Source organism: Dendropsophus ebraccatus, chromosome 12 (genome assembly GCF_027789765.1).
Source record: "Dendropsophus ebraccatus isolate aDenEbr1 chromosome 12, aDenEbr1.pat, whole genome shotgun sequence".
Lineage (NCBI taxonomy): Eukaryota > Metazoa > Chordata > Amphibia > Anura > Hylidae > Dendropsophus > Dendropsophus ebraccatus.
The window spans coordinates 64,783,642-65,360,357 of NC_091465.1; the positions used below are offsets into that span (position 1 = coordinate 64,783,642).

At 44.3% G+C, this 576,716-nt stretch overlaps 4 protein-coding genes, 1 long non-coding RNA gene and 1 pseudogene across 6 annotated transcripts; 2 read left to right on the plus strand and 4 right to left on the minus strand.

Moving 5' to 3' along the window:
* Positions 1-28,452: 28,452 nt before the first annotated feature.
* Positions 28,453-43,661, plus strand: LOC138769235 (uncharacterized). The gene is made up of 8 exons (XM_069947568.1): positions 28,453-28,579; positions 32,891-33,015; positions 37,809-38,013; positions 40,605-40,747; positions 41,122-41,305; positions 41,395-41,518; positions 41,960-42,062; positions 42,326-43,661. The coding sequence occupies exons 1-7, from the start codon at positions 28,519-28,521 to the stop codon at positions 42,048-42,050; spliced, it is 933 nt and encodes a 310-aa protein (XP_069803669.1). The 5' UTR covers positions 28,453-28,518; the 3' UTR covers positions 42,051-42,062; positions 42,326-43,661.
* A 7,257-nt stretch (positions 43,662-50,918) lies between these two features.
* Positions 50,919-328,224, minus strand: CADM4 (cell adhesion molecule 4). Its single transcript, XM_069946938.1, has 9 exons — positions 328,113-328,224; positions 94,595-94,741; positions 89,858-90,010; positions 89,044-89,178; positions 76,062-76,223; positions 71,060-71,150; positions 53,833-54,005; positions 53,241-53,369; positions 50,919-51,868 (listed from the first exon to the last, which is right to left on the minus strand). The coding sequence occupies exons 1-9, from the start codon at positions 328,183-328,185 to the stop codon at positions 51,759-51,761; spliced, it is 1,173 nt and encodes a 390-aa protein (XP_069803039.1). The 5' UTR covers positions 328,186-328,224; the 3' UTR covers positions 50,919-51,758.
* RPS19 (ribosomal protein S19) lies at positions 153,962-452,779 on the minus strand. Of its 2 annotated transcripts, none has more exons than XM_069946939.1 (7): positions 452,733-452,779; positions 450,206-450,276; positions 450,025-450,125; positions 447,109-447,292; positions 445,985-446,039; positions 445,819-445,865; positions 153,962-153,972 (listed from the first exon to the last, which is right to left on the minus strand). In XM_069946939.1, exons 2-6 carry the CDS (start codon positions 450,274-450,276, stop codon positions 445,839-445,841), a joined length of 438 nt encoding a protein of 145 aa, XP_069803040.1. In that variant the 5' UTR covers positions 452,733-452,779; the 3' UTR covers positions 153,962-153,972; positions 445,819-445,838. The 2 variants fall into 2 exon arrangements, with proteins under 2 accessions (XP_069803040.1, XP_069803041.1); XM_069946940.1 differs by lacking the exon at positions 153,962-153,972 and adding an exon at positions 154,384-154,393.
* LOC138768904 (uncharacterized) lies at positions 348,378-409,377 on the plus strand. Its single transcript, XR_011359181.1, has 4 exons — positions 348,378-348,435; positions 349,729-349,843; positions 404,924-405,109; positions 409,177-409,377. It is a non-coding gene; the product is annotated as an uncharacterized lncRNA (long non-coding RNA).
* A 14,226-nt stretch (positions 452,780-467,005) lies between the features above and the next one.
* On the minus strand, positions 467,006-467,098 carry LOC138770190 (U2 spliceosomal RNA; annotated as a pseudogene).
* Positions 467,099-467,615: 517 nt separating this feature from the next.
* LOC138768733 (adenosine receptor A2b-like) lies at positions 467,616-476,859 on the minus strand. The gene is made up of 4 exons (XM_069946689.1): positions 476,811-476,859; positions 473,864-473,916; positions 469,468-469,796; positions 467,616-468,348 (listed from the first exon to the last, which is right to left on the minus strand). The coding sequence occupies exons 1-4, from the start codon at positions 476,857-476,859 to the stop codon at positions 467,616-467,618; spliced, it is 1,164 nt and encodes a 387-aa protein (XP_069802790.1).
* Positions 476,860-576,716: the final 99,857 nt, after the last annotated feature.

Consider the following 576,716-nt stretch of genomic DNA (forward strand, 5'->3'; position numbering starts at 1 on the left):
ACACATTATAGCAGAAATGGAGAGGATGGGAAACACAAGGGCTGACAGAGACTGCGGGGAGCATGAAGGAATGAGCAGGGCAGATGTGGGCACATAAATGACGTATATAACACCTTGTGGCCTCATACCAAGAAGATTAGAGGCTGGAATCACTGCTAAGGGGCTTCACTACATAAATGTATCTGGAAGATTTTATTTTTCCCTTTTTCAATAATTTAGGAAATATGTCTAACATTCTGTTTTCTCTTTGTCTTTATAGGGCACTAAGCGCAGAATGATGGGTAAAACCACAAGTCACATAACAAACAACATAACTAGGTGTGAAACAAGTGAAAGGGTATGAAGACTTTCTGAATGTCTGTAACTTCCCCATCTCACCCTTATACATACGTTAGTTTTACAAGAAGCTTTTGTAGAGAAAAGTATAATGGGGGAAACCCACATAACCCGGCACAAGAAGTAACCTGGAAAGTCCTCTGGCTTATTTATGATCAACTTGGAGCATGGAGTTTCCCTTCACTATCATGTCGCTCTCACATAAGACATTCTCAAACTTCATCAGGATCTAGGTGTGACTGCACCTCCTATAATTATACCATTCGGTATATTCAGCATTGGTTTAAAATAGTATTCCATTAAAACATAACTTTTGATATGTTGCTGCCCATGGTGAGACTAACAATTCATTCCATACATGTTATTATCTATTCAGTCTCCTTCCCCTAGTTCTCAGCTCAGGGAGAGACAGAGAGAAAAGCCCACACGCATTTTATGTTATGTTTGAGTGGAATACCCCTTTAACATGATCCCTATCCCTCTCTACCTATGTAAAGATATATATGAAATTATATACATGAACCAGGAAGGTTAGGAAGAACACAGCTATAGGTGCCAACCAGAAAAGGAAATGCTGATTTTCCAGTTGTATATAAATAAAACTTTATAACAGAGTTGTGTATGTATGTATGTTGTATGTAAGTTTTATATTTCATTCCTGCCCTGAGAGTTTGCTACAATGTATCAGCACAGGACAATGTATCGTGCAGAGGTTTGTCACTAGACTGGATAGTCTTGAAGTAAACTCTTAGCTTGTCAGTCAGTCAGGATGATGTGTCAGTCTATGTATGTAAAAATCATGGAGTAAAGTAGAGCTGGCCCAGTTGCCCCTAGCAACCAATCCGATTCCACCTTTCATTTTCCAGAGAGTCTGTGAGGAATGAAAAGTGGAATCTGATTGGTTGCTAGGGGCAACTGGGCCAGCTTTACTTTACACCAGTTTGATAAGTCTTCCCTTAATGTTTCCATTCACTGACATTAAGCAGAGATGGTCAGAAAATGAAACAAATGGGGAAAATTTATCAAACAAGGTGTAAAGTGAAACTGGCTCAGTTGCCCCTAGCAACCAATCAGATTCCACCTTTCATTTTCCAAAGAATTTGTGTGGAATGAAAAGTGGAATCTGGTTGCTAGGGGCAACTGAGCCAGTTCTACTTTATACCAGTTTGATCAGTCTCCCCCCATTGTCTATTGGAAATAAATTATTTACCTATCCTGATCATATGATAGACACAGAGGCACAGGGTCTGTTAAAGGAGAGTTGTCAGAACTGTGCCATCATGCCATTGTGTGTCCATTACATGATCAGCATAGATTTCTATGACCTGGAAGCAAAAAATGAAGTTTTTCACTAAATAACAGCAAGCAGAGATAGCGAAATCCATGAAGAGTAGATACAGAAACCCCTTGATACATCTACATAGAGAGTATATAGCCCTTTAAAGGGTAACTCCAGGTAGAGGTAAAAAAATGAAATGAAACTTCTGCAGAAGCATAACGCATTACTCACCTGTCTATCCCAGTTTTGAAACTACCAAAAATCCATTTGTTTGGGGTTTTTTTTGCTCTGTTTTGTGTTTCTCTCCTTCCTGGTTTGGCATTTCCAAGAATGCATGGCTTTCCCTCATGTGATCATCACAGCCCCCCCCGCCCATCACAATCAGTAAAATGAGTGCAGCAGCTGCTTCTGACCAGACAGAGATGGTGAATCAGTCAGTGGATTGGCGGATCCAGCCAAGCCTCCTGTGACATCCCGCCCTGCCCCCTGTCTGCATCATCAGCAAACACACACAATGTGAGACAGGGGCATGGAATATTTGTCTCCTAGGGGGGGATAGCAGCAGGAGCAGGACACAATGTGAATTGGCACAGGGGCCATTTTTTTTCACTTCCTGGATTTGTATCAGCTACCAGTGTGGCAGAACCGTACAGATACAGTAATTCATTGTATAGACACATCTATATAACTTTTAATGTACTTTTAATAGAAAACAAGTTTTTTCTTATCTGGAGTTCCCCTTTAAGTAGCATGCAGCTCCAGCACTAGATTAGGATAGTGATGACACTTTAGTACAGCCCATTTTTGATATTTTCTTGAGTCTTATTACCTTTCCCCCCCTTTTCTTGTATCTGAGGTTTTTGTTCATTTTACATGTTACAATTAACCTTTTTTAGCGTCCGATCGTTCACCACTTAATCAAAACGGGCTTTCCCTTTATTGGCGGCGGCTTGATTCACGGTTAGATTTTGCGCGTTCATTACCTTTTTAAAGCTTTTATCACCTTTGTATTATATTATATACTGTTATGTATTATATAGTGCACATTTATTATGCAGTCTCCATTCCGCCTGCTTCACATTAAGAATTAAGCAGCACTTGCTCCTCCATTCTGCATCAATCAGACCCTCCTCGGATACAGCGCCTGGCGAACAATCTGGAGGTGACCGCATTTTTTTTTTCATAAGAGCAAAAAAAAAAAAGAAAAAGAAAAGGATAATGAATAATGTTCAGAACTAATAAAACTATAGCAAGAGTTGAACCTTAAATATACTAAACTGGGAATCACAAGCTCTTCATAAAACAGGGATTACCAGAGCAACTTTCATGAAGAGTTTGTGGGTGATCTTATATTACACACATAATCTCCCCGCAATATTAAAGTCTGTCAAAATCAACAATATCTAGTGGTTTGTATGGCTGGGAATAGAAAGGAGGGGGCAACAGAGGCCGTTGTTTCTAGCAATGCTTCAGAAGCAAAATGGGGGTCATTTCTGACAACCTCCTACAATGTTTTACTACTTTTATAATTAGTAAAGGTTTAAGGGTTTGCTGACTACTTTAATAGGGGTCCAGTGTTCAGGGCTTCATCTATCAGCCACAGGAGGCACAGCAGCAACAAGCATCTCTCTTCCTGGAGGACCCAGCATGTCCATGCATTACATAGACAGCCTATTGAATTTATTGGGGACTGTGTAATACTTCATGTCACCTGTAGTGGCACTGTTGGGAAATTAAATACTTGCTGCCAGATGAATGCTGGGAATCTGGGAATTCTTTCCACTTTAAAGGGGTTATATCAAGAGTCCAATCTGCAAGCTTCATTATATAGAGCAGGAGGTGCTTAGCAGATTGATATATATATATATATATATATATATATATATATATATATATGAAGGTTCCAGGATGATTTGTCTTTTATTCATGTAAATCCTTATTCTGGAGCAGTCCTGACAGCTATCAGTGTATATGAGTGTGCATATAGACAGCTGTCAATCACTAAGTGGGACAGCCCACTCAACTACTTTGCTAATTCTAGATATGTAGTTAGGTGGGTGGTCCAATTTAGAGACTGCTGACTTTCTACATTAATGTTAATACAGATAGCTGTCAGTCTTTAAGTAGGACCGCCCACTTGACTGCTTAGTCAGATGGGTTGTCCTATTTAGGGACTGACGACTCTCTAGATGAATGCTTGTACAGATAGCTGTCAGTCTCTAAGTAGGACCGCCCACTTGACTACTTAGCCCAGAATGAACAAAAGATTAATTAATTAATTAAATTTCCCACAAAACTATATATCAGTCTGCTCAGCTGCTCCTGCTCTATAACCCACTGCCTGCAGACTGGACTGCATTTTCAATATGACGGGTTCCCTTTAATCATATCATCTATTACAGGATCAATGATAAGGATCTGACTCCTGGGCTCCTCATCGATTTTGAGATTGGGGTTCATTGTTTCCCTGTGCTTATAGAGTAATGGCTGATCGTGTGTCATGCCGCTACACAGGCTTATCAATGATCATGTGGATAGGTGATAAATTTGAATAATTTTGGAATGATCTCTTTAAAAATGAGCTCCGAGCCGTGGAGCTGTAAAGTAGTTGCGGAATCAAATTATAATAAAGAATGGGTTTAATATCAGCTGTGCTCACCAATCTGTGGCTCTTCAACTACAACTCCCAGCGTGCTCTGACAGCCACAGAGTTCTGTCTCTGTATTATCAGTTTTCTCAGCATTGAAGACATTGTGGTACAGGAGTTTCTTTATAAGCAATTGCAAGGGGTTATGGTGCCTTTACACAGGGAGATTTATCTGACAGATTTTGGAAGCCAAAGCCAGGAATGGATTTGAAAAAAGGAGAAATCTCAGTCTTTCCTTTATGGCCTGTTCCCTGTTTATGGTCTGTTCCTGGCTTTGGCTTCAAAAATCTGTCTTATTAATCTGCCTGTGTAAATGATCCATTACAGGTTATAAGTTGTGCTGGGATTCCTTGCTGGGAGAGGAGGAGAGAGCGCTGTTTCATAGATTTTTAGATTTATTTTATTCTAAAAAAACAACAACAACAAAAAAACAACTCTCCAAATATGGCAATTTTCCATGTGACTAATAGTAAATGATGGCGTTTACAGGCGTTCTTGTTATACAAACACTTACAGTACCATCTGATAATGACAACTAATAGGAGAATGTTAGTGAACCCCTGTGATGGCGGCCTCTGGATACCAGGGTAATTGTAATGAGTCACTTACATCATAAAACGATAGTTTGCCTGCAGGCGCACCGTGTAATGGACACTTATAATTGGCTTATACGTGGTAGCCATTCATCATGTAAAGAGGAACGACTGTCATCTTTATCACTGCCAAAGCCGGATCTTGGCTACAAATCTGCAAAGCTTTTGTATATTCCCTGCCTTAAAATTAATGGCAAGCACTAAACAGGGATTGTCACGGAGAGAGAAAACAGTCATTTTTATGTTATAAATGTATGCGGGCAGCACAGAGGCCCAGGACGTGGTTTCTAGTGTGAAATATATTCTGACATCTTGTTTAGAAACTTGGTAAGTACTTGGATGTATAAGGACAAGAGAGTAGGGATATTACAGGCCACTCCGCGGCATATCATGTGTCCTCCACAGAAAGTGATCAGATTTAGTCAGATTTACACTTTGTTTGGCCCATGTACATCTGCTTTCCATTTTGACATATTGCTGATGTGTGGCCAATGCAGAGCCTGATGGAGTGGAAGAAACGTGGTGTGAATGCATATATATATATATATATATATATATATATATATATATATATATATGTATATGTATATGTGTTCCCTGTAGACAGACAGTCACGTATGGACCTATGTGGTGTGCCCCCGTGAGGTGTTATATCGGAGGACAGCCGGTCACTTGCTAGGTGTTGTAGTGTGACACCACTCCTGTGACAGATGACCGAGATACAGCCGGACCTTTGTCACGTGACGCCAGTGCCAGGTGGGCACACAGGTGTAATGGCACGCCTGCTTTTAGTAGATAAGACCGGTTGTACCCTTTTCCCCTGTGGTCAGTGTTCTGCCGAGTTGCTACCGGATCCCTTGGGATAATGTCACGGATGACGTAGTCACAGGTGTCCAGACTCCAGAGCGGTGTAATGACCCTCCCGGATAGTAGGACCCGCCACCCACAGAAAGGCGAAATGTCGCAAGGTTGCGGTGTATATGCTGTGTAGGTGGCGATGAATAATCACAGACTCTAGGATAACGTTGAGTTGGTTTACTACTTGTAAAAGTGCAGCAGGTAATACAGATGGAGTTCAGTATACACTTGATAAAAGTCCCAATACAGACTTGAACATAAGACAACCAGATCTGTGTCATAAGTGCAGAGTAGGAGATAGTTGTGTTGGTAGAGTTGTACTGAGGTAAAGTAGCAAGGAGCAGGATGCCATGAGAATCTCAACCCATGGATAAATGTGCTCTGCCGGGATCTTGGAGGATATAGAAGAATACTTGTAGTAGAAGAAGAAGAACACCTGTGCCTGTGTATTGACCTTATATGCAAAATAACACTGCAGAGACACTATCAAGTGTCTCGACGCCAGTGAGCTAGCCAGACCTTCCTCCGGGAAGGAACAACTAAGCCAAGGAATGTCTCCAATTAAGGAAACCACCTAAGCAAGGTATCCATCCACAGACAGCTGTTTCGGGGGTTTTGCCCCTCATCAGTGTGGAGTAGGTTTCTGGCTAGTGGGAGCAATGACTAGTAAGTGCATGCACTTACATACTTTTATTTTACATACATTATCTGATGGCTTGTCAAAAATTCAAACCATTGTTAACAAATATATGTTCCTTAAAATCACTCTATTACCATGCTTATAGCGCTTTTATCCTTTGGTCTATGGGGCTGTGTGAGGTGTCATTTTTTGCGCCATGATGTGTTCTTTCTATCGGTACCTTGATTGCGCATATGCGACTTTTTGATCGCTTTTTATTACAATTTTTCTGGGTTTGATGCAACCAAAAATGCGCAATTTTGCACTTTGGAATTTCTTTGCCCTTAAACCATTAACCGTGCGAGATCAGGAATATAATAAATTAATATTTTGGGCGATTACACACGCGGCAATACCAAACATGTTTATTTATTTATTTATTTTTATTTATAACATGGAAAAAAGGGGGGTGATTCTGACTTTTATTAATAATAACACTTTTTTTTTCACTTATACTAGAAGCCCCCATGGGAGACTTCTAGTATAAGCACACTGATCTCTATAGATATAGATATACTGCATAGATCAATGAGACCCCGGCCCAGGTCAGATGCGGGAATCGCTCCTCCACGACCACATTGCGGGGGGGGGGGGGATGGGCGATCCCCCCCACTAGACACCAGGGAGTGGGACAGCAAGCATTTTAAATGCAGCTGTCAACTTTGACAGCTGTATTTAAAATGCTAATTAGCGGGCACGGCGATTGGACCGTACCCGCTAATAGCCGCGGTCCCGGGTGCTTCATGCAGTGGTTCAGAGAGGGGTGGCCGCGCGGCCCCGCTCTGAACTCCCCAAAGCAGTTTGTCCCTGTGTAGAGGCAGCGACTAAAGATGAGCGTGACTGGAGCGTGCAGGAGTACAATCGCTTGTCATTTGAATACTGGTGACTGACGAAGTTGGATGAAGCCCTAGGGAGTCCTGGAAAACATGGATACAACCTATGGCCTACTCTACTGATCAGACACTGATGGGACTATACTGTGGACGGCTCATCAGTCCATAGGCTTATATATAGTAAATAAGCACCCATAATATATCATATACCTACAGCATGCTGCATTGCGAGAAAACATCATGGTCCCAACAAATCTATTGCACAATGTGATAGTATATCACTGCAAAATATATAAGCCTGTACACAGGGCCAAGATACAGGGACCTCCTAAAGCTGGGTTCACACAGCGTTTTTGCAATCCGTTCAACGTATCCGTTCTTAATTGGTTACTTCTAAGTGGCAGAAAACTTAGTCAACATTACTTTTGTGTCCGTAAAAAAAAACTCATCCGTTTCAATCCGTTTTCTTTTAATAATGGAAGTCAAAGGAAAAACGGACGGATGATACACAATTCCATCCATTTTTGCATCCGTTTTTTCCATAAAACATATACGTTAAACGGATTGCAAAAACTCAGTGTGAACCCAGCCTTACTCTGATGTTACTAGGCTGCTGCTGATTGTTTTTTTACCTGGCCAGTTATGGAAAAGAGGGGACCCCTCATGGTGACATAGCTCTCTCACACAAAATAAATCCCACCCCTCATTGTCAAAAAAAAAATAAATTATATCTTGGTAACTTTATAAGATGGTATAATGTAAAGTGCAGCGACAGCTTCTTAGCTGGAGCTGCTGCACAGTACATTGTATGATAACTGGTTGTTAATAAAGCTACTTCAGTTTTAAGGGTATATTCACACGAACGGGCTCGCAGCGAGATTCTCGCTGCGAGCCCGGCAGGTCCTGACAGTTCCCACACACTATATACTCGCTGCGGTCTAAACGACCGCAGCGAGTATGTAATTCTGCTGCCCTTAACCCCTTCTGCTCCCGGCCGTCTCCCCCGCTGTAAGCATACTTTACCTGTCCTTGCTGCACGGGTCCGGCGTCCTGCTCTCCCGTCCGGCCAATCAGTGGCTGCGGCTGGGCAACACACTAATTGGCCGGACGGGAGAGCAGGACGCCGGACCCGTGCAGCAAGGACAGGTAAAGTATGCTTACAGCGGGGGAGCTGGGCGGGAGCACAAGGGGCGGCAGAATTACATACTCGCTGCGGTCGTTTAGACCGCAGCGAGTATATAGTGTGTGGGAACTGCCAGGACCTGCCAGGCTCGCAGCGAGATTCTCGTTCGTGTGAATATACCCTAAAAAAAGTCATTGTCCTTTCACAGACTGTTATGATTTGAATTGGCTGGTGAGGCTGGCGACCAACTGCCACCATCACTGTAGCGGTAAACAAGTCTGGTGGCGGCTTGTGGTTACTGAGGGGCAATTTTCTGCCCATTTTTCCTGTCACAGACGCCTGATGGACGGCACAGCTCCCCAGTACATCCCAGAACATCTACTGGTAAGTGTTACTGGTACACACCGCACACAGGACAGTGGAGAGGAACACGCAGGAATGTCCGTGTTAGGGAGCTGGGGCAGTCCTGGGCTGGGAAGGGCGCCAGGAGGGTCCGCAATAGGGGGCTAGGGCGGGCCTGTGCTGGGAAAGGCACCGGGGGGTCCACATTAGGGGGATGGGGAGGGCCTGCCCTGGGAAGGGCACCTGGAGGGTCCGCATTAGAGGGCTGGGGTGGGCCTGGGTTGGAAACGGTGCGGGGAGGGTCCGTGTTAGGTGGTTGGGGCAGGTCTGGGCCGAGAAAGGTGCCAGGGGGTCCGTGTTAGGGGGTTGGAGGGGGGCCTGGGCTGGGAAGAAGAGAAGAAGGGAAGAGGAGAAATAGAAGAAGAGGATGAAGAAGACTGGGGTGGGTCTGGGCAAGGGTGCCGGGAGGGTTCGCGTTAGGGGGCTGGGGAGGGCCTAGGCTGGGAAGGGTAATGGGGGTTAGGGGGCTGGGGCCAGCCTGGGCTGGGAGGGTCCGCTTCAGGAGGCTGGGGTAGGCCTGGGCTAGGAAGGGCGCCGGGAGGGTCTGCGTTAGGGGGCTGGGGCGGGCCTGGGAAGAAGAGGAGAAGAAGAAGAACAGGAGGAGAAGTAGAAGAAGAGGAGAAAAAGGAAAAAAAAGACTGGGGCGGGCCTGGGTTTGGAAGGGCGCAGGGAGGGTCCGCATTAGGGGGCTGGGGCGGGCCTGGGCTGGGAAGAAGAGGAGAAGAAGAAGAACAGGAGGAGAAGTAGAAGAAGAGGAGGAAAAGGAAGAAGAAGACTGGGGCGGGCCTGGGCTTTGAAGGGAGCTGTTAGGGTCCGTGTTAAGTTGCTGGGGCGTTCCTGGGTGGGAAGGATGCCGGAAGGGTCTGCGTTAGCAAAGGACAGGTAAATTAAGGGATGGAATGGGTAATCGGGCTAGGGTGGAGGGGCTCCCACATGGTGCCTTCACCTTGATGTGGAGAGGGAGCTTGCGTGCTTTGGTGATCCAATGAACTAAGCTGGCGGGAGTAATAATCCTGGCGGGGTCCCCCGTGCCAGGCAGGTCAATGGGGAGAGGCCAGACTAAGCAAGGCACCCAGAAGAAAGGGCTGATAATCTAGAAATTGTAAAAAAAATTATATTTATTTTTAAAATATTTTTATTAAATTTTTCAGTAGTTTAAAATAACAATAACATCAGTACAATGTTGGAAAAAACATCAAAGAACAAAAACAAACTCCAAAATTGTAAAAAAATTTTTTTAATACAATGGACATATACTACTCAGGGGCGGATTAACTTTACCATAGGCCCCGAGCTGTTCACCAAGCCTGGGCCCCCCCACCCCACTGTAACTATGGCAGCACTAGAATGGAGTTCATAGTGCAGTATAGATAATGTCATGATGTCCTGATTTGTGCAAAATTGCCATAAAAAACAGTGATTTTTTGCAAATCATGGCGGAAGTGTAGCCAGGAGACAGTACACCACTGAAAGTATTTTTGGGTGGTCATGGGCCCCCCAGGAGCTCAGGGCCCCGGGCTGCTGCCTGAAACGCCCCTATTATAATCCACTACTGCATATACTATTGACAATACATCTAGCACTCTCACTACACATATCAGTCAGCAGGACACACCACACACATTACTATTCTCATCTGCTTTTGTTGTTGTTGACTCATGAACCTTGTAATAGACAAGTAGGAGATGGCAGGACCCCTGCACCTAAGATTCCTGTCCATCAATAAGCCGGATACAGGACCCCAATCTGATGGATTTCTTACTATGTTATAAGTGCAGGGAGGGTGCAGTGCTGGGGAAAACCAGGCATCAATCTGTTCATAGACTGGCACACTTAGCTCACCAGCTCAAACTACAACATCATAAAGTATCATAGCAGCCCTGGCAAACAAATCCCACCAGCCCACAAAATTCAGTAATCCAAGTTAAAGCGACTCTGTACCCACAATCTGACCCCCCAAACCACTTGTACCTTCGGATAGCTGCTTTTAATCCAAGATCTCTCCTGGGGTCCATTCGGCAGGTGATGCAGATATTGTCCTAAAAAACAACTTCTAAACTTGCAGTCCTGTGCCCAACGGGTGTGGCTTAAAATATCTGTGCCCTAACTTTGCACCACCCCTCCGTCCCTCCTCCCCACCCTCTTCATCATTTGGAATGCCACTGGAACGTGGCTGTATCAGTAAAATCTTGTGGAGACTTGAAGTCTATATACAGCGCCTCCTCTATAATGCAGTGACATGCCCATACTCACATGCAGTGGCGGAACTAGGAGGCCCGGGGACTGATTCTGTAATAGACCAGACCCAGGCCCCATGAGCTGACATTCCTTGCCTCCTGGGTGCTGCCCCTTCACAGTGAGCGCTCCTGGTGAGTGCTCGCAGCTACATGCGGGGCTGTGATTGACAGATGCCCAGTGGCTGTAAAGCGCCGCAGCCGCCAGAACGCAGCTGAAGGGAAGCCTCCCCAGGGATCTGGAATTCAAGTTCCAGATGCCTGGGCAAGCGTGACCTTTAGCTGTGCACACGTCTTTTAGACGCACGCAAAGCTAGAGGGACCAGGTCACCTCCGGACGCTGGGAGAGTGGGAGAGGGCAGCACTGGAAGCTGCTGGGAGCCGGTGAGAGGTGAGTAGATTATTTTATTTTTTTTTTAACTTTTTTTTTTCCAGGGGGGAAGGGGGTGCTATGTAACAGAGGCTGGACAAAGGGAGAAGGGGGGCTTTATTACCAAGAGGGGGATATACTACAGAGGGGGGGGGGGGCTTTATTACCAAGAGGGGGCTATACCACGGGGCAGGGGGGGGGCTTTATTACCAAGAGGGGGCTATACTACGGGAGGGGCATATACTACGTGGGGGCCCAATCAAAAGTTTGCTATGGTGCCCAGCTATTTCTAGTTACGCCCCTGCTCACATGTCATGTCCACTCTGCCCTACAGTCCCTCCACACAGCATATGCACCTGTACTACCTTCAGGACCTCCATAGGGTGGCTTTTACACAGCTCTATATTGTGGGAGTGGGGCGGCCCACGGGCTGGCAATCCGGGCAGCCCATTGGGCATTTGCCGTTATGCCGGATTGCTAGTCCGGACATGCCTGTAAATATAAAACATCAAGAATGGACATACTCCCATATATATACAGATGCCCTGTAAACATATAAGGTCATGGATAAATATACATCTGTGTACATACAGGTGCCCTGTAAACATAGCAGATCATAAATGGACATACAAATATGTATCCTGTAAAATTGTATTGCTTTCTGTGAAGCTTTAGTTCTTCACATTTTGTCTACTCTGCATGTCAGCAACCAATGGCTAGGCTGAGATAGGCAGCATGGCAGATAACAAGTTGTATAGGCAATGGTGGGTTTTCCCATTAACAACACTTATTACCTATATACAGAATAGGTGATGAGTGTTCACCTCCTGAGACCCCACTGATCATAAGAATGGGGGCGCAGTGTCCCTTGTTTGAAGAAGTGGTGATCAGGCATGCGCAGCTGCTCCATTCCACTATATGAGAGATAGCTGAGGCCTGGCTGCATGAAGTCAGTGGTGATCAGGCATGCGCTGCTACTCCATTCCACTCAATGGGAGATAGCTGAGGCCTGGCTGCATAAAGTCAGTGGTGATCATGCATGCACTGCCGCTCCATTCCACTCTATGGGAGATAGCTGAGGCCTGACTGCATGAAGTCAGTGGTGATCAGGCATGCGCTGCCGCTCCATTCCACTCTATGGGGGATAGCTGAGGCCTGGCTGCATGAAGTCAGTGGTGATCAGGCATGCGCTGCTACTCCATTCCACTCTATGGGAGATAGCTGAGGCCTGGCTGCATGAAGTCAGTGGTGATCAGGCATGCGCTGCTACTCCATTCCACTCTATGGGACATAGCAGAGGCCTGGCAGCATGCAGTCAGTGTTTTATCATTCAATCCATTACATTTTGAAGAAAACAATTGTGAGAGTTTCTCTAAAGATACATTTCATTCCTTAAGATTTTTGATTAACATCTCGCTTATACAGCTCGGTCTCCCTCCTGATAATCAGTATAAATGGCTCTATGTACCACAGGAATGCCTGCTTTCATTTTCACTCCTGCAAAATTTCCCCGAGCTCACCCTATTGTCTGGCATTGGTCATAATGCTGATTCATTGTGACACAGTGATTATCATTTAGTCTATGTCAGATGTCAATAGGGACAATTGTATAAATTTACTATGGACTTAACTTTTTGTAGAACAGAAAATAATTACTTGAAAGGGTATTGGTCTCAATATGCCATAAATGCCTGATAGGTGGGTGGTCCTAACTATGGGACCCTTGACAATTGGGATAATGAGATTCCATTAATCTCCTTTTACCGATTCTGACTGGCTTCTCTCCATACAGAAGTTACTGGAGAGGTAGGCACACACTACCCGTTTTAATATGGGTTAAAGGACCCCTGTATGGCCAATAGATGAGGGTTCCAGATGTGAGACCTGCACCCATCACTGGTCTTTAGATTCTTTCCTGTACATTATAGTATGTCAAGGTAAGAGGACAATGATGGGGACCATTGTAATACACAGTCACTGTCCTACCACAACTGCTGGGATTTGAGGAGAATCTCCCATCAGGCAATCTGTTCAATGCCGTGATCCAGGGGAGGACACAGACTGCAGGGGGCCCCTGTACAAAATTTTTTTTGGGGCCCCCATAACCTATTTGTATCTCCACCTTTGTGCCCTTAAGGCACACATATATGTACGTTCGGGTATGTGGTACATGTGTCCTGGTTTCTCGGGAGGTCCCTACAGCACAGATGCCAGGCCCACTAGAGGACTATGCTGCAGTCTGTGCAGGCCCCAGTGTGGGATTGGGGTATCTGTGGACAACCAATAGATTTGATCATGGGGGTCACCCAAAAAAAGAATCCTGCCAGCCTCCCTATCATGATGACAATCTATGTCCATTCTTCAGCGCAGATTGAGGAGGCGTGCAAGCCTCCCATAGACTGTCATTATGACAGGGAGGCTGGCGGAATTCCACCAGTTTTGCTCCGTGTAAACAGAGCCTTACACCTATGAAGCTCTCAGAGAATGCTGGGAGTTGTAGTTTCCGAGGGGACAACCCCTTGAATTGTCTATTCATTTGTACTTCAAATCCTAGCACATCCAGAGGGCTGGAATAAATGCTGAGAGTTGTAGTGTTTGCAGCTGTTGTACTGGGAGGGTCCTGGGTGCATTGTACACTGGATGCTGTGTGGGGGATGAGAATGCATAGCTCAGAGTGTGGAAATGACCCCAGAACAGCACTAATAGGGGCCCTAATAGCACAAATGGGCCCTTAATCACTGTTGGGGCACAGGTGGGATACATGTACTGTATGTGGCTGCACAGGTGGGATACATGTACTGTATGTGGCTGCACAGGTGGGATACATGTACTGTATGTGGCTGCACAGGTGGGATACATGTACTGTATGTGGCTGCACAGGTGGGGTACATGTACTGTATGTGGCTGCACAGGTAGGATACATGTACTGTATGTGGCTGCACAGGTGGGATACATGTACTGTATGTGGCTGCACAGGTAGGATACATGTACTGAATGTGGCTGCACAGGTGGGATACATGTACTGTATGTGGCTGCACAGGTAGGATACATGTACTGTATGTGGCTGCACAGGTGGGGTACATGTACTGTATGTGGCTGCACAGGTGGGGTACATGTACTGTATGTGGCTGCTTAAAGTGGAGATGAAAGATAAAAACAACCATGCTGCTGGGGGGAGGGGGCACAGACATTGGCAAAAAAGTAAGAAAACTTACATACAATTAAACTTACAGCATCTTTAGGGGGGGGCCCTATCGTACAACTTCCAGCAGCCTGACAGACACGCTGACAATAATCACTCACTGTCAGAGCTGCTGCTGTTGCCCCTCCTCACAGTCCCGTCCCTGGCAGCCATAACACCTCCAGCACCTGTCATCACACACTCGCCCTCCTCTCCTTCTCACACAAGGTACAACGGACAGTGGAGGAGAAGAGGGGGAGGGGCTGTCAGCAGGCCTGTATTTAGAGTTCACGCTGCCCTAGGCACTTTGCATGCTGAGGCCCCCCCCCCCAAGTTACATGCATGCTATATACCCTGGCACTTGGGTGCCGCTCTGCTTGATGCCCGCTGTTCTCATCAAACAGACGTGATGGAGGAAGGAAGGAGGCCGTGGACGTCTTAGTTTGGGGACCGGTTCTGTCCAGTGTCGGACTGGGGTACCTGGGGCCCACCAAAATATACCAGTGAGACATGACATGCTGACCTGCTCCTTTCCTGAATTCATCTGTAACTGTGACAAATCTCAGAATACTCTCCATTTATACAGCTCTCAGGGTATGCTGGGAGTTGTAGTTTCTGAGAGGACAACCCTGTAATAAATCACTGTGTGCAGAGTCTCCTGGTGGCTGGGGGGGCAGGGGGAGAGGCTGGGGGGGCAGGTGAGACGCTGAGGATGCAGGGGGGAGAGGTTGAAGGGGGAAGACGGAGCGGCCGGGGGCAGGGGGGGCAGGCTGGTTCCCCCCCCCCATGCAGCATCGGGTCCGGGGTGAGCTTCCGGCACACACAGCCTGACAGAGGCCAGAAGCTCACAGCTGCAGCCCCGCAGTCCCGGACTTCTTCCCTGCTCGGCGTTGCTCACGTGATGTGACGTCATCGCCGAGCAGGAGAGAAGATCGGGCATCGCGGGGCTGCAGCTGTGAGCTTCCGGCCTCTGTCAGGCTGTGTGTGCCGGAAGCTCACCCCGGCCCTGGACCCCGGCAATCAACGACACCCCAAGAGCCCCCCCCCCCCCGGCACGGACTAGGCACCCGTGGGCCGGTGCCTACGGAGGGGGTTTAAAAAAATATATATATGAAGAAAAAGTGTTCCCTGCGGGTGCCACCCCCCTGCAGGGCGCCGCCCTAGGCACCGGACCACGGGTGCCTAGTGGCAAATACGGCCCTGGCTGTCAGCCCATCAGCAAGGTGCAGGAGGAAAGAGAAGAACCAGCCCTGGCCGCGCACAGCATCCAGTGACTAAGTGGCCCCCCCAGGAGCAGGGGGCCAGCACTTCCCAGGTGCTGATGCTGCCTGGGGGGCCCACTACAGACATATACCATGCTGAGCTGACACCTTAGAGTTTGAGCCTGGCGGGGCCCACTTATGGGCATTGGCCCCTGTGCAGCTGAACAGACTGCACAAGTTATATGTCCGCCACTGCCGTGATAAAATACACTTGCGACACTTCACAATGGACTAAATGATCTGCAGTTCCCATGATCACTGGCAAATTAATAGCTAGAGATGGGATTATTATGGAGACAGCCTGGAACCAGACTAAGGGACTAGCAGTAAGATGTATGATTATATTCATGGATACAATATAACTGCCCTTACTTTAAAACAACGGCCGTTATTGTCCATTAAATGACGGCCATCCACTCAATTTCAACAGTGTGTGAACATAGCCTTTTTGTGTTTTCAACCGATTCCTGGTTTTCGTTGCAAAATACTGACCAAAATACTGTGTGGGAACATAGCCTGAGGATGCGATTAAAGACTGAAAGATGTGGGTCACACCACATATAAAACATACCTATACCTCACAATAATCCATGTATAAACTACAATTTGTACTGTGAACGAGGCTGCGTGATTCTGTGCAAATGGAGAAATGCCAAAAATATGTTATTTGTTTGGGAACATTGAAATGCAAAAAAATTGCGTTCCTATAGGGTTCAATCACAGATCACCTGGGGGTTCTTATTGTTGCCACAATAGTTTCCTCGCTTATTTACTCCACTTACTGACTGTTTCTGGGAGGGTCTTCCGGTAAGTTTAGGACCCCTCTTGTTTATTGTGTTGTAGGCAAGCTTTAGCACTGTGTAATACAGCCCCCTCCCCACCCCACCATGGGTTGAGAAGCTACTTTTATGCATTAAGGTATAAATGTAACAAAATATCCCTGCTGTTGTATCACTTCTTAGTAAATTATTAGAGTGTAGCCCCTAATCTGTGTGTGTAGCGCAGGAGGTGGGGCAGACAGCCATGCCGGGTAAAAGCATCGACTGCCGAGCAGAAAATGAAATGTTTTACATGGAGCACAAAACGCAGACAAAATATAAAAATAAGCGTGTTGTCATTGCTGACACCTTTTTCATATTTTATAAGTGGCCTTAAGAGGGCCTAAAATTGCAGCCATTGTGGATTTGGCTGTTCTGGACTAGTAGAAATGTAAGGTGAAGATCCTGGTTCATCTACCAAGAGGCTTTACAACCTTTCAGGTCCAGGAGTAGCAACTGGAATCTCTGCACCTAGTCTCTTTCCTTCCAGGCAAAGAGACTGTATGTTCTATTTAAAAGGAATCCGTCTGCCATATTGAGTCCTCATTAGGGAGCTGGAAAGAGACCGATCTATCATGACAGTGTCGGGTGGCTGGAGTTCTGGAGGGGGCTTGTTGATCAAGGATAATAGTGAACTGAAGATCATTGAGGACTTGTTCAACATAAAAGAGAGTAGGCCAACTGGAAGTCCAAAGCGGGCTTGTTCTTTAGGGGGTATTGGTGGGCTGAAGGCCATTAAGAACTTGTCCATTGTGAAAGGGAAGGTTGGGGGACTTGAGGTCTGGTGGGGGGCTTGTTCATCAGGTAGCATCTATGAGCTGAAGGAAAGAGAAGGTTTATTGCCTGGATGTCCGGGGCAGGCTTGTTCATAAAGGGGACATTGGTGGGCCTAAAACCACTGGGGACTTCGTTCATCATGAAAGAGTGAGTTGCTGCATAGAGAGTTGCCTAACGTGGTATTGACGACCCATTAGGCCAGTGTTGTCCTCTGGAAGTCACCAAGTAAGGCCTGGGGATTGGCATGGTATGGCTATCAAAGCGGATAGCTTTCAGATCTGTGTAGGCTCTTTTTGAAGTGACTTTGACTAAGGGTACTATTAGATGGGCCGATAGGGGCCCGATAACAACTGCAAACGGGCGCCGATTTACTAGATCGGTGCTCGTTTACTGGGCCTACTACATGGCCCGATAATCGTTTAACAAGGGCTGCAAGGTCATAATTACCGATGCCCTTGCAGCCCGAGCTTAAACGGTATACTTTACCTATCCACACTCCAGGGCTGCTGCTGCACTCCGCTTCTCCCGTGCGCTGTAGCTTCAGAGCGGCCTGTCAGCTGACAGGCCACTCAGCCAATCACAGGCCGCGGCGGTCCCAGCCTGTGATTGGCTGAGCGGCCTGTCAGCTCAGACAGGACGCTCTGATGCTAGAGCGCATGGGTCCCGGTAAGAAGCAGAGCTCAGCAGCAGCTCTGGAGCATGGATAGGTAATGTATATTGCCAGTCGCCGGCCGCGCACCGGCGTAGCAATGCGCGGTCGGCGCCCGACAATTATGGGTGATCGGCTGATTGTTGTCTTTATTACACAGAGTGATAATCAGCCGAATCGGCCTGATTATCGTTCTGTGTAATAGTACCCTAAGAACAGGCTCGGACTGCCCTACAGGGGACAGGGGAATCTCCCGGTGGGCCCTACCCCTTGGTGGGCCCCTGAGAGGAGGTGGGCCTCCCTATCTGACTCTTTCTACCAGAGAATAAAAACAATTTCAATGCTATAGAAGCACAGATATATGTAAGGTACCATGTGTCTTCTTGACCTAACAGCATCTAACAGTGTCAGCAGTTTGGAAAGCGAATTACAGCTGACAGAAGTCTCGTAACAAATGATAGTCAGGCAGTGGAGTGTGGGAAGATAATAAAAAACTATACTCACCAGTCCCTGTGCCCCTGGACCGCGCTCTCTCCCACAGCTGCTGGAAGTTTTTTAGTAATTTTCGAACAGATTCTGTGTATGACACGGCCCCAGTTCAATGTCACATACTCGCCTGATGGATTGCCTGCTCGGCCAGTCAATAACTGCAGCGGTGTCCATCCCCAGTCAGTGATGAGCGAGGAGATTAAGGAAGAGCTTCAGGGGCACAGGGATGGGTAAATATACTTTCTTTATTATGTTCCTGCTCCCCCCTGCCTACCTGAGATTTGTTAGTTTCATGGGACTTCTCCTTTCAAGAAACTTAAGTGGCGGGTTATGCTGTTCGCATAGACTGACTGAAGAGTTACTAGTAGTGAGCCAGCATCGCTGGTCACATACACAGCTCTGTGCAAGGTCACTATAGTAATGTGAAAGGTTTGGTGCTTATTATATCTGGTGTAAGGTATGCAGGGCCGGCTCCAGGTTTTTGTGGGCCCTTGGGCGACAGAGCCTCGGCGGGCCCCTTTGAGGAGCAAATCATGGCGATACAGGCGAGGAAAGATTTGCAGCAGAAGAAACATGCGGCTGCTGCATATCTTTCTCCTCCTGTATCTCCTGATCTCTGCAGTAGTCAGGACTCTGGAGGAGTCAGACACAGTGAAAGGATATATATATTATATTATATATTATATAATAATATATATTATATATTAAACATGGTGGAGCTGCTAGTTCTGTATACAGCTCCTGCTCTGTGTATATATATATATATATATATATATATATATATATATATATATATACACACAGAGCAGGAGCTGTATACAGAACTAGCAGCTCCACCATGTTTTATATATATATATATATATATATATAATATATATATATAAAACATGGTGGAGCTGCTAGTTCTGTATACAGCTCCTGCTCTGTGTATATATATATATATATATATATATATATATATATATATATATATATATATATATGGGATGGGTCCGTACGAACCCGAACTCTCGCCATCGATGTCTTCCACCTTCGTGGAGAGGGTGGATACAGTGGGAGGACCGCCTGGAAAACTGGGATACAACCATAGCCATAGGCTGTATCCCAGTTTTCCAGGCGGTACTCCCGCTGTATCCACCCGCTGCACAGAGTGGGCACACAGCGGGAATCATTTATTTATTTATATACAGAGCAGTAGCTGTATACAGAACTAGCAGCACCAGAATGTAAGATATATATATATATCTATCTTACATGCTGCTGCTAGTTCTGTATACAGCTCCTGCTCTCTGTATGTATGTATATATGTGTATATATATATATATATCATGCTGCATGAGATATATAATATTATATATATATATATATATATATATATATATATATATATATATATATATATATATATACATACAGAGAGCAGGAGCTGTATACAGAACCAGCAGCACCACTCCTGTATACAGCTCCTGCTCTGTGGATAGATAGATAGATAGAAAGTAGATAGATAGATAGAAAGTAGATAGGAGGTCCTGCTGTATATATATATATATATATATATATATATATATATATATATATATATATTACAGCAGGACCTGTATACACAAAACAAAACAACTAGAAACGCCAGCACATACAGTTGACTATTAGTTTACAGAGCCTACCTTCTGCCCTCTATCAGGTCAGGTGTCCGATCACATGACCCATGACATCACCACAGGTCCTTCATACTCAAAGGTCCTTTTCTACCTACTCGGCTGTAGGGAAGACTTGCAGGAAGACGTGTGCCCGGGGACCCCAGTATGTATCGGCGGGCCCCTAACTGTCACATGCGGCCTCTAGGGGCCCAGTCCCCTCTGTTACTACACTTTTTTTTTTTTTTTTACTAACAAAAAAAAAAATGTAACAGACGGGAGTGGGCCCCTAGAGGAGCTGTGGGCCCCGGCATTTGCCCTACTCAGCCGGGTGCTGACGCCGGCCATGAAGGTATGGTGGGCCCCAAGAATCAAATTCCCCGGTGGGCCCAAGGTGGTGCTCCCCCTAAAATCCATAGGATAGGGGATGTCAAGCTAAGAAAACTATCTTTCAAATCAACTGGTGTCACAAAGTTATATAATTTTTTTATTTATTTCTACTAAAAACCCTCAAGCCTTCCAGTACTTATCAGCTGCTGTATGTCCTGCAGGAAGTGGTGTATTCTTTCCAGTCTGACACATTGCTCTCTGCTTCCACCTTTGTCCATGCCAGGAACTTACTTTGGACAGTTACTTACTTTGGCAGCAGATATTAATGTGTCAGACTGGAAAGAATAACCACTTCCTGCTGAACATACAGCAGCTAATAAGTACTGGAAGATTGGAGATTTTTTTAAATAGAAGTAAAGTACAAATTTCTGCCACCAGTTTATTTGAAATAATTTTTTTGCTGGAGTACCCCTTTAATACTGTGGACTATTTTACTTTTAACAACTTGACAGCCCCTTTTGTACAGTCAGTGCAGTTTCTCCATTGATCAACTAATCGGGTGATCACCGATTTCCTATGACAGCCTGGGATATGTAGTAATACTCTTTGGCTGCCATTTCCACATACAACAAAATCAGATTGTCAGCTGTCTCATACATGTTAACAAATCATCCGTATATAACCGTATACCAGTGGTTTTCTAAACTGTGTATAGAAATGTCTGTGAACCACAAGTGTCCCTCCAAAAAGTTGTGAGTTATAGAGGAAGGGCTGACTGCAAAGCATTAAAGGGAAGCTTGATGTCATGTGTTTTTAGTCATCATCATCATCATCATCATATTTTACATTAATGGAGCAGCTTTATCAACCTGCCAGAGACAAAACACAATCTAATTTGCCTATAGCAACAAGCTCTTATAAAATTAAAGCTGAGCTTTGATTGGTTGCTATGGGCAGATTAGACTGTCTAATTTGCACATGGCAACCAATCACAGTTCAGCTTTTATTTTACCAGAGTAATTTGAGAAACAAAAGCTGAGCGGTCATTGGTTGCTATGGGCGACATCAAACCATATTATTTAGTGTTCTTAGTGTGGCCTAACCATAGGCTGTTTGCTTGTTCACAAGTGTGTTTAGTGACCTCTGCAGTAAAGCGCATCACCAGTCATTAATGGGTTAATGCTTCAGATGTGTTTACCTGCAGTAACCATGGCAACCGTGCACTGTGATGACAAGCGCTTATGTCATAAAGAAGGTTCCATAAAGCAATGCACCGCGCCCTGATCAGTGCCATCTTGGATGCGCCAGAGGACCTTGAGCTTGACTAATTTACTGCCCCCTAATCTTGATGAAATTTGGAGGTTCTAGCAGGGGACCTGGATCTGTGAAGGAGAAGAGATACAGCCGCCTAGCCATCAATAAGGTGACAGATATTGCAGTCTCATCTCTCTCACATCCGGTTTATTATACTTATAGTATGGTATTACCCTCTAAGCCCAGGGGAGGGGCAGCTCTCCAGCCATGGCTCCCTCCAGGTTTCCCCCACAGGGGGTTTTTCCTCGCCTGAGTGCTGGAGGGTGACTCTTCGTGAGTCGGGGGTCTGCCATTTTTAGTGTCATGTAATTTTAAATAAAATTAGGACCCTTTTGACACCTGATTACAATGTGTTGTGTCTTTATTTTGCGTTCTTTGCTTTGGTTGGGGGAGTTGGGGATCCATCACATATTGCAGAGTCATAAAGCCGGACATCTGCCTGCTACACAGATCTATCACCTGCACAAAGCGCAAAAGTAGTATAGAGCGGTGGCTGGTGGAACTCCTGCATGTATGTGCATATCCCTGGATTAAAGGAACACTCAAATCTTGAAGAAAAAACATGTATCACAAGGTTTATACCTACATCTACAAGGCTTGGCAAAAGGTTTTATCAAGTGACAGGGTCACACCAATCATAGCAACACGGACACCACCATAAATATACATCATATATACATAACCCAGTGGCTCTTGTGTGTGTGGGCAGGATCAGGGGCAAGGCAGAGTATTGTGCCCCCACACCCATACATGCAGGTGTGGGCTAGGTAGCTGCCCCCCTGCAAAATCCACAGGATAGGGGATATCAAGCTGATTGGTTGGGGTCCCAGTGGTTATGAGAATGTGGGAAACATATCCCCCTCAAATAAATAGTGGGGACAGTGCTCCATCAATTCTCTATAGGTTTTGTTATCCTTTATCCTGTGAATAACTAGGAGAGGAGTATGTTCTCGTGTACTATATGGCTGGACTCAGACTAGGCGTTTTTCAGAAATATGTCATATGCCATTTTTGGCATTCAAAAAACGCAGAGACCAGATGTTAGTCAGTGGGGAAAATCGAAACACAACACCCATAGGACATTTTTCTGTTATAGTGTTTTTTTGTGTTTTGCCACAAGCTTCTATAGGGGGGAATATTGTCATGTCTATATGGAAATTAGTGTTTTTTCCCCAGTTCTTCAACATAAAACCTGGAATCACATGATTTGTACCGAAAAAGCCCCACAGGGGATAAAATGAGAACTAAACTTTACACTAAAATGAGAACAATGTCAGAAAAAGTGTCAGAAAAAACACCAAAAAGCAGGAAGATGTGCAACAGTCTTAGTCTTGGTTCACATTTGTAGTGAATTCAGTAGAATTAAATTGGTACTTTTTTTTTTTCAAATCAACTGGTGTATAAAGATTTGTATTTATCTTTTATTAAAAAAACAGTACTTATCAGCTGCTGCATGTCCTGCAGGAAGTGGTGCATTCTCTTTGTCTGAGTCAGTGTTCTCTGCTGCCACCTCTGTTCATGACACAAACTGTCCAGAGTAGAAGAGGTTTTCTATGGGGATTTGCTACTGCACTGAAGAGTTCCTGTCATGGACAGAGGTGGCAGCAGCACTTTCTGCAGGGCATTCAGTAGCTGATAAGTACTGGAAGACTTTTAAATAAAAGTAATTTACAAATCTATATAACTTTCAGACACCAGTTGGTTTGAGAAGAAAAAAGTTTTTTCTTGTCAAAGTTTAAAGAGTACCTCTTTAAATTAAATAAAAAAGTCAATTAGCTTGACAGTGGAAACTTAAACCAGACGGTGTAAAAATGCACCATATGAAGGTCTCGTTCACACCACATTTTTATTCTTTTTGCTCCATGACCTCCATACCTTCCCATATAGTTATAATGGAGGCCACTTAATACCATATGTTCTACATAGACTCCCAAAATTCCTACTGAAATACCTCCCATTCTTGCTTTTTTTAAAATCACCCCTTTTTCCTATTTTATAAATACAAATAAATAAATAAACATATTTGGTATCGCCGCTTGCATATTCTCCCGAACTATTAAACTATAACATTCCTGATCATGCACAGTAAACAGCGTGCAAGTGCAAAAAAATACGAGGGCACGGGTACAGGTAAGTATACTTTCGTTATTATGTTCTTGCCTGCCTGAGATTTGTCAGTTTAAAAGGGACTGCGGATAAGAAAAACTTGTTTTCTATTAAAAATACTTTAAAAGTTAAATATATGTGTCTATACAATGTATTACCGTATCTGTATGGTTCTGCCACACTGGTAGCTGATAGAAATCCAGGAAGTGAAAAAATGGCCCCTGTGCCAATTCACATTGTCTCCTGCTCCTTCTGCTATCCCCCCTTAGGAGACAAATCTTCCATGCCTCTGTCTCACATTGTGTGTGTTTGCTGAGATCAGGCTGATGATGCAGACAGGGGGCAGGGCGTGATGTCACAGGAGGCTTGGCTGGATCCCCCAATCCCCTGAGTGATTCACCATCTCTGACCGGCCAGAAGCAGGTGTTGCACTGATTTCTCTAATTGTGCAGAAGTGTGCAGTGAAATTAGGGCTGTGTTCACACATGTTGGAGTATCATTGCAGTACTGCAGCATATTCACAAAAATGATGCAGTAACACAAGTAAATGATGCTAAACGGCAGAGAGGATCAGAGCCTTATTGTGGGGCTCAACTTCAATGATAAAAGATGCTTGATCATAATATGTGCATGGAAATGAAAAGAAAAAAAAATTCAAAAAGTTCTTTACTTTATTCAAATATCAGCATTACAGGTAGAGAATACAGCATGCTGTGTGGTGTTACAGGTAGAGAATACAATATGCGGTGTGGTGTTACAGGTATAGAATACAGTGCTGTGTGGTGTTACAGGTAGAGAATACAATATGCGGTGTGGTGTTACAGGTAGAGAATACAGCGTGCTGTGTGGTGTTACAGGTAACGAATACAGCGTGCTGTGTGGTGTTACAGGTAGAGAATACAGGGTGCTGTGTGGTGTTACAGGTAGAGAATACAGCGTGCTGTGTGGTGTTACAGGTAGAGAATACAGTGCTGTGTGGTGTTACAGGTAGAGAATACAGTGCTGTGTGGTGTTACAGGTAGAGAATACAGCGTGCTGTGTGGTGTTACAGGTAGAGAATACAGTGTGCTGTGTGGTGTTACAGGTAGAGAATACAGTGTGCTGTGTGGTGTTACAGGTAGAGAATACAGTGTGCTGTGTGGTGTTACAGGTAGAGAATACAGCGTGCTATGTGGTGTTACAGGTAGAGAATACAGCGTGCTGTGTGGTGTTACAGGTAGAGAATACAGGGTGCTGTGTGGTGCTACAGGTAGAGAATACAGTGTGCTGTGTGGTGTTACAGGTAGAGAATACAGCGTGCTGTGTGGTGTTACAGGTAGAGAATACAGCGTGCTGTGTGGTGTTACAGGTAGAGAATACAGCAAGCTGTGTGGTGTTACAGGTAGAGAATACAGCGTGCTGTGTGGTGTTACAGTTAGAGAATACAGCGTGCTGTGTAGTGTTACAGGTAGAGAATACAGCGTGCTGTGTGGTTACAGGTAGAGAATACAGCGTGGTGTTACAGGTATAGAATACAGTCTGCTGTGTGGTGTTAAAGGTAGAGAATACAGCTTGCTGTGTGGTGTTACAGGTAGAGAATACAGCGTGCTGTGTGGTGTTATAGGTAGAGAATACAGCGTGCTGTGTGGTGTTACAAGTAGAGAATATAGTGTGCTGTGTGGTGTTACAGGTAGAGAATACAGCGTGCTGTGTGGTGTTATAGGTAGAGAATACAGTGTGCTGTGTGGTGTTACAGGTAGAGAATACAGTGCTGTGTGGTGTTACAGGTAGAGAAAACAGTGTGCTGTGTGGTGTTACAGGTAAAGAATACAGTGCTGTGTGGTGTTACAGGTAGAGAATACAGTGTGCTGTGTGGTGTTACAGGTAGAGAATGCAGCGTGCTGTGTGGTGTTACAGGTAGAGAATACAGTGTGCTGTGTGGTGTTACAGGTAGAGAATACAGTGTGCTGTGCGGTGTTACAGGTAGAGTATACAGCGTGCTGTGTGGTGTTACAGGTAGAGAATACAGTGTGCTGTGCGGTGTTACAGGTAGAGAATACAGTGCGCTGTGTGGTGTTACAGGTAGAGAATACAGCGTGCTGTGTGGTGTTACAGCTAGAGAATAGAGCCTGCTGTGTGGGACCAGAATGAAATCATAAATTACTGAAAATAATTCAGTAACAAAATGAAACTGCAATGTGTGAACACAGCCTAGATGTTCTGCAGCAGCTTTGGGCAGGGAATGTGCAGGGTGGAGGACTGTGATGAACAGCTGAGGGAAAGCAATGCATTCTGGAACCTGTAGTACTGTGTACAACTGATAAACCAGGAAGTGCAGAAAAACAAAACAGAACAAAACCCCCCAAAATAAATGGATTTTTGGTAGTTTCAAAAATGAAATAGATAGGTAAGTAATGCTTTATGCTTCTGCAGAAGTTTCTTTTTTAACCTCTACCCGGAGTTCCCCTTTAATGGGACTTCTCCTTTCAAGATACTTATGTGGCATCCTATACTGTTTGCATAAAGTGACTGACAAGTTACCAGCAGTATGCCAGCATTGCTGGTCACATACACAGCTCTGTGCAAAGGTTTGGTTATATCTGGTATATGTAAGGTGGGCCCCTGGAATTAAATTCCCTGGTGGGCCCAAGGTACCCCAGTCCGACACTGCCTAAGAGCATTGAGGCATATGTATGAAGTCTGCTGGGGCTGTGAGAGATGTGAGCCACGAAGAGGCCAAGATGGGTTGGGTGGCTTTACTGTAGACTTATACCATGAAGAAGCTATGTCTATGTCAAGAGTGACTGTACATGTTCTCAGCTTATAAGGAACCAGTAATATGAATGTACTATAAAGTTGCTTAAGACACCAGAGACTTGGCAGTTCAAAGATTGTGTAATGTCAAAAAATATAATGCTACAAGATACCGTAACTTTTTTGATGAAGCTTAAAGAGGACCTGTCACCCCCCGTGGCGGGGTGACAGGCTCCCGACCCCCCGTTAGATCCCCCTATACTTACGTGATCCCGCTGGGTCCCGGTCCTGAGCCGGTCGGGTCACCCGATGCCCATAGAGAATGACGGAGCATCAGACTCCCCATTCATTCTCTATGGGCATCTGACTCCGCTGTCAGCGCGCGCGTCGGGCTTCGGGCGCTGAAATCTCCGTGACCCGACCGGCTCAGGAAGCGGGACCTGGCGGGATCACGTGAGTATAGGGGGATCTAACAGGGGGTCGGGAGCCTGTCACCCCGGCAAGGGGGCCGACAGGTGTCCTTTAAAGATCTGCGACATCTACCAAGAAAGGAAGGACTAAGGGTATGTGCACACTACGGAATTTGCGCAGATTCTGCTAGAAATTGAAGAGGAAAGTTTTCTGCTTGAAATTGCTTGCCTACTCAGCTTGAGCGGAATTCGGGCGAAACTGAAGCAGAAGCCCCTTTGACTTCTATAGGATTCCTCTAGCGGAATCCACCCAAAGAATTGACATGTCAATTCTTCTGGCAGAACGTGAATCTGCGACAGATTTTCCGGACAGAAAATTCCGCTGTGTGCACTAATGCGTGGAAAGCCAATAGAAAACCTATGCGAGCCAAGACTGCTCATTTTTACGGGCATTTTTATGCAGAATCCGCTTGAAATTCTGTGAGAACTCTTGAAGTCAACTCATTGTTTTTCAATGGAAACCGACCATTTAATTTTAGGAATGTTGCGAAAAATCTAAACAGGTCTCGTATTGTCACGGCCGCCCACAACATTGTTACACAGAGGCCGTGCTCCTTATGACTTGCTGTTATAGCGTGACATTGCCTTTTCTTCAGGGCGTCGTCTATGTTTCCTTATAGCTAAAAAGTTGCTAGATAGCGACTTTGACCATGTGACAAGGTGGTAGAGCAAGGTGACGCGCTTGGGCTACACAACATTGGCCAGGACGTTTGGTTTTATGGCCAAAGACGGCAGTGTGGCGCTCCACGATCATGCATCACAGCCAATGTACAGTGTGGGGTCAAGATGTGACCTGCAGGACAACGTCCATCCGGGTCCCTTACAGCTCACAATGTTCCCCTATTTAATCTATACACTGCGATGCAGCACCCGTGTCGCAGCCAATGTAGTTACACATATATTTTTAGAGACAGTTTGCTGTTGCATGACACACATAGCCTTATATTACAGGCTGCACCACAACCTCATAGACAGTCAATGCATGTGAGGTGCAGTGTGACCTGAGTCACTGTGTGGCCCCTAGCCTTGGCCCACCAGTTAGTCCATGACTTTTGATAACAATGTGATACAGAATATGGTTTCTATAGGGAACAAAACAAGTAACAATCACACAGAGAAGTCTCATGCAACGTTCTAACCCGCAGTGAAAAGTCGCACATACATAAAAAAAAAAAAGTGTCTGATCACGTGCTCTCTCCCTCGCCGACCGCCGGAGAAGCATCTGCCTGGCTACACGTGACGCGCTGCCCAAGCTGCCTCCTTATTGGTCAGGAGGAGTGTGCGCACGCTGTACAGGAGGAAGTGACTGCGCATGCGCGCCGCTGGTGTTGTGTACTTTCCCTGTAAGTTCCGGGAATCATCCAGTGTTATCACAAAGAGACAATAAGCAGCTGCTGCGACATGAGAGCCGTGGTGTGTGCGACTTTTATGGCTCTGCTGTGCTCCATAGCAAGTCCTGGAGGTGAGGAGGAGCTGCGCTTTAACTTTTTGATTACTTGGTAAACTTTTCAGTTAGTTTCGTTTAGTTTTTAGTTAGTGATGGTGACGTCATGGTCTGTTGTGATGACGTCATTTTTTCCCTCTTGTGCTTGGTGTAACAGTGGGGTTTTCTGGGTCTGGCCACTTTCCTCACTGTATATCAGGTGGATAATTCATTGTATTCGTTATAATGTACATAATTCAGCGTGACCACTCTATAATGGGGATAAGATGTAATGTGACCACAGATACAGGCGTTGTGGATTTTTGGTGGTAGTCGTCGTGTCATGGTCCAGTTATATGACCCCCCCTCCTCCTTTCAAAGACCCTATATATATAGAAGGAAGGGAGCGGTACGTGACGCCAGTAGTGCCCCCTTGTACAAGCCGCCATATTTGTGGCCACTCACATCCAGGAATTGGGACTTGTCTTGTCAGTCCTTCTATCTATGGTCCTGGGCAGGTACGGTACTAGCTGTATACTGTATGCCAATGGTCTCTATTGCACATCTGTCTAGCCCCAGGTTTGAGACCACTGCTGTAAGCGTTAGTACATAGGTATGTATGGTATCTTATCTACCTGTGGGGGTAGGATGGAATGTTTTCAGTCTTTATAGCCACTATTTTGCATTTGGGAGGTCATGTGTTGAATCTCCTTTCATCCACCAGCCCTTAGAGAGCTTAGGTCAGTGTTTCCTGCCAACTGTGACGACTTTGAGGTCTCATGGCATAGCTATTTTTAGGGGCATCCGGACTTAAAAGGATGTTCTAAAACGGAGGGGCCCGCCATAGACAAAGGCCTTACCTTATGGATAGTGCACCCCTGGGCTCCTTTTAATGTGTAATGGAACCCATACCCCTTTAATGGCTGATGTTTGTCTCTCCCAATCCCTCCATGTAAAACGTTTGGCTCAGCCAGACATCTATGTGTTGTAGACAGGAAGAGGGTGGGTAAGCCGCTGCCAGACAGCTGTGGTAGCGGCTTATCTCTCTGCAGAAAAAGGGGTATCAACATAATCAGTCCTTTTCATCCTCTCTTCGGGGTGGCCAAGCATACACATTAGACGGTCTACCAGGCGTGCCAGAATAGTGGGATCACTTTGTTGTTTTGCAGTCAGTTACCAAAACGTTATAGTTTCTGCCCTGGAGGCTTCTAGAATCTAATCGTTCCATCTGCCTAACCTGTCTGAGCTCAGGAGATAGCAGAGATATGCTTGGGAGAACAACATAAGTGTCTTAAAGGGCCATCCCTCTTGTAGTTGCGTATGAGTCAGCTAGATTTTACCGATGTTGAACTGCCTATTTTTACACCTCTTTTTTTTTTTTTTTTTAAATATAAGCCCTGAAAATGTGCAACAGGTCCGTAGTAAAATCATCACTCCATTATCTATCGGCAGCATGTGGATGACCGCACCCATAGGCCATGTTCACATGATATGTTTTTACACAGCAGATACAGCACAAACACTCTTTGCAGATGGAGCTGATACAAAGTGGAGGTAACTATAGGTCAGAGTGACAGTTCTGGGGAGAAGGAAGGTAAATGGGGGTTTCTGAGATGAACAGTATAGGGGATAACTAGCTGATTGTTGGGACCACCACTCCATTTTCCGTCTATGGGACTTCTGAATATTGTCAAGTCCCATAGAGAATGTGTGGGGTGGTGGAACTGCTTTCACATTTGGGGCCCTCTAGCTTGGGGTATTAGGGTACCTGCTGCATAGCCAATGTAAAGGGTGGTAAGTTCCCTTTAAATATCTATAGAGAGTCCATTATCTGGATCTCTTGTTTGCTGTGCCTGTAGTTCCCGTCTGGTTTCTTTGGGTAATTCTGCGTTAGGCGTGACTCGCTGCGTGTGTCATCTCACGTCTGTGTAAATCTCATGTGTCTTCCTGTTTACACGACTTTCTGTTCGGCTTCGTCACACACAGTCATTTCCTCCTTTTATAACAATGGCTTGGTGTGTAGGTTTGGAGTATTAAAACCTGATGCAGCTGTAACAGATCCTCAGCAGTGAGAAATGTCATGTCTGGACTGGATAAGTTAAAGGGGTATTCCACTTAAACGTAACTTTTGATATGTTGCCCACGGTGAGACTAACAATTCCTTCTATACTTGTTTTTATCAATTCAGTCTCCTTTCCCCAGTTCTGAGCTGCTGCTTTCTGCTGAAAACCCAAAAATCTGTGTGTGAGCCTTTCCCTCAGTCTCCCCCTCCTCCCCCCTCCCTTCTGAGACAGCTGATGTAAACAAGTCTCTGGCAGGCTGTATCTGCAACATTGTAGCTTCTTTGTAATGCTGGGAGGGTTATTCTGAGGTCAAGTTGCCGATTAACTCACTGTGATTAACCCTCCCAGCATTACAAAGAAGCTACAATGTTGCAGATAAAGCCAGTCAGGGACTTGTTTACATCAGCTGTCTCAGAAGGGAGGAGGGAGGAGGGAAGAGGGGGAGACAGAGGAAAAAAAGCCCACACACAGGTTTTTGTGTTTTAAGCAGAAAGCGGCAGCTCAAAATTGGGGGAAGGAGACTGAATAGATAATAACAAGTATGGAAGGAATTGTTTGTCTCACTATGGGCAGCGACATATCAAAAGTTATGTTTGTGTGGAATACCCCTTTAATTGAAAGAGACCCCCAGTGACTAGGGGATCAGTGTGTCCTCGTCACTTACTGGATGTGGAGATGAATTGTTCACCGCATTGTTAGGGTAGCAGAAGTTTGCAGTCCAGCTGTGATCATATAGGTGTCAGGTTCACTTGAATGACTGTTCCTGTTTAATGGCGGTCAGTAAGCGACTTAAGTCTTTTACAGTTCTCAGTTGTCGCCCTGGGGTGTTTGCTCTGACAGCCGGGGCTGGGATCTGAGGAATCTCTCATCCCTAATGGTTAAACCATGTGTAGGAAACCTTGGCTCTTCAGCTAAAGCTATGGCTGTGCAGGCATGATGGGAGTTGTAGTTTTGCAACAGCTGGAAGGCCAAGGTTCCCTACCCTTGGGCTAAACCTTTGAAAATTACAAGCAACCACCTGACTTGCCTAAAAGACGATAATAGACAATGAAAGGAGCGGTGGTGCATTCATGTGACTCTTGGTGAGACATACATGTGTTATAGGATGGAATACCCCTTTAAGGTCTGACCGTTTCCAGTTCTATCCATTCTGTATGAGGCAAGCTGAACAAAACCGCATTAATCCTCGGTTTTAACTAGATCATAAACCGCATTCACATTAGTGCCTCTGTCCCTTTAAGGCCTGTCTCTGGATTCCCTGACATGTATTTGAAGTGCTCCTTTCTAGCACCTTCTAGTTGTAAATTTCCTTGAAGGCCCGGGAGATAATCCTCTACCTACAAAGAGCAGACATCAGATTTGTTCTGTTCGGTTTAATTTCAGCTCTGAAGCCTCGTCACTTGATCTACAAAGGTGCCTCAGATCCTGCGGGGACAGGGCCCTCCTCAGGGGGGATGATAAAATTATTAGGCATGGAAGTCACCGTGAACATGAGAAGATCACACTGTGAATGATATTGTCTGTGGAGCGGACGGTGACTACAGCCGACTAAAGCCGCTGCTTTCATCGCCACTGACAAGTATCAGCGAAGCGCGCCAGTCAGGAGTCATTAGAGCGCGGATGAGAAGGTCGCCGGGCTGATGAATCCCATAGATCTGCTGTAAATAAAAGCACAGCCAGGACAAGAGACGTGTCACAGACTCCACTAATCCTGCAGCAGTCCTCACTCGTCACCTGTACGCAGCTCCCACGCTTTCATATACACCTCATATAGTCATTGTCACTCTGGGAAAACCTTATTTAGGGGTAGGGAACCTTGGTTCTCCAGCTGTTGCAAAACTACAACTACCATCATGCTTGGACAGCCAAAGCTTTAGCTTTGGCTGTCCAAGCATGATGGGAGTTGTAGTTTTGCAACAGCTGGAGAGCCATGGTTCCCTACCCCTGCCTTATTTGTAGACAAGCATATAACATTAAAGTAGGTGAGGGCAGTTTCAGTTCTTCATCTCTACTTTGCAAGCTGTCAGAGAATAGGAACATGTCCATTCCCTGAAGGCAAGCAGAGATCTTGGAAAGGTTTAAGGAATTGAAATACAGAATATATTAGAAAGTTGTAGAACTTCTACCCCTCCATATTTCCTTGTTTGAGTGAAAGGGGTGATAATCTGCACAGAATGGGGTTCATGGTGGAGGAGTTCTTATATTATCCAGAAGTAGTGATGGCTCTGACTGCACAAAGTACATTCATCCTAGGAGAGGTGTCTTAATACTGATTTGTGTCTTTTAGCCTACGCCAAACTGACCATCTCCGGGACGGAGAATTTTGTAACAGAGTTTGGAGATGCCACCCTGGAGTGTCTCTCAGACAGTGACTCTAACATGGAAAATTACACCTTTGAACAATACTGCAAGGTAAGTACTTGTATGTCTGTCTGGGGTCATTGTTAGGATATCTTCTTCTTAGGTTTGTGAAATGGGTATTTGTTCATATACTCCAGAGCTGCACTCACTATTCTGCTGGTGCAGTCACTGATGTGCTGATGTGAGAGCAGACTGGGACGAGCAGGAGTTTACAGGTTGAGTGTCACGGCACTTTTACACGGGCCAGGATTATCGACCAGGAGCGTTACTAGATATATTCCTTTGGCTGATAATCTGCCGGGAGCAGGTAAATGCTTGATCCTCGGCTGGTCGCATTTGGTGTGTATCTTTAAAGTCTTAAGTCCTATTCCACGGGCCGAGCAGGGCCCGATCAACGATGTAAATGAGCGCCGTTCTGCTAGAATGGCGCTCGTTTACTGGGCCTATTCCAGGGCCCCAATGATCGTTCTGCGAGGGCTGCAGGGACATAGTTACTGATGTCTTTGCAGCCCTTGTTTCATACATTACCTGTCCAGGCTGCAGGTCTTCTCCTTCTCCCGGTCCCGCGCCGCAGCAGCTTCGGAGCAGGGCTGTCTGAACTGACAGACTGCTCAGCTAATCACTGGCCGTGGCGGTTCCGGCCAGTGATTGGCTAAACAGTCTGTCAGTTCAGACAGCCCCGCTCTGAAGCTGCTGCGCACAGGACCCCGGGAGAAGGAGAAGACCTGCAGCCCAGACAGGTGATTATGATGCTGCTGAAATCGCCGGTCGCCGGCGTGCACCGCTATTCCACGTAGCGATGCGCTGGTGGCGAACAATGATTTTAGGTCTGAACCTAAATGAACAATCAGCCGATGACACGATCATCGGCTGATCGTTCTCTCTATTCCACGGAGCGATAATTGGCCGAATCGGGCCGATTCGGCTGATTATCGCTCCAATTCGCCCGATTATCGCTCCGTGGAATAGGCCTTAGGCTATCAGCTGCATATCACCCTGTGTCCTTAGGTAGTAAAAGAAGCAGCAGCACAGAGTATTTCAGGAGATTAGTGAGCTAATTTCAGGGCACTGATCATATGATAGTCAGCATTAGGCCAGTTTCCCACCACAGGACACCTACATGGTGTAAAGTGAAACTGGCTCAGTTGCCCCTAGCAACCAATCAGATTCCAACTTTCATTTTCCAAAGAGTCTGTGAGGAATGAAAGGTGGAATCTGATTGGTTGCTAGGGGCAGCTGAGCCAGTTTCACTTCACACCATGTTTGATAAATCTCCCACCTAGAAGGTATCTCTCTCCAGGTATGTTATGTTCTCTTCTGCCCTGGGGTACTCTCCCTGTCTGTTCGCTGTTTCGTACACTTTCACCTTTCCAGGAAGATGTTGCTTTCTCCGGCCTCCGTACACCAGTTTTCTCTTGTCTTCCTAAATCTGTCTGCCGGAAAAAAATGATTGTATTAGAAATGTTTGTTTTACACTAAACAAAGACAGAACACAAAGTTTAACTTGTAGAATGAAAAGCAAATACAATTACAGCAGTGTTTGGGTCTCGCTTCGCGGCCCTGTCTTCTCTCCACTCTGATTCGGCTCCAGAACATCAGCGCTTGTTTGTTTACGCCGCGCTTCATGTGATGGATGCTGTAAAAAGCTGCTTATAGGGGGAACGTGAGCACTTAGGAGAGGAGCGGCCACTGGGTCCAGGGAGGCTTCATCTTCTGATGGGAAGGGTGGGGTGTAGACCCTGTGAATTATCCCTCCACCTGGATTGATTTCCTAGGGCGGGGAGTCAGTCTTCCTGTCCTAATGACAGTTAAAGGGAGCGCTGCTCTGCAGGTACCACACCTGAAGGGCTGACTGTTTATGGGTATTTGAAACAAGGAGATGAGTAGGCCTGTGGGGAGACCCTCCTACCTAGAAATAGGAGAAGTTAGAGGACACAAAAAATGTTTTATAAGTATGCCCTGCCTTCAAATACCCACCATGTTGTGGTCTTCTTTTGCCCTCTATGGTTAGTTGTGTCTTTTCACCTCTATTGTTGGCAGTGTGTATTTTCTTTTGTGGTTTGGAGTTGTCTTTTTGTCCCTCCATGGTTGACATCTTCCTCTCCCCTCTCTGGGTGGCGCCATTTCCTCCCCTCTTTCATGGACAATTTCTTCTCCTTGGGTGGTGCCCCCTTCCCTGGTTGGCACCGTCTTCCCCTTCCTCTGGTTGACACCATCTTCTCCCTTCTGTAGTTGGGGCCTTCCTCTCCCCTCTCTGGGTGGCACCTTCCTCTTCTCTGTCTGGGTGGCACCCTCCTTTCTCCTCTCTCGGTGCTGCTTTTTTCACCCCCCTCTGGTGGGCACCATCTTCTCCCTTCTCTGGGTGATGCCTTTTTCTCCCCTGGTTGGCCCCAACTTCTTCCCACTCTGGGCTGTGCCATCTTCTGCCCTCTTTGATGGGCACCTTCTTCTCCCCTCTTTGGGTGGTGCCTTCTTCCCCTCCCTCTGGTTGACACCCTCTTCTCCCCTTTAGTTGAGGCCTTCCTCTCCCCTCTTTGGGTGGTGCCGTCTTTTTCTTCCTTCCCTGGTTGGCACTGCCTTCTCTTCCCTCTGGGTGACACCTTTTTCCTCTCCCTCTGGTTGACACCATCTTTTCCTCCCTCTGGTTGGGGCCTTCTCCTCTCTCCTGTGGATGGCACCCTCTTCGTTCTCTCTGCCATTGGTGCTTTCTGCAACCCCTCTGCCCTATGTAGTTGGCTCCAGGGTCTAGTTAAGGGCCACAACATTGAGTTGTTTGTATGTGTATATATATATATATATATATATATATATATATATATAATGTGTCAGATATGGGTGACAACCATTCTGTCTACCACATTTTTACACCCAGCTTTCCCAGGCACCTGAATGACCAACTTATTTATCTTAGTAGCTTTAAATGGTTGACATCCGACATTGGTAACACTATTCCTTCCAGGGAGGGGCTCAGTGGTGTTTGCTCGTGATGTGGTACATATTCCTCAGCATTATCTGGCCATCAGCTCTCTATAGGATTTTGTGAATCTATGTGACTGCCCTGTAGTGGCATTGCTGGCGCTCTGGCCCTGTGCTGTTCTTCATCTTACATGGCATAAAGCAGGCAGACCCCCGACTTTCCTCCTCTGCGGGTTCCTGATGAGTCCGGTAGCAGCTCAGCGTGTTATCAGGCGTGGCACGTGGCTTCCTATGCTATCATTTACTTCGAAACCCTCTCTTATCATGATGACATTTCACCCGGACAGGAAGATGCTGGCGATACGTCCATGTTTATCACTTGCTCTCCACTGCGCCTCTCCGGCTGTGCTAGACTATCATAGCTACAACCTTATCATACCCGGTGATGTATTATACCAGCCTGTGCCACTGTCTCTTCCCTCTTCCACCCTATAAAGTCAGATACTGCTGAATAATCAAATATGGCTTCTGAGCACTGATGGAAAAATATGGACTGCAGAGCTGAATTCCCAATTCTGCTGTCTCCCGAGCTGATATCTCTTTGTTTCCCTTGCCCCTCTAGTATCCTCTTTTTCGCCGTTCAGCTTTTGTTTTTCTTGATCCCCGACGAATCCACCATAATAAAAACAAAGTGGTTAGAAACCGGTCTGGTAACATTTCTTGAGTGATTTTCCACTCCAGAGAACTTGCTCTGGCTACGTTTTGTTAACCCTTTCCTTGTCTCGGGTCAGTAGTCTGCTAGGTCACCCGTGGAGTTCTGTAAACAGTTTATCAGTGTAAAAAAACAATGTCCTGTATTTCCCACCCAGCGCTTGCTGAAGGGGAAATCAATGCTGTGATGTGAGACAACCATTGTGATGAAAGTGACCACCGTAAATGTGCTGCTGCCCTACACAAGGCTCAGAGGCTACTTTTGGGTAGTGTAACTGTTGGTGAGAGATCGGTGACTGCTAGACATGTCTTTACAAACACACATTGTACCCAGTTGACAGACTTTGAGAGGGGGATATCTTTGGCCTGAGTGAAACTGTTCTGACCGCATACATTGGCTGCTGTGCAAGAAAAAAAAAAACAATACAGTGACTTGGGCCTATGCACTGAGCCGGTCCTAAGAGCACCATCCTTAGGCTGCATTCACACGTCCTGTAAAATTGTCAATTTTGACAATTTTCAATTTTAGGGACCGTTGAAGTGAATGAACAATGAAGGTGACTTGAAGGCGATCCGGATCCTCCTCTGGAGCGCAGCACGGATCGTGTGAATAAGGCCTTACTCCTTGACTTCAGCTCTGGGGGCTGAATTCATCCTATGTGTACATTCCAGTTTTAGGTGTTCTCTCTTCCCCTTTAAGTCTCCAGCTCTTCCTCCCGCTGAGCATTACACAGCCGGGATACATATTCTTGTAACCTCGAGACTTTCCTTGTTCTGTAACTCTCAATGGGGAGCATTGATTTTGTTGATTAAAATGAAACCACTGTCAGCCGCAGGGGAAATCTCTGCTGGAAAGTCATTGATGGAGGTGTCGGGGGGCAGTTCTGCCTGGTTTTTGGAGGAATGTTCTAGGCATTGACCTGGTTCGTAAGGCGATGCACAATCCGCATAGGTGACCCCGTACACTGCAGATGCCGCCCTATCACGTATATCATACAGGGTGTAAAAACAATGACATTCACTTTATTCCCAGTCTTGTATATTAGTTCATTGCAAAAGGGGGAGGAGGGAAATGCTTTGTTCATTCTGATGAATATAACACCAGACCTGCAGTGAAGACTGACACTCAGTGATGGGAGAGAGAATTCTGCATCTGGTTGTATGACCTGTACATATCTGGCATAATTTTTCACTTCAGATGTTCTTTGTTTTTTCAGTTAAAGAGGGTCTGGATTCGGCTGGAGAATTGCACCTTTGATGAGTACTGTTTCTTCTTCTTCAACATAAGTCGAAGCGATGGGCGTCTTGTCTTGAACGTTCAAGATGTCTCCACTTGGGTGAAAGGACCATACCGCTGTGTGAAAACTGACAGCCAGCCTGGTGAACAAGAAGTGTCTGAGGAGCTCACCCTCAATGTGATCTGTAAGTCAGAAGAAAGCAGAGCTACGTCCTATAAGTTTTCATTATGCATTTGCCTTTTATCCATAGGATGTATTTGCAGTCATCCACTTCAGTTGGCACTGTACTACACAATAGCTTGTACAGTACACTACAATATTTTTGTACATTGCCATAGGTGTTATGAGCCATAAGAGGCGCCCTGGCTGCCATGACTCACAATAGGCATCCCGATAGAGGACTGGAAGGGTTTGGCACACAACTTCTGACCACCTAAATGCCTAAGTGGCTACATGTACATGTTAAAGACCTTATCAGTCCCAAAATGCCTGTTTTAGTAAATACTTATATTGCCTATGAATCCAGTTCTGGATTTCCTTAGACCTCTGTGACGTTCCTGTGTTGTGTTTCCTGGAATATTAAGAATAAATTGTCAACTGAGCCTTACCATTCCCCGTTTACTAATGGACATGTCTGCATGCCCTGATGCTGTCTTGTCACTGCCGATAATATAGGGACTCGATGTAGATTGATAACACTCAGTTGCCAATCTATTCATATATTTCCAGGAAGAATAACAGAGAAATAACACAATCTAGAATTGCAAGGAAATTGCATGAGGGGATGCAAGTTACTAAAATAGAGATGTCAGGAGAGTTGATGGGTTAGAGGACTCTGGGCCTAGCTCCGCTTGGGACACCTTGAAACGTGGACGGTCGTCTTTGATGTCCTAACTTATCAGTCATATTGGCAGCATGTCAGCATGTAACATTAGGCCTACAAACGTCAGTTCTACGCCAGTTCCTGGCTGAACAGGAAAACAAATAATTGGGGAGAACGTTTCCTCCGGCCGATGCTGATTTTCTTATATTACTATCCTCAGGCTAAATGTTATCGGTAGTGACAGCGCAGATAAGCTCTCCGTCCCCGGGCTGCGGCGTCATCCGCGTCCCCATAGTCTATCTATCAGGCCAGGTTTTCTTCTGCTCCTGAATACCTGCGAGGGCTGAACATCACAGACGACATCTTTCATCTAAAGGGCACAGGGAAGCCCAAAAACGTGATCCACACAACAATACAGCAAATAAAAGCGGCAGGAGGCAGAGAGAAATATCACCGGGTTATCACAAAATGTCACCAAACCCCACAAAGAGCCACAGGAAATACATCAAATATTGAAATGGAGCCGTCCGTGTAATGAGCCGACGAGTGAAGCGTACAACGAGATAGACACAATCACACAGTCTGCGCCGTCCTGGACACCTATCTCCAGTGAATGTCAGCAGCTCAGGAGGGGAGATGGGGAACAAACAGTGAAAGGCTGGATCAGGGCCGGGTGCTATTCTGGCTCAGGTCCTGCTGGGTACTTGAGGATAAGATGGATGACAGAAACTGCCCCATCACCTTAACGGGGTTATCCAGCTAAAATATTTTTCTTATAAATCAGCTGGTTTCAGAAAGTTATATAGATTTGTCATTTACTTCTATTTAAAAATCTCAAGTCTTAGGATACTTATTAGCTGCTGTATGTCCTGCAGGAAGTGCTGTATTCTTTCCAGTGTGACACAGTGCTCTCTGCTGCCACCTTTGTCCAAGGCAGGAACTGTCCAGAGCAGCAGCAAATCTCAATAGAAAACGTCTCCTGCTCTGGATAGTTCCTGACATGGACAGAGGTGGCAGCAGAGAGCACTGTGTCAGACTGGAAAAAATACATCACTTTCTGCAGATTTTATTAAATAGAGGTAAATTACAAATCTATATAACTCTCTGAAACCAGTTGATTTGAAAGAAAAAGATTTTCGCTGGACAACCCCCCTAAGTCATTGTCCTTTTGTATCAAATCAGTTGTGGGAAAGCTGGGTAAAGACCATCATGGCTGCCAGTAGACCCCTTGCTCCTGAAAGACAAACCTGCATTATTTGGGGTATTTTGGCACGTAAGTTGGCAGATTTCATATTTAGGGTCCAGGAAAGCTGGAGGCTGACCTGTGTGGTAGACCACCACTTAACACCACACTTATTCAGTGCTCATTATGGTATACATAAATCATACAAGCCCCCTTCATCTCTTGAAAATAAGGTATAAAATCCTCCAGAACCACACAGCAGATAGATAAAGCAAGTCCTGGTTAGTTCACAGGGTCCGGGGAGTTATCGCCTTCTCTGGGGATGGAGAATGCAGCAGACATTACAGGGCTAAACTCCCCGACCCCGTTGTTTCTTTCTTTTTGACACTAGCGTGTTTCCACTGACAGTGCATTACCGAAGGTCAGATGTCTGCAGGACATGATGGAAGCCGCATAAATACATCTTTAGCCAAATGCTCACTAGACTGAGAATGTTGCCTACAAGAAGAGGCAGCCTCACGTCTTACCTGGTGGAGAACTTTCAGGCGTTCTTCAAGCATTTATCGGTATTCTGCTGTTAGGTGTGAAATGTGTGATTGTTCTTGTGATCAGTGGTTCAATCCTCATCCGGAGGTCCCATAGTGCCACTTGTGAGTGTAGAACTCGTGGCCGCTGCTTCATTCACTATGGGACTCAGGTAGAAGAGGAACAATGACCTCTCTCTCAGAGAGAAAATTACATTTCCATGTATATATTTTTTTTTCTACAGTTCTGAACGAGGTCTTTTTTCCAAGCCTAAACTTTCAGTATGGCAAAGAGACTGATATCTTATGGGCAGAAAGCGGGTCTACAGTGGAGGTGAAATGTGATGCTCGTGCTTCCCATACACCATTGTTCGAGTGGAGCCAAGAGGTGAGGGCGAATGTAATAAGATTTTAAAGGGATTGTTTAGGTAAAACAACCTTTGTAGAGGAATATCTGATGCTCAGGGATCTGACACCTGGCATCCCCTTTGATCAGACAGCGCCATACATTTTGCAGTGGCCATGTTGGGTTACTGCAGCTCAGCTGTCATTAAAGTGAATGGGATTTGTAGTAACTCCGCACGGCCACTACACGAGCTACAGAAGTATTTGTGTATAGGAAAATCCCTTCCCTACCTTCTGACTTTGAGTAATATCGCGTCTTATAGGTTGACCAACAATGTGATAACTTCAAGTCATGTACAGTAGGGAGCCATATATTGACTACTAAATTAGTATATACGTCTCTTTCTCTCTTTATAGTTCAGCGACTGGATTTTACCATCCGATACCCTTGTCCTCAAACATGTAAGTGAAGATTCAGAAGGGACGTACATCTGCCAGGCACGCCATCCAGTTGAGAGGAGCCTGGTGAGGACTAGAGCCTTTCAGCTGCGGGTGAAGCCAAAGAATCCTGTATCCGTGCGAGCTCTGTTCAGATCTTCAAGTGGGTATAGTCCAAAAAGAGGGGGTTTTCTCTAGCAGGTCGGTATGTCAGTGGTTAACTATGGTTTATGTCTGTCCTAATCTCCACAGATATCGTATACATCCTGAGCTTTGTCACCATCCCAGCGTTCATGCTCCTTGTCCTGGTGTTCACACTCTTCTCTGTCCTGATCCGTCACCGCAGGAGACAGATGAGAAAACCCCAGATCAGCCTGTGAGTCTGGTTACTATAATCATACATTCATCAGTATAGAGCAGGCAGACCTCCCTGGGACAGTCCCCGATGGTCTTAGAGGGAATGTCAGGTCACCTGACTGTGGGTAGCGGCCTGCCAGACCCATCATGTGGAGAATACAGCTAAAGAAAATACCTGCCTAAAAGAAATAAAAAATTATTGAGATTTTTCAGACACCAGGTGGCAATGAAGTTATTTCTTATGAGGACAATAAGTACAATGGAATTTGTAGACTTTACTAGGGTAGTCATTATATACACACACTCATTTTTATGTTGCGTCATTTTATTGCTTCTCCTGTATTGTACTGCTCTGCTACTCTGCTTAATTATGCAGTTTTATTCTTCAGAGCTGCACTCCTCTTGTATGTTATATCATATGATGATACCACATTAACACAATGTTCTCTCTATATCACAGAGTGGATGGTGAGAAGAGGGCCCCCATATACAAAGGAAGCCTCCAGTCTCTGAACAGCACCACCTCGGACAGACAGCCCTTGGTCATGTGATTGGCGCAGCAGGTTGGTAACTGTCCTTTGTTTCCTCTTATACAATAAAGCAGAGAAAATGCCACTGCATAACTCATTTGTCATTGAGGAAGCTGGGAAAGCTGGGTTACAGGTCTCCATCCTTTCCATGGCAGCCCAAAGGGATAAAAACATCTGTCTTTCCTAACTTGTACTGTTGCAAAATAGGAGTTGTCATTGGAAGTTGTTGGAAGGGACACTGCTTTACTGCACCCATCTGCATTGATATTAACCTTCTCCTATTTTCTTCTTCTCAGGTCAGGACATTCTGTCTTTTCAGCTTAAACCCGGATGGGCAACCCCCAGCATCCTAATATAAAGCGCTCTGCTTCCTGTATACCTACATAACTGGTGGAGGGAATTTCGAGAGACATCAAGGAGTGATTTTTTTTTTTTTTTTTTCTTTCCAATCTCAAACCTTATCAAGGTATTACCCAGGGTAAAATGTAATCTTACTGCAGCACATGGTAAATTATTGATAATCTATGTACTGTCACTGCACTGGTAATTATTGTAAAAATGGCTTTGCCCGCGATACGGGATGGGAACCAAAGATTTAAGACTGTTTTGTTATTATTGTTATGGTGTGCTAAGTAGCTTAGTGTATGCCACCCCTTGAGTTGGCATCTTGCACTCCTGTCTATGACATAAGGAATGTCCACTTCATTTCTCAGCCTAGAATGATGTAAAGGACATCTTGGCCTGCTCCCTTTAACAGCAACTGATGGATCGGAGGAATTTGGCACAAGGACAGTTCGCTCTGATGATATATTTGTGCCACTTACCGTATTACAGACTTAAAGGGCAGCGTTATGTAAGGAGGCGGCACAGATTTCGAGAGGCTTCTCTGCCGCCACTGTGTTGTTTGCTCTTATAACACACAGTTAAAAGAGAATGTAAGAAAGGAAACGTTGTGGAACTACAAAGCTCAGCATGCCATAGCTAATCTATTTTGGAGCAGAATATCAGTCATTTCAAACCTGAGCTGTAGCCCCATCCCATATTTGTTCTGGAGCCAGTCTGCACAGGTTGGCCTGCAGTGTAAAGTAAGGGGGAGGATGAAGCAGACTCTGATAATACGTAATTGTAATGCATCTCCTGCGACGGTGCTGCAGGGAAAGTGCCATGTTTCCCCAATCTCCTGATTGGTTACAGTAGAAGCAGGGTCCTCTAAGAAGAACCCCTTTAAGAGCCTACAGTACAGAGGTGACTTCAAGTAGCAGGGTCACACCGCTAGATCTAGAATGGAAATATACGGTGGAACCACTATGACTATGGAAAGTAGCACACTGTTCTAGTAGAATGACTGAGAGGCTTTTATTGTGCCACTAGAAATAGCACAGCTGAGAAATGTACAAACTGTGAAAATGTAGCCTAGGCATGCTGGGAGTTGTAGTCTCACAATAGCTGGAGGCCCCTCGGGATGTGGCTTGGTTATTCACTGCAGAGCTGCAATATTCAGGGCTCCTGGTCCAGTGCGTGCTCTTATCCTGTTGACTTCTGTTTCAGGCTGTATCTGCTTGCCTTGTATACGGATCAATGTTTTGTATATGTTCAGTGTTTTGCTAATAAATGAGACCTTGTACATTTGGAGTATGGAGACTTATTGTTATTCTAAGAAACTTCAAGCTGGGAAAAGGCTGGCGGAATGGAACAGGAGAGAGACTATTCAAAAACTTAGCTCGGCTACGTCTGCAATATAAAACTTTTTTTAAAAATCAATGCCGTGAAAACCACTTTAAGTCAATGGAAAGTTCTGCATCTTTTTGTTATACCAGTGGTTGTCAACCTGTGCTCTCCAGCTGTTGTAAAACTACATCTCCCAGCATTCCTGGACAGTTGTAGTTTTGCAACTGTTGGGAGACCTCTGTAATATACTATAAGAAGAGTTCATGAAGAATGCAATTTTAACCCCCTTTAAAAGTTTTGTTACATCTTTTAGTTCTTTGATCGACAGAAATGCAAATTGACATCTGCAACATATCAGTCGCATTGCAGCCATATTGAGCTTAACACAGTGACCTTGGGCTGTTGAAATAACACAAGTCTTTGTAGCCCTAGCCTGGCCTACAGTTGTTTGTTGTGCATGACTTTTTGGAAAATGAAAGCAGTGACCTGATTTTTCCTCATGTTAATGTGCCAACCAGGTCACTGCTTTCATTTCCCAAAAGCCCCCTGAAAAATAAGATATGGAATCTGATTGGTTGGCCGAGGCTTCTTTCTTAAGAGAGGCAGTGACCTGATTGGTTGCTATGAGCCACTCATCAGCATGAGGAAAAGTGGCTCAGTTACCCATAGCAAACAATCAGGTCTGTCACTTTTTTCACTTTTCTAAGAATTTTTGAAAATAGGCAATGGAAGCTGATTGGTTTCAACCTGTCAGTTCACTGCTTTTACTCTCCCAAGAGCATCAGCTAACCAATCAAATTCCACCTTTTATCTTCTAGAGGGAAAATGAAAGTAGTGACATGATTGGTTGGTATGGGCATGAAGAAAGATAGACCAGCTAGCAAAAACCCTCTGGAAAATAGGACCTTAAGTTTGGTTGCAAAGCAACAGCTCCACTTCTCACCATGCACCCATTGCACTAAATCTTTATTCTCCTTGCAACGGGCAGCATAGGATGGCACCATTATAATTTGTTAAAATAGTGATCAGGCACAAGTCACACTCCAGTTGGTAAACTACAGCTCTCAGCATGCCCAGGTTGTCACTCTGAGAGTTATAGTTTTAGGCTAAGGCTTGCTTCACACTACATTTTAACGAATGCATTTGTGTGCATCCGTTTTTCCATTGACTTCAATTATAATAAAAAAAAAAAATGGATCAAAACAGATCCCGTTTTTTTTTTGTTTTTTTTTAAAGGACACAAACATTTTTGTGTCCGTAAAAAAAAAATGGATCTGTTTTGATCTGTTTTTTTTTTTTCTTTTAATAATGGAAATCAATGGAAAAACAGATCAATGGATGCACACAAAGGCATCAGTTTTTTTTTTTTCATCCGTTTTTGGCAAAAAAAACAAAAAAAAAACGGATAAAATAAAACATTTCAAAAACGTAGTATGAACGCAGTCTGAGTTCACACAACATAAATTGCAACACCGGCTACTATTTATTGAGAATTAAAATAACATTGTGTCTTATGGAATCCCTGCCGGAGGGTATGCACTCCATCCGGGATTCCATGAGGCCGCATAGAAAACTGACATGTGCAGACAATTAAAAGTGCGGCTCCGACTATGGTGATTTGGAATGCGGGCACACCCGAATGTTCCCGCATTCCAAATCAAAAGAAGTGAAGTTGATCTGACCAGTACTGCTGTACTGGCCAGCGTGAATTTCACTGACAGCGACCATTTTGTGACATAGCCATGTCATGGAACGGCTACTGTCATACACTGTGTGAACCCGCCTTACACCGTATTGTAGTCCTAAATAGAATGAATTGGCTTCCTGTTTTGCAGTTTGTTGTGGATTTCACCCTTCAGACGTCTGTGCTTGTACATACCCTGGCAGGCGCCACAGGTTACTCAACCCTGCAGACAAAATACAATTTTTTTTTCTTTGTAGCAGCACAACATGGGTGCGACCAAATTCCATAAGTAGAGGATTCACTTCCACCAAAAAATGATTCACCTTGTATAGATTTCTTGCCCTCCGGCAAATATGACAATTCTAGGAAAACACTTCACCGCTTTATCTGGCAGCAGAATCGATGCGACTATGGTCAGCCCTTTATACTCAATGGCTGACCCATGTGACTGCTGGGAAAGAACTGAATGGAGCCATTGTAAGAAAATTCTGATTACAGTAGAATTCCTTTAATCCAACATCAGTGAAAGTGTCTGATAATCCAGAATATCTGTGATCTATTTAACTATAAAGGGGAACTATCAGCAGGTTAGATTTGTCTATAGCTTCCTAGTGGGTACGGGGCACTGAGGATGAAGATATGTCTCTTACCTTCACCCTCAGCACTGTACACATTTAATCTGTGTACACACGCTGCAATTGTTTTTTGTTTGTTTCTTTCAGGTACAATACGTATGTAATGCCATGAGTACTGTAATTCTCTTTGTTGTTAGAATTTCCATCCATGTTCCACACCTTAAAGTCTGGGTGTTCAGACCCGTACCACTCATCTGACTGCACTGGGAGAGGCACTGCTTCGCTCCCTTGCATGCTGCAGTCTTTGTTTGACCCCCATAGACTTACAGTGGAGACTCCAGCAGGGCGGTGGAGAGTGAATCGATCAGCTGAGTGTTTCTTGCAGTTGTAAGGATGAATGGGATTGGGACACCCAGACCCCAACCAACCCACACTATTGACAGTGTCCATTTAAATGTGTCAAATAATTTTTGTTATTGACATTTTACTACATATAACTATTTACTACTACTACTAATAATAATAAAAAACACAAAGACATAACACATGAAAATAACTAAACATGAACTTTATTTTTTTTTTTCAGTTTTCTTATTAGTTTTTTTTAATCTGTCCGCTTCTTAATCTGTTTTTTTTTTCTTTTTTCTTTTTTTTTTTTTTGTTCTTTTTTGGTACATTGTGTACAAAATTGGTGCTCCGGACAGGCTGTGAGATGACAGGAGGATAATGGAGGGGATCAAAGAGTGGTGGAGAGAGGAAAGAGGGGAAAACACAAGAAAAAAACAAAAACAAAGCCCCTCCCCCGCTTAACTTTATCATCCCCTGTCCCCACGCACAAATAGGGTAGAAACAACATCCCCCTCTGCCTCTCTCTCCACAACAAGACCAGAGCCCACATTTTTCAGAACGACGAAGCAGCTCTTGGGTTAAGACCAGAGAGGCCGTCTACACTGATAATAGATGAGATTGTACACAATTGTCAGTCTAGTAAACAAAAACGGAAAGTAATAATCACCGGCCTCTCTGGATTTACCATCCCCACACAGCCCACACCATGTGACGGCGGCCGCAGGTGGGGGGAGGGGTTTCCCTCTGTGCTGCTGTGGCCGCTCGATCAGTGGAACAGGACATTGTGCTGTTAAAAGTATATGGCTTTTAGGCCGGTTATTTGACAAGCAATTAGCCCTTTTGCTGAACGAGTGGGGGGGCGTCTCCGCCAACAGCAAAAGAGTTAAAGCAATAGGTTAAAAAAAGAAAAAGATGGCACAGTACACGTTGAGTTGGTGAGTGATCTCCTTTTTTTTCCCACGTGATGGTGGCACCTTCTGCGTCCGCTTCCAGAATCGACTATAGTTTTATTTACATATATATATTTATATATTAATTTCCCCTAGGTTCATGGCTTTTTAAAGGTTTTACAGTTAACAATAAACAACAAGAAGCGACAATGGGGTAAAGTAAAAAAAGAAAAAACAAAATCTAAAAATTTCTGAAAAAGTAACACGGCACTGAGGAAAAAAAAAATCCACCCTGCCCCTCCCCCCGTGAAAAAAAAAAAACAGACAATATACACAGCCCAGTCAATAACTTCCTGTCAAACAGGAAGTAGTGTTACAAAGCAGTTCATTGGCTCCCAACCATCTCATAAATAAGAATTCTATCCCTGCTTTATATTCCCAACCCTAAATAGGAGGAGCTCCGCCTACTAGGAGCCAAGTCACAATGCGGCCAATAGAAACTATTTTTACTGTACAACTTGGGGGGGGGGGCGGGGGGGGGGGTACATGGTAAAATCAATGCGGCACAACCACTTCTTCGTATCATGCCCCCCATTCTTGACTCTTCAGTGCTCAAAAAAAGGAGAAACGAACATCAGGCTATTCTCCCCCTTCTTTGATAGCATTGCGATTCCCCTAGAAACTAGAGATGGGGTCAAGTCAGACCTCTTCTCTGCATCATTATACGCACACACCCTTAAACAGTCATGAAATGTTATTTAAAGGAGAATAAACTGATTTTTGAGTACAGGCTTTACGTTACATTATTTATATTAATTCTTTTATATATCTTAACACTGTTCTTTCCTCCATTTACACCCAAAATGACAATGAAAAAAAATATATATATAGTTGCCCTTGGAAACAGACAACAATTCCAATTCAACTCGTTGTCAGAGCTGAGCTGTCACATGTCGGTCATTGTTCCAGTTACTTTGGATGTGAGTAGAGAAGAAAACAGTAAAAAACAAAATGAAGTTCCTTTACAGATATTCTGTCTATTAAGTGGTCCCTGCCTTGTGGCCTTCCTGGTGTTGGAAATGTACAATATATGCTCTCACATGCTCTCAGAGCATTTTGGAAGTTAGGAGTCACAGGCTAGGAGTCCCAACCTGTCCCTAACCCTATACATGGCAGAGTGCAATAAAAGAGTATTCCCATCTCATATAGTTATGCTTTATTCAAATGATAAAAAATAACATGCTAATCAGTAGGAGTCTAAAGGCCCTATTACCCCAAATGATTATTGGCCTTACTTGGTCAATTACCGCCCGTTTGGTGTAATAGCGCATGTTAGTGTCGGCTGATATTGTGGTCTTTCAACATGTTGAAAAATTGTGATCATGCACCCCGTAATAGGAGCAATGGCAGCAGACCGCCAATCACTTCAGTGGGCAGCCCGCACAATCTAAGGATCATCCAGGCAGCCCCTCCCACTTGTTGTCTGTGCGTGTAGTAGCACAGGCACAGAGTAGGGAACAAGGAGGAAGCGAGAGCTGACTTAACAGGTGGGCACTTGCTTCCTCCTCTATATAGTGAAGTTTAACCTGACTCAATCAGCATGTTATCTCTTATCCTGTGAGTAGAGGAGAACTATTTCAGATAGGTATACTCCTAGGCTTAAAGTGCCTATACACTTTACATTGCTGCCATTGTGTTTGGCTGACTATATAGGGTGTATGGGGGCCTCCCAACTTTCCACCGATGATGTCAGTAGAGAGAAGAGTCAGGGTTGTTCTTGGAGGGATAAGCTGCCACCAGATCTGTCTTGCTGTGGTTACCCATCCCCTCCCCATAGAAAACACATGACCAGTCACCTGTGCCAGATGGTCATGTGTATAGGGAAACTAGGAGTGACAGCTGTCGGCTAAATTTAAATTCATTTGACCATGAGCTATTGAAGGTGTAAGGCTTTATAGCGTTCTTATAGCATCGGAGGTATATTAATGACATTTTCACATAAGTATTGGTGGTATGTTGATGATTTTTTTCTCATGAGAAATATAGGTGACATATTGATTCCCATAAGTATTGGATGGGTATTGATGATGTTTTCTCATGTTAAGCATTGGTGCTATATAGATGACATTTTTTTCTCATGTTTAAGTATTGGTGATGTTTTCTCATGTTAAGTATTGGTGGTATATTGGTAATCTTTTCTCATGTAAACTATTGGTGATGTTTTGAGTATTGATATGATGATAAGTATTAGTGAGGTATCTGATATTTTCTCATGATAAGTATTGGCAGAGTATCTATGTTTTCTCATAATAGGTATTGGTTGAATATTAGTGCGTTTAATGTTTGAGCAAAGACTCATTTATAGAACAGAGGGTGCAGTACTAGCATGCTTTCATGTAAAGAAACAAGCAGCAAACAGTACTGTACCTCCTTTGCTCAATGCTTTTGATCGGTAACCCCATCAAATAACAATATACAAACAATGCAGCCTTAATGGCAAATTCCACAATGAATTATAAAGGAAAAGTGCACATACTCGATTTCTCTATTGTGCATCACTAATGTCTTAACTAAGAAGAGGTATACGCCATATACTCTGCGCTAAGCGCCATTTACAGAGGGCGGCCTTTAAGAACTGCTATATAATTTATGTTATCCCATTCACTCCTTGTTAAATATGCAGCACTGGTCTGTTGTAAGCTGCAGATAGGGGGCATCTCTGTACAAGAGACTTGTCACTTTTGTTGCCTTGTTTTTGCGTCTAGTGGAGTGAATGAGAGCCGCCATGTTATCTCCCTGGAGTGTGGCCTAGAGCAGATCAGTGCAGGTTTATGCGGTGCTCAGTGCATCTGATATTTGCCTTTTCCAGCTTTGTTATAGTGGTGCTGCAGTGTGCGGGGGCAGCCAGGCCTCAGGGGCTTTGATGAGGTTAATCGTCCTCCCTCTGCACCCCCACCTCGAAAATCTCATAAAATAACCCAAGCTTTTAATAAAACAATCTGAACGGCCCCCGGCCTGTGATCCAGATAACCATCTTTTGTAGATAAATCATTTGGAGAGGGTCCCGGACTGCGGAGAGTAAATGGCTTCTCACTGCTTATATCAGCTATTGCTTCTCAGATATCAGAGTCTGCTGCTAGACCCGCAATCACCTATATTATACATACTGTGAACATTTCCCAGAAGCCTTTTCTCTGTCTGCTCTGAACATGAGAAATTACTCCACCTGTATTTCAAGGAGTTGTTGTGGTTTATATCAGTTTTTCATCCCCAGAGGCAGCGCCTCTCATGTCTATAGGTGGTGTTTGGTATTGCAGCTTAGTCCCGATTACTTACGCGAGGATGAGTTGCAATACCAGATACAACCTGTAGACAAGGGTGGTGCTATTTCTTGGGAAAAGAGTGGAGCCTGTTTTTAATGATACAGAGCTCCACACAGTACCTCGGTTTTACTATGCCGTTTTGTGCATACAGCTCTTATGAAGTTCCATGTGTTTCTTTGACTACAGACTACAAACAAACCTATATGTAGTCAGATTCTCCAGCAGTGTTATTCCTTTGTATGGGATTCCATTGCATTGAGTGGAGTTACACCACCACAGCATCATATGACATCACATAGGTCTTCACAAGAGCTGTGTACACAAATCGATTGGCTAGTTTAATCCAGACCAATGCATTATATAATTTAGATGCCATGGAAAAATAATTTGGGGTATTCTCCAGGTTCACAAAGACACAAAGAGGTTAGAGGTGCAGCTTCCTCTATTTGGCAGAAAGGGCAAAAATGGCGGGCACATTGGTTTTGCTTCTATCACTTGCAGTTGTCTTGAATTCTCACGTTGTCCCTTATAAACCTGTGACTTATGGCTGCATCTCCTCCCATGGCAGTACCCCCCCCCCCCTCCTCACCAGGGCTCTGAGCTGATTTCTGCCTAATTACGGTGATTAAGGAAACGTCACGCTCCTAATACTGAGCCTGTACCGGCACAAATGACTGCGGCCTGTCCTGCCCATCTCACTCAGCTCCGCTCCCGGGGGGCCGTGGTGTCCTAGAGGTGCCTGACTCTCCCTCCTAGACCAGGCCTTGATGATTCCTTAAGCATCGGACAATGAGTCAGGGTATGTGCGTATGGAGGTGCAGACCTCATTAGAGCATTACAGTGCGGTTTTCCCGCTTTTTAACCCTTTCCTATCTGTACAGTTGCTCCTTTGTAAATATTCAATCACAATGAAAAAAAAAATACTTATTATTCTCCTCCATTTCAGGGACCTTTGCAGTGTTTATCTTGCATACATCAAAGTCAGTCTTCTAAATCAAGTCAATGACCCTCCAACCCTCCCCCCATCCCCCAGTAGTTGTAAGGGGCTCAGCAGCATCCAACATGGCCGATCCCCTTGCAACAGCGAGGCTAATTCTTTCTCCTTCTATGGCGTCTCTATACATTCCTACTACCCCGCTGCCCACCCTCCATAGGTAAGATAAAATAAAAAAAAATTCAGGTTATTAATACTGTGTTGGGATTTTTTTTCTTCTGTGTCTTTTTTTTTCTTTCTTTTTTTTTTAAATAAAAAACTCCTCCTTCCTCTTGTGGTTTTCGCCCCCGTTTAGAAATGCTTCTCGGGCCTCTCCATGCTCGTCCAGTCCGCTGGCTTCGTGAGTCAGGTATGAGCCTACAAAAGAATCACAAATGTTAGAGGGAGGGTGAAGGCTGATCTGATACATATAGGCATGCGGAGGACACGGGCGCCATTTACAGTCAACAGCCCGAGGCAATATGAAGGAAATGTGGCCCCTGTCGCGTCCTATCTGTAAACTCAGCTACAGGAACAAAGAACTATATATAACAGCCCAGCAAGAGGAGGGAGACCTAACATGATCCCACAGTACACAGCGCTGACACTCATCACTTACAGCAATGGTCTCCAACCTGAGGCTACTGCAGAATCCAGTATCTTGTTGTCAGTGCATGCTGGGAGTTCTAGTTTTAACAACAGCTGGACAGTCACGGGTTGGAGGTCACGGTTTTAAAAGTCAAACTACGTATTAGGAATATTAACACCGCCTATATAGTAGGAATATCAACACCACACCCCCTGTAGGCACATCGCCACCTATAGGGTAGGAATAACAACATAATGTTAACTATTGGTTAGGAGTATTAAGCCAACATTGCCTATTGGCTAGGAATAACAACATATCGCTGCGCAACCTATTGTTCAAGCATATTAAGAAAATACTGCCTTTTTAAAAAAAAATTAAAACAGTGCCACCTATTGGTGAACAATAATAACATAATTCCATCTATTAGGAATAATATAGCCTATTGGTCAGGAATATTAGCAGAACACTACCAATTAGTCAGGAATATTAACACGACGCCACCTATTGGTGAGAAGTATTAGCAGATCACCTATTAGTCAGGTACATTACTGCCACCTGTAAGGGTCCATTTACACACAAAGGTTAACTGACAGATGTCCTTGCAGCCCTTGTTTCATACATTACCCGTCCAGGTGCAGGTCTTCTCCTTCTCCTGGTCCCGTGCGGCAGCATTAGCTTCGGAGCGGCCCGACTGAACTGCTGCTGCGCAGGATCGGGAGAAGACCTGCGCCTGGACAGGTAATGTATGATGATTGTGAAATCGTCGGTTGCCTGCCGCGCCCGCTATTCCACGTAGCGATGCGCAGGTGGCGACCGATGATTTTAGGTTTGAACCTAAACAAACGATCATCGGCTGATTATCGCTCTGTGGAATAGGCCCCTTAGTCGGGAATATTAGCAGAACACCACCTATTGGTGAGAAGTATTAGCAGATTACCTATTAGTCGGGAATATTAGCAGAACACCACCTATTGGTGAGAAGTATTAGCAGATTACCTATTAGTCGGGAATATTAGCAGAACACCACCTATTGGTGAGAAGTATTAGCAGATTACCTATTAGTCAGGTACATTACAGCCACCTATTAGTTAGGAATATTAACACAACGCCACCAAAGCAATGTACTCCACACTGCAGTCTGTTACAGAGATCACTTCTTACCTTTTTGCCGCACAGAACACCAGACCATGACGATAAGGACGCAAATTACGAGGAAGACCAGAAGTGCCAAGATGCCACCTATGATCGCATAAGGGACTTGAGTCTGGGCTTCAATGATCGCTCCAGGGTCTGTGGGAAACAATGAAGATGTCAGGTGTGACACAATGGCATCAATACACTAGACAATACTGCAAGTTATCACAGACCAGGTGACCCTTCTAGACTCCAATATTAACCCACTATGGTAAGTACATGGCTGCAGTACCAAGAGCCTCCTATCAGCTGCAGTTCCTTCACTAACTACTATAACAATGCTATGTACTGCAGGAGGGCAGGTCAAGTACCCTTAGAAGCATGGGGTATTTGTACCACACATCGAGAATATGGTTACACGTATTCCTATATACTGGAATACACAGCCACAGACTGACTAGCAGATAATTTGTCCAGAATGGCCACCCAGATTGCAAGAGTTTGCTGATCCCTCTTCTCCCAATCCCATATGCACAATTACTTTCTATATAAAGCTGAGTTCCTGCCAGCATCTATTTGATCCTCTGTAACTCCCCCTGGCAGCACGCCCACTACTCACCATACACAACCAGCACGTATTGGTCAGAGGAACGGCCATGCTTGTTGGAGACCTGGCAGGTGTAGGTTCCATTGTCTTGCAGGCTGAGAGATGGAAAGGTCAGGAGATCGCCTTGGACCTGCGCTCGTTCCGGTAAAGTGTCATTGAGACGGCTCCAGATGATGTCATCCGGCCTGACAGGACGAGAACATATTTATTGTCAGTAATGCTGTGATTCCTATAAAGCGATGTAAAGTACGCAGCCCTGACCCCAGAGCAGAAAGAGGATTACTCAGATAACATCTATTAGCGGGGGCGGCTGGCACCGCTCTAAGAGCTACAGGCTAGGGTGGCACACATACAGCACAAATCCTGCAATACCACTGGGTGAAGCATGCTGGGAAATTACTGAATATCAGCCAGAATGGGTATAAAAATAGCTACTGACCTCCACAATACAGATTATAATGGGCCCCTCAGTTGTGAGGCGATTCTACTCTATACCACGGCTCTCTAGTTGTTGCATAAGTACAATCCCCAGCATGCCCTGGCAGCCTGGGCTTTTTGGCCATCACATGTAAAGCTGAAGGTTGTCCAGGCATGCTAGAAATTGTAGTCTTGCCACAGGTTGGGAAAGGTTGCTCTATACTAATGTTCCTAACCTTGTGCCAAAACTACAACTGCCTACAGGGCCCGAAGTTGTGGTGGTGAGACCACTGATCTGTCACATAGATAATGGCCATCTGTCCAGGCCTCCTCCTCTCCATTGCTATTCTGTGTCTACTAGAGATGAGCGAACCGATGAGCGAACCTGGAGCATGCTCAAGTCGATCCGAACCCAAACTTTCGCATTTGATTAGCGGTGGCTGCTGAAGTTGGATAAAGCCCTAAGGCTATGTGGAAAACATGGATATAGTCATTGGCTGTATCCATGTTTTCCAGACAACCTTAGAGCTTTATCCAAGTTCTGCAGCCACCGCTAATCAAATACCGAACGTTTGGGTTCGGATCGTCTCGAACCCGGACCCGGTTCACTCATCTCTAATGTCTACCTATAATAGAGAGGAGAACTATTCAAGCACCACTCAGAATGGATGGAGGCCCTAAGTCCTAGGCCCTCAGAGGCACCAACCTCTATGATCCTTCTATGCAGCCCTGACCTGAGAGCAAAAAGAAGGTTACTCAGACAACTTCTATTAGTATGGGCAGTTGGCATCGTACTAAGAGCTACGGGCTAGAGATTGGCGCATTTTTGCAGTACTATTGGGTAAAGCATGCTTGGAGGTTTAAAGGGGTTGTCCAGCGAAAATCTTTTTATTTCAAATCAACTGGTGTCAGAAAGTTATATAGATATGTAATTTACCTTTATTTACAAATCTCAAGTTTTCCTATCCTTATCAGCTACTAAATGTCATGCAGGAAATGTTTTATTTTCAGTCTGACACAGTGCTCTCTGCTGACATCTCTGGCCGAGACAGGAACTGTCCAGAGCAGGAGAGGTTTTCTATGGGGATTCATATACAACTGAGACAGAGTTCCTGTCTCGGCCAGAGATGTCAGCAGAGAGCACTGTGTCAGACTGAAAATAAAACATTTCCTGCATGACATACAGCAGCAAATAAGTAAGGAAGACTTGAGATTTTTTAATAGAAATAAATTACAAATCTATATAACTTTCTGATATCAGTTGATTCGAAAGAAAAAGATTTTCACTGGACAACCCCTTTAATAAATATCAGCCAGGATGGGTATAAACATAGTAAGCTCAGCAATAGATATCATAATAGGCCATAATGGGGCTAACTCTAAATGACCACTTCTCCATCTTACATTATAGGCATCTGTCCTGGCTTCCTCCTCTCTATAGGAATTCTATATCTACCATACAACGGCCACCAGGGATGGACGGAAAAAGTCCCAGGCCCTCCAACGCCACCATCCTATGGGATTCTTCTATGAGCTCCTCTCCTCCACAGACACCCTTGTGTACAGATGTCCATAATGTAATTATAGGTGTTTTCATACATTATTTTTGCCGGCATTGATCGACACCCCCTCTAATCCTACCGGTTCCTTTGTAAAGAATCAGATCTTGTCCAAGTTACAAACATATGGAATGAATTTCTTGAGCTCTAGAAATGGCAAATACTGTAATTTTTCGCTCTCTTGGTAAGATAACTACCAGTTATTCCGATGTCTCCAGAAGGAAAATTAGCATTTTTTAAATAATTCCCGTCATTGGCTGCCCCACACACCTTGTTGTCCCAAACAGCGGCCTGATTATAGACGCAGCGCTGATTATCACTATTAACACCGCGTATCCCGGGGTCTGTACTACGGCAGATCACTCATGGTATTGATTTCAGTACCATAGGGGGTAAGCTATGAACACTTCCAGTGAATACATTTCAGGGAACGGCCTCTCCATCCTACACGGCTGCATAATTTATGAGGCATTTTATATATTTACTCCAGGTTAGAGGCTGATGTGGGATTTGATTTGGCGTTCTGAGCCCTTTTCTTTTTGGTAGATCAATGTCTGAATGTACACAGTGTTTTATATGCCCAGCAGCTATGTCACCACAATGACCACACACTGTAACCTGTATATGAGATAACTTATTGCACATATATATGTAGCAGAGCTAAAGTTATTGACTGATTAAAAAAAACGTAAGGGATCTTCAATGTATTTACTTTATTAAATTCTCTCTACTGCTTTGCAGTAATAAATTCAGGCTGCATTTATGCTCCAGAGCTGCTCTTTAATAACAGCAAGTTTCTAAATTCAGCTCTTAAAGGGGTAGTTCAGAAAAATTCTTTCAAATCAACTGGTCCCAGCAAGTGCCAGAGATTTAAGTCTTCCTGTACTTATCAGCTGCTGTATGCCCTGCAGGAAGTGGTGTATTCTTTCCAGTCTAACATAGTGCTCTCTGCTGCCACCTCTGTCCATGTTAAGAACTGTCCAGATCAGTAGCAAAACCACATAGAAAACCTCTCCTCTTCAGACTGGAAAGAATACATCACTTCCTGCTGGAAATACAGCAGCCGATATGTACTGGAAGACTCGAGATTTTTAATAGAAGTAAATTACAAATCTTTGGCACCAGTTCATCTGAAAGAAAAATTTATTTGTAAAGTACCTTTTTAACTAGAGATGAGTGAACTTACAGTACAGCCTGTTGCTGTATCCATGTTTTCCAGGCAGTCCTCAGGCTGCATCTGTGGTGCACTGCTGTGAGGCTCGACCGGTCACTTTATGGTGAAGTGTGACTTCACTACAGTGGTGGTTGGTCAGGATATAGCTCAGCCAGATATTAGGTTGTCATGACGCCACTGCCAGTTGGGCACACAGGTATGGTGGCATACCTGCTTTTATTTGAGGGAGGCTGGCTATTGGGCGCTTATCACGGTGGTCCGGAGTAGAGTTGTGATCCACCCAGACTATTGGTACCGCCACCCACAGAAAGGGGAGATGACCCAAGGAAGGTGTAATTACTGTGTCGGTGCTTAGTTAATAATCACTGAGTCACATTACCATAAATAAACTCTCTTTTACTTTGGAAATACTTGATACAGTGATATACAATGGACTTCTGACTTGACAATACACTCTGGACTTGACTGACAAGACTTGTGCTGAGAGCTTGAGGGGTAGAATAGCCGTGCTGGCTTGGTTGCGTGCTGAGAAGTAGAGTAAGTGCAGAAGAGTAGAGAGGAGGATGTCGAGAGAGTCCCAACCCAATGTAGTACTGTGCTCTGCCGGAGCTTTAGAAGTAAAATAGGTAGAATACTTGTGCTAGTGTTTTGACTCTTTGGTCTTTACACCACCTATTGCCCACCAGTGTCAGGTGACCCCTCTTAGAGGGTGACACAAGCCCCAGACCTTGTTACCTGGGTTGAGTAGAGTGGCCAAATTTTCCTGGTTACACCTGCGCCGCAAGTTTGGATGATCCCTGACTTGCACACACTATGCAGTGCTAAACACTCTTAGAGAGGACAAGTGCTGCTTTCAAGAAGAAGGTATCCGTTCTCATGTGCGTCTGTAGACTAGACTACACTGGACTTGTCCTCTAACAGGGGACCTCACATAAGCCAGGGACCACCGTGACTGCTGTGGGGACCCTTCTGGCTTGTGTCCTCTCTGTACGGGAACCAAACTAAGACTCACTAACACTTCCTCTCCCCATGTGACTACCTTCTACAGGGTATGTAATACCTGCTGTGAGTGGGTGAGAAGAGAGTGTAGAGAAAGAAGGAGAAAAGAGATAGGTAGAGAAGAGGAAAGAGCTCTCATTGGTTCACAAATCACAAACAACAATAGCCCCTTGAGAACTACAGCTGTGCAATACTTAAGCATACAATATACATACTAGCGTCATCTAGTGGCAAAACTTAGGTACGACTACATCACCATTTTTACTTAGAGAACAGGCTTACTGTAAGGTCTCTCATCTCTACTCCTAACAAATGAATCATGGGCAAGTGCTGTGTCGATAAAATACTTTGTCTTTTTTAACAGGTCACAGATGCAGAATACAGTGATAATGGCGAAACGCCTACGCATATCAGACTGAACAGTCCTCAGACGTTAATGCAGCACAGTAAATTACATTGCTGTCTACAGTATGTTACTGCCCTAGTCACGTCCTGAAGTATTCTAGGCTTTATGTATAAGGAAAAGACACTCCGATGACGACTGCCCACATGCCGTCTAGGAGCTAGCTAAGCAAATTTATCTTACGGTTTCCATTCATTTTAATGGAGGGTGCAGATAGGCCCTATCATCTTCATGGAGCACCTACAGGAACAACTTTACAAACTGGTTTGAGTATATAACCTATAGGCTAGATTGTGAAAGCATTCACAAAAGCTAATTCATATATGTGAATAGGCTTTGTGAACAGTTGGTGGTTTTAGTTTGGTACGTTTGCCAGTGCCGTCATGGCTGATCGTAATGTTTTGTTGTATTACGTATTCTGTGTAATAGAGGATAAGCAGCTGACAAATGATGGCATCATTGGCTAGCCTTGTATTGCTTGCTTACTGCTCATGCTGGGCCTTATACTGTGTTTCTATGAAAATAAGACAAGGCATTATATATATATATATATATATATATATATATATATTTTTTTTTTTTTTAACAAAAAAAGGGGTAGGTCTTATTTTTTGGAGAAACACAGTATGCCCCAACACTGTAGCCCCACTCAGTAATTAGCTGCCATATTGTATATACCAACGCTTTGGGCTCCTATACAGTAAGTTAAGGCTCCATACTGTATATCTCCCCCCTGCAGAAAGGCCTCCCATACTGTATACTTCCCCTCCCTATGAAGTTCTTGCCCCATACTGTATACCTCCCGCCTCTGCAGGTAGTCCCCATACTGTATACCTCCCTCCCCCTCTGTACCTGTTAGCCCACAGTATACATCTCCCATCTGCAAGGAAGTCCCTATACTGTATACCTCCCTCCCCCGTATGTAGTTCTTCCCCCATACTGTATACATTCTCCCTCTGCAGGTAGTCCCCATGCTGTATACCACCCTCCCCCTCTGTACATGTTCACCCATACTGTATACATCTCCCCTCTGGAGGTAGTCCCCATAGTGTATACATGTCCCCTCTGCAGGTAGTCCCCATGCTGTACACCTCCCTCCCCCTCTGTAGCTCTGCCCCCATACTGTATACATCTCCCATCTGCAGGTAGTCACCATACTTTATCTCCCCCTCTGTAGTTGGTCCATGTACCCTCTATCCCTCTATATCCTCCATGTACCCTCTGTCCCTGCATATCCTCCATGTACCCTCTATCCCTCCATATCCTCCATGTACCCTCTGTCCCTCCATATCCTCCATGTACCCTCTGTCCCTCCATATCCTCCATGTACCCTCTATCCCTCCATATCCTCCATGTACCCTCTGTCCCTCCATATCCTCCATGTACCCTCTGTCCCTCCATATCCTCCATGTACCCTCTGTCCCTCCATATCCTCCATGTACCCTCTGTCCCTCCATACCCTCCATGTACCCTCTGTCCCTCTATGTCCCCTACTGTGCATCCTCTTACCACTCCTGCCTCCCCTGCAGCTTGTGTTAAACAGGTGGGGGCGGACAAGTCTGGGACTGATTGGTTGATGCTCAGCCACCAGGGATCTGGTCAGCTGACTTTAACTAGGGCTTATTTTTGGAATAGGGCTTATATTTCAAGCCAAAAGGCCTGAAAAATGACACTAGGTCTTATTTTTGGGGTAGGTCTTATTTTCACTGAAATAGGGTCTAAACATGGGCCAATCTGTACCCTACACAGAAGGTAACGCGGCATTAACCAGTGTTAGAAAAAGCCCTAGTATTGGTTTCTGCAATAAAGACCAAGCTCCCAGAAGAGCAAAAAAAAGTTCTTCTGCCTTGGCCCAGGTATATAGCTCAGGGCCATAAACTGAAAATGAAGAAGGCTAAACTGGCACTGCTTTTTTTTTTAACAAAAAGTTTAAACCCCTACGGCCCCATATCATGGTGTACATAACATCTCAATGGTTTCCAGGCCAGGTGTAACCCTCAGCATCAATGTAGCTCTAGTAAGCATATGCATAAATGAGTCTTTTTTTTTTCTGGAGTTTATTGTGTTATAGTTTAGCTGCTGTAATGTGTTCCTCCGGGGGGAGAGCGATCCTTCTTCTTGTAAGCTGTCCCCCCACAACTCACCTTAATTAGAAATCTGAATTTTTATTTCCAGAAGACTTGCCACTCACAGGGTGATAATGGGCTGTAACCACTGGGGCTTCCCAGTTACCGAGCGACTGCCACGCTGCTCCACATGCGCAGGAGATTTACATCTCATATTGTGCAACGGTGCAAGAGCTCACAACAGCTTCGGGATATGGAACGTCTCATCTGGAAGCCACGCAGCTGAAACGCTTCGCCAGGGGCCATCCATGGCAGCTCGGCTTTATAGAAGATAAATTTACATGTCTAATTAGGGGGAAGTTACCGAGAGCAAATCTTAAAACTATTTGATATTTCACCTTTTGGTAAGTCGGAAAGGAAAAGGGAGACTATATCAAAGGATGGCAGCTACTTCTCCTTAAAGGGACACTCCAGTCATCACACATGGGTGATATCCCCCCCTAACGCAATGGACTTTGTGCTCTGGTGCTTGTATATTGAAAGTTTTACATACTGACTGGTGTCAAGCCACAGGCTGCTACATTATGGAGACCACACTGGGAGTGTAGCTGCCCAGGCCCCGTCACAGCCCATAAGAGCACTGCAGTTTCGATGATGAAGTCAGCTCTGCTATATCTGTGAAGTGTAGCAGACCATTAACCTCCCTTATTTGATGAAACTAAATTATCCGCGTGGATAATAGGTGCACTATTGGGTCTTTTCCACATTTGGGAGATGGACTGAACAGAGTCACTAGTGGACTTCATACTGCCCATTAAACTTAGTGGCTCCAGTGGGAGCACATAGCAGTATACATCGGCAGATATTTCTATATCCTGAAGGTTTTTTCGACAGGCCCATAACTCAACAAGACGGCAGCGACGCAGATACTCAACAAACTCAGCCCAGATACATCTGTATAAGGGTCATAACACTACATAACCAGACAACGTGGTTAAGCACTTGTGACTTGATAGGTGCTCCAGAGCGGTATTACTCACAATGAGCTCTTATGTCACTGATCATCAGCTTTCTATGCATTACAATGAGGAGAAGCAGCGCTCTTCAGAGCGCCAGGGACTGTGGCGTCCATAGTGGAGGTCGGCCACCATGACCTTGATGACAACAAGGAGAAGTTATATTGATTGTTTATAATGGATGATGGGAGTCTAGAATAACTTTATTTTAGAAGAAAATATAACTGTACCTAGGGTCTCAATGGCAGTATTATAGTAGTTATATTCTTGTATATAGGGGGCAGCATTATAGTAGTTATATTCTTGTATATAGGGGGCAGTATTATAGTAGTTATATTCTTGTACTTAGGAGCAGTATTATAGTAGTTATATTCTTGTATGTAGGAGCAGTATTATAGTAGTTATAGTCCAAACAAGGAGAAAAAAGAGCTTGCACTCACCACAAAACGCTGCAGTTATGATCCGTTTATTCAGTCTCGATAGACATAAGTGGGGAGGGGAAGTGAAGGCAGGGGTGTCTGATGGCTCATAACCGCAGCGTTTTGTGGTGAGTGCAAGCTCTTTTTTCTCCTTGTTTGGACTATACCTGCACTTTTGTAGTTTTTTGCACATCCATGTTGCACTCCGTTGCCTAGAACCCTCATCCTATACATCCTAGCTCATGGGTATATAGCACATACTGTTGGACTTTGGTGCAAACTCAGATCCACTTCACCAGTTGTATTATAGTAGTTATATTCTTGTATATCGGAGCAGTATTATAGTAGTTATATTCTTGTACATAGGAGCAGTATTATAGTAGTTATATTCTTGGATATAGGAGCAGTATTATAGTAGTTATATTCTTGAATATAGGAGCAGTATTATAGTAGTTATATTCTTGTACTTAGCAGTATTATAGTAGTTATATTCTTGAATATAGGAGCAGTATTATAGTAGTTATATTCTTCTATAGACAGGATGCAGTATGATAGCAGTTATTGTCCTGTACATAGGTTCAGTATCTGTTATCACTATCTTGTGTTTGTTACTACTAGAGTTCCTTAGTTCCCACTCTTAATAGCACCCAGGAGAAAGTAACTCTTCTCCTGAGGTAGGATGATCCACATGATAGCCCACACGCCTTCTGGAGGCTAGCAATGCACACTTTTTCTCTTTAGGGTTTTTTCTCATCACATACATACTCTCCAATTCATCAACTAGAATATTCCTTTAATTTAAACAAACAGGATGGTTGAACCTGATAGAAAATAGAACTTCTTTTCCCTTCGCTTACATGTTATAAGTATATCATGAAAGGCTTAATAAACTCTGTGATAAGGGAAAGCTTTGCTCCTCAACCTTGGCCAAGACACAATGCGGCTCAACAATAGCACAGCATTGCTTAATAAACTCTATTCTAGTATCACACAGCTTAATACACTCCATCTTATGTAGCATGGGACTGAGAAGAAATGCCGGCGTTACCCTTCCTGCTTAACAACCTTGGTAATGGTGTAATACAGCTTAACAACCTCAGTCATTGTGCGCGGCCTCTTAACAACCCCTATCTAACAGCACAGCGCTGCCTAATAAACTCTGTCCTGTAGCTCCGGACAACCTGAGTCATTACCCGCCATTGTTTAAAGGGCAAATACGTAGCTATCGCTACAAGAGCAGCGGTGGCTGCCATATTAATTTATCTGTGGCTACTGTAGAGAAAGGGCAGGCAACAATGGTGTTAACAGGCCCAGAACTAGATCCCTACTTGTCACAATACTGTCACAGACGCTTCCTGCAGCCACCACCAGGGGGAGCGCTCTGCATTCAGATTTTGCAGTTCTATTGGTTTCAATACTAGGTGTATTTAGCTCCTCCTAGTGGTGGTAGCATACAATTAGAATTATAAAATTACTCAGAAAAACAAGTTGCAATACAAGACATAGCCCATGAAAATGAATGACTTGAGTGTTTCTAGAAAAAAAAGTTAATGCATTTGCATGTGTTTTCTATGGAAAGAGAGGAGTAAAGGCCCCTATAAACATAAGATAAATGCTGATGGGACTTGTCGATTATCTTGTGTGTATGGGGGTCTCCTGACTCTCCCCCGACAAATTATGTCAGGGGAGACAGGGGTTAGACATGTTGTATTTCCACTGCCTGATCTTTTTAGTTGGTAGGTGAAGCTCAAATCATTTTCAACCAGAAAAGCTATGACTAAGAATGACATAATAGGGCAAAATTGTATTAGCCTGAGGCAGAAGATGTGCCAGACTTCAAGGTGCCCAGGGGGGGACATATGATTGGTTCAACCTGTGCAGCTGTATAGGGGCAAAGCAGATGAGGGTATGTGCACACTATTCCACTGCACGCCCCCAGTTTAGGTTCCACCCGTCCCATAGGCTCCATTCTATGCTCAGGCAGATTCTGCCATCAGCCCAAAGAATTGACATGTCAATTCTTTGGCCGAAAGGCGGAATCTGCCTGAGCATAGAATGGAGCCATGGGGAGCGGTGGCTAATGGCGGAATCCACTTTAAGCTGTATGTGCGGATTTTATAGTATGCACATACCGTTAGGTCCCATTAGCTGAGCTTCCTACTATCCATGTCATTGCCTGAACTAAAGACTTTCATAGCTAAAATATGGCCCCTACGTTATCTGTGTACACCCGAGGAGATGTCGGAATAAATGCATCATGGTGCTGACTACAAAGCCCCCAAATTATTTCAATAGCCCCTATTTTTTTTTTTATATAAAACTGGCTATAAACTGGAGCCATGCATAGAGAAAATTCTGTATGTTTCTTTACTTGATCTTAAATCTACATAAGGTAGTAAATCACCACTAAGTAGTAAAGTTATATTGAAGATGTCCACTAGATTTAGATGACTTGAGTTGTGTATGCATTTGTTCTTTAGGATTAGAAAAAAAACAAACAACAACATAGCTGCTTATTTTTACAAACAGCGCCACACTTGTCCTCAGGTTGTGGGGTAGTATTACAACTCCATTCACTTTAAAGGGGTGCAATACCACACATATAGAGGGCATGCAGCTAGGTTGTTCTAATCTAGTATAACCCCATCTATAAGTTATTTAGCAGTATTATATTCTGCAAATCCCAAGAGGCCAAGTTCTCCAGCTGCCTAAGGATCCCAACTCATAATGAATAGACTTGCTGAAGTCTCTAAAGGGAAGAAATCTGTCTTTAATAATGCAGCCCGAGCCTACGGCACGCTAAACCATATTTGAAGCTTGTTCATTTTTTATCCTACGTCAATAATTTTCGTACATTTTTCATGACAATATGGCCAGCGGGGGCAGTGTTTAAATGAAAGACATGTCAAGCCCGCAGAATTCAGGGGCCGGCACTTCCCTAATTCTCAGATTTATAGATCAGAAGTTTGCATTTAAGTTTTTTTTTTTTTTTTTTTTTCACTTCTCAGACCCAAAAAACCTGAATACATAAAAGATGAGAAAACGGCAGCGGCTGCCACAATGCCGATCACTGATTTTTTTTTCCCATTTGGAGAGGAGATATAGGAAAAGCATGCTGACCCACTGAAGTGCGGCCGCTGTTGGCATACAGGGAAACAGCTGGGGAGAATTAGGAACGAGAGAAATGGCCATTTATGAACAACTGGCTCCTTCTCTTCTTTGCCAGAACAAAAGGCTCCAAATTTGTTTTCATTCAGCGCAGACAAAGAGCCTTAAATGACGCTGTGACCGGCTGACACGGAGGAGGCGACTGAAGAGCGTCTTGCCGGATGGATTGCTTTACAGCCGCCGCATTCTCTTGGCTCACTAATAACTTATCCTGTGGTTACTTTTAACTTTTGGACATAATAGAAACTAATTCCTCTGTGTAACAATGGGCTGGCGGGGGCACAGGGCAGCTCTCGTGCCAAGTGATACTCTGCACACAAGATCAAGACGGTTACCCAGGCAAATCACAGAATATTAGGAATATTACAGACGACCATCAGGGTTTTTTCCCAAGCTCTATATCATTTAAGGGGCCTCCTCCGCCACATACTGTAAGGACACTACTATGTGGAGCTGTGCGGGCCTGAGGAGACATGGGTGGGGGCAAATATTTATTTCTTTGGAATTATAGTAAATATTTATATTATTTACATAATAATATTTATATATTTACATAATACAGCTCTAATAGCAGCACCATGTGATACCTTATAATACCACCATAGAGTGCCATACATGCTCACATAATAGTAGCATCTACTGCTTAAGTAATACTTCCACATAGAGAAAACATAAGATATACTGCCATAACCCTATCATAATACCAGCGCCATGTGATGCCTTATACCACCATATAGTGCCGTACATGCTCACATAATAGTAGCATCTACTGCTTATGTAATACTCCCACATAGAGAAAACATAAGATATACTGCCATGACCCTATCATAATACCAGCGCCATGTGATGCCTTATACCACCATATAGTGCCGTACATGCTCACATAATAGTAGCATCTACTGCTTATGTAATACTCCCACATAGAGAAAACATAAGATATACTGCCATGACCCTATCATAATACCAGCGCCATGTGATGCCTTATACCACCATATAGTGCCGTACATGCTCACATAATAGTAGCATCTACTGCTTATGTAATACTCCCACATAGAGAAAACATAAGATATACTGCCATGACCCTATCATAATACCAGCACCATGTGATGCCTTATAATACCACCAGTACCAACACTGACACAGGTGGGGAATAGGAGACAATCTGCCTGGAGCATTCCTAATGATGAGGAGGGTGGGGAGGAGGGACAGAGAGGTTGTGCCAACCTAATGCATACACAATGTAGGCCCGTTGGGCACGGGGCTGCCAGTTTAAAAGTTGTTTTTTAGGACAATACCTGCATCACCTGCTGAACGGACCCCAGGACAGATCTTGGATTAAAGCAGCTATCTGAAGGTACAAGCAGTTTGGGGGGGTCAGATTGTGAGTACAGTGTCACTTTAAAGGGAACCATTCACCCCGTGGCCCCCGTTATAAACAGACAAACAGTCACATAAAGGTCAATATACTTACCATATCGCTCCCGGTCCCGTCCCGGATCTCGTTGTTGACACGGAGAAATCGCCGAATCTTCTTCTCGCGCCCATTATGGTAATGAGCGCCGCCGGCCCGAAGTCCAGCCTTCTCCCCGCCTCCGACACTTGATTGACGCCGGGTCTTCTTCGTCTTCGTCTTCTCTCTTCTCGCCGGATCCCGCGCAGGCGCCGTGACGGTCGTTTTCGGCGCATGCGCAGTTCACAATTGAAGCCGCTCCACAGCTTCAATGTTTACTGCGCGTGCGCCGATTGTCAGAGCTGGTGACGTGTTGGACTTCGCGCATGCGCGGTACACAGGAACGTCAAGAGCACGTATCCTGTTTACCGCGCAGGCGCAGAAGAGATGACGAGACCTTCGCAACGGCGCCTGCGCGGGAATTCGTGAGGAGACTGAAGACTGAAGACGTCAATCAAGTTCCAGGAGGCGTGGATGGGCGGCGACGAGAAGAGGACCTCATGAATAAGTTGGACTCGTCCGTCGTTTCCTATGGACGTTGGACTCATCTCAGCTCATTACCATAATGGGCGGGAGAAGAAGATTCGGCGATTTCTCCGTGTCAACAACGAGATCCGGGACGGGACCGGGAGCGATATGGTAAGTATATTGACCTTTATGTGACTGTTTGTCTGTTTATAACGGGGGCCACGGGGTGAATGGTTCCCTTTAAGTCTGATCTAAGCCCAGGCGAGCGGGACTTACCACTGGTGCATGCTTTTTCCATGGTGTACGTGATAAACGTGACCACAAGGTGTGCGGAATCACTGAACATAGTGAGTAAAAGCAGACTGGGCACCGGAAATATAATATTTTTTAAAATGGAGTTTCCCTTTAAGTGTACAGTGACACCATATTGGGGATGGATCTGCAGCTTTTTGCTGGTATACACAGAACGCATTGCCATCATCAAGCATATGCATATTCAGTAAGCCATCAGCTGCTTTATTATACACACAATGGCTGTAAGAACATTATAGATGCGCTCAGCACATTCGCCACATATTACTTATATTTTTATGCACAAATCTGCAGCACAATATTTCCCATCACACAGTAAGAAAATACATTACTGATAATGGAGGCCCATATACTGAGGCCCGTAAGTATCTAAGCAAGTCAAAGGCAGTATCTATCTATATATCGATCATCTATCATCTATCTATCTATCTATGTTCTACTATCCATCTATCCCCTATCTATCTATATATCGATCATCTATCCCCTATCTATCTATCTATCTATCTATCTATATATCGATCATCTATCATCTATCTATCTATGTTTTACTATCCATCTATCCCCTATCTATCTATATATTGATCATCTATCCCCTATCTATCTATCTATCTATCTATCTATCTATCTATCTATCTATCTATCTATCTATCTATCTATCTATCTATCTTTCTAGATGGAAATATACAAAACAGATATCGAAGCAGCACTACTTACAATATTTTCAATCAAACATACGGTATATACCTGTCTAATATCTATCTCTTTCCTATATCTCTAATGTTTCTCTCTTTCTCTCTCCTTTCTTTCCCTTATATATCTGATAGATTTCTATGAAGAGACCATGTTGCTCGGCCCTTTATAGGCCCTTGCTATCACCACCATAGTTGGGCACAACTTACTGCTTTTTACGCAACAGTCAGACTCCAAAACAGCCCTAAACCCTGGCATATTTGACACCATGACTTGTGCTGCATCCCGAGTACAGTCACCACCAGTGTCAGACTAGGGTATCTGGGGCCCACTAGAGGAAATTATCCTGGGAGCCTGCACAACATGTTAATCAGTGTTAATGCAGGTTATGAAGCTGGGGGCCCACCGGAGGATCCTCCAGTCCTCTGGTGGGTCAGTCCGACACTGGTCACCACCACACTGAATTGCATTGTGTCACATCAGCTTGTTAACAAATGTAAAGCTCTGCAGCCCCAACACAAGGTGGCGCCATAACCCACTTGCAATGCCCCCAGATATCAGGGCAGGGCATCCTAGATATTCAGGTTGACTTTCTACTACCTCAGAGACCGTACAGACTGTAGAGAGAAGCTACCTGCAGGGCTCAATAAGTAGGATGCGTGTCACCGCCTAACAGCGCCCACTTCACACATTGCAAATTGCCTGTTTTTGTGTGTTGTTTTGTTTACACCGCCTCTTGCTGTTTTTTTTTTTTTTTTTTACAATAATCCATCTTGAAAATCGCTGGGGTGCAGGCCGGTCTCTGAACAGATGAAAAGTCTCCGTAATAATAAAACTCAAGTATCCCTCTTTGTACAGCTGAGATGTTGAGAGGTTTCGCACAATAAAACGACTTTACCGCGCTGTTCTGCTCACATCCTCCAGACTGATTACACTATGAATTCCATCAGCGCCAAAAGGTGGCCGAGTACTCTCAAGGTGGACGCAAAGCCTAAGATGCTATATAACAGCCTAGGCCACAGTATTCCTATATTATGTGTATAAGGAACTGCTGAGACATGAGGCACAAAGTACCTCACCTGTGATAAAATATACAGTAAAAAATGTATATGTATTTTCCATAGGGGAGCTGCCCAACCGATGGATCTCTGGCTGTAGCAAAACCGCATCCAAACAAACTTCCCATAGCTTAAGGCTGGCATGATGGGAGTTGTAGTTTTGCAACAGTTGGGGAGCACTGCCCTAAAAGTAAGGAAGCCACTGACAACCCTCACTCCGGAGTAGCTTTTCATAGCTCAAGCCAAGGTTAAGACTCTGACAACAGTGTTCCCCAACTGCAAAAACTACAAGACCCCATAATGCCCATACAGGAGGAGGGATAGAGATGGGAGAAGACTCCCTATAGGTTTTCAAGTGACTGCAGTAATGGGCTTGGAAAGTCAGAACCATTATATGAGCCAGAACCATAGCCATTCCCCCATATACCATATTACAAGGTATATTTCATTCACCACCCAGCAGATGGCGACAATGAGAACAACAATGAGAAAGCTCCTCCCACTGTAAAGAAGATATGAAAGTGGTGCTTTTTCCCAAGGCATGCTGGGAGAGAAGTTCAGCTGTGAAATTTAGCTATATAGGAATTCCGATTTTTAAAACTTTTTTTGCCTTGTGACTTATGGCTGCATATAGGAACCACGGATGTTAATATCTGTCATGCCTGGAGTTGCCCTTTAAAGATAAAGTAGCGATATTAGGGAGGATGGAGCATCACATTAGGTCTGAAGAGGACGGCAGAGATTAAAGTCATAGCTCCACGCTGAATATTAATGTCCCCATGTGGTGCTATGCTGGCATCCCGGAGCCCTGTAAGATTTGTCTCTGTTTTATGGGGTTTTCTGGAGAAGCGGACTGATTAGGATTCCTGGTGGTGTTTAGGGCTGCAGCGAGAGGCTGTTCGTCTGCTCTTTCTCTCTGGCTGCCGCTGCAGTGCAAGATATATGGGGTGTGCAGGTCGTATTAAAACACGTTTTATGTTCTGCCTGCACGTCATTGGGATGTCTGTGGGGTTTATATATCCGTGCAGAGGCTGCAGAGAAGCGGTGGGGACGATTTATAAGAACAGAGCCTGAATAGTTCCAGCGTCGCAAAAAAACACAAAATGTAGTTATTTTTTTCCAAAAACCCCCCCCCCCCCCCCCCACACACACACTGCTGTTGCCGCTCCTCGACGCGTATTTCACTGTGAAATCTTTTGCCGCTTCCAGGGCAGACGGGAAGGTGATCTTATATGCGTGTCACGAGCGCTCCGGGAAACCAGTGGATTTTGGACAGCTCTGGAGATCTCCATAAATAGCAATGCCAGTCAGATAAAGAAATTCTATTACCTATTCAGATTCATGTCCCTAGGGGGCGGTAGTATAGTAGACTTAGTATATTCAATGTAGTGCGCTAAGACAATGGCTGATTTAGCTTGAGAGGTGACAACAAGGAGTATTGTGAGCCACAAATGTGTTCTGAGAGGTTGTCAAGACCCTTCCTGCTCTCCATATGTATTGTATTATATTATAGTGGCTGCACGGGATTGGATGAGGGCCCTAGCCCTGCCCCAGTAATGGGCCCCAAAGATCAAGTCAAAGTTACTCTATTCAGAACAGACTTTAAAGCCAACTTCTTGTCTCTATTTCTTAATGAACGATTCATAAAAAACCTTATAGCTGGTATGTCCTGAGTATGATGATAAAAACATGTGGACGTCACATGATCTCTATAATTGGAGGGGGACCTCAGGATCTTCTTCTGTGGGCCCCAACAATTCTGCACTTACATGGTGATAGCATATTGACTGGCTTAGTGTCCAAAGCCATCAATGAAGTAAGGCTGGGGAAGGAGCCAGAGCTATGTTTTTTATGCCATACTCCAAGTCTAAACTTTCACAGACAACAAGTAGGTAGTTTCTTATGGCCGTAATTCGATGGCTTTTACCATAAGGTTAAGTAGGACCATGGTAGCCCCAAAAAGTACTAAAGTGACAGTAATAGGGGTGATAATGGTGCCAGGACTGAGGCCAATGTATGATGGACATAGGTGGTACTTACCTGGGATTCCCAGTTATGTCACACTTCAGAGTCAATGGGTCTCCTTCCCTCACCAGGCTCTGGGAGGCTTGGATTCGAGCTGTAGGGGAAACTGCAGGAGAAAAGAAAGAAATGTAAAAATATTAAATGATATGGTTTCTAGCAGAAGACACTGTAGGGTGGCATGGTACATAATACTCACAGTCTAACCTATGTATATGGCTAACTTTAGTCTGTCAAGTATTTGATAGACCAAAAGTGACCATAGACAGTGGTAGTATTACTATAAAACCTGGCAACTTGTTGGATTAGTACCTACGTGAAGTGGCTTTATGGGGTCCACCCTTAGCCCTCCAGCTGTTTGGAAAACTGCAATTCCCCCAGTCAAAGCTTTGGCTGTCCAGGTATGATTAGAATTGGAGTTTTGCAACTGCTGGAAGGCCACAGAACGGACACCACTGCTCTCGAGGATATAGATAGCACAGGCATGCCCTATCAAGACCATTTGAGGTTTTTCCAGGATTAGAAAAGTCAAAAATAGCACTGAGCTGAGATGCAGTGCTTCACATGTTTTTTTTAGAAAAATGCAGCCATATTTTTCTAATCTTGAATAGCCACGTTAGGGTGGGTTCACACTACGAAATCAGTGCAGATAAGTTCCGGCGGATTCAGTTGCTCACAGCGGCGCGCATCTCTGCCCGTCCCATAGACTCAATTCTATGGGCGGGTGGATTCCGGCGTCCACCAAAATAATTGACATGTCATTTCTTTCGGTGGACGGCGAAATTTAGTCTATGGGACGGGCGGATATGCCATGTAAGAACAACACTTTAGCAATGATGTGATCTTGACAGGTTTAAGGGGCTAAAGGTGGCCATAATTATTAGACATGTGTCGGCTATACCTGTTGATTTTGATGGGACTGGCCATCCCACTAATCTGTATTGAGACCTGCTGGGTCTCGCATGGTAGATGATGTTGGTGGAGAAGGATCGGCCATGCTAGATTTTTTTTGGGTGTATGAAATGTCTGCATGCGGCTGTACCCCCTTCTCTATTCACAACACTCGAAGATAGGACATGAGATTCGGGAGAGATTGCTGTCAGCAGAACGGTCATCCACATGACAGCTATCGAATGTAAATGACTACCTTAAGATTGTTATATCAATGGTGGGGGCTTTGGAGAGACACTTTGGTTAGGTGGAAGTTCTCTGTTGAATTATTTTCCATGTTTCAGGTTTAAGCAATTACAACATTCTTGAACGGACCATGGGGTGTCTTATTACACATCCGAAGGCATTACAGCAGACATTGGGGAGGCTGTGCCAGCTCCATTCTGTACACCTCCATAACCTTGTCCGTTCCGGCAGTGACATGGGTTTCCATGGATACTTCAGAGCTGGTGACGCCCCTGCAGCTAATTAGCTTGTTAGTCTGAAATGTTAATTTAATTAGAGGTATATGACGGAGATTTGCTCGATTTTTCATAGAATTATTCTGCCTTATCTTAAGCGGCTTTGGGGTTTTTTTTTCTCCTTTTTCCAGCTGAACCGCGAAATGGTCTGGAGAAAAGGCTGAAATGCATACACACAAAGCAGCAGACAGATAGATTGCAATGCAGCCCTCCCCCTCCTTCCTCCACAGTCCTCTCAGGAATGATTTCATTTTATTTACATAATGCTAATTGTGTATGCCGAGGTTCGGAAATCTATGCACGCAACGAGATGGCAGAAGGCCGCGTCGAGAGTAGTTACTGTGATCTCCGTCACCACGGGTGGTGGAAGGTGACTTGTAACCCGGGAATGTAACAGAGAAGACGCAGGTGACATATTCATTTATATTAACCTAAGGAATGAGAGTTCTGTTTCGTGAAGGTCTTATAAAGTGTGGCCCAGTTTGTCAACTATCAGCCAGGAAGTTCTCACCAAAAGACCAAGACCATAGAAGAAAACTATAAGAAGCTAAACTATGTTATGTTTTAGGTAGGGGAGGGCTACGGGAAGTAAAAAAAAATAAAAATATTGAGTGTTTTTGAAGTTTAAAGTTATAACCCCATTCACATTATGCTTAGGTGGATGTCACCCATTTATTCCATCGTGTTGCCAGTGGGCTCAAAGGTTTCACTGGGCTGAATGTAGTCCACCTGTGATTAAATGTGGGCCATTTTCTGAAAGTACGCTCAGGACTTCAAGTTTAATAGTCCATCACAGAGAGCATGTATATTTGGGAAATAGACCGACTTTAGTCACAACTAGACTATGTTTGGCCGAGGTCTATGGTCCAATTGGCAACACATAGTGCTCTATGTTGGCATTTAATGTTGTGCTGACATACAACCCAACGAAAGCCCAAAACCTGATGTGACTGAAGCCTAAAAAAACTTATGTATAGTGTGGTAGAGTAACAATGAAGACTATTTTAGGGAGGGTGAAGCCCTCTGTGCTACATTAGAGTTCTAAATCTCAAAAAGACTACCTCTTTCAGTAAAACATCCCAAGACCAGACCAAACGTTGGTGACAGATCATAGTGGCCATGTTCCATAGCCTTCTAGATGACCGTTTGTCAGTGTAACTTTGGGTTGTTCTTCATTTACAGCGTTTACAGCATTTCTTAGGCACCCAATAGCCTGTATACTGTATATGACAATTTTTCTTTTATACCATGTTTTTAGGTTAAGACCACATAGCTGTGGGGGGTAGAGAAGGATATTTTACAACATGGTGGAAAACAACCTGGTGGTAAACATGATCCTTTACAATTCCCAGAGCAAAGGAAAGCATGTGGTAAACACTTGTGATTTTCAGCGGTTGACAGAATATATGTATGTTATGTCCTTGCCGCCAAGTAGGATACTGCCCCTAGTGGCCAGATCATCTTGAATTATTCATACAGTGCACGGCGGCTTCTAGCAAGTAATGGCTGTTGTTTAAGAAAAATTAGAATTTCTCGAAATGTTCCACTACATTATCCTTTCAAGACCAGTCATTTAGAAATTACAAGTCCATCAAATAATGATCCGCCTGGAGTGAGGACATGCAATGCGTCTGCTGCTCGCCTCAGATAACATGAATGTGGGAGAAACACATTAAGAGACCCATTTGTGTAATGAACAATGATTCCAACGTGACAGCTGGAGATTCCAAAAATGTCAATAAGCAGGAGGTCAAGGAGTTAGTCAAGAGGGGTCAATGGGTATTATGAAGATTTACGTAGCATTTCAGGGGGTCTTTGTAAGGATTTCAGGGGATTTCTGGAAGTCAATGGGGGTCATAGCTTCAGAAACTTAAAATTCAATGGGTCACGGTTATTGAATATTACCGAATGGCAGATGATGACCTGTGACTTAATGTGAGATAATGATAATTAACGTCTGTCAACTGGAGGTCATGGAGTGATTACATATTATATAAACCAGGGGGTTCCATGAAGCTTAAGCTCTTGGCGTCGCGTCTAGAAAATTTACCATTTGGTGTTTTTGGGGCGATTTTAGGACAATTGTTCTGGTAAAACCAACCTCACATCTTATAAACTAATGTGGGTTGATGTGACTTCAAAAGTTTTAAACTTAAGTGGCTAGGGGTGGGGATTTTTATCCTTCCCATCTAGACAGATGTATTACAAGTTTTACTTTAGGAAAATTTAATTTTTAGGTGTATGGAAACACCTAAGTAAATAATGCTGCACAATAAAATGTTTTTTTTTTTTATTTTATTTTATTTAAAAAAAAAAAAAATAAAATAAAAAATGTGAAAGCTGATTTTTACACATATTTGTGCCAGGATAGGGGATAAGTGATCACAAGATGTCTGACTCCAGGACCCACCACAATCTTGGTACAGTGTTTGGCTAAGTTCAACATCCCCATAGAGAGAGACTGGAGTGTATATGCCTGACCGCCTGTAGGAAGCTGGATCACACATTTATCCCCTATGTGTATCCCCAAATTAATAGTTGTAATAGTGTGATATATAAATATATACAATTTTACCCTTTCTTTGCTTGTTTATTTCTTTTTTTCCCTCAATTTTAGATTACAAATTGAGTGTGATGGCTCTGTCGTGTATGGTAAAATGAATATAATATAAATATTAATAAAATTAATATAGGTAAACCTCAGTGATTGTGTCAGAGTTTCAGAGAGGTGCCCTGGTACCAGGACTTTGGATTTTTTCGCCAACAGCCCCTTTACAGTAGAAGCCAAGATTTGCAGTCTAAAGCTATCTTCACACATAGTATTTCCGTCAGTCCTTTTTCAACCAAAACCAGGCGTGTGTTGAAAATACAGAAACCGTGCCAATCTTTCCATTATAATTTTGCCCTGTCAGGTCCACTCCTGATTTTGCTTGAAGAAATACTGACCAAAAGACTGACGGAAATACTACGTGTGAACATAGCCTAAAGGTGTCCATACACCTTATTCTAAAGTTGGCCAAACTCTCCAATGCCAGCAAGTTAGGCTTAAAGTATAAGGCGTATCTGGCTTCCCAACACCTTAGCAATATCATCTGAGGGGTTGGACATGCTGGATTTTCAACATCTAACCCATTTGCTCTTGGAGGGATAAGCAGACACCAGAGTTGTCTGGTTGTGGTTTACCACCCACGCTCCCTGTAGAGAACACTGGAATGTTTATAGGGTGGATATTTGGCTGACTGTATGGCTACCTTAAAGGGGTTTGCTGAGTTATTTTTAGTAGTTCTTTACCCACAGGATAAGTATGAGATCCAAGAACAGCACTCGTCTAAAGAGAATGAATGGAGCGGCGGATCAAGCCCGTGTCTTCATTCAAAACTATGGAGCCATTCTAAAGATCCCTGGGGTGCACAGACGTTGGACCCCCCTGCAATCTCATGCTGTGGACAGAGGACAAGTAAAATAGCTCTGCAAAACCCTTTAATTCCTGTGTGCTGATGTGAACATTGGCCTAGAATATCCTTGATGTTAACATACATCCATACATGCCAATAGCAATTCCATATTGGATTGACCTTTAAGACAAAATTCAATGATTCACCACTTACACTGGACGTCCAACACGTATTGCGTTTGCTTTTTTTGTCCCTTTAAAGCCGCGTGCGAGGCCTCGCAGGTGACTATTTCTCCGTGATCCCTCCTTTCCACGGAAATCTGAATGCTGTTCGTAATGCTGAAAGTTTTTATGTTCTCCTGTTTGCTGGTAACTCCTAGAAAGTGAAAAAAAAGAAAGAAATAAAACATCAAATGAAATGTTTTGTGAGTCCTCCCCAAGGCTAGCAATGAGCTGAGCAAAAATCTAATATTTTGTGTCAAAAAATCCCATGTTTCTGTGTATACTGTGCTGTAGGCGCACACACCACCAGCTCCGCGCTTTCATCTGAGTTTCCATATGTATAATATTAAGACTCCGTTACATCATTTAGGTTATAAATCTGTTTCACGGTGGGTGATTAAAAGGGTCACAGAGGCTGAAACGCACGGTAAAAGAGAGCTCTCTATTAGGTTTCTGGGAACCAGCGACTTTAAGAAGTGAGGATTATGTCAATAAAGTTTATTGAAATGAGCATAAGAGTGGATTATACCCACCCCGACCCACAAACCATATACTAAATATTCTCTCTAGAAATATCTAATGAAAGTAGCTCAAGAAAATGGTTGTAGTATTATTTGGCACAGCATGGCTGTATTATTTTAGGCACAGTGTTGTAGCATTATTTATGCAGTATATGGCAGCATTACAATTTCATTTATACCAAAGAATTAGAAGGAGGGCCGTGTGCAGCCTCTACATGCTCTGCAATCATATAATAATACTGCCATACAGCCATGCATGATCACTATAAGCCTTTACTATAATGTCCGTTTTTTGATAATGATGGCTGTAAATAACATTCATGATCATTTGATAATTTACAGCCGTCATTATCAAAAGATGGTCGTTATTTGCCCTTATTTTTACATTGTGTGAACATAGCCTAAAAGTGTGACTAAGCATTATGCACTTTATAACACTACCATATATATAATATTAATTTCCTATTGCATAGCTAATATACCATCATACAGTGCCATAATACTGCCAAACTATAGGCAAATCTTACTATAAAAGTGTCAATTATTAGTTCCATGCCAATTAATATAGCATTTATATGCTGAAGCGCAGGGCCGGACTGGGAATAAAATTGTGCCCTGGCATTGGAGAGCGCAGAGGCGCACTTGTTGTTTGGTTTATGTTAAACATGTTTAAAGGGGTTTTCAGATTTAGTCTGGGTTCACACTACGTATATTTCAGTCAGTATTGTGGTCCTCATGGCAACCAAAACCAGGAGTGGATTGAAAACACAGAAAGGATCTGATCACACAATGTTGAAATTGAGTGGATGGCCGCCATTTAATGGCAAATATTTGCTGTTATTTTAAAACAACGGCTGTTATATTGAAATAATGGCAGTTATTTACTGTTATATGGCGGCCATCCACTCAATTTCAACATTGTGTGAACAGATCCTTTCTGTGTTTTCAATCCACTCCTGGTTTTGGCTGCCATGAGGACCACAATACTGACTGAAATATACTGTGTGTGAACCCAGCCTTAACCTTACTTGTCCCCTTTCCACAGGATCTCTAGATCTGCGCCCTGGCTCCTTTGTTATGAATGGAGCTGCGGGTTGGTGTGTGACCTGCAGCTCTATTAATTCTCTATGGAGCCGCCAGAAAGAGTAGAGTGCTGAGCTTGGCTTTCTCCGGCTGCTCCACAGAGAATGAATGGAGCTGCAAGTCAAGAGCCGACTTGCAGCTCCATTGATAACAACAATAACAACAACATTGATAACCCCCTTGATCATTTTTTACAAGATTTTTTACTCCAGATTTTTTCTGTAGACTTGAGTGGGAAATCCAGTTAGGTACCCTACCGCAATTAAGCGGAGAACGGTGGGTCCCTTTTGGATATGGACTGGGGAGAGTTGGGGTCCTCATCAGGTATGCCTGTCGATAGTTTAAGGGGGTTCAGGTGGAAGGCCTGAGGCTTTGACCTGGGTCAAGAAGGTGAAATATGAATAGGAGGCTAAACGTGATATAGAAAAAAGATATATAATGAAATGGTGAATAAATGGTGATGACCCTGTCTTTCTTGTTCTTAATTTTGTTTCCTTTCTTCTTGTGCTCTGACAGATAAAAAGGGGCATTCGTTGAGAGTTAAAGTAGGATATGGCAAGGAGTAGGGGGTGTCAGACTTAAAGTGGGTATAGAGTCCAGTAATATATTAAATGGTGTGTAAGACCGGAGAAACCGGGCCTGCCTTCTGGGTAAACCAGAAAACCCCTTTAGGGTGTGCTCACACTTAGTGAGTTTGCAGAAAATTTCATGCTGCAAGTTTCACCAGTACCACTATGGTCTAATGGTCCTGCATTTTTGCAGCAGATTTTCATTCGGCTGCGAAAATTATTTAGCTGCCGTGTCGGTACAAATAATAAACAGCCAATGCTTACCCCTGGCAAGCTCCTGCTCAAGTCTCTGTGACCCCGCTCGCTGAGGGCCCGCTTAACCAATCAGAGGCTGAGGCGGGACAGTGTACAGTCGGCTGAGCCTCGAGCAGGAGATAGCTGGGAGGAACGCAGGCAGGTAAGCATTGGCTGTTTATTATTGTTACAGGCATGGCAGCTAAATGTACATTCTCACAGCAGGATGAAAATCCACAGAAGGAATGTAGAGCCATAGACTATAATGGTATTGAGTATTGCAGCAGATTTCACTGCGAAATTCACCATGTAAACTCCCTATTGATCATTTTTGTACAAGTTTTTTTGGGGGTGTTTTTACACATTTTTTAATGGGGTGTTTCTGTCAAAATAAACTGATAAGCTTTCCACAGCATAGGTCATCAATCACTGATCAGAACCTGTTCACTTAAATGGGAGCTGAGCTGAAGTTAAAGGTCGCTACTAGAGATGAGCGCAACTCGAGCATGCTCCAGAGCAATCACTTGCCATTTGAATACTGGTGGCTGAAGAATTTGGATGCAGCCCTAGAGAGTCCTGGGAAACATGGATACAATCTATGGCCTACTCATCAGTCCATGGGCTTATAAATAATAAACAGCCACAATATATCATATACCTACAGCATGCTGCATTGTGAAAAAATAACATGGACCCAACAAATCTATTGCAAAATGTAATAGCATATCACTGGGAAGTAGATAAGCCTTTACACAGGGCCAATTTATTGTGTGCTGCATCTCAACTGGAGCTGCTGCACAGTACATTGTATGTGTGTTAAAGATAACTGGTTGATAATAAAGCTACTTCAGTCATGGTCCAATCACAGACTGTTATGATTTGAATTGGCTGATGAGGCTGGCGACCAACTGCCACCATCACTGTAGCGGTAAACAAGTCTGGTGGCAGCTGTGGTTACTGAGGGGCAATTTTCTGCCATTTCACAGACGCCTGATGGACGGCACAGCATCCCAGTACATCCCAGAACATCTACTGGTAAGTATTACTGGTACACACCGCACACAGGACAGCGGAGAGGACACTGATCATGGGGGGAGACTGGTCATGTTAGGCGGCCATGTAACTAGGTGACATTTATCAGACTTATCTGTACAGGACATAGAGGACATTAGTAATGGCGGCCATGGAGATCTGTTAGAAAAAACTGTCATCTCCAAGACCTGACCATATAACACTACAGGTTACAGGCTGCTGCCATTCAGATCATACATAGCTCTGTAATCTGGACCATAGAGTAATATGGGGCTGTCTGCAGCCTCCTCAATGGCAGATTGTGCTGCTCTATACAGACTGGATATTAGAACATGTGGGGTAGATTTATCAAGCTGTCTTACAGTACCAATGTTCTCTTTTGCTCTTTTGCCCATAGCAACCAATCACAGCTTAGCTTTAAAGTTTTCATCACCTCTGGTAAAATGAAAGCTAAACTGTGATTAGTGGCTATGGGTGACAGGGGTCCGCATTAGGGGGCTGGGGCAGGCCTGGGCTGGGAAGGGCGCTGGGTGGGTCCGTGTTAGGGGGCTGGGGCGGGCATGGGCTGGGAAGAAGAGGAGAAGAAAAAGAGGAAAAGAAAAAGAAGAGGAAGAAGAAGACAGGGGTGGACCTTGGCTGGGAAGGGCAATGGGAGGGTCCGCGTTAAAGGGCTGGGGCAGGCTTGGGTTGGGAAGGGCACCGGGATGGTCCGTGTTAGGGGCTGGGGTGGGCCTGGGCTGGGAAGAAGAGAAGAAGAGGAGGAGAAGAAGAAAAGGAGAAGTAGAGGAGGAAGAGGAAGAAGAAGACTGGGGCGGGCCTGGGCTGGGAAGGGCGCCAGGAGGGTCCGTGTTAGAGGGCTGGGGTGGGCCTGGTCTGGGAATGGTCCCAGGAGGGTCTACATTAGGGGGCTGGGGCGGGCCTGGGCTGGGAAGGGCGCAGGGAGGGTCCACGTTAAAGGGCTGGGATGGGCCAGGGCTGGGAAGAAGAGGAGAAGAAGAGAAGTAGAAGAGGAGGTGGAAAAAGAAGAATGGGGTGGGCCTGGGCTGGGGTGGGCACCGGGAGGGTCTTCGTTAAGGGGCTGGGGCAGGCCTGGGCTGGGAAGTGTGTCGGCAGGGTCCGCGTTAGGGGGCTGGGGCAGGCCTGGGCTGGGAAGGGTGCCAGGAGAGTCAGCGTTAGCAAAGGACAGGTAAATTAAGGTTTGGGTAAGGATTGGGTAATCGGGTTAGGGTGGAGGGGCTCCCTCATGGTGCCTTCACCTTGACGTGGTGAGGGAGCTTGCGTGCCTTGATGATCCAATGAGCTAAGCTGGCGGGATTAATTCTCCTGGCGGGGTCACCCGTGCCAGACAGGTCAATGGGGAGAGGCCAGACTAAGCAAGGCACCTAGAAGAAAGGGCTGGTATTCTAGAAATTGTAAAAATGTTCAAATACAATGGACATATACTATTGACAATACATCTAGCACTCTCACTACACATATCAGTCAGCAGGACACACCACACACATTACTATTCTCATCTGCTTTTGTTGTTGTTGACTGATGAACCTTGTAATAGAGAAGCAGGAGATGGCAGGACCCCTGCACCTAAGATTCCTGTCCATCAATAAGCCGGATACAGGACCCCAATCTGATGGATTTCTTAATATGTTATGAGTGCAGGGAGGGTGCAGTGCTGGGGAAAACCAGGCATCAATCTGTTCATAGACTGGACCACTTAGCACACCGGCTCATATGGCATTTGCCTGACTTGCCAGATAGGCAGTTAGGCCCTGCTGTAGTGTCATACAGTGCACAAACTACAACATCATAAAGTGCCATAGTACAGTTGCAAATAATATATTTGCAACTTTACTAATGCCATGCAATGGCAAGCTAATACTATATATAGTGCCTTAAAGGAAAACTCCAGTCACAGCAAAAAATCTGGTGCAGGTAGGGGGGTAGGGGGAACATTAAAAAAGTGCTGCATCACTATCTCTAACAGCTGTCAGAATCCATTTTCTCCTAGCTTTCTGCTATCTCACAAACCGGAGGAGAGTACCTGCTTAGCCAGTCAGTCATTGCAGTGTCCCGTCTCAGTCTCTAATTGGCTAAGTGGGCATTCTTGAGCCCGGGTAGTGACATTGCAGGAGCAGGAGTAGGGGAAGGCTGACGGGGGGTCAGAGATCGGTGATGCAGTGCTGCTGGTGCATGGGGACAGGTAAGTATGCATTCTTTATTAGGTTCCCTCTCAAGCACTGCCTACACCAGATTTTAGTTGTGGCTGGACTACTCCTTTAATGTATTATAGTTCCATACAGTGCACAAGTTTTACCATAAAACAGTCCTACAGTAGCCAAATATTATCACTATAGGGCAGTTTTGCAACCACGGATGTTATTTAATGAAGTGGCCAAATACATTAATTACTGTAGAATCCTGCCTGGAGTGTATACACAGAGTATACACTCAGGCCGGGATTCATTGCGGCCGCATCGAAAACTGACATGTCCGGCTCCGGACGCACTTTACATTGTCGGCTATGGTTATTTGTGGGCACACCCGAACGTGCCTCCATTTCAAATCAAATGAAATGAAGTTCATCCGGCAGGTACTGCATTACTGGCTGGGATGAACTTCACTGACACCGGCCGTTCTGTGCTGTTGTCATAAGCTGTGTGAACCCAGTCTAAAGTTGTAAACTTTGTCATATATTAGTATCATATATGGTGCCTTAATATATCATAATGTCATACATTGCACACACTATACCATCATATAGTGTGATAATACCGCCATACAGTGGGCATCGCAATGTAATGTTTACATTTATACTACCCTGCCTCATAGGGGTTCTATGGCTTACACCTACGTGTGTAAGCGTAAGTGTAAGCCTCTGCCTGTGTCTCTCTAGCGTTGGATGACCACCACTGACCTACATTGTGCTGCTTGAAAATCGCACTGATGGCGGTCAAATAAAAAATGCGCAGTATGGTCACAAGGTACAAACTGCTGTCAAATACACGGATAAAGGGGATAAGGAAATCACACAATGGAGCCGATGACTTCCAGTCACTCAGATTACCTAACCTTGAAATTAGCTTATCCGCCGGCAGCCGCGGTGACTTTTCTGCAATCATCTTAATTTTTCTTGACAGGAAGTAATTAATCCTGTGAGACGGGTCAAATATCAGTCGATTAATGGGTTAAATATCAGACTGCCACCGAAACTAAACAAATATGTGTAATACATAAACATGAGCGCCCAGTAGTCACCACAGGGAGCGGCCATCTTGCCTGCTAAGATTAATGATTAGCATTTCAGTCCGCGAACGCGACCTTTTTTTAGTCGGAGGCCTCAATCGCTTGTATTTCTTTCTTTCTTTAGAAAGCTATAGTTTTTACGCGGCGCTGTGTGGTGGTGGCTTTTTCTGGCTTTCATTTCAATCTTCTTTCTGAGTGGTTCTGACTTATCACAGTTGTGATCATCTCACGGAAGAGAAGGAAAAAAAAAAGAGTTCCGCCATCGATGTTACCACCGCGCTCCGTTACCACAGGTCTCCGAACAAGAAGACGCACATTCCATTTATGCTGTGAATAAAACGGCCCCGGGGGATGTAGTTAATGCAGAATTATCCTTTCATGCGTAAACTAACATGTGTTACTTACCAATATGCAGCGTAGGTAGCCATGTTGCATGCTTAGAGCTAATCTGTCAGAGTCTCTAACTGTACAGAAATACTATAAGCTACCGGTATTTTAGGGTGTCTTGAGTGCAACAATAATAGATGTGTCCGTAATCCTGAACCAATTTCTATCTTTAATCGAAATATTTTATTATTTCTTAGTCATCACAGCTCCAAATCTCCTGCCTAGAGTTACATGATAAAATTCTGTCTGCCTGAGGTCACCACTAGGGGGAACTGACTGCATACAGTATTATGATTGTGCTCAATGTATAAATGTATACAGTACAGTTCCACTCTATGGAACCCTTGTTGCGTGTAATATTCTCTGCAGAGTAAAGCATTATTTCTGTTATATTACATCATAGTATCGGCATACCTGTATGTGACATAATGTATGTTTTCATTACTCTATGCTGTATAGTAGTATGTGGTCACATTACTTTGCACATTGTCCTATTATAGTGATATCATTCTGTGTATTATGACATTGCTGTACTGTGATATCACTGTGGGCATTATGCCTGTATTTTGACATTGCTTTGTTTATTAATCTATCAACTGAGCCTGAGGCGGGAAGCCGGACCCTTTTATTAACTTCCCCCCGCCCCCAGGCTCCCCAGCACGTGACCAGGCCAGCCTACCAGCCCAGTCATGCGGGCCTGCACGCAAGCCTGCTGCCGCGCTCCGGCCCTTCTGTACTGTGCTATCACTGTGTGCATTACTTTTGTACTGTGACATGACTGTACTGTGCTATCACTGTGTGCATTCCTTCTGTACTGTGCTATCACTGTGTGTATTACTTCTGTGTTGTGACATGACTGTACTGTGCTATCACTGTGTGCATTACTTCTGTACTGTGCTATCACTGTGTGCATTACTTCTGTACTGTGCTATCACTGTGTGCATTAATTCTATACTGTGCTATCACTGTGTGCATTATTTCTGTATTATACCATGACTGTATTGTGCTATCACTGTGTGCATTACTTCTGTATTGTGACATGACTGTACTGTGCTATCACTGTGTGCATTACTTCTGTACTGTGCTATTACTGTGTGCATTACTTCTGTACTATAATATCACTGTGTGCATTACTTCTGTACTGTAATATCACTGTGTTCATTACTTTTGTATTGTGACATGACTGTACTGTGCTATCACTGTGTGCATTACTTCTGTAATTTGAATGGGTGCTTAAAAAAATACAAACAACCAATAAACAAGTTTTTCTTTTGTTTGCTGATTGCGTATTGGCTAATTTGGCTGCATAAAAAGGCCTTAAATGAATTATGTGTGTGTAACATATATATAGCATGCCCAGACTGTGTCAGACTGGAAAGAATAAAGCACTTCCTGCAGGGCATCCAGTAGCTGCTAAGTACTGGAAGACTTGAGATTTCTAAATAGAAGTAATTTACATATCTGTATAACTTTCTGGTACTAGTTGATTTGAAAAAATAAAAAATAAAAAAATCCGCTGGAGTACCCCTTTAACGTTATCTCACGTACATCACCCTGTGCCTAGAGGTCCAGTCATGTGCCTGAATGAGCCTTGTGAAGGTTCAGAAAATGAGTGCTGATCACCGAGATCATTGCATTTATATGAAGCCTGTCTTTAGGTCTCAAGCCCAATTTTTACTATAGGGCCCCATAATTACTAGTAACATCCCCAATGCTGAGATATGATTGTCTGAAGCCTGAGGCTGCACTGCTGAGAGACTCTCATAACAACCTGTGCCCTTCAGACTCCTGCCCGGTGCCATGTTTTCATTGAGACCTTAAGCAGATCTAAATGACCAAACACATCGATGTCCTCACATACACACATCCATCATGCCAGACAGGATGTAGATATTGATGTATTAGGTGGAAGGGGAATCCTATGAACACATATCTGGATCATACTGAGATTCTAGGTGAATGGACAGGGACCTCCGTGACGCTGTCCTGCCTGTACACAGTTGTCTATTGAGGTTTCTCTAACCATCTAGAGGTCAATCAGTTTTTCAAGGATTGTCTTCTCTTTGACGTCAATGAGCAGATCATGTGTGCAGGCCACATTTACCTGCTGAGGAAGGTGAAGCATTACAGTATACTCATTCAATCGGATTCAATTGGAGTCAGCTGCGCCATTGTCCACATTGTCATTTTTTTTTTCACGTCACAAGTTGTTCTAAGTTCTCTGCCCTCTTTATAGAGGGCGCTATAGATTGGGATGCATGGAAAGGTCATCATCTTCTTCTTCAGCTTTTCTATTTTATTGTATCCAGAATCATTTCCAATATCCCAATACAAATGTCACATTCCGACGGCCATAAGAACCTGAGCCGTTTCTTGTAAGAGTGTGGGCCTGGGCGCTAGCGTGTGATTTCCCACTGTGCGTTCCGGCACTTTGCCAGGGGGATTAGAGCTCCCGGGGCAGCGCCAGTATCGCAGGGCGCTGGCACTGAACGCTCCATGTGTTTGGTAATCTAGAGATTGTGGAGTGTCTGGCTTAGCTCTCTATCGGCCTCCTGCATCTCTCCCTTCATTATCTGGCTCCCCTATCGCGGCGGAGCAGACACCCTATATATCTCCCTATTTATAGCTGTACACATCGCCGCTGCCGCCGCCGCCGCCACTGTCTTATCTGCTGTAATTCTCAATATTCCTGTCTGCAGTTTCTATCACCCCGCAGCCACAATGAGTCCCGGATACAGTCTGTATCATAGGCCGAGCACTTGTAGTTCTCTGCGCACAACGTCTACGCACTGTTATGGCCCAAAGGAGAGGGGGGAAAATCCTACTGTGAAACGGGGAAAAGGCTGATCACAGCGTTCTCTACGTCTCCGAGGACACAACACTATGCCCAACATACACAGACTCAGGGGGCTTCATACATATACATCCAAACATACGCTTCCTGCGCTGTCAGGGGATCACACATATAAACTAAAGCAAATATTGAATACAAACAGTATATTATCATCTATACACACATACGTGGATCACATGGCCGGGATTGTGGGCCGCAGTGCAAATATAATAACAAGATACTCAAGTCTCACATGTCCTGTATCACAAACAGACAAACCCTCCAGGTACAACAGCTTAGATACACAGGCTCAGCAGTACACTCAGCAGTTTCTACATATACACGTCACACATATACAGGTTAGATACTTCAGCCTAGCAGATATTGGGGGAGATTTATCAAACATGGTGTAAAGTGAAACGGGTTCAGCTGCCCCTAGCAACCAATCAGATTTCACCTTTCATTTTCCAAAGAGTCTGTGAGGAATGAAAGGTGGAATCTGATTGGTTGCTAGGGGCAACTGAGCCAGTTTCACTTTACACCATGGTTGATAAATCTCCTCCATTGTCATGCATGCAGGGATTAGATACATCACATAAAAGCATACGGCTTAGCTACACCAGCTAATAAGCTTATAGGCTTAGATATACCAAAGCAGCAGGCTGTATTACACATATAGGGCTGAGATACAGGCTTAGATACATTCGCTCTATAGACATTACACATGATAGATTTATACAGAAGCTTGACATGTGTGATGTGTCTCTACTATGCCATGTAGCTAGGCCTAACATGCCTGATAGGCTTATATAGAACCTCAGCAGAGTCTATTAGATATACAGTATGAGGCTTAGGGCCCTATTCCACCGGACGATTATCGTTCAGATTATCGTTAAATCGTTCGAATCTAAACGATAATCGTTCGGTTGAAATGCAGTTAACGATTAACGACTGAACGAGAAATCGTTGATTGCTTTTTTAAGACCTGGACCTATTTTTATCGTTGCTCGTTCACAAAACGTTCGCAAATCATTCGCATTGAATAAGACGTCGTTCGGTCGTTCGCAATAGATACGAATGCAATAGCGAAGAAATAGCGAAGAAAAACGATCGCAATTACGATCATAAGTAACGATTATCGTTCCATGGGAATGAGTGAACGTTTTCAGGTCTTTCGCAATAGCAGTCGTTTGAGATCGTTAATCGTTAACGATTATGCAAACTATAATCGTCCGGTGGAATAGGGCCCTTAGATACATGGCTCAGCAGAAAATATCATATGCACTACTTGAATTCACTATACATAAGGCTGTCATGTCACATGCCTGCAGGACTGTAGCCATACATGAGTGATACTGTCAGCTTTACAGTATCTAAGCCATGCATTTGATACTTTCTGTACCATGTATCCAACCCTCATATGTGTGATACTATGTACTGAGCTTCTGTATATACAGTAAGGGCCCTATTACACAGGACGATTATTGTGTGAAAATCGTTATATCGTTTGAATTTAAACGATAATTGTTCTGTGTAATTGCAGACAACGATCGAAAAATTGTTTGTACCTCGTTGATCGTTGATTTAAGGCCCTATTCCACGGAACGATTACCGGCCGTTACTGACGACATCGGCCGTTACGGACGATAATTGTCCAGTGGAATAAGAGGCAACAATCACCCGACATGAACGTTGAAGTCATTTGTCTTTCAACATGTTGAAAGACAAACGACTTATATAGCAGCGATCTGCTGCCGTCACTCTGTGGAATAGGAGTGGTGGCAGCAGACCCCCCCGCAGCTCTCCCTGGACTCACCCGCTCGCTGCTGCCGCATGGCATAGTGGCTGCAGCGAGCGGGGGGATCTCAGCTAATAGCTCTCGTTTACTCGTCAGAGTCGGGCCGTGGAATAGGGCCTTTAGATCTGAACCTAAAATTATCGTTAATCGTTCGCTAAGCCTTCGCTGTAATTCCACATTCGTTCGCTCAAGTTGCGTATTTGTTCACTAATCGTTCAGTATAATTGCACATTGTACATTGTTTTGCTGGGATCAGAAGGAATAAACGATCGTAGTAACAATCGCAGTAACAATCATAGTAATGATCTTAACTAACGATTATCGCTCTGTGTAATATGGTGAACGATTTCACATTTGTGATCGTTTATCGCTTAGTCTTAAAAATCGCTCTGTGTAATAGGACCCTAAGCCTATCAGATATATTAGGCTTAAATACATAGCTCATCAGAGCAAGTACCACATGCATAGCTTAGATACACTATACAGACGAGAGTATCATACATGTACAGCTTAAATACACAACTCTGCAGACAGTCTGACAGGTTTAGGTGCTGCCGCTCAGCAGACAGTATTACACCTGTTAGGCTTAGATGCACCAACCCAGCAGGTAGCATTACATAACAGCCTTCAGTACACTGCTCACTAGACAGTACCACACACAATAGGCTTAGATACAGCAGATATGCAATCATATCACATATATCAGGCTTATACACAGAAGCTCAGCAGAGATTATCATCTGTGATGTCTGCAGAGCTGCTGTATCTAAGCCTTTCCTATGTGATACTGTCTGTTAAGCTGTTATGCCTTAGCATGGCATGTGATATTTTCTGTTGAGCCACGTATCTTAGCCCAATGTGCGTGATACACTCTGCTGAGTACTGACTATACTATATTGTATTATTTGCTTAGCTGATGTTTCTGTTAATCTCGTCTTTAGGCCATAGGCTTAGATACACTATCTTAGATACAGCAGCTGGACAGCTATCCCTGGAGGTCTCTTCTCATGAATCCCACACAATCTATCAGCTCATCACTGTGGTGCTGCGGCTATAAATTCAAGTGACATGCTATTACATAAGCCAAAACCCTCACCATAAATAATACATACACCACTTAGACTATACATACAGTCTCCCGGGATGTCATACTAAATTACAGCGCTCACCACAGCCACTCCGCTGAGGTATAGTGGAGCGCACACATAGCAGAGCTGAGGATGTGGTACCAGGGAATGGCCACTATGACTGCCAGTCTGGGTCTTGTGTCCTCACCTTTCAGCTCCCGGCCGCCCCGGTACCACCTCAGCGTGGCTTCAGGCTTCGTCCTGGGCGCAGAGCAGATAAGCTCCACTTGTCCTCCTTCCACCGCCTGCTCCTTCACCTCCACCACTGGGTTTTCTGGAGGAACTGTAGGGCAAAAAACCCAGAAGTGAATAAGCATGATGGTTATCCTATTACCATGAGAGTGTACCTGAATGGCTCTACAGGTTTCTAAAAAATATGTCTGACAGCATCATACCCATCCATGGATCATGTCTGGTATTGCATCTCAGCTCCAGGAAATTGAATGGGACATAACAGTAATACCATACGCAACCTGAAGTTTAGTGTGGAGCTGTTTTTAGAAGAAAGCCATCATGCTTTTTTTTTTTTAACCTGTACAACCACACTTACAAGGACACTCAGTGATTAAAGGGAACCTGTCAGCTATGTAATCTATCAGCATTGATATATATATATATATATATATATATATATATATATATATATATATATAAATTTCTGATGGTCTGGAGTCCTGTGGGCGGTCCTATGATTGTCACTGGACTCTTTAGAAATGAAATTTCAATCAATAGGGTATAAGTTATACTGAATCTTTTCCCACAAAGCTATATATCAATCCGCTCAGCTCCTTCTGCTCTATAATAGATTGCAGAGCATTTTCATGGTGACAGGTTCCCTTTAAGAATAAGGTTGTACAGTTAGAGTTAGAATCCACGCCAATTTCCCCATTTCTAACTTCCAAACTAGCTGCATGGCCATAACCTACTGGATATATAGAATACAACAGTCAGGTGAAGTTTACCTAGCACTGTGAGCGTGGCGATCTGGTGATGCGTGTCCTCCGTATACAGCTGACAGAAGTAGCCGCCTTCATCCTCCAGTTTTGCATTGGACAAGTGGATCTTGACCAGTTTAGGGGTGAACTCCACCAGCTGAAACCGCTCGTCCTTTAAAGCTGGAAACAGATAGGAGATATATCAGGAGAGAAAAGTGCAGACAGGAATATACTGGTGGGCATGCTATCAATAATGTGGAACTCACTGTACTGTCCTGATGGTGGGTGACAACCACCAATGGAGCTCATCAAAGAGGTCACCCAGCTTTCCACACACCCTGAGTGGCATATACTAAATATTCTGCATTGTTCACACACAGATTCAGTTAAATGCTGGACATACAGTCAACCAAACAGCTCTCTCCCTATCCTACTGCAGACGTGGACACTCAGCTCAGCAGAGCGTTCATATAACAGAACGGACAGAGAAAGGAAAAGATTTTCGCTGAAGTACCCCTTTAAATCCCACATGCCTCTTGCCCCAGATTGTCTGTCATGATTTTAATTGGGAAGCTGCCATACACATGAGACACCTAACCACAGCTGCCAAAATTGACAGGCCTGGCTGACTTCTCTTTAATATGTATGGCGCGGTCATATGTGGCAAACAACGCATCTGATTACTAGAAGGACATGATCACAACTAAAACCACCCAGTATTATTTACAATAGTCTTGTATTGGCGCTACATGGCGGTATTATGTGCACTGAATTTGTGATAAGTAGGGGGGAGCTCTTATTTTGTGGGACACCTCCGTCTTTTCTTTAAGGGTTACTAATGTGGTGGTATGTCCTCCCCCACATCCAGCTGCACTGCTCATCCTGAGCTTCCTAGTTCATGATCAGACTGTCAAGACTGACAGAGGAAGGGCAGTAGTATGGATAGCAGGGGTAGGGGACCTTGGCTCTGCAGCTGTTGCAAAACTGCAACCCCCATCATGTCTAGACAATAAAAGCTAAAGCTTTGGTTTTCCAGGCATGATGGGAGTTGTAGTTTTGCAACAGAGTCAAGGTTCCCTACCCCTGATGTAGGGTATAAAGCAGTACAAACTATAAGGATGCTTGTTGTGTATAGGGGGCATCAAGCTTCGGCTGTTTGTTTTTTCTCCAGAAACAGCACCACACTTTCCTATTGGTTGTGTCTGGTATTGCAGCTCAGCTTCCATTGCAGTGAACTATACCCACTACTGTTCTGTGTGTGTGTCAGTCTTTACTGTCATCCTGAAATTCCTGACATTCTGTTTATGAACTGTGAAGCTCAGGATGGATACTGCTATACGTCAGTGCAGGTGTTAAAGGACACGTTACAATTCTGCATCGATGGCTGCCATCTTTAACCCTTTAAGTAGGCGTTTGGGGGTGTCACAGCCATTCATGTATCTAGTGATTCTGCAACCAGAGGAAGCCACATTGATTATCTACAGAGGAAGCATTTTTCCAAATTGGAGACCGTCCCTCCTCCTCCTCCTCCTCCTCCTGGAGTTTTTTCTGCTGAAGTTACAGCTATTGAATTCCAACTGCAGATGTTTGGATAAAATTAGAAGTAGATTAGAATTATCCTGAATCGCAGGAGACGAGGGGGGATCATTATGGTAAATGGTAACGTTTACCCCCCCCCCCCAACCCTTCCCCGTCCCCCTGTCTACTATCATCTACTCTGATACATAGACGTGGGGAAACTTTAATGCCAGCCAAGAGTAATGGAGCGGTGACACTGGAATTAATAGGTCCCGAATCATCTACATTGGAATATAAAAAGTAAATACCAAGGAGCAGCCAGGAATCAGAAGCAGGGGCATTAGTATTCCGCCTCCTTCTGTAACCGCCAGCCAAGGTTACCTGCAGTGCTACTCCCCGAGGTAACCAGGCTTGGGCTATGTTCACACAGTTAGTTGAGCTTCGTTCTGAGGAGTAAACAGCTGGGAAAAACAGACCATGGCTATGTTCACACATAGTATTTCTGTCAGTCTTTTGGTCAGTATTTTTTCAACCAAAATCAGGAATGAAACTTATGGGGCAAAATTATAATGGAAAGATTTCTACAGTTTTTGTTTTTAACCCACTCCTGGTTTGGGTTGAAAATACTATGTGTGAACATAGCCCAAAAGTGTAAACCAGCAGCCATATCCTGGTCTATTTTTTCACCTATTTACAGCTCAAAATAAGTTTAAAAACAGTGTGCACATAGCCTTAAAGGGGTTATCCAGGGTTAGAAGAACATGGCTGCTTTCTTCCAGGAATAGCGCCTTCTTTTCCTCAGTTTGGGTGTGGTTCTTCAGCTCGGTTTCATGGAGGTGAATGGAGCTGAGTTGTAATACCCCATACATAACCTGAGGACATGGGTGGTAGCTTTTCTTTCCACTCTGACACAGTGCTCTTTGCTGCCACCTCTGTCCGAGACAGGAACTGTCCAGCAGCAGCAAATCCCTATAGAATAACTTTGTTTCTTTGCACAGTTCCTGTCTCGGACAGAGATGGCAGCAGAGAGCACTGTGTCAGACTGGAAAGAATACACCACTTTCTGTAGTTCCACTATAAGGGTATAAACCCACACACCGTATAAGCAGCGTATTTACTGCTGCGATACGCAGCAAACACGCAGCAAACACGCAGCAAAAACGCAGCAGATTATATCTAAATAACTGAACACAGCATCAAATCTGTACCAACAAATCTGCTGCGTATTTGCTGCGTATTTGTTGCGTATCTGCTGTGTATACGGTGTGTGGGTTTGTACCCTAAGGGTACAAACACACACACCGTATACGCAGCGTATTTTCTTCTGCGATACGCAGCAGATCCACAGCAGATTAGATCTAAATAACTAAACACAGCATCAAATCTACACCATCAAATCTGCTGCAGATCTGCTGCTTATATGGTGTGTGTGTTTGTACCCTAAACACAGTTTTCTTCAACCTGTCTTTCTCCGACTGTTGAAAAACCATAACTCCCATCATGCCCTGGCAGCCTTTAGCCCTAAGGGGTTTGATCAGAGTTAGATTTTGGTTTTCATGCTGTAGTACAGTGTTCCCCATTCTGTTCTTTTCTAGCTGTTGCTAAACTCCAACCCCCATCATTACATGACGTCCACAGTAACAGGTTGTTACTGCATGATGAGAGTTAGAGTTTTGCAATGGCTGAACACTGCACTTTAGTATAACCACCATTCATAATTTCTATTTAAAGGACGACTCCATTTATGATTGAGATTCACATCAACATTTCTTACATGAATGCTCCCATCATGCCTCAGTGCGGAGCACAGAATTGACATTAATTTTACCACGGGAGGAGCTTCCTACTGTACTCATTGTTGCCCCCTGTTGGTAATGCACTGTATAGAAGCTGCCAGAAGGAGTGAGGCAATGAAAAAGGATAACATATTACAACACATACAGGATTTATAGTAACGTGTAAAGCTTGCGCCTCTTAGTGAATCCGGCGGGGTAATAGGGGGTGGGGTCTACTCATACGCCGGTCTTCATAAATGTCCGCCATTGTGTTTATATGACCATTTCAATATGTTTTTAATTCTGTACTTTGACATATTTTTACTTTTTTAATTTTTTTTTTTTTAGCGGCATGTGAACATAGCCTTACAGACCAAAACTCAGTACATACATATCACATCTGAGGGTCTGCTATAATTGTCTAGAAAATCCTCCATGAATGCTGTATTACTCTGTCTAGTCTGGATACCATTGTAGCAATCCCTTAGCTATAAAAACTGTGCACATGTTGGCTATGTTCCAACAATGTAAAAATAAGGGCAAATAACGACTGTTGTTGCAAAACAACGGCCGTTATTTTACCTCAAAAAACGTTGCCTTTTTGCATGTTTAATAACTGTGCACTTAAAATTCCATGTCATGTAGATGGTCGGGGAGTGGAATGGATGGGGATTTCATACTTATAGATTCTGCATCTAAATCAGTGTGAACATTTCTCCAGGTCTGTACTGGTTTTCAGCCTAAAGATGTCACCAAGTATGTTCCTATTCACTGACAGAAATCAGAGATCTTAAAGAGGCACAGTCGTGGATTTTCTTTTATCAACAATAGTTGTGATCAGAAGCAGTTTTTTTTTTTCTATACTTGCGTTATGTTTAAATCAATGTTATATATATGGTCACTAGGTGTCTCCCTTTACTGCACATGTGTACAGCTACTGTCTATATTTGGTAGCAGAGAATCCTGGGGGTGCTTGCATTGTATGGTCAGCTCTCCTGTCACACAGAACCAAAACCTCTGTAACCACACAGTAACATTATACAGACTGAATTGTTGCATAACAAAGAGCATTGTCTCCTGGTAAGGTGCAGCGTTGATAATATAATTAGCCTAAATTAAGTTCCCAAAGTTGGTATACAACCTAGATGATAAACAGGTGTCTTACCTTGTGTGAGCACACAAAGGACTGGGACTTCCTGTGTTTGGGCTCTTTTTTTTTTTAACAGAAAAGACCAAATGTCATCATAGACCAGTTTGGTCACATGTATAATGTTCGTTTACAAAACTTAAAAAAAATTAATAAAAAGAGTATATTGCAAAACTTCTTGCGATCACAACCCCTGTTGATTTCTTAAAATAAATTGCTATTGGTTGAAAAATTATTTCAAATTACAATCCTTTTAAGCACAGTGAACTGATATATCATTGGCTGTAAAGGCAACACTAGGTTAGGGCTATAGTTGGTACTCACCACGTGTGCCATTAAAGAAGAGGGTCTGCCGGGCCGGGTTCTGGATGACCACAATGGATCCATCGTACTGGTGTAAACGGCAGCTGATCTCCGCTGTCCCACCTTCTATGACCGTGACGTTCTCAGCTTGGACCTCCTGAGAGAACACTGCAAGACAAAGAGAAGAACAGGTCAAGTCACGGAAAAAGAAAATGGGAAAGTTATAATAGTCTAGACTGCCCAAAACTGCGGCGATATTAAATAAAATTACTTTGTAAACTCTGAACAAAGAAACAAAGATGATTGGAGACAAGTCTACGGGGGGGCATGGAAGGTGTTAGGCTGAGTGTGACAGGCAGAGACAGTGAGAAAAATTGTCCCATGAGGCCCGAGATGTTGCGAAGAAGGGGATGAGGCGGCATTGCCCTATATAATGAAGCATCAATGCCGGGAGTTTGGTTGACATTTGTGAGGATTTTCTGCAGTAGCTGTGTCAGACAGAGGAAGCTTGTTAACCAAGGTCTTTACACTGACACAGATCATTAGCCGCCAGATTTGAGCTGAAGTTTTACTCGACCCTAAAACAAAAAAAAAAAAAATCGGGAAAAAAAAACGATGACAGGGAACCGGAGAGCTCAAGTCGTCCTAGGAAAAGGGCAAAGTCCTACAAAGAAAGCGTCTCCCTGACATCAATGCCCAATGACGGACCACAAAGCGGGTTAATAATGCAGCAAGCAGATCACCTTCCTCATAATAATTAGAGAGAATTAGTGCCCTCCTCAGTGCCCCCCTGGTGCCCACAAAACATCTTAATCAGCCAAGGCACACGGATACAAACAGACAAGGATTTGTGCAGTCTGCAGGGTAACATACACACCATTAGGTCCATTTATCAAACCTGACTTCCGAGGTGGGTGTCAGGCGATAAAAAAATGCTCATTAAAAGTGTCTCATTCGGAACATATTTATAGCTGGCACCGCGAGAAGCCATATGCCTCGCAATGCTCCCAGCGATGCGCCGCTTTTATTCTACCTGTACAATGTCGAAGAGGGGCCATTGGGAGAAATGAAAATGGGCCTCAGGGCTGACTTAAGAAACCCATACCAACAACACTCCAGCAGTGGTCTAGGCTGCTTGCCAATCCCCTACAGACCCCAAATTTTCCCTTAAAGGGGTACTCCAGCAAAAAGGTTTTTCCCAGTAATTGAAACCTATTAGAAAGTTATATAACTTTGTAATATGCTTCAAATACCTATCTGCCCCCCTTCTCTATAGTTTCCCCCCCTTAATTCCCCACCAGGAAGTGAAGTAAACTTATTCTTACCTAATGACTGTTGACCCCAGGCTGTTCTGTGGCAGCCATTTTGTGACAATGACATCAGCAAGAGGGAGGCGGGTCTAAGCTCTTTTAAGCCAGCCTCCCTTTGTCAGATGACACAAGTTGCTCAGCTCTGATTGGCTGAACAAGATGTAAGCCATCTAACAGTTTTACAGAGTCAGGAGACAAAGTGGATCATTGGAAAGCCTAAACCAGGAAGTAAAGAAAAAATGAAGACACCAACTGGAGCTTAAGGGATCTGCAAACAGTGGGAAATTCAAACTGAGATAGACTCCGGAGGGATGGTGTAAAAACTATGTTTATGATTGTTTCTTTTTCTATCAGCGCCAGAGTACCCCTTTAAGATGTGTAGTTTAGCACTGTGTTCCTATAAAAGGGATATTATTTGACATTTTAGATCTAGCCTAAACTGTAGCCTAACCCGAGAGTAGTAGAGGAGTCTTCAGCCCCACTGTGGCACCAGGGCCTGGATGTGACTGCTACCAATTCAGCTACAGCTACACCCCTGCTCCTAGTAGTGAAGTGATCCAAGAACTTAAAGGGAACTTCTTACATCGAAAATGGAATGCTTTCTGCAGACAGCATGTTACAGAGCAGGAGAAGCTGAGCACGTTGATATATAGTTTTATGGGAAAATAATCAATATAACGTTTAATAAATTGATTCAAACCTCTGCTTATTTGGAGTTTAGGACTCCAGTGGGCAGATCTAATCAGCAACTGACAGTTATCTATATTTAAACTCATACAGAAAAGGCTGTCAGTTACTGATTAGCACCGCCCACTGAACTCCTAAGGTCACAAGAGATTCAGATCAATATATTGCTGTTCTACTGAATCTTTTTCCATAAAACTATATGTCAATCTGCTCAGCTCCTCCTGCTCTATAACATGATGCCTGCATTTTAAATGTTAACAGGTTCCCTTTAACTTGGATGGAATTATTATAACAGATTCACCCAGGATATATTGTGTACAATGTGTGCAATGCATCATGGTTTTTAGATTGTATATAGGAGTCATTACCCCTATGAAGGTGTCCACATACGTGTATAGCATGTTGGGAGCCAGTATGGATGGGTGCCCTATAGATAAACATGCCTTTTTAGGGGAATGTACTCATTTCTATAGAATGAGTCTATACAGACAAAGGGGCGGGGCTGTGACAACCAGTCTTCTAGACCAATAAGCTGTTTTCACTGCTCTATAAGTAATGGCTCTTACTATAATATTCAGGATGTAAAGCGCCTGATTGGGATTTATAAAAGCAGGGCAGGGAAAATAACATAATGGGAGGATTATGGATTAGAGGGAATTATATCTTAAAAATGACACAGCGGGTGCGGACAACGGCAGTAATGCGGCCCCCACCGCTGGCGGGCAGGTAGTAATGACAATACCTGGTGTATGTCGGCAATGATGAATCGTGACAAGCTCTCGCTCCAAAGAAACATGTCTGAAAAGTGAGACTGTTCTAAAAAAGAGCAGACGCCACTGCTGACAGGAGACGCTGCTTTTCACAAGTTACACGGGTGACACTTTTTTTAATAACTGCATATTGTCAGCGCGGGTACAACACCCAGCGATGTGCCAGATCCGCTTCACACTAATTAAAGCGCAACAGGGTGGACGGAGCGCCGTGCCCCTACTGTGGATGCAAGTGGAGTAGTGGGACCGGCCAGGGTCAGGGACAAGGTCATATGTCTACGTATTATCGTGAGGCTTTAAGGGTTAAGGTGAGGCGCGCCAAAGCATTCATTATCATTGCTATAGAAATCAAACTGCTTATGGGTCTAATATTTGTTTTTATATCATTGTGGTTAAAGGGCGTGTAGACTTTTGCAAGCGGTTCTTTTTTAAAAAATCATCTAAATGACAAATTACGCAAGAGTTTGATCTGTAAATTTACTGTTCTGTGTATGCAGCTCCTATGCAGACTTATGTGTCTGCATGTCTTTATATATTCCTTATACCCTGTCTATTCACCCATCAGCCATCTCTCCAAATTTTCCATATACCTGCACATTCAGCTCAGCTGAGCGTGCATGTGTTCTCAATGATACACTCATCCCTAGAGAACAAAAGGATTGGATCATTGAAATGTAACATGGCCGACCCGTCACTCCCCTGACATCCGCTGTTGGTAATATAGCGACGCTATTAGCCGCCATATAGGATGTGATCTCTGTGACACCGCTTGCAAATCTAAGGAATAAAACATCTTCGCCATACAAATTCGTAATCAACAAGGGTCGGATTCCACATAGAATCTGCATGAAATAAAGTCTGTGTGAACACACACTTAAAGCCACTTCATCAGGACAACCCTATGATAAAGGGACAGGTGGGGGTGTGCGTCTCCTCACAGCTTTATATTCTGTCTGGTGCGCCAGCGGAACCAGAGCGACACAATTTCTTCTTCAGGTTAATAAAGACTCCACGTCTGCGCCTGATTAAATGAATTATTAATGAATAATACTTCTTCTAGGTTACGTCTCGGCTCCATCCTAAATTCATCAAGAACGGTTGCTATGGGCAACATCTCCGCACTCCCTTAGCACCAGTCCTGATGGCGGTGACTGGACAGATAGTTTTGGGTCACGGCTGCAGGGAGGGTGAATGGGACATGGTCAGATATCACGAATGTAACCAGGCTTGATGTGCCCGGCAGGGTGGCCGATGGGTAGAGGGTTCACCAGCCGTAACTACATCCTCTAGGGAATCTATTGCATTGTGGGTAATCCCCTCAGGACCCTACATATTAACTGATCCCATGTATCATGGCTCCTATTGACGCAGGTCTCTATTCTTCCTGCTCTCTCGTTCATTTCTCATAACCAAAAGTAATGGCAGAAATGTTAATGCTGTGCTATGTATGTCATTGTCTCTAGTCCCATGTGAGGACCACAGCGGAGGTGATAATGTATGGGATTCATTACTCTATAGGGTTGTAACCCCTGGTCTTCTATGTATGTCACGTCCCCAGAGAGCATAGCAGGGAATATAGTTCATCATTATGGAAATTATATCCAAGTAATATTAAACTACAACCCCCAGCATGCCCTGAGAGCCATAGGTTTGAGTTCCTCACTATAATAGTAGTCTTGACTGTTGTGAGACTACAACCCCCAGCAAGCCCTGAAGGCCGTAGCTTTGAGCTGTATACTGTTTATGTCTGTGGTCTTCAGCTGTGGCAAAACTACAACTCCCAGCATGTACAGACAGCCATGAATTTAGGCTCTGTACTGTCTATGGCAGCAATCTTCATCCTATGTGTTTCCAGCTGTTGCAAAACTGAAACTCCCAGCATGTTCTGACAGCAGCATGCTGGTAGTTGTAGTCTTGCAGCGACTACTACTCTCGGGGCTGCTTTGCGATGTGACTGTGCGGCTCTGGCCCTGTATTTAAAGCCTCTAACAAGGCCTGGAATAGCAGGGAATCCTCATTGAGTCAGTGGTCAGGTGCAGGCGCCACTTTGAAGACACCGCTCCCCGCTGATTATAATTAATATAATTAGCGGTAAATGAGAACTTGAAATAAAAGCTTTTTAGTGACATCTCGTAGATCGCAGCTCCTGTTAAATACTCGCAGCCCCACACAGCGAGCCTGCTGCATATAGAATGACATATGCTTCGCTTCTTGCGATGGTGCGTGGGATTTTACTCGCTTCATACACATAACCAAGTCCTGGCACCACCCGCCACACGCTCGACGTTTATCACCGCTAATATCTAGGTCAATTTATCTTCTTTCTGGAAACATTGGATTTTCTACGCTTTGCAGCGCTGAAGGGGTTAATGATAGCCCAATTCTCCCTCCTATTCTCCATTGGGAACATTTATCCTGTGTAGCAGAGCTGAAGCTGACATTAAATTTTATGGAGCAGCATTGTTGGCTCCTGGGGATAAATAATGGAGTAGGTTTATCTGCAGTCCTATGTAAATCCACAGATAACTCATTTTAATGTCACAATAAGTTGAGACAAGTGGCAAATTCACTCAGCCCTGCTATATCTAACAAACTAAGCTTCACTGCGTCTTATCAACTCTGCAAGAACTACTCGCCCTTGTGGCATCAGAACAACTGTTCAGCCCGGCTGCATCTGTGCAACTACTCAGCCCGGCTGCATCTGTGCATTTACTCAGCTCTGCTGCATCTGTGCATTTACTCAGCTCTGCTGCATCTGTGCAACTACTCAGCCCGGCTGCATCTGTGCATTTACTCAGCTCTGCTGCATCTGTGCATTTACTCAGCTCTGCTGCATCTGTGCAACTACTCAGCCCGGCTGCATCTGTGCATTTACTCAGCTCTGCTGCATCTGTGCAACTACTCAGCTCTGCTGCATCTGTGCATTTAGTCAGCTCTGCTATATCTGTGCAACTACTCAGCTCTGCTGCATCTGTGCAACTACTCAGCTCTGCAGCATCTGTGCAACTACTCAGCTCTGCTGCATCTGTGCAACTACTCAGCTCTGCTGCATCTGTGCAACTACTCAGCTCTGCTGCATCTGTGCATTTAGTCAGCTCTGCTATATCTGTGCAACTACTCAGCTCTGCTGCATCTGTGCAACTACTCAGCTCTGCAGCATCTGTGCAACTACTCAGCTCTGCTGCATCTGTGCAACTACTCAGCTCTGCTGCATCTTTGCAACTTAGCCCTGCTGTTCCTGCACAACTGAATCTGAATGCACATGTGAAACATCCCAGTCCTGCTGTATCTGTACAACAACTCAGCTCTGTCCACCTCATAATAACTATTCAGCAACAGCTAACCAACTGGATAATTCTTCTTTTCCTCAGATCAACTGGTCTTAAAAGATTATACAGATTTGTAAACACCTATATTTAAAAATCTCCTCCAGTAAAAGTCTTCCAGCTGCTGTATGTCCTGCAGGAAGTGGTGTATTCTTTCTAGTCTGACAAAGTGCTCTCTGCTGCCACCTCTGCCCAGAGCAGGTGAGATTATCTATGGGGATTTCCTACTACTCTGGGCAGAGTTCCTATCACAGACAGAGGTGACAGCTGAGAGCACTGTTTCAGACTGCAAAGAATACACCACTTCCTGCAGGATATGCAGCAGCTGTTAAGTACTGGAAGACTTGAGATTTTTAAATAGAAGTAATTTACAAATCTGTATAACTTTCTAACACCAGTTTATCCAAAAACAATATTCTTTCTCTGGAGTACCCCTTTAACTACATAGTAGAACGAGATAGTTAACAGTTTATTGTGTTCACCATCATAGTTATAGGTTTAAGGGCTCTGGATACAACTCTCTACTATACAGCACCACCACGATGCTTCTGTGCAGATGATGTCGCTATCTTCCACAATTTAGCAAATATACAATCACTTTCTATCATTCGGGAGCTATAATGATAGTTCTGTATAAATCCCCAGGTAACTCACTTTACGTTGCCAGGCAGTAGTGCCAGAAACACACTCGGCTCTGCTCCATCTATAACATTTTCCAGTTTCTGCTACATCCTTCTTGCCTTTTGCCCTCATTTTCTATATGTGCATTTCCCTCCTCATTTACTTCTATCTCTCTGGCAATTTGTTTCTTTCTCTTTACGTCCCCGTCTGCCACCCGCTATATTTGCATTAATTCGCAGACCTCGGGAATCTCAGGGCTGTTCTGTTTTCCGACATAATCTGATGACAGTATCAGCTGCTAAATGCTTTTAAAGTGCTGCATGCGGCGGGTTGGAAATTAAGGTTCTGTAGGAGTTTAAATATCACCGAGCAATTGCTCCTTCCCTGACAGAAAGTGAACCTATTGCTCCAGAGTAACCTCTGCTAGAATGCCAAGTGCGCCATAAAACCTGTGTATACAACTGCCGCCCATTACCCCGGCTATATCACAAACCTACAGAACATATGGTAGATGGCGCCCAAACCTGCCGCACAGACACAGAGTGGGGACAGTGCCACAATAACCCCCCACATGTGCTGCCCCAATCATAATGGGCTCATTTCAGGGAGACTTGGAAGTTGCCGCACTCACATATTTGTGGGTTTTTCTGTGTTTACCTGGCCTGTAACTATAGAACACTCAGCAGTGTCCCAGATAAACAGGCAAGCAGAGTGCCCACTGTAGTGACTGTCAGCAGTGTCCTAAAGTGCCAGCAGAGTGCCCACTGTAGTAACTGTCAGCAGTGTCCTAAAGTGCCAGCAGAGTGCCCACTGTAGTGACTGTCAGCAGTGTCCTAAAGTGCCAGCAGAGTGCCCACTGTAGTGACTGTCAGCAGTGTCCTAAAGTGATAGCAGAGTGCCCACTGTAATGACTGTCAACAGTGTCCTAAAGTGCCAGCAGAGTGCCCACTGTAGTAACTGTCAGCAGTGTCCTAAAGTGCCAGCAGAGTGCCCACTGTAGTAACTGTCAGCAGTGTCCTAAAGTGCCAGCAGAGTGCCCACTGTAGTTACTGTCAGCAGTGTCCTAAAGTGCCAGCAGAGTGCCCACTGTAGTAACTGTCAGCAGTGTCCTAAAGTGCCAGCAGAGTGCCCACTGTAGTAACTGTCAGCAGTGTGCTAAAGTGCCAGCAGAGTGCCCACTGTAGTAACTGTCAGCAGTGTCCTAAAGTGCCAGCAGAGTGCCCACTGTAGTAACTGTCAGCAGTGTCCTAAAGTGCCAGCAGAGTGCCCACTGTAGTAACTGTCAGCAGTGTCCTAAAGTGCCAGCAGAGTGCCCACTGTAGTGACTGTCAGCAGTGTCCTAAAGTGCCAGCAGAGTGCCCACTGTAGTGACTGTCAGCAGTGTCCTAAACAGTGCCAGCAGAGTGCCCACTGTAGTGACTGTCAGCAGTGTCCTAAAGTGCCAGCAGAGTGCCAACTATAGAGACTGTCAGCAGTGTCCTAAAGTGCCAGCAGAGTGCCCACTGTAGTGACTGTCAGCAGTGTCCTAAACAGTGCCAGCAGAGTGCCAACTATAGAGACTGTCAGCAGTGTCCTAAACAGTGCCAGCAGTGCCCACTGTAGTAACTGTCAGCAGTGTCCTAAAGTGCCAGCAGAGTGCCCACTGTAGTGACTGTCAGCAGTGTCCTAAAGTGCCAGCAGAGTGCCAACTATAGAGACTGTCAGCAGTGTCCTAAAGTGCCAGCAGAGTGCCCACTGTAGTAACTGTCAGCAGTGTCCTAAAGTGCCAGCAGAGTGCCCACTGTAGTAACTGTCAGCAGTGTCCTAAAGTGCCAGCAGAGTGCCCACTGTAGTAACTGTCAGCAGTGTGCTAAAGTGCCAGCAGAGTGCCCACTGTAGTGACTGTCAGCAGTGTCCTAAACAGTGCCAGCAGAGTGCCAACTATAGAGACTGTCAGCAGTGTCCTAAACAGTGCCAGCAGAGTGCCCACTGTAGTGACTGTCAGCAGTGTCCTAAACAGTGCCAGCAGAGTGCCAACTATAGAGACTGTCAGCAGTGTCCTAAACAGTGCCAGCAGAGTGCCCACTGTAGTGACTGTCGACAGAGTCCTATATAAATAGTCAAAGCAACAGATACCTCCACTCCAAACATCGGGCGCAGGTCCAAGATAAGTAATAAAAAATAGTTATAAAAGATTATTTATTAAAACACTGTATTTACTATATAAATAGTGTCAGCAGAGGGCCCACTATAGTGACTGTCAGCAGTGTCCTAAACAGTGCCAGCAGAGTGTCAACTATAGAGACCGTCAACAGTGTCCTAGATAAACAGTGTGAGCAGAGTGCCCACTATAGGTGACTGTCAGCAGTGTCCCAGATAAACAGTGCCAATAGAGTGCCCACTATAGAGACTGTGAACAGTGTCCTGGATAAACAGTGCCAGCACAGTGCCCACTATATTGACTGTCAGCAGTGTCCTACATACTGTAAGCAATGTAAGCAGGGTGCCCACTATAGTGACTGTCAGCAGTGTCCCAGATAAACAGTGTCAGCAGAGTGCTCACTATAGTGACTGTCAGCAGTGTCCCAGATAAACAGTGTCAGAAGAGTGCCCACTATAGTGACTGTCAGAAGTGTCCCAGATAAACAGTGTAAACAGTTCCCACTATAGTGACTGTCAGCAGTGTCCCAGATAAACAGTGTCATCTGAGTGCCCACTATAGTGATGACACTATAGTCAGCAGTGTCCTAAAGTGCCAGCATAGTGCCCAATACAGTGACTGTCAGCAGTGTCCTAAACAATACCAGCAGAGTGCGAACTATAGAGACTGTCAACAGTGTCCTAGATAAACAGTGTCAGCAGAGTGTCCACTATAGTGACTGCCAGCAGTGTCCCAGATAAACAGTGTCAGCAGAGGGCCCACTCAGGGCCGGATTAGGTTGGTGGAGGCCCTGGGCAACAATTTTGTTGGGGGCCCCCCATTTTCTTCCCCCACAAATAAACCATACAGTGATCTATACAAGTGGCTGATTACTGTAGGGGACTAAGCACCTACCCCTCCTCACTCCTCAATGCGAGAACACAGCACTTTAGCACTTTCTGTGCTCTCTTGCCCTCTGTGTTAGCCACCACAGCTAGCATATGCAGTTGTGAATCGCAGGCAGAACCTAGACTTGCAAGTCTAGGTACCATCTTCAGTTCCCAACCATATAAACTACCTGAAGCAGTAAAGAGCAGAAAGTACTTAAAGGCTGTGTATAATCTATATCGAATATGCTATATGTGAATATACCCTAAGGATCATGGCATATATAGCTGCACACAGGCTACATGTCATATGCTGCACACAGGCTATATATACACCATATGCTGCACACAGGCTATATATACACAATATGCTGCACACAGGCTATATATCATACACTGCACACAGGCTATATACCATACACTGCACACAAGCTATATATCATACATTGCACACAGGCTATATACCATACACTGTATACAAGCTACATGTCATATGCTGCACACAGGCTATATATACACCATATGCTGCACACAGGCTATATATACACAATATGCTGCACACAGGCTATATATCATACACTGCACACAGGCTATATACCATACACTGCACACAAGCTATATATCATACATTGCACACAGGCTATATACCATACACTGCATACAAGCTATATATCATATGCTGCACACAGGCTATATATCATACACTGCACACAGGCTATATGTCATATGCTGCACACAGGGTATATACCATACACTGCACACAAGCTATATATCATACACTGCACACAGGCTATATGTCATATGCTGCACACAGGCTATATACCATACACTGCACACAGGCAATATATCATAGGCTGCACACAGGCTATATATCATACACTGCACACAGGCTACATGTCACATGCTGCACACAGGGTATATATCATAGGCTGCACACAGGCTATATACCATACACTGCACACAGGCAATATATCATAGGCTGCACACAGGCTATATACCATACACTGCACACAGGCTACATGTCATATGCTGCACACAGGCTATATATATATATATATATATATATATATATGCCCTATAGTATATACCCCTGCTCTGATATATGCCCCCATAGTATATGCCCTCAGCTCTGATATATGCCCCCATAGTATATTCCCCCTGCTCTGATTATGCCCCTATAGTATATACCCCTGCTCTGATATATGCCCCTATAGTATATACCCCTGCTCTAATATATTCCCCTATAGTATATATCCCTGCTCTGATATATGCCCCTATAGTACATACCCCTGCTCTGATGTGCCAATACAAAACAAAACCTCATACTCACCTGATCTGGGCAGATGACAGGTCTTCTCCTGGCTCTTCTCTGTTCCTTCAGCCTGTCAGCCACTGTGACAGATGCTCCAGCATGCTCCATGATGTCACATCCCTGCTGGAGAGATCAGGTTTCCTTGCTGAGGTCCCACGCTGTCCTCTCCTCAGTGAGGGGGAGGGGCAAGGGGGAGTGAGGACCTCGGCAGGAGACAAGCACCCGGAAGCTTGACAGGAAGAATCCATTGAAAGACCCACCAGGGGGGAGTCTGAGCCTGCTGGGAGGGAGATGCTTACACAGGATTAACCCTAGACCTCCCTCCCTCCCTGAATAGCATGCAGTGTGGCCAGTGCTGTGTCCAGGTAGGGTTTCCACATGCTTTTTGCGTGTGGGACTGGCTCCCAGACACCACTTCTGGGTTTGGGCTGGTGGAGGCCCCCTAGTGGTGGAGGCCCTTTGGCACGTGCCCTTTGTGCCCTCCCTTTAATCCGGCCCTGGGCCCACTATAGTGACTGATGACACTGTTTATCTAGGACACTGCTGACAGTCACTATAGTGGGCACTCTGCTGAAACTGTTTATCTAGGACACTGCTGACAGGGTGCCCACTATAGTGACTGTCAGCAGTGTCCCAGATAAACAGTGTCATCAGAGTGCCCACTATAGTGACTGTCAGCAGTGTCCCAGATAAACAGTGTCATCAGAGTGCCCACTATAGTGACTGTCAGCAGTGTCCCAGATAAACAGTGTCATCAGAGTGCCCACTATAGTGACTGTCAGCAGTGTCCTAGATAAACAGTGTCACAGACTCCCTCCACTTAATAACAGGCTCCACCAGGCGCATGTCACATTTAAAGTACTCTGATAATTAAGGATTAGGATGTACGATATAGGTAAGTATATCGTCAATCATTAGAAAATAAGATATAAAACATTTCTGAAAATACAACGCGTTTCAAATCCGGCTTCTTTTTCAAGTGTTCTATAACATAGTCCCAGTGAACCCATTTATATATCCCGGTGCCTGTGATGTAAGAGGCACCAGCACATCAGCCCCGCACAGCACAGCAGTAATCTTAAAACGCTGTATGCTGATATTTATTCATTTGTTATACAAATAGCTTGTATTGTATTGCACTGTATGTTTTTTGTTATGCTGTGTGGGCTGATGTGCTGGTGCGTCTTACATCGAATACACAGGAATATTTAAATGTGTTTACTGTGACTATGTTATAGAACACTTGAAAAAGAAGCTGGTGCAGCCTTAAAACGCGTCGTTTTTTCATAACTGATTTTATGGAATAAACCACTTGAATATATACTTACCTATGGTACATCCTATGGAAGTACTTTGACTGTGACCTACGTTTGGCTGGGGTCAATCCTTTTTGGAGTGTTGTGTTTCTCTTTGTTGCACAACTGTTTCAAATGAGAGTTCATGGTACTTCCTATACGATATATCCGCTGTATAAAGTTTTCACCACCATGGAGCACTGTCTCTATTTTCTTATACAGACTTACAGTGTCTACACAGTGTTACAGATAGAGCGTCTGTATGTGGGCAGTATGTCCCAGATAAACAGCACCAGTATTATGTTCATGTTAAAGGGGTACTAAAAAAAAATCTTTCAAATGAACTGGTCAAAGCAAGTGCCTGAGATTTGTAATTTACTTCTATTAAAAAAATCTTAAAGTGTCACTGTTGTTTCATTTTTTTTTATTTTGCAGAAATCAATAGTCCAGGCGATTTTGAGAAATTTTGTAATTGGGTTTATAAAGCAAATATGCCATTATCTGCATTCCAAAAGCCTTTTCCCAGGTCCCCCCCTCCCTCCTCTGTCTCATTCACTGCTTATTATCAGGGTATCTCGACTAGTTTACATCAGTCGAACCCTGTGTAACCTATGGAGAGGGGAGGAGGGAGATTAGTCGGTAGCAGAGAGCAGAGAACAAAGCATTACACAGCTGGAACTGTGTGAAAGCACTATTCAGAGGTCAGTGCTGACCTTAGAGGAGATAGCCAAGTGATGTAGCTGTAAATTAATGTGCCTCATCTCCCTCCACCCCTTCCCTTTTCCATAGAGAACAATGAAGACAGGGGGGAGAGCTTCAAACTGCTTTTTCATGATAAAAATGCATTTTTCGGCTAATAAACCCAATTACAAAGTTTCTTAAAATCGCCTGTAATATTGATTTCTGCAAAAAAAACGACAGTGTCTTTCGGTACCTATCAGCTGCTATATGTTCTGCAGGAAGTAGTGTATTCTTTCCAGTCTGTCAAAGTGCTCTATGCTGACACCTCTGTCTTCGACAGGAACTGTCCAGAGCAGTAGCATACCCCCTTATGGAAAACCTCTCCTGCCCTCCAGACTAGAAAGAATACCACTTCATGCAGAACATATAGCAGCTTATAAGTACTGGAAGACTGGAGATTTTTAACAGAAAATTTTTTTTTTGTGAACTACTCCTTTATCCATGGCCATCAGAGTGCTGGCAGTACTGACATCCTTTAGAGGAGGGAGTAGAGCCAAGAGAAGGTGCCATAACAGTAGTGGCAGCAGGGTATCCCAGATAAACAGTGCAAAACATTGACCATCCAATTCAAAGATAAAATTCTGTCTGTCTGCAGCTACCACTAGGGGGAGCTCACTGCATGTACACAGCTCCTATTGATACCAATAGGAGCAATAAAAGCAACTAGCAAGTAGACTGTAGGAGTGATAGAAAATCTGCACGTTACAGAATCCATTTCTATACAATACATAGTGCACAACTCACTAGAGTAAAAGGCATTGTATCTATAGGATCACACCTAAGCTGTGTGAATACAATGCCAAACCTGTATGCAGCTCTGGATGTGAATGGAGTACAGGCCTCGTACTTATGTACTGTAATATGATGTTCACACTAGAGCTGTGCTGTAAATTTCCCTTTCCCTTAAACGCTGTGCACACATCACATCACATTCTTCCTGCGCTGAATCCGTATAATTAATTCCCTTCCGCGTCCCCTTGCGCCTTTGTTCCAATTATCTAGCGGAGAATAAGGATGATGTCATATCATTCAGCGAGTGCCCTGTGATTACACCTCTGCTGCTCACTGCCATCCACCCTGTCTGCTCCATCCGGAGAGAAATCTACCACCCAGGCTGACAAAAGCTGAGCCTGGTTCCCTAGTGTGCGGTTCACGAGGGGTTAATGAGCACTGCAGGCCGCTCCACCGCTCCAGCACAACAGGACAGGCTGACCCCAACACCAGCAACACAATGGGGTCTGAGATGTGCGCAGTGTGCACAGGGCTGAGGATTACCACTAATACTGGAATATCTATCTCCTATATCTATCTTCTATCTACCTATACCGTATCTATCTATCTATCTATCTATCTATCTATCTATCTATCTATCTATCTAATCTATCTATCCATCCATCCATCTCCTATCTATCATCTATCTATCTCCTATCTATCTATCATCTATCTATCTATCTATCTCCTATCTATCTATCTATCTATCTATCTATCTATCTATCTATCTATCCATCTCCTATCTATCATCTATCTATCTATCTATCTATCTCCTATCTATCTATCTATCTATCTATCTATCTCCTATCTATCTATCTATCTATCTATCTATCTATCTATCTATCTATCTATCTATCTATCTATCCATCTATCTATCTATTTATCCATCCATCTCCTATCTATCTATCTATCTATCTATCTATCTATCTATCTATCTATCTGTCTATCCATCCATCTCCTATCTATCTATCTATCTATCTATCTACTCTCCCAAATGCCACCTCATTTAGAAGACCCCCAAATTATGCATTGCAGCATTGAGAAGACCATGTTCACAGCAATATTGGGCAGTCCTTCCTTCCATAGCCCTGCAGATGTAGTATTCTTGTACTATTACCTATATTAAATAATTATCATGAATACCCCAAAAACATTTACATTAGGGAGTGAAGGGACTGGGAAAGACTGAGGTTTAGGGGTCCGTTCACATATGGCTGAACTCCGGACCACCCACCTTAAGCTGACTATCAGTGCACACAGTGGAGGAAGCATAGCCTGAACCAGTATTTTTTTACTATACTTATTCCTTACTATATTAGACCGCTAGATAACGTTATATAAACCTTGATGCCACTCCAGTACACAAGCATCTAAGCAATACCCTTGGGCATTGTGCCCGCTTATTAGTTTATTTTTATTATTGTTGTTCCTAAACAATTTATATGGTTTTGTTCTCAAAATGGCTTTCTTAATCCAGGCAGTGAAACATCACACATCGAGGCACTTCTGTAATTGCCTGAAATCAGCTCGAGATGGAATTATGTAAATGCCGATAGCTGTGATTAGGCCTCGATTTATAGTGGTGCAGATGAGGCCTGCGCCTAGGGCGTCATACGAGGAGCAAGGATAGAGACAAGGGGTGTAGCTAGTGTGCGGGCACTGCAGCACATGTACCCTAAGGAATCTGTCAAATATTCTAGTTTAAACCCATGTTGTCATTTAGTTATACACCAAGCTGCCAGTAGGCGGAGAAGTTAGCCACTTCCTTCCTCACCTGAGTTATGTATCAATAAGTAACAATATGTAACAATAAGTTCTGAATTTTTTTTGAAAATATACCTGATAGCTTTTTACGATGAACAGATCCCTAATGGATAATTTGATTGTCACCGATACAATAGCATAGACCACACTCTTTAAATTCTCTATCAAGCATTTCTCTAGGCAGTGAGAGGGTAGGAAAGGAAAGAGCGCCCCCCACGTGGCTGACTGTCAGAGAGACCTCTGGAAGGACTCTCTGAGGGACCAAGTGATGGAGGAATAATCCATATCAAGCACTAGGAACTAAGGCAAGAAGGACTCTCTGAGGGACCAAGTGATGGAGGAATAATCCATATCAAGCACTAGGAACTAAGGCAAGAAGTACTCTCTGAGGGACCAAGTGATGGAGGAATGATAAACATCAAGCACTAAGTACAAAGGCAGGAAGGACTTTCTGAGGGACCAAGTGATGGAGGAATGATCCACATCAAGCACAATGAACTAAGAAAGGAAGGACTCTCTGAGGGACCAATTGATGGAGGAATGATCCACATCAAGCACTAAGAACTAAGGCAAGAAGGACTCTCTGAGGGACCAAGTGGTGGAGGAATGATCCACATCAAGCACTAGGAACTAAGGCAAGAAGGACTTTCTGAGGGACCAAGTGATGGAGAAATAATCCATATCAAGCACTAGGAACTAAGGCAAGAAGGACTCTCTGAGGGACCAAGTGATGGAGGAATGATAAACATCAAGCACTAAGTACAAAGGCAGGAAGGACTTTCTGAGGGACCAAGTGATGGAGGAATAATCCATATCAAGCACTATGAACTAAGGCAAGAAGGACTCTCTGAGGGACCAAGTGATGGAGGAATGATAAACATCAAGCACTATGAACTAAGGCAAGAAGGACTTTCTGAGGGACCAAGTGATGGAGGAGTGATCCACATCAAGCACAATGAACTAAGGAAGGAAGGACTTTCTGAGGGACCAAGTGTTGGAGGAATGATTCACATCAAGCACTAGGAACTAAGGAAGGAAGGCCTTTGCGAGTGACCCTACATATAAGTGTAACCTTACATATGGCCCATGCGTTAGATAAAGGACTAGTTGGGCATTGGAATAGTAAACTTATTAGAAGCTTTGTAGCTCTTCCAATAGATAGAAGTTCGGCAGGTGTCCTCCACACTCCTGGACGTCCTGGTGTGACACCACCTGGGTCCTCGGCCCCTGGATGCTCCCTGTCCCTGATTGATGAATTGAGGATCAAAGACGTTGGCAGCCGGGAACGTCGGAGAAAAAAACTCCAATGGACGTTAATAAAGATAATTTGTTTGGTAATTTTTTTCCCCCTCAGAACAATAGAGACCCACGCACCAGGAGATCCGTCTCCTGCAGCCAAGAAAACAGCTCACTATACTTAGAGAAAATAATTGCATTCTTAATTGTGGAAGGAATCGATTTACTTCTAGTTTAGGATTGAAATAATTGTATTGGAAAGTGATATTAGTTTTAGAAGGAAAAAAAAAATCCCATAAAAGTAGCGCGGTGGTGGAAGCATATTACGTTCCTGTTCTAGCAATCTTTATGCTACTAAATAAAATAGCAGGAAGCCGGAAATGTAGCAGAGCTGAATCTGTCATTTAACTGTTTGTGGACTCCTGTGCATCATGTGGGTTCCTATGTAAAAGGAAATGGACCAGATGTAGTCACTGGACTTTCTTTATGCCATTAAACTCAACAGATTGTACGCTACGGTATACATCGGAACACCGGTATCCGGATATCAGTGGTGTGCTAAAATCCAGTGTAAATTTAGCCTGAAGGCTGTGTTCACACATGCCAGCTACTTTGCAGGTATTGTGTGATTTTAGTGAAAACTCTGCAGTTCGGCAACAGTACTGCAATGAAACCGCAACGTGTGTAAACACAGCCTAAGACTTAGGCTCCACAAAAACCTTTGGTTGCACTGGAATTGTTTAACTGCAACTGCAGTTACCCTATGGTACATGACAATGGTAGGAATCTGTGCCATTGATGGAATTTTCTCCTGTTTCATAGGTTTTGCAACAATCGCAGTCATGACATTTTTCTTCCATTGATATGTGACACAAATTCGACATCTATTCCAGGCTGTAGGTATTTCCATTATAGGTGATGGCATAAACCTATATTTGATGCCATCACACGGGTTAGGATCTTTAAACAATATGTATATAGATATAGTCAACCGTCACCCCCACTATATCCAGCCGATCTTACTGTACAGAGCTGTCACCCTACATCATATATACAGTATATATGATGTAGGGTGACAGCTCTATATAGTAACATCGGATGGATATAGTGTGTGTGTGTGTGTGTGGGGGGGGGGGTGACACAGCTGACTATATCTATTACACTTCCGCCATCCGAACTATAGTGACATCATCTCTAGCTGTGTACTAACATACACATTGATGGATGGATGAACTGTGTAAAACTCAAGGTTAAACAGCAAGGTGCAGATTTTTTCCCATGAGAAATCTATAAGTGCAGGTGGTTTCCTATAGCTTCAGGAGATGACAGGTTAATGTTCGCCGTATAATGCAGAGTAATGCATGGATTTTGCAGCTATAAGGTGACTGCAATGCTTTTGGGGTAAAAGTACGGTGCTGACCTTTTGGGGAGGCGGGTGACATTCCAAATGCAGATGACAGCGGTGAAGCAGCGGGGAACGGGTGACGGAGGGGGCACTGGGGGTGACCTGCTCTGCAAAGGGGGGGAGCGAGGAGCTGACAGGCGAGGGGCGCAGAGCTGCCACTTATAAAGGTCAGTGAAAAATGTCATAAGATTTATCACTTCTCTGCAGGCGGCAGGGAAGGGACAGATGGGGAGGGGTGGCAGGGGTGCTGGATCCGAGGAAGAAGAGATGGCAAGGGGGAGGAAGGGAGAGGGAGATAATAAAATGGAACATTGAGTGGCGTCAGATATAAAGGACAGCGCAGGCACAGCACGTGGACACTGCCGCAATAACCGCCTAGGTGAGAGGAGAAGGAGATTGGTTCATTTACTACACCCAAAATGGCAATGTCTTATTCATGTCACTTACACACAAAGTGCTGATGCTGCAGGATGCGGGATAACTGGCCTCCGGACATACGCAAAGTGCCGGCCATTGAGCAGCAAAGCAACTAAACATATACACAGTAATAGCAACTGTATAGTCAATGAATGCAGATATACCGGAGCCAGCCAGAGGACCCCGCCGCCGCCACTGCTGTAGCTTATCGGCCCTGGTACATTGGGGAAGATTTACAAAGCCATGTTATCGGAGTAGGCAGCGTGTCGGCCATATTTACTATGTGGGCTTTCACACCATTCTCAAAAGAAAAAGCTAAAGAGTTGCCAAATAGAGGGGCCAAATAGAGGGGCCAAATTTTATTTACAGAGTGCAGCATTTTTTTGGCAGACATTATTGTAGATGTACATGAGGACCATTCCTCCCCCTAAAAGACTAAGCATGTGGCACCAAACATAATATACCAAAATGATGAATGTGGTACAATCTGCTCCACTTTACCCCACACCACAGGGTGCCACGTGTGACTAGAGACAAGTCTAACACATACATGCTGACACCACCCACTGTTCCAGCTCTGCTTCCAGCTTTATGGCAATTATGTTGGTTACCATGACAACCTATGTTTCCCGCTGATGTCAGTCCCTAGCAGGCCATGTACTTCCCAGCTGTACCACATATAAGGTGTTTCTTGCACGATTCTGATTTCCCACTTTAGTTTAGTGCTACAGGTTTCCTTTGATGGCTACAATGGTTCCTTGGTCCCCAGTCTGGTTGATCCTGATTTTACTTATGGTCCGATTCCTAAACCTCTATGACATCTGCAACTCCTGCCACCAACTGGAGACCATTATAGGAGGGTTTCAGATTGTAGGCTTTAAGGGGTTGTCCACTTTGACCAATATAAGACATGTCTGCCAATGATTGCAAGGATCTGCAGAGTGATTAAAGGAGAAGTCCATCGAATATAACTATGTACCTCTCCCCACCCCCCTGAAGGCGCCGTGTCACAGGCTCTGGGACTCCCGCCAGAAGGCATTTTCCCCCTAGTTGTCACAACATCGTAATACCAGACCCACACACCATCAACCAGGTCATGACTTTCCAGCAGCAGGAGATCCAGGAGCCAGGCGGGAGCCCTGGAGCAGCAAGACAGTGATACAGAGGCATGGGGAGAGGTAAGTAGTGCTTGTTTTTTTGTGTGTCCCCTTGCCCCTGCCAAGTGACACATTTTAACAATCGCTGGACTCTGCAGCACCATAGCAGGAGAAGTAAAGTATTACATGGCCCCTACTGCCTATTGAAATCAGTGGAATGTACACTCACCGGCCACTTTATTAGGTACACCTGTCCAACTGCACGTTACCACTTAATTTCTAATCAGCCAATCACATGGCGGCAACTCACTGCATTTAGGCATGTAGACATGGTCAAGACAATCTCCTGCAGTTCAAACCGAGCATCAGTATGGGGAAGAAAGGTGATTTGAGTGCCTTTGAACGTGGCATGGTTGTTGGTGCCAGAAGGGCTGGTCTGAGTATTTCAGAAACTGCTGATCTACTGGGATTTTCACGCACAACCATCTCTAGGGTTTACAGAGAATGGTCCGAAAAAGAAAAAACATCAAGTGAGCTGCAGTTCTGTGGGCGGAAATGCCTGGTTGATGCCAGAGGTCAGAGGAGAAAGGGCAGACTGGTTCGAGCTGATAGAAAGGCAACAGTGACTCAAATAGCCAACCGTTACAACCAAGGTAGGCAGAAGAGCATCTCTGAACGCACAGTACGTTGAACTTTGAGGCAGATGGGCTACAGCAGCAGAAGACCACCCGTTACTAGCATGGTGTACCTAATAAAGTGGCCGGTGAGTGTATATGTGATGTATGGACGTGCCAGGGCCTCCAGAGTGAGAGACACTCTCTGTAACCATTCAACTCCCTATTCCCTTTTATGACATATTCTACCATCTTTATATTAGAATCCATGTAGAGGTATTTGTATTATTTTCCAATTGACCAACTAGCCAAATGCACGTCTGTTACTTTGGATTTTACAAGAAGGCAATTACATTATGAGATGGTAAATACCAGCACACACCGTATGTAAATATCAAACAAAGGTGTGTCATGTCCACCTGCGCTTCCTGCTAACATTAATATCTAATGCTCCATTTATTTCCCAACTACACCATATATATGACTATATGCATGTGCTCCAAGTTTCCTAAAATGACTTTGATTGCTAGAATCTGTCATTAAAGGAGAAGTCCGGCAATAACAAACTTTTATTAGGCGGCAGGGGCAGGGGAGAAAATGACCATCCTTGATTCTTACCTCTTCCCGTGCCCACAATGAGCCACCTGATTGACCCAGGGCGCCCAGGCATTTTCCCTCAAGTTGTGATGACATCATGACTCGGGGAAAATGCCTGACCCGGCTGATGGACAGCTTGCTCAGCCAATCAGTGACGGGAGCACGTCCAGCCCCAGTCACTGACTGGCTGAACTGGCTGTCAATCAGCTGGGTCATGATGTCAGCTGAGAAGAAGATCTCGGAGGCAAGGGGTCCCAGAGGGGTGATCCGGTGCTGGACGGGCACTGGGGTGGGTGAGCAGTAGTGGTTATTAGGTTCCCCCGCCCCTGCTTTTTCTAAAAATCATAGCAACCTTTAAAGTGTTTAATTCTTCTGCAGCGCCACAGCAGGACAACCTAAGTATTACATGCTTACTAATGAAATCAATAAGTTGTATGTGTAATGTAAGGAGATCATCTACTAGCCATATTGGCTATAAAGACTGAGGTGTTTATTCCTTATTATGACATAATCCAGCTATACATACTTGTACTGGTTTCCCCTTAAACAACCAGCGAAGTCCAGGTTGATTACTATGGATACTACAAGAAAGTAATTACAATCATAATACGGTAAATACCAGCTTAGACATATGTAAATGTCACACAAAGGCGCGCTATGACAACCTATACTTCCTGCTAACATTAATATCCAGCAGGCCATTTATTTCCCAGCTGTACCATATATATGACATGTGTATATATAGATATTTATGCTGTGGCTCAGCTTTCCTACCTCAGTAGTGCTTATTTGATGGCTTCGATATTTGACTTTACTTCCATCTCTTGGTTCCAGATCTGGTTGAACCTGATTCTACTTATGCTCTGATTCTAAGACTTATATTATGTCTGTAACTTTGGCTAAGTTTCTGTGCCACCAATTCAAGACCAAGTTGTGGCCATCATGTCAAGAGTGACGGACCACCGCTGATCTTGGTGATCGGCATTTGTTTACTGAGTCTTTACAATAAGCTTATTTTCCCTTTGACCAACTAGTGAAACCCACGTTTATTACTTTGGATCGTACGCGAAGGCACTTACGATGGTGATACGCTAAATACCTGCATAAGCATATGTAAATGTCAAACAAAAACACTTCTTGTAAAACAAAGTCATAAGCACAAAGAAATATACTCAGAGAGTACACAGGACGTGCTCCACCGGGACGCCGCGCACCTGGCTTCCATCCAAACACTTTCAAGAAATAAGGAAATCAGCCCAAATCTGACTGAAGTGCGGAGTGATTGTAACTTTACCCACAGTAAATTACATGCCAGAGAGCACTCAGCATGGCAGACACAGCTGGCACGATAGCGAAACTGGAGGAGGAGGGGGCAGAAGAAGAAGAAGCAACCGGAATAAAAAGAGAAGATGGGTAAATAGAAGATAGAGAGATCTAGGGGAGGATGATGGGAAGATGAAAGAGCGATAGATGAATAGAGACGGAGGAGACTGGAGATTAGGTTAGAGAAGGTGAAGGGAGCATTAAGAATAGAATGAACTCCACTAGCAGACAGATATAAACATAGACAGTTCAGAGGTAAGAAAATGTATAGACTCTCTGTTCTCATCAATGACTCTGGCTATAATACGGGGGTTACAATGCTGTATTGAAGGCAGTAATTGGTAGTCACCTGCATCAATGCAGCCTCAGATGTTACATAGTACAAAGACATTTAGACAAATAACAGCTGTGATAACAGGAGGCTTGTGATTCGCCTCTGAAGGAATGTAGAAAGCTTCCAAGTCAATGTTATTGAGCAGCGAGCTGGAGGACTTCAGCACCAAGAATAAGGACAGCTCCTTCCAGGTCATTGTCCGGCATTACCCAGCCTGTGGCTTCTCGGCTATTGGAAAACGACAACTCCCTGATAGAATGAGAGCATGGAAACCACCAGGAAACCCAAACCCAATCAGGATTTAGATGGGAATGGTGGCTTTGCAACAGCTATAAAGCCACAGATTGGGGAACATTGTCCTAGAGCACGGAAACAGCAAAGACACGGAAACAGCAAAGATAGTCCCCACAGCCAAAGACGTTCAGGGCATGATGGAGGTTTTGGCCTTGCTGTCATTAAAAACAACAACAATAAAAATTCTGATATGACATGCAGATAAATTAATAGTCTCTGCATTTATTTCTAGATTGAGACATATAATCTCTATACAGGTCTCATAGACTTATAATGGAGCTTGTCCCCTGCAATGAGTCAGAGCAACCACCAAGCCAGGGAATGAAGCGCACAGCCCAGTGCTTCTCCCATGTGCTTATGTAGTGATTGGTGAGGGTCTTCACACTGGGACCCTAACTGATCAAAGCTTTTGTATGTGTCTGCATGCCATGTCAAAAGTTTTTATGAACAACTGTGATGCTTTAAAGCATTACTGTCATTTCCAGTAAGTTATGACATGTTCTAAGGCTGATTACACCACTGGGACACAGCTGGGGGAGTGCACAGGAAATGTGCATTTCACTCCCTGGCTGACAATAAAATATACAGATGGTGGCATCCTCAGCCCTTGCACTGTTACAGGACTTATACTGTCTGTAATTGCCAATCCACATTGGGGCCATAGAATGGGGATTAGAAAGTAGAGAGATTTACAACTTCAGCACCATAGACAGCTCCTTTAATTTACTATATCAGGCGTCCCCATGCTGTGGCTTTCCAGCAGTTGCTAAACTACATCTCCCATAATGCCCTGTGATGAGGGTTGTAGTTTTGCAATAGCTGTAGAGCCCCTGTTTGGGGAACGCTGCTGTATATAGGCTTTTATTATTACTTTATATCACACAAAGAATAGAAAGTCTCTGGATGTTGTGGATACACAGGGGGAAATTAATAATTGAGCCTTAACTTGTACTATGCGGTGTGTGATATTTTTTGGTGCCAATTCTTACACCCCATTCCCTCTAGTTTATGCGTGTAGGTTTTTTTTTTTTATCTGTTGCATCTTGCTCACTGGTTGTGGCTTGTGGAATTGCTTTGGGGCATGATCTGACTGGAGCGGAGCGCACGCTCAACCTATTGTAGCCAACTTTTTAAAAAGTTGAAAAGTCTTTATGCGGTCTGACTTTACCTGATGGATGGCATGGAAATTCAAGAGGCAAAAAAAGCGTCAAATTCATCATCCATGGCATGGCAATATGATACCTTTAAAGGCATATAACATTCACATCAGAGACAAGGTGTAAACTAGAAAAGAGGCGAGAAAACGGTGCTAATGATAAACCCCACCGCCCACAGATTCTGGTTAGCTAATGGTTGTTACCTAAAAGTAAGTTAATGAAGGAAAGGAGATGGATGAGAGATATAAATTACAGATATAAAGTCAGGTCAGCTGTAAGACAGGTACAGACATAAAGAGCATCTTAGGAGAACAAATCTACATGGAGTCAAGGTAAAATACAACTGAAGTAAAGAAGCTACACAGACCAATGAAGACAGATAAAGGCAGAAATAAAATGATTCCGCAACCTGCTCTTTCTCCTACTACAACTCCCAGCATGTCCCGACTGGTACAGGCCTCATGGCATACTGAGAGTTGTAACTTTTCAACAGCCAAAGGCTATATATCTCTGTGTATACAGTGAGACTATAGAGCAGGGCTCTCTAGCTGTTGTAAAACTACAACTCCCATCATGCCTAAACAGCCAAAGCTCCAGCTGTTGCAAAACTGCAACTCCCATCCTGCCTGGACAGCCAAAGCTAAAGCTTTGGCTGTCCAGGCAGGATGGGAGTTGTAGTTTTGCAACAGCTGGAGAGCCAAGGTTCCCTACCCCTGCTATAGAGCCATGATCTGTAGTTATATAACTTCAGCACCAGGACCACAGACAGCTCCCCCGTTCTATAGTCTATTGTTGGGTTTTCAGCTTATGACACATGAAGAACTGGCTGAATCTGCTGCTATACATCTATAAGAGCTGTCTCATATATCACTATGTCAGTGGTAATGAAGTTACAATGCCTCTTACAGGCAAACTGACAACCTCCTCCCACACTGGGAAATAATATCCATCTATAACTTTTCATATTGCTCCATATAACTGATCATTACACATCTTACTAATGCCGCTAGTAATTGCTTCCTAGATTTCCTTCCTAGCAAATAAACATGGCCATGATAGCCAACTTAGTCTCTATAATGCTTCACAATGTCTGTATCTATTACTTTAATAGTGATTCTTTAGAGACGTCTTTTTTTCATACACTGGCTCCATAGACGCTGCATATACTATTGTATTATACTGATCCCTTACCTTCTCCACCCAACAACCCGCCTGACTAGCAATCTTTTGCAAAACTACAACTCCCAGTCTGAAGTTGGTCCTACACATTGAAAAAGTGTTGGCTAAACTCACTGATTCAAGGGGAACTTGAGGATCCCTCAATAGCAAAGTCTGAGCGGGGGTCTATGTTGGCTCTGGGTGAATGCATAATGATGTCATCATGTAGACATGGTGATATCACTACACATCCATTCCAATGGCCTTCTCAATAACAGCCAGTAGTCCATCAGTGAAAGTCCATTATCTTCTTGGAAATCCCATCCCATGGACCCCAAGTTTTTGAATATTAACTATTTACTATTGATCAATGGAATAGAGATAGCTCCTAGTGGTCCACCCTATAAATAACACATGGTGCGTACAAGATCAATTCTTGATGGGGGTCTTAGATGAGCTGCCCACCATTTAACCTGTTACCTCCTTTACTAGCAATCTGTTAATCCAGAATATTAAATTAATGTTGAGTTTGCCCAATCCCATTAACAGCGCACTACTGCAAATTTACCATGTAACTTATTCCATTACATCAAGTGACACATGACACCAATTTTGGGGCACAGCGTAGCGGACGCCTTCCAAAAGGGAAAGGGTTACACTTATTTATTCCATCTGGATTCTTAAAATCCGTCTCGCTCATGAAAATAATTATCTCCACCAAGAACAAACAGAACATGGTGGAGCGGCTTAATCACAATCCGTACCTGTCCTGGGTATTAAGTCAGCACTCTATAAGAGATAATATTCAATATGCAGGAGAGTGGAGAATCTCCAGAGCTTATCCTGGAAAGAGTCAATGAAATAATAGCTGGCGTATGACAGCTCAAAGATGGATCGTGCTGTGGGAGAGGGAATCCCCAGACCTCCCATACATAATGAAAAGACAATGTAATTAGCAATGTGCGTCCAGGGAGAAACAGAAGGGAGGGGTCCTGTGCCGAGACGGCCCACTACATCTACCATCAACAAATGCTCTCTATGGCACTCGGGTGGTAATGGATCTGATCATCCCAGTGGACAGAACATAAATCAGCCTGGAAATGAATAGCAGCTTCACCCGGGCAACGCTATTAAGATCTTTAACACTGTCCTTGCCGAATACCATTTGTGACAACATTAACGGGAATATCGCTAGACCGCCCATAGCTTGGCTTCTCTTCATCTGGGGCAGAGAGTGTGTTCATTGCTGTAGCCTTGTGGTGGAATGACTTGCTTGCTGACATCCACTAACTTTGGCATATACCATGGCAGCAACCCAACATCTAAATAGTTGAGTGTGACCCTTCCATATGCCTAGATTGGCCATAGCTAGATTTGCATCTGGGCAAAGTGTCAGTGCATTGCCTTAGTCTTGTAGTGGAATGACTTGCTGGCAGCATCCCTGACACTCACTACTATTGGCACCTGCCCCACCAGGATAGTCCGAATAGTGGTATTCTGACCAATGTGACCCCTCCCTATGACTAGAAACTGATCGACCTATGCCCATGCTACCAAAAATTGCCACATTTCGACCAACTTGATAGACGCACTTGAATCTCCTAACAGAATGTAAAGTTTTATTGTCTCATGCAAAGGAACAATGTCCGATAAACGTCTTTTTCCATGCTGAATTTATTCTATTCTTTCATATATGGTGGTCAAATATGATTTGTAGGGGAAGCGGATGACAAATTCAACTCTGCTGCATCGGCATAGCGTGACTTCTATAATATGACCGGACAATTTAATCATTCTCGGCAGGAACAGCCATGCGGTTGGTTGGCTTGTGTGACTAAAGCCTGGTGTATTGCACCCAACCTATTAATAATGTATGTAATATAGGGTAAATGGTCCATACCGTGCCCTGTAACCTGCGCAATTCTACAGTTTTCGGCTGTCGGGAAACGGTAGGAGTTGTAGTTTGGCACCAGCTGGAGAGCCGCAGGTTGAAGATCACTGCTTCAGAATAATGATGAAGGGCCCTGGTTATATTTTACCTTTACGCCGCTTCTGCCGCTCTGCACTTTGTTTGTCGCTCTAAGACAGCACAAAGCACGAGGCCATTTCATGCGCTATTGTAAGTGCATTTGGGAGATGCTAGAATTTTCTGTGTCATGATAGAAAATGTGACGACTTGTGAATTATGGGGAATGTAGAAGGCAAGTCAAGCCCTTTAGTCAGTTTGATAAATAACCCCATTTGTGTGTCATGCTGCAGAGACTTCTTGTGGGGAGAGGAGAGCATAAAAGGGTAGTAAAAGTAAAATAGAAGAAAATTGGAGGAAAGTCATAAGATCGCATTCATATACACAACCGTGACAATGCTGGTGACTATGGAAAAGCTTGATTACATGTAACTGAGCCTTCTGAGCCAACTCCACAGGCAGTCTTACAAGAATATATGGCTATAACAAAAGGGGATGCAAAGGATGCAATCTCCTGGACCCCTATGACTGCCAGACCCTACAGTATGGCACATGAGAAGCTCTTCAGATACAATGCCTTCCTTATCTTGTACTGATCCTGAGTTATAACCTATGTTATAGCCAATTCTTCCCTCCACAGCTGTATTCTGAATACTCCAGGCTACTGAGCTTACATCTTTAGGCACCCCTTGCTGGTTTAGTGTCTATACAGAGGTTGCTTCTGTGATTTGTACTGAGGGAAAATGGAACTTTCCCACAATGAAGTGCAACAGACAGTGATCAGCAGAATACTGAGATCTCAGGTAATGGAATCTTTCAGGTCTCCTAGCTGAGGGCAGCATAACAAAGGGGTTTAGGCATAGGTAGTTGTGTTTTATTTTATTTGGTGTTTTCATGTAAAATGAGGTTTAAATGTTGCCAAGACTAATAGAGAAAGCCTGAGTTCTGCTTCCCCTGCCCACTTATAGAGAAAGCCTATGAGCCCTGCTTACCCTGTCCATTCAAAGAGAAAGCTTCCCCCAACATATATAGAGAAATCCAATAAGTGCTGCTTCCCCCACCACACATAGAGAAAGCCTGTGAGTCCTGCTTCCCCCACCACACATAGAGAAAGCATGTGAGTCCTACTTCCCCTCCCACTCATAGAGAAAGCCTGTGAGACCTGCTTCCCCACCCACTCATAGAGAAAGCCTGTGAGACCTGCTTCCCATCCCACTCATAGAGAGTCTATGAGTCCTACTTTCCCCGTCCATTCATACAGAGAGCCTGTGAGTCCTGCTCCTCCTCCTACCTGTGAGCCTGCCTCCTCTGCCTTTTCATAGAGAAAGCTTGTGAGTCCTGCTTCCTTGCTTGTGCAGGCTCACATGCAATTCCTGTTGGACATGTGAGGTTTACATAGAATATTTAGCAATGTACAGGTGGAGAAAACAGGACTCACAAGCTTTCTTTATACAGGGAGAAGTAGGACTCACAAGCTTTTCTATCAGAATATACACACATTTTCCATTAAAATACTGAATAAAATTGTAGAAAACTCTATATCTCACCTCGGCACATGTAAGCACATTGTGACATTGTGCATCAAAATGGGTTCGGCCAATACCCCAGCCCAGCTCTGTTACATCATGTGAACAAGGGTATAAAACCATCCCTTTATGAAGAGGAGTATATATATATATATATATATATATATATATATATATATATATATATAGTACAGTGTATATAACTTCATAGGGTGTTATATTAACAATTGGCAATGCTCCGCATTGTACCAGGCTATACAGCCACCCCATGACTTTTCACTGTTACTACCACCGTGCTTCTCATTTCCTGGGCCTCTCGTGTTTACCGCTTTGCCAGTACCTGCGCAGACAGCGGATTCCCACGAGACTCTCTTGAACTTTTCATTTATTTAATTTTCTCCAATTGGTTGAAAACCCTGATGAGAATATACATAAATAAATGGACAATCCCACCGCTGAGTGATGAGTATAGGGGGAGCCGCGGAGCTATGACGAGTAATTACGGTGGCGCAGAGAAAATGGAATTAGTGAATTATTATGGAAAATGCATTTTTTATTCCAGAGCAGAAAGCTCATGTTCATCCTACCATTCAATTAGACTCAACCCGAGATGACACTGATTAGAAATGACACGGAGCTGTCATACCATAAAATGGACCGCAATCCAGGCAGGCTATATCTCAGGTACTGTATGCCTCCAGTCTGGGCTCAACTAGAAGAATACATCAGAACTAACAAAAATTAAAAGGGTAATCCGGGATTAGGAAAACAAGGGTGCTCTCTTCAAGAAACAGCATCACTCTTGTCCTCAGGTTGTGTGTGGTATTGCTACTTATGAAATGATGATAGCCAAGTTGTAATACCACACATAACCTGAGGACAGGTGTGGTGTTGTTTAAAAGACAGCAATTCCTTCATTTATTGATATTAAGGTGGGGACTCTACGACTCGCATAGAACCTCAATGTATGCCAAAGGAAAAAAAAGATTGCATGCATGGCTAACATAACTTTAGATACTTTTGCACAATGCTCGACAGGGGGTCGATGTCTTAGCAGAAAAAAATGGTCTGACTTGAATGGGAGACAAAAATTGCACCAAAATTTTAGTGCAAAACATTGAACTACAACCAGCTAACATGTGACCTAAGGTTTGACTCGGTAGTCAGAGACAGCTTTTCATCTATTTTAAAGGCCTTAAAGGGCTTATTTTCATTTGTGACATATTTTGGAGCCCTTTTTGGCGTAAGATACATGCCAACATATGGCCGATAAAAATGTAGATGAAAGGTGATTATCCAAACAGCCTGATCCTAAGTCTAGTTTAGACAAGTGTGCTGCCTCTTCATTAAACTCTATGGAGCTCAACTCCATAGATATGATTGGAGAAGCAATGTGCCTGTTTAATTTTATTCAACCAGGGGACCATGGGACCTGGTTCTAGTGTTGGCTGTGTGACTCCATGGTGGGGCGCCTAGCAAACAGATATTCATCACCTATTCCTCCCATACCATCTAAATACTTGTTTTTGTCCTTGTTTCCAACTCTCTTCCCCATTCTTACTGCCCCCTAGTGGTCATTTACTTTCTATTCCAGTGACCTCCTTGTTTATACAATAGATTATGAGGTCATCAGTACTTTTTCTGTATGGTGAGCCATCCATGATAGAGAGAAGACGCCGCCTGGAATCTGGCCATTGCACGAACTTGAAGGACAGGTGCCAAGGACAGACAGATGTAAGTGATATGCTAACATTTTTCCAGGTTGCCGGATCATCGGCCGTTGGATTAAAATGGAATTGCAATAAAAATTCTTGGAGATAGGTCATGTAATGACTTCACCGCACTCCATAATGGCGCATTGGCTTCTTGGCTTCAGTCCATGACCTCTTGTTCTAGACCTTCTCTCCATCTGATCTATGCATTCCTAGATTCCTTTGTTAAATCCCTTAATGTATGTAAATGTCCTTATCACTTCGGCTTTACTTTTCAAGCTCGACATAAGACACGGAGGGCTGATGGTTCCTCTGGGTGCTCTATACGGGGGATGTTCCGCTCTCATACTTCTTGATATGAGGGACTATTAGTGGTGCAGAGTTGATGGGAGAGTTGGTTCCAGGCCGGCGGTGCCCACACGCTCTCTCTCTCACTCTTATTTCAGCACAAACTTTTCAGATATTAAGAGGAATTGATGCCTCGCAGATTTTCTTTGTACTCATAGATCAATTACATGAAAACCGCTGCAATTTACGGGGTTTGGCAGGAGACGATACCCATGCCAAGGTGACAAATTCCGCAGGTTACGTGTAGCCAAGTGAAGGGGGTAAAGGGGAGGGGGGAGCGTGTGTATCCAGAGATGATATAAAGCTAGTACAGGCTGTGCTGACAGGAGTTGATTCAATGCACGCTGCCCCGTGACCAGGACTCTCTGTTGGAGGTCTGCAGACTATTGCACCCCTCTTCCTTCTAAGACTATGAGATGGAGAAACAAAACCTGGGAAAACGGTGAAAGAAAAGACTTGGATGAATAGCAAAAGCGCTGCAAATAAAGGGCGACTTAAAGGGCTATTCCAACAGGGCCAATAGATTGTAAGCACAGATGCGGCATTGCTTACTGATGATGGCCACACATCTTAAATATGTAAATTTATATTTATTTTCTGCATTCTCCTCACAATTTGTTGTACTATAGCACATGCTTATGGAGGGGGAAAGATACATCACAGTGTATGCTTTGAATAGAATTCAAGAACAACAGTGAAAAGTGACACAGCAGGGGGAAAATAAGCTATGATAAACTCTGATCTTGTAGATCGGCGATTGTGGAAGAAGCCTATAACATTGCTTGATTATCATGTGGGCAGGGCCGACCAACGCATTGTTTCTACAACCCTTTACCTCTCCATCATTGTCAGCTGCTCTTCTCCTATAATGTAGGAAGATGTGCCGCCATATAGTAATGATGCTGAAGACCCAACCATCTTGTCTTATGAACAGAATGAGAGAACAGTGAATACTGACACAAAGAAGAAGACAGGAGCATAGGTGTAGAATGTGAAGCTGCCCATGGACACAAAATACGAAATACTTTTGGTGATATACGTGTATGGTGGCAATGAATATCTTATATCTAAAGCTGGTAAATAACACTCTGCCATACACTGCCCAAATTATTCACCCATACAATGTTCACAATATATATATATATATATATATATATATATATATAGGTGGATCTGTAAAACTGGCTTAGTTGCCCCTAGCAACCAGATTCCACCTTTCATTTTCCAAAGAGTCTATGAGGAATGAAAGGTGGAATCTGATTGGTTGCTAGGGGCAACTGAGCCAGTTTCACTTTACACCATGCTTGACAAATCTTCCCCTTGCCACCATAAATAGCGTAAATATAATCCCATCTAAGTCTTAAAAAATACAGCCATATTCAGCCAGCATAATAACACAATATAGTGCACAAATCCTATATAATACTGCCATGTAGTTCCACATAATATCACAGTTACTAGTCACATAATACTAGACAGTTGCAGGTTGCTAGGCCAATTTAAAGGGATGGCCAGTGAGGCCCAGTACTGTGCTAGTGGTACTGGGAGTGATACTCCCTGTAATACTGGGAGTAAAATGCTGAGCAATTGAGTTAGTCAAATTCGCTCATCACTATCATAGAGTACTGGTCCTCACTGACCACCCCTTTAAATTGGCCTGGCACATCTATATATTAGAGCAGGGATAGGGAATCTATGGCCCTCCAGCTGTCTCTGAACTACAATTTCCATAAGGCCTGGAGGTCACAGGTTCCTCATCCATGCATTACAAAGACAGCTTAGTTCAGTGGGCACCCCTATGTAATGCTTTTTTTCCCCTGTGGGGGCAGTACAGGGGAATTGCTGGATGGTTTCATACAGACAATATAAATAATCAATACAAATACAATAATCACTTTATTCTCCACTATTATTTTCCACTAATATCTCAGCACATGGAAGGTTCTTCTTCGATCTGTGTCGGTCATTTCCCTTAAGAAGGAAGCCCCCACATCTCCCCTGATGCCTGGAACCTTATCGCTTTCCATGATGCTGTAAACAAGCCATTTGCCATGATCACTAATAATCTTATAGACAAGTCTATAGCCAAGCGTGAGTAAATGAGCAAATGATATCATAAAGGGAAACCTTGCTGCTGTACACAGCTCCGGCTACAAATCAATACAGTGGAAAAGACACATTAACCTGGAACATTATTCTGATAACACGGATAACAAGGCCGTGAGCAGACACATAACACACAAATATCATTTCTCAGGACGTCGCCCCTATAATTAGTAGAGTTCCTGCAGAATGGAGATCTATAAATATCCTAAAGGGAATATCCATCTTGTAGCAATTTAATTTTTAAGTACAAAATTCTGTGTTCGGAATAACACTACTAATTCTTTATAGCGGGAGGAGCTCCTTTTACTGCATAAAAAAAAAACCCTGTAAAGTTCAGTAATAGAATAAGAACTTCCTGCGGTCATCACTAGTGGAACTCAGGAGCTTACACCTTGCTTGAATGTATAAACAGTATGCAGTGAGCTCCTGAGCTCCCCCTAATGGTGGTTGCAGGAAGACAGAATTTCATCATTTCTTTCTATGTCTATATAGGAGATTGTATATATTGGAGTTCTATGTACAGATAAAATGATACACAGAATTTTTGCCTTTCTGGGAATGTTGGGTGACAGTCAGGATGGTCATCACTATGTCACTCAGCTTTCCAAGAATCCTGAACTACAAATATGTCTAGTAATGCAGACAGGGGGAAGCTGAAGATGAGCTACTTCATTATTTCAGGTGTTTGAGAAAGCCTCTAAGGAAGTTGTAGTGATAGCCATATTGGCTTACTGGCTTACCCAAGAGCAGGTAGAACTACTGGATGACTCGCATGTTTATATGTACAGGTGTTTTTTTTTTTTTTGTTTTTTTTTGTATTTTGGGTGGAAACACTTTGTGAGGTATATATGGAAAAAACATGACTCTACTTCAGGGTGGTTTAATATCCCCCTTTAATTTTTACCTTGCTTTGAAATCTGAAGAACTGAGATCAAAGCAAATCGAAAAGCATAATTATTTAGCGGCCAGGCTCTTGTACATAGCAAATTGTAAATCTACGGAGCTAAAAGATGAAATACGTTGCGCTTAGTTTTTACCTTTACCCAAGACATCTGTATCAAGTCCCTAGGTATTAACATTGAGGCACAGAACACATCTATTTGGGGTGAATATTGATCAGACACACAGTATGGCGATCTGTTGGTCATAGATTATAGACCCTTTTATTGGGTATTTTTAGACCCCGGGGGACAACCTAATATAATAGTATAATATACTACAATGTTAATGAAATAATTTTACATAGCGGTCAACTAATAAAGGATTGACAACAGTGGTATGGTAAAGTGGTGAGGCCTGAAAGCCATATGGATGACTCCATATTAAGAAACCAACCATAGTTCCACTACTGAAACCATTGTAATAAACTAAGATGGTGCAGTATTCTACTCCAACTAACTTAGAGGTAAGGTGATGCCGACATAAACTGGGGGCTAACCTTCTTATTGGGCCCCATAACAGTATTATGAGCATCTTTTTTCTTTTTTACTATACAAAGAGCCTTACAAAGAGAAGGAAAAAAATCCAACCCAACTTTACAACCCAAATGAGCAAAATCCATAAACTAATGGGGTAAACCAGTAAATAAAAGGCCAGTCTTAGTGGATTCCATTATGGTAATCCACCTTATGTATAGATTTGTATATCAATGAATAGATGTTATATTACCAGTCTTTGTCTCAGCAGTGGCCCACATAGGGTTAGGATCCTATTACACGGAGCAAATTTTTAACAATTAACGACTTACGATAAACAATCGCAAACGATATTGTTTATCGATAACCTGAAATCATTTACCACATTACACAGAATGATAATCGTTAGATACGATCGTTACTACGATCCTTATTGCGATCCTTACTACGATCGTTATTCCTTCTGATCCCAGCAAAACAATGAACAATGTGCAATTACACTGAGGGATTAGTGAAAAAATGCGGAACTTGAGCGAATGAATGTGAAATTACAGCGAACGATTAACGATAATTTTAGGTTCAGATCTTAATCAACGATCAACGACATACAAACGATTTTTCGATCGTTGCCTGCAATTACACAGAACGATTATCGTTTAAATTCGAACGATATAACGATTTTTCACATGATAATCGGCGCGTGTAATAGGCTCCTTCCTATGAGTGATATCAGTAGTGAACCCAATGACCACCTTCCCCTAAACAGTAGCACAGACACTGCAAATACACCCAGGACCCAATACCTACTAGTATGTGACTATAAGAGACGCTTTATAATGCATATAGATGCTATTAGGGTGATTACTGGTAAAGATTTTGCGCCGAGATCCAAGGGCTCCAGTTGACCCCTCAGTCACTCCATTTTAAGCGGAGTCTGTACCGCGCACAGTCTTCATTATTTCCAGTAGGATGTTATCTTTTTTCATGAAACCATTCCTTCCCTTGCTGGCGGTTTGCAGTCTATTGTTTAAGCTCTCTCCTCTGTAAGTGCTCATATACTATATGCCGGCATATGTATCACTATATTGAATTTCTCTTTCTATCCGCCAGCTGCACGCCTTTCCCCCCATCGCCTCCTCTATTCTAATCACAGTTCCACATCTCCTTCCTTTTTCATTCTTTTAACGCTCTTTCATCTGCTCTCCCATTTTCTTCCTTTCGCTCACCCCTTCTGTCTTTTTCCTCCTTTTCCACAAACCAATTACTCCTCCACACGTAACTATTTTCTGAGCTGTCAAGTCTTCCCATTACTGCAGAATTTAGTGAGTCCTTGAATATATCCAAGAACTTGGCATTGTGAAAATATGGGGCTAGGGCTCCCAACTTCTATTAACTACTCCCAGCATGCTCAGCAGTATGTACGGTCCATACAGCAGATCTTATGTACATATGTCACGAATGTCCCATATATATGTCAATGAAAAAGCATTTAATCAGGGACAGAGAGAGGACTATAACTAAGATTATAACCACACCTCTCTAAGTGCCAATTTAACCCTAGGACAGTTATCTTGGAACATGAGACCCTTCTCTATGTTCCAATGCAATAGAAAGTGGGGTCTGGCTCTGGGCCCATTGCCCCTTTGACTGTCTGGTAACATTACGGTACGTATAGACTGTAAAACATTGATATTGATAGTGGAGAAGGAGAATGAAGCCAACATAAGCTGTGGCCACCATATTATGGGCTTGCACTACGGTTACATGAACATAAACTGTAAGTTAATAAAGAGAAGTGGAGCAGGACTTACTATACAATCTGAGATGGGGAGAAAAGTGAGACTGGGAGCGAATCACTCAACTACACGCTTACCCCAGTTAATCCTAGTAATTGCTGGGGGTCTGACCACCCTTCCGCAAAGACATATAAAATGTTTTTTTCAAATGACAGTAACCCTTTATGAACTGTTGTAATCCATTCTTGTACTATGAAAGGATTTGGGATATTAATCATATATCATGTGGTATTCCACCTTAAACATTCATCTCCTTTTTAATGTTGGTCCCATAATGCAATGTGCCATGGCTCTGCAGCTATACATCTCCTAGCCTTGGTGGGTCTTCCTTCTAGGCCAGCTAGACTTCCTTCATTTGGGATGAGGGTGATGCCCACTCGGAGACACAACTTGGCCACCATGTTGGTCCTTCCTTTTTGGACTGCACCAAGCCAATGTTCTCTTTAAACAGAAATAAAATGTGTGGGTTGCACTGATAAAGTTTAGTGTAGCGTAGTGACTGTGATTCCAACGTGTTTCTATTGACTTGCACTGTATACACAGCCTCATTACTTCCTGTTTAAATTGCTAAACACTTAACTGTCATTATCACAACATTAAGTCTAACAAAAATCTCACCGAGTAAAGGATCAGAGGTTCGCCTGACACAATGAATCATTGCTCCCGGATCCATAGACACAGAGCCTAAATATTGTGTCATACCGTGCTGGTTTCTGGCATGTCGAGCAGGAAGCAGTCTTGAATATTAACAATAGGTAAACCAGAACAGAAACGTATGGGGAAAAGAATGAACTCAGGTCTTTTATATGTGAAGGTAAGACTAGTCGGTAGTAGTCATGTAATGTTGCAGGTTGCTATAAAGCAGAGTGACTCATTGGGATCTTGCATCCAGGACAATTCTCTCAATTTGTATAGCATCATCTTAAGGAGGTAGCCATTTTATCTAAGTGGTGTCTTACAATAGTGCAGAGGGTCAGTTCACAGGACAATAGGGGAGGTTTATCAGATTAGTACAAAGGAAAAACTGAGCTGGTTCCATAGTGAACAGATTGCTGCAATTTTAAAGAAGATGGAGGAAAAAAGAAGATAAAGGGAGAAAGAAGGAGGTGGAGAAAAGAAAGAGGGAGAAGGAAGGTGATAGGAGAAAAAAGGATGAAGGAAAAAAAGATGCAAAAGAGGGAGGAGCAGGAGGAAGAAAAAATGAGGGAGAAAGAAAGGAGAAGGAAAAAGAAAAGAGAAAGAAGAAGGAGTAGGAAGGGGGAAGGGTGGGTTCACACTACGGAATGTGCCCAGATTAATTTCCATTGCGCGTACCTGTTTGCGGCGGCGTGCATATTCGCCCGTGCCATAGACACCATTCTATGCCCAGGTCGATTCCATGTTCCACCGAAAGGACTGACAAGTCTATTCTTTCCGCAGAACGCAGAATTAGCCGGGTCATAAAATGGTGTCTATGGCATGGGCGGATATGTGCGGCGCGGCGAACGGGTACAAGTCACACAATCTGCCGGAACTTATCCAGGCTGATTCTGTAGCGTGAACCTGCCTGAAGAAAGAGAGAAAGAAAGAATAGACAAGGAATAAGGAGAAGGAGGTAGAAGAAGGAGGGAAGAGAAAAATGGACACAAAAGGAGACAGAAATAAGAAGGAAGGATGAAAAAGGGAAGAAAAGAAATGAATAAAAAAGTAAAATAAGGAGGAAAAACTAGTAAGAGGGAAGAATAAAAAAAAGACAACAAAGAAGAAGACAGTCGAAGAGGAGAGCTAGAATGAAGAAGTATATTTCCTTCCCGGTATATATTACACACGCCATAGATTAGATTACAGCAGATTATATGGATTTTAGATTTACACCGCTGGTATAGTCTCTAACTTCTTAATTCTTTTTATCTCAGACAGACTCTTCGGGTCAACGACTGACTTTAATCTCTTATGGTAACTGGTGTCCTCACCCCCAGACAGTCCTGTGAGGATCACTCCTCTAGGCATCTGTTCTGAAGACCTAGATCAGACTGCTGACCCCCAAAGCCTGTGATTAGGAAGATGAACAGTCAAGGTTTCCTGATGTTCTTCATGGTTCTGTGACACCCCTGGTGAGAACTACTCCCTGTGCACCAGAATGGACTCACTCAGGCCTCTGAGGTGTACTGTATTTTTAGTTCCTTCAAATGATATCCTTTCTATTTTATTGAGTGAAAAAAAAAACAATATGCCCTGATAGGAGCAAAGCTTAAAATAATACAAAATTACCATCATTGTAATTCACAGCCAAAAATATGTTAGAATGAAGAGAAATTGTGGGTATTAAAACTTCCCTCTATCAGAGCTATTCAGGAAAGAGCGGCTTAAGAGGAGCAGCGAGTGCGGAGCAGAAGGCGTGAGGTCTAGGAAGCTTGTGTGAAAGAGGATCTATAAAAATCCCACGTGCTCGACCTATAAAGAATATCTGCGGCTGCCAAAAATCTATTATCCTCATAAATATTCTCAACGTTTCTGCACATTTATGGAGTGAATATTTTCCACTGCCTGATTATAATCTGCTGGAGTACTGGGCTGAACCTGTTACTCTCGACATCAGGAGAACCATTTCAAGGTCTGGGTGGTAGACGGGCATTAATGGACAAGAATGGGCTCTAATTAAGAAGAACGGCGGGCGTCAGACCTGGCTGGGCACAATGTAGCTGCACTCTCAATAATAACTGACAGCCTAAATCTATGGTCACATTTACGAAAATATAAGAAAACAAAAAAGGGAATATGGACCGGAATACAGACCTGTAAAATGGATTGTTGACTGGCATTGATTTCATAATGGGGTCTTCCCATGAAGGACTTTTATGGACTTTTTGATTTGTGGTGTCTGGTTACTGGGATCACCGTTGAAGAGGGTGCCGTGCCACCTTTTGTGGTGAAAAAGTGATCACACGTATCTGGCGACCCACCATCAAAGTCGGACAAAGTGCCTTTACTATCTAAATCTATGGCACCAAATAAGACTCTATGGGGCAGTTTTATATTCTTTGAAGTGAAGCTATCAGCAGTTTAGAAGAATCTAACACAACGATATCTCCCTATAGGGCATAGGTAGCTGAGGATGAAGGTAAGTTTCCTACCTTTATCCTCAGCACTGTTACTGAGATATTCGCAGATTATTTCCTATGCTAAGAAGGTGTTTTGGTGCACTGGGGGCAGGACTACCGCCTTCAGTGCACTGATCAGCCCCTAGCTGGCCAGCTCTGCCGATATTCATTAAAGAGGGGGCTGAGGTGAATCGGAAAGCAGTAGCCCAGCCCCCAGTGCACCAAAACACCTTATTAGTAAAAAAAACTACCAATATTACGGAAACATCACCAAACTTACCTTCATCCCCTGCGTTATAGGGAGATATCAGCAGGTTGGAGTCTTCCCTTTAATGCTTAGCTCTTTGATCGTCAACTTTTAGCCCTTCAACTATTGCAAAACTACAATTCCCATCATGGCATGTGGATAGCCACGTATTGGAGATCATTAACTTAGTGTAAATTTAGACCACACAATCTAAAATTTTTCATCAAGATTTATCATCATGGCTCATGCAATTTGATAAATTTGGCGCATCCTTAGGCTGAACTCATCATGAAAAGTCAGGGCATGATGGGAGTTGCAGTTTTGCATCATCTGGAGAGCCACAGGTTGGAGATCACTGACTTAGACAGTATAAAATTAGACTAGAGAATCCTTAATAACTCACAGTGGCACATGTGCTCATTTACAGCTCCCAAAAATACACATTTTACAGGCAATGACATGTTGTTTCATTTTACACATGTAATTATAACAGGCATGAAACTGAGTGGAAGGTAAAAGGTTTGGGTCTGTAAAAAAACTCTTGAAAGGATTTGGTGTAATTTGAAACATATTTTTGAGCCTTAAAATACATAGGGGGGATTTATGAAACATACGCCCAAGGCATACGACAGGGAAAAGGTGCAGATTCGCCCCTTCTCCCTGGCGTACGCCTCCTGTGCGCCCTGCTCGCCCAATGAGCGGGCTGGAGGAGCTTGACGGGCATGATGAGATGGGGAGGAGGCATGGCCTCCTCCCGCACCTCATTTATCATTATTTATGCCTGTGAGCATGATCAAAATTATGATCAAAATCTACACCTGCTTGGAAGCAGTTGTAGATTTCGTATGTCGGGCGCAAGTTCGGGCGCCCAGCCGAATTCACTAAGAGGCGTGCACCTCTTAGTGAATGCTGCTGGGGAGAAGAGGACGGGGCCTAATATAAGACCGGCGTACTTGTACGCCGGTTTTCATAAATCCCCCCTATAGTGTGAACATAGCCTTAGACCAAAGGTGTCACACTTATGGCCCTCCAGCTGTGGCACAACTACAATACCCTTTAAGCCTTGACAGCCAAAGCTTTGGCGGCCCATGCATGATGGGAATTGTAGTTTTGGATTCACTTGACTGCAGAAAGTACTGTAAGTATGAACATTACCTAACTTCACTGCCCCACTTCCCCCAACTTAACAGTAAGACGTCAGAATGCTCGATTTAGCTTTAGATATGAATAGAGGAGAAAAATACTGCAGCTTAGTATGAGAGGAGTTAAACAAAGTAGCAGCAGAAAGGTTGGGAATATGTCTTGAAGTTGTTCTTTACAGTAACTCACGAGACATTGTTTCTGGTGGAATCGGCAACCATGGTGCCGTAGTGACTGAAAGAATGGAATGTACGGAGCAAGGACGGGGTCAATGAATGAAGCTTAATGGCGAAGCAATAGAGTGGGCTCATGAGTGATGCTGAACACATCTGCCGGTGGGTGGACTGTAATGGCTGCCAAGAGGGTTCTTGACTATACAACCTTTTAAGAGACAGAAGAAGGACTATAGAGGAGTCCCATTAGTTATATTGACAATAAAGTGGGCGGTAGATTGCCCAAAACTCATCTAGCACTAGAGTAGTATAGGCAAAGCAAAGATGTCATAGGCCCACTAAGAACATGCACCATACATGAAAAGCAAATTATATAGATATTACAGGAGACCGTCAGGGGTTAAACTATAGAGGGTGCAGGACTAGGAGTTGTCCACAGGCCAGTATTATAAGAGAATACGGGTAATACATTAGAATTAGTTGTACCCAGGCCAGTTTTATAAGAAGATAAATGTACTATTAAAGATTTTGTTTTGGGATCCAGGAGCTTGTAACTTTGACAGAGCCAAAGCTATAGGAGGTGCAGAGTTGGCGGTTTTACAGAGGCACATATTATAAGAAGGTAGGGGCACTTGACTTGATGGTGCTGTTTGGATGGATTCAAAGCTAAAGAGGGTGCTTAGGTGGCAGATGCAACCAGTGCCTATTGCCCAAGGGGGCCGTATAAGACACCAGTATTAAAAGGGATACATGGCAGGTGGGCCTATATATGGCAAGTGCCACTTATAATAATGGTATCTTGTATGGGCCACCATGGGCAATTGGGACTGGTTGCAAATGCTAACCATGCACCTCCTATAGATATGACCCATGTCAATCTATTATAATACAATCAACCTATAGTTCCCCTAAAGTCTTAAATTATTTGCTTGGATACAACTGCTACCCCTGCACTTCCTACAGCTATGTCCTGGTCTAAGGCACAATGTCTAGCAGCTAGGTCTTGATGGAAAATCTATTACAGTGCCCCTACCTACTGTAGAAAGGCAGTAGGTGCTATTGTCGATGACAGGTATGTGTCACCAAGGTGGCTGGCCTCGGTGATATAAAAAACCCAATAGTTTGCACCTGTGACATTATGTTGCTGAGTGGTTTTTTTTTGGTAGTTCGGGTCCGGGTTTTTTATGGAGCGACCAAAGAGCTTGGGTGGGAAGGTCGCTCCCATACTCCAGCCCAGGTCTTACCAGCCCTTTAAAAGGCAGCTGGTTCAGAGCAGAGGGGGGTGTGGTGTGTTACTGAAGCAAAGTGTGAGCGCTATCAAAGCTGGAAGGCTAAGGAAGCCTGTGGGATTTGCTGCATCTAAACGGTGAGACCGTGGCCTTTGTTTATTTTTGGCTTACCTGAGAGAAAGGACTGTTTATTTTTTCCTTGAAGTGTTTTTCATTATGCTGAAGAAAAGCTATTTTTATTTGTAAGACTGCGTTCACACAATAAAGTGTCTTTTGTTTGACTGGAACCCGTGCCCAAGGACTATCTTTGAGCTGAACCCCCACAATTGGTGCTTCGGATGCGGGCATAACCCACTCTTTTAAAAGGAGAAAGACTGCATGTCCTGGGTCAAGGCAGCGACAGGGTTAAAGGAGCAGTCTGACAGCATGGAGGAGCTTCTTAAGCACCTGGTTAAGGCCAGTGCACAGCAGCAGCAAGCCCACTTGGAAACTGTGCAGGCTCAGCAAGAGACTAATAATCTCCTTATTAAACAGATGGCTGTCCTGGCTGAGTCTGTCAGAGCCAGGGAGACAGTAACCTCCCAAACACAAGGAGACATTGGCCGTGTAAGGAGAACGGTAAGGGAAGCCTTACAGAAAATGACGCCAGAGGATGACGTTGAGGCTTTTTTGACGGTGTTTGAGAGAGTAGCTGACCGTGAGAAACTACCTCCAGACCAGTGGGCTGAGGTTCTAGCCCCGTACCTTACCGGAGAGCCGCAGAAAGCCTATTATGACCTGACCCTGCAGGATGCTAAAGAATATACAAAACTCAAAGCGGAAATTTTGGCCCGACTGGGTGTGACCTTGGCAGTCCGGGCAGGAAGAGTGCACCGCTGGGTGTATGGCAAGGACAAGCCACCAAGATCACAGATGTTTGACCTACTCCATCTTGTGCAGAAGTGGCTGCAGCCAGAGACCTGCTCTCCAGCCCAAATGGTTGAACGGGTCGTCATGGACCGATTCATACATTCACTCCCTAAGTCTGTGCAGTGCTGGGTTGCACAAGGAGACCCCCAGAATGCAGATGACCTCGTGGGTCTGGTAGAGCGATACGTAGCTGTAGAAACCTCTCTAAATGACTCAGGGAGCCTGAGGTCACCTTACTGGGGTGCCCAGAGTAGAACAGATACTCAAAAGAGGGGGTCCAAATCTCCTCTTGAAGGGCGTTCTCAGGCCAAGGAAGGGTCTGAACCCAAGTTAAGGGGCCCATCCCGAGATATTATTTGTTGGAGATGTCGAGGCCCTGGTCACATTGCCGCCCATTGTCCTGTAACTACTGAGCCAATGGAGTGCTCCATAGGACGACGCTGCTCCATGTTTGCACACCCAGCGTGCAGTGCTGTTCCAAATCCTGGCCAGGGACCACAGATGTGCCAGGTGGTGGTGAATGGCACCGAAGTGACTGGACTCTTGGACTCAGGGAGTTTGGTTACCCTAGTAACAGCCAGACTCCCTCATGAAATACTCCCTGGGAAGTGGTTAGGGGTCATGTGCATTCATGGTGACACCAAGCGGTACCCTGTGGCCCAAGTGACAATAGGCACAGACTCTACCACTGTGTCCCACCCAGTGGGAGTGGTAAAAAACTTGTTGCATTCTATTATTATTGGGCGGGACTTTCCCTTGTTCTGGGATTTATGGGTGAGGACAGTGCCACCAAGCCACCCAGTATGGCATGAAAGCCCTCATGATGTGAGTGAGGAAGCACCAAAAGAGTTACCCTTAACAGTGTTGGCAGGGGACGAGGATGAGGTGTCATCCCCTGAATCCACTGTACCTGACCTGGAGATATCCCGTGAAAATTTTGGGACAGCCCAGCTGAGGGACCTGACCCTAAAAGGTGCACTAGAGAATGTGACAGTGCTAAATGGTGTCCCACAAGAGCCAGGTGCAGACGAGCGGTATCCCCATTTTGCTATGAACAATGATTTGTTGTATCGGGTGACCAAGGTACGGGATGAGGTCATAGAACAGCTACTGGTACCCGGGCCCTACAGACGCATGGTATTAGACCTCGCCCATGCCCATGTGTTGGGTGGTCACCTGGGGGCAGACAAGACACAGGAGCGGGTCCTGCAGAGGTTTTACTGGCCTGGCTGTTTTAGGGAAATAAGGGATTTTTGTCAGTCTTGTCCCGTGTGCCAGGTAACCTCCCCTATTGCTCATTTCCGTAGTCCCCTGGTACCATTACCCATCATTGAAGTTCCGTTTGAACGGATTGCTATGGATCTGGTGGGGCCCCTGGTTAAGTCCGCTAGAGGTCACCAATATATTCTAGTGGTGGTTGACTATGCGACCCGATACCCAGAAGCAGTGCCCTTAAGGAACACCTCCTCCAAGTCTATTGCCCGAGAGTTATTTTTCATATTCTCTAGAACTGGGTTACCCAAGGAGATCCTAACTGATCAAGGTACGCCTTTTATGTCAAAGGTAATGAGGGAACTGTGTAAAATGTTGAAGATAACCCAGTTACGTACCTCAGTCTACCACCCCCAAACCGACGGGTTGGTAGAAAGGTTTAATAAGACCTTAAAGGGGATGTTGAGAAAGGTGGTAGAGAGGGATGGTCGGGACTGGGACTGTCTGTTGCCCTACTTACTGTTCTCCATCAGGGAAGTTCCACAAGCGTCCACAGGTTTCTCGCCCTTTGAACTGTTATATGGTCGGCACCCCAGGGGTTTACTGGACATAGCGAAGGAGACCTGGGAAAGTGAAACCACTCCATATAAAAGTGTCATAGAACATGTAGCTCAGATGCAGGAGAGGATATCTAATGTGATGCCTATTGTAAAAGAGCATCTCCTGCAGGCTCAAGAGGCACAGTCCAGGGTATATAATCGATCTGCCAGACTTAGACAGTTCAGACCAGGGGATCGAGTGCTTGTGCTGGTACCCACAGTCGAGAGCAAATTCCTGGCAAAATGGCAGGGGCCATATGAGGTGGTTGAAAAAGTGGGTGAAGTAAATTACCGTATACATCAACCAGGTAAGAGAAAGCCTCTTCAGATATATCATGTAAACCTGTTAAAACCCTGGAAAGATAGAAACCCTCCTGAGACCCCTTGTTTAGTGACCCAACCTGAGTCTAATGTCACTGCTGTCAAAATTGCAGAGACCCTGTCCCCTTCACAGAGGCAGCAGTGTAGAGAATTGCTGCAGCACAATAAGGACTTATTCTCTGAGTTGCCAGGTCTTGCAAATTGTATTGAGCATGAGATCTTCACTGAGCCACAGGTTCGGGTAAATGTAAAGCCCTATAGAATCCCCGAAGCCCGTCGGGAGGTAGTGTCCAGTGAAGTTAAGAGGATGGTCAAGTTGGGGGTGATTGAGCAATCTAAAAGTGGGTGGTCCAGCCCAATAGTGTTAGTACCAAAACCGAATGGTGAATGGCGGTTTTGTAACGATTACCGGAAGTTAAATGAAGTATCTAAGTTTGATGCATACCCCATGCCTCGGGTAGATGAACTGATTGAAAGGCTAGGGCCGGCCCGGTATATCACAACACTAGACCTTACAAAAGGGTACTGGCAAATTCCATTGTCCAAGGAAGCGAGGGAAAAGACAGCTTTCTCCACACCAGAGGGGTCCTATGAGTACGTACGGATGCCTTTTGGGTTGCAGGGTGCACCTGCTACTTTCCAGAGAGCCATGGACCATATTTTACTCCCCCACAGGAAGTATGCAGCGGCCTATCTGGATGACATTGTCATCTTTAGCCAGGACTGGCAGAGTCACCTGAATAAAGTCCAAGCAGTCCTGAATGCAATAAGGGAGGCTGGGTTTACTATAAACCCTAACAAATGTGCCATGGGGATGGAAGAAGCCAGATACCTGGGGTATATAGTGGGAAGGGGTCAGATAAAACCACAAATAAATAAGGTGGAGGCAATCCAGAGCTGGCCACGCCCACTCACAAAAAAACAGGTAAGGTCCTTCCTGGGAATTGTTGGCTATTATAGAAGGTTTGTCCCCAACTTCGCAGAGATTGCAGTGCCCCTGACGGATCTCACTAAGGGTACAAAGTCGGCCATGGTAAAATGGTCCCCAGAGGCTGAGCAGGCTTTTCAAGAGTTAAAGTTAGCCCTATGTAAGCAGCCAGTATTGGTAGCCCCTGATTTCTCTAGGGAATTCATAGTGCAGACAGACGCATCAGATGTGGGTCTAGGAGCTGTCATGTCCCAAGAGATAAATGGGGAGGAACACCCAGTGGTGTATCTGAGCAGGAAACTGTCCTCCTGTGAGAAAAACTACTCTATCATAGAGAAGGAGTGTCTGGCCATCAAGTGGGCTTTGGATTCATTAAGGTATTATCTTTTAGGAAGGAAGTTTAAGCTAGTTTCGGACCACGCTCCCCTAAAATGGATGCAAGAGAAAAAAGGGAACAATGCCCGAGTGACACGATGGTTTCTGGCCCTACAGGACTTTAGGTTTAGTGTGGAGCACAGGCCGGGCAAGCTGCATAGCAATGCAGATGCCCTCTCAAGGGTTCATTGTATGTTGGCAGAAGGTGCCCAGCCCCTCGGCTTTGGGCAGAGGGGGGGGGTATGTAGAAAGGCAGTAGGTGCTATTGTCGATGACAGGTATGTGTCACCAAGGTGGCTGGCCTCGGTGATATAAAAAACCCAATAGTTTGCACCTGTGACATTATGTTGCTGAGTGGTTTTTTTTGGTAGTTCGGGTCCGGGTTTTTTATGGAGCGACCAAAGAGCTTGGGTGGGAAGGTCGCTCCCATACTCCAGCCCAGGTCTTACCAGCCCTTTAAAAGGCAGCTGGTTCAGAGCAGAGGGGGGTGTGGTGTGTTACTGAAGCAAAGTGTGAGCGCTATCAAAGCTGGAAGGCTAAGGAAGCCTGTGGGATTTGCTGCATCTAAACGGTGAGACCGTGGCCTTTGTTTATTTTTGGCTTACCTGAGAGAAAGGACTGTTTATTTTTTCCTTGAAGTGTTTTTCATTATGCTGAAGAAAAGCTATTTTTATTTGTAAGACTGCGTTCACACAATAAAGTGTCTTTTGTTTGACTGGAACCCGTGCCCAAGGACTATCTTTGAGCTGAACCCCCACACTACTTATTATACTGTTCTAGAAAACACTGTCACCTCTGCATCTTCTATAGCTATGCCCCGTCCCTGGTGCAACATCAAGCTCCTGGTTCCCAATGTAAGTTACATCTAGGACCTTTAAACAACTGGTTAGCAACTCCTATGGGCACCATAACCATGGTTACTAGCGGTGATCAGCCAGCAAGAAGAAAGACTCTGAAATTCTGAAAACTCAAGACCTTGTACCAAAGAAGAAATGTAAGACATATGGTAATTCTGACCTATTGAATTAAATCCTTTACGAATCAGCCGCACCATGTAGTCCTCCAAAAGAGCAACGGAGGGGTTAATCTCTACAGGTCACATGTTGTTGCTCATTTGCATGTGTAACGAGAGGTACGACTGGAAGGGTTCCGGGCCCTGATTACATACATATTTAAAGGGTTCCCAAAATTAACCTCCAGCCTGAAGATCCGCTCGCATCTCTGAAAGAGATTAACATAATGGTGCTATTAAGAAGTTGGCTCTGCCCCGCGGCCCCTCTGCTATTCCAGTGCTCAGCACTGCTGGCCCTGTACATCTTCACTCCGCCGTGGAGAGAGGAGGGGGCGGAGATGCCACTTTACCCATCCTTGATTAAGACCTCACCTGAAGCAGTGCCACTGAGCTTTCGCCCACCCGCTCCAGGCAAAGGGACGTAGTTGGTACTTTTGCCTGCAAAGTGGCATACACAAATGTGAGATTATTCTCTGAATAGATGAGGCCGGGCACTCCCACTGGCATAAACACAAGTGATTTATCCTGCGCAGTTTTATGCAATGAAAAACTGCTGTAGCCAGTGATGAGTCACCTCCATTAGGATGCATGGCAAATTCATTTCCCTAGATTTTCTATTTTGGTAGATTCGATAAATTAACAGGTGAATGAAATAAAAAAAAAATAGAAAGACATATAGACATAGAAAGACAAAAAAGAATAGAAAAACATATCCGCTACTCCACTCTACTGCAGTACCGGCTGGATGAACTTTATTTCTTTTAAACTGTAATGCGGACACATTTGAGTGTGCCCACATTCCAATTAACCATAGGAGACAATGTAAAGTGCAGGCAGAGCCGCACTTTACATTGTCTGCACAGGCAATTTTGTGCAGCCGCTATACACTCCCTCCAGGATTCCATAGAGTTAAACGCAATCATCCGCTGTCATTAAATAACGACCGTTGTTGCAAACCTGCAACAATGGCTGTTGTTTAATGAAAACTTACATTGTGTGAACGTAGCCATAGACTGTATCCATGTTTTCCCAGATTCCCAAGGGCTCCATCCAACTTCTTTAGCCACGGGTATTCAAATGCTGTACGACTTAAGCATGCTCTAATAACACTCTAATACTTGTATTATGCGCATTCTAGACATCCTATCTAATTGTATATGACCTAGTTCAGTAAACCCTACTGTGTATGGGGCTCCAGATGGTCACTCTGCTGGCAAAGTTTTATTGTCAGAAACAGATTTAGTTTGCACGCCAGTGTCAGAATTGGCAATGGGCTGCCTTCTCTAATGAGTCCCTTTTTTGTCTATAGACAGATAGACGTTGGTGTGTCAGGCAAGACACATCAAAGAACACCCTGCAGCCATTGCTGGAAGAACACAAGCTGATGGTGGCAGCACTGTGGTCTGGAGATTGTTTTCATGATATTCTCTGGGCCACTCATCCATGTGGAGGTGTTCTTCACCGATTTGGCTATGAATCCTTCCTTGTAAATCACATACACACATACATGCTGATTGTCTTCCCTGGGGTTGATGAAATCTTTTAACAAGACAATGCAACAAGTCACATGGATACTAGAGAGGAGTGCAACTCGAGCATGATGGTTCGGCTTTTGATTACCGGTGGCTGAAGAAGTTAAATGCAGCCTTAGGCTATGTTCACACTGCGTATGTTTCCGTCCGTAGTGCGAACCGCGAATATACGCACATAGTTTTGAGGTTGATGCGTTCACTTGAAAGTATACGATATACGCCCGCACAGTGCACACTACGTATGAGCTTACGGCCGGATCATATAGGGCGCCGTGAAAAATGAACAAGACCATTGTTTGCGGCCGGAACTGTTCCAACTCACAGCCGTGGATTTCCATGCGGTCCCGTACGAAGTACTTATTTCAGCCAAATTGAACTTGATTTTCCGATCCAAAAGGTTCTGGGAATTTTATTGGGCTGGGCGAAGATTTCCAAGTAAATGACCTGTTTCAGATCGCTTCGAAACAAGCTAGGGAAGCATAACTGTACTACGGGCGTGTGTTTGCGGTTTGTACGCATCCGGCCGCATGTCGATTTTTCCCACGCCCGTAGTTTCAGCCGCACATGTACGGCAGCGTACGAACTACGGGCGGAATCATACACAGTGTGAACATAGCCTAACTTAGGCTGGGTTCACACTACGTATATTTCAGTCAGTATTGTGGTCCTCATATTGCAACCAAAACCAGGAGTGGATTGAAAACACAGAAAGGATCTGTTCACACAATGTTGAAATTGAGTGGATGGCCGCCATTTAATGGCAAATATTTGCTGAGTCTGGGAAAACACGGATACAGCCATAGGTTCATCCCTAATGGATACAAATGTCTGCTATTGGTTGGAAGAGCAGGTCCAAGACTTCCAAGTACCACCCTGGATCTCCGCTGGACCACTTTGATCGTTGTGTTTGCTGCATAAATCCTTCCCCAGTAGCTGTGGGATGTATTGCAGTCGGCATGGCTCCAGATACCTGTGACAACCTACGAAGGCCTTATTGAGTCACTCTGTCCTGCTGCACAGAGCTCTTATTTTTCTTCATTTTTTTTGACCACCCCTTTAAATATGTGATATATGCCAGGAGGAAACTACTGAGTAGGAACAATCTCACTGACCAGCAAATAATGAGCCTTTACATGCAGGCTGGGCCATTTTATTTCATCATAGTCAGGTGTTTATATAGGGAAAGGTGTGGCTGATAACAATGATTTAAGATCCAATAAGCCATCTAACAAGTGTTTTCTTATTTGTCATCTGATAACTGGCCCCTTACATGGGCTGGTTATTGGGGACGAGCACCCCTACAAGGCTCTGTAGAATGGAGCTGCTTCTTGTAGGTATGATGTCATGTCTATCACTCTTTCTATCTACATTGTTCAGCGTCCTTCTATTATGGTGCAGTGTTCATACAATGCAGCTGAATGGTACAGAGTTTACAATGTTCTCTATGTGTATAAGCCTATACATATATATAACAATGGCTGTTTGTTTCACACGCGCTGGTGAAGCAGTGCTATAGAAGGTAGCACAGACCCAGCACTCACCGCCGCAGTTAACATCTTCATGGTTATAAATATTGACTTAACCCCCGGGACTAATACAACAGCTTTCTGCTGTAAAATCACAAAAAAAAGAACCCACATGATATAGTGCGGATCCCCTCCGGCCATGTAACACTGCAGTCAGGTTCGAGAGCAACAGTGTGAGGCCTCTGATACAATACTGATGTGAGGGTCCTGCTGAAGCGGTATCTGGGGTGGCGGCAAGGTGGCGACTGGGCTGCGCTAGTGGGCAAGCCAATCATTGTAATGTATTAAGTTCTGCAGACACATGCTGCTCCACATCCATCCACAATCACACATTCACTCCTTCCGACAAGTGAGAGAAAGAGACGTATAAATAGGAGCTAGTGTTATCACACCCAGCGGGAGAAGACAGGGCGTGAGATGAGGGGAAGGGGGGCCCAACCAAACAGGAGGGAGCAGAAAATTATAGAACAGGAGGGAGAGGGGGAAATTCAAAGGAAAGCGAGCAGTAAGACAGGAAAAGTAATAATTATAGAGGAGAGGTGAAAGGCGGAAGCATCGAGGTACAAGGGATGGCAACCTGAGGACACATTAACGAAAATCAGGGAGGAAGGGGCAGGGGTCACTACCGCCAAGCCTGGCTGACACTTCATATTCAGTACCAGGGTCACAAATGCACACCCCTGTCAGGACGCTCCAACCATAATAATCCCCGCTGTCTAACATATCTCCATAGCAATGTAGCATGGATTTGCATATAAAGTGCAAGATTTTTTATTAGACTCAAGAGGATATATTATCCTACCATACAAAAGGCCCATCTATAGGCAAGGACATCTATGGTTATAGCGACCGACACACATAACGTTTGGGTGACCTCCAGAGGCCATCATATATTGATGAAGATCTGGTTACTTAATATAATAGAAGTGTTAATCCATCTGAAAGCAAATTTCTATACCTATCAATAGAGGATTATTGCTGCACTGGGACTTTTAGCTCCTAGAGGTCAGAGGTCAAAGGATGACCCCAACGCTGTGACCATAATGCACTGGTAGGAATCTAGCTTGGATAGAGGAGGCCTTGTTGCAGTCTCTAGAAAAGAGCAGCAGACATGTGTGTGTCTGGGAATGGAGTATCATATATACACTGAGAGCACAGCCATCTGTCTCCAAGCGGAATAAAGGATTCAATGAAAAGAAAGCAAGAGCGAGAGAGAGAGAGAGAGAGAGAGCGAGCAGGGAGAGCATGAAAGAGGGAGGAAAAGAGGGATCTGGAGGGTGGAGGACAAGAGATGAAGATAGAGAAGAGGCTCAGGGTGACCATAGAAATGCCGAAGTCTAACCAAGAGATGTCAGTGAGACATCTCCTTTGCCGTAAGCCAACCATGGACACGGCACAGCTAACAGGGCCAGAAACGTGACGTTTAGCCTAACCCAAATGGAAAAATCTCTACTAATTGTTGTTTGACATTATGATTGACTAATAAGAGAAAAAAGCAATGGCATCCAGCAATGTTTCAACCAGCACAATGGCCTACCATTGAGGAGAGCCAAAAGTATTGTCACTATCATCAGTAGATTCTATAAGCGTCTACTGTAAGTTATCATTAGGCCTATGGCTATACACCAATATATTCTAATTAATGGGATTTTCTATAATGTGGTTCGGTTTCTGTATTTGTCCAGATGCAAAAGCACAGTGTTTATAGGAGAGATGAAAGAACTTTAGGGTCAACCTAAGACTCTATGTACCAAGTTGATGATACTACACTTGTCCAACTAGAAAACTGAAGCATCAGTCATCAATGTAAGACTGGTGGAAATTCCAATTTTGGGACCCCCTGTGTTCACAGGCCCCTATGTTATCTATACCGCTCTGGACATAGGGGCAGCCATGCTAGGACCTACAGGTGAGTCCATTCAACAAAGCATTCGCCTTCTCCACATTTGCTGAAGCCTATCTATCCAACTATCAGCTCTGTTCCCCACCCCACACGCACCCCAGTGTGCATGTATCCAGTATGGGGAAAAGGTAAAGCTTGCCACCGTCTGGAGGATAATGGGTTTCTCCGACTCTTATGTGTATGTATGGTCTTCCCATTTGTAGTTAAAAAGTAATAAACTACAAACTGAGCACTATATGGCAGGACTGTGGCACTATACAATATATTACTTTTGCAGTATATAATGGTGGCCATAGTGTATGACCATATCACGGAGGGGAAAAGAAGGTACCAGCCAGCCTGTATTTTTCAGATCTGCAGTCAGTGTAATAAACTATTCATGGAAGACTTAGGGAAGAAGAATGTGTGAATATGACTGGGCTTAGAAGAATGTAGTTCAATCCTCAGGTAAAAATGCTTCTTTATCTTCAGTGTGAAAAAAAAAAGTAGTTGTAAAAACAGACAAGAAAACTTATTAACGAGTCGTAATAAGCAAAAGCTAAAGGGTAAACACACAGCGAAGGCGTTCGGTGAAAGCCGCAGCTTTGCAATCCATGCGCAGAATGAATAGAGATACATTTGCATGTTAAGAAACAAAGGCTTTGGTCCTGGATTAGATGACATTTTCTAAAAGCTTATAATGAGCATCCGATGAGGCAACGCGAAGGCTCCGTGACATTTGCTCCGTCATGAAGAGTTGCTAGTGGTAAATGAAATTGCAACAAAAGACACAAACCAGTCTATTATAAAGAGGGGCATTTTTTTTAAAGCATTTCACAGATGAGAAATTATATGTTTCTACATAGCAGAGAGATTTGGTGAACCCTGAAGTGGCGGGGTGGAACATTGCCACTCTCCATGGCTTCTGCTGATGAGTAGCCTTCAAGGACAGGGTCGCAGGGTGACTGGTAAAGGCCAGCATCTTTCCAGTACTTTAGTACGTCAGTGAATTCTAGGACTAAACAAACTCTAGACACAGGAATCTTTTCTTTTATCATTCTACTCTTTGTTTTCTTTTAAAGTTGGACAAGATGGACCTGCTGCTTTTCAGAAGGAAGCCTTTCATTGATAGTTCAGATCCTTTGAAGGATAGACAAAGGGCCCTATTCCACCGGACGATTATCGTTTGCATAATCGTTAATGATTAACGATCTCAAACGTCCGCTATTGCGAAAGACCTGAAAACGTTCACTCATTTCCATGGAACGATAATCATTACTTATGATCGTAATTGCGATAGTTTTTCTTCGCTATTTCTTCGCTATTGCGTTCGTATCTATTGACCGAACGATGTCTTATTCAATGCGAACGATTTGCGAACGTTTTGCGAACGAGCAACGATAAAAATAGGTCCAGGTCTTATAAAGCGATCAACGATTTCTCGTTCGGTCGTTAATCGTTAACTGCATTTCAACCGAACGATTATTGTTTAGATTCGAACGATTTAACGATAATCTGAACGATAATCGTCCGGTGGAATAGGGCCCAAAGCCTAAGCTTGTATGCATACAGCCCAAAGTCCCTCTCTTTCTCCTGCACCCAGCAGTAGCAAAGCCCCGCCACTACTTCCTGTATTCTGTCTTGCTGTCACTGTTGCTAGAGACAGAATTCTCCTAGTAACAGACAATGAACAGCAGATTGTAGAAAATAAAGACATCCATGACTTGGAGTTGTTTTTTTGTGTCTTTTTTTTTTGAATAAGTAGTTTTGTTAAATCATTTACAGCAATGTTAGGGATCACATATTTTATCAGAATTAGTTTGAGCAATTAAGTTGAAGGAACATGACCCGGAGAATCAGAAAACTTGAATGAGGTGATCGTTGTGTCTTTTCCTGTGGTTCTGGATGTGGATTTAATCCCATTCAATGAGGGTAGTCAGCATCCTATACAATGTGGTCGCCACACAGACATTTTAGTAGTAACAAGAGGCTTTGTTTTCCGCAAGCGTGTTATTAAATCTGCATTGGGTAAATCCACATCATGTAAACTACACTATGAATTATCATTGAAAACAATGAGCACTAGGTTATCACACATGTACATTTCAATGTGGAACTAGATTTGCATTTCCAGGAAAATACATAGTGCTTGAAAAGAGCGCCCCTTTACCAGTGACTTGCAGAGCGCCCCTTTACCAGTGACTTCCAGAACGCCCCTTTCCCAGTGACTTCCTTTTAAGAGAAACTTTAATCCTGGGTGCTGTCCCTTTAAGAGCGACTTGGGCCCCATCCCTTTAAGAGCGACATGAGTCCCTTTAGGAGCGACCATTTAAAGAGACCCAGGTCTCTCTTAAAGGGACCCAGGTCGCTCTTAAAGGGACCCAGGTCGCTCTTAAAGGGACCCAGGTCGTTCTTAAAGGGACCCAGGTCGCTCCTAAAGGGACCCAGGTCACTCCTAAAGGGATCCAGGTCGCTCTTAAAGGGACCCAGGTCGCTCTTAAAGGGACCCAGGTCGCTCTTACCCAGGTCGCTCTTAAAAAGACCAATTTCACTCTTAAAGGGACCCATTTCACTGTTAAAGGAACATATTTTGTTCGTAAAGGGACCCAGGTCACTCTTAAAGGGACCCATTTCGCTCTTAAAGGGACATATTTTGCTCTTAAGGGGACCCAGGTTGCTCTTAAAGGGACATATTTTGCTCTTAAAGGGACCCATTTTGCTCTTAAAGTGACATATTTCGCTCTTAAAGGGACATATTTCGCTCTTAAAGGGACCAAGGTCGCTCTTAAAGGGACCCATTTTGCTCTTTAAGGGACCTAGGTCACTCTTAGGGACATATTTCGCTCTTAAAGGGACCCATTAAGCTCTTAAAGGGACATATTTCACTCTTAAAGGGACCAATTTCGCTCTTAAAGGGACCAATTTCGCTCTTAAAGGGACCCATTTCGCTTTTAAAGGGACCCAGGTCGCTCTTAAAGGGACCTATTTCGCTCTTAAAGGGACATATTTCGCTCTTAAAGGGACCCATTTTGCTCTTAAAGGGACATATTTCGCTCTTAAAGGGACCAAGGTCGCTCTTAAAGGTACCCATTTTGTTCTTAAAGGGTCATATTTTGCTCTTAAAGGGACCCAGGTTACACTTAACCCCTTAAGGACAGAGCCAATTTCGATTTTTGCGTTTTCGTTTTTTCCTCCTTGTGCATCAAAGGCCATAGCACTTGCATTTTTCCACCTAGAAACCCACATGAGCCCTTATTTTTTGCGTCACTAATTGTACTTTGCAATTACAGGCTGAATTTTTGCATAAAGTACACTGCGAAACCAGAAAAAAATTCAAAGTGTGGTGAAATTGAAAAAAAAAATGCATTTTGTTTATTTGGGGGAAATGCGTTTTTACGCCATTCGCCCTGGGGTAAAACTGACTTGTTATGCACGTTCCTCAACTCGTTACGATTAAAACGATATTCAACATGTATAACTTATATTGTATCGGATGGCCTGTAAAAAATTCAAACCATTGTCAATAAAACCGCTCCATTCCCAGGTTTATAACTCTTTTATCCTTTGGTCTATGGGGCTGAGTCAGGTGTCATTCTTTGCGCCATGATGTGATCTTTCTATCGGTACCTTGATTGCGCATATACGACTTTTTGATCGCTTTTTATTACAATTTTTCTGGATTTGATGCGACCAAAAATGCGCAATTTTGCACTTTGGGATTTTTTTGCGCTTACGCCGTTCACCGCACGAGATTAGGAATGTGATTAATTAATAGTTCGGCCGATTACGCACGCGGGGGACTTCTAGTATATACACTTTGATCTCTCATTGAGATCTCTGCAGCATAGATATGCTGCAGAGATCCATGAGATCGGCACTCGTTTGCTTTCGGCTGCTGCAGCCGGAAGTAAACGAGTGCCGAGCCGGGGACGGCGCCATCTTGGAGCGGTCCCCGGCCGGCTTCAGAAACGGAGATCGCTCCTCCGGGATAACATCCCGGAGGAGCGATCTCGGCCACTAGACACCAGGGAGACGCTGGATCCGGTAATCGGATGCAGCTGTCATGTTTGACAGCTGCATCTGATTACTGTATTAGCGGGCACGGCGATCGGACCGTGCCCGCTAATACCTACGGTCCCGGTCTACAAGCGGCACCGGGGACCGCTGCGGTTCAGAGCGGGGTCGCCGTGCGGCCCCGCTCTGAACGCCCTTACCAGCAATAGGGCGTACCTATACGCCCTTTGTCGTTAAGGGGTTAAAGGAACCCATTTTGCTCTTAAAGGGACATATTTCGCTCTTAAAAGGACCCAGGGACCCAGCTATGTGCTGTGATTGGCTGTTAGCGGTTAGAGTGTGGCCATTATTTGCAATGGGCCATTATTTTCTATGGGAAATTAGGGGTCTTTAAACGTAAATTTCTTAAAAACGACAAATCCGATCGAAACGAAAAATAGATAGCACACCACACACCGCCGAGGGCTTCGAAACGCAGTTTGAACGGAGTCTGTGCGCAAAGCGGTTCAGGCTGTATTACGCGCAGAAAAATGGCTGGAAGAAGAAACGGAAGAAGAAGAAGAAGAATACGGATTACAATATAGTGCTTTTCAAGCACTATAATTAGAGTCCATGTGGTATTAGGAATACAACCATGAAGGACACAGTCGTAGACTACCTTCAGCCCCATTAAGCAATGCAGCTTAGCTGGAGCTATTCTAATGAAGCAGAGCTGAAACGCTGCATAGTTGGTAACTCCAGAGTTGTAGTGTTTAAGACTGCAACCAGTCATCTGCCCTAGCCCTACACTAATAAATAATCAGAAAATCTCTAACAATACGACGCAATGATTGCACTGCAGATTTCCACCTTTAATGAAGCTATCAGGTGAATGGCTTCCAATCCTATAACCTCAGTGAACAATAGATAACAAGGCGTAAGTCTCTATGACGCCGGGGCCACCGCTCCAGATGCTACTTTGAAGCAATTGTATCCAATCTACTAAAGAAGCGAATTAATTGCACATAGAAAAAGGAGCGGAGGAAGTGATAAGACGAGTCAGGGAAGATGAAGACCAAGTGGTTAAATAAGCATCAGATGGCGGCGAACAGGAGGCCTGATTGTGATATAACAAGGTAGAGAACACAGGTTGGTGACTTGTCACTGTCACGCAGAGCTGAGACGTGCGGCTGAACATCTATAAACTTTATGTCACTTTTACAGCCTCAAGCTGCTCTGCGTACGGCTGGAAATGAAGTGAGCCCAATGGATACAGGCAAAAGGAATGACAAGAAATAAGGAACGGTGGGGAGAAAGTCATGAAGGAGCCATGGTCACAACCTCGAGATAATGTCACCACTCAGCTGGAGGGGCTGATAGGATAACAGAAAAGGCCTCAAGGGTCTATTAGTTTCCTTAGAGTTATAAAGGGTTGTCATAGCTTATTGAGAGCATAGAGGTTCATTGCTGCTATATATAGGGAGGAGGAGCTTATAGGAAGGGACTGATCTCATCTGCTGTGCATGTAAGGTCATGGTGGCCGCTACAGGCTTGGGCCTACTACCTCCAAGGCCTTAACATGGAACAATCATGCTGAATGAGTAAAAAATAAATTTCCTCCAATGCGTTTTAGCATTGCACTGGAGATTGGTGTGATTGGCGCAATGTTTAATGGGCCTTCTGTTCTGGTCACGGTGCTGTAGCCATCCAATCATTTCTGCAAACTTCCCAGAATGACCCTACTGCCTGCCTGACCGTGGTTTCCCCTCTTTTTCCCAGGTTTGTCCGTTCTCCGCTTCTGTAATGTAATACCCGCAGGTTGTTGGGTCAGCTTGCAGAGAAATATCAAGTACTGCAATGAATAATATTACAGCTTAATATCCTCTGCAAGGCAGACATGTCATATAACTAAACCTGCTGTTTAATGGGGATCCATGAACTTAGAATGGGTGACGCCATCAACGATTATGGCGCTGGCACATCACGACTGACACTTATCTGTCCTGGGACACCAATACATAATGAGTCAGGGCCATTTTTATTACGTGCTGCTGACATATAATGGGTGACAATGATACTGTAAAGGAAACACTGAAGTGCAATAAAAGATACTGTGCTGGGTGCGTGATAGCAACATGTGACTGGTGACAAGATCTCTGCAGTGATACTGAGGGGTAAGGGGTGACAACCTCATCTCTGCAGTGATACTGAGGGGTAAGGGGTGACAACCTCATCTCTGCAGTGATACTGAGGGGTAAGGGGTGACAACCTCATCTCTGCAGGGATACTGAGGGGTAAGGGGTGACAACCTCATCTTTGCAGTGATACTGAGGGGTAAGGGGTGACAACCTCATCTCTGCAGGGATACTGAGGGGTAAGGGGTGACAACCTCATCTCTGCAGTGATACTGAGGGGTAAGGGGTGACAACCGTATCTCTGTAGTGATACCGAGGGGTAAGGGGTAACAACCGCATCTCCTGAGGGATAAGGGGTGACAACCTCCTCTCTGCAGTGATACTGAGGGATAAGAGGTGACAACCTCATCTTTGCAGTGATACTGAGGGGTAAGGGGTGACAACCTCATCTCTGCAGGGATACTGAGGGGTAAGGGGTGACAACCTCATCTCTGCAGTGATACTGAGGGGTAAGGGGTGACAACCGCATCTCTGTAGTGATACTGAGGGATGAGGGGTGACAACCGCATTTCTGTAGTGATACTATGGGGTAAGGGGTGACAACCTCATCTCTGTAGTAAAACTGAGCGGTAAGAGGTGACAACCTTATCTCTGAATTGATACTGAGGAGTAACAATATTATTTCTCCAGTGATACTGAGGAGTAAGGAAAGACAACCACATCTCTGCAGTTATTCTAAGGGGTAAAGCAGGGAGGGGGAACATTGGCCCCCCAGCTGTTGCCAAACTACAACTCCCATCATGCCTGGACAACCAAAGCGAAGCTTTGGCTGTCCAGGCATGATGGGAATTGTAGTCTCAAAAAAGCTGGAGGGCTGAAGGATCCCCATCCCTGGGGTAAAGAATAACAATATTATCTCTGTTGTTTTAAAGGGGGGGAATGAGTGACAGACATGATTGTCACTCATTACCCCTCAGTATCATTGTAGAGTAAAACAGATCTCTGCTACTCATTACCCCCCCCCCCCATCTCCCACCTCAAGCATCACTGCAGAGATTAAGTTGTCACATGAGATATACAACTGCAATGATCCTAGGCGAGTAACGAGTGACAATATTATGTATTCAGTAATACTGATGGTGTCACTAGAGACACTTATACCTCTGTAGTCTTCCTAAGAGGGTAACAAATAGTATTAGCACTGCCGTAACCTTCAGTGATACTGAGGGGCATTGAGTAGAAAAGCTTGTCCCTTGTTTCCCCACAGTATCACTACAGAGATAATATTGTCATTTGGTACCCCTAAGGCCTTGTTCACACTTTGCAATTTCATTGCAGTACTACTGCAGTCCCATGATAATACTGAAGTGAAACGGCAATCTGTGTGAACACAGTCTTAAGGCCCTATTCCACCAACAGATCTGACGACAGATTATCTGCCAAAGATTGGAAGCCAAACCCAGGAACAGACTATAAACAGAGATCAGGTCATAGAGGAAAGACTGGATTTCTCCTCTTTTCAAATCCACTCCTGGGTTTGGCTTCAAATCTTTGGCAGATAATCTGTCGTCAGATCTGTTGGTGGAATAGGGCCTTTAGGCCTTAAAAATCACCGCACATGTGTAGAGCTAATGAGTGACCATGTTATCTCTCTGCAGTAATACTAGAGGTAAACAAGTGACAAAACCATAGCGTGTGATGAACATAGCTTCAGTAAGATACTGACATGTAAAGCAACAAGCTCTTGACTATTAATGGCACCAGCAAGTTGGGGGTGAAGTATTGTGATGACCCACAATTTTATATATTGAGTACGCCTTTACCTTTAATGTAATATTCATTACAAAATTGGTGAGTGATACAGTGTTGTTTACTATGTTACACTGATTTGTAATGACTATTGTAACTATTATTTATTACATGTCTGTTATTTGATGTTTTGTTGACTGATGCTGATAACTGATGGGTATTACAATCTTCTGTTTAGTGAGCATGATAACTGATGCGTAAGATAGTCTTCTGTTTAGAAAGAATGATAAGAATATGAAAGGCATTCTTCTCTTTATTAACAGTGATAATTGATAAGTACAGATGTCTTCTATTTAGTGATACTGATAGTTGACGTGTAAGGCTGTGTTCTGATTAGTGACACTGATATTTTATAAATAATGCAGTCTTCTAATTAGTTACACCGTTATCTTTTGAGTAAGGCAGTCTTCTGTTTAGTGACACTGATATTTGATGAGTAAGGCTTCCTTCTGTTTAGTAACACTGATATTTGATATGTAAAGTTTCCCTTTGTTTAGTAACACTGATATTTGATGTGTAAAGCTTTCTTCTGTTTAGTGACACTGATACTTGATGAGTAAGGTAGTCTTCTGTTTAGTAACACTGATACTTGATGAGTAAGGCAGTCTTCTGTTTAGTGACACTGATACTTGATGAGTAAGGTAGTCTTCTGTTTAATAACACTTATTCTTATATTTTCTGATATTTGATGTGTAAAGCTTTCTTCTCTTTAGTAACACTGATATTTGACATGTAAAGTTTTTTCTGTTTAGTAACACTGATATTTGATGTGTAAAGCTTTCTTCTGTTTAGTGACACTGATAAATGATGTGTAAAGCTTTCTTCTGTTTAGTAACACTGATACTTGATGAGTAAGTCTTCCGTCTTTTGCTTCGATCCATTGCAAGACATGTACACTGATGTGATAAGTAAAGCAGACGTCTGTTGAGTAACATAGATGTGAGGAAGAAAGTTGACACCTGTTGATCGATACTGACATGTGATGAACGAAGCTGTCATCTCTTTATAAAATACATGATCCAGCATATGATAATGTTCATGCCTGTTGATTGATACAAATATGTAATGTACGAATCTGTTGTCTGCTGGATGACACTAACATTTGATGAGTAAAGCTGTCATCTGCTATGTGACATTGACATTTGATGAGTGAAGTGCTATTCTTTTATGTTGACATCTGTTGATTAATACTGGTCTTTGATTAGCAAAGCTGTCATAATAATACTAATATTTGATAAGTATAGGTGTTATCTTTTGGGTAAGTGAAGCTATCATCTACTGAGTGAAACCGAAGTTTGACATGTAAAGTTGTTTCCTACTGACAATCACAAAATGTTGATACTGGCCTGTCATAAGTAAAGCTTTCCTTCTACGACACTGACTTTTGATACGTGAAGCAGTAATCCGTTGAGTGACAATCATTTGGTAAGTAAAATTTATATTTAATGGTTGTCTATCAAATGGCATGGGCATGATGTTTATACTGGCATGAGACTAGCAAACCTGTCATTGTTGTGTGATACTGACATTTGATAGCTGAAGCTGTCATCTGTTAAATGACAAAAAATCCACGAGTGAAGCTATCTTCTACTAATGTTGATATTGATGCCGATACTGGTATAAAATTTGGTAAAGCTTTCATTATCGGACACTGATATTTGATAAGTGAAGCTGTAATCTGTTGAGTGACAAGCATTCAAGTGACACTGACGTTTAATGAGCAGTTGTCTATTAAGTGGCACGGACATGATGTTCATACTGGCATAAGACTAGCAAACCTGTCATTGTTGTATGACATTGACATTTGATGAATGAAACTGTCATCTGTTGAGTGACAAGCATTCGACAACGACTCTTGATGAGTGGTTTTCTATTAAGTGGCACGGACATGATGTTCATACTGGCATGAGATTATGAAACCTGTCGTATGACACCAACATTTGAAAAAAGAAGCCGTCGCCTGTTGAGTGACACCAACATTTGATGAGTAAAGCTGTAGCTTGCTGAATGCCATTGACATATGGCTGATCTGTTATGCTGTTATCTGAGTCATTTCATATTATTATATGACACTGACACGTTATAGGGAAAACCATTATCCACTGACTCACAGCCTGTATCCAATGCCTGTCTATTGAGATTCAAGGAGCAATTCCATAATCTATTAGGATTATGATGTAGCATGTGATGAGTGCCGCCGTTCTGCGACAAGTCACTGTAGGACCGACACCGACATATGACAAGTGACAATGTTCCCATCTGTCATTGACAATCAACGAGCTACCTGCTGAGTGTAATCAGTGGCACTGTTGTCCTTCCATTGATACTGTGAGTGATGTGATCTTCTGAGTGACAACCACACATAGGTGGCAGTGTTATTAATAAAGACTGACACATGAGGTGTGATATCAATGTCACCGACTGACGTAAGTTGTTTTCGGCATGACATGGTGCATGTGTTGAGCGAGGTTTTTATCTGTGGATGGTGACGACAGTAGTAGTATTGTGGACTGAAGGATATCCATAGGTAATAGTGTTATTCTTCATGTCACAGCCAAAAATAACAAATAACCATTAGAAACAAAAACTAGTAAAGGACAGAGCGCAGTTAAAGAGCAAACATTGCATTACCTGTGTGATGTAATCAAGAGTAAGAAGTGCCAATACGTGATGTCACCCCCTACTGCCAAGCAAGAGAAGCAATAGTCATTGTTTAGTGAGGGGTAGTGCCACATGGCATTGGCTCATAATGTGCACAGACAATAAAAGGTGATGTCATCAGACCTAGAGAGCAGGTGATGTCATCAGTTTTAGAGAGAAGGTGATGTCATCAGTCTTACAGAGCAGGTGATGTAATCAGTCCTAGAGAGCAGGTGATGTCATCAGACCTAGAGAGCAGGTGATGTCATCAGACCTAGAGAGCAGGTGATGTCATCAGTCTAAGAGAGGAGGTGATGTCATCAGTCTTAGAGAGCAGGTGATGTCATCAGTCTTAGAAAGAAGGTGATGCCATCAGTCTTAGAGAGCAGATGAGGTCTTCAGTCTTAGAAAGCAGGTGTCGTCATCAGCCCTAGAGAGCAGGTGATGTCATCAGTCCTAAAGAGCAGGTGACGTCATCAGTCCTAGGGAGCAGGTGATGTCATCAGTCCTAGGGAGCAGGTGACGTCATCAGTCCTAAGGTGAGGTCATCAGTCCTACAGAGCAGGTGATGTAATCAGTCCTACAGAGCAGGTGATGTAAACAGTCCTAGAGAACAGGTGACGTCATCAGTCCTAGGGAGCAGGTGATGCGATCAGTCCTACAGAGCAGGTGAGGTCATCAGTCCTACAGAGCAGGTGATGTAATCAGTCCTACAGAGCAGGTGATGTAGTCAGTCCTAGAGAGCAGGTGATGTCATCAGTCCTAGAGAGCAGGTGACGTCATCAGTCCTAGGGAGCAGGTGATGTCATCAGTCCTAGGGAGCAGGTGATGTCATCAGTCCTAGAGAGCAGGTAATGCCATTAGTCCTAGAGAGCAGGTGATGCGATCAGTCCTAGAGAGCAGGTCATGTAATCAGTCCTACAGAGCAGGTGAGGTCATCAGTACTAGAGAGCAGGTGAGGTCATTATTAGAGATGAGCGAACCTTGAGCACACTCGGGTTTGTCTGAAACTGATCGCGCAGAATTGATTACCGGGGGCTGAAGAAGTTGGATACAGCCCTAGGGAGTCCTGGAAAACATAGATATGGTGTATGGCCATAGGCTTTATCCATGTTTTCCAGAACCCCCTAAAGTTGTATCCAAATTCTTTAGCTTCAAATGGCGCACGCTCAGGTTCATTCATCTCTAGTCTTCACCTATCAAGTGTGCAATGAATGGTAAAATTATTTATGGAATGAATCACAGGCTTAAATCCAACCAGGGCAACAATAGGCTTTATATGTTATTCTTTCCTGGAAGTCATGCCTCTAGGGAAGAATACCTCTGTAATACGCCATAAGACAAAACTTCTCTGTATACAATAGGAAGCATATGGATGTAGCATATGGGTGCCATGTCACTGCTCTCTACAACACCCATATTACAGCTGTGTGCACAAGGACTTTTTGTAAGGTCTGCAGGATATGTTATTCTGCAGCAGCAAATTTATGTATTATGAGGTTCTGCAGCAGCTGTGATATGTATTATGATGTTCTGCAGCAGCTAAAGTGTCTTATGATGTTCTGCAGCAGCTGAGGTATGTATTACAATGTTCTGCAGCAGCTGAGGTATGTATTACAATGTTCTGCAGCAGCTGGGGTGTGTATTATGGTGTTCTACAGCAGCTGAGGTGTCTATTATGGAGTTCTGCAGCACTGAGGTGTGCATTATAGAGTTCTGCAGCAACTGAGGTGTGTAGTATGCTGAAGGGTGTATTTTGTTGTTCTGCAGCATTTAAGATGTGTAATATGATGATGTTTAACAGCAGCTAAGATGTGTTTTATGAGGTTCTGCAGCAGCTGAGGTATATATTATGAGGTTCTGCAGCAGCTGAGGTATATATTATGAGGTTCTGCAGCAGTTGAGGTATATATTATGAGGTTCTGCAGAAGCTGAGGTATATATTATGAGGTTCTGCAGCAGCTGAGGTATGCATTATGAGTTTCTGCAGCAGATGAGGTGTGTATTATGATGTTCTGCAGCAGCTGAGGTCAGTATTATGATGTTCTGCAGCAGCTGAGGTGTGTATTTTGATGTCCTGCAGCAGCTAGGGGGTGTATTATGCTGTTCTGCAGCAGCTGAGGTCAGTATTACGATGTTCTGCAGTGGCTGGGGTCAGCATTATGATGTCCTGCAGCAGCTAGGGTGTGTATAATGATGTTGTGCAGCAGCTGGGGTGTGTATTATTATGTTCTGTAGCAGCGGAGGTGTGTATAATAATGTTCTGCAGCAGCTGTGGTGTGTGTATGATGATGATGATGTTCTGCAGCAGCTGGGGTGTGTATTACAATGATGTTCTGCAGCAGCTGGGGTGTGTATAATAATGTTCTGCAGCAGCTGTGGTGTGTATGATGATGATGATGTTCTGCAGCAGCTGGGGTGTGTATTACAACGATGTTCTGCAGCAGCCGGAGGTGTGTATTATGATGCTGTTCTGCAGCAGCTGGGGTGTGTATTATGATGCTGTTCTGCAGCAGCTGGAGTACAGGAGAGGGTGGTCTCTACATTTGAGTCAATCAGTGCTTGTCTCAGGAGAAAATTGCCAGCACAAGTGATCACCATCAGTCTCTGGCAGGAGGACATCAGTGGCGCCTTAGTAACGCTGCTCATCTCTATATAATCCTCAGGTTCTGACATCAAAATGTGTTGTTTATACCATCATTACTTCCAGACCTGTCAATGGGCAAATGATACGATGAGAATGTGATGGCAGACCTGTCCCTTGTGACTATTAAGCCTGGACCCATGTCACTGCCCATCTGCCTAGCAACAGATCACTGTGGTCTCAGCGAGACCTCTGAGTGAGTGACAGGGACACTCGATGAGCCGGAGTGTCCTCCCGTAAGTGACCGCTAGGAACGTTTTACAAACAGAAGCAGCAAGGGGTGAAGAGATCAGAAGAGAAAAGCGTATGTGGGGGGCAGCGGCGTAGGCGAGCGGGGGGCAGTGCTGCAGACAGTAATGGAGCGCTCTCTAATTGAGTCACCGCTGGATGCCTCCGGATTGTCTGTCTGCCTCTAAACACTGAGGAACTATTGATTAAAAACTCAAAGGACCCTCACTGCTGCCTGTTATTGTGCTTTACACCACTCCATCCCCCCCGTCCCCCTCCGTCCCGTGTGTCCATCAGGTCTCCGTCTGTCTTTCCCCCTCTCGGCTGGTTGAGTCGGCTCTCCATTGTTTTCTAAGCTCCTCTATACCCTAGCCTGTGAGCCTTCTATTCTGTATCATACAAACACACAATGCAGCATTCTATCCAACAATCGAGATCGTCGCCACCGCCGCCGTCGCCACCTTGCAGTATGGATTTTTCATACGTGTTCAGCGTTAACGCTTTCATCCCCAGTACATAGGCGCAGCAGAGCTCAATCTGTTGCTTAAACGGAGTCTCTATAAATCCACAGACAATAACAAACTCGACTCTACTATGTCCCCCACTCGCTTACTAGCATCTCTCCATTTACCGTCTCTCTCTATCCGCCAATTGCTTTTTCCTCTCCCCCCCCCCCCCCCCCTTCCTCTCTCGCTGCCCGCTATGTCCCTGGATGATAAAAGTTGATGACTTCACATATTGCCAATCACTTCATCCTATTGTTGTGACAGTGGCAGTTCTGGGGACACAACAGCCCGCTCTCCCTCTCTCTCTGTCTCCTTTCCAAAGACTCTCATTATATTCCACACCGCAGTAACTTTTGGCTGGCGGAGAAAGGGTTAATGAGCTGGCATTGAATCTCGCCAGTAAATGGAAAGCTCTCCATCCCCGGAGACGCTCTGCTCCATCTCATCTCGCAAAACACATTTCACCATTACATTAACATGATAGTGTGTACATAATATTGTGTCTGTATCTCTGCACTCGTTCCCCAAAGACGTCCGGTCCTCAAGGTACTGGAATCTGCAAGCATGCCTGCACCCCGCACACAGGGGGGGGGCACTACTGAGGACCATCACAGTGCCAGCTTAGTCTGAGTATCACCCATGCTATACTAACAGTGCCAAGCTGCTCTATAATGCACCACATCTGCCAAGATACATATAGTGGCACCTAAACTGGCATCAAATTATAGCTCAAAATTGTTGTCCCTGTATCTAACTCTATTGCTTAGGCCGTGTGGGTTGTTAGTGCCCCCTCGGTTCACATGCCCTGATGCGATGCCAGTAGACGATAAGATACACCCATTCACTTACATTAGTACCTAGTATACGGACTAAATAGATAGAATGATCATTCCCGCCTCTTACACCTATGAAAAGACATTAGGTACCTGGCAGTTTTTGGCCAGCGTCAAGCTCATTTTCTACTGGTGCCAAGTCAGTCATTATTGGCGGCACAATGGGCACCTAAACTAAGCATGAAATAACGAAAAGCTATTGGTGATACAAGTGTGAGGACTCAATATTCAGATCAGCGGCTTCAGAGTGATGCAGCTCCTTCCTTCAAGGGTGACAGATGGTAAGTGACAACCGCTGATAGCCGCCGTGACAGTGCCCAGGGGGGGTTGTCACTCATCTATCTGCGGACGTGGCATTGTTATACAGTTACAGTCCCTTTGCACTGCCTGTGTAGCTGCGAATATTCACTACAATCTCAGCGTTCCATTCATGAACCAGGAGGAGCCGGATGAACAGTTCTACCATTCCCCAAGAGTTAGGTAAAGAAATGTAAGGGCCCTATTACACAGGACGATTATCGTGCGAAAAATCGTTATATCGTTCAAATTTAAACGATAATCATTCTGTATAACTGCAGGCAACCATCGAAAAGTCGTACGTCGTTGATCGTTGATTTAGATCTAAACCTAAAATTATCGCTAATCATTCGCTGTAATTTCACATTTGTTCGCTCAAGTTTCGCATCGTTCAGTGTAATTGCAGTGAGATCAGAAGGAGTAAACGATCATAGTAACGATCGCAATAACAATCATAGTAATGATCGTAACTAACGAACATCGTCCTGTGTAATATGGTGAACAATTTCAGGTTAATGATAAACAATCTCGTTTGCGATCGTTTATCGTTAGTTGTTAATAGTCAAAAATCCCTTCGTGCAATTGTACCCTAAGACATCAGTAAGCCATACCGCATTTAAAGGAGCCTAAGGGCCCTATTCCATGGGCCGACAGTGAGGAGCAAACGAGCGATGTCAGCTCCTCTTTCCCCGATCGCTGCCAGGGAGCAATGGCAGCAGATCGCTGCTATCCTGGTCGTTTGTTTTTCAACATGTTTAAAAAACAAACGACACAACGATCAGCCGACATGAACGATGTTGGTTGATCATTGCCTTCTATTCCAAGGGACAATTATCGTCTGTAATGGCCGATATTGTCCGAATACGGCCGATAATCATTCTGTATTCACACTAAGTACATGGCATGGATTTCTGCAAGATGAATGGAACAAATCTGCCGCATGAGAACTGAACCCTCACAAGTTAAAGCCTCCCATACATTGAACTGTATATTCCAGACTTGGTACAAGGCACTTCCGCCATATCATGTCACATAATAGCTCCATCCCTACACACAGTTCAGTAGCGAGAACACGCACAACATAATGTTACCCATAGGGAAGACAGTGCAACACTTGGCGGAGGTACAACACAACAGCGGCAGATGGCTCCTTCAAGGGAGCACATACAATACATCACTTTTTTGCCTGAACAGAGTTGGATCGTGGGACGAATAGTCTGGGATGCTGAGTGAAGTCTTTGCTGACTGCTGAAGTGTGCGCTGGAGGGAAGGAAGCTTGTTTAGGTAGCATGTATTTCAGTACACCCTCATAAAACATACAAAGAACAATATGAAACAGAGACTGGACAGTCACTATGGACTGGAGGCCACCATCTAGGATTGAGAACCCAAGATGGTGCCATGTCCATGAGCACTGCAAACCTATAGCTGTTCTACATCATAGGTACTGCAATGGAGCCAGCTGTTCGACTACTTTTTCCTCTTACAAGGAATGGTGAATAGAGGCTTGATCTACAACGCAGGAAAGGGAAGGGGTGCGATATGAATTTTGCTTATACCCTATTTCTACATACACCCCCACAAGCAAACACATTACCAAGTGATACCATAGTAGTCATCACAGAAGGGCAAGGGGACATACACCACTGAGTATTATATATCATAACATATACCATATAGTGTCCTTCTAGATTGGTCTCGTTCCCATTTAAAGGGGTACTGCAGCGAAAAGCTTTTTTCCAGTAATTGAAACACATTACAAAGTTATATAACTTTGTAATATGCTTGAATCACCTATCTGCCCCCCTTCCCTATCTTTTCCCCTATCAATCGCCCACCAGGAAGTGAAGTACAGTAAACTCATTCTTACCTAATGACTGTTGACCCCAGGCTGCTCTGTGGCAGCCATTTTGTGACAATGACATCATCAAGAGGAAGGCGGGTCTAAGTCCTGTAAAGCCAGCCTCCCTTTGTCAGATGACACAGGTTAGTCAGTTCTGATTGGCTGAACAAGCTGTAAGCCATCTAAAAGTTTTACAGAGTCAGTTAGACATCACAGGAGACAAAGTGCATCATGGGAAAGCCTAAACCAGGAAGTAAAGAAAAAATGAAGCCACAACTGGAGCATCAGGGACCTGCAAACAGCGTGAAATTCAAATGGAGACAGACTCAGGAGGGATGGTAAATATAAAAACTATGTTTGATTTACTGTTTTTTATTTTTTATCAGTGCCGGAGAACCCCTTTAAAGAGGTTTTCCAGGCATTTTACATTGACGGGCAGGATAGACCATCAGTGTCTTATTGGTGGGATGCTGATACATTAGTTTGTGCCCAGACCCAGCTCCACCATATACACAAAGAAGCCCTGGATATGTTTGTTGAGTAGTAATGGCGCTGGGTTACGGTGTGCACCTCCTATTTACTTCAATAGGAGCTAAAGAGAACCAAGCCTTCCAGCTGTTCATTGTGTATATGTTGGAGCCACGGCTGTGCTGAACGGATGACCGTCAGGCGTGCCAGTTGCTGGTTTGCCTGCCGATAGGCCATCAATGTAAGATGCCTGGAAAACCCCTTAAAGGGATTGTGCAGCTAAAATCTTTTTCTTTCAAATTAACTGGTGTCAGAAAGTTATATAGATTTGGAATTTACTTCTATTAAAAATAAAAAATCTCAAGCCTTCCCATACTTATCAGCTGCTGTATGTCCTGCATGAAATGTTTTCTTTTCAGTCTGACACAGTGCTCTCTGCGGACATCTCTGGCTGAGACAGGAACTGTCCAGAGCAGGAGAGGTTTTCTATAGAAAACCGAGACAGAGTTCCTGTCTCGGCCAGAGATGTCAGCAGAGAGCACTGTGTCAGACTGAAAATAAAACAACTTTTCCTGCAGGACATACCGCAGCTGATAAGTATGGGAAGGGGAGAATTTTTAATAGAAGTAAATTACAAATCCATATAACTTTCTGACACCAGTTGATTTGAAATAAAAAGGTTTTCACTGGAAGGGTTGTACGGTGGTAAAAACCTGAACAAGGATGTGGTCTTCACCGATGCTGCAGTGTTAGCCAAGGGGGATAACTATGGGAGTTCTGGAGAGGCATGTGCCCAGGGTGCATCATTCTAGAAGGGCACTACCAAGCCGCTCTGTCTAGATAGGGTGCTAGGCCAATAAACTGAATCTCTTACCTAGGACAAGGAAAGTCTAGCTACAATAGTAAATGAGGGCACCAGAACTTGCGTCCTGAATGGTTTGAAGTGCGATGATGTCAAGCAGCACCTGAAGAGAGCCTTGTTTTTTATCTGTGCCTTCATGTACACCACTGGTTAGTGCCTGCAAAGACTATTCATAGCACTTTGATATAAAAAAAAAAATCTTAGATCTGTATGGAGCCTTTGAATGGAGCCTTTCTGAAGCAGCTGGCGTTGAGTGCCAGGACAACCCCCCACCGCTTTGTACTGAGTTTCGATCCTAGAATATTAGAGGGTTCGCTTTAGTACAGTTGCAATTTTTGGCTGTGTACAAAGGCCAGATCGCGTAAGCCGCAGCCAGTCGTACAGACAGAATAGTCTGTGTAGTTCAATCTCTAAAACAAGACTTTGTTTGGAGCGATTCGAGATGGAAACAAACTTGCATTTTTTTTTTCTTAATTTAGCCTGAGTTTTGAAAAGAGCAAAAAAATTCTTATTTTTACTGCCAATTACTCTTCCAGTGGGACCCGGGCTGCTCTTTGTAGGTGCAGAAATGAAAGCGAGCGCATCGCATTTCTCAGTAAAACCATTTTAGCTGAAAACATTCAATCAATACACAAGACTTTTGAAGCAAAGGCAGCCCTGATCTCTGTTTACTACAAGGCATTTAATACTGCAATGTAAGATGTACAAGCGCTATACAGAAATCAGCTACACAAGTTCAAATTAATCAAGAGGGAAAAGAAAGCCTCAAATACACAAGGTGGCGATTGTATTGGATCGCAACCGTGTCTAAAGGAATTCACCAGCTAAATGTATGAAAAATCTGATAAATAATGTAGAATGACCCGGAAAATAATAGAGACTGCTCCCCGGCTACTTTGCCCTTTTTATGCTGTCAATATAAGGTCAATCCAGTCTTTGGGCCCTGGTAGGTACTGTATAAGAGAGGCTGGGTTCACACTGCATTTATGGTATACGTCACAGGCTGGGTTCACACTGCGTTCACAGAATGTGATGCTAACTTATACTGTGGTGTCATTAATTTCAGTGACTCCGGCTGCTTTCCACTATTAGGGTAAGTTCACACTATGGAATCTGCACGGATAAGTTCAAGTGGATTCCGTGGCTCGTTCACGGCCGCGCGCATATCCGCCAACTCCATAGACACCATTCTATGGCCGGGCCGATTCTGCGTTCTGCCAAAAAAGAATAGACATGTTAGTTCTTTTGGCGGAATGCGGAATTCGCGTGGCCATAGAATGGTGTCTATGGCACGAGTGGAGAGGCACTCTGCCATGAACAGGTACGAGCTACGGAATCCGCCGGAACTTATCCGTGCGGATTCCGTAGTGTGAATATCACTTAACACACACACACACCACTAACACACACACACACACACACACATTACTGACACAGACACACGCAGACACTGACACACAGCACTTACAGCTCAGTCTTCTCTCTCTTCCTCTCTGTCAGGCTGATCTCCACACTGTAAGGTTGAGGACCTTCTGGTCATGTGATCAGGTCCTTCACCCTTTTCTCTCTCTATGCAGGTCCTGATCCTTTCTCCTGTTTCTTCTGATGTTCAGCCTGCTCACCCTGCACTACAATGAGCCTCTCTCCCTCTCTGGGCCCCTAGAGGCGCTGTGGGCCCTGGCACTTGCCCAGATAAGCCCAGTGCTGATACTGGCCCTGGACAAGAGGCTGGTCCCGGTTTGACTGAAGTCTCTATTACGTAGATGTGTCAAACCCGTCCAGCTGTCCCTCAGCTACTATATACCGTCAACCGGTATTTATCTATGGGGTGTATCCCCTGCCCTAATTAAACTCCACCCATAGCAGTAAACAGACAGAATTTGGGAATAATACTTTATAGGAATGATCCAAAATATAAAAGTTCGTTTTTTTATTTTACAAGCATCATCTTCACCTTCTTAAGCGTGGAATTACGCGGTGACTGCATTCGCCCTTTAATACCTGCCACATTAGCATTGCACGTCATTACAGTAATAAGAAGTAAAAAATCCCTAAAATAACAAACCGCTTTGTGTAAGTCTATACATTAGGTGAATGATAATGTCCTCAAGCCATTAACCAAATATACAACATGGCGGTTTTAATTAAGTAGTTAATGGGTTTTTGCCTACATTATGAGGAGAGTTGATACCTAAAATATCGCACTAATAGGTAATTCGCCTATCGGAATAGACATAATGCATTATGCGGAAGCAAATCAGGCCTCGCCAGCCTCCAGCAGGTGATAAAACAGGCGATAACAGCCTCAATTATTTGCATTATTACACACATTTCATCTGCGGGAATCAGACGATCACATATAGGATTTTACAGTGCAATAATCTCCCAAAGCAATGTTACATGTGGAGCTCAGAGCACGCAGCCAAGCGCATGCAGCACGTGTTTGGGGACAACTGGGCCCTTGTACAAGGAGTCCTGACAGCGGAAGATGATCCAGCCTGGCATGTTAGGAATTCATTCTTCATCAGAACGGACTAGATTGGTACTTATTGATATGGCTATTACTCAGCATTAGTCATTGGAGTGGAAGGGAAGGCATTGTTCCCATCTATGGAGATACCCAAAAAGGCTTTATGGTTTGTCGGTAAAGTGCACTCAGGTACGGAGAAGTTATTAACCTGTTATAGAACAGGGAAAACACAAAATGCAAGTGTCCTGAGGTTGATTGCTGGTTCTATCCATCTGAGGAAAAGTTTAGAGGTGGTTCTGCTGTTACTGTAACTCCCATTGACTTCTTGGAGAAGCCCAGTATGGCTGCCCCCTCCTACATGTTGGTGTCATAGAGGATCCTTTAATTCTTTCTTTTTGCCCAGAAGCCTCCACCAACATTGAACAAGCCCTAGCTACACCATGCCAACAACACAACCCCGCTTTAGTCTACAGTAGGTCTACAGTGCTGCAGAGTATGGCCTGCAAGAGTAAAATTCTGCACAGAAAATATACAGTTGTACAACCACCTTGAAGACAACAATGAGGAATTCTAGCCATGGTCAACAAGAAGCGTGCTGTTTATGGCAGCCTGTATTCTGGGAATAGCATGAATAAAAGGGTTGGTACAATCTGGAGTCCCTCAGCTTCTATATACCCCCAAAGCTGCCTTCCCTGTGCAGTGCACAGAATATAGATGTCATTGCCTGAGGCTCTATGGTTTGCACCTGTGTTGGCAAAGGATGGGCAGATGCATGGATTTCCACTATTTCATCAGTAGCAGTAAAGTGAATGTACCGGTACATCGCTTTTTTGTTTTTTACATGAACAGACTGGAGCTGGCACGATCCTTTTTTTGAACTGCTGCATAGTTCCCGTGCACAGCACCAGTCTATTCCCGAGCCCAGGCCGGTCATGAAGCACTGGAGGCGGGCAGACCAGCCCTCAGTCTGACAAAACCCCCTCCCCTCTGTGACGCGGTTCCATTAGAATCAATGAAGCAGCGTCAAAGAGGGCAGGGCAGATCGTCACACTGGGGGCCGGTAGGCCCACCTCCATACATCGGTAATAGACCGGCGCTGTGTATGGGAATCGGGCGGCGGTTCAAAGAAAAAAAACCTGTGGCACCCACATTTGTGTGGCGGCACCGATCTATTCATGTAAAAAACAAAAAAGCGATGTACTAGTGGTACATTTGCTTTAATGCTATTTACTGAGCTTGCTATGAGTGACTGGGACAAGCAGGGTATTGTGATACTCAGCAGCATATTGCAACAGGCTACCAAAAATTTTGAAGATTCACCAGAATACAGGTGCTGTTTATGGAGCTTGCATTGTGTGTGACTGGAGCAGAGAGAGCAATACAATGCAACAGTCCACCAAAAACAGCACCAGTATAATGATGGCACAGGTTGGGCATAATCATATGTGAGGATTTTAAAGATTCACCAGAATACAGGTGCTGTTCATGGAGCTTGCATTGTGTATGACTGGAGCAGAGAGGCTGTTGTGATGCCCAGCAGTACACTGCACAGTCCACCATAGACAGCACCAGTATAATGATGGCACAGGTTGGGCAGAACCAGATGCATGATTTTTGAAGTTCTGTTTATGGTGCTTACATTGTATGATTGGCGCAGAGGGGCTGTTGTGATGCCCAGCAGCATATTAAACAGATCACCATGAACAGCACAGCGGTCTGTGGACGATGCCAGGAAATTCCTTTTGCCGTTCCCCAAATCTCTTCTACCGGTAAAGGGGGAGATTCCGGTAGCAGCTTCTTATTACACCATTGCCGATAACACAATCCTTAGCTGTAACCCATTGAGTTTCTCCAGCATCATCGAGGGATCAGAGATATGCAAGCTGACAGTCACAGTACTCTGCCTCTTCCTGGAATGGGGTGAATGAAAGCTAATGAGAAGAAATGAATACTTTTTTCCTGCACTCGACTGCCAGCTTGGCATCAAACAAGAGGAAGGCACCTTGCCATCCAAAACTTCCCTCTACTGTTTTAATGTCTGTTATAATTTAGGAGTGCAGCGAGAGGAATCTCCAGTTATTTGCTGCTCTCTCCCCGTGGACTCCATGAAATAGCTTCCAGAAGCCCCGTTAAATGAACATCGCCCAAAAGATATCAATGTGGCGGGTGGAGAACAGGTGTGGCATATGCCTATATGCTTATAACATCCAGAAGAAGCTCAGCCCCAACCATGGTATGTGGCCGTGCCTGGCACTCATCCCGCTTCCCCCTGAATTGCTGTTAAACAGCCTTGGAAGCGCGTTGGCGGTGGTCCTGTCACTACATATCGCAGGACTCCAGGCTATGTTGCCTCCAGCAATTTCCAGGCAGAGCAGGATGTTATAGTAGACAACTTTATAGCAGTGACCTCTCAGGTAGATCAAAGCCCAGATGCAAAAAGCTGAGCATTGAGGTTTGTCTTCTCGGTATGGGAGTCCCGCTAACTGACCTCTGCTGTCTGCCAAAGCCGTGCGAACGGACGCAACACAATGGGGGAGATTTATTACTACCCTCTAAAACTTAAAAAAGCATAAAGCGAGAAGAGACGGGCAAAAGATGTGTCAAATATATCCTAATAGTGTGATAGATGTGGTCCCCTTTTCGATAGATACGTTAGAGTAAGTTCAAACTTGATATGAATCCTGTGCTTGCTGTATGCTGGCAGAACAGTATGCCGCTATATACTGCTGTGTACCTGAGCTGTGCCCATTCATTTCAATAGACGGAACAAATTCTACGAGTGACTACATTCAATCCCTTTACAGCATGTACTGTCATTTTGCAAAACTCAGAAGTGCAGATGGCACCTGCAAAATGACAGTATACAGAGTCAATAACTAGTATGCTACATCCAGTCCATTGAAATTGTGTATCATGCACCAAGCTACTGATATGGTGCCATTGTCCAACATGTAGAAGCATGCAGGCTAGTGAAGAATGGGACACACAGCAAAGATTTAAAGGGAGAACCCTTCATGAGCTGGTTCCATACTCCTTGCCCCAGAGGTGGTTTATCCTTTGTGTGGTTTATCCTTTTACACGGAAAAATTCAATGCAAAATTTGGAGTTTTTTTCAAGTTGGTCTATAGTTCTAAAACTAAGGTAGATATGTACCTTAAAGGAGTCATCCAGCCTTACAAAATGATAGCCTATCCTAAACAATTTGTTGGAGTCCCAGCACCCCCCACTGAGCAGTGGTTTAACTTGTACTTGTGATACAGTCTCTTCAATATTAACCTCTCCTTATTCTGACATGATCATACCGTTAGTAGTGGTGGTGCAGGGTACTGCAGCGTTGTCCCATTCAAGTGGATATGATATTGCTCCAATGTAAAACTGGTAACAGGACCTGCAGTGACCATGTGCCATTAATAATACTAGTGTAATATTTGTGCGGCTTCTGTCTGTCTGTCTTCTGTGCTGTCTGTGCACTTCCTAGCTACTCCTCCCCCCAATTATAGGGACAGGGGGATAACCATAGCATTAATGGCCGTCGTTTATATAGGCTGGATCATAAGCAACGATAGAATACTGAAGAATACTTAATGAGGTTCTCTTAGTTTTCGGAGGAATGCATATTAAGCAGTTGGTTCTTGATAGCTCCTCAGTATGGCGTGCAGCAAGGGAAAGGTTAAACGCACTGACGGAGGGCAAGGAAATCGAGGCAGCCGCATGCCGTGACATTACTCACTGTCTGCCGCCGCCGTGTGACAGAGGAGGGCAGGAGCGCGCAGTAATTACACAGCAAAGGGACTTTTAGACACAAATTACAAAGAGTAAACTACGGCACGCGTTGTCGTGATGATATAGAATCTAAAGACGGTCTCGAAAACACACGGGAGGGGGTTACGGCGAGGAAAGAAGGTGAACAGAAATGTAAAAATGCTGACTATTATCCAGAAAGTGGAGATGGTGCATCCACCGGGTGCATAATACCAGACCGGGGAAATGAAATGGATCTCAGAGGATGGGATAATTGCAGAAGGTCATTAACATTGCACTCGAAAATGGGTCTCAGTGCTCTCCCAACCTATAGAGACGCAGGTTTGGGTTGGTTGGGTTTAGTGGCACAAAGGAAGAGCTATCCGGATGTTTAATCATGTCTGACGCCGGCTAGGTTTGCTGCTATTAGCCGCAGGCCGCCGGCTTTAGTGGAACCTGCTGCCTATCAGCACATTGTGTCAGTGCTCTGGGGAGACGTACCTGTTAGATGAACATCTCCTGCCTGCCTGTTCCAATAAGGCCGACTCCGCAGAGCCTGCCCTGCAGGATGGCAGACAGAGGTGCGTCACAGGGAGCCCAATGCACAGAGGAAATCATTATATAGTAACAGAGGGAGACTCATTTCCATAGAATCATGAAAAATAACAAGAGCGTACAGCAAACAGGCAGAAGCATAGCTATAGGGGGTGTAACTATCACACCCGGCCCCGGTGCCTAAGGGGGGCTATTGGCTCCTCTGTCACATAAGACACCGGTAATATAAATGAAGCCTGGCAGGTGGAGGGCCTGTCACAAATTTTACACTGGGCCCAGAAGCTTCATGTTATGCCATGTCATGAGCAGACATTGTTCAAAGAGATGCCTCCTCCCCTGAAGCAATATGTATTCTTAGTCTTATTGGTTTCTAGGAAAGCTTGGTGAGAAGTCGAGTTGAGCGAATTTTGAGTACACTCAGGTACACATAGGGATTGATAAAGTACTGGGCCCTACAGCCAATGTCTTTGCTCCATACGACAACTGCAATATGTTATTTTGGGGGCGCAGCGACTGGGCCCAGTACTCTGGATTTGCACCATATTTGGCCCTTTACGTTGCTGGTGCTGGCAAAAAAGTGGGCAGACGTATACTACAGCATTTCCATTCATTAAATAGACTAGACATGGTCTCCTATTGACTATGTTCCATCTATTGGCAAATCTCTTTGGAGGTATTCCAACAAATATTGGCATCTAATGGTGTGGATATATGGTGACATATTAAAACCATTAACACTGATGGCCAATAGTGCCAAATAGTGACATACACAAGACTTAGATCACTATTTGGCACTAATGTGATAGTACAAGCCCCAGCATGATAACATTAGGGGCACACTAGGCTCAGGATTGAATTATTCTTGCCCAGGCACTTGTTATAATATATTATATATACTTACTCTATTTATTGCCCTGAATTATTTTATGCTGTACAACCCTATCAGCACATCTGTAAAGTGTGATATTAAAACATTTAGCTCCGTAGAAACATACAAGCAGGTTAATACAGGGGGGAATTAATCTGGTAAGTGAGACGACTGCTCTGTATACAGAACATGATTTGCAGAGAGTGCAAACTGCAGAATATTGCCTAGTACCTGACAAAGCTCATCAGATCTCAAGGGGATGTGCACTTATCATGTAGAAGGGCTGGATCTGCAACACACTGTATTACCATCTAACAGCTCTCTATCATGTCAATTAGAAGACCTTCTAGCTTGTACTGTGTACACAAATGAAAGTGCTACGGTGCTAGGGCTAAGATTAAAGGAAAGTACCTTTAGGCGGAGTTAACCCCACCCTGCCATCAAGGTCTGCGAAATTAAGAACACGATGTACTCCTTCACCTCAGCAAATATACCTGGACTCTGTTAAAGAGACCCCGCCACCTTGGGTAAAGCTTGTGCTTACATAGTATATCCTGGATACCAGAGAGCCCTCCAGCCCAGCAGAAATTACAAAGAGGACTTGCTTGGGTCATTCGAGGCCACTTTAAGGGTCTAATGGCTTTAAAACATTCTCATTTGCGAGTTTTTTTTGGTTCTTGTGATTGGGTTTAATGGAAGTTGGGGTGCATCATTTAATGTAGATGTCATATAGGGGGCTCCCCCCATCGGTACTTTCCTCTATTAGCCACTATTAGTGACTACAGAGTGTAAAATATAAGCTGATCAACATGACTAGAGACGATCAACTGATCACCAAACTTGCTGCGTAAGGAAAGGGGATTAATCACCTGGGACCATCCCTCCAAAGTATCTTAAGGCTATGTTCACACTACGTAAAACTACGGCCATAGTCCGAACCGCAAAACTATGGCCATAGTTTTGAGGTTTATACCTTGGCTGCAATGTATACGAACTACGGTCATACAGTGCACACTACGTATTAGACAATAGCCGTTGTTTTCACGGCTCCATGAAAAATGAACATGTAATTTATTTCCGGCCAGTAATGTTACAACTACGGCCGTGGATTTCAATGCGGCCCCGCACGGAATACTTATTTCAGCCAAATAAAACTTGATTTTGAAATTAAAAATGTTCTGTGTGGTTTATTGGGCTGGGCGCAGAATTCCAAATAAATGACCTGTTTCAGCCCGCTTAGAAACAAGCTAGGAAGCAAAATTATACAACGGCCGTAGTTTCACGACTAGACCGTATGGCTATGTTTCTACGGCTGTAGTTTCAGGCACACATGTCCGGCCGGGTGAAAACAACGTAGATTTATGTAGTGTGAACATACAGTAGCCTAAAAGTAACAAAAGTATCCTAACTTGGGGGTGGGGCTGTATTTTACCATCAATAGTCAGTGTACATCAAGTATAAACACAGTCTACTAGAGTACATTGGTCCATTTCCCAAATATTTGGTCCATCCACTTGCTCGCTTCTACTCGGCACTAGAAACTACGTTAAGTGGTTCGCTAGACAGCCAAAAATTTGTAGAAGACACTCTTGTAAAATAATGGAAAATTTGGGTACTTTTTGAAGTTTGCAGTTTTGCATTTATTTCCCTTTATCATTATTGTGAATGATGGTGATGCTCGCACCCATTAGTCGTCTCTTCAGCGCTCTCCAAGTTGGTCACCATGCCAAGAGATTGTGTAATTTTCCTCATGCCCCAAAGAACGTTGGCAATAGTGACCATGTTCCCCAGAATCCTTTGCAACGCTAATAACATGACTCATTTCAACATTATTCACAATATTTTCAATTTGTGAGGTTTTAGCCCTTACATTACCTAATTAATTACATTGGAATCTTTCCTAGGTTTGTATTAGGAAACCATTTCCAAGGTTAATATAAAAACTGAACGGTCCCTATTATCTGGACACGAGGAACGAAGCCAACAGACCTCCCCCACAAATTGCAAAGTGGGCAGGATGGTCGAGTCAGAACCTTCTTGGATAGAAACCCAGTGGACATCCTCCTTCTTATAAGTCTTGGCCACTGTAAACAATCACTTTATTTAACAGACTCTTAGCTGACTATAGGCTGATCGCAAAAAGTCCCTCTACTTCGATCTCAAGTGATCATATGGGGCAAGTGTTTATTTCCCTACTGCACCCCCTCAGGGGAAACTTAGTATTACACAGTGTGTAATCAAATTAATATTCTATCCATAGAATTCATAGCTGTGTTGGGTCCTCCAGAGAAAGACACTCTTTGCAGCTACTCTTTCAGTCGATATATGGTGATTCTAAATTGGAAAAAAAGAGGATATTTGAAAACATATGATGGTTTCTAGATTGAAATACTTCTAGTAAAATATGCAGAATTTCCTGTTCACAAGGGGCAGCATCACATATTTAGCTTCACGTCCTCAGGCCGGAAGATGCGTGATGTAGTCATGTGAAACAGTCTGTAGCCTCGGACGCTCCTGCATTCACTTCCCCTCCCCACTCATGTCTTTTGGTGACTGAATAAACGGATTGAGTTACAGCGAAGATCGGTGAGTGTAAGCCCTTTATTTCTACTTTTTGGACATATTTAGCTTAGTTTGCCATAGCATATTGACACTAAAGATGAGCGAATCAATTCAGAATTATGTAAATTTGCAAAACAAGATGGATTTCTCCATATCTGAAACTTTGGAGATTTGCATCAAGAGAATTGCTAAGATGTAGTGTACAGGAGCATGGAAACCTGTCAAAGGTAGGGGTTCCTACTCCTGTCCACAAAAGGTTTAGTGGAGGGGGGATAAGTGGTAATGCTAAACATGTCACCAGTTAAACTCACTACATGCTTTTCATCCAACTCAATGAATATGGATGACCACTTGGTGTAATGTACGGGAGCAGGGACTTTTGCCTATGACAGGAGATTGTGCGCCCTTATGTACTTTTGTTCCAACCCAAGTCAATAGAATAACACCCATTCCGATATACTAGTCCTACTGTCCCTGACAGTCAGGGCACTTTAGAATCTGAAATTGAAATCCAATGGCCAATTCAAACGAATTGGACACCCCCCCCCCCCAAAAAAAAAATATATATATTCCGGAAATTAGCAGAGCAGAAATGTGTTCAGGGCAGTTGTCACTTATCACCCCCTTCCCTTCGCAACTGATATAAAATACATTGTCAGCAGAGGGGCCACGTTGAGCACAAAATATCAGTTTCTTGCTGAAGCATAAGGGGGGGGGGGTACATAATGTGAAAAAGAGGCATAGAAAGACCCACTTATGACTCATGACTGAAGGATTGTCCTTGACATTGCCCTTTAAGAAACAGCAAACTCCATTTGTGTGTGTATATAAAGCATTCCTTTTAGGCATCCTAGTTTCTGTGTTTTCCTATACAATTTCTACACTGTTCTTTCATTCCTTACTGTGTAATTCCGTACTATAGTCTAAAAGAGTATTTCCTTGCTCCTACCTCCCCCTCATTCGGTTCCCTGTATTTCAAGGATATCACACTGATTTCCACCATTACACTCACACAGAGATCGCATGTGTCATTTCATGTTGCATTCTGCACCCCATGTTCTTACACCTTCCCTATGGCGCCTTCGCTCTCAGAGCTGAAAGAGACCACCCTGGATGTTTCCAGTAAATCACTGTCATACAGAACTGCGCTATGTACCCACACAGGACGCATGCCGTGCTGTAATACAACAATCGCAGTGTCATACATTTGCAGGTAAAACCATACACAAGGCATGTACTCCCCTAGGAACTATCATTAGCGTTAGGCCGACCTTACAGATTACTTCTTCTGTCTGCCTAGTTAGCAGAAGAGGTAGAGACCCCACTTACAACACACACATGAGAAAAGCGCTGAACCGTGACAATAGACTTATATCAGCACATTTAGGCTATGTGCTATAGGGTATGTAGGCTTTTCAGCCCTTTTCTATTATATATATATATATATATATATATATATATATATATATATATATGATAAAAAGCAGCTATGAAAATGTTTTTCATTATAAAAGTATCTCCTACTGTAATGTCTAAAGTTCCTATGCATCTCCATGGTTACAGACTACAGACAAACACTGTGTAGTCTGATTATGTGTTACTCCTTTCTTCCTTTAGGACAGGAATGAGTGAGAAGGAACAGCTGGAGGACCAGACTACACACGTGGTCTGTAACCATGTAGACATATAGATTTGCATAGGAGCTGCATCCATAAAACGGTACAGGTTTATTTTTAGTGATAAGAGAACCTACTCTATGTAGTTGCCAAGTGGAACTGCTGCAGTTTTTCTCGATGGCTCTTCTCATCATCTGTACTTTATAGAGTAGTGAACACATCTTGTTGTCTAGTCCACCTTATTATGACAAGTGATGCAATAAAGCCTGCACCATCTGTACTATCATGTCTGCTCACATGGCTCCCTGCATAGAACACATTCCAGAATGGCACACAGTCCTTTCTAGCATGGCGCCCCCCCTCCCCTTTTATTCTCAGAAGTATTACAGGGAATCCCAGTTTGAATGGGTTTAGCTACAGACGGGGGCGGAGGATTAATCTTTGGCTAATTCCTTCTTCTGTGTCTAATTCTCTCTGCTGTGCAGCCTGGTCCGTCTATCCAAGCATACACGTAGCATTCCCTGTACCAACCAGCTCTGCTAAACATATACTTATATGAGATTAACTATGTACTGACCCTTCCCATACAATGACAGCATCTCCTGCCATTGGCAGTCTTTACATATATAGTGACAACAACCCCTGGACTAGTTGTGTCTTTTCTCATAGTAATAACCCCTCAGCTATGGCTATCTCTGCTCATATAATGAGAGCGCCCCCTATACTGCCTGTCACTTTCCATACACTGACAGCACCACTGCACTGCCTGTCACTTTCCATACACTGACAGCACCACTGTACTGCCTTTCACTTCCCATATACTAATAGCATCAATGTACTGCCTGTCACTTTCCATACACTGACAGCACCACTGTACTCTCTGTCATTTACCATACACTGACAGCACCACTATACTTCTTGCCATTTCCCATACACTAAAAGCATCATTTTATTGTCTGTCACTTTCTATACACTGACAGCACCACTGTACTCTCTGTCATTTACCATATACTGACAGCATCACGCTACCTGTTACTTCCCATATACTGACAGCGTTACTGTATTGCCTGTTGCTTCCCATATGCTGACAGCACCACTGTACTGCCTGTCACTTCCTATATACTGACAGCACTACTCTACTGCCTGTCACTTCCTATATACTGACAGCACTACTCTACTGCCTGTCACTTCCTATAAACTGACAGTACCACTCTACTGCCTGCCACTTCCTATATACTAACAGCACCACTGTACTGCCTGTCACTTCCCATATACTGACAGCACCACTGTACTGCCTGTCACTTTCCATATACTGACAGCACCACTGTACTGCCTGTCACTTCCCATATACTGACAGAACCACTGTACTGCCTGTCACTTCCCATATACTGACGGTACCACTCTACTGCTGCCTGTCACTTTCCATATACTGACAGCATCACTATACTGCTGCCTGTCACTTTCCATATACTGACAGCGCCACTTTACTGCCTGTCACTTCCCATATACTGACAGCACCACTTTACTGCCTGTCACTTCCCATCTACTGATAGCACCACTGTACTGCCTGTCACTTCCCATATACTGACAGCACCACTCTACTGCCTGCCACTTCCTATATACTAACAGCACCACTGTACTGCCTGTCACTTCCCATATACTGACAGCACCACTGTACTGCCTGTCACTTTCCATATACTGACAGCACCACTGTACTGCCTGTCACTTCCCATATACTGACAGAACCACTGTACTGCCTGTCACTTCCCATATACTGACGGTACCACTCTACTGCTGCCTGTCACTTTCCATATACTGACAGCATCACTATACTGCTGCCTGTCACTTTCCATATACTGACAGCGCCACTTTACTGCCTGTCACTTCCCATATACTGACAGCACCACTTTACTGCCTGTCACTTCCCATCTACTGATAGCACCACTGTACTGCCTGTCACTTCCCATATACTGACAGCACCACTGTACTGCCTGTCACTTCCCATATACTGACAGCACCACTGTACTGCCTGTCACTTCCCATATACTGACAGCACCACTGTACTGCCTGTCACTTCCCATATACTGACAGCACCACTGTCCTGCCTGTCACTTCCCATATACTGACAGCACCACTTTACTGCCTGTCACTTCCCATCTACTGATAGCACCTCTGTACTGCCTGTCACTTCCCATATACTGACAGCACCACTGTACTGCCTGTCACTTCCCATATACTGACAGCACCACTGTACTGCCTGTCACTTCCCATATACTGACAGCACCACAGTCCTGCCTGTCACTTCCCATATACTAACAGCACCACTGTACTGCCTGTCACTGCCCATATACTGACAGCGCCACTTTACTGCTGCCTTTCACTTTCCATTTACTGACAGCATTACTCTATAGCCTATCATGTCCCATATTCGGACAGCACCACTGTCCTGCCTGTCACTTTTCATATACTGACAGCACCTCTGTACTGCCTGTCACTTCCTATATACTGACAGCACCACTGCACTGCCTGTCACTTTCCATATACTGACAGCACCACTGCCCTGCCTGTCACTTCCCATATACTGACAGCCCCGGTTTACTTCCTGTCGCTTATAATATACACCTGCATGCCTCGTAAAGCGTACACGGGAATAGACCAGTCTTGCCTGGCCAGCCATCTCCCTTTGTTCTCTCTCTGATCCCTCCTATGTCCTCTCTCCTCTTTATCTAATTTCCCTCTCCTCTTCCCCTGGCTCCGCCATCGTTCTTCTCTCGGTTCCTTCTGTCACCCTCCTCCTGCATTATCCTTCCATTTCATTCTCTTATAATCTCATTTTCCTTGGAGAGTCCTTTCATCTTCTTGTCTGTATCCTGCTCATTGCTCTTCCTCCCCGTGTATAGGAGCTTTCATCTGTCCTCATTACCCTGTCCCTCTATGCACCTCCATCTCCTCAGCCCCCTACATACAGCGCACCGTAGCTCCGCACCTGTTGCTCCAGACTAGTTGTTTGTGCGCGTTACAGATGTAAAGTGTTAGAGGGCAATTCTATCCATAATGTATTTATACATGGATGAAATCATCAATCACGTAAGATCTGCTCAGGCAAGGAGAGCTGCGTTCCACTTCAGTGCTGAGCGAGGACGGAAGAGCACTCGGAGCTCCATTTTGTGCTTGGGGCAGTGACTGTCACTTTATTAGCTCATGCATTAACCAGTAAGGGCCTCTGGGATTGCATTGCTTTGCATGCTTTTGGTGGGTGAGCAAATCAGGCCGTCCAACACCATAGCCTTGTGCGTAATCCTCTATGTTCCATGTAGAGGCCTTTTTAGAGCCACCGCTACCAAAGTGAATGGCGTCAATGTAATACAAGGTTGTGAGTAGTAATAGAGGGGTACAGACACATCGCCCTCTATGATATCCCCCTTCAAAGGGGTTGTCCAGCGGAAAACTTTTTCTTTTAAATCAACTGGTGTCAGAAAGTTATATAGATTTGTAATTTACTTCTATTTAAAAATCTCTAATCTTCCAGTACTTATTAGCTGCTGTAGGTCCTGCAGGAAGTGTTGTTTTATTTTTAGCCTCAGTGCTCTCTGCTGACATCTCTGGCCAAGACTGGAACTGTCCAGACTAGCAGCAAATCCCTATAGAAAATCTCTACTGCTCTGGACAGTTCCTGTCTCAGCCAGAGGTGTCAGCAAAGAGCACTGTGTTAAACTGGAAATAATACACTAATTCCTGCAGGGCAAATAGCAGCTGATAAGTACTGGAAGATGAGATTTTTAAATAGAAGTAAATTACAAATCTATATAACTTTCTGACATCAGTTGATTTAAAAGAAAAAGACTTTTGCTGGATAACCCCTTTAAGACACTCACATGCCCTAGTCTAGGCACAAAGCTTGTAAAGATTGAAACCCTTAAAAAAAAAAACAGCAGCTTAGGTATCCTATTGTATCCCATCTTAACCACCTTAAAGCCCGGAGTACCCAATAGATCACGCAAACCATGCAAATGACGGGGAAGTCATTAAGACAACATTGTAAAATAATTATAACCGAGATAATTAGGCTGGAGCTTAACGACAAGGCCGAAACATAGAAACTATGAAATAAAGTGAATTACAAAGCTAATTGGTATTCAGATGTAGCAGAGCGGAGTTTGTCATTGGATATAAATTGGGTTGATGTCACAATGCGTCATTTCACAGAGGCCTGCAGAAAAAGAAACGCTATATGCCCTGTGTGCAAAAGATGCTGACATAACAAATTTAACTCTGCTGCATCTCTATGGATCATAGGATGAGCTAAGGGGAGAAGATATTTGCATAATGTGGCGGGGGGGGGGGGAGTTCTGATTTAAAGGGGTGTATGGAATTTACTGTGGATTTTTGCACAACATAAACACAACATAATGTGTAATAACTCTGTCGTCTTTTGACACCGCAGGTTTTATCCTTTTGCCTGGTACTTGCAATTTGTGTGCATACCCTAAGCGCTTAAAGGGGTTGTGTGTTAAAAAAAATTTTCTTTCAAATCAACTGGTGCCATAAAGTGCCAGAGTTTTGTAATTTACTTCTATTTAAAAATCTTAAGTTTACCGATATTTATCAGCTGCTGCATGTCCTGCAGGAAGTGATGTATTCTCTCCAGTCTGAAACAATGCTCTCTGCTGCTACCTCTGTCCCTTACAGGAACTGTCCAGATCAGTAGCAAATCCCTATAGAAAACCTCTCCAGCTCTCCAGACTGGAAAGAATACTACTTCCTACAAGTTGGGTGAACAACCCCTTTAAGAGGAGAGGCATAGATGGAAAGTGAGTGGTCTGGTAAGCAGGGGTGTAACTATAATGGACACAGTGGTAGCACTTAGAGATTTCATACTGGGTCTGTCAATTATGTAGTTACTACAGCGCCCCCTAGTTATGTTTTATCATAAAACCTGTCAATACATAGGGGTCTGCCTTGACAATATGTTTCTTTAAGAAGCTGTAAGGTTATATAGGGTAAGTTAGAGAAAGGATTTACTTTTCAATAATTCATGGCTATGTCGCAGCGCACGGTAAGTTGCAGTTTGTATACACTGAAAGGCTGTTGTCATTTCTTTGTCTCGCTGTGATCTTTTGCAAGCCTCAGCAGCATCCCGCTCCTTCTGTCTGAGACTCTCCCGCATTGTATGGCACACTCCACGCGTTTGATGTACTTGGGGAAGGACAGGACGGGATATTCCCTCGCAGGCTATATATAATGCAGTCTGTTTGATAGGTATTGTGCTTGGCGTGTCACCTTTACCTGCATGCTGGCAGCAATCTCTCATCAAACCCTGCCCGCCGCATTGCTCCCAGCAGAGCTAGAGATTAGACCGCGGGGAAAGCAGCAGCCATGTTTACCATCTGACCAAAAGAAAAAGAGACTAGATGGGTTAACGGTACAGTCTATTAGCAATTTAAGTAGCTTTGTTCCTTTAAATGTTCCTATGATTAGCGCAGCGGGAGAGCGGCACGTGTATATTCTTAACAACGCATTTACTATCTGTATAAGGCACGCTGAGCAGGATCACATGTGACGCAGCGGGGGGGGGGGGGGGCGAGCAAAATGCAGAATGTGCAGGTGGAGCTGTTCTTCTGTGGGGGTGAAAAACAATAGCATTACATGTGTTGAGCAAAGGCGTGAGCTTATATACTATAAAGAGAGACGAGTGCAAACCCAGACCAGGATGGTGCCGCTTCATGCCAATTTGACTGTTCCAAGATAAGATAGGTTGTCACCCTCTTGAAGGTGAACCAAAATGAAGGTAGACCAGGTTCTTCGGCCGTTGCAAAACTACAGCCCCCAGCAGGCCCAGAGAGGCATTGGAGAGCCACAGGTTGGACACCACTTCTGTAGACAGACCAAGGCCCATATAGGAACGATTATCGGCCTTATTTGTCCAATTACCAACAGGTCTGGCCAATAATCATTCCGTGTAAAAGCTAAAAGCACATGCTGAAAGGCAGCGATCAGCCGACATACACGATCAGCTGATCTTGGTCTTTCAACATGCTGAAAAAGTACAATAATGTCAGAAACTGTCTGCTACGCATCACCCTGTGTAATCGAAGCGGTGGCAGTGGACCGCCGCTGACTTCAGTGGCTGCCCCAATGATCTAAAGATGGTTCACGCGCCCCCTCCTGCTATTACATGTACAGGCAGCGAGCGAGGAATGAGAGGGAAGGGAGCCCTGAACCCATGTACTACGTCCTCAAGACTTAAAGGGGTAGTGCCAGCTCATAAAGTGATGACATATGATATCATCACCCTATGACCATTAGGAAATTAACCTTTGGGATTTCTGGTTGCATACCCATTGTTTTTTCCTTCACAGCAGTGCCCCAGCCAAGTGAATGGAGATGGCTGCAGTACCATAAACAACCAGGAGGCGAGGACTGACACTGTGCAGAGATAGACTGAAGGGGCTGCAGAGCCGAGTTACTGCTGAGGCTCCTAAATTGTTACGACCTTAGGACTCCCACCAGTAAAGTGATTGCTTCATTGTGGTATTTCCAGCTCATAAACTGATGGCATATCACATTACAAGCTGGTAATGCCCTTTAAGGCAGTCGGTTTATGATCAAGTCTGACCTCTGGGATTTCCACTAATTTGGGGGGCTGAAGATTGTACCCCCTTTATGGAGATGTTTAATATACTGCAGTATTTTATCATTATTATAAAAGTGGCTTGATGGGTCTCCTATGGGTGTTACCACCATGTGACTCTGCACGGAAATTTCGGCAGTGTACGGATGAGATCTACTTACACTTACACAAGAATACACTTTGGAATACTTTTTGTATTTACCCATAGCGCTCAATAGGAAGAATATAAATGCCAAGTAGAGAAGAGCGAAGCTTGAGCACGCTTTGGTTCGTTTAACACCGAACGCTCGGTATTTGATTACCTGATGGCTGAAAAAGTTGGATGAAGCCCTAGGGAGTCCTGGAAAAAATGGATACAGCCTATGGCCTAGAGTGGATGCAGTAGTAGCAGTTGCATCCAATTCCTAGTACCTGTGGGTACCAAAGGCCCACAAAATAATACAGCATGATAGCTGAAGGGCCACAGTGCCTCCTATGGGTGTGACCATTATGGGACTATGGATGCCATTGGATCAATACATATTGGATGTTGGAGCCATAGATATTCCTCTATGTAATTCCATTGAACAGGTGCTTATAACCGCAAGTTAATTTTAACCGAATACATCTAATAGAATTACAAGACGGATTTATAGAGAGATAATAAAATATTAACAGAATCACATCATCAAAATAGGATCTCAATTAATTGTAATAAATTTGATTCAGTATGTCGTAGCCACAGACATTAACTCCTGACATGGTCGTCGATTGCAGATTCTTATATATAGTACAAGAGGTAGACCAGACTGACGGAAGATGCTGGGGACAGGCAGTGCATGCTGGGAGTGGAGCCTAGCAGCTGCAGGAGAGTCACAAACTATCTAAGACATGAGTCTCCAAACTGCGGCCCTCCAGCTGTTGTAAAACTACATTTCCCATCATGCCTGGACAGCCAAATCCAAAGGTTTAGCTTGCCAGGCATGATGGGAGTTGTGGTTTTGCAACAGCTGGAGGGCCGCAGTTTGGAGACCCATGATCTAAGACGTCTACTCTAGGATCGGGAGAGTGAATTAACCCCTTCCTTGCTGAACACAACTACCTCCAGTGTATAAAGCCTGCTCTCTTCCCCTCTCGGTCACTGCCCAAGGTCATATTAAGATGCAAGATGAATCCAAGTAGATGGCCCTTCCTTACGTTCTGCTAATCGAAATCCATCACAGATGGCTCAAGTCGTAATCGAGCCCAATGCTGGCACAGTAAGCGTTAATACGGGACATCTGGGCTTGACACTGACCCCCCCACACCCCCACCCTTCTACATTGCCACTCGCTGCTGTCACCAAAACTGCAGCTGCATCCTATTTCCATGACAACCAGCAATCCCCCCCCCCTCCGGCGTTGCTAAGAAACAGCAGCATCCGCCATCCCTCAAAAGCTGCAGGCGGGAGGGGGTGGGAATTAACCCTTGAAAGGCTGACGAATGCAAAGTGACAGACCAATACGTACGAGCCTACTATAAAGAAGGCTCTGTATTCTTCTAGGGAGGTAATGCAGAAGAATGCTATGTACATAATGCCCAAAAGCAGCACTGTCTAATATGTCAGGCGATGTTACCATAATCCATATCATTCCATCCAGCGCAGGTGAAAAGTGATAGATCCCCTCTGAAGAGTTACCATAAATGTGATGAAAATCTGGATTTTGCGAAATAATCTCCAGTCGGAGCAGAAGTTACCACAGACCAGGAACATTTAATGGCCGGGCACAATACAACCCCATAGCTCGCCCCACTGCCAAATGACGGCATCTGTAAACAATTTGGCCCCATGCAAACATCCATCCGCCTATTTGTTCTTCCAAATGATCACTTTATACAATGGATTCGCTTTGCAGCCCCATTCATCTTCCGGCACGCATCAATACCCAGCTTCATATTCCATCGTGGAGGGGAAATTCTAATCCAAATGGATTTGCTCATGCTACATATGGAGGGAGACAAAGCTGCCAAAGAGGTCTATACATTTATGAAAAGTATTACTGCACCAGCCTATTGGAGAGGCAGAACTGAGGCATTAGGGGACGCTGAGGGTGCAATGCCTAACATGACTCCAAAGGGTAGATGGCCATATAACAATGGGGCTAGAAGTTGACCATGTGGGGTGCAATATCAAAAAGGAATTTCACTGCACATATGAGAGCACCCTCATTGTAGGATGTACATACTTGTTAATACAGCAGGGTTGGTGCGGTTTATGCAAATCCCACGTCATGCTGATGGTCCCTGGGGTGGGACTTAAAGGGAACCTGTCATCACTTTCATGCTGCCTGAACCATGATTGGACGGTTCTCAGCAGCTTTTCCCCACTGTCCTTGATTGATAGCCATTCTATAAGCAATTAAAACGGGGCAATACAGGATTAGAAAACAAGCATACTTTTATTAGGAACAGCACCACACCTGTCTACATGTGGTGTTTGGTATTTCAGTTCAGCTCTATTGAAATAAATAGGGCTAAGCTGTAATACCAGACACAATCTTTGGACAAGGGGGGTGCTATTTCTGAAGGAAAGCAGACATATTTTTTTAATCTTGGGCAACCTCTTCAAGGATCAGGGAAAAATATATATTTTTATACCACTGCCTGCAACCTTCTAAGCATTGACCCCAAAGGAGATGAGGAATTAAAGAGGTATTCTCCCCTTAAAAGGACAAACTCTAGTTCCACTCTTTGAATCTATTTATTGTAGAATTAAAATTTTTATTTGACGTTTTATTCTCTGTTCTTGCAGAAAGTTAAGGGAACTCACGTATCAGTTACAAGAAGAAAATAACATAAAATGTTTTCAAAGGTGGAGCTTTAACAATGTGACTACACAACAAACCCCAATACATACCCAATAACTAGAGAAATTGTACCAGTTTTCTACGAAAGTCGGATTTTGCCACACATTTGGGCACCATCATCCCTTGAAGGGTCAACATATCTTGACGTATTTATCACAAAATCACCACAGATTGTGCCAAATAACCGACTTGGCTCTGCTACATAAAACGTCTGGTGGTTCAAAGATCCCTTTAGTCCATAAAACCCAATGGAATAATCCAGAAGGTCAAGGATTACCTGTGACCTGCTGCATTAGCACGTAAGGTATCTGGATACTCCAGGGTCTAGAAAATCTGATGGCAAATATACCGTCCCGCTATATAATCTAGAATCAAACATAACGCTCATACAGTTCATTTTTAATTACATTCGGATGGATGTTAAGGTGATGAAGATCCTGTAATTACAAGCGGCATACCGTTGTAAAGTTGGCACATACAAAGTGTAGAAGGCAAACATCAAGTCGAGTGCGCTTTGTTGGAAAGAGGATTTCCAGCTCTTGAAAGATATCTCACTGTAAACTCTTCCAGGGAAAATTACATTCACTGCAAATCCCAAAGCCAAGCAGATAGGATCTATGCAGATATGTACTACTAAACATAACACAAGAAAATAAAAACAGGATTTATTCTCAATTTCCATTTATCAAACTAAGAACGGGGCAGGTAGACATTTTGTTGACTCTGTGCCAATAGCTTTGACAATATCATGCATTTTTTTGTATACTATCTATTGGTCAGTGGACAAGATCAATAGGGTGCGGAGAGTGGTGCACAAATAAAACCTTGAGACAGAGAAGATCCGGACATCCAGAATAGAGACGATAATAAAGAATTTTATGGTGTTGACTATAAAATGTGTTTTTGTCAAGAAAAAGGTACAGTGAAAAGCAAAGGTTCAATCTCCATAGCTTCACATTGCATCCGTGTCTCTGATAAAGTGGGCATCGGAATCCTTGAAATACGTTTTGTAGTCAGGACCATAACATTCTTCATTAACTTCTACAATCTGGATGGCCAGGACTTCTTCAATGAAGTATCCGAAGGCTATTTCTGATTAATCCTGTCCATTGGTTACATTGTGCCGGTACAATCACATGAAGCACCTTCTGTTTCTTTGTCCGCATCACTTATTGGTCAGACAAGGTCAACAAGGATACTTTGAAGAGCTCTTTGAAAGGTCTGTCATAGAAAGTAATTAGGCTTTGAAGAATTGAAGGGAACAAAGAATAAAGCTGGCCATACATATAAGATAGCTGTCGGCCAAATGTTTGTATGGCTAATAGTCTTCTCTCGCGATCCATCCATACACACATTCTCTTCTCCACAGAGAGTTCAAGTGCCTGTCTAACAAAAAAACAGAAGGATGGAGTGGATGAAACCCAATATGCCCCAGCCTTCTCTCTCTAATATCGGCTGTAGATGGTCGGCTACTGAAATCGGATGGCCCTACTGAAACCGGTGGGTTCAACTAACACACACCTGAGGTTTATGACAAGAACATGATAAGAACACTTGAAGACCCCAAAATAAGACATGCCATTTTTGAGGAACACGCAATATGGTTGGAACGGAATTTATGGTATTTATTAAGTCAAATTCCTCTTCTAATATGCCTTTGGCGTCACCTATTATCTCAAACCACAACTAATTTTCAAAAGGAATCACTTCTAGATACATTGGCATTGTCCAAAGATTTCTGCTTCTTGAAAACTGGATAATTGTAGAGGGTTTCTATGACATATCTTTTGGTAATTCCTTTGAGTCTTGATATTTAACTCCTGTAGACCAAGTTTTTGCCTGTAGACCAAATTTGGTGGCATCTATGTTACATACATACATTGGCTATGACTGGAGCTGGAGTAAACACCTTCAAGTCTGGTATGGACAATAGAAGCCACAAAAAGGTTTCCATTACCATCTATATGGAAACGAAAGATGTGGCCTAGATAAGGTGGATTGGTTGTTGACTGATTTTGGTCCCTTTCTAATACTCTGATATTATTATACACTGTAGGGAAAAAAAAGGTCTTCTTTTAGAGTAAAGATAAAAAAGGTCTACAAAAAACACACTTCTTTACATATTATCATATAAACTCATGGGCAATTCTTAATTCCACCCCATTATACATGGTGATCATCTCAAAGAGGCATGTAAACCAGGTTCACTCTTTGTAACAAATACCCTTCCTTCTTGGCGCGTATAATCATTGACCATCTTGGTTCTCAATCCCCAACATACATAATACATATAGAGGCAGTACATTGATGGGTGCCTGTTCTTCAATGGTTAGAGCAGGTAGCAAATGTAACCTAATGAAGAATATGGGGTATCCATATATTGTTATATAGAGAGAGATCAAGGAGTGGGCTAAGCCCCCCAGCCTTATTGTTTTGAACATCTGTATCTGTCTGTATGGTAAGCAATGTTTTACTGAAGAAGCTCAAAATCTCATTATATCACATTGAAATCGTTCACTGTGAGAAGAAAACTTTCAATGATAAGACGCTTTAGCACACGATGGTTCAATTAAAATGCATAAAACTGTTGCGGGCAACTTAAGAATCCATTATCGCTTCAACAAACCGACAAAACCTTATTATCCTTTCTTCAATGTTTGTTCCATATTTCAATGGTTTGCTATGCGCTTCAATACCAATATGTTACACCGTCACCTGGTGCCAACCTTGTGGATTTTGTTCTATATTGTAAAAATTGATTTTCTATCACTTTCTTTCACATCACCGGACTTTGCCCAGCGACGTTCTAATTATTTTAAAATATACGGTTTATCCTGTCACAGCTGCCTTCCTAAGGATACGGTATTTTTATTTTGATGTTCTAGGTCAGAGCAGTCAAAAGTGCTAGGGTCATCTTAGAAATGATGGATATGAAGATATTCTTCGGAAAGGATTCAGTCTTTTTTTGTAGCGGGTGCTATGCTTGGGCCATATAATGGAACACCTTTAAGTGGTAAATACATTCATCCATTACATAATGTAATCTGCACTCTACAATGACTAAAATACACTAATATTTGAACATTAACATCATGGTGGTAACAAGCTCCAGATACCAGACCATCTGTGGTCATCAAAAAGCAGTGCTCCCAGTGTAGCCATCAAGGTTCCTTTGTGGTATCCCACCACGGGTGTCGCTACTAGTTACACCCTTCACAAAAGCCTGCAGTTTTTGTAAGTGGTGATGTAGTAGTGTTAAAGTTTCGCCACAAGATGTTGCTATTGTTAGAATGTGTAGTTAGTTGTTGCACAGCTGTAGTACTGTAAATGTTATTGTGTGTTTACATGTCACATGGATCTGTAGACCAATGAGAATGCTTTCTTCTTCTATCCTATCATTTCTCTCTTTACTTCTTCTATATGCACTCTTCATCCATTCACAGCACACCTTACAGGGGCTGTAGATAGGAAGTCACATGGGTAGAGGAAGTGTAGTGGTCTTTGTTGTTGGACTTTGTAGAGGAAGGACGCAAGCCAGAACGCTCTCTACAGCGGTCCAGTTGGGCCCTGGCCCCCTGCCAGGTCCCCAGTTTCAGTGTGCAGTCTAAAAGCAGACCTAGGCACATGCAGTTTACTTCTTTTTTTCGAGTAACTTCATTCAACACTATGCAGTGCTAAACTCTTCACTAGAGAGGACAAGTCAGAGATCATCTCAACCCACGCCGTGAATAAGGAGAGTAACAGTGCAGGACAGTATCCACAAAGCAGAAGGCTAGAACTTGATCCGGATAGAGCAAAGTTGCTAGAAGCCTATGAACTCTATCTCGCAGAGCGGGTGTCAGCAGGGAACCATCAGCACCCAGGTAACAAGGTCTGGGGCTTGTGTCACCCACTAGGACAGGTCCCCTGACACCGGTAGGGCAATAGGTGGTGCGAAGACCAAGGAGTCAAAACACGGGCACAAGCATTCTCTCTCTCTTCTCAAGTATTCTTCAGAGCACAGTACTACTTGGTTTGGGACTCTAACGACATCCTCCTCTCTGCTCTTCTGCTCTTCTACTCTCAGCATGCAACCCAGTCAGCACAACTGTACTACCTTCTATATTCTCACTACAGATCTGGATCCTAAACTATCAAGTGTCTCATTAAGTGTGAAGTCTTATGTCAATGCAAAGCTGTATGTTCTGCTGCATACATGTATCTCCAGAGTAAAACAGATTTTATTTATGATAAAGAGACTCTGTGATTCCTCGTCAGGCACATTCCTTGTCAAACACAGTACACCCACACTCCTTGGGTCATCTCCCTATTCTGTGGAAGACAGTGCTAATAGTCCGGATGGGTCACTATTCCACTCCGGACCACTGTGACAACAGCCCAAGGGACCCTGCAACAACCCAGCAGGTCATTGTCCACAGGAGAAAAAGGTGTAACTGGCCTTTAAACTAAAAGCAGGTGTGCCCCTATACCTGTGTGCCCAACCGGCACTGACGTCACGACATAACATCGCTAGGCCTGGCTACATCTCGGCCAACCATCATAGAACTGGCGTCACGCTTTACCATCTAGCAAGTGACCGGTCGTTCCACCACCTGCTTAACAGCATAACTAATTTTGGCCAAGAAAAGGCCGGTAATATTATCATATATAGCTCACCTTCTGCTCATTTGAGATCCTAGATAGTAGCTGGGATAGAGGAAAGCCAAAATTGCGTTTTCACTTAAAGGAACATTGGGTCTGATGGGACCAAGATAGGAACTGCTATGACTATCATTATTCGCTATGACTCCACCATAATATTTGTTCACATATTTCTCATAAAGCACTGCAGCTTATCCTCAAGGCTCTAAGGCTGGTATAAAAGGCCATCTGCTTCCCTTCATTTCATGGGTCAAACAACAGATATAGGTCTTGTGTGGCCTTCGTTTGGATTAGCAAATGTTCCGAAAAGAATCATTCAAGAGTGTAGCTATATGTAGTATTGAGGTAGCAGTCACACACTGGTGATGGTGCATAAGAGAGGACCATCTGTTCTATAAGAAAATGCTAGGTGGTAGGTGGGGGCCTTTTTACAGATTTTGGGGAGCTTTATCAAACTGGTGTAAAGTAGAATTGTCTTAGTTGCCCCTAGCAACCAACCAGATTCCACTTTTCATTCCTCACAGACTCTTTGAAAAATGAAAGGTGAAATCTGGTTGGTTGCTAGGGGCAACTAAGACAATTCTACTTGAAAAATCTCCCCTTTTATCTTCAAATTGCTCTTCTGACACTAGTCAGTGACTTGGACTGATTAAGTGTATCAGGGAGTCTTCAATATGGGCACATACAGTATACAGCCCAGCGGGCCATATATACAGCCCAGCTAGTCGAATATGCAACCCAGATGGCTACATGTATAACCTAGTAGGCCATAGACTGTCCAGTAGGTAACATATAGATCCCAGTAGGCCACAGATATAGCCCAACAGACCATACACTATGTAGTAGGTAAAATATACAGAGTAGTAGGCCACATATAGAGACCAATAGGCCACATATACAGACAAGCACCCCCACATACTGATCAGCAAGACACATATACAACTTAGTAGGTCATATACTGTTCAAAAGGTCACATATACAGGCTAATATGCCACATATCTAGCCCAGTAGGCCATATATTGTCCAGTAGGTCACATATACAGACAAGTAGGCCATATATTGTCCAGTAGGTCACATATACAGACCATTAGGCGATATATTGTCCAGTAGGCCACAGATTAAGACTAGTAATCCATATATTGTCCAGTAGGCCACATATACAGCCCAGTAGTCCATATATTCTCCAGTAGGCCACATATACAGTCCAGTAGTCCATATACAGTTCAGAAGGTCACATACATAGGCTAGTAGGCCACACAAACAGCACAGCAGACCATCATTTGTTTGGACTGTCAATCCCTTCTTACGTTGTGCCTTGTTCAGGATGACATAGAGGTGCACTGAAATCTCTGTTGACCTTACCTTAGAATTATTGTTACGGTAACATACTGTACATCAAAAAGTTGATGCCTATTATACTAATGGCCAAATTTGCAAATCAAATTGTGACTGTATTTCCGGGATGTGATGGGCCGGCAGGTCGGGAATAGAAGCCCTTGCTTTGCCTTACCCATCATTTATTGGCATGGCTAATGAAATAGTGGATGGGTGGTATCTGTAGCTGTCACGAAGACCTATAAAGTGCCGCCACTTTCCCCATCAGGCTGTAATTGTCTCCACAATAAACCTTCAATGAGACTTAAGCAGCCAACAAACAAATTGCAGGTCTGCAGATGTTTTTCACTCTCGGCTGGAGATGTAGCTCTTACCATATATTAGGCTATAACCAGGTAGAGGGAACCTAAGCCTAATGATGTCCCTTAAATAATCTCCAATGGAAAGAAAAAAAATACGTCAATGTGGTTGTTAACCCACTCGGACGAGAAACCTGCCGGGCAACATGACAGATTGTTGTCTACCCTTCTCTCCTTAGCGCATTGCCAGGATGAGGGGGAAGAGAGTTAATAGCTTTCTGTCTGTCTGCAAGGGTCAACGCAAGATGCTCCCATAAGGAATAGAGAATCCTGGGGTGAGGCTGCGGCAGTGATGAGGGGCGAGGAGGAAGGGATGAGCTGGGGAAAAATGGTTTGCTTAAGGGAAATCAAATCCTTGCTGTGATAATGGTAGAGATTAGAGAAAGGCTGGAGGGAGTGGACTAAATGCAATGCATTGACAGGGAGATCTATCCACCGAGAGATGGGGGGGGGGAGATGGGGACACTTATATAGGGAGAAACAATGGAGGAATTAATGTGACAAGGATGGGCTGGCGGGGGAGATGGAGAGACAATGTGACAGGTCGTTTTATTACATCTATAGAAATTACACATGTGGTAGCACTTGGGGGCGGCACCATTTGTTTTCTTCTGTAGCAAATAGGTAACGTGTGGAAGAATCTGATGTAAAGGACAGGGAGAGATTTGGATAAAATTTGTGTTTACTCCCATTGCCGTGTCCTTGAGAAGATAGTATCAGCGGGGGTCCCAGCTACAATGAAGAGATAATACCAGGGGAGTGTATGAGATAGCACAAAGATATGGAAATCTCTACAGCTGAAGGATACGGTGCTCTACACTGCAGGCGTTCTCATTCTTGCGGGTTGGTGGGTGGATCCTACAATAATCGGGAGGGAAATCAGATACAGTCTATGCTAGGATTAGAGGTATAGCATAGCAGTGTTTACAATCTAATGTAGGATCAGAGGTATAGCTATAGTGGTATATACAATCTATGCTAGGAGTAGGAGTATAGCTATTGTGGTATATACAATCTATGCTAGGGTTAGAGGTATAGCTATAGTGGTATATAAAATCTATGCTAGGAGTAGGGGTATAGCTATAGTGGTGTATACAATTTAATGTAGGATCAGAGGTATAGCTATAGTGGTATATACAATCTAACGTAGGATTAGGGGTATAGCTATAGTGGTATATACAATCTATGCTAGGATTAGGGGTATAGCTATAGCAGTGTATACAATATAACGTATGATTAGGGTTTAGCTATAATGGTATATACAATTTATGCTAGGATTAGGGGTATATCTATAGCGGTATATACAATCTAACGTAGGATTGAGGGTATAGCTATAGTGGTATATACAATCTAACGTAGGATTAGGGGTATAGCTATAGTGGTATATACAATCTATGCTATTATTAGGGGTATAGCTATAGCGTTATATACAATCTAACGTAGGATTAGGGGTATAGCTATAGTGGTATATACAATCTATGCTAGGATTAGGGGTATAGCTATAGCGGTGTATACAATCTAATGTAGGATTAGGGTTTAGCTATAATGGTATATACAATTTATGCTAGGATTAGGGGTATATCTATAGCGGTATATACAATCTAACATAGGGTTAGGGTTTAGCTATAATGGTATATACAATTTATGCTAGGATTAGGGGTATATTTATAGCGGTGTATACAATCTACCGTAGGATTAGGGGTATAGCTATAGCGGTATATACAATCTAACATAGGATTACGGGTAAAGTTATAGTGGCATATACAATCTATGATAGGAGTAGAGGTATAACTATAGTGGTGTATATAATCTAAGGCCACACGCCCACGTGCACGCCCACATCAGAATTTCTCACAGCACACTATGGAGCTTGCGGCCTCAGACGCTTGCTTCATAGTGTGCACTGACAGGGCTTTCTGCAGCTGCTATTCACTGAATAGTGGCCACAGAAAACTGACATGTCGGTTCTTTGCAGCGCCGCGAGGGATCCCGGCCGGAGCGTAAACTATGGGTATACGCTACGGCCGGGATCCCATAGATAGCAAGGCAACATATGTTCCTGTACAAAGTACGGCCATTGTTGTGATTGTGTGAACATAGCCTAATGTAGGATTAGGGATATAGCTGTAGTGGTGATTCCAACTATGCTAGGATTAGGGGTATAGCTATAGCGGTGTATACAATCTATACTTGGATTAGCGGTATAGCTATAGGGGTATATACAATCTATGAAACAATTAGGGGCATAGCTATAATAATATACCAACAGACATCACTGCACTGACGGGGGCCAAACAGCAAAATGACGGATGTAATTTGAATCTGAAAATGACAGAAGTCATTTTTTCTTTTCAAAAACGGAAAGGAAACGTTGTGTGAACATAACCCTACAATACTCACACAAAACTGTGGAGTGGATAGATCCTTGCAATACTCACATCATAAAGGCATTCAGCGCACAAATAATATTGCTACATAATAATACTTCCATGCAATGTCCTAACAATACCATCCAGTGCATAAATAATACTGCTATACAATACTAAATAATACTTCCACGCAATGCGCACATAATATAACCATTCATTGCACAAATAATACCATTCTACAATACTAAATAATAACTTCCTTATAATGTCCACAATATACAGTTATTCAGTGCACATATAATAATGCCATACAATGCCAAATAACTCCCATACAATGTAGACACAATACCATTGCATACAATGACAAGTAATAGATCCATGCTATACTCACATCATAAAGGCATTCAGCACGCAAATAATATTGCTATACAATAATACTTCCATACAATGTGCTAAAAATACCATCCAGTGCAAAAATAATACTGCTATACAGTACTAAATAATATGTCCATGCAATGCGCACATAATAAAACCGTTCATTATACAAATAATACCGATATACAGTACAATGCCAAATAATGCCCGCACATACTATTCAGTGCATGTATAATACCGCTATACAATGCCAAATAATAGTTCTACAGTGTCCAAGTTCTTCAGGGGTAGGACTCCCTTAGGGTGTACCACTGTTTCCCTTATGTTCAGCTATTACCAGTAATGCAAAAGGAGCTTCTTCCGGAGACATCTTCCCTTTAAGATCCAGCGTGCAGCCCAGAATGACACAATTCTCACATAAAATGTGTTACCATCACCTTATTTAATGATACCGTTTATAGATAGGAAAACAGGAACCTAGATCACCTAACAAATTTTCACCGAGGCACCCTGGGGTGTCTAGAATAGACATGCACAAAGTAAGGCGGCTTAGCAATAGCCACAGCGAGATGCCACACTGCCCTGAGCATCTCACTTGTCTAAAACCTCCTGAATAAGAATGCACAAAATGTAATAGGATGTTTATATACAGGGAGATAGCGGCGCTGCAGAGTGTACAGTATCTGCTTATGAAGAGCCGCTGCCAGGAAAATGAAGCAGGAAGGTGGCTGATTGGTAAAGAGCCGCTGCAGAAGACTCCTCATCATACACCCAACGCACTAACAACAGTTTATCAGCCATCACCATAAGGGATGAAATTATTACCCATACGCCGCCGCCGTGTCTACCTCATACCCAGGAACCAAACAGCTGTTCTCCTTAAATATTTAACAGCTGATAAACAAGGACCCTCCAAGGATAGGTCCGGAACCACTGCAAGCGTCTTTTAACTCTTGGGTGGCGGCAGGATGACATTTCCCATGGTGTGGCTGTCCCCGGCCTTGGCGCGCAGCATCATTTGCATCCGCTCACAAACCTTTAGAGACTATTTACAACCTTTCTGTAATGTCTTCCGGTGACTGTTTGTCAGGCCTCCAAGTTCTGGTGTACGTTGGCAAAGCAATTATGATGCCATCATTAGTCAAACAGATAAACATAATTAGCCGATGTTTGGACGAGCTGCTCCCGGAAAAATGACATATTTTCATTGCCCCCACTGCCAACACCCTCCCAAGATAGCGATACGGAAAGCGGAATGAATGTTCCCATGAAGCCTGAGCTACTCTGACAAGGAGAGCTTTTGCAGACGGGCTCAAGGGTTCAGCTGCCAATGAGAATTAAAGGCAGAATCTTTACTAATTAAATCTAACCTATAAATTCTTAGGAATGACTTATCTCTCAACACGGTGATGTATTTAAAGCCATACTTGCCAGCTGTAGAGAAGCGACATCAGAGGGAACCTGAAAAGTGACATATGAAGGCGCAATATTTCTTATATTACTGCCTACCTATATACAGTAGGTAAGATATGATAACTAACTAATACAGAAACTAATACAGACCTCATCCCTTAATCACAGACCAGACCTCCTAAAACTGACTCGGGCCCAGCTCACACCACCCAAACTCATCCAAAACCCCTCAGCAAATACAAACCCCAGATCCCCCAAACAACAGACTTTAGATCTGACTCCCTAAACTGATCCAGATCTCCACACCCCAGACCAGACCTACATAAATGCAGCCCCCCAGACCAGACCTAAAACTGAACTAGACCCAATCCAAACTGTCTAAACTGATTCAGACCCAGATCTCCTTAGAAAATGTGGACCAAAGACCCCAATACTGACCTCAGATCTGACTCTCTACACTTATCCTGATCCAGACCTCCTAGCCTAGAAACAAATACAGTTCCCAGACCAGGCTCCCCAATTTAGACCACCAAACTAAGTATCCTAGACAAATAGACCCCAAGATCAGATCCAGTAAAAAACAAACCCCAGGTGTGATTTCCCAAAGAAATAGAGAACCCAGAACAGAACCACTAAACAGAGACCCCTGACTAGACCTCCTAAATTAACAAACCCCACATCTGACCTTCTAAACTTATTTAGATCTAAACCTGCTAAACAAAACTAGATCCCAGATCAGACCCCAAATCAAATACAAACCCCAGGCCTCCTACAACTGATCCAGCTACAAATCACCTAAGAGAATACAGAACCCAGACCCCTGAAACAAATACAGACCTTGTATCTGGTTTCCTAAACCGACCCAGGCCTACAAATCTAAACAAAGACCAGACTCCCCAATGACAAAATCAGACTAGATACCCTAAAAATACAGACCCCAGGTCTGACCTCACACCACAACCCCCTAAACAGAATTCCAAGATCTTGCTCCCTAACCAAATACAGACCCCAGACCAGATCCCACAAAAATACAGAGCTCAGACCAGTACTGAGACAAAGACTATACTCCCTAGCAACCAGTCTTTTCAATTGGTTGTCAGACATACCATCCCTAGCAACCAGTCTGTCTCTGATTACTTAGGTCATTGGCTTAGGGTAGAATTTCTGCTTAGCTCACAAAACCGACAAAAAAGTAACGTCTTCTCCATTCACATCAAAAACAATAGATTTATAAATTTTACAGATTTTTCTTTTCATAATCCATGGTGTTAGCTGAGTTCTATGATGTTCATATGACGTTCAGAGCCATATGACGGAGCAAATTGTAGGATTTTGATTGAACTTTAGAAAATAAATCAAAGTATTGTCAGCATCATCCAACCTCATCAGCCAGTTGCTTTCTACTCCTCCACACCTTGTTGCCTATGGAACAGATAGAGGCTACCTTCAAGCCCTCCAGCTACTACTGAAAATCTCCCAAGATGTTCTATCATACATTCGCTTAGCATCCTGGAAGATGTAATTTATGAACAGTTGGTGTGCCGACGGCGGCCCTTCAACGCTATAGAAAAATAATTATTTATTGAAATGTTGCAGGATATGAATTTGCTCCATTTATCTAAGGAAGGAAAACAGAGCGGCTACATTGTACGCCGATATGTACACAATTAAAAACAATTATTTTTCTTTCCCCTCCAACATGGCATAAACCGTATTAACTTTAAGTAACCCGTAGCAGCCAATCAGCTTCTTTTTCTTTTTAAGACAATACAGTGGAATATGATAATTATGACTATAATCCCTCAATGGAATTTCAAGATTTGCTTTCTATTAGATTACTTATGTAGCCTACAGTTACTGGATTTCTGCCATTGCATTAGAATCAGGAAGGGCAAAACCTCACTGCAAGTATATTTAAGGCAGAACAATTAAAATGGATATTAGATCAAAGCTTCAGCTTTAGGGATGACTGAGCAGCTATGTACATAGGGCCCAGCTTTATTGTTCTGATGTAAAACTCCAAATCCACATAAAAGTAAAAAAAAAAACAAAAAAAACTAAACATAAGGTTAAAAGATACAATTCTTTATACCGTCAACTACCTCCAGGGGGAGCTCTGGAGAATACAGCATACAAGGTTACTGTTGATTTTAATGTATGATATGTATACAGTCAGCTTCCTTTGTCAGCAGGTAAAGAAAGTTGAATTTGAGATAACTTTATGGCTGTGCAGGGGGTTTGGGGCTTTGTTTCAGAAAACTAGGGCTTACACCACGCAAACTTTGGACCCTTTTATACTAAAGTGTGGACATTTAACTGTTCATCGTAATCTTACTAATACTTGAAAAGCATTTGCTCAAAAGCATGTATTGGAGTATCAAGGCCACATTCAGAAATTCTGTTGCTATCCTTTCCAGCTAACACCAGCATTATGTGATCTATAATATTATGTGATAAGGACACAATGCGTTAAATAACTCACAATCCATAGGAAATATTTTTATCACGTGAATGTGGAGCAAAGCGTTCCTGTCACTATTGGCATACAAAGGAAGGAATGTGAAGCTGGCCGAAGGCTTCAGCCAGCTATCTCTCCTCAGACCAGAAAACCTGCCTGGTTGGCTTGGTGTAAAAGTGTTAAATATGGGGGGAGAGGAGTAAGTCGCTACCGGTCAGCTTTTGCAGTGGCTTATCTAACCCTAAAAGGATCAGGCATATTAATATACAATTTTCCGGTCCTTCTGTAGCCCTAACTTCCTGCTGGCCCTGGCCTTCATACACATTAAGGCTATGTTCACACTGCGTATGTTTCCGGCCGTAGTGCGAACCGCAAATATACGCACGTAGTTTTGAGGTTGATGCGTTCGCTTGAAAATATACGATATACGCCCGCACAATGCACACTACGTATAAGCTTACGGCCGGATCGTATACGGCGCCGTGAAAAATGAACAAGACCATTGTTTGAGGACGGAAATGTTGAAACTCACGGCGGTCAATGTGGTCCCGTACGGAGTACTTATTTCAGCCAAATTTAACTTGATTTTTCGATCCAAAAGGTTCTGTGTGGTTTACGGGGCTGGGCGAAGATTTAAAAGTAAATGACCTGTTTCAGATCGCTTCTAAACAAGCTAGGGAAGCATAACTGTACTACGGGCGTATGTTCGCGAATCGTACGCATCCGGCCGCACGTCTATTTTTCCCACGGCAGTAGTTTCAGCCGCACATGTACGGTGGCATACAAAATGCTGATAGTGCCCTGTAGCGCCCGGGATGCTAAGGAGGAAGGTATATCTGTTACCTTACTCCCCAATGCCAGTCCTGCACTGTTAGTCGATCTGTTCTTTGGCAGGGAGCACTGCCCCGCACCCACGGTGTCATCAAGCTCGTTCACTCCATTAATAATGGAGAAGCCAGGCCGGATGACCCTGAGGGGTTGGGGCACTGCTCCTAACAGTGCTCCGTGCTGAAAAACACATTGACTAACAGTGCAGGACAGGCATTGGGGAGTAAGGTAGGAGATATACCTTCCTCCTCAGCATCCCGGGCCCTATAGGGGGCTACCAGCAGTTTAGATTCATCTAACCTGTTAATAGTTCCCCTTTAAATAGGTGGTTTGTTGCCCAAATTAGCAGGTTCACTTCACTTCCTTTTTGACATAACAAAAGGATTGGTAGAATGAGTGGAAGAAGTGCGTGCTATTTGCTTTCTCAGGAGGCATATTTCTGTAGTAAATTTATGGGCCCATCTTCTGTAGCGGGAGAAGCAGCTGTCAGCAGCGTGCTTCTCACCACTTGTTGTAGAGATCGGTAGGGCTCAGACTACCATCAATCAGAACTTTTGACATGTAAAAACATAGAAGTGAGAGGTATACCTGATTATAGTGCAAGAGAGGGAGACCTAATAGGAAACATAGATTTTTGTAAATCCTTGCAGAATTACAACTTAACAAAAGGATAGGAATTACATAACTTTTCGTAGGGTCTGAGCACATGCTATCTATTGAGTGGTGGTGCATGAGGACTTTCCCTTTTCATTCTTTTGATGTGTTTTGTTAAGGGTTGGCTTGGGAGGTCCTACACCATGGGGTCAGTTAGGCAATATAAAATATCTTTTTTCAATGTTAATCAATCAATGATCTACAAGACATGTCTAGTGTTTCAGCCAATGGTTGTAGACATAGTTAACAACATTTTAAAAGTACAATTTGGACAATCAACCCCACCCTTAGAAGCCCCCAGAAACATCCCCTTTTTGGACCCACTTTAGATAAAACCCATTTTGTGACCTAGTTGCCAGGTTTGCAGGAAAGGAAAAAAAGGTGAGGTGAGCCTCCTACTAACCTCACCTTCCTTTCCCTTACTGTACGGTATCACATGAGGCGCTGCCTCTCGCCTGTTTCTTTTTTCTCTACTATTTGGTTCCCAAGTTTGGCCTGGTAAGTAGTGTTGTAGGGGTTACCTTTGGCCCTAGTTGGGCTGGCGATGGCCCGCCTGGGCTTGTATCTCTCCTTATAGCAGCTTCTATGGTGTGTATGCCCTTGCTATGGCGTTTTCAGGAAGAAAAAAAGTTCTAAGGAATAAAATGTGTAATACGATTATAAAACGCGAGTGACAATATTTTATTCTGGACATGGATGAGAGCCGGTCTATCGCTCATACACAATATGGCCATCGCGAGCAGCTGTCACAGAACAATGATCGTCTGGACAGCCAAATTCTGCACACGGTTCGGAAGCATTTACCAATAATGAGAGCACCAGGGGTAAACGGCCCATCTGTGAGGAGAAGCCCTTGGTTAGTCCTGAAAAGTCGGGACAAGTCCAGGAATGCACATTTCCAAGGACAAATCCTATAAACCTGGCACAGTCCCTGGAAATAAGGGACAGGTGGCCATTATGTAATCAAATTCAGCAAATCTGACACGACACGGACTTCAGTGCTCCAAGGTCTTCCGAGAGAGTCTTGTTCATGAAATGCTAATGCTGATTCAGATTGCAGCAGTGGATCATGGAAATTAATTTAAAGTGTTGGCAATTCCACATTTAACCCATCAGACCTCATTACCATGTCTATAGGAACAGTACACGCGAGTGGTTTTGTACTGATGTTTTTTATGGTCTGTTAGCCTTCATTTTAAAGGGCAACTCCACTAATAAATGCTGGCTCCAGTTTTTTGATTACTACGTTCCAAAACCTTGAAAAATAAAGTTCAATAATGTATTTTGGCTGTAACCAGTATATAGAGTATACATATAAAGTGTATTGTCATGCTGTATATATACAGTGGAGATGCTAGGGGTGGGTCTGTGTCTACTAGAGTAGCTGTCACCATTCTAAAAGTGATAGCACATTTGGTTTCAACATTGATAGATCTTATGAATGCCTATTCCAAATACAAAAACAATAACTGCAAGATAAAAAACTATAGAGAAAAATATGGGAATGTTTAGCCAGACAGAATTCTGCATGTAAAGTAATAAATTCTTAAATTCCTGAGTCGACATGGATGTTGACCATTATATCAATAGCATGCCTCTCAATCATCCAAGTAACAAATTTTAGTCCCTAAATAAGTGGTGCAAACTAGTAAAGGTGAAAAGTCCAAGAAAATTCCTAATAATATTGGTACTTACATCCATATTAAAATGGAAACTGTGTGGCAACTATTGGTAGGGCATGTGGACATGTCATAGAAACATGCAAAAAGTTCTGATGGATGTCTTTTTTTCAACTTTACTCTTTAGCCTGTCTCTATGCCCATTAACGTGGACCTCTTAACAGGAAAACAGGGGTTTATAAATGCTAATGGCTATATAGGGTTAGTCATCAGGATTCCCTAGTCCTCTCCATTGGTGAAATATAATACTTTTTATTGATGTGTAAATGAGGCTCAAGTACTCAGGGGGGTGTTCCCTGCACTGCAAGAGCCCAGGGAGAGTCCAGCTCATGTCATATTCATAAATGGCTGCCAGTCAAACAGGATAAGGAGACCACAAGGTGGTGGTAACTAGGACATAGGCTGGACTTTGACTTGGGATCTTTCCATGCTAGGGAACACCCTGGGACCTTGAGCCATATTTTTATATTAACAAAAAGGATTAAAGGACCATGAGGATAAAAAGGTATGTCAGGAGTAAAGATGACTAGTTCAATCTAGCACTAGGCTTGTTTACACCCCTGTTTTCCTGGTCATCTTTAACTCTAGACTGTGAGAGAAACAGCATTCGGCTTTAACGCAAAAACAGAGTAAATGGATTTAAGAGACAATCGAGCCACGCGAGAGGAATTTAAGGGAAGATTGAAAAAGAAATTAATCACATTAGCTGCCTCCTGTTTTGCACACATTCTATTAGGCAAATATAATTACTGCAAATGCTTCAAAAATACTGCTGCAGTTTATGTTGGGACAAGTTCATCCACCCTCCGTAGTGTAATTATACGCCCCTAAATACATAGCGATCACCATGCAATGAAATATATCTGAGAGATACGTTGTGAGGAACTTACATCTAATGTTCATCAAAGCGTTAAGTGCGACAAAGTAAAGCTGAAATATAAAGCAATACTGGAAACGTGATAAAACCTCCATATGAGATGGGAACCAAAGGAAACAGCGGCAGCAGAGGCAAAACGGTCATAGAAACCCAGAGAAAAACGCACAAAGAGGGCACAAAGCACCAATCACACAAGAGATAACTATGTGAAGGGACGTATGAACAGCTAATCGAGACATGTCAAGGTAGCAACCACATCTAGGCCCCTGTTTCTTTTAGGGCCCAATGGCTTTTCTGCCACTTTGGACCCTAGTATTATAAATTACACTTGGTAAGGTAGGCCACTGATTTTGCATTAGGTTCACCGTCCACCGTAGTGGTGCCCCCATTTACACCTATGGCAGGTATGTTCTTGTTTAAGTTTAAGGTATACACAGACTGGTAGATACTGGAAAATATGGTAAGACTATTCCCTGTAAGGCCGCCATTACTGTCTACTGCACTATAAGGGTGGGTTCACATTGAGGAATCTGCTCTGAGAAGTTCGTTTGCGGCCGCACGCATCACCGCCCATGCCATAGACTCAATTCTATTCACAGGCCGGCCGCCAAAAGAATTGACATGTCAATTCTTTCGGCGGATGTTAATTCTTTCGCCCGCCCATAGAATTGAGTCTATGGGACGGGTGGAGATGCGTGTGGCTGAACTTCTCAGCACGGATTCTTCAATGTGAACCCATCTTTACAAATACCTGAGACGTCAACTAAATCTCCAAACCCATTGGAAGCCAGTGGGGGCATACAAGTGAGGGGGTCCATAGGGAGTAATAAAATAGTCCCCATTTCTATGACATGGGGTCCCTGTGTCTGTGTGCGCCTATCTTCTTTCTATGATTCAAAGAATTTTTGCACAAATTACCATTACAGTTAAAGACACAGTCAACCTGGGCTGGGCCTTCTCTCTCCAGGGACCCATAGCATCTACATGGACTATCGTTATTGAATATACACCCTTTAAATACCAGAGGCTATACACTACATTATTTTCCTGTTATCTGCTGGAACATGTAGTCAAACTCCATCATCACATAGGGCACCATTACTCACCGCTTGGCCGTTCTTATTAGTGGGAAAGAGTTAAAGGAAAAGAAAATTCATTGCTCATTTCATGATGTTCTCAGGTGCCTTGTGTGCCCTTCATGTGAACTTGGAACTCGTTCCTCCCGGAAACAAACAAATGCATTTTCGTTTATGCTGCTCTTTCCTGCAGTAATGTGTATGAAGAGATGTGAACGAGGGGTAACCTTAGTTAAACCCTTCTTGAAAATGAACATAATAACAATCCATTTGTCGTCAGGCTACGGATTCTGTTCTACCCCGGAACATTGTGTAGTACTTTTCTGAACATTGCGCAATATAAGGTTCAGATTAAAATAACCCCTTTCTTCAAGAAGGATTCCAGAAACACTACAAAAGGGTTAAAAAAAACTCATTGCACTAAAACGAATTGAGGAATTTGAGAAAGGTGCCTGATAGGGACATGCTGAAGGCACAAGATGGCATCTGTTTAGCACCGAGGCTCCTCCGAACAGCATCTGGTTAGTGAAAGATAAGAAAAACCTGTCGACATGCCATATGGGGGCTGTCAGGGACCCCTCCCACTCATCTGAGAGCATTAATACATAATAGCTTATGGCGCTGTAATAAATAATCCACCACACCAAGGCAGATTCATAAAAGTCTGTGGGGTTGGACATACTATCATGTCCTATTAATTATGGCAGGTATCATAATAATTCAGATATTGCATGACAATAACATTTATGGATGGGCAGAGTGGTTTTATGGTGGATTAATTCCAGCTAAACAGAGGTCGGGGCATATTTCATACAGGTTTTGTGGTTTTCCAATGATATACAGTCAAGAGATGGCAACGCTGAGGTCAATACAGCCAAGTTATTTCAGCGTGCAGATGTCTATAAGGAGTATGGTCAGAAAACAGCTGGTGAGGTCCATTGTTGGTTGCATGGTCCAATACTATATCATTTGGACTTTGGATTAATGTGCAATTTGGTGTTGAAACCTGGCATTCAATAAAACGTTTCTGCTCCTTCTGACTTGGACATTGGCCACTTACTGGATCAGTGTAAGAGCTTCCTCCAATATTTGCCACCCCAAATGTAATACTACTATTCTGCCGCTCTTCAAGCTGTGAAGAATACTTGAAGAAGAAAATTGACAAACATTATTCAGCAGGGCCAAAAACAAATATACTCCAGCTATAGCTAAAGCAAGACAAGTCAAGTTCATTATATGTACGTAGAAACTTAATTTACTAAAAGAAAGATATTAACAAATAGAATGCATACCCCCGTAATAGGAGTCTAGTTTAGGACTTCCATGGCTTCCCTTGTCAGGGGGAGCAGTTGCCAGGCTTTCTTACAAGAGCTGAGCCCATGCTCTACTGGCGTGGTTTGGCAGAACCTACATTTCCAATATGTTAAACCCCTTAGATACCGCAATCACTAGGGACTGCAGCATCTAAGTGGTTTCAGAGGAAATGGGCTAGTGCAGAACACTATGAGACTATGAGTAGTGCAGAACATTATGGACTAATGTTGCAAACAAAAGTTCAGTATGGTAGTATTAAAAATGTATCTGCCTCTTATAACAACAGAAAAAAAAAAGATGAAGAGCTTTATGGTACCCAAGAAAACTACAACTCGTCCTGAAAAAGCAGCTTGGTTGATAGAAAAATAAAATTCAAAGAAACAGTACACTGGAGGTTGCTACTGAACCAGAATCTTGTTACTGAACCACCATATTGCTACTGAACCAGAATTTTCAGTAATCTATTTACACCAATTTGTGAATATAATAAAAACATAAAAAAAGGCAGAATCTGGATATTTTTTCTACATGCCCTCAAGAAATATTAATAATAATACTAAATTATACACACGTAATATAAATTATAACACGTCCAACAAAAAACAATGTCGATACAAAATAAAAGTTTTGACTAGGTCACTGAGGCCCTAAATAAGCAGATTACCAAGGAGTTAAAATTTATCTGATGGTAAAAAAATTAGTTTAAAATTTTTCTTTGAAATGGTCTGCATTGCCGAATGAGGTCACATCATAGGAAGAGATATGGGAACGTTCAATGCCTATGGAGTCTGATTCATTCTTAATGTCAGCTCTGTGACAAGGTGAAGTGAATGTCGGGAATTAAGCTTGTATGACTACACAGGAATGCCGTCTCGTTCTAAGTAAAACATCGTTTTGAACACAGAGTTCATTTCTCGACAATATTCGGTATCAAATGTGAGAGACAGAATAATCCCCCAAAAAGTTAATACTCAGGGCAAGTCAAACAGAGATCACTGAAATGTCAAGCATCATTGAATTCTATCCAAATTTCGATTGTTTACTTTCAGGAGAGGGAAGAATGGGGACGCCAAATCCAGACATATCCAGACAAAATAGATTCTTTGAAGAGACCCTATCATCCTACTGTATACAGTAAGTGATACTTAGTAGTAAAAAGGAGGCATAGTAAGCCATCATCTCACGATAGCCTCCTTGGAAAAGGGCAGTTCAGCTGTGAAGTTCACTTCAACGTCAACGTCTTCCCAGTGAGGCCAGATAAAAAGAAAAAAAACAAAAATTTGTAAAACACAATAAGTAATACCACCTAAAAGATACTTCTACATGGATGTAGCCATATAATAAGTATAATGGATCAAAATTTTTTTAATTATCCATAAATATAGGACCTTGAGAGATCTTTCAATGGTAAAAGTTCTAACCCCCCCCCCCCCCCCCCGGTCTGCTTTCAGTGAGATTGGTGAATCTCTTACTCTCGTGTAGTTTCCTCAGACTTAAAATGTTTGAATCTACCTAGGCCCATGTTCACATGGCGTATAACACCGTGTTACTGAAGATCATCCCGGCCAGTACTGCTGTACCGGCCAGATGACCTTTATTTCTGCTGAGTTCGGATGCAGGCGCATCTGTGTGCACCCGCATCCCAATTCACCGCTGCACACAATGTGTGGACTGGCATGTTCTGTGCAGCTGCTATTCAATGAATAGCAGCCACAGAAAACCCACATGTCACGTCATGGAGCGTATACTATGTGCATATGCTACAGCCGTGTTCCATTTAAATACAATGTATGTTTAGCATAAATCACGGCCGTTGTTGCAAATTGCAACAACGGAAGTGATTTATGCTAAACATACCTTGTGTGAACATGGCCTAATAATTTAGTAAAAATAGATCCTGATAAGAAGACAGTGAGGTTGAAGAGGGTGACATGACAGCCTGAATGGAAGCCATGATGGTGGCCGTTAGTCGCTGTCACCAACATTACTTAAAACCAGTAGAAAAAGCTGATTAAAAGATTTAGGACAAGGGTTTTTTTTTGGAATTGATGACCATCATAATCTCATTGGTGGGTGTCCAACAGCACCTTACTGGAGGAATGGAGAAGCCATGGTTAGTACTGCAGTTCACGACAATGGGACTGACTGCAGTACTAGACATTGCCGCAACCGATTGACTAGTGCTAAGGTTATGTAGGGGAAGGGGACATGGTGCATTTTTCATTACATGATATGAACATGGAGGTCAAGAACCCAGAAACATGTCTACAGATGGGTCATCTTCTCTAAAGAGGAGATTCTGGTTTGGCTGGAAACCACCAAGACATGTTTCAGAGCTACTTTAGTAGGCAGACATGGACTTACAGAGAAGCTGCCTCCAATAGGCTTAAGAGAGCCAATTTTCCTTCTTCCGGAGGAGAGCCAATTTACATTTCTCTTTTCCCAGGAACCTTTGAAAACCTACACCAGCTAGTGGTCTCCACAAGAAGAAACATAACTCCTTTAGAGACACCTGCTGGGAAGATATTATTGGCTCCCATAGGTTTTTATTTCTTCAGCCCCCCAAACACTGAAATAGTGATCTCACCACCTTAATTGGTGATTGGTTGCCTTACATGGCACGGAGATATTGGGCATCTAAAGGGCATGTATATGTCTAATTAGGTCTAATTTTATTTTAGCTGTAGCCAGTTATATAAGTTCTTACATCTTCTCGCCTACAGTATAACTATGTTCACACTACGTATATTTGAGGCTGTATGTTTGAGGCTGTATAGCAACCAAAACAAGGAGTGGATTGAAAACACAGAAAGGCTATGTTCACATAATGTTGTAATTGAGTGGATGGCCGCCATTTAATTGCAAATATTTGCTGTTATTTTAAAACAACGGCTGTTGTATTGAAATAATGGCCGTTATTTACCATTATATGACGGCCATCCACTCAATTTCACCATTGTGTGAACAGATCCTTTCTGTGTTTTTAATCCACTCCTGGTTTTGGTTGCTATGAGGACCTGACATGAGGACCAAATACTGCCTGAAATATACATAGTGTGAACCCAGCCTTAGTAAAGCAGTAAGTTGGGACCAGGTTGGTTTCTATTTGTTTTTTCCCCCTATTTTTATCCATAAGGCCCGGTGGTTGTAACAAATATGCTTTTGCAGAAGTAATATTTATTCAAAAAAATACTAAAAAAAAAACAATACTTTTCTTTATCTAGAACACAGAGGGGCACTTTTATCCGATTTTGATACACAGTATGTTTCATGAAATATTGCACTTGCCTGTACTTATGGAAGCAAAAGAAAAGCTTTCAAGGTAAACTATTCTACAAGATCAAAAGAGTGGCGGTCCTCATAAATAATAATTCCTGTGTTCCCTGTATTATTCTGTCATATAACCCACAGAGAAAAGGGAATAAGGGGGACTTGGGAGATGACATTATTGTAAAATAATTGCAAGAAAATCTATACATCGTCCGGAGGAGACAATCGGACTAGTTTTCATTAACACCTAACGCAGAGCTATTTCTTATACATTCAATGCGTTACTTAAGTACAACAAGAAAAAAATTATAATGAAAGAAGAAGTTATAAGGAAACCTACAATTAAAGGCTGTGTAGAAGTGTTGATTTTTCTTAGATGATGGAAAAACAGCAAAAGAATGAAGCATACAACAAACTGCGGCACTTTCTTATATTTTTAGCCAAGATGCTTTACTTCACAGGTATATAAGGCACCAAGAAGAAAAAAAAAATGTAATTTTTGTTTGACGTAAAACTTTTCAAATTTTCACATTTAGAATAAACCTCTTTTGGTTAATGGGTGCCATATAGTCTAATTTAGTAGCAAAATGACCATTCGGCAACAGGGTCGATGAGCCTTTAAACCCAACACTATAGGGAATTATACTCATTATTGGTGAAAATAACCTCCCTTGCCTAAATATGGGTCATACCATGATTTCTGTAACTCCTGTAACTCCTCAAAGACTTGAATGGGGCCATGGGGTTAGACTATCCATACTTCTCCTCCACTACTCTGCTACTGGACTGTAATGTGCAACAATGGAAATGGAACCCAGTTCTCATGAGCAGTGGGCGTGCCAATAGCTACTGGATTATTCTTTGGATGTGCCATGGATGCCTCTCATCGAAATACTCCATAAAGAACTTTTCAGGAAAATCTTATACCTTGCATACTTCCTTCCTGTGTCATAAAATAACAAATGCTCCCCCTCTGCATTCTTCCCACTGTGCGTTCTTTCGGTCTCGACTGTGTTGCCTTTCTTTTGGCTTTTGGGGATTACCCACTTCCCTATCCAGTTTTGTGATTGATCCAGTGAGGAGCAGGACGTCATCAGAAGTCTAGAGAATGGGAACACACCTGGGATCGGAAGATCGCACATTGGGAGCTCAGGGGTAAGTATGGCTTGTTTGTTGCCATAGGGAGGCAGTTTGCATGTTTAGGCTCTCCCACAAAAAACTTCCTTAAGGGTGCGTTCACACCTACAGGATCTGCAGCAGATTTGATGCTGTGTTCAGTTATTTAAATGAAATCTGCTGCAGAAAATCAGCTGCAGATCCTGTAGGTGTGAACGCACCATAAATGTTTTTTATTGTCAGATTTTGCAAGTTATATATGAGTCACATCAAAAAGACCTTTCCAGCTGGTTTCACAAATGACCAAATTACATATTTCTATCACCTTTGGGCCGGAGCCGCACGCTCCATTGTGTGAACGGACAGGTTCTCTGCGGCCAATTTTCAATAAATAGTGGCCGCAGAGAACGGACATGTAAGTTTTTTGCAGGGCCGGAGTGTATACTATGTGTATACTATGTGTATAAACTCTGGCCGCGATTCCCTCAGCTGCAGCACATGTAAGTAAAGTATTAATTACGGCTGTGTTGCAAATTGGCGACAATGGCCATGATTAATACTTTACTTACGTTGTGTGAACATGGCCTTGAATGGCAAAAGAAGTTGCAACATTTCCACAGCATACGTAATCCTCAATTTTTCGACATAAATTGATGAATTAACATACTAGTTGTTGAATAAACCAGAGCTGTCACTGAGAATTCCGCAAAGAACGCCTTTGTAAAGCATGAAAGTTTACACCCAGCCGTCAGGTCAACATATACTTATATACAAAGAACACTCCAGATAATGGTGAAGTCAAACAAATGTTTTTTTCTTTTCTTCTGTATTTTTCACACTCAAGACGACATCTCGACACGTTACTCTTTGTCAAATCTTTCTGCCACGGCAAGACCTAACACAACATGACCTCGGAACCAGGAAATATGAGGGCCTGTCAAAAACAAACACAAAACATGACTGACTCCAGGTTATCTTGCTTTTTGTGTCATAAGTCATGTGGAATATCCTCTTGGCAGTCAGAAACCCCCTGTTGTTTTCAAAGTCAGAGAATTTCTTTTAACAAAACATTCTTGCAGTCTGTGAAGGCTAAATTTATTCAAATTAGCTGGAGGAACAATACCATAATCTGCAATCATCTTTGTCCTTAAAGGATAGACCATCGATATGTCATCCTAGTAACATCTTCGAACCTGTGACCCTATGAGATATTGGCTTTGATCCACCCTGGACCTCTAAAGATAAGTGGCCACAGAGCTTGCTGGAGTGTGAAGCCTCTTCACTATAGTAACCAATACAACGTCTATGTTTGCTATATCTAGCCACCTCTCTGAGGTGAATGGGGTTAAGTTGCAATACTAGAATTCCCTGCGATGGGTTCCATAGTGTAGTTCCCACATGAATCACAGATGGAAGAGCGGAGCAAATTAATGGAAAAAAAACTTACTTTCCTAACCTTTAGTCATCATAGGGGCCCATTAGTAATACTGTATAGGCAAAAATACACACTTGACGCTTCGGAAAAAAATGGTTAATGCCAAGATAAATTTTTGAAACCAAAATGACGACCAGATAGATTAAGTTGGTCTACCAACCAAACTGATCATACAAGGTGGGTATGTCCATACAATATTCGTGTTCTTTGTGAACATCTCCTCAAACCCATACCCACCAACCCCTCCTTAAATTGGCCATATGTGTAGACATAAGTTAGCTGAGCCCCAAGACAGGATAGTCATCTAATATACATGGCGGTTTCCTGACTAAAGGTCCCCATATACATAAGCCATCACTATAAAGTATAGGTGGGTCTCCTAAAACTACATCGACAGATGATGTCAGTGAAGACAGTGGTCGGGCATAATGAAATTTCACTTCCTAGCCCCTTTGTTCTTGGAGCGATAAGCCATCACTAGAGCTATCTGGCTGCAGCTTACCCTTCCCTTCCCCAGAGAGAACACAGGAATGTTTATGCAAAATGTTCACGTGAATGGGGAGGACAGGGGAGAAAACCGTCAGCCGACAGTTACTGAAGGTGTATGACCACCTTAACCTTGATAAAAGATGTTAATGGAAAGAAGAATTTGGCGTGTTGCATTTTAGCCCACTTGTCGGAGAGAAGGCTCAAGTGTGCTCTGGAAGTGGCTTACTCCTCCCTGGCTATTCAGAAACCATGCACACTTCCTTTAGATGGCAGATCAGGAGAAATAGCTGTTAGTTGGGCTGACAACTATCTTATGTTGACCAGTTTTAGAGTCCGAAGACCAATACAGTCTTGCTCTTGCCTCTAAGAGACTTTCAGCATCTCCGCACGTCTAGGCCTTCATCTTAACAACTTACAATCCTCAGAAATATTGGATTATTCCAATTGGAAACTGAAGTTTCAAAGAAACCATCATAGAAACCATACCATCAATTCTGGGCATCTCAAATTTCTACTATTTTGTACAGGCCTCTTTATATAAGTTTTATTCTATTTTCAAAAGCCGAGAATATTTGTGAGCACGTAGCAGTCTGCTTCTTCATTTCACAAGAGGAAAACATTTCAGAGATTGCTCCTGGCACCGAAAACCATGTCCACCAACAAGAAACAGATTTATAGACACACAAGATTTAACATTAGAGATAATGTTAAATCTTGGCTGACCCTGTGGTGGGTATATGGAACGGGATGAGAAAGCGATCTCTTTCTCCTCCTGTATACACAAAACTAGCGACACAACCCAATATTTCAATACTTTGTATATAACCAAGGGCGGAAGGTGATAAACAGATTCCTCGGCAGTCTATATACACAACACAGATGGAAGACTGCCGATAAACCTGTCTCACACTTCAGCTCCGAGATGGCAGGAGCCTATTTCTCACCGCACTGTATTACCACTCATATAATCACACAGACATATATGTTGTGTTTGTCAGGCTGGGTATTTATAAAGATAGCTTGTTCGTAGTTGTCAGTGACAAATTGCAGAGTATCCTTGTAGCTGAAGCTTTGCGGTATGATGTACAGCAGTGGGATGATATACACGGACAGGCCGGCAAATGCGTCTCTGCTTAAATCTACAGGATCTTATAATGAAAATCTACTAGCGTGCTGTATAAAGCAATAGCAGGGAGATAAGGAGGGAAAAAAGACCCTCAAAGCTTGAATAGAAGAAGAGCTCAATGCCTGATAAGAAACTTAAATATCTAAAATGCAATTTCAACTCTAGCGATACAGAAAAAAAAATTCTATATAATATAGTGATGATATTTTGAAGGAAAGATTTCCCCAAATGCCTTATTTTCAATGCTATATTTCACTCCCATCATGTCTCGGGGTGGGAGACAAATCGTTTTTCATAAGCTTATAGTCGCCCCTTGGTTTGTACACTTAGAGGAAATAGGTAACTGATGTGGTTTAAAAAGGGTTGTCATGGTTTAACGGGAACGTCACCTGAAAATCACCTATTGTTTACAACAGGTTTTTATGTTAAATAATTTGGAGATTTTTTTTTCTAATTTTTACCTTCCTATCAGGTAATCCTAAAATCGTGCAGTTTACATTCCGGCCACTAACTCTAAAGCTAAACAGAGACTTCCTGTCGTGTACAGATAATTATCCAGCAGTGCCCTCCTTATCATCACAGAGTACAGTAAAGGTACACACAATCCATGATGCTCACAACTTAGCCCACACTCCCTGTAGAATGACCTCTATGAAGGTCACTGAGCATGCCCAAAAGTCTTTATCATTCCTCTGTCTACTCTGTCTATGATCCATCAAGCTTGTTGTAAAGCATCTCTCTAAATGCTGTTAAAACACACAGGCAAGATGGCAGCCTCATAATACTATACAGAAAATGAAATAGAAGCAGATTTAAAAAGGAAAAATTTTATAGTATCTGGCTCTGATGAGTAAAATAAAATGCAGGTGATATATTACCTCTAATTCCATTCTGTCATTGGTCTGATATAGAAAGTCATATAACATTACTAGGGAAACACCAACTAAAACTACTTTTTATTCTTGGAAAATTCAAGTGCTGCTTCATCTAATTTACCAAATGGACAAAGCATTTACATTTTCAGACGTTCCTCTTCAGTTTTACGTACAGGGTTGTAATATTACTCATCAGAGATGACTACAAATGTATGTGTAACTCTTGGTTTGGCATGAGTGGGGCACGCATGCCCAGATCATCAGGGTTCCCAAAGTTCCAAGCACATCTGCCCCCTAGAACCAATTCCTAATGCGGAATATAATATTAAATTGAATCTGTTGGTTGCAAATCACATTCGAAATCACTGACACTGTTAGATAGCTTTTAGGTCAAGGACACACATGGTAGCTTATACAGTATTTATGTCTGTGCTTTCAGAACATAAAAAAAAAACACTCTTATTCTCTGGTGCTAAGTGTTCAAGAGGCACTTTCACTCCTCTGAAGTGCTGGGGGCTGAAACACCTTCTTATACCTCTTCCCATCCCTGCTTGATTGACAGTTTCAGCTGACTCTTAATCAAGCAGGGAAAGGGATGGGATGTGGAGCGAGGAGGTGTTACATCTAGAGATGAGCGAACCTCGAGCATGCTCGAGTCGATCCAAGCCCGAACTTTCGGCATTTGATTAGCGGTGGCTGCTGAAGTTGGATAAAGCCCTAAGGCTATCTGGAAAACATGGATATAGTCATTGGCTGTATCCATGTTTTCCAGACAACCTTAGAGCTTTATCCAAGTTCAGCAGCCACAACTAATCAAATGCCGAACGATCGGGTTCAGATGGACTCGAACCCGAACCCGGTTCGCTCATCTCTAGTTACATCCCTCATAACAACAAGGGGAGTGGGAGAGCCTCTTTGATACTTTGCACTAGAGAATAAATTCTAGAAGCACAGCTGGATATCTGAAAGGTACCATGTAGGTGCCATTTAACTGTGTCAGCAGTTTGAAACCTGAATTGTGGTAAAAGAATCACTTTAAGAAAAAAAAAAAACTAAAAATATAATTCTCCACTTCCGACCAGCATGTGCATTCAGTAGGATATAGGTATTGTTTATGATCAGCGGTACTCTGTGAATGTAAGGGTTATGGGGTCTATTAAAAGAATAATGCACCTCCACTTTGGGACAATAAAGCCTACTGGCTACAATGTAAATGGAAGTACCATAAAATAGTGTTTTGGTCACTTGGCACCATTTTTCTCCTGGCAAAATTGTGTTTATCCACAAAAAACGGATTTGCTGTGCCGACAAAATACCTCAAAAGTCATACATCATTTCTCCTGCCCCTGAAAAGTGCTGTCCTATGCATAAGAAGACATATATTACAGCAGACAGCCTTGTCTACTGCAATATTAATAAGTGCATATAATACTGTATTCTGTGAAATTACAGTGTAATTGGGATCGGAAAGGGTTAAAGTGTCTGATACACCAGAAAATCCTCCAGTCTGGCATCGGGCCAAGCAGAAGTTTTTGCCTAGAATTCCTATATACTAGAATTTGTATCGTTTTCTTTTGCATAATTTTGAATATTGCTATACATGGCATTTACTAATTTTCACTTTTTAATCAGTGTTTTGTAGACTACACCCTAATCACAGGCAGACAATGGTTAATCCCATTTGCACCATGAATTGCCCGTCGTCACCTTGGTCTGATGGCTTGGTGAAGAGAGATACCACTAATGAGAATATCACCATTACAGATTATTAAGCAATGTCCCAAGCTCTGGGATGGACGAGTCAGCTCACTGGCACAGAACACTGCCTTCCGCCAAGAGCCTGAAATTCAGGCCAACACCAGCTCTAATGGATCATTTAACTTGCTATGCAAATTTTATGCTAATTCCATCTCCTCTCGCAGAGCTCTTGCTCCACCTCCTCTGGCGGATAAGAAATTGAAGAGCGAGTTTGGTTTTCCTTTAAGGGAAGGATAAGATATAAATAGAAGATAAGAATAAATACATCTATCCATCTTGTGTTCATTAGAATCGAACACTATAGTAATCTCCACAGTGCAGACTCCGGCTCTTCTCATCTCTTTGTTTTTGGATCTATTGTTTTGGAAGCTTTTGTGAAAAACTGTAGCGCAGGCTACATTCTGCGGATGAAGTTTGCCCATCTACAAGCCCTGCCACCAGCCGCCGCAATCAGAGTGTAGTTCTTCTTCGATAAGCTTTGTGTCGCGCGCCATACACGAGTGTCTCGGTTTTACGGCTGAAAGGTTTTAATGAATGGAGGCCAGGGAACCTCGAATTATGTTCTAATAGGGACGGTGTGGTAGAATGTCACATTCTAATCTCTTTCGCATCGGGTTAATGTAGACTCTTTAAGTGGTATTCTCCTATCGCCTCCACTTTTTAAGGCTATTTATTAGAATTAAAGTTAAAAAAAAACGAACACTTAGAACCAACCATGACGCTTCATTTTAATGGTCAGAAGAAGGACATGTAATCTGCAGGCACATTTTGGCCATAGTAATATATGGTAATGTGTCACATTAACCATTGACCTAGGTCATGGTCATTGTCGTTGTCACTACAGATACAGACTACATTGTGGTCTACCCAAAACATCGGATGAAGTTAGACCAACAGCAAGGGAAGGAAGTAGAAGTAGAAGTTCATGAAGAAGGAAGAGACATGGCACCCCCCACCTGGAGTCTTCTTACTTTTCCTTTATTCAATACATACAAACAGGTGTAAAGACAGGTATGCGAGAGGACGCGTGGTGAGTGCCATGTCTTTACCTTCTTCATGAACATATATGAAATCGTATCTACTGTTACATAGGGCACCACCCATAGAGCTACCTACTATAAATCTATGCCAGAAGCACTGTGTGCCTTACGTCCGAGTTGGATACACGTGTAGTGCCGGACTCATACATCTATTGCTGCACATTGAAGGAAGTAGAAGTATTCTAATATCAAGCAACACTTTTTGGCCAAGTGCCAAAAACAGGACACAGATATAATAAAAAACAAGCAGTCTACCATTCTACCACCATGACATACCCAATACTATACCAGGCATACTGTACATGTGAAATGCAAAGATTGGTAGATGTTCCTCCCAACTCCTTAATAGAGAAGTTTAGTTTAAATGGGGACGGGGACCAAGCCACAACCAGACATCTCAGGCAGAGACCTTTCTTGTGCAGTAAGACTAGATGGCCCATAAATCCAGGAAGAAAGAGTCCAACAGCATCAATGGTGGTTCAAAAAGGTACCTGGTCATACAATAAACCTGTGAACCTTTTGAACCACCATTGATGTTGTTGGCTTTCTACCTAATTCTGATACACACTTTTGTGTGATCAGTTCACTTCCAAAATGTAGATATACAAGAATATACAACCAAATTAGAGCACCTGGATGCATGTATATGGTTTGTCGTGCACATTACATTATTGTAGGCAGAACCGATTTTATTGGGATTTGCCAACTGTTGAAAGCATATGGTGGATCCCTTAACTCCCGATAGATGATATCAGGATTGGGCAACTGCTGAACTTCAACCTGGACGATACTCTTGTTCTCAAGGAGATCAGCAGCCATCAGTTGTGTCTAACAGCACTGATCCCCCCTCTCCACACATACACACTCACCCACCTGACAGGAGTAGGTGGAAGAGACAGCAGTTGGGAAAATAGGCTAACAGTTATCTAGGATGTGGCCATGAAAAGTTATGCTTGGAGCTCTGGCTGGACACGTGCAGTGCTCTCCATTTGTTAAGGAACAACATCTGTTCTCAGGATTGTGCGGGTCCCCAACTTCAATCAATTAGCTAGATTTCCATTTCCTGTGGGTAAATTTTGATGTTGAGTACCCTTTAAGTCAGTCCACCTCCTATCCACTGATGAAGCTATGAAATGCGCCTTTTGGGAGAACTTTTATCTATCAGCCTCAACCATTGTTTCGACCAACACACAGCCTTAAGTCATAATGACAAAGACAAGGGAGAGAGAGAACAATGGATAACAGTAACATTCATCATATACAGGATTAAGCTGACATATGCACGAATACAACTGAGCCATTAGGTGAATTGTGTGAGGTTTGACCTCCATGTCTTGTGTATTTGGAAACATTATAATGTGACCCGGTGAAAACAGTAAATAAACAGATAGAACAATTGATCTGATGTCCCCCTGGAGGATTCTGGCTTATCAGCTATGCAGGATCAATTAATATCCAGCCCTGTAGTTTTATAATGAGTTTTATAATGCAGGTTTGACTTCTGAAGAGATGAGTCAGCCGGTAACTAGAGCAGGTTTCATGAAGAATCCTTTATTGTTTATTTCATATTCTCTTTATTTAATGTAAACTGAAACGCGGGAGAGACAAGACTTCATCCGAACACCCATCTGTCCCTAATGCTTTCCTTTTTTTAAGCATTTGACAAAAATCATAGAGAGGTTTCAACAAAAAATAATCCAAAATGTCATAAGAGACTGATTACTTTGCATTTCACCCTTGTATAAAGCCCTTGAATCTTCTGGTGGGTGACCAGTCTTGTGCAACTACAACTCCTCCTCCTCCTGCATCATCCAAATATCATCATATCAGACGTTCATCCTGTGTCATCCTGTCATATCTGAAATATTCCATCAGACAACTAGCAACCAACTTAACACATACTTAGACCCCAATTATCAGAAGCACACAAAACGTAGGTTGCATCACTATGAACAAAATATCCCTGCACTTATCCAAGCCATCTATTTATTTGTCTATTCATCCATCCATCCACTCCCTTGTTCATCCACCTACCCATTCACCTGTCCTTCCACCCATTGATCCAATCATCCATTCATCCACTCATTCAATTGTGCATCCATCAACCAACCCATCCATTTATTCACACATCCATCCATCCGTCCATCCGTCCATCCATCCATCCATCCATCCATCCATCCATCCTCCCTCCCACTCATATAACCACTTAACCATTCATTAATCCTTCCATTCATCCAGTCATACATGCATCCACTTACTCCCTGGCCCTTCCTATCTACCTATTTATCTGTGCACTTACCGATTGATCTATTCATGCAGCCACCAATTCATCTGCTTATCCATACACTCATTCATCTGCCCTTCCATTAACCATTTAACTGCCCTTCCATTAACCATTTAACTGCCCTTCCATTAACCAACCCATGCATCCATCCAGCATATCTCTGTTCATTAAACCACATATCCATTGCATCATTGCACTTTTTTATTTGCCAATCCACCCACCCATCCATCCATCTATCTATCTATCTATCTATCTATCTATCTATCAAACAACCAATTAATTCACATGTTCATCCATTGACTCATCCCTGTCCCTGTATCTATCCATCCATGCATTTGCCAAGAATACGGCATGCCTACCCATATCACAGTCGATCTCTGGAATTAAGTTGGCTCTGGCCTCTGCCCCACCCTGGCATCACGTCCGAACATATAACCTAATAATAACTGAAAGTTCAAAAAATAGAAAAGTGCCCAATTGTAACTGCCAGCACATAGAACAGGGTGTCTGCACTGATCCCTATAAAGCCTCCATTTACCGTCAATCCATCCAATCACCCGCCCATCAATCAATCCCTCTGTCTCTCCAGCCATCAATCCCTCTGTCCACTCCATTGGTCCCCCTGTTCATTCATCCATCCTGGTCTTGTTTCCCATTGTAGTAGAGTCAGACGCCAAAGCCCTAAAGCTTCTACTTTGTATTTATCTTTAATTAGTGCTTTTATTGAGCTGTTTATTAAAGGTTACATTTTATTGTTGGGTTTCTTTCATGGGGCGCCGGCTTTGATTGCTTCTTTTTGTATTATGTGGATTGTGTTTAATTGTGCTATTCATACTCGGCAGTCTAGGCTTATTTCTCACCGTTGTGTAATGTGGCACAATGATGCAGTGACCGTTTTCTAGTCACAGAGCCAAGCTGCCAAGGGTACAAGGAGCAGTTATGAAAAGCAGCACTGGCAGTGCCATGCTCCCTAGAATCGTATTTTCCTGCCAAGGCATCTATACATAGAACAGTTTTGGCTCCCTGTTAAACACACTGCTCTGTCAATCCTACCGTGTCCACATAGAACAACGTGGGCAGTGCCAGGTTCATTCTTTGCACATTAAACCATTATCCTAGTTGTTATATTCAGAACAACATAACCTCTTATTGTCATTCAGCTTTGGTGTGGACCCTTTTAGTGCCAGGCTTACTAAGTCCTGCCTGAAGCCGAGATATGGAAAGAAGAAAGAAAGTAAAAGGAGGTGCTGGATGTATATGGAGAACAAACGAAGCTCTGTAGGAAAACCTCCTCCCTAGTGAGCCATAGAGAAAGGAGCTATAATCTGCAGGCCGCTGAGAGTGCGTGAGAGAAATGCAGAGCGCAAGGAGTAGCCTTCACCCCCTCCCCGGCCTACAACTCTGCACCTTCTTTATAGTCTTCCATACACCTTCCCTCCTCCCCCTTGCTTTTCTCCCAGGGTTTAATCCCTGTTCTCAGTCTCCTAGGAATCGTTCTGCATCTTTATTCTTTGCATCTTCCAGTTGTTCTTCTTATACTTTCTGAGAATTGAGCATCTGCTTTGTGCTGTTCTGAAGCATAGCGACACTTTATGTTATTCTTTGCTTTTTTTCCCCCTGCAACTACTATACATCCACCTACAAGAATTTCTCGGTGTATTCCCAGCTGTGCATTTTCTAAACTTCTGTAACTTCCACCCACATTACTTAGTGCTCCACATCTTCTCATGAGAGATCCAGCTCCATAAATCCCTCTAATTACCTTGTAGTCTACTCTCTTTTCTACTATTATCCACAAACCCATATACTTCTTCTATTATTCAGCTCTCTACGCCTTCCTTTAAATGTTTACAGTGTCCAATATGGACACTCAATATGCTCAACATGGTCCTCTTCATCTTCTCTAGCTTACATATTCCTCATAAGATTCACTAGGTGACACTTTTCTCCATACCTTCCATACATTACTATTCCATTACTCACTGCTCATTGCCCTATTTCATTATAAAGGGTTCTACAATTTCCTCTGACATTACTGTACCCACATTCCTTCCATTACCACCAGTCCCACACCTTCCTTCCATAACCCATTGCTCTTCAACTTGTCCCCTGTTCAACATGGTTCTTCTGGAGAGTTGGGATGCCCCCATACACCCTGCTTTGTACCGATGAGGGGCAAGAACCCAGAAACCACTCTCTACAGATGAGTCTTCTTCTTGTGGCTGTGATTTTGGTTTAAATGCTAATTCTCAGTCATGTTTTAAGGCACTTTTATGGGTCGGACATTGACTAAGGGGCCAATTACCTGTAGTAGGTGACACTATATTGGCAGCTTTTTTCCACATGAAGGAGACCTCATTTGCGCTCTCTTAAAATACTTATTTTGCCTTGGGGATTTGTGCCTTATACCTTTGACCTAACAAGACTAATAATTCATCCTATTAAGAGACTGATTGCTCTTTTAGATGGTCCAATATGTGCCCAAAACAGGTGCCCATCTAGCTAGGATATGATTATCATGACTAAAGCTTCCTACATAAAGCCCATTTGGCCAATGATCAGCCCATGTAAAAGATCCTTAAGCTTATATTTGCTTGGATTCTATCGGCCTTAACCAGGTAGATAGTAATAGCATCTAAATTTATGGACATATTTTCCACCAAACACCCTCTTATGGGAGGTTAAAATTATTTTCTGTCCTTAGTCTCAACCACATTCAATGTCTTTTCTGTCACATTGATCTGTATGTCTTGGCAGTCTGGCATTTTACATTCAATTTAGTGAAGAAACAGCGTCTGCTCACTCACCTCCTCAACCCGCTCCCACCCCCGTGCTCTGATCTCTGACCATCAATGAATTGAAGGTGTAAGAGGGATGTGCGGAGCGATCAGCAGCTGGACTCCTCATTAAGATTACAGCTTCCATCTCTTCCAGAGACAGATGCCGATCATTAATGGATTGTATAGGAATGACCTTCTCTCAGCCTTGCTCCAGGCATTCTGGCCACAGGCCTCAAACCTAGACACTGTGGCCAACCCATCTCCTAATGACCATGCCCGTTCCTGTAAATCGCACCAGAAAAAAAAGTGAAATCCCTCAATTCCTGACATGGTTGTTCTTAAGGAGTCAATTAGTTTAATTGTCCCCTGTAAAAATTAACTTATCACAACCTAGAGGGGGCGGCCTCAGCTATTGATCTTCAATGCGGCCATCTTCGAAATGAGACTGGCCATAATTTCCTATTAGAAGAGCTTGTGTCCCTCCTCCCGTTGGACCATCTGCTCTTGTTTAACTCATTGGGCGCACTTGGGAAGTGTATAGGACTCCTCTATTCCTTGGCAGGCGCGAAGGTAAAGCAGCTTACTGTAATATTTCACAATGAAACTCAATTTTGAGCTGCGATAATGAAAATCTATAGTGCTTGATTTATAAATACTTGTGAAATGCTCATGCCGCTATTACGCTATTGAATTATAATAATTTGCAAATATATATTTAAAATTATATTACAGCACTCCGCCGCTCGGCCATAGCACTCAGGAAAGTGCCTTGATTCAGCCTTTCACAAAAACTGGTTAAACAAAGCGGCTGGGGATCCGGTTATTGTAAACCAGTGCCCCCCCGCCCCCCATTCCAGGAACCTTCCCTCCCTGTTCCAACTTGCTCCCCGCTATAAATATTATGAGATTTAAATCCCTTTAATCTTATCGCAGCCTAAGCATGTCCAATCAATTAAATCCTATTATAAATTCTAATTACACCCCATATAAGCGTGGATAGCAGAGCAGAATTAGTCGGCACACAATCATATGCCACGAAGACTTAGATCAGCCATTCATTGTACTGAAAAGCAAGCACTATATGTAGTGACGCTGACACACAGGGGCTTCCTGACCTCTCAAGCTTTCTCTAATCTGTATTCATGTAATTGGGGAATAAAGGGATTCTACTACTTCCACCATGGCAATTCTCCAAAGCTCGGCAAACAGCTCTATTTGGATTTACACATTGATTTATTTGTATATATCTTGCAATATCATGATAAGGTTCAACTAAGTAGCAAAATGTCAATGGAGACATTTTAATACGGATGTAGCAAATGCTAAGGTGACACTTATCACTGCTCATCCCATTAAAACTGTCAAGTTAACATTTGCTACATGTGTAGTTTTGAAACCTTATAATGGTACATCTACTTTAAGTGGAGTTTACATGTCCGAGGGCTATATAATGAGAAGAACATCTTGTTATGTGTTCCCTTTGCTGATCCTGAACAACACATCCTATACAATATAGGATCTATGGACAGTGGATCTGGCCAGTGACTCCTCATAGGACTCAAGTATAAACTTTGCTTGCTTATAGTCTTATTATCATGTACTCGGTAATCCTTTCAATAAATTCTTCGATAAGTCCCATGTTTTCCTAAAGATCATTGATAAATCACATTAATGCTCTCACATCGATCTTCGTGACCTCTTAGACAGCCCACTTTTACTTAATACTCCTTCATGAGCTCCTTGCGAGCATGTTAGATGCCAGGTCTCCAGTGCGAATGGGAAAAGGAAGACAATAATTCATAAGGGTCTTATCTTAGAAACCGATCTGACTTTTATGGTTCGTCTAATTAACATGATGTTTTTTTGTTATTTTTATAGCAAAAAAAAAAAAAAAAACACTACAAATTTTACATGGCCCTTAAAAAAGGGGAAAAAGGATTAAGAAATTGTAAGACAGGATAACCACATTAGATGTGGATGCCAAATTCTGTTTTGACTAATAGCTATTCCTTTTAGTCCCCTCCGAACGCATGCATGCTCAGCCTGGCCACGTGTTCCCTTAATATCAATGAACAGAGACCTCCAGTGGCAGCTTGTCCTCCTTTGGGACAAATGGATGAAGAAATCCAACATTTTCCATAATTTGGGGCACCCACCATATACTGTACATTAGATGTGTGTTCAGTCCTGCTGAAATTGGTGTCTTTGGTCACCACTAAGCTAAAAAGTATGATGAGATCAAGTGTCTTCAAAAAACTTACGGCCATAGGCAAAGACCACAACAAGTGATTGACTGTGTTAAATTCAGCCAGTGTCAAACTCGAACAGGACACCTCTGATTCTTAGCATTGTGTCCGTTTTACATTTGCTCCTCCATTGCTGACCCCTATGACGGTAATTTAATTCCTTGACTTATGCAGTTACGGTCTTGAGAAAATTTTACATTACCTACATTCAATATTAAGGCCATCTTAGCTTCCATAAATTAACTCCAGAAACGTTATATTTTTACTACTTAAAGTGAATGTACCATTAGGTACATTCGCTTTAAGTATTGCCCATGGATAGAGTGGTGCTGGCATGAGGAAGCCACTGCCCCTGCCGCTCCATGATGCGGCTCCATTTATTCTAATGGAATAGAACGGTGCCATACACGGGAACGGGGCGGTGGTTCAAAAAAGGACCCTGGCAATGGCTCCCCGTGCCGGCGCCATTCTATCCATGAGCAATACTTAAAGCGAATGTTTCTGATGGTACATTCGCATTAAACAAGCTATCAGTAATGGACTGGAAAGTCCGACATAAGACGACTCTTACATTATGGCCATGTTCTCTAGACTAACCATAGGCTTTTTCATTTGGGTCTTTTGATGGACCAGAAACACACCAGCCTCTTGTCCATCAGAAGGCCCCAATCTAAAGACCTATAGTCATTGAATTTTGGGGGGGACCAATAATAGGACCCAACACAGTTTCCTCTTCATCCCTGCCAAAATTTTTCTCCTACAGCCATCAATTCAATCTATGTCCTAATTCCAATTTATGCAGCTACCAATGAGACAAGTCATCTTACACGTTTTTTTTTCCCACAGACTTCTTCCTTTTTACACTTCATCATTTTTAACCCAAGACGACTATACTAATGATATAATCAAAGTACATTGCCGAGCGCTGATTAAAGCCGAACGTAAGAGAAAACATGAAAGTGCTTCTGTTCAGACGCCGTTCACAAGGTTCCTTTTTATGTCTTGAGAGCGATAAACGAGTAATATATAGTAACTTACATTACTTATACAACATCAACCGTCCGCCGATTGGAGGTTGCCATTCTGATCTATTACAATGGATAGTTTACTGCTTTGTGGCAAGTGCCGTGATGTAATGTGCTTCTGCTTTTTCATAAAGCATAATATACCTTTTTATTACTTTGTTTGTGCTGTAGAAACAGTAATATGGACATATGGCGAGCGATACGATAAACCTCAGTAGATGGGATTCCTAGTCATTCAGAAACTAAGCTGCATTGAGGTAAAAGCTACATAGGAACACACAACACCCACACAGTACTCACATGGAAACATTGCAACCCACCGAGGTCCAGTTACATTCTGCTGCAATGTCATGGTTACTAGATGTATTTCCACCAGCGATACAAGCGCTAACATATTCTAACCAAGAGCAAAAACACAACAAAATTCCTGTTAAATTGTCCTTAACTGTAGTCCCATGCCTTATACCCTACCAATCTACTGACTAAACATACGATAAGCATAGGGCAATGGTGATAACCCATCAGGACAAAGAATCAACAAAGAGGAACATTTTTGAAGGCAATTTTATATTAAAAGTGGCATGGATGTTTCTCTCTAACATATAATTGGCAACAAACTTGATGCTACCATGTTTGAGGACTTTAGCCAGTTTGGGGTCACACATTTATGGGAAGTGAACAGTTTTATTGGCCCACGAGCCAGATCTGGTACATGCCTTGACCATTTACTAGTTACAAATGAATTTCCACTGAAGAGGCCGCCAAAGATCCTCTGATCATTTGGTATTTATAGTTTTTAGGTGGCCAAAGGGCAACTGCTTCCACTGCACCTTGTACAGTTTCACCCCTGTTCTTTAAATATGGAACTATGTTCTTTAGAGGATTTAGGTTACATGTATCCAGTCTAAGAGCATGGACTCCTGTGATTGGCTCAACTTTGAGTAATAATGTTGTTTTTTTATGTGCCAAATATAAAAAAAAGGTCAAAAGTATGGTTTTGTGGCAGTTTTTAATAGTTTTTTTTACACCAAAGCCATAAAGGTGAAATATGATGGAAGTATTTATATTTCTCCATCCTGTTGGCTTTGGCTCAAAAACGGAATGAAAAATTGAGTAAAAAACTGCCAATGGTACACTGAATTTTCTAAAATTATCCAAGAAGCATACTGGAAGAACAGATGAAAAATCTGGACTTTCCAAGATATTTTTCATCAGTAGTTGCATCTCATTGGCAACTATATAAGGTGAGACCCTTTTTTTAGGTTTACCCCTTTAACCCCTTAAGGACAGAGCCTGAAATGGCCTTAATGACAGAGACAAATTTTATGAATATGACCAGTGTCACTTTAGTCATTAATACCTTCGGGATGCTTTTACCTATCCGGCTGATTCTGAGATTGTTTTCTCGTGACACATTGTACTTTACATTTCTGGTAAATTGGAGTCGATACTCATAACAAATCTTTATGAAAAAAACCCAAATAATGTGAAAAAATGTGAAAAAATGCATTTTTCCAACTTTGAAACTTTTTTGCGTATACAGAAAGTGGTTATACCACATAAATTATATATTAAATAGCATTAGCAACATGTCTACTTTATGTTGGCGGCATTTATTAAACTATCTTTCATTTTTTTTAGACGATAGGAAGCTTAAAACATTAGCAGCAAATTTCCAAATTTTCAGTAAAATTTCAAAATCAGATATTTTTAGGGACCTGTTCAGGTTTAAAGTGTATTTGAGGGGCCTGTATGTTAGAAAGCCCCACAAAGCACCCCATTTCAGAAACTGCACCCCCCAAACTCTGCAAAAGCACATCCAGAAAGTGTTTTAAACCCTTTAGGGGAGTCACAGAAATAAAAGCGAAGTGTGTAAGGAATTTGAAAATTTTAATTTTCTGTGCAGAGATTTTATTGTAATCCAATATTTTTCATAATTATAAACCTATTACCAGAGAAATGCACCCCAATAATTATTGCCCCGTTTCTGCAGTTTATAGAAATACCCCATATGTGACCCTATTGCGCTATTTGACGCAACCACAAGCCTCAGATATAAGGGAGCGCCTAGTGAATTTCAATGCCTCCGTTATATTTGGTCATTTCTGACTGTACCACTTCAGGTTGGCAGAGGCTCTGGGGTGCCAAAACCTAAAAAACACCCCTAAAGGGACACCATTTAGAAAACTACACCCCTCAAGGAATGTAACAAGGGGTGCGGTGAGCATCTGGACCCCACAGGTGCTTCACAGATTTTCCGAACAATATGGCGTGAAAAAAGAAAAAATTATTTTTTACACTAAAACGTTGTTCTAGCCTTCAATTTTTCATTTTCTTAAAGGGATAAGAGGCAAAAAAAAGACAAAAAATGTGTAGCGCAGTTTCTCCCGAGTACAGAAATACCCCACATGTGGCAATAAAGTGCCAAGGGGGCGCAGGACGAGCCTCCAAAGGGAAGGAGCGCCAATTGGCTTTTGGAAGCTGGATTTCACTGAAAAGGATTTCAAGGGCCATGTCGCATTTACAGAGCCCTCGTGCTGCCAAGACACTGGAAACCCCCCACAAGTGATTCCATTCTGGAAACTACACCCCTCAAGGAATCTAACAAGGGGTGCAGTAAGCATATGGACCCCACTGGTGACGGGCACAAATGTGGAACAATGTGACGTGAAAGGGAAAAATTTCATTTTTTCACTTTCATGGCACAAATGTGTCCGTCATCAAGGGGTCCATATCCTCACTGCACCCCTTGTTAGATTCCCTGAGGGGTGCAGTTTCCAGAATGGGGTCACTTGTGGGGGGTTTCCAGTGTTTTGGCAGCACGAGGGCTCTGTAAATGCGACATGGCGTTCATCATCCATTCTAGCCAAATCCAACCTCCAAAATCCAAATGGCGCTCCTTCCCTTCGGAGGCTTGCCCTGCGCCCACATGGCGCTTTATGTCCACATGTGGGGTATTTACGGACTCGGGGGAAATTGCTCTACACATATTGTGTGTTTTTTTCTCTTTTAACCCCTTGTGAAAATGATAAATTCAAGGCTAAACCAACATTATAGTGTAAAAAATGTAATATTTCATTTTCACGCCACATTGTTCCACATTTGTGTCCGTCACCAGTGGGGTCCATATGCTCACTACACCCCTTGTTACATTCCTTGAGGGGTGCAGTTTCCATAATGGGGTCACTTGTGGGGGGTTTCAACTGTCTTGGCAACACAGGGGCCTTTTGAATGCAACATGGCCCCTCGAAATCCATTCCATCCAAATCCAGCCTTCAAAAACCAAATGGCGCTCCGTCCCTTCGGAGGCTTACCCTGCACCCGCATGGCGCTTTATGTCCACATGTGGGGTATTTCCGTACTCAGGGGAAATTGCTCTACACATTAAATGTTTTTTTTTATCTTTTAACCCCTTGTGAAAATGAAAAAACATGACAAGATTAATAATTTAGAGTAAAAATTTTACAAAAATTACACTAAATGTTGGTCTAGCCTTGATTTTTTTCCATTTCCACAAGGGGTTAAAAAAGAAAATGAACACAAAACGTGTAGGGTAGTGTCCCCTGAGTACGAAAATACCCCACATGTGGGCATAATGTGCCATATGGGCACAGGGCAAGTCACCAAAGGGACAGAGCGCCATTTAGAGGCTGGAATGGAGGATGGAGGCCATGTCGCAATTACAAAGCTCCTGTGCTGCCAGGTCAGTAGAAACCCCCGACAAGTGACCCCATTCTGGAAACTACACCCCATAAGGAATCTAACAAGGGGTGCAGTGAGCATATGGACCCCACTGGTGACGGGCACTTACGTAGAACATGTGCCGAGAAAATAAAAAATACAATTTTTTTCATTTTCACGTCCCAAATGTGGCCGTCACCAGGGGGCCATATCCCCGCTGACCCCCTTGTTAGATTCCATATGGGGTGTAGTTTCCAGAATGGGGTCACTTGTGGGGGGTTTCTACTGTCCTGGCTGCACAGAGGCTTTGTAATTGCATCATGGCATCCTCTAATGGGAATGGCGGCCATACCTATTTAGCTGGGGAAAAGGGACAATTATTAATTTATTTGGGGGTATTAGGCCAATTATTGGTTTATAAGGTTGGAAATGACAGGTGTCCATCAAATTCAACCTGTGTTGATCCAGAGGAAGGCAAAAAACCCTCGTAATGCAGACGACAGTAGCCTCATCACAGGGGAAAAATTCCTTCCCGAATCCATAATGGCGATCAGAATAATCCCTGAATCAACGTGACCCCTGAAATAGGAATAAGGGACAGAATTTAGATAATGTAGAACCCCAGTGACGTGTGGTGCGCCTTGGAGCGATCCAGTATGCAGAGGCCGGGGTGATCAGGACAGGTGTCACACTGGAAAATGTTGTCCTTCCTGATCCCCCTGTTACCCCACACTCTGCACTTCTTCTGGGGTCTCCTGTTCTCCAGTGTGGGGGATGTCACCTGGAGATTGTTGTCCTGGTGCGATACGGGGTCCTTCATATCCAGAAGTGCTGGGTCCGCTCCATGGCTGCTAAATATTAGGGCGCTATTACTACTTCTGATATTTACGGATCGTGCCGCAAGCTACAGGGCAGCGAGGGACCGGAAGAGGGGGTGCTGGTATAAAAGTTATCCCTGTACAGGTGGTGACCTTTATCCAGCAGTGGGAAGATCAGTTCCCGGACGATCTCCCCATTAACTCCGAGGATGGGGGGGGAGGGGGCATCTGGGGGCTGGATTCGGGTGTCCCTTCCTTCATACACTCTAAGGGTACATGCACACTGCGGAATCGCGACAGATAACCCTTCTTGCATTCCACAGCTGGCACCCGCCGGCGGACTGATGCGGGCGCACGTCTCCACACGTGTCATAGACTCCATTCTATGCACGGGCGGATTCCGCTCTCCGTCCAACGTGTTCATTCTTTGGATGGACGACGGATTCCGCCCGTGCATAGAATGGAGTCTATGACACGGATAGAGACATGCGCCCGCATCAGTCCGCCGGCGGGTGCCAGCTGCGGAATGCACAAAGGGTTATCCTTCGCCATTCCGCAGTTTGCACGTACCCGAAATCTGTAGGTGTACCCTGAGGTACTCTCACAGAGTTAGTAGAATTTCACACCATACCGCCATCTCTTATTGGGACGGTACTGGCGGAAAAGACGTGTCTGGGGGGCAGCGTACGCTACGCTACCCCCAGACACGTCACTGGATGATGAGGATGAATGGAGGAAAGAAGGATCCCCCCCATTCATCCTCACTGGCTGTTTCGGTGTCGGAGGCAATAATAACGTATCCCTCTGACACCGAAAACACCCTGGGGGCCATCTTTATACGGGGATTGGTATATGGGGTATGTAGTGGTGTAGTGTCAAACTTTATTCAATGTAGTGTGGTGTAATGTAGTGTTTTTTACGTGTTTTTTTTACAGTAAGTATAAAAAAAAACCTACGCCAACAAAGGAGTTGCTGATAAATGCCGCACTTATGTGCGGCACTTATAAGCAGACCGTGGCAGTAGAATATAGAAAAAAAACACCCTACGCCAAAAAGGAGGAGTTGCTGATTAGCAGCGCACTTTCGTGCGATGCTGATCAACACTCAGCGGCGATAGGGTGCGGAAAATAGAAAAAAAAAAAATTTGGGAAAAAAAAATAATTTTTTTTTATATTCTGAATATCCCTGTAGCTGCTGATAAGTGTATTACACATATCAGCCGCTAGGGGGCAGCAGAGCGCAAAATCCGGAAAATGACGAGGCTGGAGCCGAAAATAGCCGAGAGAAGACGACGAGGACCGCCGGAAAGACCCGAAGACCGAACGGAATGACGGAGGACGCCGCGAACCCGGAAGACGCCGATCAGGAGCCCGGGACAGGTGAGTAATGTACAAATACCTGCTCTGGACCCCTCGGCTCTCTAGCTGAGGGGTCCAGGGCAGGTATTTACTATTTTGCTGGACTCTGATCGCCGTGCCACCGGCCCGATCGCCGTGAACGGCCGGCCGGCCGTTCACGGCGATCGGGCCGGTGGCACGGCGATCAACATTACTTTTTACAGTAATGGCGGTCGGTGCCGTCCTCGGACAGCACCGACCGCCATTTTTTTCCGGGTCATCGGGTGACCGATGACCCGGAAAGGTTCCGATCGCCGCTATTGGCTGATCTGAATTGATCAGCCTATAGCGGCGATCGTAAGCACGGGGGGTGTTAACCACCCCCCGTGCCGTGAAGCTAAGATGGCCTGCTATACATTATAGCAGGCCATCTTCCCCGACCGCTGTGTGTGAACACGCAGCGATCGGGGAAACATCGGGCGTACCCATACGCCCGTTTGCGTTAAAGCCCAGGCAACGGGGGCGTATGGGTACGCCCGATGTCGTTAAGGGGTTAAGGAACTAACAGTAGGCATACATACTGCCATATAAGGAGCTTTGTCTTTTTTTTCTAGTTATAGCATCTACCTAAACTAGACTAGACAGTCTAAAAAGTCCCTGTCACAATAAAAAAAAAAATTGACATGTCAAAAGTTTTGATCAGTTGGTGTCTGGGTCTTCAGGCCGCCAATAATTGCTAGAACAAGTACTTTTCATTCTAGCTCGCTGCAGGAGACATATTCCATTGTAACTTTATATAGCCATTTCCTGCAGCGAGACGAAAAAGGGAGCAAGATGAGGAGAGAAGTGCTTAGTCGTGCACATTCTAGGGTGAACACCAAGACCCCGACTGATCAAGCATTTCACATGTCTCATTTATATATCTCAGTTATAAATCTGGCATATTCTAAGGATCGTAACCTGATAGACCGACACTTATTTACATACTGTAACCATGATAAACAATCTGGATGGTTTGCTCCTTTTCGCTGCAGTCAGTCATTGGCCACACATCCCCTATTATGTGCCCCTATGAGATGTACTGACAATTTTGACAGTCAAAGTGGCCAGATCAGCCAATAAACAATACATTGCTTTTTGGTCGCCGGCTCTATTACATAGGTCGATATCTGGCAATAATCGCCCTGTGAAATAGGGCCCTAAGTTAGACAGTTTTGATATTTCTGCCCCACTATTGAAAAGTTTGCATGGAACTTTTTGCACTTTGCACCGAGTCTTTTTGGGTTAAACTCCTAAAAATTCGGAGCTGTTCCAGGGCGTGGAGAATGTGATGGGCTGAAATGGCTCAGTGATAAATTGTCAATTAACTGGGTTGTTTGCCTTGTACTGCCTCATTCCATCTCTGTGCACCCTGCTCGAAACGCTAATAAAACTTTATACCAGCACAAATCCTACTAAAAATATTTATCCTGGAGCTTTTAATCATATAGCCTTATTGGATAAACCCCCTAATGGCCTTGGTGTGTCACATAAGCAATTAATTATTGTTAATAGATGAGAATTAATCTCTGCCTGACATCTTATTGCAGGGTAACATGTCATTCCGAAATGAAAATATTATTACACTCTCTCTCTCCGTATGGTACCGGAAAAAAATCCAACGCCGGCTTGTCAAAAAGGAAGTGGACCCTGCTTAAAGGAAAATTATAGGCACACAACAAAGTGCTTTGTGACACCCGTGAATATAGATGTCAGGGTTTCGGAGACATGACAGCTGACTCCATCAGGGGTTTACGGCGGATCTGTCACTTTTTGTAACCTCTCCCTTGAAGACTTGTTTGTTTCAATCACCAGTGATATTTTGTTATCTTTTGCTCTTCTTTTAAAGCATTTTTTTTTAATTTTGCTGTCAACATGGATGACCAGATGTCAAAAAGTTGCCTGCTGACAGCCTGATCGCCATGACTGACAAAACCTGCCGCCAGGGGTCACAGACAGTAATCTTCTGATTTCTATTTTCAACCAAAGATGAATTTTGCGATGATGACCATGTGTGTCAAGACGGCCTCGGCATTTTCGACACAGTGGACATTACCGAATTTTAGTACAATTACCTTGATAGTCATCTTAGCCTTTCTGGCACTATAGTTCTAGTACTCTGTTCATGAACCAGCAGGTACAGGATGGACAGAGCTATAGTTCTGGATCATATAGGGGATTGTGAGGTACTGTCATACAGTGCAAGGGTTATCCGGCTAATGTGTAAAAAAAAAAAAAAAAAAAAAAAAAAAAAAGAAAAAAAAGGGGCACTGTCCCTTTAAAAAAACTTTTGACATTGGTTTTGAGTTTCTGGATTTAAACAATTAGTGGTTACTGACAGGAGGTAGAGATCTTGAAGGTGAAGAATTGAGGTTTATTAGAAAGTTGCTAAAGTTTTAAATATACAAAATACATTTGTAGCAAGAAATAAACCTTAAAGGCAACATGGAAAATGCAGTCCCATTATCAGGAAGCTTGTTATAGAGTAGGAGGAGCTGAGGCTAAGTAGTCAAGTGGGAGGTCCCACTCAGTAATTGGTAGCTATGTCTAGGCATCAGTCACTGAGTAGGAACGCCCCCTTAAGTTAACCCAGAATATGGAGAGGTTTACATGAATAAATGACAAGTTATGAAATTTTTCCCATCTGCTCCGCTCCTTCTGCTCTATAAGATGCTGCCTGCAGATTTGACAGCATTTTTAATGTGATGTTTCCTTTAAGGAACCTAGGAAATAAATTTAGTAGAATCTTAACCCTATAGTAATCCACATTCCCTTTGAAAGCACCTTAAAGAGGTTATCGAGGAGCAGAAAATCTAGCTGCTTTCTTAACCCCTTCAAGACAGAGCCCATTGATGCCCAGATGTCCGGGTCAAATTAATGCAATGTGTCTCCCCGTCTTCTAAGAGCCATAGTGCTTTCATTTTTCCACTTACAGGGCTGGTTGGGGTGTCATGATCTCGAATTTTTATTATTATCATATTGGTGTTACAGAAAAATTTTGATTGCTTATAATGAACTTTTTTTCTGACATAATTTTTAAAAGTCAGCAATCTTGGTGTGTTTTTTTTCTGTTTGTGTGGTTCACTGTGCGAGAACAATAATGTTATATTTTAATAGATCGGACAATTCCGCACGCTACAATATATAATATTTTTATTTATTTATTTTTATATTTTTATAATGGGCAAGGTGGTATTTTAAACTTTTATTGAGAGGGGGTTTATAAGTTTTTTTTAATACTTTTAAAAACTTTTTTTATTACACTTTTTTTTCACTTTAAACATGCAATCACTAGATTGCATATACTGATCTATGCTATGCCATAGCATAGCATAGATCAGTGTTATCGGCAATCTATGCATAGAGCCTGCCTGAGAGCAAACTCTATACATAAATGGCCGAACCGACAGGACGGAGGTAAGAGGCTTAGCCTGTCCCATTGTCACTTAGTGACAGAAGCTTGTTCTGTCACTGAGTACCTTAAATGCCGCGACAGCTATATATCGCAGCATTTAAGGGGTTAATGGCAGGCAGCTGCGGGATCACAGTTGCCTGTCATTACCCTCGGCTCCCTGGCCTCCCTGGATGTGTGCGGGGCCGCTCTCACTGCAGCGGTCCCGCACACATCAAATGTCCCTTCAGTCAGGAACATATATATACATTCCTACTGCACGGGGTATGTGCAGTAGGGACATATATATACATGTTACTGACGTGTAGGGGTTAAGGAAACAGCGCCACTCTTGTCCTTAGTTAGTCATTGGTATTACAGCTCAGTTCTATTTAAGCGATTGGAGCTGATTTGTAATACCCCACACAATCCGAGGACAGGTGCGGTGCCATTTTTTGTCCGAAGGCAGCTCTGTTTAACCCCTTTAACCCCACACTGATTGTATGGTTGAATCCAGTACACATTTATACACCACCTTCACCTCAATAGACTTTCTATTTACAACACTGTAAGCTCACAATAGTTTTTTATTATGCTTCCTTAAGTCTGTCGTTGCCTCTGCTATTCCATGTTTCACAATGTGTAATACAAGCCTTTATATGAGCACAAAAATCCCATAGACAGCTCTAATGGCTGCACAGGTTATTCTTCCTCCGCCGCCTGCCGGGGCTTAGAGCCGGTGCAGGAATACTGTGTTAACATTACATGGTCTTCTGAGGGACAATGAATTGGTAATTTTATCTGTGCCGGTTTTTGCCACTGGAAATCTATAATTTAAACCACTTAGTTTTGTATAATCTGGACTCCTAGTGTTAGATTAACATAAATGCTTGTAATATACTCCTTATACTGCCCCGTACAGCTCTCTGAACCAGCCAAAGGCAAGAGTTTCCTTTTCTTCTGATCAAATTGATGAAATTTCATATTCGAGGAGCTGTCCTGTTTTGTTTGCAGGTCCTGCGGCTATCAATGTCAGAGACTTCCAATAATAGTGCCCCTGCTTAGTCAAAGAGTCATGTGTATGGACTGTGTACTGTAGATAGGGGCAGAAATACCCCACATGTACCACCATGGTCATTTTTTTTTTGGGGGGGGGGGGGGGGGGTAGTTATGATACTTTTGGGATCACCACCAACCAGTCACTCTGCCCAGGCTGGATATATCCATCTATTTGGATGACACCTCAACATTTTTTTTTAAATTCTTTATTTAGAAATCACAAAAAGGAAGGAACGATTCACAGCTCTTTGCTCCTCCCAGCAAACATAAGAAGCATGTCACGCAGTAAGGACGGACATCACGTGCCTCAACATTTATGACATATCGACAGGATTTGAGAGATCTCAAGTGACGACAAAATGGAAACATGGTGTAGCTCATGGCTACAGATAGGTTATGCAACTCAAATGAACGTCCATGTAAAGTCCATGTAGCGACATGTAAAGTCCATAATACAGCCTGTTCAGCTGTTTTCAGCCTCCAACACCCTCCGGTTGTGGCAAGCAGGCTGACCCCTGGCAAGCCAAGGGGTTATTGTTCTAGAGACACGTGTGGATCACATAGGTAGAATCCATGTCTATTAGACATGTATGGTCAATTCAGTGGATATGGCATAAAACTTGAGATGTAAATACCCCTTTAAGAATTTTTAGGCTATGTTCGCACTGTGTATATTGTTGTACATGCAAAGTAGGCTGCACATTTTAATTTTCTTTTCTTTGCCTTTTGAAGCATTTTTAGGCTCTTTTTATTATGTTTACGATGTTATTTGGAGCTTTTTTTTTGGCACATTTTACAGGTGTTTATGCAAATCAGGTATTCACTTGCTTCCAAGTGTTTTGAAGCACTGAAGTGCAAAAACACCAGAAACTCTTTAAAAAAAATTCCAAAACAATGTCCTTTTTTTGGTATAAAAAACAGCTGTATAACATTTTCCTTTAAACCTATATGTGATTTTCCATTCCATTGTAAAATGGCCATACTGTGAGGCGTAAAAGAGCTAAAAATTCAGTCTACAAAAACTGCCATAAGCAGGTACTGTCATTTAAAAACCTTTGACATGTTACAGGAAAATACCATAGGATGACAGCAACAGTATATAGTCCAATGTGCCTTTCAAGATAGATGGTGGATGCACGCTAGAAGGCCTCCAATCGAAAGGGCCACAAGGTACAGCAATGAGGTAATCTGACAGCAATAAGTAGTACAAATCTTCAGGGAAATTTATCGAAAAAACATACACAAAACTTTTTTTGTTGAACCATGGCAGGTAGAGATTTTTGCGCAATGCCTGAGCCCAGCACAGGGCCATCTAGCCTTACTAAGAGGCATGCACCTCTTAGTAACTCTGTCCGTGGAAAAGGGGGCCGTGCTTTATTTAAGACTGTCGTACATGATAAATGTGCCCAAAGTGTTTTTAAAGGACTAACAATAAAAAAAGCCTGAAGACTTAAAGGGGTAGTGCGGCGGTAAACAATTATTCACAGAATAACACACATTACAAAGTTATACAACTTTGTAATGTATGTTATGTCTGTGAATGGTCCCCTTCCCCGTGTCCCACCACCCCCACCCGTGTACCCGGAAGTGTGGTGTGCTATACATACCTGTCACGTGCCGACTCGTCTCCGATCTTCAGTCAGCGATGTCGTCTTCAGCCGAATCCCTCCGTCCGTCCTGAGTGCCGGCCGCCCTCTGCCGCGTCATCGGCTGCTCAGCCGCGATTGGCTGAGCATAACTGTGCTCAGCCAATTGCGGCTGAGCATTTGATGACGCTGAAGAGGGCGGCCGGCACTCAGGACGCTCGGAGGGATTCGGCCCGGCCGTCCGAAGACGACATCGCTGACTGAAGATCGGCACATGACAGGTATGTATAGCGCACCACACTTCCGGGTACACGGGTGGGGGTGGTGGGACACGGGGAAGGGGGCCATTCACAGACATAACATAAATTACAAAATTGTATAACTTTGTAATATGTGTTATTCTGTGAATAATTGTTTACCGTCGCACTACCCCTTTAAATGGAGAGTGCATTTTAAAAAATGTTTCCAAGATTTTCCAGTAGACAACATTTTTAGGTAATGAATATACTGCTCACCTTTAAGTCCCCTAAATATCAGGAAAACATGGTTCCCTTGGCCATTATTTGCCAATATCATTTAGCCAATGGAGTGTGTCTAAGAGAATCCCTGGCTCCATAACTCCTGTAGACTTCATATTTCCTACATAGGGCGTCAGGTGGGGACTTAGTTTAATAGGTGGGATGGGTGTCTTCACCACTTTGAAAGAAATACTTTAGATACAGAACAGGCCCATAGCAGTCTACAGGAGACATCTTACAGATACGTACAATTAAGGTCTGGAATAGAAAAACATTTAGTTACGAATTAGAAGGAAAAACAGAAATTGAAAAAATCTTACTTTTAAATAGAGATGAGCGTGACTCGAGAACGCTCGAATCTGCTTGCTCGACATTTGAATACCGGTGGCTGAAGAAGTTGGATACAGCTCCAGGGAGTCCTGGAAAACATGGATACGGCCATAGGTTATATCTATGTTTTTCAGGACTCCCTTGGGCTGCATGCTTGAGTTGCGCTCATCTCTACTCCCAAAGAAAAATTTAAATTTTTAACCCCATCGGCTTTTGGGTGAACATATGTCTTTTCCATTAGCAAATATGTTCTACTGCCTGGTCACATAGGGGGAAGGGACACTTTTCTGACGGCTTCACTTATAGTACAGTCTGGAGACCATAAATGATGAGCAATATTAATCTACGTGGCTGCGTACGTCAGGGACACTTTTATTAGATTCCACTACAATTCCCGGAGTCAATATATCCCTCTTGTCATCCATCAGACAATAATTAAAAGATGCCGACCTGTATGTATGTATGTAATATGTGCCGGGCTCTAAGGACCGAGTGTCCATTGCATCCCATTCAGCTATTGTAATAAATACAACAAATTGGGCCATTGCCATGGCGTGCCATATATATTCACACAGAAGATGCAGTCACAGCAAAACGCGCTCCATTTTTTAAAGTTCTTTTCCAGTAATTTTTTTTCAGACTTCATTCTCTGTAGTGTGTACAAAATGAAGTGACAAACTGCAGGGCCATATAATATACTATAGCGGCGATCTTGATGTGTAAGTGGAATCAGGCCGCAAGCGTTATAAAAGAGGTTGTCACCCGGGTGTATGGCTCCATCCATCAAGAGAGAAAACCATTAGACCAACATAAAGAAAATCCTGGGTACAAGAAGACACATGACTGTAATCCAATGAGGACACCATCGGAGGACGCTCTTATGGGTGTAATATATTTCTTCCAATTCAAGACTATTTTTACGTAAACTATATACACATGACTATGAGGTTTAGGCTGTATTCACATGTTCTGTGTTTTTCTGTATACCATTATTCTAGTTCTTTAAGGATTAAAATAACTTTTCACAACACATTTTAAGTTCTAAATGAAAGCACCTGAGGAAGTGTTAGGTTCTAAAGTGAAACACGTTGTGAAAAGATATTTTGCTAATTAAAAGACTGGAAAAATACGGTGTGAGACTCATTGCATAGCTGAGTAAACATGAATGTTTTCCTAGAGACGCATGTTGTGTCTTGCCTGTTATTTACCCATCAGAGTCCATGCCATTGGGAGGATCGAAGGCTGCTAAGTTCTTGTGAAGGTGAGTGCACTAATCTAACAACTTCATCGGAGATTCTACAATAGCCCCTTTTTTCTATGTAACTATCAATGTTTGAAAGATTTAAAATCTGGAACAAAATTTTGAAAAAGTTGAGTTTTTTTTTTATTATTTATAATTATAAAAGTAAGGCTGTGTTCCCACTGCTGTATATTTGCTTTATGCCTACAGTTCCACTGGCCCAACTCATTCCAAAATATAGTGGTTGATGAGTTGATTTTACAATGTTGTATATATTTTGTTTGTTTTTTTACAGAGATTCTAGGAGCAATGTATTCCATTGTGTGACTCCACAGTACCATACCTTGGGGACTTCTGTCGAAGATGTACATTGGGAAATATTGTCAACCAATCTCTCTAATTGGAGGTTCATATGTAGTGTGAACAAAACCTGGCTGTACTTTTTATTACAAATTTTTCACACAATTGCTGAACAACAAAAATCTTGGATTTACTGCAGCCACCTGACATGCTGCAAGGGATGAATGTACAATAATGGCACTTACATACAATGGAATAACCACCTACATTATGAAAACCCTTAGGCTTAAATTACACATGGCATTTTGGTCATGATTTTTATCCAAAACCAGGAGTGGGTCCACAGAAAAAAACACGTATGTTTAATATAATTTTGTTGGTACTTTTCCTGGTTTTTGATAAACATACTGACCAAATGCTAAGTATGAACCACAAAAAAAGCCAAAAAAGCCTCATAGCAACCTAACAGGATATAACCTGCACAAAAAAAATAACATAATGAATATTAATGGTTATTATGAACAGGATTTCCACTACCAATTAACACACGGGTATACAATGCGGCATACCTCAAATCTGACCATTGGTTGGTCATTACAAAATCAAAGGTTGGGTTCCATCTTTCTTAGAATGACGGAAAAAGTTACAGTAAAAGTAAAGTGGCTACTGAAAAACATGGCAACTTGATAGGGTTGGAGTCATTGGACACATAGGGGGAGATTTATCAAAGGGTGTAAAATTTAGTCTGGTGCAAACTCCCCACAGCAACCAATCACAGCTCAGCTTTCCTTTCAGCACTGCCTAAAGCTGAGCTGTGATTGGTTGCTGTGGGCAGTTTGCACCAGTCTAAATTTTACACCCTTTGATAAATCTCCCCCATAGTGTAGCAACTGCTAAATCTACCTGGAATTTATATGTTCTCATTTTGCTTACATGAGGTTCCGCAAGGCCCTCTAGTTTTCTTCATGAAGGTAAGTAATGTGCGTCAGAGTTCTGACTTAATAAAGGATTCTTAGGGACTCTGCTTGGCCAGAGATGCTCTTCAGGTAGGTCATGGGTCTTCCTGAACAAGACATAGATTAGATTAGATTAGACTACTGATCTCACGTCTCCATTAGGAGGTTTATGACGACACCACAGTGGATCTATCCTCATCGAGTTGGGTTACAACGTCCTCAAACTACCTGATAGTAACTCAAATCCGGATGCTTTTCCTATGACATTGTGGCAATCCTAGGGAAGTAGAAAATCTCTTTAACTGGAGCAGAGCCTGTAATCCAGCAATTGAAATCTTCCTCGCCCTCAGTACGCAGGACTCTGCGTCATCCCAGGAGGGAGAAACAGAATAATCCCACACTCTTCAAAGCATTTCCTACCCCGGAGCGAGAGATAGCTGTGCACACTCTGCTCACTCCCTCACCACAAAAGCAGATAGATCAAACGCAAAAGCCAGGATTTGGCTTCAAAGCCGCTCAGGACGGGAGGAGAGGAGGGGGGAGCCTATGGGGAACAGTACCCAGCTCTTCCATCTTTCCTATGGGGCCATTCCCATATTGACGACCAAAAGCGGCGCAGCGCGTGATGGAGAGATGCCGTATGTAATTACTTTTCATGGGTCACTAGCTCCACTTAGACGATCATTTGCAAATCTACGTACTTTGCAAAAGACAGGATTAATAAGATTAAAGCATAAGGGATCTTTGATAAAGTTAACCCTACATGTCTTATGTTTTATAGAGTACTGTCCAAAGTTATGCGATTTTGGATACCAACCAAAGATGTTCATGAGGGCACACAGTATGGAGCAAATGAAAACCACTTCTGGTGCACTACAATGGCCCCAAGATGATGTGACCAATGGACACGACCATAATACAATTCTGTTGTACTCTACACATAGAACAAATAAACTCCCAAGGTAACCAACCACTGAACATGACCATAATGAAATTCTATTATATTCTATACACTGATACTTACAACATGACTGACCACTGGACATGATCATAATGAAATTCCATAATATTCTACACATTGATACCTGCAATTTCTAACATTACTGACGAGTGAATATGACCAGAATCAAATTCCATTATATTCTATTCATTGATACCTACAACATACAATTATATCATACACTATACATAGGACACTTTACCCCAACATAACTATTGGACCTGACCATAATACAAATCTATTATACTCTATACACACAACACTACATCCCCAACATGACCAACCAGTTGACATAAGCAGAATATAATTCTATCATACTCTATGCATGGAACACTACAACTCCCAACATGACCCAGCAAAGGACATGACCATAATACGATTCTATTATGCTCTATACATAAGACTCCCATGACCCACTCCACAGGCCAACCATTGGACTTGACCATAATATGATTCTATAGAACCCTATGCATAGGATGCTATAACCTCCAACATGACCAACCACTGGACATACCCAAACCATAAGACAATTCATTTATAGTCTGTATATCCTGTATATAGATATCTACAACCCCCAGAATGACCCATTTACTAGACTATTGTAATATTACAGTACATGTAATAATGCAGTAACAGGACAATATAGACATCACTACAACTTATCCTGTCGCTATCATTGGATTATACTAACCCAACAGCCGTATGTTGCCCCACAGGACTCATTATGGGCTGGCCACGAGTAGACCTTTATACCCCTAGGAGCGGGTGACATTCTGATATGTCACTATTGTAATTCTCAACTATCCACATCTTCAAAATGTCAATAATTCTGCAGAACAGCAAGTCCCATGATGCTTCGCTCTTCGCCGTTAGACGCAGCATCATGAGAGATTTCATTCTGTAGGACGCGGTAATCGTGGATTCATGCCGCTAATGTTTTCTCAGCTTGGTCTAAAGGCGGCATCTCCACAGATAAATAAGATACTTTGTCCTTTAATACACTGGTGACACATCAAGTGGCTACGTGTAAAAGTCACCGAGAGCAGGTGCCATTATCTATCAAATTATAGCGCACTGCTGGAGGAACAGCAGGCCCAGCTATAGAGAGCCAATGTCATTATTGTGGATGGGGGAGACAATGCTTTCCGGCCCCTGACGGCGACAATGTCAATACCCAGGAGAGGCTCTGTCACCGGTTATCTGGAAACCCCCTGAGATAATGGGCCGTGACTCATATAGTGCCATGGAGCAAAATCTACACAGAACATAAGGGATGATCTTTATCATCCTCTATGAAATCTTTATAATGAAAGACGACCAGCGATGGCCAAGATACTAAGTGATAGAAAACGGGCGCCATAATGTAGTGTGTTCTTCATTCGTCCTTAGTTGCAGTCTTCAACCTATGCGTCCAGTAAACTTCTGGACTTGTTTTATTTTGCCGTATTCATTGCATTTGTTTGCCATCTTCTTAGCACTGTTCATCCTGGATCTTCCTGATCCATCAGCCATCTCTCCCGATCCCCCATACACATGCATACTTGGCTTGCTCTCCTATCTCAACAGGGAGATGCCAGACATCTCTTTCTTGCCAACATGTCTTTTCCTTTTGTTCTTTGGAGGACAAACCACCATTAGAGGTGTCTATTGAAAGGCTACCATACACAATAGATAGTTGGCAACCTCACCAAAACCTATCAATTGGATGGAATTTCCATTGAGATGGGCAGCAGGTATTGGATTTCAACGTGCTCTATACTTTATTTCTGGGACTCTGCCAGCAACATATTCCCCTCTCCCCATTGACATATACATTCACTGGCCGAGGCAAGTATGTATGGGTTTAAGAGAGTCTGGAGGGATAGATGTATCATGGCGAAGAGGAAAGCGATATATAGAGATATTCTTTGTGCAGATGTAGCCGAGCCAAGTGCTCAATACTCAATTGGGCCAGAATCCTTGCACAGTCGAAGAGACTTTCATTATAGGTTTTAGAAACGTAGACGACCAATAATGGCATCATGTATATCTGTTTACTATGTCAAACAGATCAACCTCAAAATGTTAGCAGTGATTTTACATAGGACTGCAGGTTATCCTACTATATTAACATATATCAAGATAATCATCGCGTGTTGGCTGATAAATTCAGTTCTGATTCATCTGTATTTAGATCATCCAGCAGAAATCAATGGGGCGGTTCTATCAATACTGTCTAGAATTTAGATAGGTTAAAGCTAGACGAGACAGGTAGAAGATGTGTCAAAATTACTCCAATGGCTTCTGCTGTATGATAGTTGTACCAGGTCTGGATATAGATATTTTCTCTTCTCTATGCCATCTATGCATAAACATATGAGTTTTTTTGTGACTTTTCATTAATGGTTTATCCTCTTGATATCTGGTGGGGGGTTGACATTGATTTCCTGTCTTGAGCATGGAGCTGGACGCATAGCACTTCATACATAGTGTGTAGTGTACAATACTGTAGAGCTCAGCTCCAGTTCACTTCATTGAGTGCTGAGCTGCAGTACCCAAGCATGGCCACTACACAATGAATGGCGCTGTCTGCTTCTGGCTCTGCTAACTGTGTATCCAACTGATTGGCGGGTGCTGGATGTGGGACAACCACTGATCATATAGTGGTGACCTATCCATCAATGAAAAAGTACCAGAATACCCCTTTTCTAGACAGTTTCTAGTGCAGTGCAAACTTTGCCTATACTACATAACAAACATGGCACAAGTTTTTGGGTGCAATTTGGGACAGGATTCTGGCGCATTTATAGTAGTTAATCTGCCCTATTCTTGTCGGCCCTATCAGGCTGACAAGATTTATGGTCTGAGACAGCATGACACACGGCATGTCTGAGTCACATAATGGTTTATGTGTTTCCTTACACACATGTGGGAGTTTATGTAGCGGTCTATAAGTAGGTATACATTATATAACAATGGAAAGCTCTGCGTAGGTTTATTATAAAGGTGCTGGTGAAGAGCTTTCAGCGACAATCCCAGGTTTTCAAGGATATCCCCCTGGGATGGCCATATTTTTCAGAAAATTGTAGCCTATAATTGAGGGTTCTTTTTTACTTGTCTTCTATATACACGCACCTGAAAGTGTCTCTAGAGAGGGTGTCAGCGGCACAGCTATGGTTACCTTTGTAGTGGTGACCCTGAAAACATTTCCAAAGCTTTACTCTACTGCTCACGTGTAATACATTAAGTGACAAAAATAAAAGCCTAAAAGACACAAAGCTAAAGTAATAAATAAAAGTTCCATATAATACTCCGTGCTGGAAACACTTACAGGCGTCTATAGTTTTTATTATTGCTTATAGTGTTCTGAGCCCATTCTTCTCAATATTTAGATGTTTGGAAAGTTTATTCCAGTCTTTGGTGCCATCTTGTTCTCGGGGGGTTGTCAATATTCTAGCTGGAACACCTGGTTCTTCTACCTGGTTCATAGACAAGGATGGGTAATCTTCCTGGACAGTGGGATCCTGTACCTCAAGTAGGACTGTGCACTTGGTGGCCTCTAAACCATTGTAGAGATCCTCTATGGCACCCTTTCTCCTGTATTCCATGTTGGGATGGCCATGGAAAGAGGAGACCAGGAAAGGTTCCCCCCATTCATAGTGGAGGAGCATATATGACAACTTAAACTAGACCACCCTTACCAAATGATGTGAAAGTTGTAGTGGCTAATCTAGAAGGGATAGTAATTTGTCTTTTTAGTTACATCAAGTAAAAATGGGCCACCTTCACCTCTTGAGCATGCATATTTTTACCCTGGGTCTCCCATGTCCATTGGACTTTTGCATTTACCCATGTTTGCTACTTAAAACCCTTCCCATATTGGCATAGAAAGTTGATGGACATCTTAAAGGGGTCTTCCTGCCTTTGTGAAAACTAGACTAGTGTACAGGGCACCTTCGCTGGACAGCCAAGAGTGACGTCATTAGATCAGTTACAAGCAAACTAGTATGTTTTTTTTTCGTTACTTGTCAAAGGGCTAGAAAACCCCTTTAATAATGAGGCCATATTTTCAGTCTCTCATTTTCAAGATATGCACTATAAGCTCTGGGGCCAAATTAGTTTCTAAAACTGTTCAAAAAATTTACATAAGTTGAAATAAAGAACATCAACAAGATGTTAGTAACATGCTAAAGGGAAATCCCAATGCGTGGCCAGTACACATCATTAAAAAAGAACTCGCTATTGGCAATCAAAGCCATTCTGAAACCTTTTTCAAAGCCAGGCATCAACTATTGGGAGTGCAATGACTTTTAGAAGGTTCCTTTCTCTGCCAGTTTGTTTCTGTGCCAGTGGGGCGCACTGCAAAAAGGATTTGACAATAGACGTCACAATCCCTTGCGCACAGGCCCTGTAAGAACACTGGCCTAGATCCAGCTGTCGCATGAACACCGGAGGATGTGGGGTACAAAAACAACATTTGCCACGGCTGTCTACAGGAGCGATTCTTTAGTTTGTCATGTTGGCATTTTAGTTGGCATGCACATTTTTCTAAGCATCCTCATTCTCCGGTCTTGTAACTGCAGTGTATTGCCAGGCAGTGTTGTACTTTTTTTTTTTCGGAGGGTACATTTGCCATTGTCATATAATGTACCACTCTGGATAATTGGCATCAAGTATAGGTTCGGGAGTGAGGGAGTTACTTTGTGTACGCTCAAGGTCAGACGGCTGAGGACGAACAATGTTTTTTGAGTCATCATCCACCCACTTTTTGGTAGATGAAATCCTAACCACCTCTTTAACCACTAAACCAAGTATCCTCCTGAATTGGCCCCAGAGGTGATTCCACTGCTATGTGCGATCTCTATGTGATAAGAGCTTGGACTTCCCGCTGAGCTCGCTGTGAGGAGCCAGTAAAGAGAGATGTTTCAGTGCTAAAAAGCAGCATCAATAATGCAGCATGGATCTGTAACTGCACATTATAGCTGGCAGCTTATACACTTAACTCCTTTCCATCAAAAGACCTTCACACCATTTGTGATGTCCAGGGATAGCTACATACACCCACTACCCCCGGAGCCAGTAGGGTATGCAGTTTACAAAGGAATAAAAAAGACAGAGACAAGGGATACAGAATACAAAGAAAAGAGAGAATAATAAATCAGGGTCGGAGAGAATGAAGGTTCGGGAGGGATGAGAATATGACACAGATAAAAATGAAGTAGTGGAGGAAACTTAAAGTGAAGACTTTGCTGCATGTCGATCTCGCGTTATCCGGAGGGATCAGGAAAGAGAAGCTGTACTTAGAGATTATATAATGAAATGCATGGAGAATACCTGCAGAAGAAGGGACGGAAACCAAGACATCACGATGTGCTAAATTGTGAAGAATTGAAGACTTATAGAAGAACTGAAATTGATAATCAGTGGAAGCCATCAGGCTCAGTTCCCTTTACATTAAAACTTTTGTGTTCAAATTCACACTAAACTCATCGGTGGTCCGAACCCCATACTGGGAATCTATTACGTATCTGGTTGCACTTCCTCACTAAGGACCCAAAAGTTGGATTTTTGATGACACAATAGTAGACATCTAGCCATGAAACCTTATTCTGCTCATGGGGTTCGGATTTCTTGGACCAGGTACTAGGAAACTTCAAAGGTTTCCAGTTTTTAGGGTATCAACCACTGTAGAAGAGGACTGGAACCCAGAAATTAAGTTGGTTTATGGGGTTTATGGATATTGCACTGCAGGGTCAAAAAAATATTTTTTGTCATATGGTTGGGTCACCAAGAGAAATTATAAAATAGGAGCAAATCTTATGCATTCCATCATCTAAAGATATTCTACTCATAGTGGCCAAAAGGCTTACAGGTGACAACCTTTAATGCAAGGTCTGTAGAACATATCCTACCATGCCATCTTGACCATCACCCCAAACCACTGCATGGGGTTTTTGCATTCTATGATCACGGTCCTACAGGATGCAGATCGGGCTCATTAGATTCCCACTTATTATCTGTTCACATCCGAGACGAGGGAAATGTGCCTTGGGTCTCTGCCCCACTGTGCTACAAGTTTGTTGGTGCTAGTTGTGTTTATATTTTATTGTATCTGCCTCTTTGCTGTCCACCAGTGCCCCATCGTGCCACAGAAAAACCCTGCCTATGGTTTTACAATGCACCAGCTTTAGGGGATTGCCCTAGTTCAATGGTTCTAAACTGGTGGAGGATGCCAAGTCTGTAGATCCATAGATCTGAAATAATAGAGACATTGGAGGTGGGTGGTGTTTTTCCTATGCATTTAGCAGTATCACAGAAGGTCCTTTCCCTGGATGGCAGACACAGGTGACAGGAGGTGAGGAGGACACAGGACTGGAAAGTATACATTTTGTTTAGAGAGTTTGGATTCATTTTAGTGCTTTGGTCTGTAATCTGATTGGGTCTAAATAATTTTAGAGGGTCTGATGTGGGGCCTGAATGAGGCAATGGGTCTCATCTGGTATCTGAATGAGTTTAGGCATCTGATATTGGGGCCTGAATGTGTTAAGGTGACAGTTTTTGGGTGTGAATGAGATTAGGGGTCTGATCTGGGGATCCTAACCCATATCACTGCACACACAGCATATAACGATTAAGGGAACAGGGTAGAAAGTCCGACAACAGTAACAGGGAATCTTCCTGGGGGACCCATTCTAAGACACAGCAATGGGCAAAAAACAACCGCACCTAGAGCCAATCACTGCTAGAGTATAAAATAGGCTATGGGAGCTTAGTTGTCAAGTTGTAATGCAACTAAAATTGTGCATGCTTATATATAGATTAACTCCATAAACATTTCGTTCAATAAGCCCTAAGCTGACATAGATTTAGGGTGAGTCTTAGCTGACATAGACTTGGGGTGATCCTTAGCTGACATAGATTTAGGGTGAGTCTTAGCTGACATAGACTTGGGGTGATCCTTAGCTGACATAGACTTGGGGTGATCCTTAGCTGACATAGACTTGGGGTGATCCTTAGCTGACAGACTTGGGGTGATCCTTAGCTGACATAGACTTGGGGTGATCCTTAGCTGACATAGATTTAGGGTGAGTCTTAGCTGACATAGACTTGGGGTGATCCTTAGCTGACATAGACTTGGGGTGAGTCTTAGCTGACATAGACTTGGGGTGAGTCTTAGCTGACATAGACTTGGGGTGATCCTTAGCTGACATAGACTTGGGGTGAGTTTTAGCTGACATAGACTTGGGGTGATCCTTAGCTGACATAGACTTGGGGTGAGCCTTAGCTGACACAGACTTAGGGTGAGTTTTAGCTGACATAGACTTGGGGTGATCCTTAGCTGAGATAGACTTAGGGTGAGTCTTAGCTGACATAGACTTAGGGTGAGTCTTAGCTAACATAGACTTTGGGTGATCCTTAGCTGACATAGACTTGGGGTAAGTTTTAGCTGACATAGACTTGGGTTGATCCTTACCTGACATAGACTTGGGGTGAGCCTTAGCTGACATAGACCTGGGGTGAGTTTTAGCTGACATAGACTTGGGGTGATCCTTAGCTGACATAGACTTAGGGTGAGTCTTAGCTGACATAGACTTGGGGTGATCCTTAGCTGACATAGACTTAGGGTGAGTCTTAGCTGACATAGACTTGGGGTGATCCTTAGCTGAGATAGACTTAGGGTGAGTCTTAGCTGACATAGACTTAGGGTGAGTCTTGGCTGACATAGACTTAGGGTGAGTCTTAGCTGACATAAACTTAGGGCGAGTCTTAGCTGACATAGACTTGGGGTGATCCTTAGCTGACATAGACTTGGGGTGATGCTTAGCTGACATAGACTTAAGGCCCTATTCCACAGAACAATTGTCAGCCGTAATCGGCCAATATCGGCCGTTACGACCGATATTTGTCCTGTGGAATAGAGGGCAACGATGAGCCGACATCGTTCATGTCGGCTGATCGTTGCAGTCGTTTGTTTTTCAACATGATACAACTGATAGAGCAACGATCTGCTGATGTCGCTCCGTGGAATAGGAGCGTCGGCAGCAGACGCTGTTGTATGCTATGGGCTGCCTGGACGATCTAGCGATCACCCGGGCAGCCCCCCCACCCGAAGCTCCCCCCGGCCCTCCCCGGACTCACCAGCTCGCTGCCGCTGCATGGGTTAGCTGCGGCAGTGAGCAGGAAACGAGAAGCAAACGAGCGCTGAGAGCGCTCTATTTGCTCCTCAAATCGGCCCGTGGAATAGGGCCTCAGCTGTCATAGATTTGGGGGTGTCTATATTGCATAAAAGTGCAGGAGCTTCATGAAACTAATCCACAATGCACCAAGTATATCTAATCTGATGCAAAAATAAAGAATACATTAATTCTGAGCCCCACAGATCACAATCCTGCAATCCGCTGCATTTGTCCTTGAGGGAAAGGACATCCCATCACTGCAATAGACTTGCAGATAACAGATGTATCATCCTCAGCTCTTCACATAAAGAATTCCCATCCCACCTCTGCAAGAGCCCTGCAGTGCCAATAAAGCCCAGGCAAGTGACAGGCCAGCCCTTCCCAAGGGCAATAGACATCCATAAGCCGATGCAAGGTGTAGGTGACCCCGCTTCATCCCCCTCAACCCCAAATCACCCTAAGACTCATCCCTTGTATAGAAGGATTACAAGGTGCAGGAGGACTCCGGAGAAGGGGCTGCGTCTCGGTGTCGTCTGATCCCGGCTCCCACTCCTGAGCTTTATGAAGATGTCACTCAGTTACATTATCACCTTGCTGCTCTCAGCCACAAATAAGATATTCTGTGCACACATATATAGGGGAGGGGGAGGGGAGCAGGATCCCGCTGGCTGCGTATAGATTGTTCACACATTCTAAACAGCATATTGAGTGTATCAGGCTGTGCGTGTGTAAAGAAATGAAGTAACATGTACTGTATAATTGGAAAGTACGGCCTGTATCCCGCTTCCTCATATCCTGAGCCGCAGCGTCAAGCAAGACACATGAGCCGAATCAATGGCTTCATTAATACCAGGAAGTACACGAAAAACAGGAAACATATCACATATGACCTCCTGTATGTACGGAGGGAGAATCGCCTAACTAACAATCACATCATATTCTTCTATTATCAGAACAGATCCCCTATAGGCCTTTATGTCAAACTCTGCATCTGCATATAGATAATTTATACATGGCAATTCCCTAATAATAAATGAGTGGGCTATACAGTAATAAAGCAGTGTTACAGAAAAGTGCATACATAGCAATTATAGTGTACCGTACCCTATGTGTGGCACACAGCACTAGCAATGATATACAGTGTACCCCCCCCCCCCCTAATGTGTGGCACACAGCACTAGCAATGATATACAGTGTACCCCCCCCCAATGTGTGGCACACAGCACTAGCAATGATATACAGTGTACCGCCCCCTATGTGTGGCACACAGCACTAGCAATGATATATAGTGTACCCCCCCCCCTATGTGTGGCACACAGCACTAGCAATGATATACAGTCTACCGCCCCCTATGTGTGGCACACAGCACTGGCAATGATATACAGTGTACCCCCCCCCCATGTGTGACACACAGCACTAGCAATGATATACATTGTACCCCCCCCCCCTATGTGTGGCACACAGCACTAGCAATGATATACAGTGTACCGCCCCCCCTATGTGTGGCACACAGCACTAGCAATGATATACAGTGTACCGCCCCCTATGTGTGGCACACAGCACTAGCAATGATATACATTGTACCCCCCCCCCCATGTGTGGCACACAGCACTAGCAATGATATACAGTGTACCGCCCCCTATGTGTGGCACACAGCACTAGCAATGATATACAGTGTACCCCCCCCCCCCCAATGTGTGGCACACAGCACTAGCAATGATATACAGTGTACCGCCCCCTATGTGTGGCACACAGCACTAGCAATGATATACAGTGTACCCCCCCCCCAATGTGTGGCACACAGCACTAGCAATGATATACAGTGTACCCCCCCCCAATGTGTGGTACACAGCACTAGCAATGATATACAGTGTACCGCCCCCTATGTGTGGCACACAGCACTAGCAATGATATACAGTGTACCCCCCCCCCCAATGTGTGGCACACAGCACTAGCAATGATATACAGTGTACCGCCCCCTATGTGTGGCACACAGCACTAGCAATGATATACAGTGTACCGCCCCCTATGTGTGGCACACAGCACTAGCAATGATATACAGTGTACCGCCCCCTATGTGTGGCACACAGCACTAGCAATGATATACAGTGTACCGCCCTCTATGTGTGGCACACAGCACTAGCAATGATATACAGTGTACCCCCCCCCAATGTGTGGCACACAGCACTAGCAATGATATACAGTGTACCAGCCCCTATGTGTTGTACACAGCACTAGCACCTGCAGCACAGGGGCCCCTCCTCCCATAATGCCTATAAACCAGACAAATCTACGGCGTGCACCCGAGGAGTAGCCATTTGCATTAGATAATTGACGCCATCTAAATTCTTTTGGAAAAAAATCTATAATTAATTTACAAAAAAAAAAATCTATAATTTACGAAGAAAAATGTGAGACAAATCCAGCCAGACATGTAAACACACGCATGCATTATATATATATCTATATACGCCGAGCTGTCATGACTACTGACATCCGACAGAACCTCGACGAACACTTGACTAAAACTGATTGAAATTCCAAAAGGACCGTCCTCAGCTTCAAAGCGCCCCACCCCCAACCAGTTAATGCCGCGTTAACCAACCGCAATGGTACACAAGGACATGCATAGAATAGCTCACTAGCATGCAGGCATTCATGTGCAGTGCTTCTCTGCATGGCCCCACTATGTATTTATATATGGATGTAGCAGAGCTGAATGTGCTATCTACCCCTCCGAGACTACATTGTGCATCAGGGGTTTCTAAGTTTAGACAATGCAGTTACCAATGACAGTGACTCGGCTCTGCTACATCTTTATGTTTTCATATACTAATGCATTGGAAGCATGGACATGTTTTAGTGCCACCATTCAGCGGGGAGCTGGAAATTGGGAGTGATAATCTATTATCGCTGCCTTATTACTATGCAACTCATACCTTGCACCAGCCTAACATGATTATACTAACACCCTATTCCCCAGCACACACAATATATAATAACATGGAGCCTCCAGGTCTCTATTCACTGCACACAGCGGGGGCATAGATAGGGATGCTTGGATGAGAAACATGAACATTTTTTCTTGGCGTATCCTCAGCTTCCATTTGCCTGCGGGCAAGAAGGAATCTATACCTGTGAAATGATTCTACTGCCTAAAATATCAGCTTCATCCAGAGCCAAATCTTCTCTGTGGCCGGTTCACCAGCCCGGTAGTCCCCTCTCTCTACTAGGCCCCTATTAATCTTATGCTGATACAGATACAGCTACTAGTCGCTTCCCTTCAGATAACAAATAGGAATGACTAACAGATGCCCAGGAGTCAGAGTAGTTGCCTCGTCTATTATCTTATGTAGATGTAAAAGGGGAATAGGAAATTTCTAGCTTAAGGGAAAAGATTTGCAAAACCATGTAAAAGTTGCAGTATGGCGCCTTGTCACTAAGCGTTAGGATGAGGGATTGGTAAGTTGTGTTTTGTCTCGACATGAAAAAGGGAAACTGCTTCTTTTTTTTTCTTTTACTGAAACAGCATCATTCTTGTCCATTGGCTATGTCTGGTTTGCAGCTCCAGAGCTGCATTCATAATTCTGTTGATTGATATAGGAAAATATCAATGGACACATTGGTACCTGCTAGCAACACGGATTCTACACAGTTTACTGTAAAGTGCCTAGTTTAAAGAATATACTGGAATATATGAATGCAGATTACCAAAGCAGGTTATGGCTAGACATTGAGAAGATATGAGGCCTGTAGAATAGTGGGTGCAGCTCTGGAGAATAATACAGGATGTAACTCAGGATCAGAACAGGATATGTAATGTCATGTATGTACACAGTGACCCCACCAGCAGAATTGTCAGTACAGCTCTGGGGTATAATACAAAAGGTAACTCAGAATCAGTGCAGGATATGTAATGTAATGTATGTACACAGTGACCTCACCAGCAGAATAGCGAGTGCAGCTCTGGGGTATAATACAGGATGTAACTCAGGATCAGTACAGGATGAGTAATGTAATTTATATACACAGTAACTCCACTAGCACAATAGTGAGTGCAGCTCTGGAGTATAATACAGGATGTTACGCAGGATCAGTAGAGGTAATACAATGTAATGTATACGGTGACTCCACCAGCAGATTATAACAGGATAATTAATGCATGTACTAAGTGACCCCACCAGCAGAACAGTGATTACAGCTCTAGGCTGGGTTCACACACAGTATATTTCAGTCAGTATTGTGGTCCTCATATTGCAACCTCAACCAGGAGTGGATTGAAAACACAGAAAGGATCTGTTAACATAATGTTAAAATTGAGTGGATGGCCGCCATTTAATAGCAAATATGTGCTGTTATTATAAAACAACGGCTGTTATATTGAAATAATGGTAGTTATTTCCCGTTATATGGCGGACATCCACTGAGTTTCTACATTGTGTGAACAGAGCCTTTCTGTGTTTTCAATCCACTTCTGGTTGAGGTTGCAAAATACTGACCAAATACTGACTGAAATATACTGTATATGAACCCAGCCCTAGAGTGTATTATAGAACACAGGCGCCAAACTCAGGCCCTCCAGTTGTTATAAAACAACAATTCCCATCATGCCTGGACAGCAAAAGCTAAAGCTTTGCAAAAAAAGAGCCCATGGAGCCTCATCAAAGAGACTGAAAACACAGGACTAGCCAGATATCCCTCTGGGAAGGACCCAGCCAAGGGGTGGCCCTTGTAAGGAAACCACCAAAACCACCATATTAAGTGGCCCTATAAGTCAATGTAATGACAAGGGAAAAACCAAGGCAAGGTATCCATCCACATACAGCTGTTTCGGGGCATTGCCCCTCATCAGTGTGGAGCAGGATTCTGGCTAGGTGGGAGCAATGCCTAATAGAGACATAAGAGAAACAGATCACTGACCTCAGGGAGACCAGCCAAACGATAACACTGCCGGCTGCTAGTGAAAGCGCTCAATGCAGTGAAGTCCTAGGTGCATTGCCCCCTGAGAAACATGAATAATATATATTCATGTTTCCCAGGGGGAAATGCACCTAGGACTTCACTGATTTGAGCGTTTTCACTAGCAGCCGGCAGTGTTGTCGTTTGGCTGGTTTCCCTGAGATCAGTGATCTTTTTCTCTTAAAGCTAAAGCTTTGGCTTTCCAGGCATGATGGGAATTGCAGTTTTGCAAAAGCTGGAGGGCCTGAGTTTTACACCACTGATATAGAACTATACCTAACACCATATAGCGCTCAAAATTATAGTAAAGCCCATTCCTACTAAAATATTATATATATATATTTTTTTTAAAAAGCTGTCGCACATTATATTCTCTCTATTCTGGATCCCGGTTAAGATGACTCTAAACCATAATGAATTTCTTATATTATAATGCCACATCGTCTTGTTTTTCCTTACACACAGAAATCAATGCCGCCAGTCACTTTTATTATAAGAGTTTCAGCGGGCCGGGCTGAGCGAGCGGCGGAGCACCTGCAGTGTTAACACAGTTTAGACTCCAATCCTTGTTTGATATAAATTACATTAAATAATTAATTACACTTTAATAAATTACATTTATTTAGGCCTAACTAAACTATTAGTGCACATTCCGTGAATACATTCCAGAATGGTCGGTAATTACAGTAAAGTATAGAAAGCAAGCTGCGCTGTTTTGCTGCAAACTTCATGGTATATAGGAAAAGGTTATTGGTAGGGTTTTTATATAGACATACAGCCATTTGGAGTATATTTAAAATAAAACCCCGCCCTGATCCATCTAGGACCACCCACAAAACCATCCAAATTTGTATAAGCTCCACCCAATACCTGCCAACATTATTCCCATTGTAAGATGTATTAAAGGGAACTTATCAATTGGGCTAGTAAGGGCTTCACCAATACGGCATCTATTCATTCACTGGGTATAGTGTGCACAGATACCCCAAAGATTACCAACAACCCTTTAAGGTTGTGATCAGAAGGGCTCCCAATCAGCAAAATGTTGGCAAACAAAGGGATATCCAATATTGGTTACCACCAAGAACACTTAGAGGGTTAAAGAGATTCTCCATGTACTCAATGAACACTTACTTATTGAAACTAGGACCACCATAGATACAGAATAGTAAGGCAAAGGGAACCACAGTCTAAAATTGCGTTCTCCTAACTAGCCCATAAATTCTGCACCAATGTCCACCCCTGGTCAGGCACAACATGACATTGGCTATTAGTCCGATTTGTTACTCAGTGACTCCTCAAAATTGCTGTAAGGAGCAATAACCTTCCTAGATACTTAATGTATGACCTATACCAAGACACTTCCATTGATCTGCCCCTTAAAGATACAGTCTGTTATAGCCCATAGGGAATAGTGAAGTGAATAATAGATGAGCAATCACATTATCAACACATGTATCTGATCTATTCCTCCCAATATGTCAGAGTTGGGTACGCCTGCATCTTCTTTAACCTCTTCTACTTCTATTGTAGGCTATTGAGTACGTTGACTTTAGTGTCAGGAGTAAGTGGGGTGAGTTCACTTCACCTTGGAGCTTCGCAGAGACCCTGGCCAAAAACATCTCTATATTTTAGTCTTCCCAATCGGAATGATTAACCCTAAATTCTAAATGTAACCAATCTATCTGTCCCCATAGACCCATCCATGTACAGTCATGGATCAGCACACTAGCATGTTGTTCCTGGTCTATCTATGACCTGTCCTTTTATCAGGCTGACTACTACTCACTGGTCAATCCACTAACCACTAGGGGGGCATTTATGAAACTTACGGCAGGGAGAAGGTGCAGATTTGTGCCTTCTCCATGTGGTGTGCGTCTGCCATATCCCCCGCTCACCAGCTGGGCAGACGGGGGGTTGCGTCAAGGTGAGGAGGCAGAATGGGTTAGCAACATTCTCCAAGAAACGTTGGGTACTGCCCTAGGGATAGATACAGCCTAGGGTCCCTAGGAGGGCATCTAACTTCTCCAGTCATCAGGAGTCAAAACTCGAACAGTCCAGCAAGTTCCTTCAAAACTACTAGTTATGCTTCCTTTGTCTTGGTGGAGACATAAGGAACAAGCAGATGGCACCATCACTAACAAAGAGAGGTCTCTAACCGATAACACGGCCTATAGAAGAAATTTTTGCTAAGAACTTGGCCTCAACCCAAGTTCCCCAAACAGCTTAGCATGTGCAGCAGATGAGTTCCTCACAAACAACTTGATCACAGATGGAGTTTCTCCATGCAGCTAAGCATGTAGATGGGTTCATGACAACGTGATGCCAGATGGAGTTTCTCCAAACTTCTGACTTTCTTCCGGATGTAGACAATAGGCTGCCAACAGGTGCGGCTGAGGCAAATCTCCATATGAAGGCCATAGGGCTATCATTATGTGGGAGAACAATGGCTGTTATAGTATGGGGACACCAAATTACAAAAAAAAATGGCCCTTGTACCATTGTGACTGAGTTAGTGGAATTTTCACATCCTTTGTTCCATCTAGAACAGGGATGGGGAACCTTCAGCCCTCCAGCTGTTGCAAAGCTACGACTCCCATCATGCCTGGACAGCCAGAGCCTTTGGCTTTGTAGTTTTGCAACAGCTGGAGGGCTAAAGGTTCCCCATCCCTGATCTAGAAGCTTAGAAGAAAGACCATGTTCTCGAGACCTAAGACGAAGACCCAGAGTTAGACTTGGCACAATGCTGAATTACATCACGGCTCCAAGCTTCTCCTATAGGGTATAGGATACGTGGGCGTTATCTGACACTATGAAGCAACTTCGCATTATCTTTGCTCTTGTAGGCGGCATCTCTTGGCACATTGGGAATAGTTGGTTTCGAGGTTTTTGTTTGTGTGTATACATTATCCTTTAGATCACAGATTTCATAGCATAATTAGAGGAGAATTACAGAAATTTCGACACTTTACTTGCTTACAGATTACACTGCCAATTGTTATTATAAACGCTCATAAATTACAGCTTATACCAGTGTGTGGTGGGAGAATGTGGGGAACAACAAGCAGAAGTAAATATCAGGTAGAATGAAGCAGTTGCTGAGGAAACCAGAAATTGGATGTAACAGGAATGAAAAAATCCTACGTACTGACTCAGAGCTGCGCCGACTGATGTTTTAATTAAATATTGAAAGGCACAACATAAAAACAAGATAGCTTCTGTCTGGGATTAAAGAAAGGTCTGTTGTTTTATCAAGAAACAGCGCCACCCCTGCCCATAGGCCATTGCTGGTACTGCAGCTTATTCCTATTCAGATGAAGATGAGCTGTTCCCCTTAGCTATAATGGTTCTGAGATCTGTCAGACTGTTCTATAGCAGCTTGTAGTCTAATTCTGCAACAAACAGCTGCCTGCTGGTCTAATGTAGAAGAAAACTGCTGCACTGCATTGTGGGAGCAGAGATACATAGGGTGGTGTCTGACGACAAGGCTGTGTGGTTCCTTTACTGATCAGCAGAATAGTGAGTGCAGCTCTGGAGTATAATACAGAAGGTAACTCACCATAAGTAATGTAATGTATGTACACAGTGACCCCACCGGCAGAATAGTGAGTGCAGCTCTGGAATATAATACAGGATGTAACTCAGGATAAGTAATGTAATGTATGCACACAGTGACCGCACCGGCAGAATAGTGAGTGCAGCTCTGAAGTATTATGCAGGATGTAACTCAGGATAAGTAATGTAATGTATGCACACAGTGACCCCACAAGCAGAATAGTGAGTGCAGCTCTGAAGTACTGTATATTACAGGATGTAACTCAGTTTGGGTACTTAGTAAGTAGTAGAGTTGAGTAAATCTTGAACCGGCTTGTGTTTGTCTAAATCGAAGCGCTCTGCATTTGATTACCGGTGGCTGAAGAAGTTAGATGCAGCCCTAAGGCTGCCTGGAAAACATGGATATAACCATAGGCAATAGGCTTAATACATGTTTTTCAGGACTCTCTAGGGCTGCTTTTAGCTTCTTCAGCCACCGGAAATCAAATGCAGAGCGTCTCAATTTGGACAAACCCAAGCGAGCTCAAGATTTGCTCATCTCTAGTAAGTAGTAATATATGTACAGCAGAATAGTGAGTGCAGCTCTGGAGATAAGTATTAGAAGCTGGATGCACCTCTGTGTATATACAGTATAAACTGTACTATGGTGCTGAGAGAAGGACGTGTCCTTTAAGCATCATGTCACAGCTTTACTGTTTGTCCCTGGGCCACTGACTCAGAGCTCATTCACGCCGCAGTATATTTAGTCCACATATCACCCCAAAGGAAAGGATTTTGTCACTTTCCTCTATTGGGATCGGTTCCCAGTTTTGGCAAACAAAATATCCGGACAGAGGTCAAGTAAAATCCTGCCACATGAATGAGCCCTGAGGTCCTCCGGAGGACTTCATGGAAACCCAGTAGTGAACCAGCTGAAATTATCAGATTGACTTCAGCCTGATTAATAGCAGCATGAGGTCATTGTGTGACCATACACACTGCCATATGGGGCCAATTGACTGATCTTAATGTAATTTTCTCACTGTGTGTAGTCAATGGCGAGCCACAGAGACCTCACACTGCCCAGACTGCCGATAGCCGAGATGTCATGCTGGAACTTTTAGTTCTGCAGAGAAAAGTCCTGTTTGGCGTTTACGAGTGGCGTAAGCCGCGGCATGACATGGATATTAATTCGTACACACTCTCTCTGTGAACAGCAAAGGGTTTGTACTTAGAAAAAAAATAAATAATCTAAAAACAACAAAGATAACGGGAGATATAATTAAGAAGAACAGGAAGAAGCGGCTCCCGGTGATGTGCAATGTATCCTCCAGTAGCAACAGCAATAAAATCCATGAAGAATGAAGAGGCCCCAGGGGACCCTGGGAGGAAAAAGAGCAACTAGGATGCAGGAGATGGAGAAGAATTCTAACACCAGCTCTTCAGATGATACGTGACGGGAAAGTGCAGGGCAGGCCGGCAGACTGTGTTATCCTGTGACAGGCAGCTCCCGCCTGGTACTCGTCCCTCCGCTAGTCACACTATGTCTGCACACTGAATTTTTTACCGTTCTCTTAAGGTTTGCAAATTTTTCACAAGTTTGTACAACCACAAATCTTGTTTATAAGATACAGAACTGTGACTTCCCGTAGAGTACTGCTACTGCATATTGGTATTATCTGAGCACTGCATGGCGGTGCTCGGGGAGTAAAGTATAACTTTAGGATGAGCCATCCATAACAATTGGTGGGGGTCTGATTCTCTGCACCCCTATCAATGAGCACCAATTGCCCATCATTATTACTAGGCACAGCGCCATACTTTTAGTGGTGGCTGTTCCTGGTATTACAGCTTGGGTGAATGAAACTGAGCTGTTCTATGTTGTAAGGGCCAGTTCACACTAAGCAAAATTGGTGGAATTCAGCGTCGGAATCCTGTCTGCCTCAGTCTCAAACAGTGTCTCTATAGGAAGGCTCCCATAGAGACACTGTTTGACACTAAGGCAGGCAGGATTCCGACGTTTTTGCTCAGTGTGAACTGGCCCTAATACCTGAATTTATATTATAGCCCTTGGATTGCTTAATATGGATCCAAAGGGTAATCTGCATAGTCTGTGTCACTATATGGGTTTGTCATTGCTGACCATATTTAATAAAAAAAAATTCTAATTGAAATTTTCAATGTTTTTCAACCAATTTCCCCCTCACCCCTGGCCAAACACTTTTCAATGACATCAATGTAGCAGTTCACCCCAGTTACCCATTACCTGAATTCCCATTATTGTTTGTGTCATTCCAACCTTGAAATTATGAATGAAAAAAAAAGACTTAACAACAAAAGGTCTACGACAATAAAGCATGTGCTATCGTCCCCTTTAGACGTCCTTATAAATGTATTTTAACTATTCACTCAAAAATGACAAAAAAACTGTGGAAATGGAAGCAAATAGACAAATAACGTCATAGTGCCAGTTTTTCAACTGGATAAACTGCTGCCAGAATCACCAGATCGTATTCTGCTTAGTGTGTAGTTTTATTCTCCGATAATCAAGTTCTACACCGATCACTATTGATTCTAAAAGAAAAACTTGTTCTCCTTGGGCAATGCAAAGGGGATTGCTCTGAACACTACAGTAAGTTGGCGATAACACAAATGAATTGTTACCGAGCAGCGAAATCTGTAGAATACCTATATATTCTATACATACGCCTTTCCCAACAAAGGTCATTTAGTGGCATGACCTCTCCCCCAGTGGCTTTTGGACAAGGCAACATCAGCATAGAGATCAATATCATACCTAGAAATAGACCACCAATAACTATGACCTAGATCCTCACACCATTCTAAGAAAGGTTGGGTTGTGCCCCTGTCTTGATGGATAAGGCTTATGGGCTTGACCCCTTGGAAGACTGTCCTGTTATGGGTATGACAAAGAACTACTTTCTTTGTGTGGATAACATTCATTTTGGTTTAAATAACTTCACTTTATTAGTCTATGTTGAAAATAATTGAGTGTTGAAGGACTAAGGAGCCATAGATGAATAACAGTAACCTAAGGGCACCATTAAACCCTCCTGAACTTCTAATAGAAAGATTTAAAGAGGTTGGCCAGGGAATCCTCTTCAGACTTTGGTTAAAAAAAGTGTACTCACCTGCCCTGATCCTGCCAATCAAAATCCTGTTTTTCTCGGTCTTGCAACAAACGTTCACACGCCCAATCAATGGCCACAGTGGTGATCTGCATCAGCCAGCAATTGGTTGGGTGGGCACTTCCTTGTATCAAGAGCAGGATGTGCTGTGCAGTGAGACAGGAACAGTGGGCAATCAGGGAAAGTGAGTACACGTTTTTTCTTTGCTTTTACTACAGCCCGGCAAAATTTAACTCAAACAAAGATACCCCTGACAACTGATTTAAGGATGGATTCACACATGGCATATCCTTTTACAGTAATTTCTGTGACTGACATATTTTCAAATATTTTCACAACCAAAATCAGGACATTTAAGCCCTAAGACTGCCCAGGAATGCCCTTGTAGCAGTCACCTTTGGGAAGGCTTAATATAAACCCTGCCATTTTTGTGATTCAGTTTGTCCTGGCAAAATCAAGACTGTTGGCAAGGCAGGGTTGTCTGGCAGCGAGTACAAGGATCTCTACAAGTTCCTTTCGGATGAATAAGACAGTCGCGGAGACTTCTCCAACAAAATCTGCTGCATGTGAATGGCATGGGAATCTGTTAGCTGTAATTTGTTACAAACTGCTGACACTGATAGCTGCTAGGTCAAGGAGACTCATAGTACCTTTCATATATCGGCCTGTGCTTCTAGAGTGTAAATAAATGCTTATCTACACTTCGAGTCCCAATCAGCTGCAAGCCGAGTCCCAAGCAGGTTTGGGCAGGGGAGTGGGGAGTAAGGATATATTACAGCTAGCTGGTATTCAGGGGCATGGAAAAGCATCTTTGACTCTTTGTATCAGAGAATAAAGGCATTTTTCTTAATTCTGGAAGTACAGACTGATATATGGAAGGTACCATGTTTCCTTGATCTGATAGCTATTTAACAGCATGACCAGTGTGGAACTTGAATTGAAGGTGACAGATTCTCTTTAATGGTTCGTTCACACCTACAGGATCTGCAGCTGATTTTCTGCAGCAGATTTCATTTAAATAACTGAACACAGCATCAAATCTGCTGCAGATCTGCTGCAGATCCTGTAGGTGTGAACGCACCCTAAGGGTGCACAACTATCTCATGCCATTAAGGATCATGGGGCTGTCTAAATAAAACTGCCCCTGTTTTACCCCGGAGCTGCATTTACAATTCTTTAGGCTTTAGCGCACTCTCTGCTCAGAGCGCAGCTAAGCTATTAGGGGCCAAATTGGTATACAATAGATGCCAGGTTTGAGAGATATTCACCCTTAGACGCATTACTTTCAGGACTGATCATACAGTATATCATGATGCCATAAAGAGATGCCGCACAGTGTTCCTTTATTATGGAGCTCTAGGCCTTGTTTGACTAGGCCCAGGGATATCCCTAAATAACAGTGCCGGCCCAATGCACCCAATATCCTTGCCCACTAAATATGCCATAGGCTTGAGCGTACCTTACTATATTACCCAGTGCTGAATATGATATGAAGGGTAAATATCATAAAACCACTCAGATCGCAGCTGAAAGATTTATAAATGCGATTTGATTTATGTTTAAATGTAATGACCTCACTCCCCCCCCCCCTATCAATCCTCACAATAAAAAAAAAATTCCCATAATCCTCATCTCTAAGCCCGAGCACCTGCCAGGAATTACAGCGTCCACGCTGCAGTAAACAGCTGCAATCAGCCACAATTGTACCCTGATTTGCGCCCTATTCTGCAGAAACTCAATTGCTCATCGCCCCATGGAACAGGAGGGGCTGGCACGCTGAGGAGGTTGGCGCCCTAGGACTATGGGATAATTGCAGTAGGCATAGGAACACTGGCATTCTGAAGGATTGTAGGGAATGGAGAAAGCAGACAACATGAAATGATGACAGGGAGGGAAAAAAACTAAAAAAAACAAGCAATAGTTTCCAGTAATGCACTCTAATTGTTTAATCCATTTATGGCCCGAGGGCCTGGCTAAGTAATGGGCAAATAATATGTGCCCATCGCTGGCGCTTTGATAATCAAGATGCAGAAATTGCTTAAAGTGGCGCAGACGTTTACCTCTCTAGAGGATGATTGTCAGGTGCTAAGTAGCATCAAAGTAACTGGAGGCCGCAGACAGAGATTAGATACGTCCCATTATGATACAAACACAGGCCTGGCATTCCCCACTCGCAAGCTGGCACACAGCGGCACGACAGGTGGAAGGCATCCTGATACATTATACTTAGGAAGCATACGATACATGGACGGGCCACCGAATTCTGATACAGAGGACCTTTTTTTTTTTCTTCTTTTGCAAATTAAATTTTTATTTTTTTATTTTCAGAGTTGGATTCATTTGCATTAATATAGGACTAGGGTTTAGGCGGTGGCGTTGCGCCAGAAATCGCCAGAATATATTTGCACAAATTATTTCCATGCAAGGATTTTGCAAATGGGTTTCCTCCTACTCGGCTAATGAATAAAATGACATAAAACCCCTTTGAAATGGCGGCTCACAAAGGGTCTGTTATTCAATCAGTTCAGATCTGCAGTGACTCCCATCGCACTGGTAAATATATCGCTGGCAGGAATGTATTGACACTACAGCTTTTCCATAACCCATATAATTGCCTTTAATGTCGACGGCTGAATAACCTCCGTGGGATGCGGAGAACGGAGGGGAGGGGGCTGCAGCCATATTCTGCAGGGTCTATAGGAATGGGCAGCCTTAAATAAAATATAATATAAAATATCTAATACTGATCAGCCATAACATTAAAACTACCGGTGAACTGAATTACATTTTGTTACCATGAGATCTGTATGGTAAAGGCATCTATTGAGATTCATGTGTTGGAAGCAGGAAAATGGGCAAGTATAAGGATATGTGTGACTGTAAGGGGTAAAATCCTGGTGACTAGACGACTGGGTCAGAGCACCTTCAGAACAGCCAGTTTCGTGGGTATTCCTGGTATGCTGTGGTTGGCGCCTACCAAAAGTGTTCTCTTAAAGTGCATTGTCCCAATACCTGGTTTCCTGTGGTTTTGAGGAATACTTTGCTTAGCACTCTAAACTGCCTTTAGGTATTGTGTATTCTGTGTATGTACTGCTACGCTACATGTCATACTGCTACACACTGATTAACAGCATACACTGAAATATATTGACAGTCCAAGGGTTAACATTTCTGCTGTGTCTTTACCAAACCCAGTATCACATGTATGGAAGTAAGAAGCTTTGGTCGCATGATGCCTCTTAACCAATGAGAGCACTCCATAGTCCAGCCCTTGTTGGACTGTCTAATCCAGTCTAAGCCTGGCCTTCGGCCAATACATGTCTGCTCGCTCAGCTCCTGCTAGTCAACCCATTAGGCCATCTATTTAGCTGTAAATTTTCTAAGTATTCTGTATACAGGGAGAGACAAGCAAATAGGGTCACATTACAAGACAAGCTACAGGCTTCTGAAGGTGCCTCTAAGCTGTACCTGATTGTCTGTAACGGTGCGTTCAACATACAGGATCTGCAGCAGATTTGATGATGTGTTCAGTTATGTAGATCAAATCTGCTATGGATCTGCTACGGATCTACGTCAAATCCGCTGCAATACGGTATGTGTGAAGCTACCCTTAAGGTCATAATTGCTGCGTAACCATGTAGTATACAAAATTAGGTGGTTTTAATGTTATGGCTGATACGCTGTCATACATTGCCCTGAATGGTACCTTCCACTGGTGACCCTCTTATTGTATACCGCCATACACAGTGTCTAAGTAACACTAAAATAAAGATTTGTGGTGGTCTAAAGTCTCAGTGCCAGCCCATCGATGGCGCTACCATCAACAAGGATGGCAGATGATAAACCAGAAACACACTGCTACAGGTGCCGGTACACCTTTAACAGCTATCTCTCCTGTTCAGACCATATACAGAAACATACGGCTTAGCTTCATCTAGAGGAGATGGAAAATAAGTCGCTGCCAGACAGCTCTGTTGGCGGCTTATATCCCCCATAGGAGCATCAAGTAATGGAAATCCATCATGCCCGATTCTTCTCTCACTACCACATCATCTGTCGGAATTGGGAGGCCTCCATACATATTAGAGCCAGCCCATAACAAAATTGTGTGTGGGACCTTTTAGCCTTTTAGCCCGCTCCTTTTAAGTTAGGGCAGAGGGTACCAAGCCATGTATAAGGCTTTGCTTGTAGTCTGTAACCATAGCAACAGATAGATCCGCAAAGGACCTGAATACATATAAATGTAAAGACAATATTAATCAAGCCTAAACACCCCGGGGTTACATGACGGGCAACTCTCTCATGTTTTAAGGCCACCACACTCTCGTAGTCCCCTATTCTGTCAGCGATTATCCGGCATTCAGAGAAATGGAACAACGAGGTCAGAACGTTTTCCGGGGAGGTAGAATTTCAGTATTACATTCTCCTCATTATCGTATCACTGCGCTGAACATATGTCCGTCATTATAAATGTGCAACTTCGCTTACTGTTGAGACGTGTTTATTTCTTTCAATACTTTCTTTTTATACAGATGGCAATGGTGGACGTCTCAGATATAGAGCGCTCACGTAATGAGGAGCAGAGGAGGGGGGTGGAAATTCAGGTCTGTTCCTGTTATCAGTTTTTTTTTATTTTACACATATATTTTCCATGGAACTTATATATATATATATATATATATATATATATATATACACATACATACATCTCCCAGCATGACGGCTGTCCCAGGTATGGTGGGAGCAGTGTCGGACTGGCCCACCAAAGGGCCCCCAGCTTTATAACCTGCAAAAACACTGACTGCCCTGTTGTTTCTCACTGGTTCTTCATTGGTGGGCCCCCAGGATCATTTCCTCTGGTGGGCCCCAGATACTCCAGTCCAGACACTGGCTGGGAGTTGTAGTTTTTCAACAGCTAGAGAGCTACAGGTTGGGAATAATTAATAAATGAATATGTATCTCTGTATAATTCTAAATTCTGCAGCTTTCCAATATAATTTGTGCCTCGAATTACAATTATTTTCAAGACCCCTGCTGGTTGGCTGTGTATGGAGACATTCTTACTTGTTCTTAGAGATTAAACTGTAGTCCTAATCTATGACATGCGGGGTTAAAGTAGTTATCCAGGATTAGAAAACTATGGCCGCTTTCTTCCAGGAACCACGCCACTCCTGTCCTCTGATTGTGTGTGATATTGCAGCTCAATTCCACTGAAGCGAATGGAGCAGAGTTGGAAAATTGTAAAAATTCACAGCAGATCATGTAGTGTGAATGTACTCCAAGGGTCTATTCATAAGTTGCTAACACATCGATTATTATTATTATTAACCACATTTGCAAATTTAGGGCGAGAACAGAGGTTTTGTGAAAAAAATATGCATAAGATGTAATATAGTGGAAATGTGTGAATTTACGCTCATAAGCCCCTTCTTACACCAGCTGGACATGATCATCCTCTGGATATAAATTATTAATGTCTCATTCACTCACAGCAAGTGGAGACCTTGAAAACGCTGATGAGTAACATTACACCATACAATCATAGGTGAGATTCACATAAAATTGGAAAGATGCTACAAAAAAGGAAATCGTTCCCTGCTACAGACACTAAAATAAAAGGCATCATTTAGCCAACAAAATGGCGCCCTAAGCGCTAACCATAGAGTGGAAGACAGATATGCCTTTTTTTCTATGAACCTTTATAGGGTCACCTGACACTAATCAAATACACCTTATGGTGTGCCGGGAGTGGGTACCAAAATGGTGTTAGCCTATATTTGCTACAGCTGTCATGACTTGCTTTTCGCCATATTTTTTTTATTTTACTGTGGAGGTTGCTTAGAACTAAAAATGGCGCTTTCTCTCTCTGTATGGTACCATCTTTCTACCCAACGTCACGTCATGGTGCAGTATTGGTTTGCAGCACTGCTGCTTCCCGTCAGCATGACAGGTCGCTGTCAGGTTGGCTGGCAGTTCTGGGAGTAGAGCAGGGTCAGGTCTGCCTTCCCTCATCTTTTTTTTTTCCTCTCCAGAACTCAATGTGATCATTAATAACTAAAGTTTACAGCTGCGGCGAGCCGGCTAAAGGCTGTTTACTTGTGTCCTGAGCGGTGATAGATAGCGCGTCCCAAAGAGGCAGAGCGCGAGAGATACAGAGCGAGCCGGGCAGAGTGGGACAAGAGATACAGGCCGAGATGATGGATGGCCAGCTAGCAAGAAAACAAAATGGAGTCTGAGGGGAAAAAAAAGGGCAACATGGAGTCGAGGAAAAGAGCCAATGCTGGTGACCAGGAGAAACATGAGGAGGCCTGGAGCAAACCTCCCAGATAAACAAGGGGGGTATATACATACCTCCGCCACAAAATGACAGCAGTATTGTATATAACACATGATGGTGGGGGGAGCCTGTGAAGAAGGGCTGGCAGGGGGTTTTTTTTTTGGCCTTTTCTGTCATTTTTTTAAATTATTAATCATTTTTATAGGAACTCGAAGCTGACAAGAAACAAAAAGGAGGCGGAGAGAGTTGTCAATCATCTGCAGACATCGGGGGCGATACGCTGCGGAAATACAAAAAGCAACGTTAAATCTATAATACGGCCTTACTCACATTTTTGGCAGTTTTATAGATGTTATATAATTGAAGGAAATGAAAAAAACCTATTATGGGAGAAATTCTTGTGCAGCTGTGGGGTGGTGGTGGACCTCTGTGCCGCACAGGTACTGCAATGTGTAAACTAGGCTGTAGGGGACAGTCTGAAGGCTGGAGTAAGGGCCCTTTTACACAGACTGAATATCTATGCCAGAAGCGATCATTCGGCCAATAATCGACCAATGTAAATGTGTCAGCGATCAGCCAAGGTGCGGGAAAACACTCGTCAGCTGATCGCATCTTTTCAGCTGGCATATGAAGCATTGTTTGCATGGCCTGACCACTCCATTAATTGTGCTGTGTAACGCACCATGTATACAGAAAGATTATCAGCCCAAGATTTGAAGCCAAAGCCAAAAACAGACTATAAACAGAGATCAGGTCATAAAGTAAAGCCTGAGATTTCTCCTCCATTCCTGGCTTTGGCTTTAAATCTTTGGCAAATAATCTGTCAGATAATCTTTCTGTGTAAATGGACCCTAAAGACTCTAATCTCGCTGAATGGCACTCGTTTGCGGCTGTGGACGACCGATGATCATGATCATCTAAAAGGAACAATCCATATGCAATCATAGAAATCATTGATGGTATAGGGCCCATTCTATTCTATGGTTCAATGCACATGACCACGGCTCCTATAGACCTATTGTGTGCAGGGTCCATGACTGCGGGTGACCGACGAATGACACTCTCTAGGCTGTCTGTGCTAACAGATCAGCCAGTGGTTTTATGGTCAGCAAATACACTACACAAGCATGAGTAGGAGGCCAAAGGCCACGAGAACCCCTCCTCTGCCCAATATCAGTTGTGGTCAATACTGATAGTTATGATTGTGCAAGGTTATGCTGCGTTTACACGGGACGATTATCGTTCAAATTTTCGCGATAACGATCGCATTTGAACAAAAATCGTTCTGTGTAAACACAGCAAACGATCAAACTACGAGCGAGAAATCGTTCATTTTGGTCTTTCAGCATGTTCTCAAATCGTCGTTGGCAGTTCGCTAAAAATTCGCAGATCACTTCGTGTAAACAGTTTTTCAAAGAGTCACCCTATGTGAAAGATGGGCTTAAGCGATCTTAAAAACGATAGCAATAACAATTTTTCTAACGATTTTTCTCTGTCTAAATGCTGATCTTTATAAAAACCTAATCGTTGCTTCAAAATCGTTAAACAAACAATTAGGCGAATTATCACTCCGTGTAAACGTAACATTAGAAAAACTATTTTTTTTTTTATTATTACAGAAACAGCACCACTTTTGCCTACAGGTTGCATCTGGCACTGCAGTATATCCCTATTGGCTTGAATACTGCAATACCAGTCTATGGACAAGAGCGGAGCTGTTTCTGTTTTGTTTTTAAAAGCAGACCTTTCTTCTATTACCAGTAAAGTAAAGATTTCTCTCCCTTCCTTCCCTCTTCCTACTGATTGCTGCCTACATTTTCCTTCTTCATCTCCCGTCATGACATTTTTTTTAATTTTTACATCTCGGCACCTTATGAAGCCTGTTTTTTTAAGGTCTCTTGCTTCTCAGAATGCCGTGAGATTTAGCATTTATTTTTCCTCGGTTACAGTCAGACTCTGTGGGTGATCGATGCCTGCAATACTCACCCCTCGAAGGCCGGCGGCTGCGAGACGGTTAACAGAACCGTAACCACAACAGCCTGGAGAGGTCTAAAGATTTGGCCGACTACCAAACAAATTAAGAACAAATAATTTATCTGGCACGCAGGGATGAAAGACATTACTATGCAGGAATAAAACCATTGCTTGTGATGGGCCGACATATCCATCTCTCCACACGGCCGTGTTTACACGTAATGTTTATTTCGCTACATCTAGAGGATTTCCACAAATTGCATTAAGGTTAGCAGCTATTAGGAAGAGGGTAATCTCCACACTCTACATTCTCCCTCCATAATCCACCGTCAGATAGCGGCCAGATTGTGCCATTAACCGCTTCCTCACCTCCGCGGCAGGCCGCAATTAATTATTTGGGTCTTGTCACGACCTAACCTATGAGATCACCCGGCTCCATCCAAACCTTGGAGACATGAGATGATTAGCTGTCGGTGGGCAGACAAAGCCGTGTAAACATTCATTTACTAGCAGCATAAACTGAGGGACTTTTCTGGAATTTTTTTTTATTATTACAGTCATACTATTATCTTAGTTTTTCTGCCCACGCTTCTGTCTTCAGCAGAATATCAAGACAATGAGCGTGGCCTGGTAATATTGCAGCTATTGAAAATAAACAGTAATACCATTCTCAGATAATAAATGGGTTGGTTATTAATAATAAAATTGGTGGCGTAGGTTGAATAACATTATATGATGGGGGGCGCTATAGAGATGTTTACAGGGGTAGAAATACTCTGCACTGCCCTGTTCTGATGTAAAGTTGAAGCACTGGGAGTGCTCTTCTCCCTCTGCTTTGGACAAGTGATGTCACCAGAACTAAAAACAGTGATGTCACCTGCAGAGTGGACATCAAGACATCCACCCACCTGAGTCATTTGTGGGTCACTACAGTTTCGTCTTTTGCAATTCAAGATTAGTTTTGATCATTTAGGAGGTCAAGAGTATACTTCTCTACACCCTAGCCATGTTGGGCTAGCGAACCAACAGTATGACTACCGTTGATGGAGAACAAGATGTCTGAGGGGCTATCCTTCCTTCTCTTCAAAAAGCACAACTAATGCTAAGTTTACATGAGGCGATTATTGGCCCGATCGTACGATTAACGGTTTTGAAGTAACAATTTTTTTTTATAACGATCAGCGTTTAGACGGTACGATATATTGCATGGAAAAATCGTTTTGCGATCGTTTTGCGATCATGCGCCCGCAGCCCGGCCCGCCCGCAGCCCGCCCCCCACTCAACCCCCTGCGCCGCCCCGATCGCCACCCCCGCCGCTCCGATCGCCCCCCGGACACCGATACGATCGCCCCCCCCCCGCCGCCGCTCCAATCGCCCCCACCGCCGCGGCCAAGAGCATACGTCTTCCGACATCCCCTGCTCCCCTCTTCAGCGCATTGATTGGCTGAAGAGATGAGCCGGGAATTTCAAACGGCTCCTCTTTAGCCAATCAGTGCTCCTCTTTAGCACTGATTGGCTGAAGGGGAGCCGTTTGAAATTCCCGGCTCCCCTCTTCAGCCAATCAATGCAAGGCAGCACTGATTGGTTGAAGGGGAGCCGTTTGAAATTCCCATCTCCCCTCTTCAGCCAATCAGTGCTGAAGAGGAGCATTGATTGGCTGAAGAGGAGCCGTTTGAAATTCCTGTCTCATCTCTTCAGCCAATTAGTGCACTGAAGAGGGGAGCCGGGGATCTCGAAGACCTGCTGCGCGGAGCAGGTAACGTATGCTCTTGGCCGCGGCGGTGGGGGCGATCGGAGTGGCGGCGGGTGGGGGTGGCGATCGGAGCGGCGGCGGGGGTGGCGATCGGAGCGGCGGCGGGGGTGGCGATCGGAGCAGCGGCGGGGGTGCGATCAGAGCGGCGGGGGTGGCGATCGCGGCGGCGGGGGTGGCGATCGAGCCGGCGCAGGGGGCTGCGGATGAGCGGGGGGTCAGGCTGTGAGCGGGGCTGTGGGCGGCCGGACTATCGCGCGACGGCTGTTTACACGCAACGATCAGCGAATTTTTTGCGATCGGTGAACGACGATTTATGAACATGTTATAAAGCCCTTAGTCACTTATGGTGCGTTTACACAGACAGATGTATCTGACAGATTTTTGAAGCCAAAACCAGGAACAGACTATAAACAGAGAACAGGCCATATAGGAAAGATTGTGATTTCTCCTCTTTTCAAATCCATTCCTGGCTTTGGCTTCCAAAATTGGTCAGATAAATCTCTCTGTGTAAACGCACCATAAGTGCCCTTGACCAGCAATAGGTGGATCCTACACAGCTGAGTATGTTAATCGTCTGAATAGGTATTCCCTGCCAAAATCAGTGATTTCAATCACCTTAAGTATTTGAAAGGGATATTTCCAACCAAGAAAGGAACTGTGGCTTACTGTATTGCACTTTTGAGAGAAACTTCAGTAAACTGTTATACTGTTTACGTTATCCTGAACATATGTGGTTTCTCTATACCATCACACTAAACCTTGCAAATACAACCTAGCACCCCTTGGTTACCACACATCCAACTTTTACAGCCACTGGAATTCAAATAATGAATAATCAGACTCAAGCATTTTTGAGCATTTGAATACTGATGGTTGAAAAAGTTGGATGCAGCCCTAGGGAGTCCTAAAAACATGGACATTGGAGGCAGATCTAGGGATGTAGCCCTAGGGAGTCCAGGAAAACATGAATACAGTCTATGGTCTATGGCTGTATCCATGGTTTCCAGGATTCTCTAGGGCTGCATCCAACTTCTCCAACCACCGGTATACAAATGCCGAACAATCGGACTCGAGCATGCTCGAGCTGTGCTTATCTCTATTCAACACACATAAACACTTTTTAGAGCCCCACATTCGGATGTGTTGAGTGGATGGGAGTGATAGCCATTCAGCTGACAACTATTTCATATGCACGGGTACCTTAAGGTTATTAAAGGGGTTATCCAGTGCTACAAAAACATGGCCACTTTCCCCCTACTGTTGTCTCCAGTTTGGGTGGGGTTTTGAAACTAAGTTCCATTGAAGTAAATGGAGCTTAATTGCCAATGACTATATCCATGTTTTCCACATAGCCTTAGGGCTTTATCCAACTTCAGCAGCCACCGCTAATCAAATGCCGAAAGTTCGGGTATGGGTGGACTCCAGCATGCTCGAGGTCCGCTCATCTCTACTCAGCATAAATTCTGCTGCAAATTTGAGGTATACTATGGATTTACACAGCAGGTCCACCGTGTATGAACTTATTCTAAAGTTCCCATCATGCATATTTCAGTTGGGGAAGGGAACTAAGCCGCTGCCAGATACTTCTACCATCTTGACAGATGGGATATGCCCATACACGTTACATAGCTGGCATGTTCCACAGATTCATCTAAGGTATATGGGCACTTTAAAGGGTTTCTCCTTGATAAAGGGGTCCTCCAATCTACTAAAAATATGGCTTTCTGGCTGTTAGAGATGGTCAGGATGCTGAAGGCAGCCAAGTGGGAGAGGCTATGCCATTTATGCAGCTCTTGTCAATAGAAGTTTCACAAATTTCAAAAGAGAGCTTCCACCAGCAGCTTCCTGACCATCTCTGGCAGCCATCTTTTTAGTTAAAGGGAAAACACCATCTGTCCAGGTGAAAGCAGCTAGAAAGAGCAGCTGTGTAATACTTCATCACCCCTGTGGTGGCGCTGCAGGGAAACAGAACACTTACTGATCACTAAATGTCCCAGCAGGGACTTTGTGATCAGCTTATTGTCAAAGAACCCTTCTAACAAGAAGGGATTGTCCAAAGTGGAGAACCCCTTTAAGGTATGAAATTCTTAGTATACAATGATATCACCCAGGCTGAAAATAAATGCGGCAGAGGATGTGCCCATTGTCAGTACCAGGGATAGAATAAAGTTGGCCGTGATTTCTTGCAGGCTCGCTGCTTCTTATCGGTGGACAGAAGTCTTTGTTTCAAAACAATGGGATTCCAGAGACGACTCAGCTAAACAGTTACTGTAATTGTTGGATCCTCAGTAATCGCTGATTGAGCTCCAAGAAGTGTGAATTTGCTTTCCACTCGTTCGACCACGTGGACATAAAACATCTCAGAAATGTTCTCATTTTACAATTAATTAAAATACTTCTAGTGTGATATCAGCACATACACGGATCAGAGCATGATGGAAAAAATGACCTCGAATTTAAAGTCATTCTGTTCTTTGACATGGGTAATGCATGCTGGGTGACAACCAATACTGGCTGCCATTACTGGGCCCTAAGGGGTTCTCACTCAGCTTTAGGATATACATCTGCCGAACAAGAAGAAGATGAGAAGAGAGAGGGAAGAAGTTCTGGTAGTTCTGTCATTTTGGTACCAGGAAGATAGTCAGTGCATAGCATTGTTGGAGGACCCAAAAAAGTGTAAACCGGCCAGCTCATTAATACGGATCATGCAAAAAAGGGGTGATTAGGTAACACTACCATGTCTACGCCTTCTGTACACCCACTGGAGGATTCCCTAGAGGACTAGTCCAGCCTAGAATATAGCAGCCAAAACCCCATCGGTTATAAGGATAAGACATCCCAATCTACAGGTCCTCCAGATGGACAGGAAAACATTCATCAACATCAACCTTCCCGGAAAGTCATGGACAGCCCTCTAAGGTTGTGGTAGGCCTACCATCTAATGTGACACATGATGTAAGCGGAGGGAAAGATCAGGCACTTGGATTTCCATGCCTGATTCTTTGTTCTCAGGAGTCTGGCAGTAGCTTAAGATGGCCAGATACAGTACATTAGATAACTAATGCTTAATTTGTCGGCAGCTAATTCTTCCTATCACCCCATGCACATACATGCTCAGGTGAGTGTACACGTTTTCTGAATGGATAGAGGAGCCAAAGCCACTATCAAGGATGGGGCAGTTGAAATCCATTATTCCCTTTAAAAAGTTTAAAGATCCCCTAAATATAAAACAATGACCATTTCTACTAAAATTGCTGGGTTCGGCCAACATGTGTAATGTGTATGACCTGCTGTACCCCCCTCTTCCCACTGAAAAAAAAATGCACGGGGAGTCAGGAGTGTCGGCCTGAATGTTTAAAATGCATATGGTTGGCCGTAGACAAGGATAACACATGTGCTCACCTCTACAGACCAGAGGATCGGGACGGATTAATGATCAGCATAAGGGCGAAATTTTTGATAACCTCAAAATTCAAAAAACATCAGTAAGCATCTGCGGCTATAATTCATTTGGGCCACCGAGAGCAGTTTTTGGCCTTCTAAAATAATTTTTTTTTTAACCTCCGCTCTCCTCTCTATGTGCTGGCGACTCCTTCATTCTATAAACTGATCTATTGCTCCTAGCCTCAGGATTTACCACCTCCTGGAGATAGCATTTTCTAGAAGGTCATCTCGTCCTTCAGCTAATAAAATACTAGTTAGTCATGGATGGATGGCGCCTCAGTATTGGATGTAATGGAGAGTGAGCAGACACTTCTAATGGAGACATGCACACATAATTACTGAGAAATTGGGTTAATGAAGTAGAGTGAAATTGCCCTCTTATACCCTCCACCCCACTAAATATAAAAAGATGAAAAAATAGTGAAGTGCCCTTATTTCCAGCAAGTCTCACCGGAAGGTAAAGCCAGTGTCAATTTGCTAGAATCTGCCATGAGACACAAAAGACCATGGCCTCAATGATATAAGCGTTCACAATTTATTGCTCTGTGATGGTTTTGGGCCCCATCGCCTCGGCTAGAAAATCCCTGATTCTGTTGAGAGCTCAAAGGATTTGTCTGAAATTAGAAACAGCGCCACTCTTGCTCAAAGGCTATATCTGGTAGTTCAGCTCAGACACATTTATTTAAAGTTATAGACCGTACATAAATTGTTCTGCATTAAGAAGATATTGGGGATATTTAGCATTATTCTGCACAGCGACCCCCCCCCCTTCACTTGGGTTAATAAATGGGGGGACAGGCTGTCAAGTTATGATGGGAATTGTACTTTTGCAACAGCTGGAGAGCTGCACTTGACATAAATAAAAAAACAGCTTCCTTCTAAGAGGCTTGGCACATGGAACCAATAGAGCGGCACATGAAATCTCTATGGCTCCAATCTGCAGTGGCTTACTCCATGTGCCGCCATATAGTACTAAGTATTATAGTATTAGGCTATACTCTCACAATGTCTTTTTTGGCAGTTTAACAATGACGGCTATTATTTGGCCTCAAGCGGCCAAAAAAAGACGTTGTGGGAACGTAGCCATAAGGTGATACTCTCTGTATTACAACTAACAAGTATGGCACAAGCTTTTTGTTTTCCGATCCCTGTGCAGGTTCCTACTGGGATCTCTGTGGTGTCTGTTGTTTATTTGAGCATGTATTTCTAATACCTGGACTGTTTTACACTGTTTTTGCGATGTTTTACACTGTCGGGGTGAGTTCACAGTACGGATTAGGGGCGGATAATCCGCCACAAACTCCATCACTCGCCCCTGTGCGCATCTCCACCCATGCCATAAACTCCATTCTGTACGTGGGCGTATTCCGCCGTATATGGCCGATTATCGGCCATTACAGCTAATAATCGATTTGTGTAATAAAAGGCAACCGTCAGACCGAACATGTTGAAAGACTAACAACTAGGATAGCAACGATCTTCTGCCATTGCGTTGTGTAACAGGAGCAGGTGAACAGACCGCCGTTGTATCCTATGGCCCTCCTGCGGCCCCCCCACACACACTTACCCACTTGCTGGTGGCAGTGAGCCAGGAATGAGGAGCAAGTGATCGCTTGCTCCCACTGATCACCCGTGTAATAGGGGCTTTAGATACTTAGGATAGCCCAGGGCAATGTCTACTCCAGTGCTGGTCATCTTCTCAACTTTTTTCCACCTTTAAGTGATGAGAGAGCTGTAGTCAAAGAAGGAGAGTGATATACATCCTTTAGCTAGACCTGGGACCCTGTAGCTGCCAAGCCATAGAAAGTCTACACCTGCACCCCACAGTAGGGAACTTTAGCTTTGTCTACCAGTCTATGACTTACTCATCATATTTATGTGCCACCCCTGCGCCAGCCATTACCTACCGCTAACGTTGTTAAGGGACTGTGCCTACAACTGTGAAAAAATTCTTGCTGTGTTTGGCCTTCTTACTGCATCTCACCACCATAGACACTAATAGGCCAGACACTATACAGGGTGTTCCCTGCGGAGAAATACAACCGCCATTACCAGCTGTGCAGCCCCCTCATCACTGTGCCAGCCCACAAAGTGTGGGAAGACCCTGTGGAAACCCTTGTGACCAGCATGACAGACTGAGATCGTCTTCAGGACTACAGGGACTGTGCGGTGGAGCTTTAGAATAGAATAGTAGAATAGTAGTGACTAAAATCCATTTTTACCCAGTCTGAGGAAGGCGTGCTGCTCTGGAAAGGAAGCGCGTTGACTCTCTACATTAACAGGAGACCATATGGTTGTACCATATGATAGCGCTCTATATCTGGCGTCACACTGTAGACTGGGAATAGAAATGCATTAATAAAGACTTCTGGGACTGCCACCGCTATGGAGAAGCAGATCCAAATAAGCGTCTCCTGCGCCTCTATTATACGGTCACCCTTACTGGAGGCCGGAGAGGCTGTATAAGTGATATCACATCCACATCTGGGTGTCACATCGCATTGATGGAGACAGGACTCGCAGGCTATATATGCTGACTGCTGGTGTCACACTGCATTGTAACGGACACAGTCAATCCTTCTGTGCATTTGTCCCCATGTCACTTTACATTGTATGGAACAAATCTCTGCTTCCTCCTGTCACCCCGCATTGGGAAATAGATTGGACAGACCATGGGAAAGCATCCAATGTCAGACATGCATTTCACAACATATGACTTATCCAGCAGGTGAGGGAAGCCAACTAGGGATGTCACAGGGATGGTGGGATCAGTCATCCTTATTGTATGAACCTCTCATTGGGAATGTGAAGGGTGCTGGCGTCCTGGCGTCCCCTCGGCTGAATGCACTTTTGTCACAGCTGGGTCCTAGATGTCTATAGAATGTAGCGGAATCCCTGGGCCTACATGCAGAAGTATGACAACAATCCATACATTCCCTGGAGAGCAATACTGGGCTGCGTAAGCATCACCCAGCATACCACAACTATTAACCCTTAGGTGCCAACCCTAAACCATACTAAATTTCTATTACGATGTGTGATTGGGTAGTACTCTGCTTGCTGTCAGTGAATGGGAACATGGGTGCAGTGGTAACTCAGGTTCTGGCTTACGAGGGGGACTAGAAACCCTTTATAAGGTGACATGGTAAGAGGAGGCGATAACACCTTTTGTATAGGGGCCCACGAGCTTCAGTTAACCATCGTCATGTATATGTAGATGAGAAAACGGACATCTATTCAGAGCACATACTCTTCCCAACCGTTTCAATTGTGACAAGAAGAACAAATCTACAATAAGATTCACCAAATCCAATTTTAAAGGGGTTCTCCAGCTTAGGCTAGGTTCACACTACGTTTTTGCAATCTGTATTTTTCTTCAGTTTTTTTTTGCAAAAAACAGATGAATAACAGATAAAAAAAGGGATTCATTTGTGTGTATCCGTTCTTATTTCAACGGATCCGTTTTTATTTCAACGGACACAAAAGAAGTGTCAGCTACATTTTTGTGTCCGTCAAAAAAACTGATCCGTTTTGATCTGTCTTTTTTAACAATGTAAGTCAATGGAAAAACGGATCAAAACGGATGCAAACAAATGCATCCGTTTTTTTCATCTGTTTTTTTGCAAAAAACACATGAAAAAAAGGATTGCAAAAACGCAGTTTGAACCTAGCCTTAGAAAAACATGGCGACTTTCTTCCAGAAACAGCACCATTCTTGACCTTGGGTGTAGGTTTTGCAGATCGGTTACATTTAATGGAGCTGAATTGTAATACCACACACGACCTGAGGACGGGGATGGCACCTTTTTTTGCAAGAAAGTAGCTGTGCTTTTTCTAATCCTGAACAACAACCGGAAAAAGCTGTTCCCCTTTCCAAGCGCACTAATTCCCTGGAGAACTCTGTTATAACACTCAAAGCGGTTGGAAAGCGATATAAATTTTTCAAGGCTAAACAAATCGATGGCTGATTCATTGGATTCAAATGCAGTGAATCTTATATATCTTATATATCTATATGAATCTTATTACCGAGATTGGATATAATTGTCGCAATCTCCCAAAAAAATGATCTGTACCAGATTTTTTGAGCAAACAAGAGAGCTCCTATTCACTGACAGCAAGCAGAGATCTTGAAACTAGCGAGGAATTGAAATGGAAAAAAAATAGAACTTGGGGCATGACAGTGACCCATTTAATTGATTCCTATAATGGGTTTCTCCATTGTATGGAAAAAACACTCAGGGGGACATTTACGAAAGGTCCGCCCGAGGCGTACGCCAGGGAGAAGGTGCAGATTCGCCCTGGCGTATGCCTGCCGTATCCCCGCTCGCCTGATGGGCGAACTGGTGGAGCTTGGGGTGTGTGACAAGGTAGGAAGGAGGCGTGGCCTTCTCCCGCACGTCATTTATCATGATTGAATACGCTGGGCGCAGGTTTGGTCACCTGGCCGGCCAGACTCACTAAGAGGCGTGCGCCTCTTAGTGAATCCTGCCGGAGAAAAGGGGTCGGGTCTTATATAAGACCGGCGTACTTGTACGCCGGTCTTCTTAAATCCCCCCCCCCCTCAATATCCACTGGAAGACCACCCTATGGCTAGGCTCACTTAACGTCTTTTTCTGGCCATGGGCGTCCGTCATTTTGAGGTTGAATAACGTCTGTTATTTTGAAATAACGTCAATAAATTCGAAATATCGGACATTATTTGATCTCAAAATGACAGATGTCCTCAAAGACGGCTATCAAATGGCCAAAAATGATGTAGTGTGAACCTAGCCTATTATATCTATATCTTCTTAGACTGCGGTAGGGACATTTAGGGCTGCTACAAATTTGCCCCTACGGAATCAAATCTATAATACGAGTAGAAAATACATCTTCATATACCAGTAAAGAAAAGCTGCCCCCCCCCCCCTAGAAAAAAAAAATTACAACAGGTTGGCGATGGCTCTATAATAAGTCTCAAAATGTACTTAAACACTTAGTGATAAAATAAAAGATCAGAAATCACAAGAAACATTAGTAATTTTATAGCCTGATGGATCTTACGCTGTCTTTTTGTCGGCTTTCTCACAGAAATAACATTTGTTACATAAACCACTTGGGCGCATTAGTCTCCATCTAAGTGCATTAGGGAAACTCTGTACACAACTAGAGCAAGGAAAACAACATGTATATTATCTCCTGTAAGTGTAGAAAACACGGATATCGGAGACAATGCTTACAGGCAGGATGAATGGTATCCTTGGTGACTTGGAAGAAAAGTGGGCCAGGGGCGTAGCATGAAGCTTCCGGGCCCCAGTGCAAAATCTGAAACCTACCGTGTATAATAGCAGAAAGGGGGGACCAGAGTCAGGGGAATTGCTGTGTGAACTCTATATAGATAAGCCTTTGATGAAGACTTAGTAGTGCAAGTTATACTATAAGGAACCAACTCAAACGCATATGAGTAAAGTTGGCCAAACCCAACAACTTCAGGGGACTGGAAGTCTAACCCCTATATACACAAGAACGTTCATTTATGTGACAGATATCTATCCCAATCCCTTCATACACAAGAACGTTCATTCATCTGACAGCTATCTATTCCATACGCAAGAATGTTCATTGGTTTGACTGCGATCTCACCATAAAAAAAAAACTTTCGTTCAGCTGGCAGCTCTCTTGATTCTTCTATACACATAAATGTTTGGTTCAACCAAGTATTCATGAGTTCTGAATGAAGAGAGAGAAAGGGTAAGCTGCTGCCAGACTTCTCCGGCAGAGGTTTATCTTTTTAAGAACAAAAGGATTGGGCAGTTTTTTTCTAATGTGTATAGGTGGGCCTTTAGGGTACTTCTTGAAGCCATTACCAGAAATGGATTTTCCTTTACACATGTCCTTGATATGATCCATGTTTGACTTTGGCTTCAGAATACTGTAAAAATACCCTTAGAATGTCCTCAGAGTAAGACCTTTTTTTTCAACATGGGTCAATAGTACATATGGATAAACTGTGGACTTCTTGAGTTACGAGGACATGTTGGGATACCAGTGTTAGAGCCAAAGGGTTGGACACCACTGCTCTGGACAATGAGACGGCCGTCGTATCAACTCGACCTCACAAAATGCTAACAAAGACATTGTCCAACTAAGTCGACAGTCAAGATACTGTCCAAAGGGATCATTAACCTCCAATTCCATTCGAAATTTAAGAAGAAGCGATGTTAGCAAAAGATTAGCAGTCACGTATGAAGCGGACGCCATTAGTATTCATACGACCACGCTACACAAAGTCATTAATTTAGTGCAAGAAAGTATTAAAAGGCATTGAAGACACGACATAATACAAGTCATTAATATATTAATACTTTAATTAAGGCCTCGTTCTTCAGTAATACCAGGACTTCCAACTGAATACATAGACGGCATATTGGTTTTGCCCAAACAAGGTCTTTTTCTATGTAAGCAAAGGTTCCATTTAATGGGCATCTCCATCCAAGGAAACAAAAATGGCTGCAGGCAAAAATCAAGATCTAATAAAATAATAATCACAGAATAACACGCTGGTGATACATGGTGTAATACTGATCAAAAAGATATATGAATGCGTGCACCCGGGCTGTAATACAGGACGTGTGCTGTCATGCGGACTATAAGAAGTATACACAGGGGACAAGGCAGCGCAGATCCTAGAGAGCCTGGCTGTATGCAGTGTTTGTTTCAATAAAGCTTATTCAATTAACACTTTTACCTCATGATGGGGGGGGGGGGTAGTTGTGATAACCTCTGTACATAAACAAGAGATATTCATCTACCCAATTCCCTCACCGCTGCTATTACAGTGCCTAGCTCCCCTCTTACTAATGCCTTCTGGTCACATTATTACTTAAAGGGGTTGTCTGGATCATGAAACCCATTGTCAAACACCTTTTTAAGTTAATAGAAGGTCATCCTCTATTCAGGACCCTCATGTCTTAGCCAGAACTTTGAGCAGTGACAAAGGGCGCCTCTCACTCTGACCTGTCCTGCATTACCCTGACAACCCTTTAAGGTAACCAGGCACTGTGTAATGCTTAATATCTCCTGTGGTAGCGCTGCGGGATAAAAAGAACACATACTGCCAGATTTCCCTGCAGATTACATTGGGGTCTGAACTGAGGGATTCCTCATGTTAAGGCACCCTTTAAGGGGATGTTCACACACTGCTGATCTGCTGCAGATTTTCTACAACTGATCTGCAGCAGACCTGCAACATTGATTTGTTTTTGGTGCAAAAACACAACACATTACACTCATATTGTGTAAATATATGCTTACACGTAAATGCTTCTTCGCTGGCTAATCGCTAAATGGGCGTTGCTGGAAAGGGGTGTGGTTTATAAAAGGAGCGTGGTATAATAATCATAATCGAAGTTACATGTTCAATTAATTATTATGTTGATTTAGGGCATAATCCCCCAGTGCTATTAGACACCCCTTTAAAGCGTCTCTAAACCCACCTTCTGACCCCTCAAACCACCTGTACCTTCAGAGCTGCTTCAGAGCTAATTCAAGATCTATCCTGGGGTAAACTTGCAGCACTGTGTTAAATTGGCATCGCCTAGAGTGTCTGTGCCCTAGGACTGCAATGCCTCTCTGTCCCTCGTCACCGCCCTCTTTACCATTAGGAATGCCCCAGGCAGGATTTCTCCCATTCATTACCTGTCTGAACACTGCACATATAGCCTAATGATCCAGCACATGTGCAGTGTTCACACAGGTGATGAATAAGAGAAATTGTTCTAGGGGCATTGCTAATGGTGAAGAGGGTGGGGAGGAGGGATGGAGAGGCGCTGCAATCCTAGGGCATAGACACTCTAGGCCACAGGGCTGCAAGTTTTCAAGTTGTTTTTAGGACAATAACTGCATCACCTGCTGAGCGGACCCCATGGAAGATATTGGATTAAAAGCAGCTATCTGACGGTACAAGTGGTTTGGGGGAGTCAGGTTGTGGGTACAGAGTCACTTAAATACAGATAGGTCTTGGGCACAGCTATTTGCATTAGGCTATATTAGGGCATTCTCTACACTGGGGGCTATAGGCACTTTATGTGCCACCATATGTGAGCATTATTCCCTATAATATATCATCAGATGAAGCATGCCACAATCTGACAGAGTAATACCTAGTATAAAATCTGAGGCATATGAAAGTACATTTTGGGTCCCAAGTAAATGTAAGAAAGCCCAATTATAGCCGCATACAATTCATCAGATTTGTGTGAGAGATCTAACGTAGATGAAAAATAATTTCCTTATCAGCCTTACTGGCCTAATAAAAATGTAAAAGCTCCAAATAAACCCAAGATAAATGTAGACATTAAAATGTATTATGTTTAGGTTGAAGATCCATTCTGCGCCTCTGTGGATTTCACCTTTAATAAATTGCTGTCTAAACTCTACAATGTGAAGAAATGAATGTGCTTTATATTAACAGAGATATAAACTAAGCACAAATCACTAGTAAAGAAAAGATACTGTGAGGGATATTTCAAGATATGATCCTGGTTTGATGGAACAAGGGACCTAGACCATTATTTCACCGGTGACCTGCGGTGAGGAGACATCTAAGAGCTCACCCCTGATACCATCCCAGCTCAAGTCAATTTAATGTTTTGCTCACATAAATTCCCTTCTGAAACAAGCTTCTTTCTTATACGGTGGTGTCAATTAAGGTTGGAATTCTATAGGTGAGGATTTACACGGAAACGTCTAAAAGGAGGAACAGCCGGAGATAATAAGATCTTGTAGAATTTACTGTTGAGCGCACCAGGTCTCTATCACCTGCCTTTCCCAGTATTATGCTCTGAAAGGGAACAAGTTCTTACACGGAGTCTTTAGGGACCCCTAAACCTACAGCTGTTCAGGTTTCTTTATATGAACACAGATGTTCAATCATTCACAAAGGTGGATCAATCAAAGTTAATTTTGTTTCTCTTGTAACATTCAATTCAGAGCCCGCTCTGGGGGACACGTTACGATGACTCAACCAATCCACAATCACAACCATTGACATCCTTCTGGTTGTGACCTCAATACTTTTTCCTCTTTAAGAGGGGTTGTCCATATAGGAAGAATTTTCCACTAGAGACCAGCCAGCCAAGTCTCATCTCTATAAACTGAAGAATGAAAGAAAATGGCTCATGTTTCAGAGATGCACAATTGAATCCGTGTACAAGTACATGATGATGGAGGTATCTCAAGGACCTGTAAGTCCTTAGCACCTAGACCAGGGATGGGGAACCTTCGGCCCTCCAGCTGTTGCAAAACTACAATTCCCATCATGCCTGGACAGCCAAAGCTTTAGCTTTGGCTGTCCAGGCATGTTGGGAATTGTAATTTTGCAACACTTGGATAGCCAAAGTTTCCCCATCCCTGATCGAGACCCTCAAAGAAATGATCATGTTATAGATACACTTTGGAGTCCAAGCTCCACAAGCTTGCTACTTGCTACATTCCCGGTTAGGCTTCACACGGTCCACACTCTGTCTTTGTGCACACGAACATGAAGAAAGTCAATTGGAACCAGAGATTGAACTAGCGATTAGATGTGGTTTATAGCTCAATTGTTTGTTCCAAATAAGTATCTTACAGTATTAAGTAGGTACCTCAAGGACTTGTAAACCTATACTTCTACTATCTAGATTGTAATAGAGGTTATCATATCTTTACATCACAGAGTCCTTGTGAATGTATGCTACAGGATAATAGAAGTATCTCAAGGACTTGTGAGTCTATACTATCTAGACCTTCAAAGAGATTATCAAGGAATCCATATATAAGCATGCTACATAACTTGGGAGAGAACAAGGACTTGTGAGCTCAAATGTTTCCTTCAAGGAAATGATCATATGTTATAGATATATAACTCACCAGATATCAAGGAATTGTGAGCCAATACTTCTGCTATTTGGACCTTCAAAGAAATTATCATATATTATAGATACACCAGGGAGTCCATATACACGTACTGTATGCCACATGACATGTGAGGTAACAAGAAGGACTTGTAAGCCCATACGTCTACTATCTGGGCCTTCAAAGAAATTATCATATCTTATAGATATGAAACTCAGGAGTCAAAAAGAAATTATGAACCCATAATTCTACTATCTAGACCTTCAAAGAAGTGATCATACATTATAGATACGTCAGGGAGTCCCTTACATGTATGCTACATAACGCGGACACTAACAAGGAACTGGAAACTCATACAGTACGTCTACCCTCTGGACCTTCAAAGAAATAATCACATATAATATACTTTTACATGGACTCCCTGGTGCTTCCAGAACATAAGGAGGTCTGCTGAGCTTTTGATTCCATACTTCTACTGTCTGGACCTTCAAAGAAATTATTATATGTTATAAATGAAGACAATTTCTTCCACATTCACGATAATTGAATTTCAGACAATGGGACATACTTTCTAATGTGTTTAGGCCTTGACTTTTTTGTAAAATTTACCAAAATTTTGTTTGGGATATTTTTGCACCAAATTAACATGTATTAGACACTCATGGTACAAAAAAGGTGTGAACTAGTCGCAGGCAGTTGGATTTATTAGAGGATAAATTGTGCCAAAAGTTTGGTGCAGAATATGGCGCAAAGTCTCCAGGGCAACACATCATACAGCATGAGCACTGGGAAAAATGTAAAACATCCTTTAGTGGGCCATTCATTTCACACAGTTCTCTGCATTGGGGATCGGAATGTTGAAGTCCTATCCTTCTTTACCCTAAGGGCCCTATTCCACGGGACGATTATCGTTTGGATAATCGTTAACGATTAACGATCTCAAACGACCGCTATTGCGAAAGACCTGAAAACGTTCACTCATTTCCATGGAACGATAATCGTTACTTATGATCGTAATTGCGATCGTTTCTCTTCGCTATTTATGCGCTATTGCGTTCGTATCTATTGAGAACGACCGAACGATGTCTTATTCAATGCGAACGATTTGCGAACGAGCAACGATAAAAATAGGTCCAGGTCTTATTAAACGATCAACGATTTCTCGTTCGGTCGTTAATCGTTAACTGCATTTCAACCGAACGATTATCGTTCAGATTCGAACGATTTAACGATAATCTGAACGATAATCGTCCCGTGGAATAGGGCCCTAACATCTGCTGTTAGGGGAGCGTTAAGGCTAGAGTTTTCCGAATCCGCCAATGGGTATAAAGTATAAAGATTTCCACCAACAGATGAAGTCAATGAAAATAGGAATTGGCCTTCATGGAATTTTAATGCCCAACCCCTTGTTCTCAGGGACAATGGCTTACCCATTCCCATAGAGAACACATGAACATTTGATTGTGTCAAACATTCATATGTATGAGGGGAACGGGAGAGATAACAGTTGTTGAGGGTGTATAGCCACCTCAGTACAGTAGGTCATCTTTTATTTAATGTATATAGACATCTCTAGACTACTTAGTTGAAGTTTATGCTTTCTAAGTATTACATGGATGTCCTAGGTCCTTAGGTTGCAACACTAACAATGCTGAACACTGACCAGCTGTACAGCGTAAATCATATTACGATTGAGTTCTGCAGCTAGATGTATGATATTTAGCATTAGTTTAGTACCCAATATATAAAGTGTTGAAGACATTATGCAGCGCTGAAAAAAAACGCAGTTATTGGTTTTAAAAAACAGCACCACCCCTGTCTTCAGGTTATGTGCGGCATTGCAATATAGTTCCATTCACTTTAATGGAACTAAGCTACAAAATCAAACCCAAACTAAGTAGCACTGCTTCTGGAAAAAAAATCGGGTATATTTTCTAAGCCTGGATAACCACTTTAAATGAGTTTACAGGAAGAGAAAATAGTATCCACCTTTCTCCTAAAACAGCAGCACATCTGTCTATGGGTTGTGCCTGTAGTTCTAGCTTCGTTACAGTGAATGGGGCTGAGTGACATCATTAGATAAAGTACATGAACAAGATAGGTACAGTTTTTGGAAGAAAGCAGCCATGTTTCTTCACTCCCTATGGTCAAAAGTAGAGTCAAACATAAAAAACAGGTTGTATGCACAGCACTCCAGCATGGATTTCCATTAAATCCTGCGGAATTGTCAGCTGACTCCCAATACCAATTTTTACTACAGGCTCTATCTCCAGCTTTCTGTCGGACAATCACAAATTATTAGATGGTTGCGAAGACAACATTGAAGATGGTGGTTCGAGAAAATTGGATGGGCACAAAATTTGTAGGGGAAAAAAAAAATGTATCCACAATTTTTTTTCTCCAACAATAAGGGGAAGATGGCTAATCTGTGCAGTCACAAAGCGTTGACGTGTTAACAATGCAGTTCGAGCAACAATAGGCACAAAACACACGATGCCCATGAATATAACTAACGCACAAGGCGGCATATGAAGTCGAATTGATCCGCCGTATGACTGACAATCAAATTACAATACCCGCCATTGTCTGCAGAATAAATGTGCTTTAGTCTTCAATTGTGCCACTCTTACTTTCCTGAGCATTTGCCTACAGAAGATATGAGCTATTCAGTATTTACTGGAAATACGGGTGAACATTCGACCTTGCAGCGCTTCACATAATAGAGTTCTGTGCGGTTTTCCTGTACTATCAGCCATGTGTATGTAGTAAGACGCATTAACATTCATTGGTAATTCTTCAAGTAAAAGCTACAGGGGGGAATAACATATAAATAAACATGTTTAAAAGAGACAATAACCAGACAGAAGACCATGAAATAAGCTGTAATGACCCCCGCCTAGGATACAGTAAGGTATTAGGGTCCTTAGATGACCCCAAGAAGATGACTCCATCAAAGTAGAATGCATTTCATGACTGTATAAAGCTTTTGCAGCAGCTGTCTGGCATTGACTTCTACTGAGTAACACCCTGTAGAGCAGGGATGGGAAACCTTAGGGCCCTCCAACTGTTGCAAAACTACAATTCCCATCATGCCTGGACAGCCAAAGCTTTAGCATGATGGGAATTGTAGTTTTGCAACAGCTGGAGGCCCAAAGGTTCCCCATCCCTGGTGTAGAGGAACCTGCACCACAGTAAGAGAGTCAAAAGTCAACTGGAAGAGGTCCAATAAAACATTCTTGTTGCCGATCCTATTGCTATTATTCGCTCTATAGATGTCAACATAGACCTGTATTCCTTACTATTTATAGATAATACATAAACTAGGCCCATAGTCGCTGTGCACACACCCTTTTAATGTTCCCCGCACGCCCTGACATAGCTGGATTATGTTGAGACACAACAAAGTGGTAAATCTGAAGAATCGCCTGCAGGTTACAAGTCTTCTTGACAATTCCTTTCCACAGCTCTGCGCTATATACACCTACATCTGACCTGCTGACATCAAAGGATCTGCAAGAGAAATATACGGGCCATCACCCAAGTTGCACAACCTATACTAATCCTAGAGTTTCCTCTGCCCTAATGTAGTGAATGACGCAAGGCATCAGGGTGGAGCAGGACACAGACATTGAAAACACCAATGATAATATCCTTGTGTCATGCTCTATCTCTTTAGGCTCTGCACTTGCCATTACATAGCAGCAATTTTGATTGGGTTTTGCTTTTGGTTGCAAAGTGGGTACAAGTGATTCCCAGCTGTGATAGGGTTAGTCTGGGGCACAGGCTGCCAGCTGAAGAGGATATAAGAACAAGTAGGTTTCCTGCAAAGAGCAAGAAGTGTGGCACAAGGTCATCTGGAGTCACAAGGTAGCAGCAGGGTAGCAGCAAGAACAGGGTGCAGCACCTCCAGGCAGCAGCAGGCACAGGGTGCACCACCAACAGGGAGCAGCGGGCACAGGGTGCAGCACCTCCAGGCAGCAGGCACAGGGTGTAGCACCTCCAGGCAGCAGTGGGCACATGGTGCAACACCTTCATGCAGCAACAGGGGCAGGGTGCAGAACCTTCAGACACGGGCAGGATGCAGTATCTCCAGGCAGCAGGCACAGGGTGCAGCACCTCCAGGCAGTAGCAGCAGGCACAGGGTGCGGTACCTCCAGGCAGCAGCAAGAACAGGGTGCAGCACCTCCAAGCAGCAGCAGGCACAGGGTGCGGCACCTCCAGGCAGCAGCAGCAGGCACAGGGTGCGGCACCTCCAGGCAGCAGCAGGCACAGAGTGCAGCACCTCCAGGCAGCAGCAGACACAGGGTGCGGCACCTCCAGGCAGCAGCAGGCACAGGGTGCGGCACCTCCAGGCAGCAGCAGGCACAGGGTGCAGCACCTCCAGGCAGTAGCAGCAGGCACAGGGTGCGGTACCTCCAGGCAGCAGCAAGAAGAGGGTGCAGCACCTCCAGGCAGCAGCAGGCACAGGGTGCGGCACCTCCAGGCAGCAGCAGCAGGCACAGGGTGCAGCTCCTCCAGGCAGAAGCAGGCACAGAGTGCAGAACCTTCAGGCAGAAGCAGGCACAGGGTGCAGCACCTTCAGGCAGCAGCAGGCACAGGGTGCGGCACCTCCAGGCAGCAGCAGCGGGCACAGGGTGCGGCTCCTCCAGGCAGAAGGCACAGGGTGAAGCACCTCCAGGCAGTAGTGGGAACAGGGTGCCAAACCCTAAGGCTCCAGCACCTCAAGGCGATATCAGGCATGGGGATGTAGTGCATTATTAGTAACAGGCAAAGTGGAGCATGCCATGGTCAGTAGTATATAGAGGGGAACACACAGCATCAGTAGTGATTACAGTAGTGATTATCAGCAATGAGTGAATCCCAAGCATCAACATGCAGCTTCAGACATCCTTGCTAAGCAAGTCACTGTAAAAGTATAAGCATGCAAGTAGTTACATTATGATTGCAGCTCTGGATATACAGAGTCACTCAATGCAACTGCTGCATACTAGTTTAGGCCTAAGGCTACGTGCACACAGAGAAAAAGTGGCTGAATTCTTCAGAGCAGAGAGAGAAGGTGCGCAAGCCTCCCATAGACTCATTATGACAAGGAGGCTGGCAAAGAATTCCGCCTCAGAATTCCGTTACTTTTGCTCCGTGTACAAGTAGCTCCATTGATAAATAGATAACTAATTCTATCCTGATTGAGGCATCACCATACTCTAGGTTCAGGTCTTGATATAACCAGTGACCTGAGGTATCAACCTGATAGCAGCTATAGACAACCATAATCAATAAATGCAACCTCAAGCGACAGCAAGTAATGTACAGTGAGTCTATAAAGATAACAAATACAGTGTCTGTGGCAAGCGGGGTCTTTTATCCTATTATGTGGCCGAGGGGTTTTTGGGCCTAGTCAGGCAGCAAGGTTGACTGGTAGCTCTGCTCCCCCAATAACTACGCCCCTGGTGGAAATCAGGTCTGCACTGCAATCCTGGGGGATGGGAACTAAGGTCTGACTTGAATCCAGGCAGTCACCAAGACAGACACATTAGCAGGGAGCGGCCTATACAAGCCACAGCATTCAAGGGAGCGAGCGCCTTCTGTAGCGGAAAGAAAGAAAAAATCAATTTCGGTAAATGGCAGCAACGTAGAATTCACATACAAATATATCCTGTATAATAAAAGGTACACATATAATTTACCTTGTAATACACTAAAAAACACACTTTCCGAGTTTTTCATTACCCTGCCAGCATGTCCATTCATTCTGGCACCTCCGGACTACACAACTCCCAGAAGCAATTAATGTTTTATGTCTTTTTTATATATCAATCATTCCATAAGAATTCTGCTTCTCGGGATAAAAAATGTAAAAAAAAAAAAAAATGAAAATCCTGCTGTGAGCTAGAATCAGCCGAAAAATATACACGTAATCGGTCTTGTCTGCATGAACATGGTGGAAGGACATTGTAGTCACCATGAATTACCAGTGAACCATCAACGAGGTGAGATTATCCCAGCCAAGACCGAGGAATGAACCAAGTAATCCTTCCAGCTGGCAAGCCCATAGAATACATTGGCCCAAGTAATCCATCAAATGTGTCGTGCCCATGTGTCCAATGCATCCTTCTTGACTAAGGAGAACCAAGTGATTCATCCAGCTGGCAAGACCATAGGATGCAATGGCCCCAGTAGGCCATCAAAGCTGTTGAGTCCATGTGCCCAGTGCATTCTACTGGTGGACACCTTTCCATGTCTACAGAGACCCAAGTGATCTATCCAGTTGCCACGACCATAGAATACATTAATCATTGTCGATAATTGTGCAGCAAGGGCTGTATCTATATGGTTAGCAATGCCCATGCAGCCTTTGCTTTTTTCCCAAAAAATTATAAAGTTCATACTTACCTATTCTCCCTCTGGCTGCAGTTTCCCAGCACACCACTGATGCTTCTGGCTCCATATGTTCAGTGACAGACTGCTAAGCCAGTCACTGGCCGAGACAGGACACCGCTGCGGCCAGTGATTGGCTGAGTGACCTTTATCTGAAAAGACAGGGGCAGAAGCGTCAGTGGTGAGCGGGGAAAGGTTGCAGGACACCAGGGGAGAATAGGTAAGTATACTTAATTTACTAAGTGTCATCAACAGTCGGCTGTGCACCACTACACGTAGCAATGTGCAGCTGGGCAATGATTTATTAGCAGGTTTAAACGACAATGATCAGCCGATCGGCTCCTCCCCTGATCATTGTCTTTATTCCACAGAGTGATAATGTGCTGAATCATGGGCATGATTGGGCAGATTATTGTTCCATGTAATAGGGCCATATTAGACGGCCTGATATTTCAGAGCAAGTGCCGACCTGTCAGGTCAGCGCTCGCTTGCTCCTCGTTCCCCGCTGACTGTCTGTGCTATTACACGCACAGACATAGAGTGGGGAGGAGCGGGAGAAGCTGCCCGGACAATCTAAAGATTGTCCGGGGGGCCCATAGAAGATAGTGGCAGTCTATCAGGGGCAAACAATTTTTACATAACCCTGTCCCTTTACGTGTAGTTCTTTCTTTCTGTCATCTGTAACTAAAAACTTGTAGAGGTCAAGAAGTGAGTCCAGATTTGGGGCCCTTAATGTGAAGCCTCATACATGAGGTACAGCAAACCCTTCTATATAACTTTTACTATTAAAGATATATAAAATATAAGGGCCCCTGACCCCCGCTCCTCTTTCCCTATATGTCAGTACATAAGGACAGATATAAATTGTGACAATGAGGACAGGTTGAAACTTTTGCCAATCTTATACGGGTAACGGTGCAGCTTTTCCTGACTTACTCCTCCCTAGAAGACATGCTTTTATCCCAAATTACCGTACAACACTTCTAAAAGAACAACGCAGCCATTTACCGAGAAGCGGACGAGTCCTGACCTCCAGGTACTTCCGCACTCACTCATTATTCAATCTAATGCCAGCTGTCAATTGTCAGACAAATATTTATTCCAGATTTTTACCCTGCCGGGAATACAAAGATGGTCATGGTTTTACGTGCGTAGATATATGAGGCCATTGAGGAGTCTGAGCGCCTAGGTCCTTTTTATTACAACTAAAATATATCGGAATATTCTCTTGAGGAATAGAGAATGTTCATAGAACATTATATTCACATTTTAGAGGGTCTTTCCACTTGCATATCATTGTCGATCTGTCCCACAATAAGTCAGGGGCCGTGAACTTGACAGTCTTTCGGCTCATCCACCTACAGGGAGGAGAAAGTCATTCCATGGCAATTTAAAGGGGCTGTATGAGATTAAAAAAAAAAAAAAAAAAAAGACAGCTTTCTTGGCCCCCTTTTCTATAGGGTATTTCTGGTATTAGGGTAGAGTTGCAATATCAAACATTACCATGGAAAAGAATAGCACTTTTTTTTAGGAAAAAAGCAGCCATGTTTTTTCCAAGCTGACATACTTTTGGTAGTGGCAGCATCTAGTATTGCAGCTCCATGGCTTTAAAGTAAATGAGGCTGAGCTGCAATACCAGACATGATCAGGAGTTGGTCCCCACCAATCTGATATTGATGACCTGTCGTAAGGACAGTCCTTCATTATTCTAGTCTTGGAAAACCTATTTGGGTACCTTGGGATCTTATTCGTGTCAAAAGTCCCATAGTAGTAAAGGAGTGAAGTTAATGGTAAAAGGGATGCTGGAAAAAAAAAATGTCAGATCCCGGAGTTCTCCTTTAAGGTGGTCATTCATCTTTATTGCTGACAGCTATACCTTCAGGTTTCTCTATACTCACAAATTCTAAATACAAGGGTTGAGTCCTAAATCCAACATACCCAATGCCTCTTATTATCTGTTGTCAGGAGGCCTCCATACACATTAATATGCAAAAAAGAGAGCCTGTGGAGCCTCATTTAAGAGTCTGGAAACACTGGGCTAGCCAGATATCCCTCCAGAAAGGATCAAGCCAAGGTGTGGCCCTACAAGTCAATGTAAAGACAAGGGAAAAACCAAGGCCAGGTATCCATCCACAGATAGCTGTTTCCATACACATTAGACAGCTGATCTCATATGAGAGCTCAATAGCTTTGGAGGAGGAAACCACTCATTGGTTTCTTACAAGGCCGAGGAGCCTGGGTGTCCCCTAAGGAACCAAGGCCCTAATGCGATGGCATACTATGCACCCCCTACAGCGGCAATGCCTGCACACCCACTCTAGTTTCCTTGCTTGATACCTCTTTTTAATGTCAGTTTCTTACAGTATCTCCAGCTTACTTAATATTTTCTGTGCTGCACTTTTGTTTCATTTCACATCTAAATCATTGCAGAATGCCGTATATTTTATGGCTGGTAATGTGGGTAAGTAGTGAAGTGCAAGTGCTATTTATTACAGTACTCAAAGCCCATGCCATTAGCTGTCTACATCCTTACCATAATAAATAGAAAAGTTTTGTACATGTAAGTGTATTCAGATATGTTATTCCACTTGCATTGTGTGTCTTTATCATTTTATTATGCATTTGGAGACCTTAAGAGGCCTTAAAGGGAACCCGTAACCATAAAAATGCTACCTCAGCTATCAGCATCATGTTATGATTCAGTATAACTTATAAATCCCTGCTCATTCTGTGTTAAGGAGTCCAGTGGGGGGTGTCACTTAATGAACTGGACTCTTTAGCATGGAAACATCAGAGATTTCAATCAATAAATGAGTCTTTTCCCATAAAGATATATATCAATCCACGCAGCTGCTTCAGTGCTATAACATGATGTCAATAGCTTAGGCTACGTTAATACTGAGAAAAAGAGGCGGAAATTATGAGCGGAATCCCCGCTGTGGACTCCGCTCCGAATTCTGCCAGCCTCAGTGTCTCAATGTTAAGTATAGGGCGCCTCTGCTCTCCACGGCTCTCCGCTGAAAGAATTGACATGACTTCCACAAGAATCCTGATCAGTAGATCTGCTACATATAGCATTGGGGTAAATCAGACCCGAGTTTAGATAAGTTGGGTAAAAAAAACAAAAATAGTTTCCATCCAAAATGTTTAGATTTTTTTTTTTTTTTTACTTTAAGGGGGAAATACTTCAACCAATACTCCACACTCTACATGAACTCTACATATGGTCCATCGTTAAAGCAATACTAAGCCGCTTGCCAATGGTTAATAGCCGGGTACAATTGCCGCGGTCGATATGGATTTCTAAATGATCCCAGAGAGAAACGTTTCATATAATACAGTCAGTTAAACAAAATAACTATTGTTTTTTTCACGGTATATTGTTTATGGAACGTACAATAACACCTACCAGCCTTTCCGAACATCTCCGAAGGCTCCACATAGCTTGAAACTCATTACACATTTAAACACAAATAAAAATCTCGCCCCTCAATAGTCATAAAAAGCAAAGCTCATTTAAAAAAAATCACATCCAGGATTAAGTTGTTTGTTTTCTTCCAATTCTCATCAGGAAAAATAAAAAATCTGCATTAAATTACAGATGCCTGGGTCTAATAACCTGAATAAACTTAGATGCACTGCACAAAACCACAAGTGTTAGAGCATAGATCAAAAGATAAAAGTAAATGACTTGGTTATGAAAGACGAGAAAATAGCAAGCGTACGGCATCGCCTCCAATGGGAATATACAGCTTTGGCATTAAAAGCAAATGTGTGTCATGTTAAAGGAGACGTATGTATAAACTTTTGCTGTCTTGGATCAAGTAATATATAGTGCAGAGATTGGCTTGGTCTGCTCATTTACAAAGGACACTATTGTCAAAATTAATTGAAGTTTAATTAATTTTTTCTATGTGCAGTACTCCTTTTGTCCACTATGAAAAAAAGAGAAAATTTTCATAGACTCCAATGCAACAGCGCCACCAGCTGTAATTCAAAAAGGCCTAATTAAAAAGTGATATTTTTCAATTACCATAAAACCACAGGTATTTGCAACCTCTCTCATTTGCACATCATGGAAAAGGCCACATGAGCTTGAGATCTTTTCTCTGCTCAGGCTGGTCCTAGCGGAGTAACAAGGACATCAACGCTGTCAACCTATTATTAATTATTATATTATTAATATTATTGTTAGACACAGTATATTGAAGCTCATGACAAAGGCAAGGCTATCACAACCTCACCATTAGGGCTCATATACATCGGCATACTGTGGTTCCCTACAACCTCTAAGCCGTGCAAACCTATGGGATCCAACTATATCTCTGTATGTTCCATCAGGGATTATATATTACAAAGGCATTCTCAATTAGAAAAATTGCTGCCACACATATTCAATGCTGGTGTTGCAGCTCAGTTATATTGAAGTGAATGAGGTTGAGCTGCAATGCCATACAGAGCCTGTGGACCGATGTGGTGCTGTTCTTGGAAGAAAGTAGTCATGTGTTTATAATTCTGTACCGGCCCTTAAAGGAATTTTCCCAACTGAAAAAGTCTGATTGTGTGTGTGTGTGTACCCCCTCCTGTAATCTCAAAAATGGTAACATGAGTGCCTTATAAGAAGGTGCGCCCACCACTCTATTTATTCTATATGGGACCCCTGGAAATAGACTGCTAATTCCATGACTCATAGGGAATGAATGGAACAGGACATTCAGGTCCCCATTTTATGGGACCCCAGCATTCGGACCCCCTGTGATCACATATTCCCTATCCCGTCGACTGGGGATAACTTTGCCAGATGGGAAAACCCCTTTAATCAGTTTCATGCTGAAGAGTCAGTGGGGAGGTCCCTAGTGGTTTCTCCCGCCCCGCCTGTATAGAGTATAGAAAGAGACAATCGATTAACGCAGGGGACAGGCAGAAGCCACTGGGGATCGCCCTGATAGCTCATGGTTTGGGCAGCATAAAAAAGTGATGTCAGTTTCCCTTTAAATAAATCTACGCATAAGATGTAGAACATCTAATAGTTAATCAGGGATAAAAGAGTAAATTAAAGGGAATGAAATGTGTGGGTGGCAATTCCTTTGGCACAACAGCTAATAATTGGCAGATTGTTATAACTTGTTTTCTAGGACGGGTGTCAGTAAATACCTTCACAACTTTTAGATTTTAAGAAGTCTAAACTTGATGGAACCCCACCCGCCTCTCCTGACCCCGGGATCCGGGACTTGTACATTGCACACGTCCTAATGATGGATCTCATTTTTGTCAAAATAACTTAAGGCCATGTTTATCATGCAGGAACGGGGCTGTGATCTCTTCATTCAGCGGGAGGATTCGGCACAATACGTCTTCATTAAGGCCGGTGTCATTTTTCTTTACTACACGTACAAGTTACTTAGTATCATTTCCACCTTCATAAATATAATAAAATGATTTAGGGTTTTTACCTGAAACTGCAATACGGGTTCACATAAATTGAATGTATAGAGGGGGGGATGGTGGAGTTTGATTTATATGTATAAGGACGGCAAACTATAAAAATGTACGGTGAGTAAGCGAGTTAAGAGTCCAAAGGAAAGTAATAGGATCTATAGAGGTGATAATGGTGGGGGGTTGTATGGTAAATACCTGCGCAATAGACCATGGCAGACTGTATGGGCTATACAGGGACCATTCAACCCCACACATCAAAATGAACGTCAACGACTTTGGCACCTATAAATGGTGGGCACGGGACTGATTTTCTAATTATGACCTTTGATTCAACTATTAACTCAATTCAGGTCTTCTATGGTGGTACCAGGACCATTGGGATGTGGCTCCGCTACAGCTGAAGAGCCAAAGTTGGCATATGTACCAGAGCTGACGTACCACAACACCCTGACTTATCTGTTATCCCCATGACAAACCTTCTCTCACAATTCAGTCTCAGCCGGTTAGTCACCTGACCTGGCACCTAATCTCCGTGCTACTTTCATGCCAAGCCAAGCGGCACGCCACGCTATCTATCCTCCTATGAGCGAGTCTCCGAAATGTGACATCCTTTGAGAAAAAAAAACAATAAAGAAGGGCAGTTTGAAATAGTAATTTTCTTTGCTTGGTTTTCTCTTAAACTGTAAATTCTGCATGACAGGAAGCCATTGTGCCCGTGACCCTATTAGCTCCGCACAAGTTAACATATTACAATATTATTATTTGTAACAAAGAAGAAGATGAATATTAAGCGGCGGCTTCTTCTTCTCCTCAAATAATCGGAGACGCCGTTTTTTTTATTTATTTTGTAAAAAAAAAAAAAAAAAATCAGACAGGACGTTTTTTTTACCCTTTGAAAAGGATCCAGAGGATGTAAAATGTTGAGAGCCGGAGCCTGGGAGATCATAGTCATCAGAGAGGGATGAGAGACATTAGCAAATGCCTTGTCTGGTACACGTCCAGATCACAGCCGGGGAACATCCAGCCCCTCCGTCTATTTGCTTAAAGGCAGAAAATGCGATTTAGGAGAAAACGTATAAAGCAGCAGTTTTAACTCCACAAACACCTATTCCTGCAACTTCTCTTATTTATATAATGAAAGTAGCACAAGAGAGGGAAGTATTATAATTATTAAAAAGGAACGAGAGCAGGGCGGTGGGGTAGGGGGAAGGGGGGGTCGATATATATAGATCAGGGATAGGAAACCTTAGGCCCTCCAGCTGTTGCAAAACTACAATTCCCACCATGCCTGGACAGCCAAAGCTTTAATTTCGGCTGTGCAAGCATCATGGGAATTGTAGTTTTGCAACAGCTGGAGGGCCAAAGGTTCCCCATCCCTGATGTAGGTTATCAGCTTCACCCAAAACTACACAGAAATGAATAAGCTTAAAAAAAGATAATTTTTCTTTCCAGGAAAGAGTGCCACACCTGTACATAGGCTGTCTGTGGTACTGCAAGTGAATGAGGGCGAGTAGCATTACTGGACATAGACAGATGGGGCGCTGTCTTTGCAGCAAATCCTCTCGCTATTTCTGTACTCACTTAGCTCAGGTGCTATTTGCAAGGACAAATGAGTCAGGACCGGATTATGGGAGCTGATAAAAAATCCTCCAGTTCTTATGAAGTAATATAATGCTATAAAATTGTACCGCACTGCCCATGGGTCGTGTCTACTACTGCAACTCCACTAAAGTCAATACCATCCGCAACCTGTATACTAGAGTGGCGCTGTTTTTGTTGTTGTTCTTTTTCAAATAAAACAAAAGTTTTTCAAATCCCACTCTTATCCTCAGGTTGTATGTAGTTCTTAAACTCCGCTCCATCTACCTTAGTTGAACTGAGTTGCTATGCCACACACAACCAGGGCAAGAGTGGCGCTGTTTCAGGCCAGGTAAACCTTTTAAAGGAACCTATTATTAAGAATGGATCTCTTTGTATTAGGAAACCGGTACCATGTCCATCTTATAGTAGGTGCAGATCTCCTTATAAGGGTTATCCAGCGCTACAAAAACATGGCCACCTTTCCCCCTCTCTTGTCTCCAGTCCAGGTGTGGTTTGCAATTAAGCTCCATTTACTTCAATGGAACTGAGTTTGAAACCCCACCCAATCTGGAGACAAGAGAGGGGGGAAAGTGGCCATGTTTTTGTAGCACTGAATAACCCCTTTAAGGGGCTGGTCAAGGGTGACTAGCTCCTTGACATCAACTGGGGGGAGGGGGCTTCTGTTTATTGGAGTCAAGGCTGCACCTTCCTATATGTGGTAAGGCTCATAGTTGGTAAGCCATAGGGTGTCCATACACCTTTAATAGCCATTGAGCCAATGCTTATGTAAAGGGGTTGTCCACTTTATAGTAAAATAGGTCAGTGTACAGTATTAGTAAGTGTACTCACTATATATACTGACAGCAGCTCCCTGTGTACCTCATAGAGCTAAAGTTAGACTCCCCTCCAGGCTGTGCTGTCCTGCTCTGTGGTGAGTCTGTCCATAAGATGGCCGACATGGAGGAGCATGTGACACCCCTCCCCCATACACAAGATAACCAGCCCATCCCACCAGAATCAACATTTTTTGACAACTGTACACGATTGGCAGACTTGTATCTAATTTTGTAAATTTAAAGTGAAAGCGCTCCCTCTCAGCCCCCCATCAATTCCTTCATAGTTCTATGGCAGCGAGTCAGTCCTAGATAATAAAGTCAGAGCAGGTATCACAGTCTCTTCTCCTTATCTCGCAGGACTTGCAGTCTCTATCACTTAACCCCGCAGACGTCCTAGGAGAACGAGGGTCCGCCACCAGCCGGCAGCACTCATCTGCCCATAGTTTATCATACGCATCAATCGTTTGTCAGCTCTGGATCATGTTTCTGGCGGATGTGACAGGAATATGGAAACCAGGCCTGCTCCACTTTCCCCGTGACCTGGGACTGGTGGCAGGTGCGGGAGAAAACAGGTAGAGGGACGCGGAGGAGGCATGTCAGCTGTCTGTCACGGCACGGCGGCGGCTGCGGGAGGTTAGGATCTGATTTGCAAGGCGAGCTGAGGACAAGCGTGTCATTATACAGAGTACACAAGGCGCTCAGTTTTTTCTCCGTTTGCCCCGCTCTCCCAATGAGTGGCTGATTTTGCTTGTTCAGAAGTCTTTGCGGGGCGATGCAGAATGTAGGAGCTGGCAGTGGGGTGAGGAGGCGCCTGTCTTGCATACCAAGCGGCCAAGAATTCACTGCTATAGTGTGGATCCATCCAGGGACCTGGCTCTGCGAAGCCCACACCAGGGGGACTGGGGCACATGTATTAACCCTCTCATCCCCGCTGACAGCATGCAAAGAGAAAACTAAAACTCCAATGCAGAGAAAAAGTCACTCAACTTTCCCAGGATACTGTATAGCAGAGATCTGCAACCTGTAGCTCCCCTAACTATGGTGAAATTACAACTCCTGCAGCTGTCAGGGCATCCTGGGAGTTGAAGTTTCAAAGGTTAGAGATTACAGCTTTATGGCTCTAGTAGTTTTATAAGCTGGCACCCAGCTTTCCAAGACTCCTGAACACTATCTGTTTGGTAATGCAGTGGTAACCCCCTTACTCCAAGGCTGTTGTCATGAACCACCATCAAGGAGTCTGGAAAGTTGGGTGATAAGCTAGATCAGAGCAACAGTATGGATCCCAAAAGGTAGCACCCAGCTTTCCCAAACTTCTGAAACACTAGTTATGCAACGATTAGCCCCCCTCACTCCACCCCCGCTGCATAGCTGTAGCTGTCTTGAAAATTGGCCGTCAAACCAGATGTGAGCTGCACTTTGGACCATAACAGATGTCACTCAGCTTTCCCAGGGCACTGTATGGCAAAGATTTGCAACCTGTAGCTCCTTCAACTGTGGTGAGATTACAACTCCTGCAGCTCTCAGGGCATCCTGGGAGTTGTAGTTTCACCACAACTCTGGGGCCAAAGGAGACTACAGATTTCTAGCTCTAGTGGTTTATATATAGGCTGGCACCCAGCTTTCCCAGATTCCTGAACACTATACTTGCTTAGTTATTTAGAAGTAACCTTATTGCTCCAATGTTGTTGTCATGATCTACAGTAGTCTGGAATGTTGGGGGAGAAACTATATTACAGCTTCACTGTGAATCTCTACAGATGGCATCCAGCTTTCCCAAAACCCTGACTACTATTAACAATTAACCCGCTAACTCTAACTATTATTGCTGCTATGGAGTACCATTCATGAATATGAAAAGTTGGGTGAGAAACTGGACGAATGCTGCAATGTGGATAATAACAGGTGTCATCCAGCTTTCCCAGAACCCTGAGTGGCAACTGTAGTAAAAAATTTAACTCCTGCAGCTGTAAAAGAATTCTGGGAGTTGTAGTTTCACAACAGCAAGGGGGGGGTCAAAGGTTTCAGATTACAGGTTTATAGCTCTACTAGTGATCATATTAGCTGGTACCCAGCTTTTCCAAAGTCCTGAACACTAGATTTGCTTTGTTATGCTGTGTTAAGCCCCTCACTCCCTCCACTATTGATGCATAGCTGTCATGAAATACCATTCAGGACTCTACAAAGTTGGGTGAAAAACCAGATGAGAGCTGTACTGTGGATCATCACAGATGGTACACAGCTTTCCCAGAGTCCTGAACATATTTGATTGTATTATACCTGTCATTAAATACTATTCAGGAATCTAGAAAATTGGGTGAGAATTTAGATCCTCACTGTGAATTCTCACTGATAGTATCCAGCTTTCCCAGACTCCTGAATGCAAAACAGTCCTTGTATGTATCTATAATAGACAGTAGGATATCACTAAGAAGAGTCTGGGAAAGCTGGGTGACAGCCCCTATGTCAGATATAATGGTAACCATATTGGTTGTCACCCCCAGTTTCACGAGTCAAGGCTTTAGGTGCCCTGTGGAGTTAAGAGAGGGGCGGAGTTCCCCTTTAAATGCGCAGAGCAATCATTTTCCTCCCTCCATGTGCACAGCATTTTACACTGCCAGGTTCCCGGCATCAAAGGTTATAATCAGCCCTGCGCTCACAGCGGGATGGGGAAAAATCCATATCGAACAATAACTTAACAATGTGGCCGACTTCTTGAAAGCAAATCTATCAGTAAATTATGTCCTGTAAACCAGAAAAGAACCGGCCTCCCTTCTTATCCAGAGGTCCCATTATAGCTCCGTCATATCTTTTCACGACCCGCAAAGCGGAGCAGCCATGTAGCTTCTGAATTATCCAGGGAGCATCCGATACCACTGTAGGGTCGGCTGTGGGAGGTGAAGGGTTAACCGGCATGTAAATGAGGCATTGTTCTCGGCGGAGGTTGCCAAGTAAAACAAACTTTGCTCCCCCTCTCTGCTCTCAACTGGAGAGCTCTGGGATCCCCGGCCAACAGGATGGAATGGGGAGAAGCTCAAACATTCAGGAATTAGGGGGTCGTGGGTGGGGGACGGGCAGAAATTCATTAGTCTGGAGGGTGGGGGAGACAGGGGAATGGGTGCAAAAGAAAGAACATAATTTTTTTTTACTGCAACATTGTAGTCACTAGACTAAAAACATTAGATTAACAAATCTTGAAGTCAGTTTATATTCAGGGGTGCCCCATCCATGGGGGTGAAAACGCTGCCTCAGATATTACCACTATATTTCTCTGACTGCAAAAGGCAGTCACCTGGCAGACAGGTGGAGCCCATTCTTGCTAGTTCTCTCTTCTAATCCGCCAAACATATGTATGCTCAGTGTGGGTGAGCCTGTATGTGTTGTTGGGGTATGTTCACACTACGGAATCCCGAAGAAACACCCGTCGCGGATTCCGCTGATCGCACCTGCGCGCAGCTCCCATAGACTCTGATCTATGGTTTGACAGATTCTGCCGTCTGCCCGAAGAATGAACCCACTGATTCTTCGGGCGGACGGTGGAATCTGTCAATCCATAGAATTGAGTCTATGGGAGCAGCGGAGACGCGCACGGCCGCCAGAGTCCACAAGCGGGTGCGAGCTGCGGAATCGGCAACGGGTGTTTCTTCGGGATTCCGTAGTGTACACATACCCTGAACTGATCAGTGTGAAATCGATTCCGCCACCAGAAGTTCGGGTCACCATGGATCCAATCATGCTTAGTCAGTTTCACGCACGAGCTCCATTCTGATGCAATAGGGTTCGTGCACAGAAATGGAACCGGCCCAGTGCGGATCCATGGATACCCAAACTTTCGAGAGCAGAATGGACTGTGTGCCTATCAGGTCAGCATACATTATGACAGGTACACTTTAAGAAGGAAGGAGGGGTGGTCGCCATTTTCCTTTTTATCTAAGGAAGCATATAAAAGCTAGAAATACCCTCTTAATATAACCCCCCTTCTATGTGATGTCCAATCTAATGGCTACAAAGAGCACCTCAGTTTTGAGGAACCATCCTGCTCATACACTGAATAGACAGTCTATTGATGTATTACCCCATTTCACCTGTGGTGGCACTGCAGGGAAAGAAAATACTTGCTGTTGATCCCAGCCAATCACTGAGGAGTCTAACACCATGTGATCATTTTCTTCTAACATAAAATGGACCATCCCTTTAAGTCACCTGCAGTCCAAAGCAAAGTCTCAGGTAACCAGGATTAGCGCCAAGGGACTAGATAAGAGCCGCAAGGTGCTGCAGTGTATTCAGATGAAGTAATTGCTCTGACTGATAGGATGAAATGTGGAAAATTGACCAATTTGCCAAGCAGATTCTCGGCCGCTCCTTGGTATTCCGGCCCGTCGTCAAGCCATTTACTTCATACACAGGGACGCTCCTCAGCCCGAGCTTATGAAAGGATTGAGAGGATTTACGATATTAAGTAGGGTGAGACTTCCATCTTAAACCTTTTATTGCCAGAGGGGTCCCTGGCTGGTTCTATAACACCATGTCCCTCCACTTACCCGTCGTCAGCGCTCTATAAAATCTCTTATGACATATAATAGACCTTCAGTAAAAGACTCATAATGCCTCATATAACCGATTCCATAATGACATTACCACTCCCTGCAATGTCACCCACTACAAAGCTCCCATACAATGTCGCCATTCTGCAGAATGCCTCCCATTGTATCATGTATACACGCATCCTTTTGTCCGATCAAATATCCATTTGTGAGACGTAACAGGGTCCCAGCCCTCCTGAATGCTGTGGCACCATGGTGTTGGATTATGTGTTAACCCCAGAGATACCTGTCGTGGTGAGTATAGACACTTGCAAGACAGGTTCTTCTGCAATGGCCCCAGGCCCCATTCAGGGGAGTATTTAGGGTGAAGTTGTTCTTTTTATCTATTAAATGGAATTTGACGTGTACAAACTTTAAAGGAAACTCCATTTGTCTCATGTAGTAGGCGGAGATGGTCGCTGAGGATTCTTCACCATTCCCCTAGGTCCCCAGTGAGACGGACACGCTGAGTAAGAGAATTTGCGGTGAACTCAGTGTATACAGAGCCTAAGCAATCCTGCCCCCTGGGACTAGCACTAAGCAGGTCATCTCCATTTACCTGAATGTGAGCCCAGCCCTAAGCATTTAAATAGGGGCCAAATTGCAATACCAGGCACAGCCTATAGACAGTAGTGGCGCCATTTCTGGTGTGGGGAGCCTGAAATGGTACATGAGTTGAAAGAGTTGCTGACTATTAAAGGGATTATCCAACCTTTAAAAATTATAAGGGCTATTCTCAAGACCAGAAGCCGTTAAGCTGTGCAAAGGGCCATATTGGGTGGGTACCGGGAGTCCGACCACCACAAGCTAATGTAGATTGCTTATTGTGAGGCTGGATAACCCCTACAAAAGGTTATACAATCTAACACAATTGATGGTGTATCCTGAGGGTAGGCTATCAATATTAGATGGGCAGCAGTCACCTCTCAGCACCCCTGATTAGCTATTTGAAGGGTCTACAGCCCTCTGGTGAACACTATTAAAGGGGTTATCCAGCGCTACATAAACATGGCCACTTTCCCCCTACTGTTGTCTCCAGTTTGGGTGGGGTTTTGAAACTCAGTTCCATTGAAGTAAATGGAGCTTAATTGCAAAAGGCACCTGAACTGGAGACAAGAGAGGGGGAAAAGTGGCCATGTTTTTGTAGCGCTGGATTACCCCTTTAACTCCTGCCCATCCTTCCATGTATAATAAAGATGCAAGGTATTGAGGCATTACCACATTCACTCCAAATAGACATACAGTACCTGTTGTACTTTGCCACAACTACTAACACAATGCTGCTGATCATGGGGATGGGGGGGGGGTCTAAAATACTTGGGCTTGCACTGATCCAATATTGATTTCCTATCAAGCAATACATTTGTAAGCCTGAATAACCCTGCACTTTAGATGAAAGTAGACCTAACCCTTCAATTTCAGTGGTAATGGCCGACAATCAAATGTATATGGTGACCTCATGATGGCTGATGTCGGAAAAAGGCATGTTGGATTTCTAGGATCTTTGCTTCTCAGGGAGATAAGCTGCCGCCAAACAGGGTCTGAAAGCTGCCTGTAAAAGTGTATTAGGAGAGATAGCTGTCAGCTATACAAGCATTCTGCTGACAGGTCTCTGAAATGCATGGTCACCCTTAAGGACCTATTACATGGGACAATTATCATGTAAAAAAAAACGCTATATCGTTTGAATTTAAACGATAATTGATTTATGTCAATGCCGGCAACAATCGGAAAATCGTTTGTGTGACGTTGATCGCATCTTTTGAATTGAACCTAAAATCATTGTTAATAATTCGCTAATGGTTCATTGTAATTCCACATTTATTTGCTGTAATTCCACATACATTCGATAACTCTTCAATGTAAGGCCATGTTCACATAGCGTAAGACACCATCCGTTCCGTGACCCGCCAGATGATCTTCACTGCTGCTGAATTCGGATGCGGGCGCATCCGTGTGTGCCTGAATCCCAATTCGCCTCTGCACACAATGGAGCGTGTGGCCGGAGCCGCACACTCCATTGTGTGCACTGACAGGTTCTCTGTGGCCGCTATTCAGTGAATAGAGGCCGCAGAAAACTTACATTTATTGTGGCACCGCTAGGGATCCCAGCCAGAGTGTATACAATGGGGGAAATTTATAAAACTGGTGTAAAGCAGAATTGTCTTAGTTGCCCCTAGCAACCAATCACATTCCACCTTTCATTTTTTTAAGGAATCTGTGAGAAATAAAAGGTGGAATCTGATTGGTCGCTAGGGGCAACTAAGACAATTCTACTTTACACCAGTTTGATAAATCTCCCCCTATGTGTATAAACTCCGGCTGGGATTCCCTTAGCATGCAGCACAATGTACGTTCAGTAGTAATCGCGGCCGTTGTTGAAAATCGGCAACGACAGCTGTGATTACTACTGAACTTATGTTGTTTGAACATAGCCTAATGGTGCGTTTACACGGAGAGATTTATCTGACAGATCTTTGAAGCCAAAGCCAGGAACAGACTATAAACAGAGAACAGGACATAAAGGAAATATTGGGATCTATCCTCTTTTCAAATCCATTCCTGGCTTTGGCTTCAAAAATCTGTCTGTGTAAACACACCATAATTCCACATTATTCATTCATTTTCTGGATTCAGATGGAGTAAACGACTGTAATAACGACTATCGTTCTGTGTAATATGGTGATCCATTTCAAGTAACTCTAGTTTGCGGTCATTTATCATTAATCCTTAAAAATCGCTTAGTCTAATAGTCCGATCATAAACTGTAAACCAGCGCCGATCTGCTTAGTCGGTGCTTGTTTACTGAACAATTACACATGCCAACTATCAGGCAGCAAGGGCTACATGGACATCGTTAGCGATGTCCGTGCAGACCAAGCCTTTAGTGTAAAATAATAAAGTATTATACGTACCACGTTCTCTGGTGTCCTTGGGCCTTCTCCAGTGTCTGCAGCCCTCCCTTCGAGGCCGCCGGCTCAGCCAATCACTGACCCTGGCCAGCCTCGGCCAATGATTGGCTGGCCAGCCGTCAGTGCAGAGACTGGAACAGAAGGGATCATAAGACAGAGCTACCGAGACCAGGGAAGGCCACCGAGGTTAGGGGAGGGGGGGAGGTTACACACAATGTATGGTGGATATATAGTCAAGTCATGGCTGTATAACTAAGCCCAGGACTTCCTTCCAGCTAATTTCCCAAGCCGAGTCTAAACTGGAACGTCACAAAAAGGCCATCCAAAAAATTAAACAAGAAAAAAGCTTGCAGTTGGCCTCAGACAGAATGAGCCAATTGGTTCTTCTCCGCTGTCAATTCCTATGTTTCCAATTAGGATTCTGCACAGATCTCGATGCTAAGTATCTACGCTCCATACTGATACGTCCTGGCACACATTCTGCTCATGTGTCCCGTTTCTGCTTCGGGAGAAATAACTAATCCTGAATTCCATGGACGACCTCTCATCCTCCTGCAGATCACTGAAGTGTGTCCTGGGGGAAATCTCAAGCAAACAGGGCTGGCCTCACACTGTCCCTGCTAATCATAATCATGTCGAGACCCCACCACAGGCGCAGGTCCATGCTACTCCACAATGGCAGCGCATCGCCAGTAACCCTTACTATGCCCCAGGGCCTGGCTGCAGAGAAAATGGGTAAAAGCTTTAAGATCCAATAAGCTTATACTGCTGGAAGAAACAAACAAATAGAAGGCAGTTTTATATAATTTTCTGGCTATTGCATACCCTATAGTCCAGTTATTTGGTGATTTATTTTCCTTTCTTTTTTTGGAATCTAAAGGGTTAAACGTGGTACATGTTTTGGCTGGGTTCACACTACGTATATTTCAGTCAGTATTGTGGTCCTCATATTGCAACCAAAACCAGGAGTGGATTAAAATCACAGAAAGGCTCTGTTCACACGATGGTGTAATTGAGTGGATGGCCGCCATATAACAGTAAATAACGGCCATTATTTCAATATAACAGCCGTTGTTCTAAAATAACAGCAAATATTTGCCATTAAATGGCGGCCGTCCACTCAAATTCACGATTGTGTGATCAGATCCTTTCTGTGTTTTTAATCCACTCCTGGTTTTGGTTGCAATATGACTGAAATATACGTAGTGTGAACCCAGCCTTTAGGTGCATGGCTCAGTAAAGCTGGACAGACTGGTCCAATGGTCTGACCTGCTGATCTGCATCAGGCTCGGTATCGGGGGAGACCAGGAGCATATTGGATAATCCGTGATCAGAGTTGTATTGTGACACACAGAGTGCAAGGGAGCAATATGCACTCTGTGCCGCCATATGGTGCTTCCATACACTAGAGCATATTATCGCCTCATCAGTCACATGATCTGGCTGCATAGTTTCACAACTCACCGTGGTCACCGTTTTACAAAGTTTTGCCTCAAGTCTCCAAAATTGTTTATAGAAGGTTAATAATCATTTACAATCTGGACTCTCTTTGGGAAAGAAAGAGTTCATTGCCCCGGAAATCGATCGAAAATTTTATTAAATTCCATCCTGGACATAAAAAGGTTAATATGATTTACGCCATGTGAGGTGCTCATAGCCGGGTATGAGCAGGTTAACATTTGTCGAGGGAGAGAAAGGTCATCTTGTAGTGGAATAATCACATCTTCTCATGGTGACAGGTCTTCCTTGCTTTGCCCTCTATGTCGCTGCTAATTTTGGTCAAACTCAATGCTTTTGGTTTAACAAAATCTGAGCCTTAGAAGGAGTGAAAAGACAAAAAAATATCCTGTCCTGACAAGTCCTTAACATTGGCATTGGAGTCAGGGAATTTTCTTAGTATATTCAGCCTGTAAACAGAGAAAGGACTTCTCTTCTAGTGATGGACCAGAGATAGTCATAGTGTTGACCAAAAGGTCCACCGACCAGTAGTTACCAAAGACTTCATAGACACAGACTGTAGTCTTAAATGTAGCCCATGATGGTTAGGGGTGGGGTAGGTGGTACCAAAGATTCCTCAGACATATGCAGACGTATATAAAGAAGACCATGATGGTTGCGTTGGGATAAACCTCAACCTAAACCCCTACAGGCACTGTAATAACAAATCTTATAGACCTCCTTAAATATTACATCGTCAATGTACGCAAATAGAAATGGTGGGATTATAAATGTTAGTGAAAAGGTGTATGGACAGTCATGGTGTCATATTGGGTGCAAATGTTGCAGTCATACCGAAGACTTCTTAAACATGGACAGTAGCATTATAATTTACGTGGGTTAAAGGAGTAGTGCGGTGTAAAAGTTTTTTTGCTAAATAACACACATTACAAAGTTATACAACATTAAAATGTGTGTAATTTATGTGAATGGCCCCCTTCCCTATGTTTCCCCCCACGTAGCTTGACCCGGAAGTGTAATACCATATAATCACTGTTGACCCCTTCAGTCCCGGCCGCCATCTTGGGATGATTACGTCACCATTCAGAAGGCCGGCCTGACTGCTCCAGCTCTCCCTCATGCTGGCCCCCCTCCAGTGTGTCATCAGCTGCTCAGCCACCATTGGCTGAGCGTAACAGAAGATGTCTGGGGCTTCTGTTATGCTCAGCCAATCGCGGCTGAGAAGCTGATGACGCGCTGGGGGGGGGGGGCGGCATTAGGGAGGAATGGAGCAGTCAGGCCGACCCCCTGAATGGTGACGTAATCGTCCTAAGATGGCGGCCGGGACTCATAGGCTGTATCCATGTTTTCCCAGACTACTTATGGCTGCATCCAATGTCTTCAGCCACCAGTAATCAAATGCCAAAGATCCCATTAAATGGACATTTGGTGAATTTTGATAAAATGTATATTTTTAGATTTTTTTTTCTTTTTCTACATAAATACTAGCTCACATAGGTGGGTTGTGGTCTTGCTCACAGGAGTATTATGCTAATACTATGGAAAACCATATTAACCGATGGCCAGTGCCTAATGATTGGGAGTGTTGTATAAACACTGACAGCACGAGTGCCAGTACCTAGGTGCCCAACACAACCCACTTATATCGGGGCTGATCAACTCAAGAGGAGACATTGTTTTGGCATATATGAAATATGTCATCAATTTTCGATAGGTAAATTGCATTTTTCACAGCTGAAACTGGCATTTATGTGACAAATTGCTATCGCTAGCTGAGATGGCATTAATATGCACAGCAGGGATTACCTTTCATACCCGATGTTCCATTTACTAAACACCCTATAAAACAAATTTGCCTTTATTTTTTATGAATTTTCTTCAGGAAATATTATTGTATATCAACAGTTCTCAGGCCACAACTTCCACTAAAAAGTTAGAGTAAAAAATGCCCCAAATGTCCAACGCTGCCCCCCTCTGTCCACCTTGACACCTACAGCTGGGTTTAATTTAAAGGAATTTAAAAATCACTATACTACTGTATTTAGATATTGTATTCATCTCCCTTACATTACATGCTGCTCTACGAAGGAACCTGTAATATAAGGAGATTATATATGAACTGCTACTGTCCCTTGCCCCCCGTCACGCCTGCTCCCTGAGCCTGTCTTCTGTGGCAGACGCCGGAGCCCACGTGCAGGGGCCCAGTTCCACCATCTCTTCAGCCACACTCCTGCTTGCTTACCCGCTTGCCGGCATGTGTCTCCCCCCTCCCTCCTAGGGCGTGCGCGTGCCAGGTCTGTGAAATTTAAAGGAACAGTACATCCCTAATTGGTCAGATGCACTAAACATCTCCCTATAAATTCTGGCTTGCCCTGACCCTAGTGCTAGAGATTCTGCATGCTTCCCATAGTGTGGTCCCAGCTCGTCCGTGATTCCTGCCCGTGGTTCCTACCTCTATCTATCTGTGGTTCCTGCCCGAGACTGCTATTCCAGTTCCAGCCATGAGTCCTGCTGTGTTTAAGCCTGCCTGCCTATATGTGTCTAGCGACACCTCACCTGCCGCCACTAGAAAGCCAAGCCAAGGGTATTGACCTGGCGGTCACCGGTTGCAGCAAGTCAAACCCGCCTTGGGACGGGCACTGGTGAAGACCAGTGGCCTCTTAGACTCCGCTCCCTGGTGCAGCTTACGTCATCGCTAGTAGTGGTACAGCAGATCTATGACTCCAGTAGTTACATGAACTCCAACAATGATGACATCTTGTAAATGCCCAGAGCTAGAAACCATCATTGTATGCGCTCAATTGCCCTATTACCCAAAGTGCCAATCATAAAACTAGAAATGATATAGTCATGTGTGCCGCCCCGAGATTCCTGTCATCCAATCGGAAGAGCTAAAAGAGTCCACAGTAGCCCAATTTGGCAGAAAGGCAGGTCAGAGTTAATGGCAAATCTAAGCACCATTAGTAGACCTAGTTGTGCTCAATGGTTAAATATCACTGATGCTGGGATTGAAGAAGACCTTGTCCTGGTCACTTGTTTCTATGAAAGATTGGAGGTGCCTGACAATTTGTTGCAGGACCTGAACATTAGTGAGAAAGATAAAATTGCTCATATATATTTTTTTGCCTAATGGAGTTGCCCTTTAAAAAACACTACAATAAAAACTGATATACAGTAATAGGCCAAGGGGTGGAGCATTACAGACTCCTAGTGTCATGCTCCGCCCCCAGGTTCTGCACCAGGCAGTGGCATCAGTTTTGCCCAGACTGTCCCTTTAAATGCCAAGTCCATAGTATCTCTCTGCAGATATTCAATCTTTCAGTGTTCTCTATCGAAAATAATTTCCTTTATATTTGTGTAGACATTAAGGAGACTTTTATTAAGTTGTGGTTCTTTTGCTTGTGCAGGCTAAAAATATATTTCTTTCATCTTGCATGAGTAATCTTACAGTTCAGTGGTCTGAAACACTATCAGTGAAGGACATTTAGCACTGTTCATCCTGAGCTTCCTGGTTCATGCACAAGATAAACAACTACAAGAACTAGGTAGCACAAAGGAAAGGCAGGGGCAGGAGGAGACTGTCTGTCAGCAATATATTATGTGCCATTCAGGGCTTGTAGGTGGGCGACCTCCTTAAAGAGGTACTTACAGGGATCTATCTTTTTATCGGCTCATCAATGGCAAGGAGGAATAGTGATGTGACTCCAGACAACCTCTCCTGATTGTGGATATGCTGACAAGGAGTTGAATTCCTTTAGAATAAAACATGGCACTTCTAGAAAAGGAACCAGGAAGATCAGGATGAAATAGAATATGAATAGAATGCTAGAATGCAGTAAAGACTGACACTCAGGCATAGTTAGGAGTCAAAGACTTAACACACATTCTAGGAGCAGACTCTTGTATTAAGAGTGACCCAGACTAACCCCATATGAACACCGCTCCTCCTTTATTAAGATATGATGTTAAGCCATGGTTTTCCTCAGTCCCTGCTACCGGAGATCCCTAAGTTAATATTTATTGACAAGAAATAATTAAAATGTAAAATAAGGATTTTCTAATCCAATCCAGGAGCAATTTCATGATGAGAATGTAGCGTCGTGTAGGTTTATAGGACGGCATATAGCACAAGGAAGGCTCAAAAACCAAGGAAATTCATGAGAAACGTTGGCAAACACTTTGCTATAAAAACAAACTTAGCTGGATTAAGAGAAGACGTGACACTCACTAAGCAAACAGGCGAGGAGTTCAAGACAGACGTGGCTTCAGGGCCATGCGAATACATTGCCTGTAATGTACATGTGCAGGAATACGTGTGCGAAATGCATGTAATACATGTACAAGACTACGTGTGCGAAATGCATGTAATACATGTACAGGAATCAGCAGCATATAGAATGTAAGAACATGGCACTCACTACTTGAAGTCTTCACAGTTTCTTTATTTTAATTCATTTATTTATGCCGATCACACAAGTGTGCCTGTCTTCCTGTTTGTATACATGTGTAGTGCCGCACTCAGATACCTTTTTTGTGAATGATGGACATGTACAGGAATACGTGTGTGAAATGCCCGTAATACATGTACAGTAATATGTGTGTGAAATATACACAAGCAAGTAGATGTGCTGGCACTATCAGCAAACCGTAGTATTCTGAAATTGTTTGTATGTCCAGGTTAAGTGACCTTACGTGATAGGGAGCGTTGTGATCTCTGTTTACTGAGTGATCTCAGTACAGTGTCTGCATCACGGTGGTGCTCAGCATGAATAGAAAAACAGATCATTCAATAAGCACAAGCCATTGAGATAGACAGTAGAAACCAGCGGCACTCACCGGGTTAATGCAGTAATCGTGGTTTATTTACAAGATGTCATCATACAGGCAACTTCAGGGCAGGTAGAGACAGGTCCAAGGGTGCTGTGCACCGTGGCTACAGCCGTTTCGCGGGCTAACTTTCCCGCTTCATCTGGCCCTGGGCCAGATGAAGCGGGAAAGTTAGCCCGCGAAACGGCTGTAGCCACGGTGCACAGCACCCTTGGACCTGTCTCTCCCTGCCCTGAAGTTGCCTGTATGATGACATCTTGTAAATAAACCACGATTACTGCATTAACCCGGTGAGTGCCGCTGGTTTCTACTGTCTATCTCAATGGCTTGTGCTTATATGTATGTGAAATGCCTGTAATATATGTACAAGAATACATGTGTGAAAAGAGTGCAATACATGTACAGGAATATGTGTGTAAAATGCATGCAATACACATCCAATTGATTTAACTGGAAATACTCATAGTGATATATATAATATGATTAGAGATGAGCGAACCGGGTTCGGGTTTGAGTCCATCCGAACCCGAACGATCGGTATTTGATTATCGGTGGCTGCTGAACTTGGATAAAGCTCTAAGGTTGTCTGGAAAACATGGATACAGCCAATGACTATATCCATGATTTCCACATAGCCTTAGGGCTTTATCCAAGTTCAGCAGCCACCGCTAATCAAATGCCGATTGTTCGGGTTCGGATCGACTCGAGCATGCTCCAGGTTCGCTCATCTCTAAATATGATGCCATTTCTGTGGCACCTAATGGTCCTTTTACATGGGACGATTGATCGGTTTTTTTTTGCACGATAACGGTCAAATTGAACGATAATCGTACGCGTAAACGCAGCGAACGATCAAACGACGAGCAAAAAATCGTTCATTTTGATCTTTCAACATGTTCTCAAATCATCGTTGATCGTACGCAAAAAATTCGCAGATCGTTCTGTGTAAACATTCTTTCATTCTTTCAATTTTCCGTACGATGTATCGTTCCGTCTAAACGCTGATCGTTATAAAAAAAACATTGTTCATTCAAAATCGTTAATCGTGCAATTGGGCGAATTATCGCTCCGTGTAAAAGTACCATAAGGATCCCAGTTCAATAGATACTCTTGTAATCCCTGCAGGCTGAGATTGGCTATAGTAGTCATGCCTCTGTGACAGGGGTAAGGAACCTTGGCCTTCCAGTTGGCCCTCCACTACAACTCTCATCATGCCAAAGTTACAACTCCCATCATGCCTAGACAGCCAAAGCTTTAGCTTTGCCTGTCCAGGCATGATGGGAGTTGTAGTTTTGCAACAGCTGGAGAGCCAAAGTTCCCTACCCCTGCTTTATAAGATGTGTCATCCCTGTGAAGTATATCTTTTTGCTTTCTTTTACTTTATGCTTTTATGCGCACTTTTTCCTTATTTCCCTTCAAATCTGCAGATAATCCATAGTAAAATCCACGACAAGACAATCTGTTGGCAGATTCTGATTTCTCTATTGAAATCAATGGGAAAAAATCCCCAAACAAATCCTTCCTCTTTGCCCCAAACTGACATGTGCTGGCTTTAGTGTCTTCAGAGTCTTCAATGCATCACTATGAGAACGCTCTGACAGAGAAGCATTGCAAACACTGATTTCCAGTCGTCAAAAGTCCCGGAGAAAGAAGGGGAGAGGTCAGAGGAGGTGTGATGAAGGTGTCAGCAGGATCTATACAGCGCCAGAGCACCGGAATGACATTGTGCTACTGAAAAGCGATCATCACCGGTGTATATACGGGGAGCCTGCAGCCTGGGAGCCATTAAAAAGAAAAGTGGAGAGCGGAGACAGTCAGCTGTATATCATACAACTAATGCTACCTGTCTCTTAGCTAAAAAGGCTGTTTGCAAAGTTATGAAATCATGTTTTTCTTCTAAGTTCAAATGTCCTCCTTCCTCCATCACTCCTCCCTACATTGACTGATTGATGTACAGGGCTCAGTGCTGGAAGCCATACTGGGAGGGGTGGTGGAGGGATAAGGTGAGCATGCTGCATCTCAGCCTAGCCTTTATGACACTTTCGCTTAGAAGGAAAACATGATTTCAGCTAACACAGAGGTATCATTGGTTTTATCCCCATATCAGCTGCTCTGGGCATGATACACAGCTGACAGATTTCTTTTAAGATTCTCCTTAAGCTTGACAAAGAGCACAGGAACAAAGTTGTCAGACGGCATCTTACTCAGGAATCCAGCTTCACTCGACTCCAGGAATTCTTACAGGTTTCTCCTGCAGAGCCCGGGATTTATTAGACAGGTAGCAGGCTGAGGTATGACAGCCCCATTTCCACATCTCTGCTGCAGGCAGTTTGGGCAATGAACAGAAACATTTCGGCGAGGGTTAAGCAAATGAGGTTATGTAGAGAAGTGGAGATGAATACAATCTCCCAGAATATGATGGAAAATGTGATCTACAGAAGAGGAGGGTAGTGCGCGCACAGGGGAGGAATACAGTCGGGAAGGGCAGTGCAGTGAAACTCAAGGTGAAATGCTTACAAATACAGAGCGGCCGTGCAGCTGGATGGAGCAGAGGGGCTGAGCGGCACACAGGGGATCTGCTGCTAAGGCCGCAGAGCACAAGGTCCGCAGAGCCCTGCACAGCAATCCTCAGGAGATGTATGACTACTCAATGCTCAGCAGCTGCACAGCGAGGGCCCGCAGTACACAGGGGAGGCCCGGAATATAACAAGCCATGCAAAGCACAAATGGCCAGATTGATTACATATTGTACAAATCCGTCAAAACTCAATGGAAAAGAGGATTTATGCTCAGGAGGGAAGACAATGACGGAAAGTGTGAATGCGTCATCAAGAAGCCTCAAAGGGGAACTCCGCTCATATATATTTGTCAACTATCTAATATACTCTACAGTTTTAAGATCTCTGCTTGCTGTCGGTGAATGGGGACACTGCTTGGTTAAATAGTGACACTTTGCGGACATCGAGAAATGTAAACTAAACCAAGCACAAGGCCATGTTCCATCCAAAAGATCTGTTGCAGATTCGACATAGAAACATTTGACATACCCGAATACTCACAGCTGAGGGTTTGCTACAGTTGTATCCAGAGTAGACAATCTCCTGTGAGTTAGTTTGCTACAATGTATTGGTATAATAGTGGCATTCAGGCAGTTTAGCTCACAGAGTATTGCCTTGCAAACCATTGTAGCAAACCATCAGACTTTGAAGGTAAACAATAATGGCCTTATTTACTGACAGCAAGCAGTGGTCTTGAAATAAACTGAGGATTTTAAAGATATAGGGGGAGATTTATCACACATGGTGTAAAGTGAAACTGTCTCAGTTGCCCCTAGCAACCAATCAGATTCCACTTTTTATTCCTCACAGACTCTTTGGAAAATGAAAGGTGGAATCTGATTGGTTGCTAGGGGCAACTGAGCCAGTTTCACTATACACCATGTTTGATAAATCTCCCCCATTGAATATAAAAAAAATTGAAAACAGGGGCCATGACACTATGGAGCCAAAAAAGACATCTGTGCATTCTATAGAGTAGTTTTCCCAAATCTGTATCTGTGTAGAGGTTACAAAGTTATAACTCCCATCATGTCCATACAGATGAAGGCTGTCCAGGCATGATGGGAGCTGTAGGTCTGCAGCAGCTGGACAGCCACAGGTTGGAGAACACTACTCTATAGAATGCCTTCCTTTTAAATGGAGAATTATGTATGACCTTGGTCATGAAAGTCCATCAGTAACCTTTAAAGGGGTTATCCAGCACTACAAAAACATGGCCACTTTCTTCCAGGGACAGCACCACTCTTGTCTACAGTTTGGGTGTAGGTTTTGTAATTCAGTACCATTGAAGTGAATGGAGCTTAGAGCGGTTATCCAGCGCTACAAAAACATGGCCACTTTCCCCCTACTGTTGTCTCCAGTTTGGGTGGGATTTTGAAACTCAGTTCCATTGAAGTAAATGGAGCTTAATTGCAAACTGGCCATGTTTTTGTAATGCTGAATAACCCCTTTAATTGCAAACCAAACCTGAACTGAAGACAAGAGTGGTGCTGTCTCTGGAAGAAAGTGGCCATGTTCTTGTAGCACTATATAACCCCTTTAAAGGGGTTATCCAGCGCTACAAAAACATGGCCACTTTTCCCCCTCTCTTGTCTCCAGTTTGGGTGGGGTTTATAACTCAGTTCCATTGAAGTAAATGGAACCTAATTGCAAACCCCACCTGAACTGGAGACAAGAGGGGGAAAAGTGGCCATGTTTTTGTAGCCCTGGATAACCCCTTTAAAAAGAGTAATCACGGGCATGCTCAGTCATGAACATCCATAAGTGTCATATTAGGAGAGGCCTTTAGATGGATTTCCCCTTTAATTACAATACTGCAGAACACAGGAGATGCGACAACGTGCAGAGCAATTACACAGAGACGAGTGGAGGGAGCAGAGCTGGACTGCAGCAGGTGTATTACCCGATGCAGCTCCGCCAGACACTGCGGGGGTTGTAGTGACCTGGACTCTGGAACTAGTTCAGCTATTGATTTGTAGAAATGTAATTTCGCCAGAGGCATCTGCTGGCCATGATAACATGGCCCAAAGCTCCAGAGGTGGGAAGAACAGAGGAATATTCACAGGGAAAGGCACACTCATACACAAACACCAAAGTGACAGCAGCCGCCTGTACGTCCTCTTCATGGTTTAACCTTCCTGAACAGCTTTGATTCGCTAATTTGAGCCGAGTCAAGCGTCACCGAGAAAAGAAGATAGAAAAAGGAAGAAGATGGAGAGGGAGAGATGTGGATACAGATAGAAACTCAGCAAAGAGGGAGAAAAAATACACCATCTATATTGAATACTTTGCACTACGACAGAGCATGCCCACTACAACTGCACTGTTTGTTCCAAATTGACCAATGAGAGATCCTGATTGTAGAGCTGTTCTAGGCTTAATGTAAGGGTACTATTAGACGGGCCGATAGGGGCCCTATAACAACTGCTAGATCTGCTAGATCAGCGCTCGTTTACTGGGCCTATTACACGGTTCGATAATCGTTTAACAAGGGCTGCAGGGACATCATTACTGATGCCCTTGCAGCCCTTGCTTAAACGGTATACTTTACCTATCCACGCTCCAGGGCTGCTGCTGCGGTCCGCTTCTTCCAAGGTCCCACGCGCTGTAGCTTCAGAGCCGCCTGTCAGCTGACAGGCCACTCAGCCAATCACAGGCCAAGGAGGTCCCGGCCTGTGATTGGCTTAGCGGCCTGTCAGCTCAGACAGGACGCTCTGAAGCTGGAGTGCGCGAGACCCGTGGGAGAAGCAGAGCGCAGCAGCAGCCTTGGAGCGTGGATAGGTAATGTATATCGTCAGTCGTTGGCCGCGCACCGCTATTACACGTAGCGGTGCTCGGTCAACGCCCGACAATTATAGGTTCTAACCTATATCAGCGATCAGCCGATGACAACGATCATCGGCTGATCGTTGTCTTTATTACACGGAGCGATAATCGGCCGAATCGGGCCGATTATCGTGCCGTGTAATAGTACCCTTAATCACGCAACAGCAAAACGTACTTAAAGGCCCATTTGCATGGGATGATTATTTGTAGGAACACTTGTTCCCAATGACTGCCCATGTTACAGGATCTCTGATCAGCTGACAAATGCAAAGACACCCTTTCATCCTCGGATACCCATTCATATAATTGTAAACCATCAGTGTGCAGCTTACAGCAATAAAGTTTCAATGTCTGCACCATCATTCATGTGGCCTAGTCTATGATTAAAGAGGAACTGGGCTGCAATACTGCACACAACCTGAAGGCACGGGTGGCGCTGTTTTGGGAAAGAAACAGCTATAATAAGCCTTTCAAGTGGGCCATGTTAAGGCTCATCAAGGCCTTATACATATGTATCTGAAAAAATGGAAGCTACTGGTGCAGATTTTGCACGAGGGATTGGCATCTTCTAGCCAGATCCCTGTTTTGGACCATAACCAGGCATTGGTACATTTACAGTTTTTGTTTGGTTGGCAAGTGTAATACCAGCCGAAAACCTTCCGATCTCTAAGAATGCCCCGCACCCTCGGTGCCCCAGTTACCACTCTAGGAATGTGTAATTGGAATTATAGGCCTATATAATTGCTGGTATCTTTGCTTTCGGAGCAGAGTGCTAGTAATGTGCAATCTCCCCCTATTTGCCAGAGGGTCCTGTAAGCCACAGCTCTGAATTCTATATTAGACAAAAGCCTTTGAAGTCGGCGAGCTGAACAATGAGTAATTGCTAGGTACAATGTAAATGCATGTTGTTGATATAATGAAAGTGGTTTTAGAACAGGAGTAGACACATTTTTTCACATATTGAAGGATATATAGAATGGGATTTAATCCCCTCTACAGACTTTCTATGAAGGATTTAAAGAGTCCTCACCGTGGTGGCCAGCGTTTTGTAAAAACAACTCACAAAACAACATTATATCTCCATTACATACAGACATTTAGGCCTAGTATAACCAACCAAAACCTGCCCTGAGGTTGGAAAATTAGGCAACTACTACATACCTTATCATCTGCACTCACTAAACACAATTTGTGGTCCTGCTACTGGTATATGTGACCATTAAAGGGGTTATTCAGCGCTACAAAAAGGTGTAATATAGTCCCTGGGCGCAGTGACAGTAGTGCACTTGTAGTGGTCTTTTTACTTCATTTGGTAGGGTGCAGAAAACCCATACACATTGCTACAAAAACATGGTCACTTTTTTCCAGAGACAGCACCACTCTTATCTCCAGTTCAGGTGTGGTTTGCCATTAAACTCTTTTCACTTCAATGGAGTTATAAAACATACTCCAAACTGAAGACAAGAATGGCGCTGTCTCTGAAAGAAGTGGCCATGTTTTTGTAGTGCTGGATAAGCCCTTTAAGCTAAAAAGTCACAGAGCAGTGCTAGTCAATTCCAGCCCTCATGGCCCACCATCAGGTCATGTTTTGAAGATTTCCTATACATAGAACACCTGTGATAATACCTGAGTATATTGACCTGGGAATGCTAAGGAAATCCTCAAAACATGACCTGTTGGTGGGCCATGAGGCCTGGAATTGACAAGCACTGCTCTAGACTCAAGCATATTTATCATGGTGCCCCAAGCCCAGTGATCTCTGGAGCTGCTGCTATTCCTCATGGGAGGGGCCTATTTTAGAAGTCAATGATAGGCTGCACCACATTATTAACCCATTCTTATAATTATGATAAAATCAGGCACTTAAGAAGAATTTTTTGTGATGACTGGGTCAAGAAGTGTTTACATATGAGATCTCTTGGCCTTGGCCTTAGCCCAACTACTGTAGTTCCTCGAGGGAGGAGCTTATTCTATAAGTAATGAATAGGCTGCACTTCTCAGAGCCTTCTCAATCAGTATGTTGCACTAGAACAATAACCTTGGACTCTTTAGAAGAACTTACTGCCATGAATGGGTTAAAAAGAGTTTGTATATGAGGTTTCTTGTCTCCAATGACCAGCTGAGGGGTTCATTCATATATTTGCTGCTTATGCTACGTTTACACGGAACGATAATTCGCCCGATCGTACGATTAACGATATCGGAATAACGTTTTTTTCTTCATAACGATCAGCGTTTAGATGGTACGATATATCATACAGAAATTCGTTTTGCGATCGCTTTAAGCCTATCTCACACACTGGTTAAATCGGTGAACGACTGTTCACACGGAACGATCTGCAAATTTTTTGCGAACAATCAACGACGATTTGAGAACCTGTTGAAAGATCAATTGTTGATCGTTCGCTGCGTTTACACGTACAATTATCGTTCGAATTCGACCGTTATCGTGCAAATTCGCACGATAATCGTTCCGTGTAAACGCAGCATTAGAGAGTCCATTTGTCCGTATTATGACATCTCCTTGATTTCCCAATATAAAGGGGTCTCTCCAAGTGACAGACTCTCTTTCATTTCCGTTTTTCTCCTTGCACAGCTAAACCCGAAGATGTAAGGTCCCGGGGCCAGGTTATAACATATGCCAGGGATTAATGTTAATAAATCCTTTAATAAGTATTTTCTGCTCACATTTTCAATATCACCATAAACCTTTTCGTAATTTTATAAGGGTGGCGATGCAAGGGCAAAACTGCATATTAATATTCTCATTAGACCAGAATAGAAAACATCCCCCTATGTCAGAACGGGAAAGCGGGAATGATGGAAATTAGAAAAAAAAAAAGAGATGACATTTTTATATGGTGGCCTTCAAAAGCGTGTTGTGGGGCATGCTGGGAATTCAACAATGCTAATATCATCTAGACCAAATCCTTATTATTTCCTCTGAGTATATTACACACTGTCACCCATGAAATTTAAAGGAATTCCACAGCTTTTATAGAGTATGCCCTGTATTTGTTATAGGGATTATACTCTGCTGGGAGGGATCCAAGCTACTATTTGCTATTTGTGGCATGTGATGAATGGGAGACCCCAATACATGTTTTATACTAGTGCAAGAAGTTATGTCTCTACAAGTTGGGACCCCCTTTCCCCAATATTATTATGGCAGAGAAGAAGGGGGTACATATAATTCTACAGGTCCCTAAAGGAGAAGTCAAGTGAAAATATTTATTTAAGCATTGTATTGCCCCCAAGAGTTATACAAATCACCAATATACAAATTACGGAAAATGCTTATAAAGTGCTTTTTTCCCTGCACTTACTACTGCATCAAGGCTTCACTTCCTGGATAAAATGGTGATGTCACGACCCGACTCCCAGAGCTGTGCGGGCTGTGGCTGCTGGAGAGATGGCAGGGGACGATGAGGGACACAGGGCACTGGAGGGACCCTGAGCATTCCTCTGCCATCATCCTCTCCAGCAGCTACAGCTCGCACAGCTCTGGGAGTCGGGTCGTGACATCACTATTTTATTCAGGAAGTGATATCACCATATTATGCACGAAGGGAAGCCTTGATGCAGAAGTAAGTGCAGGGAAAAAAGCACTTTATAAGCATCTCCCGTAATAAGTGTATATTGGTGATTTGTATAACTTTTGGGGGGGCAATACAATACTTTAATAATAATTTTTGCTGGACTTCTCCTTTAAGTAGGACTTGCTGTACAGGAATGCAGGGGGCTGTGCTATGGCAGTAGAAGAACTGGATAAGACCTGGCGGAGGGGTGAGATTTTAGGAAGTGACACAACTAATGGTATTTGTAAGGCGTGTACAGGTGACAACTCCTGAGGACATACAGCATATATAGTATGGGAAGAGAAATGTCCAGCACAACAGATCATGTGAAAATGATTGTAACAGCAAAATAGCGCACACAACGGTATCCGACGTGTTTCGGTAAATAAACCTTACTTGTTTCTGTTAGTTGTTTTTTAACCAAAACCAGGAGTGGGCTAAAAACACAGACGTGCAAATCTTTCATTCATAATTTTGCCTTGTCTGTTCCACTCCTGGTTTTGGTTGAAAAAAAGACTGACGGAAATACTATGTGTGAACATAGCCTAATAATGTAACAGTAATCACGGTCCCTACAGTCCCTGTTATCCTATCTGTAGACATGGGCTGCACCAGTGCTCTATGGACAGTATACAGGCCACCATAAATGGCACCTACTGTATATACTGCCAATGGAGTGTATAGGGCAATGGAGGAAAATGTGACTCTAATAACACAAATGAGGAAATCTCAGCTGATCACTCCCTGGATGCAGTGATATGGGTTTACCCAACTTAAAGGGGTATTCCTATTACAAAGCGTGATGACGTATTGCTATGATCTGCTATTACTTCATAACTCAGTGTGGGTACAACCTTCATGATTTTGAATATGAAGGAGCCAAAGTAATTATTTAACACTGTGGCCCTTTCACTGTTTTAGGGCCGCCTATGATTGTCTGAGCAGCTGGGGGCTGGATGGGTGACGGTCTGGACACTCTCTGGATGGTTGACGGTCCCTGAGGGGATGACTAGATGATCGTGGGGGTCTGTCCACTGATTCCGGAAGGATAAATGCCTCCCAGGTGAATAGAGCGACAGTATACAAGCTTGACTGCCATACCATTCATTCTCAATGGGGCTTCTAAACATTGCTGAGCACTATCTCGGTCGTGTTTGGATGTCCCATAGACTGTCAATTGGGCAGTGACCGATTATGTGCATTGTATTCCCACTAAAGAGTGAGCAATGTGAGATATGAAAGCTGAGCTGTGATTGGTTGCTACGGGCAACAAAAGATTTTTACTGTAAGTCTCCCTCAGTATTTTTTTTGTTTGTTTATTGCTTGTACCGTACACCCACGTACACACCAGTAGATTTTTACTAGACAACTACTTGAGCTTAACCTGTCAACAAGTTTACTTCACCAGTGACAGGAACTAACACCAGCAGTAGTGTACGCAGCCCCAGCGTTCGTGTTTTGCTTCCATTTTTAGCTTTTAAGCAATTATCGGGGAAAGGTGAGGAGTTATTATTGCATTATTTGAATTCTCAAGACGCTACCTTTCACCTTATGTCGTGTGACGTCGGCAGCAGGCGTGGCTCCTGCAAACTGTCAGTGCAAGACTAGACGGCCTCCAGGAATAAGAGAGTCTCCTGACCTGAGAGAGTGAGGATGAGGAGAGCCGGGTCACCGAGACATATACAATGTGCAATATGGCTGCCACTCCAGCTGGTCATCCAGCTTTCCTAGACTCTAGAAGAGCATCTCTGTCTATGCATGGGTGTCCAACCTGCGGCACCCCAGCTGCTACGAAACTACAATTCCCATTCGTAGGCTATGATGCATGATAAATAGACTAGCGAGGCCTCAGCATGGGGCTCCCAGGGATCAGTAACCGTATTACAGGGTTTAGAACATTACTTTTTTATATATAAATATTTATATGCACTTGCGGATTTCGCTTCAGGTCGGCAGGTAATCCACAGCGACATCCAACACACTAGGATTTGTTTGGGGATTTTGTATTTTCCATTGAAGTCAATGGGGAAAATCCACAGCAAATCCGCGCTCTATCCGCAACAGAAATCGACATACTGCAGAATTAAAACCTCGCACCGCAGGTCAGTCTCCACCTGAGAGTCTCCAGCTGCACGAGGGAGAGATTTATACATCTAATCCACATGTATTGTACTGATATCCGCCGAGTGCAATTCAGCTAGGTGTGAATTAAACTTTACATTAAGGCCCTATATACCTAATGTCTGAGTCATACAGTTACAAAGCTGTCTGGGCAACCCATAAAGAAACAAGGACACAAGTCAAGATGTGGACAGGTCATGGAACGTTCACGAAACGATTAGTAGTCTTAGGCTGGGTTCACACACAGTATATTTTAGGCAGTATTTGGTCCTCATGTCAGGTCCTCATAGCAACCAAAACCAGGAGTGGATTGAAAACACAGAAAGGATCTGTTTACACAATGTTGTAATTAAGTGGATGGCCGTCATTTAATGGCAAATATTTGCTGTTACTTTAAAACAATGGCCGTTGTATTGAAATAATGGCAGTTACATACCGTTATATGGCGGCCATCCACTCAATTATTATTCAATCCACTCCTGGTTTTGGTTGCAATGAGGACCTGACATGAGGACCAAATATTGCCTGAAATATACTGTACCCAGCCTTACACTGTAGGGGTACATTATTCTTTATTATACACACCTCAGTTGCTTAAGAACCTCTTTGAGATTTACATAAAACCACCTTATTCTTTCCCAAAAAAAGAGGGTGTGTATTATGATGTTATTCAGCAGCTGGGATGTGTAATATGATGTTCTGCAGCAGCTGGGGTGTGTATTATGATGTTCTGCAGTGGCTTGGTGTGTATTATGATGTTCTGCAGCAACTGGGGTGTATATTATGATGTTCTGCAGCAGCTGAGTTGTGTATTATGAGGTACTGCAGCAGCTGGGTGTGTATTATGGTGTTCTGCAGCAGCTGGGTTGTGTATTATGGTGTTCTGCAGCAGCTGGGTGTGTATTGTGAGGTTCTGCAGCAGCTGAAGTGTGTATTATGAGGTACTGCAGCAGTTGGAATGTGTATTATGGTGTTCTGCAGCAGCTGGGTTGTGTATTATGGTGTTCTGCAGCAGCTGGGTTGTGTATTATGGTGTTCTGCAGCAGCTGGGTTGTGTATTATGGTGTTCTGCAGCAGCTGGGTTGTGTATTATGGTGTTCTGCAGCAGCTGGGGTGTGTATTATGGTGTTCTGCAGCAGCTGGGGTGTGTATTAGGAGGTTCTGCAGCAGCTAAAGTATGTATTATGAGGTTCTGCAGCAGCTGAGGTGTGTATTATAATGTTATGCAGCAGATGAGGTGCATACAGGGAGGTGAGGTATTATAAGGTCCTGCAGCAGTTTATGTGCATATAGAGATGTGAGGTATATTATGATGTTCTGCAGCAGATAAGGTGCATATAGAGAGGTGAGTATTGTAAGGTCCTGCAGCATCTGATGTGTCTATTAAGAAGTGAGGTGTATTGTGATGTTCTGCAGCAGCTGGGCAGTGTATAGAGAGGTGAGGTGAATTATTATGTTCTCCAGCAGCTGGGGCGTGAGGTAAGAGGTGAGGTGAAGAGGTGAGGTAAGTTTTATGAGGTTCTGCAGCAGCTGATGCACCTATAAAGAGGTGAGGTGTGTGCGTTATTACGTCTTCCTAGTGGCTGAAGACCCTTACGGCGCGTTTACACAGAGAGATTTATCTGAGAGATTTTGGAAGCCAAAGCCAGGAATGGATTTGAAAAGAGGAGAAATCTCAGGTCTTTCCTTTATGAGCTGTTCTCTGTTTATAGTCTGTTCCTGGCTTTGGCTTCAAAAATCTGTCAGATAAATCTCTGTGTAAACGTACCATTAGGGAGGGCTATATCTGAACACATCAGTGGCACAGGTAAGGGGACTTCTAGCACAAGTGATCTGTGGGTCTGATCCTGAAGATCAGCAGTGTAATTTCTATGTGGCACCGCTGATCTCCGTATAATGCTGTGTTTACACAGATAGATTTTTGAAGCCAAAGCCATAGACAGAGAACAGAACTTTTCAAATCCATTCCTAGCTTTGGCTTCATAAATCTAACTGTGTAAACACACCATTAGAATATGATGTGTATACGAATATTACATACACCATGTCGATGAGCCAAATTCTACCGTATTACATACAAGTACTGTTATGAAAGTTTTCCTAGAATAATCACCTGTATGGGCCCAAGCCTTAGACCCCCACCAATTCCATTGTATGATTTCCCCTTTAAACAATCTCTTAATCCACCATCAGCAGTCAGGGAGACGACTTCCCAGACACTCATACTCATCATGTGAGACTGTTCTGTAAATGTTCATTTTGCAGGGAGCCATAAAATTTGGCAGCCGCCCCGCTCTCTTGGAACCATTCATAAAGACTGCGAGCTTCAGATTTACACCATGCAGAATATTCATAGAGTCCAGGATAGGAGTATTACAAGGAGGCTTTAAGGGACCCCCCTGACAGGATATCTGGCAGTGTGGACATACTCCCCTAGCCCCCTCCAATACACATACATAGCAGATATGTGTTTGCAACTCACGCTGTCCCTGCGGAGCACCCCAGGACCTCACTAACAGCACTGCCCCCTACTGACAACAAGGCTGAAGAGGAAGTACAAGGCTCTTCTAATAACCACAGGGGCATATTATCAGTGACATAAACAGGCCACTCCGCTCTCTCATGTCAGGTGCTTGAGCCATCAGGTTTCCCATGATTAATGCAGGTACCCTAGCGATAAGGCGATGCAATATGGAATATAGGAAGATGAGCACTGGTAGCTGTCAGTGGAAGAGAAGACAACCACTGGGGGACACATTGTGGACTTGCCTGGATGTTGTAATTGATGACACCAAAAATAAATAAAAAAATATATATATACAGAATAAAAAATAAATGCTACATAAATAAACAACAGTAACAGTAAATAAAATGAACTGAAATATACAGTGAAATATAAAATGATAATAATAATAATAATATACTTTAAAAATATTAAATAGAAATGCAAATAAGATAAATAAAACATAGTAGGAAAATACAGGAAAAAAAATCTGAAAAATAAAAAAGCAAAAATAAAAATATCCAATATAAATACTGCAATAAATATAGTAAAAAAAAAATATATATATATATATATATATATATATAATAAATAATATGCCATAACTACAAAATAGAGCTAATAATATGCAGCAACTATAACACTGTAAAAAATCATATTTTTAGTTTCTGATTAAGTTATTAAAAAATATATATATAAAAAGTAAAAATAATGCATCATGCTTCGTCCCCTGCGGTGGTTGATTATACTCTCCTGTTTTTGAGGAGAGTACTACGGTGCACAATTTTTGTCCCTGTTATGGCCACAAGTCTGGGTCTGTCCGCAGGTCCAGAGACCCAAACTGATGGCATCATGGGGGTCTTCTGTGGTTGGTTTGGGACTATGGGGACTTATGGCCGTAGTATGGATGCAAAAATGTGTCTGTATTATGCATGTGTATTATTATTGTGTCTATAGCTTCCTCTAAAGAAGAGAGAAAAACAAAACTGGAAGTAAAATGCCTTTTATAGTTTACAGAAGTCCAAAAAAAAAGAAACACCTCACAGGCATGAAGAAGAAAGTCAGCGTGTACCAAAAAGTAGCCGAACTAAGCTGCTGGGGAACTACAAGTCACAGCATGCAGCAGTGACCTCCTGGGAGTTGTAGTATCACAGCAGCCGGTGAAGAACACCACAGCAACCCAGGTGTCAGAGGTCAGGCTACCCGGCCATAAATCACTGGCGCTCCGACACATTTCATAGAGTCATCTGCAGTCTCGGAGTGACACAAACACACAGGCGGCATCAATGGACATAGGACTGTGTGTAATCCCAGCACAGTGGGTACCACTGCCAGCCTTCCTGAATGGACAATGCGGACAATTGGGTGGAATCTCTCCTGCTGGCTTGGCACCGGGAAACAAGTGGAGAAGATGACAAGGGCACAGAACGCGGAGAACGCGGAGCTCGCTCTCTGGACAAGGGTTAACCCTTTCCTCCCTGCAGCATCAATCACACACATTGGAGGAAGGGGGTGGAGGTGTGGGGGATTGATCGGAGAACAAAAAAGGAGGAGGATGGGAAGAAAGGGGTACAGCGTTCTGCAAACGATTCTGCCCCTTAAACACACATCTCTTTGTTTAAAACCGTCTGCAATCAGAGCTCATAGGAAGAGAGCGATCGGCTCGGCAAATGCCCTATGTGCTACCTTCTACAGACCTCAGAGCAAACGCTGCAACCTCAGCCATTAACTCCGCGCCTGCCAGAGTGACCTGCCGCACACCTTGACCTGGCAGGTTGACACAAGCCGGACTGCTAGGACACCCGTGCATGTAACAGGACACCGGACACAAAGAGGTGGCTTTAACCCATTGTCCGCCAGCCATTGCTATGTAAGACATTGCATTCTCCTCCAACGCCCCCCTCCCCTCCACCCTGTCATGCAGTCAGATACGACATCAGCAAGGTCCTACCTGTCCCCGCAGTGCTGAGCAGTACGATCCCCAGGACAAAGCTGCCATGTAATAGTGTGTGTCCAACAGCCATGGTGTACAAGTGCCTTCCTATGCTGCTGTCTTCTCTCTGCCTCCCTCTGCACCTGCCCTGCCACTAATGTATGCTAATGAGATGCAAAGGGAGGGGCGGAGCCCCCGGGAGAGAAGCCTATAGCGCTGGGAGCTGCGTCTTCTCTATGCAGAAAGGGAGGTGACTGTTTACTAGTCCCATGCGGGTGACAGAAGGGAGGGCAGGGGCTTTAACCCCTTGTGGAGTGAGGAGTCCTGCACAGAGCAAACAACCTGGAAGAGAAAGAAGCCACTGGATTTGTAGCTATGCCAAAAAGTTTAAATAACAAATAAAAAGTCTATATTGTCTGCTTCCACCCGGGTCCAGGGCGACTATAGTATGGAGATGCAGAGACTGTGTATCACAGTACAGGGATCATACAGTGATGTCACAGTACAGGGATCATACAGTGATGTCACAGTACAGGGATCATACAGTGATGTCACAGTACAGGGATCATGCATACAGTGATGTCACAGTAAATGGATCATACAATGATGTCACAGTACAGGGGTCATACAGTGATGTCACAGTACAGGGATCATACAGTGATGTCACAGTAAAGGAATCATGCATACAGTGATGTCACTGTGCAGAAAAAGTAAACACTGTGATGTCATAGTACAGGGATCATGCATACAGTGATGTCACTGCACAGGAAAAGTAAACGCTGTGATGTCATAGTACAGGGATCATACAGTGATGTCACAGTACAGGGATCATACAGTGATGTCACAGTACAGGGATCATACAGTGATGTCACAGTACAGGGATCATACAGTGATGTCACAGTACAGGGATCATGCATACAGTGATGTCACAGTAAAGTGGTCATACAGTGATGTCACAGTAAAGAGATCATACAATGATGTCACAGTAAAGGGATCATACAATGATGTCACAGTACAGGGATCATACAGTGATGTCATAGTACATGGATCATACAGTGATGTCACAGTACAGGGATCATGCAGTGATGTCACAGTACATGGATCATGCATACAGTGATGTCACAGTACAGGGATCATACAGTGATGTCACAGTATAGGGATCATACAGTGATGTCACAGTACAGGGATCATGCATACAGTGATGTCACAGAACCGGGATCAAACAGTGATGTCACAGTACAGGAATCATACAGTGATGTCACAGTAAAGGGATCATAGAGTGATGTCACAGTACAGGGATCATGCATCAGTGATGTCACAGTACAGGGGTCATACAGTGATGTCACAGTAAAGGGATCATACAATGATGTCACAGTACAGGGGTCATACAGTGATGTCACAGTACAGGGATTATACAGTGATGTCACAGTAAAGGAATCATGCATACAGTGATGTCACTGCTCAGGAAAAGTAAATGCTGTGATGTCATAGTACATGGATCATACAGTGATGTCACAGTACAGGGATCATACAGTGATGTCACAGTACAGTAATCATACATTGATGTCACAGTACAGGGATCATACAGTGATGTCACAGTACAGTGATCATGCATACAGTGATGTTACAGTACAGGGATCATTCAGTTATGTCACAGTACAGGGATCATACAGTGATGTCACAGTACAGGGATCATACAGTGATGTCACAGTACAGGGATCATGCATACAGTGATGTCACAGTACAGGGATCATACAGTGATGTCACAGTACAGGGATCATGCATACAGTTATGTCACAGTAAAGTGGTCATACAGTGATGTCACAGTAAAGAGATCATACAATGATGTCACAGTAAAGGGATCATACAATGATGTCACAGTAAAGGGATCATACAATGATGTCACAGTACAGGGATCATACAGTGATGTCATAGTACATGGATCATACAGTGATGTCACAGTACAGGGATCATGCATCAGTGATGTCACAGTACAGGGGTCATACAGTGATGTCACAGTAAAGGGATCATACAATGATGTCACAGTACAGGGGTCATACAGTGATGTCACAGTACAGGGATCATACAGTGATGTCACAGTAAAGGAATCATGCATACAGTGATGTCATTGCGCAGGAAAAGTAAATGCTGTGATGTCATAGTACATGGATCATACAGTGATGTCACAGTACAGGGATCATACAGTGATGTCACAGTACAGTGATCATGCATACAGTGATGTTACAGTACAGGGATCATACAGTGATGTCACAGTACAGGGGTCATACAGTGATGTCACAGTATAGGGATCATTCAGTTATGTCACAGTACAGGGATCATACAGTGATGTCACAGTACAGGGATCATACAGTGATGTCACAGTACAGGGATCATGCATACAGTGATGTCACAGTAAAGGGATCATACAATGATGTCACAGTACAGGGGTCATACAGTGATGTCACAGTACAGGGATCATACAGTGATGTCACAGTAAAGGAATCATGCATACAGTGATGTCACTGCGCAGGAAAAGTAAATGCTGTGATGTCATAGTACATGGATCATACAGTGATGTCACAGTACAGGGATCATACAGTGATGTCACAGTACAGGGATCATACAGTGATGTCACAGTACAGGGATCATGCATACAGTTATGTCACAGTAAAGTGGTCATACAGTGATGTCACAGTAAAGAGATCATACAATGATGTCACAGTAAAGGGATCATACAATGATGTCACAGTAAAGGGATCATACAATGATGTCACAGTACAGGGATCATACAGTGATGTCATAGTACATGGATCATACAGTGATGTCACAGTACAGGGATCATGCATCAGTGATGTCACAGTACAGGGGTCATACAGTGATGTCACAGTAAAGGGATCATACAATGATGTCACAGTACAGGGGTCATACAGTGATGTCACAGTACAAGGATCATACAGTGATGTCACAGTAAAGGAATCATGCATACAGTGATGTCATTGCGCAGGAAAAGTAAATGCTGTGATGTCATAGTACATGGATCATACAGTGATGTCACAGTACAGGGATCATACAGTGATGTCACAGTACAGTGATCATGCATACAGTGATGTTACAGTACAGGGATCATACAGTGATGTCACAGTACAGGGGTCATACAGTGATGTCACAGTATAGGGATCATTCAGTTATGTCACAGTACAGGGATCATACAGTGATGTCACAGTACAGGGATCATACAGTGATGTCACAGTACAGGGATCATGCATACAGTGATGTCACAGTACAGGGATCATACAGTGATGTCACAGTACAGGGATCATGCATACAGTGATGTCACTGCGCAGGAAAAGTAAATGCTGTGATGTCACAGTACAGAGATCATACACACAGTGATGTCATAGTACAGGGATCATGCATACAGTGATGTCATAGTACAGGGATCAAACAGTGATGTCACAGTACAGGGATCATGCATACAGTGATGTCACTGCGCAGGAAAAGTAAATGCTGTGATGTCACAGTACAGGGATCATACACACAGTGATGTCACAGTACAGGGATCATACAGTGATGTCATAGTACAGGGATCATACAGTGATGTCACAGTACAGGGATCATACACACAGTGATGTCACAGTAAAGGGATCATACAGTGATGTCACAGTACAGGGATCATACAGTGATGTTACAGTACAGGGGTCATACAGTGATGTCACAGTACAGGGGTCATACAGTGATGTCACAGTAAAGGGATCATACAGTGATGTCACAGTACAGGGATCATACAGTGATGTTACAGTACAGGGGTCATACAGTGATGTCACAGTACAGGGATCATACAGTGATGTCACTGCGCAGGAAAAGTAAATGCTGTGATGTCATAGTACAGGGATCATACAGTGATGTCACAGTACAGGGATCATGCATACAGTCACTGCGCAGGAAAAGTAAACGCTGTGATGTCATAGTACAGGGATCATACAGTGATGTTACAGTACAAGGATCATGCATACAGTGATGTCACAGTACAGGGATCAGTAAAGGAAAAGGAAAGTAGTAAACACAGTTATTACCACTAAGTAATCTTGTGTGATGTCACAGTATAAGCGTACTTAATATAGTCATGTGCGTGTTCAAGGAGAATGCACACAGTGACATTACAGCAGAGGACATGAATAATGATAGCACAGCACAGGAATAATGCTCACTGCTGAAACACAGCAAACAATTATGGGGCTCCTTAGCAAATTCTAGAAGGGGAGTTGTTTACACCCCTTCCCATCCCTAACCATGTGCCCACTCCTTAACTGCTGGACCCTATAGCAGCTGTCCTGTCTGCTACCCTGGTAGCCATAACCATAGTGTGCCGCCATACCATGCTTCATCACATGACATTTGACATTTTCTGCTTTGCTATGATTTTTTTTTTTTTTAGATTCACTCATATTCAGAGAAATACAGAAGTATGTGAAGCCCCCTATATAAAATTTTAATTTAAAATCTGCCACAAAATCCAAAGCGAAATGCAACTCAAATTACTCAATGACCCTCAGTAGTGTCGGCCATGGCGTCTTCACTGGCAGAAAATCTGCATCATATCCTGAAGCAGTGAAGCGGATGAGATTATAAATTCAAATTAAATCTCAAATGCTGCGCTGAAAAATCCGCAGGGGATACTGATCTTTGGTGGAGATTTTAAGTCCGCAGCCCGTCAATTGTTGTGGTGGATGCGCTGCGGAATAAGGGGGTGTTCACACCTACCATATACGCTGCAGATTTTACAGTGCGGATTTTAGCATTATTATATTTGGCAAACTATTCGGCAGAGAATCCGCATCATAAAATCCGCTGCAGATTTTCTATTTTCTGTATTGACTCCAATGGGGCAGTTGTTGATAACTGCAATAAATGCGCAGGCGGATATCCACAAAAAATGGGGATGCAGCACTTCCGCAGCATACAGCATCCCTTATTTTAGGTTTTTCATCTATAATAACTGTGCCGCCAAACCGCCACAAATTGCCATTAAACCGCATGGGCACCTTAACGGCTGCATGCGAATATGGCCAGTTCTGCCGTGTGTGCCCCCTTGAGGTTCCTTCTAGACTACTACTTTCATTGGTGACGATTAGATTGTAAGCTCCTGTGGTTCTGGATGTAATAAGAGTATACGGCCCCCCTAGCACTGTATACGGGAGACAATTAGTGCTCGCCTTCCACCTCGGCCGGCCGCTCAGACCTTCGCTCCGACTGTAAATTGCTGTCAAATTGTTTGGATTTGAAAATCAATAATTTAGCTGAGCTTGTAATACAGGAAAGTAAATCCTAAACCTTTAAGACACATTCATCTCCTGTAACCTCGCAGCAGAACACACTTTGCTGCATTCACAGGCAGGGGGCGGAGCCATGCAGATGAGCCCCTCCTGACTGTCGCCTCGACTTTCAGGTCCTTTTAAAGGGGACGGAGCCTCCCGGCTCCAGTGCAGGGACAGACATAGTCTGTTGCCGCTTTAAGATCCCATCCCAGGCAGTGATATCAATTTACTTTCACAAGCTGAGATTTTGCAAAGTGACAGGAAGATAGACATGCCATCTATCATGCGTTACTATGGGAGTGTCACACAGAATATGTGCAAATCAGGCAGCACCCTTTCCTTGCAAGAAGCTCTGTAACTGCACTAAGGCAGCATTCACACAGGCACATACAAACCCTGTGCCCTATAACTGTGCTAAGGCAGCATTCACACAGGCACATACAAACCCTGTGCCCTATGACTGCGCTAAGGCAGCATTCACACAGGCACATACAAACCCTGTGCCCTATGACTGCGCTAAGGCAGCATTCACACAGGCATGATGAATATTTTACAGAACACAGACCATTGCGAGCGGTATTTCCCTATGAGCCCTGTGCCTAAAGAGAGTGTTTCTTAAAAAAAAAATTATTTCAAATGAACTGCCAGGAAGTGCCAAAGATTTGTAATCTACTAAAATCTCAAGTCAAATACTTATCAGCTGCTGTATGTCCTGCAGGAAGTGGTGTATTCTCTTCAGTCTGACACAGTGCTCTCTGCTGCCACCTCTGTCCATGTCAGGCACTGTCCAGAGCAGTAGTAAATCCCCATAGAAAACCTCTCCTGATACCGAATGTTATTCCTGTTGTTTCTAAACATTAACTATACTGTTGGCACTAAAGTCAGTGCTTATAGATTTTCTCTTTTGTAATTTGTTCTTAAAAAAAGCCTAATAAAAACATTGAACCAGAAAACCTCTCCTGCTCTCCAGACTGGAAAGAATACCACTTCCTGCAGGGCATACAGCAGCTGATAAGTATTGGAAGATTTTTTTTTTTTTTTTTTTATTTTTTTTTTTTTATTTTTTTTTTTTTATAGAAGCAAATTACAAATCTCTAACACTTTCTGGCAACAGTTGAATTGAATTTTTTTTTGCTGAGCTACCCTTTTAAAGGCATTTTGATAAATGTTCCATATTGATCAAGAGCTTTGCTTGCTGTCAGTGAATGGGATCTTTTCTGTAATGTGCCAGGCACCACTACTACCTGTGAGATTTAGGATTTATGCACTGCAGCTTATATTGCTCCATATAGTATAGAGCAGTGTTCCCCAATCTGTGGCTCTCTAGCTGTTACAAAACTACAACTCTCATCATATCCTGAGAGTTTTCCATCATGTCCTGGCAGTCTTTAGTTCTTACAAAACTACAACTCTCATCATATCCTGAGAGTTTTCCATCATGTCCTGGCAGTCTTTAGTTCTTACAAAACTACAACTCTCATCATATCCTGAGAGTTTTCCATCATGTCCTGGCAGTCTTTAGTTCTTACAAAACTACAACTCTCATCATATCCTGAGAGTTTTCCATCATGTCCTGGCAGTCTTTAGTTCTTACAAAACTACAACTATTATCATGCCCTGAGTTGCCCACCATATTCTAAAAAGCCTCCAGCTGTTATAAAACTACAACTCCCCTCATGTCCTAACTGCCTCCAATCATAATCTGACCATCTTAAGATGTTACAAACTACAACTACCATCATGCCCTTATGGTATCCCATCATAGCCCGACTGCCTCCAGCTGTTGCAAAACTACAACTACCTAACTACCATCATGCCATCATAATATCCCATCATAGTCTGACTGCCTCCAGCTGTCGTAAGACTAAAACCCTCATTATGGTCAAACTACAACTCCCATCATGCCCTGGCTGTTTCCCATCATCGCCTGTCTGTGTCTAATTACTGCAAACCTACAGCTCCCATTATGCCAGTATGCCTGGGGAGCCACAGGTGAAAGTACACTGGTTTCTGACAAGGCACTACAACAAGCAATTCTGCTCTCCATAGTTTTTGAATAGAATGCTAGAACTGCAGTAAAGACTGACACACCGGCAAGGAGAAGTAACAGCTACTAACACCAGAACACCTTAAAGGGGTACTCCGGAGATTTTTTTTTCCTTTTTTTCTTTCTAATTGACTACTGCCTGTAAGTAATATAGATGTGTAACTTGCATCTATTTAAAAATCTCAAGCCTTTCAGTACCTACCGTGTTTCCCCAAAAATAAGACATCCTCCGAAAATAAGGCATGGTGGAGGATTTGCAGCATAGTTTGAAATAAGACACAAAACCCCACCCCCACGGCCAAATAAGGCACCCCTGTAAATAAGGCATCCCCCCGAAAATAGGACCCTGCAGCCACCTGCCAACGGCACTACCCTCTGCCACCCTCCCGCTACCCTCTTCCACCCTCCACTGCCGCAGGCATACCGCTGCCAGGCCGCAGGTCCTGCCATCATGTCCGAGGTCACGTCAAGGCCGCAGGTGCCACCGTCACGTCGAAGGTCACATTGCAAGTCGGAGGTCACGTTCCGGCAGCACGTTCCATTGCTAATACGCTGTTGGTGCCAGGGCGAGTAATCTAGGGAGGTCTGGGGAGGATGTCTTCTCTCTCCGTGGCTGGGGGGAGAGAAATTAGACATCCCCCGAAAAAAAGACCTAGGGGGAGATTTATCAAACTAGAGTAAAGTAGAATTGTCTTAGTTGCCCCTAGCAACCAATCAGATTCTACCTTTCATTTTTCAAAGAGTCTGTGAGGAATGAAAAGTGGAATCTGATTGGTTTCTAGGGGCAACTAAGACAATTCTACTTTACACCAGTTTGATAAATCTCCCCCATGGTGCCTTTTTTTTTTAGATAAAAAAAATATATATAAGTATCAGCCGCTGTATGTCCTGCAGGAAGTTGTGTACTCTTCCCAGTCTGACATAGTGCTCTCTGCTGCCACCTCTGTCCATGTCAGGAACTGTCGAGAGCAGCAGCAAATCCCCATAGAAAACCTCTCCTGCTCTGGGCAGTTCCTGACATGGACAGAGGTGGCAGCAGAGAGCACTGTGTCAGACTGAAAAAAAAATACACCACTTCCTGCAGAACATACAGCAGCTGATAAGTACTGGAAGATGCGATTTTTTAAATAGAAGTCATTTACAAATCTGTATAATATTCTTTTCTCGAAAATACCCCTTTAATGAGACAATGGCTGCCCATGTGTCCCAGTGTGTGAGGATTGTGGTGGAAAGACCAGTGCCATAGGTAACCGGCATCGTTTACTGCCATACGGCTTTTTCTGTAACAATAATCTGTGACGTGGCATTTATAATACTGGTGTATTCTAAGGGAGCCACGTCATACAGGGGAGGGAATTCCCTCCCACGGGTGGCGGCCTGGCCCGCCTCCAGTGCTTGAGCACCGGCCGGTTCCGGTGCATAGAACGGCGCCGTGCACGGGTACGGGGCCTTGGTCCGAAAAACGGACGGCTGCATCGGCTTCCCCGTGCCAGCGCCGTTCAATCAGTGGGTTTAGGTTAAAGAGGATGTACCAGGTGGTACATCCTCTTTAAGTATTGTCAGGCATTTTAGAGCTTAACGTGAACATTTTTTGAATAAATTTTGCAATAAAACTGCTGCCAGCCATCCAGATACGACAAATTATAAATAACACTGCATGAGGAACGTGGCAAAACATTTATTAATGGAGCGCAAGATGCTCGATAAAAACACATTAAATAAATAAGCAGCAGGAATGTTTCATTGAACACATCGACCAAAATTGTATGCTGAAAATCCACAAAAATGGGCAATATTATCAAAAATATCACAGCACAGAGGTTGTTATAAAGTCATTTACATAGGAACTACAATATCTTACAGGTTATACATAGAATCTACACACACAAAAGTTGTCACTGTGTATAAACATTACATTACTTATCCTCTACTGATCCTGGGTTACATCCTCTATTATATTATACTCCAGAGCTGCACTCACTATTCTGCTGGCGGGGTCACTGTGTATAAACATTACATTACTTATCCTCTACTGATCCTGGGTTACATCCTCTATTATATTATACTCCAGAGCTGCACTCACTATTCTGCTGGCGGGGTCACTGTGTATAAACATTACATTACTTATCCTCTACTGATCCTGGGTTACATCCTCTATTATATTATACTCCAGAGCTGCACTCACTATTCTGCTGGCGGGGTCACTGTGTATAAACATTACATTACTTATCCTCTACTGATCCTGGGTTACATCCTGTATTATATTATACTCCAGAGCTGCACTCACTATTCTGCTGGCGGGGGTCACTGTGTACATACATTACATTACTTATCCTGCACTCATCTTGAGTTACATCCCTTATTATACCGCATAGCTGTGATCACTATTCTGCTGGCGGGTCACTGTGTACATACATTACATTACTTACCTGGACTCATCTTGAGTTACATCCTGTATTTTACTCCAGAGCTGCACTCACTATTCTGCTGGTTTAGTCACTGTGTACATACATTACGTTACTTATCCTGTACTGATCCTGAGTTACATCCTATATTATACTCCAGAGCTGCACTCACTATTCTGCTGGTCTAGTCACTGTGTACATACATTACATTACTTATCCTGTACTGATCCTGAGTTACATCCAGTATTATACTTCAGAGCTGCATCCACTATTCTGCTGGTCTAGTCACTGTGTACATACATTACATAAGGTGTCTTTTAGTTATCCTGAGTTGCATCCTGTATTATACTCCAGAGCTGCACTCACTATTTTGCAAGTGGAGTCACTGTGTACATACATTATATTACTTATCCTGTACTGATCCTGAGTTACATCCTGTATTATACTTCAGAGCTGCACTCAGTATTTTGCTGGTGGGGTCACTGTGTACATACATTACATAAGGTGTCTTGTATTGATCCTAAGTTACTTTCTGTAAAATATTCCAGGGCTGCTCTCTGCTGGTCGTCATTGGAGCAGGTAGTGTGCAGGAAATACTGTGAGATTTAAGCTCTGAAGGCTGCTACATTGTGAATGCTGCCTTAAAGTATAATACAGACTCAGAATACAAGGTATGTATTGTATAAGTATGTACAGTATGTATATACAGTGGTACCTTGGTTTAAGAGTAACTTAGATTGAGAGCATTTTGCAAGAAGAGCTCACAGTTTTTCAAAACTGTGATTTGGTTTAAGAGCTCCCGGTACTTGGTGGGAGGGGGAGTAGGGGGGGGACATGGTCTGCATAGCGTGGTCTACAGCCCTGTACTCTGACCGAGGAAGTCTCCCTCTCCCTCCAAATCATAGCAGATCCACTTCAGGCTGGGGCTTACATCAGGGGACAGGACTGTGGGGGTAATCTCTTCATAGTTGTAACCCCTCTCTCCCTGGAAAGAGAGTGCTGCATGTATGTGCCCACTTACTGCCCTGCACTTACACTCAGCTATACACACTGCTGCTATAATGTGCCTGCACTTACACTCCTCCATTCACACTGCTCTATAGAAAAGTTTCTGTCACTGTCCTCCTGCACAGCTTTGATTTTCTCTTCCTGATTGGTCCAGGCTGAACACACCCCTTCCCCACTGCAGTCATGTGACCACACAGACCTCTAAAAGCAGCCCTGCTTTTCTATTCTAGCATATTGTACTACGCTACTGCATTATGGGGACCTGCAGCTCCAACCTGTATCTACAAAATACTGCTGAGTTTTTCAGGTTGATGCTCCTACTATACATTATACACCACGTGCTGATTGCTATATTGTACAGTAACTTATAATATCACATATTCAGCTGTTTCTAAATGTTTGTTTCATCTGTTTTACATGTTATTCAGATTAAAACATGATTATTTTTCGGTTGTGGAACCAATTGTCTGTATTTCAATAATTTCTTATGGGAAAATTTGCTTTGGTTTAAGAGTGGATTTGGATTACAAGCGCGGTCCCGGAACGAATTATGCTCCTAATCCAAGGCACCACTGTATATGTATACATTGGCATGTTCACATGTTTAGGATTGTGTTGGGATTCAGATGCAGAATCTAACAGAATCCGCTGACATTTTTCCAGAAATAATCATAAATGTGGATATTTTAAAATCCACAATATGTTCACTATTGCCCTGGATTCCATGTGTAAAATCCAGAGATTAGCATCCTGAAATAACAATGTGGGTATTCTGCATGGAGATCCCCAGCCGATCCATAGGGGGAAGAATCTACACAAGATTCAGCTCTGGATTTCAGACCTGGATTTTCTGAAAATTCCTCGCAGGATTTGCCTATGGCAAACCTATTGAGTTTGAACGTGGCCTGAATTGGTGTTTTAAAGTAAGCTTTTTCTTACTTAAGATGCAGTCCAGGGTTTGTTTTACTTATATATGGTAGTAAGGCCGTACTTTTACGTAGTGTGCACATAGCCTGTTACTGTGAGGAGAGCAGTGTCAGGCAGTATCACACAAGATTCACTACAGAATCTGCTCACAGCACATACCATTAGCTAATCACTTTTTGGACTCACCTGGTTCCTTAAAGGGGGTAGATATTCTATGTTCAGCATCACTACATAAGGGGCATATAGAGAACAAGGACGGTAAAACGGTTGTGGAGCGGTCTGAGCTGATGTGGTAATGATGTAACCCTGTAGTTCACAGTAAGTCAGCAGACAGGAAAGATTGACATCCATATTCTAGTAGCCTGAGTAGTGGTCACGTGACCCACCTGCAGTGGTGAAATGTGTAGCTGAGCTGGGATGAAACAAATGACACTGCAGCAGGTACAATTTCACTAGGGTCCTGGTTTCAGGCCGAAAGCCGAATGATTCTGAATACACTATGTCCCCTCCTGCTGTCTATCAGGGGTTGTGTTGTCATAGAGACCTTGTTTGAATCCAAATTATCAAACATAACAATGTCTACTTGCCACCTGGCTTTAAATGTGCATGGAAATGGCGGTATTTCAACTCACCAGGAAAACACAATCTGATAGACATTCAAAGATTTCTTGTTATCATCCACAGGGTGATACTTAGAGGTGAAGGGTCTCTAGAGTAAAGAATAAAAACATAGCCTTCTGGTTAACCCCACATCACCCCTAACTACCTGTGACAGGAGGACTTTCTTTGGTTATTTTCCCATATCCCTTATTTGCTACCACTACAGGATGTTGCAGGATGTTGGACCCCAGCACAGTTTTTTGTGGCTCGATGTGGGCACTTCTTTCTTGGGGGACATCACCCTGTATAGGGGTTGGTGTCATGGACTTTCTGGGCGGTGGTGGTGAAGGGGTTAATAGAGCAAGGGGGCCGTGCATGTGGGATCTTAGTTATTCCCATTGGTATAGGGGTAGCTAAGGGGTGTTGCCCATGTTATGGGGAGGAGGTGGGGGTGGGGTTAGGAAGGCTTATAAGCCTGTTCATGTGATCTGTGCTCCGGGGGGGGGGGGGGGTGCGATCGGGGCTGCGGGGGGGCGATCGGGCGGCCGGGGTTGTGGGAGGTGTTGAAGGGGCTGTGGGCGGGCGGCTGGCTGGAGCATATACTTCACCTGGTCCCCGCTCCGGCTTGCTGAAGATACCGGGAACCGCCGAAGCAAGCCGGAGCCGGGATCAGGTAAAGTATCAGCTCCGGCGGATGGGGGGTTAACGGGGCGGGCTGCGGACAAACTCGCAGCAGGGATGTACATCCCTGCTGCGTGCTTGTCTGCCATTGAAAGTATAGGGCCGGGATCTGCAGCGAGTCTCGCTGCAAATACGCAGCGAGGGGACTCGCTGCAGATCCGGCAAGTGGGTTTGTAGCCTAAATCCAAGATCTGTCCTGGGGTCTGTTCTGCAGGTGATGCAGTTATTGTCTTAAAAAACAACTTTTAAACTTGCAGCCCCGTGCCCAATGGGCGTGGCTTAGAATATATTTGCCCTAACATTGCACCACCCCTCAATGCCTCCTCCCCACCCTCTTCATCATTAGGAATGCCACTGGAACATTTTCTCCTGTCTGAACATTGCACAGGTGCCTTAACGATCCAGCCCATGTGCTGCGCTGACACAGGTGGGGAATAGGAGACAATCTGCCTGGAGCATTACTAATGATGAGGAGAGACAGAAAGGATGTGCCTGCCGAATGCATACACAATCTAGGCCATGGCCGTTGGGCACGGGGCTGCAAGTTAAAAAGTTGTTTTTTAGGACAATAGCTGTATCACCTGCCAAACAGACCCCAGGACAGATCTTGGATTAAAAGCAGCTATCCGAAGATTCAAGCGGTTTGTGGAGGGTCTGATTGTGGGTACAGAGTCGCTTTAAAGCCAGGTGGCAAGTAGACATTGTTATGTTTGATGATTTGGATTCAAACAAGGTCTACATGACAATACAACCACTGATAGATAGCAGGAGGGGACAAAGTATATTGAGAATCATTCGGCTTTGGACCTGAAACCAGGACCCTAGTGAAATTGTACCTGCTGCAGTGTCACTTGTTTCATCCCAGTTCGGCTACATATTTCACCACTTCAGCTGGGTCACGTGACCACTACTCAGGCTACCAGAAAATGGATGTCATTCTTTCCTGTCTGCTGACTTTCTGTGAACCACAAAGTTATATCATTACCACATCAGCTCAGACCTCATCAAGAGGGAGGCGGGTCTAAGCCCTGTTAAGCCAGCCTCCCTTTGTCAGATTTAGGTTGTTCAGATCTGATTGGCAGAGCAAGATGTAAGTCATCTAACAGTTTTACAGAGTCAGTTAGACATCACAGGAGACAAAGTGCATCATGGGAAAACCCAAACCAGGAAGCTGTGCCTATGCAGATGATGTCATTGTCACAAAATGGCTTCCACAGAACAGCCTGGGGAGGTTGAGGGGGGGAAAGATAGGGAAGAGGGTCAGATAGGTGATTAAAGCATATTACAAAGTTATATAACTTTGTAATGTGTTTCAATTACTGGGAAAAGGCTTTTAGTGGTAGTAGTCACCCGGGACAGTCCTTGTGTCCTTTACTGCAATTCCCAACTGCGGGTGCACAGTTCCTTTACTGCAATTCCCAACTGTGGGGTGCACAATTCCTTTACTGCAATTCCCAACTGCGGGGTACACGGTTCCTTTAATGAAATTCCCAACTGTGGGGTGCACAATTTCTTTCCTGCAATTCCCAACTGCATGGTGGGCAATTCCTTTACTGCAGTTTCCAACTTAGGGATACACAATGCCTTTACTGCAGTTTCCAACTGCAGGGTGCACAATTTATTTACTGCAATTTCCAACTGCGGGGTGCACAATTATTTTACTGCAATTGCCAACTGAGGGGTGTGCAATGCCTTTACTGCAATTTCCAACTGTGGGGCGTGCAATTCCTTTACTGCATTTCCCAACTGCAGGGTGCACAATTTCTTTATTGCAATTTCCAACTGCGGTGTGCACAATTCCTTAACTGCAATTGCCCACAGCAGGGTGCACAATTCCTTTACTGCAATTCCCAACTGCAGGGTGCGCATTTCCTTTACTACAGTTTCCAACTGAGGACTACGCAATGCCTTTAGTGCAATTTTCAACTGCAGGGTGCACAATTCCTTTACTGCAATTCCCAACTGCAGGGTGCGCATTTCCTTTACTACAGTTTCCAACTGAGGACTACGCAATGCCTTTAGTGCAATTTTCAACTGCAGGGTGCACAATTCCTTTACTGCAATTCCCAACTGCAGGGTGCACAATTCCTTTACTGCAATTTCCAGAAGCAATTCAGCTGCCATTGTGCTGAGCCAGGCTTGTGCCCGGTCCAGGGCTGTGAGGTCCTTGGCTACCTTTCTCCTCACAGGCTTCTTCTGCCTGTCTCTTCTCCTTCATCTTATCTCCACGCTGCTCTGCAGTCAGCTACACACCTCCAATATTTTCTAATGGAAGTTTCCAGGCCCATATAAAAAGAAGCCTGTTAGCAGAGGGCTGAGGAGATGAATGTCCCTGCAGCTGCATTCCCCAACACCCTTATACCTGTAATGTGGGCGAGCTCTATAATAACGATATATCTGATACATGCCGCTTACAGCCGGGCTATGGTAAGCAATGACAGTCTGTAGCTATGGAGGGCAGACGGGGAGTATAGGCATCTTTTGTTGCTAATATTTAAAGCATTGTTAATATTCTGGGCGCTGTGCATGCGGCACGCAGAGAAGTAAATAAGTCAGATAATACATTAAATACTCTTGTATACACTTATTATTTATCCAGGATTAAGAGCATATTTAGATGTTAATTATGTATAAAAGATTGAGATTATATACGAGCAGGAGTCTCTGCAACAAAGCCCCGGCTGCTCCAGCTTGTACTCAGGTCCATGTGTCTGCAAGGCAGAGGAGTGTGGTCATTCCGAGATCTTTGTGTTAGGACATTTCAGTATCCTGATATTCCATTTAAAGAGGTTATTCAGAATTAGAAAAAGCACAGCTACTTTTTTTTTGCTAAAACAGCGCCACCATTGTCCTCAGGTCGTGTGTGGTATTGCAATTTAGATCCATTTACTTCAATAGAACTGAGCTGCCAAACTCACACCCAAAGACATGAGAGATGCTGTTTTTGGAATAAAGCTATCATGATTCTCTAAGTCTGTACATCCTCTTTAAGGTTGAGTGTAGGCCCGCACACAGTTTGGCTTTGGGCCATGCTCAGGATACCAGTGAAAAGGCCCTAATACACTAAATGATTATCAGACTTACTTGGCTGATTACCTACGCTTCAAGCGACTCTGTACCCCCAATCTGTCCCCCCAAACCACTTGTACCTTCGGATAGCTGCTTTTAATCCAAGATCTGTCCTGCGGTCCGATCGGCAGGTGATGCAGTTATTGTCCTGAAAAACAACTTTTAAAATTGCAGCCCCGTGCCAAACGGGATTATCTGTGCCCTAAATTTGCACCACCCCTCCATTCCTCCTCATCACCCTCCTCATCATTAGGAATGCTCCGGGCAGATTGCCTCCTATTCCCCACCTGTGGCAGCACAGCACATGGGCTGGATCGTTAAGCACCTGTGCAATGTTCAGCATGGAGAAAATGTTCCAGTGGCATTTCTAATGATGAAGAGGGTGGGGAGGAGGGACGGAGAGGTGGTGCAAAGTTAGGGTACAGATACTCCCGTTTGGCACAGGGCTGCAAGTTTAAAAGTATTTTTTTAGGACAATAACTGCATCACCTGCATCACTCCAGGACAGATCTTGGATTAAAAGTGGTTTGGGGGGGGGGGGGTCAGATTGTGGGTACAGAGTCTGAAAGATCAGAGACGGGTCTACAGCGTGTCTGCAGCAGACCACCACTGACTTCAATGGGCCACCCAAATGATCTAGGGATTATTCAGGCACCCCTTCCTGCTGCTTCCCACTCGCTGTCTGTGCATGTATTAGCACAGTGCAGCAAGCGTGGAATGAGGGGGAAGTGAGCTGACAGGTTGGCACTCGCTTCCCTGGCGCATCAGGTTGTGTAATACAGCCTTAAGATACCAAGGAGCGTAACACAAGTCATGATCCAGGCTTATGTTGAGGGCAGGTGCCAAGACAGGGTAGTCAGGAATACGCAGAAGAGTCACGGCATGTAGTATAGTTTCATAGTTGGTAGTCTGGGTCAGACACAGGAAAGTCGGTACAGTACACAGGGATTAAGCAGAAAAAAGTCAGAAGAGGCAGGCGAAAGACACCAGGATCAGGACAATGCATCTTCACTATGGACAGGAAAGCAAAATATTGCATGAGCCCCAGAAAGTGTCAGAATTACTGTAAATATTTAATGGACAGCCAGCATTGAGCATGTCTACACACTACAGGCCAGAACCAGAACTGCAGCAGCAGGGGAAGAGGCAGGAGCAGAGTGAGGAATGGGACAGAAGACGGTGTCATTGGTGAATGTCAGTACCTGCTGGGGTTACAGTACTACCCCTGTCCTGAGGAGCACTGCCCAAACAACAGAACAGTTTGGGTTGTCGTCCATGTGTCTGGCTTGAGTTGCACCACAACACCAAGGACACCCCATATATCAGCTGACTGGACACTAAACAGGGTGTGCCTAGATGGAACTATTACCATCTGTACACAATGTTCAGCTCCTCTTCGCTGTACCAGGGAGCATGGACAGGGCCGGCGTCAGCACAGAGCTTACCTGGGCAAGTGCCAGGGACCACAGGGAGAGGGGCCGCTGATCGGATGTTCAGCCTGCTCACTGTAATGCAGGGTGAGGGGCTGAATATCAGAAGGTGCAGGACCTGTGAGCCTCCTGCAAAGAGGGAGGGATGAAGGTCCTGATCACATGACCAGAAGGTCCTCAAACTAATTACAGTGTGGAGAGCAGCCAGACAGAGAGGAAGAGGGAAAGGACTGAGCTGTATTACTGTGTGTCAGTGTCTGAGTATGTCAGTGTAAGTCAGTGTGTCAGTGTGTCGGTAATGTGTGTTTGTGTATGTTAGTGGTGTCTCAAGTGATTGTGTATAGTAGAGGGATGAGGGGCCCGCCGAGGCTCTGTCACCCTATGGCCCAAAAAACCTGGGGCCGGCCCTGAGCATGAGGAACCTTGTGGAAGTCTTCAGACCAATGTGATGGAAACCACCGTCCCCAGTCAGCCCACAGGTCCTCCCTTCCCTTGTGTTTCCACTAGGCTGCTGCAGGTTTAGGCTGCATTACACTGGGGCCGCCATCGGATGCTTCTGTTGCAGGTTCCCTAAAAAATGCCAGATAAACTGACGGTGCAAACTGACAGACCCTGTTAAATTCAATGGGGACTATCAGAGGGCTGCTGACGTGCCAGCGTTGGGATATTTTGCTGTTTTGCTCCAATGCCATAGCAGAACAGCAGAATAAGCAGCACAGGTGTGAACCCTGACTTATCTACCTACAGAATGAGAATCATTTCAATATAATGAACAAGCGACACTATTCTGTATCCTGTTTACATAGAGCCTGCAGATGACCCGCCGCCTGCCGCCAGCTGCTACAATGCATCAAGTGATGTTTGTTTTTTTCCCTTGTATTTTTACATAGTACATCATGCGTTTCAGCCGGCAGATTGTATAGCAGGCTTGTAGACCAGCTGACTACATTCAGCACCATACCTCATAATCATCTGATAGGTTTCATTGTTCAGGCCAAACCTGCGGCAGAATTGCCCCTCGATAGTATTGAGAGGTTGGCTCTTAGGTAATGTCATGTGTCAGGAATGTATTTTTGAGGTTTCTATTCGCTCACATCACTTGCTTCTGTTAATGTCCCTCCTCTGTAGAGCGCACCTACTCCGAACAATACATATGTCATTTCCAGTAATGGGCAAGTACCCATTACTGTCACCTCCAAGACAGTCTGAAATCTAGCTCTATTGTGTGCCTATGAGAGCTGTGAAGACTCTATCTAAATAGGGAAACTACAAAATAAGTGCGCCCTCCGCCCCTCATTACCGAATTGTGAACCATGAAACAAATCTCATTTCTCATTCCTCTTGTAGATGTAGGCGGCATTTCTGTGTGAGTTTCTCCTTTCCTAGAGGTACTGATACGTGTAGGCCCCAATCTGACACAGTCCTGGGGCACTGTGCATAAGGGCCATGCCCTATTTTTTTGGAAAGGAGAAAAATCAAGAGACGGTAATACTTCCATGGTACACCCCAAATAGTAATCCATATAATACTTTTGATAGTATCACTTTAATGTGTACCTGTTACATCATAAAGACATGTGAAACGTTTCGATCTATCGAGGTCTGAGTGCTGGTATCAATGGGCAGACAAGGTGCGCACACCTTAGTCATGTGACACACAGCCCTGAGAGAACACGCTCAGCGTGCACTTCTCCCAGTCTATTTTAGCAAATAGGGTCTGAACACAATCCAAACTTTTGACGTGTCTCTGCAACATTGGCCCAAATTTACTAATACTGTCTAAGCACGTCAGAATTTTCAGCCAGATTCAGCTGCAGTTTTTGGTGCAGAATAGACCACGCCCCATTTTGTATACACTCCACCCCCTTTTTGTACCAGGTGGAAAAGTGTCCAAAATGCATAATAAATGTGTGCCACTTTTTCAACCAAAATTCTGGCTGAGACCCATTAGTAAATCTGGGCCATTGTGTCAGTAAACATTAAGTCACACAAAGTATTTTAGCATTAAACAATGGCCGTTGTTGCAGGTTGCAACAACAGCAATTTTTTAATGGCAGAGATTGATTATATTTCAGTTTATGCAACAACGGCCATAGTGTATACCCTATGTATACACTACGGCCATTGTTCTTTGTGGTTGCACTAAATAATGGACTGGTCTATTTTCTGCCGCCGCTATTCAGTGAACAGCAGCCGTACAAAATAGCCCGTGCTCACAGTGTAAAGTATGGCTCCCGGACAGGGCCGGCCTTTGGGGTGTGCGACCTGTGCGGTTGCACAGGGCGCATCACTCCCGGCCAGCAGGGGGGCGCTCTGGCAGACAGTGACAGCTGCACATTTAGCTATAGAAATGTGTGCTGTCTCTGTCTGCAGGAGCGCAGGCACACTATAGGAGGAGGAAGGCGCAGGGTGATCAGCCATAGAGGCGCCCGGGCAGAGAGGCAGCTCTGCATACATACTTATCTTTGGTGTAGAAAAGATCACTGTATGTCTGCAGGAGCGCCGTTAGAAACCACTGTATGAGCAGGGCGCCGGGCGGCCAGCTGGGGGAGCGATCGGGGCGGACAGACATACACAGCACGACACTGTCACATAATGCATGTTGTGTATGTCTGTCGGCCCCGATCGCTCCCCCTGCTGGCCGCCCGGCACCCTGCTCATACAGTGGTTTCTAACGGCGCTCCTGCAGACATACAGCGTACCGTTCCTTTCTACACCAAAGATAAGTATACAGAGCTGCCTCTCTGCCCGGGCGCCTCTATGGCTGATCGCCAGCATCTCGTGCGTCCTGACGGACGAGTGACGTCACTGGAGCGACGCCTGCCGAGCTAAGGAGAGGAGACGCGTGGCGGGGAGCCAGGTGAGTTAAAGTGTCTGGTTTTTTTTTGTATGTGTGTTTGTTAGTGCCTACATGGGGAGGGGAGGTGGTGGCAACTACCTACCTACAGCTACCCACAAGTACCTACCTACAGTTACCTATAACTAACTACAGCTACCCACAACTACCTATCACTAACTACCTACCTACAACTACCTATAACTAACTACCTACAACTACCTACCTATAACTACCTACCTGCAGATACCCACAACTACCTACAGCTCACTATCTATAACTATCTACCTACAGCTACCGATAACTACCTACCTGCAGATACCCACAACTACCTACAGCTACCTACAGGTACCTATAACTACCTTCCTACAGCTACCTACAGCTATCATCTTACAGCTACCTATAACTACCTACAGCTACCTATAACTACCTACAGCTACCTACCTATAACTATCTACCTACAGCTACCTATCTACAGCTACCCCCATCTCCTCTCTGTACAGCTCCCTGCCCACCCTCCTCATCCCCCTCCTCTCATCTCTCTCCTATTGTTTGTAATGGCTAACCGCCATTTTACATCTTTCCCCAAATTTCCTCTTATTTCCATCTTTTCCCTGCCCTTCTTTCCTTCTCCGATACTGCCAATTCCCTCTCTCTATGATCTATCTCAGGAGATCGCTCTTGCTCTGACATTCTGGTGCTCAAGTGACAAATAAGTGCGCTTGTGCATTATATGGGGGCACAGAGCTGCCTGACTACTATTTGGAGGCATGTATTGGGCATACTGCTTATATGGGGGCAAAGTGCAGCCTGACTACTATTTGGAGGCATGTATTCAGCATACTGCTTATATGGAGGCACAGAGCAGCCTGACTACTATTTGGAGGCATGTATTCGGCATGCTGCTTATATGGGGGCACAGAGGGGGCCTGACTACTATTTGGAGGCATGTATTGGGCATACTGCTTATATGGGGGCACAGCTCAGCCTGACTACTATTTGGGGGCATGTATTGGGCATACTGCTTATATGGAGGCACAGAGGGGGCCGACTACTATTTGGAGGCATGTATTGGGCATACTGCTTATATGGGGGCACAGCTCAACCTGACTACTATTTGGGGGCATGTATTGGGCATACTGCTTATATGGAGGCACAGAGGGGGCCGACTACTATTTGGGGGCATGTATTGGACACACTGCTTATATGGGGGCACAGAGTGGTCTCTGTTACAGTGTGAAGTGATACAGATGAGAATTTGTATAGCGATGAGGATGGTGCTGCATTAGAGAGGAGCCTAATATGTTTCTCTGGCAGATTCTGCGGAGTCGAGGTGTCACCAGGAAAAGTCTCCATGATGGTCTAAACAAGAAGAAAAGAAAAAGGGCCTGCAAAAACATCACCTGCCATTCATACAGAGAAAACGCCCCCTGTGAGTCTAGTATTGAGTATTGTTGTATGTTAATGTATTATTATTTTTTAGTTGTATGTGGTATTACAGTTTGTCTCTATTCACGCCAATGGAACTGGGTTGTAATACCACACACAACCTGAGGACTGGGAAGGAGCAGTTTATGAAAGATAGTAGCCATGTTTTTTTTTATCCTGGATAACTCCTTTAATAGGGTTGTCTAAAATTGGAAAGGACAGCTACTTTGTTGCAGAAACAGCACAGCCGCAGGGACAGCAGCAGCTCCGTCCCTGTGTGTGTGTGTGTGTGTGTGTGTGTGTGTATATATATATATATATATATATATATATATATATATATATATATTTATATATATATATATATATATATATATTTTTTTATTTTTTTTATTATGGTGTTCTGGGGGGGGGGGGGGGGCGCCAGAAGACGGTTTCGCACAGGGCGCCATCTACCCTAAGGCCGGCCCTGCTCCCGGACGTACTTTACACTGTGGTCTATGGCTAAATGGAGTGGGGGCACACCTGATTGTGCTGCATTCCAATTAAAATCAAGTGACGTTTATCCGGCGATACTGGGAACAACGGCCATTGTTCATTACAGTGTGTGTGTGCGTGTGTGTGAACGAATGGACGTTGTTCCCATTCACTTCAATGGACGTTGCTCCCATTCACTTTTTCTTTGCAAAAACTTGCATCGTGTGAACATAGCCAAAACATGTCCAAATAAAACGTACAAAAAGTGTCTTACAGTGAACACATGACACTGTCATATAATGGCATAACACTTGGATAGATGGCCCAGTGGAAACAATAATGACACACACACAAAGTGTCAGACTGGGGTACCTTGGGCCCACCAGGGAATTTAATCCTAGTGGCCCACCCTACATATACCAAATATAACCAGTGTCAAACCTTTCACATTACTATAGTGACTTTGCACAGCGCTGTGTATGTGACCAGCAATGCTGGCTCACTGCTAGTAACTTGTCAGTCACTCTATGCAAACAGCATAGTGTGCCACTTAATTTTCTTGAAAGTAGAAGTGTCATGAAAGTCAGGGGGGTGCGGGAACATAATAACAAAAGTATACTTACCTGTCCCTGTGCCCTCATAGCACTCCCTTAATGATATCCGACAGACGCCGGCCTCCTTCAGCTCCTCCAGCTGCAACACCACATATTCGGCTGATGGATCATCCACTCAATCAGTGACTGGGACAGGACACCGCTGTAGTCACCGACTGGCTGAGCAGGCAATCCATCAGCCGCTCCGTGACATTGCAGCTGGAGGAGCCAGGGCTGAGATGTACACCGAACCCGGGCAAAAATGACTTCTCACAGCTGTGAGAGAGACCCGAGAGCAGTGCTATGGGGGCACAAGAACTGGTAAGTATATTTTATTATCTTGATACACACCCTACTGCCTGCCAGTCATTTGTTAGTTTCACAAGACTTCTCCTTTAGGAAATCTGTCAGCTGTAATTCATGTTCCAAACTGCTGACACTGTTAGATAGCTGTTACATCAAGAAGACACATGGTACCTTAAATATATTGGTCTGTGCTTCCATTGCATAGAAAATGCTTTTATTCTATGGTAGAAAGAGTCAAAGAGGCTTCTCCCTGCTTAATTGACGCTGAGTCCCCAGCAGGTTTAGGTATGGGAGGGGGAGTTACAAATTAGGGAACATAACGTGTACATACATATTACATACAAATATGCACAATATATACACACATCATACACAGATATAAAGAAATGCACATTACCTATATGCATACATAGTACACACACACACACACACACGATACATACATCAAATCCTTAGGGATTATATCAAATCCTTGATTTTATCATTTCCCTGCAACATATATATGATGTATATTTATGGTGTTGTCCATGTTGCTATGTTATGCTATGATTAGTGTGACCCTTGAAACCTTTTGACAAGTGCAGATATAGGTATAAACCTTGCGATGCGTGTTTTTTCTTCAAGATTTGTGTGCCCCTTTAGTCCAGGGATATGCACATACATGCAGGAGTTCTACTAGCCACTGCTCCATCCTACTTGCGCTTATTGTGCAGGTGATAGATCTGTGTAGCAGGCAGATGTCCAGCTTTATGATTTTGCAATATGTGATGGATCCCCAACTCCCAAGCATAATAAGTTACACCAAAGAATGCAAAATAAAGACACAACACATTGTAATCAGGTGTCAAAGGCTCCCAATTTTATTTAAAATTACATGACACTGAAAATGGCAGACCCCCGACTCACGAAGAGTCACCCTCCAGCACTCAGGCGAGGAAAAACCCCCTGTGGGGGAAACCTCGAGGGAGCCATGGCTGGAGAGCCACCCCTCCCCTGGGCTTAGAGGGTAATACCATACTATGAATATAATAAACTGGATGTGAGAGAGATCTGGCTGCAATATCTGTCATCTTACTGATGGATAGGCGGCTGTATCTCTTCTCCATCACAGATCAAGGTCCACTCCTCAAAAAGATGGAGACTTGATGAAGGGGTAGTCTAAAGCAGACCATCCCTTTTCCCCTGCTAGAACCTCCAAGGGGTAGGGGGCAGTAAAGTAGTCAAGCTCAAAGTCCTCTGGCGCATCCAAGATGGCACTGATCAGGGCGCGGTGCATTGGTTTATGGAATCTTCTTTATGACATAAGTGCTTGTCATCATAGTGCACGGTTGCCATGGTTACTGCAGGCAAACACATCAGAAGCATTAACCCCTTAATGACTGGCGATGCGCTTTACTGCAGAGGTCACTAAACACACTTGTGACCAAGCAAACAGCTTATGGTTAGGCCACACTAAGAACATGGTTTGATGTTGCCCATAGCAACCAATCACAGCCCAGCTTTCGTTTCTCAAATTACTCTGGTAAAATAAACGCTGAACTGCCATGCACAACTTAGGCAGTCTAACCTGCCCATAGCAACCAATCAAAGCTCAGCTTTCATTTTATAAGAGCTTGTTAACATATGAAAGGTGAGCTGTGATTGGTTGCTATAGCCGAATCAGATTGTGTTTTGTCTCTGGCAGATTGATAAAGCTGCTCCAGTGCTGTAAAGCTGATGATGATGATGATGATGATGATGATGATGACAGGCAGTAAGTGACGAGGTGAAAGGCATGTGCAGCAGTGTTGGATGATTATATGTCATCTTGGAGCTGCCAGACAGGGAGGCCCACCTCCTGTTTGGGGGCCCACCAAAGGGTAGGGCCCACCGGGGCATTCCCCTGCTCCCCTGTGGGCCAGTCCGAGCCTGCACACACACACACACACACACATATATGCTAAAAAGTAGTTGTATGCATATTTATTCATGCATAGACTGATGCCAAACTCACAGACATATAAGTATCATTATCCAACTTTTCAGTACTATGACCTTTATCAAGGCATCTATAACATAGAGAGGAAGTCTCAAGTAATTGGTGAAACACACAAAGATATATACACACATATTAAAAACATCTGTTATGGAAATGAGCTGGGATAGGAGATGTCTCAGGATGTTGGCATATAAAGGGAACCTGTCAGGCAGTGTGCCAGAGCAGAGCCCGCCCAACCCCCCGTGGAGCCTTGGATACTTCCTCTTTCCTGGAAATCCCGCTTCTAGAACCGGTCCCAGGAAGGAGATATCGCCGTTGGAAGCTGAGCGCGCTGTATGCTATTTACCAGAGATGAGTCCGACGTCCATATATATATAGAGAGAGAGAGACACTAAAGGGGTTAATCCTGGACATTCACTATATTTCACCTGGGTTTAGCTATTACACCTACTAGGACTCAGATATTATACTATCTGAGGCATGGGAAAACCAGAGATGTAATGTAATCTCCTGCAAAGGTAGTTTTGATAAAATGTGTTTGGGCCTGTTTTTAGGAATGGATGGCAGGTTTGGCAGTGGGCTGTCCGTTCCACTTCCTCCTCTCCAGATAAGTTTTGTGTTCGTGCAACTGCAGCTAGTTGTAACGTATAGACAGAACTGTCTTCTTTTTAGTTAGTGCTGGACAAGCATAGTTTATTTTGGGTTATGTCTAAAGCCGAGGCTGTTTATTTGCTTCTTGGATCGGATAATAATTGCAGGCAAAGCCTGTACTTGGACTTTACTCACTTCTGCCTGTTGACTGCTGTTCACACTGCAATCCTGCACTCTACTGAGCCAATCCTCCCAATATATATATATATATATATACACGCAAAATTGCCGGCAACCCCTTAAAGCACAGGTGTCAAACATGCTGTTCCTCTAGCTGTTGCAAAACTACCATTCTCATCATCAGGGCCGGCTCCAGCTTTTTGTGGGCCCTTGGGCGACAGAGCCTCGGCGGGCCCCTTTGAGGAGCAAATCATGGAGATACAGGCGAGGAAAGATTTGCAGCAGAAGAAACATGCGGCTGCTGCATATCTTTCTCCTCCTGTATCTCCTGATCTCTGCAGTAGTCAGGACTCTGGAGGAGTCAGACCCAGTCACAGGATTATATATATATATATCATGCTGGTGCTGCTAGTTCTCTAGTATACAGCTCCTTCTGTGTGTGTGTGTGTGTGTGTGTGTGTGTGTGTGTGTGTGTGTATATATACATACACACACACAGAGCAGGAGCTGTATACTAGAGAACTAGCAGCACCAGCATTATATATATATATATATATATATATATATATATATATACATTTATAATATGAACATGGTGAGACCTCTAGTTCTCCTATATACAGGCCCTGCAGTGATATACAGTGTGTGTATATATATATATATATATATATATATATATATATATATATATATATATATACACACACACACACACACACACACACTGTATATCACTGCAGGGCCTGAATATAGGAGAACTAGAGGTCTCACCATGTTCATATGATAGATAGGAGATAGGGAAATAGATAGATAGATAGATAGATAGATAGATAGATAGATAGATAGATAGATAGGAGATAGGGAAATAGATAGATAGATAGATAGATAGATAGATAGATAGATAGATACAGATATCTAGTTGTTTTGTGTATAGAGGTCCTGCTGTAATATATCTATATCTATTACTGCAGGATATATATATATTACAGCAGGACCTCTATACACAAAACAAGTAGAAGAACCAGCACATACAGGACACTTAGTTTGCAGAGCCTACCTGCTGCCCTCTATCAGGTCATGTGTCCAATCACATGACCCGTGACATCATCAAAGGTCCTTCAGACTCAAAGGTCCTCTTTCCTACTCGGCTGTAGGGAAGATTTGTGATGGAAGACAGGTGCTCGGGGGCCCCAGTATGGATCGGCGGGCCCCTAACTGTCACATGCGGCCTCTAGGGGCCCAGTCCCCTTTGTTACTACACTTTTTTTTCTTTTTTACTAACAAAAAAAATGTAGTAACAAACGGGAGTGGGCCCCTAGAGGAGCTGTGGGCCCCGGCATTTGCCCTACTTAGCCGGGTGCTGACGCCGGCCCTGCTCATCATGCTTGTGTGGTTATCCAAGGGCTGCAGGTGTTATAACTAGTGATTAGCAAACACCCTGATGCTCAGTTCGGATCCCGAACAGGAACATAAAAAAAATGGTTTTGATCGGTTTGTGGTCACCGAACATTCACAAACAAATAATAAACATACCTTAGAATCGTATGTTTCAGTCTACGCACATGCGTATAAATTATTAGTTGAAATGCATAAATTACGCAGTATGCATTTGCGTACAGTAGTAGCGTACATTTCAGTCTAGAGTTACGCACATAAGTACAAATTATCATGCGCAAAATGTCAATTACGCAGTTACGTACGTTCTCAAGTTCGAATATGTTCGAAAATGCTCATTATAACCATTCCGATCATCTAACAAATTGTTTGTGATCGGCGAACACGAACAATTAGCGTCATGTTCGTACGAATATACCAACATTTACGAACATGTTTGCTCATCACTAGTTATAAGCAGTGGTACCACTGCTGCGCTTGGCCACAGGGCCTGAGTGGTAGGTAGCTCTTTCTAAGACCCAATACTGGAAACTTTGCTTAATGGTAGATTAAAGTAACAGTACAGTAGAAAAACATTTGCCTTTAAAAATAGTAGAGATTACTGCGATTCTTAGCTGATCGTTCTTTTCTCGTCATTGGTCGCACATCTTCCTGTGTAAACAGGAGATGTGAGGCCGATAACAATAAAGGCAAGTAGTCTGCTGGTGAGAATCTGTGAAGTAAAAGTATTCTATTCCAAGTCTAAAGTATTTACAAGTACCCAGCTCATAAAAGGATCTCAGTCAGCAAAAGTATTATTTGTGTTGCACCTTGATTCAAGAGAACAACCTGGTTATGTTGAATTGCTGGACTCTGTAGTTCCTCGGCATAAACACCAACCCACAACAACCTATTAATGGGCATGTGTCAGTACATCCAAGGGTGGGCACATACCACTCCTGGCCACCGTGACAAGTTCCATAAACGGTACACTAACATCTTGTCCTTAGCTAAACACCACCTAGCTCTCCGGGTTACCGCATGTGCTGCCAGTTTTAATGGCTGCACGAATGATGGATTGCTTGTGCAGTCCAACCACCCGATTTCTCGTGTTATGTAAAGGCGCTGCAAACAAGCGCCGATCTCACTGAACAGTGCTCGATTGCGGTGTCCTGTGGGCAAAAAACGGCACATGTAATAGGACCCTTAGAGTAATATAGTCTCTGGGTTTGGTGACCTAGACTCAACAATAGTTGTGGGTGGACTACCTAGAGGGGGCACTGTCCAATATGCATGGCACTATGCTGTAAGGGGGTTCTAAATTTTGGGGGAAAAAAAACATACTCTATTGGTGGAGAGGAACTTGACGGGGATTGGACAGAGCAGTGGGGGAGACTCTTTTGCTGTGTTTACACGGAGCGATTATCGTTCGAATTTTTGCAATAACGATCACATTTGAGCGATAATCGTTCCGTGTAAACACAGCAAACGATCAAGCGATGAGCGAAAAATCGTTTATTTTGATCTTTCAACATGTTCTCAAATCATCGTTCATCGTTCGCTAAAAATTCGCAGATCGTTTCGTGTAAACAGTCTTTCAAAGATTCACCCTATGTAAAAGATGGGCTTAAGCGATCTTAAAAACGATCGCATTAACGATTTTTCTTACAAATTTTTTTACGATTTTTCCAACCATTTATTCGTCTAAACGCTGGTCGTTATAAAAACCAAATCGTTGCTTCAAAATCATTAAACGATCGATTGGGCGAATTATAGCATTAGTAATTCCGGTTGGGTAAATGGAGGCAAGGCTTGATTTAAGACCAGCTGGTCTTAATAAATGTTCCTTCAAATGATCAGCTGGTTCCAGTATCTGACTCAGATGGTATAAAATGTACATAACCAACAATAGTATAATATCAAATTCACAGACCAGTATCTTGGCAATTATTTCCAGCAATAGGAATACTTAGGATGTGTCAGATGATTGATGAATGACCAGTCTGGTGCCCTCCTGCAGGTGGGTGTCGGAGGTGTGTAGGTGGGCACCCCTGCCTTGTCTGCTCCTTTGTGCATTGTACTCTGCAAATATCCCAGTGTGAATGAAATCATTCTGGAAAGCTGGAAAATGTGGGGGCCTGGCTAGGGCTGAGTTACTGGGGTAAATATCAAGGTCTGCCAAAGCCGTCTCTGGCATATGAGACACCAGATGAATATTTTTTGCCCTTTTAGACACGTTAGTTCTCGTTGTATGAAAGGAAACAGGTACAGAGAGTTGTAGAACAGCCGATGTCTTTCAGATGCAGAAAAGCTGAGTTACAGTAATATTAAAGACTATTATCTATGAATCGACCAATAACATTATCTTATTGGGAAAGTTGCCCAAGCTGTAACTAGAAGTTACCTTCAACTTAGAAGAAGAATGAAGAACCAGAAAAGAAGGACAGAACAGCAAAACATAGCACAGAAACTACTCAATAACGTTTATTCGGGAAGGCCTGTGTTTTGGTCCATTGCCTTGAAATAAAATGTTTTCTTTAGAACTCATGCCAAGAAACGGATAGAAGGAACAGGGAGTGGATACTTTTGGGGGTAAGGGTATTAGCCAAAATAGGATTTCATGTTGTGTCACACTGTCTGTGAAACAGCAAGGACAATGGCTTGACAGAATCTGTCCTGTGAAGCTACGCAAGTAAGATGAATAAGACAATTGGCCAGCGGGAATGATTCACTCAAGTGCTCTCAGTAATGCCCATGGCATGCGGAAAGCCTGCATGCTGCTGCTCAGCCTCTGAGGTCATGCCCATAAGAGTATAAAGAGAAAAGTAAAGTTTCACTCAATACAACAGTAAAACCAGATTGTGTTAGTGTTTTCTGGTACTTAAACCTTTGCAGATGGAGACTTTGGTCGGTTACTGGCTGCACTGTGGCTGGTACCAGGGCACTGTGGCTAGTACTAGGACACACAGGGACATTGACGCCGCCACTGGTCTGGCTTTTACGAGAGATGTAATTTTGGAGACCTTTCTGCAGAACTTGTATCAGGACCCCTAACTATTATGCAACATTTATATTAGAGGTCTTCTTAAATAGAGGCATTTTTAAGGCCCCTCAAGTTCCATGTGCAACCACAAAATCTTCCCTCACTATACTTCTACACCTGGCTGTAACTAAGAACATTGTGGCTACCAAAAAGAACTAGGGCCAGTCCTAGAAACACTGAGATTAAATAGATACACGGAGGGCACTGAGGCTTGGATACATTGTGACCAGCACTGGGTGCACTGAGGCTGGTTAGATACATTGTGACCGGCACTGGGTGCACTGAGGCTGATTAGATACATTGTGACCGGCACTGGGTGCACTGAGGCTGGTTAGATACATTGTGACCGGCACTGGGTGCACTAAGGCTGATTAGATACATTGTGAGTGACCGGCACTGGGTGCACTGAGGCTGATTAGATAAGTTATGGATGGCACTGGGTGCACTGAGGTTGGCTTAATGTACTGTGGCTGGCACTGGGACACTGATGTTGACCTGATACACTGTGGCTGGCACTTGCATTGACCTGATGCACTGTGGTTAACACTGAGGGAGTGTAGGCTGATTAAATACACTTTGGTTGGCACTAGAGGCACCTGATACACAGGTGGCCCTGAAGTTGACTTGATGCACCATAGATGACTCAGGGGCATTAAGGTTTACCTGATGCACTATGGCTGGCATAGGAGGCAATCAGGTTGAGCTAATGCACTGTGGCTGGCAGTGGGGGCACTGAGGTTGACCTGATGCATTATGGCTGGCATAAGATGCACTGAGGTTGACCCGATGCACTATGGCTGGCATAGAAGGCACTGAGGTTGACCTGATGCACTATGGCTGGCATAGGAGGCACTGAGGTATACCTGATTCATTGTGGCTGGCAGTGGGAGCACTGAGGTTGACCTGATGCACTGTGGCTGGACCTAGAGGCACGAAGGTTAACCTGATGCACAGTAGTTGGAACTGGGGCACTTCACAAACGTGAAAGGTATGCTGTCAGTGATTGGAAATATTCCTGACCATGGACAGATAACTGATCATGCAAAAGGACGCTGGTTGACCTCAGGGAGATCAACCAAAACACCACAGAGACGCCATCACGTGTCTCAACGTCAGTGTATTCTAGAACATTGCCCCCTGGGAACCTACTCCACACTGATGAGGGGCAAAAACCCTGAAACAGCTGTCTGTGGATGGATACCTTGCTGAGGTGGTTTCCTTGACTGGAGAATGCCTTTGGCTTGGTTGTTCCTTCCCGGAGGAAGCTCTGGCTAGTTCACTGACGTCGAGACATGTGATGGTGTCTCTGCAGTGTTCTTTTGCAGATAACTGATCATGTCCATTAGATCTATAAGTTGACTACCTAAAATCTAGCGTGCCCTATTTGAAAATAATAACCATGTGGGCACATCTTATTGCATTATCAATACCAGCTCAATCCCTACACCACTGTAGTAGAATCAGTGATTTAGTGGTTTATAAGCTACATGTAGTGCCCAGACTCCTTATACTCAGTACTCGGCCTGTTGGCATATCTCACTATTACACATACTATTGTAGCCTGTTGGCATATCTCACTATTAGAGATGCATCATGTATTAATGCAGCTGTAATACCTGCACAGGGTTCAAGAAAGGGCAGTGGCAACTGTCGTAAACCATCATAATTCCTTCCTTAGTGCCATCCTATAAGCTCTGGCTCCTCCTCTCATGCCTCTTATATGTTTGTGCCAGTCTCATGTTCCTTGATATTGGCATCTTGTCAGCTCTGCAGAGGCGAGGTGCCAGCAATACAATCTTAGAAGCCATGGTACATTGCTTTCTGGAATTTATCCAACCCAAAATCCACCAATCATTCCGGCTCGGTCGGTGCATTTATGCATACAGAGTAGTCATTAGTAGAGACCCTTGATTGATTCTGCAGGTGATTTAATGCGGGCAAAGACTGAGCCATTCCTAAAGCCTTGACTTCTAAACAGAACACTGCCATCATTTTACATAGAGTGATGCAGTCAACAGAGAAGGGGGAGTATATGGATTTTGTTGCTGAAAAAAATTGCGGTTCCACCTAAAATGCAGTGAGTATTCATACATATACATCCCCTCAGTGTAAAATCAAATTCTAATTTATGAAAACTAAAAAACCTGCTAAAATCTAATTCACTGTATTGGTAAAATATGCTAAGGACTACCACTTTTCTTTCTATACAAAGTGCATAGTTGGCAAAAAAGGGGGATGGGGAATTAGCCAAAGGGTCATAGATGGAGAGTGCAGCAATATACAAACACCCGACCCTACTGTCCTAGGTGACAAAACTCAGCACCAGGGCCGTTCCTAGCACCCCGCGGGAAGTGCAGCTGTCCGGGAGTCCGACCTAATGCATTCTTGGGGGTGCCTCTTACAGATGAAAGTTGACAGGTAAGGTGATACTATCTACATGGGGGACCTGGCTACTTGGAAAACTGCCTTCAGTGGTGATTGAGCTACTGTGGAAAACTACCTAATGGGGGAGAGCTGGATAATACGGGAGACTTGGCTAATTGAGGGAACTACCTGCTTGGCTAATGGGGGAGATTGTTTACAGTGGGTTCTGGCTAATGGGGGAAATTACTTACAGGGCGACCTGGCTAGTGGGGGAAATTTTATATGGAGCGGCCCTACTTAATGGGAAAAACTATCTACAGGGGGCACCAATCCAATGGGGAAGACTACTTACTGGGAGTACCTATCTAATGGGAAAAATTTCCTACTGGGGGCATCTGTCTACCTACTGAAGTGACCTTACCTAATGGGGCTATCTACCCTCCCCTCAACCATCATACCTACCTACATTACTGTGGGAACACCGAGGACGGCATTATTACTTTTCAGGGCACGATAGGTTAGAAAAGGTAAGAATGGTGTTGGAAAAAATGCAGATGTTTGGCATGTTCTGTAGAGACTTGAATAAATTATCCTGACAGTCTGGGCCAGAGGGAGACGAAAAGGGAAAGTGAACCAGTCTTCACCTGTGAGTCACTGGTTGTAACTGTACTGTAATCTCTTATAGCATTTATATGGTCAGTGGTGGTAATGGTAGGGGTCATGGTATGCCAGTATTATTATTAGGTATTATGTTCGGTATCATTGTAACGTCTTTCTATGTATAGGGAATTTTATTTGGAATTATTGTGGAGGTAATACTTCATGAATGTGAAAGCTGGTGTAAATTATAGAGGGGAGGGGGGACTTAGGCCCTCTGGGAGCTGTAGTTTTACATGGTGCGTTAACCTGACTTGGTAATTAGAATATTGGATATTAAGAGTAGGAATAATTGATATGGAACATTATTATTTCAATGGTGGGGGTGGAGGGATCTGAGAGCGATTGACTTAAAGGGGCACAAAAATGGATAAGGAAACCACATTTGTATCCTCTGAGATCTCTTTAAACATGAGAATAGTCCACCATTCTTTTGTAGGTTCCATGTTGGCTAGAGATGACGTCGGTCTCAATGGGCAGGCTCTATCTTGCATGAGAAGAACAGGGGAAGATGCCTTCTGCATCATTCTGCCTCCCAGTCAGAGATTAGTATCATCTGAGAACTGTGAGAAGGAAGGCTGGACAACATGGATGCCCCTAGGGATATATACAGTATACTCATTCTGTTTTTATTCTTTTTGTATTTTTTTTTTTATTACATTGTGAGAAAATTATGACTGGTATATTTTTGTCTTCCTTTAATTGTTGGAGCATATAAGCAAACCAGCAGAACCTCATTACAAGAGACACAAGGGCACGGCCGGGACGGCCTCATACATTTCTATAAACTGTGTAGCAGTTTATTATAATTAACAGATAAAATAGCCATTACTGAAGTGTAATCGCATGAGTGCATGGAAGAGTTCATGAATCCTCATCCTCCTGTGATCATCGTAATACGGCCTGCAGTCACCAGCCAATGTGGATCTACTCATCTACAACACCACCCAGAGGGAACACAGATAGAACAACTGAGGAAGAGGTGGTGGGAATGCTGAGGGTTATAGCCCTCTGCTGCTCATGGTATGGGTCACAGTGGTAATGATGATTGGCGTGCTCCCACCAGACCTCCCACACTCTCTGGGCCAGTGGGTTCCATTTTAATAGGATAGTATCTTTAGTTCCCCAGGATATTCTCTCTATGTGTCCTGGCTGATGGTGTTTGGGCTGCCTTTGGTAGTCAATAGCAAAAAGAACCAGACACTCATCCAAGGTGGAGGCACAATACTTGAACTCTGATTCAGACAGGCTTGGCTTTGGCTGGAGTAGCATTAACCCTAAATGTCTATTCCTTCCATGGGGATTCGTTTCTACTCTAGCCCTGATTTTTATCCATGTTAGCTTTCTCCCTGGTGCAGGCTATAAACTGTTTGGTGCACAGATTAGTAGTCTCTTATTTACAGCAGAGAATGGAGACTACAGGTTTTGGCCTGTTTGTCCCATGGTATAGCTCAGGAAGACACCATGTGCTTGACTCACCAGTACTGCAAATCCCAACAATGGGGTGCAGCTCTGTAAGTTCCTTGATCAGAAGAAGGCTCTAGATCAGCACCAAAACATGCTATCTGGACTCTGCAATAAAAATGTGGTTGTGAATTTATCAAAAAGTCTTGGACTGTCTGTGTACTTAGCACTCTCACTGTTTCTGGAAACTTCTTGAGACTGTGAAAGAATCATAAGTTCATCAAGCGGAAGCAGTAGCCTAGTCCTAGTATGAAGGGGTGCTTGCTTTGCCTATCCCCATAGCCTGACTCACTCTGTTCTGTTACTCACTAACTTCCTTCTGAAGAGATAATTCAGCTATACATGAGCTATACCCAACTTCTTGATTTCAACAGCTTTAGTGAACCTGAAACCTGCCTTAGCCATTGTATTGCCTGAATGCAAAATATTAAAGGCCCAATATAAAACATTACTATTAAACTTCCTAAACATCCCCATTTGTAGTGAATCAATAGGTATCTTACGATCCCATGCTGACCACTTCTGACCATCCCTGGTAGGCAACTTTGTTACCCACTTGGCGCCATCTGCTGTACATTTACAGTGCCCCAGATGTGAGTCCAACCTCTGGAACCCCACCTGTCTAGGGATGGAGGTGATTGTAAAGCCAAAAACAGCTGAGATAAGTGGCAATGCAATTTGTATTGACTTGTATTGGGTTCCAGTGATCAGGCACTCTCATGGTAAAATCTAGAAAAAAAAATGGGGAAAACTCTAACTGAAATTTTTCTTCTTTTCAAGACCTTTATCATTGGAAGAAAAATAATGATATATAACACAGCAGGTGTCGCCACGTTCATTATGAACTGACCGTATAAAATTACCAAGTGATTTAAACGATAACCCTTAACATCATAAGGGCCCTATTTATTATATGGAAAGATTAATGTGCAAAACATTGTTATATTGTTCAGATTTAGTCAATAATCTTTCAACGTGATTTTCCGATGGGATCAGGAGTATAGAGTATATGAAATATCGTAATAATGTAACTGACGACTATCAGGTCGTGTACTATGGTGAACGACCATAATCAGAGAAAACGAAAAAGGACCCTAACAGATGAAATAAAAAAACTGTTCATATTGTGAGAATCCTGGAGTAGCCTTGGAAAGCCCATGTAAAGACAGCCTAACCGTACAACCTCCAAGAACAAGGTGATCCCGGCCGGATATGACCCCGGCATTAGACTTATGTATTCTTATATGAAATCCCTGCCTTATCAATACAATTGGGAACTTACAGCCACAAATTGTCTTCCTTCCATCTCCCTCCTGTGCAGGATGTGGGCTGAAGCCGTCAGTCACTCACGCTGTGTTGTCATTGTATCTTATGTGCGGATAAGGAGGATTTGCTGGACTGAGGAGCGTGCAGATGGGAGCGGGGAGTGTTGATGTCAGTGCGCTATCTTGTGAATGTCTGGCATATACACATGTAAAGCAAACACGAGATGAAGAAATTTTACCAAGCGAATGGTGTTAAGTCTCGCACTTCATTTTAATTTCTGCTCGTTCTATCAAAATCATTGAAGAGTTGTGACTCGGTAATGTCATTCCAGACAGGTTAAGCTCTTTTCTTCTGATGGCGAGACTGCAGCCCGTATATGTGGATTGAATGGATTTGTTAGACAGTGTTATTTATCTGCTGATAGGAAAGATACAGATATAGAAACTAAAAGGAGATTGGAAGTCATTTTTAGGAGGTGTTACAGGAATATTTCACAGGTACAGAATAAGCATAGACATCCGTATGCCGTTCAGTGAGTATGGTACTACTTGGCCCTAGTATAACTTATCAGGGCTGTGAAGGGTGCATATATAGCTTAGAAGGGTGCTGTTTTGCAGACATTAATATAGCCTCCTTGGGTGCTGGTCTTTGTCACTTGGTAGAGAAAGTCAATAGCTTATTCCTTTGTTTCTAAACAATGCATTTCTCCGGGAGACATGAGACCTGCACCGGTTCTTGCCACTTTATAGTAAAATTGTTCTGTGTACAGTATTAGGCTTTGTTCAGATACTGTATGAGATCAGCCATTCCGTGATGCCGGATGCGACGCTAAGTTCTGATGCGGGCGCATCCGTCCGTGCCCGCATCAGAACTCCCCACTGCACACAATGGAGTGTGCGTCCGGAGCTGCTCGCTCCACTGTGTGCACTGACAGGATTTTCTGCGGCCCCTATTCAATGAATAGCGGACGCAGAAAACTGACATGTCAGTTTTGTACGGCACCGCTAGAGATCCCTGGCGGAGCGCATACTAAACGGGACATGTATGAAAAGGCGTAAATGCCTTTTTTAGGGGCAGATGGGGCAAATCGTCGTAAAAATATTTGCAAATGGTATTTTTTTCACAACTGCCCCATCTGCGCCACCTTCGCCAATGGGGCGGAGTGGGGGCGTTACAGGGGGTGTGGCTGCACGCAGAAAGGGCGCGGCCTCTGCGTTCGCCGCATTTATAAATGATACTGAAATGATACTGAAACCTATGCCAGCTCTGAGCTGGCGTAGGTTTAAAAATGTTCACACGGACGTGCTCCATGCGGTCGGGATTTATGTAGAGGCAGTGCGCCTCTACAAAAATCCCCTGAGCTCTGGAGCAGTGGGGACATTTGTAAGCCCGGCATAAAAAACGCCGGACTTTATAAATCTCCCCCATTGTGTATACGCTCCGGCCGGGATTCCATAGACAGCAAGGTAACGTAAATTTTCATCTTAATCACGACCATTGTTGCAATTGGAAACAATGGCCTTACTTTTGCGAAAATATACGTTGAGTAAACATGGCCTTAGTAAGTGTTCTCACTGTATATACTGACAGCAGCTCCCTGTGTACCTCATAGAGCTAAAATCACACTCACCTCCTCCAAGCTGTGCTGACCTGCTCTGTGGTGAGTCTATCCATAAGATGACCGGCATGGAGGAGCATGTGACTATGCCCGCACCCCAGTGTCCTCGATAGGCATATACAGGCTCAGTGGTGGACACTGGCGAGTGGAGTGGGGCATGGTCACATGTTTCTCTATGCTCGGCCATCTTATGGACATGATCACCACAGAGCAGGGCAGCACAGCCTGGAGGAGGGGTGTCTGATTTTAGCTCTGAGGCACACAGGGAGCTGCTGTTGGTATATACAGTGAGTACACTTACTAATACTGTACACCGAACTAAAGTATATAGATCAACAGTGTAGTGTCCCAGTACAGGTGTGCCACTACATCTTGTCTATCACCTGTAATCTGTAACCTCATTATTACACTTTTTAGCAAATACAGCCCTACACCTGTGTTTCCACTACATAAAACAACCGTACAGCTGTCATTTTAGCGTGAAAAGACGGACGTCGGTAATGATGGCTTTTTGAGTGTGACTGCGGGGGGTCTCTAACCTTCCTTCTGGCAGTCAGATCGGCAATCCATGTATAGAGTCTGCACAGACAGGCTCTATGGATCAGTGTATATAATGTAATGTAAAAATGTGAAAGTCCCCTATGGGGACATAAAAAGTGTAATCATTTTAAAACGTTTTATAAAACATGACATAGCCCCTTCCCTAATAAAAGTTTGAATTACCCCCTTTTCCATTTTATAAATAAAACACACAAAAATAGAAAAGCAAACATTATATACTGTAGCATGCGTAATCTTCCGATCTAATAAAATAATAATTATTATTGTTCCCGCACGGTTAAAAAAAAGCCAGGATTGATTATTTTTATTACATTTTATTTAAAATAAAATGAATAAAAATTCATCAAGTTATGTCTCATCTACACAAATATGGTATTAATAAAAACTAGAGATCATGGCGCAAAAATTGACACCCCATACAGCCCCGTAGGTGAAAATATAGAAACGCTATCAGCTTAAAAATGGGCCATTGTAATCACACCTATATGCAAAAAAAAGTTTTAATAAAAATAGTAAAACATTAAATAAGCTATATAAAATGCATATCGCTGTATTCAGACTGACTTATAGAAAAAAGATATCATGTTAGTTTTACCGTAAAGTGCATTACGTAAACAGGGAGCCCCCCCCCCCCCCTCACCCTCACACACAATTTGCAGAATTGTATTATTTTTTTCCAATTTTACTCCATAAATGATATTTTGGGGGTTCCATCATACATGTTATGGTAGATCAAAAGTACACCTGTCCCTGAAAAACCAAGCCATTACATGGCTGGAAAAATAAAAGAGTTATGGCTCTTACAAGACGAGGAGGAAAAATGAAACCTCTAAATTGAAAATTGTCCCGTTGGGCTCTGTCCTTAAGGGGTTTAGGAAATCTGGTTTAATGATATGGGGGGAGGGGCACTGTTCAGAATCCTCATCTCTTGGCCTACCACTTAGGTTACTATTACACGGAACGATAATCGGCCTAATCGGCCCTATCAGGCCTATTATCGTTCCGTGTAATAAACACAATGATCAGCCGATGATCGTTGTCATCGGCTGATCGTTGATATAGGTTCTGACCTATAATTGTCGGCCACCAACCAGGGGCTGACGATTTGCAAAAGAAATACATTACCTATCCATGGCCCAGGGCTCTTCCTGCTCCTCTTCTTCCCGGGTCCCGCGTGCTGCAGCTGGGACTGCCACAGCCAGTGATTGGCTGAGCGGCTTGTCCGCTAAGACAGGGCGCTCTGAAGCTGCAGCACGTGGGACCCAGGGAGAAGAGGAGCAGGAGGAGCCCTGGACCCGGGATAGGTAATGTATACAAGTTTAGCAAGGGCTGCAAGGACATCGGTAACAATGTCCATGCAGCCCTTGTTAAACGATTATCGGGCCGTGTAATAGGCCCTGTAAACGAGCACCAATCTAGCAGATCGGCGCTCGTTTACTGTTATTATCAGGCCCCCATCGGGCCATGTAATAGTACCCTTAACTGCTATTTTGAGATAGATCAGTTCCTCAGAGTTTGATGGACTTTATGTTCTCTCAATATTACGGATAACAGTAGGAGGGTTTCACACCAGTTTAGATAGCAGGCAGGGGAGAGAGAAGTCCTGGAGGACAGCTTATACATGCTGGATAGAGAAGGGAGAGCAGACACAAGAAAGTTTGCTGGGAAAAATCATAAAGGCTGTGTACAAATATGAGAACATAGGGGGAGATTTATCAATCATGGTGTAAAGTGAAACTGGCTCAGTTGCCCCTAGTAACCAATCAGATTTCACTTTTCATTCCTTACAGACTCTTTGGAAAATGGTGGTAGGTGGAATCTGGTTGCTAAGGACAACTGAGCCAGTTTCACTTTACACCATGCTTGATAAATCTCCCCCACAGGGCTCATATAGCACATTGTAGAGGCTGTAGAAGCAGCATTTTAATAAAATCCTATGGAGAAAATGTTTTTGCACCATGATAAGTACAAATCAAGAATTAAAAATGCTAATATTTTTTTAAGGTGCCCAAAGTTATCAAACCACAATTATGAACAAATCGTATCAGACACCTACAGTCTGCAGTATAGAGGGCCTGCAGTACACAAGATCCACAGTACACTGGGCCTGCACTACATAGGGCCCGCAGTACAAAGGACCCGCAGTACAGACGGCCCGCAGTACAGATGGCCCGCAGTACAGAGTACCTGCAGTACAGAGGACCCGCAGAACAGAGGGACTGCAGTACACAGACCGACAATACACAGGGCCTGCGGTACATAGGGCCTGCAGTACAGATGGCCCGCAGTACAGATAGCCCGCAGTACAGATGGCCCGCAGTACAGATGGCCCGCAGTACAGAGTGCCTGCAGTACAGAGGACCCGCAGTACAGATGGCCTGCAGTACAGAGTACCTTCAGTACAGAGGACCCGCAGAACAGAGGGACTGCAGTACACAAGACCGACAATACACAGGGCCTGCGGTACATAGGGCCCGCAGTACAGATGGCCCGCAGTACAGATGGCCCGCAGTACAGAGTGCCTGCAGTACAGAGGACCCGCAGTACAGATGGCCCGCAGTACAGAGTGCCTGCAGTACAGAGGACCTGCAGAACAGAGGACCTGCAGAACAGAGGGTCTGCAGTTCATATGGTTTTTATCAGTTTTTTTCCTTTCTTTTTAGTATCTTCTTCAGTTTAGCAGCACCAGTTTACAATATAGTGGATTTTTCTTTCCTAAATACATTTATTAAGGATGAGATGTATTGAGAATGAGATTTTTAATTGTTCCATCTTTAGTACTTCAATTTCTGAGAGTAAAAGATCTATAAATGTTTATAGGATTTTACCCCCTGGCGCCCACTAAAGACATTATATTTCTAACCTGGTTTTTTAGTACTACCTGAGATCATTTCGCACCATATCCTGACATCCAAAGCTCTGCAGTTTATTTCAGGTCTGCTATTTTTTGTTGACTTTTATCTTATTTTTATTATTCAAAAATGTAATGATTATTCTCTGAGCCAAGAAGGGATTCATTGTGCAATATGCTGATAAGGCATCTCATTTGTGGAATAGCAAATGAACCTCATAGAGGACCCTAGTACCATTTTTGGGGGTTACAAGTAAAGAGGTAGCAGACTCATCTCACCCTGGTGCCTGTGGAACTCCATAAGACCCTCTGCTACATAGGAGATTGGTGGGTCATCTGTGTTTGTGCCCCTGCCTATATATCTTATACACATACATAGACATACATTGGTGGGAGTCCAACTTCTGGTATTCCCACTGAATAGCTGCTCGAAGGGCCCATAGAACTTAGACAAACGCTGCACAACGTTGGCTTTACCAGGTATTTGACTCAGTTCCATTCACTTGTTTAGGACAGAGCATCTGTAAGCTGCAATACCAGGTGCATCACTGTACATACTGTGGCAGTGACATCACCATGTATGAACACTGATGTCACTTCCTGTTACAAAGTCAGCCAATCAAAAAGTCTGGTCATTAAAGGGGGAAAGTCATTTACCTATTATGTGGAGAAGAGGGCCCTATGCCTCCATAAATGACTGGTTCTTGTACAGCTTCTCCCTCAATTGCTCCAACAAATTGTTACAGTATATGGGACTTTTATGGTAAATGGTGTGATTTATCAAGCCTGCACCTGGCATACAGATTTTTGCGCTAACCAACTTCAAGAGAGGCCTTTCTAGAAAAATATAATACAGGTTATGCCAGTGACTAATAGAATATCTCTCATAAGGACTTTTTGCCTTCTTTTGGATCAACACAGTAATATTATAGGTTGAACTTAATGGACCAAAACATGTTTTGCTGGAAATCATCAGCCTGTTAGGGTCAGGCTCCAATATTTTGGGTCAACCAGAGGGTTCATTAGTTTTCTGGAGGACCAGACTAACACACATTTTGCTATAGACTTAGGGTCTTATAACCCGGCCCAATCATAAACTGTAAACGAGCCTGATCTTAGCGATGTCCGTGCAGCCCTTGCCTTCGTGTAAAATAGGTAAAATATTAACTAACTTTACCACATTCCCCGGTGTCCTCTGAGGCCTCCCCTGCTGTCTGCAACTCTGCCTTCTGTTCAGATCTCTGCACTTACAGACTGCAGCCACCCAGCCAATCACTGGACGAGACAGGCCGTGGCCAAAGATTGGCAGAGCGGCCAGGGGCCTGTCTCTGCCAGTGATTGGCTGTCAGTGCAAAGACAGCAACAGAAGGAAGAGCTGCAGACAGCAAGGAAGGCCCGAGGACACCAGGGAACATGGTAAGGTGACTTAATATTTTATTATTTTATACAACATATATATCATCAGCCGTTGGCCACACATCAAGATTACACGTAGTGATGCGTGCCCGACGCCCAATGATTTTAGGTCTAGACCTAAAGAAGCGATCAGCCGATGATCGTTTCATTGGCTGTCCATTTTCTTTTTAGGGCCCTTAGGCTAGGTGCCCATTTGCTTCAGAGTACCTGAGAGATCTTTTTGTCTTTAATGGGGTCCAGCAGGTTCCCATCCATGTCCATCACATGCCATAATACGGAGAGGAGTATCTACTTATAATTACTCCATCCAGCAGTGCATGAAGTACCTATATGCATAAAGTGGACCATTGGGGACTCCATATGCTACCATAAAGGTTATATCAACACGCAATAGTATGTGTAGATGCTCCTCTAATGCAGTGGTCTCTAAGCCTGTTGGGAGTTGTAGATTCCCAGTGACTGGAAAGCTGAAAATTGGACCACTGTACAAATTATATTATTCAAGTTATATCCATAGAGACCCAGAGACTCATTGTAAAGTGACACTGCTATGGAGGATACACAGTATAATTATTTCCGTGTGGACGCCTCTGCATGTTCCCATTATTTACCTTCTTCATGTCTGACAACTTGTAGACACAACATTTTGCCCCAGATGTGATGTTCGGGCCTTGGCTAATTCAAGGATACTCATCTCTTTCGGTATTGGAACTCATTTTCTACTCTCAGTCATGCTGGAACGTACTATCATCCTGAGCCGGGGTTATATAATTTAAATCACCGTCTCCTCCATTATTAATCCTAATGCTCTACTTAGCTTTTAATAATCCCACAGAAAGTAATTGCTCACAATTTGCATTTTTCTTGGGTTTAGAAAAAAAAAACATTGTTATATTAGTTTTCAAATTTCTTCTCCATCTGCATCTGTTTTATAAATACAATGTCATATTTTATGCTATTAGAGAATGTCATTTATTAACTTTTGCACTGATTATCAGCCTCAGCCACATTCACTCCTCATATATATAAATACATTCAGGTTGGTTTATTATATTGCTGAGATAGAAGGTGCCACAGCATACACTCATATGTTATTAACCACTAGTTAGTGTAATTAGAACTCACATAACAAACAAGAAAATAACTACTATATTACTGCCCTGTGTATACAGCAAACTACCATCATTCTCTGGAGAAAAAACAGACATGGTCGCACATCCATATACTTATCACTGATCCTTTTGCTTTTGAGCACTATATCTTACTAACATCAGGAGTTAGTTACATTTTGATCAAAGATCAGGCACCACGTCAAGGTTCCTGATACCTGTGGGTCCCTTAGTAAAAAATGGCGCAGCCCCATGTGGCGACCACTAATGCCACAACAACAGCGCTAGAGGGAGAAGCGGCCCAGTTGTCCAGCAGCCCCAATGCTGCTGGACATAGCCCCCCTGGGCTCTGGGTCACACCATCCACCAACACTGCACCTCAACAGCAATGGCTACCAGCGGAACCTTAGCACACAGAGCAGAGTGATCAATGATAAATATATTGATGTGCAACCGTGTCTGTTTTTTCTCCTATGTATAAGTGTATAACTACTATAATACTGCCCCCTTTGTAAAAGAATATAACTGAATGAGGCCGCTCTAATAGCCACCTTCAAGAAGGGCTTGTCCAGTCGGGTGAGAGACGTGCTTTCCGCCCGAGACCTACCTACGTCCCTGAACGAACTCATCCTACTGGCTTCCAGGGTCGATACTCGTTTTTCTGAGAGAGAGGAGGAGGTCTGGCATGAACGGCGACTAAGCCTGTCCCGTCGCCATCACCAGCTGGCGCCGGTCTTCCAGAATCCTGACGTTCCGGTGTCCCAGTCGACTCCTGAGATTCCTATGCAGGTGGAACGGGCTCACCTGACGCCTGATGAAAGAATTCGTCGTCTAGAGCTGAATCTCTGCCTCTACTGCGGTGGTTCGATCACTTTCGGCTGAGATGTCCCCAACGTCCTCAAGCGTCGGGGAAACGCCAGCACCTAGGTCCGGTGGGAGAGGTCTCCCTAAGTGTGAATGCCACCTCTCCAAGGTTGTCTGTGCCAGTCTCCATCCAGACACCCTCAGGACAAACTCACCAGACTACTGCCTTTCTCGATTCTGGGTCAGCAGGCAGTTTTATTGCAGCTACATTGGTCCAAAGATGGTGGCTTCCCATGACCCAACTAGCCAGACCCCTGACTATCTCCTCGGTCACGGGCGAGATTCTTACCGACCATGTGCATTACCAGACCGCACCTCTAGTCCTCCAGGTGGGCACTTCACATCAGGAAAAGATCTCCTTCTACGTCCTGCCCCATTCTTCTTCCACCTTCCTCCTGGGACTTCCTTGGCTGCGATTACATGCCCCTAAGCTGGACTGGAGAACCAGGAAGATTCTTAGTTGGGGTCAGGACTGTTCCAATCGGTGTCTAAGGTTACCTCAGCCCAAGTACTCTATGTTGTCACCCGACCCCGCCAAGCCTCTATCCGGCCTACCGGCGGAATACCAAGACTTGCCTGATGCCTTCTCTGCCACGGAGGCTGACTCTCTACCACCTCATCGGACGTACGATTATCCCATAGACCTCCTTCCTGGAACTTCTCCTCCTCAAGGTCGGGTGTACCCTCTCTCAGTGCCCGAGACTGAGGCCATGTCCTCTTACATCCGGGAGAACTTACAGAAGGGTTTCATCTGCAAATCCACATCCCCTCGCCACATAGGGGTGTACTTCATCACTGATTTGACTCCATCTGCAGGCAAGAAAGAGGGGGAGGCCAAAGGGGGGGGGGGTACTGTCACGGCCGCTGCGGCGTCCCGTGCTCCGGACCGCCGCGACCTCTCCATGCAGCTGCCGGGGTCCATGTACAGGGACCCGGCGCTGCTACTAGTTCGGCCCCGGGGGGCGCCTTACCTCACCCCGCTCCTGTCGTCCGCTGTGCCGGCCGGCGCGCGCGTCCCCGCCTCCTAGGGCGCGCGTGCGCCGGCTGTCTCAGATTTAAAGGGCCAGTCCGCCCCTTTTTGGAAGGTGCACTAATCACTTCCTATAAATTCCAGCCCTGCCCCACTACAGGGGTTGGAGCCTCTACATGCTTCCCATAACGTTTGGCCCAGCTCCCTGTTGTTCCTGATTCCTGTCCGCTACCTGGTCCCTAGTCCTTGTTCCTGATTTCTGTCCGCTACCTGGTCCCTAGTCCTTGTTCCTGGTTCCTGCTCCTCTGTTACAGTATTGCTCCTGTGTTCAGCCTGTCACCTGCGGTTACGCCTACAGACCTCTGCCAGCACCATCTCCTGCCTACTGCTCCTGCCACGCCTCGTCTGCCGTCACTAGCAACCAAGCCAGGGGTAGCGACCTGGGGGTCGCCTGCCGCAGCAAGTCCATCCCGCCTTGCGGCGGGCTCTGGTGAAAACGGTCCAGTGGATCCACTACTCCAGGCGTTACAACTGCTTCTATGTACAAGAGTATAACTACTATAATACAGCTCCCTATATACAAGAATATAACTACTATAATACTGCTCCTATATACAAGAATAAAACTACTATAATACTGCTTCTATGTACAAGAATATTACTACTATAATACTGCCCCTATGTATAAGAATATAACCACTTTAATGTAGCAGAGGAGAAAACAGAAACTGGGGCACTCACCGATACTTCCAAGCTGCAATATCTTTATTCCGTCAGACTACAATCCATGGGTGAGGGAGGACAGATGGACTGGCGGGCGCTTACACTCCGGAACGACGTTTCACGCCCACTCGGCGCTTCTTCCTACGCACGCTCCATTGTGTGCAGCAGTGAATTCGGATGGGGGCGCACATGGATGCGCCCCCATCCTAATTCAGCGGCAGTAAAGATCAATTTCTGATCTTTTCTGACAGCAGCCATTCCTGGACCCGGCCAAATCACGGAACGGTCAGTCTTTTACTACGTGGGAACATAGCCTAATACTGCCCCTATGCACAAGAATATAATTACTATTATACTGTCTCCTAAGTATAAGAATATAACTACTATAATACTGCTCCTATGTACAAGAATATAACTACTATAATACTGCTCCTATGTACAAGAATGCATGCTTGAGGCTTTTTTATTCAGCGATGCACATCAGAGAGGAAGAGGAAGCACAGGTGGACTCGCAGGCGCGCACACCCTCGGAACAGCCGTTTGACGCCCATTGCCGATTCTTCCTGCCGAGGAATGAAGAAGCGCCAGTGGGCGTAAAACGGCTCTTCCGAGGGTGTACGAGTCCACCTGTCCTCCACTTTCTCTCTGATGTGCGTCGCTGAATAAAAAAGTCTCAAGCATGCAGATTCGGTGAGTGCCCTGTGGTCTTTGTTCTACATCATTATTATAACTATAATACTGCTCCTCATAAAAATAAATATAACTATATCATACTATATATGTGTACTATTCATGTGAATTATTTATATGTATATACTTCATATATTTACCATAAATATTGTGAAATCTATAAATCTGTGATGAGATGTGGAGCCTGCGTGTGCCTAATAATCGATAGCACAGGAGGCACAGTCACTGACCATGGATTCGGTCTTATTTATTTCCCTAAACTGGACGACGTTAAATAAGTGCGGATAGTGATGGGATATGAAGTGACTGCTTTTTCCTTTGAGGCAAAAATAATCTGCCAGCCGGAGGATATGCCTTCTTCTCCTCTTCGCATGATGACACTAAGACATGGAGGTCGATGGGCCATGGCGCACTCACAGCAGGGGCACACAGACAGAAGACATTGAAGCCCCATTAAGTTTGTCCCAATCACTGAAGGGTGACATATGAGTGCGGATGACTCCACAGGTCTGTGACTCCATCTACCGTGATATATCTCAGCAGCCAAACCTCAGATCTACCTCATCCAGTGAACTTTACATACGCTGGGATTTGTAACTAAGTAATTATCAGCGTCGGTAAATTCTGATGTCTAATGTTACAGAGAAGTATGGACAATCTTCTGTCTGTTATGTTATCATGTATCCTGAAATGTAGCGTCTGTTACTATGAAAACATTTGGAATGTATGTATTAGGGGTCTATTCCACAGAGCGATAATCGGCCCGATTCGACCGATTATCGCTTTGTGCAATAGAGACAACGATCAGCTTATGATCGTGTCATTGGCTGATTGTTTATTTAGGGTCAAACTTTAAATCATTGGGCACTGACCGCACATTGCTGCGTGGAATAGGGATGCGTGGCAGGCGACCGATGATTTCACAAGCACAATACTTTACCTAACTATGTTGCAGGGCTTCTCCTGCGCTCCTTCTTCCTCCCGATCCCGCTCACAGCAGCAGCTTCAGTGTGGCCTGTCTGAGCTGACAGACCGCTCAGCTAATCACTGACCAGGACCGCAATGACCAGTGATTGGCTGAGCGGTCTGTTAGCTCAGACAGGCCCCACCAAGGCTGCTGCTGCACGTGGGACCGGGTGGAAGAAGGAGCGCAGGAGAAGCCCTGCAACAAGCTTAGGTAAAGTATTGTGTATAAACAAGGCCTGCAGTGACATCGGTAACGATGTCACGTGTAATAGGCCCAGTAAACAAGCGCCGATTTAGCAGAACGGCACTCGTTTACATTATTGATCGGGTCCCAATCGGCCCGTGGAATAGAACCCTTAGAATACAGCTGAGCTTGCCATTAAGATTAATATGCCCAAATATCATACATAGGAGTGCTGGCAAACTTACAGCAAAGCTTTAAGGATGTACCATCATTGCAGTTCTATCCCCGTTCTATCCCTGGGTCAGATTAGAGAGGATGTACCTGATGGTACATCGTCTTTAAAGGGAATGTCCTCTTTTGAATCATATGGATGTCATATAGGGAAACCCAAAGTGGAGAAACATTAAAGGTGCTACAAAAACATGACCACTTTCTTTCAGAGACAACACGACTCTTGTCTCCAGTTCAGGTGCAGTTTGCAATAAAGCTCCATTCACTTCAATGGAACTGACCAGCAAAACCCTGCCCAAGCTGGAGACAAGAGTGGGACTGTCTCTGGAAGAAAGTGGCCATGTTTTTGTATTGCTGGAGTTTCTCCAGCTCTGGAGGACTTGTGTATTATTAAATGATCACAAATTTAAATGGATGTCTTGTAATACCACATTTCCACTTTAGTAGGCATTGAAGAAAAAAATGTGAAGAGACATTTCAATTTAAAGGAGTATTTTCAATATTACACATTATCTCTTACCCACAAGATATGGATTACCAACCTAGCCCGACCACTGAGACCAAAATTAATCCTGAGAATGAAAGAGAATTGTACCCAGAATGGATGGAGCACAGGGTGTGTGTTCAGCACTCTATTCATTCTTTATGGAGCTTCTGAACATTGCCGAGAGCTGGGCTCCTAAGAATAGGGGATAGCATTTGATATGGGAAATATGAATTTAAAGGAGTTATTTGAGATTAACATAAAGGATTAAAGGGAACCTGTCACCATTACAATGCTATCTAATCTATCACCACCATGTTATAGAGTAAGAAGAACTGAACAGATTGATATATATCTTTTTGGTAAAGATTTAGTGCAACTTGTAACTTGTTGATTAAAATCCCTGATCATCTTATGTTAAGGAGTCCAGTGGGCGTGTCACTCTGGACTGGACTCTTTTGCATTGAAACATCAGGGATTTCAATCAATAAATTACAAGTTATACTGAATCTTTTCCCGTAAAGATATATATCAATCTGTTCAGCTCTTTCTGCTGTATAACATGCTGCCGATAGTTTAGGTAACCTTTTCATGGTGACGGGTTCCCTTTAGAGAGGTTGTCCAAGGAAGATTAAATTGTCCCTTATCCACAGTATAGGGGAATAGTAAGAGATTGCAGCGGTCCGACCTCCGTACCCCCGCTGATCTCCGTAAAAGAGCCAAATAAGCTGGAAAGTGCTTACTTAGCTCTTTCCGTGGCTTCATAGGAATGATTACAGCCGTGGGTCACATGCTGTACCTGCAGCTGTATTCATAACAAAGAAGCCGGGAGTCCAATATGGAGATCGGTGGGGGGTATGGAGATCGGACCCCTGCAATCTCTTACTATTCCCCTATCTTGTGGATAAGGGACAATTTAATTATCCTTTGACAACCTCTTTGACTATTCCTTAGAAGTTATCCATACCATCAACCATAGACTGCAAATGGAGCAGAAGGGCCCATGCTTTACCACTGCACCATATCTGATAAATGCTTCAGGATGAATTAACCCCCCCCCCCCCCCCCCCCCACACACACACACACACAGTTTCCGTATGTGTAATCTGTAGACCATGTTTTACCCTGTAAAATATTCATGTGACTGCTAAGTCCATGGGGTTGAGCACAATAGGGTTAAGTTGGAACTGAGGTTTAGGTGGAGAAAAGGTAAAGGAAACTGGTTTTACTTATATTGAACGTACCCTTATCTTGTGGAGCCCTGGTAATCAGATTGTTCTAAAGCAAACAGTTTAATGGAGAACCGGAGGGGCCGGTGTGGATACCTCTAGAAATGCTTATGTAACACAAAATGAAAACTAAAATCTGACTAAACCTTTTACCTACACAGCCTGTATGGAAAAAGAATTGTGACACATGCTGTATGATACAGATACTCTCTCCTAGGAGCAGTGCCACAAGAGGGTAAAGACGATGCCAACCAAAGGCACCACATTGTGATATTCATGGAGCCATATCTATCTATCTATCTATCTATCTATCTATCTATCTATCTATCTATCTATCTATCTTCTATCTATCCATCTATCCATCCATCCATCTGTGGTGTGCTAGGTGTTGTTGTGTCAGCTCATCCAAAGATGGTATTGTCGTGATGCCATTGCTTGTCCAGCACACAGGTGTGATGTTGGTACCTGCTTTGTTTAAGTGGCTGGCTGTGTTCCCCAAATGGTCGGTAACCTGCTGGGTTTTAGTGGGTACCTTGGGCTCTTGTCATGGTAGTCCTGAGTGGTGACTGAGCCACCCGGACTATCGGTACTGCCACCTACAGACTGGAAAAATAACCCAAGGTGTGCGGTTAGTGTGTATAGGTGCAGGTGCGTACAAAGCATGACAGAGGCCCAGCAATGTAAAAATAGAACAACTTTACTGTCAAGTTCTTCAGCAATACAATACACTTTTGCAGTATAGATAAAACTTTGACACAGACTCTTAGGGGAAGATTTATCAAAGTGTGTAAAATTTAAACTGGTGCAAACTGCCCACAGCAACCAATCACAGTTCAGCTTTGAGCTCTGGTGAAAGGAAAAAGGAGCTGTGATTGGTTTTTGCAGGCAGTTTGCACCAGTCTAAATTTTACACCCTTTGATAAATCTCCCCCATGGTGCTTAAGGAGGTGCTGGAGGAGTAGAGTAGAAGAGAGGCAGTTGTAGCGGTGCTTGTAGACTAGAGGAGTTTGTCAGAGGAGCCCGAACCCAAAGTAGCTGTGTACTCTGCCGGAACTTAAAGACAGACTTTATAGTGAGAAGTTTACTTGTAGTTGTGTTTAGACTGTGTCTGACCACCTTGTGTCCTACATTGTCGAGCTACCCATACTGCCAGGGTACTACAAGCCCCAGCCGTGGTTATTTGGGCGTAACTAAGGGTTTGGGGGTGTCCCAGTTACCTGCACTGCGAGATAAGATACGTAGACCTTCTTTACGGTAGCTTTGTCCTATCCAGACTAGTTCCTCTTGTACTCAGGATAATGCCCTGTGCTTTGTAGACGTGTTCTCAGCATAGGTTAGGTTGTTCCTGGACTCCTTAGCACTGCATACTGAATGTAGTGGTTGTAGAGAAAGAACTGGTTGTCTCTAGCTGCATGTACACACGTGATTGTCTAGACTAGACTGACCTGCTCACTTCCTTCCATACGTAGCAAACGAACTCCTCCTACAGAGGGTGAGTGTGTGTGGAGAGCAGGTATAGGCAGAAGAAGAGAAGGCACATCCTATAGGTTAGAACAGAACACATGGTACAACAACAACATTAACCCATTACTGACTTCAGCTCTGCAGACAAGAACAGAAGCATATAAAGGATACTGACATCTAGCGGTGAAATACCTCATCACCACTTTAACCTGAAGTGAGAACTTTGCAACAGGTGCACAAGGCACTAATAGTGGAAACCACATATCTTTCTATTTATCATCTATCTATCTATCCATCCATCCAGTGGCCTAGCTACCATGGAGGTTGACCATGCAACTGCTATGGGGCCCGTGTGGCAGAGGGCAGAGAGTGGCCTGCCTTCATCGCTCTCATGAACCAACCCCTCCCCCACAGGGGGACAGAGCTCAGAGCGTCCAGAGAGAAAAAGAAGAAAAAGAACCGCTCTTAGTGCTGTGTCGGGGAGGAGGGGTGGTCTGTGAGCACCGTGTGGATGGGGGCTATGCTGTGAGAGGAGAGGTGGCGGGGGGGTGGTGGTGTTTGGCGGAGCGCTTTTCGCAAAAGGGGGTCGGTGGAGCTGTGCCGTAAACACACTCTGAGTGCCGTCGTGATGGGGGGGCCCTACCGCCAAGGTTCCCTACCCCTGCCCTAGACACTAGGATTCATGGGGCCCATACTGTTTTCTGCTATGGAAACCCTGTGAATCCTATCCTATGAATATCTATCTATATATCTATCTATCTCCTATCTTTCCTATATCTATTTATTTATCTAGCAATCTATTTATCTCTCATATCTATCTATCTATCTATCTATCTATCTATCTATCTATCTATTATTTGTTTTCTTTCTCCCATATCTATCTATCTATCTATCTATCTATCTATCTATCTATCTATCTATCTATCTGTATGTCTGTCTGTAGGTCTGTCTAGCAAATGTCTCCTTATCAGCAATATTGAAATGCTGTCAAGCAAGAAAGGGCATTTTCGGCATATAATTAATCTGGAATTGGTCTCTTTTCTGTGTTATCATCTATTTATTTTTTAACGTTGCACATTTAGCTTCTCTCTAATATTCATTACACATTTCCACCTCAGGGTTTTTTCTTTACATACTAATGGAAACTGAATATTTAGGGCGAGATTAGAAGTCGTGCTGTGTGACTCAAGCAGAGCCTGCCTGGCACTGAGCGATCCATGAAGAATCTGTACTGAATACTACGGGGGAGATTTATAAATAGTGGCGTCGGAGGTGTGTATATAGGAGTCGGGAAAAAGGGCACAAATTGCTACAAATTTATCAAGTGCACATGACAGTATATAGGGCTATACCATTTACATGTTTCCCTCTTCCTCTTACCATCTGATCGCTGACGCATAGGTACACCAATAATTGACATTAAGAAAAATGACTCACATAAATTTGACAAATTTCACCCTCTATAGCCTCGTCCCTTCCCTTCGATGCCTTTCAAAACTGTCAAGATAAATATGAAAAAGAATACGTCGGGTGCATGCCATGTACTCCATTGTTCCCAGTCTGGTTTAGCAAACCTTTCCTAAACTAATCAAATATGTTCCAATTTTTTTTTAAATATTCAGCTTTTAGCAAATTTTTGTTTTGGACAAAATCTCTTAAAACAGAGGCCTTTATTTTAGCTGTCAGAAGAAGGAGAGAATTGGAGATACGCCCGTCCAGTGTCCTACTGGGTTCCCTGCAGGACCTGTGGTTGAGTGTCGGCCACATTCCAGATGCCCTATGGTTTTTTGTAATGTTTTGTAATGAGTTGTATTGTTTTTATGTTTTACAGTGTTATGCCATTGTACAGGCAAGGCTCAGAGTACTATAAGGGGTTAACACATACACACAGATCTAGGAATCTTCCATAAGAGATCGAAGAGATTGCTCTTCTCCAGCCTCTCTAGTGAGAGATAGAAGAAGTTTAGGCTGTTTAGTCAGCTTCTAAGAAGTAAGTCCAGGACACCATCATAACATAATCCTAGTGTAAGTGCAGAGAAGAGAAGAAAGGAGAAATTAAGACCTGAATTAGACCCCATAGCATCATTCTAGGACTAGACTAAGCCCAACCCAGCTTTCTGGTCACCATTCTTCAGATCTACACTCACCGGCCACTTTATTATGTACACCTGTCCAACTGCATGTACCACTTAATTTCTAATCAGCCAATCACATGGCGGCAACTCAGTGCATTTAGGCATGTAGACATGGTCAAGACAATCTCCTACAGTTCAAACCGAGCATCAGTATGGCGAAGAAAGGTGATTTGAGTGCCTTTGAACGTGGCATGGTTGTTGGTGCCAGAAGGGCTGGTCTGAGTGTTTCAGAAACTGCTGATCTACTGGGATTTTCACGCACAACCATCTCTAGGGTTTACAGAGAATGGTCCGAAAAAGAAAAAACATCCAGTGAGCGGCAGTTCTGTGGGCAGAAATACCTTGTTGATGCCAGAGGTCAGAGGAGAATGGGCAGACTGGTTCAAGCTGATAGAAAGGCAACAGTGACTCAAATAGCCAACCGTTACAACCAAGGTAGGCAGAAGAGCATCTCTGAACGCACAGTACGTCGAACTTTGAGGCAGATGGGCTACAGCAGCAGAAGACCACCCGTTACTAGCATGGTGTACCTAATAAAGTGGCCGGTGAGTGTACACCCCGCTGTTGGGAATTGCAGTACAGGTGAGAGAACATGATGTGTTTTTCTTCCACTGCACTCTGCTATGATCAAGAAACCACTACAAAACTGTATGCCAAGCAGTTAATAGAAAGACATAGGACTCAAGAACATGGGCTAGGGTAAAAAAGGAAAAACACTTGGAACCCTAGGAGAAGATGGACACATTTTGGGTAACGTTCTCCAGCCTTAGTGAAACCTGCCTGAATTCTAGTACAAGAACTGTACCTCCATTGTTATTTCTTCTATGAGTAAAGTGAACTGCTAGTTGTTTCCTTATTACCCATGACCAGCCAGGACTGATACGAAGGGATTGCCCTGGGGGAAATGCAGATACCACCATTCTCAGTACAACTCTTCAGTCAATGTGCTAACCAAAGAAGTTTAAGAGTCTATGTGGAAGCCTTCTATTCTGTGTGACTATGTTGACCCAGACAATGATCAATGTGATGACTATGACTCTCAGCATTCCTATGGGTCTTTCTGTATTGTTCTACCTCTGATCCCACTGGTCTGCTGCACTCATACACATTAGATGGCTGCTCCGTCCACCTCAATACCCAGGTTTGGCCACCATAACAAGACAGTAACACATGACCACAACATTAGACCACAGACAGGATTGCTAACAGTCTGTAATCACATATACACACAGCTCTGCATCAGAGCTGTGTACGCAAAACAGATTTTATTCAAGAATATTTGCAAACTTGCCTCATTTTTTATTCTAGCTGCATTGCAGTCATAGAAAGCAACTGCAAAAAAAGTAAAAATGCCCTTTGAATTTGCCTGAAAGTAAAAAAAAAAAGGCCCATAATACTATTTTGCAGCCATTGTCAGGATTTTTCTTTATTTACAGATATCGTTCTAGCCGAAGTCGTGTTTCAGCGGAGATCGGCAGGTACTTTAGCTCTGTTTTCATAAAGTGCCATATATACCTGAGAGTAATCATCAGCATTTTATATGTTTGCTGCAAAACAAGTCGATGCATGTATAGGAACACGCCGTCCCCGATCCTGGATGGGGATAAATATAGACATCTGTGTACATTAATCCCTGTTCCTGGATTATGCCTGAAGTGATGGCAATAACCAAGGAAGATGCAATCATTGGTTTAACATAATAAACATAAAGGACCTCTATTTCTTTTCAAGCGTGTATGGAAAATGCTTAGGCCGACAAGACGCTTTATAACCTTTTATTGTAGAGGGATGTTTAGCGGCGGATTGCAGGAGTTTTCTTGAGCTTTCTTTTGAAGGATGCCGAGTCAGCCCATTGTGTAAAGGGCGTTAATAGATTGCTCTTACACATCAGCCGGATATTTTCTATCTGGCTGTATTAAGATGTAGATGTTGCTTTACTGCACACCTGCTAATCCACAGCAGCTGACTTCTTGTAGTTTCCTTTATTTTAGGCAGGCAGCTAAAGAGATGGATGACTCACGAGATGGGCGGCGGAGCCGGAATGATTTGACTTACGGGTGTGGAGACGCGGCATTCATTAAGTGGGTGAAGTAAAAAGGCTCCTAGCTGAGAAGAGGAGTGCGGTTTAGTTTGCTGACATTTAATAGTTCACATTTATTGGCATGGAATTTAAAGGGATTCTATTGAGTGGCTGGCTTGTTGGAAAGACTGTTAAAACATGAAATGGAAGGAGAAGTGGCGCATTGTTTTGTTGGGAAAATATGTTGTGATTGTGATAAAATGGATAAAATGATGTGCTTCTTTTTTATCTTTCTACTGACAACTCTATGGTGTTTATTCTTTCGATAGACATATGAAACAGTGACACCTACAGGCTGTAAGCTGTCATTAACTATGGGGAGCCCATCCCAAATGGCTGTTTTAGGTCAGAGTTTGCAGAGGAAGAACCTGCGGTGTATAGCGCCAGAAAGTGTATGGTGCTGACATATTAGATAGGCAGTAACTGTTATGAAAATGGAACAGGGGTATTAGCTAGGTGGGTAAAGGTGCCGAGGAGCTTATTCCAGGGGCCTCATTTTTTTGTCTTTGCTATTGCACCCATGGTGCCATGCTGATTTCTACATAAGGGGCATAGGTATAGCAGGTGCAAAAATGGCAGCTGCATGAGATCCTGGTACTTGAGAAGGACCCAATGACTCTAATAAGAAAAAACAGAGCGTATGTTATATATTACACATTGGATCGGCTGGGGTCGGTGACGCTGTTGGCGTGCTCCTTGCATCCAGCCAGGCCGGTTTTAAGGTACGCAGTTGGCAGGGGGCTGACCGCTTCCTAACAGAAACAATGGGCCTATCATGTGACATCACATATATAATAGGCTTGTAATTTTTATACAAATAGAATGTATTCTGTGGCACCTCAGTATTGTCACTGGTAGGAATGATGGAGTCCAGGGAGCCTGATTGCATTTGCACCCTTTGCATATGTTATAGTTATGCTATGATTTATAAAGCATAGGTTGGTCATACACATTAGCTGTCAGCAGAGTGCTTGTTCAGCTGACAGCTATCTACTGCAATCCCTCTATACACATGCATGCTTGGCCCAGCTGCCGGCAGCTTATCTCTTAGAGAAAAAATGGATGAAGCAGTTGAAATCCTGCATATACGACCCTTATTTTCCTCTCCATTTATTTTCATTGACGATATATAAATGGTTGACTGGTCCTGCCAGGGTTGTGATGTCTGTCTGACACTTGTCTAGGGCATACCACCGCTCATTTCTCATCATCGAGTTTCCTCTCCTTTGCTATACTATAGCCCCCCTCCCCAATCTATACCACCCAATAGCTTGTCCCTGATATAAACATATACTTATTGCACACAAACCATGTTTTGATCTAATAATGTTTCCCTATGTCCTTAAAGGGGTATTCCGACTTAAAAAAAACTCTTCCCCAGGACACGAAATAAGTGTGAAATTGTGAGTTGTCCAACTGCTGCTTCCTGTGCAATCTCCACATGTCGCCCCCATCTCCTTTGTTTTGAATAGTTTGATGAGTTGTGCATATGCAACAAAATCCAACATGTCTTTCTTCCCCAACAACATCCGTCAGGGGACCGTCAGGATGGCTTTTGACTATTGTGTATGAGGACCTTGAAAGCGAATGTACCACTTGGCTAATGGAAAAATTCATTGCATATCACCTGTTGGGTGCCGATGCATACATCACTGCTGGCCAGTCCATTTTTCCAACCTGCCGCCCAGTTCCCGGCATCTAAACCGGTTTCTCTATGTCCAATATTCCCAATTAGGCCTGCTCAGTGCACTGAAGGTGGGCCCAGTACACCGATATTAGTGAACTGGGCGCGCTGAGCCTGCTTCCAGTGCACCGAGCAGGCCTAATTGCAGATGGAGAATCCGGGGAAGATGGTGGGAACCGAGTGGCGGTTTGAAAAATGGACTGCGCCATCGTGATCTACGCACCATTGCCGACCATGTCACTTTAACCATTGTTTTACTTCACCCCATCCAACATGTCTGAGGGACTAACGTGCAATTTCCATAATTCTCTCTTCTCTATGACAGTAGTAACCTGTACTTGAAGACTTGCTTTACTATTTCCTCTGCTTTCTTCTCAGCTAAATATTCGTCACTCCCTTGATCTTAACTTTTAGAAGAAGACGGGTATTGGGAATTTCAGCTTTGATCTTCCTTGTGAAAGACAGCAAGGTAAAAATAGTCTGTGAGCCAAGTCTGGAGAAAAAAAAGAGGAGTAAACAGATAATCTCGCGCAGCCAGTCAAGGTGAGAAGCGAAATCTTCTATTTATAAACAGGCGGCGCTGACTCACTGTTAATTAATTTCCAGTCCTCCAACACCTTCTCCAAATGTCACCCGTGATTAAAGACTGAAGAAGACATTCACTGTGGGGTCATTCCATCCATGTTTTCTGCTTATTCACTAGGTTTGTAACGTGTGAAAAAAAACTGAAGAGTGATATTGCCTAGGCCATGAACTGGAAAATATATCCTGTTTTCAAGCTCTGCCTGTCACCTCCACACATTAGTGACTCATACCCTCTCAGTATTATCCCCGCTTTCTGGCGAAGAGTCCCTAATTTGATAATGGTTGCTCAGTGTTGTCACCGGTTCCAAGTGAAATTATAGCTCCTCGGGCATCTGTGCCTCATGGACCATTGACTAGGTGATGGTTCAGCCTTACTGAAAGGAATAAAGAGAAAATATTCCCAAATTTTCTCCTCATTTGTCATACAAAGAAGATTACGTTGGAGAGGTCTATGTGCTTGGACTGACTGGTTTTTAGATAAAATAGAAGACCAGGGATTTATGGTTTAAGAGAGTTCCAATGCTGGAAACTGCTGACTGGTGTTGAATGTTTTGTGGAGCACAAAAGTCAATCGGTTGGCGAATTTGTGTGTGTCCGGTCTTAAGCCCCTATTACACGGGGCAACTTGAGGAGCAAATGAGCGCTGTCAGTGCTCCTCAATCCCCGCTCACTGCCACTGCTATTACACACGGCGGCAGCAAGCGGGTAAGTGCAGAGGGGGCCTCGGGGGGCTGCCCGGGTTATCGCTAGATCCTCTGGGCAGCCCATAGCAGATAGCAGTGGTCTGCTGCCGCCGCTCCTATTCCATAGTGTGACGGCAGCAGATCGCTGCTATCATTGTCGTTTGTCTTTCAACATGTTCATCGTTCATGCCGGCTGATTGTTGCCTTCTATTACACAGAACGGTTATCGGCCGAATACGATAATCGTTCCGTGTAATAGGACCTTTAGGGTCCTTTTACGCACACAGATATCTGACCAATTTATATGACTGTGTTTGTTTGTTTTTTAAGCCAAAGCCAGGAATGGATTTGAAAAGAGGAGAACTATCAGTCTCTCTGTTTATAGTTTGTTCCTGGCTTTGGCTTCACAAATTTGTCAGATATCTGTGTGTGTAAAAAGGATCCTTACACATTTCCCAATTATGTCTTCCTGATGATGTGAGAAGATGACCCTATTAACAAATAAATAGGTACTCTGAAGGGAAAAGATGTTTTTAAATTAACTGGTGTCAGAAAGTTATATAGATTTGTAAATTACTTTTATTTAAAAGTCTGAAGACTTCCAGAACGTATTAGCTGCTGTATTTCCTGCAGGAAGTGGTGTATTATTTTCAATCTGCCACAGTGCTCTCTGCTGCCACCTCTGTCTGTCTCAGGAACTGTCCAGAGCAGCAGCAAATCCTAATAGAAAACCTCTCCTGTTCTGGACAGTTCCTGACATGGACAGAGGTGGCAGCAGAAAGCACTGTGTCAAACTGGAAAGAATACACCACTTCCTGTAGGACATACAGCAGCAGATAAGTACAGCTGCAGGTTCATGTGTTCTCTATGGAGAGGGGTAAGCCATGGCCAGACTGCTTTGGAATCAGCCCATCTCTCCCTAATCTGTCAGTGGAAAGTCAGGAGGCCCCCATACACCTTATATTAGCAAATTCTGAAGACTTAAATTCTAAAGTATATGGTCACATTTAGATTTTTGTAGCATGTTGAGTGCACATGGATGAGCACCTCTACATTGAAATGATGAGAATTATGTAGTCATTGTTTGGGTTGGTGAGAATGCCAAGATGGACAGAAGGAACCATACACACATGCCCAAAAAAGACTTTACACCAATGTTAAAGGGGTTATCCAGCGCTACAAAAACATGGCCACTTTTCCCCCTCTCTTGTCTCCAGATTGGGTGGGGTTTGGAATTCAGTTCCATTGAAGTAAATGGAGCTTAGTTGCAAACCATACCTGACCTGGGGTCAAAAGTGGCCATGTTTTTGTAGCGCTGGATAACCCCTTTAATGCAAAACTTGGTCAAGATAGAAACGGATTTCAATTAAAAATAAAAAGAATTCTTCATAGTTTTGAATACAGTTTGTCCATTGATGCAGAAATACATTATGTTAAATAGGAAGTGTCACATTACAAAGTGGGACCATAACCTAGCAGGGCAAACCATAAAACGGGATGCCGGACAATAGTAAATATGACTTTATTCCATCCATAACCTCTTCCTATCCCTTCCTTTGCCTCGTGGTGTTGGGTCTCCATTATCTGCTTCCCCCGCTTCTACTTCTGCACAGTAAATTATTCAATCCACCATCATCATTGACTTCTCCCCATTCCTAGCGGTAACACATGGATCAATAACCATCTCTAACATTAGGATCAGTCCCACTTTAGCTGCAGGGCCCTATAACATCTATTATACCTGCCGTCCTTACAGTCCTGCAATTGTCCAGTATTATTTTACTGGCTGGCGATATGACATTGGAGTAAGTCCTATGTAACTCAACTGCTTAATTCTGTACAAGGATCTGCGGACAATATATCGATTTTAAAATCACTATAATGTCTTTTTGGATGGGCTAATGCTGTAATTAAGCAATTCATAAATGTGCTTGGAGACCCCTCATGGTCGACCTACATTTCAGAGATACGGGGTAGGCGGCTATTAATTCAGGAATCCATAAGTAATTCACGTCTCGAATCCAGAAACTATGAACCTCAGCAGTATCCAAGCTATAGTCCAGGGAAACAAGAGTATACATCTAGAATACTCAAATTTTTTTGCATTTTTTTAATAGAATTTAATTTGCTGAATTAATTAATTTAATTTTCAGTATTGGGCCAAACTCCGCAAGGACCATTTTGTATGGATTTTTCTTCCATGGCAATTTCCTAAATCCTGAATGAGATTTAAATCGGATCTATTTATTTACTCATTGGCTTCAATTCCCCCTTGGGGTTCCAGTTATGGAAACCTAAAAGAGGTGTCACTTGGATGTGTCTATAATGTAATGGATTGCAGCATGGAGGATCATGTGCATGTGTGCCCCCACCCCCCTTACTGAAAATGGGAAATAGGACCCCTTCTTCTTCTTCTTTATGTGACTGTAATGACATTTCCAATCCGAGATATAAATGTCTGGAAGTCTACAATAAAATATACAGCCATACATATGTAGCAGAGCCTGATTAGTTACCTATCTCTTTATTCATTCCCTTGGGTAATTAATACCTGATATCTTGGCTCCTTTTCAGCCTTTCTACATTATTACACAGCTATAATTAATAAGCTTGGCCTGACTGTATTGTCTAACATGTTTTAAAGTGGTGCCTTGGATTTCGAGTATAATTCGTTCCGGGACCATGCTTGTAATCCAAATACACTCTTAAACCAAAGCAAATTTTCCCATAAGAAATCATTGAAATTCCGACAATTGGTTCTACACCACAAAAATAATGATTTTATATTGTGAATAACATGGAAAACAAATTAGTAGTACAACAGGCTAGAAGAGAGAAGCAGGGCTGCTGTCAGAGGTCTGTGTGGTCACATGACAGTAATGGGGAGGGGTAGTGTGTTCAGCATGGACCAATCAGGAAGTGAGAATCACAGAGCTTTGCAGGAGAACAGTGAAAGAAACTTTTCTATACAGCAGTGTGAATGGCTGTGATGGAGTGTAAGTGCCGGCACATTATAGCAGCAGTGTGTATAGCTGAGTGTAAGTGCAAGCACATTATAGCAGGAATGGAGAGGATGGGAAACACAAAGGCTAACAAAGACTGCAGGGAGCATGAAGGAATGAGCAGGGCATATGTGGGCACAGTATAGCAGCACTCTTGCAGACAGTTTGTGGAGAGAGGGGTTACAGCTATGAAGAGATTACCTACTCAGTCATGTCCTCTGATGCAAGCCCCAGCCTGAAGTGGATCTGCTAAGATTTGGAAGGTGAGGGAGTGTTTCTGGGTCATGGTACAGTTGTGTGGACCCCGCTATGCAGACCATGCTCAGGGCCGCCATCAGAAATTTCAGGGCCCCATACAACCAAAGTGTCTGGGCCCCCCACATTAATAAAAAAAAAAATTGTGTGTTCGACCCACGCCTTGCTGGGAGGTATAATTTGGTTCAGATCAATTCTAGAGAACTGGCTCATATACCCCATTTTCCCCAGTGGCTTAAAATGTAACCTCTGTTATACAGTTATAAAATTGTAGAAACTAAATGTGAACAAGGTGCAATGTAAATGTCACCATACAGACACTTACTTGTATAGCTGCCTCTTGTGCTCTGTATGCAGTGCATTATATTCACCCTTGCAACGTACAATTTATAGCGTGTCTACAAGCCCAGCGGGGCTCATTATGATGGAGACTAAAACTTATACAAGAGTGGGGTAGGGGTTCCCCTGTATTCAGAATGCTGTTGAGTACTAGGCAATGCCCCGTTTGGGGTTATTGAATTTCGAGGGTCTGGGGGGCTGTTTGATTTGTATATGTTCACCAATATCCCCTCCCCCCCCCCCGGTATGCTCACTAACATAGAATATGTTGATAAGGCTAATATAATGAGGCTGTTCCATGTTAGTGAGCATATATAAATCACCCCCCCCCCCCCCCCCCCCCCCCCGGCAGACTAGTTTAGCTCACCCAAGCCAGTGATAGCGAATACATGGCGGTGAGAACACTTTCTAGGAGATCCTGTTTGTGCAGCAGAGGTGTCTTTATCCTGCTCTGCATAGACCCTCGAAATTCAATAATCCCAGACGGGGCATTGCCTAGCACTCAACAGCATTCTGAATAAAGGGGAACCCCGACCCCACTCTTGTATAAGTTTTAGTCTCCATCATAATGAGCCCCGCTGGGCTTGTAGACACGCTATAAATTGTACGTTGCAAGGGTGAATATAATGCACTGCATACAGAGCACAAGAGACAGCTATACAAGCAAGTGTCTATTTGAATTGCACCTTGTTCACATTTAGGTTCTACAATTTTATAACTGTATAACAGAGGTTACATTTTAAGCCACTGGGGAAAATGGGGTATATGAGCCAGTTCTCTAGAATTGATCTCACACACAGACACCAGCACACATGTATACAGACACCAGCACACATGTATACACACATATAGACACCAGCACACATGTATACAGACACCAGCACACATGTATACAGACACCAGCACACATGTATACACGCATACAGACACCAGCACACATGTATACAGACACCAGCACACCAGGGCACGATGAAGTTTGAACTTCTGCAACCTGGAGAAATCACCTGATATCACCTACAGTCCTATGTAACACCACATAACACAGTGGTATCTCTGAGTACAGATAATGTAGTAGATTTCACCTGCAGTCCTATGTAACAGCACAGATAACACAGTGATATCTCTGAGTATAGATCATGTAATAGATGTCACCTGCAGTCCTATGTAACAGCACAGATAACACAGTGATATCCCTCTGAGTACAGATAATGTAGTAGTCACCTGCAGTCCTATGTAACAGCACAGATAACACAGTGATATCTCTGAGTACAGATAATGTAGATGTCACCTGCAGTCCTATGTAACACCCCAGATAACACAGTGATATCTCTGAGTACAGATAATGTAGTAGCTGTCACCTGCAGGCCTATGTAACACCACAGATAACACAGCGATATCTCTGAGTACAGATAATGTAGTAGTCACCTGCAGTCCTATGTAACACCACAGATAACACAGCGATATCTCTGAGTACAGATAATGTAGTAGTCACCTGCAGTCCTATGTAACCCAACAGATAACACAGTGATATCTCTGAGTACAGATAATGTAGATGTCACCTGCAGTCCTATGTAACAGCACAGATAACACAGTGATATCTCTGAGTACAGATAATGTATATGTCACCTGCAGTCCTATGTAACACCACAGATAACACAGTGATATCTCTGAGTACAGATAATGTAGTAGCTGTCACCTGCAGTCCTATGTAACACCACAGATAACACAGCGATATCTCTGAGTACAGATAATGTAGTAGATGTCTCCTGCAGTCCTATGTAACCCAACAGATAACACAGTGATATCTCTGAGTACAGATAATGTAGATGTCACCTGCAGTCCTATGTAACAGCACAGATAACACAGTGATATCTCTGAGTACAGATAATGTAGTAGCTGTCACCTGCAGTCCTATGTAACACCACAGATAACACAGCGATATCTCTGAGTACAGATAATGTAGTAGTCACCTGCAGTCCTATGTAACACCACAGATAACACAGCGATATCTCTGAGTACAGATAATGTAGTAGTCACCTGCAGTCCTATGTAACCCAACAGATAACACAGTGATATCTCTGAGTACAGATAATGTAGATGTCACCTGCAGTCCTATGTAACAGCACAGATAACACAGTGATATCTCTGAGTACAGATAATGTATATGTCACCTGCAGTCCGATGTAACAGCACAGATAACACAGTGATATCTCTGAGTACAGATAATGTATATGTCACCTGCAGTCCTATGTAACACCACAGATAACACAGTGATATCTCTGAGTACAGATAATGTAGTAGCTGTCACCTGCAGTCCTATGTAACACCACAGATAACACAGCGATATCTCTGAGTACAGATAATGTAGTAGATGTCTCCTGCAGTCCTATGTAACCCAACAGATAACACAGTGATATCTCTGAGTACAGATAATGTAGTAGTCACCTGCAGTCCTATGTAACACAACAGATAACACAGTGATATCTCTGAGTACAGATAATGTAGTAGCTGTCACCTCGGGGCGCCCCTACTAAATGATGTTCTACAAAATAAGAAAATTGTCATACAGGGACTCACAGGTGACGTCTTCTTTGATCTGAGGCGTCACTTTCCCTTTTCCTCTCCATCCGGCCCAGACCTCCATGATGATTCCTTCCAGATATGTTTCATCTTTTCAGAACCTGCGAGACAAACAATTTAGGCTCCGCACATTTCTAGCAACTTCCTTTCCTTTCTCCCCCCTGTAGGTTCCCATAGTAACTGCGCTGTTTGGTGTTATGTGCAGTAAAGCGAATAGGAATGTGGGATGCCCCCTGTAAGTAGGATCCCCTGCTGTGCCCCCTGTATGTACGATTCCCTGCTGTGCCCCATGAGCTAATAATGCCCCCAGAGGTACCCCCATACACTAATAATGCCCCCAGAGATGCCCCCATGAGTTAATAATGCCCCCAGAGGTGCCCCCATGAACTAATAATGCCCCCAGAGGTACCCCCATATACTAATAATGCCCCCAGAGGTGTCCCCATGAACTAATAATGCCCCCAGAGGTACCCCCATATACTAATAATGCCCCCAGAGGTGTCCCCATATACTAATAATGCCCCCAGAGGTGCCCCCATGAACTAATAATGCCCCCAGAGGTGTCCCCATATACTAATAATGCCCCCAGAGGTGCCCCCATGAGCTAATAATGCCCCCAGAGGTGCCCCCATATACTAATAATGCCCCCATATACTAATAATGCCCCCAGAGGTGCCCCCATGAACTAATAATGCCCCCAGAGGTGCCCCCATATACTAATAATGCCCCCAGAGGTGCCCCCATGAACTAATAATGCCCCCAGAGGTGACCCATATACTAATAATGCCCCCAGAGGTACCCCCATATACTAATAATGCCAACAGAGGTGCCCCCATATACTAATAATGCCCCCAGAGGTGCCCCCATACACTAATAATGCCCCCAGAGGTGCCCCCATACACTAATAATGCCCCCAGAGGTGCCCCCATATACTACTAATGCCCCCAGAGGTGCCCCCATGAGCTAATAATGCCCCCAGAGGTGCCCCCATATACTAATAATGCCCCCAGAGGTGTCCCCATACACTAATAATGCCCCCAGAGGTGCCCCCATATACTACTAATGCCCCCAGAGGTGCCCCCATATACTAATAATGCCCCCAGAGGTGCCCCCATATACTAATAATGCCCCCATATACTAATAATGCCCCCAGAGGTGCCCCCCATGAGCTAATAATGCCCCCAGAGGTGCCCCCATATACTAATAATGCCCCCAGAGATGCCCCCCATATACTAATAATGCCCCCAGAGGTGCCCCTAAAAAAACAAACATCCTACTCACCTAATCGGCGCTGTGCAGGCAGCAGCTCTTCCTCCTCTTCGGGCTCCATCTTGCGAGCCGCAGGGACGGGACTTCCGGCAGGCGTGATGACGTCACATCATCACGCCTGCCGGAGAGGTCACGGCCCGGCCTCCCATAGGCTGCTGGTATGAAGTGCCGGCAGCCTATGGGAGGGAATACAGGAGGAGGACGCTGAGAGGTCCTGCTCCTGTATTCTGATCGCTTTAATGTTCCGCCCGACATCAAAGCGATCAGTGCATCCCGAGAAGCTGCGCGGCCGCAGCTTCTCGGGATGCTCAAAAACAGGTGGCAAGGGGGGCCGTGCGGGCCCCCCTAGCGTAGCGGACGGGGGGCGGCGGGCCCCCCCCCCATGTCTCTTAGGGTCCGGGCCCCATACGGCAGTACCACTTGTACTGCCCTATCGGCGGCCCTGACCATGCTGCTCCCTTACTCCCCCTCCCACCTAGTACAGGGAGCTCTTAAACCAAAGCAATGGTCTTTAATCGAGTCACAATTTTGAAAAATTGTGAGCTCTTCTTGCAAAACACTCTCAATCCAAGTTACTCTTAAAACCCCTTAAAGTGTCACTGTCGTTAAAATTTTTATTGCAGAAATCAATAGTCCAGGTGATTTTAAGAAACTTGGGTAATTGGGTTTATTAGCCGAAAAATGAATTTTTATCATGAAAAAGCAGTTTGAAGCTCTCCCCCCTGTCTTCATGGTTTTCCTATGGAGAGAGAAAGTAAATGCAGCAAAACAGGACAACAAAAAAGTTAATTTACACTCACATCCCGGGCTCTCTCCTCTGCAGTCACCACAGAGCTATCTGATCACTAATTAGGGCTCTGAATAGCTCCCCGCTGTGCAATCCTTTGTTCTGGGCTCTCAGCTGCCCAAATCTCACTCCTTCCCCCTCCCCCCTCCCCTCTTCATAGACCAGACAGGATCCGACTGATGAAAGAGATGAAAAAACAGTCGAGATTTCCTGATTCTGAAGAGTGGACAGCAGAAAGGAGAGGAGGGGGGGACCTGGGAAAAGGCTTTTTACATGCAGATAATGGCATATTTGGCTAATAAACCCAATTACAAAGTTTCTTAAAATCACCTGGACTATTGATTTCTGAAAAAAAAAATTTAACGACAGTGACACTTTAAGGATCGGGCTAATTTTCATTTTAGTGTTTTCGTTTTTTACTTCTTGTGCAGTTGCATTTTTACACCTACAGACCCACATGAGCCCTTATTTTTTGCGTCACTAATTGTACTTTGCAATGACAGGCTGAATTTTTGCATAAAATATGCTGTGAAACCAGAAAAAAATTATATGCGCGGTGAAATTGGAAAAAAAAAAAAAAGCAATTCTTTTTCTTTGGGGGGGGGGGGGGGGGTTACGCCGTGTGTCCTATGGAAAAACTGTCATGTTATTTATGTTCCTCAAGTCGGTACGATTAAAATGATATGTAACATGTATAACTTTTATATTATGTGATGGCTCGTAAAAAAAAAAAAAAACTTTTACAGAAAATAAACGTTCCTTAAAATCGCTCGATTCCCAGGCTTATAGCGCTTTTATTCTTTGGTCTATGGGGCTGTGTGAGGTGTCATTTTTTGCTCCATGATGTGTTCTTTCTATCGGTACCTTGATAGCGCATATGCGACTTTTTGATCACTTTTTATTACAATTTTTGTGGATTTGATGCGACCAAAAATGCACAATTTTGCACTTTGGAATTGTTTTGCGGTTACGCCAATTACAGTGAGGGATCATGAATTAAATAAATTTATATTTTGGGTGATTACGCACGCAGCGATACCAAACATGTTTGTTTATTTATTTATTTTTATTTATAAAATGGGAAAAGGGGGGTGATTTGGACTTTTATTAGGGGAGGGGATTATTTATTAATAAAAACACTTTATTTTATTTTCACATAGAGTAATTAGAAGCCCCTGGGGGACTTCTATATACACAGCACTGATCTCCCATTGAGATCAATGCTGTGTATATAATAGAGCAATGATCCATCAGATCGGTGCTCTATTATAATGGTCTGCTGCAGACCATTTAAATGGATTGCCGAGGCGGGATCAGCGTCATTCCGATGCTGAGCCCCTACCGGCTCATTAGAACGATCTCCCCTCCGCGATTGCATCGAAGGGAGGGGGGGGGGAGATCCCTCACTAGACACCAGGGACAGGGGCCACCACCACTATTTAAATTCAGCTGTCAGCCTTGACAGCTGCATTTGAATAGTTAATTAGCCTCTGCGGTGACTAAAACCTGCGGTCCCTGGCTGCACATAGCAACCGGGGACCGCGGGCTGCAGTGAGGGCAGTAACGTCGGGAGCCCTCTCTGATCACCCTTAACGGCCGCATGACGGGTATACCCGTCATGCAGCGTTAACGGGTTAAACCAAGGTACCACAGGTAGTCTACCATCCAGATTGTTGCATGTCTATCCTGTATGCTTTAGGCTCCGTGCACATTGAGCACATTGAACGCCACGGAATCCCGCCAGCCTCCCTGTCATAATGACAGTCTATGGGAGACTTGCGCGCCTCCTCTCTACTCGCTGAAGAATGAACATGTTCATTCCACCAGTTTTGCTCTGTGTGCACGGAGCCTAAAGCATACAGGGTAAGCGTGCAACAATCTGAATGGCGGACTACCTGTGGTACCTTGGTTTAAGAGTAACTTAGTTTGAGAGCGTACTGTCTTCAGCTTCACTCTTGCAGTCCTTTTCAGGATCTTATCTCTCACCTCTAACCCACCCCCTGAACAGTGTCACCACCTATGACCAGTCCCTCCACCCTACATCACCATCTTCCTGTCATTTACGCATATCACTTTATTGAATCATTTTGAGAAGTGTTTACATCATTCTGCCTTGTGATGAATGCTGCCACAGAAAGAGCAGCAGACGAGGAATGAATAAAGCAGTTGCTGCAGTAAAATTAGATATTCTGCAACAGCTCTGGGAGTGAATTGGCAGGACTTAGGAGAGAAGTAAGCAGGGTGGAAGCTCTGTGATGAAAAGATGAGGGAAAGCAATGCATTGTGGGGATTGCAGTACTGAGCAAGTGCTCATCCAGGAAGTACCACTACAAAATACAGAAAAAAGACCATCAAAACAAATGGATTTTTGGTGGTTTCACTGATAAGCAATGCTATATGCTATCTGATGTCAGAGTACCCCCTTAGGATAATGCAATGGATTTTGTTGCTGGAGCAGAGGTGTGGGGCAGCGAAGGCCTTGGAAAAGAGGACACCATGCGGAAGAACACAGTGGATTTTCTATCCCGCCATATTTAATTAGTTTCCATTTAACAACATTCGGCTCCCATCGTATATAAATAGACCCGCGAATCCTTCTCGTGGACATTCATAAGCATTATTATTAATAGCCTCTTTATAGTGTCTTTATGGAAAGTAATGATGTTTCCATTCAGGACACTAAGAGACGGTCATTGAGGGAAGATTAGAGGCTGAAGGACTCTTACACAAGCTGGACGGTGAAAGACGGAAGACGACCGAGGGGGCTTCACTATGGAGACCGAGTAGCAAATGAATTTTCTAGAATAAAGTCTTATCATCTGTTCCAAAGGCGGCCAAGGTGTCAGATCATATTAAGAGAAAGCAGATCCTTGATGAATGACTGAAAGAAAATCATTAACTCCTCTGCTGAGGGGAATGATTGAGTAGTTGAGAGAGAAACAACGCGTGTAAAAAAATGTTCGCCATTCATCAGACGCTCCTAATTTTGCCATATTGAAAATAAGATGTTATCTTACAAGGAGTTGTCACCTACGTGTCAGTGAAAACTATAGGAAAGTCATTGGATTCTGAGAAGCAGATGTGTGAATGTCAAACTATTCAAGTGGTCTGCAGGTGACAAATCTATACAGGGTATGTGCTTCTTACTTTGTCGCAATCCAGCACCACTCTACTGCTCCCCAATGGCGGCTCTTCATTCACTTTTAAGGGGTTATCCAGTGAAAATCTTTTTCTTTCAAATCAACTAGTTTCAGAAGGTTATGTAGATTTCTAATTTACTTCTATTAAAAAAATCTCAAGCCTATTAATACTTGTCAGCTGCTGTATGTCCTGCAGGAAATCGCGGGAACTGTCCAGAGCAGGAGAGGTTTTCTATGGGACAGAGATGGCAGCAGAGAGGTACTAACTTACCTCTCCTTGTGCCCATGGTGAGCAGCGGGACGGGCCTCGGGACCCCTGCTGAGCTCCAGGATCTCCAGTGCTGACACATAAGGGACATATAAGCAGGTAAGATGTTTCCCTTTAAGGGTATTTCCCCATTAACAAGGGTCTGATTTTTGCTGGATCCCACACTAATCAAACTCTCAAGTCTCTTGAGGACAGAATAAGCCACCAGTAGAGATGAGCAAACTTTTCAAAAGTTAAGTTCGGCAGGTTGCTAAACAGCAACATTGGAATGAAAACATGCTGTCATATGTAAATATACACAAAAGAAGCTGGCAGGGGAAGAAGCAATTGGCATACATACGGATCATGTCTATACAAAGCTAGCATACAAAAGGCTAACTGTATGCAACTGCTTAATCTCCTAAAATAATATAATTTGGTAAATAGTAGGTGATCTATCCGCTCTCCTACAGCCAACAACAGGTCAGTATTGCGAATTCTTGCCAATAGAAGTAACCGCTAACTAAAGGCCCTATTCCACGGAACGATTATCGGCCAATATCGGCCGCTACGGACGATAATCGTCCGGTGGAATAGAGTGCAACAATCAGCCGACATCATTCATGTTGGCTGATCGTTGCAGTCGCTTGTTTTTCAACATGTTGAAAAACAAGCGACTGATATAGCAGCGATCTGCTGCCGCCGCTCTGTTGAATAGGAGCATCGGCAGCAGACGCTGCTATATCCTATGGGCTGCCTGGACGATCAGCGATCATCCGGGAAGGCCCCCCCCAGCAGCTCCCCCGCCGCCCCTCCCACACTCACCCGCTCGCTGCAGCCGTGTTGAATAGCGGCGGCAGAGAGTGGGGAACGAGGAGCAAACGAGCGATGAGAACGCTCGTTTGCTCCTCTAGACGGCCCCTGGAATAGGGCCATAACTATAGGACATATTGTCTTTGTTAATTGTTCTTTGTTAATAGTTGTCTTTGTTAATGGTGTTTATTGATTTTAAAGTATTCTATACGAAAACAATAAAAACATTAATTAAAAAAAAAAAAAAACTATACGACATATGCAAGAAGTCTAAGTTGTCTGATGGGATGTATGATCCCCAGTGGGTGTTGCCTACTACTGCTGCTTGACAAATCTGTAAATCTTCTCTGCAAGGAGTGCACCACGGACAGTGTCACATACTTCAGTCGCTGGTATAGCGCTTCCAAAAAGTTCAAGTCCTGTGCGACTTCACCAGCAGGAAAATCCTCATACTTTCTGGACATTCCGGTGGACACAGGAAATCCGTAGGGGGGCACAGGGGACCTCGCACAGGTAAGTATAGGTTATTTAGAATGAGTATTAAATTGTGTGACTGCCATCTCTACAAACTCGTTCAGAAACTGTCCAGCGATATACAAGAAACAATTCCTACCGGAGTCCTGTTTAGGGTGATATCCATCAAACATTGTGACGGCAGAGAAACTGAACACTTATTGCTTGGTTAGAGCCGATCACTGTGATCATTTTATTGTCAATGGTTTTTCTATAAAAAGGATTGTCTAAAAAAGAGCCATCTCTTCTTTCAGTTCTTTAGGATGTTTACTTCTTCTTCTTTGGTGTCCATCACATTTGCTGCTCACTGACAAGCTCTACAGTAGATGGTAATACATAGGAGGTGATCTGTCTGATGAATGGGTATTCCACAAAGACTAGTGCTCTCCTCGATGCACCTGTACATAACATGGAGAGAAGGCCATTGAGGCCTTTAACATTGCTGGTTTCCTATGATCATGGCTATTATTTGGCATTGCTATGGAGTCTAGTGGTGATGAGTGGCTGCCAGGTATCTCTGGAGCCACTTATCTATGGTGGAGCAGCCTGTCCAATTATATGTTCTCCAGTATCAGACATCTAGCAGCCTCCTCAGTGTGATGTGCAGACAAATCTATGATGTCTACGGCCCCCTTCGGACTATAGAGATGAGCTTCTCTCCCACCTTTTCATTTGCTGAGGCAACAGCAACAAAGTCTTATTACCTGCATTTTATTTCAGTCTGTGATAGACGCCTTATCTTCACATGATAGTCGAGGAACAGATGGAGCCCCACAGGTTCTATAATCCTGATCTAATACCTCCAGCAATACTCCAAAGTATCTCTGCCTATACAACAATCGTACATTAAGACTCCATGACATCTGCTGAATGACTCTGCGAGCACTACCTGCAAAACCGCCCGGCAGGGCCAGGAGTGGATTTGGAAATTCTAATTAAGATGCTATTCGAGGACAGGTGCGACTTCCAATTTCTGCAAACAGAAGCAATAGTTTACAATGAAATAAATTACATTAACGGGTAGGACATGATGAAAGGGAAAGCAAAGTAGGTCAGGTGAGGTGCCTACCATAGCTGTACATTTTATATAATACTATTATAGCTCATAATTGCATTTACACAATCATTTGCAACAACTTCTTACGTGGCTCCTTCGATTTCTCCAGTTTTAATGTCAGCAGATCTGCCCAGTCTTGAAGGTTCTTGGCCAATGATTCAGATGGGCTAATAACTGCATCAAACCAGGTTAACATCTTTGACTTCCCTTATCTAGACAGGTTGTCCACACTTAGCTGAGCCTAGGCCAGAAAACTCAATGTGCCCTCAGAAGCATCTTATATTTCTCCTTTAAAAATGTCCTGCATAAATAGTTTACAGGGAACACCTCAGTTCAACGACCCCCCCCCCCCCCCTCTTGTATGAATAAGTCCATTAATAGCAACTCACTTTTAAGCTGAACACTAGAGATAAGCGCAACTCGAGCATGCTTGAGTGTGATTGCTGGGCATTTTAATACCAGTGGCTAAAGAAGTTGGATGAAGCCCTAGGGAGTCCTCTAAAACAAGATATAGCCTATGGCTGTATCCATGTTTTCCCAGACTTCCTGGGGCTTTATCCAACTTCTTCAGTTACCGGTATTTAAATGCAGAATGATCACACTCAAGCATGCTCAAGTTGCGCTCATCGAGAACACCCTTCCAAGAGACCAAGATCATGAAATAAAAGTAGATGTTAGGCCAAGTAAAGTTGCCGCGCTTCCACCCTCTAAAAATACTTGGTAGATAGTTATATTATAGATCACAAGCCACAAAATACAAATGCCAACACAGCCCCCAGAAAAAGTATAAGACCCCCAAATTAACACAGACTGTAGACCAAAACCAAAAATAAGTACAGAATCAGGACCAGAGCCTAAAATACAGACCATACACCCCAAAATCTAGTCAGACCTATGACCAGACTCCAGAATAAATGCAGAATAAAACCCAATATAAACTCCCCAATAACTTGTGGCCAGGTCGTAAACACGGATCCCTGATGAGACCTGAGAAAAATAATGCATAGGCATTGTATATGGACCTTGTCTATTGTAACATGCTTTTAAAACTTTGAATAACAAAAGGATCATTTTATAAAAAAACGAGGTGCTGGTGATTTACCTACAGTGTTAGAGTAAGTCTGCAAAAAATCCTATCTAACGTGTCACACTGTTCGGTCATCGTCAGATGCAGTTGTTGGTTGATACCTGTAAATAGCAGATTCCCACACTGTCAATAGAAGCCCAGATCACAGATCATGGCAGAGGCTCAGGTCATTTGTCGCTCTAACTGATGACACTGTCACCCAGAGTGACAATGTTCCCAGGCAAACCGTGAAAGACAAGTCACTTAGGAAACGGAAATCTTTACAGTATGGCCGACTTGAAGCAAATGTATCATCAGCACATTCACTTTAAGTTTTGCACATGGATAGAATGCGCTGTTCTATTCCCGGGCACTGGCCAGGAGTGAAGCACTGGAGGCGTGTCGGCCCTCCCCCCGTGGGTGGAAACCCCTCTAGAATTAATGGAGAAGTGGGGTTTCCTCCCACTGGGGGACAGGCTGGCCCGCCTCCAGTGCTTCACTCCTGGCCAGTGCCCGGGAATAGAACGGCGCTGTACATGGGAATCAGGCCGTGATTCAAAAAAAGGACCCCACGCTGGTGCTGTTCTGTCCATGTGCAAAACTTAAAGCAAAAGTACTGATGGCACATTCGCTTTAAGACCTGGTTCACATGTGCACATCGATATATGCCCGTAATACAGATCAGCAGTATGGGAGTATTACAGATGACATGTCATTAGTATATCATCAGTATTACTGATCAGTAAAGCATGTGGGTTCAGTTTCCCCTTGAGGAGAGCGCCATACGTGTGAAGACTTATAGGCCATTTATACTCCACTGGAAATTCTGGGGCAAAAGGATATGCAAAGCAACTCTCACACCACTTTTTCATGGTAGTTTGAAGTGAGTGTTCACTAACTAGGAATCTTAAAGCCTGACTGCTTACCCATCTGTAGACCCCCGTTTTGGCATTATTGCCCCTTGTCAGTACAGAGCAGGGTGCTGGCTGGCTAGTGAAAGCTGCTTTGCCTTTCCTTCTCAGAATTTCCAGGGAAGCATGAATGGTCTATAAGACTCCATATTTCTTTACTAGATATGAGTGAACCTCCAGCATACTCGGGTTCACGGGAACCCAAGCGTGTTGCATTTGATTACCGGTGGCTGCTGAAGTTGGACGCAGCCTGTTTTCCAGGACTCCCTAGGGTGGCATCCAACTTCTTCAGCCACTGGTAATCAAATGTCCAATGTTTGGGTTCGGATGAACCCAATTGTGCATGAGCGTCGCTCATCTCTACTCTTTACAACGCTCTCCTCAAGAAGAAATGTAACCCCTTTGGTCCCACGGCAATAGGCCTCTCACAAGGCAGACATACGATCCACCTAAGCTTCCTCTCCCATGGCACCTGTTTTTCTATTATCTGGATGGGAGCTTATGTTGCTCTAAAACCTATATACACTGTTTAGCAAAAATAGTCACTTTCCAGATGTGTAAGCTGCCAACACCATAGGTACTAATGCAACCCTATACTATCAGGGCACTAATATAATGACTTACTGTCAGGGCACTAATGCACCCCGATACCATCAGGGCACTAATATAATCCCTTACTGTCAGGGCACTAATGCACCCCAATACCATCAGGGCACTAATATACCCCCATACCATCAGAACACTAATGTTCCCCCCATACCATCAGGGCACTAATATAATCCCTTACTGTCAGGGCACTAATGCACCCCAATACCATCAGGGCACTAATATACCCCCATACCATCAGGGCACTAAAATAATCCCATACTGTCAGGGCACTAATATACCCCCATACCATCAGGGCACTAATATAATCCCTTACTGTCAGGGCACTAATGCACCCCAATACCATCAGGGCACTAAAATAATACCATACTGTCAGGGCACTAATATACCCCCATACCATCAGGGCACTAATATAATCCCTTACTGTCAGGGCACTAATGCACCCCAATACCATCAGGGCACTAAAATAATCCCATACTGTCAGGGCACTAATATAGCCCCATACCATCAGGGCACTAATATAATCCCATACCATCAGGGCACTAATGCACCCCCATACCATCAGGGCTTTAATATAATCCTATACCATCAGGGCACTAATGCACCCCCATACCATCAGGGCTTTAATATAATCCTATACCATCAGGGCACTAATGCAACCCCATGTTGTCAGGGCACAAATGCAACCCCATACCATCAGGGCACTAATGCAACTGCATACCATCAGGGCACTAATGCAACCCCATCACTAACAGAGATGCATGCTTTTGAACTGTGCTCTGATAACAAGCTGGATGGCCCTCTCCTCCTGAGTCCGCAGGACAGGGTGTCCGTGGTTTCCAAAAAGAATTTGAAATTTTAATTAATCTGATCACAGAACAGTTTTGCTTTTTGCCTCAGTCCATTTTACATGCGCTGTGGCCCAGCCAAGACAGCAGGGTTTCTGGATCGGATGGCTTCTTTGGCTTCTTTCTCTGCATGATACATGTACAGTGAACTGTGTCCACAGACAATAATTTCTGGAGTGTTTCTGAGCCCATGTAGTGATTTTTCGAGTCAATCATGTTTTTAATGCAGTGTATCCTCAGGGCCCGTAGATCACAAGCATGTAATATTAACCATTGGCCTTGTTCATTTTGCACATGGAGTTCTGCATTTTTTTAATGATATTACGTACTGTACATGGTGGGATATTCAAAGTCTTTGCAATTTTACATGGCTGTTCTCCGGCATAAAAAATATTAAAATTTATTTATTTTTTTTGCAAAATGGGGCTGCAATTTTTTTTTCTTATGCCATAAAATCACCATGAAGACCTTTATGAAGTCTCCTGTATGTGTTAGCATTATACCGTAAAGCATGAGCAGTTCTGCCACGTTTTTATTGACTGTGTGAATAGATCCCAATGATTGACTGGAAAATGAACAGTTGTCACCAGTCATGAAGTAAGGAATCCTCTATAATGAACTGTGGAGGGAATATAAAGTGGTCACACACATTGGTTTTATCTTAGGGGGATGTTCACATGCAGTCAGCTCCATTCATCTACGCAGATTTTTGCAAGTTACAGGACTACTACTTTCCACTGCTGAGAGTAATAGTCTAAAAACTGGACATGGTTGGAGACTATTGATCTAGAAAGGGTTATACACTATCTCTATTCTCTAATTCCTCTTCAGGCATGACCAGCATCAGAATGAACCTTCTCATTGTACCTCCATGATTGACACCTTCCTCTGCTCCTATATCGGATGCTGATCTCCTCACGTCAGAAAAGACATCAAAGGCCCATAATATCAGGAACATGTCAAGTCGTCTATAAAGCAATCGCTTAATAACATGGAGCAGCGTTCACAGCCTACAGGGTAAGCCATATATTGGATGTCATAGGTCTTCACCGACCCCTATACATCTGCTCATCCTTATGAATCTCACTTAACCCTTGTGCGCATCAGTCCAAAGATTTTTCAACTATATATTTTTTTAATTCGTTGTAGCAGAAGTAATGGGACACATGTCATCCGTTGTAATAGCGAGAGGCTCGGATCAAAGCCGTCGTCTCCTATTATGTGGTATCCTGTTTTCTCAGTAAATGCTCCCAGTTTTGCTTATGAAATAGGTGTGATCGCATAGTAATTATAGACCTATCTATGTCATATATATGTAAGGTGTGAGCAGCATAGAATACGCTGAATATAAAGCTCCACCTTGGAATAACACTGGATTCTTAGTCAGCAAGTCTGTGAATTTATTTTTATTTTTTTACATTTTCTTACTTATTTTACCAAAGGAAACTGTCAGCAGGTTGCTGTTGACTGATCCTATATTCTTTTTACATTTCTGTTTACTTACATTATGGTGTCCTGCTGATAAAGGGTTATGGGGGTGCTTGTTCTTAGATATTTTATTATATCTATATCTATATTATTATTATTTGATCAATAATATCTGAATACACAGTGCAAGTTATAGGATGCCAGGGCAATAGGCTAGTTTCACATGAGCACAATGGGGGAGATTTCATAATGTTTCGCTTCTGGCGTACAACAGGGAGAAGGTGCAGATTCTTGCCTTCTCATTGGCGTACGCCAGGGGTAATCTCCACTCACCTGAAGGCCGGGTGGGTGGGTGTGGGAAGGCACACAGGAGGAGGTGTACGACTCTAAGTAAATTGGGCAGGGGAAAGGGGACGAGGCTTTATTTAAGACTGGCATACGAGTATGCCAGTCTTGATAAATGTCCCCCAATATGGCCATATTACAGCCAGAAGTCCTGGCCTAGGTGTGGGCGAAATGACCGTAAAATGTAAAAAAAAAATGTAGATGTGTCAGCTTACCGTATATTGAAAGTCCAATACATGTACTGAATCCTGGCTAAGAGCACAGAGACTAAATATTTTCAGGATGACTCCTGGTGAACATCCAAGGCAAAATGAAAGCTCCAAAAGCTCCATCTCTGTCATGTTAAAACCTAGAGTTTGTATTATTCAACGAGATAAAAAATATGCACAAAGATGAAAAAAAAAATGCAATCCAACGCGTTTCAAAGTGTAAACCTTTTTAAAACATTTGCTTATACAAACTGTTGTTAGTATAAGGTAAATTAGTTCTTTGTATAAGCAAATGTTATTCGGTGATTAAGAAGTTTTACTCTTTGAAACGCGTTGGAGTTGCTTTTTTTTTAATCTATGTGGATGTTTTTTTTATCTGATGGAATAATAAAAGCTTGATGTTTTAACACTATGTAGCTGGAGCCTTTGGAGTTTTTCTTTTGCCGTGGGTGCAATGACACACACTAAAAGCATCATGTATAACTATATATGATAGATCTATATGATGCTGTCAGGTTGGATCATGAAAGGCGTTGTTTGTGGAGCAGAAGAGGCTCTACCTGTTCTGCTCCCCGGTGCTCCACTTTATCCCTCTGGCTCTGAAGAATACCTTCTTAGATAATATGAAGTGCATGCTGCAAGCATCAGATATAGGCAAAATTGATTTCCAATCGCTGCAAGAAGCTGCCAATATTGCCGTTGTGGTGTTGTTTCATTCACACGTGATAATTGCAATATGGTACCTGCCTCCTCTGAGACAAGACTGAGCTGAAAGTGGAGTACCAGGGAGTGAAAAAGGGTAAAACATAAGAAAAAGCAAAGCTCTACTTTAAAAGGGGTTGTCCACTGATGGGTCCACCATCTAAGGCTGATGATAGAGGTTACCACTTTTGAAGCCAGAAATTCTCTGTAATCTGTTGAGGAACCTGGCAGCAACTGTTCCAATATTATTGCAGCACCCCCACAGGACAAGAGAAACATTATGCAGTGTTTATTGAAAGAAATAAGCTATATAAAGCACTGGATCCTCCAAAAGGAGGTATAGATAAGATGAGGGTTCTAAATGGGTCTCCCTTTTACCCCTATTAACTCAAAGTTTCCTGATATGGTATTTGGCTATAGGTGTTCTGAAGCCGACAACCCCTTTAATGAATATGAGTTCTGCAATTGTTTATATACTGTCAGGAGCGTAACTAGAAAAGTCTGGGACCTAAACAAACCTTTAAATGGTGCCCCCCTACCTTCCCATCTGACTACCTAGATGACCATAGCACCTAAGGGGTAAAGCAGCAGTGCCTTTATGTACCTATATTACACATTTTTATGTATGCATGATACAGAGACTGTGAAGGGAGTCATGCATACATGAATATACACATTAAAATTTAACCTTTTTTATGTATGTTATGTAATATGTGTCAACGCACCTGCCACAATACATGCATGTTGCCCTCTCCGCAGGGACTGTATCCTGCATAAAGTGTGAAGTATAAATAGCTAAAGGTCAGGCTGCAGGCTATACATGAGAAGCACTCTGACTTTACCAACAACCCAAGAAAGCTCCTGAATGCTGATTAGCGCTGGGGATGGAATATGGCACCAGGTCGCACAAGCCCCGAGGGTCAGACAAAGTAAATGTAGTGACTGAGTAACAGAGACCAAGGCTGGTTTTAGACTTATTGTGGCCCTGGGCTCAAGAGCCATCTTGTCTGATCCAGGTCATTCATTTTCCCTTCCATCCAGTCCAGAAGACCATGGCATCTTCGCCACAGCCCATCTCCGCAAACTGCCAGATAAACATTTTAGCATCCTAATTTTTCCAGCATCTTCCCCACCTATACAAACCTTCATCCATAGACCCCAAACAATATTACAATCCCCCTGATGTCCTTAACTGTAATAGTGGCCTTTTTGTGGCCCTACATATTAAAGGAGAAGTCCAGCGAAAAATTTTATTAAAGTATTGTATTGCCCCCCAAAAGTTATACAAATCACCAATATACACTTATTACAGGAAATTAAGTGCATAAAGTGATTTTTTCCCTGCACTTACTACTGCATCAAGGCTTCACTTCCTGGATAACATGGTGATGTCACTTCCTGGATAACATGGTGATGTCACTTCCTGGATAACATGGGGATGTCACTTCCTGGATAACATGGTGATGTCACTTCCTGGATAACATGGGGATGTCATGACCCGACTCCCAGATCTGTGTGGGCTGTGGCTGCTGGAGAGGATGATGGCAGGGGGACACTGAGGGACACAGGGCACTGGAGGGACACTGAGCATCCCTCTGCCATCATCCTCTCCAGCAGCCACAGCCCACACAGCTCTGGGAGTCGGGTCATGACATCACCATTTTATCTAGGAAGTGAAGCCTTGATGCAGTGGTAAGTGCAGGCAAAAAAGCACTTCTCGTAATAAGTGTGAATTCGTGATTTGTATACCTTTTGGGGGGCAATACAATACTTTAATAAAAATGTAATAGTGGGTAGGTAAGTTATATGGGCGTCGTTAAATTCCCCAAGTAGGTAGGTTCCCCAGTAGTAAGATAAACCCCTAAATGAGTAGATGGGATCACCTTTAGGTACGTAGGTCCCTCAGTAGTTAGATAACCCTGCTGGTCCCCTCTTGGGTCAATAGGTCCCCCAGTAGTTAGGTATCCTTATTAGCAGGTAGTATGCCCCTTAGTTAAGTAGGTTCCTTAGTAGGCAGGTAGTCTCTGTTAATGAGTAGGTAGGTCCTCTTTTAGTTAAGTAAGTCCCCCAGTAGGTAGATATCCTCACTTCGTAGGAAGACTGGATTCCTATTAGGTAAGAAGGTAGGTAACCCCTGTTATCAAGTAGGTAGTTTTCCCTTAGGTAAGTACATCCCCAGTGGGTAAGTAGCCTCCCATAGTAAGTAGGTAGGTCCCACTTGGGTAAGTAGGACTTCAGTAAATAGGTTGATTCTCTTATTAAATAAGTACAGTAGGTTGCCCCTTAGGTAAGAATATCCCCCACTAGATAGGTGCCCCCCCTTAGTAAGTAGGTTGGTCCTCTGAGATAAGTAGGTAGCCCCCTAATTTACCTACCTACCTTCTTTCTGCTTCCACACAGATCACAAAGACGCCTCATCTTCTCCTTGCACCACCTCCATCCTGACGCTGTACACAACCCCTATGTCCTGGTGCGTGATGACCTCAGCAGCAGAATCCTATAGGTAGCACAAAGCTAATGGCTCCTTGCCCTATGTCATCTTTCAGCTGCATGTGTGTCTTATCTCTGTATATACAGCAAAAAAAAAACGATGGCCCTGACCGGGACATTGCAGGTCTGGTGGCCTCCTTATGGCTTGGTTCCTGTAGAAGCTGATATGGCTGCTTGGCTGCTATATGTATTGTATTCAATAAATATACAATTGCACTGTATAAATCTTTTCTACAGTAATTTTTTTTTTGTATGTAAGGAAATACCCACAGCTGTCAGTATCCTACAGAAATATACCTTTATCCAACTGATTCCTTATTGGTTCTTTCCTGTAAAAGAATATTACTGCTGCCATGTATCCAGCCTTAAGTAGCAATCTATAGTATAGTTTTATTGTGGGAATTGATTCTACAATCGTTCTGTTAATACAAATACAGACTACAGGGACTGTCACATCCTCCCCCACCATTATGTGAGTCCCTCAGCAGGGGTCTGAGGTCTAATAATGGACTCCAGACAACAGGCTATGCATCAAGATGAAATCGAAGGATCTTATCAAATTGCTTCCATTGCTATGGGGAGCTACGGTAATAATATCTCTATATTAAAGGGGTTGTTCTGTTTGGAAAACCTATTCTCTCTGAGCTAATTAAAGGGAGTCCTTATATTCAGGACACTTATCTGTTAGCCAGAGCAGAGAGGGACTACAAAGAGTATATCTTGCTTTGCAGGACTTGACATGTCCATGCATCATTACAAAGACAGTCATATCAATAAGAACTGTGTAAAAATTAACATTTATTACTGGTTCTCCTCATATACCTTATACTTTTGCTGGCTGTACCTTGCAGAGTGTTTGGCTGTCTATATAAGACCAACCACCAAAAGTTGATGCCAGTGGAGATAGGCAGGGCCGCCATCAGGAATTTTGGGCCCCTTCCAGGCAAAGAGTCTGGGTCCCCCATTAACAAAAAATCTGGGACGTATCTTTAATGGAAGTTTCTGGTGTGATGCACATACAGCTGCCTGTGGAAGATTGGGTCGCTTTGGATACATCCCAAGCTGCGTCTGCACGGTCTGTAAATATGGACGATGTGCTATTCAATGGAGTTCGTAGTTTCCAGCATCATGTATCCAAAACTCTGTAAATGTTGGCACTAGTGTACTGACACGCTTGTTCAGTAAAGTAGGACAAAGATTTAAATAGTTTCAGAGCACCCGTCATCATAATGATACTTGGTGCCAAAAACTGCAAACTCCTCTCCGTAACAAACCATCCGTATTTACGGACCGTGCACGGAACATGGAAACAGACCCCTAGAAAGCCGTTCTCTTGTGCATGCTCAAAAGGCCCTGTGCTGGCAATACAGATCTATCCCAATACTTAATGCATGAAAACAATAAAGTCATTGCCGAAACCGCAATAGACAATACCATATATCATCCCACCCAAAGCAGTTGATGGATAACAAAGTATATGTGGCAAAAATAATGGTGCCGTGCAATACAGATAGATATATATATATATATATCACATACATGACAAGTGAGGGTGCGTAATACCTTACATAGTCCATCAAGTTCAACCAAGGAGTGGATGGATGAAGGGAAAGGGGATATACAAGGAGGGGATGGATACAGGGATGGGGGGTGGATGATGGGTAGGTTCTATACATATGCATTTATGTTACTTTGGTCTAAGAACTTGTCTAGGCCGGTTTTGAAGCCCTCTACTGTTTTTGCTGTGACCAGATCCTGTGGTAGACTGTTCCACATAGTCACAGTTCTCATGGTAAAGAAGGCTTGTCGCCTCCAGAGATTGAACCTTCTTTTCTCCAGGCGGAGGCAGTGCCCCCTTGTCTTTTGAGGGGGTTTAACCTGGAACATCTTTTCCCCATATTTCTTGTAGGGGCCATTTATATATTTAAATAAATTAATCATATTTTCCCTTAAAGGAGAAGTCCGTCGATAGCTAAAATCTTGCAGCAGGCAGGGGGAGAGGGGAAATTGATTGCAAGTAGGCACTTACCTATTCCTGTGCCCATGGTGAGTGGTGGGACCGGCCTCGGAACCCCCATGGGTTCCAGGATCTCTGGGGTGTCCACGTCACAACCCAGCTGATGGACTGGCCGCTCTGCCAGTCAGTGACTGGGGTAGGATGCCCCCCCCTTTCCCCTCCCCCCCGCCTGCTGCAGGATTTTAGCAATCGCCGGACCTCTCCTTTAAACATCTCTTTTCAAGACTAAACAAATTTCATTATTTTAATCTATCCTCATAACTAAGATGCTCCATTCCCCTTATTAGTTTAGTTGCCCGTCTTTGTACCCTCTCCAGCTCTAGAACATCCTTTCTATGAATCGGGTTCCAAAACTGGACGGCATACTCCAGATGAGGCCGCACCAAAGCTTTATAAAGCGGTAATATTATATCCCTGACGCCTGACAATTGTACTGCCAGTACTGCCCTGATGGTGGCACTGGAGATAGGGGTCGGGCGTGATGGTAAATCCGTACCCGAACCCTTGTTCTGGGAGACATAGGCCACAGCCAGGTCACTCTGGCTGCGACTTAACCCTCTTCTCCCCACAGAGAACACAGGATCACTCGGACATACAAATGTTCCTGTGTATCTGTAGGAAATGGGCTGGATGACATAACTGACAGCTGGATGATTGTTCCGCTGTCAGTTATTTCAGGTGTACGGAGACATTTAGATTACAGGCTAATACTATGGGGGGCACAGCATTGGGGCACCCTGCAATCAGCTATTTATCAGGTACCTTTCTAACAACAAGGGATTTTTAGAAAAATATGAAAACTTTATTCAGGAAGCATAGGCATTACAGTTGTTCCTGGTTTTAGGGGAGTCAAAAAGTTGCTCTGTCCCGCATAAGGAGACCAGTACTATGACTTGTGCATGATAGTTTGTTGGTCCTGTTACAGATTATGCATTGGGGCCCACAAGATTCAAGTTTCGCCTTTGTCTCTGTTTTATTTTAAAAGATCCAATTGGTATATGGTGACTTATTTTCAGGCAATGCCCTATGGGAAACAAGTATGCAAATGAGCTCTCCTCTAGGGGGGCCCTGTTACAAACTCTGCCCTGGAGCTCTGAGTTCCATCTCGGGAGGCATATATCCTTCTCTTCATCAGTGAGTCGGGAGGTAGGTAATGAGCGGCGTATTCTCCGACTATTTCCCCCATCTATCTCGCTTGTTAAGTAATATGAGTTTCATGTGTAACTACATCCCAAGGTTATCTGTCTCTGCAGAGATGGCACCACAAAGAGAATCTCAGAATAGCCCTGTAAGAATGTGCGCACTGTTCACGGGAGATCAGAGATCACAAAGGAACAATCATTATGTAGATCTATAACATGGACTTATGCTTAATGTCTATTGTGTGTAAGTCTGCCATGAATCTGCAATGTACCCCACGCTTTACAAATGTGCCATGCTGAGAAGGGTGGAGAGGTGATACAAAGAGCAAGGTGGAGGGATAAAACATGGGGGGAGGTAATACATAGAGTAAGGTGGAGAGGTAATACAAAGAGTAAGGTGAAGGGGTAATACATGGGGGGAAGTGAATAAGGTGGAGGGATAAAACATGGGGGGAGGTAATACATAGAGTAAGGTGGAGAGGTAATACAAAGAGTAAGGTGAAGGGGTAATACATGGGGGGAAGTGAATAAGGTGGAGGGATAATACATGGGGGGAGGTAATACATAGAGTAAGGTGGAGGGGTAATACAAAGAGTAAGGTGAAGAGGTAATACACGGGGGGGGGGGGGAGATAATACATAGAGTAAGGTGGAGAGGTGATACATGCATACAGCAGGGTGGACAGGTAATATAAAGATCAAGGTGGGGAGGTAAAACATAGAAAGGGGTGGAGAGGTAATACATACAGAAGGGTGGAGAGGCCATACATAGAGAAGGGTGAAGAGGTAATACACAGAGAAGGGTGAAGAGGTAATACACAGAGAAGAGTGAAAAGGTAATATATAGAGAGGGGTGGAAATGCAATACATAGAGGGGGGAGGTAATACATAGACCAATATGGAGAGGCAATACATAGAGCAGGCTGGAGAGGTAATACATAGAGCATGGTGAAGAGGCAATACAAAAAATAAAGTGGAGCGGTAATACAAAGAGTAAGGTGGAAAGGTACTACATAGAGGGGGTAACACATAGAGCAGGGTGCAGAGGTAATACATAGAGTAGGGTGGAGAAGTAAAACATAGACAGGTAATATAAAGAGCAGGGTGGAGAGGTAACACAGCCTCCATATACCGCACACACACACTCCAACAGCACCATGAGCGCCTGGGGACGCACAGGGATGGTAAGGGCCACAAAGTGTGTCTGTCACACACACAGATGTTTCCTGTGTCCTTCTGCTTAACCCCATATGTACTGCAGTATGTAACTGACACAAAGTTCACTTACTTGCTGCAACAGAAAAAGGGTTAAGGAGCAGAAGACAAAAAGATCTCTGTTTCACTGCCCGTGCACAGATAGTAGTTTCAGCCCCTACGTTTACATATGAAGCAATTGCCTAATGCACTGTATGTTAGTCTTCAGCTGTCAGGACATGATGAGAGTTGTAGTTCTGTACAGTACTGTACTGTAGTTCAGTACAGCTTAAGAGCTACAGGTTGTTTGCTAATAACAGCAGCATGCCCAGACCCCCCTGGTTCTCAGCGTTTTGTGTTGTGCATAGGGGAGGTAGGGCCCCATAAAAATTTTCTTTGCTATCGGGCCTCATGAATCCTAGCTACATCCCTGGTTTTGTGTGAAAAATTCTAGGCTAAGTAGTCAAGTGGGCGGACCTACACAGGATGCACAGTTATCTGTGTATAAGTATGCATGTATAGACAGCTGTCAGTCACTAGATAGGACCATCCATTTCTACTACTAAGCCCGGAATAAGCAAAAAAGTCAAGTGTATGGTCCTACTCAGTGAATGACAGCTCTCTCTACAGTATGTGCCCACCAGGAGATAGCTGTCAGTCTTGAGTGAGAACACCCACGTGACTACTTAGCCCAGAATGAGCACAGTTTTACATAGGTAAATGATGAGTTATGTTGTAAGTTTTCCTTAAAAAAGAATCTGTACTTCAAAGTAAAAGTGGTAATGAAGCAGTACCTAAGTTTTGCCACTAGATGTCGCTAGTATGTATATTGTGTACCTAAGTATTGCACAGCTGTAGGTAACTAAAGGATTGTTGTTTGTAGGACCTGTGCACCAATGGGAGCTCTTTCTCTTTTCTGCCTATCTCTATCCTTCTCTTTCCTTCTCTTTCTTCTCACCCAATCACAGCACACGCTACAGATGCTGTCGAAGGAAGTCATATGGGGAGAGTAAGTGTAGCCACACCTTAGTGAGTCTTACTCTAGCTTTGGTAGAGGAAGGACCCATGCCAGAACGGCCTTTGCAGTAGCCAAGTAGGGCCCTGGCTTCTGCCAGGTCCCCTGTGGAGTCAGTTTTTAGGTTGGTCTCTGTAGAGGATGGATGCACATGAGACCCCTTAGCACTTGTTTCTTGAAAGCAGCACTTTTATACACTATGCAGTGCTGAAAGCACATTTAGAGAGGACAAGTCAGTGATCACCCCAACCCATGCCGAGAACCAGTCTAAACGTGCAGGACAGTATCCTGAAGAAAGAGGAACTGATCCGGATAGAGCAAAGTTGCTAGAAGCCTACATAATCTATCTCGCAGCGCAGGTGTCATCAGAGAACTCTGACCACTCTGCTCATTCCAGGTAACAAGGTCTGGAGCTTGTATGACCCTTTATGACTGGTCACCAGTCTGGACACTGATGGGCAATAGGGGGTGCGAAGACCAAAGAGTCAAAATCACGGGCACAAGTAGTCTCTCTACTCTCAAGTATTCTACTTGTTCTCCTTCTAAAGTTCCGGCAGAGCACAGTACTACATTGGGTTGGGACTCTCTCGACATCCTCCTCTCTACTTCTCTGAACCTCTTACTGTATATCACTGTATTAAGCATTCCTGCAGTAAAGAAGAGTCTATTTATTTTAACTGGACTCAGTGGTCATTGCTAAGCACCTACACAGCCATTGCACCTTCCTTGGGTCATCTCTACTTTCTGTGGGTGGCGGTACTAATAGTCCAGGTGGGTCATAACTCCACTCCGGACCACTGTGATAAGCACCCAAGGGACCCCCAAACAAAGCTTCAACACCCAAGAGTCCTCAGTACTGTTTTATATGTTTTAGGACCATAGGAGAGATACAGACACTGAGCTACAAGTCCTTACATGTGCGGCACATACGCCTTGCTGTGAGACGCCGTGATACATTGCAGTATCTTTACATCACATACAGCTCTGGGAGGCACAGCTGATGCAGCACTATTTATTGGTACAAGGTTATGGAAATTCCCCTTGATATCCAGAGGATGCGGCCGTCGGATTTGCATCCAGCAGGTCGGTGTTTATTTTTGTGCAGATGTATCTCATTCGCTAATAACTTCCTGTAATACTGAGAACCAACCCTGTATACACGCAAGAGTTAACCCCTTCACTCACAAATTAACTATTAATTTCCAAGGTAATATTCGTTCCTGCAGCCACCTCTAGGGGACTGCTTTGTTGGAAATTCACTATCACCTCAATGCTCCTATTCACAGCTGTACAAAAACTGCCCCCTGGTGGTGGCAATAGACAGAAAAAACTTTGAATATTAGCATAATAGTTGGTACAGTTCACATTTACTAGGAAGTATGAAGGAGTACATGGGGGACAGTCATCATTATTGCGCCTCTGGCATACACCAGGGAGAAGGCGCAGATTTGCCCTTCCTCCCTGGCATACACCTACCATATGCCCTGCTCATCTAATGGACGGGCAGGGGGGTGCAGCAAGGTGTGGAGGAGGCATGGCCCCTTCCTGTGCCTCATTTATCATGTGTGACACAGTCAGGGGTTTGTTGCTGGATGGGAGCTATTTTCCTCTCAGCTTGTATTGCCCTGAGTAATGCAGAGAGCTGTATTCAAGGACCGGACTGGAGTTAAGAGGCCATTCCAGGTTTTTAGGTGTCTCCCAACATACAAAGCTCAGCTGGGAGTGAGGGTAAGTAGATTTTGTATGTGCTCTAGTCTGGAGTACACATATGTGACCTGTCCAGGAGGACTGGTTTGACCGTGTTCAGACACATGGACTATGTGGGTGGGGCAATTTGCATATTTTCCCAGGAAGCATTGCCTGCACTAGCTGAATCTCCATAAGGAGTATCAGTACCTGTCTATAAATTTGAAAATTGGTTTACTAAACTAGACAACCCCCAGAAAGCCTCCATGTTCTGCAGAGTCTGCAGAGTGGTCACCAATATATGAAAGACTCTCGAATGATTTTTGAGCATTTGTAAATGGGGCAGTTGCCCTTTAATTCTGAGGCTGTGTTACTTGTTTGGTTAATATTTCTGTAGGCTGCCGTACCAGCGTCTAGCGCAAAACAGCTTCAGCGAGCAGCGATTTCCTAAAATATACACTAATTTGACTTGGTTTGTGGAAGTGACCTCAGAGAGAAGCGTGTCTGGGGGATAAGTGAGGGGTCTAAAGAGTATCAGAGTCATTCCTGCAAATCGCAAATAACATGGGAGTAAATAAACAGCCATGATAATACGTCTCATGTGAACATTGCTGATTACCAGAGCTCTGACCTCCTCCGAATATGCTGCAAACTGGGTCACGTAAACACAAGGAAAAAGCCAATGTTGCCACAAGTTATCAAAGAAGTTATTTAGAAAGACATATTGGATGGGGCTGGGGTAAGGAGGGGGCAGAGGCAGCACATTCTACTGTACATTATTAGAGCCCTGAAGGATTGTTTACCATACAGCCAGTTTGGACCTTTTAAAGGGAATTTAAGGTATTATTGAGTGGTTGCTATAACACCAAGAAGGAGGCAAATATTAGATAATCTTTTAGATGCATTAGTATACCTTTTTCTAGAGATTGGTTGTAATCCACAATACAAGAATCGAGTGTTCACTTTCTCTGCAGTGCCCCCGCAGGAGAAATAAGGTATTACACAGTGCTATAGAAATCATTAGCATGTTGTTGTAATGTGCAAACAAGTCATGTAATGTCATAAAAAGTCAGAGAGAGATATGCTCTTTGTAGCTACCTGCCACTCTCAGATAATTTAAAAGTGAGTTTTATAACCCAGACAACCCGTTTTTTAAACCATACCTCCCAACCATTCCTGATATATAGTATATCAGGGTTTATGACAGATACATAAGATACCTGAGATATGTTGGGTAATGTATGATATCGTTGGACTATACAGACGTATGGTAAATCATGGCTGTATAAGTAGGATATATTTTATATCTGGAGATGTAAGGAACATCTGGGCTCCATATGGGAGATGACAGTTTATCTGGGCTGTATACAAGGATGTATAATATATCCAGATTCAGTAGAACTGTCCTGGACTTCAGGAGCTCTCCTTGGAGCCCCCGTTACATAACAACCACAATACTGATCTGTTATAAAATGGAATCCTAAGGCCCTGGTGGTCTCCACTTCAGACAATAAACCTTTCATGTATTTTCTATGAAGGGAATTCCTTAGGTTTGTCCTTGGTTGCCATAAAGGCATGGCTTAACAATAAAATATTGCTGTGCCATGCTGAACATACTGTCTATGGTGTCCTTCTTTCCTTTTAGCAGTTATATTTGAACCATTGTCATCATGAAGAAAAAGACTCGATTATTTGAGTTTATTTGACATGTAGAATTCTTCCGTTTTGCTTCTACCAGAGAGTAGTGCATTGTGGGGGATCAACTGACAGTTAAACAATCCAAGCCTTTAGTTCATAGAACTGATAAAGCATAACTATTGTCCTTTACTGCTCTGTATCCAGGAGCAAGGATTTCTGCCTTTAAAGGGGTAGGCCACTTTATAGTAAAATAGTTTATAAGTGTACTCACTATATATACTGACAGCAGCTCCCTGTGTACCTCATAGAGCTAAAATCAGCCTCTCCTCCAGGCTGTGCTGTCCTGCTCTGTGGTGAGTCTGTCCATAAGATGGCTGACATGGAGGAGAATGTGACCATGCCCCACCCCATGTGTCCTCCATAGGCATATACAGGCTCAGTGGTGGACACTGGGGGGCGGGGCATGGTCACATGCTTTTCCATGTCAGCCATCTTATGGATGGACGCACCACAGAGCAGGGCAGCAAAGCCTGGAGAAGGGGAGTCTTATTTTAGCTCTTTGAGGTACACAGGGAGCTGCTGTCAGTATATACAGTGACTACACTTACTAATACTGTACACTGAACTATTTTACTATAAAGTGGCCAACCCCTTTTGAAGGGAACCTGTCACCTGGCATTCCGGCGATGAGCCCGTCCGACCCCCCGGTGCAGCCCCAGATACTTACCCTTTGCTGCAAGTCCCGCTCCTGGAGCCGGTCCCGGGACCGAGATATCGCCATCAGCAGCCGTGCGCGCACGCTCCAGAGATAAGTCCGATGCCCATAGAGAATAGGCATCCGACTCATCTAATGTAATTTGCATACAGCAGGCGCTCACCTTCCGACACCGATATTTCCGTCCGGGGACCGGGTCCAGGAGCAGGACCTGCAGCAAAGGGTAAGTATCCGGGGCTGCACCGGATCAAATCAAATGTCAAAAATTTTGGATTTGGGTAAATTTAAAGTTTATGGGAAATTTGGTATAAATTAGATTAAATCAGAATCAATTTGCTTATCTCAACTGAGGAGGCCATAAAGCGATTGTACCACTAGTACATCGCTTAGTGGTTTTCCACATGAATAGACTGGTGCTGGCGCAGGGAAGCCGATGCTGCAGTTCTTTTTTTTTTCTAACCACAGCCCGTTTCCCGTGCACAGCGCCAGTTTATTCGCAAGCACCGGCCGGGCATGAAGCACTGGAGACATGAAGCCGTATCACACGGGGGGGAGAACGTCACATTGGGGGCCGGGGGGGGGGGGGCAGCCCCCAGTGCTTCCTGCCCAGCTGGTGCTTGCGAATAAACCAGGCAGTGGCTCAAAAAAAAGGCCACACCACCAGCATCCCTGCGCAGGCGTTGGTCTAGTGTACTAGTGGTACATTCACCTTAAGAATAGAAAATAGTATAGATTCTGTCAGGCACATAAGAATAGGTATGAACGGAAATCTGCAGAAAACCGCATGGATTCCATGTCCTATTGTTTCAGAGGGGGAGCAGCCATTTTTCTATATCCAGAGCTATAGGAGTCTAAGTTCTCATCAGAAGTGTAGATATAGGGGGCGCTGAGGTAGCAGTGCCCTCCCAGCCCTACCGCCTGAGGGTCCTTATGACCTTGCTTCTACATGACGGGGGGCCCAAGAGCTCCAAGTTATCCCCCTGTGGCTGGGGGCTTCTCCAGTATACCGAGTGTCCCTCCAGACCTCCATAATAAGGTGTAGATTTGGCTATGCCATTCACATCCCTCTGCGTCTGTTCCTAAGTAACAAGCTAAACATATTAGCAAAAACAAATGTATATGATACATAGAACACACAATGTTCATTAAGGTCTCTGAAGAACCTAATGCATAATTAAAAGGGAGACTCCATTTTTTATCCCGGAGGTTCCCTTTTAATGATGCACCTGTCGGGTCAGGCCATAGCTGATGAGCTCATTAGCTCTTTGTAGACATCGGTTACTTTACATAGACTGTATATGGCACAGCAGCGTCCGCCAGGAGCAGATACATCAATGGCCGCAGCTCTTTCTTGTAGACATAACCATGGCCTGCAGTCAATAACCCAGCCTTATTCTGCAAGCAATTACGTCCAATGGCGGCTGCAGGATGGGACGTGTATCTCTTTAATGATGCCATAAGTGTAGCATATTGTCGCTGCTGTAATTCCTAATTGACCAATAGTTTAGCAGGCCAGCATTGTGAGCACAAATAGATATTGCGGCTCTGAGTCGGATGAAGCAGATTTATCTGCCATGTTTTGTGCTGGGAATTAATCATTTTGTATTTACTAAAAACTCACGGGATTATTTCATACCGACACAGCGAGCGGAAATGTGCTGTGCCCACAGTCGATGCTTCTCTTTATAACAGCTGTCTTATACAGAGGTATTAACCCCAACTGGTGCGGCTCCACTTTGCATTCGTACTGTAGGTCGGTCGAAAGGGTCGGGGGCCAAAAAACAAAAGGAAATTAAAGAGAGTGCAGATGTATAGTAGAGTGGTGATCGATGCAGCTGGTAGAGGAGCTGGCAGACTCCAGGTGGAAGGGAGACTGCATTGACAACTGCAACTGGGGGGGGGGGGGGGGCAAATACATGGGAGTTTCCAACGATTTTAAACTTAACCTCAGAAAAGAAGGTCAGGAGGGGTCACATTCTAAATCCCCTGGCTATGGAACTAAAACAACTGTTTATAGATTCCATCCGTCTTATGGGCACATTGTTAGACTGTTGTGCCTAAAGGGGCCACAATGACAATTTCAGATGTAAACTAGAATTGTGTAGGGGGAAAAAATACAAATGATACATTTGTGATAAGTTATCATTGCTTGTGGGCCTATATTCTGGAGTTATTTGTAGCGCTAGTTTCAAGGTCATCTTCACTTTTGCCCCTTTATTATCCATTTCTGCCATTTTTATGGGCACAGCTATACCTTGCTCAGCAGATGTTGGGGTTTAGCTGGAGTAAAAGCCCAATAAAACAGATATCGCCTTGTGTAATAGTGGAAGTGATCGCTTGTGAATTCTAACAATCTAGTGATCGTTCCTGCAGACCAAACCATACAATTATTGAGCTGTGTAATAGGATTTGTAGACGAGCGCCGATCTAGATTGGTGGCTCAGGCCATGTTATATGGCCTAAAGTAGAACTATCAGCATGTTAGACGAATCCAGCCGGCTTATATGGCCTTATTGCACAAAAGACGCAGAGGTATGTGTTTACCTTCCTCCTCTGTGCCATCCTGATTCAGTTAGCTGTGGGCTCCACCTTTCGGCAAGACCATTAGGAACACTGCCCCCCCCATAGCACCGATCCAGCCCGCTCCATTTATTATCATGAGAAAGGGGAGGGCCGGGTGCAGATCAGCATTGTGGGGGCAGGCAGTTCTCCTAACGTGACCCCCCCCCCCCAGTGCTCCTAACAGTCTCAGAGCTGACTGCACCGGAATGGCACCAAAGAGATATACCTTCCTCCTCCTGTCCATTAGGGAGCTATCAGCAGGTTAGATTACTCTAACCTGCTGATAGTTCGCCTTTAGGCGTTTCATATACATTTCATATCTGCAACTTTTATTAGAGCCCATTTTACCAGGGGCAATGCACAAAGGCATCGCAGATCTTGTAAGCTTTGTTCAACGCGCCATCAGAAAATCACAGCATACACAGCTATTCTTTGTCAAAACAACAGAAACCAACGGATCAAACAATAGACACCATTATAAGTCACCGGGGTCTTTTGGATTCCATAGGTAATCGTTATTTGGCGGAGCTGGCACAGGCGTCATGGTTTCCATTGAGCGTGTGTTCTAGGTGTTTCATTACTGCTGTCTGTGAACGCCTTTTCCTTGAGCTCTGACTATAGTATTTACCATCCTGGATGTGTCTAGCCTATATAATATGTGATGATATATAAAGCATTAGTACACAATACACCTATCCGTTATCATTTTACAGATGATGCAGTCAGTGGGTTCAATGGCTTCTATCCAGTAATTACAATGCTACATTGTTACATATGAGATTTCATATATTTACATGATAATTAAGAGCATCCATTTATTACACAAGGACCCCAGTGTATTCATTAACACTAATGAATGGGGAAATATTATTGTATTCAGATGGTAATTCGTGAACAGTTTACTGCATAGATACAAAAGGGTTCAGACGGATTTAGAAAATAAATCACATTTAAAGGGGCAGCAAATAAAGACTGTTTACTGCGAGAGGCTTGTTGTATAAAGATTTGAAGAGGTAATAATGCCCTCCCTTAACCCAGTGAGTCTAAAATGGCCCATTAAGCCAAACTCAGAAAACTGTAATAAATCTGGTTAATCGTGGTAAAGTGCAAGAGCCACCAGGTACCTTTCATGTATCCAGCTGTGCTTCCAAGACATAGAAAAATTACTTTTACACTTAATGGGGTTATCCGGCAAAAAGTTTTTTTCTTTCAAATTAACTGGTTCCAGAAATATAAATAAGTTTGTAACTGACTTCTATTTAAAAATCTCAACTCTATCCATAATTATCAGCTGCTGTAAGTCCTGCAGGAAATGTTGTTTTATTTTTAGTCCTGACACAGTGCTCTCTGCTGCCACCTTTGTCCATGTCAGGAACTGTTCAGAACAGTAGCAAATCCCCATAGAAAACCTCTCCTGCTCTGGACAGTTCCATGGATAGAGGTGGCAGCAGAGAGCACTGTTTCAGACTGGAGAAAATACACCACTTCCTGCAAGACATACAGCAGCTGATAAGTTTTGGAAGAATTAAGATTTTTAAATAGAAGTAAATTACAAATCTATATAACTTTCTGAAACCCGTTGATTTGAAATAAAAAGATTTTCACTGGATAACCCCTTTAAGTGCAAAGAGTCAGCAAGCATCTCCTCACTCCCCCTTCCATCCCTGACCCTGCTGAGGGCTCAGCTTCCAGCTGTCAATGAAGCAGGATCAATCAAGCTGACAACTATTGGAGAGGTATGGGCTGTCTTTCAGCTGCTTTTCTTTGGTGGGGCATCAGTGTTACATACAAGAAGAACAGCTCAAAAAACAATAAGCTGGAGGGAGCTGGATGGTAAAGACCCCATAAGGGTACCAAAAGGGTGACTAGTACAATGTACGCCAGCACCATGGCCCTGGATAACAGCTGATCAGTAGGGATGCTAGGTGTTAGACCCGATATTGATGACTTATCCTGAAGATAGGTCAGCAATAATTTTTTCCACAGAAAACCCTTTAAAATTTTAAATGAGTCAAGCAATAAAAGGTTTTTCCCAACTGGCAAAGTTATCCTTTAGGATAGGGAATAACTATCTGATCGCAGGGAGTCCCCTGATCCTGAGAACAGGGATTCAAGTCTTCTGTTACTTTGCCTCCAGTAGATGGCGCCAGATTCCTAAGGCCAAACTCTTCCCCTTTTGGGACAGAGCTACTTTCCATTTCAGGATTTCCCAAAAAATGTATACACTGCTATATGTCTGCTATAGGTCTGCCTGCTACTTCCAGACAACAAGGAGAACAACGCCCCCTGCTGTCTGCATTGCTAACTGAACTAATGGAGACAGGAGAAGGCCTTGGCTGAAGGAAGGGGGAATTAGAGTCCAGAAGGACCTTTAAACCACCAGTGTAACATCATTCAAAGGACTGCTGGTCTATGGAAAACCACAGATAAGAGATAATACATGATAACACCTAAGTTGTGTCAGCTCAGCTACATCTGGATTTAGCCAGGTTAAAAACAGACATAATAATGAATCCTGGCGGAGTCTGTGTTAGAGTGGCTGAGACATTAGGTCAGAGAGCGCCGCTCGCCTCATTTTTTGCTTACATGCTATTATTGGTTTCTATTCCGCTAATTACTGTGATGTTTTCTTATGTCTGTTGCTTCTGGTTCAGCGGGGAATTGTGTTTACAGTCCGGCGCACAAAACTGCCCCCTCATTACTGAGAATTGTTCTCAGACGGGCACCGCTGCTATAGATAAATGAGATAGATAGATAGGAGATAGATAGATAGATAGATAGATAGGAGATAGATCTAGAAAGATGACCATAGCAACCAATCACAGCACAGCTTTCATTATTCCAGAGCAGTATCTGAAATGAAAGCTGCTCTGTGATTGGTTGCTATAGGGGGCAATGAGCTTTTATTTCCTTCTGTCTCCTGGATGTGTTCAGGACTAGGATTTGGATAGATTACGGCCCTCTATATCCTGATGACAGCGCTCTAGTAAATCCTGCTGTCTCGCCGTTGCGATCTGTTCTGATGCGTCCTGGTATAGGCTTTAGATTATTAATAATATCACAGATAAAAGGTTTCCAGGGAAAATCATTATTCCTCCGCGCGGCTCTAAAGGTCTCAATCAAGGTTCTTCAGCTGCCAGCTGTAAAGTACATCTACATAAAGCGCAGCTGCTGTGTACACCGTACGAGGCCCAATAACAGGAGCGCAAGCAGATCAGTCTATTCAGGCTCAGATTATCAGTCTGGTATCCTAAGGCACTGTATGATATCATCTGTTCTCTATGTCAACTATATATCTAGTCTCTGTATGATGTCATCTGTTCTCTAGATCGACTATTTATCTAGTATCTGTATGATGTCATCTGATCTCTATATTGACTGTCTAGTCACTGTATGATGTCATCTGTGTACTGTACTATCTAATTTTGCGCTGCGGAATCTGTTGGCGCTATACAAATAAATATTATTATTATATTTATCTAGTCACTGTATGATATCACCTGTGCACTGTACTATCTATCTAGTCACTATATGATGTCACATGTGCACTGTACTATCTATCTAGTCACTGAATGATGTCACCTGTGCACTGTACTATCTATCTAGTCACTGTATGATGTCACATCAGCACTGTACTATCTATCTTGTCACTGTATGATGTCACCTGTGCACTGTACTATCTAGTCACTGTATGATGTCACCTGTGCACTGTACTATCATCTAGTCACTGTATGATGTCATCTGTGCGCTGTATGTACTATTTATCTAGCCATTATATGATGTCATCTGTGCGCTGTATGCACTATTTATCTAGACACTGTATGGCATCATCTGTGCACTGTATGCACTCAGTGGCATAGCTATAGGGGTCACAGCGGTTGCCATGGCGACCGGTCCCCTACGCTAGGGGGGCCCGCACGGCCCCCCTTGCCACTTCCTCCTGTGCTCCCCCAGCCCAGCTCCTCCCATACACTAACTTTGTCCCGCTGCGCCGCTGGCACATGCTGTCATCTGATTGGGCCTCTTACCTAATCAGATGACAGCAAGTACCAAGGCCCTCTGCTCCAGACATCTGCGTTGGCGGCCCAAGCTGTGTCCTATGGCCGTACCTTTACGGCGTTGAGCTCCAGCTTGTGCTGCAATCCACCTCTCCTCAGCGTTGAGGCCCCTCCCCCAGGTCAGAAGCGGTTGCCATGGCGACAGGTCCCCTACACTAGGGGGGCCCGCATGGCCCCCCCTTGCCACTTCCTCCTGTGCTCCCCCAGCCCAGCTCCTCCCATACACTAACTTTGTCCCGCTGCGCCGCTGGCACATGCTGTCATCTGATTGGGCCTCTTACCTAATCAGATGACAGCAAGTACCAAGGCCCTCTGCTCCAGACATCTGCGTTGGCGGCCCAAGCTGTGTCCTATGGCCGTACCTTTACGGCGTTGAGCTCCAGATTGTGCTGCAATCCACCTCTCCTCAGCGTTGAGGCCCCTCCCCCAGGTCAGATGACATCACTGTACAGCCGGCAAGTAACATCAGAGAGTACAGCAATGTTGTGGTCTGGTGGGGGAGGAGTCTCAACTCTGCTGAGCCACTTACACCACTGAGGAGAGGACTGCAGGTGACTACTACATTATCTGTACTCAGAGATATCACTGTGTTATCTGTGCTGTTACATAGGACTGCAGGTGACATCTACTACATTTTCTGTACTCAGAGGGATATCACTGTGTTATCTGTGGTGTTAGGACTGCAGGTGACATCAGGTGACTTCTCCAGGTTGCAGAAGTTCAAACTTCATCGTGCCCTGCTGACAGTTTATTATGGGAGTTGTAGTTTTGCAGCATGTGGCTCTTCAGGTTGCAGCACTACAATCCCCATCGTTTCCAACTGGCAGTTCATGATGAGAGTTGTAGTTTTTCATCTGGAGAGTCAAAGATTGGAAAACAATGATTAGACAATGACACAGTACAGTCCATTAATTATAGGGGGCAGTACTGCAGTACCTGAGGTGGAGGCAGTGACAGTGCATTAGAACATGGTGGCACATTAGAGTAATTGGATATAACGTTACATATGACTTTGCCTGATCGGGTGAGATGGGGGGGCCCCAAGCTAAAATTTTGCATCAGGGCCCATCAGCCTTTAGTTACGCCCCTGTATGCACTATTTAGCTTATAAATGTATGTATATTTATCTTGGCTTAATACACAATGGTACCTGTATCCCGCTTCTGCAAAGAAACAGAAAGTATGTTAGGAAGTTACAGAACTTTCTGTATACAGTGATTACGCATCCATATATAATACGTGGACAGTCCCTTTAGGCTAAGTTGTTGCTAGAACCTTATAACCCTCCACAGTAAGCAATTTTCTGTTTTTCAGTCAATTCCTATTAAGGCTAAAGACTGTCCTGTCCGTTCTCCAGATATACGTCTTAGTTCATAAGGTTTTGCCAGAGCCTGAATCATTTCGGCCTCTTCTTCTCACCAACACTCTTGTCTCACTTTGTCAGATGAAATACGGATATTCTTCACCTGTCAAAGTGTCTTAGGATTAACATTCGGTGGAGGACAGCTCCCCCCACCTCCCAATGGGAAGATCAGTATCTGGCCTGATCCCAAGCACCCGTCACCCTACAGCGCCCGCAGAGCACTGAGCAAATGCCATCCTCATCCAGACCACACAGATATTACATCTTCCTGTACTACATCAATACATTTCTCATCGCCATTAATGTCAGTCTTCAGCCACAGGAAAGGAAAGATACATTGGCAGAGATTCATTAAATAATGATATGTTGAGGAAAATCTGTAAGGTCTTCGCTCTGAGTAAACAGCCTCTTGCTGTGAGTTAAACTAACGCAGTAGAACATTGGGATGGTGGGGGGGGGGGGGGGGGGCACAATTTTTTTTAAAGATCATTTCAACTGAACATCAAAAATTCTTTAGTAAATAAACATCCTTCAGACGTCTCCTGTCAACTTATTAAATATTCTATTTATCTGTTCCTTAGTTATGTCGTCTTAGGAAAAAGATGAGTTGCCGCCAATATGGCTGCCTGTAGGTTTCCCATAGGAGGCGTCATCCTGCTTGACTCTGCTGTATGATGTAGCGATACAGAAGTAGCGGATGTAGATCTGGGCTTTATGACAACTCCTATGGCAGCCATATTGGTTGAAGTGTTAAAGGTTTAAAGGGGTATCCCAAGATTTAAAGTTATGCTCTATTCATAGTATAGAGGATTACTAATTGACCGGTGTGTTTCTGACTGCTGGCATCTCCATCGATCATGAGAATAGAGATCGAATATCCTTCTATCTATGGGACTTCTGAAGATCGTCTGACAAGACTGACAGAGCAGACAAGGTAAAGTGCGGCTCCAGCTCCCCAATTCTAAAGAAATGACCGTGTCACAGAAAGGCCAGTGTCATACGTAGTGTGAACCTGGCCTAAAGCTTGTAGTTGGCTCATATTTCAGTTGAAGGTGCGAAGATGTGCTATAGAATACATTTGGTGCATGATTTCCCACTAAGGACACTTATCCCCTAGGCACAGTGCAGTGTCCCGGTACCCACCTCCCAGCTGTAGTTTATTGTTGTCCTGAGGAATTGTGGCTAAGCGATCGCTCTCCAAATGTCTAAATCTCAGTATCACGACTCTAACATGTATATTATCTGTCACACTGCTATTTGAGCATACACTATGGTACACATATTGCTCTAGTAAAGGATGCATGGAATTTTGGTCACATGACCTTCCCTCAGACTAATTTCTATGAGCGGCTACCAGCATATTCAGAGACTTTCCTGTCAGTATTACTAAAGGGGGATTGTGTGAAAATTCCCAGCATTCATCCAAAAGACTATAACCCTGCTACCCGTGCTGTAATCAGAATATGTTGTATCACGCACAGTGGATTCTCGGTTGTTGTTGTTCAAGATATCAATGTGTCCAGACTATTGCACGACCAACATCACGAGTTCCCCCCCAGACACTTCACCCAAGTGTACCCTGAGGTCAAGGACCTTCTATACTTGTGCAGACCCCTATTTACAAAGGTTTGCACAGGTCCGAGACTAAACTATAGACATTGACTTAGGGACTATTCCACCATCCGCCTCATAGGCACAGGATAGGATAGAGGGTAAGTGTCTGATCACTGGGGTCCAACCATTAAGACCTCTGCAATCTCCTGTCTAAATGAAGTGCCAGTGAGCATACTCACCACCAGTTATTGTCTATAGAAGTGCTGAGTACACCTTTGGCACTCCACTTCAGATGGAAACTTTTAGGGGGTGATTTATCACACATGGGGGAGATTTATCCAACATGGTGTAAAGTGAAACTGGCTCAGTTGCCCCTAGCAACCAATCAGATTCCACTTTTCATTCCTCACAGACTCTCAGGAAAATAAAAGGTGGAATCTGATTGGTTGCTAGGGGCAACTAAGCCAGTTTTACTTTACACCATGTTTGATAAATCTCCCCTTTAGAGTCCAATTCTTCATGACAGTAGTTGGAACCCCCCGACCTGATCAGATACCCATCCACAGGATAGTGTCCATGATTGTAAAACCCCTTTAAGACAGGCATGTGAAACAGTCATCTTACTAAACTTTCTCTCAAGTGTTTAAAGGGTAACGTCCCCTTTAAGCAAACTTTTCTTCACACTGCAGAGCTTTATGGTGGTCAGGCATGACGGCTTTAATGAGGAAACGTAACATTTAGATTTCCGCCATCTCCAGGTTTTAATCATAATTATAAAGAAAAAAAACCCTGTGATAATTAAGAAAGACGTGGAGAGAAGCAGATTTCCGCCTGGGTGAGGAATGAACCTATTAAGTATCTGATGCAGATATAATTACCCCCACTCCAGTGGTCACATATAACAGGTGTAGTGGTCCCGGTTCAGGGGGTGTCCATAGCCTGCAGCCTTTTATGCTGAATGTGCTTCTTCGAGGCAATGTGTCTGCAGAAATACTGGAAGTGATGTGGAAATAAAGGCTGAGACAATTGTCAGAACAATGGCTGCACGATATAATAAAGGAAATGGTGTAGCACTACAATCCTGGGCCCCTCGTGTAAATCTCATGTCTCATAGACATAGACATACAAGCCTTGAGGTACCCAGGATTACGGGCCCAGCAGCAATGCAACCTTTGTACCCCTATAGCTGTGCTGCTCACTCATTTGTTGCTTTCTTTTTTTTTTCTTCTTCTTCTTATGCAAATGACAGCTCTAGTTAGTATATAATACTGACATGACCTTATGGCCAGTGCCAGTTGGTGCCAACATTTATTTTGATATTGGAATTGTGGATGAGCAATGTCTCTTCAAATGTCTAAGTCTCAGTATCATGAGTCTAAGACGTATAATCTCTTACACTGCTATTTCAGCATAGACTGTGGTACACATATTGCTCATGTAAAGGATGCACAGGATTTTGGTCACATGACCTTCAGCAGCAAAGCAACCTTTATATCCCTCATAGCTGTGCGGCTCACTCATTTGTTGCTTTCTTTTATTTTCTTCTTATCTAATGACAGCTCCAGTTAGTATATATTGGCCAGTGCCAATTGGTGCCAACAGCTGGGATAGAATATCTGGATGATGCTCGGATTTTTGCAACAGCAGTCTGTGGGATCTGTGGGAAGGGCTTCAGCATAGGTACTATCATTATGTTATAACTATAGTATAATATACAGAGCCTAAATAATATCACAGTAATTAACATATATAATAGAAGTGCCATAGAGTGCTAACACCATAGTATAATATACAGCACCTAAATAATACCACCATACTGAACATATATAATAATAATGCCATACAGTGCTAGCACCACAGTATAATATACAGCACCTAAATAATACCACAATACTGAACATATATAATAGAAGTGCCATACAGTGCTTACACCATAGTATAATATACAGCACCTAAATAATACCACCATACTGAACATATATAATAATAATGCCATACAGTGCTAGCACCACAGTATAATATACAGCACCTAAATAATACCACAATACTGAACATATATAATAGAAGTGCCATACAGTGCTTACACCATAGTATAATATACAGCACCTAAATAATACCACAGTACTGAACATATATAATAGAAGTGCCATACACTGCTTACACCATAGTATACTATACAGCACCATACCTCCATACTGAACATATATAATAATAATGCCATACAGTGCTTACACCATGGTATAATATACAGCACCATACCTCCATACTGAACATATACACTCACCGGCCACTTTATTAGGTACACCCTGCTAGTAACGGGTTGGACCCCCTTTTGCCTTCAGAACTGCCTCAATTCTTCGTGGCATAGATACAACAAGGTGCTGGAAGCTTCCTCAGAGATTTTGGTCCATATTGACATGATGGCATCACACAGTTGCCGCAGATTTGTCGGCTGCACATCCATGATGCGAATCTCCCGTTTCACCACATCCCAAAGATGCTCTATTGGATTGAGATCTGGTGACTGCGGAGGCCATTTGAGTACCGTGAACTCATTGTCATGTTCAAGAAACCAGTCTGAGATGATTCTAGCTTTAACAGACATATAATAATAGAAAAAATGCAAAGGTAACAGCATCAAGGCGTAGTAAAGTGCAAAAAATGAGATATTTATTCCCTCATGGCAATAACATAGCAGCAACGTTTCGACAACACGGTCTTTCTCAAGCTGATACAATATACAAATGAACAGGGTATATATACAACATACAACCAATCACATGTTAGGGCTAGCCAGTAGTTGCCAAGTACATAATTAACTTTATTAACCCTCACCACCCAAATAAAGTGTGTCAGTGAACATAGTAACTCACGTATTAAAAGCAGACAATATCCCAGGACTTGTATCCAACCAACTCCACGGTACCGCTAAAGCGCGCTGACATCGGCGTCTTGCCGGTGTCACTGCGCATGTGCAGGGTTTAGCCAATCAACAGTCCGCTGATGCTAACACATCGGTCAGCTGACCGGTGCTATAGCAACCGCGACGCTCACACGGCATGATAGTACAAAACAGAAAAAGGAGACAGAATCAGGATAAAAACCAATATAATTCAGTTCACATGATAAGTGGACCTCGGTCTGTATCATGTAGCTTCCATTATCTGAAAAAATATAAAAAGTAAAAATAAATAAAGTCCATGATCGTTGCGGGCAAATCAACAAGCATACATCGGTAACAAACCGCAGAAGCTGTCACAGAGCAGCGTTGTCCAACTTGTGTATCTTCACCATATGAGGCTAGACCCGCAGTCCTTCAAGTCCAACTAACGGCATAGAGGCGCTTTAGTGTGTACCGTCCCAATATGCGCCGTCCTGTCCCACTCAGCTTCCCGATGGACACGGGGACCAACATACAAATGTATGAATGTACAAACTCTTACGCAGTGGCACAGGAACTCCAGATGGCAATATGTAGAGCTTTAGTTGAGAACACGCCAGACTTGCCGTAAATATAGCATTATATGCTTGGCTGTCATCATCACCGATTCCCCACCTATGGAGGTCGTGCAGGTATCAGAGCCCGCTCCGGGCGTTCCATTTCTGCTACACGGTGACGAACTGATAGCGTATCACATAGCTCACCTAATCCATGCCAGATATAATGTCATCATAAGACGCATCACTTTCATGCCTATGTGAATGAGCGCCAAAGAGGTCGCTGAGAACTTTGCGTTCGGTGACGATTTTTTCTTGCAGCGTCGGGGGACCGCCATGGGGTCAAATGTGGCCCCCACTTATGCTAACATCTACATGGCGGTTCTCGAGGAGGAGGTTGTCTATACATCACCTTACTGGAGACACGTCCGTAGCTGGCTTAGATATATAGACGATATCTTTGTGATTTGGGACGGGACCGTCCCGGAATTGGAGTCTTTCTTGGGGGTATTGAATGAGACACATGAGGATCTCAAGTTTACATTGGTTTGGTCAAGTGATCACATACAGTTTTTAGACACTACTATTAGTATCAGCAATGGTGGTCTTGAGTCTGATCTCTATGTAAAACCGACTGATCGGAATAACATCTTACACTATCAAAGTAATCACCCCAGGAAAATGGTTGATTCGTTACCTTGGAGCCAGTTATTAAGGGTCCGGCGGGTAGTGGCTGACGAATCTGTGGTTGACCACAGATTAGATGAGATGTGTGGTAAATTCATTGCACGTGGTTACCCTGTAGCACTGGTCAAGAGACACTGTGAAAAGGTTAAAAATGTGAATAGGGATTCTATACACGGGAGAGAGACACGTATGGCCACACCACGTATACCGTTTGTATCTACGTATGGTCCCCTTAGTGGACGTATTGGGGGCATTTTGAGGAGTAATTGGGGTATACTGAGTAAAGGTTGTCCCAAGGTAGTGGAATTTAATAACCCTCCGATGATGTCATATAAGAGGACTAAGAACATTAAAGATCTGCTTGTGAAATCAGATATTGGAGTATCCAGGGGACCGCGACAAACTACATTAGGTTTAGCCAAGATGGGCTGCTTTCCCTGTCTTGGCTGCTCATGTTGTAGTAACCTTTTGAAAGGTGAGACATTTGCACATCCACACACCACCAAACAATTTACAATAAAACAGAGATTTACCTGTAGATCGGACTTTGTCATATATATGATCGTATGCCCCTGTGGTCTATATTACATCGGTGAGACCACGCAGGAGGTCAGACATAGAATACAACAACATAAAAGCACGATAAGGACACAGAAAACAGAGTTGCCCATTCCGAAACATTTTAGTGAAGCAGGGCATACAGTGAGCCAGCTCAGGTTCAGAGTGATTGACCATGTACCCCCACTGGTTAGAGGCGGAAACAGAGAACTGAGGCTTAAAAAACTAGAGCTTAGATGGATCTTTGTACTTGAGACGCTGAGTCCTAAGGGACTCAACCTTGAGTACAAGGTACTTCCAGGTATGTGATATTCCTCGTCAGTATTTTTACAATATACATTTGTGTTTGATTTTAAATGTTTTTAGATCATGTATATTAACTATTTTACTTTGTTCATTGCAGTTACCCCAGTGACTTGTTCTCGACTCTCCATTGGTTGGATTCAGTTTTTGTGGGTTTTTACTTTTTGAATGGCATGATGAGTATACCCAAATTAGCTGTGTTTTTTTCTTTTTGTGTTTTTCCCTTTTTCCTTTTTTTGCAATTTTGCAGTTCACACTATCTATGTGTACCATGATCATGAAGAATTATCCTTTCTCTCTTTTCCTCTTTTTTTGGGCACAAGCATACCACCATTTAGCAAGCTGGAATGGCTACCGTCATGAATTACAGTCCATAGTGTGCATGAAGCCTTTTCAAGGAGTCATCTATGACTGCGTGCTGCCGATATCTTCTCAGCGACCTCTTTGGCGCTCATTCACATAGGCATGAAAGTGATGCGTCTTATGATGACATTATATCTGGCATGGATTAGGTGAGCTATGTGATACGCTATCAGTTCGTCACCGTGTAGCAGAAATGGAACGCCCGGAGCGGGCTCTGATACCTGCACGACCTCCATAGGTGGGGAATCGGTGATGATGACAGCCAAGCATATAATGCTATATTTACGGCAAGTCTGGCGTGTTCTCAACTAAAGCTCTACATATTGCCATCTGGAGTTCCTGTGCCACTGCGTAAGAGTTTGTACATTCATACATTTGTATGTTGGTCCCCGTGTCCATCGGGAAGCTGAGTGGGACAGGACGGCGCATATTGGGACGGTACACACTAAAGCGCCTCTATGCCGTTAGTTGGACTTGAAGGACTGCGGGTCTAGCCTCATATGGTGAAGATACACAAGTTGGACAACGCTGCTCTGTGACAGCTTCTGCGGTTTGTTACCGATGTATGCTTGTTGATTTGCCCGCAACGATCATGGACTTTATTTATTTTTACTTTTTATATTTTTTCAGATAATGGAAGCTACATGATACAGACCGAGGTCCACTTATCATGTGAACTGAATTATATTGGTTTTTATCCTGATTCTGTCTCCTTTTTCTGTTTTGTACTATCATGCCGTGTGAGCGTCGCGGTTGCTATAGCACCGGTCAGCTGACCGATGTGTTAGCATCGCGGACTGTTGATTGGCTAAACCCTGCACATGCGCAGTGACACCGGCAAGACGCCGATGTCAGCGCGCTTTAGCGGTACCGTGGAGTTGGTTGGATACAAGTCCTGGGATATTGTCTGCTTTTAATACGTGAGTTACTATGTTCACTGACACACTTTATTTGGGTGGTGAGGGTTAATAAAGTTAATTATGTACTTGGCAACTACTGGCTAGCCCTAACATGTGATTGGTTGTATGTTGTATATATACCCTGTTCATTTGTATATTGTATCAGCTTGAGAAAGACCGTGTTGTCGAAACGTTGCTGCTATGTTATTGCCATGAGGGAATAAATATCTCATTTTTTGCACTTTACTACGCCTTGATGCTGTTACCTTTGCATTTTTTCTATGGACTTTGTCCTGACGGACTACAGGAATGGTAACTTTGTTTCATCTAATTTTTATACAATTCTTTAATCATTTTTGAGTCTTTGAAGGACTATCTAGGTGTGCTATGGTATTTTTTGATTTAGACATATAATAATGACATGGTGCATTATCCTGCTGAAAGTAGCCATCAGATGTTGGGTACATTGTGGTCATAAAGGGATGGACATGGTCAGCAACAATACTCAGGTAGGCTGTGGCGTTGCAACGATGCTCAATTGGTACCAAGGGGCCCAAAGAGTGCCAAGAAAATATTCCCCACACCATGACACCACCAGCCTGAACCGTTGATACAAGGCAGGATGGATCCATGCTTTCATGTTGTTGACGCCAAATTCTGACCCTACCATCCGAATGTCTCAGCAGAAATCGAGACTCATCAGACCAGGCAACGTTTTTCCAATCTTCTACTGTCCAATTTCGATGAGCTTGTGCAAATTGTAGCCTCAGTTTCCTGTTCTTAGCTGAAAGGAGTGGCACCCGGTGTGGTCTTCTGCTGCTGTAGCCCATCTGCCTCAAAGTTCGACGTACTGTGCGTTCAGAGATGCTCTTCTGCCTACCTTGGTTGTAACGGTTGGCTATTTGAGTCACTGTTGCCTTTCTATCAGCTCGAACCAGTCTGCCCATTCTCCTCTGACCTCTGGCATCAACAAGGCATTTCCGCCCACAGAACTGCCGCTCACTGGATGTTTTTTCTTTTTCGGACCATTCTCTGTAAACCCTAGAGATGGTTGTGCGTGAAAATCCCAGTAGATCAGCAGTTTCTGAAATACTCAGACCAGCCCTTCTGGCACCAACAACCATGCCACGTTCAAAGGCACTCAAATCACCTTTCTTCCCCATACTGATGCTCGGTTTGAACTGCAGGAGATTGTCTTGACCATGTCTACATGCCTAAATGCACTGAGTTGCCGCCATGTGATTGGCTGATTAGAAATTAAGTGGTAACGTGCAGTTGGACAGGTGTACCTAATAAAGTGGCCGGTGAGTGTATATAATAATAATGCCATACAGTGCTTACACCATAGTATAATATACAGCACCATATCTCCATACTGAACATATTATAATAATAATAATAATAATGCCATACAGTGCTTACACCATAGTATAATATACAGCACCATACCTCCATACTGAACATATATGATAATAATAATAATAATAATAATAATAATGCCATACAGTGCTTACACCATAGTATAATATACAGCACCATACCTCCATACTGAACATATATAATAATAATAATAATAATGCCATACACTGCTTACACCATAGTATAATATACAGCACCATACCTCCATACTGAACATATATAATAATACCATACAGTGCTTACACCATAGTATAATATACAGCTCCATACTGAACATATATAATAATAATGCCATACAGTGCTTACACCATAGTATAATATACAGCATCATACCTCCATACTGAACATATATAATAATACCATACAGTGCTTACACCATAGTATAATATACAGCTTCCTACTGAACATATATAATAATAATGCCATACAGTGCTTACACCATAGTATAATATACAGCACCATACCACAATACTGAACATATATAATAATAATGCCATACAGGGCTTACTTTTCAGTATAATATACAGCACCTAAATAATACCACAATACTGAACATATATAATAGAAGTGCCATACAGCGCTTACACCATAGTATAATATACAGCACCTAAATAATACCACAGTACTGAACATATAGAATATCGCCATACAGCGCTTACACCATAGTATAATATACAGCACCTAAATAATACCACAGTACTGAACATATAGAATATCGCCATACAGTGCTTACACCATAGTATAATATACAGCACCTAAATAATACCACAGTACTGAACATATAGAATATCACCATACAGTGCTTACACTATAGTATAATATACAGCACCTAAATAATACCACAGTACTGAACATATAGAATATCGCCATACAGTGCTTACACTATAGTATACAGTGGTCCCTCCACATACAATATTAATTGGTTCCAGGTCGACCATTGTATATTAAAAATATTGTATGTCGAGACCAAAATGCTATGCAGTACAGGACATGTAGTATTGCACTATACTCTGGAGAATCACTACTAGACAGCCAACCAGTGCAGGCACTAATACTGGGGTTTTACCAGTAAAATGGTTAATTTCATTGGTTGATCATCTAGTTATTCACATGTGCCGCAGATCCAGAGTGTCTGTAGTATTGTATGTTGAGTCTGGTCTCAAGTTACGATGGTCCAGGAAGGAAGATATTGTATCTTGAGGCCATTGTAAGTTGAGGGATCACTGTAATATACAGCACCTAAATAATACCACAATAATGACCATAAATAAAAGTGCCATACAGTGCTTACACAATAGTAACATACGTAAATTATATACTGTGTCTGTGTGCACTATAATGGATGCAACATAGTGCACACATGAAATCTCCAGTGACAACTGAACACTGCCATATTTTGTGAATATACAAACAGAGCCTAAATAATAGTACCATATCATGCCAATATTCCACAGAAGGTGGCACATATCAGAGGGTAGACCTACTGTATTATCTGTGAGACAACTGGTCAGATCACATATGGAATACTGTGTATGGTATATAAGAAGGACACAGCTGACCTGGAGCGGGTGCAGAGGAGGGCCACAAAGGTCATTAAGGGAATGGGTGGGTTACAGTACCAGGACAGGTTATCACGCTTGGGGTTTTTTACGCTAGAAAAAAAGACGTCATAGGGGCGATCTGATCACAATGATCACAAAGACGTCATGGGGGCGATCTGATCACAATGATGTCATGGGGGCGATCTGATCACAATGATCACAAAGACGTCATGGGGGCGATCTGATCACAATGATCACAAAGACGTCATGGGGGCGATCTGATCACAATGATCACAAAGACGTCATGGGGGCGATCTGATCACAATGATCACAAAGACGTCATAGGGGCGATCTGATCACAAAGACGTCATGGGGGCGATCTGATCACAATGATCACAAAGACGTCATAGGGGCGATCTGATCACAAAGACGTCATGGGGGCGATCTGATCACAATGATCACAAAGACGTCATGGGGGCGATCTGATCACAATGATCACAAAGACGTCATGGGGGCGATCTGATCACAAAGACGTCATGGGGGCGATCTGATCACAATGATCACAAAGACGTCATGGGGGCGATCTGATCACAATGATCACAAAGACGTCATGGGGGCGATCTGATCACAATGATCACAAAGACGTCATGGGGGCGATCTTATCACAATGATCACAAAGACGTCATGGGGTGATCTGATCTCAATGATCACAAAGACGTCATGGGGGCGATCTGATCACAATGATCACAAAGACGTCATAGGGGCGATCTGATCACAATGATCACAAAGACGTCATGGGAGCGATCTGATCACAAAGACGTCATAGGGGCGATCTTATCACAATGTACAAATATATAAATGGACAGTACAGAGATCTTTGTAGTGATCTCCTTACTCCTAGTTCTGTAACCATGACAAGGGGGCATCCTGTATATCTAAAGGAAGGAAGATTTCACCATCAGCATAGATGCAGGTTCTTTACTGTAAGAGCAGTAAGACTGTGGAACTCTCTGCCACATGATGTTGTCATGGCTGATTCATTAAATAAGTTCAAGGGAGGCCTGGATGCTTTTCTTAAATATAATATTTAATATTATATTTAATATAATATTTATATAAAATATAATATTACAAGTTATGGGCGTTAGATTACATGTGATAGGACGCTGATCCAGGGATTGTTCTGTTGCCATTGGAGTCGGGAAGGAATTTTAAAATACAGTGCATAAATAATAGCACAGCACTGAACATAACTAATAGTACAGTGCAGTACCCATAATAGTTGTTACATACATAATGGTTTTCTTCATGCAGTTTCAACATCCATCACACAACAAACACCCAACAGTGCCAGACAGACCATACTGGCTTATAATGGGAAGGCCAACAGGATCTGCAGGAAGGCTCCTCTGCCTGATGGGAACACAACCTTATTAATAATTCATGCTATTCTATGTAGAAACAATGCACTGGTAACTAGTTAAATGACAAATCCAGCTCTGCTTTTTCAGCTGATATAAATGTTGGCATAGTGGAGTTTTTTCTTTTGGTAGAAACCGCCTCTGACGTGTTATCAGTTTCCATGTACAGAATCCAGTGGTTGTTAAAACCTCTGTGGTAGTAATAAAAACAATAGTGATACAGCACCACCTGCTGGCCTCAGGGCAGTACTGCAACAGTGAATCATGACCAAAGCTAAAAAAAGACAAAGACCAGTTGTAAGTGATTATAGAGGGTCTTCTCCCCCACTAGATACATTTAGTCTCATAGAAACACATAGAACTTCATTGCTGGGACCCCCCACTGTTCACTAAAATCCTTAGCCCCTATTCACATGACTGTGATGAGGAGAGTATTGAAAAGGGCAACACTGGAGCATGTGTATGAGCGCCACCTTGTGGATGAGGGGTTGTTGGGACCCTGGTTCCAATGACCATGAGGCCCCTACAATCATACCTTTCTCACCTAGATAGGAAATTAATGTGTTTGATAGAAAACCCCTTTAAGTCCAACATGCAGCTCCTCTTATGTCAACTTCCTGGACCCCCCCCCCAAGACTGAGATATGGTGAGGGGGGGGGGGGGGGGGGGGGATATAAGGGCTGAGTGAGGTACCATCCAGATTTGCAGGGTTTTATGGGAAAGAGATGTGAATTGCATGACTACATGCACATGACGTAGGGAAACAAGCCATATCACATATCTGTCTAAATTACATTGAACACAATGCTTAAGGCACAGTGCCCTTAATTCTCAATCACATTCTCTTGCATTTATTCATGTTTTTCCCCCCTATTAGGTTATTGGGTTAATTACAGTAATACTTTTAATCGCCTGATTGCTTGAGGCTCAGATAATACATCCTGTCATTCTCATGTGTACAGAGCAGACTCTAGTGGTCACAAGGGGAATTACACTCTAGCACCCTTTTGTAGGACTGTGTAGTGTAGCATTGCACTGCTACATCAGGACACAGCCGACTCCAGCTTAACTGTCCTGCTTATCTAATGTAGTGTTCCCTCAACATGTGACTCTCCAGCTATTGCTCAACTACAACTCCCATCTTCTGATTGGGCATGATGGGAGCTATAGTTTTGCAGCACTTGGAGAGTTGCAGATTGGAGAACAATGATGCAATGAAAATCTGAGGTAGTCCAATTGCCTCCTACTGTCAGATTATTCTTAGACCACTGTTCCACCATGCTTTATCCTGAAGTTCTGTACAGGAGTGGCAGATGCACTGGGTCCTAAAGTCACCTGTGCTATATGTGCAGCGGTCTAGTGATAGGGGTCGCAACGGTTACGTGCAGTAAGCAGGCACCCCCTCACCACATGCTGTTACCCTGCAGTTCTCCCGAATCAGCTGGGAAAATGACAGCCGCTTCGGGAGAACTGCAGTGAGCAAGCCTGTAGGCTGTTCTCCTTCTATTAGACTATGTCCACACAATATACAAACAACAGGCGCTCCTCTGTGAATGGCCATTGTTTAACATTAACGCTACCTATGACCGGAGTTATTGATCATTAATTCCGGCCATAGGTAGCATTAAACAGCGTGTAAACATAGTTTCAATCTGTATTAGCAGATTGCTGATACAAGTGAACAGCTGAGTGGCAGGAGAGGGGAACCTGTGCTCCATGTCCTGCCACTTCCTGTATGTGAGAGCAGCGATTAGCCCCACCCCTATTACACATCACCCAGACCTGAACAGAAGGTCAGAGCACAGCAGGAACAAGGAGAGGTGAGCACTACCAGGGGATTAAAGGGGAACTCCGGATAAGAAAAACTTCTTTTCCATTAAAAGTACATTAAAAGTTATATAGATGTGTCTATACAATGTATTACTGTATCTGTGCGTTTCTGCCACACTGGTAGCTGATTGAAATCCAGGAAGTGAAAAAAAAATGGCCCCTGTGCCAATTCACATTGTCTCCTGCTTCTTCTGCTCTCCCACCTTAGGAGACAAATCTTCCATGCCTCTGTCTCACATTGTGTGTGTTTGCTGATGATGCAGACAGGGGGCAGGGCGTGATCTCACAGGAGGCTTGGCTGGATAACCCAATCCCCTGACTGATTCACCATCTCTAAACGTCCAGAAGCAGCTGCTGCACTAATTTTACTGATTGTAATGGGTGGGGGCTGTGATGATCACATGAGGGAAAGCTATGCATTCTGGGAAATGCCAAACCAGGAAGAACAGAAACACAAAAATAGAGTAAAACCACCCCCACAAAAAAAGGATTTTTGGTAGTTTCAAAACTGGGATAGACAGGTAAGTAATGCATTATGCTTCTGCATAAGCTTCATTTTTTTTAACCTCTACCTGGAGTTTCCCCTTAACCCTTAGGGGACACAGCCAGTTTTCATTTTTGCGTTTTCGTTTTTCCCTCCTCGTGTATATAAGGCCATAGCGCCTGCATTTTTCCACCTAGAGACCCAAATGAGCCCTTATTTTTTGCTCAACTAATTGTACTTTGCTATGGCAGATGTAATTTTTGCCTAAAATGTGCCGGGAAACCAGAAAAAAATTATATGTGTGGCGAAATTGAAAAAAACACTTTTTTTTTATTTGGGGGGGGGGGGGTTGTTTTTACTCCATTCACCCTGGGGTAAAACTGACTCTTTATATATGTTCCTTAAGTTGTTACGATTACAACGATATGTAACATGTATAACTTTTATTTGATTTGATGGCTTGTAAAAAATTAAAACCTTTTAAAGAAAATATATGTTCCTTAAAATCGCTCCATTCCCAGGCTTATAGCGCTTTTATCCTTTGGTCTATGGGTCTGTGTGAGGTGTCATTTTTTGTGCCATGATGTGATCTTTCTATCAGTACCTTGATTGCGCATATATGACTTTTTGATCGCTTTTTATTACAATTATTCTGGATTTGATGCAACCAAAAATGCGCAATTTTGCACTTTGGAATTGTTTTGCGCTGACGCCGTTTACCGTGTGAGATCAGGAATGTGATTAATTAATAGTTCAAGCGATTACGCACGCGGCGATACCAAACATGTTTGTTTATTAATTTATTTTTATTTATAAAATGGGGAAAGGGGGGTGATTCAGACTTTTATTAGGGGAGGGGATTTTGTGTTATTAAAAATACATTTTTCTTTTACTTTACACATATACTAGAAGCCCCCCTGGGGGACTTCTAGTATATGTACTCTGATCTCTCATAGAGATCCATGCAGTATAGTTATACTGCATGAATCCATGAGATCGGTGTTCTATTACTTTTGGCTGCTGCAGCCAAAAGCAATAGAATGCCGAGCCGGGATCAGCGCCATTACGGCGCAGACCCCGGCCCGGGATGGATGCGGGGATCGCCCCCCCGCAATCGCGCCGCAGGGGGGCGATCCCCCCACTAGACCACCAGGGATGGATTTGAGCAAGTATTTAGAAGCAGCTGTCAACTTTGACAGCTGCTTCTAAGTACTTAATAAGCGGGCACGGCGATCGGACCGTGCCCGCTAATAGCCGCGATCCCGGGCTACATGCAGCACCCGGGATAGCGGCACGAGGACGTTCAGTAACGTCCTGGTGCAGCTATGGGTTAATATGAACATAACTACAACCCCATTCATGTTCTGCTGACAGTTCATGATGGGGGTTGTAGTTTTTTTTCTGCTTTTGAATTTGAAGGGGGGGGGGGGGGTGGCATGCTAAAATTTTGCACCACAGCCCACAAGGCTTTAGCTAGCCCCTGTACTTGAGCAAATGTGTAACAGAAGCAGGGTCCTGCACCATAAGGGTCCATTTACACAAAGATTATCTGCCAAAGTTTTGAAGCCAAAGCCAGGAACGGAAAGACAGATTTTTTTTTCTTCTCTCCAAATCCATTCTTACTTTCGCTTCAAATCTTTGGCAGATAATCTTTGTGTAAATGGACCCTTATGGTGCATTTACACAGAAAGATTTATCTGGCAGATCGTTGAAGCAAAAGCCAGGAAGACTATAAACAGGTCATAAAAGACTGAGATTTCTCCTTTTCTCAAATCCATTTCTGGCTTTGGCTTAAAAAAAAATCTTTCAGCCAAATCGCTCTATGTAAACACACAATTACTCATTTCCATTGAAGTAAATTGAGATTAATCACACCTGAACTGGAGACAAGAGTCGTGCTGTCTCTGGAAGAAAGTGGCCATGTTTTTGTAGCGCTGGATAACCCCTTTAAACTCTGGGGTGGGAGAGGAATTTCCTTTATGTCACAACAGGAATGGGGGTAACATTGGGGTCTCCACCACTGATTCGTTCCTACGCGTTAGGAGAACTCTGGACAGCCTTGTTTCTGTTCCCTTGGACTGCTATCAGACTACACTTCCCAGTAGTCATTGCAGTGCACACAGGAACACCCTGTTTTTACCATCCCCATTGCTTTCCACCCACACAGTAACACCTGGGAAGAAGAAGAAAAAAAGTGGCAGGAGGGGATTGCAGGAAGGCCAGTTTTCTCCACTTCCTTTGCGAATAAACTACCAGTGCGACAGAACTGCACAGACACAGTAATACATTACATAGAGACATCTATATAACTTTTAATGTATTTAATAGAAAATAATTTTCCCTACACCGTGTTCCCCTTATTCCATAGGGGATGAAAATAAATGTGACAGGTCTCCTTAAGAGACATTACTAGCTCCACTACAATGATTGAGTTTAGATACTGATCCCTGAATTGAGGTTTATTCAGAGCCGGTGATTACTATGGAAATGAAGGCTCTCCATAAAGTCTACAACGATAAGTGACAACCCCATCGGCAGCACTTTCTATGCCCCATCTGCAGAGTTTGCACTTTGTAAATAATATTTCTTTAATGTGTGCCGGGAGCCTATGCAGCAGGTGCAGCTACACGATCCCATTCAGATTATTAAGATCACAGGCTAGGTTCTGTAACAGTGTGTTTTATTCCAGCCTATACGGTAATTACTGGCACCTGCAAACATACAAGCCAAAATGTACCAATAAAGGCAACAAAAGTTATATAGACTGCAATTTTAATCAGGGACATTGTGTGCTCCAGATCTAAAATGTGTCAAACGGAGGAGGAGAGTGATGCTGCATTAACTGCTTGTGCATAGAGAGAATGTGGGGGTGGATGAAGGGGCACTGCTTAAAATATGAGCAACTGCAGCAGATGTCCATATGTATAAGAGTGATGCACCAAGTGCCTGCATTAAAGACAGCTTCAGCTTTCATAATACATCTCTTCAGGGGGGCCAGACAATAACCACAGGGAGGTAACCTAATGCTCTACATTCTCATGTGTTCACCATCTAATACACAACCACCCCCATTCATATGAGGAGCCATAGCTGGCCAAGGGCGTATGAAGTCTCACTAAGTAACCACTGCCCCATTGACATGTCATTAGTAATTTGGGGGAAAACTCTGTAGCCATTTATTCCAACAGCTGTATGGCTTCAGTTACAGAAACAGCAGAGCACATGTATGGTCTAGTCTCCAATCCACACCAGGATAACCAAGCAGGTTAAGAGCAGCCCAGTTCATCACATATGTAATGGTGTGTTTCCACCGATTTATCTGACAGATTTTTGAAGCTAAGGCTGCATTCCCACGTTCCGTGATCCTAACTGATCACGGACGTGGAATGCATGTACCGGAGTCCCCCGCGCCCGGACAGCATCTGTAATTAGATGCTGGGAGCGGGGGAGACTGTATTCATAAGCGCCGCGCTGTAATGAAGCAGCCGTGTGGTGCTGTTACTACAGCGCGGCGCTTATGAATGCAGTCTCCCCCGTGCCCAGCATCTAATTACAGATGCTGTCCGGGCGCGGGGGGACTCCGATACATGCATTCCAGGTCCGTGATCCGTCAGGATCACGGAACGTGGGAATGCAGCCTAAAGCCAGCAATTGATTTGAAAAGGAGAAATCTCAGTCTTTCCTTTATGACCTGTTCCCTGTTTATAGTCTGTTCCTGGCTTTGGCTTCAAAGATCTGTCAGATAAATCTCTGTGTAAACGCACCATATGGGTGCCAGAGGTGGGGCAACATCTATCGCATAACCTGTGCAGATGATGGACATCCATGTGAGTTGTTACTATATAGTTAGCTTGATATGAGAGAATGTATTCTACTTGTATGACAGCTTTCTGATACACAAGCTGCAAGATTGTGTGTAAACTCCACTTAAACACACGAGAATAGATTATATTTAGTCTAACTATTTTTGGGGATCCCTCATTAAAACTCCTCCAAATCTGGTTCCCTAAACAGGCAGCTCAACACATGATATCAATAGTCAGTCATTGAAAATTGTACCTTACAGTTCCCATATTGATAGGTGTCCAGTTTAATTGAACCTCATTTACTTAAAGGGGTAGTTTAGAAAAAAAAAAAAAAGTACTCAGCCGCTGTATGTCCTGCAGGGAGTGGTATTCTTTCCAGTCTGGAGAGCAAAGAGGTTTTAGATGGGGATGTGCTGCTGGTCTGGACAGAGGTGGCAGCAGAGAGCACTGTGTCAGACTGAAAAGAATACATCACTGCTGGGCATACAGCAGCTGATAGTACTTTTTTAATTAGAAGTGTATTACTCTGGCATTTTCTTGCACCTGTTGATGGGGGGGGGGGGGGGGGTTGGAAAGAAGAAAAAAAAAAAGTTTTGAAGTATTACCATCTCAAAATACTTGTTTACTATTAGGATAGGTCATCACTTTGGGCGTCTGACCACTGGGACCCCTGCAGATAGAGAACCAAGTAACAGAACGCCTTTTACCCAGCGCAGGTAGAGGCCCCAGGGGTCAGATGCCCAAAGTAATGTACCATTACATTAAAAAAAACAAAAAAGAAAAAAAAAAAAGGGGGATAACATTTTCTTGTGAATTTTATTAACAAAAACACAATTACGCCATCATCAGTTTTGGAACAGATTTATTTTAACAAATTGACTTAATGTTTCTTGCTGGCTGCTGCAACCTGCGGAGGGGGAAAAAAAACAAAAACAAAACAAAGATCAGAAACTACATATAAGAAACACGTGACATAAGGAGGCGGGCACATACAACACCTGTGTGTGACAGTGAGAGGAGGCTCACCTGTCCAGCAATTCTGTCCAAGTCTCTCTGTCCCTGGGGAGTGAGTCTGCGACCTCTGTAATAAAGGGCCACATTGAGTCAATATCAGTGGATTATATTGCTGATAAGATAAATTTTGTGAATTTGGTTTACCACTTGCCAACTGGTGTATCTAGAAGCCAAAAATCCACTCTTTGCTCTCGAGCTTTGCCCTGCACTGTTAAAGCCGCAGCCGTGCATAACCTGAACAGTCACAGGATGAAGCAGGCGAGTTGCATAACTGCAACCGATGCAGTCACCCACTACGCTATGGCGGTGTATTCACATAAGAGTCTCCAACACCCCCATTTCCTCACAGCCACAGCACGTTGCAGATAAGCTCAGTAACATTATATGGCTACTGGAGGAGAAATGGGGACATTGTTTCCACCACGTTCAGAATAGATATGTGGAAACCCAGCCCAAAGTATCAGGAGCCTTATAATACAGACTCGCTGCCAGCTAGACATGACCCAGAGAGGGTGAAGCAATATGTGGAGGTTATACTTTATAGCCCAGGCTTTAGAAACAGAAGTTCAGGTCTGGCTTTAAAGGGGTTATCCAGTGAAAAATGTTCTCTTTCAAATCAACTGGTGTCAAAAAGTTATATAGATTTGTCATTTACTTCTATTTAAAAATCTCAAGTCTTCCCATACTTATCAGCTACTGTATGTATTTACATTCAGAAACCGTGCTCTCTGCTGCTACCTCTGTCTATGTTCGGAACTGTCCAGGGCAGTACAGGTTTTCTATGAGTATTTGCTACTCTGGACAGTTCCTGACATGGACACAGCTGGCAGCAGAGAGCACTGTTTCTGAATGTAAATAAAACATTTCCTGCAGGACATACAGTAGTTTATAAGTATGGGAAGACTTGAGATTTTTTTTAAACAGAAGTAAAATGACAAATCTATATAACTTTCTGACACCAGTTGATTTGAAAGAACATTTTTCGCTGGACAACCCCTTTACATATGGAGTAGACATGGCTGTACCACTGTAAAGACCATGGAGTATGTGTGTGTGTTCTAGTTAAGCAGTGGCAAGAATTTACTAGTGTCAGCATTTTAGATAGAGGTATTGCAATGGCAGAGCGCCACACTTACCCATTGGGGTCCTTCTCCACCATTTTCAGGCCCTCCAGTGCCTGCAGTACCCTCCTGGCTACACTCTTTGATCCACAGCTGAAGTGGCTTGGCATAACACCATTGCGCTGACGCCCACCGTAGATCTTTGTCATGGATCCTACACCAGCACCACCACGAAGGTATAAGTGACGGACTGTGGAAGCTTTTAAGAAAAAAAAAAAAAATTAATTTTAGTGACAAACCAAGTCATTCAATATCCCCCTTTAAAAATCCCTTTATTACTCCAATAGGATTGTCAGCCACTCCCCACCTAAAATCAAAGACAAGGCCAACCCTTATACCCAACAGAAGGCAACAGCTTCACAGCCTGTAACTTGTGCCATATTTTTAGCTTTATTGGCAGAAGGTAATCAAATGATTTTTTTGTACGCACAACGGAAACTTTATTGCTTACAACTGACATCAAACTAACCAGAATCCATCTTGTTTTACCATTATTGGTGATTCTTTAGTTCTAACCCGATAATGCCTTCATCCCATGTACCTTCTATCAAGAAGTTTAGTACTGGAAATACTAGGCTTATAGATCAAAAAAGCTAAAAGCTCTGCAATGTAAAGTACCAATGCAAAGTGTACCATTGTGCGGCCACTGGCAGAAGCCCGGGGGTGCTGTTTCAGTCACATGCATGCACAGCACTGTGGCCTTAGGCCCATTTCCATGTTTTGGACCCACTCATGGTTTGGCTTAAATACTGAAGCAACACAAGTATCAAACTGCCGTGTACAAGGAGGATTAGGTTTATTTTGCCCTACAATCAGGTGGGGTCATACTGATTGCCAATGACAAATGGACATATGGTCCCTTGGGGTTACCGCTCGAGTCCTTCTAATGCAGGGTTAAAAGAGAAGTCCGGTGAAAATTTTTATTAAAGTATTGTATTGCCCCCCAAAAGCTATACAAATCACCAATATACACTTATTACGGGCAATGCTCATAAAGTGCTTTTTCCCTGCACTTACTACTGCATCAAGGCTTCACTCCCTGTATAAAATGGTAATGTCACGACCAGACTCCCAGTGCGGTGCGGTGTGTGTGGCTGCTGGAGAGGATGATGGCAGAGGGATGCTCAGTGTCCCTCCAGTGCCCTGTGTCCCTTAGTGTCCCCTGCCATCATCCTCTCCAGCAGACACAGCCCGTACAGCTCTGGGAGTCAGGTCGTGACATCACCATTTTATACAGGAAGTGAAGCCTTAATGCAGCAGTAAGTGCAGGGAAAAAAGCACTTTATAAGCATTTCATGTAATAAGTGTATATTGGTAATCTGTATAACTTTTGGGGAGCAATATAATACTTTAATAAAATATTTCGCTGGACTTCTTTAATGTAACCATAACAAGTGAATCTCTTGATGCCATTCCTTTGTACAGCTACTTGTGCTTGGTCATTTTTCAGGGATCAGACAAGCAAGTGAGTTATTATATTGTTCATGAGTGATAGGATCCCAAAGATGGTCACAATGTTAGTTTAGAGCTCTATTTACACCTGTGGCAGGGTGTAAGGAGCTCTTCCTACCCCCAGAGTAAAGGGTCATTTTACACTGCACGACACTGGGCTGTGAAAGGATGCAAACAAGCACGAATCAGTAAAATTGGAGCTCGTCTGCAGTGCCTTTACATGGCACAAACAAAGGGCCGGGCCACATGAACAATCACTATTGCTCGCACGGCTTTGAAAACAGACAGCACAGATATGCATCCCGCCAGCTCCCAATCATTCTGGAGGAGGCAGCGGTCTGAATATACAGCAATGGCCGGAGTGAGATAATGGATGTCACAATAGCGCAGAGATTATACATTTTGTCTAAATAAGAGATGTCAAACTCAGGCCCCTCCAGCTGTTGCAAACTACATGTCCCATCATGCCTGGACAGCCAAAGCTTTAGCTGTCCAGGCATGATGGGAATTGTAGTTTTAAAACAGCTGGAGGGCCTGAGTTTGACACGTCTGCTCTAAATGATGCGAGGCTCAGACGTTTCTCCCCATCCTCAGCTGATTGCTGTCACTTTTACAAAGGCGAATTATCGGCCAAATGAGCTTTTCTAGCAACGCTCCTGGCTGAGAAAAAGGCCCTTTATTGAATATTCTCCATCAGGCACCACCGGTATCTTTTACACAATGGACTAAATGCTGCATTATTGTTCCCATTTATACTAAAAACCACAACCCAGATATAAACAAGGCATAATGTTAGTGAAGTGTCCATGATAATTAAAACCCATCCTAACCTAGTCACAGGATAGGTAATAAATGGTGGCCGAGCGACCTATAAGACACAACAGAACACATGGTCAAGCATGCCGCTCCAAGGTCTATGAATCTGACAGCTGGGTATTGTGCTCTAGACTTGGAATTGACTCAACAGAATTTGTACAATAGTCCCAACAGTGAAAGACGAGCTACATCCAGCTAGCCCCATCTTCAGTGTAAGGACACAACCAGTGGTCAAAGCCACAAGAAGCTCCAGCACTATATATGCTCTATACTAGCATTGCTATTCAGACAGGTAACTTAGGCTTGGTTCACACTACATTTTGGCAATGTTTTTTTACATTGTTTTTGCAACTGACTTCCATTGTAAAAAAAGAAAAGGATCAAAACATTTTTTTAACATACACAAAAATGTGGTCGGCTACGTTTTTGTCCAAGTTAAAAAAAAATGGATGCGTTTTGATTCCCTTTGTTTATAATGGAAGTTAATGGAAAAACGGATCAAAACAGATGCACACAAAACCTGTGGGTAGAAAGTCTAAAGCTTCCCCAGATTTAGCAGTCTGAGCCATTGTGATAAACCTAAGGCATTGGGGACAGTCTAGTCTTTATCGGCACTCGTCGTATGGAGCGGGCAGTGCAATCTCCAGCTGTAAGGGCTCTTACCAGCACGGGTGTAGAACCAGTTCTCATCATAGGGTGCCAGTTCCTTGTGTTTTGCGAGTTTCACCGTGTCAACCCATTCGGGGACTTTAAGTTTACCAGACCTAGAAACAAAACAGACGTCAATACACACAAAGCACAGATAGCCCAGCACAAGCAAAGAATCCTATCTACTACTACTCACTTCTTGAGGAAAGCAGCCAGGGCTCTGACGAACTCCTGCTGGTTCACGTCTTTCACTGTGACTCCGGGCATCTGCAAGAGGGGGAAATAAATGTAGGATTACAATGCAGGTTGGACGCTACAGCTCCAAAGCACACCGCTATAATTTATTAGTCTCCAACTTGGATGCCTGCCTCACAGATCTACAACTTAGCACCCAATATACTGCAGTTCCACTTCTGGAAATTCCAATACTTTAGCAGAGTATCAGCAACTGCTGCAGAACTCTGGGTCCTATTACACGAGCCCATCAGTTTAATAAACGAGCGCAAGGACCTATTAAGACAGCACGATAATCAGGCTATAAGGGGTGCCCTTGCCCAGACACCTGACCTCTCCCTGCTCCCGGTCTTTTCTCCTGTGCTTCGCAGCTTCCCGGTCCAGGCAGCAACAAGGTCTGAGCTGACAGGCCGCTCAGACACTGCAGCTGCTGGGGCCGGATAGCTGCGGAGCACAGGAGAAAAGACCGGGAGCAGGGAGAGGTCAGGTGTCTGGGCACTCGTTGGCACCTGGGAAAACCTAAACCAATGATAACCGATAATAGTTTCATTGTCTGATCTCTGTCTCTAATACACAGTGATAATGGTCCAATGATCGCTCCGTGTGATAGGGCCCTAAGACTCCCAGCATGCCCTGATAAAATTGTAGTTTGACAGCCAGACGCTCCATGTCAATTCTTTGAGCAAAGAGCGAGGGAAAAAGGCACAGGAGCCCGCCCATAGACACTGTGGGACACTGAGGCCGGCGGGATTCCGCGGCACGGAACGATATCGCTCTGTGTAATAAATACAACGATCAGCTGATGACAAAGATCGGCTGATCATTGATATAAGTTTGAACCTATAATTGTCGGGCACCAATCGCGCATCACTACATGTCATAGCGATGCGCGGCCGGAGACTGACGATATACAGACAGGCCGCTCTGAGGCTGGAGCACACGGGAAACGGGGAGAAGACTGCAAGAGGAGCCCTGCAGCCTGGACAGGTAATGTATAAAGTAAGGAGCCTATTCCATGGGAGCGATAATCAGCCAAATCGGCCGATTATCACTCGGTGGAATAGAGAAAACGATCAGCCGATGAACGTGTCAACGGCTGATCGTTTATTTAGGGCCAGACCTAAAATCATTGGTCCCCCACCGTGCATCGCTACGGTGGAATGGCGGTGCGCAGCAGGCGACCAACGATTTGAGAAGTGCAGCATACAATACCTGGCAGGACTTCTCCTCCGCTCCGTCTTCCTCCCTGGGTCCCGTGGCACAGCATCAGCAGCTCCAGAGCGGCCTGACTGAGCAGTCAGACCGCTCAGCCAATCACAGGCCAGGAACACTGCGGCCAGCAATTGGCTGGGCGGCCTGAAGGCTCAGTCAGGCCGCTCCGGAGCTGCTGATGCTGTGCCGCGGGACCCGGGGAGGAAGTCTTGCCAGGTAATGTATGGTGCAATGACATCGGTAACAATGTCCCTGCAGCCCTCGCTAAACGATAAACAGGCCGTGGAATAGGCCCAGTAAATAAGCACTGATCTAGCAGATCGGCGCTTGTTTACAGTTATTATCGGGTCTTCATTGGCCCGTATAATAGTACCCTTTCATAGCTAAACAGAGCAATGCAGTAACCTGCATTAATAGAGAAGCCTATAAATTGCAACACTACAACTCCCAGCATGCAGTGATACACTACCATTACAGGAGAATATCACTATAATTCAGTAGTCTCTAAAGGAAATCCTGGCTATTGAACTACAATGCCCAGCATGACCTGGCACTGACAATCCACTGCTACACTTCAGTAGTCTCACACCAGCACTGCGGATGTGGCAAAACTACAACTCCCAGCATGTACAGACACCTGCAGGCAGTCCGAGCATGGCGGGAGATACAGCTAGAGCTTACCAGGCTAACACACCCCACTCACCCATGTCCTTGCCTCCTACCCCACTGTATACAGGAGCCTGGGAAAGCTGGGTGACAAGCCAAAGCCACCATTATAGCTCTATGAGGACATGATGTGGTCTGAGGGTGGAGCTCACCTTACAGGCAACTTTAACCCCAGTTATCAGGAATTGTACACGACACCTGACGCCTATATAGAATTATCATCTATAGAGAAATACAGCAGCCCCTGGCAGGAGGGTGCGGGGTCCCCGTAGCATGTGCTCAGTATACAGCGGTCCATGCGGAAGACATGTGTCCGGCCTAAAGAGCTCACACAGAGCGGCGGCTGCGGCCACCAGAACGGGTAGGTGGTTGTAGACGCACGCAGCTACTAGTCCTCATGCACATGCCGCGGTGCAGTCACCCAGAGCCGGAAACGCCGCGGCCTAAGCCACCAGCCGCCTCCCCGCTATGACTCCAGCCCAAACTCTCGCCAGCCCATCGTTATAATCACAGCCGGGACACCAGCCAGAAATCCGCTTCACATTCCGGCCGAGAAATAACGGAAAATCCGCGGTTCCGGAGCGGCACAGGCCGCAGCAGGCCTCACTCACCTTCTCTCTGTAGAGCCGAGAAGGGAAAAGGGAAAAACGGGGTCTCCTAGGCGCTGAAGAAGGGGGAGCGGCGTAACGTCACGCCTAGTAAAGCCAGGGAGGCATCTGATTGGGCAACGTGACTCGAAGCACGTGGGCGTGGCTAATGCGTGCCGAGCCTCGAAGTAAGTTGCAACGCTACTATCTACTTCCTGTCGGTCAGCGGGTTTGGTTAGGGGAGTGTCAGGGCTAGGACTTGCTTTGCTTTCTGGGAGTTGTAGTTTTTTTTAGTTATGATGGACTGAATCGATGTCAGTTGGCGTATGGATGAAATATGGTTAGGTTATACTGCTGAAAGTGTTTGAATGGAGAACTCCTTTAATTAACGTTATTTAAAGGGGCATTCTAGTATAGCAATGCTTATAGAAGCCCATAACTGTAGTTAAATGAAAGGCTTATATAACTATATATCTCTATGTATCTCGGGCATGCTGGGAGTTGTAGTTTTGTAACACCCGGAAAATCACAGGTTTAGTTATAGTGGTTGCCGACTCGTCGGCCATATTTGTGGACTGGGATCCTTGGGTTAATCTTTCAGCTTCATGTTTCATCCAAGTGGACCCCCCTCCCTTTTTATCCATATAAGTAAACAGAGTTTATCCAGTTGAGAATTCTTGAAAATGCTTTCTTCCAGAAACAGCGCCACTCTTGTCCAGAGGCTGTGTCTGGTATTGCAGCATAGCGCCATCCGCTTCAATAAAAAGTCAGCCCTAATATAACGCTCCCTACTTTGGTCTTGATAGCACGGGTGTGGGAGAAGGTGAGGACTCTCTTGGGCCTGGGGGACATGACGGTGTTTACTCCACCTTGGCATAATCCTAGACTGCCGGAAGTGTTTGAATTGGAGGGTTTCTCCCCTCGGGACAAGTTGGGAGTTCATTTTATTAACCAAGTCTAGAAGGAGGGAGGAATGGTTACATTTGACAAACTTAAAGAGGACTTCCTTTTGACGAATAGAATGTTGTTTTCAATACTTACAATTAAGACATACCTCCAGGCCCAAAACGTTTGGGTTCTCATTTCTTTGGGATACGGCTGGTAGAGGCTCCGCGAAGGGTGCTATTTCAGTGGCATATTGGGAATTGCTCTCCGCACGTATACACACGCAACCACTGATACCCCGGGAGAAATGGAGCAGAGACGTAGGTGAGCTGGATGATACACAGTGGGATGAGTTTCTAACCATGACGCCGACCTTGTCTGTGTGAGGCCCAGCATATGCCCCAGCTGTTTCTCCTACATAGGGTATACAAAACCCCATATTTCCTCCATAAAATCGAATATAGACCGACCTCTAATTGTCCGAGTTGTGGAGATACTGAAGCACATATTATTCATATGTTCTGGGCATGTAGGGAGCTGGAGACATACTGGAGAGGAATAGTTACCCTCGTAAAAGATGTTTGTATTAACTCTTACGCCTAAACATTGTATAATGGCTCTTATAGGGAATATTCAGCCTGATGACTACACTGCTCTGGGGATACAGCGGGTCCTTTATCAGGCCAGGAAAACCATTGCCTCCAAGTAGAGATGAGGGAACCGGCCGAGGTTCGGGTTCATATGAACCTGAACTCTCAGCTTCTGATTCCCGCTGTCTGCCCGCTCCGTGGAGAGGATAGATACAGCCTGAGGACCACCTAGAAAACTGGGATACAGCCATAGCCATAGACTGTATCCCAGTTTTCTAGGCGGTCCTCAGGTTGTATCCACCCTCTCCACGGAGCGGGCAGACAGCGGGAATCAGAAGCCGAGAGTTCAGGTTCATACGAACCTGAACCTCGGCCGGTTCACTCATCCCTACCTATAAGTAGACGCACTCCGACCCACCGACTATTGGTGAATTTACACATAGAATGAATGCGGTGATTAGGCTTGAGAGAGGTGTGTATATGAAACGGAAATGTTTTAAGAAATTTGAAAAAATTTGGGGAAGGTGGATTGACACCCCTGGGCTGCTGTCACCTATACTACATAGGATTTGTAGAAACCCAATTCAGGTCCTTTTAAATGCGTTCTAAGTAAGGATATTTTATGATATTGAGGGATGTACTATGCCATATGACCTGCTTAGCACATAATTTGTACAGTAGGAGAGGGACACACTGGTTTAATGTGATTGTGATGATGAATACTAGACATGTACATGTTTTATTATTATTTATTTTTTATTTTATTTTTATACACCTGTAGTTACAGTGTGCAGCATTTGATTGCATGCCATGACCTGCAGTTGGAAAATACTTACCATCTCATAACTATGCAAATGTATGATATGTTCCAATTTTATTGGGAAATGTTTCGTTTTGAGTGTTGGAAAAATCCAAATAAAAAATGATCTGATTAAAAAAAAGAAAAGAAAAAGTCAGTCCTGTTCACTGGAATGAAGCCAAGCTGCAATACCAAATATAGACCATGAATATGGGTGGCGCTGTTAGTGGACTTAAGCAGACTCTTTAATTTTACCAGGAAACCTGTTAATAGATCCACATCTTGTATATGTATTATACAGTGGCAGATTATAATGCGGGCGGTTTGGGCGGCCGCCCGCGGCTCTGGAGGGGCCCATGCTGCCGCCGCCCACATTATTGGTATGAAGGATGCTACACGGCAGAACATCACTTTCGGGGCCCAGCAGGCCCCTGAGTGATGTGCTGCGCCTGCTGTGGTGTGCATCCCCTTCAGGCCCCCCGCCCGCTGCTGCGCTTCAGCAGCAGCGGCGGTACTGACAGAGAGAGAGAGCGCCATTGGCTCCCTCCCTCTCAGTCAATCTTGTGGCCGCACTTCCTGCGGTCACAAGAGGCCGCACTCTCCCTCTGGCGCCCGACGTCACCGGAGCGTCGGTGCGAGGGTTAGGGGAGTGCAGCCTCTTGTGACCGCTGCAGTGCGGCCACAAGAGGGAAGAGAAGAGGAACGCGTGGACCCAGGTAAGTATAATTGTTTGTTTTTTTAATGTTATATGAGGGGAGGGGAGCACAGCAAGGGGGCTATATACTATTGAGGAGAGGGCGCAGCAAGGGGGCTATATACTATTGGGGGGAGAGCTCAGGGGGGCTATATACTGTTGGGGGGAGCACAGGGGGGCTATATACTATTGTTAGAGAGCACAGGGGGGCTATATACTATTGGGGAAAGCACAGGGGAGCTATATACTATTGGGGAGATCACAGGGGGGGCTATATACTATTGGGGAGAGCACAGGGGGGGCTATATACTATTGGGGAGATCACAGGGGGGATATATACTATTGGGGAGAGCACAGGGGGGATATATACTATTGGGGAGATCACAGGGGGGCTATATACTATTGGGGAGAGCACAGGGGGGGCTATATACTATTGGGGAGATCACAGGGGGGGGCTATATACTATTGGGGAGAGCTAAGGGGGCCATATACTATTGGGGAGAGCACAGGGGGACTATATACTATTGGGGAGAGCACAGGGGGACTATATACTATTGGGGTAGAGCACAGTAAGGGGGCTATATACTATTGGGTGAGAGCACAGGGGGTCTATATACTATTGTTAGAGAGCACAGGGGGGCTATATACTATTGGGGAGAGCACAGGGGGGCTATATACTATTGGGGAGAGCACAGGGGGGCTATATACTATTGGGGAGAGCACAGGGGGCTATATACTATTGGGGAGAGCACAGGGGGCTATATACTATTGGAGGAAGAGCACAGGGGGGCTTTATACTATTGAGGAGAGCACAGGGGGCTATATACTGCTGAGGGAGTGCACGTGGGGCTATATACTACTGGGGGAGAGCACAGCAAGGGGGCTATATACTATTGGGGGAGAGCACAGGGGGGCTATATACTATTGGGGGAGAGCACAGGGGGGCTATATACTTCTGGGGGAGTGCACAAGGGGGCTATATATTATTGGGGGAGCGCACCGGGGGGGATATATACTACTGGGGAGAGCGCACAGGGGGGCTATATACTACTGGGGAGAGCGCACAGGGGGGCTATATACTACTGGGGATAGCGCACAGGGGGGCTATATACTACTGGGGAGAACGCACAGGGGGCTATATACTACTGGGGAGCGCACAGGGGGCTATATACTACTGGGGATAGCGCACAGGGGGGCTATATACTACTGGGGGAACACACGGGGGGGGTCTATATACTAATGGGGGAGCGCACAGGAGGGCTGTATATAACTGGAGGAGCACACAAGGGTCTATATACTACAGGGACACCTTAAAACTATGGATGCACAGAGGGGTGTAACCAGAGGGGTACTGAGGGGAGTAACTACTTTATAGGGGTACAAGGGACCTAACTACTGTATGTGTTGGAGCCTAAAATATTTGTCTGGCAGATTCTGGAGAGAAGATGCACAGCCAGGAGAAGACTTCAAGGTGGCCCGGGCTGAAGTTGGCCCAGGCTGGATGGAGAGAAAAAGAAAAGGTGACAGACTCTGATCTGAGAAGACGCCCCCGGTGAGTCACTGGATGTAACTGCAATATGTTTATGGGGGGGGGGGGGGGCGGGTTAGGGGCCCAGGTTGGGTAATCCGCCACTGGCATCATACACTATATATACTATTCTCCATGATACAGTATCCCCTTCTCCGGCTCTCAGTGTTGTCACAGTCTATAGATTATTATAGAGATTTAATGGAGTGTAAACGAAAACATCTGCTGCTGGCTCTGGCGGAGGATCAGTAAATCCATAGCGCCCCTGGTGACAATCTGCAGGAGATTACCTCCACACCGGGACGGGCAGTCATGGATGAGCTGGCAGAGAGATAGGAGGCCCATTAGCAGCAGGACATACAGTAGGTGTGATATGGTATCTGGCCTCTGGTTTATAGAAATATGTCATAAATAATGTAATTGCACTGAATTCTGGGTTATAATATGCTGTTATATAGAAATATATTTATTGTACAGATTATGAAACATGAACAGTGTTGGCTATTTATATGCATTAAAGGAGTATTCCAACCCCAGTTTGTTATCCCCTATCCATAGTGCTGAGCTCAGGAATGTTCTGTGATCCCATGCATGGAGCAGTAGCTGCAGATTACAATTATGTCCCCCCGCTCTGGACTGGTTTGGGTCGTAGTAGTTGGATCCCCACCCATTAGCCTGTTAGACATATAAGGGGATAACAAGTTGGGATAGGAATCCCCCTTTAAAAAAAAGGATCCAGTTAAAATTTATGACATTTACTTACATAGTATGGTGCATCCTAGTGTTCATAGTGTATAGTAATGTGCAGAGCCATCTAATGCATGAGGATACACATGCTCAGTCACTGTACTCACAGTAAGATTTGTGTACAGTGATCCTAAGTTTACCTGTAGATGGAGCTTTCTGGAGTTCTTTATTAAAGGGGTTATCCAGCGCTACAAAAACATGGCCACTTTCTTCCGGAGACAGCCCCACTCTTGTCTCCAGCTTGGGCGGGGTTTTGCTGCTCACTTCCATTGAAGTGAATGGAGCTTAAAAGGGTTACCCAGCGCTACAAAAACATGGCCACTTTCCCCCCTCTCTTGTCTCCAGTTCAGGTGTGGTTTGCAATTAAGCTCCATTTACTTCAATGGAACTGAGTTTGAAACCCCACCCAACCGGGAAACAAGAGAGGAGGAAAAGCGGCCATGTTTTTATAACGCTGAACCTGAACTGGAGACAAGAGTAGTGTTGTCTCTGAAAGAAAGTGGCCATGTTTTTGTAGAACTTGATAACCCCTTTAAGGGTGCGTTCACACCTACAGGATCCGCAGCAGATCTGCAGCAGATTTGATGGTGCAGATTTGATGCTGTGTTCAGTTATTTAAATGAAATAAGCTGCGGATCCGGTAAGTGTGAGAGTACACAATACTGGGCACAGTAATACACAGCAAAGCTGAGATGACTACATCTGGCTGAGGACTAACTAAGGGCCGTATTACACGGCCCGATGAATTTATGTAAGTGAGCACCAATCTGCTAGATCGGCGCTCGCTTACTGAGCCCATACAGCTTGATAATTGTGCAGCAAGGGCTGCACAGACATTGTTAGGGATGTCTGTGCAGCCTTTGCCAAATAAGTGAAAATAATAAAGTTATACATACCTCTCTGCGCTCCCTGTTGTCCTGCTAGCTTTGTCCCACTCCTGTCACAGCCAATCACCAGGACAGTACAGTGGCTAGTGATTGGCTGAGCGGCCTGTCACTTCAGACACTGGGGGAGTGGGCCGAAGCTAGCAGGACAGGTATGTATAACTTTATTATTTTTATTGTATAGATTGATCAACCGTCAGCCATGCATCGTAATTAAATGTAGTGATGTGTGCTGGATGGCCAATGATTTTAAGTCAGGATATGTTGTTAGGGAGCCAGTGATTTTATTCACAGGATACAGATACTAGCCAGGGAGAAAGAGACTGGGAACTTGCTAGGCACTATACTCACAGCTGCTGGGATAGGGGTGTGTGTGAGGGGGCTGACTGGAAACTTATTGGAAACCATATATTTGGATGCCACAGGGGGAAGGAGACTGGTAACTTAGTGGTGGCCGATATATACAGCAGCCAGATGGGGAAATCAAACTGTGTAAAATAGAAACTGGTGTAAACTGCCCATAGCAACCAATAACAGCTCAGATTTCATTTTACCAGAGTGATTGGTTGCTATGGCAGTTTACAGTTTCTATTTTACAGTGGTTTAAAATCTGGGCCTATATTCACGACTGCCAGAGTGGGAAGGACACTGACTGGGACCTTACTGGGAAATATATTTATGACTGCCAGAGGGAAAAGGACACTGACTGGGACCTTACTGGGAAATATATTTATGACTGCCAGAGGGAAAAGGACACTGACTGGGACCTTACTGAGAAATATATTTATGACTGCCAGAGGGAAAAGGACACTGACTGGGACCTTACTGGGAAATATATTTATGACTGCCAGAGGGAAAAGGAGACTGACTGGGACCTTACTGGGAAATATATTTATGACTGCCAGAGGGAAAAGGACACTGACTGGGACCTTACTGAGAAATATATTCACGACTGCCAGAGTGGGAAGGACACTGACTGGGACCTTACTGGGAAATATATTTATGACTGCCAGAGGGAAAAGGAGACTGACTGGGACCTTACTGGGAAATATATTTATGACTGCCAGAGGGAAAAGGAGACTGACTGGGACCTTACTGGGAAATATATTTATGACTGCCAGAGGAAAAGGACACTGACTGGGACCTTACTGGGAAATATATTTATGACTGCCAGAGGGAAAAGGACACTGACTGGGACCTTACTGGGAAATATATTTATGACTGCCAGAGGGAAAAGGACACTGACTGGGACCTTACTGGGAAATATATTCACGACTGCCAGAGTGGGAAGGACACTGACTGGGACCTTACTGGGAAATATATTTATGACTGCCAGAGGGAAAAGGACACTGACTGGGACCTTACTGAGAAATATATTTATGACTGTCAGAGGGAAAAGGACACTGACTGGGACCTTACTGAGAAATATATTTATGACTGCCAGAGGAAAAGGGGACTGACTGGGAAACTACTGGTGACTATATTCACAGATGCAAGAATGGTAAGGAGTGAGAATTTACTAGCAACTATATTTATGGCTGCCAGAGGGGGATGGAGACTGACCAGAGATGATGTGGACTATAGGGGTTCCAAAAAACATTGAGAGTGCATGCACGGCGGGGCTGTATTTACCACTTGGCACCTGTGGTAGGGTAGGTTGGTATTAGTCAGGTCTGGTGTGGGTGTGTCAATCCAGATGTTACCAGGATTAGTGTCCATACACCTATTGGTTACCGCATGAGGGTCTGGCTTCAGCTGCATCTGGTGTCATACAGTAAATGTGGGAACGCGGCCTAAGACTGATCAGATATCAATATGATGTTCAGAAACTAGAAACTCATGATGCTAATTGGTGGGTGAAGATGGGGCCTTTTCAGGTTTAGTGCATAGGGCAGCAGTTAATACAGCCCTGATGCAAGGGATAGGAAAAAATTATCTAGTGACACTGCCCAGCAACCCATCCGGAATAGAACAAAGAGAAGTTAAAGAGGTAGTGCGGCGCTCAGCAATTATTCACAGAATAACACACATTACAAAGTTATACAACTTTGTAATGTATGTTATGTCTGTTAATTGCCCCCTTCCCGTGTCCCACCACCCCGCATGTGTACCCGCAAGTGTGGTGTGATATACATACCTGACGCGTGTAGACCCGCGTCTTCTGTCGATGCAATCTTCGGGAGGCCGGCCGACTCGCTGCAGCCATCCCGCATGCCGGCCCCCCTGTGCAGCGTCATCAGCTGCTCAGCCACGATTGGCTGAGCATAACTGTGCTCAGCCAATCGCGGCTGAGCACAGTTATGACGCGGCAGAGGGGGGGCGGCAGGAGCGGGTCTGCCGGCCTCTCGAAGATGACGTCTTTGAAGAAGATGGTGGACGGGGTCGGTCGACACGGATCAGGTATGTATAGTGCACCACACTTCTGGGTACACGTGCGGGGGGGGGGGGTGGGACACGGGAAGGGGGAGATTCACAGACATAACATACATTACAAAGTTGTATAACTTTGTAATGTGTGTTATTCTGTGAATAATTGCTGAGCGCCGCACTACCCCTTTAACAAAGATAAAACAGTGTATTCTTGGGTGAAAAAAGTGACATTTAAATGAACTCAATTTGTTAGATTAATCCTTTTAGCTTGTGTGAAACTGGTTCCATCCGGTATCACCTCTGGCGGAATACTGTGCAAATTCATTTTTCATTTAATCAAATTCATTTTCTCCAATTCCGCACTGAATTTCCGCAAGCATTTCTCACAAAATCTGCACTGAAAAATTTCAGAGCAGAAACTTACTGCTCAATTCATTTTAATGGGACTCTGCCAGCGTAATCCGCCAGAAGAATTGACATGTCAATTCTTCTTGCGGAAAGCGGATCTGCCATGGAAAATTTAGCTGTGAGAACTGCAGAGCGCAAATTCTATTGAACTCAATGGAATTTGGCTCTGCACTATATTTTCAGGTGGAATTTTCAGTAAGGAATCAGCGCTGAAATTCAATACATATTTTTAAAAGTGATGTTATATATCCATCTCTAAGTAAACATTTAGTTTCATGTAAAGGGACTTGTACTTTCCTCAGTTTTACATATTTAAGGACCACAATGTTGGGGACAGTAAATTGCATCATAGTAACAGCACATCCAACCATTGTATAGTATATGACCGCTCAAGGGACTTCTGGACAGCTGCAGCTTCGCCAGACAATGCGTAAATACATATATAGATAAAGATATACAGTGCAAACCTGATAACATACATTCATCATAAACAATTACAACCTTGAAGATAGGAAGCCCTTTCAGTCCTCACTAGTACAGTGTGCCTATGATGGATAACAGATGCTGCCTCTTTCTCCAAGAACACAATGTAACCAATAGCTTTCACAATGAGGATGTGGCATCTGCTGAATGTATAGAAGTATGGCTGTATTTTATGGTGTATTATACTTTTAATGGACGTCTTTATATTCCTTTATTTTATACTATAATCTTTTATGGTATAGTGTATGAAAATGGGTTGCAACTAAAAGTAAGTACATTTCATATACACATTCTGTGCACTGAAAATAATACCTAAAGCTAGTGTAGGCCTACACAGAACATTAGCTTCTCTCTATAGTTTCATATTCACATGAATAGGCATATATAGTAAGGGCCCATTCACACTACGGAATCGGTCTGGTCAATTCTTTGAGTGGAGAGGCTGTCACGGTCGCGGCGGCGTCCTGTGCTCCGGGCCGCCGCCGCAACCTCTCTCTGCCCCATGCAGCCGCCGGGGTCCATGTGCAGGGACCCCACGCTGCTACCTGTTCGGCCCCGGGGGGCGCCTTACCTCGCCCCGCTCCTGTCTCCGTTTGTGCTGGCCGGCGCGCGTGTCCCCACCTCCTAGGGCATGCGCGCACGCCGGCTGTCTCAGATTTAAAGGGCCAGTCCACCCCTAGGACACTGACTGGGACCTTACTGGGAAATATATTTATGACTGCCAGAGGGAAAAGGACACTGACTGGGACCTTACTGGGAAATATATTTATGACTGCCAGAGGGAAAAGGACACTGACTGGGACCTTACTGAGAAATATATTTATGACTGCCAGAGGGAAAAGGGGACTGACTGGGAAACTACTGGTGACTATATTCACAGATGCAAGAATGGTAAGGAGACTGAGTGAGAATTTACTGGCAACTATATTTATGGCTGCCAGAGGGGGATGGAGACTGACCAGAGATGATGTGGACTATAGGGGTTCCAAAAAACATTGAGATTGCATGCACAGCGGGGCTGTATTTACCACTTGGCACCTGTGGTAGGGTAGGTTGTTATTAGTCAGGTCTGGTGTGGGTGTGTCAATCCGGATGTTACCAGGATTAGTGTCCATACACCTATCGGTTACTGCATGAGGGTCTGGCTTCAGCTGCATCTGGTGTCATACAGTAAATGTGGGAACGCGGCCTAAGACTGATCAGATATCAATATGATGTTCAGAAACTAGAAACTCATGATGCTAATTGGTGGGTGAAGATGGGGCCTTTTCAGGTTTAGTGCATAGGGCAGCAGTTAATACAGCCCTGATGCAAGGGATAGGAAAAAATTATCTAGTGACACTGCCCAGCAACCCATCCGGAATAGAACAAAGAGAAGTTAAAGGGGTAGTGCGGCGCTCAGCAATTATTCACAGAATAACACACATTACAAAGATATACAACTTTGTAATGTATGTTATGTCTGTTAATTGCCCCCTTCCCGTGTCCCACCACCCCGCATGTGTACCCGCAAGTGTGGTGTGATATACATACCTGACGCGTGTAGACCCGCGTCTTCTGTCGATGCAATCTTCGGGAGGCCGGCCGACTCGCTGCAGCCATCCCGCATGCCGGCCCCCCTGTGCAGCGTCATCAGCTGCTCAGCCACGATTGGCTGAGCATAACTGTGCTCAGCCAATCGCGGCTGAGCACAGTTATGACGCGGCAGAGGGGGGGCGGCAGGAGCGGGTCTGCCGGCCTCTCGAAGATGACGTCTTTGAAGAAGATGGTGGACGGGGTCGGTCGACACGGATCAGGTATGTATAGTGCACCACACTTCTGGGTACACGTGCGGGGGGGGGGGGGGGACACGGGAAGGGGGAGATTCACAGACATAACATACATTACAAAGTTGTATAACTTTGTAATGTGTGTTATTCTGTGAATAATTGCTGAGCGCCGCACTACCCCTTTAACAAAGATAAAACAGTGTATTCTTGGGTGAAAAAAGTGACATTTAAATGAACTCAATTTGTTAGATTAATCCTTTTAGCTTGTGTGAAACTGGTTCCATCCGGTATCACCTCTGGCGGAATACTGTGCAAATTCATTTTTCATTTAATCAAATTCATTTTCTCCAATTCCGCACTGAATTTCCGCAAGCATTTCTCACAAAATCTGCACTGAAAAATTTCAGAGCAGAAACTTACTGCTCAATTCATTTTAATGGGACTCTGCCAGCGTAATCCGCCAGAAGAATTGACATGTCAATTCTTCTTGCGGAAAGCGGATCTGCCATGGAAAATTTCGCTGTGAGAACTGCAGAGCGCAAATTCTATTGAACTCAATGGAATTTGGCTCTGCACTATATTTTCAGGTGGAATTTTCAGTAAGGAATCAGCGCTGAAATTCAATACATATTTTTAAAAGTGATGTTATATATCCATCTCTAAGTAAACATTTAGTTTCATGTAAAGGGACTTGTACTTTCCTCAGTTTTACATATTTAAGGACCACAATGTTGGGGACAGTAAATTGCATCATAGTAACAGCACATCCAACCATTGTATAGTATATGACCGCTCAAGGGACTTCTGGACAGCTGCAGCTTCGCCAGACAATGCGTAAATACATATATAGATAAAGATATACAGTGCAAACCTGATAACATACATTCATCATAAACAATTACAACCTTGAAGATAGGAAGCCCTTTCAGTCCTCACTAGTACAGTGTGCCTATGATGGATAACAGATGCTGCCTCTTTCTCCAAGAACACAATGTAACCAATAGCTTTCACAATGAGGATGTGGCATCTGCTGAATGTATAGAAGTATGGCTGTATTTTATGGTGTATTATACTTTTAATGGACGTCTTTATATTCCTTTATTTTATACTATAATCTTTTATGGTATAGTGTATGAAAATGGGTTGCAACTAAAAGTAAGTACATTTCATATACACATTCTGTGCACTGAAAATAATACCTAAAGCTAGTGTAGGCCTACACAGAACATTAGCTTCTCTCTATAGTTTCATATTCACATGAATAGGCATATATAGTAAGGGCCCATTCACACTACGGAATCGGTCTGGTCAATTCTTTGAGTGGAGAGGCTGTCACGGTTCGCGGCGGCGTCCTGTGCTCCGGGCCGCCGCCGCAACCTCTCTCTGCCCCATGCAGCCGCCGGGGTCCATGTGCAGGGACCCCACGCTGCTACCTGTTCGGCCCCGGGGGGCGCCTTACCTCGCCCCGCTCCTGTCTCCGTTTGTGCTGGCCGGCGCGCGTGTCCCCACCTCCTAGGGCATGCGCGCACGCCGGCTGTCTCAGATTTAAAGGGCCAGTCCACCCCTAATTGGAGGTTTGCATCAATCACTCCCTATAAATCCCAGCATGCCCTGTCCCTCGTGTTGGAGCCTCTACATGCTTCCCATAGCGTTTGGCCCAGCTCCCTGTTGTTCCTGACCTCAGTCCTTGTTCCTTGTTCCTGTCCGCTGTCCTGGTCCCTAGTCCCTGTCTGCTGCCTTCCTATTGTTCCTGAGTACTGTCTGCCACCTGCGATCGCGCCTACAGACCTCTGCCTGCATTTATCTCCTGCCTACTGCTCCTGCCACGCCTCGCCTGCCGTCACTAGCAACCAAGCCAGGGGTAGCGACCTGGGGGTCACCTGCCACAGCAAGTCCATCCCGCCTTGTGGCGGGCTCTGGTGAAAACCAGCGGCCCCTTAGACTCCGCTCCCTGATGAGGTTAGTGCCATCGCTAGTGACGGTTCAGTGGATCCATGACTCCAGGCGTTACAGAGGCGTGGAGAGCGGAGGCACGAGAGCCCTCCCATTCAAACAGATAGTGGGCAGGATTCAGTGCGCAGTCCGGGCGCAGGGGCTCCGCACAGAATTTTGCTGCCGATTCCGTAGTGCGAACAGGCCTTTAAAAGGAAACTGAAGACACATCTCGACACATTTTTCTTGCATATTAGACGATGGAAACATAAATATGCAACAGTGTATGTACCATATGTAGTTGCTGTTAGTCCCTTGGAGAGAAGTGGCTCAGCTCATTTGCTAGTGTATGGTAAATGCTCTCATGCTAACCCAACAAGAGTTACCTATATACATGAATAGTGTGGACGGCTGAACATTCATGTTTTCCCTTTAGGGAGGAAAGGGCTGAGCTGCAGGCAGACAAACAATTAGGTCGGGTGCTGAAAATCCATCACACACTTATCACCACCAGCAGTCAGTGGAGAGTGGAAAGGCCCCCATACACCTTATACTGTTAGCAGGGGGCAGTGGGTGTAGATGACTTTAGTATAAGGTGTACGGACACTTGTAAACTGTAAACTGAACCTGCTGACTTTTATTTAGGGCAAGTTCACACCATGTATGACACCCGTGTCACAGAACGGCCGGTGTCAGTTAGTGAAGTTCATCCAGATGAACTTCATTTTTTATAATTGGGAAGTGGGCCTAATTAACAATAGCTGACAATGTAAAGTGCAGCCGGAGTCGCACTTTACATTGTCTGGTCAGTCAGTCTTGCGTAGCCGCTATTCAATGAATAGCGGCCACACAAAACTGAGGTGAGGTGTTTTTGGTGCGGACGCAAAGAATCCCGACCGGAGTGTATACTATGGGGGAGATTTATCAAAGGGTGTAAAATTTAGACTGGTGCAAACTGCCCACAGCAACCAATCACAGCTCAGCTTTCCTTTCAGCACTGCCTAAAGCTGAGCTGTGATTGGTTGTTGTGGGTAGTTTGCACCAGTCTAAATTTTACATCCTTTGATAAATCTCACCCTATGTGTATACACTCTGTCCCGGGATTCTATAGAAGTCAATGCAATGTATTTATTCAATTAATAATGGCCGGTGTTGCAATCTGGAGCAGGAGCAGGAAAGGTTTTCTATAGGGATTTGTTACTGCTCTGGAAAGTTCCTCCGTTTCCCAAGGAGGGGACATATAAGATATTAAACTTATAAGAACAGATACTACACTTGATGTTATCCAGAAGTTGAGATTTTTAAATAGAAGTAATTTACAAATCTGTTAAAATTTCTGACACTGGTTGATTTAATCCCCCCCGAGTATGCCTTTAATATTGATAGTATAGGCCAGTATAGGCCATCAGTGTCTTGTTAGCTTGTTGTTGGCCTAAGACATACACAGTAAATTGACCGAAGCAGATGGCTTCGTGGTGGTGTGCAGATCGCATTCACTTCAATGGCTGCATTTCCGCCACAGAATAAACAGGGCCATCTCCCTCTTGCAGTTCATTGGGTATGTGCCAGAGCACGGCTGCGATGAATCCTCAGGATATTGGTGGTCTATCTTGTGGTTAGGACATTGCTATTAAATTACCCCCAAACCCTTAATGTTTCCCACGAGGCTCATTTCTACTATGTATAACACAAAAAAATCTGTATATCTATGTACTTCTTCCTGTATATAACATGTCTGTATATAAACCAGAAAACATGGAGCTCCTAAGTATTTCCCATATTACAAGAACAATGAATGAATATTTGAATGCTCTTGGGTTATACATCTTGTGGGTAAATCTTGTGATTCCGAGACACAACTTTGGGTGACTTACAACATTGTACAAGGCGAAGAACCACAGATCTGAGGGCCACACCAAAGTTTTTTTTCCTCATGGCATACACCAATGGATTTGCAAAGGAATTCATGTGTGAGAAGATCACAGCTAAGCGGATAAGAGAAACTGGGAGGGTGCAAGACTGACACAAGAGTCTGAGGCTGTTGATGGTGTTGAGTGGCATCCAACAAAAGCAGAAAATGCCCACTAGGAGCAGTAGAGTCCAGGCCATGTGGGCCTCCCGCTTCTTAGAAGTCCTCAGGTGCCCTCGAACCACTCGAAAGATGTCGCCATAGATGGTCAACATGATGAGTAATGGCAGCAGAGTACACCCAAAGAACACAAAGTAGACAAGATACTCAGGACTGAAGACGGCAGTCAGGGAGCAGCAGCCGAGATGGTTGCCCTGGATGTTACTAGTGTTAGTGGCTACTACTTTGTGGCTAAAATAGGCCCTGGAAAGGTCCCGTGGTTGGAAAGGTGCTGGATATATAACTAAAGACCTCTCAAAAGCAAAGAAGGACCTTTCAGAAGCGATGTGAGATTTATTGATGCCCACATATTGCTGGAACTGGTTCCATCCCATCATTGGAGAAAAGCCAATAAGACCAGAAAGGAATAGGCACACCACGACTGCCAGGACTAGACGTCGATTGGTCACATACACTGTGTAGCTGTAAGAGAAAAATCATGCATTATTAAGAGGACCCTCGTTCTAATTCATGATCCTATCCTATGTATAGAGAATAGCTTTTGGGTGGGTTAACCCCTTTAGCTCCTCCTATGATGGAGCTGTTCCGCTACAGATTTTTCAGAAACAAGACATTAGGTAATCACTTTATCATTAGGAATCTGTCAGCTCTTTATCATGCTCAGAGTTGCAGACATGGACAGAAATCACAATTTACTTCTAGGCTATGTTCACACAACGTATCTCTTGTATTAATCACGGTCTTTGTTGCACATTGCAACAACAGCCGTGATTAATACAAAACATACACTGCTATGAAAATTAATGGGATCCCGGTCGGAGTGTATACACATAGTATGCACTCCAGCCAGGATCACTAGCGGTCCCACTAAAAAAACTGACATGTCAGTTTTGTGCGCCCGCTATTCATTGAAGCCTGACAGGTCACACAATGGAGAGTGCGGCTCCAGACGCACTTTCCATTGCATTTAATGGTGAATTGGGATGCGGCCACACACGGATGCGCCTGCATCCCAATTCAATAGAATTGAAGTTTATCCTGGCCAGGACTTCAGTACCGGCCGGGATAAACTTCACTGACACCGGCTGTTCTGTGACGCGGAACAACCAGTGTCATACCTAGTGTGAACCCCGCCCTAAGCTTAAAAGCTGCACAGGTAAGGCTGAGCAGCAGCATGCATGCCTCCCCCACCCCAAGCCCCTTTCTGCTGTGCATCATTGTACAGGGTTAGGCTTCCAACCACGAGCCTTGTACATTAATTATACAGGGCAGGGAGACATGGGGGAGGAATGAAGTGTGCATGCTGCCGCTTAGCTCAGCCTCTATGACTCTTAAGCTTAGAGGGAAAACATGATTTTCTAAATTTACGATGAGCCATCAGCTACGAGACTGGTATCATTTGCCTTATCTGCTATCTGCCCATGTGTGTAGTTCTGAGCATGATTTCGAGCTGACAGATTCAGCTTAAATATCAATGATCATGTTATCAATATCTTCCACCTATTAGCTGTGTGAGCATGCTGCCATATAGGAGATGATTAAAAAGTACATAGACGTTATGTATGCCCCCCCCCCCCATACCTGTTTGGCAGCCTGATCTTGAGATGAGCATTGATGGCGATGAGCAGAAGGAGCAGGATGGAGAACTGGGTGGTAACCAGTGGGAAGCAGGTGATGAATATACAGGTGTAAAAGCAGAGAGTGTATTCCATACTAAGTACAATGGAGAATGGAATCGCCAGAGCTCCAACACCGATGTCTGCAGCCGCCAGACTGACGATCAGGAAGTTAGTGGCGGTCCTCAGCTCCTTATGCAGGTAGACTGTGGCGCAAACCAGTAGGTTCAGGATGACAATGCTCAGGGCTAGTGTGATCTCCAGGAAGACAAAGGGGATGTTATCGTCCATAGTCTGTAAAATGGTTCAAAACAATTGTCAGGAGCAGATATCTATTCCATTTCATATGACAATAACCCTGTCAGCTATTACCTGACTCTGTAAGTAAAGTAGTTAAAAATTATATAAACGGTTAGTGGAATTAATGTTATAAAATGTATTAAAGAAAGAAGTTGAAAAAAAGTTAATTATAGGTGGCGCTGTAGCTAAGTAAATCTCGCTACAAATATACATTACGTTCTCAAAAATGCTCTCTATTTGCAAAAGCATGTTTTCCACTGCTGAATGCTGTGAGTCAGTTTTAATCATTGCAATAGGAATTCTGTCCTGCAGATCTGACTCTGATGCAGGTTTGTCTAATAGATATAGCGTAACCAGAAGCCACACAGGGTGAGATCGAGGAGGCCGCACTGTGGGGTAGTGATGGCTGATCACTGGGGCATCTGTGAAAGACTTAATTTATGCAAATAATATACAGTTAAGGCCCTACTCCACCGAGCGATTGTGGGCCGTTTCGGCCGATAATCGCCCAGTGGAATAGAAGGCATCGTTCATGTCGGCTGATCGTTGCAGTCGTTTGTTGTTCATCATGTTGAAAAACAAGTGATTTATACAGCAACGACCTACTGCCGTCACTCTGTAGAATAGGAGCAGTGGCAGCAGACCGCTGCTGTATGCTATGGGCTGCCTGGACGATCTAGCAATCACCCGGGCGGCCCCCCGCAGCTTCCCACGGCCCCTCCTGCACTCACCTGCTCACTGCTGCTGCATGGAATAGCGGCTGCAGCGAGCGGGGAACGAGGCCTCATAGTCGCCCTGTGGAATAGGGGCTTTACTGCTACAGCAGAGACTTTTTGAACAAAAGGTTTTATTTACTTAATAGGGAATGCATTGTCTGAAGAGCCTGTTGTCTGATTTCCATATTATTTGGAGCAGCAGCCGTCCCTCATAGAACCCTCTCAGTGAGGAAAGTTTAGGCTGGGTTCGCACTATGTTTTTGCAAAAAGCAGATGGAAAAACAGATGCATTTGTATTGCTGACCTTATTTATGTGTACTATAAAAAAAACGGATGCGTTTTGAGTCTTTTTTTATAATGGATGTCAACTGAAAACAGATCAAAACCGATGTACACAAATTCATCTTTTTATTTTTTTTTGCAAAAACGGAAAGTGAACGCAGCCTAAGGCCGTGTTCACACAACGTATCCTTTGCATAAATCACGGCCGTTGTTGCAATGTGCAACAACGGCCGTGATTTATGCAGAAGATACGTTGTATGTGCATGAATGGAATCCCAGCTGGAGCGTATACACATAGTAAAGACTCTGGCCGGGACTCTAACCGGCTGCACGAAAAACTTACATGTAAGTTTTGTGCGGCCGCTAATAACTGGATAGCGGCCGCACAGGCGTGTTAGTTCACACAATAGAGCATTCGGCTCAGCAGTGAATGGGCATACTGATGCGCCCGCATCACAATTAATCTGAAATAAAGATCATATGGCCATGCAGTACCAACGGGATGATATTTTCTGACACTGGCTGTTACAGAATTGCCGGTGTCTTACGCAATGTGATCATGGCCTTACTCTGAATTAATCACTGCCTATGGATAATACATTCTACAGCATTTTATAAAGACATTTGCACTACATAAATAATAGCTCCAGCAAACACATAAAAGTACAAATACAGTAAATATATACATACACATGAATGTACAGATACAGGCAACACGGATGGACACCAATGTAACAGAGCAGGAACAAATTAGAAGAACAGACTAACAAGCTGAAGGGACAGGGTGGTGTAAGAAGTACAGGCTATGCTGGGATAAGGCTGGTTTTAGGCTACTATAGGTTCACATGTGCATTAGAGGGTCATCTTTATATTTCTGATAAAATTGGCAGACACTATGACCGAACCTGGCAGACCCCCATATAAGACAATGGGCTCAATCAGGCGGTGTTGGTGACTATCAGCATTGTAAACCTAGCCTGAATACTCGTCTACGGAGCTGAGGTCTTACATTACACAGGAAAGCTTATGTACATGCCCAATCCATACAAGATCCATACAAGACATCAACAACTGCCTGTGATCTATAGATTGTGGGTATATATGGTTATTTTCCAGCCCTTACCTTTTCTTACCTTCTCCTTCCGAGTCTTTGGTCCTTGTGACTTTTCCTACAGGAGCTCGGCAATAAAACACTTAATCTGTGCAGCCTTGCAGAAAGCAGTATCTCCTGTACAAACAGTACTCAGCGGCCAATCCTCAGGTATTATATTATGGTCAATATATATATTGATATTTAACTGAAAAATGAGCAATCTCTACTTAAAATTACCTTATTTTATACGCTTAAACAATTACCAAAAGATTCACAAAAAAACACATATACCTTAAAGTGTCCCTGTCGGTATAACTTTCAAAATCTAAAATCAACAGTAGATGTGATATAAATCAAGTTTGCAATATAGATTTTTTTTTTTTTGTTGTTGTTATCATGCTGTAGAACAAAGCTGAACTTACCAGAAATCCAGATGCAGTCTCCAGAAGGCAGATTTTCTGACTTGTGCTAGTTGGAAAAAAACAGACTAAACACAGAAATTCCGCCCATTACAGAGAGTCACAGATCAATGTGTCCATCAGTCACATGACTGCTTTCTCTCTGTGAGCGCTCAGATGGCCTGGGATACACAGGACTTCCTGTTTTCTGACTTTTCTGAGAAAAAAAAACTGTCAGAAGACAGGAAGTGCCGTGTTCTTCATGATAACTAAAAAAAAAAAAAATACTGAATGTAAATTGCAATCTTCCTTCATATCACATCTACTTTTGGTTTAGATTTTGAAAGTTCTAACAACAGGTTTAAAGCGTAACCTTATCATTTAATTTTTATTTATTTTTTTCGCAGAAATCAATGGTATAAGCCATTTTAAGAAACATAATAATAAAAATAATAATAATAATAATAATAAATGATATTTTATTAGGCAAAAAAGACTTTCTGTACTTTAAAAGCTATTTCCCAGCCTCCTCCCCCCCCTTACTTCTTATCTGCTCATTATCAGTCAAAGCTTTCTTCATTACAGAGGAGCAAAGTGAAGCTGGGTTTGCTGAGTTCCATTATAACCTATGGAGGGGGGAGAGGTCAAGGTGGATGAGTGTACAGGAAGAGGAGACAAGTAGCTGTACAGTTTGCAGACTTTCTGGGCACATAAAACGCTGAATTCAGAGGTCAGAAAGGTCAGTGCTTATCTGGGAACTTGGTTACAGAAGATTCATCCAAAGTGAGGGGGAGGTAGAAAAACAGCTTTTTGAGTACAGAAGGAAACTATTTTGCTTAATAAAACCTATTACAGAGTTTCCTAAAATCACTTGTACTATTGATTTCTTAAAAATGTCATTTAATGACAGTTACGCTTTAAGTTCCCTAGTCACATTTGTACCAATTCATTTAACCAGTGAACACTGTCTTTACCCTATTATTGCACTTTCCCTGATCAGTCTCAGTTCACATTGTCCATGTGTGGATCTGTCATAAGCAGGTGGTTAAAAAAGATAAAAACAGTCACCTCTTCGGTTGTATCTCCGGTAACGATCCCTGAATTACCCCAGTTATAGAGGGCCTCTCTGTTAAGATTTGTCAGTGTACTAATAGAGAAAGAATAGGATGCAGTTTAGGTGTGATTTTAAGTTAAGGATGTCAAATGGCTGCAGATCAGGGGTGCCGTATAAATCATGGTGTTCCTAGGTATAAACTAAATAAACTGTAAGATGTATTAATTAATATAGCAGCCAAAAAAACACTTAAATCCACATGTAAATGATCGCACAATAAAAAACATATTATACATTTAACAACATCATGAAAATCAATGCTGAGTTAGAAGTAAATAAGTGAGACTAAAATATTGTTAAGTGGTAAGGTAATACAATGAGTTAAATTAAACAGCAAAATGAATGGATATCTCATACTCTCTAGCCAATGAAATTGTAATGGGAAAGCGTGGCCAGACACTCAGAGGACGCCAATGCAGGTTAGAGCATTGTCGCGCAGAGATTAATCCCCAACGTACCCAGATAGTACAATCATCAATGACAAAAGCAGGTATTTCGTAGCATGACTGGTCTGAAGAGAGCGGAGCAATATGTAGGGTTTAATGACACATGATAGCTAGGCATAGTGTGGTATATACGGCCTATATAAGGGCCTGTTCACACTGAGGAAAACAGGCAGAAATCCTGAGCGGAACCCCCGCTGCGGACTCCACTCAGAGTCCCGCCTGCCTCAGTGTCTGAATGTAATCTTTTGCGTGCCTCTGCTCTCTGCTCAAATAATTGACATGTTTGAGCGGAGAGCGTAGGCGACCAACAGATTATATTGTTCTTATTTAATGAATCGGCCATGACAACATCATGTGGCAGAGAGTTCCACAGTGTTACCGCTCGTACAGTAAAGAACCCGCGTCAATGCTGATGATTAAACAGCAGAGTTTTGTCCAGTTTTTCACTCAAAGGACATCAAAGTTGCAAAGAGTCATCCAACCACCTTGAAGACTTTAGGTCCCCTAGAAATGGGGGGAAAGAAAAGAAGTACAGCGTGTTCTAGTGGAGTCGGCAAGGAATTTTCTCCTGGTGAAGTGGCAATTGTAGTCTGCCTCATAGGGGCTTTTGCTTTCCCCTGGATCAACACAGTAGGGTTTCTCTAGGTTGAACCCTATGGACTCTTGTCTTCTTTAAACCTTATTAACTATGTTACTATGTATGTATCTGGAGGGGAACTTTACAAAATTAGTTATAAACAAGTGCAAACCCCTTCACAGTCCTAATGGCTGGTAGATGCAAACAAACAAAAAACGGACACCGGCTAATTGAAAATAAACAATGTCTTATTAGTGTGTAAAATCAAACGTGTTTCAAGGAGTAGGAGTCTCTTCTTCATCAGATGATAAATAAACAGCAGTAAAAGTGGCATTTATATAACACTGGGGGTAATCTAACGTCAAATAATAAATGTACAAATCAGTAATATATCAGTATTATATAGCACTTAAAAATGAGCTAAGGCATATAAAGATAAATAAAACACTGTCTGGTATAATATATATTAAAAAAAAAACACTCAACACAGATTAAGTTTAAATATAGCTTCTGCATTGATGGATGAATACACTGAGAATCAAAAGAGGATATGTGTTAATGGTCGAAGAATCAGGTAAGATCGACCTGCTAAACAGTGACATCCTGGACAGTTTGCTATATGGGAAACCAGGCCTTGGATCAAATCCTTTGGACAGTAAAGAATGATGAATAAACATAAAAAAAACTACATAAATAAGAGTATTGTAAACTTATACTCAGCTGCTATGATTAAAATTGGCCACTAGATGTCCCTGCTGCACCTCAGTATAGTATTAGTACAGGGATAGGGAACCTTTGTCCCTTCAGCTATTATAAGACTACAATTCCCATCATGCCTTGACAGCTAAAGCAGCCATGTTTTTCTAAGCCATCATTACCCCTTTAATACTCCACAAACACTGTAACCTGCAGATTTAAACTACGACACCCACTTTGCCACTAACACTCCTGTTCGCTGGCCAACACGAACACAAAACTTTGCTGTGTCTGGACCCACAAGCTGTTCTCATAAGTGTGACTTACTTGCCGCTGCCAGACAGCTCAACACAACATACATACACAAAACTTTGCTTCTACCATACTATCTGTTACATTACTGGGGAGACAGAACCCCAAAACCTTCACTTACCGAGACTCTAGTGCTAGCTATTAGGCTCACCTGAACATGCTAGGCGTACCCTGTATCTTTATCTCTGTATTTCTACATATGGTTATTTGATCTCAGCTCTTGGTCCTCTGATTACTCTTTGGATTCTGACTTTATACCATGTTGCTGTTTGCATTGACCCCGGCCCGTACAACTATCCCTCTGTATTTTGTCCTTCTTGTCTCTGTTTCATGTTTTACACCATAGGCAAAGGTAAGGGGATGTTGCCTAGTTGCCTGCAGTCACCTAGGGCTGTCTTGTGGCCAGTAGGTAGGGACAGCTGGGTTAGGCAAGTCCAGGCTTCACTGTCTAAGTCCTCCCTACACCTTTCATGTTCGTCCTATGGCAGCCTAGCTGACACCTAAGTTGGGACATACCTATCTACTGGTGGCAACTTACCTACATACCTAATGGTGGGAACTTTTGGTAGGGGGGGGGGGGAGGTGGAGGGGGTGCTGAAAAGCCATGATGGCGGTCTGAGACGAAAAGAAAAAAATGGGACAATTGAATGACTGATTAGGAAAGACACTCCATGTGAGCTATTGGGTGCAACCACAACCATACTATAATAATTGCTTATACAGTTTAAAAAAGTGATTGTGTAATATATGTATCTACCACTATGTGGTCACCGTCTATGAGATGTGTGTGAAACTGCATACAGGTCAGCCCTAAATAAATGGGGGTAACCTGCAATATCACGCACAACCTATGCATACTAGAAATGAGTGAGCATACTCATTTGAGTATACTGTTCACTCAAGTATCAGAGTCCTCAAAAGTACTCAATACTCCAATGAGTGCCACATGTCAAATAGCAAGTTTCCTCCCCTAATGTTTGCTGGCTTATGCTCAAGCTCCTCAGCTTGGGCGATAGACAGCACAGCGCCCGAAAGGTGCTGAACGGCCTATTGCAGGAGGCGGAAAGGTGGCTGTTGCCGCTGCAGCTCGGCCCAGGCATGGTCGTGTGTGATAACGGCCGTAATCTGGTAGCGGTTCTGGAGCTCACGTTTTTAATTTGGTGGTACAACGTTTCCTGAAAACGTACCCCGACCTCCCCGAGCTACCAATGAAAGTGATGGAGATCTTCCCGCTCACCATTGCTAGCGGAAGAGAGCAGAAATCATTCGGGAATGTTGCAACATCCGCAAGGTGCACAGGCAATGAGCCAAGACTGGACAAAATGTGGGACAATTTTATGGCACCCCAGCGCCAAACATCCAGCACTGAGGTACCTTCTACCAGCAGGAGGGACAAGTATCGGCGGAAGTTAAGGGAGTGCATGGCAGACCGTGACCCTGTCCTCCCCGATCCCTCGGCACCATACACCTTAGTATTATTATTATTTTTTATTTATAAAGCGCCCTTGATTCCAGAGCACTACACATGTGGTAGGGGTTAACAAACAGTAACATTACAAGATACAAAGCACATTACATGAATAAGGTAAAAGGCAGACTGGCACATGAGGACAAAAGACCCTGCCCGCGAGGGCTCACAGTCTATGGGGTAAGGGGAGAGAGACAGGAGGTAAAGTGCAGCCAGCCAAAGTGTGGAGCAGAGTTATTGTAGGTTGTAGCCTTGTTTATAGAGATGGATTTTCAGGTTACTTTTGAAGGTCATGATGGTGGACGAGAGCCGGATGTGTCAAGGTAGTGAGTTCCAGAGTATGGACGAGGCTCAGGCGAAGTCTTGGAGGCAGTTGTGTGAGGTACGAACAAGGGGGAACACAGAAGGAGGTCACTGGAGGAGCGAAGGTTGCGTGAGGGATGGTAGTGGGATATCAGGTCAGAGATGTATGGAGGGGACAGGTTGTGGACGGCCTTGTATGTTATAGTCAACAATTTGAATTGAATAGGTTTGGCAATGGAGAGCCAGTGAAGGGATTGACAGAGGGGAGAGGCAGAGGCAAAGAGAGGGGAAAGATGGATTAGTCAGGCAGCAGAGTTAAGGATAGACTGGAGGGGGGCAATGGTATTAGAAGGGAGGCCAGAGAGGAGGATGTTACAGTAGTCCAAGCGAGAGATGATGAGAGCATATACCAGCAGTTTTGTGGAGTCAGGGGTAAGAAAAGAGTGGATTCGGTGAAGGTGGCAGGAAGTGGTCAGGGATTGGATGTGCGGTATATATCACCTATTGTGATATATACTGTTCCAGTTGCCCACTAAGGGCATGTCATACATAGTCTTTCTATAGCCCACTGAGGGCATCTTAACAATTATGAAGAAGGGTAGTGCAAAGGGACTGGGCCGTGGACGTGGTAGAGGCGGTTTAGGCACAAGCCGTGTGCAAGCATCCGGACAATCAACGGTTGCTGCTAAGGGGCAGGCAGGTTTACGTTCTTCCAACATCCCTCAGTTCCTTAACTGGCGAGGCATAGGGCAGAGTACACCGCTGTTAAGGCTTGACCAGCAGGATATGGTGGTCAAATGGATAGCAGATAATGCTTCCACCCAAATGTCCACAGAGTCCATGTTCCTTTCGGCAGACAAGAGTCTGAACTGCAGAAACCTCGCTGTGACCCTCCTTCCTCCCAACCTGCCCAATGTTCCGAAAACATTGATGTCACCTTTACCCAGTCCCCGGAGCTGTTTTCTGGTCCTTTTTTAGCATCGGAACTGCAAGAATCCTAGGAGCTACCTGCAGATTGTATATGCACTGATGCCCAAAGTTTGGAGCATCCGCCATCTCCAGGTGATGTTGCTGTTGAGGAACGGCACCCACAAGGTGGAACCTGCATAGTTGAGAGTAACGACAAGACACAATTTCCATCCGGGGAGGCAATGGGTCTATCCGTTGGGCAGGAGGAGGATGACAGTGATATAGTTGAGGAGGAGGCGGTCGACGACTTAGTGACCAACCCAACCTGGCCTGGGAAATCATCCAGCGGCAAAAGTTGTGGAGTCATCCCACCCATCTCTTTGTCTGCTCCAGTAAAGCCGGACCCGGATCAGCTGTGAAAAAGAGCTGGTGCATTTAATAAAAGTGTAATTAACCTAGAGTTACTTACAAAAGCTATTGGTTCACTTCACCAAGGCCAGGCACCTCGGTGACACGTATCTGTCATCTACTATGACAAATTGTATCTTCTCACAAGGACCATGAGGTGAGCCCTTGAAAAATTAGCTTGAGGCCCATGAGGTGACCGCTGTAAAAAAAATTATATGGAGGCCCATCAGTTGAGCCCTGGAAAAATTAGAAGGGGGGGGGGCTTGAGATGAGCCCCCGAAAACATTGCCCATAGTAGGCTCAAAAGGTTTTTCCTTTTGAAAATCAATTGGGGGATCTTAATGCTAGCCCCCGGAAAAATTGGGTCTAGTAGGCCCTACAGGTGCAGTCAGGGGTTAAGGAGGAAGTAGGAGGTTGAGAAGGAGTAGGAGGTAATGTGATAGGGAAGTACACAAGGCACTTCACTGTTGGCTGCTTTGCTGTGGTGGACAGGTTCGGAACTCTAGGTCTAACCAGTTGTTGTTCATCTTTATAAGCGTCAGGCAGTCAGCACTGTCCATGGACAGCCGGCTGCGCTTATCGGTTCAAACACCCCCGACTGCGCTGAAGACCCTCTCTGACAGCACACTGGCAGCAGGGCATATAGAGACAGCTCCAGCCATGTGTCCAGTTTGTTCACCCGTGCCGTTACTGGGCTTCTGGAACTGTATGTATCACATGACTTTACTAGGCTTCTAGAACAGAATGTAACACATGCCTGTTACTGGGCTACTGTAACAATATGTATCAGGTGCCTTTTACTGGGCTACTGGAAAAATATGTATCAGGTGCCTTTTACTGGGCTACTGAAACAATATGCATGAGGTGCCTTTTACTGGGCTAATGGAACAATATGTATCAGGTGCCTTTTACTGGGCTACTGAAACAATATGCATCACATGCCTATTACTGGACTACTGGCACAATATGCATGAGGTGCCTTTTACTGGGCTACTGGAACAATAACTATGAGGTGCCCTTACTGGGCTACTGGCACAATATGCATGAGGTACCTATTACTGGGCTACTGGCACAATATGCATCAGGTGCCTTTTACTGAGCTACTGGAACAATAACTATGAGGTGCCCTTACTGGGCTACTGGAATAATAACTATGAGGTGCCCTTACTGGGCTACTGGCACAATATGCATGAGGTGCCTATTACTGGGCTACTAAAACAATATGCATGAGGTGCCTATTACTGGGCTACTGGCACAATATGCATGAGGTGCCTTTTACTGGGCTACTGGCACAATATGCATCAGGTGCCTTTTAGTGAGCTACTGGAACAATAATTATGAGGTGCCCTTACTGGGATACTGGCACAATATGCATGAGGTGCCTATTACTGGGCTACTGTCTTTGTTGTATAATCATATTGTGTACATTTTTTCATCTGGGGCCTCGCTGGTCATATATAGGACGACATACATATGTAGATATTTTCGTTGTATCTAAACTGTTTTGTGTCTATTCATTTTTTTACACCCATTGCACTTTGTGATGCACCTTTTCTATTACATATTTTGTATACACGGTCTTCACATCACTCCTCTGATACGTGATGTTATTTCATCGCTTTATCAGAAGGTGTGTTATATTTTGCACTACACGTGTGTTGCACTTTATTGCACTTGCACTTTATCACTTATCATTTTCATCACTCATCACTTTTCTGTATAGTATGCATCTTTTACCCTTTTCGCACTTGATTACTTATTATCATCTCATCTGTTATGCTATTTTACTTGCTGTCATTGTATGTTTAATTGGCACTTATAGATTCTGGTTCACAATCATGCTCCTTTCTCTTTATCAGGTTCACTACCTTACTCTTTCCATTATTTTTTAATTTTTTAATTTTTTAATTATATGTATTTATGTATGTGTGTATATATGTATGTGTGTATGTATGTATGTATATATATATGTATGTATGTATATGTATGTATATATATATATGTATATATATGTATATTTTTCATATATCTATTATTATTTTCTATTTTTATTTTATTTTTTTCTTCTTCTTTTCATAATCATTTTTTTATAACTATTTTTCATCAGCTGCTTCCATTGATTATTATTATTTTTTGTGTGTACATGTTTTGTGTGTACGTGCACTATATATATTATGGCCAGCGAGGATGTGTGTATGTTTTATGTTTTATGTATATTTAATTCTTCTTATATTATATATCCGCACTTTATATTTATATTTATTTATTTATTTATATTAGCATTGGGTATTTGGGTGGTGATGTACTTATGTACCAATATCTAATTAATATTTATTTACACATTTATTTATTCACTCATTCATTGTCTCTTTTCGCACATATATATATATTTTTCATTTTTTGTTTATTTCTTTATATGTTTTCCAATATATGTTCTTTTGATTATTTATTGATTTTTTATATTTATTTTTATTTATTTATATTTATTTTTATTTTTACTTTAATTATTTTTATTATTTATTTTTTTATGTATTTAATTATTGTGTTATTATTTTCTATTACTACTCTTTATTCATATATATTTTTCTTTATATATTATTTCCTTTTTTGCACTTGTCCATTTGTCCATTTGTCTGTATATCCTCTAAACATGTTTTTATAGATGGCCCATTGACTCTTGTGTCCATACACTGGCTATTACATTGTATTATTTTCCATTTGCTACGTGTCTGCTTTGTCTGTAGATGGCAGCAGACTATATTCCTCTCTTTTCTTTCTGCCTGTGTGACGCGCATGCGCGCGGGCACGCTGTGTGCTTTTACCACGTGACCGGCGCGCGTCCGCGTCACACGGGCATCACATGTGACCTGTATATCATGTGATTCACCATGTTTGGACGTCGCCACGTTGTGCATGTGACCGGCGCGTGTTCGCGTCATGTAGGTGTCACATGTGACTGGTGTATCATGTGACCGGCTATGTGGACGACGTCATCATATCGCGCAGTTTGCGCGGACGTCGGTCGCACCCGGAAGCGGTATTCTTATTGATTCCATGCAATTCACCACACATGCGGAGCAGGTGGGTGATTGGTCCTCCTAGTGGCATTTTAGGTATTTATAGTGTGACCCTCCAGCAGATAGGTACCCCTTGAAAAAGGCTACGCCGAAACGTGCGTTGGGGTGGGGGCCGCCGGTGGACATTTTGAGTCTTATTGTTTATGGTAGGATACCTAGTAATTTTTTGTACTTATCGAGATTCATGAATTAATTATTGCACTTTTTTGGCTTATCCAATATATATTATCCACACATAGTTCTCTTGGTATTATATCCAGCACTTTAGCCTACCATTTATTTATTTATTTATCTATTTATTTATTTATTTATTTATCTATTTACTTGTGTCCACCTGCAGCAGCCCCCTCATTGTATGTTTTCCGTTTTTAACATTTCTTGTCAGCCATGGTTCATTGTGTGTGTATTTTGTTACTTTGTCATTTGTTTGTAATTTTAACAATAAAATTTATATATTACAATATGTCAGAGGTTCAGTTGTTTCTCTATTGGTTTTTAGCTTGCTACTAGAACCCGAAGTTTTTAAACCTCATACTTATTCCCCATACATTAGAGCAGTACAGGTAGTGTCTTGTATGGTGGAGTTCTACAGACTTTATATATGTGTTACTGGCACAATATGCATGAGGTGCCTATTACTGGGCTACTGGCACAATATGCATGAGGTGCCTATTGCTGGGCTACTGGAACAATAACTATGAGGTGCCCTTACTGGGCTACTGGAACAGTATGTAAAACATGCCCTTAGTGGCCTAAACCAGAGACACTATAAGTCACTTGTACAAACAGGGTACACCTGCTGTTATATCATCTATCTTTTAGCACTGAGAAGTGCTTTGGATTCAGAAATGACTTTTTCGCTTGATATTAGCCCTGAAAAGGACTTTTGGGTTCTGTAGTAAGCCTGCCTAACCAAAACACTACTAAAACCTATCTCTCCCTGTTTCAAAATCTTTCCCTGACTAGGTTGAAAGTGCATCTGCGGTTGAGAGGTGGAAGTCAAGTATTAAATATTCGAGGACACGTGCTTCAGCCATCCAATGAGGAAAGACACCGTTTTTGCGCTGCGTGCATACTCCCAGGGTCCCTCATGGCCTCCCTGCATGGTGATTGGATTTAAAAAAGCGCTAAGTGCAATGGGAGGGTTTTCGAATGTTTGCCGCATATTCGTCACACTACTCAATTGAATTCGAATCTTTCGAATACTGCAATATTCTATCGAATACCATCTCGATTGAATTGTATTCGCTCATCTCTAAAGCCTATGGGTTTGCATTATGCCAGGAGAGTCACCTACAAAGTCAAACAGCGTGTAAGAAATGATTGTGGCAGTAAGCGGTATGTATGCTGGGTTTGTGAGGCACGTTTTTCCCAAAGTGCTGCAGTGAGACTGCATGTGATGTGGAAACATAGTGAAAACGTGTTGTGTATTCCCACACCTAAACTGCGTCCTTAGGGTCAGTTCACACGTACAGACTCGCAGCGAGTCTGTCAGGTCCTGGCAGTTCACTGTCACTACATACTCGCAGCGGTCTGAACGAGGGGCCGGCAGAATTACATGCACAAAGCGGTCGTTCAGACAGCTGCGAGTATGTAGTGAGAGTGAACTGCCAGGACCTGACAGACTCGCAGCCAGATTTACGCTGCAAATCTATACGTGTGAACTGACCCTTAGGCCCCATTCCCACTGAGCAAAACTAGAGGAATTCCGCGGCGGAATTCCGTTAGCCTCCCGCTCATAATGGGAGTCTATGGGAGGTGCACGCTCCTGCCCTGTCCGCGCTGAAGAATGAACATGTTCATTCTTCAGCACGGACAGAGTAGGAGCACGCACCTCCCATAGACTCCCATTATGAGCGGGAGGCTAACGGCATTCCGCGGGGGACAATTCCGCCGCGGAATTCCGCTACTTTTGCTCAGTGGGAACGGAGCCTTACAGTGAGCAAGGCAAGAAGTACTGCTTAAAAGGGTTATCCAGTGCTACAAAAACATGGCCACTTTCCCCCTACTGTTGTCTCCAGTTTGCGTGGGTTTCCTTAGTGTACTCCGGTTTCCTCCCACACCCAAAAACATACAGATAGGGGAAGCGCTGCGGAATCTGTGTGGGTAGGCACAGCAGTAGTCAACATGGATGCCAGTAAAGGCCCAGCAGTAGTCAACATGGATGCCATTGAAGGCCCAGCAGTAGTCAACATAGATGCCAGCAAAGGCCCAGCAATAGTCAACATGGATGCCAGTTAAGGCCCAGCAAAAAGGAGGCAAGGGCAGGCACACCTAGTGAGGCTCCCCAAAACTAGGCCAGACACAGCATGGCATTCAGCACACAGAGAACCATTACAAGTGAGTGAGGAAGCTAGTGAGGCTCCCCAAAACTAGGTCAGACAGTGCAGGACCTTGAACACACAGAGAAACATTAGAAGTGAGTGAGGAAGCTAGTGAGCCTCCAAAAATTAGGCCAGACACTGCATGGCATTCAGCACACAGAGAGCCATTACAAGTGAGTGAGGAATCAAGTGAGGCCACCCAAAAATTGGTCCAGGGGCTGGGATATGTAGTGGACATGAACCCAGGTGCTGACAGCTAACTGGCTAGGCCTGCTCTCACTCACCACTCACCATCAAAAGTACACTTGATGCCTCTCGACCGGGGGTGGTGAGGCCCCGGCCACGGCTAGACAAAAAAAAATAAAATAAAACGGCTGGCTGGTTGGTGGGGGCGCGATCGGCGGGCCCCCGGCAACAAGTCCCGCTCCTCTGCAGACGTAGTGTGACATCAGGCAGTGAGGACACATAGAATAATACAGTCTTCTTAAGAGGCCCTGGAATTTGAAAACACAGGGAACCATTAAAACAGAGGTAGCATATCATGAACCACCCAAAAATTCAGCCTGACACAGCATGGCGGTGAGAACAGAGCGAACAAGGTAGAAGCGGTAGCCAGTTAGCCTTCCAAAAATTATACCAGACCTAGCATGGCATTAAGCACACTGATAACCATTACAAGTCAGTGAGGAAGCAAGTGAGCCTCCCAAAAATTAGGGCACAAGCAGCATTGCATTGAGCACCCAGAGAACCATTACAAGTAAGTGAGGCAGCAAGTGAGCCTCCCAAAAATTAGGCCAGAAGCAGCATGGCATTGAGCACCCAGAGAACCACAACAAGTCAGTGAGGAAGCAAGTGAGCCTCTCAAAAATTAGCCCAGAAGCAGCATGGCATTGAGCACCCAGAGAACCATTACAAGTAAGTGAGGCAGCAAGTGAGCCTCCCAAAAATTAGGCCAGAAGCAGCATGGCATTGAGCACCCAGAGAACCACAACAAGTCAGTGAGGAAGCAAGTGAGCCTCTCAAAAATTAGCCCAGAAGCAGCATGGCATTGAGCACCCAGAGAACCATTACAAGTAAGTCAGGCAGCAAGTGAGCCTCCCAAAAATTAGGCCAGAAGCAGCATGGCATTGAGCACCCAGAGAATCATTACAAGTAAGTGAGGCAGCAAGTAAGCCTCCCAGAAATTAGGCCAGAAGCAGCATGGCATTGAGCACCCAGAGAACCATTACAAGTAAGTGAGGCAGCAAGTGAGCCTCCCAAAAATTAGGCCAGAAGCAGCATGGCATTGAGCACCCAGAGAATCATTACAAGTAAGTGAGGCAGCAAGTAAGCCTCCCAAAAATTAGGCCAGAAGCAGCATGGCATTGAGCACACAGAGAACCATTACAAGTCAGTGAGGAAGCAAGTGAGCCTCCCAAAAATTAGGCCAGAAGCAGCATGGCATTGAGCACCCAGAAAACCATTACAAGTCAGTGAGGAAGCAAGTGAGCCTCCCAAAAATTAGGCCAGAAGCAGCATGGCATTGAGCACACAGAGAACCATTACAAGTAAGTGAGGCAGCAAGTGAGCCTCCCAAAAATTAGGCCAGACACAGCAGGACCTTGAAAACACAGATAACCATTACAAGTCAGTGAGGAAGCAAGTGAGCCTCCCAAAAATTGGAGTGAGTCCAGGGCTGGGATATGTAGTGGACATGAACCCGGGTGCTGACAGCTAACTGGCTAGGCCAGTTGTCAGTCAGCACTCACCATCAAGGGTACACTTGATGCCTCTGAACCGGGGGTGGTGAGGCCACGGCCACGGCTACAAAAAAAAATAAAATAAAACTGCAGGTTGGTTGGCAGGGGCGCGATTGGCGGGCCCCCGGCAACCAGTCCCGCTCCTCCGCAGACGTAGTGTGACGTCAGAGCATGGCAGTGAGGACACAGAGAACCATTAGGAGTGAGGAAGCAATTGAGCCTCCCAATAATTAGGCCAGACCCTGCATGGCGGAAGAAGACTTGGCAGTTGGCTGAGAATTGTAGGAAGAGGAGGAGGAGGAGAGATACCATGTTCAGCTGCTTTCCCCGGGTGGACAGTTGAATTCAGGTGAAATCCAGGCTTTGTTCATTTTTATAAATGTCAGCCTGTCAGCGGACAGGCTGGTGCGCTTATCAGTGATGATGGCACCAGCTGCACTGAAGACCCGCTCTGACAACACACTAGCGGCAGGGCAGGCCAGCACCTCCAAGGAGTAAAGCGCCAGTTGGGGCCACGTATCCAGCTTTGAAACCCAGTAGTTGTAGGTAGCAGAGTGGTCGGGAAAGACAAGACAAGACAAGTGGTATGGTCAGCAAGGTACTCCCTCACCATCTTCCTGAAGGCTTCCCCCCTACTCTGTCTAGACTGGGGACGGTTGACATAGTCTTGCCGGGGTGCCATGAAACTTTCAAAGGCCTTGGAGAGTGTTCCCCTGCCCCTTGACAAGCTGCCTGCTCCACCGCTCCTCTCCCCCGCTCTTTGGCCCACAGAACTACGTCCTCTAGGGCTAGTGGTGTCAGATGGGAAGTACATTTTCAGCTTCTGCACCAGGGCCTGTTGATATTGATTCACTCTCATACTGCGTTCCTCGGCAGGAATGAGAGTGGGAAAGTTTTGTTTGTACTGAGGGTCCAGGAGGGTGAACACCCAGTAATCTGTGTTGTCAATTTTTTTTTTTTTAATTTTAACTCTTATTTTATTAAAGAATTTTAAAATTAGGGGTTACAAACATATCAAAAGAAACATAAACATAATGCTGAAAGTGTACAATGGCATTAAGGGCCCAAAAGTCCAACGGGGAGCCTTTTACAATGGCCCGAGCATCAAGTCCAACTGAGGTTCTAGGAAGTTCTAGAAATCCGTGCCAAAAACCAGTAGCTGGATAATGTCCATGAGGCTCTCCCGCAACATATGTATAGCTGAATAACCCCCGATGAAATGCTCAAGCTACTATGAAGGCACATGTATGCATACTTTTCAGTAGGAAACCAATAAATGTTACACAGCAAGTATATAATAACTTATTAGCAAAGAAAGGGTGAACAAGCAAGACTAACACAGAAAAAAGACACAGGGAAAAGCACAAAGGGAGAACAGTCATGGCAGAACGATGTTCACATAAAAGGAAAAGCACGGCAAAGATAAGAGACCTATCTTGTCACAAGACATATGAAATATAACAACAATGCCCCTAAGACAGGCAAGAGAGAAAATCAGGTGAGCTCTCAAATAGTGTCCATGGGGTTCAGATCTTAGACGTTTGTTCCATACGATCCTGTACCTCGGCTACCAGTTCCTCCGCTCTCTGTATGGCCCGTAACTCTTTATGCCACTCCGTTTTCCACCGTTTTCCAGTGGCATGGGATAATGGTCTTGGCTGCAGCCAATATGTGTCGGAGCATGCTTTTTTTTTGGGAGGCAAGGGTGCCAGGCAATAGCGAGAGGAGAGCAATTTGCGGAGTGTGCGGAATCGTTTTGCCTGCATACTTCTCATAGATAGCAAAGACACCTTCCCAAAAGCGTTGAAGCAGGGGACACTCCCACCAAATGTGGAGGAGGGAACCCTCCCCAGTGTGACATCTCCAGCACCTATCGGACACTTCTGGATACATACGATGCAACAAAGTCGGGCACCGATACCAACGAGATAGAATTTTATAATTCTTTTCCTTGGAGTGTGAGTCAAGGGACAGACCATGTGAGAAGGAACACATTTTCACTTCATCTTCCGGAGTAAAGGTGACACTAAGGTACCTTTCCCCACGCGGAGAAAAAGGGTGGTCTGTCCGTATTGCTCAGGGTAAGGAGCAGAGCATACAATCTGGACAATGTGCCCGACTCACATCCAGAGGACAGAATCCAGTTGTCCAGCTCCGTAAGTTCCGGGCTCGTAGGAATGCCCACAGAGGAGGCGTGCAGAAAGGAGCAAAGCTGATTGTTAGCAAACTAGAACAGGGTTCTATCAGGACACTGCACCTGCAATTCAGGCAGAGTTGGAATCTTTGAGGATATCAAGATATGGTGTAAACTAGGGGAGTCACCTGCCCGCCAAACCAAAAAGGAAGAATGTGCCACACCTGGCCCAAAAGTCGAGTTAGCGAACAGGGGGGTCATCAGTCCCGGGCGATGGGAGAGTTCATACCTGGTCACCCAATGGTCCCACACACAAAATGTATGCTTAGCCAAATATGGCCAGCCTTGAACAGAGTCCCAATCCGTCTTCATGAGCCAGGGCGCAGTGGCCAAAGTCAGGGGTGCTAAAGCCTCCCCGAGATTCACCCATCGTTTTGTGGCTGAGTTATGGGACCAGTCTATTATTCTGGACATGACGGCCGCGGCATGATACAGGCGAAGGTCTGGCAGCCCGGTCCCACCCTGTGATTTATGCTTAGTGAGAAGTTTGACATTCAGCCTAGCCCTAGCATTACCCCATACATATCTGACAAAGGCACGCTGAAGCTGTTTAAAGTAAGTAGTGTAAGTAAGTGAAATGTTAAGGCCCTCAGTTTTAGAAAGGTTCACTTTAAAGTTGCTGAGTCCGCCAAATCGCTCAAACTCCTTGAGAACTGCGGGGAGAGTTGTGTGTGAGTGTGTAACATATAGGAGCAAATCATCGGCACAGAGCGCCAGTTTATGATGCTCTCCTTTGACCTCAATGCCTGTCACGTCAGGATTATTACGTAGTGCAATGCCATGGTGTTCCATCGTGATGATGTAGAGCAAGGGCAACACCCCTGCCTCGTGCCGTTTTTTATCTGGAAGGCCTCCGACAGGGATCCGTTTGTCCTGACCCTGGCCGAAGGAGAAGAATACAGAGCCATAACTCTGGTGATGAAATCAGATCCAAGACCGAGCTGGGTCAGGGATGCAATCAAAAACTGCCAACGGACCCTGTCGAAGGCCTTCTCCACGTCGACAGATAAGAGACACGACCTGGTGGAGGTGGCGGTCGCATGGGCTATCAGCGTGATAGTGCGCAGGGTGTTATCCCGACCCTCCCTCCCCGGGACAAAACCAACTTGATCATAATTTATGACCTGAGGGATAATCATGTTCAATCTAGTAGCTAGGACCTTTGAGTATAACTTGATGTCACAGTTGATAAGCGAAATAGGTCTGTAGCTACTACACTGAGCTGGATCCTTCCCTGGCTTAGGTAGGACTACAATGTGGGCCTCCAGGGCTTGCTTTAAGAACCCATTAGTCGCAGAGATGGAATTAAATACCTTAGTCATAAAGGGGAGTAACCACTTAAACACTTTAAAGAACACCGCCGTATACCCATCCGGGGAGTAACCACTTAAACACTTTAAAGAACACCGCCGTATACCCATCCGCCGTATACCCATCAGCCGGGGATCATGAACTTGCGCACCCGCATGACCTCTAAGGAAAGGGATATACGTCAGGGCCGTACGCGGGTGAAGATATCGGGCCAGGACTCTACCACATTTGTTAGCATTTGCATACAGATAGCCTTTGTACCTACTCCTCTGAGTGTTGTTAATAGTGGTGATGCATGCTTTAAGTTGTGTCCTAATGTCTGTCAGTTTTGGCAGCAGTAGTGCATCTGACGTTCGTTTGTGTTGTTTGGACAAGTTGTCAAGGTTGCGGAGCAGCGCCCTGACTTTAGCTGCATGCTCCTTTTTCAACCGGGAGCCCTGTTGGATGCAAATTCCCCGCACCACACACTTCAGGGCCTCCCACTGCAGAGGAAGGGGGGTAAAGTCATGCTCATGAACACTTAAAAATTCCGATATAGCTTTCTCTATCTCTGACTTACAAACCAAATCCTTCAATAGCGATTAATTGAGCCGCCATGTCCACTCAGTAGGGACTCCTCCCGGTATTGCCACAGAAAGAAATACAGGACAGTGATCTGACCAAAGCGCTGTGCCTATGGAGGCATTTGGAGAGTGAACCAGTGCATTATAAAAGAGAAACAGCATATCTATTCGGCTGTAAGAATAATGGGCAGGGGAGTAATATGAGTAGTCTCTGTCCGTCGGATGCAGAATCCTCCACACATCTACTAGTCTATAAGTACAGAGGGTATTTTTCACCGAGGCTACAACCGATTTGGGAACGACCGACCTCCCTGCCGAGGTATCTAAAACTGGGTCTAGAGTCAGGTTACAGTCGCTCCCCAGGATCAGTGTGCCCTCCAAGAATGTGTCAGCCTCCAAAAGAATATCGCTGAGAACCCTGCCCTGGTTTGCATTAGGGAGATAAATGGAGCCCAATGTGTATAAGGTAGAAGCTATGCGTATCTTAGCAGTCAAAAAATGTTTTAACCCGAAGGTCACGGGAAAGACAACCTAACCTAAAGTCAGCCATGTGCGCCAGGGTCCCAACACGCAAGAACTCCCTCTCCTGACTAGTCTCAATTTCCTCCTCCTCCTCCTCCACCAATTCACCCTCTTCAGGCCATACACGATCAACAATTAAGGATTGAGCATGGGTACCCTCTTCAGTGGCGGCACCAGTCTGCTCCTCTTCCTCCTCTTCTTCATCCTCCTCATCCTCTACTCGGTGTTGAGAAACTGACGTCAGGGTGCTCTGGCTATCTAGCGGCCGCTGTTCTTCACCCATCTCCTGAGACGAAGACAAAGTGTAAGACTTCAGGCTGAGCAGGGAGGTTTTAAGCAGACACAGCAGCGGGATGGTGAGGCTGATGATGGCGTCATCTCCGCTGACCATCTGTGTTGACTCCTCAAAGGGGCCCAGTACCTGACATTGTACATTTGAGGTAGCTGACTGACCTGACTACCGCTTTGCACAGAAGTTGACATCTGGCATTCCACAATGGCTCTGCGTTGCTGGTAAACCCTGGCTACCATCTGGAAGGTGGAATTCCACCTCGTGGGCACGTCGCACAGCAGTCTGTGAGCCGGCAGTTGCAAGCGCCTTTGCACTGCCCTAAGGGTGGCAGCATCCGTGGTTGACTTGCGGAAATGCGCACAGATGCACCGCACCTTGGTGAGCAAGTCAGCCAAATTGGGCTAGGTCTTAAGGAACCGCTGCACCACTAGGTTGAACACGTGGGCCAGGCATGGTACATGTGTGAGGCTGCCGAGTTGCAGAGCCACCACCAAGTTTCACCCGTTGTCACACACAACCATGCCTGGTTTGAGGCTCTGTGGAGCCAGCCAAAAATCTGACTGCGCCGTGATGCCCTGCAACAGCTCCTGGGCCGTGTGCCTCTTGTCGACTAAGCTCAGCAGTTTTAACACCAACTGTTGGAGCTTACCCACCGCACTGTTGATGCTACAAGATGGAGGTGACGTGCTCGTGGAGGGTAATAAAGAGGAGGAGGAAGAAGAGGAGGAGAAAGAGGTGTACAACTCATGAGAGACCACAACCGAGGTAGGCCCCACAATCCTCGGGGTGGGCAGCACATGAGCGGAACCAGGGTCAGACTCTGTCCCAGCCTCCACCAAGTTGACCCAATGTGCCATCAGGGAGATATAGTGTCCCTGCCCGCCAGCACTTGTCCACATGTCCGTGGTTAGGTGTACCTTGTCGCTGACCGCGTTGGTCAGGGCATGGATGATGTTATCCGACACGTGCTGGTGTAGGGCTGGGACGGCACACCGTGAAAAGTAGTGGCGGCTGGGAACAGAGTACCGAGGGACAGCCACCGCCATGAGGTTCCTAAAAGCCTCTGTCTCTACCAGCCGATAGGGCAGCATCTCCAAGCTCAGCAGTTTGCCTATGTGCACATTTAGGGCTTGTGTATGCGGGTGAGTGGCAGTGTACTTGCGCTTCCGTGCAAAGGTCTGCTGCAGGGACAGTTGAACACTGCACTTGGACACCTTGCTGGAGGGTGTGGAGCATAGTAGAGGTGAAGGGGTGCATGTAAAGTGGGAGGCGCTCGTGCCTGGGGCCTGGGCAAGGGGACTGACAGAGCCAGCACCTGACACAGGGGAAGGAGCAGGGGTGATCTACTCGCTCTGTCTCAGCCTCTCCCTCTGCCCACCCCTCTTCCTCTTCCAACCGGTCCTGCGGGTGAAATTGCCTCCCCCTCAGAAGCACGGTCTTCACTAGGCTTATCCACCCAGCTCGGGTCAGTCACCTCGTCCTCATCCACCAGCTCCTCACTCTCCTCCTCACTTTGAGTTACATCCATGACAACAACCTCCCTGTCTTACAACCGGGTCTCATCGTCATCATCAGACACCTCTTCCAACCCCGCTTGCAAGTCCCCACTCTCATCACCCACTGACTGCGTGAGCTGCATAGTTTGGGCATAAGGACAGATTGACTGCTCCGGTTGCTCTGACTCAGGGAAGGGTCCAGAAAAGAGTTCCTGGGAGTATGGTGGTGGATCTGAATCCCTTCTTTCCCTGGAGGGGCCAGGCTGTGGGGAAGGAGGCTGAGCTAATGGAGCAAGGGTTCCACTCCCTTGGGTATCGTGGGCGGACTGTTTTGAAGACTGGGTGGTGGATAAGTTACTGGACACATTATCCGCTATCCACATGATCACTTATTCACACTGCTGCAGTTTCAATAACGGTCTACCTTGAGACCCTGTAAGTTGGTCAAAGAAGCTAGGGAGTGGACGTCTGCGGTGTGCCACTGCTACCTCCTCAACAGGTGCTGCTGTGTCACCCTGCCCTGAAACACGGCCTCCAGCAAACACATCACTTGGAACCCCACGCCCACGCACTCGACCCTTACCCCTGGGGTTCACATTTTATGGACACTGCACAGTATGGAACTGAGATAGGCCTTGTGTATGAAATACAGATATCTGGAAAAATAGATGTAGTTACCAATAGTTTGGTGGGGCTGTACGGTGCAATCTGGTATGGGCACCAACTGTACACTTTCTGTCACCCCTATACAATGAGCAGTGAAGTTCTATGCAGGATGCACTACAAATCCCAGCAATACAGTGTAGTACACCAGGACCACCAGCCCCAAAATCGAAAAGGAGTACACTGAGGACTTCTAAGGGGTGTGTATACAACACCTAATGTCCCCTTTCTGCCAGCAGCCGGTCACCACAGTGTGCTGGTTAAATCGCGGTAGCAGCACTGCAACTCCCAGACAGCAGTCTGTAGTAATAGTATTAATAAAAGCTTTTAAGCCCTGAAAAGGGCTGTTTGTTTATATTGCTAGTATATACCCTGCCTACTGGAACGCTAAATCCTACACTGACACTCTCCCTGACCAGCAGCAGCTCTGTCCCTGATCTCTCACAGCATGCTTTATATATAGTTTTATATGGCAGGGTCATCTGATCTGGCCAACCAATCGCTGCTATCAACATGTATGGGTCCCGTGTCATCGCAGGATGTACCAAAGAGTCTCCTGCATGTTTATTGGCTGAGAAATAGCGCCGAAACTTACAGGAAACGATTTCCTCGAGTATCGCGAGATGCTCGTCCGAGTAACGAGTACCATCGAGTACCCTAAAGCACGCTCGCTCATCACTAATGCCGATTGTTCGGGTTCGGATGGACTCGAACCCGAATAATGGTAGGACTCGCCAACCACAGAAAGGGGAAATGTCCCAAGGTTGCGGTGCAAGTGCTTTGCAGGTAGTAGCGAGTTGTCACAGACTCAGTTGGTAACGTTGACAGGGTTTATTACTTGGTAATTTGAAGCAGGAAATACAATGAATCTTTAAATACTCTGATACAGTTCCAATAAATACACGTACAGAGAACGACCAGATCTGCTAGATAAGTGCTGAGTAGGATGTAGTAGAGCTGGTAAGGTTGTGCTTAGGTAGTAGAGAGGAGGGTGCATTGAGAGTCTCAACCCAATTAGTAATGTGCTCTGCTGTGAGGTTGGAGTGCATAGAAGAATACTTGTAGAAGAAGAAACAACCTGCGCCTGTGTTTTGATCTTTAGTATAGTCTTCACACCACCTTATGCCCATTAGCTTTGGCGAAACCGTACTGATGGGTGACACAGGCCCCAGACCCTGTTACCTGGCATGAGCCGAAGTACACCCACGCTGCGAGATGGAGTTCATCGACTTTTAGTAACTTTACTTCACCCGGATCAGTTCCTAGCTTTTTGGTTTTTCTACGGAGACTGTCCTGCACTGTAGTGACTCCTAGTCCTCGGCGTGGGTTGAGGTTATCTGTAGGCTAGTTCTCTCATGAAGGACTTAGCAGCGCATCATACAGCTTGTTTGGTGCCTCAAGAAAGAGGTCTGTAAGAGCTGACTGTTCTGTGTCCTACCCATGTGGAGTACCGACTAAGAACTAACTTGTAAAGGGGATCTGGTAGAGGGCCAGGGCTCACGTAGAACCACGGTGGAGAGCTTATCTGAGCTGTGTCCTTTCTCCACCAAGGCTCGGCTAAGGACTCTATTCCACAGTAACGATAATTGTTCGAATTGGCCCCATTCGGCCCGATTCGGCCGATTATCGCTCAGTGAAATACAGAGAACGATCAGCCGATGATCATGTCATCGGCTGATCGTTCATTTAGGGCCAAACCTAAAATCATCGTTCCCCCACTGCGCATCGCTACGGTTGAATAGCGGTGCACGGCGGGCGACCAATGATTTGAGAAGCGCAGCATACATTAGCTGTTAGGTCTTCTCCTCTGCTCAGTCTTTATCCCGGGGTCCCGCGCGCTCTAACTTCAGAATGGCCTGTCAGCTGACGGCTGAGTGGCCTGTCAGCTGACAGGCCATTCTGAAGCTAGAGCGCGCGAGACTCGGGGAGGAAGATGGAGCGGAGGAGAAGACCTGACAGGTAATGTATGCTGCAAGGGCTGCAAGGACATCGGTAATGATGTCTCTGCAGCCCTCGCTCAACGATCATCGGGCCGTGGAATAGGCCCAGTAAACGAGCGGCGATCTAGCAGATCGGCGCTCGTTTACATCGTTGATCGGGCCCTCCTCGGCCTGTGAAATAGGACCCTAAGACTCCTCCTTCACCCTAGGGACTAACTTCCTAACCAGTGCGTAAGATGCGCTGTGGTTGGGTGGAAAGAGTGCAATAGAGAGAGGGGAAAGAAAGAGAGGATAGGATAGGATAGGATAGAAGAAAGAAGTGATCCTACTGGACAACAGAATCTGGTACATATACACTAATAACCCTTGAGGTACTTCAGCCGTGCAGCTTCTAGACTTTAGTTATACACTACGGCGACATCTAGTAGTCATCTGGTAATACAACAGCTATAATAAGACCACAAACAAATACAGACTTTTATGAGGGGTGTAAAGAACAGCAACACCCACAGTGGGACACCGCACATGCACATTCCATTTTCCCTTCCCAGGGCAGGGCTGTCCTGTATCAATATGATGCCGGTAGTGGGTAAGTGACTCTGAAAGGGTCTTGTTCAACCACTGGATCCCCCCCCCCCCCCCCCAGTTCCTTTCTATCACCTTTCAAACAATCTTTATTGAAGGCATAGGACCCCTTTTTCCATTTTTCCAATAGCTAGCGCAGTGTGTAAGGAGGTGTCATTAGATGTTAGGGTAGCAAGCCTGTAAGGGGAATACTTGTTGGCTTCACTGGAATAAAGAACCATTTGAAGCCCCAAACATCCACCCGTCACTATACTAAATTATTGGTACACTTCTTTTACGATGCCATGGATTAAAAAAAAAAGAGACTTTAAATGGTTTTAAAACCAGATTTTATTGCATGTGACAACTACTACAGAAAATTATTGCTGTGTATTTATGTATTTAAAATCAAAATTATTATTATTATTGTTATGATTGTTGTAATTTTTATTATTATTTTTATCAATTTTATTTTGAATCAAATCAACATTTTACACAATTCACGTTGCATCTAAAGATTTCTCCAGTCACCTTGATAAGCCACAGGGTTCCTGAATCATATGTCACATGTTTATACGAGCCACAGTAAGTCAACCTCTTCCATTCATTTCCAATTGGTGTCAATTCTGTGATGCCTACCCTGAAATAGAGAAAAGAGGCTACTTAGATCCTTAATGGTGGTATATTGATTATGATAGTCATGTGAGTTATGTTTTAAGGTTCTTTTGTTCCCAGCACTGAGCAGCTTGATGCATACTGTAGCTGCTATTTGCTGCCACAATTAGGGGATCAGTGAGTTTCGCCTAGTGGTGATTTCAGATGGACAGATTTATATCATTTGTGAAAACTGTAATTCACAGCTTCCCATCTGGAAATATTACTACGTGAAACCCTTCTCCCCAGAATGATTTTTTATTTATTTGCTTATGTCTGTTTCAAACAATCATAACATTTTAATTTTTCATTGATAGAGTGGTAAATGGGCATAATTCTTTTCAGGGCACTTTTTAAAAGGTCCCTTAAATTAACTTGTCATCAAATTCTCTGAATGCTGAGGTCTTTATTGACCATGGCATCTAGGGAGTTAAACAACCAGCATAAGAGTTATCTCTGATCCCGACCACAAGCGACAAAACTCTAACCTACTGTTTACATTCCCATAGGGCCAGGGAAACTGAGAATAATGATAGTTTTCTTATCTTGATTCTTAGTTCCATGTCCATAAAATCTGTTTTATTAATATGTAAATTAGGTGGTTTGGTATGCTGGGGGTGGTACTATAACCATTGTACATCAATCATCCCCACCCAACTGTCACTTCTCAAGAATATTGAGGCGGTGCTCTGCAGTGAAGTCATCCCCTACGGCTCATCAGTGGAGAGCGCCGGATGAATATTAATGAGATGGGGCGGATCAGTACATTTAAAGTACACTACATTTAAAAAGCTCCTGTCATTTGTAAAAACTTTTGATATGTCACAGAGACATGTCAAAAGTTTTGATTGTTCCAGGTCTAAGTGTAGAAAAAAAGTCAGGCTCATAAAGAAAGTCTATAGAGCCCCCATCTCATTTTCCTGCACAGAGCGAAGATGCGCCGCAGCTTGTTCTCCTGATCAATACAGGTCTAAACACGGACTGATAAAAAATTTTGACATGTGAAAAGTTTTTACAAATGACAGGTACACTTTAACCTCTTAAGGACAGAGGCCAAAATGGCCTTAAGGACCGGACCAAATTTTAGGAATATGACGTGTCACTTTATCCATTAATAACTTCGGGATGCTTTTACCTATCTGGCTGATTCTGAGATTGTTTTCTCGTGACATGTTATCTGTATCATAGAAATGAAAGTCTGTCTGTCTGTCCCAAATAGACTTCCAAACGCCTGAACTGTTTGACCCCAAATTTGGCACACAGATACATAGGGTGCCCGGGAAGCTTATTGCGAAGGTCCTGTCCCCGCCTGATGTACAGGAGGGGAGGGGGAAGAGCGGCGCCCCATAGAAATGAATGGGAAAATCTCCTCACTGTATACACAGGTGATATAATTTAGCTGCATGTCTCCAGCAGAAAATGGCAGTTGGGAGCCTTAGCAACCAATAGGATTACTGCTTTCATTTTCACAGGGAGCTGGAATGTGAATGGTTGCTAGGGCCAGCTGCCTCACAACATCCACAGTAATAACTGGTAGACCCCCTACTCCATCTATACAGTACATGTATACAGGACCCCCTACTCCATCTATACAGTACATGTATATACAGGACCTCCTACTCCATCTGTACAGTACATGTATACAGGGCCCCCTACTCCATCTATACAGTACATGTATACAGGACCCCCTACTTCATCTATACAGTACATGTATATACAGGGCACTACAGGTATACAAAACTGTGACTGGGTAACACTGCCACCCCAGACCTGACCAATACCACCATACAGTGACTGGAAAACACTGCCACCCCAGACCTGACCAATACCGCCATACTGTGCTGGATAACACTGCCATACCAGATCTGAACAATACCGCCATACTGTGCTGGATAACACTGCCATACCAGATCTGACCAATACCGCCATATTGTGATAGGATAACACTGCCATACCAGTTCTGACTAATACCGCCACACTGTGACTGGAGAACACCGCCACACCAGACCTGACCAATACCGCCATACTGTGACTGGATAACACCGCTATACCAGACCTGACCAATACCGCCATACCCCCCTCGAAAAGACACCAGATTTTATGGCAAGTCTTAACGGGAGGGCACTGCCCCTCTGCAAGGTGCTACCCAACGCATCAGACCATCGGTGCCTAATGGTAAATACGACCCTGCAGGTATACAGGTTACTACAGGTATACAGGACCCCAAAGCTATACACTTCTGGTGCACAGGACCTCCACCAACTATATACTACAGGTATACAGGACCCCAAACTTTACACTGCAGGTATACAGGACCTCAAAACTATACACTACAGGTATACAGGACCTCCACCAACTATATACTACAAGTATACAGGACCCCAAACTATACACTACAGGTATAGAGGACCCCAAAACTATACACTACAAGTATACAGGAACTCCAACTATATACTACAGGTATATAGGACCCCAAACTATACACTACAGGTATACAGGACCCCAAAACTATACACTACAGGTACAGGACCTCCACCAACTCTATACTACAGGTATACAGCACCTTCACCAACTCTATACTACAGGTATACAGGACCCCCAAACTTTACACTACAGGTATACCGGACCTCCACCAACTATATACTACAGGTATACAGGACCCCAAAGTATACACTACAGGTTTACAGGAACCCAAAACTATACACTACAGGTATACAAGACCTTCCCCAACTATATAATACATGTATACAGGACCCCCAAACTTTACACTACAGGTATACCGGACCTCCACCAACTATACACTACAGGTATACAGGACCCCAAACTATACACTATGGGTTTACAGAAACCCAAAACTATACACTACAGGTATACAGGACCTTCACCAACTCTATACTACAGGTATACAGGACCCCAAAACTATACACTACAGGTATACAGGAACTCCACCAACTATATACTACAGGTATATAGGACCCCAAACTTTACACTACAGGTATACAGGACCTCCACCAACTCTATACTACAAGTATACAGCACCTTTACCAACTCTATACTACAGGTATACAGGACCCCCAAACTTTACACTATAGGTATACAGGACCTCCACCAACTACATACTACAGGTATACAGGACCCTCAAACTATACACTATAGGTATACAGGACCCATGAACTATATACTACAGGTATACAAGACCCCCACCAACTATACACTACTTTTAACCCTTTTGGTGATTTACAGAAATAAAAGCTAAGTGAGTAAGAAAATTGAAAATTTCTATTTTCTTTGCAGAAATTATATATTATATTGTGATCCAATATCTTTCATAGTAGAAAACCTATTTCCAGAGAAATGGACCACAATTTTTATTGCCCCATGTCTGCAGTTTATAGAAATATATGCTATGTGGCCCTATTGCGCTATTTGATTCAACCACAAGCCTCAGATGTAAAGGAGCACCTAGTGAATTTTGAAGCCTCCTTACAATTGGCCAATTTTCAAAGTACCACTTCTGGTTGGCAGAGGCTCTGGGGTGCCAAACACCCCTAAAGGGACACCATTTAGGAAACTACACCCCTTGAGGAATGTAACAATGGGTATAGTGAGCACATGGACCCCACTGGTGAGAGACACAATGTGCCGTGAAATTGAAAAATGAAATATTTTTACACAAAAACTTGGTCTAGCCTTAAATTTTCAGGTTGACAAGGGGTTAAAAAGGAAGAAAAAAACATAAAACTTTTGAGAAAAAGAGAAATTTCCCTAGAGTATAAAAATACCCCACACGTGGACATAATGTATCATGCGGGCGCAGGACACGCCTCAAAAAAGAAGGAGCACCATTTGCCTTTTGGAAGCTGGATGTGATCAGAATGGAGTATGAAGGCCATGTCTGGTTCGCAGAGCCCCTGTGCTGCCAAAACAGTGGAAACCCCCCACAAGTGACCCCATTATGGAAACTACACCCCTCAAGGAATGTAACAAGGGGTATAGTGAGTATATGGACCCCACTGGTGACAGACACAAATGTGGAACAATGTGCCGTGAAAATGAAAAATTTAATTTTTTACACTAAAATGTTGGTGTAACTTTGAATTTTTCATGTTCACAAGGAGTTTTAAAAAAAGGAAACTACTAATAATGTAGAGCAATTCCCCTGATTACAGGAGTACCCCACATGTGGACACAAAGTGCAAAGCCAGTGCATGGAAAGCCTCCAAAGGGAAGGAGCGCAATTTGTTTTCCAAAAAGTTTTATTCAGTTTTTTTGTTTTGTTCCTCAAACAATTGCAAATGAAAAAGCGTACAAAGTAGCCCACAATCGGCAATGTATAACCAAGGAGCGCAATTTGGATTTTGGAAGCTGGATTTGGCCAGAATAAAGGACGAAGGCCATGTCTGGTTCGCAGAGCCCCAAAGCTGCCAAAACATTGGAAACCCCCCACAAGTGACCCCATTATGGAAACTACACCCCACAAGGAACGTAACAAGGGGTATAGTGGGCATATGGACCCCACTGGTGACAGGCACAATGTGCCGTAAAAATGAAAAATTAAATTTTTTACACTAAAATGTTGGTGTAACTGTGCATTTTTCATGTTCACAAGGGGTTAAAAGAAAAAACAAACCACTAATCATGTAGAGCAATTTCCCCCATTACAGGAGCACGGAAAGCCTCCAAAGGGAAGAAGCCAATTTGGATTTTGGAAGCTGGATTTGGCCAGAATGGAGGATGAAGGCCATGTCGGGTTTGCAGAGCCCACGTGCTGTCAAAACATTGGGAACTGTGGGGCTGTGGGGCTTCCTGGGGCGGTGATGATGACGATGAGGAAGAAGAGGAAGGAAGAAGGAACGAGGGAACTTCCTCTTCTCCCTCACTGGTTGCCTCAGTATCGGAGGCAATCATGGCGTATGCCTCCACAGCCGGAAACAACCTGTGGGACATTTTTTTTTTTTTTTTCTTTAGGATGCCTTTACACACACACAGGATCCACAGCAGATCCAGTGTCAGTGCATCCCTATGAGAATACATACTCGCAGCGGGAATGACATCCCGCGGCGTGTATGTAAGTTAACCCCCCACTGGCCGGAGCATACATCACCTCCTCCCGACTCTGGCTTGCATCGGGGCTCCCGGCATCTGCTCATCCCGCGCAGCCAATCAGTGTGCTGCCCCGCCACAGCCACTGATTGGCTGAGCGGGACGTCCTGCCGAGAACCCCTGAAGCAAGCCGAAGCAGGAAGGAGGTTATGTATGCTCCGGCCAGCGGGGGGTTAACTTACATACACGCAGCGGGATGTCTTTCCCGCTGCGTGTATGTATTCTCATAGGGATGCACTAACACTGGATCTGAAGCGGATTTCGCTGCAAATCCACAGCGTTTGTTTTTTTACTTGGGGGGGGGGCACACATCCAAATTCCAGAAAAAAAAAATTTTTTACAAAAAAAAAAAAAAGGGGGGGGGGCAGAGGCAGAGGACACTACATCACCACCGATCCAGGGGAGAGGCAGAACAAGGGGGAGAGGGTGGCAGGAGAGGGGCGGCAGGACAGAGGGGAGAGGGTAAGAGTAGAGGGGAGAGGGTGGAAGGAGAGGGGCGGCAGGATGGAGAGGAGAGGGTAAGAGGAGAGGGTGTCAGGACAGAGGGTGGCAGGAGCGGAGATCGGGTGGTAGCGGAAAGGGAAGAGAATGGCAGGAGAGGGGCGGTAGGACGGAGGGGAGAGGGTAAGAGGAGAGGGTGGCAGGGAAGGGGAGAGGGTGAGAGGAGAGGAGAGAGGATAAGAGGAGAGGTTGGAAGCAGAGAGGGAAGAGGGTGGCAGGAGAGGGGCGGCAGGACAGAGGGGAGAGGGTAAGAGGAGAGAGTGGCAGGACAGAGGGTGGCAGGACGGCGGGGAGAGGGTGGCAGGACGGAGGGGAGAGGGTGAGAGGAGAGGGTGGCAGAGGAGGGGAGAGGGGGCACACTCCAGGACCGCACCGGGCACAGGGCTCACCATCATCTCCTTCTCTGCTGCTGATGCTGGAGAGGAGGAGGATGGGTGTCAGGATGGAGGGGTGGCTGGGTGGCAGGACATGGGGAAGGAGGAGGATGGGTAGCAGGATGGAGGGGTGGCTGGGTGGCAGGACAGAAGGGGTGGCGGCAGCACGGGGAGGAGGAGGACGGGTGGCAGGACGGAGGGGTGGCTGGGTGGCAGGATGGAGGCGTGGCAGGACGAAGGGGTGGCTGAGTGGTAGGACGGAGGGGGGTGGTGGCAGCATGGGGAGGAGAAGGACGGGTGGCAGGACGGAGGGGTGGCAGGACGGGGAGGAGGACTATGGGTGGCAGGACGGGGGGGCGGCACGGGGAGGAGGAGGACGGGTGGCAGCACGGGGAGGAGGAGGACGGGTGGCAGAACGGAGGGGTGGCTGGGTGGCAGGACGGAGCGGTGGCTGGGTGGCAGGACGGAGGGGGGCAGCGGCAGCACGGGGAGGATGGGTGGCAGGATGGAGGGGTGGCTGGGTGGCAGGACAGAAGGGGGGGCAGCAGCATGGGGAGGAGGACGGGTGGCAGGACAGAGGGGGGTAGCTGCAGCACGGGGAGGAGGAGGATGGGTGGCAGGATGGAGGGGTGGCAGGACGGAGGCGTGGCAGGACAGAGGGGGGTGCTGACAGCATGGGGAGGAGGAGGAGGACGGGTGGCAGGATGGAGGGGTTGCTGGGTGGCAGCATGGGGAGGAGGAGGACAGGTGGCAGGACAGAGGGGTGGCTGAGTGGCAGGACGGAGCGGTGGCTGGGTGGCAGGACGGAGGGGGCAGCGGCACGGGGAGGAGGACTGGTGGCAGGACGGAGGGGTGGCAGGACGGAGGGGTGGCTGGGTGGCAGGACGGAAGGGTGGCTGGGTGGCAGGACAGAGGGGTGGCTGGGTGGCAGGATGGAGGGGTGGCTGGGTGGCAGCACCGAGAGGAGAAGGACGGGTGGCAGAACGGAGGGGGGCGACGGCAGCACAGGGAGGAGGATGGGCGGCATGATGGACACGGTGCAGGGGAGAAGGAGGAGGAGGAAACAATGGAGGCATGGGGGAGGAGGAGGAATGGGGGAAGCCGGCAGAAGCACAGGGAGATCAGCTATTTCCCTGTGACCGGACGCAGAACGGGGGGGGGGGGGGGGGGGGGCGCGTAGGAGAAGACAGCACGTGGGGAGGAGGCACCCGGCACACTCCAGGACCGCACCGGGCACAGGGCTCACCATCATCTCCTTCTCTGCTGCTGATTCTTGGCAAGCAGAGAAGGTGATGATGGGAGTAGTAGTATAGATCGCCCGTGATTGGCCGGCTGGTGGCTACCGGCCAATCACGGGCGATCAGGGGGGCGGATCCACGGGCAGGTGATGCCCGGGCTCCGTGCCAGGGTCCAGTCCCGGAAACACAGCAAATCGCTGTGATTGGCTCATGAGAAGTCATCAGCCAATCACAGCGATCGTCGTCATGGGGGGCAGGGAAACTGCCCCCTACGTGACACAGGAAGATGGCTACCGTAAGAATTAGCAGCCATATTCACCGGAGCCCCACTCAATTTTGTGCAGCGCCCATTTAAAGGGCCAGCGTGGGGGGGGCGTGACTAGCCGCTGAGGAGAGAGGACGTGTCTGCCCTGAGCTCCTGCTGTGTCGGCTAACAAGCGACGTTTTTTCTGCTATTTGGACATTTTATTCACTGCCCGGGTAAGCCTGACTCCTGGTCTTATCCCCGATGACTAGACAAACATCATGGAAGGCGACGGCGGCAGCACGGAGGCGACAACAAGCCTCCCGGCAGTCCGCACCACTTTCACAAAATGGCGCCGGCTCCCGCACTGATCCTGTCCTGGACTGTTTATTAGCGGCTGCCGGAGAGGGGTGGCAGACTTCTTCAGCACATAGTGCCACAGCGGAGGGGCGCCGGGGTGAGCCCCTGGAGGTTCCCTTGGGGTCCCCCATACATCAGCAATCTGGTGAGAGGGGAACAAGAGGAGACTGCTCCGCTCCTGCACGGCATTATAACAGACTGTCTCCCACAGCCCCTGAGTTTATACAGAGACAGGGACAGCAGCTGCAGACTCCACGTTCTCCTGTGTCGGGTGTATCCCGTCTTTCTACTGCTCTAACCTCACCGCAGTCTACCAGAACTGACACTATTCACCCTAAATGTAACCAACAGGCTTCGTATATTGATTTACTGCAGAGAGCCGATGCCCTTGACTTTGTTAACATGAGCAGCCTTGATGATTTACTGGACTCTTCAGCGCCGTTAACCATCCACTCTCTGAAAACAATCCTGCTGACAATGCAGCGTTCAATGCAGGATGGCTTTAAATACACCATTGCAGCCATCAAAGACTCTGTCTATGCTATGGAAAAGAGAGTGCAAAGGTTGGAAGAGACTATGGCTGAGTTTATCTCCAATTATAACACCTTGATTGAGTCACACTGGGACTTGCATGCCGAAGTGGGCCACCTACGCAATACATTAGCGACCGTGGATGACCGATCTAGAATGCACAATGTGAAAGTAAGAGGCATTCCCGAAACCATCTTGGCTCCGGACCTTCCGGACTTTGTTCAAAGCCTCATTGATGAACAGATTCCTCAATGCATTTCTCAAGACTCCAGTTTTGATTGGGCGCGTCGGGTCCCTAGGCCCAAAGACCTACCCGCTGATATTCCTCGTGATACCATTGTCCGCATTCATCACCTCCGCACAAAAACAGCTTTTCTTGCCACTACTAGGACGAGCAAGGGACTTGTGCACAGGAATGCAGCGATCTCTGTATACTCTGACCTATCTCCCACTACCTTGAAGTTTTGCAGATCCATGACTCCATTCACGTCTAAACTGAGGAAACATGACATCTCTTATAAGTGGAGCTCCCCATCGCACCTAACAGTACTTAAAGGATCAAAGACTTTCGTAGTCCAGGACCTGGATGAAGGGTTACAACTCCTGACCGACTGGAATATACCACTGGACACTTGTGGAGCTACTACATCTTCTGTCCTCGCAAGGGATGAGCTTACTGACTGAGAACTCCTATATCTTGCTTACTCAGTGACTTGGACTTACCAGCGTGTGCTCTTAGTTCATTTCTGTTAAATTTGCTATAGTTCACTTTCCCTGGCAGTCAACCACTAGACCCAGCAGATATGACCTCAGGGACTCTCGTCAATCTGCGTGTCCTACTTCCCCCTTGGCTCTTGTTGGACTCTGTGCCCCCCATGCCCTCTTAGCTCTTTTCTTGAGCTATCTTTCTTGGGCTATGTTAGTCTAGCGCCATTCCAGGTGCTTGTGTGTTGTTTGTCTGTCTGTTATTTATATATGTTTATTGTAGTTATCATTATATGTGCACTTGATACGGTGGTGCCTGCACTGCGACCCCATACAAACTTTGGTTGGTACCAGCTACGTGGCAGCCACTAGGTTGCTCTTTGTTGTTTGCTACTTTCTTTCTTGGGACCACATCCATTACACGGCACCTCTACCCACATATCCACATGTACCTGCTTTCATCTTGATATCTACAATGTGTTGTTGTTGTTTGTTTGTTTGTCTTGCATGTTTCCTTAACCCCTTAACGACATCGGGCGTACCCATACGCCCCCGCAGGGTGGGCTTTAACGCAAACGGGCGTATAGGTACGCCCGATGTTTCCCCGATCGCTGTGTGTTCACACACAGCGGTCGGGGAAGATGGCCTGCTATAAATCATAGCAGGCCATCTTAGCTTCACGGCACGGGGGGTGGTTAACACCCCCCGTGCTTACGATCGCCGCTATAGGCTGATCAATTCAGATCAGCCAATAGCGTCGAACGGAACCTTTACGGGTCAGCGGTGTCCGAGGACGGCACCGACCGCCATTACTGTAAAAAGTAATGGTGGTCACCGTGCCACCGGCCCGATCGCCGTGAACGGCCAGCCGGCCGTTCACGACGATCGGGCCGGTGGCACGGCGATCAGAGTCCCACAATATAGTAAATACCTGCCCTGGACCCCTCAGCTAGGTAGCCGAGGGGTCCAGAGCAGGTATTTGTACATTACTCACCTGTCCCGGGCTCCTGATCGGCGTCTTCCGGGTTCGCGGCGCCCTCGTCTTCGTTCGGGTCTTCGGCTTCCTCCGTGACGTCACGTTTGGCTTCTCTCGGCTATTTTCGGCTCCAGCGTCGGCTTTTTCCGTATTTTGCGCTCTGCTGCCCTCTAGCGGCTGATATGTGTAATACACTTATCAGCAGCTACAGGGATGTTCAGAATGTAGAAAAAGTTTTTTTTCAAATTTTTTTTTTTCTATTTTCCGCACCCTATCGCCGCTGAGTGTTGATCAGCATCGCACGAAAGTGCGCTGCTAATCAGCAACTCCTCCTTTTTGGCGTAGGGTGTTTTTTTTCTATATTCTACTGCCACGGTCTGCTGATAAGTGCCGCACATAAGTGCGGCATTTATCAGCAACTCCTTTGTTGGCGTAGTTTTTTTTTTTATACTTACTGTAAAAAAAACACGTAAAAAAACACTACATTACACCACACTACATTGAATAAAGTTTGACACTACACCACTACATACCCCATATACTAGTCCCCATATAAAGATGGCCCCTAGGGTGTTTTCGGTGTCGGACGCATACGTTATTGCCTCCGACACCGAAACAGCCAGTAAGGATGAATGGGGGGATCCTTCTTTCCTCCATTCATCCTCATCATCCTCATCATCCAGTGACGTGTCTGGGGGTAGCGTAGCGTACGCTGCCCCCCAGACACGTCTTTTCCGCCAGTACCGTCCCAATAAGAGATGGCGGTATGGTGTGAAATTCTACAAACTGTGTGAGAGTACCTCAGGGTACACTTACAGATTTAGGGTACGTGCACACTGCGGAATGGCGAAGGATAACCCTTCGTGCATTCCGCAGCTGGCACCCGCCGGCGGACTGATGCGGGCGCATGTCTCCACCCGTGTCAGACTCCATGTTATGCATGGGTGGATTCCATCGTCCGTCCAAAGAATGAACACGTTGGACGGACAGCGGAATCCGCCCGTGCATAGAATGGAGTCTATGACACGGACGGAGACGTGCGCCTGCATCAGTCCGCCGGCGGGTGCCAACTGCGGAATGCACGAAGGGTTATCTGTCGCGATTCCGCAGTGTGCACGTACCCTTAGAGTGTATGTAGGAAGGGACACCCGAATCCAGCCCCAGATGCCCCCAGATGCCCCCTCCCCCCCCCCAATCCTCGGAACAAGTGGGAAGATCGTCCGGGAACTGATCTTCCCACTGCTGGATAAAGGTCACCACCTCTTCTGGTCCCTCGCTGCCCGAGCTACTGTAGCTTGCGGCATGATCCGAACATATCAGAAGTAGTAATAGTGCCCTAATATTTAGCAGCCATGGAGCGGACCCAGCGCTTCTGGATATGAGGGACCCCGTATCGCACCAGGACAACATTTTCCAGGCGACGTCCCCCACACTGCAGAACAGGAGACCCCAGAAGAAGCGCAGAGTGTGGCGTAACAGGGGGATCAGGAAGGACACCATTTTCCCGTGTGACACCTGTCCTGTCCCCCCGGCCTCTGCATACTGGATCGCTTCAAGGCGCACCACACGTCATTGGGGTTCTAAATGATCTAAATTCTGTCCCTTATTCCTATTTCAGGGGTCACGTTGATCCAGGGATTATTCTGATCGCCATTATGGAGTCGGGAAGGAATTTTCCCCTGTGATAAGGCTACTGTCGTCTGCCTCACGAGGGGTTTTTGCCTTCCTCTGGATCAACACAGGTTGAATTTGATGGACACCTGTCATTTTCAACCTTATAAACTAATAATTGGCCTAATACCCCCAAATAAATTAGAATTGTCCCTTTTCCCCAGCTAAGTAGGTATGGCCGCCATTCCCATTAGAGGATGCCATGATGCAATTACAAAGCCTCTGTGCGGCCAGGACAGTAAAAACCCCCCACAAGTGACCCCATTCTGGAAACTACACCCGATAAGGAATCTAACAAGGGGGGCAGCGGGGATATGGCCCCCTGGTGACGGCCACATTTGGGACGTGAAAATGAAATAAATTGTATTTTTTATTTTCTCGGCACATGTTCTACGTAAGTGCCCGTCACCAGTGGAGTCCATATCCTCACTGCACCCCTTGTTAGATTCCTTATGGGGTGTAGTTCCCAGAATGGGGTCACTTGTCGGGGGTTTCTACTGTCCTGGCAGCACAGGAGCTTTGTAATTGCGACATGGCCTCTATCCTCCATTCCAGCCTCTAAATGGCGCTCTGTCCCTTTGGTGACTTGCCCTGTGCCCATATGCCACATTATGTGGGGTATTTTCGTACTCAGGGGAAACTACCCTACACGTTTTGTGTTCATTTTCTTTTTTAACCCCTTGTGGAAATTGAAAAAAATCAAGGCTAGACCAACATTTAGTGTAATTTTTGTAAAATTTTTACTCTAAATCATTAATCTTGTCATGATTTTTTCATTTTCACAAGGGGTTAAAAGATAAAAAAAAAACATTTAATGTGTAGCGCAATTTCCCCTGAGTACGGAAATACCCCACATGTGTACATAAAACGCCATGCGGGTGCAGGGTAAGCCTCCGAAGGGACGGAGCGCCATTTGGTTTTTGAAGGCTGGATTTGGATGGAATGGATTTCGAGGGGCCATGTTGCATTCAAAAGGCCCCTGTGTTGCCAAGACAGTTGAAACCCCCCACAAGTGACCCCATTATGGAAACTGCACCCCTCAGGGAATGTAACAAAGGGTGTAGTGAGCATATGGACCCCACTGGTGACGGGCACAAATGTGGAACAATGTGGCGTGAAAATGAAATATTACATTTTTTACACTATAATGTTGGTTTAGCCTTGAATTTATCATTTTCACAAGGGGTTAAAAGAGGGAAAAAAAACAAAATGTGTAGAGCAATTTCCCCCGAGTCCGTAAATACCCCACATGTGGACATAAAGCGCCATGTGGGCGCAGGGCAAGCCTCCCAAGGGAAGGAGCGCCATTTGGATTTTGGAGGTTGGATTTGGCTAGAATGGATGATGAAAGCCATGTCGCATTTACAGAGCCCTCATGCTGCCAAAACACTGGAAACCCCCCACAAGTGACCCCATTCTGGAAACTGCACCCCTCAAGGAATCTAACAAGGGGTGCAGTGAGGATATGGACCCCTTGATGACAGGCACATTTGTGCCATGAAAGTGAAAAAATGAAATTTTTTACTTTTACGTCACATTGTTCCACATTTGTGCCCGTCACCAGTGGGGTCCATATGCTCACTGCCCCCCTTGTTAGATTCCTTGAGGGGTGTAGTTTCCAGAATGGGGTCACTTGTGGGGGGTTTCTAGTGTCTTGGCAGCACGAGGGCTCTGTAAATGCGACATGGCGCTTGAAATCCTTTTCAGTGAAATTCAGCTTCCAAAAGCCAATTGGCGCTCCTTCCCTTTGGAGGCTCGTCCTGCGCCCCCTTGGCACTTTATCGCGACATGTGGGGTATTTCGGTACTCGGGAGAAACTGCGCTACACATTTTGTGTCTTTTTTTGCCTCTTATCCCTTTAAGAAAATGAAAAATTGAAGGCTAGAACAACGTTTTAGTGTAAAAAATATATATTTTTTTTTCACGCCATATTGTTCGGAAAATCTGTGAAGCACCTATGGGGTCCAAATGCTCACCGCACCCCTTGTTACATTCCTTGAGGGGTGTAGTTTTCTAAATGGTGTCCCTTTAGGGGTGTTTTTTAGGTTTTGGCACCCCAGAGCCTCTGCCAACCTGAAGTGGTACAGTCAAAAATGACCAAATATAACGGAGGCGTTGAAAATCACTAGGAGCTCCCTTATATCTGAGGCTTGTGGTTGCGTCAAATAGCGCAATAGGGTCACATATGGGGTATTTCTATAAACTGCAGAAACGGGACAATAATTATTGGGGTGCATTTCTCTGGTAATAGGTTTATAATTATGAAAAATATTGGATTACAATAAAATCTCTGCACAGAAAATTAAAATTTTCAAATTCCTTACACACTTAGCTTTTATTTCTGTGACTCACCTAAAGGGTTAAAACACTTTCTGGATATGCTTTTGCAGAGTTTGGGGGGTGCAGTTTCTGAAATGGGGTGCTTTGTGGGGCTTTCTAACATACAGGCCCCTCAAATACACTTTAAACCTGAACAGGTCCCTAAAAATATCTGATTTTGAAATTTTACTGAAAATTTGGAAATTTGCTGCTAATGTTTTAAGCTCCCTATTGTCTAAAAAAAATGAAAGATAGTTTAATAAATGCCGCCAACATAAAGTAGACATGTTGCTAATGCTATTTAATATATAATTTATGTGGTATAACCACTTTCTGTATACGCAAAAAAGTTTCAAAGTTGGAAAAATGCATTTTTTCACATTTTTTCACATTATTTGGGATTTTTTCATAAAGATTTGTTATGAGTATCGACTCCAATTTACCAGAAATGTAAAGTACAATATGTCACGAGAAAACAATCTCAGAATCAGCCAGATAGGTAAAAGCATCCCGAAGTTATTAATGACTAAAGTGACACAGGTCATATTCATAAAATTTGTCTCTGTCCATAAGGCCATTTCAGGCTCTGTCCTTAAGGGGTTAATGTTTCCTTCCCCCTTTAGCTTACGCTATATCCCATACATGTTTCCTTGTTAGTGTTTGTGGGTTACATTTGCCTATACATTCATGCCTTTTACCCACTATTGTTTCCTTTATAGGCTTCCTACAGCTACCGCATACCTCCTGATTCTGCTCCGTTAAGGATGTTTATGTATGCTACTGAGTGCGGCTGTGCTACACATTACTGTTATGCATAATTTTCCTCTGTTACTCTGCTTGCTAGCATGTTCCTATCTCCCTTCCCCTTAGGCAACGTTACATGCTATGGTTTCGTTTTAAGGTTTTTCCTTCCTCCCCCTCCCTTCCCCCTCCCCTTTTATCCTCCCCCCTTTATCCTCCTGCTTCCTTTCCTCCCCTTTCCTCCCTTCCCCTATCCATCACCCCTCCTACCCCCCCCCCTTTTTTCTTACTCCCTTTCCCCCTCTTTTTCCCTCCCTCTCCTGCATCTCTCCCCTCCCTCCGGCCTTCCCTTCCGTTCTCCCCCCTTCCTCTACTCCTTCCCCCCCCTTCCTAGATTCCTCCCCCCCATGTTTCCTCCCTTACACTCCCCTACCTCCCCCCCCACCTGTTCCCACCTATAGCGTCTTTTTGCTAACAAACTTTGGCAACTGATTGTTTTGTGAAAAATTATTTGTGAAAATCTTAATAAAACCTTTTGAAACGTTAAAAGGCCTGCGTACCGGTCTGTCATGGGTCCTTAAGTGACAGGGATCCATGACGTACCGGTACGGCATGGGCCCCCAAAAGGTTAAAGGAGACCTGTCACCCTGTCTTCCAGGGTGAAGGCACGAGGGTGAAGTGCCCGAGCACCTCGCTGGAGCACCTTATACTTACCGCATCTCACCAGAGTTGAGTCCTACGCCCATAGAGTATGACTGCTCCAGTCATTCTCTATGGGCATCGGACTCATCTCTGGTGAGCGCGCGAACAGCTTCCAACGGGGATACCTCGGCGGCGGGACAGGGTCCGGGACCGGGAGTTCGTGGAAGGGTAAGTATGAGGTGCTCCAGCGGTTCCGCAATTTCTTGTGGCATTCTTTATACAGCTATTACTCTGCATGTAAGAAAGACATGTTAAAGGGGTATTTAACCCCTTAAGGTCAAAGCCAATTTTCGTTTTTGGCTTTTGCTTTTTCCTCTTTATGTTTAAAAGGCCACAGTGATTGAATTTTTCACCTAGAGTCCCACATGAGCCCTTATTTTTTGCGACACTAATTGTACTCTTCATTGGCAGATTAATTTTTGTGTAAAATATGCAGCGAAACCGGAAAAATAATTTGCACTGTCAAATTGAAAAAAAAAAGAAATTTGTTTTCATTTCAGGGAGTTTCGTGTTTAAACAGTTCGCCTTATGGTCATAGTGACATGTTCTCCATGTTCCTTACATCAGTACGATTACAACAATATGTAACTTATATAACTTTTATTTTATTTGATGGCTTTAAAAAAATTAAAACTTTTTTTTTTTTTAAACGAAATGTGTTTAAAATTGCTCTATTCCTGTCCTTATAACGCTTTTATTTTTTTGGTCTATGGGGCTTTATGAGGTGTAATTTTTTGTGCCATGATCTGTACTTACTATTGGTACCTAGATTGCATATATCCAACTTTTTGATCACTTTTTATTGTAATTTTTCTGGATTTGGTGCGACCAAAAATGTGTAATTTTGCACTTACGCCGTTTACCATGCAAGATCAGGAATGTGATTATTTAATAGTTCGAGTCATTATGCATGCGACGTTACCAAATAGGTTTGTTTATTTGTTTATTTATTTATATTTATAAAAAAGGAAAAGAGGGGTGATTTGGACTTTTATTAGGTTAGGGGATTTTTTTTATTAATAAAAACACATTTTTACTTCTTTTTTTAGTTTAACTAGGAGTCCCCCTGGGGGATTTGTATATACACAGCATTGATCTCTCATAGAGATCAGTGATCCTTTGCTCCAGGATGCTGCAGCCTGGAGCAATGTATTGCTGAGTCGGGATCAGCGTCAGTGAGAAGCTGAGACCTGGCCCGGGCAAAAGAATGGATCTCCGTTCCCACTAGACACCAGGGACACCAGGAGCACAGCATTTAAATGCAGCTGTCAGGTTTGACAACTGCATTTAAATGCTTAATTAGCCGGTGTGGCAATGGGACCCGCTAATGGAGGAGCTCCCTGGCTGCAGATAGCAGCCGGGAGCAGCTCCATTCAGACGGGACCCCTCTCTAAACGTCATGGGACGCTAAGGGGTTAAAAGTGACTTTTTTGTTTTTAATTCAACTTGTGCCAGAAAGTTATACAGATTTTTAAAATAGTTCTGTTACATACTAAACTTTAGATAGATTGCAGAATCGCACTTTGTTCCCAAACTCCCAATAACCATTCTAAAAGGTGTATCCCTTTCATCACTTATTATTGTACATTTGACAGAATGGGAACTCTGCTGTCCATCTTAGCAAATGCATAAGGAAGCAAGGAGGTGAGCGCCAAGGCTGCATGCATCACTATTCACTACATTCTCTAGATAAAGTGCTTTGCACCAGTCCCTGCTTCCATATGTAGTTTCAATGGAAAAGAACAGCGGTGGCGAACACATCCATATTTATATTTTTGTTTAGCTTCGATTTTTTACTTAATAAATTGAAAACTTTTTTTAAATGTTAACATTGATATTAAGTAGTGATGAGGGAATACTGTTCGAACGAATAAATATTCGATTGAATAGTAAGGTATTCGATCAGGGGCGTAACTAGAAATGGCTGGGCCCCATAGCAAACTTTTGAATGCCCCCAATAGACCGCTATGCCATCAGCCCACTCAGCTCTACACAGGTTTTGTACACCATATAAATTATAGTACAGTTATATTAAGTGACTCACAGGGGGCGTCTTCTCTGATCGGAGTTGTTTCCTTTTCATTTTCTTCTCCATCCGTCCTGGGTCATTATGAGAACTTCTCCGAGCCACGAATCCACAGAATCTGCCAGACAGACATATTAGTCGCCTCACTCTGGCCCCATCCTCATCTCTCTACAAACTTCACATCTGTATTGGCCCCTTTTCACCCTCGTTTAGTGGATAGCCCTGACACTACGTGACCCCCTTATAGTATATGCCCCTATGTGTATTCCCCCTTACTGAAGCCACCTGTGTTGGCCCCTTATAAATTACCCCCGTGTGTTGTCCATCCCCCTTGGTCCATGGCCCCCCTGTATATCCCCCATAGATGCTCCCTCTGTATATGCCCCATAGATGGCCCCCTGTATAACCCCCATAGATGCCCCCCCGTATGTCTCCCATAGATTCCCCCCTGTATATCCCCCATAGATTTCCCCCTTGTATATCCCCCATAGATTCCCCCCTTGTATATCCCCCATAGATTCCCCCCTTGTATATCCCCCATAGATGGCCCCCCTGTATATCCCCCATAGATGGCCCCTCTGTATTATCCCCATAGATGGACCCCTGTATATCCCCCATAGATGGCCCCCCCGTATATCTCCCATAGATGCTCCCCCTGTATTATCCCCCATAGATGCCCCCCTGTATTATCCCCCATAGATGCTACCCCCTGTATTATCATCAATAGATGCCCCCCTTGTATATCCCCCATAGATGGCCCCTCTGTATTATCCCCCATAGATTCCCCCCTGTATATACCCCATAGATGGCCCCCCTGTATATCCCCCATAGATGCCCCCTGTATATCCCCCATAGATGCCCCCTGTATATCCCCCATAGATGACCCCCTGAATATCCCCCATAGATGACCCCCTGAAAATCCCCCTTTGCAAAGCACATAAAAAACAAACAAACAACTCACCTAACTCCACCGTCGGCTGTCTTCTCCCGGGCACAGGTGACGGGATCAGCGTGGCTCAGTGGGCAGGGAGCATCTCTAACAAGCGCTCCTGTGCCGTGCCTGAAGTACAGGCTGGGGGCAGACGCTGAGCTCACTGGTAACTGTGCTGCCGGGACGGCAATCTCGCACGTCCCGTCCTGTCCCCAGCACAGGTACCAGTGAGCTCAGCGTCCGCCCCCAGCCTGTACTTCCGGCACCAAAAAGGAGCGCTTGTTAGAGATGCTCCCTGCCCCGGAAGTACTTGCCCTGGCGGACGCTGAGCCCATCACCTGTGCTGCCTGGGAATCCCCTGGACACCTCAAACAGCTGCAGCACCCGGGAGGCCTGCTCGGCCGCCAGGTGCTGCAGGCTATGTGAGCTCCGGGGGCCTGCGCCACGCGCTTGTTAGAGATGCTCCCTGCCCCGGAAGTACTTGCCCTGGCGGACGCTGAGCCCATCACCTGTGCTGCCTGGGAATCCCCTGGACACCTCAAACAGCTGCAGCACCCGGGAGGCCTGCTCGGCCGCCAGGTGCTGCAGGCTATGTGAGCTCCGGGGGCCTGCGCCGGCAGTAGTTCGATCGTATTGAATATTATTAAATAGTTCGCCAAATATTCGATAAACATTTGATGAGCGTTCAAATCCCCCTTCGTCCCTGTTTTTTTTGCCAATCAACATGCAGGGAGGCTGCCAAAGCCCCTTGGTGTATGTAGCCTTGCGAGAAACGAGAATAACAATAATTAGATGGCATAGTCACATGACCCAACATATATACGTGTGTTCATCCAGTGCTACGTCATACATAAATACAAAGGGTAGTGCAAGCACTCTGCTCACCAAGTGCTTTGTGCTGCTGATAAGTACTAGACTGCTAAATCTAAAAAAAAATAAAAAATTGTAGTACGTGTGTTCATCTAGTGTTATGTGCTGCTACGTCATACATAAATACAGGGCTGTATTAAGAGCTGCTGCTGCCCTAGGCACTAAACCTGAAGACGCCCCATCTTGGGGAGCGTGGGGAGAGTGGTTTCGGCCACATGCTTTTTTTCTAAATGTAGAAACATTGTCTGAATCACATTTTTCATGGTTTTTAACTGCTTAAAAGCTAAATTTTCACATAGATTCAATGATTAGAGCGGTCTGCATATTGTCTGAAGGAAATAAGTAGGTAATAGCTCCAGGCGCCACAGCCATACCAGACCTGACCATACCTCCCTCAAAAAGACACCAGATTTACTGGCAAGTCTGACCTGGGAGACTAAAAAAATAAAAACAAAAAAAAAGTAGTTTTTTTCCCCCCTGCTCCTTGGTGCTGCCCCCCTGCTAGGTGCTGCCCTAGGCACCGGACCACGGGTGCCTAGTGGTAAATACGGCCCTGCATAAATACACAGGGTGGTACAAGCAGGCTGCTGTGCTACTATAAGGCACTCTGCTTACCAAGTGCTACGTGCTACATAATACAGCCGTCCAGCTTTACCTATAAAATATTCATACACCCTTTAATAACCAGGTAATTCACCTGTATAACATTGACTTGTGACTTTATAACCAGTGATTTTGTGGTGTCAGATGCTTCCCCTGCTGTCCCAGTTGCATTCCACTGGTGTTGGCATCATTTCCTGAGGTGTCATTGTGGACTTGGTGAACCTCGAATAGATGTTTTTCAATAAACGAATACTTGTTCCCATAGACTTTAATGGGATCGAATATTCGATCAAATAGTCGAATATCGAATATTTCACTATTCGCTCATCACTAATATTAAAATGTATTAAATTTTTTTTTTACTTTTTTTTTTTTTTGCCACATTTTTAGTTCTCCTAGGGGATTTGAATATGCGATCGAATAATTGCTGCTAGACTTCAGTTTTTAATGTATTGCTCAACATCTTTTGGATGCATCCTCGAGAGCAAACATATACTGTATTTTAAATTGTAATGGTTATGAATTATTCACAGTGTGACACTTCACTCCAGTTTTAGGCTATGTTCATACAACGTATTTTGTTTCACAAGACCGGCCGTTGTTGGTGATTTAAACAACGGCCATTCTTGTAAAAAATAGAATTCACTGTGTAGAATCCTATGGGGAACAGCAGCCGCTGTGCACACAATGTATTGCACAATGGCCCCTGTTCCCTTTACGGCGATAGAAATAATTGACATGTTCACACAATGTATGGCCGGTTTCACGCTCCTACATTGCAACGATTTCAATGGCAATTTGGATTGTAAGGACACCCAAATGCTCCCACAATCCAAATAAAAGAAAATGATGTTCATCTGGCCGATTCTGTAGTATCGGCCAGGTGAACATGTCACACAGCAGCCTTTGTTTGACACTGCTAACAACAGCCATGTCAAACAGCGGCCATTGTTAATATAGTGTGTGAACATGGCCTAAATATTACAACTACCATATTATGTCACAAATTAATGTCTCCAAAACTTTTACCTTTTATACACATCTCCAAGAATGCTCACACCATACACAGAACCATCCGTGCCGACCTCTATCATGGTTAAACTGCCGTCTACCTGCTGCCACCGGGTTCCAATGCAGGCTGTGGGATTCACACCATAGCGGTAAAATGTATCATTGTTGGAGTTTACACCCCAGCAGCCATAAAGGCCACAGCTGTAGTATTTCAATCGCCCATCTACATTAGTAAAGGTCAATAATGAAGACGTGCTAGCTACTTGATCCTGGTTCAGGCAGAAAATATTATCCGCTCCATTGGCTCCAACCACAAATTTATCTCCACCAGCATCAATCTGTTTCAGACCACCTATGGCAACAAAATCAAGAGTAAATGTTAGAAGAACATAATGTGAGTCAAGGGGTGCAAGTTATCTTATAATCAAAATGGGATGCCACTAGCATGGACCTTCTATGTTCTCCCATGTTATTATTTGTACTATTCTATTCAGCAACTTCAGCTCATAAGATGGAAAAGAGGAGAAAGGGGGTACTCCGGTGCCAGCAAATTTTACAGATATATAAATTACTTCTAATCAAAAATCTCAAGCCTTCCAGTACTTAGCAGCTGCTGTATGTCCTGCAGGAAGTGGTGTATTCTTTTCAGTCTGACACAGTGCACTCTGCTGCCATCTCTGCCCATGATAGGAACTTTTCAGAGCAGGAGAGGCACCATGGGGATTTGCCAGTATTCTGGACCTTTTCTATCACGGACAGAGCTGGCAACAGAGAGCATTGTGTCAGACTGGAAAGAATAAAACACTTCCAGTTGTTAAAACTGGAGTACCCCTTTAAGCAACTATAATATACCTCACTCAAGAAAACATTTATTCCCATGCGAAGCAAGCATTGATTTGCAGCATAGATATAGACCTCATAGTAATGCAACCAGCCTCTTTGTATATTGACTGTACTGCCTATACTACATAGTTCAAAGAGCAGATCACCCAAGAAGTGCACTCCAATATCAAAACCTTACTGAAAATGACAGTGATTTTTATAAACCCTTAAATATTTAAAGGAATACCAGGACTATATCTCCACTTTGGGCATTTTGTTGATTATAATCAAAAGTAAAATTTGTTAGTATGTGCTTTAACCCCTTAGCGACAGAAGTCCAGGAATGCACCAATTTTCAATTTTGCATTTTCCTATCCTCTTCGCTTTCTAAGAGGACTTTTATTTTTTTATCTACAGGGCCAGGTACAGGCTTTTTTTATATAAGGAACATGTGCACTTTGTAACGGCTTCTTTCAATCTACCATGAAATAAACAATAGAACCCCCAAAATATAATATATGGGGTGATTTTGGGATAAAAAAAAACTGCAATTCCGCAAATTTTGGGGAGGGTTTCTGTAGGAATCCTAGTGATTTTTTTTAGCACTTTTTGTTCACACTGCTCACTGTGCCGGAACAATATTGTTGTATTTTAATAGATTGGACAATTACACACGCAACGGTATGTTCATTAACTTTATTATTTTTATGTGTTTTATTTTTAAAATGGGAAGGTGGTGATTTAACCCCTTCGGGACCAGGCTAATTTTTCGTTTTTGCATTTTCGTTTTTTCCTCCTTGTGTTTAAAAGGTCATAGCACTTGCATTTTTCCACCTAGAAACCCACATGAGCCCTTATTTTTTGCGTCACTAATTGTACTTTGCAATCACAGGCTGAATTTTTGCATAAAGTACACTGCGAAACCAGAAAAAAATTCAAAGTGTGGTGAATTGAAAAAAAAACGCATTTCTTTTATTTGGGGGGACTGTGTTTTTACGCCATTCGCCCTGGGGTAAAACTGACTTGTTATGCATGTTCCTCAAAACGTTACAATTAAAACGATATATAACATGTATAACTTATATTGTATCTGATGGCCTGTAAAAAATTCAAACCATTGTTTACAAATATACGTCCCTTAAAATCGCTCTATTCCCATGCTTATAACGCTTTTATCCTTTGGTCTATGGGGCTGTGTGAGGTGTCATTTTTTGCGCCATGATGTTTACTTTCTATTGATACCTTGATTGCGCATATACGACTTTTTGATCGCTTTTTATTAAATTTTTTCTTGATGCGACCAAAAATGCGCAATTTTGCACTTTGGGATTTTTTTGCGCTGACGCCGTTTACCGTGCGAGATCAGGAATGTGATTAATTAATAGTTCAGGCGATTACGCACGCGGCGATAGCAAACATGTTTATTTATTTATTTATTTACTTTTATTTATAACCTGGGAAAAGGGGGGTGATTCTGACTTTTATTAGGGGAGGGGGCTTTTTACTTATAACAATACTTTTTTTTTTACTTTTACACTTATACTAGAAGCCCCCCTGGGGGACTTCTAGTATTAGTGCTTTGATCTCTCATAGAGATCTCTGCAGCATAGATATGCTGCAGAGATCAATGAGATAGGCACTCGTTTACTTCCGGCTGCTGCAACACCACAAGAACGCGGCTACTTTTGTGCGAGTTTTGTGTGATAAATACGCAGCGATACGGTACGTGTGAAGGCACCCTTAAGGGTATGTTCGCTAATAAGGGGTTATGCAGCATTAGAAAAACATGGCCACTATCTTTCAGAGGTAGCACAGCAGCTCTGGAAGAAAGTGACCATGTTTTTCTAATGCTGAATAACCCCTTTAAGAAACGTAATTTTAATGGTGCATTTACACAGAGAGATTTATCTGACAGATTTTTGAAGCCAAAGCCAGGAACAGACTATGAACAGAGAACAGGTCATAAAGAAAACACTGGGATCTATCCTCTTTTCAAATCCATTCCTTTTCTTGGCTTCAAAAATCTGTCAGATAAATCTCTCTGTGTAAACGCACCCATAGGCTTTGTTCACACGCTGTAACTGTGCGGCTGTTTTTTTTATGCGGCTGTAAATGTGCGGGTGAAACTCCGGCCGTGGGAAAAATAGACATGCGGCTCAAAACATACGGTCATTTACTTGGAAATCTGGTTCAACTAAAAATAAATAAAATGTTAAGAAAGTGATGGAAACACCTCTGGATGCATCTGGGAAAACAGGGAACACAGTTTACATGAATTGCTATTACCGGGGTTTGCGATCCTCTGCACTATAGCCGATGTCTCTCATGGTTAATATATTGAATTAATAAAACACATTTTCTGTCTAATAAAGTCCCTTTTATTGTTCAATAATTAAATGTAAACGATTCCATCATTTTGCAATTAAATATACTGTTAAAATAAATATATATATATAAATAAATGTATATTTATATATATATTTATTTTTTGACAGTATATTTAATTGCACAATGATGGATTTGTTAGAATTAAATTATTGAACAAAGAAACTGTATTTATTTCAACGAAAATGTGTTTTATTAATTAAATATTAATTAGTACAGGAAGCTCTATAAGCCGTTAATTCATATGCCGGCAATAGAGCATTCTGTACTAATCATCACTTTACTTTAATGAAAACATCAAATGTTTCTTCTAATTATGTTGTGACAATAACATTATTAGAAGAAACATTTAGAATTATATGTGCGCTCAGCTGATTGGCTGTTCGGCTGAGCGCACATATAATGAGCCGGTCCGCAGCACAGTGACTTCATTGTGCTGCGGACCAGCGAAGAGGACACATCGGGACATCGGATGGTGAGTATAGAGCTCTCCCCACCCCCTCCCCGGCACTGCACCCCTCCCAGCAAAGAAGGGGGGTCAGTTAACCCCTTCCTTGCTGGGATGGGTGCAGTCTGACATCAGTCTGGCCCCCAGGGGGTTAAGGGGGATGCAATACATCCTCCCTTAACCCCTTGGGGGCCAGACTGTAAGCAGCGATCTGTAAAGATGCTGCATACTGTAAGGAGCACAACACCGCTCACAATGATGGGTGTTGTGCTCCTGTTTGTGTGTTTTTTGTGTGTTTCTCCCTTTTTGTTTTTCAGATATCGGTATCCTGGGGATTACGTCGGATTCCATGGACTACGTCGATGACCAGCGGTTGTTCTTTGAATTTTTTTAATAAAATGGTCAATGAGGGGTGTGGGGGTGTTTTTATTTGAATAAAAAAATATTTTAAACTTGTGTCTTGTCTTTATTTCTTTACTTTATAGACTTAGTAGTGGAAGCCGTCTAATAGACGGAATCCATTACTAAGTTGGGGCCTAGTGTTAGCCGGTATAAAATGGCTAACACTAACCCCCTATTATTACCCCAGTACCCAATGCCACCAGGGGTACTGGGAAGAGCCGGGTGCCAGTGGTCCCGGAGCGTCAATAGTGCACTGTTAAGTGATGATCTGCAGGTTCAGGGGTGTGTGGGTGCACTGTTAACCCCTTAACGAAAAAGGATGTATATTTACGCTCTGAACCTGCTCTGAACCGCCGCAATCCCGGGTGCCGCTTGTAGCCCGGGACCGCAGGTATTAGCGGGCACGGTCCGATCGCTGTGCCCGCTAATACAGTAATCAGATGCAGCTGTCAAACATGACAGCTGCATCCGATTACCGGATTCAGCTTATCCCTGGTGTCTAGTGGCAGAGATCGCTCCCCCGGGACGTTATCCCGAAGGGGCGATCTCCTTGTCTGAAGCCGGCCGGGGACTGCTCCAAGATGGCGCCGTCCCCGGCTCGGCACTCGTTTACTTCCGGCTGCAGCAGCGAAAGCAAACGAGTGCCTATCTCATGGATCTCTGCAGCATATCTATGCTGCAGAGATCTCAATGAGAGATCAAAGCACTTATACTAGAAGTCCCCTAGGGGGGTTTCTAGTATAAGTGTAAAAGTTTAAAAAAAAGTGTTGTTGTCAATAAAAAGCCCCCTCCCCTAATAAAAGTCAGAATCACCCCCCTTTTCCCAGGTTATAAATAAAAGTAAATAAATAAATATTTATACATGTTTGCTATCGCCGCGTGCGTAATCGCCCGAACTATTAATTAATCACATTCCTGATCTCGCATGGTAAACGGCGTCAGCGCAAAAAAATCCCAAAGTGCAAAATTGCACATTTTTGGTCGCATCAAATCCAGAAAAATTGTAAAAAAAAAGCGATCAAAAAGTCATATATGTGCAATCAAGGTACCGATAGAAAGTAAACATTATGGCGCAAAAAATGACACCTCACACAGCCCCATAGACCAAAGGATAAAAGCGTTATAAGCCTGGGAAGGGAGCGATTTTAAGTGACATATATTTGTTGACAATGGTTTGAATTTTTTACAGGCCATCAGATACAATATAAGTTATACATGTTACATATCGTTGTAATCGTAACGACTTGAGGAACATATATAACAAGTCAGTTTTCCCCCAGTGCGAATGGAGTAAAAACACATTTCCCCCAAATAAACAAAATGCGTTGTTTTTTTTCAATTTCACCACACATTTATTTTTTTCTGGTTTCGCAGTGTACTTTATGCAAAAATTCAGTCTGTTATTGCAAAGTACAATTAGTGACGCAAAAAATAAGGGCTCATGTGGGTTTCTAGGTGGAAAAATGCAAGTGCTATGGCCTTTTAAGCACAAGGAGGAAAAAATGTAAACGTAAAAATCGAAATTGATTCTGTCCTTAAGGGGTTAAATGATGTTCTGCAGGGTCAGGTGTGTGTGGGTGCACTGTTATGCGATGTTCTGCAGGGTCAGGGGTGTGTGAGTGCACTGTTATGTGATGTTCTGCAGGGTCAGTGTGTGTGGGTGCACTGTTATGCAATGTTCTGCAGGGTCAGGCATGTGTAGGTGCACTGTTATGCGATGTTCTGCAGGGTCAGGAGTGTCTGGGTGCACTTTTATGCCATGTTCTGCAGGGTCAGTGTGTGTGGGTGCCCTGTTATGCAATGTTCTGCAGGGTCAGGGGTGTGTGGGTTCACTGTTATGTGGTTGGGAGAGCGGCCCCTTGTGACCGCAAGCAAAATGCTGCCTGCAGCCACAAGAGTGCGAGGAAGAGGAGACACGCGCCCGAGGTGAGTAGTTCTTTTGAAGGATTACTGCTATATGGGAAGGGTAAGGGAACACAGGGGGTCTATATACTACTGGGGGCAGCACTCAGGGGGTCTATATACTACTGGGGGCAGTACACAGGGGGTCTATATATATAAGTGAGGGAGCACACAGGGGGCTATATACTACTTGAGCCAGCACACAGGGGGTCTATATATAACTTAGGGAGCACACAGGGGTCTATATATAACTGGAGGAGCACACAGGGGTCTATATATAACTTGAGGAGCACACAGGGGTCTATATATAACTTAGGGAGCACACAGGGGTCTATATATAACTGGAGGAGCACACAGGGGGTCTATATATATATTTATATATATATAACTGGGGGAGCACACAGGGGGTCTATATATAACTGGGGGAGCACACTGGGGTCAATATATAACGGGGAGCACAGGGGGGGTCAATATGTAACTGGGGGAGTGCACAGGGGTCTATATATAACTGGAGGAGCACACGGGGTCTATATACTACTGAGGGAGCACACAGGGGGGCTAATATATAACTTAGGGAGCACACAGGTGTCTATATATAACTGGAGGAGCACACAGGGTTGTTTTTTAGTTGTTTTGGAGGATTACTGCTATATGGGAAGGGTTAAGGAACACAGGGGGTCTATATACTATTGGGGGCAGCACACAGGGTTTTTTTTTAGTTGCTTTGGAGGATTACTGCTATATGGGAAGGGTTAGGGAACACAGGGGGTCTATATACTTGTGGGGGCAGCACACAGAGGGGCTATATATATATAACTGAGGGAGCACACAGGGGGGCTATATACTACTGGAGCCAGAACACAGGGGGTCTAAATATAACTTAGGGAGCACACAAGGGTCAATATATAACTGGGGGAGCACACAGGGGGCTATATATAACTAGAGCAGCACACAGGGGGCTATATATAACTGGAGCAGCACACAGGGGGTATATATATAACTGGTAGCAGCACACAGGGGGTCAATATATAACTGGGGGCAGAACACAGGTGGTCTATATATAACTGGGGGCAGCACACAGGGGGTCTATAGATAACTGGGGAGCACACAGGGTCTATAAATAACTGGAGAGCACACAGGGTGCTATATATATAACTGGGGGCAGCACACAGGGGTCTATATATAACTGGAGCAGCACACGGGGGTCTATATATAACTGGGGGCAGCACATAGGGGGTCTAAATACTACTGGGGGAGCACACAGGTGGTCTATATATATCTGGGAGCAGCACATAGGGGCTCTATATATAACTGGGGCAGCACACAGGGGGTCTATATACTACTGGGGAAGCACACAGGGGGTCTATATAACTGGGGGCAGCACATAGGGGGTCTATATACTACTGGGGCAGCGCACAGGGGGTCTATATATAACTGGGACAGCACACAGTGGGTCTATATATAACTGGGGGCAGCACACAGGGGGTCTATATATACAGATGTAGCCTGGATTAACTTGATCACAATGATGCATTTAACTCGACAAACTAATTGACTTAGCATAGCTCCCTGATACAATTGTTGAGTCAGGGATCATGTTAACCCTGGCTACATTTGTATCTGGGCAGCACACAGGGGGTCTGTGTATAACTGGGGCAGCACAGAGGGGGTCTATATATAACCGGGGCAGCACACAGGGGGTCTATATATAACTGGGGGAAGCACACAGGGGGTCTATATATAACTGGGGGCAGCACACAGGTGGTCTATATACTTCTGGGAGAGCACACAGGGGGTCTATATATAAATGGTGCAACACATAGGGGGTCTTTATATAACTAGGGCAACACATAGGGGGTCTATATAAAATTGGGAGCAGCACACAGGGGGTCTATATACTACTACTGGGGCAGCACACAGGGGTCTATATATAACTGGGGCAGCACACAAGGGGTCTATATGTAACTGGGGCAACACATAGGGTGTCTATATATAACTGGGGGAGCACACAGGGGGTCTATATATAACTGGGGGAGTGAACAGGGGGTCTATATATAACTGGGGGAGCACACAGGGGGTCTATATATAACTGAGGGGGCACATAGGAGGTCTATATATAACTGGGAGCAGCACACGGGGGTCTATGTATAACCGGGGGCAGCACATAGGGGGTCTATATACTACTGGGGGAGCACACAGGGGGTCTATATATACATGGGGCAGCACACGGGGGTCTATATATACCTGGGGCAGCACACAGGGGGTCTATATATAACTGGGGGCAGCACACAGGGGGTCTATATAGTACTGGGGGAGCACACAGGGGTCTATACTGTATATATCTCTGGGGGCAGCACACAGGGGGTCTATATTTAATTGGGGCAGCACACAGGGGGTCTATATATACCTGGGGGCAGCACACAGGGGGTCTATATATAACTGGGATCAGCACACAGGGGGTCTATATATAACTGGGAACAGCACATAGGGGGTCTATATACTACTGGGGGAGCACACAGGGGGTCTATATATAACTGGGGGCAGCACATAGGGGGTCTATATACTACTGGGGAGCACATAGGGGGTCTATATATAACTTGGGGCAGTCATAGGGACAGGGCAGCACACAGGGGGTCTGTGTATAACTGGAGCAGCACAGAAGGGTTCTATATATAACTGGGAGCAGCACACAGGGGGTCTATATACTACTGGGGAAGCACACAGGGGGTCTATATATAACTGGGGCAGCACACAGGGGGTCTATATATAACTGGGGTAACACATAGGGGGTCTATATACTACTGGGGGAGTGCACAGTGGGTCTATATATAACTGGGACAGCACACAGGGGGTCTATTTATAACTGGGAGCAGCACACAGGGGGTCTTTATATAACTGGGGCAGCACAGAGGGGTTTTATATATAACTGGGGCAGCACACAGGGGGTCTATATATAACTGGGAACATCACACATTGGGTCTATATATAACTGGGGTCAGCACACAGGGGGTCTATATACTACTGGGGAAGCACACAGGGGGTCTATATATAACTGGGGCAGCACACAGGGGGACTATATATAACTGGAGCAACACATAGGGGGTCTATATACTAGTGGGGGAGCACACAGAGGGTCTATATATAACTGGGGCAGCACATAGGGGGTCTATATACTAGTGGGGGAGCACACAGGGGGTCTATATATAACTGGGGGCAGCACACAGGTGGTCTATATATAACTTGGGCAGCGCACAGGGGGTCTATATATAACTGGGGCAGCACACAGGGGGACTATATATAACTGGAGCAACACATAGGGGGTCTATATACTAGTGGGGGAGCACACAGGGGGTGTATATATAACTGGGGGAAGCACATAGGGGGTCTATATACTAGTGGCGGATCACACAGGGGGTCTATATATAACTGGTGGCAGAACATGGGGGTCTATATACTAGTGGGGGAGCACACAGGGGGTCTATATATAACTGGGGGCAGCACATAGGGGGTCTATATACTAGTGGGGGAGCACACAGGGGGTTTATATATATCTGGGGGCAGCACACAGGTGGTCTATATATAACTTGGGCAGCGCACAGGGGGTCTATATATAACTGGGGCAGCACACAGGGGGACTATATATAACTGGAGCAACACATAAGGGGTCTATATACTAGTGGGGGAGCACACAGGGGGTCTATATATAACTGGGGGAAGCACATAGGGGGTCTATATACTAGTGGGGGAGCACACAGGGGGTCTATATATAACTGGGAGCAGCACACAGGGGGTCTATATATAACTGGGGGCTGCACACGGGGGGTCTATATATAACTGGGGGCAGCACACAGGTGGTCTATATATAACTTGGGCAGCACACAGGGGGTCTATATACTACTGGGGAGGCACACAGGGGTCTATATATAACTGGGGGCAGCACATAGGGGGGTCTATTTACTACTGGGGGAGTGCACAGTGGGTCTATATATATATATATATAACCGGGACAGCACACAGGGGGTCTATATATAACTGGGGGCAGCACACAGGAGGCCTATGTATAACTGGGGCAGCACACAGGGGGTCTATGTATAACTGGAGCAGCACACAGGGGGTCTATGTATAACTGGGGCAGCACACAAGGATCTAAATACTACTGGGGGCAGCACTCAGGGGTCTATATACTACTGGGGGCTGCACACAAGGGGTTTATATACTACTGGGGCAGCACACAGCAGTCTATACTATATTGGGGCTGCACAGAGGGGCCTTACTACTATACTGGGGCACAGGGGCCCCTTAAAACTATCGGAGCACAGAGGGGTGTAACTACTATATAGGGGCACAGAGGGGGTAACTATTGTATGTGTTGGAGGCTAATATGTTTCTCTGGCAGATTCTGGAGAGAAGATTCACAGCCGGGGGAGAAATCAAGGTGACCCAGGCTGGATAGAGAGAAAAAGAAAAAGTGACAGATTCAGATCAGAGAAGATGCCACCTGTGAGTCACTGGATGTAACTGCGCTCTGTTATAAGGTTGTAGTGATAGGGCTCATGTTGTGGCGGTATTATGTAATGGTATCATTGGTGATATCTTCTTGTTTTGTTCAGAGCAGTTTTCATGTAATATGTAATCACTGTATGGTGGTAGGAGGGTTATAAGAGAACTACCGTATGTATTGTGGCTCTTAATACAGTGTGTGGGCACTTTCATAGCATTATACTGTGCCCCCATGTAGTCAGATACCTTCCCCCATGTAGCCAGATACCTCCCCATGTAGCCAAATACCTCCATCCATTTAGCCAGATACCTCTCCCCCATATAGCCAGATACCTCCCTTCCATGTAGCCAGATACCCCTTTCCCATGTAGCCAGATACCTCTTCCCCATGTAGCCAGATACCTCTTCCCCATGTAACCAGATACCTCCACCCATTTAGCCAGATACCTCTTCCCCATGTAGCCAGATACCTCTTCCCCATGTAGCCAGATACCCCTTTCCCATGAAGCCAGTGTGATGGGGGGGGGGGGGGGTGGCGGCGTTACAGTGTGATGAGGGGGGGGGGGGGGCGGGGGGATTGGCGGCGGCACAGTGTGATGCAGCTGCCGGTGTACATTACATGGTGAGGACAGGCGGCCGGGGACGGGACTGCACTGACAGGAGCGGCCACCGGGTGAGCTGCGGAGGGGGGCGCGGGGGTCCGCGGGCGTCCACCGGGTGTTAGCAAGGGGGGGGGCACAGTGTGATGCGGGGAGCCCGCACTGAAGCCGGCTCTATGGGGATGACAGGCGCAGGGTAGTGGAGCATGAAGCTGCCTACATTACACGGTGGAGGCAGGCGGGTGGGGACGGGACTGCACTCGCAGGTACGGCCACCGGGTGAGCTGCAGGGGGGGTTTTTAGCACAGAGTGTGGGTATGCTCCGGGTGGAGGGATACAGGGTGTGAGCCAGGTGAGCTCAGTGGCGAGGGGGAGCACACAGTGGAGGGTGGGCGGGAATGGGGTTAAACAGTGTGTGATTGGCTGGGTTAGAAGCCTAACCCGGCCCATTGAGGACACGTGATGCCGTCTCAGAGGGTCGGGGCAGGGAGCAGGGAGCGTGTCGGGTTGGACTCATTGCTGATGATTCTATGCATTCTAGATAACGGCAAAACTGTGCAGAATCCGTAATAACTTTAGATTGGAAAGATGGAAAGCTACGGGTGGGCAACCTATTAATGCAAAAATAATTTTTGGGGGAATACCCCTTTAAGGCCTTGTTAGTTCCTGGATGGGGTCTTCAGTAGTCTTCTAGTTGGCGCATTAAGAGAGAGGTTTTAGTTGTTAGTGTGTTATAACACACTATGCAGTGTTAAAGGGGTTGTCCAACTAAAAATCTTTTTCTTTCAAATCCACTGGTGTCAGAAAGTTAAATAGATTTGTAATTTACTTCTACTAAAAAAATCTCAAGTCTTCCCATACTTCCCGTCTTCCCATCAGCTGCTGTGTGTCCAGCAGGAAATGTTTTAATTTCAGTCTGACACAGTGCCCTCTGCTGACATCTCTCCCCGTGACAGGAACTGTCCAGATCAGGAGAGGTTTTCTATGGGGATTTGCTACTTCTCTGGACAGTTCCTGTCTCGGCCAGAGATGTCAGCACTGTGTCAGACTGAGGGCACTGTGTCAGACTGAAAATAAAACATTTCCTGATGGACACACAGCAGCTGATGGGAAGACGGGAAGTATGGGAAGACTTGAGATTTTTTTAATAGAAGTAAATTACAAATCTATTTAACTTTCTGACACCAGTGGATTTGAAAGAAAAAGATTCTTAGTTGGACAACCCCTTTAACACTGCATAGTGGTAAGCACGATTGTTATAATTTAATTTAGTTATTATGTTGTTGTATGATGTTGATGTTCAAGTTCCTTATGCACATTGTACTTTATGATGACAATTTGTATTATGCTCATGATTTGTATATGTTTTTAGCAGTAGGATAATACATGTATGCGAACAGTTAATAAGAGAGACTGAAGGCCCACCCAGGATAGGGCCCAATGAATTTCATATGTAATCTTTTTTTAACTCTCTGCCGCGGAATCCTGTCTGCCTCAGTGTGCCATAGTCTGTCTATGAGAGGGCTTGTGCGCCTTCTCTCCCACCGCAGAATTCTGCCTCATTTTCTCAACACCCTTACACAAGGCCCCTTGCAGAACCTTAGCCTTCCTACACGAACCCAGATCTACTTAAAAGCCAAGCCCACTGTTCTACTACTATACACAGATACCTCCAGTACCACGGCTAATAGTTCTGTATTGTCCATCAACGGAATGGACTGTTCTATTGGTATATACGTATAATTTAGCACCTTATTGCCAAAGCATCTATTGTATTGCACTGAAGATTTTTGGTTCTACCCTTTTCAAAGCCTAGTTTTAGTATACCAATCCTGGCCACTAACACAAGTACCAAGTTGGTACCCCTACACCTTACCCACTGCTATCAAAATCTAGCAACCCCAGGTTACTGCACCAATATCACAACTTTCAGGAATATTTTGGTTTCTGCGCTTGGGTCAAGATGGTGCTTCCCCGGGAAACCACAAGCCAAGTGAAGTGTTCTCTTACCATTAACATCCACCCAGTTGTTATTTTGCAGTTTATAGACTTGGAAGTTATTCGAAGCATTCACTCCCCAGACACCAGCTGGACCGACGGACACATGTAAGAATTTTCCACTAATCGTAATCCAGTTACCATTCACAAGTTTGTAGATATTGCCAGCATCATTTACACCATAAACCTGACCCGCTCCAGCATCTATCTGCTTCAGATTCCCAGGTATTTGATCACATAATATTAGTTCTGAAAAGAAAAGCAATGAGAGAGTATAAGGGCGATATTCTACAAGAAATAAAAATGCACAAAGAACAATTTTATAATGCAGTCGTAAAATAAGAATTGCAACCTGTATAGAATGGCAACCATCAGCCAATATGCCTGATGTTGGCTAACCCTTGTCTTTCAACATGTTGAAAAAATTTAGAACGATAGTGACGGCCTGCTGGCCATCGCAGTGTGTAATAGGAGCAGCTGTCGCCGCTATCTCTTCAGTTCGTCCGGTAGGCCCCTCCCATAGCTCCCGCCACTCTTAAACGCGCACTGTCGGCGCGTATACAGCGTCTACAGTGAACGGGGAACAAGGAGTAAGCGAGCACTGACCTGACAGGTTGGCACTTGCTTGCTCCTTGTTGCTCCTCCTGATCGGCTTAAAGGGATAGTGTCCCTTTTTTTTCTGTTAAATGTAATTATAAAAAAATAAGTGGTTTGGTATTTTTTATTTTCTATTTTGCCTGTGGCATCAATGTTTTAAAACACTGTGATGCTTGCCACAGGGGGCTGCCATGTTGAATAGCGTCTGTGTATGGTGTCTTTGCACGACACTTACACAAACTCTGTACAGAACACACAGTACAGAGCATTGAAGTCAATGGTACGGAGTCCGTCCCGTTCACTTACATTGTGTTTCATGAGCTGCGTTCTATGCATATTCAAAGACATGCGTAGTACACAGCTGGGGGAGGGTGGTGGCACCATTTTAGAGTAGCCTGCTCCTGGAAGCACTGTGAGAGGCTGGAAGTTACCTGAGCTGTTTCCGGCTTGCTTGCTGCTTCTTCTTGATAAGTCATTGTGTCTATGTGCCCCTGCTCTTCCTCCTGTCTGTGCGCCCCTGCTCTCCCCTGTCTATGTGCCCCTGCTCTCCCCTGTCTCTGTGCCACTGCTCTCCCCCAGTCTCTGTGCCCCTGCTCTCCCCCAGTCTCTGTGCTCCTGCTCTCCCCCAGTCTCTGTGCCCCTGCTCTCCCCCAGTCTCTGTGCCCCTGCTCTCCCCCAGTCTCTGTGCCCCTGCTCTCCCCCAGTCTCTGTGCTCCTGCTCTCCCCCAGTCTTTGTGCCCCTGCTCTCTCCCAGTCTCTGTGCCACTGCTCTCCCCCAGTCTCTGTGCCACTGCTCTCCCCCAGTCTCTGTGCCCCTGCTCTCCCCCAGTCTCTGTGCCACTGCTCTCCCCCAGTCTCTGTGCCACTGCTCTCCCCCAGTCTCTGTGCTCCTGCTCTCCCCCAGTCTCTGTGCTCCTGCTCTCCCCCAGTCTCTGTGCCCCTGCTCTCCCCCAGTCTCTGTGCCCCTGCTCTCCCCCAGTCTGTGCCCCTGCTCTCCCCCAGTCTCTGTGCCCCTGCTCTCCCCCAGTCTCTGTGCCCCTGCTCTCCCCCAGTCTCTGTGCCCCTGCTCTCCCCCAGTCTCTGTGCCCCTGCTCTCCCCCAGTGGAAGTCATATACAGTACAACACAGTGGCGTAGCTATCATAAAGGCAGGGCACGCAGCCGTGGGGGGGGGGCCTGGCCACAGTGGGGCCCGGGCCACCCATAGCAAAGCGCGCCCTGCCTTTATGATGCTATGACACTGGCTCCGTGCAAAACTGGAATGCAGAACAGACAGGGCATTCAGCTCTGCTACGCTGCACTGTGCGTGGCCGTTGTCCGATAACAAATTGTGAGGCCGGTCCTTGTACGCTCCTGGTAAGGCATGCCCACAGAACTCAGATCCCCCCCCATCCGCGCACCGAACCACCGCCGCCGTGTTGGCGGTATATAGTTGCGGCATGGTTGTAGGAGCGGCCCACCTCTGACAACCCACCCCCCTCTCCGCGTCACGCCAATCAGAGCGCCCCCCCCTCCCCCAGCGCAGTGTGTCGGTGCGGCCCCAGCACCCCTTTGCCACAGGTCCTGGTCCCTGACGTCCCTCTGCCACCCCCCTAATACTGGAGCAGTTTCCTGAAGCCCCCCCAGATGGTGTTTCAGGGCCGCCTGTGACCCCCGCTCTCCCCCTCCTCCTGGACGAGAGCTCTCCCTACCAGACAGCACAGGACCAGAAGAGGAGGCCAGAGCAGGAACCAGGACAGGATGTAAAATTAGAGAATAATGAAGAAATGAAAACTGCACTCACCGGCACTTGTGATAGCTTCTTTTTTTATTGCTTAAGTGCGGACATCATGGAGCAGACGCCAGCTGGGTGCGGGTAACAGGCTTGTTTCGCGCGTAGCGCTTCAACGGACCCTCCCCCTTTGCTACGTAGCCCCGTCTAAATATGTTAAACAAGGTGACGTATGTGAACATGTGATTACATATAAACAACATATAAAAAAAAGAAAAAAACAATTTAAAAATAATCGGACACACATTTCATATCAAGAAACTGCGGTCTATTCTGTCATTAAGGCCGCCTGGACCCTCGGCTTCAGTATACAAGATCCACTTTGTCTCAGCTTTCATTAGGAGGCGATGACCATCTTGCCCTGCTCGGGGCTTAACTCTTTCTATTCCTGCAAATTTTATATCTGCCATATTGCTACCATGTGCCTCCTTCATATGACTAATGAATCTAGGGGCACCGGAGCCGGTTCTCAGTGAATAGAAGTGTTCTCTAATGCGAGTATGCAATGGTCTCTTAGTCTTGCCTATGTAAAATCTTCCGCAATCGCAGAAGATTACATAGACCACTGACTTGGTTTTACAACAAATAAAATCATTAACATGTATCTGTCGACCATTAATGCTAAGACTTGTGCTTTTATGCATATGGGTACACCATTTACAAGAACCACATTTATGATTGCCTTTTAAATCATGTTGTAACCATGCTATACCATTTTCTTTAGTTGTCCTCATTTTACTATGTACTAATATGTCTCTTATACTTTTGCTCCGTCTGAAGGTGACAAAAGGTTTTTTTATTGCTTGTTCTTTGAATACTGTATCATTCTCTATCAGGTACCAATACTTATTAATGGCTCTGCGAATCTGTAAGGCCATTGGTGAAAGTTTAAAGGAGAACGCTAACCGATCAGTATTACCATTTTTAAACCTTTTGGGTTTGGTGGCATTATGGAGTAGAGTGTGGCGGTTTTTTTGTGCTGCCTTATGCAGCGATTCATCGATCAATTTTTCGGGATAGCCCCTATCCATGAATCGCTGCCTAAGAGCTGCTGCCTGTGTTTTAAATGATTCTTCCGTGCTGTTGATACGGCGCAACCGGAGAAATTGCCCGTAGGGCACTGCTTTCTTCGTTGCGTCCGTATGGTAGCTATTGAAGTGGAGCAAAGAGTTGGATGCTGTAGGTTTCCTATATCCTTTTGTTTCTATTTTACCATCTTTCACAGACACCATCACGTCCAAGAACTCCATCTCATGAGAGCTGATTTTGCTAGTGAACAACATGTTCATAGTATTCTCTTGATTGAGATAGCTTACAAACTCCTCAAAGTCCACTTCTGATCCTGTCCAAATTATAAAGATATCATCCACAAAGCGTGAATACCTGTGGATGAATCTTGAATAGGGATTTTTTGTGCTGAAAATAAAGTGCATTTCAAAAACTGCCAAAAATAAATTGGCCACAATGCATGCCACTGGAGTGCCCATGGCAACTCCAGATGTTTGGAGATACCATCTATTCTCAAACATAAAGGTGTTGTTGGACAAAATTAGATCTAAAGCCTCACAAACAAAATCTATGTACTCCCTGCTTCTGTCTGTTTTTTCCAGGAGTTCACGGAAGCTATCTATCCCCAACCGATGAGGAATACGCGTATAAAGCGACTCCACATCGATTCAGGCAAGGAGCACGTGTTCTTCGCATGCACAATCCTCCAGGCCGTTTAGGAATTCATTGGTGTCTTTGACCAGAGAGGGGACCCTCTCAAGCAGGGGGCTTAAAAGCCAATCCACATACTGAGATAAAGGTTCCAAAATTGATCCTACTCCGGCAACAATGGGACGGCCTGGAGGATTGTGCAGCGTCTTGTGTATTTTGGGAAGGAAATACCAGTGAGGCGTACTATATGATAAGGGCAGGATTTTGCGGGCAGTATTCTCAGAAATAAAACTTTTTTCAACTTGCCTTCTCAGAAAGGACTGTAGTTTAGAGGAGATCTTTCTCATGGGATTTTCTTGGAGTTCTTGGTAGTTCGTGGCGTCTGACAGCTGGCGAAGGGCCTCTGTACGGTAGTAATCCACTGACATAATGACTACTCCTCCTCCCTTATCTGCCCCTTTTATTATAAGATCATCCCTTTTCCTTAATTTCTGTAGGGCTTGCCATTCAGCACTAGTGAGATTATTTTTATCTGTGGGGTAGACTAATGCACGGACATCGTCCATAACCTTTTTATAAAAAAGATCTAGACTGCTGCCAGGGGCAATGGGAGGTGAGAATGTGGATTTTACACCCTTGGTGAAATTAGTATCTTCTGCCTCTATATTAGTGGATGTAGGGTTAACATCACCTGCTAGCTCCATCAACATAGCTACACATTTTAGTTCATCATTAGTTTCCAGCTCTGGGGCAATGAAACCTAACGGACCTATCCTAGGACATGTTTCACCTTCACGTTTTTCACATGCTGATATTTTATTAGAAAAAAACTTCTTTAAATTCAATTTGCGGACACCTTTAAATAAATCAGTCTCAAATTCTACAATATCAAAGTGCCCTGGTAGACAGAAGTTCAGTCCTTTAGATAGGAGTGATGTTGTCGCTACGTCCAAGGGACTGTCCGTCAGGTTGATTACTTTCATTGCATTGATTTCTGGATCCAGATTTCCATTTAATGTCTCCACGATACTGTCTTTCTTTTGACCGATGCTCCTTTCTCTAACTCTTTTCTTTCTGCCACGTCTAGTCTTCCGTCTAAAGGGGTATTTGGAGCCCCTTGTTCCTTATTCTCAGCTGGTTTAGGTTTAGGTTTTGATCTTACTGTTGGAGTAGAATCTGACAGACTCGAATCAGAGTCTGTTGTCCAAAAATCGCTTTTGGCGCGGACTTTAGATCTATTTTTCCTTTGTTTTTTATTTATATTTTTGTTTTTCTTTAGGAACACCTTATCGGTCTCGTAATCAGATTTGTCCCTTAAAAATTTATCTCTTTTTTGTCCTTTAATTATGTCCTGTAGAGGTGCTAATTTCTTCTCCAACTTCATGATAAAAGCATGATATTGATCTTCTGGCAATCTGGTTTTTAGTTCCATTTTTGCACGACACAGGTCATTAGTTACTGTTGTATACTCTTGTTCATTGCGTGTAGTAACAACCTCCAAGATTCGCATAGAATGTTCCTGGTGGATCTGTGTCCATATAGCCATAAACTCTGGGTCATCAGTAAATTGGGATGCTTCCTTATAGCACCGTAGTCCTCTGGGTACACGTTTGCATTCCCAATAAGATTTTAATGAGTGTGTAGTCCAGAATAACCGCATCTCCTTCTCGGCTAAATTCGGGATTTTAAACTCCAGATTTTTATTGGTCATCAGTTGTAATGGATCGCTAAGATCACATGATCTGAAGAACAAACTGACGTCTGCTCGTCCAGCACTGATAGGAGTATTCATATCCCCTCTGGGTGCACTTATGTTCGCATCACTGTCTTCTATTTCCATTATTAAGTGATGCACAAACGTAGCGGTATATGCTCCGTGTATATGGCTGTGTGCTCAGACCAAAGCATAAGAGTTCATCAACGACACAGCCGAGGGTCCAGGCGGCCTTAATGACAGAATAGACCGTAGTTTCTTGATATGAAATGTGTGTCCGATTGTTTTTAAATTGGTTTTTTCTTTTTTTTATATGTTGTTTATATGTAATCACATGTTCACATACGTCACCTTGTTTAACATATTTAGACGGGGCTACGTAGCAAAGGGGGAGGGTCCGTTGAAGCGCTACGCGCGAAACAAGCCTGTTACCCGCACCCAGCTGGCGTCTGCTCCATGATGTCCGCACTTAAGCAATAAAAAAAGAAGCTATCACAAGTGCCGGTGAGTGCAGTTTTCATTTCTTCATTATTCTTTGTGCGCTACAGAGACTGTACCTACAACTAGCACCACCGCACACTTCCCCAATTACTATCTGGCTGCCGTTCAAGGTTTAGCTCTAGGTTGTAGTGCCGACCACCCCTTACTGTGTCAGGATGTAAAATTACCCAAACCCCCACCATGTCCTGTTCATGGAGGGAGTTGTAGTTTTGTAACCTTTTTGCTCTCACTGTTGCAGAACTACAACCCCTATCAAGTCCTATTGGCAGTACAAAATGGGAGTTGTAGTTCTGCAACAGATTAGAGGATGACTCAGTATGGGGGAGGGGGGGCAATGGCACAGTAATATGCAGGACTACATCTCCCAGCATGGTGTGTGTGGTAATATACAGGACCACATCTACCAGCATGGTGTGTGGTAATATACAGGACTACGTTTCCCATCATGGTGTGAGTGGTAATATACAAAACCACATCTCCCAGCATGGTGTTTAATAATATACAGGACTACATCTCCCAGCATGGTGTGTGGTAATATACAGGACTACATCTCCCAGCATGGTGTGTGATAATATAAAGGACTACATCTCCCAGCATCGTGTGTGCGAATATACAGGACTACATCTCCCAGCATGGTGTTTAATAATATACAGGACTACATCTCCCAGCATGGTGTGTGGTAATATACAGGACTACATCTCCCAGCATGGTGTGTGATAATATACAGGACTACATCTCCCAGCATCGTGTGTGGTAATATACAGGACTACATCTCCCAGCATGGTGTTTAATAATATACAGGACTACATCTCCCAGCATGGTGTGTGGTAATATACAGGACTACATCTCCCAGCATGGTGTGTGGTAGTATACAGGACTATATCTTCCAGCATGGTGTGTGGTAATATACAGGACTACATCCCCCAGCATGGTGTGTGGGGTAATATACAGGACTACATACCCCAGAATGGTGTGTGGTAATATACAGGACTACATCTCCCAGAATGGTGTGTGTAGTAATATACAGGACTACAGTACATCTCCCAGCATGACGTTTGATAATATACAGGACTACATCTCCCAGCATGGTGTTTAATAATATACAGGACTACATCTCCCAGCATGGTGTGTGGTAATATACAGGACTACATCTCTCAGCATGCTGTGTGGTAATATACAGGACTACATCTCCCAGAATGGTGTGTGGTAATATACAGGACTACATCTCTCAGCATGCTGTGTGGTAATATACAGGACTACATCTCCCAGCATCGTGTGTGGTAATATACAGGACTACATCTCCCAGCTTTGTGTGTGGTAATATACAGGACTACATCTCCCAGCTTTGTGTGTGGTAATATACAGGACTACATCTCCCAGCTTTGTGTGTGGTAATATACAGGACTACATCTCCCAGCATGGTGTGTGGTAATATACAGGACTACATCTCCCAGAATGGTGTGTGGTAATATACAGGACTACATCTCTCAGCATGCTGTGTGGTAATATACAGGACTACATCTCCCAGCATGACGTTTGATAATATACAGGACTACATCTCCCAGCATGGTGTTTAATAATATACAGGACTACATCTCCCAGCATCGTGTGTGCGAATATACAGGACTACATCTCCTAGAATGGTGTGTGGTAATATACAGGACTACATCTCTCAGCATGCTGTGTGGTAATATACAGGACTACATCTCCCAGCATCGTGTGTGGTAATATACAGGACTACATCTCCCAGCTTTGTGTGTGGTAATATACAGGACTACATCTCCCAGCTTTGTGTGTGGTAATATACAGGACTACATCTCCCAGCATGGTGTGTGGTAATATACAGGACTACATCTCCCAGCATCGTGTGTGGTAATATACAGGACTACATCTCCCAGCTTTGTGTGTGGTAATATACAGGACTACATCCCCCAGCATGGTGTGTGATAATATACAGGGCTACATCTCCAGCATGGTGTGTGATAATATACAGGGCTACATCTCCAGCATGGTGTGTGGTAATGTACAGGGCTACATCTCCCAGCATGGTGTGTGGTAATATACAGGACTACATCTCCCAGCTTTGTGTGTGGTAATATACAGGACTACATCTCTCAGCATGCTGTGTGGTAATATACAGGACTACATCTCCCAACATGGTGTGTTGTAATATGCAGGTCTACATCACCTAAAAGGAGTTGTAGTTTTGCATCGCAAGTTCTGCAACACAAGGGTGAGCCAGCACAACTCCGGAGCGTGCTCTGCCTTCATGGCGGCTCACAACACTTCGCATGGCAGAGAGGGTTTCTTTTGTAGCCAGAGGCAGCTGTGCACCTCCAGCCACAAGAGCTCCCCCCCCCCCTCCCCATACACATACCCACTTTTCCCGGCGCAGCATTTCTTTATTCTTCCGGCTCCATGGTGCACGAGTGGCACGCCGGGGAACCAGGCCAAGTGACTGTGTCTGGCGTGGGAGTGGGGGGGCCATACAGTTTTTTGCTATGGGGCCCCATGAATCCTAGTTACGCCCCTGGTACAACATATTGCTTTATTTATGGATACAGAGTACCTGTGTTATTACCCGAGCTCCTCATGCAGCTGTAGATTGTCGGATACCCGGTGCAGCAACTGCCCGATCAGAACACTCATTTTGTCTTAGTTTCCTGCCTATACTCAGCTTATGTGACTGTGACCGGACAATAACTGAGTATAGGGTTGTATCAACACACACAAGGTAACACACATACCTCTACTGCTCTGTAGTTATGATAGTAAAGAAACAAGATATCAGCTCACTGATTGTTGCCTCTCTCTGGTGCTACAGATCCACACCTGGCTGGTGTGTGCCAATATATCCAAGGAAAAACAATGATCCAGCACGTAGCGAAGAATGTAGCCTTTATTTTCCATATAATGTGGTGGGGTGGAGTTATCAGTGAGGAAGAGTGCGCATGCGCTCGAAACTCGTCTGATCTCTGTGGGGTCCCTGCACTGTGGTGTTTCACATGTTATTACCTACAATTGGAAAATAAAGGCTACATTCTACGCTACGTGCTGGATCATTGTTTTTCCTCTGTAGTTATGATACATTGAGTGTAGGACCTTGGGGATGTAAGTCATGTGATTAGTCACATGACTGACATCACTGAAGGTCCTTCAGCACAGTAAGTTGCCATCAGTGGCTGATTATAATATGGGCGGTTTGGGCGGCCACCTGGGGTCCGAGGCACCGGGGGGGTCCATGCCACGCCGCCCACATTATAATCCACCACTGCACTGCCGCGGCTGCTGGCGGTGTCCCGTCCTATCCCCGGCAGCGTACGCATCAGAGAGCTCCCCGTGCGCCTGTGGCTGTGACTTCCGGCGCACGGGGAGCTCTCTGATGCGCGCGCTGCCGGGGATAGGACGGGAGGCGAGAGGCTCAACGGGGGAACGAACGGCAGGTGAGTTGTGTTGTGTTTTTTGTTTTTTTGTGTGTTATCTGCACAGGGAAGGGGGGGGGGGGGGGACAGGGGGACCATCTATAAGGGGGGGCAGAGGGGGACCATCTATAAGGGGGGGCAGAGGTGGACCATCTATAAGGGGGGGCAGAGGGGGACCATCCATAAGGGGGGGCAGAGGTGGACCATCTATAAGGGGGGGCAGAGGTGGACCATCTATAAGGGGGGCAGAGGGGGACCATCTATAAGGGGGGGGAAGAGGGAGGAGGGGGACCATCTATAAGGGGGGAATAGGGAAGAGGGGGACCATCTGTAAGGCGGAAGAGGGGGACTATCTATAAGGGGGGGAATAGGGAAGAGGGGGACCATCTTTAAGGGGGGAAGAGGGGGACCATCTATAAGGGGGAAGAGGAGGACCATCTATAAGGAGGGAATAGGGAAGAGGGGGACCATCTATAAGGAGGAAATAGGGAAGAGGGGGACCATCTATAAGGGGGGAAGAGGGGGACCATCTATAAGGGGGAAGAGGGGGCCAGCTGACATCCTCTGTGCTGCTGTGACCTCCCCTATAGATCAGCACCCTCCTCTCCTGACATTCTCTGTGCTGCTGTGACCTTGGGGGGGGGGGGGGGGGGGGGGCAACACCAGGAAACCAGGTGGCAACATGTTTATTGGGGGCAGCAGCGGGTGAACAAGTGGAAATGTGTTTATTGGGGGCAGTGGAGGTGGGGTGGACAACAATGCTTACTGGGGATAGCAGCAAGGGACCAAACATTATGTTTATTGTGGCCAGCCAGGAGGGGAGGCAGGCAGTGTTTATTGGGGACAGCGTGGGGGGGGGGGGGTGCAGTAGCGGATTATAATGTGGGCGGTTTGGGAGGATTGACAGGGGGGGCCAAATTGGGTGGACAGCCCGGGGCCCAGGGTACATTTAATCTGCCACTGGTTGCCATGCATATCCCCTCCCGATTTCTCTCTTGCAGGGCACTGATCTCACTGATCAGTACTGACAGGAGAAGGGAGAGGACTGCACAGCTTATGCAGCTGTCCGGCACAGTCAGTACTGTGCCCGACCATCAGGAAAGGAATCAGGGCAGTCTGACAGTGTGGGCTGCCCTGTCTCCTGAATATAAGACGCAGGCACTTTTAAGCACGATATTTTCTTGCCAAAAAGTTTCTCTTATAAAACAAAAAATATGGTAGTTAATTTTTCATATTTCCTTACATGTAAAAAAATAAATAAAAAACATGTAAATTAACAAAAAAAAATAAATTCAATGTTATTATTTTAATATATATTTTTTTACTTTGACACATTCCCTGCTCATTCCGTCCCTGCTCATTGCTGTATCCCCCTCCCCCATTAGGTGGCTCCCACTGGTGTGCTTCTCCTTCCTCTGCTTATGGCTCTAAGCCCAGCCACCTCTCTTTCCCGCTTTTCACTCCCAGTCCTGGCTAATAGGTGTCATCCACCATTTATTTTACTTGTGTAAAGGGCAAGTACGCACTTGCCCTTTACACAAGGTTTCATTTTCTGCCTGAACCTCTACTACTGTATAGTACTGACTCTACTGTTGAAAAATGGGATTGCTCACCTGAACCTATGCCACCTGCCCTAACCATCTCTCTGTAGGGGACTATATGTCTGACCCGTATCTGGGTACCCTTCTGATTCTCCCTTGTACAGCTCAGACTGCTGGCTATGCTTACCTACATGACCATCTGGTACCCCACACTCGTACCACCTGGTTTGCTGCTACTGACACTGGAACCATCCTTGTGGAGGGACCTGGTACCTACTAGCAGAGAAGTGCAGCGTCTGCAATCAATATTTATCTGATGATCAAATTTCATGTAATTGGGGAAATAGTATAATGAACGCAAAATAATCCCCTAAATGTTTATGTGTATCTGTCTGCAAGATAGTCATTTTACATAGTCATAAAATAGGGTCTTTAAACGAAAGCCTATTTATGAGCCTTTATTAGCGCTCAGTAGCGTTCCACTATCGACATTCATTTACAGGGTTTCAGCCCATGTAATAGAGACCTCATTTGAAACTTGTGAACAATTATTAATGAACCGTCTATAGTTACACCCTGTATTTTGATTTATTGTCCAGTTTTCTACTAGGATCCTGCTCAGCAGAAATGTTAGTATTGTATAGTAGAAAAACGCGCACATTGTTCTCTTAGCTAACCACAAGCCATATGTTACATTTGCAGTAAATATTGACTTTATATATAGATAGAGGTTACCTGCAGCAGCTCCTGTGCTCAGCAGCAAAAGGCCAAGTATCTGGATCATGGTGACTCCTTTCTGTGATGAGCATCAGGCTGTGCATGGTTTATATACTATCTCAACTCCTCCCCATATCACATAATGAACAATAACAGGCGGGGACTAGTGGTGACATCCTCCTGCTCTATGAAGCATGTTCAACTTATACAGTTTGATTGGTTAGGATACTTGATATTCTTCTGCTATTGTGTTTTATGATCATAAGGGCATTGGGAGAGTGGCCAAGAACTAATGGGCAAGGTGTATACGTGGCCTAAAAAATATGAATACTGATTTAAGACAGTTTTAACCTGGTTCAAGTATTTTATAAAGTGTTTGGTAAGGGGGCTTATGACCATTACTTGGTAAGGGGGGACTATGTACGCTTCTCTTCAAGCTCTGTGCATCATAAAGGTATATGCAATAGTGTGGAGGGCATAAAAAACTGTAAATAAAGAGGTATAGCTGCAATAAAAGGATCAGTGCAGTGCAGAGGGGTCAAGGGGTGGGGTAGTGGTTTGAAATCACCACCATGTTGTTCTAAAGGCTGTAAAAAGAGGCCAAAAGAGACTGCAAACAGAGACATATATGAAGAAAGCTGGAAGGAAAGAGAAAATAAAGGAAAACAGAAAGCAAGTTATGCAGTGCTAAGCCCAAAGGTCGGGTAACTGTCATCTGGGTACGACTTGCCTACGCCCATTCTACTCTTTAGGATTGATCTTTAGGATTGAGTCGAGAGAATAGCATAAGCTGAAGTACCAAACTGGAAACTGGTCAACCTAATCTGGAAATCTTGAGCGGTTAGCTACGCTCAGTTTTGCAACCTTGGGACTTGTGCTACCAAACCTGACACTTACTTGTCTTGTTTGCCATAAGGCAGTCTATAGCCTAACTCTTATCCTAACTGTGAGTTTGAGATTCTTCTTCTTCTATACCAAGACATACTCTAAACCATCCCGGGAGAGTACTGTTCTATTAGGCAAGGCCTTTTACCTTCCTACCTCAAGCAACTGAACCTAAACTCTGTTTTGTCCATCAAAAGAAAGGACATAATGGTTTCTATTTTTGAGATTATCTTTTGCACTCATTCTACTCTATGTATTGCAATGAAGAGTTTACTTTGGTTAAGTCCTGGACTCTGTCCTCATTTCTGCACCTGCACCCACACATAGTTCTACCCTTACAAAGCCCAGCGCTAATGTACCCTAATACTCATTCGAGTATTAGGGTACTTGATAGTGCTCGTTACTTGGACAAGCATCTCGCAATACTGGAGACAATGGCCCTTTTCCTCTTCCTACATGTCTGGCAGCTTTTTCTCAGCCAATCATCATGCAGGAGAGTCTTTGGGAGCTCGTAGCATCACGTGGGAACCCTATATGTTGATAGCAGCAATTAGCTGGCCAGATCAGATGACCTGGGCATATAAGAATCAGGTCCCGCGGTGCTCACGTCAGACGCAGGCTGGAAGAGATTAGGGAGAGAGCTTCTGTCTGTCAGGGAGAGTGTTAGGCAGGGAATTAGTGTGCGGTTAGGCAGGAATCCGGCACAAAGAACCCAACAGTCCTACTAAGGGCTTAAAATTTTTAAAACATTTTTTTTTTTTTTTGCTACTCTTAGCTGCTGGCTTGGACTTGTAGTGCAGCTTTCAGTAGTCAATTTGTTTTGTTGCTGACATTACCTTGGCTGGCTGGGATCTGTAGTTTAGCTATACCTGTCCTGTGCACATGGTGCTGCCCCTGCTGTTTCCTGTCTATTTCCGTGTTGTTTCCATCATTTTCTGAGGTTTCCAGGTTTTCACGCAACTTTCCCTGTGCAGAGCTTTGGTCCCCTGCAAAAATGCTCGAGTTTCCCATTGACTTCAATGGGGTTTGTTACTTGAAACAAGCACCCGAGCATTTTAGTACTCGCCCATCGCTCCTTACTAAACATCACTATGATCCGATGGACTTAGCACCGACCAATTTAGAGCATATCCCAGAGGAACAGCAGAATAGGTACAGGCAGTTAATTAATAGTGAATGCTTCTGGATCTTTAATAAAAGTTTTAAAGTTTTATATTGTTCCTGCCTATACTTGGACCTGAACCTGTATACTCTTGCTATGGAGGAGCCTTGTCTTAGGGTATGTGCACTATGGAATTAAACAATGAATCTCAAGCGGAGTCCGTGCGGCGGACCGTGCGTGCGGCAAGTTACGCCTGTCCCATTGACTCAATGTGATTTCTGAGGGGCAATCCGCAATCTGCCCAAAGAATTGATGTGTCACAGCAGTCTCTGGACAGTTTTAGGCTATGTTCACATTACGTAAAAGTACGGACGTTGTTGCTATCGGCCATCGTTGTTGCCATCGGTGTGGAACACTGCCTATTCTTGTATGGGCTCCCGGCCGAAGCGTATACACTCAGTATACACTCCGGCAGGGATCCCATGCGGTGCCGCAGAAAGCTGCTGTCAATTTAAAGCCAATGAATTTTTATTTTTTTTTAGCAAACCCTGTACCCCCAGGCTTGCTAGTGGCCGACACGAGCGAATATCCTTTCATTGTATTATAATCAACTTGAACCACCTTCCTTATTTTAGCACCCGCACTTTTCATGATTTATTCAGTAGTACATTCCTTCATTTTTTTGTAAGAACTAACTGTAACAAGTTCAGTAGCTTGCAGTGCTGGTTCTTACCACTGGGTGGCACCATTACTTTACCTGTCATCTCTACAAAAACATTTTCTACAAAATGTTTGCACTACAACAAGATTAAATGGGTACTCCAGCAAACAGGTGTCATAAAGTGCTAGAGATGTGTAATTTACTTCTATTTAAAAAAAAAAAAGAAAGTCTTCCCATACATATCAGCTGCTCTATGTCCTCAAGGAAGTGATGTATTTTTTCCTATCATAGGGCTCTCTGCTGCCACCCTTGTCCGTGACAGGAACTGTCCAGAACAGTAGCAAACCTCTAGAGGGGGCCACACATGATCCTTCGTTTCTTGGATACCCATTCTATTCCTTTCACAATTAAACCATTAGCTTGTTTACTGTTCCTACACGTAAAAATAGTGTTAGCCAGATACTGGAAAACTTGTTCCCTCCCTCCGGAAATTGAGTATATAACAGCAGTAAACTCATCTTTCCATTTTGAAAAAGTTTTAGCATATGGCGCTGGCTCCACACAACCTTTTCTGCGCAAATGGGGTTTATGGATGGAATCACCATACTGTACATACACACAATGAGCAGCTCACATATGGGCTTCGAGGACATTTACATTATATTATAATATATTATTTCTCTCTCTTTACCTTGTATATTATCTTTACTGACAAACCAGTATACTTTACACCAATTTGCTCAGGAGGTGCTACTTCTAATGTAATTCTACCATGCTAAATGTATGTTACCACAATTTGATATCTTTGTAATATACCGAAAGTTAATACTGTTGTTCCTATATTCTTTGTTAAAGGGGTAGATATTAAAGGGGTTAAAGATATTATTCACAAAATAACACACATTACAAACTACTTTGTATTGTATTGTATGTGAATGGCTCCCTTCCCCGTGTTCCCCGACCCCCCCGTGGACCCGGAAGTGTAGTGCATTATACATACCTGATACGTGTTGACCCCCGTCCGCCATCTTCTGACAGTGATGTAATCTTCGAGAGGCCGACCGACCTGCTCCGGCCGCTCCCTCATGCCGCCCCCCCTCTGCCGCTTCATAACTGTGTTCAGCCGTGATTGCCGCATCATCAGCTGCTCAGCCGCGATTGGCTGAGCATAACTGTGCTCCGCCAATCGCGTCTGAGCATAGTTATGACGCGGCAGAGGGGGGGGGGTGGCATGAGGGATGGCAGGAGCGCTTCGGCCGGCCTCTCGAAGATTACATCACTGTCAGAAGATGGCGGACGGGGGTCAACACGTATCAGGTATGTATAATGCACCACACTTCCGGGTACATGGGCGGGGGTCGGGGAACACGGGGAAGGGGCCCATTCACATACATAACATACAATACAAAGTTGTATAACTTTGTAATGTGTGTTATTTTGTGAATAATTTCTTAGCGCCGCACTACCCCTTTAACCCATATGTTAGCTTGTTGTACAAACATGTTAACTATACTGTAGGCACTAAAGTCAGTGCTTATAGATTTTCTCTTTTGTAATTTGTTCTTAAAAAAACCTAATAAAAACATTGAACCAGAAAACCTCTACTGCTAACAAGCTAACAGCAGTAGAGGTTTTCTATGCGGATTTGCTACATGTTAACCTAAATGTTAGTGCTTATAGATTTTCTCTTTTGTAATATGTTCTTAAAAAACCTATTAAAAACCTCTACTGCTACTGAAGGACGTTGGAGTATGGCTGTGATTAGTTAGGCGGAATATGTGATCCCCCTCTGCATAGCTGCAGCCACATGTTCCGCCACCATTATGCTGCGGAACAGAGCAAGGAGAGCTTGCTGCTGCAGGCAGGGACAGAAAGGCTGGAAAATGTAAGGCTGGGTTCACACTGCGTTTTTGCAATCTCTCTCCCAACATGTGACTGCAGCCTGGCATCCCACAGTGTCTCCCAGCTCACAGATGCCCATAACCCCGCCCCCTCTCCCCACAGAAACAGATCAGCAGTGTGATCCTCCGCTCTACCTCCTCCTCCTCATGTGCAGAGACATCCTCCACTGCTACTGTGGGTGGGTGGCTGCTGTGTGGGTGAGTATATGTATCTATCTGTCTGTGTGTTAGTGGAGTATGTGTGTGTGTGTGTGTTAGTGCTCATGTGTGGTTGAGTACAACTACAGCTCCCAGCATGCCCTAACAGCCTGTGTAGAACTACAGCTCCAAGCATGGCCTGACAGCCTGTGTAGAACTACAGCTCCCAGCAGGCCCTGACAGCCTGTGTAGAACTACAGCTCCCAGCAGGCCCTGACAGCCTGTGTAGAACTACAGCTCCCAGCATGCCCTGACAGCCTGTGTAGAGCTACAGCTCCCAGCATGCCCTGACATCCAGTCACCCCCAGCTCCCCCTCAGTCACCCCCAGTCTGCCCCAGTCACAGGGGGAGCACTGGTAAACTGGGAAGCAATACAGTTGTTGTCTCAAATGTCATTAAAATAGTATCTGATGCTGCAAGAAAAAAATGTCTGTTTATTTATCAAAAAAATATTTTAAAAAATTGAGATTTCAATCGAGAATTGTCTAAATTTTTTTAAATTTTTGGGCCATATCGCCCAGCCCTACTCCCAGCATGCCTCTGTGTTAGAACAACAACCACTCTCAGCATGCTCCTGTGTGGCTGTGGTAGAACCACAACAACTCCCAGCATGCTCCTGTGTGGCTGTGGTAGAACAATTACTCCCAGCATGCTCCTGTGTGGCTGTGGTAGAACAACAACTCCCAGCATGCCCCTGTGTGGCTGTGGTAGAACAACAACTCCCAGCATGCTCCTGTGTGGCTGTGGTAGAACAACAACAACTCCCAGCATGCCCCTGTGTGGCTGTGGTAGAACAACTCCCAGCATGCTCCTGTGTGGCTGTGGTAGAACAACAACTCCCAGCATGCCCCTGTGTGGCTGTGGTAGAACAACAACTCCCAGCATGCTCCTGTGTGGTTGTGGTAGAACCACAACAACTCCCAGCATGCCCCTGTGTGGCTGTGGTAGAACAACAACAACTCCCAGCATGCTCCTTTGTGGCTGTGGTCATTGTGTGTATAAACAGTGTGTGCCTATGTAAGCAGTATATACAGTGTGTGCCATGTAAGCAGTATATACCGTGTGTCCCTATGTAAGCAGTATATACCATGTGTCCCTGTGTAAGCAGTATATACTGTGTGTCCCTGTGTAAGCAGTGTATACCGTGTGTGCCTGTGTAAGCAGTATATACCGTGTGTGCCTGTGTAAGCAGTATATACCGTGTGCCTGTGTAGGCAGTATATACAGTGTGTCTGTGTAAGCAGTATATACAGTGTGTGCCTGTATAAGCAGTATATACATTGTATGTATGAGTGTCTGTATGTATGTGTATATGTGCCTGAATGTTTGTCTGTGCTTGTGTGTGTGTGTATGTATGTGTTTGTATATATGTGCATACCTCCCAACCGTCCCGGATTCCGCAGGACAGTCCCGTTTTCGGGGTGCTGTCCCGCGGTCCCGGAATGGCCCCCCGTGTCCCGCATTATATGTGGCCCCAGCGAAAAAAACAATAAACCAGTAACTCACCTGTCCTCCGGTCCCAGCAGCTCCTCTCCTGGCAGAGAGCGCACTCCCGTCATCCTCCGGGGCGGGCAGCGGGGTACAGAGTCACTGACTGTGCTGGAAGTGATTCATGATGGAGGCTGCAGGTCACTTCCGGCACAGTCAGTGTCTGTATACCCCCGCTGCACGTCCCGGAGGATGACGGGAGTGCGCGCTCTGCCGGGAGAGGAGCTGCTGGGACCAGAGGACAGGTGAGTTACTAGTTTATTGTTTTTTTCGCTGGGGCCACACTAATGGGGGGATTGGCTACTATGTGGGGCGCTATATGGGGGATTGGCTACTATATGGGGGGATTGGATAATATGTGGGGCACTATATGGGGGATTGGCTACTATGTGGGGCATATTTGGGGGATTGGATAATATGTGGGGCACTATATGGGGGATTGGCTATTATGTGGGGCACTATATGGGGGATTGGATACTATGTGGGGCACTATATGAGGGGATTGGCTACTATGTGGGGTACTATATGGGGATTGGCTACTATGTGGGCACTATATAGGGGGATTGGCTACTATGTGGGGCACTATATGGGGATTGGCTACTATGTGGGGCACTATATGGGGGCATTGGCTACTATGTGGGGCATATATGGGGGCATTGGCTACTATGTGGGGCATATATGGGGATTGGCTACTATGTGGGGCACTATATAAGGGATTGGCTACTATGTGGGGCATATATGGGGGATTGGCTACTATGTGGGGCATATATGGGAGCATTGGCTACTATGTGGGCACTCTATGGGGGTTTGGCTACTATGTGGGGCATATATGTGGCATTGGCTACTATGTGGGGCACTATATGGGGATTGGCTACGATGTGGGCACTCTATGGGGGTTTGGCTACTATGTGGGCACTATATGGGGGGATTGGCTACTATGTGGGGCACTATATGGGGGCATTGGCTACTATGTGGGGCACTATATGGGGCATTGGCTACTATGTGGGCATATATGGGGGATTGGCTACTATGTGGGGCGCTATATGGGGGATTGGCTACTATGTGGGGCACTATATGGGGGCATTAGATACTATGTGGGGCACTATATGGGGGATTGGATAATATGTGGGGCACTATATGGGGGAATTGGCTACTATGTGGGGCACTATATGGGGGATTGGATACTATGTGGGGCACTATATGGGTATTGGCTACTATGTGGGCACTATATGGGGGATTGGCTACTATGTGAGGCACTATATGGGGGGATTGACTACTATGTGGGGTACTATATGGGGATTAGCTACTATGTGGGGCACTATATGGGGGGATTGGCTACTATGTGGGGCACTATATGGGGATTGGCTACTATGTGGGGCACTATATGGGCCATTGGCTACTACTGTATGTGGGGCACTATATGGGGCATAGGCTACTATGTGGGGCTCTATATGGGGGCATTGGCTACTATGTGGGGCACTATATGGGGCATTGGATACTATGTGGGGCACTATATGGGGGCATTGGATACTATGTGGGGCACTATGTGGGGGATTGGATTCTATGTGGGGCACTATGTGGGGGATTGGACACTAAGTGGGGCACTATGTGGGGGATTGGATTCTATGTGGGGCACTATTGGGGGGATTGGATACTATGTGGGGTGCTATAATGGGGAATTGGATACTATATAGGGCATTTTTGGCGGGATTGGATACTGTAAGGGCACTATTCAGTCAGCAGCATGTGGTGACTGTAGGGGAGTGGCTATGGAGGGTTGCTTTGGGGGCATGGCTATGGAGGGTTTCTATGGGGCGTGGCTATGGAGGGCCGCTATGGGGGCGTGGCTATGGGGACCCTCTTTGCTCTTTGCAAAAGTTGGGAGGTATGCATATGTGACTTTATATATGTATGTGTGTATATATGTTTGTAAGGCCTCTTCAGCTTCCTCACACCCCCCAGCACATGCCCAGCCCACCCCCAGCCTAGCTCTTGGAGCCCATGACACATAGTAGTAGTGAGTGGCTGCAGTCTGAGAGTTTAAGATCCTATAAATGAGGCTGCCGTCTGCCCAGTAGAATTGTCAGTGCTGAAAGAAGAGATGACAGGTCCTGTGCGGTGAGACACAGAAATAGCTGGAGAAACTATGAAACTTTAGGTTACCATACTATCACCACCGCATCTCACAAAACACAGGCTCCAAGACATAGGCTGGGGATACCAGCCTGGGGGGTGGGGGGAGAATATTCTGCACAGGGGGCCATCTACCCTAAGGCTGGCCCTGAGAGGGTGCCTGACCATGCATGACCGGGGGGGGGGGGGGGGGGGGGGGCGTGTTGTTATGGTGGAATTGTTCAGGTCTGGTGTGGAGGTGTTATCCAGTCACAGTATTTTTATGTTTTAAGCAGTTAAAAACCATGAAAAACGTGTTTCAGACAATGTTTCTACATATAGAGAAATGCATGTGGCCGAAACCATGCTCCCTGAGATGGGGCGTTTTCAGGTTTAGTGCCTAGGGCAGCAGCAGCAGCTGCTAATACGGCCCTGTGTAGGGTCACTTGGGCACTTGTAAAGGTAGCCAGGAGTGGTGTTGGAACCCACCCCCCAGGCAAATGGGCACTTCGCTCTAGATAAAAAAAAAAAAAAAAAAAAAAAGGTTTAACCCAAGTGTAAGGTGTGGGTACGGGTGCAACACCTTAAAAATAGAGCAAAGTCCAAGACTTAACCAGAACAACAGTTTTCTGTAAATCCCGAAATGTCTGTGGATGGATGCCTGCCTTTGCAAGCCCTTGTCATGTCGCAATACTCGCACCTTGAGTTAGACTTTGAAACAAAAGGGGCCACGCTGTTTCCCTATTTATGTTCCAATACTCGCAACCAAGTGGGACTTAAGGGGCTATCTAACAAGGTGGTGTGGTGCTCTCCCCATCATGGAGGCACTCCATGGCAACAGGCTAGGGATATCTGGCTATTCCTGTGTTTTGAGACTCGCAACTCAGGCTCCACAGACTCTTGTTTTGCATAATACTGGCAACAACTTAAGGAGTAGGGGCAGGTGTGACAGAGTAAGGAGAGAGTAGAGTTTGAGGTAGCTTGAGGAGTGAGTATGGGGACCACCTTGGGGGTCTTTGCCAAGTAGTAATATACTCTTAACGGGATGAGCTTGTAGTAGAAGAAGAGAATAATACCCGTACTCACATTTAAATAGTGAGCTATCTGACCACTTTCTGCCCAACTAATTCAGCGAGTGCCAAGCTGAGTAGTACGAGCCCCAGGCATTTATAACTGGGTGTAGCAGACTTTCTGAGGTTTCCGTGCATTGTCAGTATGATGCTTCAGCTATTTGTCCTAAGGCTACGTTCACACAGAGCAAAAGGGGCAGATTACGCAAGGAAATATTTCCACCTGAAATCAACTGACGCTGAATTCCGAGCAGAATATAAGCAGAATGTAAGCAGAATCCCTGCGTATTCCGCTAGGAAAGTGTTCAGCTCGTAATCAGCTCTTGACAAATTCAGCGTGGAATACTCGAGGAATCCGCGCTGAATCCGCATGCATCCAGCGCTGAAATTTAGCGAGTATTTGGCGAGTAAACTAGACTATACCAGAATATATACTAGAATCCTCCTCCCCCCCCCCCTTTTTCCCCCATTTCCGCGCAGTTTCAGCGCGTAATTTCCGCTTGTATTACGCTTGTATTCCGCGCTGAAACTGGTTTGTTTGTATAGGCTTCCGCTAGCGGAAGAATGAACATGTTCATTCTTCTGGCGGAAAGCGGATTAGTTCAGTGCGGAAATTCCACTGTGTGAACTGCAGAGCAGAATTTCCATTCAACACAATGGAAATTAGCTCAGCACCTATTTTAACGGCTGAAATTTCAGCTCTGATTCAGCGCAGAAATTCAGCTGCTTTTGCTCTGTGTGAACGAGCCCTTACAGGGGATTAGTACCTAGCTGTGGTTACTGCCCTGAGAAGATAGGAGAGGGATATCAGGCATGGATATGGTTTCCTCAGAGGACGGATACCCCTCCGAAGGTTTTTTTTTTTTTTTTTATTCACTTTACTGTTTCAAGGTATAAAATTACCATATATATAAAAAAGACAATTGCTTTTACAAGACAAGAATCCAGCTCTCTCTCCCGCACCTCGGAGAAGTTAATCCTCGATATCACCGGGGAGCCTTCTCCACCTGGATCCCTCCGTAGGAGTACCCTCGCCATATGGCGATTCATCCCCACAGAGTCCATCCATCTCAGACCACTCATTCAATACATGTATGAGACACTTCGACCTACTATCTCTAGAGAGGCCTTTACCTTCTAATACATTCAACACTTTGCGCGAGAGAGAGGGGTAAGGGAGGAAAAAGAGAAAAAAAAAAACAAAAAAAAAACACACCCTTAACATAAACATATCAAGCATCTCTACTTCCATCCTTATGCCAGGCAAGGGAGACCAGCCTCCAAAACTATACCCTTTTAACTACTCCTACTTCACCTACTAGGACATCCGAAGTCGCCCCTCTCGGTCACATAAACCAGCCTCAGTAATTATACACATAGTTGTCCCGTAACCAGGCCCGATCCCATCCCACCCACTCCCGGCGGATCACTAACAATCATTGTAGCCATGTCATTCTCCATTAATTATTTAACCCTCCTCCAGTACGTATTCCAGTCTTCCACACATTCTTTCAGGACCCGCCCTCCTTTCTTATCCTTATTATACCAAACTTCGTATCGCAGAATTCTATCAGCTACCTCCTTCCATTCTGTTACAGACGGGGCTTTCTCCCCCAACCACTTCTTGACTATCAACCACCGTGCAGCAAACAATATTTTATATATTACCCCCCGTGCCACTTTACCAAGCTTTATATCGGAAACATTCCCTAGTAGTGCATATATATATATTCCATCCCAATATCCACTGTGTAAATATTCCGAATAATCTTAAAGGGGTGCTCCAGCGTGGGGGCACTTTTTTGGGGGACAGGGGAGGAGGTGGCTGAAATAAAAGACGTTCACTTACCTCCCCGGTTTCAGCGGCGGGTCCCGGCCGCTTCCGGGTGTCTGACGCCGCCCGAGACGCTACTTCTCATTGCCGCTCAGCCACTCAGTGAAGGATGCGGGATCCGAGTGGACTTCAAACGGATCCCGCCTCCTTCACTGAGTGGCTGAGCGGACCTGAGACGTCACGTCTCGGGCCCGCGTCAGACACCCGGAAGCGGCCTGGAACCAGGGACCGGAGCGCCGTGATGCGGGACCCGCCGCTGGAACCGGGGAGGTAAGTGAACGTCTTTTATTTCAGCCACCTCCTCCCCGGTCCCCTCCCAAAAAGTGCCCCCACGCTGGAGCACCCCTTTAAACACTTCGTTCCAAAATTTCCTCATTTTGCTACATCCCCAACCCCTCCTAAGGGTTTAGCACTGCATACTGGAGCGGGTTATTGCATAGAAAGAAGTTTCTTTAAGGTTTCTGGACCCTAACATTGGTCCTGGCCTAAGCCAGGCCTGGCTTCACTACAGCAGGGGGGTCTCTCTAGAGACTCCTTCCACCAGGAACTGACCTATCTTTAATAGGGGCAGCTAAGTTTTCCTGCGATTGGTGTAATTGTGGAAGAGAGGAAAGAGAAGAAGTGAAGTGTAAGAGACATGTGACACAGAACAGTTAACCCATAGTTTTCCTTCAGCTGTGCTTTGGACAATACATATAATAAATAAGACAGCGTCACCTAGTGGGCAAAATAATCTTTCAAAATCTCTTTTATCCCCTTTAGTGTGATACCTGACAGAGGCACTTTACCCAGGTAGTATAAAGACTTAGTGGATTACCCGTACTGGGGCACTACACTTTATGTGAACAATGGCTGTAGTTTGCATTGACTTCAATGCAAAACATTTTTTTATGACAAGAACGGCCTTTGTTTTAATTGCAAACAACAGCCGTTCTTGCCATAAAAATGCCTTGTGTAAACATAGCCGAATTAGTACTCGAGCTAAAATCTTTTTCTTTTCTGTCCGACACAGTGCTCTCTGCTGCCACCTCAGTCCGAGACAGGAACTGTCCAGAGCAGTAGCAAATCCCCATAGAAAACCTCTCCTGCTCTGTACAGTTCCTGTCACGGACAAAGGTGACAGCAGAGAGCTGCGTTTGCCACATCCACCACCTGGATTTTGTGCTTCCACACAATGGCCCAATGGTTTCCCTGTAGCATTGCAATACAACAGGTGTGCACCCAGTAATCAGAACTGCTGAGAATGCTGGCAACTCGGTGGTTGTTGTGCTGGCACTACTCTGGGTTAAAATAATGTTCCTATTTGACTAATGTATTGCCCTACAAAAGTTATTTAACCCCTTAAGGTCAATGCCAATTTTTGTTTTTGCACTTTTGCTTTTTCCTCTTTAAGTTTATAAGGCCATGGCGCATGCTTTTGTTCACCTAAAGACCCACATAAGCTCTATTTTTGCAACACCAGTTGGACTAATTTGGACAAATTAAAAAGGAAAGGAATTTGTTTTCATTTCAGGGAGTTTCGTGTTTACACCATTTGCCTTGTGGTAAAACATGTTATCTATGTTCCTCAAGGCGGTACGATTACAATGATATGTAACTTGTATAACTTTTATTTTGTTTGTCGGCTTTTTTAAAAATTAAATGTGTTTAAAATTGCTCTATTACCATCCTTATAACGCTTTTAAGTTTTGGTCTATGGGGCTGTGTGAGGTTTAATTTTTTTGCACCATGATCTGTACTTACTATCTGTACCTAGATTGCGTATATGCAACTTTTTGATCACTTTTATTACAATTATTCTGGAATTGATGCATTTTGGAATTTTAATGCTCTTGCTCCGTTTACCGTGCAAGGAATGTGATATATTAATAGTTCGGGTGATTACGCATGACACTGGGACATAAGGAGGAGGTGCACCCAACACCCCAAAATCGCAGTGTAATGCCACTTTCCGCAGTTGCGAAGGAAAATATTTGCGAAAGCTTTACGAACGTTTACGTCAATGTTCACACATTTCATTTGTATTTCTTGCGCAGCGTTACATACATGATTCCAATGTGCGTCCGTAGAGCATCATGTTGTTCGCGCATATCACGCAATACACTGGATGAACGTTACTGGAACAGTATTTATCAGGTGCCCTTAGTGGGCTACTGGTACAGTATGTATGACATGTAGTGATGAGCGAGTACTAAAATGCTCGGGTGCTCGTTACTCGAGACGATTATCTCCCGATACTCGAGTGCTCGTTTCGAGTAACGAACCCCATTGAAGTCAATGGGAGACTCGAGCATTTTTTGCAGGAGACTCAAGTTTGGTAGAGGGAAGGTCGTGTGAAAACCTGTCAACCTCAGAAATTGATGGAAACACAATGGAAATGGACAGGAAACAGCAGGGGCAGCATGTATGCATGCCTCTGAGGCTGCCTAATGGCACCATTATGCCTAATTCTGTGCAACAGCCTGGTTAAAACAGAGGTAGGCATATGGACCACCCAAAAACTTAGTCTGACACAGCATGGCAGTGAGAATACAGGGAACCATTAAAACAGAGGTAGCATATCATGAACCAGCCAAAAATTCAGCCTGACACAGCATGGCGGTGAGGACAGAGTGAACAAGGTAGAAGCGGTAGCCAGTCAGCCTTCCAAAAATGACACCAGACCTAGCATGGCAGTAAGCACACAGAGAACTATTAAAAGTGAGAGTGAGGAAACAAGTGAGCCTCCCAAAAATTAGGCCAGACACAGCATGGCATTGAGCACACAGAACTCCCGGGAGCAGCAGTAGCCAACATGGAGGCCAGGCAGGAGCAACAGTAACCAACATGGAGGCCAGGCAGGAGCAACAGTAACCAACATGGAGGCCAGGCAGGAGCAACAGTAGTCAGCATGGAGGCCAGGCAGGATTAGCAGTAGCCAACATGGATGCCAGTGAAGGCCCAGCCGTAGTCAACATGGATGCCAGCTAAGGCCCAGCAGTAGTCAACATGGATGCCAGTTAAGGCCCAGCAGTAGCCAACATGGAGGCAAGGGCAGGCACAGCAGTAGTCAACATGGATGCCAGTGAAGGCCCAGCAGTAGCCAACATGAAGGCAAGGGCAGGCACAGCAGTAGTCAACATGGATGCCAGTAAAGGCCCAGCAGTAGTCAACATGGATGCCAGTTAAGGCCCAGCAGTAGCCAACATGGAGGCAAGGGCAGGCCCAGCAGTAGTCAACATGGATGCCAGTTAAGGCCCAGCAGTAGTCAACATGGAGGCAAGGGCAGGCACAGCAGTAGTCAACATGGATGCCAGTAAAGGCCCAACTGTAGTCAACATGGATGCCAGTTAAGACCCAGCAGTAGTCAACATGGATGCCAGTTAAGGCTCAGCAGTAGCCAACATGGAGGCAAGGGCAGGCACAGCAGTAGTCAGCAGTAGTCAACATGGATGCCAGTTAAGGTCCAGTAGTAGCCAACATGGAGGCAAGGGCAGACACAGCAGTAGTCAACATGGATGCCAGTAAAGACCCAGCAGTAGTCAACATGAATGCCAGTAAAGGCCCAGCAGTAGTCAACATGGATGCCAGTTAAGGCCCAGCAGTAGCCAACATGGAGGCAAGGGCAGGCACAGCAGTAGTCAACATGGATGTCCATTACTGCTCTGGTCAATCCTGCTTTAAAAACGGCTACAACATCGAAAAAAGGTAGAAGGTACTGGTGAAAGAATGGCAGATGACACCCGTTAGATAAGATGACATCCACAGATAATATGGTTCGAAATGGACAAGACAAGGAAGGTAAATTGAATTTGACTATAGAATTTGACTGTAGCAGTTGGGGTAACATTCCCTGCATCATGTGACTCCCCACTTCTCCCCCCACCATTGTTTTGAGTTTGAATTTGACTTGGAATTTGACTGTAGCAGTTTGGGTTAATTTAACTGGTTGACTTTGGGGTAAGTTTTAAGGAACCGCAGCAACACTAGGTTGAAGATGTGGGCCAGGCATGGTACATGTGTCAGGCTGCCGAGTTGCAGAGCTGTCACCAGGTTCCGCCCCTTGTCACACGCAACCAAGCTCAATGCTAATTACACACACAAACCCGGGTGCTGACAGCTAACTGGCTAGGACAGCTGTCAGTCACCATCAAGGGTACACCTGATGCCTCTCGACCGGGGGTGGTGAGGCCCCGGCCACAGCTAGACCAAAAAAATAGAATAAAACAGCTAGCTGGTTGGCAGGGGCGCGATCGGCGGGCCCCCGGCAACCAGTCCCCCTCCTCTGCAGACGTAGTGTGACGTCAGAGCATGGCAGTGAGGAGAACCATTAAAAGTGAGTGAGGAAGCAAGTGAGCTTCCCAAAAATTAGGCCAGACACAGCATAGCAGTGAGGACACAGAGAACCATTAAAAGTGAGTGAGGAAGCTAGTGAGCCTCCCAAAAATTAGGCCAGACACAGCATGGCATTGAGCACACAGAGAACCATTAAAAGTGAGTGAGGAAGCAAGTGAGCCTCCCCAAAATTAGGCCAGACACAGCATGGCAGTGAGCACACAGAGAACCATTAAAAGTGAGTGAGGAAGCAAGTGAGCCTCCCAAAAATTAGGCCAGACACAGCTTGGCAGTGAGGACACAGAGAACCATTAAAATTGAATGGGGAAGCTAGTAAGCCCTCCAAAATTTGGAGTTAGTCCAGGGGCTGGGATATTTAGTGGACACGAACCCGGGTGCTGACAGCTAACTGGCTAGGCCAGCTGTCAGTCACCATCAAGGGTACACCTGATGCCTCTCGACCGGGGGTGGTGAGGCCCCGGTTAGACAAAAAAAAACAAAAAAAAACAGCTGGCTGGTTGCCGGGGGCGCGATCGGTGGGCCCCCGGCAACCAGTCCTGCTCCTCCGCAGACGTAGTGTGACGTCAAAGCATGGCAGTGAGGACACAGGGAATCATTAGAAGTGAGTGAGGAAGCAATTGAGCCTCCCAATAATTAGGCCAGACCCTGCATGGCGAAAGAAGACTTGGCTGTTGGCTGAGAGTTGAAGGAAGAGGAGGAGGAGAGGAGATACCAAGAATCTTCATGTTGAGCTGCTTTTCATGGGTGGACAGTTGACTTCAGGTGAAATCCAGGCTTTGTTCATTTTTATAAAGTATCAGTATTATCAGTGATGATGGCACCAGCTGCACTGAAGGACCGCTCTGACAACATGCTAGCGGCAGGGCAGGCCAGCACCTCCAAGGCGTAAAGCGCCAGTTCGGGCCACGTATCCAGCTTTGAAACCCAGTAGTTGTAGGTAGCAGAGTGATCGGTAAGGACGTTGGTATGGTCAGCAAGGTACTCCCTCACCATCTTCCTGAAGGCTTCCTCCCTACTCTGCCTAGACTGGGGACGGTTGATATAGTCTTGCTGGGGTGCCATGAAACTGTCAAAGGCCTTGGAGAGTGTTCCCCTGCCCCTTGACAAGCTGCCTGCTCCACCGATCCTCTCCCCCGCTCTTTGGCCCACAGAACTACGACCTCTGCCGCTAGTAGTGTCAGATGGCAAGTACATGTTCAGCTTCTGTACCAGGGCCTGTTGATATTGATTCACTCTCATACTGCGTTCCTCGGCAGGAACGAGAGTGGAAAAGTTCTGTTTGTACCAAGGGTCCAGGAGGGTGAACACCCAGTAATTTGTGTTGTCAAAAAAATTTTTAACCCGAGGGTCACAGGAAAGACAGCCTTACATAAAGTCAGCCATGTGCGTCAGGGTCCCAACACGCAAGAACTCCCTCTCCTCACTAGCCTCAATTTCCTCCTCCTCCACCACCAAATCCTCCTCTTCAGGCCATACATGCTCAACAACTAAGGATTGAGCATGGGTGCCCTCTTCAGTGGCAGCAGCAGTCTGCTCCTCTTCCTCATCCTCTACTTCGTGCTGAGAAACTGACGTCAGGGACAGGGTGGTCTGGCTATCTAGCAGCAGCTGTTCTTCACCTGTCTCCTGAGAAGAAGGCAAAGTGTCAGTCTTCAGGCTGAGCAAGGAGGATTTAAGCAGACACAGCAGCGGGATGTTGAGCCGGCAGTTGCAAGCGCCTTTGCACTGCCCTAAGGGTGGCAGCATCCGTGGTTGACTTGCGGAAATGCGCACAGATGCACCGCACCTTGGTGAGCAAGTCAGCCAAATTGGGGTAGGTCTGCACCACTGGGTTGAACACGTGGGCCAGGCATGGTACATGTGTGAGGCGGCCGAGTTGCAGAGCTGCCACCAGGTTTCGCCCGTTGTCACTCATAACCATGCCTGGTTTGAGGCTCCATGGCGCGAGCCAAAAATCTGACTGCGCCGTGATGCCCTGCAACAGCTGGGCCATGTGCCTCTTGTCGCCTAAGCTCAGCAGTTTCAACACCGCCTGTTGGCGCTTACCCACCGCACTGCTGATGCTTCGAGATGGAGGCGACGTGCTCGTGGAGGGTAATAGAGAAGAGGAAAAGAAAGAGGTGTACAACTCATGAGAGACCGCAACCGAGGTAGGCCCCGCAATCCTCGGGGTGGGCAGCACATGAGCGTAACCAGGGTCAGACTCTGTCCCAGCTTCCGCCAAGTTGACCCAATGTTCCGTCAGGGAGATATAGTGTCCCTGCCCGCCAGCACTTGTCCATGTGTTCGTGGTTAGGTGGACCTTGTCGCAGACCGCGTTGGTCAGGGCACGGATGAGGTTATCCGACACGTGCTTGTGTAGGGCTGGGACGGCACACCGTGAAAAGTAGTGGCTGCTGGGGACAGAGTACCGAGGGAAAGCCACCGCCATGAGGTTCCTAAAAGCCTCTGTCTCTACCAGCCGATAGGGCAGCATCTCCAAGCTCAGCAGTTTGCCTATGTGCACATTTAGGGCTTGTGCATGCGGGTGAGTGTATTTGCGCTTCCGTTCAAAGATCTGCTGCAGGGACAGTTGACCGCTGCGCTTGGACACCTTGCTGGAGGGTGTGGAGCATAGTGGAGGTGAAGGGGTGCGTGTAGGGCGGGAGGCCCTCGTGCCTGGGGCCTGGGCAGGGGGACTGACAGAGCCAGCACGTGACACAGGGGAAGGAGCAGGTGTGCGACTTGCACTCACTGAACGGCCTTGGTTCCACTGAGTGGGGTGTTTAGCACTCATATGCCTGCGAATGCTGGTAGTTGTTAGGCTGGTAGTGGTGGCTCCCCTGCTGATCCTGGCGTGGCACACATTGCACACTACAGTCCGTCAGTCATCCGCAGTTTCTTTAAAAAACCTCCAGACTTGGAAACATCGAGCCCTGGCCACAGGAGTTTGACTCGTGAAACAGTTGCTCATCTACTCGCTCTGCCCCTGCTTCTCCCTCTGCCCACCCCTCTTCCTCTTCCAACCGGTCCTGCGGGTGAACTTGCCTCCCCCTCAGAAGCACGGTCTTCACTAGGCTTATCCACCCAGCTCGGGTCAGTCACCTTGCCTCATCCACCAGCTTCTCACTCTCCTCCTCACTTTGAGTTGCATCCATGACAACAATCTCACTGTCTGACAACCGGGTCTCATCGTCATCATCAGACACCTCTTCCAACCCCGCTTGCAAGTCCCAACTCTCATCACCCACTGACTGCGTGAGCTGCATAGTTTGGGCATCAGGACAGATCGACTGCTCCGCTTGCTCTGATTCAGGGAAGGGTCCAGAAAAGAGTTCCTGGGAGCATGGTGGTGGATCTGAATCCCTTCTTTCCCTGGAGGGGCCAGGCTGTGGGGAAGGAGGCTGAGCTAATGGAGCAAGGGCTCCACTCCCTTGGGTAGTGTGGGTGGACTGCGTTGAAGACTGGGTGGTGGATAAGTTACTGGACACATTATCCGCTATCCACCTGATCACCTGTTCACACTGCTGCGGTTTCAATAACAGTCTACCTTGAGACCCCGTAAGTTGGGCAAAGAAGCTAGGGAGTGGACGTCTGCGGTGTGACTTTGCTACCTCCTCAACAGGTGCTGCTGTGTCACCCTGCCCTGTACCACGGCCTCCGGCAACCACATGACTTGGAAACCCATGCCCACGCCCTCGACCCTTACCCCTGGGGTTCACCTTTTTATGGACACTGCACAGTATGGAACTTTGATAGGCCTTGCGTATGAAATATAGAAATCTGGAAAAATACTTGTAGTACCCACTGGTTTGGTTGGGCTGTACGGTACAATCTGGTACTGGCTGGACCTAGATACACGCTGTGATACCCCCTTACAGTGAGCAGTGAAGTGCTATGCAGGATGTACTACAAATCCCAGCAATACAGTGTAGTCCCTACGAGTTTAGGGGGGGCTGTACGGTACAATCTGGTACTGGCTGGACCTAGATACACGCTGTGATACCCCCTTACAATGAGCAGTAAAGTGCTATGCAGGATGTACTACAAATCCCAGCAATACAGTGTAGTCCCCACGAGTTTAGGGGGGCTGTACGGTACAATCTGGTACTGGCTGGACCTAGATACACGCTGTGATATCCCCTTACAATGAGCAGTGAAGTGCTATGCAGGATGTACTACAAATCCCAGCTATACAATGTACTACAGCAGGACCACCAGCCCCAAAATAAAAAAAAAGAGTACACTGAGCACTTCTTAGGGGTCTGTATGCAACACCAAATGTCCCCTTTCTGCCAGCAGCAGATTACCACAGTGTGCTGCTGAAATCGTGGTAGCAGCACTGCAAGTCCCAGCCAGCAGTCTGTAGTAATACTATTAAAAAACTATTTGAAGCCCTGAAAAGGGCTGTTTGTTTGTATTGCTAGTATTCCCTGCCTACTGGAATGCTAAATCCTACACTAACACTCTCCCTGACCAGCAGCAGCCCTGTCCCTGATCTCTCACAGCATGCGTCTGAAGCGAGTACTGCCGGCTGCGCGTTTTATATGGCAGGGTCATCTGATCTGGCCAACCAATCGCTGCTATCGACATGTATGGGTCCCATGTGATGGCAGGATGTACCAAAAAGTCTCCTGCATGTTTATTGGCTGAGAAATAGCGCCCAAACTTACAGGAAACAGATGATGAGATTTTCTCGAGTATCACGAGATGCTCGTCCGAGTAACAAGTACCACCGAGTACCCTAATACTCGATCGAGTACCAAGCTCGGACGAGCATGCTCGCTCATCACTAGTCCTCTATCCAGTCTTCAGATTTAACACCAAAAATTTTAAGAGGATCCCAGTTAGTACACTCTGCTACTCCAAATGTGGTACTACGAGAGGTACATTTTCGTTTTATTCACAAAGCCATATATGCTTTTAACTTCCCTTCCCCAAATTTATCCACTAATTATTTAACTGATTGCCCGAAGTGTGCAACCCCAAAGGCAAATTTCTTTCATTGTGCATGGTCATGCTCACGTGTCCAAGAATTCTGGGACTGTGTACGGCTCTCTTTCCTCCACTTAGGGACATGCAATACCTCTTCATCCTATTAGCTATCTTTTCAATTTTATTACAAAGGATTCTGATCTCTCTTCGAATACAATGATCTCTTCCAAAGGAATTCACTTAACACTATGGAGGAGATTTATCAAAGGGTGTAAAATTTAGACTGGTGCAAACTGCCAACAGCAACCAATCACAGCTCCTCTTTTCTTTCACTAGAGCTGGAAGCTGAGCTGTGATTGGTTACTGTCGGCAGTTTGCACCAGTCTAAATTTTACACCCTTTGATAAATCTCCCCCTATTAGTTTCCCTAAAATGTTTGTTAAAACATTGGATACTAGACACCATACCTTCTATTTCTGATGTTATCTCAGCATTGAAAGAAATATTTCATTGGGTACTCTTAGATATAATACGTTCTAAATAGGGATGAGCGAACTTTTGAAAAGTTCGGTTCGGTTCGATCCGGCGAACTTTCGTGAAGTTCGGATTGGTCCGAACCGAAAACGAACCTTGCTATAATGGCTGAATAATTGCAGCTACAATAGTGGGAGTGTGATAGGGTATAGTTTTGTTTGGTTGCAGTTGATATTACAATGAAAAAAGTGGGGGGAAAAAAGTGCAAAAATAATGAGAAAAAAAAAATAATAATTATAGAAATAATAATAAAATATAGTAAATAAAAGTGCCAAAATAGTGACAAAAAATATTGAAAAAAAAAGTTTACAAGGAGGATGCGGCAGCACTTGATTGCACCCAGGCCAGTATTGTTGAGAAGAGACAAGTTGAGCAGCAGGAGGAGGCAGCGGTTGATTGCTCGCCTCTCAGGCCAGTATTGTTGAGAAGAGACAAGTCGAGGAACAGGAGGAGACAGCAGTAGATTGCTCGCCTCTCAGGCCAGTATTGTTGAGAAGAGACAAGTTGATCAGCAGGAGGAGGCAGCAGTTGATTGATTCCAGTCCAGTGTTATTGAGGAAAGCCTACTTGAGGAGGAGGCAGCAGTTGATCGATTCCAGGCTAGTATTATCGAGGAGAGGCTACTTGAGGAGGAGGAGGCAGCAGTTGATCGATTCCAGACCAGTATTATTGAGGAGAGGCTACTTGAGGAGGAGGCAGCAGTTGATTGATTCCAGGCCAGTATAATTAAAAACAGACTACTTGAAGAGCAGGAGGAGGCAGCAGTTGATCGATTCCAGATTGAGGCCAGTATTATCAAGGAGAGGCTAATTGAGGAGGATGAGGCAGCAGTTGATTGATTCAAGGCCAGTATTATGGAGGAGAGGCTACTTGAGGAGGAGGCAGCAGTTGATCGATTCCAGTCCAGTATTATTGAGGAGAGGCTACTTGAGGAGGAGACAGCAGTTGATCGATTCCAGGCTAGTATTATCGAGGAGCGGCTACATGAGGAGGAGGAGGCAGCAGTTGATTGATTCAAGGCCAGTATTATCGAGGAGAGGCTAATTGAGGAGGATGAGGCAGCAGTTGATTGATTCAAGGCCAGTATTATCGAGGAGAGGCTAATTGAGGAGGAGGAGGCAGCAGTTGTTTGATACCAGGCCAGTATTATCGAGGAGAAGCTACTTGAGGAGGAGGAGGAAGCAGCAGTTGATTGATACCAGGCCAGTATTATCGAGGAGAGGCTAATTGAGGAGGATGAGGCAGCAGTTGATTGATTCCAGGCCAGTATTATTGAGGAGAGTCTACTTGAGGAGGAGACAGCAGTTGATCAATTCAAGGCCAGTATTATCGAGGAGAGGCTACTTGAGGAGGAGGCAGTAGTTGATCGATTCCAGGCTAGTATTATCGAGGAGAGGCTACTTGAGGAGGAGGAGGCAGCAGTTGATTGATTCAAGGCCAGTATTAACGAGGAGAGGCTAATTGAGGAGGATGATGCAGCAGTTGATTGATTCAAGGCCAGTATTATCAAGGAGAAGCTACTTGAGGAGGAGGTGGAAGCAGCAGTTGATTGATACCAGGCCAGTATTATCGAGGAGAGGCTAATTGAGGAGGATGAGGCAGCAGTTGATTGATTCTAGGTGATTCTAGGCCAGTATTATCGAGGAGAGGCTACTTGAGGAGGAGGCAGCAGTTGATTGATTCAAGGCCAGTATTATCGAGGAGAGGCTACTTGAGGAGGAGGCAGCAGTTGATTGATTCAAGGCCAGTATTATCGAGGAGAGGCTAATTGAGGAGGATGATGCAGCAGTTGATTGATTCAAGGCCAGTATTATCAAGGAGAAGCTACTTGAGGAGGAGGAGGAAGCAGCAGTTGATTGATACCAGGCCAGTATTATCGAGGAGAGGCTAATTGAGGAGGATGAGGCAGCAGTTGATTGATTCTAGGCCAGTATTATCGAGGAGAGGCTACTTGAGGAGGAGGCAGCAGTTGATTGATTCAAGGCCAGTATTATCGAGGAGAGGCTACTTGAGGAGGAGGCAGCAGTTGATTGATTCAAGGCCAGTATTATCGAGGAGAAGCTACTTGAGGAGGAGGAGGCAGCAGTTGATTGATACCAGGCCAGTATTATTGAGGAGAGGCTACTTGAGGAGGAGGAGGAAGCAGCAGTTGATTGATTCCAGGCCAGTTTTATCAAGGAGAGGCTAATTGAGGAGGATGAGGCAGCAGTTGATCGATTCCAGGCCAGTATTATCGAGGAGAAGCTACTTGAGGATGAGGCAGCAGTTGATTGATTCAAGGCCAGTATTATCAAGGAGAGGCTAACTGAGGAGGAGGAGGCAGCAGTTGATTGATTCAATGTCAGTATTATTAAAAACAGACCAGTTGAGGAGCAGAAGAAGGCAGCAGTTGATGGCTCTCAGGCCAGTATTGTTAAAAACAGACAAGTTGAGATGGCAGCTTCCGCAGCTCTTGATTCCACCCAGTATGTTTCCAAATAGACAATTGACGGTGGGGGCACTAAAGCACCGTGGAGGTGACAGTGGCAAGAATGGGCCAACTTCCTAATGGTCTCCTGGGAGCATGTTGACCCAATAGGCAGTAACGGACATGTACTGCCCTTGCCCATAATTAGAGGACCAGACATCAGCACTCAGGTGCACTGTCTTGGACACCGAGAGTCCCAATGAGTCGCCAACCTTTCTCTTCACATAACTGTGCAGTGATGGGACAGCTTTGCTAGAGAAGTAGTGGCGGCTGGGGACTCTCCATCTGGGGTGCGCACACGCCACGAAATCCCTGAAAGGCTGGGAGTTCACAAGATTAAATGGCAGGGACTGAGGCACCAGCAGCTTAACCAGGTGTCCGGTTAGTTTCTGTGGTTTGCTGCCAGCCACGGGGGGTCTTGCTGGTTGTTCACTGCCACTGCTGCCTGGGGGTCCCCTCTCAGGACCAAGGCTTAAAGGTATTGATGAAGTCTGCCTGGTAGGTTGTCTTCTACCCCTCCCTCTTGTGCTTTGCTTTCTTGCACCAGTGGGATGTTGCTGCTTCGGTCAGGGCCGTTTTAATACATTGGTGGGCCCAGTGCACAGGCCTCAAGAATGCCCCCCCCCGGGGGAGTGGCCTGGCTGCTGTGGTGAATGGACGTCTGAGCAAGAGCTCCTGTCTCCACACCCAATATTAAGCTACCGAAACCAGCATACCCTGACCAAATTTTATACCAAAAGGTACCTAAAGATGCCCTACAAAAGAAAAGAAAAAAAGAAGCTCAGCAAGCTCTTAAATGAATTTAATGCAGAGAGAGAAAATGAGCAAGATGCCGCTGACAGGCTCTCAGAATCATCTGCCTCACTGTGCTCACAGCCTGCAGGACCGAGCCTCCCCACGCTTAGAAAGCTGACATGGGACCACAGATCAGCATCAGATCCAGCTCTGGTATCGGCGGTGAGAGACCCGGTCTCCGGCAGACTCAGACGTGGCCCCGACGCAGACCCCCGGTGGAGCGATATGGGAGAAAGAAGAGCAGGCATAGACATACAGCACCCATCAGATGCGGCGGCCGCACGCTCACACAGAAGGACACCGGAGAGCCCAATGGTGAGTCCGACGGCTCCAGAAAGAGTGTCAGAGGTGGGACGCCGCACAGAAAATTACCGGGGGGTGAGTCGGGACCTCACAGCAGAGCGGCAAGGGAAACTGGAAGTGGCGGGTCCGCCATCTTGGGCTGCAGCGGTCTCTCCTCACTCGGCTCCTATACGCAGCTCCACAGAGGCGCAAGGTACTCGGCGCACAGGGAACATTCCCCACACTGTGGAACCACAATATGAGGCAGCATGGAATGAGGGGGACAAACAAGGACTAGAATACAATATGACAATAGAAAACAGTCACACTGGCCTTGTATATGACACAGCCGTGTCCATGCATGAAAGACCAGCAGAAAGGAGGAAAGAGGGAGAGACATACAGCTCCCACGTACAAGATGGGGGAAATGAATATGACTCTGACTCCCTACTCCATAGCCCTGTGAGACAAAGATGCAGAATGTCAGATCAGTCACCACAACCTGTCACAGATAACATGACAAACAAAGACCATAGTGCAAACGATCTACTATCATCATTCCCTGTTTCTGAAAATTCTATTGCTATAACTACTATGAGAGACATGCTTGCGCTTAAGAAATCCTTTCATGAGGATATCAAGGGTCTAATAGACCCAGTGAAAAATACAGTAGAGGAACTAGGTGGCAGAGTGGATAAAATTGAAAACAGAATGGGCGAACTGACAAGTTCTCAAAATGAACTTATAGATTCTCACCATGAAATGGAAGAGGAAATGACCATGATAAAAAATAAACTAGCAGACTTAGAAGACAGTAGTAGAAGAAATAACGTAAAATTGATGGGAATACCCGAACCCGTTCTTCCTGTGGACATTCCAAAATATGTTAAATCACTCCTCACTGCTACTCTACCCCACTGCTCCGCACAAGAAATTGAAGTGGACCGAGCCCACAGACTACCAAAACCAAAACACCTAGGAGATAACATCCCAAGAGACGTGATAGCACGTATTCATTTCTACCAAGCAAAAGAGAAATTCTTAGAATACTCAAGAAAAAATGGCACACTCCCAGCTCCATATGACAAGATTTCAGTATATGCGGATTTGTCCATGGCAACCTTGCAACAACGTAGAAGCCTACAACCCATTACCTTAGCATTGAGAGACCAAAGAATACCTTACCGTTGGGGATTCCCGGTGAAAATACTGATCCAGAGAAACAACACTCTTTTTGCCATCAAAACAGTAGAGGAGGGCTGCCAACTTCTATATTCATGGAATATACCGATCAGAACCCCTAACAGATCGACAGGTACCCCTCGCCGCCGTCTTCAAGAGGACTGGTCAGTGGCTCGCTAGATATCAGGGATATATATTCCCCCTTGGGTGTGGACCAGCGCGTCCATCTGAGACAGCTCAGGCATAAACTTTACCCCCCTACATGCTTGGTTTAACATTTGTTATTGTTATGTTACTATTTACCAATTTATGGTATCCAATGCTTGAATGTGTGTTAACGTTATCCTTTTCCATGTTTTATTGTCTTCCATGCAAGTGGTCATCACATGATAAAAACGCCTTCAACATGCTTTACCACCTTATCCAGTGGATCCGTCTAGGCTGGGAGGCGGATTCCACGCATACTAAAGGTAACATACACTACACAACCGTATTCATACCCCTCACATTATGGTTCTGACCATCGCAAGCATGAATGTGAGAGGTCTGAATTCTCCATATAAAAGGTCATTCATGTGGAAAGAGGCCAAAGACCTAAAGTGTGACGTCTTCTGCCTACAAGAGACTCATCTACTATCTAAAGATGCCAATAGATTAAAAAACAAAAAATTCCCTTATGCCTTTCACTCTCATCATGTGAAGAAAGTCAGAGGTACATCCATACTAATCAAAAACACTGTGTCGTTTTCTCTATCTAAAGAGATCATAGACAAATATGGTCGTTATGTTATATTAATATGTAATATCAACAACATCCAATACACCCTGGTGTCTCTATACGCCCCAAACTTAGGCCAAATTGCCTTCATACAGAAGGTAGCTAAAATTATAAACGAAAACAAGAAAGGTAAATTGATTGTATGTGGAGACTACAATATTATCTCAGATCCTGAATTTGATTCTACGACAGCCTCACGTAGCAAGCTGCCATCCCTAGCCAAAAAAATTGAGGAACTAGACTTATACGACATATGGAGGATACACCACAACTCTGAAAAAGATTACACACACCATTCTACTAGGCATAATTCCTATTCAAGAATAGATATGATTCTCGTGGATAGACTGACTATATCCACGGCAATCAAATCCTCCATCGGCCAAATTAAATGGTCCGATCATGCAGCTGTTACGCTGTCGCTAGCTGAGAAACATAATCAACCCACCTCATACCTATGGAGGTGCAGCTCGTTTGTGTTATCACATTCCAAATACGGCCCTGAACTACAACAAGAATTAACTGATTTTTTTACTAGAAATAAAACGCCGGAAGTTGGTCCCCACATAATATGGAATGCTCACAAGGCCTACATCAGAGGCTTATTCATTAAATATGGCTCACGCCTTAAGAAACTAAAGGAAGCTAAAATTACAGAGATTCTAAACCAAATTACATCACTAGATATGCAAAATAAATCCTCCCCAACACAACAACTAGCAGAACAACTAAAGGTAAAAAGAAATGAACTGAGCTTGCTACTACTAGATTCATATGAGAAAGCCCTGCGAAAAACAAAAGCATTATACTACTCCCAAGATAATAGAGCCAGCAAATTACTAGCATCTAGAATAAAAAATAATCAATCTAAATCTAAAATCCCCTTTCTAAACAAAAACGGAACTAAACTATACTCACCTAAAGATATAGCGAACGAATTCCAAGAATTTTATTCCGATTTGTATAACCTAAACAAACATACCACTACCAACCCCTCATTGGAAAAAGATATATCCTCTTTTTTAAATAAACTAAATCTCCCAAAACTTTCACTAGACTCCCTCCCTGCCCTCAATAAAGAAATCTCTATAGAAGAAATAGAGAATATAATTAAATCCATACCAGCAGAAAAGGCACCAGGCCCAGATGGTTTTAACAACTTATATTATAAAAAACATAGTAAAACCTTAGCCCCCCAACTAAAAGAGTTCTTTGAATATGCCATCTCCAAGGGTCAATTCCCTAAGGAAAATCTCGAAGCATTAATAGTCACTTTACCAAAACCTGGAAAAGAAACGGACCACCCAAAAAATTTACGTCCAAAATCTTTATTGAACAACGACATAAAAATCTTCGCCAAATTAATAGCAAAACGTATTGCCCCGACCTTGTCACAGGTAATTAACATAGACCAAGCAGGCTTTGTCCCAGAAAGACAAGCAGCTGATAATACGAGACGTCTTCTACATATACTTCACAAAGCTGAAATCACTAAAGAGCCTATGCTGGTTCTGGCGTTGGATGCCGAGAAGGCGTTCGACCGGCTTCGCTGGTCGTTCGCCTTCTCGGTACTTAGACACTTAGGATATAAAGGGGAAATAATATCAGCTATTTCTGCTCCTTATTCTTCACCCTCGGCGAGGATATTCGTAAATGGAACCTTTTCCAATAGTTTAGACATTACAAACGGGTCCAGACAGGGATGCCCGTTATCACCCCTGTTATTCATTATCGCTATGGAGCCATTGGCTCAAGCTATCAGATTACATCCCAACGTAAGTGGCCCAGACATAGGCGGTAAACAACATATCATATCGTTATATGCCGATGATGTGATATTAACCTTAACAAAACCCCAAAAATCCTTACATGCGATTATGTCCTTAATTACACATTTTGGTGAGTTGTCGTACTATCACCTGAACGACACAAAAACCCAGGCTCTCCCTATGAATATGCATCCCCTCACAATAAGCCTCATGAAGTCCAGATTTCCTTTTGACTGGAAATCATCCCATGTTGAATACCTGGGAATTAAACTAGCCCCAAACTATTCCTCACTATACAAACTAAATTACCAAACCCTACTAGAAGAAGTTGAACAAAACTTAGCAAACCTAGCAAAAACCGAACTATCATGGATAGGCCGTATTGCAACATTTAAGATGTTTGTACTCCCAAAATTCCTCTATAGATACAAAACAGTCCCTATAGATTTACCCAAAGGTTTCTTCATCAAAGCCCACTCACTAATGTCCAGATTCGTATGGTCCAGTTCTAGACCGAGAATGGCAGCTAAAACACTTATGAAAAATCGCAAAGCGGGTGGACTAGGTCTCCCTGACCTGAAAAGCTACCATATAGCCTCTTCAGTTACCTCCTTAAAAAAATGGTGGAAAAATGAACATCATATCCCATGGGTTAATATTGAATATAACCAACAAGACACAACTGATTTAAAACATGGTCTTTATTGTACATTTTGGTCCAACATGAACTTCAAAAGCTCCAATCCATTAATTCTAGCATCATATCACGCATGGGAAGAATATCATAAGACTTCTCATCCAGAAACTCACTTATCTGTTAAATTTCTCCCAATCTCTGTAGTGGAAGCAGAAATTCCACACCTAGAAATTAGTGAATGTAAGAAGAATGGGTTAACAACAGTGGCACAATTGTATGAACACGATTCAATGATTTCATTTCTATCCCTACAACATAAATTTGGGGTGGATCGTTCAGAATTTTATAAATACTTACAGATCCGAGAATATCTATCTAAACTCACACCTTCTAGAATAAAGGCAGATAAATATATATTCACCTACATGGACTCCCAGAAGAAAAGTCTTAGCTACGTATATAGAAATATGAATGATAACTATCTCTTTGTTAAAAACAAATATTTGTTTAAATGGGAAACAGATCTGAATATGCAATTCTCAGACACCGAGTGGTCACATGCGTTCAAAGTAATACATAAAATGTTTAAATGCGCATCTCATATTGAGTCTGCGTATAAGACCATAACTAGGTGGTATTACACGCCTGATAGAATTGCTAGAATGTACAATGGAGCTTCTGACACATGTTGGAGAAATTGCGGGGATAGAGGCGATCTCTATCATGTTTTATGGTCATGCCCAAGAATCGCTACATATTGGACGCAGAGCCTCCATTTGCTCAACACCGTGATTCGTACTGATTTCACACATAGCCCGCATCAAACGTTACTGTTTCTCAATATTGATTGCTTTCCTTTGAAATATAGAAGATTGATATGCCTATTCTATATTCACATGAAAATTATATTAGCAAGACATTGGAAGACTCCCATAGTCCCAGACTTGCAAGAACTTATTGATTCTATAAACAATACTTACCATTATGAAAAGATCATTGCCTGGGGTTCAGGCTCCATTGACCGCTTCTCTCAGACATGGGGATGGTGGAGTACATCCATATTCTGTAAAGAACTATATTAAAACCATGATACATAGTTTGTAATATAGACATATGACACGTGACCTTATATCATACATACCGACTTCAATAGGATTCGACCCTCTCTAGCCTAATCCTGGTAAAGATGTTGCTGTTAATGTTAATCAGAACAAGGGAAGACAATTTATTTTTGTTATGTTTGTTCGTCCCTAAAGGACGGGTTTTACTTATGTTTTATGTTTAATGTTCTACTGTTTACAATGTCTATATTGAAAATTATCTGAAAAAAAAACAAAAAAACTCAATAAAAATTTATTGAACAAGAATGCCCCCCCCCCCCCCAACTCAGCGTTATCAGAATCGGAGCTCCACACACAGTATAATCCCCTGAAAATGCCCCCACACTGTATTAAGAGCTCCAATACATACGGTAGTTACCTCATAACGATATCACCAATGATACCATTATATAATACCGCCACACCATGACCACTATCACTACAGCCCTATAACAGTTACATCCATTTACTCACCGGGGGCGTCTTCTCGGATCAGAGTCTGTCACCTTTTCTTTCACTCCATCCAGCCTAGGCCACCTTGAAGTCTTCCCTGGCTGTGAATCTCCTCTCCAGAATCTGCCAGAGAAACATTTTTGGTTCCAACACATACAGTAGTAAGGTCCCCTGTACCCCTATACAGTAGTTACCCCCCTCTGTACCCCTATACAGTAGTTACCTCCCTCTTTCCCCCTATATAGTAGTTACACCCCTATGTGCTCCCCCACAGCTGTGTGCTGCCCCCAGTAGTATATAGACACCTGTGTGCTGCCCCCAGTACTATAGACCACTAGGTGCTGCTCCCAGTAGTATATATACCCCCTGTGCACCCCCCAGTAGTATATAGACCCCTTGTGTGCTGCCCCCAGTACTATAGACCACTAGGTGCTGCCCCTAGTAGTATATAGCCTCCTCTGTGCTCCCCCAGTTATATATACCCCCCCGTGCATCCCCCAGTAGTATATATACCCCCCGTGCAGCCCCCAGTAGTATATATATCCCCTGTGCTCCCACAGTAGTATATACTCCCCCTGTGCACCCACAGTAGTATGTATATCCCCTGTGCTCCCCCAGTAGTATATAGTCCCCCTGTGCATTCCCCAGTAGTATACATACCCCCCTGTGCACCCTCCAGTAGTATATATATCCCCTGTGCTCCCCCCAGTAGTATATAGTCCCCCTGGGCACCCCCCAGTAGTATATAGTCCCCCTGTGCACCCCCCAGTAGTATATATATTCCCTGTGCTCCCCACAGTACGCTTTCCCAGTTATATATAACCCCTGTGCACCCCCCCCCCCATTTATATATATATACCCTGTGCATCCCCCAGTTATATATATATATATCCCCTGTGCGCCCCCGAGTAGTATATAGCCCCCATGTGCGCTCCCTGTTATATATACCCCCCTGGGCACTCCCCCAGTTATATATACCCCCCGTGCGCTCCCCCAGTTATATATATACCCCCTGTGGGCTCCCCCAGTTATATATATCCCCCTGTGCACTCCCCCAGTTATATATACCCCACTGTGCACCCCCGAGTAGTATATAGCCCCCCTGTGCACTCCCCAGGTTATATATACCCCCTGTGCACCCTCAGTAGTATATAGCCCCCCTGTGTCCTCCCTGAGTTATATATACCCCCTGTGCGCTCCCCCTGTTATATATACCCCCTGTGCGCTCCCCCAGTTATATATACCCCCTGCATGCCCCCCCCGTGGCACCCCTAGAAGTATAGACCCCCGCTGTTTGTTCCCCCCCCCCCCCCCGTTATATAGCCCCCCTTTGTGCTCCCCCCTCCCATATAGCAAATAAAAAAAAAAAAAAAACACTTTATACTCACCTGGGTCCGCGCGTTCCTCTTCTCATCACTTCATCCCTGTGGCCACAGGCAGTGCTTTGCCTGCGGTCACAAGAGGCCGCTCTCCCCTCTCGCGATGTCGGCGCTGAGTGACGTCACTCAGCGCCGATACCACTACGGAAGAGCGGCCTCTTGTGACCGCAGGTAAAGCACTGCCTGTGGCCACAAGGATGACTGACAGGGAGGGAGCCAATGGTGAGTGGCATATTAATAACAGGGGACGGGGCAGAGGACTGTCGCCGACCGTCCCATGTAAGGGTGGTGTCGGATGATCGAGCCGACCTCGTTTGGGAGCTTTGGGCAGTGGAACTGGAGGATTGGGTAAGCCAATCTAGAACCGCTGGCTGTGTGGTTCTTACATGACCCGTGGGAGTCTGGGGTAGCTGCACCCTGCTGCCACGCCTGTTGCCCCGGCTGCCACCAGGCCTGGTGCTGCCACTCCTCCTACCCTCACCGCCTGCCGTTGCAGTCCTTGCCTGGGAAGTGCTGGAAGTAGGACGCTTAGACATAGTTGTTTGGTTGGTGTAAATTTTGAAAAAGAAATAATCTATTGGCCAGAAGGCACAAAGTTTCAGTGACTATTGTTTTGTGGGTTGGAGGCACACAGCAAAGCAGAAATATACAGGTTATCACAAAAAAACAATTATTTTTTATTTTTTAACTTTTTTTGGTTGCGGGTGGCTAAACGGGTTTGACGGCAACCAGCAGAGCACAAACGGACAGCTTTTGTGGGGCGCTGACTTAGCGTCAACTAAAACAGCTTATCACAAACAAACAAACTTTTTTTTTTTTTGAAGTTTTTTTTAAAATTGTTTGGTTGCGGGCAGCTAGACGGGGGTTGACGGCAACCAGCAGAGCACAAACATACAGCTTTTGTGGGGTGCTGACTTAGCGTCACCTAAAACAGCTGATCACAAACAAACAAACAAACTTTTTATTTTTTTTTAAGTTTTTTAAAAAATTTTTGGTTGAGGGCAGCTAGACGGCAACCAGCAGAGCACAAACAGACAGCTTTTGTGGGGCGCTGACTTAGCGTCACCTAAAACAGCTTATCACAAGCAAACAAACAAACTTTTTTTTTTTTTTAAGTTTTTTTTTACTTTTTTGGTTGCGGGTGGCTAAACGGGTTTGACGGCAACCAGCGGAGCACAAACGGACAGCTTTTGTGGGGCACTGACTTAGCGTCACCAAAAACAGCTTATCACAAGCAAACAAACAAACTTTTTTTTTTTTTTAAGTTTTTTTTTACTTTTTTGGTTGCGGGTGGCTAAACGGGTTTGACGGCAACCAGCAGCGCACAAATGGAGAGCTTTTGTGGGGCGCTGACTTAGCGTCACCTAAAACAGCTTATTACAAGCAAACAAACAAACTTTTTTTTTTAAGTTTTTTTTAAACTTTTTATGGTTGCGGGTGGCTAAACGGGTGTGACGGCAACCAGCAGAGCACAAACGGACAGCTTTTGTGGGGCGCTGACTTAGCGTCACCTAAAACAGCTTATCACAAGCAAACAAACTTTTTTTTTTTTTAATTTTTTTTTAAACTTTTTTGGTTGCGGGTGGCTAAACGGGTGTGACAGCAACCAGCAGAGCACAAATGGACAGCTTTTGTGGGGTGCTGACTTAGAGTCACCTAAAACAGCTTATCACAAGCAAACAAACGTTTTTTTTTTTTTAGTTTTTTTTTACTTTTTTGGTTGCGGGTGGCTAAACGGGTTTGACGGCAACCAGCAGCGCACAAACGGACAGCTTTTGTGGGGCGCTGACTTAGCGTCACCTAAAACAGCTTATCACAAGCAAACAAACAAACTTTTTTTTTTTAAAGTTTTTTTTTACTTTTTTGGTTGCGGGTGGCTAAACGGGTGTGACAGCAACCAGCAGAGCACAAACGGACAGCTTTTGTGGGGCGCTGACTTAGCGTCACCTAAAACAGCTTATCACAAGCAAACAAACAAACGTTTTTTTTTTTAAAGTTTTTTTTTACTTTTTTGGTTGCGGGTGGCTAAACGGGTTTGACGGCAACCAGCAGCGCACAAACGGACAGCTTTTGTGGGGCGCTGACTTAGCGTCACCTAGAACAGCTGATCACAAACAAACAAACTTTTTTTATTTTTTTTTAAGTTTTTTTAAATTTTTTTGGTTGAGGGCAGCTAGACGGCAACCAGCAGAGCACAAACGGACAGCTTTTGTGGGGCGCTGACTTAGCGTCACCTAAAACAGCTTATCACAAGCAAACAAACTTTTTTTTTTTTTAAACTTTTTTGGTTGCGGGTGGCTAAACGGGTGTGACAGCAACCAGCAGAGCACAAATGGACAGCTTTTGTGGGGTGCTGACTTAGCGTCACCTAAAACAGCTTATCACAAGCAAACAAACAAACTTTTTTTTTTTAAAGTTTTTTTTTACTTTTTTGGTTGCGGGTGGCTAAACGGGTTTGACGGCAACCAGCGGAGCACAAACGGAGAGCTTTTGTGGGGCGCTGACTTAGCGTCACCTAAAACAGCTTATCACAAGCAAACAAACAAACTTTTTTTTTTTAAAGTTTTTTTTAACTTTTTTGGTTGCGGGTGGCTAAACGGGTTTGACGGCAACCAGCAGCGCACAAACGGACAGCTTTTGTGGGGCGCTGACTTAGCGTCACCTAGAACAGCTGATCACAAACAAACAAACTTTTTTTATTTTTTTTTAAGTTTTTTTAAATTTTTTTGGTTGAGGGCAGCTAGACGGCAACCAGCAGAGCACAAACGGACAGCTTTTGTGGGGCGCTGACTTAGCGTCACCTAAAACAGCTTATCACAAGCAAACAAACAAACGTTTTTTTTTTTAAAGTTTTTTTTTACTTTTTTGGTTGCGGGTGGCTAAACGGGTTTGACGGCAACCAGCAGCGCACAAACGGACAGCTTTTGTGGGGTGCTGACTTAGCGTCACCTAGAACAGCTGATCACAAACAAACAAACTTTTTTTATTTTTTTTTAAGTTTTTTTAAATTTTTTTGGTTGAGGGCAGCTAGACGGCAACCAGCAGAGCACAAACGGACAGCTTTTGTGGGGCGCTGACTTAGCGTCACCTAAAA

Bases quoted from the DNA above. Each gene is read 5' to 3' on its own strand.
- RPS19 (XM_069946939.1), bottom strand. From the start codon at position 450,276: ATGCCCGGAGTCACAGTGAAAGACGTGAACCAGCAGGAGTTCGTCAGA. The intron at 450,126-450,205 runs GTGAGTAGTAGT...TTTTGTTTCTAG, and splicing joins CTGGCTGCTTTCCTCAAGAA to GTCTGGTAAACTTAAAGTCC. The intron at 446,040-447,108 runs GTAAGTGTGGCG...CCTTTATTACAG, and splicing joins GTGGAGAAGGACCCCAATGG to AGGTCGCAGACTCACTCCCC.
- LOC138769235 (XM_069947568.1), top strand. From the start codon at position 28,519: ATGAGAGCCGTGGTGTGTGCGACTTTTATGGCTCTGCTGTGCTCCATA. The intron at 33,016-37,808 runs GTAAGTACTTGT...TTGTTTTTTCAG, and splicing joins CCTTTGAACAATACTGCAAG to TTAAAGAGGGTCTGGATTCG. The intron at 38,014-40,604 runs GTAAGTCAGAAG...TTTTTTCTACAG, and splicing joins GCTCACCCTCAATGTGATCT to TTCTGAACGAGGTCTTTTTT.
- LOC138768733 (XM_069946689.1), bottom strand. From the start codon at position 476,859: ATGCACTCCCTTAACTTCCGCCGATACTTGTCCCTCCTGCTGGTAGAA. The intron at 469,797-473,863 runs GTACGTTGGGGA...ACCATTTTACAG, and splicing joins TTGATGATTGTACTATCTGG to ACTATGGACGATAACATCCC. The intron at 468,349-469,467 runs GTATGGGGGGGG...TTTCTCTTACAG, and splicing joins AAGATCAGGCTGCCAAACAG to CTACACAGTGTATGTGACCA.
- CADM4 (XM_069946938.1), bottom strand. From the start codon at position 328,185: ATGGCTGTTGGACACACACTATTACATGGCAGCTTTGTCCTGGGGATC. The intron at 94,742-328,112 runs GTAGGACCTTGC...TTTGTCTTGCAG, and splicing joins GCTCAGCACTGCGGGGACAG to TGTTCTCTCAGGAGGTCCAA. The intron at 53,370-53,832 runs GTGAGTAGTGGG...TGTTTCCCACAG, and splicing joins ATACGTGCTGGTTGTGTATG to ACCCTGGAGCGATCATTGAA.